Here is a 576,716-nt window from a genome sequence, read left to right on the forward strand (position 1 = left end):
TTACTATCTTCCTCGTCTATGGAACGGGGTGAATATAGGCATTATTGGTTTTTCTTAACCAATTATGCAAGGAACAACAAGCCATAATAATCTTATCCACTTTTTCTGGCTTGAGATCGATAGCTCTATGAAATATTCGAAACTTGCTTACCAGAATACCAAAAGCATTTTCCAAAATTCTGGCCCTTGATAGACGATAATTAAAAATCTTTTCTTCCTTCGTTAAATTTCTCCTACTATACGGCTTTAAAAGGTATGTTTTCAATGGGAAAGCGTCATCTCCAACAATAACGGCATCTTTTGGAATATTCAATAATTTTTTTTCTAATGCTTCAAATAACGAGCTGTTGCCAAAAACGCCGCCATCTGATGACCTTCCTTTTGCTCCTACATCAACGTACGTAAAGCAATAATCGTGGTCCACCAAGGCTAGAAGAATAATGCTATGACCTTTTTTGTAATTGAAATAATCAGAGCCACTTTTTGCTGGGGCTTTTATCTTTATGTGTTTTCCATCAATGGCTCCGATACAAAACAAGAAATTCCATTTATCTTGAAACCCGGCCTCTATATCATTCCATTCAGCCTCACTTGAAGGAACCTGAGTAAAAAAATTGAATTAAGTAGTACAACACATCAAACAAATATTTAAAAAAATTTTTTTTTCAGTTTTGCTCATCATCTGAAGGTATATCTGAGATAACCGCAACTGGAGCAGATTCTGAACACCTACGAAGAGAGGCACAAAATGAAGGAGTCGACATAACTTCAGATGAAGTCATGATAGACGGGCATTCAATCAGCCATTTAGGTGAATATGAAACTCCAACTCGTAGCTCACAAGTGCCGTTGAAAATGAACCGGTTGAGGGAAAAAAGAATTCAGAAAAAAAGATTCATGGAAAATAATAACACACCAAATGTTATTATGTCCGCAATGGAAAAGTTGGAGAATATTTCTCAGAGAGCAGCTTCCAAGGAAGATAATTTCGACCATTTCGGAAGATACGTTGCGTCTTGAGAACACTTCCTGCAGAAAGTGCTCTGATGCTGCAACAAGAGTCGGTCACTCGTATCTTAGGTGCTGTCATGAAATATTCTTCATCGTCTTCCTCTTCAGTACAACCTGATGGGCAACACAACGCAGAGAGAGACCAACATTCTTTTTCTTCCACTTCGACGAGCCAAGATAAATGGGTTAGCGAATTATCTGCTGCAATGGATGCTAACTCCGGAACGACCCAATTTTCGTTATCTCCATTAAAAAAATTTTTTTTTTAATATTTTGTGTTTATTGAGTTTATTGTTTATTTTGAGTTATTCTACGTTCCAAAGAGTAAGAAAAAATATTTAATGTTGTGAACTGTTAATCGTCTGTGATGAATTTTGAATGATTCTATATAATCTATTAATAATAGAATAATTTATTTTCGAATTTATTTATATTTTTTGTGTGAGCTATTTTTATTTTTATATTCTATATTTCAAAAGATGAGAACAAAAACTTTATGTTTGTTAGCTGTTAACTTTTTACCAATAACTATTCAACGATTTCCACTAGTAATCATTTATAATATCTGATTGAATTTCCTTAAAATATATTTGTGTGTACTTACTTTGATAAACTCTCCTAACGAAGTTATAATAGCGTCCAAAACTTCTACCAAAAACTTGCTTATTGTTGACTTAGGTATTTTAAAGAAAAATTCCAAGCTTTTAAAACTATTGCCTGCTGCTAAGTAGCGTAGTGTTATCATTAATTTGTCTCTAGCTGGTATGGCTTCCCTCATATTTGTATCTTTTTTTGTATTAAAGGAGATACACGTTCCAATAAAAAGTGGAAGTTTTCTTCCGACATCCTGAGTAAATTTTTAAAATCTTCAGGAAACGTGTAACACAACTCATTATCTATAAAATGAGTAGCTCCGGACAAACTTCTATTTTCTATCCACGCTCTCACCCACCATCTGCGCTGTCTTCTCTTTTTATTCCGTTTATCATTTCGAATTCCATCAGTATATTGTGCGAGAATATAATGTCCGAGAACCTCACACATCACTGCACAACCTTCTGCTACTAACGATGCCATAACTGCGAATGCTGCCGAAGTAACAGCATACAATTGACTAATACGAATACACTTCAGATCAGGGGATCGAGGGGGCCAAGCTTCATGTCCATCTCTACCAATTCATTTGTTTTCAAAAATGTTTGTCAAATATTCACGCACTTTACTTGAGTGGTGCTGAGGAGACCATCACAATGTTTTCTAACAAACCAGGCCAAGTATGTTTCAAACAATTCTTATAAATTTCTGCTGTCAACTTATTTTTCAAAAATATGAGGGCCAATCAAACGATTGTTGTAAACACTGCAAACCTTCATCGAGAAACTTGCGAATTTTTTGAATTACCGAACTTGGATTATTCTAAGCCCATGCATCAACATTACAGGAATTGTTGATTCAATCCCTAGTTAAATGCGAACTGCAAAAAAAACTGATAAGTTTATCGAACAATGAAACTCCACCCATAAGGCAATGTCTATTGATCACCCTGTATGACGGTGCCAATAATGGTTTATGAATTTTCTGTATGAATTAATTATTTGTGGTTACGAATTCGAGAAAAATGCACGTACAGGGTTATCCAATATTTCCGAAAATAGAAAAAGTCCGGATCTGATTTGTTCACGATTTCAGAAATATTGAAGGAATGCGATAGTAGAGTGACTACTCTTCAAAATTTGAAATTATTCGGTCGATTAGTTAAAGAGTTATTGAACTGTGAAATTTCACTTATGAGATTAACATCACCCTACATATAGCCCTGCATATAGCCTAACTATATAAAAATATTCTCAGACAAAAACTTTTGTGAAAATATTAACGGCAAGAGAATACGAAAAAGCGATATTCTTTGGATGAAAAAAGTCCTATGAAAATAGAGCCACAAACATTTTGCGATTGATCAACAGGAATCACATGTTTAGAAATTCGGAATGAGTTTTAATTCGGTCATAAACCACAGGCAGAAATACCGACAAAGTTAATTCCCATCAAAAAAGGCCCGCATCATAGTCATAAATATCTAGATTGTCGCAGAAAGACATGTGCAGTCATCAGGGCTGGTCGGCATCCCTTTGTGCCGACGAAGAAACAACATAAATTTGCCAAATAGGTTATGGCGATACGAATATACGTCGTTTCATCGCCCGTGAATAAGGCGTAAAATCATTGAACGCAATGCACTACCCATGTCAACCTAGCTTAACACAGGAGACACGTGCCCGTGACAACGGTAAACCTCCGAATCAGCTCTCAAGATCTTTATAATATAATTATATAATATAATAATAATATAATGTTTATTCACTATAAACATCAAAAAAAATTACAGAGGTATTCATTTCGTAAAATATTGACCTGTGCGTAATTATAAATAAAAGGTTTTTCTAAAATATTTGAAGAAATATACATTATTTTTAATATTTAAATTAGAAGTGAATTCTTTCCATCCAGTCAATATTGCTTCGCGTTCTAGTTCATGTCACTTCCGGGTAAAAGTCCAATCGGGTGGGTTTCCAAGATCCATTCTAGGTGAACATATTTCAGGGGTGAAGGTCCAATCGGTAGGTAGGTGTCCATATTCGGGTTCATAAAATGTCGCAAAATGTAAGTCTTAATTTAATTTTTTTTTATTTTTTATTTATTTTTCAATCTTCCTGATTGATTATTCTGCTTATACAATCTCTTCCTTTTTCCATTAACCATTGTTTAGCCTTTCTTCTGTAATATATATAATTTTTTATTTTTTTCAGATTTTCAGGAATTTTTTGGTATATCCTTGGGGCTAGGTAAAAACAAGATCTTTGTCCTATCCTTTTTTTTGCTCTTGGTGTTTGGTAGCTATATTCTTTTTTTCTTGTAGAATACAAATGCTCTGTTTTATTCAATCTGATATTTCCTTTAAAGATGTTCGGGAGTATTTGGAGTGCATATGTCTGCCTAATATCGGGAATCCCTGCTAATTGGAATAATTGATCACTTGGGAATTTCAGGCTTTTTCCATAAATTATCTTCAATATCCATTTCTGTATAGTATTCAGATGTTTCAAGTGCGTGTCATAGACTCCTCCCCATCCTATAATTCCGTAGTTGATCTGGGATTGTATTAATGCATTGAATAACATCATTAGATGTTTAGTGTCATTCAAATATTTTTTCATAAGTTTGAACTTATATAGGAGTCCTCTCAGTTTTCTTACTGTATTTATTATATGTTTATCCCATTTTAGATTAGCATCAATCATTATTCCAAGATATTTTATTGATGTTGTTTCTGGTATCCTTACAGTTTCATTAATTTCAAGATCTCCCATTGATGGCAGATCTGAATCATAAGAGGAAAAAGCCATGCATTTGGTTTTCTTTAAATTTAGTGTGAGTTTATTTGCTTGAAACCATTTTCCCAAAACATCAAAATCCTCTTCTACTTTATTTTTCAACTCATGCCACGTGGGAGCCGTGTAATGAATCACAGTATCGTCAGCAAAACTGAGTATTCCACCCGTGCCTCCGGACTTCAACAAGCTGTTGATGTAGATCAGGAACAGCAGCGGGCCAATCACTGTGCCCTGTGGAACGCCGTAATTAACAATTTTTGGGGAACTTTGATTTCCGTTTATATCCACAATTTGTTGTCTCTTGTCCAGGTAAGATTCAAGTAACTTATAACTTGTACCGCGAAATCCGTATCTCCACAATTTCCCGAGAAGTCTCCCATGGCATACGGTGTCGAAGGCCTTTGCAAGGTCAACAAAGATGCATAAGCTAGGAATCCGTTTATCCAAAGATTCATATATTCCACCGGTTACCTCCCTTATTGCATCCTCCGTTGACCTCCCACTCCTAAATCCATACTGAGCGTCCTCCAAAACATTATTTTTCTCTAAAAAGCTGACCATTCTATTCTTCAGAACCTTTTCAACAATTTTTGAAATAGTAGACAACAATGATATAGGTCTGTAGTTGTACATTTCAGCTTTGTCACCAGTTTTGTAGAGTGGTTTGATTATGCCCACTTTTAGAATATCCGGAAAAGTACCATTCTGGAAGCAATAATTGATTATATAAGTCAGAGGTTTGGAGATTTCTACTTTTATAAGTTTCAACGTTTCTGCTCGCAAACCATCAATTCCGGGTGACTTTCCTATTTTGAGTTTTTCAATAGTATTTTCTATTTCCTGTGAGTCTGTAGGCTTCAGAAAAAAGGTTGTATTTTGCCAAGTGTCAATCTCTCTATAACCTTCAATATCTGGTATATTATCCGCATATTGTTGTCCTAATGTGCTAAAGTATTCGTTAAATGCTTCAGCAATACTCGATTGATTGTCGATCGAACCATGTTCCGTTCTAATGTGATCTATTCTTGTTACATGTGCATCCTCTCTACATACATTTTTCACATAATCCCAGATGGCCTTTGTTTCTGATTGGTTTCTTGCCATGAACTTTTCTAATTCTTGTTTTTTTCATGTTGTGTGAGTTTTTTTATTTGATTTTTCAGTTCAGAATATTGTTTCTTCTTTTGGGGATTTTCTGGGTTTCTTTTGAGTTCCATGTATATATTATTTTTCTTGTTAATCAATTTTAACAAAGATGGAGATAACCAAGATTTTCTTTTGATATTTTCATGTTTTTGGTTCACACTTCTTGTGTGTTTTTTAATATAATTTATCAGGGTGTTCATGAATTCTTCAGTTATTGAATTTGCGTCCTTTTGATTATACATTTTTTGCCAGGTTTCATTTTGTAAGTCATGTTTCAGTTGTGAATAATGAATATAAGTTTTTTTTTTACTTTTGATTTTCATTTTCTTAAATTCCTCTATTATATCACAAGATAGCATTATTGGGAGATGGTCAGTAATCAAATAGTCAAAAATGAAGCCATTGATATTATGTGGAGTCTTATTCTGATTCAAACCTTTAACATAAATGTGATCAATACAACTTTGGCTTGCAGGTCTAGTAATTTTATTAATAAATGACATAAATCCAAATGTGTTCATAGTGTTTTTGTAATCTTCCACGTGGTCTTCGTTAGATAAGATGTTGATATTCATGTCGCCCACTATTATGTGATCTGAGCATGGAGAATTTTCCAAATAACTGAACAAGCCTTGATTAAAAAGCCTAGGGCATTGTTGTGGTGATCTATAAATTGCTGTAACCTTGTAATAGCTTTTATCTTGTTTTAAGAGTGAAATTTCGATAGCCTTGGTTTCACCAATATTTATAATTTCATCTCTGAAACAAATATTCTCCTTAACATAAGTTATGACCCCATCATTCCTATTATACTCTCCGCCATTATAAATGCAATGAAATCCGTTTAAACGAAATAAATCAATATTTTCGATCTGGAATGTTTCAGACAATACGATGATCTCATAATTCTGCGATATATATTCAAGAAATGTGCAGAACTCGACGAAATTTTGTGATATGCTTCTGATGTTCATATGCTGAATGTTGAGCTTTTTGTTCAAGTTGTATTCTTTTATTTTATCGATGTTTTCCAAAACAGTAGTGTCATGTGATATAAATTCGTAGTCTCTGATAAACCGATTCATAGCAACAACTACAAATACTAAGCGTAACTTGAGTTAATTTTTAATTTTTGTTTTTATAGTATCTGATATTCATTTTGCTTCATAATTTGTACTCAACAACAACAATACTCAAGTTTATATTTTTTCATAAGAATAATAATTTTATATATTTTTTTTTTTTATTTATTGATTCAATTTTATATTTTTAGATATGTAGACTTATATCAGAATTATGCTATTGTTATTATAATTAATTTTTTTTTTTTATTTATTGATTTTTTTTTTTTTTTTTGGCAATACGATGAATTTCTACCTGTCTGTCGTTGACTTATGTCGAAGTTTCATTCCACCAACGTTTTTTTTTTGGGGATGATTCTTTCATGCCAACAACGTTTTTCTTTGAGGGTGACTTCTTTTTAGTCAAAAATTGCCTTTTGTGTGTTGTCAAATGTGGTGTCAATATTTTTTTCACACGTTTTCCATCATTAATGTTCGATGGTCCAGGAGCCAAATTTACCGGTTTGGATCCAGTTTCCTCCAGCGTTTGATTACTATTCCTTATTGTAGGAGTACCTGGTGCACTATTTACTTTATTTTGTTCCTCGGAACACTCCAAATCCTCTAAATCGTAGGCAACCTGCCCAACCACCAACTTATTACCCTTTATATAAGATTTTTCCGTATTCTTCTCTCTGGCCTCCAACAGAAATGATCTGAGTCTCCTATTCTCTTGACGCTGTTTCGGTGTTAAATCATTCTACGTGATCTAGAATTATCATATCAAATTAAAATGAATTACCTACTAATTGATCGCTATTTATAATCTTTTTTTTTCATATCCACCTACAACCTCCAAATGAGCTGAAAATGAAGTACCAAAGAAGACCTGTGATAATTAAAGTGAATCACGAAATGAGCACTGTAACGCAGGAAGATGGATTAAACCAACTGAAGATTTTTATCTTTCATGTATGTGTAGAAATTTGAATATTGCTTCAGAAATGTATCAATTCAGTTGTCATCGGATATAATTTTATAAAGTAGGTTTAAATAGGTATTTTTTTTCAGTCAGGTATAGTGTAAATCTCCCAATATAATGTATATTATGTATTGATTTTTATAAATAATTATTATTTTAAGCAAATATGTAAATTTCCTTTGATAAATAAAAATGTTCAATGATATTTTTTTGTTTTAATTTGAAATCATAACAACATAACCTAAAATAAATACTAATAACATTTCAACAATTTCAATGAATTGTCATACCTTCATATTCAAATTTTCCCGCCATATAACACTTAGTGATGGCGGACAAAATATCGGCCATATTGTTGCCTTGATTTCACACGGCGTTAGCACCTTAGAATATAGATAGAAGGAACGGTAAATAAACATTTGAACCCGATCCCGAATACAAGAGAGATGAAAGATTAGACGCGCCAATCACAATTGAGCTAGCCGAATTGAAAACGTTGCCAGCTCTATTTTCAGTACGAAGAATTGAACGAAGGAGAATATCAAAATTTTTCCGACAATTCAGATAAATTGTCGATGTGGCAACGTGCATTCGGGAATTCTGTCATTTTGTTCTGGCTTTAGACCTCCTCAGTTGGCTAAATCTTCATAATTCCTTGTTTTAATTATTTTGTATTTTCATTTATAACCATTAGAAGTGATATTAGATATGCCTAGCTAGTGTTTTTTGTGTGCTTTCACTTATATTGTAGGAGGTGAAATTAGTCTTCACAGGTGAGTTCCATCCCATAGGCGTGCAGAATCCTGATTTTTTTCCTTAAAGCATATATTCAGTTATAATTGAAAACAATCCAAAACTAATTTATACGACTAATTAATGTTTTTTTAAGACTTCCATCGAATCAACTTGAACGAGAAAAATGGTTGTAGAGAATTTCTTGGAACCGACCGTCATCGTTTGGCAAAACATGCACGCAGCTCTTGCACCGTGGTCACGTGACCACCTTACACCGCACGCTCTGCACCGGTGTGGATTTTCCGAACGCAGTTCTATTCTACTCTGTTCTCTTCTCTGTGAACGCAGTAAATGTGACACAATCAGGTTACATCCATAGAGAAAAAGTGTAATGTAATCTTAGAACATTAATAAGAGGAATGGCAATCGCCTTGTAACTGAAGCATTTGTTTTGATGCCAACATTTGTAGCTCCTTGTCTGACCGGCGTCTATGGCAGTGGCGTAACATATTTTGATTTATTTCGAAATAATCAATTGGTGCTCAAAAATAGTTTAGAGTGTGATTTATTTATGGAAATTCTTTCGTAATCAGAAAAGGTCAATGTTTTTCTCAGTTTTATGATTTAGCCATTGTGAAGTTAGGAAAAAAAGATTTCTGATAATTATTAAACATAAATACGGATAAAATCTTTTTTGCTGTATGAATTTCAATTTAACACTCAAATTATTATTTCCCATTTCTTAAGATGTGGAGGGCAGTCGGAATTCGCAGGAAATCTTTTTTTCTGTTGCATTTTCTCATATAAAATATTTTCTGTAAATTTCTCAAGAATCTGATTTCACGATTTATTCAACAATGAATGGCAGGATAGGCTGGTGGATTTCAATTGAATTTATTCAACTTTTTCAAAACATAATATAGTGAAAACTATTTTTTATGAACAATGATTTACTGAAAATTTGGGTTAAATTGTCTTAGGCCCCATTTTGTATTTTCAGAAAAAAATATTTGATAAAGCACTAGGTTCACTACTGAAATAATAAAAGAAAAATAATAAGGGCAGCCCCTCACAGTGAAGGTAAATAATATTTTAACTGTTGAGAATTTGTGGAACAGGGGCCAACGCATTTATGTGTAGCGATAACTTTATATGATTCATATATTTTATTTGATTGGAATCAAGTTGAAACATGACAAAATTATGTAGTATTGCTACTTTCATAAAATAAATGAAATTACTGACAAAAATCCAATCTTTCTCTAAAACATAAAAATCATTATTTGCAATTTCATGTCTTTTTTTCTGCTCTTATGGGTACAATAATATTCTCAGCAAATATACATATAATATGTGGGATCCAAATTCTTAACACCCGACTGAATGATACGCTACTGACTTTACGAAACGAGAACTACACGATCGACCCTAAAAGGTTGCACCATGCAGATTTATCGATATAGGGAGACGTAAGGGGAAGAGGTACTTGAGACTTAAAACGGAGACTGAAGTACCATACAGACCAACGAGGGTGGAATTGGACGTAAGAGAGTAGACGGACATAGTTAGCATTCGACGTTACAGATTAGACGGAAAAGGTTAAAGAATTCAACGTAATAGACGCATATGATTCGACGTAAAAGAGTAGACGCAGCGAGTTAGATAATTAGACAATTAGACTATTAACAATTAGACGAAATAAAATAACTTCGATAGTTCAATAGACGAAAGTTCAGTGGCTGTACATTCAATTGACGAAGATTGTACAAAGTGTAAATAAACAATAGTTAAGTTCCGGCGGCCTTTTACATGGGCGCCCGCAGGGGGGGGCCAGGAGGGGCCCCCCCTGAGATTTTGATTACCTTATTTTTCAGCACAACACCCTCAATATTACTTTCTCAATCCAAAGGGATTGGAAAAAAGGAAAGAAATGGATTCACAACAAATTTCCGGTTTTCAATGACAATCATGAACGCCTTTACGTTTTTCAATAATTTTCATTTTGCCCCCCCTGAGAAAAGTTTCTGCGGGCGCCCATGGCCTTTTATATAAACCCCTAGACAACGATATAAAAACCCTACATTTTGGGGGCCTGTCCGGGATAGAAGTGAAAGACCCCTACATCGTCCGGGATCGAAGAAGAAGGAAACCCTTACATCGTCCGGGATCGAAGAAGAAGGAAGCCCTATCTACATCGTCCGGGATAGAAGAAAAAAACCTCTACATCGACGGGATATAAGAAGAAGGAAGCCATATCTACATTGTCCGGGATAAAAGTGAAAAAAACTTTTCATCGACGGGATAGAAGAAGAAAACCCCACATTGTCCGAGATAGAAGAAGAGAACCAAATATTTTGAAGAATCATTTGGAGAAGACATCGAAATCGACGTAGAAGTGTCCAGAATTTGCGACGAGGAAGAATTGCCAGTGAGTCAATCAACAATTGGGAATACGGAAGAAGCCAGTACCAGAGGTGTAGACGAGAGAGTTTCGAGCCAGTAGACGAAAGAACCGAAACGAGATCAATTTTCCGCAGTAATCAGAGGATGAATGGTAAAATTGTATGCAAACTTTCAAGGTAGGACGTTTATCTTTTCAATTTCCATATTGCGAGGCTTGTTGAAGAAGACGATTAAAGAAGAGACTTTATATTTGTTTTTTAACATTTTTGAATTTTGAAATTGCATTTGAACATTGTTGATATTTGTGATTATTGATTTGATTTATTTTGTGAGAATTTACAGCCATTTAACGTTCGCTATTAGTTCGAATTTCGAATTTCGTGATAATTTTAAGTTGAGATAGCATAGTCGAATTAGTGTTGATTTTAGAGTTTACTGTTTTAATTTGGCGGTTTTCGTTCATTTGAATTTTCAGTTTTTCGTTGAATATTGACTGAGTACTTTTATTGAAAACGTCAACTTTGGGCGATATTACAATTATTGAGAATCAAATATCTAATGCTAAATTATCTGCTGTCAAAGCATTGCATTTTATTTGTTTCGGTGATGAAGGCGAACCGCGAAAGGTCCGTAGAGCGCTACGTAAATTTTCGGATTTGGGATGGGACAAAAACTCAGACGAACACTTAACCAAAGTACAAGACGTTTATAAACAACTCAAACTCCCAGACCTGATAACCGTTTCCAATATGCTTGGCTTGGATTATAGTGGAACCGATGACATAATTATCGAACGCATATGCTCATTCTTAATAAAATTCGAAGTAGATGACGGAAATTTAGAAGAGGATTCCAACGAATCAGAGAGAGATGACGAAAATGACGACGAGACGGAAAACACTGACGACGAGAATGAAAACAGTGACGTAGAAAAATATTCCTCAAGACATGACAAATTCAATAAACGGCAAATTATGAAAAAACAAAGTTTTTCATTGACTTTTCGAGACGTGGAAGATAGTATCAAGTCGTTTGACGGAAAAGACGATTATCCAATAGAAAGATGGATCGAGGATTTCGAAGAAATTGCAGAAGTGACGGGATGGAATGACTTGCAAAAGTTGATATTTGCGAAGAAATTTTTGAAAGGTCTCGCGAAACTATTTATACAATCTCAAAAAGGTATTAGAACTTGGAGTATTTTGAAGAGAAGATTGATTCAGGAGTTTGAAGTCAATGTAAACAGTGCACAAATTCATAAAATGTTGATGTTTAGAAAGAAGAAATATGATGAAAATGTTCAAGAATATGTATTGATCATGAGGGAAATAGCTAGTCGAGCTAATATAGAAGATGAAGTTATCATTCAATACATTATTGATGGGATACAAGACGAATCATCAAATAAAATTATATTGTATGGTGCCAGAAACTTTCAAGAATTCAAGGAAAAAGTGAAACTCTATGAAACTATTTCCAAGAAACAACCTGTAAGATGTATCAAACCTTCCAAGACGAACAGAGACGATATGAGACATGAGGAAAAACATGAATTTAAGAAGGAATATAGAGATGAAATCAGTTTTCAAAATAGAAGGTATAAGCAAGAACTTTGTTATAATTGTGGAAGCCACGGTCATAAATCGAAAGAGTGTCCAGACAAAAGTAAAGGCGTGAAATGTTTTAGTTGTAAGAAATTTGGTCATTTATCATCGAATTGTCCAGACATAATTTCACAATCAACTCATACTTCTACTAATGTAAATAATATGAATATAGTACCGCGAAATGCAATTAAATTGACTTTTGACGAAATTAAATTACTAACATTATTTGATACCGGCAGTGACATAAGCGCGATTAGACAAGACGTGTACGAATTATATTTCAGAGACGATTTGCTTTCGAAGGATAATATCTTAGTTAAACGGATAGGATCAAATCGGGTTAAAACATTAGGTTCAATCAGGAAAAAGGTTGAAATAGACGGCGAAGAATTTGATATGTTGTTTTATATTTTACCTAAACAGACTATGGATTTCCAAGTTATTGTTGGAAATAATTTATTGAAACAAGCGGAAGTACACCTAAGTGAAGATGAAATAGTTGTACATAGAATAGAAGAAAAATTTTTGATGAGTATCAGAGTTGATGAGAGCATAGTAGACGATGAGATTAATTTGACGCACATAGACGATAAAAAATTCAGAAAGTTAGAGAAACGAACTATTGGAGATGAAAAACCAAAAAAGACTGAGTTTACTGATACTAAGATGAATATAATACAAAAAGATGACGAACCAATATACCAAGAAACTCGAAGATTTTCGCAACCGGAGAAGGAACAAGAAGAAAAACCGCTTGAAGAAAATGGATTATTAGAGAGAGTGAGAATAGCTCGAAGAATTAAGATGAGAGAAAAGGAAGATATTGTGTTAGCAGAACTTAAAGAAAAAGAAGTGAAGAAACAGTTTGACGAAGCCAGAGGAAATTTGAGAGAAGAATTTCATAAGCAGCACTTAATGAAAGTCAAAAATAAAAATCGGAAAAATTATAACGAAAAAAGGAGTAAAGCCGTATTTTTCAAAAAAGGTGACCTAGTTTCGATTAGAAGAACTGAATTTGGTGTAGGATTAAAAGTGCATAAGAAATTTTTAGGACCATACGAAGTGATCAAAGTGAAGAGAAATGATAGATATGACGTAGTTAAGATAGGAAACCACGAAGGACCCATTCGGACATCGACTTGTTCGGAGTATATGAAGCCTTGGATACAGTATGAATCCGAGTCGGATTCTCAGTAGGATGGCCGAGTGTGGGATCCAAATTCTTAACACCCGACTGAATGATACGCTACTGACTTTACGAAACGAGAACTACACGATCGACCCTAAAAGGTTACACCATGCAGATTTATCGATATAGGGAGACGTAAGGGGAAGAGGTACTTGAGACTTAAAACGGAGACTGAAGTACCATACAGACCAACGAGGGTGGAATTGGACGTAAGAGAGTAGACGGACATAGTTAGCATTCGACGTTACAGATTAGACGGAAAAGGTTAAAGAATTCGACGTGATAGACGCATATGATTCGACGTAAAAGAGTAGACGCAGCGAGTTAGATAATTAGACAATTAGACTATTAACAATTAGACGAAATAAAATAACTTCGATAGTTCAATAGACGAAAGTTCAGTGGCTGTACATTCAATTGACGAAGATTGTACAAAGTGTAAATAAACAATAGTTAAGTTCCGGCGGCCTTTTATATAAACCCCTAGACAACGATATAAAAACCCTACAAATATATACTAAAATTACTAATGCGCCCAGAAGACTTCCTAGATTTGATATAAGGAAAATATTACTGTATATTATTCAATCATATGAAAACAGGTCATGAATGTAGCAATAGAGAGAAAATACATTAGAAAAAACAACAGAATATATTTATCACAGAAATACAGAATATAAATAATTGGTTTACAAATATTATTAAAAAAATCTATCGGTTCAATAAAACAACAGAATATATTTATCACAGAAATACAGTACAAATAAAATTATTGGTTTCAAACATTATTAGAAAATTTTATTGATTTTCAAATATAGTTTTTAACAATCTACTTCTCAACCGATTCAAATATAATTTTGCACTCTGTCGATTTCTCAATTTATGATGAATCCTCAAATTGAAATTAGTTTCCAAAATCATTAAGAATCATTTTCGTTATAGCAGGACCATGGATTCTCCCTGGTTCATCATCAAACAGATGCTAATTGAAAACATTGAACAATTTCGGATCAACACTGTAGTGAGAACCAGACATAATAACAAGTTCGAATAATTTTTATCGAATATATTAAAAACCCTTTCTGTCCACCTAAATGTCTTCTCAGCCTGAGTATAGATATCAACTACAAATTGATAGGCATTGGAAAGATACCCCAAGGTTTTTCTCAAGTGTAATTTTGACTAGGTGCTGTTTGACTTCAGGATGGACACACACAATATTTTATTTTTGACCTTGAAATTGGACAGGATTCTTCGAGGCAACCTAAAGTATTTCTTTCGCAGCAGAGGGTTTTACAAATAACGATGTGAATAGTCTCCAATAATAATAATAATAATAATAATAATAAGAGATTCACCTACCGCTACCCTATTATAATAATAAGTTTATTGATTTCAATGATTATTCGTACAAAATATTGAAATATTACATAAATAAAAATGAAACAAGTCACAAGAAAAAAAGAATACAATAACAATGAGAAGACTTATTTAGAACAATAAACCCTGAACTCCTCGACTGAGTAAGGTTCACACTGCACAATTAGCCTGTGAATTATTCTCTTAAAGGTCCCGTGATTAGAAATGACCTGTAGATGTTTCGGTAATACATTAAATAACTTGATTGCCATGTATTTTGTACCCCTTTCACGTAAAGTAGAAGAATGAATAGGGAAAAAGTACGGAACACTTTGCCTTGTATTATTAACATTTTTGAATTCTACAAAATAATTTTGATTTTTATGGAAAAATGTAAGTATTTTGTATATATATAGTCCATAGAAAGTGAGAAAATTATGTTTTCTAAATAGTCCACGACAAGACTGCCTATAGTTGAGTCTTAGCATAGATCTAAATGTCCATTTTTGGCAAATGAAAAGGTTATCAGAGTGGATGGAGCATCCCCAGAAAATTATACCGTAAGAAAGTAAAAATTGGTAATTAGCAAAATATAGAACTTTCAGGACATGAAAGTTAACCTGATCTCTCAGCATGAAAAGAGTAAAAGAGACTGAATTCAGCCTTTTTCTAAACTGATCGATATGTATGTCCCATCTCAGACTCTTGTCTAAAGTAATACCAAGGAAACTCACTGAATCCCTCACCGGTATCTGGTTATCGATATCACCAACAAATTTCGGGAAAGCAATTTTTGATCTGTATGACCGGAAAAAAACACTCTCGCTTTTTTGTAGATTGATTTTTAGTTTGTTGTTATGGCACCAATTTCCGACTTTATTGATGACTGACACTGAAGAAATCGAAGCATCGTTGACATTCTTTGAGTTTATGAGAAAATTGGTGTCGTCAGCGTACATAATACGTTACAGTAATTAAAACAACAAGCTTCCGGGAGCGAATTTATAAAGACTAGAAACAAAAGTGACCCCAGGATACTACCCTGTGGTACACCATTTGTCAGTACTTGGTCCTCAGATACATATGAACACCCATCTTTCAATAATATTACTCTTTGCTTACGATTTGAGAGGTAACTTGAAAACAAATCTAGCTGTCTATCCCTAATCCCACATGCCTCAAGAAAGAATAGGAGCAATTTGTGATCAATAAGATCAAACGCTTTCGATAAGTCAAAAAATAGTCCTAACGGTACCTCACCCTTCTCAAGTGCGTTGAGTATGGCCCTAGTCAGCTCAAAGACTGCCGTTTCTATGCCCTTATTCCGTACAAACCCATGCTGGCAGCTAACAATAACTTTGAACCTTCTGAAAAAACTAAGAAGCCTGTCTGCAAGAATTCCCTCAAAAATTTTCGAGAACGAGGTTAACAATCTTATAGGCCGGTAATTATTTAAATCCTCTACATCGCCTTTCTTATGAAGTGGCTTAACCACTGCTACCTTAAGTGAGTCAGGAAATATACCCTCGGTAAAGGAACGATAAATTAGATGTGCAAGAGGGTCAGCAATCATACTTATCGACTTCTTAAGGACAGTCATGGGTATTTCGTCGTAACCACATGAGCTTTTGTTTTTGAGAGAATTCACAGCAGAGATTACATCATCCTTTGAAATCTGGAAAACGAAAAAAGATTCCTTTATCCTAGTGACCTTTACATTGTTGAGCATATGAGGGAAAGTCCGGTCAGCAGCAGTTACAATGTTGACGAAGAAATCGTTGAAGCTGCTTGCCAATTGATTGGGTTCACCAGACTTCATAGGGCTTCCATTTGATTTCAAGGAGCTCCTGGTAGAATTGATGACCTGCCAAGCTGCCTTTGATTTATTGGGGGATGCCAAAATAAAATTGTTGAGATGGTTTTTTCTCTCTCTAGAGATCAACTCATCATAGCGTTTCTTGAAGGATTTGTATGTTTCAGTAAATTCGGCATCAACCGAGGACACAACAAAAAGAACATCAAGAGTACTTTTTAACGATAAGATTCGAGGAGAATCCCTAAAGGAATCGATTGGACATCTTGTCACCATTCGAACTTTTGGAAAGCTCAGGTCAAAAATATTCTTAAAACGAAGAAAAAAAGAGTTCCATGACTGATTAACGTCTACCGACGTGGAGAAAATATCAGACCAATCCATCTTTGACAGTCTAGATAGAAATTCATCTACTGTTTTTTGATTTACTCTTCTCTTCAGAATGGTATCAGTCTTAGAAGAACGAGTAAGTAGATCTCTGGTAATGAATTACAATGCTGAGTGGTCAGACATATGGTATTCCATTACACAAGTATTTCCCGAGCAGTTTGTTAAAATATTGTCTAAACAAGCACCAGACACGAGACGCGTGGGTTCCATGTTTGTAACACGAATATTGAATTGTTCCAAGAGTGATAAGAAAGCACGGGAGTCTCCATCCGACTTCCGAATATCAATATTGAAGTCACCTGTGATTATTAACCTAACATTTTGACGGCAACAAATTTCCAAAATATGTCGTAGTTTAACAAGGAAAAGAGACACATTACTAAGTGGAGGAGTATTGGGCCTATAAATACAAACAATTATCAATTTATTATCCTTAAGAGACATCTGAATTGCCGAACATTCAATAACTTTAGCCACACTAAAGGACTTTAGATCAGACCTTTCAACGCATGTTATGTCAGCTTTATGAAAGATTGCACTTCCACCATGTTTACCGCGTTCCCTACAGAAACTTGATCCAAGACTGTAACCACTCAACAAATATTTATTTAGCTACTCTTCAGATCGCCAATGTTCAGTTATCGCGAGTATATCCGCCTTTTGTTCATTAACAAGCATTAAAAGTTTATTGAAAAATGTAGTTAAGGACTGCACGTTTTGTAGAAGCAAACAAAACTGCTGAGTGTCAGTTTCTTTATTGTTGGTGAAATTGTCCAACCTGTTTTTCATATTTCCTAGGGATTTAATAGTTTGGCAAGTTATGTTGAGGCTATTTATTCTTTCTGAGGAAGAGAAAAATTTTCACTATTTTTTGACTCTGTTATTTTCTGAAAGTTGAAATTATATCTGCGATATGTAACACCGGCTGGCCAGAAATCTTCCTCGTACAGTCGTTCTTTCAGGGAAAAATCTACGCCAATCATGAAACACTTACAGTCTTTCCTTTCAAAGTTAACTTCAACTTCTTTAACAATCACATTTTCAGACTCGTTAATTCTGGTTTTATTAATTATATACTGTTTCACTGTACTTTCGTTGACAGTATCTTTCGCATGAGAGATAAAAAGCCATGCTTTTTTCTTAGATTCTCTACCTGCGAAAACAATACCATTTGTTATTGTGTTTTCAGTGGACGTGCCCGTTTTAATTGGTTTGTTTCTTTTTGATATGTTTGCGTAGATTACCTTTATGAATTCTTTATCCCCTTTTATCGACGTAGTATTTATAATCTTTTCATTAGGTTCAGTTGTTTTCCTATCCGACGTATTCATAGCATTATTAGGGAGCAGATTTACTTGAGGAATCGTTGTTCGTGAGTTTCGAGTTCGCGGTAGATTATTCGCCACGTAGTTCTGACGGCCCGTTCCCGTTTTGTCACCCCTACCCACCGTAATATGCGATGGAACTATGGCTTCTATTTCACGCTCACTGTCATTCAACTGTAGTCCACATTTAACTGGCATATTACTGATTAGATCTTCTTGTAATTGAATGTTTATGCTTTTTGTAGTGTCACTTTGAAGAAACGTAATTTTTTCTTCAAGGAGTTTATTATTGCACATTAGAATTTCATGTTTGCTTTGAACTTCAGCAAGCAATTCTTTGAGGTATTTATTTTCTATTTTAAGGGTTTGTATATTATCATCCGTAGAAGATTCCGTTATCACATCCCGGTCAGAAACAAATAAGCTGTTTATATCCTTAATACCAGGTAAACAACAGACCATTCTAGCGTCATCAATTACTTCAAGCTGAGGAAAGTCTCTGTCCAAACACGACGAATGGAATATATTTCCGCACTTGATACACACAATGACACCGGTTTTTTTCTTTTTGCAACACTTAAATTGTCTTTGATTCAAAACTTTCTCCGATCCATCGGAACACAAATCGTTATCGCCCGCCATTTTGAAATAATGGGGATTCGAGAAAAACCGTCTCGACCTAGAAAAGCAGAATTTAAAATGGAGTTTTCTTTTATGATATATCTTACTTCATTTTGGATATTCTTCGTTTCCCAGAGAAAGAAGTGGCACTAGAGCTAAATGATGCACATTTTGAAGGAGAGGTTAAAGTCAGTGTTTCTTCTGGATCATTGGTAATTGGAGTGTCAAATCTCAATTGTTCTTTTTAATGGAGATTGTATTTTAGAATCATATAGAGATTCCGTGGAGCCTTGTTCTTCAATACTTCCATTCCCTTCTGAGTAAGTCCTGCAAATTGCTTTATGTTATATGGTAATATTCTGAGGAAGATTTTCAATGCAAGGAATTATAAGAAATATGACAAATTATGAAAAAAAGTTTTCGTTACAACTTAGAGGTATTTCCAATTTAATTTCCAAAGGCAAACCTCCTTTGATAAGCCGTAGGTTCTTAGTGTCACTATTTATTATAAAATGTGCGTAGGATCAAAATACAAGGCAATTTGTGTAAATCCTTCAATATATGTTTAGAAATAAAATCTATCAAATAAAAATGAATATACTGTCTAAAATATTTCTTGTAAACACCACCAAAAAGAAATCCCTGATTATGTGATTAAATTTTGTTAAATAATGCATAGTATCACTTAATAATAATCGGGTATGGGGGCGCATGCTATTTTCACAAAGTCTTCATATTTAACCATGCTATTATTTGTGATGTTGGCTTCTCTGAAAATTCTATCAACTTCTTTTGACGATAAACATTCCCCCCAATTTTGCAGCATATGACGGAGCTGCTTTGCAGATATCAAACATTTGCTTGAACTATCGCCTGCTTTAAAAGCATCTACTATTTCCTTTGGTAGATTTTCAACTCTTGAATGAATGTGCATAACTTCAAGAAACTCGGCAAAACTCATTTTTCCACCCTTCTGTTTAAGATAACCAGCTAGTTCTGAAATGGTTGGAGCTAATCCCAAGCTCCTCATTATAACAGTCAATTCATCTAAAGATTTTATGTGTCCAGACCGAGCAAACAAAAAAAACATTCCCTGAATTCATCGATGTCTTGTTCTTTGAAGTATCTAGCCATTGTTAATATTAAAGTTTAAATTTATCCAATGTTCAAATGTGGATTGTCCGATTAGATAAATGATTATCAAACCATGATTAAACCTTTAAATTTCACAATTTGTTGATTAAACATTAAAACAGAACAGGTGACAGAATAGAAAATTACAGTCTATAGCTAGAAGATGCAGATTTTGAAGGGGAGTTAAAAGTAGCTGAAGTCTCAAATCTCTCTTGTGTTTTAGAATCAGATTCTGTGAAGTCCTGTGCTTCAATAGTTCCATTTCCTTCTGAGTAGGTCCTACAAATTTTTTTATATTATATGATGATATTCTGAGGAAGATTTTCATTGCATGGAATTATAATAAATACGAAAAATTATGAAAATAAGTTCTCGTTACAACTTACAGAGGTATTTCCAATTTGATTTCAGAAGGAGAAGGCAAACTTCTTGGTATAAGCCTGTTTCATAGTATCATTAATCGGAAGCAATTTTCAGGAAAGTGATTTGAGCAAAGAAAATTTTTTTTTCCAACATCGGTCGGTTCCAAGAAATTCTCTGCAACCATTTTTCTCGTTCAAGTTGATTCGATGGAAGTCTTAAAAAAACATTAATTAGTCGTATAAATTAGTTTTGGATTGTTTTCAATTATAACTGAATATATGCTTTAAGGAAAAAAATCAGGATTCTGCACGCCTATGGGATGGAACTCACCTGTGAAGACTAATTTCACCCCCTACAATATAAGTGAAACCACACAAAAAACACTTGCTAGGCATATCTAATATCACTTCTAATGGTTATAAATGAAAATACAAAATAATTAAAACAAGGAATTATGAAGATTTAGCCAACTGAGGAGGTCTAAAGCCAGAACAAAATGACAGAATTCCCGAATGCACGTTGCCACATCGACAATTTATCTGAATTGTCGTAAAAATTTTGATATTCTCCTTCGTTCAATCCTTCGTACTGAAAATAGAGCTGGCAACGTTTTCAATTCGGCTAGCTCAATTGTGATTGGCGCGTCTAAGCTTTCATCTCTCTTGTATTCGGGATCGGGTTCAAATGTTTATTTACCGTTCCTTCTTTCTATATTCTAAGAATGTAATAAGAAAGAGATATGGAGTATCTGTTTTCTCTTGAAAAATCAGAAAGTAATCAATGTTTAAATTTTTAATCAATGTTTAGGCTAATGGTGCAACTGGCCATAAACGTCATTTAAAAGATGGTGCAAGAGAAATCATGAAGTATCAACGTTTGAATTTTTAATCAAAGTTTAAACAAGCGGTGCAACTGGCCATTAGATCATGAATTGCATCAAATTCAACATAGTAAAATATTTCTTATTTTCTAATTCTCTATGATATCTTTGTGTTTTAATATTTTAAATATTTGAGTATTCTGTGGTTTTAATTGACAGTTAATTTGATTAGCAGTTTTATGTTGTATCACTGGTTGTATTTTGCTGTGTATTAATTAATCAGCATATGCCTTAATAAGAAAATAGAGAAGTAGTGAAGGACGAAAATTTTTGAATAATTGTGATTCTTTTTTCTGTGTACAAAAAATATTAGGTACTTAAATTTGAAAAATGGCAGACTGGATTGGATACCTTGTTTCTATAAAATTAGTAGGAGGCCTAGGTACTTATAATGGAGAAATTGTATCGGTGACACCTTCAACGATTTCTTTAATTCGAGCATTTCATAATGGAATTCCCCAACAGTCAAAAGAAACTGTAGAAATAAGGTTAGCATTGAAACAGTTCTTTTAGGATCTCTTTATTGAGATTTTTATTTTCAGTTCAAATGTGATTGAATCTTTGAAATTGATCGAACGAAAAATGCCTTCACCACAACAAACTAGTACAATTATTGTAAGGAAACCAGTGGCAAAAAAAGCAGCTAATAGAAATCAGAGCACCACTGAATATATTAACAAGGATGGAAACTTGTGTGTCAGAAGCAAACATATGGAAGAAACTATTAAAGTACATCAAACGGATATTTGCTCCAAAATCAATGTCAGTAACAAAAGAGATAAGAACCCAAAAAATAAATATTCAAAGGGTTGGAGAGATGAGGAATGCTTTGGTGCACCTACTACAGAAGAAATTACACAGGATTTTGATTTTGAGAGCAATTTAGCTTTATTTGATAAACAAGCACTCTGGGAGAAACTTAGTGGTAACCAGAAGCCTGACATTATCAAGCAAGCTGAATCAAAAAGGCCAATGAATTATAGGTATGATCTAATCATTGTTTATTAAAAGGGAAAGTTTAATCATCTAATATAAGTTATGACATATTATGAATTCACTAAATGAATTCCAAAAGTAATATGAAGAACTTTTCTGTCTATCTTGAAATAAGAAGTCTATGTGATGTACAGAGTATCCCCAATTCATAGATTCTGTAGGATTTCCTGGTTATGATTAGCGATAGAGACAAGTGGTGTTCACAACACTGCTTTTTTTTATCATACCAAAGATACCACAAACAGATTGGCTATAGCTGTTATAGTTTCTGTGGTACATTTGTGTTAGATTTTCAAATTTTGCTATCGGATATCAACTATATCTTATCTATTGTGAAATATATTGAAGTAGTTCAAATGGGTATTTATAGATATTTCTACATAGAATCAGAGTGTGCTAGTTTTTGAGAAATTGACATAACTCGCCCTTTTTTTAATGGAACACCCCCTTTATAATTTTTTCATTCCATATTGTCATTGTATAATATTGACCCCAAGTCTTGTATACTCACCCTTTTAAATTGTAACTCGAAAAACTTTCGAGTTGTCACTTTTGAAATATTAGAATCCAGTGGTGTACTCATTTTTTTTTTTTGAGAAATTGAAATAACTTATTCTTTTTGTAATAGAAAACTCTATTCAGTCCCTCGCCAAATTATTAGATGCACCTTTGATTCGATGTAAATTCTCAATTAAAAATGCTTTCAAATTGGTTTTTGAATATTGAATTGAAAATATATATTTGATATACTTCATCTGGCAATGGTTTTCACAAATAATACATCAAGTTTGATAAAAATTATCGTAAGTAATTGCACAAGTGCATCAAAATTACCGATAATTTTGCATGACAGCGTGTTGTCATGAAAATGACCGAATGCAGTTTTTCAAAGAAAACACGCTGGAATGAGAAATTATCCGGTCATTTTGATGCACGAGTGTAATTCGGGGGAATATTTCTGAATAAGCTATTACTTCACTTGTCAAACTGATGTAGAATGGAATTGCCATAGATTCGAAGTGTGTAAGATGCATAGAAACTATGCATCTATGAACAGTGCAATTATCGCAGGACTGTTTCGCTTCCTACAATGCAATTATTGCTGTAATTTTCGATAATTGTTCTCCATCAACATAGAATTTTTGACAGGAGGGAAATATTCAGTTTAACACTGTTTCAACATAATTGAAAACGAAATTCTAATATTGTTTTGAGCCACCTTATGCCACTATGAGAGCTTCAATTATTTACCTCATACTATCAATGCAAGATTGTATAGTCTGCTGCATTTGTGGATGATGATTTCATAAGTGGATATTCTTTCCAAGAGCTGTACTCTGTATGTGATCAGATCTTCAGCCACTTCTCTGTTCATTAGCCCCTACACATTTTTGATGGGGTTCATGTGGGGGCTATTATCTGGCCAATCCAACAAAGAGATATTTTGTTCACGTGAATATGTTCTTACAGACTGGTCTGTGTGGTAAGGAGCCCTAACTTTCATAAAAAAAATGGTTCTTAATTGAAAAACCAGTCTCTGACTTGTGGTAGCAAACCAATTTTGCAAAACCTCTTTGTACTGATCTTGCCTTGTTTTCTTTCTTACCGCATCCTGTACCTTTTCCGTTGATCACTGATCAGAGTAGGGTGCTTAACAGTCTGCAGCACCGTAGATATCAACTGGAAGAGGCCTGTACTGATTCATACTCTGGTAACAATATGTCAAAATATTTTGATCTTTTTATTCTTTGACATCTACATGGTCATCCACATATGAAAAGGTAGAAACTAGTAAAATTCATATTGTGATGCCATTTGAGAACGTCCCCCAATGAGCTAAATGAAACAACCAAAATTATAGTGGGAGGGGATGTTCCATTTAAAAATTAAATATGTGAGAATACCTATTAATGCCCTAACTAGATCAAATCAGTGGTGGTGTCTTTGGTTTTGATGCTCTGTGAGAGCATTTTGGAAATAAAGGCCTTAGAGCAACAACGATACTTGCCACAAAACTAACTTTTGGACAAAAAGACATTTAAAAGTTTAAATCAAGTGCTGAAATACCAAGGAATGGAATGAATCAATTCAAAAGTATAATTTCGTGAAGTTCCAAACTTGAAGAAAGAAAAAAAAAATCTGCCCTGAAAGCCTGTACAATCATTTGTTAAAAACCCTGTATAAGACTATAAGATATTGTACAGAATTTCCCAAATTCGATGCTCACTGAGAGCTTCTCGAGAACTATAAGACTTAGATAATAAATCTTCAAGGACACCAGATCTCTTTTTTCGAAATAATTAAATATCTGAAAGCAGATCATAGATATCTTGTTTCTTTCTCGAGTTACAGGGCGTTTCTGAAAAATGACTTTCAAATATTGCGCCATATCTGGGTTTCAGTTTGGGATATTCAAAAAATTCTGAAAAATTTTTCAGTATTTTTTATGATTTATATGATACTCAGTTATTATATTTCTAATTTCAGACATGATCAAAATATCATCACTTCTGGACCTGTTTCATACAATCAAATTCAGGTACCTAAAAATGATTTTAGTGGATATGTAACTGATGGAGGGCTTGCCGTACCATGTATTAGCCCACTTTTGAGGAATAAATTATTTGAATGTGCTGAAAAAGTCGGTCTCACATGGGAGCGAAGAGTGGAGCTTATGGGAAGAGCTGCTACCGAAATTGCGATTGCGCTTATGGGCGGCGGTCATCGATTACAACCACAAAATTCTCACCAGTGGCCAACAGTGGTTGTGCTTTGTGGTCCTAATAGGTAAAATGTTCACTGCTGAAGAAAGAATTATGCATGTTACCCTAACCTTAAGGCTTAAATTTCTCTGTAACCTCTAGCATGCCAGTGTGTTGAAAAAATGTTCAAAAGTTAATGACGCAACCGCCGTATGTCGGCTAGAACAGTACTTCTTAGTTGAGCTATACAAATTTTATGGATTTGAGGGAAAGGTGTTAGTCAAATGTTAGTGAAACTCTTGAACGCTTTCATAGATTTTCATGAAAATTCAAGGATTGAATCTAGAACAATGACCGATATACAGTTCTAGTTAATAATCAGTCCCAAAAGGAGAACATTATATTTTAGATGCTGCATCTAGGAAAACAATCTCATCCAGTTGCCGAACATTCATTTAAATGTAATGCTGTCATTAAAATTTTTATCCTCCAGTAGGAGGATCCTATTGGCTACCTGCACCGCATAGAGGAATAAAATTTCAATGCAGCATTTAATTTTAATGAAAGTTTTGGCACCTGGTCGTCTGTACATCATTTTTTTCAAGAATAAACTTGCTACTTATTAAATAAAGAACTGAATTTAATACTCTATTAAACAATTCATAAAACACACTGACACCCAGTTGCAGGAACGTTCATTAAAATTTAATGACGTGGTACAATGAATACAGAAGTTGTGGAAGTTTTTCTGACATATTGAGAGAAAAATATGATAAATAAATTAACAATTTCGAGCTTTTTTGCAAAATTTGTATATTCAAAATTAATTTAGGTATTCATGATTTTGATAGATCATTGTTATTTGAAGTACCTAATTTAGATCATATGCAACTTTTGTTGATTATCAGTAATTTATGTATGGTATTGATTAAAAAAATTTCTTCTCAATTTTCAAATGAAGAATATGCTGATATTATTTTTATTTATGGGTTTTGTGATGCAAATGGACTAGTTGTAAAAACAGTATGAAAGACGATTTCCTGGCTGTAAAGTGCCAGAAATGCGAAGAAATGAAAGATTCCTAACGGTGAAATGCAACGAACATCATAAAAAGAGCCATATTGAAATGAAAGATAATATTTTGAATACAATTCAAAATAATCCTGGAATAAGTACTAGAAGGATTAGTGATGCCCTAAATAAATCTCATACCAAAGTTTGGCGTATATTACAAAAACATTGCCTGCACTATCACTTTCAACAAGTACAGGAGTAGTAGATGGGTGCTACGGAATTTGCTGCGAATGTTAAAAAATCTGTTCATCTGTTAACATAACAGATGAAGCATAATTTACACGTACGATGTACTTAATTCAAGCAATTATAATGGCAACAGAAAGTCAATTTCTTACTAGAAAGACGAATTCAAAATATAAATTTTTCTTAAACTTATAGTGCGGTGTCATGATGGTACATTGATTGGGCACTTTATTTTAGCTGCACGGTGTAATTGGAATTTTTGGAAGATATACTACCCATTTTACTTTATGACGACTGCCGGTTCTGATGAAGAGACCAACATGAAATTGTGCATGGAAATTGAAATTATTATACTACATCTAAATGCATAATTTCATTCCAATCAAATCGTTATTTTTTGAATTATCCAGAAAACAATCTTTATACGGCCATACTTACGGAACTGCTAGTCATCTCTTTCCCATTAACAAAATTATAGAGTGATCTGTTTAGGAAACAACTGCTCAAAAAGGAAAAAACGGATTTGCAGAAATGATGAGCATTTTTCATATATACGATGATCATTTTTGTATTTTTCAGACCAGGTGCAACAGGCATCAATGCTGCTAGACAATTAGCAAGTCATGGTGTACGTACAATTGTCCATTGGGTAGCCACAACAAACAAATTTGTAGAAAGAGAAATGTCTCTCTTCAAACATACGGGTTCTTCTATAGTCACCAAAGTCAGAGATTTGCCTTCTAATTGTGACCTTGTACTCTTGGCACTCTGTGAAGAGTCTGATATGAATAAGGTATACCCAGATTTAGTTGCTTGGACAAATAGAAACCGTGCACCCATTTTTGCAATCGATCCACCATCAAAAGGAACACCAAATTTCCATCCCAAATGCTCGTTAGTGGCCACTCTGCCATTATATTATACTACAGATAATGGTAATATATATCTTTGCAATCTGGGTTTACCAGAAAGTTGCTTCACAGAAGTAGGTATCAAGTACAAACCACCATTTGGATCCAAGTTTTACATTCCCATACATCCTAGAGAATTGGATTCCCCATAGCCTGATGCATCTCCAATTGTAGATAACTATTTTCATTGACCTTTTCTTGTAAAAGGATGCTCGAATTTTCAAACTTTATTTTTTATATATTCAAGAATGCTATATTTAGGTTTGTTAAAAGCAATTTGTTATGTATTTCGAGAGTTGAATTTGAGTTGTTTTAAATATTTGACTATTTCATGAAGATGAGAAATTGAAGATTATTTCATCAAAACAATAATATCGATAGTAGTGCCTTGAGGTTAATGAACATGAACTTTTAAACTTTTTAAAGTCAGATTGAAAAAAAAAGTATTTTTTGGACAATGATTTTTTTCAAACTCATCATGATCTATAAACAGCTGGATAATTCCTCAAATGCAAAGTTTAACTATAAAAATGAGGTTATTTATGAAAAAAATTGAGGGTGATTTTGTAACAAAGCAACTTGATTGCCAAATAATAAAAATTATTCAGTTGATTATAGTTTCTCTATGAATGACTTGAAAATTTTCTTCAATTTCAAATTTTAACTTGGTTTTGAAATTTGACCTATATTTTGAACGCAATAGTTGACAATGCAATATGATATTTATAAAGTATATGTCAATGATTTATTATTTGATAATTGATTGTGGACATATTTTTTCCATTTAAATCATTGAAAACTATTCTTCTTTCACATTCAAAGAAATCTAATAAACCAATTTCATATTTAATTAGGAAATACTGTTCCTGTTAAATTATTTGATATTTTCATGTTTTATTAAAAATATACAGATAAATGTTACCTTAATGTTAGAATGTGAAAGTAGATATAGGTGAATTATTTTTTAGTCGTTCATTATAACTTTGTTGACATAATGAACAAAATAGTTTGAATCGGTTGTATGCACAGTCAATTCCATTTTTCCCAGTTTTGAACAATCTTTGATCCCTGTTTGAAAGGAACTTATATAAATTTCATATCTAGGATATTGATGCAAAACAACTAATATTTCATATTTTTATAGAATATTTATTTAAGGAATATATTATATTTTCAAAATTATTTACTCTCTACTATTTTTTGTTGCATTTTGTAGTAGTCTTGTTGGTATATAAAGGGTGAGTAATCTTTGACTTGTACACATATTTCAACAGTAGATTTCAATTGACATGAATAAGAACATGGTTCAATGTTGATAAGATATTGTATTATTGATATTTAAAAGCCTACATATATCTATTAAAATAGTATATGTTACTAATTGTAATTAATGTTTCTTATTTTCAACTAATTATCTAAGCAATTCAACACTTTATTCAACTAAGAGTTTTCTAACCCACCCTACATATTGTGCCTATATTTTTTCTCCAGAAAAAATTATTATATATATATGAGTTCAAATGATGCCAACTTGAAGTCTAATTTTGCATTTGTATCCTATATATTATTTTTAACTTTATTTAATTGCTCTTAGGTTCTTCATCATTTTTTCTTGATGTTTGTGGGACAATTTGTTACAAGACGTAACCAATTACTTGTCCTCAATTATTGATGAACAAATATATATGCATGTGTATATATATGTTGAATTCAGCGATTAAGAAAAATTGAAGGATTATTAAACTCAGTCAGTGGAGTAATATGGAATTTGTATTCATGAAGTAGTTGAATATGTACCAGTCGATCAAATTTATGAAGAATACATTTTTTGATGAAGGGGTAAATCTAAAATTTTTGATGAAGAATACTCCATGGTTTGAGTTCGTTGTATAAAGAATTTTAATTAAATGTGTACAAATATCTTTAGAAATATTTAAGGAATATTTATTATAAATTGTCTATTATATACTTTGTGTCAAATATGTTTTTGTCAATGATGCAGCTTTTCAATGCTATGTAATCAAGACGAAATATTTGTTATTATTTTTTACAAGGTAATAATAACTTTTTTATTTATATTATTTATGTATCCGAATTTCAGAATTGTCAATTCATACTTCTATTGAAATTAGCTAAAGTTAATAATCATAATTCAGCCCAAACGCTACTGAATTTTCTAAGAAGCTTAATGTATTAATATTCGTTTTTATATGGAGTCGGATGGTAGTCATTATACATTTTTTACTACTACTACTACTAATATCTCACCACTCTGTTTCTCATCAATTAAATATTTTATTTGTTTCTGTCCTTGATGGAAATTCATCCATAGAAACTCTGTAATGATGAATCTGAGTATTATAATTATTACTGTGAGTTTTTTTATGCATACATTTTACAGATTTATATGACAAATTATAATTTAGTTCATGAACAACATTATTTCATTGGAAATTTTCCTTTTATTCTGACATTGTAAAATTCATTTGGTTCAAAGTATTACACAGTAAATTGTATGTATAAGAAATAGTGATAGTTCTTTGGAATGAATCAATAATGGTAAAAAAAATTACTCTCAAATGTCAGTAAGAGTAAAATTAAGATGGATATTTTTGAAAATAATCCTTGTGACATTTTTCTGAGTTAGGATCTCAAGTATATTTTGAAGATCTTTAAAATTGAATTTTGACCCTAGAGAAATGTGAAAAAATATTGTGATATTTTTGAAATTTTATCTTGAAACATTGTGAATATTCATGATAAAAATGGCCAAATATTTTCAATTAATAGATACTTCAATTGAATAATATTGTGTTTCATTCATAAATTCAAAAGAAAACCTCAAGCCTTCATTTGGAACATACTGCTTCTTAGGACCATTAGGCATTGATATTCTCAGTTTCAGATTTTGTTACATAGATATTGAAGAATAAAAACTATATTTTGAAATTTTACAAATTAAATATCGGATTTTTTTTTGTTATCGGCTCATAATCGATGAACGAATTTTATGAAAATGGTTATTGAACTATTTAATGATTTAGCTGGCAATAACTTTTGAGAACCTACTTTTTGCTTCTTCTACTAACTCTTGTAAAGTCAGGGTATAGGGTAAATGCACTGGTTCTCGACCATTCCGTGATTTGAGATAAAATAATAATAAAAATATATCATGTAGTGCAAAATATTTTCGCGGTACGTGTTCTCGACCATTCTACCCTTCCAATATAGTTTGCATAGTAGTGGTATAGGTTAAAGTTTTCGCGCTAAAAATTAGTTTATAATCACCTATCATAGAAAAGGTTCTTTCTCGTCCTCTCTTAGAAAAGTGCTTTTGTGATATATGACCAGAAAATAGTAATTATTTCTTATTTTAAATGAATTATGTGTGTATATTTTGTTCCATATCAACTATAAGATATATTTTTGAGTGTATTTCAATCAAGAATCAAATAAATGTTTATTTTTTTGTTCAATATTCGGCGGTCGCGAACTGGTATGGGAAATTTTGAATCTTTTATTTCTCGATCAAAGAGGTCGAGAACCAATATGTTACTTCAATAATTGTTTATTTCAACCGATATATTTCTGTTGGATCATTTTCGTTTTTTTTCGATACCCTGATTCCTGATTAATTTATATATCTACTTTCTGAATATTAGTTTGCGACCACCGAATTAACGTTGAAACACTTATTTATTCTACCCTTTATTTATTCGCGGTCGAGAACCAATTTGATTGTTCTCGACCACTGGTGGTCGGTATTTTATATTTTATTTACTCATTATTTTCTAAATAGATATTAATAGCCAAATAACCAAATAATGTTGTATGAGTTGCTATTTTGAAATATTTATAGAAAGTGGAAACTTTTGCAAAATAATTTTTTTTTACGTTCCGAGTGTTTCTTACTTGATTACCTTATCTGAAACCTATCTGAGTGATAGGTAGTGATGTCGATGGTACGGTACTAAAATAAGTACTCATCACTCATCTCGCTCTAAAGTTTTTAAAATTTTTTTTAAGTGAAGCGGCCACTATTATTAGTGGTCGAAAACTAACACAAAAATGGTCGAGAACTCTGCGGCGTGGTCGAGAACCGAAGGTTATTGAGATTTTCTATAGGGTAAATGCACTGGTTCTCGACCAGTTAACAGAAATATCGATTTCGTGCACGATTTTTTCACACATAAACTTATCAAATTTTAATGGTGTTGGTGTTCATCGATTCTTTGGCGAGTTTTAAATGATTTGTCATATAATTTTAAGCGTTAAGTTAAAGTTTAAGTTTAAGTTAAAGTTTAAGTTAAAGTTAAGTTTAAGTCAGGACACTGTTTAGACAACAAGAATTTCAACCCGTTCATTTTATTCGAAATGCATTGTGCATTCATTTGAATGATTTGGATATTTTTTCTTACTGTCTGCAACTGCTCATTATCCTTATTACCGGGTTCGCTAAATTTGTGGATTGGCTCTTTTTGGACGAAAACAATTCTGATGCAAGCTTTTATCGGTCAACTTTAAGCTTTCATGTTTTTATCATAATTGCTTCGATATAATTCAACTCTGAAGGAAGCGTAACTTTCAGGATACCGTGACTTGAGGGTTTGGCACTTCACTTCAGGAAGATTAGCAACCAGAAAGGATTCCAACTCATCCGCTGTTGTATTGGGTTTCAGATTTGAAACATGAAATGAAATCTTCCGATCTATGCCCTCAACGTTCGAAGCTCCAGAATAATTGCCAACAACTAATGCCTTTTTGGTTGTTTTTCTAGATTTCTTGAATGGAACTTGTTTCTATTCATTTCCAGATCTCTCGCATTGTTCATTTGTTTTGTTTTTCCGATCAGCTAGAGGAACAGTATTAGTCACAGGGGATTCCGGTTCGTCAGATGTTTCAATATTGTCGGGGTATGTTTCTTAGACGATTTCCCTTTATTATTTACATTTTTATCATGCGGTGTCATCTGTTTATCTGAGTAATTATAATTTGACGTTTTTGTCTACATATTAGCGAGGAATTTAGTTGATTTTTGAGTAATTCAATATGAGTTTTCAATTCATGGATTAGGTCAGGCGCGGATCCAGGACCCACTTTTGGGGGGGGAACTTTTCGATACTTCCGCCATTTTGGGACGTCATTTTTTTGCCGTTTATTAATATGGGTTTCCAAAAAATGTATTGAAGATGAAATGAATAGAATAAAAAATGTTTCCATACATTTACTTGTATTTTCAAATTATACACTGTGTCCGTAAGTATGGAACAAATTCATTTTTCGCTTAACAGACCATTTTAAGAAATAATCGTGAAACAAGTCGATTTTTTATTTTAATTTACTGTATTTTGAAATAATAATCTGATAATAGTCGATCCTAACTGATATTTCTCACAACTTCGCAACCCTCTCTAAAATCGGTTTTATTGCCCATCATAAAAAGCGAGTTATTTCTTTCAAAACATCTGGTCAATGCGTCCTAGAAAGATACCTAATACCATCTCTGTACCTGTCTTTCGAGCTCGAAGTTGCTGCATTGCCAAATGTTCGAACAACCGTTCGTACAGTTCGCTGCGATTTCATTGGTTGGCGTGTAAGAATTGAATGCCGTCAAACGTATCTGAATTCTTACATGTGGTAGAAAAGGACGGAAAATCAGAAGAACGTTTGAGATTGCTCTACTCATCCTGAAAAGTGAAGGCTTCTCAGAGGGGCTGGAGGGAGCTGAATAGGTAAACTTTGACAGATGCGCTCAAACGCACGTGGTACCATTACCTCTTAAGGATAAGTTGAATGTAATAAACAATAAACGTGCTCTACTGAATTCTAATGAATAAAAAATAAAATTCATGAATTGAGTTCAGGTTTCAGATCCTGCGTTTTTTTCTTTGATATGATGAAAATTTATTCACTATGCGAAGATGTTTAAGATTAGTAAATTTGATAAAAAAAATCATCAGTGAAATTCGTTCAAATAGAAAAAAAATTATTTAATTCGTTCTTCCAGTAAATGTAGATAATGTCGCCCTCCATTATTTGCCTCCCCTCTAGAGTGGGCCCTGTAGTTTTAGCCTAGCTCAGTTTCGATTTCAGAAAAAGCTTGAAATTTTTTTTTTGTTCAAGATTATCGTGTGAAACAATCGGATGATGCGGATGAACCATTATCTAATTCGAATGCGCCCACGCCCAACACTAGATAATTTGATATAAAAAATTAAGAATATTATAAAATAATGGAATGTTAAATGAATTAATAAAAATTCTTATATTTCTTGAGTAGTATTAGTTGGAAGTGATGAAATGGAATCGTTTTCTTATATATTGCATTCCATTCTTGAGGAATAAACTCTCTGATTAGGGAATTGAAAAAAAAAATCCAGAACCCCAAGTGGCCATAAAATTCGGCAACGTAAAGGGAACGCCAACAAGCCTGATGAGTGCATGTGTTTTTTTAGCGTCAATAACTCGTAAACAGCACTATGAGGGGATCACGCCACATCTGGATATTTATGAGTATGATGCGGACCTTGTATGGTTTTTGATGTTATTTAATATGATAATATTAAATTCCTTCCTGTTGTTGCTCACTGAATCAAATCTCATTTGGTACTTTGAATTTCTACACATGTAATTTTTGTTGATCAAGCTTGAAATGCCGCCCTTGAATTTTGCCGCCCTAGGCGACCGCCTACCCTGCCTACCCCCTAGCGACGGCCCTGCATATTTCAGATTCCTTGCACAACTGCGGTGGTAGCAGCCCTCACATGATACACATTTAACATAGGAAACAACTTTTATTTTACACTTTCTACAATAAACTTCGGCGGAGTTCATTTCGGTACGACCTTCCTGCGCCATGTCTTTAACTCAATTGATTGGTATGCTAAGTTTGAACGTGGTGAACTCAGAGAAAAGAAAAGAGTTTTCTTTCCTCTGAGGTGGTGAAATGAGCACCGAAGACCGGCGAACGAAGTGGACAGTCAAAAGAGGCTGTCACTGACGAAAAAATCAAAAAAAGTTCACAAAATAATTTTGAATGACCGTAAAGTGAAGTTGATCGATTCAGCAGACATTGTGAAGATATCATCTGAACATGTACATCATATCATTCACGAATATATTTCACGAGAAAGCTGTGTGCAAAATGGGGGCCGCGCGAGCTCACAATCGATCAAAAGCAACAACTTGTTAATGATTCTGAGCAGTTTTGAAGCTGTTTAAGTGCAATAAACCTGAATTTTTGCATCGATATGTGACAATTCATGAAACATGGCTCCATCATTTCCCTCCATCAGAGTCCAATCGACAGTCAGCTGAGTGGACTGCACACGATGAACCGAATCCAAAGCGAGGAACACACAACAGTCAGTTGGCAAGGTTATGCCATCAGACTGCCATCAGTATTCTAGGATGAGCAAGGTATAATATTAATTGATTACCTCCAAAAGGGCCAGACCATCAACAGCGATATAGCGTTATTGGATCGTATAAACGATTAAATCGTAAAAAACGGCCCCATTTGAAATAAATAAAGCTCCTTTATCATCAAGGCAATGCGCCGTGTCACAAATCATAGAAAACAATGGCAAAATTGCATGAATTGGGCTTCGGATTGCTTCTGCATCCACCGTATTCGCTAGATCTGGCCCCCAGCGACTTTTTCCTGTTCTCCGACTGGAAAGAAATTTATACTAAAAGGAGAAGTAATCGCCGAAGCTGAGGCCTATTTTGAAGCGAAAGACAAATCGTACCATAAAACTGGTATCGAAAAGTTGAAAGATTGCTATAATCGCTGTATCGCCCTCGAAGGCAACTATATGTTGAATAATAAAATCGAATTTTGCCAAAAAAATGTGTTTTACTAAGGTAGACCGGGAACTTTTCAATTGGCCTGTTATGCTAAGAGTACGACACTGAATACCACACCCATATTCTTCGAGAATTTCTTCACTAGTTTGAACATAATTAGCAAGTGGTTCTTGTTGCCTGTTATAAGTTTTAAATTTAATTTAATTTAAATCAACCATGTATAACAAATTATTGAGTGACAGTATTACTTTTGCTCTCATATTTTTCAGTAGCATTCAGTTCTACAGAGAAGGGTGTTCAGCGCCAACCAGAACCATAAGGGGACAAAGGAATATTCCTGGAAAATTCCCCTCCTAATTGAAATCTGCTCAATTCGCCATAGAATGTTCGATATTCGTTCTTCAATTGCACATTGCATACTTCAGAAAGTTTATTGTAATTGGGTTGATCTTGTATGTATTTAAAATGTTTGTCAGTGTGAAATTGAGACAATAATAGCCTTCTTATAGACAATATATGTCATGAAAAGGTTTCTGTTTCTTTTAAGGCTTTTTTGTATTTGATGAAATAAGTAGTGCCTTCGACCCTTGTGCATTATTGGAATATCCCTTCTGCTGTGTTGTCATTGTATATTATCCATTTTCTGGATACGAAATGCTAAACATGATGATTTTGTATATTGTTAGTAGACATGGAATTGGTCTGTAGTTTGATGGATCCGCTGTGTTATGCAAATCCCTCGGTAAGACGTAAGTGATCCCTGTTGTTAAAATTTTTGACATTTCCATTGGATTATTTAATTTATTCGTCGCGAGTATAACTTCCTGATTTTGCTAACATATTATCGTTTAACATTCTATAGAGTATATAATTTTCTTTCGGTACACACTGAGGTTTTGTTTCAGTGTATCTAAAATTTGTTGAGCATTTTCGTTGTTTGGATCATAATTTGTCGGTGACGATCATTTATTATATTTACAATGTTTTAAAGTTTTCTAGATGGTGAACCTTTTGTAAATTGGGTGAGCCTCCTATAATATCTTTGCCAGAGGGCAAAGTTCATAGCATCTGACAAGATATTATAGGAGGCTCACCCAATTTACAAAAGGTTCACCATCTAGAAAACTTTAATTTTTTAGTCTTTTTTGCCAATATGGCTTATTTTATTGTTTTTCCCTAGCTGGTTGCTGATTTTTAATTTTATTTTAAGTTTCTTGAATGTCCTCAATCGTGGCAGAATGGGTCGTCTAAGTGGATTTGTAATTCTGTTCTGTGTCCTCAAAATCTATGATGCATCTATCATTGTAGCAGATAATAGCTCCAATAAATTTCTTTTGCCTTTTTCTGGGTTTACAAGGGATGCTGTACCTATATACAGAGTGACTCAATAGTGATCAATCGGTTGCTAACTCTTGTAAATTTTGGGCTAATAGAATGATTCAAATTTTGACGGAATCGACAGTACTATAAGCTTACTCTACAGGCTGATCCGAAAGTGGTGAAACACAATACTACCCCAAGGGCGTAGAAATGGAGGGGGTACTGGGGGTAATTACCACCCCAAGATTTCTAAAATATAAAATTCGAGAAATCTCGTAGACGAAGAACCAAAATTTTTCCATAAAATGGACCAATAATCATTTAAAAAAAATCGGACCCCTTTACGGTTTACCAGTTTATTATGACTTTCAAAATGATTACTTTTATTGCACTACGAGCTTGTCTATGTCCGAGGTTTATTATTGTCCTCTATCTATTCGCTTTCTCGGCATCGCTCCGTGGGTGTATCTTAATTGGAGGTACAAATGAAAATGACAGATTTCAAGAACGCTTTGTTTTTGAGATACAGGTGGCAAAGTTTAAGTTTTTCTGTCATAGCACCTTCCCTTCACAAGATATTTAACTTGAATTGGCAATAATATTCCAATTCAAAGTTTTCATCATGTGATATGCTAATTTTGAATACAAATCTACAGGGTGATTTTTTTCTAGAAAGGTGCCCGCTTGTTTCCCCCATAACTATTTCTTGATGAACCACTAGTAATTCAGGAAAATTTAAAAAGGAACTCTGGTTCATTACTACACTTTTTATTCATTTATTTATTTATTTAAATTAACGTGTCTCGACAGCTATGGTCATTGGCACAAGATCACATTGAAAGTAGTCAATATTACATCAAAAAAGATTTACAAAATAGAGTACAGTTCATTATCTTTGAGAAATCGTATGGTTGCTTCGATCTGGATGGGTGAACTTAGTACATCATGCAGGTGCTCTTTGATACCATATCGTCGGCGTGCATCTCCATAGTATGGGCATAAAGTTATTAGGTGTTTCACAGTCAGACGTTCGTCGGGGCAGTGTTCACAGTTAGGAGCATCTCCTGAAGACATAAGAAAGCCGTGGGTTAGCTTTGTGAGTCCCATTCTAAGTCTTCTCGCCACTATTTTACCCTGTCTCTTCATATCTAACTTTATGGGGTCGTGCACCATTGGTTGGATAGCATGCAGTTTTTGATCGGTTGCATCCCATTGCGCCTGCCAGGCATGAAGAGCTTCCAACTTGATTTTATTTCTCAGATCAGTGTGGAGCTGCATATCTATTACAGGGGAGTCAAAGGTTCGCGCTAAATTGGCTGCTGTGTCTGCTTGATCATTTCCAAGTATGCCCACATGGGATGGAGTCCACACAATAGTGATTGAGGCGTTTCTGTCTTCCATAATATTATGACACTTTTCTTGGATTTTTTGCACCAGTGGGTTCTTGGAGAAAATATTGGTGATGGACTGTATTGAAGACAGCGAATCTGTGAGGATTCCAACTTTGCTACCAAATGTTATAGGCGTAAAGAGTGATTTGTAGATTGCATACAGCTCTCCTGTATGTATACTGCAGATGGGTGGTATCTTAAATGTTTTTGGAGCTCCTAGGTTATCTACAACTGAACAGGCTACACTATTATCGTCTTTAGAGGCATCGGTATATATTTCCTGATCGAAAGCTTCATTATTGACCAATTCAAGGAAGGAGTTTTTCAGTAGAATTTCAGGAGTTATATGCTTTTTATATCTTTGCAGGGATGTGTTGATGTTGATTCGGCGTCTGGTCCATGGGGCTTGCTTTGAAAACGACATGGGAATTGTCTTAGATAGGTCAAGTGAACCAATATTTTGTAGAACAAGTTGTGGAATCGATAAAAGCGTTCTAGGATATATTCTATCCGGGTTCTTAGCTTCATTAATGAGGTGTGAGACTGGATGATTAGGGGAAGCTGAGACTTTCGTTGATTATGATAGAAGAAACTGCAGTCGGCGATTATTTAGAGGGAATTCTCGGGCTTCTACGTGGAGACTTTCTGACGGAGTGGAGCGAAACGCGACGAGGGCAATGCGTATTGCTGTGTTGGGAACTGTGTTGAGTATTTTGAGGTTGGTTTTGCTGGATGTAGAGTAAAGGATACATCCGTAATCGAGTTTTGGACGGATAAGAGATCTGTATATTTTCAGCAAAACATCTTCGTCACATCCCCACTGGTGGTGTGATAATGTTCGAAGAATATTCATAGTGTGCAAGCAGCTTCCTTTAACGTTCTTAATATGTTGTGTCCAAGTGAGGCGTTGGTCAAAAGTCATTCCTAGAAGCTTAATGCTATCAACTTGTGGTAGAGGAGAACCATTTAATATCAAAAGAGGCTGACCTTTGGGGTATCTTCTGGTGAATCGTAGTTTCGTCGTATATCTGCTATCGATTTCGAGAAAAATTTCAAACAGCTCTCTATAGTAATCCTCAGTAAAATCCAAATTATTATAAAGATCCAGTTAGGTAGCTGTGATAAATAAATTAATTATGAGTGTCTGTACTTATTTACCAACTCTGTAGCTAAAATTAATAAAGATTCGATAAACTGGTTGGGCATCACAAAAAAGTAGAACTACAAGAAACACCCTGAATCTCGAAGACAAAGCGTTTGCGGGATCATGTAATTGGGACATTTCATTCTTGAAATTATCCAAGGAATCTCTCATTTTCCTTAGTAGCTCCAATTCAAGAACATGTAGTATAAGTTAAGAACAAACGGATTGGAAATAAAAATAATATTTCGAGTAATTTGTTTCAAACTTCGTTATCAAACCTCTTTTTCTAACATTATTGTAGCTATAGAGTAAAAGCGGGTAAACCGCTTACCGGCGGCCGGCTCCGATAGGTTCCGGTTTCTCGCGCATATGGAGGACAGAGTAGTTGCCGCCTGAAACTGGTAGTTCTGTTCGAAACATCTGGTCAGGGACCATTCATTATTCGTTATTATAAGGTGTGTGAATAAGTCTTTCCCGTTTTTTGTAAGAGATGGCGCCACCAATACTGTGCGAGTATATAATGGTTACATATGTCATAATCAAAGCTTATTCATCTGTCAACAATTCCACACTAACACATTAGTTGAAATTTTTTCGCATCATAAATTTTTGAAATCGTGAAAATGTCGAAATTTGAGCCGAGTCGACGTCATTTGCGGGAAGTTTCACTTTATTGGTTCAATTTGAAGAAATCTGCTGCCGAGGCGCATCGGTTGCTTCAGGAAGCTTATGGAGAAGGTTGTGTCGATGATTCAAGTGTTCACGGATGGTTTCGACGCTTCAAAAGTGGCGATTTCGACGTGGAAGACAAGGAGCGTTCCGGGCGGCCGCAAATCTTTGAAGATCAAGAATTGGCGACTTTGCTTGATGAAGATTCGTGTCAAACGCAAGAAGAACTTGCTGAAGCATTGGGAGTTGACCGAACAACCATTTCCAAGCGTTTGAAAGCCATGGGAATGATCCAAAAGCAAGGAAATTGGGTGCCGTACGAACTGAAGCTGAGAGACGTCGATCGGCGTTTTTTCACTTGCGAACAGCTGCTTCAGCGACATAAAAGAAAGGGTTTTCTGCATCGTATCGTGACTGGCGATGAAAAGTGGATCCGTTACGATAATCAGAAGCGAAGAAAATCATGGGGACTACCCGGCCATGCATCATCATCGACGGCCAAGCCAAATATTCATGGCGCCAAGCTCATGCTCTGTATATGGTGGGACCAGCTAGGTGTAGTTTACTATGAGCTTCTGAAACCGAATGAAAGGATCACAGGCGAGGTCTATCGATGACAATTGATGCGTTTGAGCCGCGCACTGCGAGAAAAACGGCCACAATACTCCGACAGGCACGACAAAGTTATTTTGCAACATGACAATGCTCGCCCACATGTTGCACAGCCGGTGAAAACATACTTAGAAACGCTCAAATGGGAAGTCCTACCCCACCCGCCGTATAGTCCAGACATTGCTCCGTCTGATTACCATCTCTTCAGATCAATGACTCATGGCCTGGCTGACCAGCACTTCCATTCCTACGAGGAAGCCAAAAAATGGGTGGATGACTGAATAGAGGCCAAACCGGTCGAATTTTTTCGCAACGGGATTCGTATGTTGCCAGAAAGATGGGGAAAAGTTGTAGCTAGCGATGACCAATACTTTCAATAATTCATTTGTAACCATTTTTTCACAATAAAGGCTCAAAATTTGAAAAAAAACGGGAAAGACTTATTCACACACCTTATATTATCATATAGTTTTAAAGATGCAATACCCATTCTTTTAGTAATTGATGTTGGCATAAAACATTGAAGTGTTCCCAGAATATATTTGTGACACCTGAATCTGCATCTGAGCTGATCTATAAGATCATCTAGAATCGGGATTGCCACCGATATTCTCGAATGAGTTGAGGATCTTTAGTAGAGCACTAAGAATAGTCACTTCTGTTGCGAGGAGCGAGTCTTGGTAAATGAATTCCTTTATCAACAGTACTCATTATGGTTTCAGCTTTTCTAGAAATTTTGAAAAACTTAAGATCGATTGGTTTTAGATTTTCAATGTTGTCAACTGGAGACCTCAGCAGGCGGAAATGGTGGTTGACAATTTATTATTAGTCCATGAACCTTTCATTGCTACAAATTGACTTTCAAGCAACTTTAAGAACGACGATGCTTTAGAAGATGTCCTAATATCCTGATTTTTACTTAGACTTTCTATAGTTTCAGCAATAAAGTTAAAGAAAAACTGCAATATAGTACAATATAACCGACCGGAAACTGTAGTGTAAAACGCACTCTATAAACTGTAAGTGGATCATATAGTTCTCACTGACAAGACAACTCACAACTGACCTGATATTATTAGTCGATAAAAATTAGAGGACAGAAGTACCTACTCATCGACGTTGCAATCCCAAATATCAACATGCATCAAAAGGAGATCGAGAAAATTTGAAAATATTGGTAATTCTAGTTTCGATAAAGCGCCAGTAGGAAATGCTTTCAACGAGAACTATCCCAATAATCATTTCAACCATAGGAACATACTTTTAAGATATATATAGAGGACTAAGATGTAGCACTTAGTCTTTTCTTATAAAATTCAAAAAGCGATATTTTTAAGATACTGCAAGGTTGAAAAAATTCTTAGGATGCGACTGACAAAGCCACTTGAGCTTTCACAAGAACGAAATCTAAGGGGATGGAAAGGACCGGATACGACCGAGTTTGATTCTCCTGAATTCCTATATATCTGGTGATAAGGCTGGTTTTAGAGTCACGCTGACCGTCGGCGCTGAAGTCTACGCTCGTAGCTCTCAGCGCGTAGCAACTCGTTTCAGTGTCATGCTGAAAGCTGAACGTTGTGAAGTAGTCAGAAGTACAGTCATGCCCAACCAAATGAGTGTTCGAGTTGCTGCCGACCAGTATCAATATCGCGATTCATTGTTGCGCCTGACTGTCCTGTCAGCGCGTACGTTTCACGTAACTTAGTAATGGTAACTGTGGTGGGATTCTGTAACGGCAAAGCGAAGCGAAAACGTGACGAAACGACAGTTTTGCTCGGTTCGGTATTCTGTAAAGGGATTCGGCAATAGTCGTGTTTGCCGAAGCAAAGAACGACCTCATGACGATAACGAAACATTTTAGGGTTCGTTGTCATTACGAAAAGTCCGACGACGTTTTTGATTGGTTTACTTTTACCACGTGACCAAGTCTTAAGCGTCATATTATGGCACTTGAATGATTTCGATGTTATAATTTTGAATGTTTTGCTTCACAATATCACAATTCTTAATATTAAGTTTGAAATTCATTCTATTAATTATTGAAAAATTGCGTTATGAAAGTTAGATTTTTATGTGTGTACAGTCGATCGCTCCAATTATTCCTGGTATTCCACATTTTTCAAAAAATTTCCCTTTATTTTGGGTCTTCTCAGAATCTTTAGGGAATATAATTCTTCCTTGGAATACATGGTTAATCAATTTAGTCACTTCACTAACACAACGACTGACCATGGGTTGACTTACTGCTAGCAAATATTCTTGTCCAATACCGCGTTGGTAATTTCCACTGGCAAAAAATCTCAGAGTTATCAATATTCGCTGTTCAAATGGCGTTCTCGTGTTCCTCCAATAATTATCCATAAATGGTTTCAATTCATCGAATAGAACGTGAACTAAATGTTTCGACAAACGGAAAACGTCTATGAATCTCTCATCCGTTAAGTTAAATGGATCACTTCTATCTCGAAGAAATCTATTCTCCTCTCTTGTAAGAGTTAGACGAACTCTTCTTGAGATTTCCTCGTCGATGATCAGTATCATTGAAAACATGATGAATATTTCTTTATACCTATACACACTATTAGTTGACTCCCCGAACTTATTTTGTAGTATGGGTAGATTTTGTAACTGGAATAAGAATGAAGGTTTTAAATTATAATCCATTGAACGAGGTTCCATTTCGAATTTCTTCCAGTGCTCAAATAAGACTTTTTGTAATACTCAATATTTGCATTCAGGTGCTGTATTCAATTAGCTAATTCATTCTTAATGATAAACTAAACAGTTTAAAATGGTATGAAACTCTTTGTTAAGTAACTTCCAATGAGAGTCATAAATCAAAATATAATTTCTGACAATACACTCAAGTTAAATACTGTGGATTATTCAAAGGACATTACAGCTAGAGTCCATAAAAGGGACTCTTATCTCATTGCTCTTATTAGAGATTATCTCAGGTACCTCATATGTCAAAACCTGCAGAATCCTACAGTAGCTTAAGAGTCCGTTCACGCGGCGCAAATTCAGGCGTTTTCTTAACTAATTCGGTCGTGATTTTCTCAGGAACGGTAAACGCTATCGAGATGATTCAAAACAATATTGGAAGGTCTTAATCCCTTGTATGTTCGTTAGGTAATAATTTCACTTTAAGTTGCAAATTAATTGTTTTATTGAAGTAGAAAGTACGATTTTCAATACCAATTTTGAATGATTTATTGTCGCTTCAGTTGACCTAAATTCGAAAATCTAATACAAATTGGTCATAGCCTATTTCTTCTTCTTTGCAATGATACCAATTAGAAATATATTACATCATAGTTACTCAAAATTCTCTGAGACGTTGTAAATCTGTTTCGAGTGCCAGAATTGTGAACTAAAAATCGTTGCTCCTCCCTGAGGGGCGTGGCTTGTAGCTATCAGGACCGTCTCTTAGGAAATATATTCTTGAAAACCTGAATTATTTGTTACGAACAAAAAAAAATATTTTGTCGCTTAAACCTGCAAGTTCCTATTCCAGCATTGATTATCTTTAAAGCCATATGTCTGATTTTCATGTTACTTTCTCGAATGAAAAAATGTATTCCTCATGGAAGGTTTCGGATTGGATGCAATAGTCAATTAATTATTTCGGACCGAAGGTTCGTAAGTTTGAGAAAAAGTAGATATCTGTTATTGAAAAAATCGATTCGGATGTAATGATGGCTGGCAAATTACCTTGTTTTTAACATATTTCATATAATACAAAATTTGGGTAGTTCAGAACCTATCTAAGATTCGGTATTGTGCTACTGCTTGAGAATAATACTTTAAAAGTTAACAAGAAGTGATTTCGTGTAAATTTATTAGAGTTATTTCAAGATTTCATTGTCACATCAGATAAACATCAGTTGTAAATAAAGGTTATTCGGTACTCTTTTGTGTACCGTATTATTTCATTGCTGGACAATTTGACAGTTTCTAGGTAGGTTCAGCATTGCATAGGTACCTGAAAGAAGGCATTTAGGAGTAAAAATTTAAAATGGTCTATTTTTGTACCTATTCGTATATTTCTACTTACTCATTGATTTTATGTAGAAATGAAGAATATACCCGACATTGAAATAACCATTTTCAAACTGAAATTCCTAGAATGGTATTCTCAATTTCGGGTTGAGGTATTACTAGAAGTTTTCATATCTATTTGTCCTGTGCAGTTCTCCTTATAATTTTGTTTATGTGTATTGAATTGAACCTTTTATGCAGGGAAATATCTTTGGATACATTCCGAATTGTTTGTATTCAGCAATCTAAAATTCTAAAAGAACATTCTAGTCACTCCGTTATTTTTGAATAAAATTGATCTAATATGCGTTTGGTGAAGGAAATAAAAATAGGTTTTCAGTCGAAATTAGTTTTCGTACGCATTATGTGTAGAATTTCGAAATGGTATGAATGTCCCTTGTTTTTCATTTTCACTGTATAAAGAAAGAAAGACAATTTTTTACAATGATTTCAAAATAAAAGAGTACACAATGAAGTATGTAACAACAACAGTGCATACACGCTATGAAAATTGAAATTCATCTTCGACAGCCATAGAAGCTGAAGGATTTTGTTCCAGTTTACCTATGTACAAATTGATACAGCAAAATGATTGCCGATGGGGACAGTAGTTGTTACAAAAAAAAAAATTCTTGATACTACTCTTGTTATAAGAAGCTCAATTTTTCTGTGTTCATCAACAGTTGAAACCATAGAAATATTGAGACTCTTAGATGGTACAAAACCTTATTATTTTATGGAAAAAAGTATTTGACCATTTTCCATTATTTATATTGATACGATACCATACGATGTTATATATTTTTGAAATCAGGAAAGATTGAGCTTTCAAAAAATAGCATAGAAATCTAGTGTTCCCATTTGAAAAAACATAACTTTGGGTCATAGCTTCATAATTAAAAACCCTTTTGAAAAGACGAGCAGGCCACTGGATTTTACGTAAAGAAGTGCCTCTATGTTGTTTTTATTTCAGAGCTCTATCATCAGTATTCGCGGAGATATCAATGGTTTCCGATATCGCCATTTTTCAAATTTTCGCCTATAACTCGAAAACAAAAAAAGTTAGCCAAAAATGAATACCTACTACTCTTGTTAGTTTCCCAGAAAAAGAGAACTAGAATGGGGTATCAGATTTTGTCTTTATCCTCTGGTTCAAAAGTTGAAGTGCTAGAACATCGAAATTTGCCCACCTTGTATAGTTCAGAAAATAGAATGTACCAATCATTTACTGAGGTACTACTGTAACGAATTACGAGAACTCTCGAAAGCACGTAGTGTTCTAGGGCCGGTGAAGAATGTGATAAACTACAGTTCTCTGCAGGGTCAGATAATTATTGAGAAAATTGTGAAAAACCATACATAGATGAGGGAACATTCCAATAATATAGAGCTGAATTCTTGAGGGGTTTAATCAAAGCAGAAGAAGCTTATAATGAAATTTAGCTGAAAACACAGCTTCAAACTGATTCTGCTGATTGGCATCAGTAGAGGAGGAAATTGTTGACGGCTTCAATATATGTAAAATGCCTCCTATGACAAGTTGTTACTCAACAGTTGAAAGCATTTTACAAAAACATTTTTCTGCAAAAGCTATAGATTCGGGAAAAATAATGAAGATCGTGCGAAGCGTCTATTAGAGAACGAATTGTGCTCGAAGATCACAAACAGTGGAATTTTTATTAATAAAAAATGGCCTTTTCTAGGTGCCTCTTCAGATGGCGTTGTTGAAAAAAATAATCATTCAATTGAAATCAAATGCCTGTTTTCAGCAAGAAATAATATGATGAAGGACGCTATTGAAAGGAAACAAATCACATATTTGGAAAAAATGATGATTAGAAATATCGATTAAAACAAAGTCATAATTATTATTTTCAAGTTCAGGGACAATTAAATATAGCTGAAAGAGAAAAATGCCTTTGTCGTATGGACTTTGAAGGACTTTTTATTTATCGAAGTCAACATCGATGAAGAGTTTTTAGAAAAAAAATTCTATTAGGAATCCCCAATTCAAACTAGATCTTCAGGATAAGCAAAATTGAAGAAAAAAAAGGCAATTTGAAATATATCATTATGAACCAAGCTGATTTTTTTTATTATTATAACAAAGTACTATTCCTCAAAACTGTAGATATTTATGAAATGAGTTCATCAACATTCTCAATGAAATTTTGGATTAGATATTTCAAAATTCACGCCATTTAATTCATAAGGATTTTTACAATTCAAGAAATGAGGATAATGGTATATCAAAGCGTATTTGGATTCTCAATTCGATATCAAGTAATTATGGAAAGTAGAGAGTCTTTCTCGAAACCTAAAAAAGAGTTCGTATTTCTCAACTCTTAGCTCTTATTATAAAGAAACCGTCTTTACAACCATAATCATAGGTGACCTTTTGACAATCATTTCATTTCATCAAAATGTCAAAAATGCGGCCGCAAATTCCGACACGCACTAGTAGAACACGAGAAAGAAACGAGATCATCCCCAATGCGTTACAAATTCATTCTCTCTGGGCTGAGGGGCTAATACGTTCACGATATATTCACCACAATAGTCAACGCCCACTCGCTCTAGCCCCTGCACGTCGCGACCCCTCTGCTACCCAAGCAGTGTGGTGTAAACAGACTCTTAAATATCTACTTATCTGCAACGTTGCCAATGTTCCTTCGTGTAAAGTCGGTAAGCTCCGACAACGAAACTAAAAGCGTAAAGATAACGAAACGATAAAGAAAAAGACGCTTACAGAATACCGCATTCGCTTCGCTTAGCTTCGCTTCGTAACGTTATCGCTTTCGTTTGCTATGATAACGAAAGTTACAGAATCCTACCCCTGAGCTCGGTAGCGCGTCGGCGCCGCGTGGTCAGCGACTCGATGCCTCAGCGCTGAGCCGTCGGCGTTATTCTAAAGCGCTTCATAAGAAATCGTACAAAATGGCCTGTCAGCGCCGACGGTCAGCGTGACTATAAAACCAGCCTAAGTGAATGTTCTCCTTAGATGAAAGCGAGAAAATCAACTACGACAGGCGTTTTCTGTCTCATGATGATAGGCTGAAGTCAGATCATAATAAATGAATGAATAATGTTTTATCCCATCCATTCGCACTAGTAGAATAGTGGGTAGAAATTAATGAGACAAATTATCAATGTTTCACATAGGGTTTTATATTCTTCAGATTCGATATGACAATTGATGAAATACAAAATAATCCAAATATAGTTATAAAATCCAAAATTACATATTCAAAAATGACTCCAATAAATTTGAAACTAATTAGATTAAAAATAGAATCATTACTACATATAAATATACTATATCGAGTAAAACAATCAAACAGGTAAAATTTTTAATTCATTTTAGTCAATTCAATTTAGCAGATACATGGTTCTGAAGTGATATGTTTTAGAAATTCCTTCAATTTCTATTTTTGTAATCAGATTCCATAGTTTTGTATTGTAAGTTTCCAGATGAAAGAAGAAATGTTAAAATTTGAGCACTACCATTGAGCCAATAAATTTTTATATTCTGATAAAAATATTAGAATTATAGTACTGATTGTTCGTATTTTCTTTATTTTATTTACAATCAGAAAGATTTACTTTTACTACTACTGAAATCTCAGTACAAAGCAGACGTGATTGAGTCCAAAATTGTATAGTTTAGAGAACACCTTTGACATAAAACCTTTTATGTTGGCTTTGATTTGTACCAAGATTTTATGAATATTGTCTGTTTTTCCAATAAAATACCTAATATTCGAAGAGATTGAATTATCGTTAAATCATTCTTTGAAAATGAGATATTCAAAAAATTGATATGAGAATCATTGTTCTGATATGGTATCTAACGAAACCTACTACGACGCTGTAGCGTGCTTTTTGGGAGTGAAATTCATTTTAAATATTTTTTCAACACATAGTTTCTGTTTGCATATGAAGACTGGCTTTTGAGTCTGCTTTTTGGAGTTGTACTTCTCTTTGAATGGGAAGTTGAGAAGAATCCATCACGATTGAAGGTCTCTTCGGTGGAGGTGGTTGGCTTACTAAGGTGATATCGCCAGAATCTGTCGAATCTTGACGTTCAGTTGAGGTATCCGGGCTGAAACCTGAATTTTAAAAAATGTAAGGTAATGCGAATTCTGCATTTTTATCAATAACAGAAGAGAACAATAACAGAATTCATGGAATAAATTTTTTGAAAATAAAAAAAATTTGTTTCTTTTTCAACTTTTTTTTTACTCCAAATGAATCAATTCAACATGTCATTATCATTTCTAATGCGATTCCATAATTTCATTCCATGATCTTGATGATAAAAACCAAATTAAATTCGAAATAAAGTTGATATACCCAAGGGAATTTCAAAATCGATCTACTCGCTTTTCAGAAATTGCATATTTAAACTTTTCATCTATAGAACTTTTACAACGCTAAAAAAGCCAGTTTATTCTATAAACGAATTTTCAAAATTTGAAAATTATTTTTGATTTCCAAACATGGTTAGAATGCGTGATCCTTGAAGTTTTTGAAAATTGTATCGAATGAAACAAAAATACCGCTCCATGGATTGAATTGAAATTCTCTGGGATTTTTGTCGGTATATTGAACTGTAAAACGTACACTTAATGTTGATGGTTTCCTCGATATTTTCAATTCGGCGCTTGATTATCCAAAAAGCTTCCGAAAGCCCTTTTCTTATCTTCTCTTCAAATTGATGTAGAGAACAAAAAAAAATTTTCCGAAAATCAAATAGCTACTTCTTTCAGAAAATTTATTCAAGATTTCAAAATATCCCTTAAATTTTCTTTGCAATCATTGATTGGTGAGATATTGATGGTTAAAGACAAAAAGGTCCTTTTCAATTCAAAGTTCGATATTTCAGCGAGAAGTGCTTGCATCGAAATTTTGAAAAGAGGATATTGAAGCTGAATGAACAAGTTATCTCATCCAGGCAGTTGGTAGAGATTAAAAACAGTCGAAGTGAAATGAAGGAATTGGAGTATGGGGTACCACAGGGTACGGTGCTGGGCCCTGTCCTCTTCGTCATATATGTGAATAGTCTTCTATCTATGGCGAAAAAGGGGAAGATCATCAGTTTCGCAGATGATACTGTATTAACATATGAGCACGATACATGGGGGGAAGTTAAGATAGAAGCGGAGAATGATTTCGCAAGAATTAAGCGTTGGTTTAGAGCTAACAAACTCACAGTGAATTTGGCAAAAACGAAATTCATACCATTTGCCAGTTACACACCAGGTCTTCCGAATTTTGAGTGTCTTGAGGTGGGAGATGGTGACATAATCCCAAGAACAGACAACATAAGATATCTGGGTGTAATAATAGATCAACATCTGAAATGGGATTTGCACATTGACTGTGTTGTTAAAAAGATTAGGGGCATGATATGTAAATTTCGACATTTGAGAGGATATTTGGACACGAAATACTTGAATATCATATATTACTCACTTGTCCAATCCCAATTCTTATATGGTATTTTGGGTTGGGGTGCAGCATACGATAATGTAATGAAGAAACTTGAAATGGTCCAAAAATGTATTCTCAAGATAATTTATAGAAAGCCACTCAGATTCGGAAGTGAGGAATTGTTTACTGTTTCACAAGCATTGGATTTACGTCAACTCTATGTCCTACAAATCCTGAAGAATATACATAAAAAAAAGATTAAAATTCATCAACAGCAAAGTAAGTATGGAACAAGAAATTATGAGAAACATCATAGGCCTAGAGCACTCAAAAGAATCGGACAAAGAAATTATTCATATCTTGCGCCCAGAATTTATGATGTATTGCCAGCAAACCTTAAAAAAAACTGCCACCACAAGAAATTTATAAAACAAACAAAAATTTGGATTTACGAAAAAAAAGATTGTTCTGCAGGGATTTAGTTAATCAAGCGTGATATCCCTGGAAATGCATGGAAATTTTCATTTGGCTGGTCATTGATGATCATGACTTTGTTTGATAATATATGAGATGGCGCAGCTGAGCCCCAATCGAGCAAATGCCTTTGGATCGGACAGGAATTCCATACAATTAATTTGAGATATTTAAATATATATTTTTTTTTTTTCTGTTATTGGAAAGTTGCAAGAAATATTTTTTGGTTTAATGTTGTATCACGCACAGATAGATTATCTATCTCTGTGATTAAGTTTATTTGTAACAGAGCGTTCTCAAATAAACATTATTATTATTATTATTATTATTATATAGTGGTTGAGTTGGAAAAAAAATTTCCAAGTCTGTATACCAAAAATAAAGACTGAAAAAATTGCGCAGAAATTTTAGATACTGTATTAATTAGGATTGAGCGGTACACGTTGCTTGAAAAATATTTTCATCATGAGATCTTCAAACTATAAACTTCGAACTTCAAAAAGCTTTTTTCAAATTGAGATACGACCATTGTTATCGAAAATACAGCTATTTGAAAAACAGCTAAAAATTTCGGATTTTATTTTGATCCTTTAATTTATTTCCCTAGTGTATAATAATCGTGTAATATTGGACCAAGATCAATCGTTCACACCGGTTTCAAATTTTGTTGCAACTGAGGAGAACAATATACTAGCAATACAAAAAACCATTCCGCTACTTGGTGAGTAGCTAAGACAATGACTTTTCATCTTTTTTCCATTTCAATGACGCTTTCTAATGTAACAGTATCAATTTTGAAAATATGAAAAATCTTTTCGAAGACACATTCTCATTTTTATTTTGTATGTTTTTGTCATCTTTGGTGTTTTTTAGGCCTGATGAAACAGATGAAAATCTGGGAAACTTCGCTAAATATATTTTAAAAGTTCTTCCGTACTTATTCCCACAAAGAAAAAACCCCTTTTTTGGTTGATTCGATCGGGGGCCTTTGTGGACCACGGGGCCTTTCGCTTCATCGTACTAAGCGTACTGGATGATAAGAGAGTAATGAAAACATCCTAGTTTATGTTTAGTGCCATTTTTGAATGTAAAATTGCGTAAATATGTTTACTTATTTGCATAAAATAATCGTTCTTACCAATCAGAGGTTTCGTAGAAGTAGGCGTTGGAGGTGGCTCTGTATCCACAGCACTAACTCGTTGCAAGGTTCTAGCAGGCCAGGAATTTAACCTGAAATCTTTAGATTCTGACTGAATTTTCAATAGAGTGGTTGCAAATGGTTCATCTTGATCAGATGACGAGCCATCCTCTTCATCGTATCTTCTCTGGATAAGATTTTCCATTACCATGTAATCGCTCTCTTCAGCACAACGAAGATGTTCTTTTTCTAAATTAATTGCTATTTCCGGATTTGACATCTCCGAGTGATTTCTTCGACGTTGGCCTGAAGGAATTCATAATAATTTATAATGATATTCTTATGCAGGGGGAGGATTTGGTCAGCAAAAGTTGCAAAGAAGTTTCTATCTTCTCATGAATATGTAATAATAAAAATATTCACATTTCATTGTATTACTTGAGTATTGCACTTAAAAATTGTATTGACAAGAAATCTACAATGTTGTATTATCTCAGGGTTCTCTTTTCCGGCATAACTGAAGGGTTTCCGAATTTTATTTTATGGAATGTGATACATATTACAAGGCAACTCACTGCTGAACTTTCCTCCCTCTTTTTCAAAAATGACTTGAACTTACAGCAGAGCCAAGCTAAATAATACAACTAATAATAAAGGTAAAATAAAAGTTACCAACCAATTTCGAATTTAGCAGCCCTAATTTCTGTTATTCTCGGATGGTTAAAATGTCTTATGAGCCTTTCTTCGCTGGCAGTCAATCCATTAACTACAATATCACAATTGCCTTAGTAAATTGCACATATCGACAAAGGACACCAAGGTTAGCATTGATTGTGAGGTTGCATTCAAGGCAATAGCAATTTGGGAAAAGATGAGTTCTTGTTAGGTGAAGATTATAAGCACATACAGATACACAAACATATTTGGTTTACAACGATAAATAGAAAAAGTGACTGGTCCATAGCTTTTTCGAATAGATGTTCTTTTGAAGATTGATTTGACTAAACATTGCGGGAGTTGATTACATATGATTTACCATAATATTAAACAGATTTTGCATCAATTGGTAAATCTTATTCAGAAATTTATCTGTGTTTAATCAGTACTTTTACATACTATCTAATGAGAAGAAAATTTTCATTTCCAATAGGATACTTATTCCTCTGCAGAAATGTTTCCAAAAAATGACGATACACCTATTTACTATTTTGCAACTTTCTGATTTCCTTTTACAATCATGCATCTAGTGCTTTGAAAGTTATGAAAATGGAAATGAAGATATAATTTGTGAATAAAAGACGAGCATACACTGATTATGTGTGATTATGCTATTTATTTTATGCTGGGAGAATTTTGGGCCAAATTTTAGCTTTCTAATTTCGGATCATTTCTAAAGTATAGAGATAATATGAGGAGATTCCACTCAGTGAAGAAAATTTGGTATAGAGAGTGAAAAACATGGTAAGTTTTTTCAATCCATCAAAATAATTATTGTATACCAAACATTCTATTGATATACTGCCTTATCAATGAAATTATACCTAGATTACCATTTCTTCTTTTGAATTGTTTTTCCTTGCTGTATAAATTCTTGGTTGAAGAAGAGTCTAAGCGCATAGATAATAAAACAATAGTTGTAATTTTCACCAAACGATGTGGCTTCAAAGATATTTTATGATAATTTCATATTGTTTTCAATTTGGGCCGACATGCATTAACAGTAAACATCTATCATTCAGAATTGAAGGAAAATACTTAAGAGCAGTACTACTCAATTATGCTTCACAAATTAACGTACTTGGCGGCGACTGTTCCGGCCTTGGTGGAGACAGTAGACCAGGAGACCTTGGAGGACTCAGAAGTCCACAAACAGTTTCCAGTTCATCAGTTATACTAGTATACTCGGTGTGCATGTGCATCAAGATCGACGATCTAGGGTTGATATTCTGCGTTGAAGAGCTCGGAGGAAAAACCTTAATTTTCGGTTCTGCGAATGTAACGGTGCCCAACCGTTGAGATGGCACACCAGATGCTGAAGGGGGTGGTTCAGACGTTTCCGGTTCCGATTGAGTGTGCGAAAATTGGCGGCGTGGAAGACTCACTTTAGCAGGTTGGACAGGTTCGTCACCTATATAATACACATGCTTGCGTTAATTCGATAATATTGCACATACCGAACCGAGTTGGCAAGAACAGAATCTAGCAGTAGATAAGCTGAGAGAATTCCGTTCGACCAGGAATCATATTAGATTATTTACTGGAACTACTGATGCCGAAAAAGGTGCAGAAAGGAATAAACAATTACTAAACTACAGCCGTGCAGTGTATTTTCTACATGTGCTACAGATTCAAAATAGCTTCAGACTGGTTCAACCATTAGTGTCAAAATAGGAAATTTCAAGAAGTCATTTACCTGTAGAACTAATATTAGTTGCTCTACTTTGCTGAAATAACTTCTGATTAGACAATTATTATGTTTATTCAGCTAGTGCTCTGTTGAATGTCAAGGGTTTAGGATCTTCTAGATCCAAATTAATATTTGGTACAAAAGTGTTTCAATTTTTTTGATTAACCGGTTGCTGATTCTAGTTGTCTCCTCATATAGCAATTGTTAATCATTTTTAATCTATTCATATAAACAAGCTGTATATATTCAATACAATTGTGTTCATCTGTATATATCTAGATATCAAAACGGACAACAAAAAAATCACAAAATTTCATTGTTCCAGTTGTGATATAGTTACTTGAACAGCCAACTTTGCGGAACCGCATGTATGAAGCCAATATCTCGTATTTTAGTAACTCTCCAACCCAATTCGAAAAAATTGAGCCATTTTAGTTTCAAAAGCCAATATATATTTTTGTAGGTACTACCGCAATAAAAAAAATGCATATTCTAATGTTGCCTATCACAAAAACTAGTATCAAGTGCATTCGATCATAATAAAGTAGAAGCATAAATTGCGCAATAATCGTTTCAAAAATAGGATAAAAAAAAGCAACTATTTTTTCCTAAAGATTTTCGAAATAATTTGTCAAGATGAATAATTGATAGAATACTTGACTAGATAACTAGATGGATAATTCTGTTGACCTCCAGTTATGTAATACTTATCGCTTCGATTTGAAGGTGTTTGTTCAATGTTTTTTCGAAATTTTCTAGCGATTCTCAAGCGCCTGTTCAACATCAAATGACGACTGTCGGCTGAAGGCAAGACAGTGGCCTGTTGGGCGTTGACATTGTGAAGGAGGTAGTGTATTTGTGTAGGTTCAAAGTAATTCTGAAGTCAAGATGGACCTGAGCGTCGTAAACCCTTCTTTAAAAATGAAAACCGGAAGAAGAGCAGGTGGTCAGTTGACTTAAAGCTTTGCGTCATATAAGGGGTGCACTCTTCATGAAGAATGGAGAATTCATGATGAAAAATTTTTCAATTATTTTCGAATACGTGTATCGAAAGTAGAAAGCGCACTCCTTTTTCCTAGAATACAATTCATCCAAACACAACAACCAAGATTGTCAGTCAACACATTCCAACAACCAGAATGAATAAAGGCATACGGATACGATCGACGGTAGATTGATGTCGGTTGTATAACGCCTGTCAAAAAATGCTGTGTTTAAATATACTTATTCTTATGCAACTAGAGTCGGTCGTACCGTACGTACTTAGAAAGTTAAACTGATTAACTGAAGAGATAAAATCGACCTAAGATGAATTTGATTGAAAAATATTTGAAAATAAATTGTAGTTGGTTAGAAAATATCCATTGATGTTAGAAGTAATAAATGTCAAAACTTGAACGAATCGAACTATAGTTTACTACTTCCACTTTTTCAAACACCCTACTATAAACATTCTCCAAACATCCAAGTACTCCGAATAAAATTGAAAAAAATGTAATTGTGAATCTATTCTAGTTTTCTATTCTCTACTAACATACATGTAACATGTAGGTAGATTAGTCCAAGTCACAACATACCCAAGTTCCTAAAAAAGAAGCAGAAAGACAAACTGTGTGGGGAGAATAGTTGGTTCCTTGTGATACATGCTAGTTAATAAAAAAGCAAAGATATTGAATGTTAGAAAACTTGAAGAAAGGAAGAAGAAATGAAAGTGAAAATTGAGGAGATAATAATGAAAATATATGATTAATCTCGAAAAGTGAATGAAATTGAAAAAAATGTGTTTTTACCCACCATTTATGTAATGAAAATGTGATGAATGATGAGGATGAAAAAGAAAATTTATCATTTCCTCACCATTTCCGTTTCCATCTGAATTTCTTCTACCGGATGCAGAATCTCTTCTTCTTTGGGCAACTCTTGATCTTAATACATCTAGACTAAGAGCTGCCAAATCATCAGCGGAAACGAAATTTGAATCAAGCTTATCAACACTTTCAATTGAAGTCTTCGAATCAGAACTTTTTTTCCTTATTCTCTCCGTGTTCAAGGCTTGTTTGCTTGCTGAAATCGAACATATTACATTAGAGAAAACTGATAAGAGCACTACAGAAACGTTATTTATACAACTATAGGGTTTAGAGTGAGTTTTTTCCCCAATGCAATGCTTGTCGCAGTCACCTACATGAGAAATGACTATTCATGAGTGAAAAAAATCAAAGTTTTGCTTACAATAACTAATGTTTTCTACAATAGAAATAATAACGCGACTACAGAGTTTATTAAAGTTGCTGTCATCTGATAATATACAGGCTTATACAGGCTGTTTCTAAATTGTAAATTTGTTCAGAAGGTAACACAGTGACGAGAATTTAGGGGGGTCTTTCCTATATTTTTTTGTTTTCAGTTGTTTTCCCTACAAGTTACACCCTGTTGAAATAATAACACCTCAGAAATTATAAAAATTTTGAAGAATAATAAGTATATTCATGTTTAAGACACTAACCTACCTTTCCAATCAATATTATATTAGACACCAGCCATACTAATTTTCTCAACAAATTATAAAATCTTTGAATTTATGTAGAATTATATGGTGTGAATTTTTCTTGTAATTAAACTAACAATTTCAGGAAGAAAAGTCAGGGTACAAAATGGTTGAATTCGTGTCACGGTTCAGTTTTTAATTTGAACGATGTTGATTTATGAAAAGGTCCAGATGCGAAATATTTTACGGTTTGATTTTTCCACCCATCCATGATAACATTTCAGAATAAAAAACTGTCAAGGAAAGTGACATGTACCTAATAAGCGTTATCTGAATACCAAATATAATTTTTCTACTTATTCATGATGAAATTTCAGAATTAAAAACTAATAAAAAAAGTGACATGTAATTAGGGTTATCTGAATACCAAATTTTATGTTTCGTATTCAATGAAAGCCAAATTATTAATTTTAAAATGCAGGAACTTGGAGGAGAAAAGATTTAGAACAACATTTATATAAAAGAGCCTCCTCAATTTACGTCGTTGTACCACCTCATGAAATTGATGTGAAAGAACGATTCTAAATTTAGAAGAACCTTTATATAATGATTTTTTTATCTTTAATGAAGTCTAAGATCATTTCGCCTAAGAGTTTTCGATCTGTTTCAAAGGTGGAACATATTTTCGAAGATATGCAGAGGCAGGTTCAGGGATAATAGGATTCTAAAAGTGCCAGCGATCCACATTCATATTGTTTTTTCATCAGAATTGACATGATTTCACCAAAGATACACCCAAATCACATCATTCTCGAAATCTGGAAAAAGCGTACCCAAAACATTGTCTCTCATCCACTGCAAAATGTAATCGTTATTCATCCATAAGAACGGTTACAAAACGCCAATCATAGATGGATTAATCAACAAAAAACTAAATACAGGGTGGGCCACGGTCGATGATACCCTAGACTTTTACGGAGAACGAAAGGTACGATTTTATTGAAAATTTGGTTTCTTGGGTAGAAACCACGGCTCTATCGATCCAAATTTTTTTCAGCGCTGCGGTATTGCTGTCTATATCAAAAAGTACTAACAACTCCGATATTTCAAATAGAACACCTTGTATATTATTACTTTTGTCGGTTCGCCGTATAGCTTCTTGATTATTTATGCATTAACTTTCTTGTCTCTATTTCTAGCGGTTTTCGAGTAATTGGTTGATTTACTTCTTCTTCTGTGCAAAACATAGCTTCAATTAAACACTCATCACTTCGGTACTCGGAATTCCAAAAATGCTGAAATTTTGGGTAAAGATTACAATTTTATATCCTGTGTATCATTACGTACAATAAAATACGTCCCTAGTCATACAGGGTTGTTCAAAATCACAGACTTCAACACGACTCAGTGAAATAAATAAAATATAAAAAATAATAAAAAGTGCGTCTTTTCTGATGGAATGAGTGCATATCATAAGATGTACCGAAAGAAAATGAAATTTCCTTTCAGGCGATATAACATGTTCCTTTAGGTAAAATGTAGAATTTCCTAATTGAAAGCAAGTTTTTATCCCAATGGCAAAATAATGATATATTTGTTTTACATCATGATCGTACCCAGCGAAGGCGGAGTACCTGGAAGCGAAAAATTAATTGTTATTAAATTTTGTTTGGAATTCATTACAATTTTTGAAATAACTATTTCGATAATAACAAAATAATTACACTGTTGAAAATTATGAAACATATTGCTGTCGTGATTTACCTTACTAGTTAGTTCTTCAATTGGATGTGGCTTCACTGTTGAAGTCTAGTAACTTTTTTATTTAATATGGATTATGGACATATTGTTCATACATCTTGTAATAGAAATTGTTTTATTTATATGGTTGCTCAAAGTTTAATAATGTGAAGCAAGATTTTTTGTATTGATTTGACCTATTTAGCTTGTATATAAGTATTTATTGGATATCATCTTTTATACTTGATTGTTTGAATTCCTTGTAGTTTTGATTTGGAAATGAGACCATTTTAAACTAATCGAAACTAATCGTTATTAAAATAAAGGCTGTAGAACAATAAGGACCTTTTTCTACAAGCGTGCGCTTTTTTCACGCGCATTTAAGTCAGAAATAGTCGCTTTTCCGCACGCATGTATTAAAGAATACATTAAATTCATGTCTCTATGCACCGAACGGTCAATTTACGTCAAGGATGACAAAACTATGGTACCGACATGCAGAATTATGTCTGAAATATTGTTCCTAACTCTTACGTACAGTATCTTTCCCGCACTAAAGTGTATTCGGGAAAGTAACAATTTCCGCACCTGTTAGGAAAATAACTATTATTTTTTTCTCCGAATTCAATGATCAATCTCCTACATTCATCTGTTCTTCAATTTATCCTTCTAAGGCTAGCTAACTACGACTACTTCTAACTAAGGCGTCAATTATCAATTTATCCTTAAGATTGATAAAATGGCAAATAAAAATTTTGCAATTAGGCAATTAAGAATTATCGACCTCGATATCTTTGAAAGTCGTTTTAGCCAATTTTTTAAAAAAATATAAATGCTAAAAGTCTGAAAAATTCTTTATACCTACTTAAGAACCATGGGGTCGCCTATTTAGAATTTTAATTGGTAGTTAAAAACATCAAAAGCAATGATCAATGAATTATATGCTGACTACAATTTTTTAAATACTCAAAAATGTATTTCTCTTACTTGTAATAGGTAATGCATCTATTCTTTCTTGTTCATTGAAAGCATCTTCTTCCTCTTCCGTATGCCTATACTCAATATGTTGCCCATTATCAAAGATATACGCATCAGGTCTTACTTCTGTTAAAGATCGAATCATCATTCTTTTCCTAGTCAAAGATGGTGGGAATATATTCGGAATTTGATCCTCTGCACCTCCCTCAGTGTTTTCGCTAAGGGTTCTTTCTCTGAGAACTTGTCCCTCAGGAAGTGCCGATACTGTAGCACCACCCCCTGATAACATTTTTTGAATTGCAAGAAGTTGTTCGATGATGTTTTGAGTATCATCTTGTAGCCTCCTGAATCTCACTTCGAATCCCTGCATGGCTGTGCTGTTTGCGTTCTCTTTGGTGTTGATATCTTCGACTTTCTGCGAGAAATATATTCGTTAAGAATCAGAAACTGTTGGCTTTGTTGCATAAAATGATGATGAATTAACGAATATAATTAGAATAGTTGGTGACAATCGACTAGGTATAAGATCACATTAAATTGTAACAGAGTATTCATTTTGACAGTCTTGAAAAAATTGAATAAGAATAATTTCGAATGAAATAAAAATATACGTTATTATATTTTCTCAAGTTTCAATATAATATACAACTAGTTGATCATAATCAAACATCAAATTTGAGAAAATTCAAGTATATCATTGTTATTTCATTTGAAATTCCCATAAACTGCGGACCGAATCTTTGACAAAAAGATTTATTAAGTTATAGCGCATTGAAAACGAACATATAACAATTTATGTAAAAAAAAACCGGTCGAACTGTTTTAGTGACCTAATAATATTACATACGGTAGAGCGGTGTGGCTTTGCCAACAGAGATGACTTTGCCAAACTGCCTAATATTTTAAGTTTCATTTTGTTTTAGTAAAGTTGGCAACATCAACAGAAATCACGAATTGTAATCTTTAACCACACTATATAACCACATGTTGCAACCGTCGCAGTCGTCTGGCGTACATTGAATGATGTGCTATGGTATGTTATGTGAGCGTGTAATTTTTTAACGTGTGTATATATTCGAAATACTAGGAGTTGTGCAGAAAATATGGTGAACAGTATAGTATATCCAAAGTCCCTTGAACTTGAACAATAAATACACAGGCCCCAAAGCAATTTCTGGAAACTTGGACAACCCTAGTATAATCGAAATATTCAGTTTCCTCCAAGTGATTTTGGATATACTATCATCAAAATATATCAAACAGCTTACTGTACATTGTTTAGAGGCAAAAAACTAAAAACATTTGGTTGAGAGGATTTCTACATTTCGGGAAATTTTTCTATTGTGGCTCTTTGGCGGGAGACTTTGCCACATACCAAAATTGTTTTATTTTTAGGCACAGTTATCGGTCGTCAATACAAAAAGAAGTTAGATGCAAGGAAATATAGTAATTAAACGGAAGAACAGTAATCCGAGCAATCAATGAAGTTCGAAATGAAAATGTTCCAGTGCAGACAGCTTCGGAAGTGTACAGTGCATCCCATTTTGGGTGAGACAGCCAGGTTTCTCGCTTGTTATTTAAGATAGAGCCTTGCGGTTTTCACGTTCCTGTCCTACTTTTTCGTGAAACTCAAGTTGGTCTAATCAGATTTTGCATAACTGTTTCCGTTCAAGAGATACAGGGTGATTTTGGAAATTGATACTTTTCGGACCCCTCCTCTATCTCCGAAGTTATTAGAAATAATGCTGAGGTAAAAACTACGTCTGAATCAGAATTCTACGTAGAATCCAGTGGCGTACTCAATATTTTTTTTCGGGGTATGGTTTTGAAGATTCAACACAAACCTAAATTTTTTTTAATGGAACACCATGTATATCATAACTTCGTTGAATTCGTTATTTTTTTCCCTTCAAAATGATGTATGATACTATGTAGGTAGGATGTTTTTTTAACATTTTTGAACATCCCACCTACATAGTATCATACATCATTTTGAAGGGAAAAAAATAACGAACTCAACGAAGTTATAATATACATGGTGTTCCATAAAAAAAATATAGGTTTGTGTTGAATCTTCAAAACCATTCCCCGAAAGAAAATATTGAGTACGCCACTGGATTCTACGTAGAATTCTGATTCAGACGTAGTTTTCACCTGAGCATTATTTCTAATAACTTCGAGATAAAGGAGGGGTCCGAAAAGTATCAATTTCCAAAATCACCCTGTATCTCTTGAACGAAAAACAGTTATGCAAAATCTGATTAGACCAACTTGAGTTTCACGAAAAAGTAGGACAGGAACGTGAAAACCGCAAGGCTCTATCTTAAATAACAAGCGAGAAACCTGGCTGTCTCACCCAAAATGGGATGCACTGTACAACATTCCCAGAAGAACTCTTTGGATTAAAATTAACAAAAGATATATGGGCGAATTCGGAGGCATTACTGCACTAACATATACCGCCTGCACTTCATTAAATTGCCAAAAAACGCATTTTCAAGGCATTGGCAAACTCGCGCCGATTTGAGTGTCACTTTGCCAAATTTTCAAAAATAAAAAAGAAGTGGGCATCTTTTCTTGTGATTGTTGCCAAAGCAGTCGACAACCAAAATATTAAAATAAAACATACTTTGCTCATTTTACAAAAAAACGAAAAAGTTACACAAAGAATACTATAAAAAGTGGTACAAAGTCACACCGCTCTACGGTACTCAAAGTAAATTATATAAATTTCTTCGATAAATTTAGATTTGAATAGTTAATTTTTATGATTTTCTAATGTTAGTAATCACGACGAAATTCTAATTCTGATGTATATTTCTGGAAATATATTCTGTTCCTTCCTACCTGGGTCAGATGTTCTATCCTTTCAGTAGTAACCTTGATCCTTTCTTCTGTCGACTGCTGTAGCTTAAGTTCTTGCTCAGCGAAGTAGCCTTCAACACAATCTTCTTCGAAGTCGTACAGTCTTTCCATCTCATCACGATCGAGGAAAAGCTTCAGCCCATTATCGTAACTTTCCTCAAGTCCTGCCATTTTCCTTTTCAGATATTTACAGAAGAGATAAAAATGGCTGAGTATGATGAAAGGTGGGGGAAGAAGGGGTTTCTGTTCGTACTCCATGACGACCGTGAATCTCTGAAACATCCACACCTGGTGTGCGACGGCATTCACTTCGTTGAATATGTTGTTGAAAACTGCTATCAAGAGGTTTATGAGGAGTATATTTGCAACCAAGAGGTATATGGACATGATAAAGGGAGTTATCCATCTTCCTGTTCGGCATACTTCTTCTTCTTGACCAGGCCCACAGGACGGGTCAATTTTGTTAGCGTACACTTCACCATACAACATGAAATAAGGTTCTAGGAAGACCTGGAAGTAGTGAATACATTTGGATATTTAATCGACTACTAATAATTATTTCGACCACAATGGGATCAATTAAGTGAAGAGTGTGGTTAGAATCAGGAGAACTTAAAAAACTTTATCTTTGAAACAGGTTTTGTAAATTGATAAGATGAATAGTCTATAGATCACAAGGGTACCGAAGTCGAAGAACAGGAGTTCCAGCCTCGGCCAGTGAAAAAAAAATTGAATTTCCAACTATTCGCTTGTAGGCAAAAAATTAACAGTACTCTGCCTAAAGTGTCGATGAGACATAGTAACAAAGTCAACACATAGCACGAACGGTTCTCATAACTCGCACAATCTCTGAGAAGTCTCACAGAGGCCTAGGAGAGTAGGATTAGAAAAACATGAACACGAATCATTTGACGTTTTAAATTATTCAACTTATTTTCTAACTCACATCTCTTGCGATACTCCAACTAGCCTCTTGGTCAGGATTGCTTATAGCTTGTCTAGTGACACCAAAACTCATGAGAACTATAAGTAATAGCACTACGAAATAAATCATGTTTTTCACCATTTTTCCCATCATAGTAACAAGTGGTCCTGAAATATTACAATGATATAATTTTAAATTCTGCTACATCGACATGACACAATGAAATCAAACATTTAGGGCTCATTTTCACGGTGATAGTAGCTATCATGATAGTGCGACAGTACTAGTTATTTCAAATTTTTCCATTCTGTTTTCATATTCGTATTACATATAAAAGAAGGATAATCCTGAAAAATTTCATCAGGTTCAGGTGAAATTTTTTTTTCGCTGTAGATATGTAAAAAAATTTTTGAATAAAATAAAAATTGTTGTTAGTCCGGTCAATTTAGACCAAAAAATGAGAGTGAAGTTACATAAAGTCCCAACAAGCTGAATTTCTGTGAAGTTGTTCAAAACATAATTATAAACAATGTCTAGAAGTTCCCCATCATTCCCCTGTAAGGAAAAAATTTAATTCAAGGTCAAAGGTCAAAAAAATCAGTTTTTCACGATTTTCAGCAAAACGATAAGTTTTATCATAAAAGTACTTCAGACAAAAATTGTAAATCATAAAATTATCTATAAAAATGTATTAATACTTTTTTCTTACGAGCCACCGTTTCTGAGATATAACGATTCAAAAAGTTATAAAAGTTGTTATCGTCATAATATGCATGAGTACGCCACGTATATACATCTGTATATAAGCCAACTGAAAAAACTATTTTTTTCTTAAAACCAGGAAAAGCTCAGCATCAATCAGATATATATTCATCAAAAAGTTTATTTACTTTAGTGTAAAGTGTGAAGATCATGTACTATTTTTACACGCAATAACTGGCTGTGATACGACATCTGCATTTTACAGGAGGGGTAAAACAGCAGTTTTCAAAATGTTTGAAGAACAAGATTTAATTCAATGTGCTGAAGTTTTTAAAAAGAGTAATTCAACTCAACAAGAAGTTATTACCAACGGAATTCCTCTTTCTTCTTTCTATGTACGGAGCTCCTAAAAAAACTACCTGTTTAGATAAGCATCGATATGCATGTTTCGTTAAAAATACTAAAAATAAAAAACAAGTTCAATTAGCTTGTCTTCCTCCAACCTCAGTTGCTGCTCAGCAACATCTTTTTCGAGTATATTACCAAGTTCAAGTGTGGCTTGGTTATCAGCTAGACCCTACAGGCTGGGGTTGGAAGTTGGTCAACAATATATTAGAGCCAGTTCAAACTTTACTTCCACCTGCGCCGGAAAAACTGCTGAACACTATTTTTTGCAACTGCAAAAAGGGATGCAGTGCTAAATGTGGTTGCAAAAAAGTCGGACTGTCTTGTTCTTTGGCATGCACAAATTGTCAAGGCCGGCCGTGCTCTAATATTGAATCACAAACAATGGAGGATTCATTTGACTCCGACGAAGTATCATGCGATACATCGCTATTGACGCAATTTACTTGCATCCAAAATGAAGATGAAGAAGAAGCAGGAGGAGAAGAACAAGAATTTGAAACTTACGAATAAGACGAATAAACTTCAACACTTTTTTTTCATTTACATCGCTTTTATCTTTCCCAATCTTTGAAAATTTCCGTTATTTTGCAATAGTTTTACACTAAACAGGATCACAACTGACCCGTGGAGTAGGCCTACTGGGGAAACCACGTTAAAAAAAACGCGCTAAATACACTACCTTATAGGTGGCGTGGAAACGTGTGCATATTATGACGATAACAACTTTTATAATTTTTTGAATCGTTATATCTCAGAAACGGTGGCTCGTTAAAAAAAAAGTATTGATACATTTTTTATAGATAATTTTATGATCTACAATTTTTGTCGAAGGTATTTTTATGATAAAACTTACCGTTTTTCTGAAAATCGTGAAAAACTGATTTTTTTGACCTTTGACCTTGAATTAAATTTTTTCCTTACAGGGGAATGATGGGGATTTTCTAGACATTGTTTATAATTATGTTTTGAACAACTTCACAGAAATTCAGCTTGTTGGGACTTTATGTAACTTCGAATGTCTAAATTGACCGGACTATGTGTCCGATTGAATTCTCACGATAGCAGAAAGCTTTTGTGAACCTTTTTTGGACAACTTACCCAAGTATTTATTTACACTCAATATATTCAATATTCGTAGATACCAATATATAGAATTAACGCAATATATCACTCTGCCATGGTCGAAAGTATCCGGCTGCATCCTGAACGTTACACCAATCAGAAAGAAGAGTACAGCAGCCATATCGCAAGGGTTCCACATATTCCACGACCATACTGCCAATTTTTGAGCTATACTAACTGGTTCGGATGAAAAAAGTTCTCTTATTTTCTCACATCCAAGACTGCATATGAAAGCGATGCAAAACCATTCGTACCAGCTAGGCGTAAAAGGCATTTTTACTAGAACTAGGTAACTGAAGATCACTAGGAACGCTATGTAAGCTATCTGCAATAAAATTAAATATCAAATAGTGCTCAATATTAGAGCTTAATCTGAGAATATCTTTAAAAGTTTAGTAGCATCAAGAAAATGAAATCTAAAAAATTTATTGGTGGCAATGGAATGATAATAGAGTTTATTTTTCACTTCCATAATGCCCTAATTGGGATTCTGCATTGAAATTTTTTTTTTTGATTTATTAATAATGTAGTAGTTAGCCAATTAGTGATTGAATTACTTGAGACATCATTAGATTCTCTACCTAATAATGAAACAAAAAATAATAATCTGTGATAAACTATGAAACAATTCTTATTGATATTTATATTGCTGTTTGGTTCAACCTACTGAATTAGCCCAGAACTTGGTGATTGGAGCTGTATAAAACTCATACAACTTCTTTCTCACTCTCAATTGGCGTTGCTTTGGCATTTTTCCGAATTCTGCAAATGTCCTATTATCGTCCATACCTCCAAATGGCTTGCCGTTCTCTTGCAAAAAGACATCACTTCTTCCGAAAGTCTCCGTCAGAAGAGCCTATGGATTTGATGTAACATAAGTACGTTATCATTAAAAATAACCTTCAATACCGATTTGTTTCAAGCCAAGCAAAAAAAGACGCCCTCAAAAAATTATCTTGAGGGAAAATTGCTTCATAGTCAATGGCCACAATATGGATCTATTGGTTCTGTATTTTGAAATTTATTGAAGTTAGGTATGAAGTCTTCCTTGGCTATTCATTTCTTTCAAACATCCATTAAAAAAAGTGATAACAGCAATAGAAAAGGGTGTGTTTTTAATGGGTAAAATAACAAAACAATACTAGGACAACAAATAACAAGAAAAAATCTCCTAAGGGTGGAAATGGGAAAAACAATAGATTTCGACAATAGTCAAATCGTACAATGATCTGACAAGAGAAAAATCAAACTGTTCGTGCAGGGAAACGAAATTTGGTGAATGGAGAAGCCCAAATAAGCAGTACAATCATTCCCAGGAGGTAAAAAAATTCTACCTTAACACCTTGCGGATTCGTTGCTCTGCCTCGAATACTCAATGTCCTTGCATTTTTCTACAATAGATTCACTTTATTATAAATTTATTTCCGAAATCTTTCAACAAGAAGTACCAATTATAGTACATGTGAAAATTAAGCGAGTGAGTGATGCATTCAAAATCACTATACATAGTTTCAAATGAAAAATTCAACTCAGACCTTTGGTATAGTTTTTCCATCGATTGTAAAAATGTACTTTCCTCGAGAAAGAATTGTTTTTCTTCATTTGGTGATTAAAATATTTCGAATTTATTTCCCTTATTTTTTTGTTTTTTCACTTGCGAATAAATGAGTTTATTCCTCAGTTACCTCTATTGCGCAGGTTTTATACATAAAAAAACCTGCGCAAGAGGAGTAAATTCATTTTTTTCTCCGATTGACAGCAAATATTGATTTTGCAGACTCATATCAATCAGAAAAGTATTATTCTTCCTGCCTAGGAAGCTAAATGATTGTTCTCAATGGGAATAAAACATTCGACATTTTCTGACATCAATATGATGAATATTTTTTGCCACCTTCCTTATTTCTGGAGGAGTAAGAACTTCTAAGTCGATATCACTGTCCATAATATGAGTATATCCAAGATTTTACAAAAAGCTGTAAGATTTTTCAAAAGTTGTCAAACTAATTATTATGGACATATACATTCCCATAGCAACCAATCATTCACACAATTGCGATTTCTATCAAATAACGTTTTAATTCATCACCACAGGAAAAATTAAAAGATTGTGGGAATTGTAATAATTTGCAAATACAATATCCTACATATATCATTATAAACAATCGAAGAAAAAATAAATATTCCACAAGGCAGCAAAGTATATTCACTGCCTTGTCTGAATTCCAAGCATCGCTATGCTCGGCTTTGAACTATCAGCCGCGGCAGTCAATATATTACTTTGCTGCCTATAAAACAAATAACTATATTCGCATGTGAAAAAACCGGCCCTGAGTAAACTTGCAAAATTCGAAGAATTCGGCTGAAAAGATGTTGAATATTAAAAAAAAACTTCAATCATGAAAACTATGCATTTTGCGACTTTTGTTTTAGGAACTTATTTTCATAAAATTACCAGAAAACCATTGCTGTGTTTTGTTAACACTCTGCATATCTCTAGAAATTATTGGTATACCGAAACTTTAACGCTCTGTATTTCGGTAAGGAAGCGTTTGCAGATAAATGTTTATGGAAAAAAGTCTCATTTTGACCTGAAAAATATGCCCCTGAAATCTTGATACCGAATTTCGAATCACCCTGTATAGGTGAATGGATTAGGGAGAATTTAAAATAATCTGAATTAATTGAAAAAAAAAATGTTGACTAGGAAATGATTTTGAATGAACAGTAAGTACAGTGTTGCTATTTCATTTTTTCAATCGATGGAAAATTTTATTTTAAATTATTTTACGGAAATGAGAGTGCTGAAAGCTTGATCCCACGAAAATTGAAGTGCTGCATGTCACGACAAAAACTGAAAAATTGAGTATTACGGAATATTCTGGTTATTCTTACTTTAGTTTTTAACTCAATAATATAATGTTTAGCTTTAGGCGTCACTTTAACATGATTTCGTACTACCCTTTTGTGATTCCTAACGAGTTTATGCTATAAATAAATAATATATTTTGATTAGATCTAACACTTTTCTCTTCCTTTCAAAAACAATATTTATTCACACTCACTTCAGCGTCTGGAATTTTCTCGGAATCTGATTTATCGTCATCATCATTTTCCAGCTCCATATGTTCTTCTGTAGTTTGAGGCATTAGTTGAAGCTCTTCCTTCGATTTAAACTCTAGGGAGAGGATGTATGGTGGAAATAACAAACCTAATATCACCTAAAATAGAGAAAAATCATAATGTTTTTCTAATATTTTATATCAAAATTATTATTATTATTATCAACAATTATTAAGTGGAGAAAAATCAATGGATTTTTCAACTTTTTTCATTGAATATCCGAAGTAATAGGAATGTGTTAGTAAATATCCAAGTAATTCAATTCATAAAAATATGAAATATCAAACATATAGGTAACTATTAGAGGTTGAAATAACTTATTACCAAATTATTGTGCTCCCCGATAGAAATAAGACAAAGAAGTCTACTATATTAGCAACTAGTTATTTTACTACCTTATTGTGGGTGAAAAACCAATAGAATACACGAAAATGTATACGCAAGGTAACCGAAAAAGGAATAATTAATGAATTAACAAGCAAAATTTAGTGTTTCGTATATTTTGTGTCACTCACATTGCGTTGATATTTGTTAATTTCTGTTTACAGAATGAATAGTAAGTCGTTGCCAATGAGATAACTCAAAAAAGGGCATTTTGAGTTATCGCAGCCTTCCACTTGAAAACTGAATACTTAGCTTGCCAGGTGGTTCTTAAAATTTGAAACTCTGTGGTACTCAGAATAAGAGAGATAGGCCAAACATAAGTTATATATTCCAAATCAGGGGAAAAAGAGCTAGTTAAATATGAAAAAATATACAGGGTGTTCCATTTGAAAAAATGAAGTTGCCCACTCTTTATATATTTCGTTTTGTGAAATCATTTTAAAAATCACTAGTCGATTTCGTGAAACTTTTGTAGAACACATTTTTTTTTACCTCTTTTAGTAATCAAATTATGGTGAAAAACCCGGTACAGATGACAAGTTAATGAATATAAAAATTATACCTTTAGGTTTGTGTTCTTTCTTGTCCTCAATCCACCCATCCACAAGTCAGCTAATATTATTTGCGAACATGGATGCGCTAAGAGAGCTCTGTGATTTGCAGCAACGGCTAAACTGAGACATGTTTGTCCTGACCAATTTTGCAATTCACAAGTCAAAAGTTGTTGAGTCTGATCATCATCTTGTCTATAGCAGTAATCTAACACTTCAAGAGCTGAAAATAGAGAAATTGGGTTAGTCTCCATATTTTCTCATAATCAACTTCCTCGAAAATTGTAGCATAATCTACTTATATTTTATGTTTATTGTGAGATTATGTGGCATGCATAATAATGAATGATACAACCATCGGTGTGCAAGGTGACTAGATGTTCTAGTGGAAATTAAGAAAATGGTCCTGTATATACCACTAGCAGATCTAAGAGGGTTCAGGAGAAAAAAGTTATGATTCAATTCAAAAGATAATTTGGATGATTGAGAGATTTCATATTTCTCATAATCTCCTTCTATCCTTTCTCTTGAAATTGTTATTCTTCATATAAGTTCAACCTTTTTTTTCTCGATATCCTGTTGGAATTTTTTATACTTTATAGTTATCAACAGGAAATTTAGCAAAAAGCTTGATTAGTTCTTTCATATTTACATGCAAAATCTCAAACCAATATGATTTGGTATCACGGAAATATTAAAAATTTTTTTCGAATATTCTTTTTAAATTTTCTATTGTTCTGATGATATGATCAAATTCAAATTTTGCACAGACCTGGGAAGTGTTATTCGATATGAACACTATCAAAGAGTTTGTCACAATAAATTCATGAAATTAACGAGATACTGACATACGGACATCCGACAACATTATTTGGTTGATGCCTAGATATGCTAAACTACGGGCTTCCAAATATATTGTTATATACACAAAATTCATTTAAAAAAAAAATTGTAAACGTTATCGTTTTATATTGACATATTGCAAAGAAATCGAGTAGAAAAAGATATTCCTGCTGCTACAAAACTTTTAATGTCATCGAGTATATTCCATCAGCAATAAAAATGGAACAGATATAGGTACTCACCGATATTTTCGAATTCTTTTCCATAACTTCTTAACTCTTCATAGACTTCTGTTTCCATATCATCTTCTGCAGCTTCATGAGCCATGGCTTTGAAGAGCTTGCAGCCTACTAAAGCTTTCGCTAATGCTTCTTCACCATGTTGCCACATCAGAAGAGCCATTTTGTGCCTTTTCATCAGAACAGCCCAGATCTGAAAATGACGATCAGAAGAGTTCATTAGGTACTCCTTTGTTACAGACTATAATTGAATATCAAATCAATAATATGAAAAATAATGGTTGAAGTAACCTTTACTTCTCTGTGCATGGAATTTTATACAATGTGAAAAAGCCAAATGGAATAAATTCATTATCTTGGTTACTGTACATATTTATTGAAAATTCCGAATCACGTCAAATTCAATTTGAAATTGTCAATGCGAGCTCTACCTTCAACCCATTCCGAAAGACAGATACAACCCCCTATTTTTCAAATGGTAAGTATGCGCTTGTGATATATCGTAAGAAAGGTCTATTCAGAGATGTTATTATTTCATTATTATTGCAAATATCAGAACAGAAAAAAATAAAATCAAGTGAATAGCGAAAATAACGAAATTGGGTACAATATCAAAAACTAAAATGTAAAACAAAATGTAGAAAAAAAAATTATGAATATTAATGAAGTATATTATTATTTACCAAAATAAACTCCATTATTATTATTATTATATGTTCAAAGTATTAAATGCAAATGCCTCGGTAACATCGTTACTTCATATAAAAATTTCTTTCAACATTTTTTAACTTCTCAGAAGTGATTAACCTAATCGCAGGTAGAGAGATCGAATAACGCTTTCGATTTTTATTTGAGGTTAGGATGTTGAACAAGAGTTCGCGGTGAATAATTTGAACATCTACTTCATTTACTTCATAATTTCTTTGCTTCATTTTGTATTACATTTTAATTTTTGGGATTGTACCAAACTCCTCTAGTAACTTCGTTTTTTTTTCAATTTTGATTTTTGCAATGAAAATGATAACATTTTTGAATAGATAATGAAGAGACCTCACACATCCATACGTCCCATTTGAAAAATTTGGGGTTGTATCTACCTTTCGAAGGGGTCAGGGGGTTGAAGGTGATTAGTTCGAGATTGAAAAATTACGATTACTTAGTAATAAAGTAATAGATACAAAATTGAAAAAGGATATTCAACTACCCACCATCTAATTAGGTCATATTAAATTTCAATTCCAAAAGAGTATTTAAAACATCACAATTTCCCTTTCATAATGGAATGAATCCAGAGTTTATGGTTTCCTCAAGCAACCTGATTCTTCACAGTACAGAAACGCAGATTGTCAACACGAAGAGTTCACATGCCAGAACGTTCACGAAGTTGGAAAAGCAGATAATCTCCCCCAACTGTAATATCTGTGGAACACCAAAGCAGAAAGCTTCGGTGTAAACGAAAACGTCGAAAACTTTCAGGCTTAATTATTAAATATTTCCGGAAAGGGTGTTTGAGGAAATTGGAGCGTGAATCCTTCAAAATTGATAAAGTCCTACCTAGAAAGACAGCATTAAAAGGGTTTTCTTCACATTATGCTTCAAATACCCTGTTTTTTATATAATTGTTAATGAAGAGTGAATGTGAAATCGTTTTTTTCCATAAGTGCTTGATTATTGGGAGTTCCAATGAAATGTAGCCACTCTCAAAATGTCTTACATTATGATGATTTGTTAAATGTACTCAGATACGTTCCCCAAAGTTCGTAGGTTGGTAGATTTTCTCGTACTTTTGAGTCTCGAAAACAAAACTCTATACGAGGGGGTGCTACAACCCCAATAATTCGAATAGGGAGCAGAGGTTGGTTCATAACTCATATTAAAAGTCTTTGAATTTCCTTTTTTCATAAATATCTGAGTCGAATTTCTCAGATCAGAGGTTTGAAGAAAATGAATTTTTTTTTATCGTCCCATTTTATTGTGTCAAAAAAGGAAATTTGTTCTCATACAGTAACAAGAACACTATTCTGAAATTTGACTAATATTTTGTGAGGCTTCTGAAAAATTTTTTGAAATTATTATGCACATTTTCACATTGTGGTTTCTGACTGTTATCAACCTTTAATAGAAAAAAGTGAATTTCATTTTGATTCTTATTTGTTAGTACTGATTTGATTTGTGAAATCCTAAGTAAAAATGTTTTTGCGATTTGAGAATGTGTGCCCTATTCAAATTTTCTAATCAGCAAAAAATGCTGGCGTTGGAACAAGGAGGAGTATCTATTTTATCTATTTAGCATTTCTTATAGAGTTTGGCAAACGATTCAAGGCTTGAAGACATCTGTTTGAAGCCCTATTCGTTGTCACTTAGGGTACAAAAATTTGGTGTTGTTTTGTGCGAATGTTTATCTCTCGTTTATTATCATGATTGTACTGCAATTTGTTGAATTATTATTATTGTATATATAAAAAAAATGAGCGTTGTATATAATAATTTAATTTTGATTATTAAAGTAGCTCGGCCATCTATAAAGTGGTTCTGTTATTGGTTTAATTTTTTTTTCGTCATATATTCGGCATCTTATCTTGTCATCGACTTCTTATACCAGATATTTGGTATTTGAATCTCCTGATTTACAATTCTTATATGTCCCGACTGACTCTACTTTCACACACAATAAGGCTTTTCTTCATCTTTCTCAACCCGTATCCATTTTTTTCTGAATTATTTTTGATTGATTAATTTTATTAATGAACGCCATTATCCATATCTATCAGGCGCGGATCCAGGCCCCACTTTTGGGGGGGGAACTTTTAGATACTCAAAACACTGAAAATGTGGATCCCAGACACTTCCGCCATTTTGGGACGTCATTTTTTTCCTCGTTTTTTTGCCGTTCATTAATATGGGTTTTCACAAAATGTATCGAAGGTGAAATACTTCATGATATTGTAATTATTCGATCCTTCGTATGTCAAATTCTAGGAGGGCCGGCAAAATTTAAGAGGTGCCTGGGCCATTTGGGGGGAGGACGTTCCCCCAGTTCCCCCCCCGTGGATCCGCGCCTGATATCTATATTATGTATATTTGAGAAAATAGTTGAATATGTTGAAGGCAAATGGCCAGGGACATACAGATGTGCCGTAAGTTCATTATTATACTATCTGACAAAGAAACTGCAACACCCAGAAGAAGCTGTTTGAATTTAAAATTTGTTATGGTAAAACATAGATAGTATAGCAAGGAGTAAATTATTGAAATTTGGAGAAAAAACACGAAGAGTCTACATTTTTTTTCAATAAATTTGTTAATAATGTGTTTGTCCACCGCGATTATCTATACTCTCCCAAACACGTCTCGGCATTGATGCAATAAGATGGTCTATTTCTTCTTGAGGGATACTATCCCAAGCTATCAGTACTTCATGTCTCAGAGCCGCCAAAATCCTTGAGGGCTGGGGTAAATTTCCAAGCCTTCTACACATGATGTCCCAAACCTGCTCTATGGGCGAAAGATCGGGCGGTCATGGCGAAATATTTATTTGGGTCGCTTCTAAAAAGTTTAAACTAACTCTGGCAATATGAGGTCGGGCATTATCTTTTCGAAATATTGGATTCTCGAGCCGGTTAAGGTAAGGGAGAACATATGGCTTCACTATTTCTTGAAGGTAACGCAGCGCTGTCATGTCACCTTGAATGAAGACTAAAGGTGACCTACTTGCATGTAAAATAGCACCCCACACCATAACGCCTATTATCCGGTGTACATGACGCTCAACATCAAACTGAGGTTCACGTCTCTCTCCCCGACGTTGTCTAACCCTTCTCCGGCCATCATGTGCACCCAAGAAGAATCGAGATTCATCAGAACAGATGACCTGATGCCATTCCGTATTCCAATGTTGACGTTCTCTGTACTACTGTAATCTTTGCCGGCGATGCTCTACCGTCAGAGGTAACACAAGATGGGATCGATAATGCTGCAGTCCAAAAGACCTTATCCGGCGGTAAACCGCTCGAACAGTTACAGGATGTAGCGTAGTGACGAGCACTGCTCATGAACTACTTTTTGCACTGCTGAGCTGAGCTGAGTTACAGGATGGCTTTGTTCTCCTAACCTCCCATCAGCCAAAGATCGAGTTATCGCAAATCGGTCTCTAATGGCCATAAGTCTTAGACGTCGATATTGAAATTCCTTTGTGTCCCTTCAACGTCCGATGCCTACTCTTCTTCGATTTTGGGCATTATCAAACCACGGTTGACAACATCTCATAATAGTAGTTGGATTTCTGTTCGTACGGTTATCGATTTATCGAAATGACTTCCGTAGACCAATAATTCGACCTCTTCCAAATTCACTTAGCTGGCGATAAATTTCGCGTACACGTGCTCTAGTCATTTTAACAACAACTAACCATCGACTTCGGATCTCCTCGAACAGCTGGTTTGTCGTAAAATTTGAAAAACTTGCAAAAAACGACAACAATATTTAAGTAACAAAAATTGTTTACCTGGAAACACATTCAACATTTTTTTCTCCAAATTCAATAATTTACTGCTTGCTATACTATCTATGTTGCAGTTTCTTTGTCAGTTAGTATATTTAGTGGCCATGAAATCGTAAGGCCGATTTAAAGTTGCAGGGAAGCAACGACGGACAACCCAGTATCGAATGCATTTACATTCATGCTACGACAGGCTACTTTCAGGTTCGGACGGGTTACGATGTAGTTTCATCGCCAATCGCGCAATTTTTGTATCACGTCACGTCGGTGTCTGAGTTTTATGTTACTTAATAACTAAGAGAGGTTCGTCAGGTGCAGTAGTGTCGACAGGATAAACATTGCCGTCCTAGGAATATGGTGGACAATAAAAATAAAAACTTCTGTTGCCTTTGTCGATCTTTGATTGCATATCATTTTAATTAAAAATTCTTAAAAATAAAGAATCTTTAAAATCACTGACTTCAGCATTAGGAGCTTCTGAGTGCTAGTCATTCATGCATCAATGGAGACTACAGAACTGAATGAGTTGTGATTTATAATGTTATCGAGGTTGGTTAGTTTATCTAAATAAGATTAGAAGAATTTGGCTTAAAAATTTGATTGAATTGCCCATTGGTCGGCTTAAGGGCCAGATAATTTTAGGGTACATTAGTACCTACTAGTACAATACGAAATAGCTAAAGATATGTAAGCACTCCACCAATTCTCTAAAGATAAAAATAAGTATATATTTCGGGTTTGAAGAACAAGTGCAAAATGTTTGGGAACTAAAAGATCTACGATTATTCTGTGCACTCGGTTGTGGTAGAATCATTTGATCCTTGAAAGTTCTCGAGACCAGAAATTTCTTGGGAACATTTGACTCTGCTTAGCCGATTAATAAGAATTAGAATTGATTAGAAATTTGTTCGATGCAAAAAGCTTGGTCATTCTAATGTTTCCTGAGAGACTAACTGGTGCTTCTCTTATAATCAGAACTTGAACTGTCATATCTCATGAATAAAGTACATTACTCTCAGAAAATTGACCATATTCAAGATTTCATATTTCATAAAGCCTCACATAAATAAGTTTGCTCATTCCCATTCGGATGTTTCCTGGGAGACAACACTGGTGTTTTTCTTATCATCAGAAGTTGAACTGTCGTTATCTCATAAATAAATATCAGTACTTTCAGAAAATTGACAACGTTCAAGAATTAGATACCTATATCAAAAAGCCTTACATAAATAACACTATAAATTAAGATCAATATTTTTAACCTTCATATAGCAGGTAAATGAACCATGTAAAGCACTTACCAATAATTCATTGAAGGGGTAATCGAACAAGCATGGATTCGCACTAGAGGGAAGAGCTCCAGCTAAAAGACTCATAGCGTTTCCATATTGCTTGGCAAAAGAACTAGAATTTCTCTGTAGATTTTGACCTTTGTTCATCACTTTAGCATAGATAGGTCTGAATTTTCTCCTTGTGTAGAATGCCCTGTAATAAAAAAGAATAATTCATTGTAACCAGTTATTTTCTTCTTAATCATTGATTGGTCTACATGTATTTGAGCGCTCTTCTCCGAACAAATCACTCTATTATATGGTCACAATCTTTCATGATGCACCCACCTGTATGCTCCTCCCATCAGTTTGTTGATAACGAGTCCAATATCGTGCAGAGTATATACGTATCCTTCAGGTATATGAGGTCTTACATCCCTCAAAATATACTGTAGAGTATTACTCGGTCCTTGCTTTGAGTTGTAAAGATTTTCCAACCTCGGAATCGTCAGAAACTTACGCATGCTCACCCCATTCTCCAAAAGCAGTTTCACAAAATCACATCTGTCGTGCTCTAGAGCTTTCATCATAGCATCTTCTAGGGCACCTGGAGGCCATTCCTGTCCGTATATGAAGATCTCAGATCGAGCTATATCCGATCTATTCCAAGTCAATGCAAGACTCAGCTGTTCCGTCGGGGATAGATGTTGTGATTTGAATAGAGCTGTAAGGATCGTCTGATCGAGCTCATGTCGAGTTTGGTCGTTCTTCTCAGCTATTCGGTAGATTGTTATCTGAAAAAGTCATAATAATAATTATTATTCGAGAAATTTATTCAGAAAATTATGGTCATAAGTGGATAGACAGAATTATCCAGAGAAGAATATACAACATAATATAATCTGCAAGAAATTGAACAGGTAAAGAAATTTCTCTATTTCAGTATCGTAATGAATTCATTACAGTTCTAAAAAACAGTGCTGTAATGAACTCATTACAGCATCGTTTTCAGTTATATTTTTCTTTTTGTGTTTGTCTATACTGACTTCCAACTCTATCACATTTCAACAAACGTCAATAATTGTCAATATAATATAATTTGGATATAGTGAAATGATTTGCAACATTATTCGCAATTTCTCTTTATTCTGGTGATGTTAAATCTATTTCGTCAGACATAATTTACGTATTCAATGCCTAATTGTAAATTATTTCAAAATTCGAACCGTACAATACATATTCGAATTCCGTAATCTGTCAATGTTCGTAACAGTCACACCAACTGCCAAGATACAATACAAAAGTCACTAGGATATATAATATGAATTTTTCATTGAATTTCGAAAATATTTCACAAAACTTGACTGAAATAGAGAAAATATCGTCTAATACTTGTTGCAGAAGGCAATTCCAACACTCATGCGTTCCAAAACTCGCTCCTTCGTCGCTCGTTTTCGAATTTCGCATTCGTGTTGGAATAGGAGCCCATTCTGCAACTTGTTTTAGAATATACTATTCTTTATTCGGTATCGTAATAAGTTCATTACAGTTCTAAAAACAGTGCTGTAATGAACTCATTACAGCATCGTTTCCAGTTATATTTTTCAGTTTATGGTTGTCTATATTGACTTCCAATCCTATCAAATTTCAACAAACGTCAATATTTGTCAAAATAATATAATTCGGATATAGTGAAATGATTTGCTGATTTGCAACATTATTCGCAATTTCTTTCAATTCTGATGGTGTTAAATCGATTTCGTCAGACATAATTAACGAATTTAATGCGTAATTATAAATTATTTCAAAATTCGAACCGTACGATTCATATCCAAATTCCGTAATCTGCCAACACTCATGCGTTCTAAAACTTGCTCCTTCGTCGCTCGTTTTCGAATTTCGCATTCGTGTTAGAATAGAAGCCCATTCTACAACTTGTTTTAGAATATACTATTAAATATGTAGGAACATGACTTCTGGAGGAGTGCATACCTGAAAATGAAATTAAAGCGCGTATAGAGCAACCACGAGGAGCTTTTTTAAAGTCAACAAAATTTTCACTTGTAGCGACTCAAACTGAGATTTGTGAAGTGCTATATCTGGTCTGTCCTTCTTTACGGTGTAGAGGGATGGGACCCATAAGGTCAGCTCAGTCAACAGGTTAGAAGCCTTTGAAATGTGGATATACCGTAGAATCCTGAAGATACAATGGGCATACAGAGTAAGGAATGAAGATGTTCTCAGGCGAGTAAATAGAACCGTGTTTCGTTCAAGATAATGAAGTGGAGTGATACTGCTTATCTTGGTCAAATCATACGAAACCCTAAATATCAGCTTCTACAACTTATTATTGAGGGCAAGATAGAAGGAAGAGGAGGTGTAGGTCGAAAGAGTATGTCATCGTTGAGGAATGTTAGACAGTGGACTTTGTATACAGACACTGATACACACAGCGGGAGACAGGAATGCCATGGGAAATGTGGTTGCAAATATCCACTAATGGATTTGCACATGAAAAAGAAGAGGAGAAAATTAAGAAAAATGTTTGGAAGGCAATATTTAGTTAATCGACTCAACCTACTGAACACAAATGACTAAAGAAGCTAAAATAGTGTTGCCATGATAACCATTTCAAATAAATCATTCCTATTGGAACACCCTTTAGATTGACAACTGTAAAGAGAAGTCAGGTTGGAATTTTATACTCATTTCCAATCATCCTATCATCAGTTGAAAATAATTTGCCTCTGTTCAAAAAAATTTCCAGAAGTGTCTTATTGGCTAGCAAATATACAATAGAGCAGTATAAGGTAACGTCACAGAATAGCTTCCAGGGGGGCATTGGACGCTTCACATGACTGAAATATGCTATGATTGGTCACAAATACTGACGATTGCGTCAAAGCCCTCACAGAGCTGATCGGACTATGGAGATATAACTCTATTTTATGTGCCATCTCATGTACTCACACAATAGTATTGTAAAGGATTCTCCAATAAGAGGATTCATTTTGATATTGAAAAAAGAGTATACTTTAAGAGAAATCAATGCATGTTTATTTCATTGTGAAAAGGAAGGTATTCCATTAACGATTGAAATTTGAATTTTCCGAAGATCAAACTCGTCAGCATCATGGATATAGTCTCTGCTTTTCCCTTTAACAATGCTTCGTCAGCATAAAAAAATATGAGCTTGTAGATTTTTTCATCCGAGCTGTATAATTTATGTAAAGAGAAACAAAGTAGGCCCCAGAAAAGTTCCCTGTGGTGTAGGAGTATCTATAATTAATTTCTCGCCTACTTCCTCAACGATCTTCGCCGACTGTGTATTCTGCTACAAAATAATTCAACACCAGTTCAAAGGGATCTCCCCGAATATCAGACTTGAATATTTTCATCAAAAATATCGAAAAGAATTGTCAAATGCTTTTGATGAATCAGCGAACACCCCAAAACATTTGACGAATTCCTCAAATGTTTTTACTGTTGATAAACAAAGGAATCGCATACGAATAATTTACAGCGCATGCATTAAGTGCAGATTTGTCACATTTAGTATTGCTGTAGAACAAAATATCGAATGATTGTAGAAAAATCTAATGATGAATAAATATTGTTGGAGGATCACCCTTCACTTGATTTCTCGTTCAAATAAAATTTATGCTACACTTTAGCCAATTCAATATTTCAGAGTTAGGTAGATGAAGACGAAATGATAAAGTGAATTAAGCGAGAATTCATGGTGAAGGAGGAATTTCATCACAGTAGCGAATCTGAGGAATTAAGAATTGATTTATGGTTGATATTATTGTCTATATCTTCAACTTCAACTTTGCTATCAATCATAATCATAACCTCAGAGCTTTGCTACCTTGTTCATAGGGCCACTTCATCAAGAAGATGATCCATAATCATAAACTCCCATCCTACCATGATGTTAACTTTGGTCGAACTTGAGCTTATATTTGTGATATTATGTCGTTCTATCAACTGCCAATCGAATTGAATTAGTTTGATATGATTCACGCTCCAGAAATTATGTCTGAATGATTCCCCGCATTCCTCCCTTCTCAAAGAAAATTTTGAAGCCTAAGTCTTCCTAGTATTGCCAACTATCGGTATGCAAAATTTGATGACGATCGAAAGAGTCGTTTGGGCGTGAAATGCTCATTTTATTAATGAGGATTGTATTTTTTAATGATGATTACTATTATAGCTAGAAAAAGTCCAAAAAAATAAATTCAGTTAGACTCAGTGATGTTTTTAACGTGAGTATTGTTCGTGGACTCAAAAGTCTGACCTTACCTAGCACTATCCAGTGTTGGGAAGACGGTAGCTTGCGATTGTAATATTAATGGGTTAGAAAGATATGCATAAAGAATGTCGAAAGTGGAACAGACAGCAACGTTCTCCAGTCTTTCCTCCCAGAAACAGTAAAAGTTAAGTTAGAAAGAAGGTACATCCCCTTCATTTAAAATCTTCATATCTGATGTTAGCATCATACTCATTGATCGTAATTTCATTTTTAACTTCCATTTGGCCTTTCGTGAGAGCATTTTGCAGAATGAAAATTGCCATCCAAAAAAAGGAATGTATTCACGTATTTGAAAGCCGACAGTGCGAATGAAGTTGTTAACTCACTTTCAAACATTTTTCATCGTTACAAAAAATCAGGTTGCATGAAACGAACTTTGCTTCACACGAACAAAGAGTCGAGAGATATTCAAATGTATGTGCCTTTGTATAAGCAGGTGAACCGATGTCCAGCGTTCAAATTGCACCATAAATTGAAAACTATCGAAAAAAATTCCCACAACATTGTATCAGGTGACTAGAATTTTGTCAGATTATAAAAGCAACAAATTTAGAAACAAACGAAATTACAACGAATATTCTTTTCACTGATGAATCTTTTTTTCCGAATATCCAGAATTATCTCTGATGAAATGGTTGAATTTTTAGAATAAATCTTTTCATTTCGATTTTAGGTTCAAGGCTACTCAATATTCTGAATTTTAAAATATCTGTTGAATCGTTTCCTTGAATAGAACAGTGATCAACCTGGCTGAATTATCACCGTGAAAAAGTCGAAAATTTAAAAATATGAGATTGCATCATTCTCACATATTTCAAAATACTGACATTTCCATAAAATGTTGGAAAGGGTATGATCCAAATAGCATATCGAGAGGTACTTAGTATTGGTAAGACTGTACAGTGCATCCCATTTTGGGTGAGACTGCCAGGTTTCTCGCTTGTTATTTAACGCTCGTTTCTCGCTTGTTATTTTACGTTTATGAATTTTTTTGTTATTCATTTGTTGTTATTAGGTAGGTACCTACATTTTGTTTTTCATATTAGTGATGAGTGTATTATATTTGTTTGCTTACTCTACTATAAACAAAAATCACGAATGAAAATTATCCAATTAATCCTTTTTTTCATATGGAAAATCCATTGCTCATTAACAAAAAATCATCATTTTTTGATGTTTTAGTGTTTTTTTAACATTTCTGACCAACCTACCTATATAGTATCATATATCATTTTGAAGGGAAAAAAATAAAGAATTCAACGAGGTAATGACATATAGGGTGTTCCATTGAAAAAAATATAGGTTTGTGTTGAATCATCAAAACCATACCCCGAAAAAAAATTGAGTACACCACTGGATTCTACGCAAAATTCTGATTCAGACGTAGTTTTTACCTCAGCATTATTTCTAATAACTTCGGAGATAAGGGAGGGGTCCGAAAAGTATCAATTTCCAAAATCACCCTGTATCTCTTGAACGGAAACAGTTATGCAAAATCTGATTAGACCAACTTGAGTTTCACGAAAAAGTAGGACAGGAACGTGAAAACCGCAAGGCTCTATCTTAAATAACAAGCGAGAAACCTGGCAGTCTCACCCAAAATGGGATGCACTGTACAAGGTTTAGCTAGATCACTTGGAAAATTGGATTGTTGGAAAAATTGGGCTGTTGAAAGAAGTAGCGATGTGAAGAATTGATATCGTGTGAGTCGTTCAAGGATAATTGATCGATCTTGGAAATTAGGCATTTCAAAAACGGAATTGAAGTTGTGGACGATGTTATTTTTGAACGAGACGACACTACGTGCCACAAAAGCAAAGCAGATGTGTGAATTGGCCATGAAAAAATTTCATGGAAGGATATGGTGCTGCAACCGTAGTCGTGACGGCTATTTGGCTGATTACGTTATTCATCATTGATGAATGCCTTTCTCTTAACAATGAAATAAACATCCATTGATTTCTCTTGAAATAAACTCGTTTTTTCCAATATGAAAATGAAACCTCTTATTGGAAAATCCTTCAAAATATTTAACAAGTAACTACTATGGAAAAGTGTTGTCCTGAAATAGTAATAAGAATTTCAGTTCTATTTGTTCACTCAGCAAATTATTATATGATGAATTACTTCTGCAGCATCACTCACCAGATTTTTATTTTGTACACATTGGAGGAGTTCTCCAAAAAGAACTTCTGCCAGATCTAATGGTACTTCAAATGCCCTTTGTATGGTACCGATTATATAATCTTTCAACACTTTAAGCACCCTCAGCTCGTACCTAAAACACAGGAATGAAAAAAATTTCACACTTTCAAAATAGAGAATTAATGGAAATTCTCAAATGAATATTTTATTACTGAATTTTTCCAATGCCTTCACAATTAGAAAAGCAAATGACAAAAACGAATACAGTTTTGAGATCCTGGTCATAAATTTACACAGTTTTCGATGTGAATACAGAATGATTCAGCTGATCATTCTGTTATATCCTAAGCAAAGATTAAGCTTAAGTGAGAAACATCCTTCGTATAATTGTATAAGGAGTTATAATCATCTACAGAATAGTTTTAGGGTAATTGATAATTTCAGATATTTCAAAAGGAAACTAAGGGAAATGTTAATTAGTTTAGAACCGTACTCATTGTCAGAGTACTTCAATTTCAGGTTTAATGTGCCATAATTTGTAAATGTATAGTTTTCTGACACTATTTCACTCTATGTTATACATATTTTGAAATAAAGATATTTATCTATCTATCTCCTATGACTCAATTCGAAAAATATACAGGGTGTTCTTAAATTCAGTGGATGAAATTTCTAAAATCCAGTATAGTTAGAAACTTGAAATTCTGTAATTTTCGTGTACTCGGAATTACTTCAAAGTGGTGATTATTAATGGAATTAAAAATATATGAGAAAAAGGCCAATATATTTTTCATTTCCCTTTTTCTTGTCGAATATATGTCTCTTTGTTAAATTGCCTCTTTGAATTTAATCTTCTTAGTTTTTTTACCAAAATCATATGCTTGACTCTTCTCACCTATATACGAATGAAATGAGGTCTGCGGCTCTGCCAGATCCGTCACAGACAACGACAGGTACGGGAGGATCATCTGTCACATACTCCAGGACTGCTCTAATAGTGTTTGTGCCGCCTTCGATCACCAAACAGACAATTGGTATGGGGCTCTGGGTAACTGAAACGAAATTAAGAGTTATTGTGTCTGATGTCAAAGTTCAAATAGAACTTTTTATCGAATTCGTCTGGCACTATGGAATTCGTTGCACGTCTTACAAAGAATCCTGATCATAACAGCGACAGAAACGTGAAGAGATTTTTCAATGAGAATTAAGGGCGTATGGAAGTTACCAAGCATATATTTGGGTTGTCATTACGAAGTCATTTACAAATTATTTCAAGTCTGAGTAAACTTTCGGAATACAAGGAGCTTTAAAATGGGACACTGTTATTCATGAAATCACCTATTCTTTCTGACAAAACCTGGACCGGTTTATTCCTTTGACGGGTAGTTCCACAAAAAAAAAATATGGGAACTGAAAACAATATTTTCTGGGCACTTCTCTGTTAATACGCCAAATGCATCTCTGGCGACAAAATTCATATAGGTTATGGTAAAGAGTGTCAATTTGAACTAGTTTTCACATCGAAACGAACGCAAAACAGAAATATTTTAGCATATTCATCAATATAATCAAAAATCTTCAAAATTCAGTTTGGCTTGAACTCTCGTTCCATTTAAGATTAAGGGGTTGCCGTCACTAGAGGGGGTGATCGTACATTTAACGCTTAATAACAATAATATCGCATTGACTAGTGAATTCAAGAAATTAAGGAATAATAATTTCAGGGTATTTCATGACATAACTTTCTCTAAAGTATAAAAAAAGAATAAAGACCATAAATCTCTTGCGAATCGCAGCCTATGGAACTCTGCATTGAACAACGCTGGGATCAATGCCCTATTTGGCAATTTGTTTAGATAGAATTCTTGAAATACAAATTCTATAAAGAATTGGAATTAAAAACGTTGCTCTCATAGATTATCTTATTTCTAATACCCCTTAACAAACTTGAAAACCATCCCTACCTCTGCGGAAGATTGAGAGATTAAAATTATAAATTGCCTATCAACTTTTAATGAGAGTAAAATGTCTGAAATCTCAGTGCTCACTGATTTTGTTTGAGATAATTCTGGTGACTCGGTTCCGCATGGGCCGCCTTTCTCTTTTCTTCCTGAAGGTGGCGCTATACAAAGAATTGACCAATCAACGGCATCATTTTAAAATTTTCATTTGGTTTGTCAACATTAGGATATAAGATAAATGATCAGTATGAATTCTATAGACAAAAAACTATATGGTGATTAATAGATCGAAATTCCCTTTTTCTCAATGGTTTTTGAAAACGTAGAAGGTTCATTCAAAAATCTATATCTTGAAAAACTCAACACTTTTCCTCGTTTACCGAATTCAACAAATGATCATCGCAAATTTCACAATACCGTCAGGTTTCTAGAATCTCAAATGAAAAATAATTTTCAGTTGTACGATCTAGCAAAACAATTTATTTGCGCCTGGTTGTGGGTTAACATTTCCGTAAAGCAACATTCGAAAAACCGGCATTAAGTTATCTAATCCATCTAATTTGGGATTATATCACCAATAGTCGAACAACATTGAATCTATTCGGTGAAAGGTGAACTGAGAGGTGAATCATCCAAGCATAACTTCCGAATTCTGAACAGAAAATAGGTTTTCAGAAATGAAAATAAGAAAGAAAAATGAATCAAAAAATTGTTGTAATTCTGCATTTAATGAAATGTACTCTGTCAATGGGTGAGGACTTATATTTCCGCTTTCTCAGCTTCTGAAAAACCTACTACACTTAATTATTTCGGTCATGCATTTTCTAAAGAATTTATAATTAACGTATGTCGAATGCGCACCTTTTATTCAAAAGAGCAGAAATTCCTGTGAAACCATTTCTGTCCAACTCAAATCATTCTGGCAAATTTAAATTGAATCGGACAAGCGGAACGTTAAATATTGATGTTCCAGGAATTTCACGTTCACACGTTCATACACGTTTCACATTGAATATACACACCAAATTCATAGGAACGAATGAAACGAGAGATTAGTAGTCCCCAGGAATTACAAGTTTGCATATGCTCAACGTATACTTTTTAGCCGAAAAAGCCGAAATTCGTATGTGATTATCTATAGCTTCAACATGATGATACCCATACCAAATTCCATTGGGATCGAAAAAAAATTGTAAAGGTTGAGGCTGTTTCAAGATATTACGTTATCAGGTTGATTACATTTTCTATATACCCTAAACTAATTTATTTTTAAAATTTTTTTCAATGATAGGTGTTTTTTAATAGTTGATTTTGATATTAAAAAATAGTACCTATATTATTCAACAAGCGGTAATATGGGTCATAACTCACGCAGATGAAGTTTGCAGCACGAGCCGCAGGCGAGTACTGTAATGCATCAAGTGAGTTATGACCATTTCCGCAAGTTGAATACTATACTTTATCTACGACTATAACAATAAATACTAAAATACAAGAATAGAGAAAGGACTTTATTGACAAACTTCAAAAGTTACCTATAAACGTCAAAATTATCAAAGTGACATTCCTCCCCTCAATAACAATAATGGAATGTTCCCTTTTGGCCAACCGAATAGAAGCACAGAAGTATAGAAGCACAGAGCCATCTTTTCCGATTTATTATAGTGAGTTATAGCAGTTAGTTATTATAACTCACGTTGTTTGTTAATAGATACTATTAATTGCTCAAAAGCAGTTGAATAATGAATATATAATTCAATAGGAGTAGATAAAGGGTATATCTTGAGAGAAATCAATGGATGTTTATTCAATTGTGAAGAAGAAGGTATGCCATTAACGATTGAAAAAGATATCAGCTAAATAGCCTCCACAGCTACGGTTGCACCACTCTATTTTTTTCATGAAATTTTCCATAACCAATTGGCACATTCGCGGCAGTATGTCCTCGATAACTTCACAAATTGAATTCGTGAATCGATTATGGAGCATTGATTTAGACCTTTTTCTTCACGAGGCCCTAAAAAAGGGGTCTAAAGGTGTTGACTCACATAATCTGGGTGGCCAATTGAATAACTTCTTGAAAAAATAACACGTCCAGGAAACTTTGTTCGCGAAATTGGGATTGTATCGTTATTTGTGTGGCACGTAGCGCCGTCTTGCTGAAAATAAACGTAATCCATATCAATATCTTCCAATTCAGTTTTTGAAATGCCTAATCTCCAAAATCGACGAGGAATCGTCGATTGGTCTTCGCCAAAACTGTCGGCTACAACAGCAATATTTCTCAGTTGTTCTTGAACGGTTTCGATTCTCAACATCCCTAACTTGTCCCAACAGATCAAATTTTTTCACCAGTTTCACTATTGGTTGCCGAAAAGATGCTTCACTATGATCCAAAAGTCCCAAAAGTTTTGTTTTTGCGAACTGTGACTGCAAAATTTTCACCATTTTTGTAGTGAATTTTAACAATATCAAAAGAAGAGTTTCGAGTACCAACATATAATGATACATATAACCGAGAAATCTGTGCGAATCTACAAGGTTTGACAGAATGAACTGATTAGCCATAAATTTAGAGAAAATAACATCTGATTTTTCTCTATTTTGATGAAACTGGTTTTGTATTGTAACAAAATAAAAGGATCTGTGGCTCTGTTTTATGAAGAACATTCAACATGTTTTGGACAATTTATTCTCGAGTTTAGATCTAGACCACAACCTAACTTTGAGCATCGCCATCATAGTTCGTAAATACGACAACATTTTTTCTGGATACGAAGGTTATTCCTTCTGACCTTTGCAACATAGTGAGTCATTAAATACTCTTTTATAGTTTCATACGGTGCCAGCCATATGTCGGCTTTCACCTTAAGCTATGCAATTTCTGGACGCGATATACCACAAAATTAATTTTTTTAATCACCCTATGCGATCCAACCCGATATACTCGTTTTCTTTTAGGGTCGAATAATCCCCAGAATCAAAACGACCTACCGATGCTTTGTTATCATAACGAGTTTTCGTGCTGCCATTGGCAATATCTTTCTCCGGTTATCTCTTCGTCTGGTTTCTATACAAACTCAAAATCGCGGTAACCGTATCTCATGAACGAAAATTATACACGCTGGCGTTTCTCCGATTGATTCTTGGATTAAGGATCTAGAGATCTGAAGATGTAGATACTTCCCAATTTCTTTGATGGTTAGAGACTACTTGAGCCAGATATTCACCAACAATTCTATTCATCCATTCGACCATGTCATACAATTATGGGTGTAGAATTGTAGTTCTAGTTTTGCGGATATCTTATAGTCAACAAACATCGTTTATATGTTTCGACTTTAATTGAAATGTAATTTCATCGGGATTCAAAAACGGCTGAACATCTTACTATAGACTTGAGTGCCACATTAGCAGCTTGATTTGAAATAGCGAAGACTTCAACCTATTTTGTAAGTAGTCCATTTCCATTGCCACAAGTATGTATAGTATATTCAAAGTCACTTGAACTTTTCCATAAAAACGCTTGGCCAGATATGCAAAACAGAGTATGGAACTCTGATGCCGATACTTCCAAAAAATTTGCGACGTAAATAGTTTTTTTATATGTCACATCAAAAATGATGCCTGTCATTCTACGGTGTTATAATATGCGAAATCATTTTCTTCAGAACTCGTCATATCAATTCTGACTCTGAAAGTAAATGGAGGAATAGATTTGATCGCAAAATATTCATCTTTTTTAAATAAGCCATAGAATTTCGACAAACATCATAGTCGAAATCATTAAAAACATCACTTACACAACGAACAAAAACTAAGTAAAAATGCATTTCAATAATACCCCTATGGTATGGACCAAAGTGGTCTATGCGAATCATTAGAAAGTAATTAAGAAGTGATAGATGCAGCCAATGAGTGTAACCGAAAACGCCCCCGAAGTGGAATGGGGAATTTTCAGCCAATGAGGAAAACCGAATCGGAACATTCTTTTTTCCAAGATGATTTGTTAAATACCGGGGTTTATTTGAGAGTATTTTTAGCAATAATTTCATGAATTCCAAAAAATTTTTGAAAACTTGGACAACCCTTGTATAATTTGAATATTCTGGCTTCCTCCATGTGCCTTCGGATATACTTTAGGTACTAGTTTTCAATATCTGAATCTAGAAAATCACCGAAAGAGCAGAACGAAAAAAACTCCGGAACGCTAAAATTGTTCTGTTGGTCGCAAGGTTCAGAAACCTGAATCATACTGTCGATAAAATATCGACGACGTTAGAGGAAAGGCAAAAGATAAACGTGATGATCACAGATAGTGAATGAGTTCCCTTTCAACATTAACTTTCCCTAACCCTTGGGAACTACAGAGTCTGTAAGGGATACTTTTACTGATGTTTGATTCCGGGAGAAGCGGTACTTCGATATGCAGTTGGAACTTTCTGCTTTCTCGGTGGCTCGATTGGTGAGATCGTCAGACTAGTGATTCAGAGGTGGCGGGTTCGAGTCCCGCACGAGGAGGTACTTTTTCCGGAATTAAAAAATTGTCTGTTAGCCATAAAATATTATTCAATTATTCTCTTAAGGCCTTTCGATACTGAAATATCTCTAGAAGTTTCATCTGGTAGTTTGTCAAACATTTCTGCTACCAGTTGATATCTGGTTCTGGTACGATCACGTTTCTTCAGACATCTCATACTAAACGCCAGCATTCAATATTGAGGAGTCCCATTGTGCCCAGAGGATCTTGATTCTAGGGCCCACGTGAATAACTTCTTTCTAATTTGGCCTACTTTCTTCCAGTCCAAAGATCTGGATCATTTTTTAGTCATTGGCTTGCATTGTTTGTACAATTTTCAGTGGTGTTTCCAAAGGCTGCTGTTGTCTCTTGACTATTCTATCCATTTAATTTGCTGCTACTCCAAAATGGTTATTGGCAGGTTCACCAAGCAGTTTCAGGTAGAAAGTTAATCTTTAGTCGTGGTATGTTACCTTTATTTTATATCAGCATAATTTTTTTTTGTATTTTCTTTCTAGAAATTAGTTCCTCAAAATTTTTCAATTTTTCTAGATTTCTTATTCTTTCTTTTCATTTCATTTTCAACTGATCTTATTATCATAGATAATTATCTAATTTTATTTTCATTATAATGTTTTAATTTCATGCATTTCATGTTGTAAATCATTGAGGAATATATTGTTGTCCACCATTTTCTCGCTGAGTAACTCGCAAGCTTGTTTGAAAGATTTCAATTTAGCACTACCAGTAATTTCGGACTGTCACCTATTATTGGCATCTGAAAATTTCTAGTTCTGTGTCTATCAATTCAATTGCCAAATTGGAACTGTTCAAAATACAATACCGCACACATGAGCATGTTATGAACTCGTTTTAATTCAATTATCTGCCATTCTTCAACTGATTTATTTCTACTTTTCACAATAAATACTGAGTACATCCACACAAATTGATTTATACATATCTGAAATCTGATTGATCGTCTCCTTTAAACTCGAAACCTTAGTTGTTTAGATTGGTATATCCATTTTGCAAGTGAAAAATTTCACATTGAAGGCTGAAAAATCACAAAGCTTTCTTCGGTACATTGGGAGCCAAACTTTTATATTAAATATCGTTATGATAGGTTTGAAACGAGCATTCTAAGTTCCGAAATCTGAACAAACATTCATAAAATTTCAAATACCACATTACTTAAGCTAGGATTTCATACTGACATATACATATTTGAGTATCATAAAAATTTGAAAAATATAATGCAATGTCCCGCAATATTTCATAAATTGAAATTATATTTATTGATTTCAAGCTCTTGTAAACAATGATTGGCATTTTCCAGGAGAATCCATTCAACCGAATATCATGCCAAATTTCATGGTCCTTATAATTAGAGATAGGTATAATTTTCGTACAGTGGATAGAAATATTGCGATTTATTATTTTCAATGATAAATTGGGGAATCATTAGAAAAAAATAATTTTTCGAGAATTTGGATAATATATGACCAAAATCATAAAATTGATAAAGTGTGCTTCTAGGTTGATATTGCATAAAATAATTATTATTGAAAATTAAAGCTTCAATATTCATTCATTCATAAATTTAAAAATCATGTTCAGATTTAATTGCCAAATTTCGTGATATTGATGGAATTTTGAAAATTTTTGTCATTTGAGATATTTCATGATGAGGAGGTGTATTTCAATTCGATTTTTGTATTCATGAATTCTAATAATTTATTATGGAAAATAATAAATGAACAAGAAATACGAATTGTTTTGACAAACTACAAGAGATGATTATGACATTCCTTCATTTTTAAATGCATATTTGATTGAACATCATATGTCGAGATTATAAATTAATTGATTTAATGACAAAAACTATTCTTGTTAAGATATTTGTACTTAAATATGAATTCAATTATTGAATTGAATAATTTATAAGTCAGTATTAATTCTAGAATGTTTTTATTGGATACTCACAAGGATATAATCTCTGTTTAGATATGTGCTTTTCCAATTTTCTCCTGAGAACAATTTCAGCGCCATATTTCCCTATTGTTCCATTATCTACGAGCAGGAAATAGGCATGCCGATTGTTCAGAGCAGCAAATCGTGATCTGAAATTCAAAGAACAGAAACTCAGTATCATTGAATCGGAATAGAGGTATTATTCTACTTCCAATGTTTCCTTCGCATAAGATAAGAAGTGTTGTGTTGGGGTATTAATAGTATAATGTGGGTAATAAATTTCCGAATCCCTTTATTCGGAATGTACGAAGTATGAATTCTTATGAAATTCACTTCAATGGAAATTCATCGCAATCTTCAAAGGTTTACTAAATGTAACAATATTTGAAATTTTGGAAATTAGATTCAGTTTTTCAATTGATTTTTATTCCCGTTGAAAGAAACGTTTAACAATTATTCTTAATATTGAGAATTGATGTATCTAATATTCTCAAGAATTTATTATACTTCAATGGAAATTGATATGAAGATACCCACTATTTCATTCAAGTGAGCTGTGCCTAAAATGATGATAGAACAACAACAACAAAGTGATGATTTTCCTAACAGATATAAACTTCAGGCTGAGATTCTTTGGTGGAAGTAACATAATCTCTCGCTCTTAACCAGCGTTCTACTGAAAAATCAATTAGCATAACATGTCCTGAAAGTAATTGGATTATCATTCAAAAGCCCGAATTGAATGCTAGTTTAACCGGAAGTATTTTTCAGGCTTAATTATCAATGCGGTTTTGTTAACTTCAAGAAAAAATATTGGATTAATTTTGATGTATGAAAATCGACTTGATTTATAGCTGACTGTTATTTATGGGCTTATAATGAATCCGTTTTTTGATTGATAGCATTGTAGGAAAGCAAACTGACGTGCTTGAAGTTGATATATTGAGCAAATCCCAACAAAAATTTCCATTAAATGGATCTGAATTTATTTTCTGAGGGTAATCTACAGCGTACTACTGATTACATCCATCTAAAAAATAATGCCATAACCATATAATAAATGTTGTTTCTAAATTTTGTACTTAGAAAAGATGTTCTCTAATCACTCGTTAAATAAATACGTCATTGTATATTATTCCTTCACATAATGAGAATATTGCGGCTTCGTTGAAACTCAATGTCTTAAAGTTATAAGATTTTATTTTTGGATTGTCATCTGAATCGTTTTGACAGGGTCGACAGGGATATATAAAAGTGTCAAACTGAATAATACCAATACTGCTCGTGATTTTTGATTTGTTCTAGTTCCGAGATGATTTGTAGTATTTTAACAGTGTTTTAAGAATTAAGAAATATGTTTTGTATCAACAACTATATAATGAAAAGTAGTAACATCTAGTAGACATTCATCCAGAGAACCCCCACAGGGTGCGAGAACGTTCATTAAAATTTAATGCCGCATTAAAATTTTGATCCTCCATTAAACGGTACTGGTAGCCAATAGGCTCCACCTAATGAAGGATTGAAATTTTAATGACGGCATTAAATTTTAATGAACGTTCTCGCACCCTGTGGGGGGTTCTCTGGATGTATGTGTACTAGATGTTACTACTTTTCATTCTATAGTTGTAGACACAAAAAATATCTTGCCAGCTGATGTTTAAAATTTTGGTCGCTTTGGACGTGTTTTACCGACTGGTTTCCACTAGGCTGAAGCTATCTTTGACTGACGAGTGTAGTGATGACTCCATGTTTGATCCACAGTCATATATCGATGCAAAAAATCATATTTTTTTCCTCCAACAGCTGCGTTTGCCGAATTCGGGCGACCAAAGCGTTCAGCATCATCGGTGATTTTTCGGCCACGTTTGAAATCATCTTTTAACTTTTTTTGTTGTTGATAGAAGAACGCTTATTTGCATAGTAGAATCAATAAAATGAATACATAATTTATTGTATTTGAGGCAGTTGACCGGAGGACTTCAGCCTTTGAATCAATATTTAACGATAAAGATAAAAACCCTTTGCCAATCTAAAAATCTATGGATTTAAAAATAATGCCAACATTATATTTTAAATATAATATTTTTTATTCCACCAGCTTTCGAGTTGGAAAGAGAATGAAAATGTGTCTTTTCAAGTTCGAACTCATGAATTTCTATATGGAATCTTTTCAATTATTAAATTCGACATGCAAATTGTAAAATGGCGAATGCGCCGGTTTTGATTTTTTTCGGGTATATTAAATTGTAAAATTGCTTATTCTGGCGTTGAACTAACTATTCAAAATTGGCGTTAGGATAATTGGCATAACAATGCATAAATAACAGAGCCACATAAATTCCCTTTTATTTAGGGGGTTTCGATCATTGTTGAAAATTGTTCCAAGTATATTTATATACAGTGATTGTCAAATCTCAATATAAATAGGGTATTTCATGATTTCACTGTACATGCCATCAGTGTGAACACAGGACAATCTGAATAGTCTTAGTCAGTCTTGAAAATTATTTGTGAGATATAGGGTGTTTTATGCCTTCCAATGAAAACTTTCAACCGATATAATTATTGCATCCTTTATAGATTTTCATGCAAGTTAGTTAATATCTAATCAATAACAACAAGTATACCCAATACCCATATTTTGAGATTGCAGTTATCGTTTCATCAAGAGATGATGTTTTTTTGGCGTCATTATTACGAAACAAGTTTTTTCGAATAATACTCATGTAAAATGAGAATAACTGATGAAAATAGCATTTAATTAGATTTATTAAAAAGTTCCCCAAAATATAATCCTAGATTCAAAAGTAACATCCGTAAAGCTGAATCATTGGAATATTTAATCCCCAGGAAATTGTATTTTATTGTATACAAATAAGTAAAGAAATGATGAATGTGAACTCATTTACAACACAATTAAGGAATAAATAGGTTTTCAAAAAACCAAATTGACATAAGATATAACTTTCAATACTTCAAGTAAGAGATAACTTGCCAATTTTTGTTCGTAGTGATCAACGTCGATACGTAAGATAATGTCGTAATCTGACACTATTGCGTTATTTATTACTTCTAGATGAGACTACTTGTATATTCGTTTTTGTGCATCCTTATTATTTTAAAATCATCCGTTTAAATGAGCAGGAGACTTTTCATTGGACTGTAAATATTATGTCGTATAGAAGGAAATAATAAACCACTATTTGAAATGTTGAGTATCAAACTGAATGCAAACATGAAATTTGTTTCTTGAATACGAATAAAATATCTGTGATAAGTTTGCCTAACTTTTTCGGTATCAGCTGATTATAATATGTCTCATTTCATTTCACCTGGCGCCAATCACTAGGTTACCATCCTATTAGGTTCAGTAAACAATAAAAATTTTTGGTTTGAAAGTGTTAAATGATCACCCTACTAGAATCTAGACGACCAACAAGTGCCTCTCGTCACCCTCATTAGGGAGGACTAAATGTTACCAACAATGTCCTTTCTGCTCGTGATAGTCGTTGGCTCGTTGTGAATGCTCACGATCTGGTGAATTACTGGCATTGTGTTATTTCCTATGGAAAAATTCGATGAAAGCACTAGGGGCATTTGCTTCTAATCGCTTCTTCTGAATTTCGGCCTCTATATTCAAGTATATAACTATTTTAGGCAAACAAACAAAATTTCAACCCAGTCAGATCTATATTTTTGTGGAAATATTAAATGAGCTATCGACATAAAATTTTGAATTAAATTTTAAATATTTCTATTTTATATTTTCTAACAAAATTGCAACTAGGTCAAATATGTTGTCATGGAAAAATGGGCCATTTTATTTCGATATTACGCTTTTCTCTTGTTCTGGCGAGGAGATCAAATAAAATTTTTCATGAGTTTGAAATTGTTATGTTATATAATCTACACGTCAAATCCTACCTCAGTTGGATGTGTTTTCAATGGCATATTGAGTTTCATTATTCCAGACATTTTACTTACATTTTATGTGGTTCTGAAATATTGAATAATGTTCATTAATTATCAGGAAAACCACATTATTGGAAATGGCATATTTATGAAACTTCTTGTAAGTTCTAATAGGTTCTTCCGGTCAAGAGTTATCATATTTTCCGCTGTTTTGACCGGAGGGATGGACATAATTGAATTTGACCACAGATTCTTCATCAGTGAATGCCCCTTATCGTTTGAAACTATCCTAACTGACAAATAAACTGCAACACCCAGAAGGAGCTGTTTAAATTTTTTGTGGTAAAACATAGATAATATAGCAAGGAACGAATGATTGAAATTTGGAAGAAAAAGGGTTTACAATTTTTTTGAATAAATTTGTTAATAATGTTTTTGTCCACCGCGATTATCTTCACACTCCCCAACACACCTCGGCATTGATGCAATAAGATATTCTATTTCTTCTTGAGGGATACTATACCAAGCTACTTGTCTCAGAGCCACCAAAATCCTTGGCGGCTGAGGTAAATTTCCAAGCCTTCTACCCATGATGTCCTTAACATGCTCTATGGGCAAAATATTGGGGGATCTGGGCGGCCATGGCAAAATATGGATATGTCTTTTCGAAAAGGTTTAAACTAATGAATGAAATTTTGCATGGAGCCTCAAATTGTTAACCTAAATTTACAAACAATTTCCCATCCCCGATTGAATCTGTTGTAACGAGAATATTGGGTATTTTTTGAAATTTTTTATGGAGTTTTTTATGATTCTCTTCTAGCTCAAGAATACTTTCAATAAACTTAAAGGCAACATTCTGGTGATAAGATTTTAAAAATCATATCTATAGAAATTAACTATTCAAAACTATGAAATTTCTACGAACGTCTAGTGCTATAATTGCACAAAATAAAATATTATTTCAGGGCAAAGTCCAAGTTCTATAGTATCCTTTAATATGTTGAAATAAGGATGGTTTTCGCCTCTGTTGGTGGACATCCTTATTTAAACATACTAAAGGATACTATAGGTACGTTCGGCGGGTTATCACAGGCTGGCCATAATGAGTGTTACACCTTCCCTTTATGAAATGATATACTATTTTCCGACTGTCAGAATCAAGTATAGGCAATTCAGATGAAAAGAAGTTCGCGGTAGGTCATCGGGGGGAATAGGTCAAATTTGGAAATTCAATTTGGAATCCATGTTTTTATTACAGATTCGTATTCTACGGCGAAAAGACCAGATCACATATGGCTCTGAAATAGAATTTAAATTTTCCATTTGAATGTCCTTAATGTATCCGATCCATTAACCATTCACATGAAATTCAAATTATTACGCAATACATTTTTCCATAAGGTATTTTCTTTCGAGATTTTCGACTGATTCATCTCAAAAACGGTATATTAATTTCATTTCGACATGAATGTTTCAACAACTCAGTTTCTCTTCAAAGGGAGATATGAATAAAAAGTGACCCCAAATTCTCATTTCGAATAAGAAGAATATTCTTAAAGCTAAGACGAATTCGCGAATGTAAAGAAACCTTATTGAACAAAACAAACGCTTTGTTCTTCCTGATATCCAACTCTGACCAAACATCTATAAAACAATGCTTCCATTTTACTTCAATAAATATGAAGGAACTTTCGCAAGAGCTTTTAGAGTTAATCGTAAAGTTCTGCATAAAAGAAAATTCCAAGTCTACCAAACAACGTATATCATGAAATGGAGTCTTATATAAAACAAGAAAGATGGTGAAAGTGATGGAATCGTTTTTGAAAACCTCTTGCAGAGGTGAGCTCTCATAACGCAATCTGCAATACTTGCCACTTTTTCAGGGAAAGGCTTGATTGATATTTGAATTCAGTATCCCCTCGCAGAATCTTTCAATCATGTATCATGTAAGTAATAATGAAATATATACATAATATACGGGTTTTCAATTTAGAATTTGATGAAACCTTATTTTTCGAACTTTGTATTAAATTAACGTGAAATTAAAAATTTGCGGATTTTTTCTTCGATTAATTTTCAATTTCTACACAGTGCAAAACATATTATATGAAAATATAATATTCAAAATGGCCGTTACGTGCAACAAGTGTTTGAAAACTATTAGTCGTTGTGATGACTCTATTCCTTGTTCTAGCAACAGTTCACATTTGTTTCATACACAGTGTGTTAACATAACTGTTGAAAAACTTGAGACAATGAAAAAATCTGGCTCAATCAAAAATTGGATATGTGTCGATTGTTTATCATCGGACATAACCTCAAAAATGGAAAATCTGAAGGAGAATTCATCTGAAATTAGCCAAACTGCTGGATTGATTGATGGTATTGAGAATATCATTATCAAATCCTTCAAGGATTTGTTTGTTCCTATGATTGAGAACTTAAAAATTGAAATTCTTGGTCTCCGTAAAGAGGTTTCAAATTTGAAGGTTGAAAATACCAAACTTCTGAAATGCATTACAAGTGAAGAATTTAAATTACCATCTGATTCTAAGAAATATTCTGAACTATTCAAAGCTGATCTGAAGGACAGACAAGATGAGGCTTCTTTGGGTGATATTTCGCAAGTAAGTCTAGTCCAGAAACCACAGCGTCAAACATCTACCGAGTCTAACAACAGCTCAATTCAAACAAATATAAATTTAAACACAGTGTCAGATAAAAATAGTTCTCTGTACTCCACAATGATTCGAACATCTTCTAATTCTAACAGTTCAATCAAGAAAAAAAATAATTCAAATTCCATATCGGATAAAAACACTCCACAAGCTATTTCCGAGGGCGGTTTCACTATGGTCAAAAATAGGAAATCTAGACGTATGGACAGAAGTATTGTCGGAAGTGGAATGGCTGATGATATGTTGATTAAAGGCGTACCTAAATATGGTTATTTACATGTTTGTAAGCTTGATCCAACCCTGAAATCCGAAAAGCTGGCAAGATATCTCGACAACAAGGGCTTCACAGGGGTTATATGTGAAAAATTAGAATCGAAGAGACCCAAAGAATACTCTTCCTTCAAGTTGACTGTACCTGCACAACAATTTGAAAACATCAAGAATCCAAATCTATGGCCTGAAGGTAGTAGAATAAGTCATTTTTTATTCCGTCTGAACAAAAGCAAATCAATGGAATCGAGAAAGAAAAATGTATAATTTTGCATCAAAACGTTCAATCATTGAGAAATTGTATATTAAGGTTAGAACAGTTTGTAAACAATCTTAATGCATGCTTTGTAGCTGTCACAGAACATTGGCAGAGTGATTCTGAACTCGATGCACTCCATATGCGCGGTTTTAAATTAGTTTCAAAATACTGCAGACCACCTGGCCATCATGGTGGATGCGCTATTTATTGCAAAAATGAAATATCTTGTAAAGAACGTTCAGATTTAGTCAAACTCAGTGTTCCATATGTTTTCGAATGTTCAGCTATAGAGGCTTATATTCGTTCGAAAAGGTACTCAATTATTTCAATTTATCGTCCGAATACTCATCCAAGATGTGACATTGGTTTGTTCTTCGAGAATATTGATTTGATACTTCATAAGCTTACAACCGAAAAGAGTCATTATATAATTGCTGGTGATTTCAACATCAATTTGCTTTCTTGTAGTTGGGAGACTCAAACTTTCATTTCACTTTTAGAGGGATATGGTGCACATATAACGGTGCAAGAACCTACGCGAGTCACCTCTACATCTTCTACTTGTATAGACAACGTAATTACAAATTTAAGTGATTATGAAATTGAGGTAGTTCCATCCCATCTATCTGACCACACCTCTCAAAAATTTTCTTTTTCTTTCGGTGAGTCCATTCCGAAGTCTGTGAAAAAACAAATTCGTCTATTTAATGAGGAAACAATGGAAAGGTTCCTGGAACTATTGTCTGCCGAGGACTGGAGTGGCCTCACCTTTGAGGAAAATCAGTGTGATATAGATTGCCTCTGGGATAACTTTTTCGGTGGATTCAAGTCCATTTTTGATTTTGCTTTTCCACTAATAAAGGTTCAGGTTATTGATTCTCATAGAAGATATTTGGATAAATCCACTCAAGTGATTGAAATTAAAAAACGATTGGATTACCTTTACACAGCGTCTCTTTTTCGCACAGAATTAGCTTATCTCTACAAACAAACTAAAAAGCTATATGACAGTGTTCTCGTGAATAATAAGAAAGATAATATTAAAAATCGCATAAATAACTCTAGTAATAAAAGTAAAACTGTTTGGCAGATAATAAATGAGATAACTGGTAGTAAAGTCAAAAAAGTTGATAATTTCATCAAAACTGATAATCCCCATGACCTATCAAATGCATTCAATAGACATTTTAGCAATATTTCATCAACAACAACAATGCAAAAGCCTCAATCCACATTTATTTCAGATGTTCGTTTTATCTGTCGGAACCCGAAGACATTCTTCCTCTTTGAGATTACACCAGACGAAGTTATCAGCGTAGTAAATAAAATGAAAAATAAAATTTCTTTTGGATATGATGGTATTCCAATGTCTGTTATCAAGAGTTCTGTTAGGTTCATTGCTGAACCATTGGCCTATATTATTTATATGTCCTTCAAAGAGGGCATATTTCCTAAGTCACTGAAAATAGCTGTAGTGAAACCCCTTTTCAAAAAAGGGAGTTACGAAGATCTTGGTAATTATCGACCAATAAGTTTGTTGACATCTTTCTCTAAGATTTTCGAAAAAATAATCGTTAATAGGCTCCTAAATTTCTTCAATAAACATCGAATTTTCTCGAAGTGTCAGCACGGTTATTTGAAATCTAAGAGCATAGAGACTGCCGTGTATCAGCTGATTCGCTCTGTTCTTCGTGCATTGGAAGATGGAGAAGTTCCAACCGGTCTTTTCATAGATTTCTCAAAAGCTTTCGATTGTGTCAATCATGATGATTCTTATTCTTAATTTATATCAACGACCTACCAGACAACATTTTGTTGAAGGATGAACTTCGGTCAGATATGAGTGTGCTACCTGTTAGGAGCACACCAGAGAGTAGGGAAATAGAATTGCGTGATAATTTGTCTGCAGATTCGGATGTGCGGTTGGATCCGGAGGTCGTCATGTTTGTGGACGATACCAATCTACTGGTGGCGGCTTCTAGTATTTCGGAGGTTGTCATGATGGCTGAAAGAGGCTTTTATGCCATCGCAAATTGGTGTTATTCAAATAAAATAACCATTAATTCAAGCAAAACGGAATGTGTTGTTTTCAGTACTTCGCATTCAAGAATTAATAAACCAGAAAATATTGTTCTCTCTGGACAAGCTGTGAAGGTTTCCGCCAGTACTAGCTTCCTGGGTGTTCTAATTGATCATCAGCTGAATTGGTCGGAACATATCAACTCATTGCGTAGTAAATTGAACTCTGTTCTCTACACTCTCCGTGTTTTGGCATTGCAGTCCGACTCTGAGGTTATGAGGACAGTGTACTGCTCTAATTTTCATTCGATCATGTCCTATGGAATCATAGCTTGGGGTAACGGTTCGGATGTTGGGAGGATTTTTGTGGTCCAAAAAAGAGCACTCAGAACCATGCTTGGTTTCACTGCGAGGACATCTTGTCGCGGACATTTTAAAAGTCAGGGAATACTTACAACTGCCGGAACTTATATTCTAAAATGCTTATTATTTTTTAAGAACAACCATGATCTGTTTCGGGAATATGAGAATTCCAATAGAACAAGGCGCATCCACCCGTTTCACTTTCCCAGATATTCACTTTCACTGACGCAGAGAAATGTGGAATATATGTGCTTGAAGCTGTTTGATAAGCTCCCGAGGAGTTATCAAATACTAAAAGGAAACCTTTTCAAAAATCAAATAAAAAAATTATTGATAAATCTGGAACCATACAATGTCGAGGAGTACTTGATTTCTGTTTTTCAAATCTGAACGTTTTAGTTTTGCATAGTTTCTTAAGTTATATTGACGTATTTTCTTTTCAATGTATGTTTTGATTATGGAAATAAATATATTATTATCCCCCGACTTTTGCCTATACGCGTAGGATTTCTCCTCGCCGTCGGCTTCTCACTCCTCGCTAAGAGGAACATTCACTCAATCCCAGATATTTAAAATATCAGAAGGGCAGAGCTCGGTCGTGTCCGGTCCTTGTGGTCCCCCTGGTTCTCGTCGAACTTCTGGTCCTCTTACACGCGATCCTTGGACCTGTCCTTCGCTTCCTAGGAATTTTCTCACCGTCCTTGCAGTACCTAAAAGAACAGCTTTTTGCATTATATTATATATATACTCACTAAGTCCTAGTTGCTTGATATTTCTCTTGAGATTTTTGGGTACTATTCCTGTTGTTGAGATGATAATTGGAATAGTTCTCGTTGATATCATTCCCCACTGGCGCTTTATCTGAAATTCGAGGTCCCTATATTTAGAAATTTTTTCGACCTCTTTTTGACGCATGTTGTTGTTATTGGGTATTGCTACGTCGATGAGTATTGCTGCCTTTTGATGTTTATCAACTAGCAATATATCTGGCCTGTTGTGAGGGACTGTTTTATCAGTCAAAACTGTACGATCCCAGTACAGTTTATAGCGTTCGTTTTCCAGGATGGTTTCCGGTCGGTATTTGTAGTATGGCACTTTTTCAGAATGAATTAGTGTTAATTTAGTTGCCATTTCTTGGTGTAGTATCTTTCCTACTGCATCGTGTCTCTCTTTATATTCATTTCCTGCAAACATTTGACATCCTCCCGTGATATGTTGGATTGTCTCATTCGTTGGACAGCCATAACGGCATCGATCGTCAGTAATAGTTCGATCCTTTATGATATGCTTGCAGTAATTTCTTGTTGAGATCACTTGATCTTGGATGGCTAAAAGAAATCCTTCCGTTTCTGGATACATCGCACCTGATGTGAGCCAATAGTTCGACGCTTCAATGTCGACATGATCCTGGTTCACCTCGTTGAAATGTCGTCCATGTAGGGGCTTTTCTCTCCATCTTTGCATTTTTTCTTGGATTGTCTGGTGGTTGTATGACAATTGCTCCTTGTGCAGTTGCAAAGGTGTTGATTCGTCTGCTTCACACAGTACTTTGTAGATCTCTGACGTGCCTAATTTGTCTTTGAAGTATGTTCGTAGGCATTCAATTTGACCATGGGCAAGTTCCATGATGTCTAGCAGACCTCTGCCTCCTTTATTCCTCGGCAGTGTCGTCCTCTCAATGCTACTTTTCGGATGGTGCTTGTGTGCTTTCGTCATCGAGGTTCTCATTTTGCGTTGCAGGTTTTCCATATCTGTTTTGGTCCATGGAATGATACCGAAAGAGTATGTAAGAATTGAACATGCATATGTATTGATAGCTCTCGTCATGTTCTTGCTGTTGAGGTTTGTTTTCAAAATTTTGTTGATTCTCCTAATGAACTCAGTTGTTAAGTCTTCCTTCATTCTTTGATGGTTTATTCGTCGGTTTTGTTTCATTCCTAAGTATTTATAGAGATCGTCCGATTTCATTGCTTCTATCTCCTGTCCATTGGAGAGAGCTATCGGTTCATCTTGGATTTTTCCACGCACTACGCTAATCGTACGACACTTGTCCAATCCGAATTTCATCCCCACGTCTTTCGAAAAATTTTCCACTAGTTTGACCATAATTTGCAAGTGGTTTTTGTTGCCTGTTATAAGTTTTAGGTCATCCATGTATAGCAAATGATTGAGTGCAATGGTATTTCTATTTCCTTTGACATTGAAACCTTTTTCAGTAGCATTCAGTTGTTTAGAAAGGGGGTTCAGCGCCAAGCAGAACCATAAGGGACTCAATGAATCTCCTTGGAAAATTCCCCTTTTTATTGGAATCTCTTTAGTAGTTATGTTCGCCGTAGAGAGTTCGATATTCGTTCTCCAGTTGCACATTGCATACTTCAGAAAGTTTATTGTAATTGGATCGATCTTGTATATTTCCAAAATTTTTGTCAGCCACCCATGTGGAATAGAGTCGAAGGCCTTCTTATAGTCAAAATATGTCATAAAAAGATTTCTGTGTTTTTTGAAGGCTTGGTTACATATGATGGAATCTATGATCAGCAGTTCCTTCGATCCTAGTGCTTTCTTGGAACATCCTTTCTGCTGTGCTGTCATTATGTTATTTGTCTCGCAATGTTTGTAGATACGAGATGCTATACATGATGTGATGATTTTATATATTGTTGGTAGACATGTAATGGGTCTGTATTTTGATGGATCCGCTGTGTGTTGCAGATCCTTCGGTAGGAGATAAGTGGTCCCTGTTGTTAGAAATTTGGGCATTTCCGTTGGATTCCTCATAACCTCATTTATGGTTTCAACTAGCCTGCCGTGTATACACCAAAATTTCTTCAACCAAAAGTTGTGGATTCCATCTGGGCCGGGTGATTTCCAATTGTGTGCGTTTTTCAATATTTCATGGAATTCTTCTATAGAAACTGCGTTATGCGGCATGTGTTCTATTGTCTCACAGGATTCCTCTTCACTTCTTATCCAATCAGCCTGGGAGTTGTAGGGGGTTGGTGAAGCCAGTTGATCTGTCCAAAAATTCTCAATATCCTCGACGGTTGGATAACTTCCTGGTGTTGCTGACATATTGTTGTTTAACATTCTATAGAATTTTCTTTCGGAGTTTTCAAAAATCATATTATCCTGTTTTCTTCTATAGCTCTCATTGTATCTTCTGAGTCTTTCGGAGTACACACTAAGTTTTTGTTTCAGTGTGTCTAAAATTTGTTGAGCATTTTCATTGTTTGGATCATATGTTGTATGTTGCCGGTGATGATCCATTATTATATTCACCATTTTTTGTAATTTTCTAGACGGCGAACCTTTTGCAAATTGGGTGAGCCTCCCAATATCTTGGCGAATGCTATGCACTTTATTTTCTAGCCTTTTTTGCCAATGTGGTTTATTTTGTTGTTTTTCTCTGGCTGGTTGCTGACTTTTAGGTTTTGGCTTCACACCTAGCACTGTGGCTATTGAAAATGCTGCACAGTATATGATGAGGTGTAATGATTCGAGATCATGGTAGTCAGAAAGATACTTTGGTATAATCTCCTTGTTGGTCATGACCAGAAGATGAGTTAGTTTCTTGGATGTCCTCAATCTTGGTAGAATCGGTCGTCTCAATGGATCTGTGCCCTCAAAATCTAAAACGCATCTATTCATTGTGGCAGATAATCGCTCCAGTAGTTCTCTTTGGTCTTCTTCTGGATTTTCGACGGGTGCAGCATATATATTCCGTCGTTGAGCATCACTTATTGCTATCACATCTGCGTTGTTTTGTTCCTCAGTGTTCATTTGTGCATTGATGTTCTGTTGGTTTTCAGCACAATCGTAGTTTTCTTCAATTGTCGTTTCGTTGTTACTGAGGTCTCTATTCTGTAGCCTCAGTTGGACTTCATTTTTTATGGTGTTAAGTCTCTCATCGGGTATAAGTTTATTTCTCAATATGACCCGGTATTGGTCGGCTACTCTTTGCTCAGAAACTTGGAGTTCGGGATAGTTTCTGTGGAATTCTGCGAATAATTTTTGCCGGTAGCCTATTTTATCCTCTTCCATATTAGTCACTTCATAATATATGCGCATGATCGTTTCATTAATCGAACTTGTCCATTTCATGCGTCTTCTTGGTAGACCTGCTTGGGTGAGTGCTGGTTGGGGATCCTGCGCAGCACCTTCAGCGGTCGGAGAAACTCGTGTTATTCTTCTCCTAGAATGTTGAGATTGTGGAGGCGTAGAATTTTGTTCGACAGACGCCCGTCTCCTAAGCACTCTGTCACCGACGTCCCGCATACTGTCATGTCCAGCGCCGGCTCCAGACACGCCCTGACGAACCTCAGGCAGCGGCTCTATATTCCTATTCCTCAAATTCACCATCATTCATGGGTTCCCCCGTGTCGTGGGGGAGACGGCCTTCGATCGCTTTTTACGATCCGCAGAGCTACGGTGGGAGAATTCTTGAGCTGCTTTCCACACGGCTTCGTCCGTTACCCTGGACAGGGACCCTTCGACAGGTTTCAGCTTCCCGGGTCAGGGAGCTCCTGGAATCTGCGGTGGGCAGGAGTCGATTCAACTCTCCTGATAGGTGAATCGCTAGGAATTCACCTACCGCTACCCGCTTATTTATTATTATTATTATTATTATACAACCACCAGACAAACCAAGAAAAATTGGATAGATGGAGAGAGAAGCCCCTGCATGGAAGACATTTCAACGAGGTGAACCAGGATCATGTCGACATTATTATTATTATTATTATTATTATTATTAACAAACTCCATATTCGCCCTTGTTATTATTATTATTATTATTAAATATAAAAGTTCTTTTTCCGAGGATGATAAAGATAAATTTTCAAAATATTTGAAAAGTTTCTGTATGAAAATGGAAAAAATATATACATATATAGGTAAATATTGAAACTGTTTAATCAATGCAAGGTGACGAAATGAAATAATAATAATAACTGATCTTTATTGGCCATCGACCGAAAACATGGAATATTATGTCAAATATTCAAAGAAAAACAGATTGATGAGATCAATCCATAATATCTAATCTTCGTTTATAGCTCGGAGATTCCGAAAAATATCTATTTAGTATTTTCTTCTTCTTTCATTTCTCTAAAATGGAATTCTAAAATGTGTCATCAATTTTTTTTTAAATTGGAAGCAGACCGCACTTTACAATTGTGCTAAAGATCTTGTGCTCATGTTTAGGAATTTTTTGAAGCTTCAGAAGGATTTGAAGTTTTCAAATACAATAATTATAGTGTCTAATGATAAATTTGAAATAAGCTCCAAACTGGGCGATTACATGATAAACAATGTAATCCCCAAATTGTTAATATCATATATTTAGTAGTAAAAACATAGGAAGTATCAAACATGTTTCAATCATGATCAACTACCAATTTGTACACTCTGAAACAGTTCAATAATTATAAAATTTACTCTGGAGCAAATTCCAACAAAATTTAAGTAATGGAAAATTGAAACTTTGTGGCCAATTGACGACCTAAAATGATTCAAAATTGCTTGTAGATATTATGTCGAAGAATAAGGAAAAACATGTTACCATTTGAAGAAGAATTAGCAAATATTTTCACCAGTATTCCACAATGAACAAAGAATAAAAATTAAAGTTCAAAAGGTTTAGTTGTGAAATTAATTGTCGGTTATAAGAAATAAGAAATTTTTTCCTTGTTCATGTCAATATGAAATTTGGCGCTTATTTATTATTCCATCAAAAAGAGTGCTGTCAAAAATTAATCGATGAAATTATATCATAACGATTCAGAATGAGAGTCAAAAATTATATGGAATTGAAATTCTTTCAATTGAAATTTCCCACATTGAAATTTGAAAAATATGTTGTTTTTATTTTAATTCAATAAGCGTAGTAAATTTTTTTGAAAGTTTAATCCATAGAGTTTCGTTGATGGGAAAAATGAATCACGATTTCGGAATGAATACAATTTATATTTGATATGATAGCGTGGAATACGTCACATTGACAGTTTTCATCAATCATATATCATCAAAATTCACAGTTTTTCATGAATATTAAAAAAGGAAATGATTAACATCTATAGAGCCATTCAAAATTCACAGTCTTTCATCTGGAATGGCTTCTTTCATTCAGTAAGATTACTAAAATATTCATCATCATCATGCAAGAAACTACCACCCATTGCATCAGTAATCCATAAATCACAAACATCAAACATCCGGAATACCCTGAATCCTTCTTTACTGACATGCATGAAGTTCAAGAATACACCTAGCTTGACAATCAGCAGAAAAATTCACTTGACTAGAAGTATTTCAGTTCCTAGGACCCCTGATCTAATTTATTTCCCAGATGTTCTCAGATGGTTGAAAACGAAAGTTAAGTTCAAATATCTACGTAATGTCTGGGATCCTTCTTTCTCGGAAGGTGCATTCATATACGGTTCTACCCACGCCATTTGTAGAATAACAGAAATAATCAACAATAACAAAGTAGCAGAATTCGAAGGTCTTCTCACAGCACCAGCGAGGATCAAATTGATAGAAGACATGACGAAGAAGTTAACTAGAACCCAACGAGAGATAATTAGATTACATCCTCGAGATATAAAGATTCTGGTACCAATGTCTGTTGATTTGAGTAAAACCGGCTTGGGAAAGGAGTGTAAGGTTTTGATGAGAGTCCTTGCACTAAAATGGTTTCCACAAAGGAGTGGGTACTTACGTCTTGTTCTTGTGGCTCTACAATCTGAATTCACTAAAGACTACACTCATGGCATTGATCAGGATTGGAATATAAGTAGTTTTGATGTTATGGAATGTACAGTTTTAACTGAAACTCCTTCGAATACTCTCTAAGCACCAAGAATTATAGTAACGTGAATATCAAGCTGAAGATTATATTGCAATAGGGTAGCACAAACATGTACTTTGAATAAAAACAACATATATTCAGAAATAGTATTATTACTATGAGACAAATGAGGGAAATGAAAAGTTTCAAACAATAAAAATACGCAAATGAGAAAAAAATTCAAAAACAGTTCATAAATTAATGACTGCAATGAATCAATTGAGAAGTTTCTTTACTGACAATGTGAACATTTACCGTATGTAGGTATTTCGATATTTTGTTAAAAGAATAATCATTGTTTGAATATAAGTACATATCCAATGGTATTAAAAATTGTTTGGACTTTGGTTTATAATATTTATCTTGAAGAAAAATGAAAATTTCTATAACCTCTCGTGAAATTTTTGATGTTTTCGTTTAGAAATATGTGGAATATGAAAATTGATCGAAAACGTCATCTTTTTGCTATTCCCAATGTGAAGCATTCTGCAATCGTCGGAAACCTTCTGGTAGGAGAGAACTACAATGTGTGGATAAAGTAAGGAACAAAATTCATAACTCCGTTTTTTCAAGCAAAACGCTCAATCAGGTATATTTTAGTTTTTGAGTGACCATCGTATGGCGTAAAAATTTTACTTATAACGTCATCCATTTTCACAGAATGATGTCAAAATTATTTTTTTTTCAAATGTCTATCCTCACATATCTTTTAGAGTCATCTATGATGGTCTTAATATAAGGTACCATAGATTTTTTGAAAACACTTTTAGTGTGAGAGAAAAAATGAAATTTTCATAGAGAGAAATTTTTATTCAAATATAAAAAAACGTTCAATTTATGCCCATTTAGCACTGGCCGATACAAGTGTCAGCACTTTGTTCACTTCGCTAAAGAACTTCAGGAGTGATCTGCTCCACTTCAGCGCGATTTCTTTGCCGTAACTGTTCCAAATTTGTCATATTACAATAAACCTTTGATTTCAAATGACCCCACAAAAAAATCTGAGAGAGTCAAGTCTGGGGAACACGGTGGCCACTCAATAGGTCCTCACATTAAAATTATAGAGTTCTAATGTGGGTATAAGCGTGGATCGCAATGGTTTTTGACGATTCTGTCACTAAAGTAACGAGAATTGAAAATCCAAAACGTCCGCTTAAGGAAATGGCAAAATCTTTTTTGCCGCTGAATTTATTTCAAGTGGTATACAGGGTGTCAATATTTCTAGAAAAAAAGAGTTTTTCATTAATTGCCCACTGGAAATAATAGTCATGAAATCAACTTAAAAGTTTTTAAGTAATCAATAAAAATTTATTTTGTCTAATATCTTCGAGACCCGGTATATCCTAGACGTTTAACGTTTCAACCCTGGGTCACCCTGTATATAACAAAGAATCTGTCTGAAGTGAAATTTGCATGAGAAACCGCTAAACTCATTTTACGAGATCAGATTTATGAAAAGAAGAAGAAAACTGATACAAAACACAACTCAACAATTCAGATGTGGCTCGTGAATACAAACTATAAAATTTAGTAGATGAATGGGTTTTAAAATATCAGATTTTTCTCAATACTGTTAGAAAAATTTTGGAGAAAAAAGAAGGTGAGTGATTACAGCTTGGAACTAATAGTGAAAGCAACAAATATAATATCTGGATAGCATTTTTGAACTGGCCAAAAGGCGGCTGAATTACAATCAATCAAAGACAAAATACATAAAATTAGTTACAATTACCAAAAATTTGATAGAAGGAAAATTCTTAGTAATAAAAAGAAAAATATAATAAATTATAAAATTATGGATTATAGCGTCAGTGTGTTTGTTGATTTTATACGCTCAAACGGCTGCACAGAAATATTAGACGAAGCTGGAATCATTTTAATTTCAACTTCAAGAATTTTCAATGTAGGTAGGTGACTGGTTGTTAACCATTAGAAAACTGAGTTTGCTGCTCTATTCGTACCTGAAGAACTATTCGCATTTCTTCATTTAAAAAAAGGAAGTAATAAAGACTAAAAGATAATAAGATCATAAAAAAAATTATGTTAGCTTCTTTGAACTTCCTCATTGATAATGTTATTTTTTCCTTCCGAAAGACATTGAATGTAAAACTAAAGATAATTTCCTAAACTGGTTGAAGTGAGAAAATGCTTGGCGGCGACAACCAAAAAATAAATATTTAAATCTGATTTTAACTCATCATCTAATATGCAATGCATCAACGTGGTTTTTAGGATTCAATTATATTGTAGGGAGCTGATTTTTTGATATTTTGTTAGGACATATCCATGTGTACCAAGTTTGCAACCCCCAAATTAGCTCGAAATTTTTTGCAATTCCAAAAACCTCGAAAAATTCGGACTTGTTTGAGGTTTTGGATCAGGACCTTTGATTCTACAGACTTCTCTATCTTCGAATTAAAACTGAATAACTGCTTTGACTTTTCTTGGGATGAGTATTGGGGCTGATAATATAGCCAAAAAATGACTAAAATTTCAAACTTTTTGAAAAAAAAAATGGTTAATTTTTTAGGTGGAAACTATATTTTTATCCCTATATTTATCCACTTTGGGGAAGGTATGAGTAAGTTTTCGTGCAAAACCATCTTCAACATATATGCGTCAAAACTGAAATGAATCTGAAAATTTTAAGATTTAGTGGCTTCTAAAAATACTCCGGTAGGATTAGGTATTTCCGTAAGAAGGTTTCTTCCCGAGATTTTCGGCTGATTCAACTTGAAAAATTCAACCGGTACATTTAGGTATACAGGTATCCAAGAGCGCAATATATCCCTGAAAAAACGAGCCACGTAAGTACTTTTGCAGAACTTTTGTATGAAGATATAAAACTACAAATATTTTTAGTTTACTTCTTAGTTTACTGGGATATTTAACTCTTTAAAATAAATTCCTTCAGTGGAACAACTCTTACAATCATCGTCCTTACCTTGGAGAAGATATGGAATGATATGGAACTTCTTTGTTGTGCCCTATGAGTTCTTGATTATTTTCTACTATCCCCCATGGGGTTATTCCTAATGTGATAACCCTGCCAGTCCTTTGAGATCTTTCAAGCAGAAGTACATCACCAACATGCTTTGTTACACCTAGAAAAAATCAAGAATAAACATTAAGTATTTAATCATCCCAATGTTGAAATTTCGTCATATTTTTCATTATTAATATGTTATCAAATTTAATGAGTATTCCTCAAAATTAATTACCAGTATTGGTGCCACCCGTGAAAATCCAAGCTCCTGTTGACCTAGCGGCCTTCAGAAGCCCCTTGCGTAAAACTTTTTTGAGCTTTGGCTGTAGCTCGAAATTAGCCTTGCCACCTTGAATAGAAATAAGTAATTTTGGAAGCTCTAGACCCCATTCTTTGGTGATAAGCTGAATTATGTGCTCAGGTTTCGTATCATAAGCCAAGCGGATATACTGAAAAAATAATAATTTTTAGAAAATTATATTTGAAATTAACATAACATTATATAAGATCAATATTTGAAGAGTACATTATTCTGCATTGTAAAATACAAATTGTATACTATCATTTATTATTTACTAGCTTTAACCCACAGCTTCTCTCCCGTGACGATCTTCTTTGCATGGAGATAATCTCTAATCTATCATATCCTATAAAATTATTATTATAATAAATCAATGGTAACTCCAAGTATCACATTTTAAGGAATCACATGACACAATGTGGGAAATACCAAGGAGAAGACCTTACAGAGTGTACTCAATGAAATTATTGAGAATGTCATGGGAACTTCATGGTGAGCAATAAACAGATAAAAGGTGACCTGAAGATACGAACCATATAAGAATTAAAGATAAAGCAGATAGAAAGTCTATAAGAGCGGACGTTCATACAAATAGTGGAATAAACAGAATATTGGAAATGGGCTAATGAAAAATCACCTTTATCCAGATGAAAAACCTGCAGAAACCTCTAGAAAACTCACAGGAGGAAAATTGAGCTCACCTCTAGAAAACATAAGGATCTGAGTCAAAGTGTTATAATTTATTTTTCATACAAGTGCTCTAGGGGAGAGTGGGGCAAGTGAGCCATATGGGGCAAGTGCGTATTTCGCAATATCTTCCTTGACCGGCTATATATCCGGCAAAAATTAATACAGTTCACGAGTGAATCAATTACCTCGTGGTGTCGATGAAAAACTTCATGGAAAATAGTGAAACTTGAGTAGATATGGAGATTTATCGTGATACAACTTTTGACTTGTTATATTTCAGGTGAATAAAACGAGGATTTTTCATAATTTATATGGAAATTCTAAATATTTTATAGAATGCATCATATAACATCAAACTCATGTTATTAGACTCGATATTTAGAACGTTGCCAAACATAAGCGTACTTTGCAAAACATTAATTTCACTTCTTATGAAATATTGGGGCAAGTGAGTCTTGAGTACTAAAATAATCACAAATTCATGCTATAAAGACCAACTCGAAGAAAAAACGAAAACAGCGAGAACCAAAGCAGTCATAAGGACTTTGAGAATGCTGGACCAAGTTCTTTGAATAAAAAAGAAGGAAAAGAGAATAAACTCTAAAGACAAAAAAAATTACCAGAAAACTACCAACAATATCAGATGAAAAAAAAAACACTATATAACAAAATAAATTAAGACAATTTTCATGAAGAATGAATAATGTGTATTAATATAGCGCCTCGATGAACGAAAAGTAAAAGGACTCACTTGCCCCACGATATGGGGCAAGTTGAAGTTGAAGTTTTTTTTTCAAGTCAGGAATTCTCACCTAAGAATTATTATTTTGTTGATTTTGTACGTTTTGTGCATTGAATAAGTATCTAAAGTTGTGTCTCAATCAACAAACATTGTTTTATTCGCATTTTTGAGGAAGTTATACCTCATTAAATCTTAAGGTGTCTCAGTTGCCCCATCCTCCCTATATGTTATCAAATATATTTTTTCACTTTCGGTTTAATCAATTAACCTTCCCTCTTATGAAGATTTCTAGAGATACAAATCACTTTTCGATTATATGTGCCGTTTAGACGTGAATAGTATACAAACAAATTTTATAATTCAAACTTTGATCTATATAGATTTGGAGTGTTCCTAACCTAGTCCTAATATTATTCAATTGAATAAATAACAAGTCTTCGTCCAAAGTTTCTATTTATCGCATGCTCATTTATCAATAGTGTCACATTGAAGCGTTCGCGTATGAGTTTAACTTACAATACAAACAATTTCAAGTGCTAAAATTCAATTACCCACCCCTTTTCCATGCGGGTACAAATTACGTGCCTGTCACAAAAGCGGTCCAATCAGCTCAATTGAGCGTTAAGGAGCAGGCTATTTAAATCCAATAACTGATTTCCAATTTTCAGAGCTTACAATTCAATTAGGTACGAGATCAGACAAATTAATTCAGTTTTTTTCAGGGATCTGTCGTATATTGATTATGTATAGAATGGCATTGCAGAAAAGTTATCTACGTGTATGCACATGGAAATATGTCGGTATCAATACAAAATATTCAGAGTTCTAAGTAGATATACTTGAAAGCTGAATTAACTACTTTTATTTTTGTAATTTTCATTTGTATTTTCTTCTAATGTCCTCTTGTAGTAATCGGGAATTGTAGATTCTCGTTTATTTGGTCTGAAACGTCGTGCAGTAGGTACGACAAGACCTTTTTCGAAGACGATACGCAGATCAGATCAGGTACTAAAAAGAACTTAGGGCCAATATCATAAAGTTTGGTTTCCCGTAGAAGTCTCCTTTACAAATGTTTTTCATAAACCAATTTTGAGGTTAGAAGAAGGTTCGAAGTGTCCTTCCTTATAAAGTCCCGATATTGGCTCTTTGTGGCAAGAAAGGGATCTTTCTCTTCACGCATGTTCTTTAATAATAATAATAATAATAATAATAATAATAATAATAATTTATTAATCCTCTGAGACAAATAAATGTATAGGATAAGTCATACAGATAAAAAGAAAAATTATTCAACTAATCACTATTACATCATTGAGGTAATCATTTACAGTATAATAACATCTATTCACTAATAACTTTTTTACAATTTTCTTGAACTTACTAAAAACAAGAGATCTAATATTGTGAGGCAAATGGTTGTATAGTTTAACACATTGATAAATAGGAGATTTTTCTAACTTTGTTGTTCTGTGCTTGGGAACATACAATGTTCTCTCACTTCTGGTTCCGTAGTTATGAAAACTAGACAATTGTATGAATTTTCCCTCATTATCCTTCACATATAGTAGACATTTCAAAATGAAAATTGACGATAAGGTCATAATATTGTTTTCTATAAATATGGGTCTACACGACGAACGTGGAGGTATGCTGAATATCATACGTAAAATACGTTTTTGTATTATGAAAGCCCTTCCAACATCCGAAGAGTTTCCCCACAGTAGTATATTATACGACAGGTGGCTATAGACCATGCTATAATATATATTTATTAACGATTCTAAAGGAAGTAGGGTTTTCACCCTATTTATGGCAAAATAAGAACTGTTCAGTTTTTTGCATACAGAATCAATGTGCATACCCCATTTTAAATTATTATCGAGGTGAATGCCAAGAAATTTAGTACCACTCTTAGATAGAATAGCACTATCCAAATGACGAATCACCAGCTCACGATCACTATGGATAATTGTGAAATGGATACATTCGGTTTTATCGATATTAATCATTAAATTATTCTTATGACACCATTTCACAAAGCTCTGTAGTAGAAGCTCACAGAGAGCCTGAAGTTCCTCGAATGTTGGGGCCGAAACTACTACCGAAGCATCATCAGCGAAGAGACTCAACTTTTGTTGAGACCCTCCTATCGAAGACGAAAAGCGTCTACACGTTAGCAAATCCAAGAAAATTACTCTTAAATTTACAGGGAGATCATTGATGAAGAGCAAAAATAAAAGAGGCCCAAGGACGGATCCTTGTGGCACTCCTAGATTAAGATCGTGCTCGTCTGATAGAGAGCCTTCAACTTTTACAGACATGGATCTACCCTCGAGATAGCTGCGGACCCAATCCAAAAATACACCTCGAAAACCCAAATTGTAACACTTGTCAACTATAAATTGAAATGAAAGACTATCGAATGCTCGCGAGAGGTCAAAAAATAAACCTGCTACATACAAGCCATTGTCAAGACATTCATACACATAATTAATGAAGGAAACTGCAGCTGTTTCCGTTGAGTGACCCGATCTAAAACCATGTTGGGCATTATCGAGTACATTGAATTTGTCAAGATATTTGATCATTCTGTTGAACACAATTCTTTCGAACACTTTAGAAAATATACTAACAATAGAAATAGGTCTATAATTCATGATACTATTTATATCATTTTTTTTGAAGATTGGAACAACTAAGGCCTTTTTCAGAATAGTAGGAAAAATGCCAGAACTTACAGAGAGATTAATACAGTGAGTGAAATGTCCACAAATATCTGAGCTTATCAACTTTAGAATTCTGGCAGATATAGAATCAGCTCCTGCACACTTATTGTTTTTTAGTAACTTTATTACATCAGCAACTTCACACTCAATCACTGGATAAAAGAAAAATGTTGTATTCAGCATTACTGCAGAAGTACATGAGGAAGACAAAGATCCCCCATAGTATAAATGAAGAGTGCTTTCGGTTACCGTTGAAAAATAATTGACAAAAATTTGTGATAATTCGTTGGGATCATTATGCAAAACACCATCAACGAGCAGTTCAATACCTTCATTTGGTTTTCTCCTCCTGCCAGTTAAGTTATTTACAATGGACCATACTGTTTTATTTTTATTGTCTGATCTGCCGATAAGGTCATTATGGAACTTCAACCTAGTATTTCTGATTAGCGAAATATACTCGTTTTTGGTTTTTTTGTACAAAGAATAAGTGCTCTGACTCTTTAAATTTGAGTGCAACCAGTGCAGATTCATTAGATTGCGCTTCGCTATGACTATCTCAGGAGTGATCCATATATTTATTCTATGATTGCCCGTTGCCAATTTCACTAAAGGACAGCAAGATTCAAATGTACTCCGAATCGCATCAACAAATGTTTGAAAACATTGATCTACATCAACAATTTCATAAATATCATGAAAATCGTAAATTGACATTTGAAAAACAAAATTGTCAATATTTTGTTGACTCAAGTTTCTAACCAATTTTGAACCACCCTGTGTATTCATATGAAATATGTTATTAAATTCAACCAAGATAGCACGGTGGTCACTTATAAGAGGTTCAAAAACTTTTACATTAGAGTCAGATAAATCTGCGTTTGTTAAAATATAGTCGACTTTTGAAACAGATGTACGACCAGTGATGTCAGTAAATACTCTCGTAGGATCTTGTGACGAAATTTTTAAATCAAAACAACAAATCAAATCCATAAAGAGCTTACGGTTAATACATTCAGATTTCAGAAAGTCGATGTTCAGGTCACCACACACAAAGATAATGTCAACCAAATTAGAAATATAGTTTAGAGCATCCGTTAATCTATCAAGAAAAACTTCAAATTCACCGGAACACGGGCGATAAACACTTATAATGCCCAACCCAGTGCCGTTTGCCATCACAGAAATTCCGCACATTTCACACTGCATCTCATCGGAAAAATTAGACACGCACAACTTTTTCACTTTAATACCAGCTTTTGAATAGATCATCGTTCCTCCATGTGCTCGATAAGGGCGGCAATAATATTCAGCCAAATTATAGCCAGGTATATTCATCGATTTGATACCACCGGTACTGCACCAGTGTTCAGCAATACTCACGATATCAGGACCACTATCAGCCAGGAGGAATTCCAGGCTTTCTAATTTATTGGATATGCACTGGACGTTTAGCTGAAGAAGTCTCAAACTATCTTTAGATGTATTTAGTCCGTTGGACGGTTCGTCCTTTTGGGATGAAAAAAACGATGAATATTGGCATTGTTAGGCCAATTTGATCCATTCAGAGCCTTTTCATATTCAGAGCTCGGAATCAACACCTTGAACGATGAATAGCTCTTAGGATATCTTGAGGTGAGCTTCTCACACTGTACAAAGGAAAACTTCTGTACTAGAAATTCTTGTAAATTTTTTTCCGTTGTTTCTGGTTTGAGATTCGTTACATGAAAAATGCTGAATCTTCCAATTCCCTCAACGGACAGATTTTCTGAACAGTTGCCAACTACAAGTGTTTGTTTACGTTTTCGAAACGATCTCTTATGAGAAACTACATTCCAATCTTCATTACGATTCAAGACAGTTGGCTGAGTCACCTGAGTGTTATCAGTTTGTGATCTTGTTTTATCTTCGGATTTTTTACCAACCTTCATACTTGTTTTATTCAAAACATTCTGTTTTGAATGTTTCAAAATTGACCTCGCATGAGTGGAAACCTCAGCATCCGCAACATATAAATGGGGAACTCGAGTAGTACCTGAACTACCAGGAACATCGGTTACACTATCAGAGACTGACTCATTGCCAGATGGTCGACAAGAAGAGGATTCACCTACATGTTTGTTTATGATTTTATTATCTGTTTCTTTCTTGAGTTTATCAATCTCGGCATTTTTCTTCAGAATTACGTCCTCGAGTGTTGAAATTTTAAATCTCAAAAGAGAGTTATTCTCCACCAGTAATGAGTTTTTCGCTTCTAACTCATAGATTATTTTCATCAGGAGTTGTTGATGGGTAGACTCATTAGTTATATTACTTTTATCAGTAATGTCAGACATAGGAGACGAATTACCAGCGTTATAATCCGTGGAAGACGAAAAATCGCAGTCACAGCACTTTTTGATTTTATTTGCACAACCAGGATGGTAGGATTTGTGACAACTATTACATTTTGTAGTATTTTTCACAATTGTTCGCTCACAGCAAGCACATTCAGGGATTATTAGTCGGAGAGACTCGCTCGACACTTCCTTCTTATTCGACGACATATTTAAGAATTTGACTACAAAACATAACCCCATTCTGTTGTGTCATTTCCATCACACGTTTTTTTTACCACACGAAGTTTCTTGTTAATAGTATCATATTTTAAATTAAGGACCTTCATATACTTTCACTTTATACACAAAATTTCAATTCAAAAAAATTTCAATTTCTATGAAATATTACCAAATGCAGACAATATATCACTAATTCTCAGAGTAGCCAACCCCACGAAATTTAACACTTACGAATGAAAGAAAGCTTTATCGAAAAGACGGTTGGAATATGTTCATGAAACCAGAGCCACTTTCAAGCTCCATATGAAGGCGACTTTCTAACAAGGGGAGTCTTTTCGCATGTATTATGAAACTGGGCCTAACACACTACTAGTATGAATGCGAGATTTATTACTTCTACATTTGTGGGTTTCTGGACAAAACGATGAAAATATTGATTATGGGGAAGTTGATACCGACAGTCACATGGGATAAAAACTCATTATTATATTAGATAGATTTTATTAGATAGATTATAGTATTAGATAGATAATTAATTAGTTGAACATAGTTGGTAAGGTATCGATTAGGGCTGGGAATCATGAATGAATGATTAGAATATTCGAATAATCATTGAATAATTATTCGAATAATTGCATTTTGCATTATTCGAATAATCATGAATATTCACTGAATAGTTGAATAATCAATGACTACTTTTCTATTCATGAATAATCTGTGAATAGTTGAATAATCAATGACTACTTTTCTATTCATGAATAATCAGTGAATAGTTGAGTATTCACTGATTATTCAGTGAATAGTTTTCTATTCAGTGAGTAGTTCGATATTTATGAAGTAACGAATGAAAGTTAGAATGATCACTTGTCTCACTATTCAGGAATGATTAAATCAAGGTTTTGTGATTCACTACGGACAAGTCGTTTTATTTATATTAAAATTACTGGAAATTACATAATATTGAAATTGATAGATACAATTGAATTAAAACTATTTATTTAATAGTAGTACAAAAAGGTATTCGCCAAAGAAAAATTAATAAAATTTGGATTTCATCAACAAAAAAATATAAAAAAGGAATATAAGATTCTAACATATGAATTTAGTAATAAAGAGTTCTAATAATAATAATATAAGATTCTACATTCGAAAATGTAACCTTGCCTTCCTATTCCGTATGTATTGCTATTTCTAGACATTGCTCTATTTCAGTGGTCAAAATTTGTTTTATGTATTCTGAATTGCGAACCGACGAATCTTTATATTCTTTTAAATCTATGGTCTTAAAATGTACACACATCGACTGATGTAACATCCTTCCCTAACAAAACTGAATCAGAAAACAATTTTTTTTTTTAAATTCCGAATAATTGATCACGAAGTGTATTCTTGAAGAATTTAATGTTCTCAGAATCCGCTTCATCATTCTTTTTGTACCTCTAGACCTGTAAAGGGTCTATGTAGATTGTATTGTCCCAGTGAAAGTTTTACTGCATCTATTTAAGGATCTTTTGTATTTTGTACGTTCTCATGTGATGAAAAAATCTCTGTATTTACGAAACGACAATTTGATTATAAAAATAGGACAATTTTTTCTGTAAAACCAGAATACTCCCGACTTTTCCAGGAATAACGAACGTTTTTACATTTATGCATCAGATTATAGTAAACTTTGTTCAATATTACCTGTTCGTTAAATAGATCTGTTAAATATTTATTCATATTTTTTGCTAGATCTCAAATACTCTTATTTATGAAAATAAGCCAATTCCTTCAACGAGACCGTACTAATTTGAATGACAATTTATTTGTTTGGATTCCGAACACTGTAGGAGAACCAAAAATGGCGGTGTGTGACGTCACACTAATAGAGCGTATATGGCGAGAGGCAAAACACCAAAAAGATTATACCACGTCGCAAAGGGTATATTCATTCATCAAAACGCTCGGATTTTATTGGTTCATTAAAACATGAGTTTAATCACTGAATATTCATTGAATAATCACTGAATAATCATTGAATAATCACTGAATAATCATTGAATAATCACTGAATAATCATTGAACAATCACTGAATAATCACTGAATAATCAACGAATAGTTGAATATTCATGACTACTCATGAATAATCAAGCATTAATATTTGTTTGAATGAATTATTCGAATAATCGAATAAATTTATGGATGAATATTCGAATACAAAAAGGCGAAAAAGTCCCAGCCCTAGTATCGATTTGGATATTTATTGGCAACTGAGGAAAAACTCAAAATCAACTTAGACTATCCGGGTTAGTCGCGGGAGTTTTAAGGAAAATAGAATAGAGATATAAGGATTATGAAGGGTAGTTTTCAATAGCAGGTCAAAAGATAGTTTCAGAAAGTCAGTAAAAAGGAAAAGAAAGTGAAATGAAAGTAAGTGATTCGATAGCAATCAAGATTCATACTAAAAATTTCTCGTAAATTTTTTCGGTCCATAAGGGATTAACGGTGGAATTGACAGATGGAAAGATTGAAGTCATCATACTAAAATTTAGGTGAAATATATCGACGTTTAAGACCCCTTCTTCTTCAACAGCCTGTTTGCATCCACTCCTGGATATAGGCCTCCCCTTGAATTCTCCAATTGATACGATCTTGAGCCAACCTCGTCCGACCCTTGCTTGATATCATCTAACTAGCGCTTTGGTGGTCTTCCAACACCTCGTTTATGTTCTCTTGGTCTCCATTGTACAATTTTTCTAGTCCATCGGTTATAATCCTGGCGTGTCACATGTCCCAACCAGATCCATTTCAGTTTGGCGATTCTACCCATTAGTTCTTCCACTCTTGTTCTTCTTCTGATCTCCTCATTTCGAATATGGTCTCTTAAGGAGATTCTCAATATAGCCCCCTCTATAGCTTTCTGAGTCGATCTCATTCGATTTGCTGACTGGATTGTGAGGGTCATTTTTTCCATTTCGTATGTGAGAACTGAGAGTATACAGGTGTTGAATAATTTTCTCTTTAGGTTTATGGGAATGTCTGAATTCCTTAGAACATTTTTGTATAGGTGTGCCTAGTCCTTTTCAATAGGTAAATTTAATTTCCTTCAGCATCAAGAATGCATAGCTCAGTTTCTTCAACTTAAAGGGGGTAAGACGGTGTATCAACATTTTCACATCTCTAGTCCATCAAAAATATAACATTTTCTCAGAAGAAGGTAGAAAAAATCAACAAGACCAAGAAAATTGAATTAGAATTAAATACAGTAAGGTAGGTACTTAAATAGAAATATGATTAAATTTCATGCATGTCTACATCTAATATTCTGAATGAAGTAATAATATTCATCGGGAGAAATCCCAATGGATTATTTTATAGCCAATTCCGGCATCTCATTTCAGTTATCGAACCGAACAGATTCTAATATGAAATGTTCACATTTACAGAAGCCGACACTCTCTTGAATTGAAGTACCTACCTTCCTAGCCTTTCTCGGTGTTCTCTCAATCCAATAAAACTCTAACGAAAGTGTATTCGATTTAATGCGGATATAAAATGCATTCGAAATGCTAATTTTACACCTTTTCGACGTCCTCGTTCTTTTTACTTGCGTTGGAAATTCGCAGTAAAAGTTAAAGTGATGAAGGACAGTTATTTTATGAACGAATGATTTTGCTCAACGTCATTGGATAACCTTGAAAGATATGCCGTTGTGAAAAGATATTATAAAATTAGTATATTATTCAACGAGCGGTAATGTAGGTCATAACTCACGCAGATGATGTTTGCAGCACGAGCCGCAGGCGAGTGCTGTAATTCATTAAGTGAGTTATGACGATTACCGCAAGTTGAATACTATACTTTATCTACGACTATATCAATAAATACTAAGAAAATAATACAGACTTAGAATAAAGACAGAAGGAACGGGAAATAAACATAATGTGCTCGATCCCGTACAAGAGAGATGGAAACTTAGTGCTACCAATCACAATCGAACTAGCTTCGGCTAGCTCGAATCCAGTACAGAGTACAGACATAGAAATTTATTGAAAAACCTTAATAATTGCCTACAGAAATGCATTAAAATATACCAAAAAATATTCTCTGTAAACGATTACTTAATGATCTTACTGCTACACCAATCTTGAAAATTTTTTCAAACTTCTTTATATTTTTTCGGGCAATTAATTCTGTATGGTAACATTAGCTGTTTGTCTTTTGGAAATGTATACCTTTATAATATTTCATCTTCACTATCTGAATTAATCGTTTTCAGCAAAACATTCACAATAATTAGATATCAACTTAATTTGAAAACGTCAAAAGTGACATTCCCTCGGACATTCCTCCCCTCAATAACAATAATGGAATGTTCCCTTTCGGCCAATCGAATAGAAGCAGAGAAGTATAGAAGCACAGATCCATATTTTCCGATTTATAATAGTGAGTTATAGTAGTGAGTTATTATAAATCACGCTGTTTGTTAATAGATACTATTAATTGCTCAAAAGCAGTTGAATAATGAGTTTATAATTCAATAGGAGTAGATTTATTATTTCAGGGTGGTTTAAATATTTCATTATTACAAATGACTGATTTTCACAATTGATGTTGAGTGGTTTATTTAGCTCGAAACGATTTTCGTTATACAGAGTGTAGCATTTGAAAAATGTCGATATGAAATAATTATTACAAAAACGGAATAAACTCCAATGAGTTAAGCTTCATTAGTAAATGTCCTTCTACAAAAGAGAGTTTACGTTGAAGATTTTCGACTTATACATGGTTAAGATGTCTAGCTGAAAGATTTGAACAGCCTGTATACTGAAAAAGTGAGATCTTGCCCCAAAATTGATTATTTCTGTAAAGAAGGCATGTAATTCAACAATAAAGTTTGGCATCACTTCATTATAATGAGTAAACTGGAATAAGAACATTCAGCTATTACGAAAGCTACGAAATTCCAAAGATATTTTAATGTTTGGTCCCAAACAATAGTGATCCTTCTAAATTAAGCAGATAAACTTATGTTGGGTATAGCGACCTCTAGCCCTTATAATAGCGCTCATTTAGTTCGGCATGTTCTGAATTAACCCCCTATTCCAAGTTATCCCACCCTTCAATAGAATATTTATGTAGTTGTTGCAGATTTGCTGGGACATTATTGACGCCTAGTATTCTTCTCTGAAGGTAGTCCCAAATATGTTCTATTTGGTTCCGAGTCCGGAGGCCAGTTTAAAACTTGGATATAAACTACTTCAAGGTAGTATCATACTATATCACCCAATTAGGAAGAACATTATTATCTATTTAGGTGAAATCATCTCCAACAAATAGGGAAGATGGTGTCCTTGAAAATATCCTCCAGTATCTGTCGACATTTAGTAATCCTCCAGTTAAAGCAAGCAGTACTGTTCGTCTCCTGAAAGAAATACTGCCTCCCGAAAGTATACTCTGGAGAGGTATGGTCACATCCAAAATTAGTAATGCTCGCCGTGTTGTGTCCACAATGTGATACGTGAGTCTGAGGTGTAAAGGCGAATTTAAACAAATTTATTCAGTATCAACAATAAAACAACACGTGATATAAAACATTATGCAGAGTTTTCTGTTTGAAGTTAAAATTACATATTGAGGACCATTAAAATCAGGCGATTCCGTTGGACTGAGCTGACATTTTGTCTATATTCTAAGACTTTACCAAGGCTAGTCCATTTTGTTAGTCCATCATTTGAAAATTTTTGTGATGACCCTCCATGCTCAATCAAGCTGAAATATATTGTCTCCTTCATCAGGTTGTATTTGAATAACACTATACTGATAATTCCACCTGATAATGCAGATGAATTATTATCAATTTTCAATGCTTTTCATCCAAACTAGAAGAAAAAGATAGTGCATTGTTTTTTCTGCAACTCAAAAGGGAATAAGCCTCCAGACCTGATGTTATCTCAAATAAGAGTCTGTTATCAGAAAACGCCGTGGAAGCTTTTACAGGTTGTGTAATCCATTCTGAAATCTTTTCAGAAAGATGGAAGAGAGCCACCGAAGCCAGGAAAGGAACATATATCGGGTGTCCCAAGGTGAGTGGCCTATTAGATTATTATGGAAACTATTGATGGTAAAGATTTCAAATTTTGTGGATAGATATTTGGCCATGTAAGGTACATTTTTGAAATAATTTCACATTTCCAGTGTTGCCGGATGTACAACAATTTGGCAACAACTTTGTTATTTTAAATGGGACATCCGGTATTTCTATTTTTTTATGATACTCCATAAAATATTAAATCTATTCACTCTTACTTTTCCATCCCTATCTTTAACGGTTTTTGAGTTATTAATTATTTTTCGAAATTTTAGATCAAATTGGCGTATTACGAAAATGACTCTAGTTCGCTCAATATTTGAGATTTGAGTCTGAAATTTTGCAAGTCGTTAGATATTGATTTGATCTGTGTAACTGCTTTTGAATTATGGTTGTCAATAATACAGGACGGACCGAAAAAAATCATCATCTGCCAAGTTCCAAAATTGTAAAAAAGTCTATTTTTTCAAATTAGACACCTAGTTTATTTTTCAATTTTTGGAATCAGGACAACACACTCTACAATTTTTCTATTCACGTCCCTATACCTATCTCAACTGGATTCCGAGTTGTATGCGTTTATTAGATTTCACATTGATTCAATAAGCGTAAATTTCTTTTGTATTGTTATTTTCTCCATGTCGTTCATAGATCGATATATCAATGAATCAGTTCAATCCATAAATGTCAAAATAAACAATTATTGCCTAACAGGTGTTTTGTTCCGAGGTTTTTCTATAAATAATGGCTCAAGAAAGATATACACATATAACGCATATAACTCGGAATCCAATGGAGATAGGTATAGGGACGTAAATAGAAAAATTGTAGAGTGTGTTGTACTGATTCCAAAAAATGAAAAATAAACTAGGTGTCTAATTTGAAAAAATAGACTTTTTTACAATTTTGTAACTTGGCAAATGATGATTTTTTTTGGTCCGTCCTGTATTATTGACAACCATAATTCGAAAGCAGTGACACAGATCAGATCAATATCTAACGACTTGCAAAATTTCTGACTTGAATCTGAAATATTGAGCGAACTAGAGTCATTTTCGTAATACGCCAATTTGATCTGAAATTTCTAAAAATAATTAATAACTCAAAAACCGTTAAAGATAGAGAAAGAAAAGTAAGAGTGAATAGATTTAATATTTTATGGAGTATCATAAAAAAAAATAGAAATACCGGATGTCCCATTTAAACTAACAAAGTTGTTGCCAAATTGTCATACATCCGGCAACACTGGAAATGTGAAATTATTTCAAAAATGTACCTTTCATGGCCAAATATCTATCCACAAAATTTGAAATATTTACCATCAATAGTTTCCATAATAATCTAATAGGCCGCTCACCTTGGGACACCCGATATTGCCGATTGGCCGACATCATCAGGCTAAAGAACATTCTGCCAGATGAAAAGTTTTGATTTTCCAACTCTCCACCATAATCATCTGCTCAGAGTTGTGTAAAATGCATCGATCGGTTTCGAATGAAGGTGGGTAATTGGTTTGGTACAATATTGCTCGATAGTTCTAAGGCTTTCGTCACCATATGGCAGGAGGGTCCTGTCTTCAAACTTCATGAAGCGATGTTCCCCTTCCACTATCTTCTCTAGAATCGTTCCTTCAGAGCAAAAATCTTCTCTGACCCTAGAGATTATTGGGCCCAAGGTAGTTTGCCCCAGGGCTCTATGCACCAGAGTCTCACGCCCTCGCTATGACTGAAACGCGCCAAAACGAAAATGTCAAATTAAACGTAAACAAACCAGCGTTCTACAGCTGTCTCGTATGGGGAGTAATGGTCTTCTTTCTTTCTCACAACTGTCAGGGCTTGAGCCCCGCTAATGCGCTCTTGAAACTTTTGGAAAAGAAGAAGCAGACCCCAATTGATAAGTAAGAGAAATCCTCGACTACCACGAATCTTCTAGCCGATACAAGCGCCCAAAACTTGTACTTCAAAGAGAATATTTCGATGATCATCAGTTAATAGCGAAATATACTCAATCTCCCTCAAAAGGTTGCGTTCAGCCAATGTATCCTTTCCAAAAGTCAACGAAAGCAGAAAGGTCATCTCATTTCTCCCCATTCAACCCCTTTTAGATCGGAATAAATGAATCTATGAGATTCCAAACAGCAGGTTAGTGAGGTAGGTCTTGTTCTTCAAATGCGAAGAACCACATTCTTCGACCTTTCAAAAGGTAAAAGTATGTGGGCAAGCCTATAATATAGGTATTACGACATGACATTTTTGACCTTACTAAGCGATGTAAGGATCATTCGACGGTATAACTATCAACCTTTTACTGCGGGCACTAAAACTTAATATGCCATATTGTCACCGCCAGACTACTAAAACAGAAGCTATTTTCCCAATAGGATGAACAGCTAAATAGGCAATAGTTCTATCCCCTGCATTAAATTCGCTGACATCGTATTGATTTTCACGTCTTCAAGGTTTTTTATTATAATGTATTGCAGAACAGGGGCCCAATAACAGAAAACAATCTTATGGATACAGTTTTTTTCACGCCAATGTAGGTAGATTAGATAGAATGAATCATTCTTAAAAATTGTCCTAAGTATTCATAAGATACAGGGTGTTTTCATTTTAACAAAATATTTCAACCGATTCAACTGTGTGAGAAAATTCGATCATATTAGTCATTATCTTAGGATAAATGGATGGCTGAACATGAGCGAGCGCAGATATTTGCATACAATCTATTTTTTCCGGAAATTCTTCTGAGTTCTTCTGAAGTTCATGATGTCAGTGTACGATCAAGAGGTAGACTATCGATACCGAAACATTCCCTGCGGCTGTTCGAGCGGTCCTTCTCATATCAGATTGTTAATCTTTTGAACAAACTGCCTTTTGACATTTTGGAGATTGGTTCACAGAGACGTTTCAGAATAAATATTTTTGAAAACCTCATTTCGTCCCCGCAATCTTTTATTTTATTGGATAAGAGGTAGTTTTCGAAATTGGATGTTTCTCTTAATTTCCGAACTGCAGGTTCGATCGAGATGAAAATTTGCACTTGGATGTAGAATGACAATTAGGAGCCTCGGGCGATTATCATGTTAGTCAGATAATAAGGACCATAAATTGAAGGAGAATATACAAACAAAATTACTCAATATTTCCGTAACCACAAAATTGACATATGGCATGTTTTCAAATATTTTTGCCAAATATATATATTTTTTTATGTAACCCTTCTAATGCTACAACACATCAAAATATATTTGGATGAACTCACTTGAGCTTTGGACGGATGAGGTCCTCCTTGGAACTCTACAGTTCCATAGGCGTCCGTAGGAAAGGCCGCTGTACATTTCGATGGTAACCATATTTCAGTTTGGATTTTTTCTGAATTTTCAGTGATGAATTTATGTTGTTCTAGAGTTCTATCACAGCAACATCTGAAAAGAAATAGTAAGATATAATAAAAGTTTTACAATAATAAAATCTATATAATTTCATCTATTCGATTTCACTATCCAATATTCGTGATTGGGATAAACAAAGTCTAGAGAACTTTTCAAATTTTCAAGAAAACTAGGAAAAGAATTATTCATAACTTATAAGTGTAGACTACTACATATTATATCAAACAACAGGAATTGATCCCTAGTGTAGGTTCAAAATAAATTGATTCTTCATTAGTTGTAGAGGAAAAATATAGATTTATGAAATAATTATAATATTAATTAAATTGTTTCTCCCTCTAGTAAAACAGAATTTTTGTTTCAATTTGTACACATGATTCAAAGAATGAGATTGAATTAGATATATATGGACCATTGAATTTCAATTATGAATTAGCTCAAATATTTTGCGAAATACATTCATAATGAAATAAATGAACATGCCTTAGGGGAAAATGCCTTAGGTCATGGAGATGTAAATAGGGTGTTTCACTAATAACTGTACAGGCATTCATATCAGATGCAAGTTATTTTGAGAGATACAGGTTGTTTTATATAGTTTATCGAAAACTTTCAAACAAAATTCAAAATATTGATACGAAGTGTGGCGGCATTGTTTTTGAGAAGAAATACGTTATATTAAAATTTGATTTACAGGATGTTTTACAATATGTAACATGAAAAATATTATTTTGACAGTCCAAACCTGCCCTACCGACAAGTCACTAAATGAATATTGGAGTTAATTATAACCTCATTTTCTGAAATTCTCATGAATATCCATAATGACATTCAATTGGAAGTTTTCAATAAAATACAAAAAACAGTCCATAATATTCAAATTTTGAGCCACGATTGATCTCGAACGTCAAGGTTTGATTCACTGACCCTCAACTGAAAACCTAGAAACTTAAAATTCTCAGGTGACTTCGGAGATCGAATTCCGTGGCTGAGCCCGAAATGAAAATTTTCATTTGAATGGATAATAAAATTGTGAATTTTTTTGCAAATTTTCAGGTTAATTGCTTAACCGGTTAATATGAGACTTCAAAAAGAATATCTGAAAAAAAAAATTTTTACTTTCTGTGACCACAAAACCAACAGTGTTGTGATTTTGAGTTTTGATGTTAAACAACCATTTTAAGTTCCGTGAAAAATTCCAAACCATTCTCATTGAAAAACCATCGTATAATCTATTCATATGTCTCTTGTCGAATTCTTTACTTCTTTCGAAACTTAATGAAATACTTGGAGGCACATGTATTGATAAATAAAATGCATTTGCAATTTTTCGATCGAAATGCAATTGGCCACTTCTTTTATTGAATATTATATATTGAATGTTGAAAATAGAAAAAAATGATGAGGAACAAGAAATAACAGACATCAATAAAACTGGGAAGACAAATTTCAATATTTACACATGTAACTCAGATAAAATGTTACATGAAGCCATATTATTTTTTTATTTCGTTTAGTATGTAATGAGTCTTTTCATTGGATTTGGGAAATGGATCAATGGAATTGCGAATTGCCTAGCCTCGGGCAAAGGCTTCATAACCATTACGATTACCATTTTTAGTATTTTTATTTCACTAAATAGTCAATATCGTAAATTTCATATCGATTATTTAGTCTTCGAAACAGATATTAAATCTAGTGATAACGCCTAATTGTCCCATTGTTTGAGTTTATTGGGGCAATAGACAGCATTGTGCTTATTACTGCACATATTCCGATAAAATGAGAGTCATGAATCAATGAATCGATACATCGATAATTCAATAGAGTAACTAAAAGAAAGTTTCATTTGAGAAATAAAAAGATAGCTAGGTGCCTTGAAACTTATCGGAAAAACGTTGCAGGTATATCAATAAATGTATAACATTGTTATTGTTACTTCCGCTAGTATAGAGATTACATTCAGAAAACTGAACGATTTTTGTTTCGAAACGAATGTGAAATAACATATTGAAAGTAACAATCGGACTTTGAGCATAACCTGTGATTCAGTTTGTCTACACTGTCCAAATTTGTAAATTGAGTTTTACAATTTTTTGAATGAATAACAAAGCTTTTATTGAAATAACAACACCGCATTCATTAGTTTTCAGTTGATAGAAAACAAAAAAATTCGCAATAAGTTTTAAGGTCAATTTCTGAAAATTCATCGAAAAATTCTTCGATACTTAGCTCATTCCTTACGAAACCCACCATCCAATATTCATTATGAGTTTTTTAAATTGATATTGACTACCTTTATGACTTTTAGATAACAGATGAAACAAAGTGAAAAAGAGGCAACGATCGAATAGAATCCAAAGCAGAAATCAAAAATCGAAATGAACCACAAAAACAAGTAAAAGATATTACGGTTAAGTGCTGATATTTTCAAATTTTTTTCGACACAGTATCATTAGGCTCCATTAGGTTTGAATTCTGAAATTGTTTGGAAATACACAGGGCATACCAAAAAAGTGTAAATGACCAAACTTATATGCTTCTTCTAACAGGCCAATTGAAAAGTCCCCGGACTACCATAGTAAAACACATTTTTTTGGCAAAATTCGATTTCATTATACAACATAGTTGCTTTCGAGGGCGATACAGCAATTATAGCGATCTGTTCGATACCACTTTTGTTGTACGATTTGTCTTTCGCTTCAAAATAAGCCTCAGTTTCGGCGATTACTTCTTCAATGGCGCTAAATTTCTTTCCAGCGAGCATTCTTTTGAGGTCTGAGAACAGTAAAAAGTAGCTGGGGGCCAGATCTGGCGAATACGGTGGATGCATAAGCAATCATTTTGCCATTGTTTTCAGAACCTTTTTTTCTTCAAATGACCCCGCTGTTGATGGTCTGGTCCTTTTGGAGGCAATCAATGAATATTATACGTTGCGCATTCCAGAATACTGATGTCATAACCTTGCCAGCTGAATGTTTTTCCTCGCTTTGGATTCGGTTTATCGTGTACAGTCCACTCAGCTGACTGTCGATTGGACTCAGGAGTGGAATGATGGATCAATGTTTCATCCATTGTCACATATCGACGCAAAAATTTAGGTTTATTGCACTTAAACAGCTTCAAACACTGCTCAGAATGAACACGTTGTTGCTTTTGATCGATTGATCGCGCGGCACCCATTTTGTACACAGCTTTCTCATGTAAAAATATTCGTGAATGATATTATGTACACGTTCAGATGATATCTTCACAATGACTTCTATCTTGATCAACTTCATTTTACGGTCATTCAAAATTATTTCGTGAACTATTTTGATTTTTTCGTCGGTGACAGCCTCTTTTGGGCGTTCACTGCGTTCGCCGTCTTCGGTGCTCATTACACCACATTTAAACTTAGCATACCAATCAATGATGGTTGATTTTCCTGGGGCAGACCTCGGAAACTCTTCAACAAGCCAAGATTTTGCTTCAACTGTATTTTTCCCCTTAAAAAAAGCAATATTTTATCAGCACACGAAATTTTTTTTTCCATCTTTTCTCAAATAACAAAAGTAGCTACACTCACAATGTATGTATCTCACAAACTAATAGTCGGATTGCTGTCAAATTTTAATACGTATCGTTTGGAGGTTGGTACTAACTAAAAATTATATGGATTTAATACTAGCACCGCCATCTGTGCATCAGACCGGGGACTTTTCAATTGCCTAATATGTCCAAATAATGAAATCCAAAACTTCACTGCTTGACCCTTATAGAGCGTTACGTAAATGGTGGAACCTCCTGTAGGCATAGCTTAATACAAATGATAACAAAATTTCCGGTTATTCGTGATAGAATGAAAACAAGCAATTTGGATCTCCCTAGTAATAATATAACTTGATGTCGTCATTGGCCTTTCTTCTCAATTTCTGTGATGTAAGTATTCCTTGGTCGGATGCATCTTTCCAATTTCATTTCAAATTGAATTCCCACGAATCCTTTGTCTCCCTTCCTAAATCGACCTGAATCTTCAAAAACAAACTCGTGACATATTCAGAGACCGAACCTTATTTATGGGTGTTTTCGATCCCTAAAACACATATTGAACCTTCTGTATAAGAAGGAGGATATTGCTTTACTGTTATACATACTTTGGCCCTTTATTTTTAGTTGAAAGTTCAAGGGATTAAGCTTGTCAGAAAATAGGGATTATTTTTTTATTGGGGATGACGTGGAGTTGGGCTCAATGAAAAACGACGGCAACCGAATTACGTTGAGTTCCGATAAGATGTGCTTTTTGAGAGCTTATTATCTGAACAGATGGAATTCTCATTTAGTCACGATGTATGTGATTTTTTTATTTTGAATATAGGGAATGGTATCTATCTATAATATTATGATGGGATGATTAGTGGCCAAATTTTTGATTGTCCGACAAGCTGTCCGGCCGTCAATATGATTACTTCCGAATGAATATTCCAAAAAATTTTAAATTTTCAAGATACGTTCAGATCTTGGATACCGAAGTCAAGTTTGTTAATGGGTTTAATCCAACTAAGGGTTTCGTAAATATGACCATTCGAAATATGGCGTAACTTCTCATTTCGAAGCTACAGAATCAGGAATGTCGAAATTGGACCAGTGAAAAGCGAAATACAGTGGACTCACGTTAATTCGAAACACCACGGGACCAAGATTTTTCGCCGAGTTACGTATAGTTCAACAAAGGCGTAGTTCAGGTTATACAGGTCATTCTTGATTAAATTCGACTTACACAGATAATGAGATATAGAGGTAAACCAAATAAAAATTCAAGACCCATGAAATAGACTCTCCGTATTGACAAATTCTAAATATTTTAAGTGTTTCTCTGATGAAGAAGTCTTATTTAGACTCAAAAACGTCAAAAAAGGTATTTAATTCAAAGTGTGATTGTTCGTTTCATTTTAGGAAACATTTTTTTCAATCTGACAAGTCCTGACAAATTATTGCAATTATATGCCCAGGAGCAATTTGTTCAAGTTTTTTGAGCTTGTTTCAGCAATCGAGAGTGAACACTCTAAATAAGTTTTTCGTAATGATTGCAATCTCCTGAGAGGTCTCTCAGAGGTGTAGGAGAGTCAGGATAAAAAACATTAAACAAAAATGTGTTTCCTACAGCCTTCACAAAACTGAAAAATAAACGAAACAAAACTCTATAAAACAACACGATGCAATTATTACATCATGAAATACACCCGATTTACCGACATGTTTCGACTTGTGCGGAGGGGTTTGGAATTAACTACAGGCTTCGAGTTATGGAGGTAGTTTTTGTATGTCTTCGACTTATAGAGGTAAAAATGTTGAAATAAATTCGTAAAATCACTTCCAGTTATGCATGGAAAATTTTCCGGCTTGAATCGGTTTTTCCAAGGGGATAGAAAATAATTTGAGTTATCGAGGATTTCGAGATTTCAAGGTTCTAGTTAACGAGAGTTCACTGTATAAAGAGACTGGGAATTTCAAGTTTCGATTAGGTAACAATAACAATAATAACAATAATATTTATTAATCTCAAAAATTATTCACAACATCAAAATCAATGCAAACGAATAAAATAGAGACAAGTCATAAAATAATAAATGTGCAAGGAGCTGAATGATGGGGAATACCCATATCGAATATCATCAATATTCGATCATTAGAGCGCTATATTTGGTGATCTTTCGGTCCCGAATTTTTCACATTCGAATTCGAAAAAGATTCCTATGGAGTATCCAATATCCAAACCTTAAATATGAAAATAAATTTCATCGAAATCGGAAAGTACAACCTGACAATCGGCATAACCGATTTCCAGAGAATCTGAAATTTCTACGAAATCTGAAAAAAAATAACAAATTTATCAGAATCAACAAGCTGAATGAGGGATATGGAAATACCAGGAATTTTACGGTTTTGAATGATCTACAAGTATCCTATATCTGAAAATGATGAAACTTGTAAGGGGCCATCTAGAAACCAAGCATACTAGCTACATTAAGTTCCGTTAAAATCAAATATGAATTTCCGAATTCACAGTTTTAGAAGGATTTGCGGATACATAGACCGACAGAAAAGTAGACACAAAACCAAAATTCTTCAGAATTGACTGGAATGAATTTTTCGAATGGAAATTTTGAAATCGAAGATCAAACATTTTTTCATTCAGAAAGTGATCACAAGCACAAAGCTTTGCGAGACTCGGAATCAAAAAAGAGCATTACCACAGATCGGTCTGGGTTGGAATTTTGCATGTGGATATACAATAACAATTTCAGACTGTGTACAACATTTCATTCAAAATTTTGTTTATGAAATACACTTACAGCTTCTGTAGGTGTTCGCTCCTAATATCTTGAAGAACGACTAAGAGAGAGAGTTCAGATGTTTTGGATTTCTAGGTTAAAATATACTATTTATCAAAGAGTGAAGCAAATATTTATTTCAAACAATTCATTATGAATTTCAAAACCTAATAGGATGTTATGGTTATGTTATTGATCATATAGAACACTTCTAATGGTTGTTTATGTCTAATTACCATAGGCGGCGCTTTGCATTACGTGTACACAAAGATATGAATAACCGATCTAAAGTACACGATTTATTATATGTTTATTTTCTTTGTCATTTTAATTAGTTTGCGTCTAGATAAGTTCGGATATATTAGTTGAATAGCGTATTATAAGTTTTAACATACGTAGAACTCGAGCGTGTTTTTTTTTGTTTTTGCTTTATAGATTATTAGACATTTCAGATTGTAAGAAAATATTATGGATTCATTAGGCTTAAAACCAATATAAACTTCAACTTTCAATAGGAAATAAGACAAGAAAGAGCTAACTAATACAGGAAAGTTCTAAACACTGAACCAAGAGAACTAGGAACAGACAAGTGGAACCAGAGGGTTAGAGAACTGAATGCCATAGATCATTTTGTATAGAAGTAGCAAAACTGCCTACGGCTAAAGAAAACTATAGTTCCCTCACCACATAAGTAAACAAAAAGTTTGACTGATAACAGTGAAAAGAGAAGGCAAGATAAACTAAAGAGTCAGCTCTAGTAAAAAATCATAGAAATTAATTACCGTCTCAAACATATAAAGGACAATTGGTGTTTTTGAAATCAGACACCCTATTAGACCTACTTGATCACTATTACAACTTTGCTTCCGTAGTTTTTAATAGACTGTTGTAGCGGTAAGTGGTAGTCGAAATAAAAAGATCGAAGATGTGATACAATAAGCTTAGGTATTTGTAAACATAACGCCATCGAAATATTAGTCCATTTGTGTCTGCATCATATATCATAAAGTTATTCTCGATTAAACATGTCAGCTTACGAGCCAAATTCTCGTCATTTGCGGGAGGTTTTAATTTTCTGAATGAATGAATGATGAACGGCGTTTGTTTGCTTGTGAACAGCGGCTTGAAAGGCAAATACGAAAGGGATTACTGCATCTCATTGTGACTGGAGACAAAAATTGGGTTCATTACGATAATCCCTAACGCAGAAAATCATGTGGATATCCCGGCCATGCTTCCACGTCGACGGCCAAACTGATTATACACGGTTCCAAGGTCATGCTCAGTATTTGGAGGGATCATCACGGCGTTGTGTATTATGAGTTGTTAAAATCCACTGAAACAATAGCAGGCGATCGTTATCGAACGCAATTAATGCGTTTGAGCCGAACATTGAAAGACAAACGGTCGCAATACAACAACAGCCATGATAAAGTGATTTTACAGCAAGACAATGCTCGACCCCATAACTTGTCAAGACATACGTTGAAATGGTAAGTCCTACCCCATCCCCAGATCAACATCTCCAGATGTTGATCCCTCGGACTATCACTTGTTTTGATCAATGGCACACGGCCTGGCTGACCAGCACTTGCGGTCTCATGAAGAAATAAAAAATTGGATCGATTCATGAATTGCTTCAAAAGATGACCAGTTTTTCAACGCGGAATTCGTTCGCTGCACGAAAGATGGGAGAAAGTAGTGGTCAGCGATGGACAATACTTCGAATCATGAATGTAAAACCAGTTTTTTTACAATGAAGCCTCGAATTTCGGAAAAAAAAGGCGGAATCAAAATTGTACGGTTATGTAATAGACACAAATGAATTAAATTTCCAAATAAATGATAAATAATTACATATAAGGTGTCCCATTTTAAGAATAAAGTCGAAGAACTCTATAATATCTTTGAAAAGATGCCATATTTGAAAAATCGGTAACGGTATGCTTTTCGACAAATCTGCAGCTACAAAATGCGTTGAAAAATATAGGGTGTCCTTAAAGATTTTTTTCTCTAAGTTTTATAGTTCTCGAGATGCTTTCAGTGAGCATCGAATATGGGATACGCTGCATACTAAGTTGTTCGAAAGGCAAATAGCAGATCGTTATGGGTGGAAGCTAGTGTAACCGCAAAATTTTGTGAGAATAGTATTAATTGGAACCCCTCATTTAGATAAGCTTATCGGCAACAATGTCATGATGAATCTCATCATGTTCATCTGCACATATGTATATGTAGTTCTATGGTCCACAAGAGCGAAATAGTCGCATGAATGTACCAATAATCCTTCGAATTATTTCATTGATAGTCAGAATTAATGGCAATAAGTCATAATTATTGATATTATGGCACATATTATCAAAACGTAAACTGTGAAACTCTCTGGGAGATTAAAATCTGTTGTTGAACGATTCGAATGCCTATTGCTGGAAATATGTAACTGAACCAACTAATATTCAGGAATGTTTGAAGACAACAAAAAGCCAACATTTACTAAAGATTTTCCTTTCGAAGAAAATTTGTTGCGCAACATGAAAAAACACATATCTGTATGAATACTGCGGATTTGCTAATTCCAGAAGAATAATTTACGAATTGCTTCACAGTTCTGGAGGTGGTATGATCTTATTCTGGAAAATAATATGATATTTTACAAATACATATTACTTTGACGAAAACCGTGAGAGCTATTCGAATGAAAAATGTATCAGATTAAGATATTGCCTGCTGTTTCCAAATATCCTGAGCCTAATAGATTTTTTACTTTGAAATTTTGATTATTCGATCAATTATATTGAATTCGATTATATTATCCGCTATTGAAATTTTGTAAATGAGTCCAGATATTCTGCGACTTTTTTCATTAAATATTATGGATTTTTTGTTTGACTGTTTCTAAGCTGAAACAATCCACTGTTGAAAAAAAAATGAGAGGGATTTCCTCCACCTGGCTTTCCGGGAATCAGTCAAACATTAGGTATGCATTCATTTCCTCTCTGGCGCTCCTGCGATGACAAAAGGGTTTACGAAATTATACATTCACTTTATCTTCTTTCTTGTTACGAAGCATATGTAGAGAGCAGCAGCACTGTACGACGGTCGATTATTTTTTTCACAATAGTGGTGAATTATTATTATTATTCCTTAAATTCACCATCATTCATGGGTTCCTCCGTGTCGTGGGGGAGACGGCCTTTGATCGCTTTTTACGATCCGCAGAGCTACGGTGGGAGAATTCTTGAGCTGCTTTCCACACGGCTTCGTCCGTTACCCTGGACAGGGACCCTTCGACAGGTTTCAGCTTCCCGGGTCAGAGAGCTCCTGGAATCTGCGGTGGGCAGGAGTCGATTCAACTCTCCTGATAGGTGAATCGCTAGAGATTCACCTACCGCTACCCTATTATTATTATTATTATTATTATAATTAGATTTGAATCAAGGACATGGTCCTGTGAGATAAATAGCATTACAGTCATACAAGCAGTTGGGCACAAGAGAAGTACCATAGCAGTATTTAACAGACATATAGAAACAACCAAAATATGTAGGAAAATTACATGCAGACAATTTTTCGATTCCGGAGGTAATTTTTCAGGAATTGAGAAATTTTCTACATGCCATTTTATTATTTTCCTTGTAATTTTAAAGATAAGTCAGTGCTTTGTATCTACATTGAACATGTCATAAATTCTTTAGCGAAAAACGATAAGTTATCAACATACACCTTTCAATTCGCAAATTGAAAATATTGTCATTCTTCAGTGTATATCGGGTGTCCCAAGGTGAGTGGCCTATTAGATTATTATGGAAACTATTGATGGTAAAGATTTCAAATTTTGTGGATAGATATTTGGCCATGTAAGGTACATTTTCAAAATAATTTCACATTTCCAGTGTTGCCGGATGTACGACAATTTGGCAACAACTTTGTTATTTTGAATAGGACATCCGGTATTTCTATTTTTTTTATGATACTCCATAAAATATTGAATCTATTCACTCTTACTTGTCCATCCCATCCGGACCAAAAAAAATCATCATTTGCCAAGTTACAAAATTGTAAAAAAGTCTATTTTTTCAAATTAGACACCTAGTATATTTTTCAATTTTTGGAATCAGTACAACACACTCTACAATTTTTCTATTCACGTCCCTATACCTATCTCAACTGGATTCCGAGTTATATGCGTTATATGTGTATATCTTTCTTGAGCCATTATTTATAGAAAAACCTCGGAACAAAACACCTGTTAGGCAATTATTGTTTATTTTTACATTTATGGATTGAACTGATTCATTGATATATCGATCTATGAACCACATAGAGAACATAATACAAAAGATATTAACACTTATTGAATCAATGTAAAATCTAATAAACGCATATAACTCGGAATCCAGTTGAGATAGGTATAGGGACGTGAATAGAAAAATTGTAGAGTGTGTTGTATTGATTCCAAAAATTGAAAAATATACTAGGTGTCTAATTTGAAAAAATAGACTTTTTCACAATTTTGTAACTTGGCAAATGATGACTTTTTTTGGTCCGTCCTGTATTATTGACAACCATAATTCAAGAGCAGTGACACAGATCAGATCAATATCTAACGACTTGCAAAATTTCTGACTTAAATCTCAAATATTGAACGAACTAGAGTCATTTTCGTAATACGCCAATTTGATCAAAAATTTCGAAAAATAATTAATAACTCAAAAACCGTTGAAGATAGGGATGGAAAAGTAAGAGTGAATAGATTTAATATTTTATGGAGTATCATAAAAAAATAGAAATACCGGATGTCCTATTCAAAATAACAAAGTTGTTGCCAAATTGTGGTACATCCGGCAACACTGGAAATGTGAAATTATTTTAAAAATGTACCTAACATGGCCAAATATCTATCTACAAAATTTGAAATTTTTACCATCAATAGTTTCCATAATAATCTAATAGGCCACTCACCTTGGGACACCCGATATAATTGTTTAAAAAAATTATATAAAAACCCTATATGAAAATCTGGTGGTAGTATCTATCTATAATACGTTTTGAACTGGGAAGTCACGTGGTGATATTCCCTCTTAAGAGGGGTCTATACCGTTTCAGCGATCAGTTCAAAAATTAGTACGCTTTATTTTACGTTGAAGATCATACATTCATATGAGTTTTTCACTATTATTCATTTTAAAAAGTTCGTCATTGCGGAAAGTTATTTTTCTAAATTTCTTTGGAATAAAAAAAAAAATTAGGTGATTTTTTTTTTGAAAAATAAATGTATGCATGATTGCATGACATAATTTCACAAGCAAACATTTATTTTTGTATAAATTTTTACATAACAATATTTTTTTTTTTTACTTTGAATGAAGGCATCGACTGCTATGGTCATTAGCCTGACATAACAATATTATACAAAAAGTCTTGTCGAAGGCTGAAAATGCGTTTTTTCTAAAATTAAAAATAAAAACATAAAAACGTATTTTGAAATCTTGCATGTGGTAGAAAATACGGTAAATGAAAGGAACGTATGAGATTGCTTTAATCAACCTGAAAAGTTGTGAGATTTCAAAAATGCTGAGGAGACAGGAATAGTTGAACTTTGATAGATCACGTGATATAAACCCCTTTTGATAGTGCTGTATGTGAAGTGGCAATGATTAACAAAGTCTACTCGGAAAACATCAAGTACTCCTAACAGTCCTAACTCCTACAAGTTCCAAGCATCTGAGAGTTCTCATAGAAGCTGAAAAGACTCGAGATGGATAATGTTGAAATAATTAACTACCTCACTTCAATGTTAGCAATTTTTCAATAAATTATGATTCAGTATGAAGTTATGGGTTTAGTCGAAGAGCTGATTCTTCCTATCATAAAGAAGCATTGTTACCACCCAAATGTTTGAGCGCTAGAGCAATTTTCCTCAATTTCCCTTGTGGAAAATCTGATTTTTATTCAACGTCAGAAGTAGGTAATCCTGAGTTTCATTTCCCTCTCATTTTTGTTAGCTACCCTGTTGCATATAGCGTATGTGAGCTGAAAATAAAAAAGGAAACGAAATTGCATTCGGTGGAATGTTTGAATATACACTCCGCTGACAAGGGCAACCTACCGTGGCGCTAGATAATATCCATGCTCATTAGGGAGTTAATATCCAGTGAAAAAACTTTATTCTGCCAGAAACATCAACAGCTCACCATGAAAAAAACAGGAAATATTCAAAAGATAAACAAGCAGTATTTTTTGAGGTGGACATGATATTTACTGTCACACACATTTGAATAAGTATTCATATCTATATTAGAAAATATTCCAAATTTCATATTTCATACAATTCTACAATGTAATTTGTAGTTACGCACTCTGTCGTAGAAATTTGGACAATAAATGATGAATAAATTCTACTACAGAGTAGTGTTTTTTCAAGAACAACAAGGGCCAAACCTTTTGATGTAACAGAACTAACTGTACAAGAATACGTAACACTAGGTATATAACAAATTTACAAATAATATGTAATTTTTGATAATACAATCTTTCATTAGGTATGCTATATTTTTCATTGAATCGATTTGTTTTATGTCTGTTTTGACCACAACACGTTGTAATCGAATGACATATGACTGAGTAAAAATGTTATCATATTAGATAAATAACAAATTTTTTTTCCTCATCATATAATTCAATTATGATGTTTTCATGTTTCCATAGAGATTAAAAAAATATTAAGTGTTAGAAAAGAAAGTTATTGGATTTTAAAATCATTCATTATTCGTTTTTCGTGAATAATGAGGATGCATAATACTGCATCTATGAAAATTTTCAAAAGAAGAAACAAATTTATGAGAAGTGATAAATTATTTACTGCATATAATTTTTCCGATAATTTTTTTCCCAAATAAGTTTCTGTAAAAATTAAAAATTTCTCTATTGAAATTGGTTCTTGATGTATTGTGCAATCATCTTGTGGAATGAATAATTTTAATTTTCTCATTGAAGAAAAAAACAATCATTCGATATATTTTTAACAAGTTTTTTTTTATTATTATTGTTTATTTCTTTATATAATTCAACAAAACAAGATAAAATTCATGTATTTCAAAATCACTGAAGTTAAAGACAAAAATAAATTGTGAGAATAGCTGTACTAGTCAACAGAGAGACATTCTGAATTAGGAAGAGCACATCCAATCATATTTAATCGACAACCGTCGCCTTCGCCATTTTACAATATGTATTATATGATGTTATTCCATAGAATATAAATATCACGAAAGATCATACAGACCATACCGTGCTTTTCCTTTGAATTAATTTTAATATCTTTGGTTTCATCAACTCAGATAGTTTATGTAGCCCAAAAATGAAAATTTCACGTAAAATAACAAAATATGAACCGCCATTTATTCATTTCAGAAATTAATTACAAGTTAATGATCTACCATTCATTCTACTTGTATTTTAATTCATATTGCTGATTTTCGAAATGAATAAATCGCATATATTACGTTATTCCACGTGAAATTGTTTTTTTGGACTACAAAATTGAACAAAGATATAATCGTGAGAAGAAACAACTAGTGTTTGATTGTCTCAGTCTTTACTTGTCGGAAATTCATCTTGATGATTAAAAAGTAAAATAACTTATTTCCGCTTTATATATTTATTTTCACAACAATTTTTTCGTCATGATAACATGACTTCGTCAGGTGAGCATGGTAACTGACTACATATTTGGGATACAGTTCTTTTCAACTATTTAAAGAACTGCATCCCAAATATGTAGTTAGTTACCATGCTCCCTGACGAAGTCATGTTATCATGACGAAACAATTGTTGTGAAAATAAATATATAAAGCGGACATAAGTTATTTTACTTTTTAATCATCAAGAAACAACTAATTAGCACTGATATCGATAACACAATTTAATAATTTTTAAACATTGTTGGAGCGTGTTTGTTTCCATTTTAAATACCATAACCTATCGAATAATAGAAATGTCAAAAAATAATACCATTTTCAATTGTAATATTCTCATTGGAAAACCTATCTCTACAAATAAATGTCGGAGTAAGTTGCATTGAAGTTTGTCTCAACCTGGAATATGCAAAAAAAAAATGCCCAAAGAATCAGAATTAGATTTTTTCTCAGAATGAACAAATATTTTTATACTTTGATATGTTTCAAACGAAAACAATCTTAACGATAAAAGGCTAGTTTTTCATCAATATTGGAACCATTCCAGAGAGATAAGCTGTCACTTATTTTGCTCGCAATCCATACAACTTCAATATAAATTTTTTTATATGCAGCATCCAGAATGCGAACAGCACTCATAGAAAACGGGAATTCGTTGAAATATCTGACAGAAGACTCGTGAAAAGGAATTCGATGAAGAATATTATGTCACATTTCACCGTGCCCGAATGGAAGACTATAAAATTCAGCTATTCCATCGGAACGCATCCTTTCTATTAGGTTTCCAGTAATTTTCTTATTCCCTTTTCATCTTCTTCTCAAGAACACCTATCTTTCATTCGTTTAGGGTTACCAAAGAGAAATTCTTCCTATGACTGAAATTGAGGTGGTTCATATTACTAATTGAAGTCTCTATACCTGTCGCGTCACCCACTACCTTTTTTTTGGGATTCTAAGGTTAGGCTGTATAGGGTGTCCTGCAACTAGCCAACAATAGTTCACTGTCGATAACATTCGATTGGATTCTTTTTTTTTATTAAACTTTTAACAGGTTATCAAGACTAAGATATTAATTGTTAGTGAATAGAAATGTTTGGCTCGTAGGGAAGAGAAGTATATTGGAAAAAAATTTCCTTATATGTTTGCGACTGAAAAAACAGTTCAGATTTCAGGTGTAGATATCAGATATTAATTTAAAGCTTATAACTTCGTCAAAATATAAATACAAACTTGTGTTTTTTTTAAGTAAAATACACAAATTTCTGTAACAAATTAAACCGCTTATTTTTTTCCTTTTCAAAAATTTATAACATGATATATAAATTTCTCATCAAACTATAAAAATCATCAAAAGTTTCAGGATCACGTGGCGAATCAACCAAGTGCTTATCAATGATGAACTGTAAACTTCAAATAATTACAATGTTCGGTGGTCACCAAGATCTCCGGTTTTAAGACCGTTATATTTTTCTTTTAGTCACATTTAAAGAACAACATTTATCAATTTTAAATTTTTGAAATCTGGAAAAAATCGAATGCTGTTAAATCCGGAGACCTTGGTAGCCACCAAATATTCAAATTATCTGAATTTCACTGATTATAATAGATTGTTTGATTTGCCGAAACAAAAACTTTTGATGATTTTTATAGTTCGATAAGGAATTTATATATCATGTTATATATTTTTAAAAAGGAAAAAAATACCGGTTTTATTTGTTACAGAAATTTGTATGGCTTGCATTGAAAAAAAAATTGTATTATATCTGCAAAACGAATTGCAATAATAACAAATGATTACACCAATGGATTTTACTGCCAGAGTGCCAGTATAGAATGTTTTTATTTCATGCTAATAGCACTAATAATAAAGAAATTATGAGAACTTTTCATTTCACGACATTTTCCAATTTTCTGTCATAATTAGCTCGAAAACCTCTCAAAAATGTGCCAATTATTTTTTTCTAGATCATGGAGGATTTTGAGATCCCCTCACTAAACAACGAATTTAAGACACTCAAAATATGGTCATGTGTATACATGCAGAATAACAATTTTAAGCTTCGTGCTTAATTTAGTGTTAATAGCGTGATCAGAACCTAAGAAAATTTAAGTAGAATATCGAAAAAAAAAAATTCAGTAACAAAAGATCTGACTGTCCTAAAGATGCTGAATCAGACAAAAATCTCGAAAAGGAAACATCGTACGGAAAAATATTTCGACTGGAAGATTTATGGTTTTCAGAAAGTCTTTTTATGACGAAAAACTTTTTCTATGTAGGTACTTCGCTCTTGTGGGGGTCGGATATAATTTTTGGAATTATTTAAGGAAATCTTGTTTTTTATTGTAGATTCATTTTCTACGGCAAAAAACACAACGAATTTGTAAGAATAAAGTTGCACAAAACAAATTAAATTCGATTGCGAAACAATTTTGTCAATTTGGTCATTAATTATTCAAATGAAATTAATTTCCTGCTGAACTGTTCATTTTCAGAGAAGAAAAATTGGAAATTAATACCTTTTATTTGAAATCTAGTGAAAAACTCGGTGAAGCATTATATTTTTATTCGCAGAACATTTTCCATCGTTTCAACGATAAGCTGGATAATTTACTAGTGAATGATTAGTGGAACGAAACTGTTGAGATCTTTCAGAAGAAGAATTCAAATTTGATTACAGAGTCATCTGTGACGAATCGTGAAACATTTTTTTTTTTTTACTTTTTTTTTGCCGTATAATACGGCAATACTTGAAATTTTAAATCAAAACAATAACGTCCTCAGAACCATAAAAAATTCCAGGAGAATATAAAAAAAGTAGGAAAGTACTGTAGTGGGGTCAGGAACTTTTGAGCACTCGTTCATGTCTGCTCCAGTTGCACCCTGAAATACCACATATATACCTATGTTCCATTATGTGGTCTCCAATCAAGGAATTGTCCTTCTGACCTCACGTCCGTGATTCCATTTCAAATTTTCGGTTGGTTATATCTATATATTCTATACCTAATTTGAACTCTAGTCCACAGTTTCAGTAACCAGAAACTTTGAGTTTCCGAGAAAACTTTCAATGTTAATATCATCTTACAAGATATGTTCTTTCCACAGAAGAGATGAGAGTATTTCAGCCAGAGGTTCAAGTGAAATTCATCATACGATGAAGTTTCAAACGTAATAACATTTGGAGAGATTGTGGATCTGAGATTCAAAGCTGAAAGGTTTATCGTTCATCTTTGTTTCGCTCTATTACGGTTTTAGGCGCTGAAATTTTTTCTTTTTTTCGACACAGTATCGTTAGGCTCCATTCGAACTACATTCTCGAATTATTTGGAAATACATAGGATCTACCGAAAAAGTTTGAATGACCAAACATATGTTGATTGCATGGAAAACTGAACCCAAGTTTGTTAAAAGTTTCATATCTTACCGTTTTTCAGAATTTCGACTTTTCATAAATTGGAGGATCTTCGACAAAATCTTATAACTTCGAAATGAATGAATTTATTTGAATGAGGATTTGAAATTGAATACTAGAAGAACAGAGGTAAGTACTGACATTTTTGATATTGATTGAGTACTTTACTGGGTGTTCATAATGAGACGATTCATTGATGATATATTCAAACGTTAATATTGGGCTTATTCCGAGGCTTATTCCAAATGGCACACCTTATGTTTTATTTTCGAAAATTTCAGCGCTTGATCTTTATATAACGTCGCGTCAATGGTGGAACACCCTGTATATGAAATAACGCAGGTTCATATTCTATGATTAATGAAATATCAATAAAGCATATTTTAAAGAATTTATGATACGAAATATTACCTCAACTGAATATGTTAATCCATTATGATCCTAACATTCTATTATCAATAATTAAACACATAATCCCGCTTGTTACAAAATCCAAAACGCAAAGAGCATATTCCTATATCTCAATAAAAATGTACAATTCGCTGCCTGAGGAGATAAAAAATTGCAAGACCACACAGAATTTTAAAGGAGAATTAAAGAGATACATATATGAAAATGAAAGAGAATGGTTCTCCCAACTCACTGAAATCTAGTGTATATGTTCGTTATATTTCGTTGTATTTTATAATATTTTGATATGTTGTACTATATTGCATTTTATTGCAGTTTATTATTGTGAGTTCATTGTGATGCTGTTTTTTTTTTTTTTTTTTTTTTTTTTTTTTCTTTTTCTTGTATCTTTTCGTTATGAATGTTTATGCTTTTTACACTTCACATTTTTATGATTCTAACATCTTACATATTAATATTTTTGCATATATACTTTACAACTTTACATTTATATTTATTTTTAATTTTAATACCTCATCACTGTTTTTTTTTTTTTCTCATATTTTTATACTTAAACAGTGAATCTATCTGTCTTTTGTAATGGGAAACAAGTGCTTTGCACTTATCTCTAAACCACTTTATTCATATCCGAAATGTAGCCATTTCTTCTTTGTAACCATATTATTGTTTATTTATTCTGAATAAAGTTATATTATTATTATTATTATATTATTATTATTAATTATATTATGACATAATTTAACTCAAGAAAATTGACACTAGTACCTATTTCCCCAACAAGTGTAGCTTTTCAAGATTATATATTTTGTTGAATGAAATCTCAAATCTATTAAACTCGAAATTGATTTTGTGATTTTAAACAGTATTTGATTCCTTTGAAACACTTCAAGGATGAACACCCATTTGAATTTGGCCTTTTGTTCTCTCAATTAAAGATTGAAAAACTTCACGAACGATCTCGAAAATTTCAGTATTTCCACCCTATAAAGAAGGAACAACACTTTCAGAATGGTAACTGAGCTCATCTCAACTCAATCCTAGAATTCACAATAAAATTATCCTAGAATGACACTGAGACAGTGTTTACAACTACTGAACATACTTCGGGTGAAACGCTCTGAATTGCACTGGACTTTGTTTACCATCAATTACAATTATGCCCAAACAATAAACTACAATGCTACTCAAAGCAGAAGACACTTGTATAGAATAGGAGAACTGTTCGTGATAGCAAGGATTAGTCATCTTGTCAGATGCAGAAGACCTTAACCTTTTATGATGAATGAAGTGATGGAGTTTGTGGAATAAGTAGTTAATAACTTTATGTGTTCGCGAACTTAAGTTACTAGGTAATAGCAAACACGTCGGTATTTTATCGCAGAGTTGAACATTCGTGATGATACAGATGAAAATATGCTAGTAGGCCATTAGGGGAGACAATTTCGAATGCCATCAAGAGTTTTTTTTTGAGAGGGGGAAGGTATAGCGTTCAATAAAACCACCTCAAAAACAACGCCAACCGGTTTAAACTTCATTCTTAAATCTTTCACCATTATTATGTGATTCTCATATATGGTCTTACCATATGTGTGCTGTAAAAGAGTAATATGTTCAACATTTGTAATGTCCGTTGAAGATCTAGATTAAAAATTAAAAAAAATTAATAATTAAACTTGTGTCAATGGTATTAATTTTATCGTACACTTCAACATGACGACCTGAAAACATTTTCACGTAGCGTGCAATAAACACTTTATGCATTTGTCTCAGAAATAATTATTTGAGTAGGTTTAAGATTTTGAATAACAAAACAAGAAAAAATACAAATTTTTTTTTTGCCTCTCGAACTATTTTTTACTCCAATATAAGTAAATACATAAAAAGAAAAATTAAAATGATTTGAAATTAAATTTATAACAATTTAACAATAAAAAAACACAAAATTATTGAAGAAGATTGGGATTCATGAAATGTATCACATTTTATTATAGTTAGATAAATTGCGATAATGATTTTTAATGAATTTTTATTTCAAATATCAATGAACTCCTAATTTTAGCAGCTCTCTTAGATCCAATATCATAATACCTAATTACCAATTCGTTATTCGATAAAAAATGTGTATGCATTTCACAATTTCTTTGACGCCTACCTCTGGTTATCTAGTAAACCCAAATAACTTTGTAATTCATATCTGTCACCTATAATATTAGTTAAAATTAGGTTAAAGTTGTGTATTCGTAAACTCTCATTGGGATTTATAGTTTAAGAACGGATTACGGATTCTTACGAGGTGAAGATGTTTCGATAGATTGAAAATTTCTCACATCATACGATGATTCGCATTGAAGCGAATGAAAGTCAATCAAGTTTCCAAAATTGCCTCAAGTTAAATTGTATCTCAGGTAATCTAAATTACCTTGCCCCGAGGGGTGGCAACACTGTGAGAGCTTTGATATTGGATCTGAGCAATGTAACCGTTAATTCTCCCCTCACACGCGAAAATTTTCGGGAAATAAACTTATCATGATTTGGGATCGCTCTCAAAATAACTCAACGGCTGGAGTGGAATTGTGTACTCAAATGTCATGCAGATCGATTCAGTTTCACTGCTTTCAGTTGAATCACTCAAAATCGTAGTAGAATCTACCTTTATTTCGTATCTGATTCAACGATACTCGCATTAAGTTTTAATTTTTTCCCAAATTATTTCTCTAGAGTAGGGGTGGAAACACTTTATCTAATATTTCAGTTGTTAGTTAATTACAGACAAGCTAACTATCTACGCTGGTCTTCTGGAGAGAAAAACAATCCACTCTAGAGATTAGAAGATCTTAGAGGCCATTCAATAAAGTACATACTCTACTACTATTACCATCCATATCACGGGAAAGTTACGTGTGGCGGAGCGCCATCTTGTTGGAATATAACGTTATTTACCCGATCATCATTTTCTAGTCTCTCCAAAATAAGTATGTAGATTAACCTGTCAAAGACATTGTCGACTTTCTAGAAAATTTTCGCTACAGGATAGTGTCAGCCTCTAATGAAATTAACCTGAAATATTGCAGAACGTAAGAGAAAATGTTGAACAAGAATATTATCACAAGTTAACGGTAAATTATTAATTAAAATAGTTCATGAATCTCGACCACTTTATAGTTTTCACTCATTTTTTTTCCATTTAGTTTATTACACCGAAATGAATGCCAAACAAAACTTTTTCAGCATACCCAAATCATCATGATAAAATTTAGAAATACATTGTCCAAGAAATAACGATCTCATATTGGTTTCAAAATCACATTATGAGAACCAATACTATGCAGCAGATCGCATAACCATTTGGATTTGATATCTTTATTTTCAAAAAATACTCTGAAATGACCACAAATCATAATAACAGATCTGACGAGATTTTGGATATCAAATTCTCTGTAAAATAATAATGTTAAGGTAATGATTCAAATAAATATTTAATTCATGAAGATAAAATAATAACAATTAATTTATTATTGACAGATTCAACAAACCTCTATTTTCTAAAAACCTCGATGCAAGTCTTTCGTCAGCCCATTTATTGCTGTCCTTGATTGTCTATATCATTGATCTTCATAATTACCTATAAAGGCAAATATTCCAGTTTCAGTTTGAGAGATCATATGTTTTCGTATTTTATCCGACTTTCGGACTCTCCTAGCATCTGCCAGGCCTCTTAGAACTCGTACGAGATAGACCAGTGGTTCCCAAACTTTTTCTTTTCGTGGATCATTTTCTTAGCTCTACTGGTTTCGGTGGACCCCAGAAATATATATAGATCCCTACAACCGTTTTTTTTAGTTGAAAAATTGCTTGGAAAACTAAGAAAGGGCTATAAAATTAAATTCGGTAAAGACATTTTCGTCCATTAGGCAAATTCCAGGTATTATTTGAAACCTTCAATATTTTGGAATGACACAATAAAATTGGGTATTAACAATTTGAGGATTTAATTATGCACTACGTCGTTTCACGCAGCTTGTTGAATGAACCAAGCTGCTATTTTTGTTATTTACGATCGAAATCAGAAAAATTTTAATTAACAACTTGTGGACCCCTTCGAATCCACCGTGGAGCCCACCTGGACCACTTAGGGAATCACTGAGATAGACGGTAGTATTATGTGTAGACTTTGTTAGAGTTTTATTACGCCACTTCAGGAACAGCACTTTTTTTATTTATTTTATTTTTTTACCCAACAGTGAATCATTGGATAGTCTTCAGGAGAAGCGCATTTTTTAGTGATTGCCTTCAAATTAACACCAGTTAATTTTTCACACCAGTAACACACCAAGAAGTGTTTACGTTCACGTCAAATTTTTTCATTCATCACATCGCTATAATATGATTTCATTCTCGTTACGATGTCTGTAATTTTTCGAATTCTGCTTCGGGAATAGCCTCAAACTACAATGTTCGAATGACTGCTGAGGGATCCGTCCTCAAATTCAATTCTGCCCAACCGACCATAACTGATAGCTCTCGAACGTAAATACCTAGAAATTTGCCTGCAAATCTTTCAACTGTTGATATGAGTTCATTAACCCTCTCAGGAGCTGGTCGGAAATTAACTAGTCTGATTATTGTTGAATATTTCAATTGCCGAATAAAAATTAGTGTTTAGCCTTATTTAAATTTATAGGAGTGGTCTTCAATTAAGGACCATATACAGGGTGTTTCCTAAACATGCGGCAAAAATTCAGGGGGTTGTTCCTTGGACTATTTTAAGCATGTTTTGTCCTTGGATGATTTTTGAAAAACCTCTTTGTTTCGAAGATACAGGGCGAACAACATTTTTCATATTTTTAAAATTAATAATAGTTTAAATAAAAATGCGTACCGCACTGTGTTCACTAAGTAGGTACAATTTATTTTTAAATTTGTTTAACAACATTCCAATTACTAAAAACGGCCAGTTTTTTGACTAAAAATTGATAAGTGCAGATGGTAAAGGAATACAGATTAAACACGGCGAAATCGGATCATTGCTGGGTGTAACTTAATAAGAAATGATCCTGGTGTTTTTGAAAGGGTTCGGCAGTCAATGAGGAGAAGATTGGATGCTTGTATGCTGGCTAGAGGTGGTCATTTTCAACAGTTTTTGTAGGTTGAGTTGAATTTTCATGTAATTTTTCATAATAAAATGTTATTATCTGAAATTTTGTTTCCCCTATATCTTCGAAACAAATAGGTTTTTCAAAAATCATCAAAGGACAAAATATTCTTAGAATAGTCCAAGGAACAACCCCCTGAATTTTTGCCGCATGTTTAGGAAACACCCTGTATATTTGTTAGAGCTTTGAACAACGATTCAAAAGCAGAAAAATGTCCTTAATATGTGGTTCAACTTCAAATGTTCAAGTTATTGAGTATTTCCGAGAAACATCGATTTGAAAATGAACAATAAAGGCCCAGACACTCACACAGGAAGATTTCAAGTCATGAAACTTTAAATTGAAATAAAACACATTTGAATAAAGATCGAAGCCAATTTTTTTTATTTGGAAGATAATTTTATGACATTTATGTTTCGAAAACAATTTCCGGCATATGTCCAACACGACTAGCTCTGAGGAACCGCATTCGACCAGACCAATTTTGGACCACTTTTTCAAATAATTCAGGCCTTATTTCAGCAATAACACGAGTTATGTTGGCTTCCAGAGCGTCTATTGTTTCTGGTTTATCGACATAAACCAATGACTTGACATAACCTCAAAGAAAATAATCTAGTGGAGTTATGTCGCATGATCTTGGAGGCCATTTAATTGGACCATTTCTCGAAATAATCTTATCGCCAAATCTTTCCTTCAATAAATCAATTGTTACAGTATTATGGTCAAGTGGCTTTAGTTCTTGAACCATCTGGATCTTTTAAGGGTGCAGACCAAAATTTTCCATGAGGTGGATGCACATAGTCCAACTTGTTGGGAACGTCGACGAATAGACCAATCTGGATCTTCATTAACACTATCATTTACAGCAGCGATATTTTCTTCTGTACGTACAGTTCTTTATCTTGTTGTTGTTGCATCGAGTAGAGGAAATTTTGTCCGAAAGCTATCGATAGTTCGACGAATAAGCTGCTCTGATAGACGATTACGTAAACAATAAATTCACGAAGTGCTCTATAAGTTTGGCGAATAGAACACTGATTTTGAAAAATAAATTTCAACAATTTGTTAACGTTGTTGCGGTGTGAGTCTTTCCATGATAATTTGTCAATGCTTACTTAACAGAAATGACAAAACAACATGGCTTCTACCTTCTACCTATAGAAAGTTCTTTCACTCTAAAGAAAACACCCGATACTTAGGTATAACAGCATGATTTTATTTGCGGGTAATCTGCAGATTGAATGCTTCAATCACCTTTTCAAAAGCATTTGCTTTTTACTTCTAGGAATAGAGCAGCTGGGAAATCATCCACAGCATTTGGCTGATAATTTTCCGCCACTCTATTAAAGAAGCGTTACACATTCATTTCCACAGGGCCGGCGTTAGGCGGAAACAGTAAAGCGACTAAAATCTGAGACATGACATCATAGTGAATATTCATTTCTGTGGTTTTTTTTTCCACAACAGAACAGAGTTGCATAAAGCCAAAGTACCCAATTTTTTTAATTTCACAGATAATTTTTTTTAAGATCAAGTTACTCGAAAACGGCGCTTTGTACGAGAAAATATGAAGAATACTTTTATTTTTCAAATTAGCCAAATATTCTTCAATGAACGTTCAAATTACTTTCAAAAGTTGGGTTCTTCGAATTTCTGGCATTTTTATGTGATGTAATGTTCAAGATGAAGAAACTGAAAGATGTGAAGGGAATCTTGTGCTCGGAGAACATATATCACATCAAGGAAAAGCTATATTCCAAAAATCATTTCCTTCAATAGAACCATTCACGAAATTTTTTTATTTACATTTTTTTATCGATTTTCAACAGCCTGTATCTTTGTAACCGGGCTGAATCGGAAAAAACTATAAAGGAAAAAAGTGTTTCTTTTGACCTCAGGAATCTTCGGTTAAAATATATGTACAAGTCAAAGACTCACCCTGTATAGAAGTTCGATTTTTTATGTTTACAATATTTCGATATTTTTGACTTATGTATATGCATTTGGTCTAGTTTGCTGTATTATTCCATTCAAAAACCTTGGAAACACTTGGTGTAATATTATTATTGAAACAAATCAATATTGTCAAAATTACTCTAGCCGGCCCTGATCTTCCATCTTATCGAATGATGGGCCAATAACATTCTTGAATTAATTCTATAAATTCTAATCCATTCGGCACGTTCACCACATCCTGAGATCGCTTATTAATTTCAGTTTCCGCAGGAATTATGCCGACACTGGGAATCTTAGGTGAAGTTCCCAGTTTCCATAATTAATCAATTGAAGATTTGAGGGTTCATACTCCAAATATTCCTGGTAGCTGAAAATGTAAATAACAATAATACCTGAGGTATTCTCCATCAGAATGAACTATACTGAATCCACGACGCTGTGTAGTTGCTCATAAAATTAGCAATTTGAGCGCTTGTACCCTGAACAAATCTCCCTATCATTCCGACACGATGTCTGTAATTATCAAATTTTGAATCTAGAATGGTCTCAAATCAAGTATGCCCATCCGTCCGGCTGGCCGAAAGCATTTTAGAGCCGTTGTATGCATTTCACTTATACACTTTTTTTTTACGTAGATTTATTTACTGATTTTGATTTAGAATCTATGAAAACTAGTTTCATAGATTCTAAATCAAAATCAGTAAATATATACTGTCTAGGAATTAGTCATCCATTTTGAACACGCAAACTCATTATTTTGTGTTGAAACTAAATTTCGATAAAAATTTCAACATTTTATAATATTCGATATTACTACGATTACAATTTCGTCCACTCGCTCACCCAACCTGAACTAAACCCTTCGAAAAAATAAGATATTTTGTTCATTTTTTAATGGAACGATATCTAACAATAGAATATCATCGTGCGTACTTTCTTAGATATTGATTCCAAAATAATTTTTTGTAACCTTCTATTAGAAAGGTAAACCTTTGAAACAGATAGTTTTCTATTAAGAGAATGCTTTCTGGAGAAACAATATCTCTTATTGAAGTGAATTTGGTACGTCACTGGCTAGTGTGGATCGAGTTGTCCCCATCGACAATAACAGTGCATGTGAGCTTAGAGTTTCCGCACCAATTGGGTTCAAGTGTGAAGATTTAGGGTTGCCGCAATGCAGGGGTCATCATCCCATCCTTACGATGATCATAATGTACATAATATGAATAAAAACTGGTTCATGTGTAATCCTTGGAGCTTAGGTGTTTCCTAATTGGGGGCAAAACTTCAAGAGGTGATCGTACCCATCAAAATAAGAAAAAAGTTCCTTTGAACATATGATGTCCGAATATGCTACCTCTTTGAATTACAGCCATTCGAAAACTTATGTTGATTATATTTTCTCACAAAGAAAATTTAAGGGGTAGTTTCCCCAAATATAAAGGTAATGCATAAAACTCCTGTTTACAATTTTGATCAAGAAAAATGTGATAAATTTTACGTAAAAAATGTATCTTGTATTTTTTCCTTGAGGAGGATGAGCCTTTCTCAAAATATAAGTAGGCTTCTAAAAAATAATGGCTTTTTTAATTCACTGTTAATAACCATGGTCTCCAACATAATAAATTCAGAAGCCTATATCTCGAGAACGGCCCAATCTATCGAAAATGCATGAGATACATTTTTTACAAGACATTCATCCGATTTATAGAAAAAACTATCGAAATTAATATAAAAGTGAACGAAAATTTTACGCATTACCTCTTTACAATTTTGATAAGACTATCTCCGAAAGTTTTTGTGGAGAAAATATAATAGCATAATATTTGCCGTTAAACGACATATTTCTATTGAAATCCCCTGAGATTTTAAATGTGAAGGGGTGAGTAATACCTCGTTTCAAAGATAATTCGATTCCCTTTTTCATGAATACCATACACTTGAATATTTACGATAGGAAGAGTTGTAGACAAAAATATAATCCATTTTCGAATTGGGATCTTACATTTTGGGAAACTTCAACTTGAATTTCTCGGCATGATGTGCGTATTCTTACTTTCAATTCTTCTACATTTCATGGCTTTGTTTTTTTTTTGGAATTACGAACAAAAAACAATGCCATTGAATTACCTACAAAACAAGGTGTTGCTCCTTCCCATTTAAGATTTTAGGGGTTGCTGCCATCACGCCATTCCATATAACATATTTGGTTTTCGATGAGCTTACTAAGTCTCAACACTACCAAATCTTGGTTCATTACGTTTTCCCTCATGAAGAACGGACAGCCTGATATATCATTATTAACTGTACATAGAGCTGACTGTAATAGTTCTAACTGCACCTGTCCAACAATTGATAGGGTTTCAAGTATTAAATATTTAGGGTTTTTCTTGGACCAACATATGAGATGGGATGCGCATGTGGAGTATTTGAGGACTCGACTTAAGGGCTTGGCATATATTTTTTACAATCTTCGCGATGTAGCAAATACTTCCACTTTACTGAAAGTTTATGATTCCTTGGTTGAGTCGGTGTTGAGGTATGCGTTGGTTATATGGGGTGGTTTATACGATAATGCTCTGGAGGGATTGCAGATCATTCAGAAGTATATTTTGAAATTTATCTTGAGGGTGGATAGAACGTATAGTACAGAATTATTGTTTAGTGATTGCAACAAAATGAACATAAGACAATTATATATTTTTGAATGTATAGTGCATCAGATAAAAGGTAATAGTAATTACGTAGACCATAGCTTCTCCACTAGATATCGATGTATGGGATCATTACGTGATCCTTTTGTTTCCAAAGTCATTTACAGCGTTGTTTGGAATATTTGGGACCAAAGTTTTTCAATGTTTTGCCTCCTGCTCTGAAAAATATTGATTTAAAAAAGAAATACAACAGACATAAATTGGCGGAATATATCGTGCAGAATTATCAAGAATTTTTTGAAAGTGTTGAAATAGGATGCGTATGTTTTTTATATTCGTTTATCGTTCTCTCTTTCCTGGATCGAGTGTGAGAGTGAGTATGTATGAGATGAATGATATGGAGACTGAATTATTTTTTACAGTTGATGTGTTCGGTAATTGTGAAACTCTGTGCAACACACAAGCTTCAGCTTAGGTTGTACAGATTTCTAGAATTTACATTTAATTTGATTGTAACTTTCAGACCGAATAAAAAAAAATTATTTTATTGTAAATTATTGTAACATGTAGACCTAAATCATGGAGGCCGAGATATTAAAGGTGATACCTTTTCAACCTGACTCTATAATAAAACAGTAAAAACCGATGTCTATCTTATACATATCTATATAAATTTTTTTAATCCTTCATAAAATTAGTTTGTGCAATAGAAAAATGAGGCAAACAATGACGTGAAGTAGGAGCTTTTGAACCTTCATTCCACCATATGCTAATTGCTCCGTTGCAGACCATTGAATACGCAAAGCGAAATGCCGTGAAAGCCAAGAATTACTTGTTACTTGGAACTTCACAAGCATTTCATTCATTTTTCTCTTTGGCTCTTCCTGCAAATAACCGGAAAAATTCCAAACAAATCAGTCGTTCTCAGAAAAAAATTTTTTGGTAAAGAGGTTTATCAGATCAGAAGAACCCGATTTTTTCCGTGAGAAAGCTATACCACGTGAATATTGTCAAGTTGAATCAGTCAAGAATCTCGAAAAGATAATATCTTACGAAAAAAATGTTTCGAAGATGTTATTCTGTAACCTCTTCTTTTATAGAGGACGAGGATAACCTTTGTAATTTCAAATGTTACTTATTGCTGATTCTCGTTCTACGGCAAAAAAATACAAAAGTGCTGTTCAAACAATTTTTCACGATTCGTCACAGACGTCTCGGCTATCCAATTTAAATTTTCTGTCTGAATGACCTTAAAGTACCCATCCAACAATCATTCACATAAAATTCATGCATTCCCAGCATAACTGTTTGTTTTCAGTGCATGTACTGTAATTGATCATTTGGAAAAGGTGAAACTGTTTGTTCATGGTGTTTTCGGTTCAAAATACATCCCATTAATTGAAAAAGATGTTTGAGGAAAGCAAAAAAAAGGAAGTGGATCCCTTTTATAAGGAATCAAGCAGAAATCTCCGTCGCGCATTCTATCTTTATGAGCAGAATTTTTCGTTCAAAACGTTTAACATTGTGCCTATAAAGGTAGAATGCTTGATGGAGATTTCTGTTAGATTTAAGACTAAAAGGTGATTATTGGAACAGATACATTAAGGTCGTCCAGACGAAAGATACAATCTAATTTCAGAGCCATCTGTGACAAAATTTGTATTTTTTGCTGTAGAATAGGGATATGCTATAAAAAACAGGGGCTCCTATTTGAAATTCCAAAGTTGACCCACTTTTCTATGAGGGTGGAGGAAATGGAAGGGGTAACCTTTTAATCGATATTTTTTATATTCAAGATTTTGAATTGACTGACAAATTAAAAAATTCAATCGGTATAGTTTGAATTTTTGGTGAACTTATCGATATAAAGATATCACCAATGTTTCTCACTTACACGACATTCACTATATTTTGCAAATATTACAGATACTGAGATATCGAAACTTCACAATTTTTTTCACTTATATACGACTATCATTACATTTTGCATGACCATTCAGCTGTTTATTTTGCAAATAATTTCAAAATTCCATTTGGATCAATTTTATTCATTTAGATTTTCGATTACGTAATTATTTGAAAGAATTATGCACATTAATTTCAATGAGATATTTTGACCTTGAACCTACTCTCAACATTTATCTTCTGTTCGAAAGATATCAACCAGGTGCACGGCGATTAGCGGCCGGACGGGCAGAGACGATTTTAACCTCATATCTTTCGTCAATGAATCAATCATTCAAGACCAACATAGGATCAAAACGCGAAACAAAACATTCGGGCAAAATGTTCTGTTGTTTAAATGGAACAAGCAAGCAAAAACCAACCTTAATTAAAAACAAGAATGAGATAAATTACAGAGAGCGCGTTGTATGCAATAGTTAATTAAGAAGTGTATTGTTTCAATAAAGAAAGAAGCATGGCAGTATTGTAGTAATATAAATTTCCACGATAAGGAGTTTTGCGATTATTAAACTTCTTTGATTCTTTCTCGCTAGAGAATCATCAAAGGTCGAGAAAGAAGCCGATTAATTCCATCAGAACAATACTGGAGTATCATAATTGAAAACAGTCATAAAAAAATTCAATATCTGTTAGAAAATCAGTTTGATTTGTAACTCTTATATTCCAGTGATAGGATATCCAAGAAGAATTAATGTGGAAACAGGATTTTGAGCGCTCGTTTCTTAATGCGCCAATTGCACACTTGGAGATCACAGAACTGTATATAGCTATATGTGGTCTCCAAAGGCACAATTAGTGGTTCAGCGCTTTTCCATATTTTTCTTTTCGTTGATCTGCTCGAATTTTTTTCTTTCCCATGACGATCACCATCACGAAACTAGAAATATTCTTATTTAATATACCGGGTGTTCCAAGTTATCGTATACAGGAAATTTCTACCTAAATCTAAAAAAGAATTATCCTAGGGTAACACTATTCAATTTTTAAATCCGCACAGATTAGCACTCTATAACTAAAAGTAATCTAACTTGTCATCAAACACTCTGTATAGATATTTATAGTACAGATATTGTGCTCAACGAGAACGTAGATCGAAGCAATATCAATCATTTTCTTGCCTTTGGTCACACAACATGTTTAAAGCGGTGATATGTATCAAATTTCTTTTTATTTGGTGTGCACAATTATTGAGCACATCAGATTTTTTTTGGAATTATGAGTTTATTTCAGCTGAGCAGATAATATTATCATATACGACGGTATATATATAGGTGATACGACTAGTTGGAGAAATAACGGTACCTACTGTACTCGAAAACTATCGACACAATGTCAGATCTTTTATTCGCACAAGTCATAAACGTCTCTCAACTCAATGCTAATTTATGAAGCAGAAATGTTTTCCTGAAGTCATTATTTACATTTCTCGAAATAAATATTGGAAGCCTTCTGGTACCGTTAGCCGAAATTGATACGTATCAATCAATGATTGAGTGAAAGCCATTAAAATGTAATGAAAAATCCACTGAGTATAAAAGCTAAATAAGTTGAGCATCACTTAAAACTGATTTCAAAGCGGAATTGATACAAAAATAAATAAGTTGATAAATATTTGAAAGAGGCTCCGGGAATGGAATAGAAGATGGACAGCTAATTTCGAAATCTGTTAAAAATAACATTATGAACCCACAAATTGATTCGTGATATATTCCACAAGATAATTTCTTCTTCAGTTTGACACATCTGTTTATGATCAATAATTATTAATACTTATGTTGTATCCAATTCAAATTAATGATATTAATAGAATTGGTTTTGAGTGTACAAGGCTAATTGTTAATTCTATTTCATATCTGAAGAGCACTTCGAAAATATTCCTCGATCAGTCCTACTTATATATAAGTAGTTCATTTTTTTAGATGAAATTTCGCAGATTTTTTGTTCTTGAAAACCTTATTCATTGCTTCAGCGACCCCAGACAGTAGAGGACGCTTTCGGATCACTTTCAGAAAAAAAAAACCGTTCTTCGGTTTCCAACATTCCGCTTACAAATAGCCTTTCATAGCATTCTGAAGTACTTTTTTTCTCATCTGCTTATCGAACTGTCGGTTTTTGCTTCTAGGCTGTAATTAAATTGTAATCCAATATTTTTTAATCATCATTATTTTGTGGCATACCTACGGGTGTAATAACCAGAACCACAATAACAAAATGAATAGTGAGTAATGAAATAACACCTGAAATGTCAATAGGAGAATAACGGAAGTCAATTTGAAAATCTAAATAATCAAACTTCTTCAGAAACTCTACCAATTAAAGCTAGTATTCCATACCAAAACGGACGAAATTTTCGAAAATTTTCAAGCATAATATTCATAATAAATATGCATAAATAGCATTGCAAACCTTCAAAATGATGTGTCACTTGTTTCCTATTGCCATTTGAGAATTTTGACGAAGTTGCTACCTTGATTATTCGAAATAAAGATCTCACGCGAATTTACAACCCTACAACTTTACAACCAAATCTAGAAGAACCCCTTTGGAAGTCTCGATTTTTTTTTTGCTGAAATTTTAGGCTATTGATAGATGTTTTGCTCTTCAATTGTGGGAGAAATCGTGGGTGCTGCTAGCTTAATGTTACGATAGCAGAACCAACAATGTAATCGATATTTTAATGGACAATCTGATTACACCATAATTTAAGAATGGCCCCTATTCAACAAAATTAACAGTTTTCCATAATACAGGCACTGATTTGAAAGAATTTGGGGAAATTCGTTGATAGGACACCGAACACCTCATTAGGGAAATTGTCAGCTGTCAAATTGGCTGAATTTTTGTTATTTTATAGTTCAAGTCATTCCAAACAAAAAATTCAATAGGCAAAAGTTTTTCTATTGGCTAGTTTTGACATTAGAGGCCCCTGAATACTCTCATTTGTTCTCTATTGTTTAACAATAGAAAAAGTTATCCTGGATAATCTTCACTATTCTGAATATTCAAGATGAGAACAGTCATTAATATAAGATACTAAAATGAAAATATCACTGTTTCTCTACTAAATTTAAAAAATTCCAAGGGCCAATTTTATTATAATCGAATAGGCGCTCTCAACTAGTTATGAAAATACAAATAGGTATAGTATATCCAAAGTTACATGAACTAGTTCATAAAAACCCTTGGCAATAGATGTCCCTTTGAAATGGATACCGCGATCTGCTATGTACAGAGATTTATTTGAAAGTATTGTTAGGCAATAAATTCACTAACCCCAAAGAAATTTCTGGAAACATGGACAACCCTTGTATGATCCAAATATTCAGCTTCCTCCAAGTGACTTTGGATAAACTATACTAAAATGTACCTTCAAGAACTGATTCGTCTTTTTACTATAAAGCGTCGTACTTTTGAATGATTCAGGGCGTTTTTTGATGAAATCGACAAAATTCCTCAGATAAATTAGGATTTCATATAACATTGAAAGGGATTCCCGAAATGAAAAACAGAGGCCCCTTGAAAAAAATTCAAGAACCAGCAGTTCGAAAGTGTGAAAACCATCGCTCAAATATACATTTCTATAACTCATTAAATCGAAAAACTTTGGGAAATTTTTATAAGTGGTTGTTCTACAGAACCCTCATTTGCCAATAGCTCTTTTCTGTTAAATAACAAAACATATCATTTTAATAAAAGTTAATGAAAGTACAATTAGAAAGGAAATAGAATAGAGGCAGATTCCTCAATAATATTTGAAATAACGTAATCCAATCAGCATTTCGCTCCTCTATTTTCCAAACATTTTTACGATCATTAAGCTTGTAGACATTATCTCTAAACGCCACAAGATGATTGGTTTATTTGTGGGCTTCTTTTGATTTGAGATATTGTTAAGGCAATTTCTTTATTATTTCAAAAATTAAAATGATTGTCTATTCCCAATCACGATATCAGTTTTTTTATGTTTCAAAGTTACTGTCATTGAATTTTTCAATAAATGAAAATAAAATAATAATATTTACTGCACCTATTGCTTTACTTCCTATTGTTGGATTTGGGATACAGTATTAACAAAGGTCTCACAATTTTCTGAGTACGATATACAGGGTGTTTAACGTAAGCGGGTCACTGGATTTTGTGACTTTTCCTTTGAGCAATATTGAGAAGTGACCCATCAAAATGATAATATTTTTCATGGGCTATTCAAATATGTTATCCGAAAAACTATCGATCCAAGATGAAAAGTTATTGAGAACAGTTTTTCCAAAAAAAATTTTTTTTTTGCAATTTGACTGATTTTCAATATAAGAAGGTCTAGAGACCATTCCTCACCAATTGTTTCTCGATTTGAACTTACAGTTTTCAAGAAAACAGACAAATTTTCCTTGCAAAATATACTTATAATATAATAAAATATAATGTAATAATATATAATATAATATTTCACATATTTTCTGAATGCTCAATCGATTCTGAAGCCGAATATGTAAATATAGTGGTAGTTTTATATTTATTTCAAGCAATTCCAGTCAAAATCAACCTGAGAAAATTCAGATTTAATACTCGAAAAATATAACCATGTTGTCTGTGGTTCAAAAAATATTTGATTGCCAAATTTTCATTCTCGAATATTCATTGAAAGTTCTTAATATTTTTACTCTTGAAGAACTATGTCCAAACTGCAAAATAATACTTCCTTTTTCTTCAAAAATAAACATATTGAGAACTTGGAATTAATGCTTTATATTTTCGCTCCTATTTTAATTGGGAATGAAAACTTCAAAATTTGGCAATCAAATATTTTCTGAACCACAGGCAACATGGATATATTCTGAATTTTCTAGGTTGATTTTAACTGGAATTACTTGAAATAAATTTAAAACTACAACTATATTTACATATTCGGATTCATAATCGGTTGAGCATTCAGAAAATATGGAACAATATTATTAAGTATATTTTTCAAGGAAAATTTTTCTGGTCTCTAGAAAACCGGAAGTTCAAATTAAGAAGCAATTGGTGGGAAATTGTCTCTAAAACTTCTTATTTTGAAAAACAGTCAAATTTGCAAAAAAAAATTTTTTTGGAAAATATTGATTTTCCTCGATAACTTTCTATGCCTTTGTACGATAGTTTTCTCGATGACATATTTGGATAGCCCGTGGAAAAATTTATCATTGTGATGGGTCACTTTTCAATATTGCTCAAAGGATAAGCCACATAATCCAGTGACCCGCTTACGTGGAACACCCTGTACGTTATTGATAGTTTAAACATTTTTGGTCATACAAACCCAAACCTAAAATAGTCCAATAAAATTCGATCTGTATTGAGTCAGAAAAAATAGGCAAAATAGGGGCGCTAAATTTTATTTTGAGGGCGCCAAAATACCTGGCGGCAATCCTACAGCTAGCTACTTGCGATTTTTAACGTCCTCGTGGTGGTACCTATCCCAATCTTAAAATCCTCCCATTCAGTTTTCATTTCTCAAGAGATTCTCACATGTGTTTCAGAGTTCAGGTGGATGGGCTCCTTTGCGGTTACTTCAAGCTAAGGGAAATCATTAATTTTCGAACTTTCGATGGCGCGCCTCCAACGTAAACACATCCGGAACTTCCCCCTCGAATCAGAATATAAACGAGATTTTCAAGTTGAAGAACTCGTTTGTCGTTCTTCCATTGTCGCGAAACGAGTTCGATGTGCAGGGTTGCAAATCCCAGCTGGTAAAAAGAACGGTTGAACCGAAACAATGGGGTGGTTGGACCACATACGAGATGCTCGCAGTAGCGTCGAAATATAAGTCCCTTGTGTGTAATGACGGCTCGCTCCAACCCGATATTTTATTTTATATCCACTTTTGAAATATTATGATTGCACTATTGAGTAATGGTTCAGGAACCAGATTCTCTATTCTCTTCGAAGTGACCCTAATAATAATAGAAGTAGTGTATGTACTTTACTGGATGGAGTACCCTGTTACTTTATTAGCTTCCAAATGGAATAAAAATATCAATTCGTTTTCAATATCTATGCAGGATGTTTCACGAATAGCTGGACAGACCCCTGGTTTCTGAAAGACTGATCAAATCGTTGTTCAACTAATACAACATTCAACTCAACAGCGATGTCAAATCTATTTGGGTTTCTTGAATGTTGTACAGTGTGAAATTAACTAATCTATGTTATCTGGATCTTTTAAGTCAAAAAAAAATAAAATTTCACGAACCCAAAATGACGCTTGACGTACAATTTACGTGTAATATTTAACCACTGTGTTAACTGGCAGAATGTTCAAATAAAAGGAGTAAACCTTACTTTGAGCAACCCAAATGACGCTTGATATAGTTGACAACTGTTGAGTTGAATTTTACGTTGATGGATCTTTCTGAAACAGGCCGAGAGTGTTGCAAATTCGATGCTCACTGAAAGCATCTCGGGAACTATAAAACTTAGGGCAAAAATCCTCAAGGATCCTCGATTTTTTTTTGACTAATGAGATATCAGAAAGCAGGTGATAGATATCTTGATTCGATCTCGAGGTACAGTGCGTTTCTGAAAAATGATTATTTCAAATATTTCGTTCGTTTCATCTCGGTTTCTGTTCGATATATTCGAAAAATTCCAAAACGTTTTTTTCAATAATTTTGATGATGTATATGAACAGATCATAGAAATCAATTATCGTTTTAGCGGAGTGTTGGTATTTCTTAAATGGGACACTCTACATTATTCAACTCAATTTTTTTAGCCGCAAATTTGTCGAATAGCATACCGTTATCGGTTTTTCAAAAATATCATAAAATATTGAGTTTTCCAACTTCTTTTGATGGGACACCTTGAATATGAATATTTTCAATTATTTCGAGATACATAAAATTTTAAATATACCTGCGTTACTTGTTAACGTTTCACAAGAAACTCGTAAACGTGCGCAGTACCAACAGTATTGTGAATATATTATGATATCTGGGAAGGTCGAAATCTCTACTTGGACTTATACTTAATAAGTAGAAACAATAACACGACACTTACCATTATGAAAGAACATTGAAAATATAATATCAAGGCAAAAACAATGTGGGTGCAAATGATAATTAGAACTAAACTGCACTGCAAATACCGGAACCGGATGGTTCAAAAGTACTTTGACAAACTTCATGAGGTATTTCCCCACAATATTCTTATACGAATTGTCCCAATGAATATATGCCGGAAAAACTGCGTTTCCAAGATACAAGATGTTAAAGTTTCATTCTCTCATTTTCTTTTTTTTTCAAATAACTTTCGAAATACTGACCCTAATTCAACGAAAATTGGTATTGAAACTGATGTTATTGTTGCTCTCCTTCGTAGGGGCCCCACCTTCACCTCTTTTTCTTTTGTGGAGATTCATAACTTTTTTGAGCGTACTTCTAGCTCATATTTCAGTTAAAAAATTGATTCCTCTATGTTATCTAATTGAAAAAATTATCCTTGTTATAAGTCACTAACGCGCTAAAGTAATGGTTTTCTAGATATTTGGATTTGAAAATTCAAAATCGGATAATCGATGCTTGTGGAGGTTATTTTACCATTATTTTGCATTTTTCACAAGAATACCTATGAATTTGACGTTCAACTGAGTAGTTTTGGTTTTTTGTAGGGGGCGCCATCTATTCTATTACTGTTTCCTCATTTGAAGAGGTCAATCGTTTGCGTACGTCCATGTATGACTTTAACACCTTGTATCTTTGAAACGAAGTGTTTGGACAATCATATTAGAATATCGTTACGAATCACCTCCTGAAGTTTGTCGAAGTACTCTTGAATCACCCCGTATAAAAATTATCTGTCTTTGGGACCGCGCTATGACTCCACGTTATTTTAGGTTTTTTAACACCATTATATGTTTCCATATTTCCCAAAATTCCATCAAAAAGGGACCAGATAGTGAAATATTTGAATTCGCACATGCGCATGACTAATGAAAAAGGCGTTGGTAGGTACCGCACAACCACAAGAGCTGAGATTTTTACTATACAACTTACACCCAATCTGAACATACATCTATTTGAAGCAAGAATTTATGCCAATCTCAATGTAGAAAAGGCCTCGAAAGATGTTTGGTGTTGAAGTTTCTCCTATAGGATCAAACCTATTTTCTTTTATTATTTCCAAATTCGAAAGAATGTAGCCATTGAAAAGCATTGAATTCTTTGAATTCCATAAAGTGGAATTAATCTATTGATTCTTCAATTATTTGGGACATTGATTTTTAAAGACGATTACCTTAATGAAAAATACCTACTTTCAATGAATGTTCGGATATTATTAGTTCTTATGACGAAATGTTATCAATTTTAATGATAATGATAATTAATCATAGTGGTTATTTGATAGGAATGTGAATCAAGTTTCATATTTCCCGAAGTTTATTCAAAAATAGATTCAAAATTAAATTTGATGAAGGTTGATGCTGATTGCTACCGTAAAATGTAGGTTATTTCTTAAATTGTCTGTTCGTTTGGAACATAAAATTTCTCCTATCTTTTAATAATTAAATATCCTATACAGATCGTGTTGTTTCCATGATTTCAAATAAAACCGTATTTTCCTAAAAAAAAATTATACCCTTGCCTTTCACTGGTGAGTTTTTGTAGATAAAGGTATGTATGGAGTGAATAAAAGATAATAAAATTGCCTAGTTATATTTTTGGAATGTTGTTCATCAAAAGTCGAAGTTAGGTTTTCTCATTGAATTCTTGGATTTCACATAATAAAACCACAATTTCATTTTATTGAGTTCCGCGAGGGAATATTTCCAACCTTATTCCATTACTTTGAAGCGGTGGCTTTGGCTTAATCCCAATGAATAATGTAAGAAGAATCCTCATGAACATCTCAAAAAGTTTTCCAGATCCCTTTTCAAAGAAAACGTCAACCAAAAGAAACATAAATCTAAGGAATTCATAATTCATGTGTTTTCGATAGAAATTTGCGACCCGAACGGAAAATGCTGAATTAATTTTTTGAGAATAAGATGACTACCTTCTGTAGCACAGTGGTTTGGGAGACGGCTGTGATGCTGAAGGTACCGGGTTCGAATCCCGGCTAGGTCATGGATGTCGTGAATGTTATGGTATGATGAGGTTACATGTAAGAGTAGCTTCAAGCTAAATGTCGCCTTGTTGTATCTTTGAAGAATAAAGTCGTTAAAAAAAAAAAAAAATTATTTCTAAAGTTCACCAACGTTTTGATAGTTGATAAGTACAATATATCAACAGGAAGCTTGATTATTCAATATAAGGAATTGTAAAATCCCAGACAGATCAAGCATGGAAAAACGAAACACATTTTCAATACGCCAGTAATCCGAAAATATGAGTCATAAAATTTTGGTTGAGAAAGTGAGAAGGGAAATTGACAGTAATTTTTGCGCTATATCATCTTCAAATTATCAGAACATTTCATATTCATCAGAGAAAATTATTCTTTCACCTTCATCTGATCAAATTAATGTTTTATCATCAGGTATTATCCAAAGGATTTCATCATCTACTGAATTGGAATGGAAATAATAGCCCTATCCTGTCAACCCTTCATTCATGTTATTACTTCTGAAGCATCATCTTCAACATCGAAGACTCGAACTGGAATCCTTCAGGTGAGAATTTACAAACAACAGGGTCTTGTCTATTTTTATTTTCATAAAAAGGATTAGTGGTGTGAACACGATGACGGATTAACAAGTATATTCATGAAAAACTATTTAAAAGAATTAGAATAGTAATTTTTTACTTGTCAAAAGATTGAACAATTTCGGAATTAAAAGTCATATAAAATATACAGGGTGTTTCCTAAACATGCGGCAAAAATTCAGGGGGTTGTTCCTTGGACTATTTTAAGCATGTTTTGTCCTTGGATGATTTTTGAAAAACCTCTTTGTTTCGAAGATACAGGGCGAACAACATTTTTCATATTTTTAAAATTAATAATAGTTTAAATAAAAATGCGGAGATCGCTGGATTGGAAGAGGTGGACCTCATTTATGGCCTGCTCGTTCCCCGGACTTAAACCCCTTAGATTATTTCCAATGGGGCCATCTAAAATCATTAGTTTATACCACTCCAGTAGAAAATGTGGAAGACTTGCGAAATCGGATCATTGCTGGGTGTAACTTAATAAGAAATGATCCTGGTGTTTTTGAAAAGGTTCGGCAGTCAATGAGGAGAAGATTGGATGCTTGTATGCTGGCTAGAGGTGGTCATTTTCAACAGTTTTTGTAGGTTGAGTTGAATTTTCATGTAATTTTTCATAATAAAATGTTATTATCTGAAATTTTGTTTCCCCTATATCTTCGAAACAAATAGGTTTTTCAAAAATCATCAAAGGACAAAATATTCTTAGAATAGTCCAAGGAACAACCCCCTGAATTTTTGCCGCATGTTCAGGAAACACCCTGTATATTTGTATAGCTAAAAAGAAATAATAATTGCTTCGATGGAGAATATAATAAACCTCCTTTGGATATCATATTCGTTTATCTTCATTTTCTGATTCTTTATTCCACAATATACTTATTAACTATAAAAAATTCAGTGATGGCGTTGATTATTGGAATATTTCAATGCACAATGATGATAGACTGTTTTTTTCGGAACAAAATTAATATAAATGAGGGGAATCAGGGAAATTTAAAATCATGAATATGCATTCTTTGAATAAAATGAATGAATACTCCACTTATTTCCATCAGAAATGTTCTCGAAGGTTGAAACGAAATACTTATTCAAACCTATAGAAGAAGATTTCTAATCAGCACAAATTTCTCAACTCTATTCTGGATACTCAGAGAAACGATTCAATCAACGTTCTACCTGAAATTCGTTAGATTCCTGTAAAATCACCGGTTCTCATCTAGAATGCTCGAATTTACTTTCGACGTTGGAACAATTCTACTCCTTAAACTTTAGCAAAATCGATACGATTTATCTGATGTTCTACGGGACAATGGTGGGCGAATCTCATTAGATGTTCGAGTTCTCAGGATTGAATTTGAAGAGAATAGACAGAACAACCCTTATTGGCTTCGTTTTACCAAGAACTTGAAGTCATTTGAATGTTTTTGGGTATTTATAAACTGTGCCCATCCTTTTGTTGAAATGTCTACGAAGCTCTAACCAACATAGTCTGAAATGATTTCATAAGATTTGCTGATGATAAACTCGTCACCACCAAATAATGAAAATAAAAAATGCGTCTAGGAAATACCTCTTAGGATTGAGAAGAAGTCAATAAATATCAAAATTATACGAATATTATGGCAAAGAACGTCTGCTCAAATGTTATTGGAAACACTAAGAATAAAAATAATGGAGTGGCTCATTCGCCATTTTGTGAAGCTCGACGTCAAACTATAATTTCTAACATAAAAAATATGATGAAGGAACAGACGCAAAGTCAGGAAATTTTAAACGCTAGTTCATTCATGCGACAACTGCCCCCCTGGAGACCATGCATAGCTTTATACAGTCCTGTGTTCTCTAAGTGCTCAAATGGCGCATGAATGAATTCTCAAATGTTCTTGACTTCACGTAAGTGCTTTCCTAATTTTTTGTTGTCCAGTAATTTATCCCACTTTACTTAAAAGATAAAGAAATTCACTATCGTGAAACACAATAGAATTCAGTTTCTTTAAAGTCTTCAAAGTATTTCAAAATGTCGCAGAAACATTCAATAAAACATTAGACTTACAGATTATGCTTGGGTTTACGGTATTACTCACCTGAAACAGAAAAGAATATGAATAAGACAAAATGTCAGAAATATAATAAATACTAAAAACTATATGTTAAAGTATAGAGACCTTAGAACTGCTTATGTAAATTGTGAGTTAACCAAGGGTCCAATTGGAACATAAACGAAGGAGCGCTCAAAACCTCCTGACTTTTTCTTAATTTTTTTTCGATATTCTTTTCGGATTAGGGTATCAACAAGAAATTTTGTACCCAACTATAATGATATTCTTTTTCTAACCGAAATTTCTCCACTCAATTTGTGTTCACTGAACACTTTTCTACTGTTGTTTTTCTTGACTTTTCTTTGGTACTAGTAACACAATTAACATGAAGCATCAGGCTTGAAACTTTTAATATTAATATAAATATAAAGAAAAATTTCATTTCGATCAAAGTCATTGTTCCGAAATTATTAGGAAAACAATATTCCGAAAGGCGACTTGAGGGAAAAGAGTCGAAAAAAAAAACATATTTCATTCATATGTCAATACAGTTATAGTGATTCGCTTAAAAATGAAGAAGCCAGGTGTCGTTCCCTTTCAATTTTTTTTTCAGAAACATACCTTTTTTTTATCATTTCATTCGAAAGATGATTTCATTCTAATTTTTTCTTTAAAAACCATTTTCATTTCAAATCGTAAGTGATCCACAGCGTGTTTAATGTTTATTCTATTCCATCTATTTGTTTCTATATTGTGAAAAAAGCCTTCATTTGGAAAGATATGATTTTGTTTCTAATTGTAGGACGTCACATATTAGGTTAGGACCAAACTTTTATGAAGCTTCATCAAGCGGGTAAAAAATTCTGGATTTCCTTCAAAACTCGTCACCGCGTTTACTAGAAAATGTGCCTCTTCAAATAAGATGAAATATGTGGCTACAGCAAGATGGGGGTTCATGCCACAACGCTGCCATTGCGAAGAGCTATTTAGATCAAGAATTCGAAATTAAAAGAATAGGAACTAATGGAAAAATCATGAAATTTCCCAAGATCTCCTAACCTAAAGCCCATGGATTATTTTCTGAGGGACACCCTGAAAAATGAAGTTACAAAACTGATTATTCCTACAATATGAAAAAAAAATGCATATAATGAACGCATAACCGATGTAATCCCTTATACTCTTGCAAAAGTTCCTTATACTGAAATGAGGAAAATATATAGTGGTAGACATATAGAATATATACGATTTAAAATGTTTCGTTTGTTATAAAATTGTTACTTGAAAATTGAAATATATCATTCACTAAATGTTATAATGAAGACATACTTCGTTACAAAGCCTACTTACTTTTAAGGAACAAAATCATATCTATGTCTCCTAATCAAGCCATACTGCCACGAACAATAAAAAATTAATGAAATAGAATTTATATAGAAAACACGCTGCACATTGCTAACTGTTCAACATAAAAATTTTTTTTTTTAAATTAGAAGAGAATTAGGTAGGTTATATGAGCTAGATTTTCTAGAATTTCTTTTTATCCTACTTTCTATCGGAATCTAATTGCTCCTCTAATTGCTTCCATGATACTCAACTCTTATTCGAATGACTTTCCAGTGGTGAAGTTTTTCGCGTATTTCGATCCATGAATATTCATAAGGCTGAGACGTGCCTGATAGTATAATGGAACTTCGGATATTGGTTATCGGTTACTCGTTAGGATTATATCCCTGCAGTAGATGAGGAAAGTCTTCATTCCATCATCGAAAATTCCAAACAATAACCTCCAAAGTATTTAGTATAATGAGATTTTCATTTTCAAAAGAGGATTACCTATATTTATTTTAGAAGTTTATGAAAATCATATAGGGATCCCTTCATGATGATATTCCCGCGGGTTTTGGAACTCCTTAAAGATATTTGACGATCGTAGTATTCGCTTTAATCACTTCAAAACTAATTAAATCAGAATCTGTGGTAGTGAATTTGAATTGTTTGAGTTTATATACAGGGTGTCCCGGGAAGAATGCGCCAAACGAATACCATAAATTAAGGTCATCATGGAGGACCCGTATCAAGATGTTTCAATCGCCTGAGTGCCTTCGTTGGGGATATACAGGGTGATGTTCATCTTATATAATGGCCATATAATGAGAGGCAGAAAGTACACACTTCTCCAACTGATAGTCCAGGGAAAAATCAGTGGACGAAGGAACATTGGTAGACCCCGTATGTCCTGGCTTAAGAACCTGAGGGACTGGTTTAACTGTAGTAGTGTTCAATTATTCAGGGCTGCAGTCAACAGGATCCGGATTGCTGTGATGATAGCTAACCTCCGATAGGAGATGCACTGCGAGAAGAAGAAGTTCATCTTATGAGTGAAATTTTACAGCTCAATATCTCCTTAACTAATAGACCGAATAATTTCAAATTTTGAAGTTTTGTCACCCTTTCCTATCGCCTTCCTTCAATATTTCTGAATTCGAGTAAATCAGATCCGGACTAGGAAAATTTCAGACTTTTCCTATTTTCGTGAGTATTGGATCACCCTGTACGTGAACATTATAATTTTTTTCCATTTTCGGAACCACAAAGAATCAATTCATTATAAAAATTCTAAATGTATGCTTTGCACTGTCATACAGGGTGATCAATAAACATTCCCTTATGAGTGAAATTTTTTTAGTTCAATAACTCTTCAACAAATTCAGCGAATAATTTCAATATTTGAAATTTTGTCGCCCTTTACTATCGCCTTCCTTCAATATTTCTGAAATCGAATAAATCAGATCCGGAATAACAAAATTTTAGACTTTTTCTATTTTCTTGAATATTGGATCACTCTGTAAGTCAATATCATAATTTTTTTTCGTTTTCGTAATCACAACGAATCACCCTGTATAATAATGTATTTATTCAGGTTCTTATATGTTCAGTGCAAAAGTAACGACATGTTGAAATGTAGTAACAGAGCGCCTGATATAGTTCACGTTCTGAAGGATGAATTAAAATAAGCTCCAAGGTACATAAAACTGGTATCTGCTTCTCAAAAGTGCATGTAATAACATGTTGAAGTTCAATTTACAGTGTAAGGACCCTTGAAGCCAGGTGACTTCAGGTGATTTGTTGGTATAGGGAATATTGTAAATTAACACTAACCCTTTGTTGAATGAATACAATCTTAGAAAGAACTGAATAAATATTAAAAAAGTTTACTATTGAAATCCCTGCCTGAATAAACAGTTGCTAACCCTCTAATTTGAATTTCATCAGGCTCATCCAAGTAAGTTAATACACAGAACCCATGCAAATGATAACGTTGTCTTTAGGATGGTTTGAAACTTGTACCCACTAAGTTACTCCTTGAAGACCAATACTGATATTGAGTTTTCCGATGGAATTTTTGGTCACACTTGCCAGCAAAGCTTGCATATTCACGTCTTTGATGCATTACGCGAGGGTTTTCAAATGCCCGGTAATTATGCCTGGAAAGTTATTTTCAACCACACAGCAATAAAGAAGAAAATAAACACTTCTTTGTTGTACAGTGTCTGTGAGTAGGTACCATATTCAGGTTAGCATTGCAAACAAAGTGTTGTGGACTAAATTAATACTCATCATGCAGGTGTGCATGTGAAGGTCTTAATCAGTGTACCAAGACAAAAAATTATCTTCCCCAGATTCTGTATCAAAAGTGTCCAGATAAAAGGGATCCGCAGATTTCTCTTCTTGAGATATGCCACAGTTACCTTCTTTTAAATGAAAATGAACATTTTGTACGAGTACTATACATTATTTTCTCTAATTCACTGATCATTTATTGAAAAATAATTGGTTTTATTCTAAAAGGTGAGGAAGAATGAACAGATTCGCCACAATATTGAAGAAATAGTTTTTTTGCTTCTTTTTAAAGTTGCTTTTACACACATAACAATTAACAGCCATTTTTGCTTATGTCAGAGTCTTGATATTATACTATTAGACTACGAAAATTTACACAAAATACACAATCAAATACCTACGATCAAGAAACAATGTTCAAAGTATTGAAACTAGTGGGGATGCAGCAGGTAGGGAAAAGTAATATCATGGGCAACTCCAAGAATAAAAAAATTAATTAAGAGCATGGAATTGAAGAGGACCGGTTAACCTATAAGACAGCTATTCCGGCATAATTTCAGGTCTAAGAGTAATAAACACTGATAGAGGGAGCATGTCATTTTCAGTAAGCAAATTTTGTCCCCAACATGAACTATCAAATTTGACATGAAACGCGAGGAAATGAAAACATATCAGTGATACGATATTTCACTCAATTTTTTTCGAGTTTCTCAACAAAGAACGCACTTATTACGTCCTATGGTGAATCAACGTTTCATATCAACTCAAAATATATTGAGATGAATACCTCAATATATCAGAAATTCAGAAAACAAACTTCAAGCGCGATGAACGACGGATGACACTAGGAGAGCAATAGTTGCCAAATCTTGGATTTCAGCAGGTATATACAGAAAATAATAAATATTATTTTCTACATTTATTTATTACAATATCGGATTTCAAATATTCAAATTTCCATAATTAATTGAGAATCACTCGAATAAATATATAATTCATTCAATATAATATACCTACCTTCATAACGATATAGTAAAATTGTGGATTCGAAAATATATCAGCATCCGACAACATAATCTAACCATGTTGGGGACATATTATGTATCTTAAAATTGCGTATATACTCCCTCTATCTATGTTTATTACTGTATGTTTCAGGTATATATTTGGCTCCAGATCATTAGATAATCACAGGGAAACCTGCTACCATCGGAGGTATGTAGTAGCGATAGTCCAGTTTCGCTCTTCTTACAGCTCATCAGTATCATACCAACAAACAACGATGACAACCAAGTGGAAACAGAGAAAGAGAGAGAGAGTTTAAATTCTCTCTGTTTTCAAATGGACCTTTTCTAAATATTTTTCCACAGAAATCAAATATTTAAAATCAACATTTCGCCTTAGGTGAAAAGTTCCAACAGAAACTTTCGTACTCATAACTCAATTTCGTCGAATAATTCATTCACCGACGAAACGTGATTGGATGTAATTATTTTCGAAATAGAGGTGTTGCGGAAAAGTTGAATACTCAACTGATTCCGTTCTTCCTATTTTCGTAACTTGTTAGTGTTTATTCAATTCCAAACTGAATTATTTTGTTTGCGAAAATTCAGTGCAACGTGAAACGAACCCGCTTTTCATTATCGTAGTTTTTCCTTTCACACTGTTTAAAAACGAATGGAGATGCGTATCCACCTGTGCATTTGAAAAAAACAAGGTATTCATAAAATCGTTTAGATCCATCAATTATTGTATAGAACTGTATAGAAATCTTGCGCCTAGTTTCTGCTTATGGGAACTATGGATTAAGTCAAAGGTTTATTGATATTTTTGAATATTTTCATTATCACGTAGACCTTTTTGTAAGAAAAGAGCTGTCAGTTGTCAGTATTATAGTTTTTCGAATCAAGTCAAAAGAAGGCGGAGAGACTTGGATTCTCTTTTATTGATTAACGATTGTTCATATATTAACATATAGTATCATTTTTCTCGAAGATTCATTTGCCGCCTCTAAGAATTAAGACGCCGTCTTCAAACTTCCTAGAGTAATTGGATTATGATGGGATATTAAAAAGGATGAATATCTGTTCAAACTTGCTAATAATGAAGATCTCATGAATTTGAATCCGACAAAAAGATTAGTTCTTAAGTCTTTGATGTCTCTATATTATACTTTTGGTATAATTGGAACTGCATAATCCGAGGAAAGGTCCTCATGAATGACATTCGGGGATCAGGGACAATCAATTACCAGAAAATCTTTCCGGCATATGTAAGAAATTTCTACGAGATTTTCCTAAGATAACGGACATTCTCTAGATATTAGGTATATTAGTTTGATTATTCCAACCGCAATAAAAATTGCACTTCATAGTTTCTCTGATAGCATCAAGAAAACATTGGCGGCTGTGTCCTACTCAGAGTGTTGTGAGGAAATAGTGTTTCTCCAAACACTGTAGACTTTATTTGCCGAAGCTGAGTTCCTTGTTGTTTCAAGACCACTTACGAAGGTTTCCTGTGATCCAGAGGACATGGAAGCTTTAACTCCGAATCATTTATTAATCGGATCATCAAACAAGGAGAAAGAAACTTCATAGATAATGATGGTATTCGGAAAAAAATGGAAAAATTCCAAATGCTCGTGGATAGTTTTTGAAAGCGATGCCGATGGGTGGAAGAATATTTTTTACCCACGCTCACAAAAAGGAACATACGGATAAAGGACCAGACTCCGAACAAGTTGGACGATGTTCGGATAATAATAATAACGATAATAACTGGACTTAATCCAGGACAAAATGGAAGATTTCAAATAGAGGACGTAAAACCCACCACTGAGCAGTTTCATCGGCCAGTGACGAAAATATGTCGACTCAAACTAGAAGAAAATTGGTTTCTCTAGCAGGGGGAGAATATTTGAGTTCCCTGGAATGAAACACCTTTACTAAGCCACCTGTATAATAAATAACACTCAATACCTCCATTGAAAGAGGGATAGAATCATTATGTATTTCACGAAAATACGAAAAATATTTCTACCTTCGCTTTTGAATTATTTGGAAGCCGAAATTTAGACATTTCATATATGGAAATTCCTACGATTTTGTATTTGAAACTAGTTACTGTTAATAACCAAGTATTTTCAGCGTACCACATGTTATAATCCCAATAAGTTCTTGAAGCAAAACTGAAACATTTCAATATTCTTCATTCACTATGTAACCTCTTTGTTACAACTCAAAATGCTCGAGCACAGTCGTGCTACAACTAGTTACTAGAATTTACTTTTTTTACGCACGATTACAGGATTCTTTATCGGAAGAAGAAAGTTCTCCATCATCATCGGAACACGTGCTATTGTTTGATTATGAGAGAGGTCATGTTCTTATTGATGATTTTTTAGCTGGGGAGCCAAAAAATTCTTTGCTTCAGGCGCCAAAATTACTCGCGCCGGCCCTGCCTTCCTTGAAACTAATGGATTAGTATGAGAAACGATGAGGATCACATCATTGAAGTGAATAACCATTAGTTTCTTGCCGAGAACTGTCGCCTTTTTTTTATTTTTAGATTTTGTTTGCAACACTGCGATTATTATTTCTTATATCTAACAGAATCTGTCACTAAAATTTGAAGACACCGAAATTATTTGGAACGACTCTACCATAATTTTTCAGGGACATTTCAAAAGGGAGTTTATATACACACCGGAATAATTAGGGGAAAGAACAAAATCTCAACGAAGTTTGTAGTTCATTTTCTCTCGAACCCTTCGGCGGATTTCAGCAATTATTTTTTTGGCTTGTAGCTTGATTCCCCGGGAACATAACTGTTCAAATACAGTAGTCAGTTACTTTGTTTTTTGTTATATATAGGGGTGATCAAAAAGAATGAACATCAGAAATAAAATGTTCACTTTCTTATATCTGAATGTTTTTTTTGTTTCTCAATATTCAGTTTCAGGCATGTTCTTGTCGTTTGTATTTTTAAGAATTTTGGATCAGTTGTTGTCTTCCGTTCTTACAATCAACTTTGATTCAAAATCTGAATTTTTTTTTGCAATAATGTCAATAGTATGATGGTATGATCGAGGCGGGACATAATCAGAGGGATATTGAGAATTCCTTTCAAGTTTGAGAAAGCGTAGTTTCCCGACTTATACATCGATATTGAGAAACTGGAAACGTGACCGAAAAGTGAACTCCCAAGATCAACCGGGCATGCACAAGATCGGTTTCTGTCTGTGTCTACCCCTAGAGAACCTTTGAGTCGAATCAACAGCGACTTTTGAACGCTTCAAGTGTTTTAGTTTCGATTGAAACAATTCGTCGAATACTTCGAGGCGTTAATCTACATTCTTGACAACTTTTGAGAAGGATTCCACTAACTCAAAATCATATGCCACTTCGATTGGAATGAGCCAATGAGCAAGTGAATTGAAACGGCACATTTGCCGTTTCAATCGAGTCATCTGTCATCGGTGAACAAATGAGACCTCCATCTTTTGTTTACAGATGACTCTATGAAGAGTGTGGTCCAACGAAAACTTAACACCTCGATTTTCTGGCTTCAAAATGAAAATGTGGAAAATCGCTCGTCCCTGTCAATTTCTGATTCCAAGAGGAACAACTTTTCCACTCTTCGCATCTCCGTAACTACAACCCGCTAACGGGGGCCGAGTACAACCCCTTGATTTTGAATAGGGATAAGGGGTATTGCAATAACTAATTTTGAAGATCATATCGAGAACTATTTGTACCTGAAATTTCGCTTCAAAATACCATCGATAATGAAATAACACCGAAAATAGTGAAAGAGGCAAGGTGGAATTTATCTAGAGAATATTATTCGCATCCGACACATTTCGAAGGAATTTAGTAGTAAGTACTTCTATTTCAACTGTCATTTCGTTATCGATGGAAGTTTTGAAGCAAAATTCCAGAATTATATATAGTACTCGAAATGAGGTATCGCAACACTCCTTATCTCTATACAAAGTCAAGGGGTTGCAGTTACGGGGATGCGAAAAGTGGAAAAGTTGTTCCCCCTCGAATCAGAAACTGGCGGTTCCGAGCGATTTTCTTCATTTTCATTTTGAAGCGGGAAAATCAGGGTGTTAAGTTTTCGTTGAACCACACTGTACAATTTTGTAGCATATTACTCTGAAGATATACCAAAAGCACCAGCCACTTTCCATGGACCAAAACTTCAGTTAGACGCTTTAAAACTCAACGAAAAAAACATTACTTTAAAGCGTAAGGTCTATGGAAAGCGTCTGACGCTTTTGATATAACTTCAGAACAGTATTCTACAAAATTCATATGAAAATCAGCCATTTGAAATCGAGTAAAGTTCAGGTTTTTTTTTTGTAGAGCTTCAAAGAGTCCGTGGAATGTGTCTGACGCTCTGATATGACTTCAGAGGAATATCTTACAAAGTTTATTATATAAAGTCAGTAATTTGAAAATAAGACAAAATCATGCTTTTTTTAGTTACCTCTCAACCTGTATTTGCCAAGATGTAACTGTACGAACTTCACAAACTCGCAGGCATTACAAGACATGGGACTCTTCTCAAATCCTTAGGTTTCATTCTTCATAAAATAAGTTGCGTCTAAGTGGGCTTTCACACCAAAGTAGCATGCGACGTGCGACTTGCTGCCAGGAAGCACAAAGCGTGCTACTTACTTTAAAACCCTTATAAATACATATATGGTTCCACAAGGCGTGGTGCCGCAAAAATGCGATGTGGCAACATGCGACGTGCGATTAATAATATAAAACGGGTCCTATAATTTGCTACTTTGCCACATGTTATTACCAACTATTGGTTTGACTTGTTTGGTGAAAGAGCGCGCGTTATTAATTATTGTATATTATTAAGTTTTTTTCCATTAGGTTTGGAAAGAAATGTTTACCGGACGATGAACAATTTAATATATCTTTTGTTCAGAATGTCGAGAGGTACCAGTGTCTTTATGATCACAGAATCTAGAATTTTCTTCTTTCCTTCGTCCTCCTACTTGAAATCACAGCAGCAAAAAGCGCTATATTAGTCTTCTTCCGACGACATCTAGGTAAAACTACTATTTTTATTTATTGATTACCAAAGCGGAGGTCTGATGATAAATGAAGTCGCACTGTACGACTTTGATATGAAAATAAACTAGAGAGTCGCAGATTGCGACGTGCTTCCTGCAGCAGTTCGCACATCGCAGGCTACTTGGTGTGAAACCCCACTTACAGCTCTGGGATTTTGGACTATTTTCCGAACTTTATTTTTTCAATTTTTTGAATGAACTGATTTTGTACTACATATACATAATATATATATATATATATATATATAAAAATAAATTTTCATTTGAAACTGTGACTCTTTTAAAGATCTCTCAAATTTAAAAAAAATGTCAAGAAAAAATGAAATCTTTTGAAACAGTCTTAACATGTCTGAACTTTTGTGGAGCAGTATACTCAGGAATAGAAACTTTGCGAAGGGAATGATAAATATATCCAATGAAATTACATTTCACTGAGCTTCGTATTTCGCTATTGAAATATAGTGGAAAGTTCCATCCATATGCCTTCACGTAAATATCAGTTTGATTGACTTTGATTGAATCCTTAAATCCAACAAAGCTTTTCGATTTACCGAGAATTCCTGAAGCATTTTCGTTCCACGAGTTTCCTATATGACGTCACATTTTAATCAGAGTGGTTTGTAGATATACTTCTCTGGTATTAAAATAACTTTTAGTATTTCTATTCCTTGAGCGACATTAGAAAGACAAAACTGACAACATGAACGAGCACCATTCGATAGAAAAAAAAGGAAAACACTGACGTTAAGTCAGCTTTTGATCGCACGTTCATTTATGCGTTAATTTGCGTCCTTCGATACCACAGAATGACACAAGTAGACATGAGATATGATTTATGAATCACATAATCATACGAAATATTCTGCTTGAATGTTATATACTCCTGACGACATTATCAATTGCAAATTATGCACGAAGCTTGAAATTTGTTAAGTTTTGATCAAGGTTCATAGAACTGAGCGCCGCCATTGTCCAAAGATTCACCCCTGAAGTTAGTTATAGATAATTCCGCGCACTTTATGAGTGCCCTGCACGCAGTCGTCCTTATAATGACGGCTGGCTATAATGATAATTTAACTATGTCCGTTTTATCTGTAGCACTTCTATGTTCTTAACCCTTTTCGATGGTTCGACAAAAAGGTCGAGGTGGGGTAAGACATCGAATAGTGAGTTGAAGTCAGTTCAGTATATTCAACACACAGTCTAGTAAGTACAATTCAAGTACAGTTTAGTATAGTTCGTCGTTGCTCTCGCCCCTTGAGACACAAGTACAAGTCAAGTACAGTTTAGTATAGTTCGTCGTTGCTCTCGCCCCTTGAGACACAGTGTTCAGCTTGCACATTTCAAGTTAGTTAAATATTGGCCTTGTCGCCACGTGGTTAGAAAAGACCCTTCAGTCGGTCATCGTTAGTACCCAAGTCGGTAAATTGTTATTGGATAAGTGCGTGGAACTGATTCATAGTTTTCGATAACTAGTTAAGCGAATCTTGTAAAGTGTACATTGTGTAATTGTATATATAAACCTACTTCAATAAATAGTGTGGAAAATTTCATGGTCCTTCGAACTTCATAACCCAGTACCTTACAGTCCAATTTATGTATGGATGTTCTCATCTAATAGCTACAAAATTATTATTCCATTTACAGAACGTTCCACAAGATCTATGACAGACTTCAACAGATGATAGCAGCACTTATTCTGTATTTTTTTCTATGAGCATAGGTGCGATTTGTTTTCGTTTCGAAGTTATGAGAAATTGAAATCATTAATTTTCTTGTTAAGAGGGATTACCACCATGTGATTTTTCAGTTAAATTTTGGTACTCATTAATTTCCCATCTGGCGCTCCTGCGATGACCAAACTTTTTACCGTGTACGACGTTGTCTATTCACTTCATCCTTCTTTTTTCGAAGCAAATGAGTAGAGGGCAGCAATGTACGATGACTATCACGAAATTATAGTTTCAGCTCTTTTATAATAATATTTAGTAGTTTTTTTTAACGAATAATTTAAAAGTATATCAGAGCTTTAAACAAAGTACTCAACATACATTTTTCTGCGAGAAACGAAAAGTTACCAATTTTTTTAAATTTTTCGTTTGCAAATTAAAAATATTCATTATTTTTCATGTCGATTATTGTTTAAGGAATATATGTGAAAACTCCATAAAAATCGTTGATCTGTAAAAAGAAATACTTTTAATTTCATTTTGCACTGAGCAGCCACGTGGTGGTGTTTCAACAATAAAAATTAGGACGAAGGGAAATAATTGATAAAATTGTTTGAAATGTCTATCTTCAGCTTGAACGTAATTTTCACATTGATGAACTAAAGCTTTAGTTACTGGGCATATCCGATTTGTTTTTTTTTATTTGGTTTGCTGCATCTTGAATTCTATCAAGTAATTGTGGATGAGATGGGATTTCAACATGATAAACAAGCGTTTCATATTTCCACATGAATAAAAACCTATCGGATTGAGATCCGAAAAACGTGTTGGCCAAGGCATTAGCTGCCCTGTGGCGTATTTACAGATTTGCCACCTGTAGGCTTTTGCCGAGTCCGAATTTTAATACCTCAGTTCATAATGATTTGTGCTCCATCAATTTTGTTGAACATTTTGATTTTTCTCTAATTTTAGAAATTCGTACCTACTTTTTACTGTAAATCAAAATAAAAATTTAATGAGCTTGATCGACGTTTCTAAAGGATATTTTCGACCACATCTGCATGGATTCATGTTGGCTTTGAAGGAGGTTTGTGGAAAACCTGAACAGGGAAATAGTTTTGAAGTGAAGACAAGCAGGCAGAAGAACGTTTAGAATTTGTTCGAAATTCAGATGCAGAATATACCTTTAGATTTAAATAGACAAAACTAATTTAAATTTGTTTATATCGATAATCCAGATCCGTTTAAAGAAAGGTCGATGCACAATTATACCTGCAGATGCAGAGGAGTCAATATTCCCGTAAAAGGATGCATCGGAACCACATGAGCTTATTCATTCTCAACTTAGAAGGGGTTATTTCAAGAAGCCGGAAGCCATCGTATTTGTGAGGCGGATGCAAAGAGCGCATAATAATTACCAATCTGGAGTTACGTTATAATGCTTCACGGCACTCCAATATTGAAGAGGGTTCTGTAGAGCAGGAATTTCAACATCACAAACTTTTACGACCAAGTTTGTATAGCCTTATGTTCAATCCAATTGAGCAGGTATGGTCTCTGTTTAAGGATGAAGGGGATAAAAGCAGAGAGAGCTGAATAATATTTTGGCTGGAGCTGATCGGGATTATCTGACTCAAACAAAATATACACTAGGGGAATAAATTAAAGAATCAAAATAAAATTCGAAATTTTAAGCGGTTTTTCAAATGGCTGTATTTTAGATAACAATGGTCTTATGTCAATTTGAAAAAAAGCTTTTTGAAGCTTAAAGTTTATAATTTAGAGATCTCATGATGAATAAATTTTTCAAGCAACGTGTACCGCGGAATCCCAATGAATACAGTAAATAAAATTTCTGTGAAATTTTTTCAGTTTTTATTTTTGGCCCACAGACTTGGAAATTTTTTTTCCAACTTAACCACTATATGGATGAGATAACTTGTTCAGTCAGCTTCAATATCCTTTGTACAAGAAGTAGCAATGGTATTTTCGAAAAAAAAATTTCTTCGTTCTCTACCTTAATTTGAAAAGTTGATAAAAAAAAGCCTTTGGAGGCTTTTTAGATAATAAAGCGCTGAATTGAAAGAATCGAAAAAGCCATCAATGTTGAATATGCGTTTTACTGTTCAATATCACCACAAAAATCTCAGAAAATTTCAATTCAATCCATGAAGCGGTTTTTTTCTATGCAAACATTGATTGGTGAGATATTGATGGTTGAAAACAAAAAGGTCCTTTTCAATTCAAAGTTCGATATTTCAGGGTGAAATGCTCGTATCGAAATTTTGAAAAAAGGATATTGAAGCTGAATGAATAAGTTATCTCATCCATATAGTAGTTAGGTTGGAAAAAAAATTCCAAGTCTGTAGGCCAAAAATAAAAACTGAAAATATCTCGCAGAAATTTTGGATACTGTATTCATTAGAATTGAGCGGTACACGTTGCTTGAAAAATTTTTTCATCATGAGATCTCTAAACTATAAACTTCAAGCTTCAAAAAGCTTTTCTTCAAATTGAGTGTTGGAGAAACTCTGTATCTAAGATATCTAAGAAACATAATTTTTTGACGTTGTCAATATTTCGAAGAAATTAAATTTTGATGTTGTCAGTTTTTATGAATATATTTTACGAGACAATAAATATTTGAAGCCTCCTTTGGAATCATATTTGTTTACCATTCTCCATATTAGACGTCTTTGTTCACCGGGTAGGTGTTCTTTGGAGACGAAACAATTTGGCGACCGTGACAGGACACCTTCAGATTATGGAGAAGGTGAAGAAGATGCTTGAGGCTCAGAGAGTATCATTTACTCGAATTTATGATGCGGTGATCACACTGCTTGGTGAGAAGAATATTAATTTAATTGAAATTCGAGGAAATGTTCGAATATTGGACCAGAAAATTGAGTTGATTGCTGATTTGGGCAGACAATTGCTAGATCATATCCTAGAGTCAGAAAGCAGCGAAGAAAGTGCTTTGCTATCCGAAATTGAAGCAGCAGATAATTTTTTGAAAAAATATCATGAACTCAAGTTGATTATTGAGAGTCATTCACCGAATCATTCCGATGAAACAAGTAACGTATGTTCCACCCACACGAAGCGTAAACTGAAGCTACCTACTATAGAATTCAAGAAATTTGGAGGTGATATCAGAGACTGGCTTTCATTCTGGAGTCAGTTTAAGCGAATTCACAATGATGAAGATCTTCCCGTTGAAGACAAGTTTCAATATCTTTTACAAGCTATGATTCCGAACTCTCGTGCTCGTCAATTGGTTGAGAGTTATCCACCTAGCGGAGACAATTATCCCAAAGTTATTGAAAGCCTTGAGAGTCGATTTGGCCGAAAAGATCTTCTTGTTGAAGTTTATGTTCGAGAGCTGTTGAAATTGGTCCTGACTAGTATTGGGAATAGAAATAAGCTTAGTTTTCTCTATGATAAGCTAGAATCCCAGTTGCGATCATTGGAAACTCTAGATGTGACATCAGATACATGCGCAGCAATGTTGTACCCACTGGTGGAATCTTGCCTCCCCGAAGATTTGATAAGGGTATGTCATTATGATGTTGAATCCACTTTGAAAATACGTTTGGATAACCTGATGATCTTTCTTAGAAAGGAAGTTGAAAATGAAGAACGCATTACTTTGGCGGTTGCTGGTTTCGACATGCAATCTAAAACAAAAAAGATTGTGGATTGTCCTCCTGTGAAAAATGCTCTTCCAACAGCATCTGGACTGATGAATAATAAATTCCAGAAGAAATGCCACTTTTGCAACGGAAGTCATTGCAGTGGAGATTGTTCAGATGCCAGAAATTGGACACTAGCTGATCGTAAGAAGAAATTGATTGAACGGGGGTGCTGCTATCTATGTCTTAAATATGGTCACATTGCAAGAAAATGCAGAGTAAATTCGGTGTGTTCAATCTGTAATGGAAGACATGTTGATATCATGTGTACAAAGACTGATGAAACAACTACGAAATTTGTACCTGCTCCAAAACAGTCAAATGTAGAGAATTCCCTTTCGAATAATACATATGCTGAGGTGTTTCTACAAACTCTGAGAGTGAGGCTTAATGGATTGAATAAATCACGAATGGCACGAGTAATCATTGACACCGGTTCTCAAAGATCATACATAAAACAATCCGTTGCTTCTGAGATGTTATATGAATCTATTCGACGAGAAGAAATGGTGCATGCCCTCTTTGGTGGCACGAATACTGACGTTTGCAACCATCATTGTTATCGAATACGATTGAGTAGTATCCACGACGACTATGCGTGTAACTTCGAAGCTCTAGACCAAACAGTCATCTGTAATAATGTTACTTCTGTAAGGCAAGGACCTTGGATGGATGAACTAAGTTCATTGGGAATAGAAATTTCAGATAAAAAAGATGGTCCCGTTGATATTTTAATTGGAGCTGATATTGCTGGAAAGTTACTCACTGGAAAACGTCATGAACTTAAATGTGGACTTGTGGCATTGCATACGCTATTAGGATGGACAATCATGGGCAAAGTTACTTCGAATGAGCAATCTATAAATTCTTCAATGCTGGTTGTTACTTCTATGTTGAGTAGAGATTTGGGCCCTACCGACTTATGGAGTCTTGATGTCCTTGGAATCACCGATCCATTACAACAGAAATCAGAAAAAGACACGGAGAAAGCTGTAATGGAACATTTCTTGGAAACTGTTCTGAGAAAGGAAGATGGAAGATATGAGGTGCACATGCCGTGGATTGAAGGCCATCCTCCATTACCCAACAATTTTTCAATAGCACAGAGACGACTCGAAAATTTGATGAAAAATTTGAACAATGATGGATGTTCTCCGAAGCAATTAGTTGAGTCGAGATGGTGGGAGAGATTAATAAGAATCATCAAAGATCTTTTACGTAAAGTCCTAGGTAAGTCATCTCTGACATACGAAGAGCTTTATACATTTGTTTATGACACCGAATCAGTGGTTAATTCCCGACCATTGACTTATTTCCATGAAGATAGTAGAGATTTGGTTCCGTTGACACCTGCTATGTTCTTACGTGAAATTCAAGAAGTCGGTGTACCAGATGTGTATGCAACTGAAGCCACTGATCTCAGGAAACATTTGAGGTATAGACTCAAACTGAAAGAAGATTTGCGAAGAAGATTTCGAACAGAATATCTAGGAGAATTGAAATTATTTTCGAAGGGTAACAATGTCAAAGATATCAGATTGGGAGATATAGTTTTAGTTGGATTGGACAACATAAAACGATTGGATTGGCCACTGGCTCGAATAGAAGAAATGATTCCAGGGCGAGATGGTAAAATTCGAGTAGTTCGCTTGAAAACAGCTACAGGGTCATTATTGAGACCAGTGCAAAGAATTTATCCCCTAGAAATCAATAGTCGGGATAACGAAATAGATTTCCATGCTCTAAACAAAATAGGACAAGAAAAAATGAAAGAAGAGAAAGGAACGAAAAGGGACAGAGAACCAGAAGAACAGAAAAATGAAAAAGATGACAAACCCACACATGAGAAAAAACCTGTGGTCACAAGATACGGGAGAATTGTCAAACCGCCATCGAAGTATACAGGGTGATTTGGAATTGAGTTACTCCTCTGATGTTTTGTAACTCAAGGTGGGAGTATGTTGGAGAAACTCTGTATCTAAGATATCTAAGAAACATAATTTTTTGACGTTGTCAATATTTCGAAGAAATTAAATTTTGATGTTGTCAGTTTTTATGAATATATTTTACGAGACAATAAATATTTGAAGCCTCCTTTGGAATCATATTTGTTTACCATTCTCCATATTAGACGTCTTTGTTCACCGGGTAGGTGTTATCGAAAATACAACCATTTGAAAAACCGCTAAAAATTTTATTTTGATCCTTAAATTTATTCCACTAGTATATGTATATCGTATGCAGATATTTGACAATATCGTTCGTGGGAATAGTGGTATGATAACTGTTGCTAATTGTACGAAATTTAGTGACCATATCCGAAGATTCATTTCTGCTACAATAGATATGCAACATCTTATTCTTAATTAATGATTTAACAGTAGTTAATGGTTTCAATTGATATACAGGATAAAGGACTAAATAATTTATTTCTGTTGCCTAGGAAAATTATGCAAGATATAATTTTTAAAAATTTTCAAATTCGATAAATTGATTTCGCTCATTGCATTTAATTCAATGAGAACTTGAAATTTACAAGTGCCGATTTCATTTTGCTCATTGTCAATTTGGAGTAGACTGTTGATATAAATTTGATTATATATATACCCACCTAATGTTTCAATGAACCGATAAAATCTGTCAAGTTTCCATAGTTACCGCGTATTGATAAGTGAATATACCCTTGACGAAGTGGTACAATTGTTTTGGTGTTTCGCCTCCTGCCATATTGTGATCATTTACCTAGTAATGTTCTTGGATGTTCGCAAAAAAATAAATAAATTTGGGCTCAGTGAAATGTCATTGAATATTTCAAAATGAGTTGGTTATAGTTGAAGAAATTGAAAATTTAATTCGTTATATAATCGTAACGAATACCACTCGAGCATGGATGATATATTTCGATTATACGAACTTCTTTACTCGACGTATTTCACGAAACATCACTCAAGCTGCGGTCTCGTGTTATTTCGCGAACTATATCTCCTGACTAGGTGTATAATCGAAAATTATCTATGCTGTTGTGATATTAAAACCGATTATTTTTTCACATGTCAAAATTTTGGTCATTTCAACTAATAGCAATGCATTATTCCACCCAATCATTCGGGATTATTCTAATAATACTACCTCCTCATCAATAATACCTTGTTTACATTGAAACGTCATGATTGACAGCTTAAAGTGCATTGTTGAGTAATGAATATAAACCGATTCAGTGCCATCACCAAATAAAATATTGAACATTATAATTGTTGAAAAAATAATCTTCTCAAATACAACTCATTCTTCAAATTTTATCAGATAATTTTTTATTTTCTTCACTCAAATTTGTTTATTGGAGGCAAAAACATTCGAACAAACCGAATTTAAAAAAGTTTTCGTGGAAAAGAAAAAATTATCGATGATATTTGAAGCACTCGTGGTATCACCTTTGATAATTACATTGTAGGAAGCGAAATAGCCCAGCGATAATTGCACTGTTCATAGATACATAGTTTCTATTCATCTTACACAGTTCGAATCTATAGCAATTCCATTCTACATCAGTTTGACAAGTAATGAAACAGTTTATTCGGGAAATATTCCCCCGAATTACACTCGTGCATCAAAATGACCAGATAATTTCGCATTCTAGCGTGGTTTTTTTGAAACACTACATTCGGTCATTTTACCTCCACCTTCGGTGTCGGGCTCTTTCTCCAAAAATTAAAATGAACTCGTGCAGTTTTCATGACAACACGCTGTCGTGCAAAATTATCAGTAATTTTGATGCACTTGTGCAATTACTTACGATTCTTTCATTCCCACATAGCTTCGCCAATAAAATATCATGAATTCAGTCAAATGAAATGCAATATGATCGACTATCCAGGATAATAAACGAATATGAGCGGCTACTTAGTTCGATCGTATAAGTTAGTGTACTATTATGTGATGAATTGTCGAAATTTTACATTACATTCACTCAAAATTGAAAATATCTCGTTTTGGTTCATGTTTCTCTAGAGAAATCAGTGAATATACGAAATATATTGAAATATCTGGAAAAACCTGAAATATGATGAAAACTCAAGATTGTGAAACTCGAGATTGTGATATCTAATCGATTTATTTTTGAATTATTGTATGAATGTATATTGATTCATGGATGACCCCTCTCAAAAAAAATTCAAAAAGAAAAGAAAAAACTTTTGGATTGTTGGTTTTTTGTTAAAGAAAATTTTTCTGTTATTATTAAAGTTTCCAATGAGATGCTATCAATTTTTCCCCGATTATTCAATATTAATATTATGCATTCTGCAAACTTGACTTCTGCTAGGGTGACAAATTGGATCTTTGCCTAGGGCAACAGTTTGGCTAACGACGGTTCTGAATTCACAGTCAGTCATTTGAAAATAGCATTCATAAATTTCCCCGTTATAATATGAATTTGTCCATTATTCGTGGACCCCATTCACGAACTCGTTTGAAATTCAAAATAACCTGATAGTAAATAAGACTCCAGGTCAAGGTTTCGGCAAAGCGCATCATCACATTTCATTCAGGACCGATAAAATTTGTCGCACGATCGCGAATCTTTTATGAAATGATAGCTAACTGAGCTCGTTAACTCGATACGACTAATGGACGAACGAATATGACAGGCAAATTACTGATATAAAAAGCTAATAGGAAATGTTTAAAATTTGTCGTGCCAGTCGACGATCGAGGAAAGCCGGTAGATATTAATAGCGACAATCTGGTTATTTCTTAGAATATAAAAGTCATTCATGACAATAGATAATTATGTGTGTATACAGGGTGGTACAGATTTTAGTCCAATAACTTTGGCATTGGATAGAACAACTTCTTCAATGAAAAAAGTTCCTATGAACATATATCCTAACAATCTTCGTTTTTAAGAAATGCAAGAAAAAATCAGTTCATCATTCATTGTTTTAATTTTTAGGTATTAAAGTCTAGTCTAATGTTTAAAATTAGGTAAGTGTCCCCTGTAAAAATTATCTAGTGGCGTAGATATAAATGACCCTCTTCTTATTGAAAATCTATACAACTGTCTTTTTTTCGAATAAATTATTCCATTTCTGAAATCAACAGAGCTTCTTAAAAAAAAAGGTCTCCTGAATTTGTTTCATGAAATGTACTGTTTTCGAGATTATCGAGTACAAAGCAAATACTACCCACGCAAAACTATAAAAATTAATTTTCCCATTAGTGATAAATGAAAGTACAAAATTTAACGTAGTGTTTTATAACGCTCTTAGATGACATTTAATTGAATATTTCTGAAAATCCACTCGAACAACACAACTTTTTCCTTCTTTCTGAAATGTTCGATTAAATGCCATTTGAAAGCGTTCAAATAAACTACAATTTCTGTACTTTTATTTATAACTAATGGGAAAATTTGAAAAATTTAGTTTTGTAAATATTTATGGATATAGTATTTGCTTTGTGCTCGATTATTTTGAATATGGTACATTCGATGGAAAAAATTCACAAGGCATTTTTTTCAGTGAAGCTATGTTGATTTCAATAATTAAATAATTTTCTCAAAAAAAGACAGTGGTGTGGGTTTTCAATAGGAAAAGGAACATCGCACCCCTATATCTACGCCGCTGATAAACTTGGCAGGAGACGCCCAATTCAAAACATTACATTATCAAGACTTCAATACTTAAAAATTGAAACAATAAATGTAATAATAGAAGAGTTATAAGTGAAAAATTGATTTTTTTTTAAAACTTTAACACCCTGTATCTCGAAAATGAAGCTTGTTAGGATATATTTTAATGAGAAAAGGGAAAGAGTTGCTCTAGCCGAAGCCAAAGTTATTGTACTAAAATCAGGACCACCTGTATTACATTCTTTATATCAACAAACTTATTCAATACTTTCCAGCCTACTGATATTAAGAAAGAGGATAACTTTTGGAATAACAAACATTTTTACTATTCTACTATTTGGATTTCGAAATTTCTTATGGTCATTAAAATTGAAACAAGTTCTATAGAGATTTGGAATCTATACGGTGTACGATATGTAAATTAAAACTTATTGGGAGATTAAAGTGTCACCAAAAATAACATACTGTGAAGTGGCAAATTTTTAAGAATAACGGACGAGGAAGCATGTGTAAAACTGATTGACAAACTTTTTTCAACAGATTGAATTATTCTGGAAATGGTGAATTGACTTGGAAAAGTAGTAGTTCTACATATTTCAAATAGAGATTCATCACAATGATCATACAAATTCACTCGATTTGTAAGAAATTTATCAAAACTCCAGAATAATTTATGGTGGGAACACCATCACAAGATTTTTACATAATGTCTCTAAACGATAATCTACATGGAACAAAGTGAATATTTTCAATTTGCGAATGAAAACAAAATTCTTGGTAATTTTTCATTTTTCGCGAAAAAAATTGATGATATGTATTTTGTACAAAGCTCAGATATATTTTCAAAATATTCGTGAAGAAAATCCTGCCTAAAATCATCACAAAAGAGGTAAAATTATAATTTCGTGAAAAAAGTCGTACAGTTCTGCTCTGTTCATATTTGCTTCAAAAAAAGAAAGAAGATGAATGTACAACTTCGTACACCGTACAAAGTTTGGTCATCGCAGGAGCGCCAGAGGAGAAATGAATGGGTACCAAAGTTTGACTGATACGCGAAAAACAACGTGGTGGTAATCCCTCTTAACATTAACTACTCATTAACTGGTCATAAATATTATGAAATTTTCTGAAAAATGAATTGAATTATGTACATGCATTCTGCCTTGTTTTCTTCCTCAGTTAGTACGAGTATAGCTCAAAGAGAATCATTATTGCAGGCATATGGTTTTGTCCTTGTAATTTTCCAACGTTCAACCGTCCGTTAAATGAATTCCACATCAAAGAATTTCTATTACTTTATTTCGAGTAAACTGTGGTGTGAGTAATAAGCACCTCTTTGCTATTTATTTTCTTTGGAGTTGCTTACAGAGTGAATATGAAATTTCAAAATTATGATATATTCAATCATAAATGAATATTTATCTCTCCATTCTAGTTTATTATGCCCAATAACAGTCGCTTAGAATCAGTCAGGGCAAAATTTATTAAGTCTTACACCATCTGAAAATCTAACTATAGAAGTTATTTGCATCTAAGGATTCAAATGTCAGTTTTGTTTTTTGTAGACTTTTATTCCCTTAATGAGAAAATCTGAAAAGAAGACTCTGGTCCATGCTGTAGATAAAAGCTACAAATATATACTATATCCAAAGTCACTTGAACTAGTCCATAAAAAGGCTTAGACATATATGCCTTTGAAGTGGATACCGCGATCCGTTAAATACCGCTAAATACTTCGAAAGTATTGTTAGACAATAAATTCACTGACCCCAAATGAATTTCTCGAAACTTGGACAACCCTTGCATAATCGAAATATTCTGCTTCCTCCAAGTGACTTTGGATATACTACAAGGTGTCCAAAAGGGGTATCGGGTATTTGTTACTTCGATAAAACAAAAACTAGTTACAAAAAAAAAGTATTGTTAATTATTACAGCAGTGGAAAGTTATTTGAAAAAGATTATGTTATCTAAATGGCGACCGTTACGCTGCTGGCACTCTTCTAATCGGGAACGAAAATTGGCGATCACACGCTGACACATAGCTCTCGATATTGCTGCCATTTCTGACCTGATGTTTTGCTTAGGTCGAGTTCATTGGATTATTCTCATACAACTTACTTTTGAGGTACCCCCATGCAAAATAGTGAAGTGGACTAAGGTCGGGGCTTCTGGGAGGCCAGTTGGGGTGAAATGACCTTATTAGGGAATAATTCTTTAACAGCTACCATTACTTGATTTGTTGTATGGCAAGTGGCCCCATCTTGTTGGAACCACGTTCTTGAATTATAACCTTGATATTACGGTTCCTCTGGACCCAAAAAGTTTCGCAGCATATCGCAATAACGGTCACTATTTACATTGAGTCGTTGGCCTCGTGGATTTTCATGAAAATAAGGACCGATCATGCCTCTAGCAGACATAGCTGCCCAAACAACGACCTTCGGGCTGTAAGGGGTCGTTCATGCTTTCGTCTCGGATTTTCCTCTGCCAGTACCGACAATTCTACTTATTGACATGACCATTCAGATGAAAGTTTGCTTCATCACTGACGAGTATGTTATCAAAATTTTGAAGCGTTGTAACATTTCGCAAAATTCAATCGATTAGCATAGTTTGTATCCTTCAATTCCTGAATCAATTGAATTTTTTAAGCCTTTAAATGCAAATCTTTTTTCAAAATTAAATGCACGGACGATTTTTTTATGTTCGACGATTGACCTCGCTTTCTGATGGATAAAGACGGATTTTGACGTACCGACGCCTCCACTTCTCGAATCGTTTCTTCGTCGCGGACTGAACGAGTGCGTCCAAATTCCTGAACTTTTACCGTCGCACCTGTATTTTCGAACATTTGGATCCATTTTCTAATGGAGTACGCAAAAAGCGCGATGCGTTAGTCTTCTAAAAAGCTTCTCTTATTAAGAGCACAAACGTCTACAAAATCAATACTTACATTTGATATTAACCGGTAACCATTTTATATACATTCAGGTACCTGGTCATTCGATACAAATATCGGTTGCAATTAATTATCAACATATTCAGTATACGTTAACCATGAATAATGGAATAGAAATTAACTCAAATTTTAAATTACTATTCCTCAAAAATTTGATAACGTATAATAATAAAAATTAAAACGTAATTATATTGAATATAATAATTTTTATCTCACAATCCTATTTTTTATGGGTTCGAAGTTATGAAATTTTACAATATTCAAATCCCGTTGTAATCAATATACTTACCTACAAATAGCTTATGAACCCGATCTGAGTGGACGTGTTTAAGAAAGCTCTATCAGCTCATTAGTGAATAATCATTTTTGGCCAGACTTTTCATCATCTATGGTTTGAATTTCAATCAGCCTAACTTTCATTTATTGAAATTTTATTGTATCTAATTTTTTTCATGAGAAATGTTTTATTATGGAAAATGCAAACAGCCATTCACAAAAAAAATTCTGGATTTCCTGGCTTCAGTACAGGTTTTTCTGAGGGTGAATATCGTGCGAACGATACATGTTCTGATAAAAAGCGAGGTCAACGGGCTCTTATCAAGGACCAACTAACTATCCATAAACGGCTAGTTGGAGGTGTTTATCGTGCTGAGGGAGTGCGACCTGTTTAGCGCTGTAGCTCACGAACTGCAGGATCCCCTTCGCCACTGTCTCTACCCGCTACCGAGTCTTTCGCGGACTAATTTTCCGCGTGAGAGCCACCACCTCCAGCCTGTGGTATTCTAGAATGTAGAAACAACTCCGGCTTATTTACCCTTTCTTATTGGCCGCCTTAGGGCGGAAATGAAGCCATGGAGGATTTGGAAGGATCTACATATATATTTCGGGTAAGACAAGATTACTGATTTTGAATTCAAACTTCTCCAGTATGGTGATAGCAACTCTTTTGATATTGGAGGAAGATAATCCATCATGAAGAAGTGTACCTTCTCGCTAATAGAATCAACAACATGGAGCGCCATAATAGAAGGATTATTATTATTATGCAGGAGAGTTGATGTATATTTATAAACTAAAGATGTGAATAAAATAGTGACAATTGAAAAATAAAGAGAGAAAAATGTTCTTGCTTCCACAACAAAAATTCTCCACAGAGAAATACTTGCGAATCACCTGTACAAAACATTTTTGAAAACTTTCACAGACTGGGAACTGACTGATGGAAGTCGATTCCACCTGTTGAACACCTTGTTGCGGAGGAAGTATTCTCTGCTAGTGCATCGCAACCTCTCCTCAGGAATTAAGACGAAAGAGTTGAGCGTCATCAACATTGAACATGGCAAGTAGTGCTCTGTAAAAAATTATTAAGTCACCTTTCAGACGACGCCGACGATTAGCAAACAAGTGATACGTATTGTAGCAAACTCCTCCTCATAGCTTGGTCTTCTGATGTCGTATGGATTTCTAGTGGCTCTTCGCTGGATTATATATAATTATTATCACGGATCAAAACAGGAGCCCACATCGACAAAAAAAGGATGATTGTTTTTCAATTGGTCATGATTTTTCCGGAATGAATTGGTCTGATCTATTTGATTGTAATAATAATTACATTATTGTATTTCATTAAAATTAGTTCTCCAGAATACACATAAATTAAATTATTCAATTAATTTTCATATACTCAAGATTCTGCAGCTGGTTTCCAATCAATCACTTCTTTTTCAGTGAACCACAAGTCGATTTTTTTTTCAGCTGATTCAACGACATCTGATCCATGAATTATGTTCCTAGCAGTTTGAATGCAAAGGTCACCTCTTATAGTTCCAGGGGTACTGTCGGCAGGGTTAGTAGCACCAAGAAGTACTCTTCCAGTTTTCACTACATTCAAACCCTCCCTGGATATCATTTATGAGATTCTTTACGATGTAAACGATGAAGTCTAAGTGAACATATGATATCCACCTTATCATTCTTACGAGTGGATCAAATTGATTACACATAAAATCAAAATTGATAAGAGGTGGAAAAATACAAGAATCAATTTGAACATCTCGAAATTGAAGCATCACAATCCCTGTACAAAAAATAATTAGTCGTGACTTTGTGAAACACAATAATTCTCTTAAAAGTGATATGGCACCTCTCTCGACGATTACAAATTTGAAGAAGTTTTTTAGGATTTTTCCTAAAAAACTTCTTCAAATTTGTAATCGTCGAGAATGGCGATTTCAGGTGTCCCAACTGCAGCATGACATATTGTAAAAGAAACGAGAATGTGGGTAAAAATATTAGTAATTTCTTCGCAGATTTTTTCGAAAATGTTTATGTTGCATCGGATGTTGACTGTATTGAAACGCATGAGTGGAATTCTTTCTTTTTGAGTAGGAATGAGTAAATAACTATGGATATCGAACGCGCTTTTTTATCTCAGAATGTTAATACCTAAGGACCTAGGTGCGGATATGTAAACTTCTCTTATTCGCTGATGATTTATAATCTTCCTGGGAATCAGAGATCTTAGTAATTGCCTATAATTTCGGGTAGATATTTACGGTTTTACAGAAGTCTGTGGAAAGAATGATTTATATTTATGAATGTCATGAATCATTGCCTCAAAGAAGAGGATCGAATAATTTTTCCTTATTTGATGAAGAAATTGAAGTTGGAAGAGAACCGTAGTGTGATATTTGCAATGTTTTTTCATTTTCAAGACTTGAAGAAAACCATAAACTTATTACTGCGTATAGAATACATTATAAGTAATAAATAAAAGTTAAGGAAGTGAAAAACTAGAATATTTTTTTTACTTGATGTCTTACATAAGTTATTAAATTCTAAATTTGTATGGTGATTAACCAGACTAAAGCATTTTCATGCAAAAAAAAAAAGAAAACCATGAACCACATAGAGGCATCATTCTTGAAGTAGTATTAGCAATTGCTTAGAAATAGAGCTGTGGACCATACACGGTTATTGATATATGAAACGGATATTTTTTATTAATGTTATCAAAAATTCAAATCTACCCCGAAAAATTGTCGGACTTTTTTCAAATTAGCTTGTTCACGAACATATTATTATGCATTTGACTATACCAATCGATCATTGTTCCTAACGTATTTTCTGAGATTTTTTGACAGCAATTTGGTGACCATCCTTTTCATAAATTCAATAAAATGAGTTATGTTAGTTAAGGTGTTATATGAAGTCAGATATTACAGGACTTAATCGGAAATTGTAGAATGAGAAGACTTTCACTCCAAATAGTCATTTCATTGCAAAACACCTCTGTTAACGTTCTCTTTACTTTAATTTTCCTCGACAGATAAATTTTGATAATGAAATAAAATTTATCCAACTGAAGGTACTTTCGAGAAGACAGAACGCTTCTCAAAGTGAAAACAATTTCGAAGAGAAGCAAAAAGTTCGACTAGATGGCAAAGGCACTCTGCGTTGTAATTAACCTTTGATCTTACTTTATTGGTCTGATGTGACCTCTCGTTATTAACGATATTTCCATTCGATTGAATCGCAACACGATGGAGTAGACATGATGTAATCAGTTTTCCAATATGATTTTCACAGATATCGAACATTATAAAATGCCTCTGTCGTTTTTAGGAGTGAAGAAATCGGAAAAATCGTTTTTATTTCTCTGATATATAGCCTTATGCTCAATATCTTTTTATTTTAGAGGATATGCTCCTTTGAAATAGGAGAAATAACAGAAAAAATCAAATAAATTAAAGCAGCAGCTTTAATTTATGTTCAGCGCAGTTTTTGAGCATACTAAGAAACCGTGAATTAGCCTTTTTACATTTTCAATTTTGATTCGAAAATTTAGATCATAATCCAATTGACGTAACTTTTCTTCTCTTGAGACCAACATTTCCATAATTTTCATCAGAGTTACAACGCTGGTTATTTTATTTATAAAAGTACAATTCATGGAGATTAAGTTACAGAAAAAATTTCACAGAAAAGTCTTATACTTTTTTTGATATCTTTTTTAAGATGGTCAAGTCGAAAATTCTCAGAGTTCATAAAAAAAATCATAACTTGAAAACCGTGAAAAATCGCATAACATACATGGGGTAAATTCAAATAGCCCATGACACGAGGGACCTATTTTTTTCTTTTTGACGTCAATCTCTGGGCCACCCTGTATGTTTTTCAACCTTAGAAGTTACAATAATCTATATTATATTTTGAGGTTATGTTATAGCTTATTCATTAAATAAATGCCATCGAAGATTCGAAGAAACCCAACAAAATATTGAAGTTCAGTATATAATTTCAAGAAATTTGAGTTACTAATTCCCAAAAAATTGTGTGGACAAAAAACAAAATACCATTCAGATCGAAAGCAATTATTTATAGAATGAGAAGTTTCGTAACAACTATGTCATATGAAAATATTAATTTGCATTACTCATTTCAATTCTTCTGAAGCGATCAGTATGAAAATTTGGATTTGAATTGAAAGAATATTATGAAAATTGACAATGTATTAGACGTATAATGGATAAGTTATACTGCATTTCGATCAAATTTGTTCTATAATGTTTACCAGTTTAATTCCTGAACTATGAATTATAAAATAACTTTCTTGTAAAACAAAGACTTTAATTATTACTTGAACATCTGGCATTGAATATTTTATTTCACAGGTACTTCTCAATTATATTCTTTATGTTATGTCAACTTTACCACTTGATTCATATTGATTTTGGCATTGAAAATAAACTAGTAGTAATCCGTACCAATATCCACATTTGCATATTCTCCTTTTTCTACTCACTGATTTTTTTTTTCTTTTGTTTTCACATTGAAACAATTATGACCCTTTTGAAAATACCTATGTTAATATAAATAATATTATCGAATAGCAAATGAATAAAAGTATTCAATCATACAAAAATGTGTTGTAATGGTAATGTACCTATGCAATGGTAGGTTTCGATTTAATTATATATTAATATGTATTTTATTATGTATTAATATGTAAAATGGCTTGTCCGTAAATAACTAAATAAATAAACTTCAATAACGTGAAGAAGAAGACAGTAATGTTCTGTAGAAGCAGTCTTTAGTAGGATTTTCGTATCTTGATTGGTGTCATTTTATGATGAGACTATTTTGTGAATACTTTTTTGAATATGGATTTCGAGAACGGTCTGAATTCTTTAAAACATATGCGAACATTCAAATTATCAAAGCTGTGCCAAGACTCAGTTATCAGTTCGAGGTATTGAGGTAAGCTTATTCAAATAACTTCATTTTCAAACTCAGTTCGCTAGTGCTTAATTCTAAAATTTGAGAGCTGAAACCATGGAAAATATTAATTTCTGTTTTTTTTTTAATTCCGAGCCTAGAATGGACACAAACGATAAGATTCGACTCGTCTCGGAACAAATCATCTTGAATCATTTTTGGCACAATGTCTGTAAGTTTTTCATTTCGAGCCAGAAATAGGTTCAAACGATAAGATTCGACTCGATGATTGCGAATCCGTTTCTGTCTGTCTATCCATACACAATATCTTCGAAAGATTAAAAAGTTTGAATTTGCAGTGAAGGTTAGGATCTAGAATGCCGTTAATGGTCTAAATCCTAACTGAATATGTTGGTAGTCGAAACTCTCCTGTCAAGGATGTATCTCTTATCTGCCAAATTTGTGATACAGAATATAGTTCTGATATAGTCACTGATATTTATGGAAATATTCCATAAGTCAATAAACTTGTGCATATGGCTCATTCTAACACTCGTTCATTAAAAACTCGCCACTTGGTGGCTCGTTTTTGAATTTTGAATTCGTGAAAGAATATCAAAGCCTTCTGAAATTGTATGATAAATAACTATTTCCAGATCATTTTGATTTTAGATTTCAAATAACAAATTAAAGCTTTATGCAATATTTCTTTCGATTGCATAACCAGAACCAGAAGAAATTCAAGAAGAATAGCAAAGTAATACTAAATTTATCCTTGACATTTTTCCTTGAAGTCGAAACGATCGTAGGTACTATAAATAACAACAAGCTAAAAGTCAAAATTTCAAATTATTTATTTATTTAAGGTATTGAATAGGTTACGTTTCGAACCAATACAACAGCCCATCTTCAGCCTTTACATTCTGAGTTTGTCTCTGTGGTTTTGTACAAAAATATTATTCGATTGGAATACCAATCACTTCTGTTTATAATGAAAATATTACTTGAATCCTATTAACAACCTTATTCTAAATCAACTTTTGTCTCCAGAAGGAGGTAATCGTGAGAGGAAATGAACAATAGTGTAAAGAATCTGAAAAAGGGCGACAGTGCTAAGGTCTTTCACCATTCTTATGTAAATGATTTGATAGATACATATTTTCAAAATGAAAAATAAAGGAAACAATTGATTGATTTCTCTGAAAAATTATAATATTTTGTTTGCTTATGTTTCTTAGATTCATATTTCTGGTTCATAGTAAATTGAAAATTAATTGAAAGTTACATAGGAATAATATGTCAATTAAACTCACTTATTCTCATATTTAGGATGTGGAACGTATTTAATGCACTCTCTTTTCGTGAACGTAGCTTCTATCCAACTTCGCGCAGGCGCCTGAAAAAGAAATATAAATATTAAGATTAAATAACTCAAATGAATAGGTTGATGAGGAATTGAAGTTTACTTCCTTCAAAAACTCCGTTGTTCATACAAAATCCTACGCAGCTCTGACTTCTTCATTTGAAAACATAATCAAGCTCTAAAATGAAGAAGCCAAAGCTGGGTAGGTTTTCATAAAAACAAATTTGATGCATGCAAATTCACCGAATAGGTGATAATAAATTCGATATGTTTGAAGGTATTTTTAATTTCAGTTTTCCAAATGTATTTGAACCGAAGAAATTTAAAATGAATTGATGTCAACAAAAAAATGCTTAGAGGAATAGTACCTACATTACATTGTACCATGTGTCTATGGCCTAGTTGTGAAAACATGTTAATTCAAATTTACAACAGAAAAGAAATGCTGGTTTCAAGGGATCGTAATATTCTTTTTGTCCCCGCAGTGATACAATAGTGCCCATTAACGAATTTAGTCCACTAAACCGAAAAATCAAAATTGCTAGGTCTTCCTGATCAAGAGTTAATGTATCAACAGACGAATCATCTGATTTTTAATAAAAAACTGGGTGTTACTTTTAAAAAACGAAAGATGGTATCATTCACGGTGAAACCGGAAGTTTTTTACAAGATTTCATCTCTCCCATCAAAGCTCAACTATAAAATTTCAAGTGTTTTCGTGAATCCCCCTACATACCAAAATGTTAACAATATTATGAAATAAAAGTAGCAGTAGTTTCCATTGACATTTCCTTGATGAATTTGATTATTCATCAAATTTTCCACATTCTTATGTTGTTTATATGCTTCATAGGTTTTATGAGATGGTTGGTATGATTCCTTAATTGTAGATTAAGGATTATTTTCTCTAGTTTCTCAGAAATAATAGTCATAAATATAATTGATTTCTTAGATGTTACATGGGATATTTGCCTCTATTGTGATTCAGTAATATTTGAGCTATTTTCAGAATACTGTTCTTATGGAACGGCATTGAAAATTTGTGAGAAAAACTAATCCTTTCCTTGGCAGTTCTTTGATAATTTGGAGTTATAAGCTTGAGTAAACTGATTAGTTCCACTAGATTTGAACAATTTTAATATATAATTAGGTATATTATTTTTTGTTGTTTGTATTTCTTGGTATCACGTGTAGTACTCCTATCAATTGTAAAGTATTTTCTCTAATTCTGTGGTTATTCCGTTCATTCTTCCACATCTTGTAGAACAAAATCGTGCGAGAATATATCAGAAACGCACAGTTTTCATGGTTATATTTTATTATTCTATGTTGGTACTCCAAACTTTCCGCCACGGTTTTATCTGTCAATTCATCAATTTGCCTTAAAGAAATCAGTTCTGCCAACCAACATTTTTCAATGCAAAAATCACTAAAATATATTTATGGAAATATTTCATTAATTTAAAAGAAAATGCAATGAATTAGAGAAAATAATGTATAATACTCGTACAGAAGGCTCATTCTACCACTCGTTCATTCCAAAACTCGCCACTTCGTGGCTCGTTTTTGAATTTTGAACTCGTGGAAGAATATCAATGCCTTCTGCACTTGTATTATAAATAACTATTCCAATAAGAGTTTTCATTTTGATATTAAAAACAACCGAATATATTTCATAAGAAATTAAAAGTAAATTTCATCGTGTTAGGTATGAGAAGGTACGCCAATAACGATGAAAAAACGATATCAGTAGAATGGCCGACATAGATACAGATGCAGCGCCCTTTCAATTATTTCTATTGATGTAAGAGTTTTATTATTATTTTTCATCAATTTAATTGAATAAAGACCTTTATTATTATTATTATTATTATTATTATGTCCTTTTCATGACAAATTAGAACATTTCAGTGTCCTCGATAACTTCACGAATTCCATCTTCAAGGGCTTGAACCGGCTGTAGAGCATTTGAATATATCTTTTACGTGGATTAAAAGAAAAAAGTTTAAAGGTGTTGAATCACAAGATCTCGGTGGCCAATGTTGATCCCCTCTTCGGGAAATAACACGGTCAGATAACTTGCAAAAAAAAATCAATCAAAGCTCGGTTTCGCAATCCATTAAGAAGTTGCACCAGCCTCATCTTCGAGTAAGTAACGTCTAATCACATCACCACCCTAAAAATCGCACTAAACAGTGAAACGTTGAGGATCGAGTGGCTTCTCAACAATAATTCTTGGATTTTCTGAGCACCAAATGCGACAATTTTGTTTATTAACATAGCACTTGAGATGAAATTGGGCCTCATCAGTCAAGAAGGTTTTTTTGATACATTCTAAGGACCCAATCAGCGAAGACACGACGTTTCTGATGATTGAGCGGTTTAAGTTCTCGCTTGACCTGAACTCTAGAAACCTTGAAACCTAAGACTTCAAGCAAAATATGATGTAATATGGAATCCCTAATTGCCACGATCGACGAGAATCGCCAAACCTAGGTTTTCGTCAACACTACGGGCTACACCAGTAATATTTGAGATGTACTTGAGCGACGCACACGGTTTAAATTCTTCACAATCATAACTTGTCCCAGCAGCTCAAATTTTTCCACCAGTTTAATAATTGCCGACCGAGAAGGTACTTCACAACGACCCAAAAGTGCTTAAGTTTTGCGAAGTGTGACTGAGAAATTTTCACCATTTTTGTTGTAAATTGTAAAAAGTTGAAGATATTCTGTGACAATATTCTAAGATCACAGAATTTTTGTATTAAAAAATTATAGAAAAGATAAAAAAGGAACAAAGAAAATATATTGGGATGAATAAAATTATATACAAACCGTGAAATGAGGGTACTACATGGAAATACCTCTTTTCAAGTATGGTTCTGTGACTCTTAATATTTTTATTAATAGCCACTACAAATGCGAAAAGCTTTTTCAGAAGGAAAATTGGAAATGTACGTACTTTCATATTTTAAAAATAATATACAAAAAAATGCAAATTTTAATTTCTACCCCCTAAGCTCGATCTTTCGAGGCTGGCTGAGGACAATTGTTGATAGCTCTCATGGTTCCCCATCCACATCTGAACTTGCAGATACTTATGAATATCTCCAACTAAGCAAGCTGTCATTAGCACTTTGCTTTTACAGTGGCAAATGCCCGGTACCTCAGACAACCTCCGATTCCACCATACTACTTTACCAGAAATCTCTCACCAATCTCAACTATTTGAATGTAAAATTAAATTTTTTCTACCACAATTTCAAGTGCAATGCCTACATACCTTTGAGTAATAAACATAAATCGAGGGAGTATACACAATTTCTACATGCCCCAACAAGGTTATAGGACGTCGGATTGTGAAATATTTTGAAATCCATAATTTCATTATGAATGTATATTATTGTAATAAATTAAATGAATTTATTTGGGTGATTCCAAATATGCAAATTTGAATAACTGGAATTCGATATTTTCTTTAATTGTTGAATTTATAGTAAGCCGAATATTTATTATTTATCTGCATCTACCTGCTGAAATCCAAGCTTGGGCACCTATTGCGCCCCTTGTTTCATCGGTTGTTTGTCGAGCTTGATCTTTGTTTTGTGATTTTATTAGATATCATCATCATCATTCTCAGCTATTTACGTATTTATCTCAATATATTTTAAGTTAATATGAAACTTTGATTCACTATAGGTCCAAAAAAGTTTTTATTTTTGGAGAAACTCGCGAATGTAGTGAAATATCATATCAGTGATATGTTTTCATTTTCGCGCCCCTGTCTATTTGATAGTTCATGTTTGGGACGAAATTGGCCTACTGAAAATGACGTATGCTACCTCTATATATGTTTATTACTCTGAGGTACATACATATTAATCTATAATTAAAAATGCTTCAGGATCTTCGATAATCTCCAATTTTTCTGAATGACCAGGTTTTTTTGTTGTAAATATGCAATACAACTATTTTTTTGATCCCAAAGAATGTAGATGCAGATGTTTGGTCTCGTCCACTTATAGCATGTTATAGAAAAAGACAGTCGGTTCGCTATATTTGAAAGAATGAGATGAATAGGTACAAGGGTGGAAAAGTTTTGACCCAATCAATCTTCTGGAAATGAAAATATACGTTACCATGACATCTGCATCTCATTCTGCTTGCATTACTCATAAATTTTTTTTCAATCATCAATCTCCATTTCAGTCATCATTACTGATGAAGTTCATCTTGTAGAAGTTATTCTAAAATCTTCGAGATAGCAATGGGAGAAAGACTAATAAATTTCTTGGTAAAGTGCAATATTATACTGAGTGAAAACCAACATGGAATTGTAAAAGGCAAATCGACAAATACTGCTATTTTCCAGTTCATCATAAAAATCGTGGAAACCATGGAGGAGGAAATGAACATATTTGGACTTTATTTCGATCTCTCGAAGGCATATGACAGTGTTGATCATGGAGTATTGTTGGAAATGGAAATGGAGCAATATGGAATAAAAGGACAGATATAAAAATGGTTTAGGTCTTACCTAACACCGAGAGCAGAGGGTATTATTGATAGTAGAAAATGGGAAAGTAATAAAATCAGACAATACATCAAACAGGGTATACCACAAGGAAGCATATTGGGATGCATTCTATCCTTGTTGTTCTAACGAATTTAGTTTGAAGTTAATATAAAAGCTATATTCTCTAAGATAATTCTATCTTTCGAAATCTAAACAGTTGCGTCATCTATCCCATGGGTTTGGGACAGATGACGCATAATAGTTTTTTTTATTTTCAGACCCAAAATACCGACTTTTTACACTAATTTCAAAAAAAGATCCCACTTTGAGCATTCGAAAGGACAAAGATATATTCATGTCCCGAGCTTAAGGTATGAACAAAGAAGGGCGCATAAATATTTTGAGCTTTTGTCTGCACAAAACTTGACTGATTGCAGATAATAAAAGAGATTGGTTAGGGAAAAAGTAGGAAACCGTAAGAAGAATAAAATGTCAAAAATCATCAGAAAAAACATACCCAAGAAGTTGATGATAAACAGCCTTGCTAGAATAAAACGTGTAAAACGATTTTTGGTAAGTTCTTCCTCTGAAGAAAATGGTGCGATAAAAAACGATTCTATGGACGACGAAACTTTTGACGAAAATGAATGCTTAGGTTGCTTGGAGCGCTACGAAAATACCAAATCTACAGTGGAATGGATTCAGTACGTGGAGTGACGCAGGTGGTTTTATGACACGTGCAAATCTTTTAAAAACTACGTTATACCCTGTGGGAATAAAACAATTGCCGATAAGTGAGCATGTTATGTTGAGTCCCTTGAGCAATCTCTCCCAAACCCAATGCGTCGTCTCACCCATGGGATGCGGAAGAGAGTAGAGATTGCCAAAATCAGAATTTTTTATTTTATTTTATTTTTGAAAAATGTTTGTGATTTTTTGTTCATATTGATGTTATAATATAAAAGAATAATAACCAAAGAATTATTTATGATTTTAGGACCACGGTCAGTTCAAAACAGTAGATTTCTGGCGCATTTTACAAAAGGTGCGTCATCTCTTCCTGTTTTCCTATCCTAAACACCACCTCACAATAACTGAGAAAAACTGCCATTATTCTTGTCTGAGTATATTCAATAAATTGCCTATGCACATACGTAAAGAAACAAACTCAAAAAGATTTAAAGAAGCAATATATGAAATGTTAATTAACTTAGAACCCTATGATATGAATGAATTCAATAACATGTAGCTCATACATTGTAACGGGTGTTTTTTTTCGAGGCATATAACTTTAAGTTGGCATTACTGTTCAAGATGGCGAACAGGATTTAACAGCAGTCGTGTGATTTATTCTCAGTTTGGTTTGGCAATTCATCATGAATAGACTAACGCCTGAACAACGCTTGCAAATAGTGCAATTTTATTTCGAAAATAATGGTTCTGTGCGGAATCCGTATCGCACACTACGTCCATTTTATTTTGTTTAGCGATGAAGCGCACTTCTGGTTGAATGGCTACGTCAACAAACAAAACTGCCGCATTTGGAGTGAAGCTAATCCTCAAGTGTATGTCGAAACACCGTTACATCCAGAAAAACTGACTGTTTGGTGCGCTTTATGGGCTGGTGGAATCATTGGTCCGTACTTCTTCAAGAACGATGATGGCCAGAACGTTACAGTCAATGGTAATCGGTAAAGAGCCATGATTACTAACTTTTTCATTCCTGAATTGAACAACCATGATGTCCAGGAGCTGTGGTTCCAACAAGACGGCGCAACATGTCACACAGCTCGTGCCACAATCGATTTATTGAAAGACACGTTTGGTGACCGCCTAATTTCACGTTTTGGACCTGTGAATTGGCCTCCAAGATCTTGTGATTTAACACCGCTAGACTACTTTCTGTGGGGCTATGTAAAGTCATTGGTCTATGCGGATAAGCCACAAACCCTTGACTATTGGAAGACAACATTCGCCGTGTTATTGCCGATATACGGCCACAAATGTTGGAAAAAGTCATCGAATATTGGACGCCCAGATTGGACTACATCCGAGCCAGCCGTGGCGGTCATATGCCGGAAATCATATTTTAAATGTAATGCCACAAGATTATCTTGCAGATAAATGAAATTCGTGTCAATCTAATAATCCATCGTTGTTATATTGCAATTTAAAGTTCTATAGCTCTAAAAAAACACCCTTTATATCTATTTCTTCTTGTGATAGTTGTAGTACCCAGAAATAAAGATATATTCTATTCTATTCTATCCGAAAGGAAGCTTGTGAATTGAAACGAGGTTGTCGTTGGAAAAACAAACTTCGTAGAATGGAACAAACCTAAACGCCAAAGGCTACCCCCGATATACCAACGTATTTATTTTAGTGCATGTTTCTACGATCGAAACAATCTAAACTATCCGAAAATGTTTTCCAATAGAAAGAGAACCAAAACTCAACCTGAAAAAGATATGATATCGTAATTTCGACAAAATATGCAACATTCAACATGAACGCAGATATACTAACACTAACCAGATACATCTACTGATTAAGTAGGTCCTAGATAGTATGTATGGTATACATGGATATGCTGAATATTAAATTCATAATCAATTATCAATTTCATGAAATGAAAATCATGCTTTCCTAGGTTGAAATCGACATTTCTCAAAATATGGCAATTTTTCGAAATGCTGTATTTCAACATCTGTTGGTTCAAATGGTCTTATGACCAGTGATTTTGTTAGTAAATTGCAAAATACCCAAAGGTCGAATTTACTCAATTTGTTATGGGCGCAATTCTCATAATAAATTTTGAATTGAATTTCTTATTCTCACTTAAGTTCAGGAATCAGATTGTTGATAAGATACTCTGAATTTATATAAACCGAATACATTTTCGACAGTTTTCAGTAAACTGTACATAAAATTGTTAATTGCAACTTGTATATTCAGTCTTTTGTTGAATCCTGGTTACTCAGTTCCTATAGATGGTTGATTAGAAGTTAATTAAAAGTGAGTTTTGGTTTTAAAACATCCTGTGGAATTTAATCGTGCTCAAATTCTCTCAAATTACCAATTTTTATTAAGAACCATTCCTTTCCAACATCTTGTCTTTGGTTCATGTTTTTAAGCGCACTAGTATATTTTTAAGTGAGAAATGAACTTGTCATCGATAAATTCAAGATATTTAATTTTTTGAGAAGGTGGCTTTGCTCGTGGTTGCCTCAATGTCAGTGAGACCTAAACGAACAATCAGGGTTTTAAGAACGGAAAATTGCACAAAAGCTGTTGCTCTTGTCTAAGATGAATGTGATTATTAATGTAATGTAATTATTAATCCACCATCAGAAAAGTTGTCCAACGTTTTAGAGAAACTGGCAGAAATAAGCGTCAGGTAGGTAGCGGATGAAACGAAAAACAACTGCTATTGATGACATATTTCTTCACATGAATACTCTGCGAAATCGTGATTTAATATCAGTACATTCTTGAAATCAACTTCAAGAATTACGAGTTACAAATGTAAGCGTGTGGACAGTTTGCCTAAATAAATTTTGAAATAACTATTCATCATTATACCGAACAATACAGAGTGTTTCATAATATATGCCCAGGACTTAAGAATGTGATAGCTCGTTCAAAAATATGGAATAAAGTTTGTATCAACTTAACCTCTAAAATACAACATTTTCGAGATACAGGGTGTTGAAATTGAGAAAAAAACTTCGTTTGCTAATATCTCCGAAAACTTTTATCGTACAGAAAATAGCTTTCGTAAGTATTTCCTAATCATAATGATCTGTTTTGCGCGGAACTTTTTTTCAAGTCATAATTGTGGGTAATAGTGGGTGTTTTTCTCCCAAACTTCTAAGGTAATGGAGGAATCACGGTTTTTGAGATGCCAATGTGCCAATGTTTCTTATACAAAAAAGGTACTCTTGGTTTAACGCCCTGAAGTCGACCGTTTTCGAGAAAAATTAACTTTTATGTTGAAAAAAATAGTTAACCTTCTTTTTAAACGTCAAAAATTACAGGTTAACAATTCAAACAACTGAAAAATCTTTGAAAGAACTCAATACTGAATACACTAATCCCACTTCATTGTCATTTTTACCGTTTCTAATGTTTCCAATGAAAACTAAATATGTATTACAAAATTAAAAATGTACAAAAACAGTGAAATGTGCGACAGGTACTTCGGCAGAAGCAAGACGGTTGTACCAAGAAAGACATCCTGATCGACAAGTACCACACCATAACTTGTTTCAACGCATTCTCCAACGACTATGGAAAATGGAAGTTTCAAAAAAATTCTGCTGATAATGGACGGCCTATGGAAATTGCAATTTTCCAAAAGGAAGGTGTTCTTAACGAAATTCAAGAAAATCCGACCGCAAGTACTAGAAAAATTGCTCACAACTTAAACCTACCTCACTCGATGGTGTGGAGAATTTTGAAAAGGCAGCTTTGTACTCCTGCCGTACCCAAAAAGAACAAGCTTTATTGCCTAGAGATTTTCCGCCAAAATTTGCTTTTTGTAGATGGATGCAAGAGAAAATAACTCAAAATCCTCAGTTTGAAACCGAAGTGCTGGAGATATTCGCAAAAAACTACTTTTTTTTTTCAATTTCAACACCCTGTATCGAAAATGGTACGTTTTATTGGGTAAAAAAGCTATCACATCCTGAAGCCCTGAGCATATATTATGAAATACCCTGAATATTGTTGCTTTCTCACTTCTAGATTCATTAACTAAGCTGTCGAACTGGCATGACGTTATGGCATAATGAGGAAAGCAATCTCGTAAAAAAAAAAAACAAATTGGTTAATTGGGGTTTATTCGTCTTTTAAAAATGATCTAGTGCACTTGAAGGCATGAACCAAATAATACAATATTGAAAAGGAATGGTTCTCAATAAAAATTGGTAATTGGATAGAATTTGATCACGAAATTATTGAACAGGATGTTTTAAGATTAGGGTTCAACCCAAACTTCTAATCAACCCTGTATCATGATTAATAAACCAGCATTTAACGAAAGACTGAATATGCCATTTGAAAGTAAAAGTCCCATATTTACAGATAACTGAAAAAATTTCGAAAATCGAGGTTGAAATAAAAGGCTATATGAGACCCCAAATTTTACCAAATTTCAACTTGTTGCGTTTTTTTGAATGTGAATGTATATTCACATTTCACAGAACGTGAGAAGATCGAAATTATTTCTGCTAAAATTATTCCCAATGCGCAAGGATATAAATGAATAACTATTTCACCAATGACGCGAACTCTCCATAGAATTATGGTAAATAATATCATATCGTATTGATTCAATGCAATTCAATCGTGAAACAGATTATGTAACATATACGCAGCATCCATTCCAAGTGCCATTGTGTACGGTTAAAGAATTTGGCTGAAAGAAATTTTATCAATGGTCTAATCAAATCAATTCCTAAGGTTCCCTGTTTCAAGCAATAGTATACTATTGCATAAAACCTAAAGCTTAGTTTTCAAATTGAGCTTTAGCCTTTATGCTTCCTATCACTAATTTACGAAAAGAAGTAATTCGTTTCAATATAAATGCAAGGTATTTCAAGTTCAACAGCCTATTAGACGTTTTGGAATATGATATTGTTGGTAATTCCCTATTTAGCTGAAATATTTCCGAAGCTTCTGCGGTTATTGAAGAAATAAAAAAAAATTGTTTCATTTCATTTCTGAGATATTATCAACCTTTCCATTTTCAATTAATTCCTCAATTTTTTGCATAAGTTCTAATAGTTTTCAAAATATTAAAAAAAACTATTATAAAAAATACAGAAAATTTCCATAATCACCATTATGTGAATTATTTTTAATGTGAATATCCTATGAGAAAACTCGATTCACCTTTCCGGAATAGAATTATATGGGAATATCTTCCATATCTTCAACATGAAAAATATCATCAAAGAGCTTTTCAAATTTTGTCCCAAAAATTGTGAACAAAATTTAATCATAACTTCGATTTCCGAATTAGAACCATAATTTTTATGATTGTGTTGGATTCTAAAGAGAAAAATAGGGGTAGTATTCAAAAACAGTAGTGTGAAAAAATGAATAGAGTTTACGCATGGAATATTTATAGTAATAATAATTCACATAATAATAGTGACTATGGAAATTCTCTCTGTCTTTTCAGTTTTTGTAATACATATTTAGAAATGAATGAGAATGAGAATCTTTATATCTAAGAAATGAAATAAAGAAAAGTTTTTTTCATTCCTTCAATAACCGGTGCTGGAACTTCAGAATTATTTCACCTAAATAGGGAATCGCGAACAATATCATGAGATTTCAAAATTGAACCGTTCTCCAAAAACATCTAGTAGGCAGTGGAACATGAAACACCCTGTATTTGTTCACTTTAATTTCCATTTTACAACAATGTGTATAGAAGAATTGATGAAAAGAAGGAAACACCAAAATTAGTTAATAAAAATATACATATACAGTTAGCTGAGAAAATTGAGCAATATGAAGACCCATCCAAGAATACCAAAAGAGGGGTTGAAGAGGAAAACATCGATTTTTTTAGTAATAGCCCAGCTTCGTTCATTAATTAGGGGTTAGACAACGAAATACAAAACAAAAATATTATCAACTTACAGATGAGAATGGTGTTGCAACTGGCCATAAAAAAGTTGATAACGAGTTCAATAAAGAATCAAACAGACCATGACGATTTCGCTGAAATTTCAGAAAATATAGGTAGTCGTTTTTGTCATTTAAAATAAATTCACATTTTGTTCTTTGAAAACATAGCCGAGAATGAAAATTAAGGCATTTTGTACACCTGAGCATACTCTATCAGATTTTTGGGGTTGATTTTTATATTTCTCAGGAGCATTTTTTAGGAGTTTAATTATTTAATTCGCTTGATTTTTTTAAGATAGCTGATGTAACTTACTATATGAAAAATGCATGCACCTTCTCACAAATTTTAGATCGTTGAATATAACTTGACAATGAATTACTCCAAATGGAATAATAATAATAAGAAAGCTTACCTCCTGTTGTAGGCATGTGAAAAACGGCTAGAAAGCCCGGAAGGTCCTAACCTTGTTATTCAATGTTGTTTGACTAGACATCCAATTTTTAATGGAATTTGATGCACTCATGAAAATCCTATAGATTTTAAATGGTTATCTATCTATTTCGAACCTTCATTTAAGAAATAATAAACCAAGATATGGATTATTACAGAGTAATTAAAAATGAATATTAGTTCGATTCACTTTGAAATAATTATTACAATAATTCAATGTAGTGATCGATAAGGGATGATGGTAACTATTATATTAAAAACTGTTTTCAGGAATGTAATAGATGAAAATCCATTTTGATGAGAATATAATCATTTTCCATAGAAAATTAATCAATTAGAAAGAAATTATTTCAATTTTGAGAAGACGAGTTATTCGACGGAAATGTCGACTTCTATAATGATTAAATTGAAGAAAATTTGACACAGACTCATGAATTATTATTTAGGGGTAGGTTCATATACAACAAGAATACGGAACATAAAATCCAAAATGATAAAAATTTTAAATCCACTAATCAATTTGTCATAATTCAAAATTGATAGATGTAGGAAAATCAGGTGAAAATTTCATAGAAAAATAATAATTATTTGATGGATTCAGTCCTTACTGGAAATTCATAATGATTTGATGAAATATATCACGAGCACAAGCGTTCATTTAAATTCGTGGTCAAGAGTGCTGTGGAGAAATTAGAGTTCATTTTCTGTGATTACAAGTATATGTAAACAAATATTAGTGATATGGTACAAGCTAAGTGCTACACGTAATCACAGAAAATCAATTCAACAGAGCACTTTTGACCACGAATTTAAATGAACGCTCGTTATAAACACTTTTTTCAATTTCCACAGATTTTTAATAAATTCAACAATTCTTTCGCCGTCTAAGCGGCTCCATCAAGAATAAGTCACATCGCAAAGTGTTACATATTTAAGTGTTACAAAATAAAAGTATTACTCTTTCTATGCAAAAACTTAGCGAATTTTGTATTAGTTTACTATTTACTTAAACCGAATTTTTTAAATGGTAGTTGAGTTTTGGAGAAAAAAAGTTAAATTACACAAATATAGTTTTTGTTTGATGAGATTTCGTGCAAGATTTTTCTACAAATCGGTTATTTTTCAGATGAATATGGTCTTCCATATGCTGCATAACGCTTGGATATTATTCTTCATTCATATCTCACCTTCTGAAAATATTTCTAATTTTTAAATAATATGAAAGCACTGAGGTGTAGTCAGAAGCTTTATTATTTGTTAGAGTTATCATTCATGCATGTGCTACTTGTCCGCAAATAATAAAGTAGCTCCTAAAAGTCCCTACTTCACGTCAGTGCATTCCAAATTTTTTCTTTAGCTTATTTTATCCTTTGTTGTAGCAGAAGATAATATCACGTATAAGAGAAATTATTGATAAACGCCAATATAAAATCAAAGGAGAAAAGCATTGACTTAAATTTTGGAGCGTTGAAAATGCTTCCAATAAATCGACTTGAAAAAATTATCGCTTCAACTAATATGTATCTCACCTCAAGTGAAATTCATTAAAACCTATTGAGATTACCAGATTCAGCGATTTTGAGTTATATCACTAATTTAAATCTCAGCAGAACAATGGGAAAGATAGCATCGATTTCTCATTTGCTGCACTAATAAAATTTAAGTTGCATAAGAATCAGACTCTATTGTGGAAATCCACTTCCTTTGTTCATATCTCTTATTATATTATAATAATTGTCGAAATTTCCAACAATAATTTTTTTCATCGGAGCGCCTCTGAGGATGAAAAGGCATAAGACTAAAATAAAAGAATCTTTGAAAAAGATATGGAAATATATTTGGACTAAATACAAGGAAAAATCTTTTTTTGCGTTGGGGATCGAGAATGCCTGATTCAAAAATCACGTTCTTTTCCGTTCATGGATATGAATTGAAAGGTCACAATTAGCTACTTTGCCTACCTTGCGTGATTGCTTATCTGTATCAGTTATCTAGGTTAGAAACACTATACGAGTGATTGTTTGCTTCCACATACTAATATTGAATTTGTTCGAATTTATAAATTGTTTGCAACAATGTTGCCACTAAAAAAACCAACTTGAATTTCCATGCAGTGGAACAATTATGAACGAGAATTATGTGAATAAGTATATTCAATTATTGCCCTTGCATGTCATGTTTTCCAATAATAACAAGTACAAAAAGGCTTTGAACTTTTTTCAACGCTGTAAATGGTATTAATACTTCCGGCGTTTCCATTGAAATAATATGGTATTAATAATAGAAAAAATATATATCCAAGCATCTCCTTAGGGCCCTTACGCAAAGAGTGTGTCTTGAGACATCCGTCAGTAAAAAAAATTACAATATGTAAATCTGTCAACCGCCACATTGAACATTTTTGTATAATAGAATTTAACACTTGTTGATTCTTAACCGATTACTGGGTGGAGTACATGGGATAGTGTATGCTTTTGTGTTCTTCATAAGAAAAATATAACCCCATATTTTGTCCATAAACCATAAAACGTCTGATCTGGAGTACCTCAGGAAAGTCACCTGGGTCCCCTACATTTCATCATGTATATAAATGACATCATAAAATGTTTCAAGCACACATATGTGTTGCTTTACGCTGATGATCTCAAGGTTTTCCTTCGCGTGAAGACTATGGAAGATTGTAGAAAAAATCAGAGTGACTTGGATCGATTGGTGGAATACTGCGCACAAAACATCTTATTAATTTACTTCTTGAAATGTAACTTCATCACTTTTACAAATAAAAAGTTGAAAATTACTCATCAATATAACATAAATGGCAACCAGATCAGAATGGTCCATATGTGAAGGATTTGGGAATCTTATAACGTATTCGACTGACTGCACCAGTTCGAATTAATTCGAATTTTTGTAGAACTTAATGACATAATTAGCTCGAATTAATTCGCACTGGTGCAGCCAGTCGAATACGAAATTAATCGACGAAAACTTAAGATTCAGCAACCATGGCAACTCACTGGCTGTTGACTGTTCGAAGATGATGGGGCACATCATAAGAAACTGTCGAAATTTCTCGAACCTGCGCTCTCTGCACTCTTTACTACGCATTCATAGACAGCAAGCTCAGTTATGCCTCCGTCATTTCGAACCCGATATATGCAAAATACATCAATAGACTGCAAAGAATCCGAAATAAATTTTTAAAGTACTTGGCATACAAGACCAACACCCTCATTGTCAACAGTGACTACTCAGCAATACAGAAAAAAATATAACATTCTCAATTTGACTTAACGTAGAAATATAAATGATATCACATTTGCCTTCAAACAAATGAATTCACACATAGATTCAACAGAACTCTTATCGTTGATCAATTTCAATGTCTGTAGTCGTACAACAAGTCGTCCTGAATTGTTTTACATAAGTTTCAGAGGACCAAATATTGAATTCGGCTCTGGTCAGGTGTCAAAGAATCTGTAATCATTATGCTCCATCCTTGAACCTCTATGATATCTCCTTGAAAACATTCAAAAATAAACTACGATATTTGATTGTGTAGAATCGATTGACTATGTTTTTTTTTCTTCGTCTTAGAAATATTGTACCTATATATGTCTCATGAATATTCTGTAATAGCTTTTAACTAAAAATATGTTTTTTTTATTTTGTGGATACTGTTTTGGACTTGCTCTGTTTGTATCCCGTATTTCTGAAATAAATAAATAGATAAAGGCAACAAAATGGCTCTGCTTAGGATGCCAAAACATAGTCGTGTTGAAGGTGATGAACAACCTCCAAATTGGGCATCAATGTTGCCCAAGATTGCAGTTCAGCAATGAAAAGTCAAAAATTAAAGTTTCCTCTATACGTAGGTACAGTACATACCATCAGTTGTGTGCTAGGCTGGTCTGTTGACCGTTATCTGTAGCGATGTTTATTTCAAACTCGAATAGTTTTCGAGATTATTGAAATGAGTTTTGCAAGGTAGACTGCGTGCCAGATGTTCTTCTTCAACCAATTGTTCGACTCAAAGAACAGATATGCGGATTCCGGTGCTTTGATCATTATCATCAGGAGCAAATTTGACGCGAGACTATCTTGACGACGTTGGTAGATGTTTTCTTTAAATGTTTAAAATAATATTTTCGGGTTCACTACTATTCTTCGTTTTTTGAATTTTTGTTGGGCTATTGCTGTGATGAATTGTTCTATGACTCCATATTTATTCTCATTCCTCTTCATGACTAATTTTGTACAACATACAGATGAATATGGATTTCATATTTGTTGATTCCTTCTTATCAAACTGTCGTTTTACTTGGCCGTTTTTTCCCAAATATCATTTTACCCATGAGACAATGTTTTTGGAACTCTTCAATTAATTCCTAATTAGTTTACCTTTTTATCTATCAAAAGTATTAATGTTACCCGCGAGAAATCATAATATTATCACCTAAGCTAAGTATTCACTTGTCTTGTGGAACTCTAGTGCTATTGAATGGTTGCAGTATTACACTGAAGAAGCTTCCGGAAGAAGCAACAAAGGAATTGATGGATATAGCCAAGGTATAGTATAAAGATCGATAGCAGATGGCGCTGAACCATAAGCTATAGCTAACGCAAAAATAATACGATATTCGTTCAGTGGCGTGGTTGAAAAGTAGTAGCATAATATTGTTAACAATTTTTATGATCATGAAGTTAACACTTAATGTTTTCGGTATGAAACTATAATTATGGAAAATATAATTACAAGATACGTATTTATTGATCATAACATTTTTCAAGGGTTATCCTTGATTATATTATGGCCAAAGCTGAAAAAAAAGATACATTTCTAGCGGCCAATAAGCTCGCTCTCGTGTTTTACTGAAGTAATAGAAAAAGTAATCGATAACGAGCCGAATTGGTAATACAAATCAGGAAATTATAACGAAATACAAATTTGAATTTTTAATAGAGCGCTAAAAAGCTTGAAAATAATTATAACTGAGGGTATCAAAAGTATAAACTGACAAAATCAGAACCCGCTGAAGCCGATGAGTTGCGTCACCCAGGACTAAGGAACTTAAATTCCCTACGAAACAGAGGTAAAGCAATATAGTTATTTATAATACAAGTGCAGAAGGCATTGATATTCTTCCACGAGTTCAAAATTCTCGCCACTTCGTGGCTCGTTTTTGAATGAACGAGTGGTAGAATGAGCCTTCTGTACGAGTATTATACATTATTTTCTCTAATTCATTGCATATTTATTGAAATTAATGAAATATTTCCATAAATATCATTTAGTGATTTTTGCATTGAAATATGTTGGTTGGCAGAACTGATTTCTTTAAGGCAAATTGATGAATTGACAGATAAATCTGTGGTGGAAAGTTCGGAGTACCAACATATAATAATAAAATATAACCATGAAAACTGTGCGTTTCTGATATATTCTCGCACGATTTTGTTCTACAAGATATGGAAGAATGAACGGAATAACCACAGAATAAGAGAAAATAACTTAATGTTTCGAACCAACCACAGCGAAAAAAGAATACTATCTGAAAATAATTATATTGAACCAGAAAATGAAATAAAGAGAAGTACACAATTATCTAGTTGTGATTTTTGACGATGTTCTGAAAGGAGAAAATAAATTTCGGTCTTCTATGAGGTTCAGAATTCTTTCGATATAATTTCGAAAATTTTTGCTGGCCAGATACTAACTACTAGATTAATTCACATCGATAACGAATCTTCTTCTCTGCACATATTCATATCACAAGCATATAATATCATGTGTAGGTACAGTTCCCAGTAGGAATATTTTCAAGCCACCTCTGTCGAAAAATATAACCGAAATATATCGCCTAATAATACACATTTATCATATTGAATGGATAAAAAAAGAAATGTATCAAATGGGCTTTTAATCCATCATTTGTACATCCCCTTGTCGTAAATTTCAACTGACAATAAGTTTCATTCAGTAAGGAGCACTCTAATTCCGTTCAGTGACAACAAAATGGTCGTTTCTGGGAACTTGTGAATTACTCTGTAATTATTTGCATTCTCATTCCACTCACAAATGAGATTGATGAATTGCAAACAGGCAGTCGGGTTGGAAAACGAGAAGTTTTGAATTTGTGAAATATACACAGTGGAGGATTCTATGTAATTTTGGTGGTTGTGTTAATATAACTTTGAGTTGATTTCAATAGGAACAAATCCCAATCACAGTCCATGTAATTTGGACGAGAAAGAAACATTTGAAATTTCCAGGGTAGGTTCAGGGGTTCCGTAAACAAGGCTGTTCAAAACGTTATTTCTTCTTTTGAATCTAAAACTACATACTCGATCCAGAGGTGAATTCGTATAATTTGGATGTAAATTACAATTTTAAATTACGAGCACGATTTTAAGTGAATAGCATAACCAGAACCATAGAAAATTCAGGAAGAATATCGAAAAAAAATTACCCAATGTTTCCGGAACCACAAAACCGATTTTTGTGGGATTTTGGTTATTTAAATGAAATTTCAAGCAACATTTCATACTGATCACATCATCAAAACCATAGAAAATTCAAGAAGAATATTGAAAAATAACTAATTTTCAGTGATAACCGAACATAAACAGTTGAGATTTTCAAGTGAATATGAAATATCAATTTCAAGCTTCATGGACAATTTCGTGTTAATCACGAGATGAGAATCAGAGCAGAATATTAAAAAGACTGACACATGAAGAATGGAACTGTTCACTCGTTCATGTATACTTGAATATACCTATAGAAAGTTTTTTAGTCTTCAAGGTTGCGATGAGGGCATGAATGAACAAGCGCTCAAAGACTCCTGACTCCACATCATTGCTTCCTCCTTACGGGAGCTCGTCTTCGAACAGATCGCTTCATTTTTTGTCTCAATATTTGTGTTTTTAAAATTTTGAGCCGGAATTGGTCTCTAAAGATGATGATCGACTCACTGATGACGAATTCTTCATCAAAGTCGATTTTATCCATCCACCACGTGGTATACACAATAACTAACGAACGGAAAGACCTGAAAACTTGAAATTTTCAGAATATCCTCCTAGGGGTTTCTTACATACATATGGTCATTCGAAATTTTGTCTTTTTGTCAATTTCAAAACTGCAGGTTCGGTCGAGAAGATAATTTGCATTTGAATATTGAAGCTTCGTGCGAAATTTCATGTTAATCGAAAGGAAACTACTCTATATTTCCACAAAACACTCAGCGCTGAGATTTAGGGTGTAGAAATAAAAATTTCGAGCGGGTCACATCAGCTTAGAAAATTTAAAAAAATATATGAAAAAAAAAGACTGAATACCACAACTAAATATTTCCGTCATTACAGATCCGATTCAGTTGATGTTTCGCATGAAAGTGAAGAATTCGAAGCTTCGTGTAGAATTTTATGTTAAAAGAGTAAGTACCCAATATTTCGGTGACTACAAAATTAACATATTTCAGATTTTTGTTGTTGATGTGAAACACGAATTTTAAGCTCCGGGCAGAATTTGGAGCTGATCATACAATCAGAACCATAGAAAATACCATTTTGAAAATGACTGTAAAATTTGAATTCTAAGCTTCCTGTAAAATTTCGTGTTGACCACGTCATCAGAATTATAACATATATTATTAAATTCTCATATTTCTATATCATATACGATGCTATATACAGGCTGCTCTAGATTTCAGTTCAATATAGTTCGTAGATATAGGGGTGCGATGTTCTTTGTCTTATGGAAAATCTACACCACTGTCTTTTTTTCGATAAAATTATTTCATTTCTGAAAGCAACAGAGCTTCACTAAAAAAAAGGCTCCTGATTTTTTTTCATAGAATATACCATTTTCAAGATAATCGAGTATAAAGCAAACACTACACATGAAAATCTACAAATATTAATTTTTCCCATTATTGATATAAATGGAAGTACAAAAATTGATGTATTGTATCATAACTCTTTCAGATGGCATTCAATGGAAAATTTCGAAAAGAACATTTGTCAAATGTTTCAATTAAATGTCATCTGAAAGCGTTATAATGCATTAGGTCAATTTCTGTAGCCATTTATCACCTATGGGAATCTAAAAATTATTTTTTGTAGATTTTCGTAGATAGTGTTTGCTTTATAGTTGATTATCTGAAAAATGGTATATTCTCTGAAAAAAATTCATGAGACCTTTTTTTTAGAGAAGCTCTGTTCATTTCAGAAATGAAATAATTTTCTCGAAAAGAGGAAAGTGGTGTAGATTTCCAATATGAAAAGGAACATCGCACCCCTATACCTACGCTACTAGATAATTTTGGCAGTAGACACTTACTTCGGAACATTACATTATTTAGATTTCAATATCTAAAAATTGAAATAAAGAAAATGATAATATGAGAGTTATAAGTAAAAACAAAGCTTGCTAGGATATATGTTATAGAAAACTCCTCCACTAGATAAAATAACCGCCAAAAGTGACAACATAATAAATTCCATCTGATAAAATACATACATAAGTTCTCTCGTCTTCAATAGGCACATGAATAATGGAGCTCTCAGAAGCTCCTGAAAGTGTATGGATTTTTTAAAAGGCAAGGCACCTGAATGTATGAATAAATGGTAACCAGTTAATTTCAAATGTGAGTGTTGTTTTCTGTATACCTTTATGCCCTTAATAAGAAAAGCTGATCAAAAGACTCTGGTCAAATCTTGTTCCAAAGTTATAGTGTGTTCAAATTAACCATAGCGATAAAAGCTATCAATGTAAAATTAAAAAAATTACTTTTGATCCAGGGAACATATTTCAATAGTTGTTTCGCTACTTTGGAACTAAATTGCTGTTCCTAAGTTATCGCTGAGCCTTTTTCATTGTTTATATGTATATTTATCATTTTTGCTTATAAGTAACTGCACAGTATAATAAAACATTTTTTAGTGTTGTTTGTACCATTGTACATTTATTATTGCCATCAACTTAAGGGGCTTGCAACGTGTCTACAAAAAACAATACTATTATTTAAAATTAACCGGTAACCATTTTTCACATATTCATGTGCCTTATCCTTTGTATGACATATTATACTACATGTTCAGTCTTGGAAAGGTCTATTTGTGTACTTTTTTAGTACAGGTACTTAAAATGTTTCAGCTGCCGAATTATAAGGATTTTTATTATTATTACTATAACAATAGAGAAGGTGGGAGGCCAAAGCCTATAACCCCACAAAAACTAAACAAAAATTTCATGTATGATATACAATAAAAAATATCGTGAAAACACAAGAAGTATAAAAAAACAAAAATAAAACAAATTATGAAAAAGATAGTAGGAAAAAAGAGTTCATCAAGCTGGATCTTGAGCTTTTGACAATCGGGGCGCAGACAATGAAACCTGTGAACCTGTGAAACCTGTGAAACCTGTTTATAAGAAAGGAGATGTCAACAATATTGGAAATTACAGACCTATCAGTCTTCTGAGCGCATTCTCAAAAATATTCGAGAAAATACTATCAGTGAGATTAATTAAGTTTCTTCGCAAATATAATATCTTTGCGAGTAATCAACACGGTTTTTTGAAAGGGAAGAACACAGAGACCGCAATATTTGAAATGGTTGATGAAATAATTTCGAAATTAGAGAATGGAAATCCTTCAATTGGTCTGTTCTTGGATCTCAGTAAGGCATTTGACTGCGTTAGCCATGACTTGCTGCTGGAGAAGCTGTTTCACTGTGGGATCAGAGACAATCAACTGGAACTGATCCGGAGCTTTCTGAGAGGCAGGATTCAGAAGGTAAAAATTGAGATGAATGGGGAAGACTATTTCTCGGCTGATCGGATTGTGGAGATGGGGGTACCCCAAGGAAGTATTCTTGGTCCCCTACTATTTCTTCTATACATAAATGACCTTCCTGATTGTGTCCAAAACTGTCTGCTTCTGATGTTTGTGGATGACACAAACATCATAGTATCTAGAAAACTGTTAGATCACGCAGTTGATGACATCAAAGCTGAATATAAAAATTTTTTGAAATGGTGTGAGAATAACCAAATAATAGTAAACTCGGAGAAGACAGAGTGTGTTTCATTTACGACACATAATTCCAAACTGACGTTTCCTGATAGAATATCCCTGGAAGGTGGCGGAAAGATGTTCCAGTCTTCAACCAACTTTCTCGGTGTAATCCTTGATAGCCATATAAGCTGGAGCTCTCAGGTGTTAAACGTGAGAAAAAGATTGAACTCGGTAATATATACAATGAGAGTATTGTCGAGGAGAGTAGATTCTTCCTTTCTCAGGGTGGTCTATTTTGCCAACTTTCAGTCTGTCCTACAATACGGCTTAATGATATGGGGTAATGCTTCTGATGCATCTGATATATTTATTGTACAGAAATCGGCAATACGTATTATGAATAACATGAAATACAGAGATTCCTGCCGTGGTGTTTTTCGGAGGAATGGAATACTAACATTGACGGGGCTATACGTGAAAAAGTGCCTACTCTTCTTCCGGCAGCAAAGTTCTTATTTCGAAAAATTCAGAAATACCAATAGTACAAGGAAAATGATTCCCTTTCATTTTCCCCAACACTCTTTAACTTTGACTGAGAAGAATGTCAAACATATGTCCCTGAAATTGTATAACTCTTTACCAAGAAAGATTCAACAAATCGATAATTTCAAAAATTTTAAAAGAGAAATATCAAACTTTCTAATTGAAACTGAACCTTATAATGTCCAAGAATATTTAGATCACTGTAAGTGTAAAGGATTCGTATAGCTGATTTATATTAACTTGTATTCTATTTTTTGTTATTATGACATGTTCTTCTTCATGTATTGTACATTGATTTGGGAATAAATTATTTGATTTGATTTGATTTGATTTGAATGTACTATGTAGTCAGGCAGAGAGTTCCATCTGTCGAAGACTCTATTACATAGAAAGTGCTGTCTTTGTGATGTCCGAAAAACTTCATGGTACAATTTCAAGGAATGAGCCCGCAGATTATTGGATTATTTTGAGTTGGTTTTAGTTAAGTTTGATTTTATTTTATCGCTTTCATATTATGATATTTTTTGTCTTCTTAATAATAATAATAAAATTTATTTAGCACCCGGCTAGTACAAAAAATAGAAAATCAACAAAATAATAATAAAATCATTCACATTTCTCTCAAGTGGCCATTCACTCTTCCGCAGAATGCACCCAAAGATGGTGCCGTCTCAATTTCCTCTGGGAGACCATTATACAAACAATCAGTTGAATTTAAAGGACATTTGTAAAAAGATTTTCAGTAAACCCAATCTATGCATGAAATGTATTTTTTATCGACTATAAATGTTATTATCGTTATCACTCACCATGAGTGAATGTAAAGGATACACGTAATTTACTCGCACGAGACAGCCGTCTAAACATAATATACTTTCAGACCTGAAACCAGCATTGAATATTCTAAGTTTCTTGTGGTCTTATCGCTCAATGTTATTGTTAAAGGCCTGCTGAACTGAATTCGCATAACCTAATCTTTGTAGATTTTGCTGCTTGGAATAAACGAGATAACTTTTTTTTGTACCTTGTTCCAATACATATTATTCAAACATCATTTTCACTACAATACATTATTGAATAAGTGCACGCGTATTACTATCGCAATGACATCCGTTGGTAGGTAAATATAACAAATGTTAATTCAATCTATATTATTCCTTTCCTCCTTGAAATAATGAGACTGCTATTGTTTTCTGATTCCAGTATGTTATCTATATCAGTTGAATCATAGATTTTCATGAAGTTTCGACCAATTTTATTCAATGTTATTGAACTTCCAGGAAAAAATGAAATGAACGATATCAGTTGTTTATACATAAACTTTTCATTGACAAGTAAGTACCTACAGGGTGGCCACTTTTTCAATGGGATTGTATTTGTAACTTTTAAACCATAAGAGTTAGAAGGTCGGTCAAATGAAGAAAGAGTTGCATTCATAGAAGCATTGTCAAGCAGTTCAAACAAATCGAGATTACCAGGGCCCGTTATTGAGATATCATAAAAAAAGTAGATTCTGTCATTTTGATTTTTTTTCCCACTTTATTTCAAATATTATCAAAAAATGTTACAGGAATTTTTTTTCGACAGTAAATTGTTCTCAATTTGACGTAATCAGATTTCGTGTCCAACGTTTCGTACTCTCTGGGCCACCCTCAACCTCATTTTTTTCAATACGGACCTGTATATTTTATGACACTTTTCGAAATAACTTTCAACGCTGAATTCAACGATATATCATACAATGTCATTCAAAGTTGATACTCAGGTGATTTTGACCCTTATCCAATTTTCTTTGGGTCGGATCTGTAGTGAATGCAATTTATCAAAAACTGCTGTTAATAAAATAGTCAAGAGACGCGAATACAATGATTTTAAATTTGAATACCAAGCCTTGCAAAAACATATCGTAATGATATCAAAATAAAGTTCGATTCTGTAATTTGTTCCAACGGAACAAATGATAAATCCAACAATAGTGATTTCTCGCGAGATTGAGAATGTATTGGAAGGTATTCAAGAAGACAAAATAAGCAAATGTATAAGAAGTATGGGTTCCGGAACCGTTAAGTGCATTTTACAAAATGGTGGACATTTCGAACACTTACTTCATTCATATTCATTTACTTTTGAATAATCATTCGATTTTTCTTTCATTAAATGATAGTTCGTTTAATTATTATGAATTGAAATATGTAAATAATTATTACTTGTTTCTTGATTTGATTCTGATATGTTCCATTTAGTTCAAGATGAGTAAGATGATTTTCTCATCGAAATGTATTGCATGTTGTTAATTGAACTAAAGATACCTAAATGTAATACAGATCCGACCCAAAGAAATTTGGATGAGGGTCAAAATCACCTGAAAATCAACTTTGAATGACATTATATGATATATCGTCGAATTCAGCGTTGAAAGTTATTTCGAAAAGTGTCATAAAATATACAGGTCCGTATTGAAAAAAATGAGGTTGAGGGTGGCCCAGAGAGCACGAAACGTTGGATACGAAATCTGATTACGTCAAATTTAGAACATTTTACTGTTGAATAGAAAATTCCTGTAATATTTTTTGATAATATTTGAAATAAAGTGAGAAAAAAAGAAAAATCAAAATGACAGAATTCACTTTTCTTATGATATCTCAATAACCGGTCCTGATAATCTCGATTTGTTTGAACTGCTTGATAATGCTTCTATGCATGCAACTTTTTCTCCATTTGACCGACCTTCTAACTCTTATGGTTTAAAAGTTACCAATACAATCCCATTGAAAAAGTGGCCACCCTGTATATTATCAGGTGAATTGAAGAAATTCAAGAATAACAAACCTCCTTTTCCTTGAAAGAAAATATTTATGATTGTTGCACAAATCATTGCCGTTTTTTAAGTTGAGTGAATGAGCAGCTTTTTATAATACGTACTGTAGTTTGACAATAATTTGTTAACCACAATAGGCCGTAGAGGCGGAGTGGAAAGATGAACAATCGACTCAAGACCTTCAATTCGTAGAGAAGGGTTTCTTAACAATCATCTCCACTTATTCCACATACCTACCCATATAATGCAATAATTTCAGGTATGATACCTAGTCAATTAACCTACGATTCAATATACACAAAAATGTAAATGCCTGACTCTGTGAGGACGTTACAATTTATACTTGATCTATGTGTATTTTCATCATGAAAATCTTCTACCTTACCGATTCTTCTTTACACATAAAAAATATGTGGAATCATTATTCCAGTGAAAAAAATTTCACCGTCGGGAATTAATTTCAATAATCTTACTGAAAATGAACCGATTAGGTAGGTACATAATGATTTGATAAAGTTTGAATTGTGGATCTCATCATGAGATTCGATATTGATAGCTATTCCATTAATAATTGCCTTTTTGATTTGCACTCACTTCAAAAACAGATGTTCACAGTTCATTATAATTCTGATTTTAATATACTCCCTTCATAAATAGACTATCACAGAAATGTCACATTTTTGAAAAGGGGGTAAGTAGCTTTCCTGTGTAAACAGTAACTCAATAAAACACAATTGTGACAATTCGTTCAAATTGAGCCTAAAATTGGCGAACCATATGACTTCACCATAGAACATAAGAATACAATTGACTGAACTGACACTTCGTCAAAATTAGAATTATTGGCCTGATAGTATTTGATTTTATATAGAACAAATTAATTGAACTGAAAAATACTATACAGTGTCTCAATGAAATAGGCCTTACATTTTGAATTGATCCCAGAAATCAGGTAAACGGAAAATGTAGACAAAAAGCCGCCATACTTAGGCTCAGCCAATCAAAAACGAGTCCACGCGTGTCGCCACTGTGTTTTATTAAGTCACTGTACATCTGCCAGTTGCTTTACGACGTTTTTGGAAAAAATTCTAGAAAATTGTAATTTTTGAACGTCTGAAATTATGACAATTCAACCAAATGAGACCCGAGAAATATTAATTGAACGATTACAAAATATTCCAGGAATCCATCGGAAAAAACCCAGATAGGTTGTGAAATAAAGGAATTTATAATCACAAGGACACACCACACCACATTGAAATCGCTAAATCAAAATCATTAAAATTACTCATTTCAGATAAGGGGTTGTCCATTAATCACGTGAGGCTTGAAAGGGGGGGGGAGGGATTTGATAAAAATCACGAAAATATCACAAGGGGGAGGGGGGTGTAGTAAGATATCACGTGTATTTATTTTTTCGTCAACCGCGCGATTTTTAAACAAATATTAAGCGGCACGGCGCGGCGTGTAGTGACCTTGACTACATTAAATATATTCATGTACTAGTACAATACATGTTTTTCCTATGATTACACTCTTCGTTTATTATTATTGTTATGGCAATCAAAAAAAACTTGCAACCTGGTGTAGACATTTTTATTATGGTCCTTAATTTCAGAAGAAAGATTATAGTTTATACCTGTATTTAAATTAAGATAATATTCAGAAAATTTTAAGATTCGTTGTAGGTACTAAAAATACACGTGATGTTGAGAAGGGGGAGGGGGGGTGGTCTTAAACCTCACTACATATCACCAATGGGGGAGGGGGGTTAGAAAAATGCTAAAAATAGATCACGTGATTAATGGACAACCCCTAAAGAAGAAGAGAAATAAAAAAGACGATAAAATGTGCGTCAAAAACATGTATAACATTCCATTCTATTAATTTGCTGCAAAAAAAGCATTTCAAAATTTCACAATCAATCAATATTAATTTGAAATTTAAGGACAGACATGAATAAAGCTCATAACTCAAAGCTATCTCCGTCTCCGCGTTCAATATTTCAAAATGTAAATTATGTTCCTGATGAACTTGAAAAGAAGAAAATCAATTTTCAAAATCGATCGACCCGAACTTTGAAAACTAATATTGATTATCCATATAATTATTTAATTTTATTTGGAAAATCAGGCTGCACTCGATCGAAAAAATAATAGACGGAATGTCAGTTGATTTGCATCACTACATTGAGTACATTGCAAAGAAGCTTATTCGATAATTATTTTTATTACTTCATGTTCGATCAGATAAATTATTACTATTAATTAAGGTGTGTACGTTTAACCCTTAGAAAAACAAAGTCAGGACCTACACATGAAATTTATTTATGTGAGAGTAGTTAACATGTTCACCATATTTGACTGAAATCCATGGACAATCATCGAAGCTATAAAGGACAGAATTTTTTTTGTAGAAACATATATCTACCTGTATCTCTGTAGTGACTAGACTTACTCAATATTGGCAATATTTGTTGAATTTAGGTTGCCTTGTTGAATTGATAGCCTGTATATTATTTAACTCGTCATATGATCAGTAAACAGAAGGTGTGTTTATGAATATTTCTGAATATGAATAATGAATATTTAAAAATGCCAATATTAATTGGCATTTTTTGAATACAAAATAAGTGTACCTGGCATGAAAGACTCTTATAGGTGTTATTTTATAACTCATTCGGAGATACAAATTAAGAAAGCACGAGCGTGACTTTGATTTGGATTTGGAGAAAGCACTAACCTACAGGGTGTTCTGATTTGTTTCCGACAAACTGAAATGTGTAATAGATCACATCATTTTAAGCAAAAAAGTTCCTATGAACATTGGTCCGGAAATGCTTCGTTTCCGAGATACAGGGTGTTGAAGTTGAAAAAATAATTCGTGTTTTCTTTAATATGTTTTGACTGCTTCGAAATCCTTTCATGAAATTGTTCCTTTTCAAATATTAAATTTGAATTCATTTTGAAAATTTCTAAGGCGAAATGCATGCGGATTTTCTATTGCCCACTAATAAGTAGAAGTGGTATGCTATGTAATTGTTGTTTTTGAGTGTTCTGAATATTCTGCTTCCTGAAATATTGCGTTGTTGGGATGCTTTACAAATACTGAGTTTTTATTTTCTTCGAAGGTCTGTAAAATCCTATTTCTCTGTAGATGATTTCTTCTTTGTATGCTTCGTTCGGGCCTTTGGTAACCAATACCATTTTCCTGTATTTGTTGATAAGCTATTAACTTAGTTAACTATAATTATAATTAATGACATCTGAACCTAAAACACTTTAAATCTGTCATTGTGTACAGCCATTTTAAATCTATTGCCGCATTGAATGTAAAACAATCAATCATTCGAAGATGTCATTTGTGCATTCAACAGAACGGTGGACATTTCGAACACCTTCTTTAAAAATTATTATGTTATTTTGTTTTGTTCTAAATTGTTACTTCTAAAAAATATTTAATTTAAAATTATTACAAATTTGTTTCTACATGTTTTAGAGATTACAAAAATATGGATTTGGCTTTAAATGCGTTTTTCTCTGAAACGGTTGCCCCTAGCAACTTAAATAAGGTATACCTTTTTTAACTAAAGAAATCAGGGGAATCGATTTTTTTAGTCCAGAATGACGTACAGGGTAGCACAGAAAAGTTGCAACGGTTTAAAGGGGACGAAATTATTGCCAGTGGCGCCCTCTAGAAAATACAAGCAAATCGACCACAAATTTAAATTTCTCACCTCAAAAAACCCTAACTTTTATGCAATTATTTGGAATCAGTCGAAAAATATTTAAGAAAACGCGAATTATTTTTTCAACTTTAACACCCTGTATCTAGGAAACGAAGCATTTCCGGACCCATGTTCATAGGAACTTTTTTGCTTAAAATGATGTGATCTATCACCCGTTTCAGTTTGTCGGAAACAAATCAGAACACCCTGTATGTAAGGTAAGGATTTTTCACAAAGCGTCAGGGTCGCCGCCAGACATTTTAACGCCCCGGCAAAATAAAATTTCGCTGCCCTGCTTTGCCTAATGCATCTGAATTTTCTTTGAAGGAGCCTCTGTTATTCCCTTCAGGCATCCGTTCAATTTTATATGAAATTGTATTTTTTAACTTAAAATCACCTTGTCAAATTTGTCAAAGGACATTTTGTCGATTTCAATAAACGTCCTTCATTCTTTGAAAGTAGGACTCTCTATAAGTCTATAGTAAAATGACGACGTAGTTCTTGAAGGTGCATTTTAGTAACTATTTGTATTTCCATGACTATATTTGGGAGCGCCTCTTTGATTTGATAAAAATTGGCTCTTGGTAAATTTATTATTTTACTACAGAGTGGTATTTTCACTGAGAAAACATTTTTGTGTCAAAAAATATGTCTTGTTTTATTAATTGACTGCGCTCCTAAAATTTGGCGCCCCGGCAAAATGTCCGGTTTGCCGGTCGTGGCGGCGACCCTACCAAGCGTCATGCATTCGCCAACGGCACTTTGAGAGACCACATGTCTCAATATTCAATATATGGCTAACGTCTAGCACCGCCATGTGTTTCTTTCAAGGTATCAAATTCTTTACTATCGAATGTTTATAATCTTCGAGAAATATCAAAGTTTTGAATAAAAAAATGGGGAAAAAGCTGACGTGAACTCAAGTGCGCCAATGGCAATTTCATAGACCTCATACCTATAGCCTATATCTATTCATGAGGTCTCCAAATGTGCAATGGGCGAATGAATGACGAGTGATTAAAAAATTCTCATTATACATCAGTACTTTTTTCTATTTTTTTTCTGCTGGAATTTTCTGTCGTTCTGATGAAGCTAACAACACGAAATTTTGCACGGAGATTGAAATTATTATTTTATGTAGATACACAAAATATAAACCCCATCGATGCTCTGTAATTCTGATGATGTGATCAACTCCAAATTTCGGCCTAGCCTGAAATTATTATTTTATGTAATCACTCAAAATCTCAACTCTATCGGTTTCATGATCACTAAATCACGATAATCTTATTGAATTTTTTATGGTTCTGGTTGAACCATCAACACGAAATTTTGTACGAAGCTTTAAATAGTTATTCTATAATATATATCCAAACAAAATCTCAACTTGATTGAATCTTGTAGATTGTAGAACTTGTAGACCCAAGTATTTTTTTTCGCAATATTCATCCTCTGAGGTACTGATGATATGATCAGCTGGAAATTCTGCATAGAGCTCGAAATTTCGTAACTAAACCGAAAACACAGCAGCTTTTGTAGAGACATAAATAAATAGTAGTTTTTAGTTATCGATATTTTTCTTGAATTTTCTGTCAATATTAAATTTCGCATTGGGCTGCAAATTGTCATTCTACATGCAAATGCAAACTTTGATGAGAAATTTTGAAAATAATATAGGAACACAACGTTTCAAACCTTCATATTTCTGGATATCAAGATACGAAGATACGAAGGGACATTATCAAATTTGGGACGGATTTGTCATTAATAATAATTCCCGCTCAAAACACTAAACTTGCAGCCATTATGAGGAAATGAGCTACCGGTTAGGAGAAAAAATGCCTAAAAATGAGAAAAGCACTGACGTGAAGTCAGTGAGGTCTTCTTATAAATTCTGACTGATTTCCAATCCAATAAATCTTCATAGTATAGAAATCGGATATTCATAAAATCCTACGAATTCAATTTCACGAATCTGACTTGCTAATAATAATGAATTTTCTAGCTTTCCATATTATGATACCGCAACGATGATCACTTTTTTAGGAATTTCGGCAATAGATAATCGATGATCGAAATGTTTGATTTAATGACTAATTTTACAAAATGAAATTGGAATATTATTGAAAGGTCCAGTGGTAGTTGACAACTTGCCGCTTTTAAATATCTTTTTGTAGACCGTCTATTGTTGGAATTTCTAAGATCCCTTGTTAACAACACGTTACTTATCATATCAGCGATAGCCTCGGCGATTGCTTGATTTTGAAAATTCAGTTATTCAAAATGTTAAATCTGAAGAAGCTGCTGTGTGGCGAAACAATTGCTATTCCAATAATAAAAAGTGGATATTTTATAACTGTCATTTAATTTCGATCAACATGAATTTACATCAATAGAACCCGAGTCACTACAAAACTACTGAAATACTCGAGAATAAGAGAAGGAAATCTGAATAAAAAAGTACTACCAGTTTGAGCATTTGTTAGATTACACTATTAAAGACATCTCATTTTTCTCACCAAATTTTAATATCCTTTTCTCACCGAATTTTAATATCCTGCTTTGTCATTTCTAAAAAGGTAATCATTTTATGATCCATATGATAAATTGGAAGGTATCTCATTTTCAAATCCGAATATTATGTTAACTAAAAACGAGTTCTCGAGAAAATTTTCCATATTTAAATTTGAAGGGTTATAGGATTGCCGCGGAGATGAAATGGTATGATGACAGGTCCTATACCAAAACCTTAATTTTTCGATCCGAAAAGACTTCTGTTTCTTTTTCAATGTTATACTGTGTATAAATCTCAGCTTCAATACATATGATGAAATTGGATCCCAATTTTTATACACCTTTATCTCCGGGTGTCTGCCAAAGGCCCGATGATCTAAATTAATTAGTGGCTATTGTATGCTACTTAAACCTATTGGGGGATATTGTCTACAGAAACTATCAGCTTTTATGTTATGAGGGAAGTCTGGCACTCAGTGTGGCATCCTCAGGCTTTGAGACTATCAGTAGAGAATACTGCCAGGAATGTGTGATTGTTATTCGTTTCATGCTACTAGTATAGGATAATTATTAATCGTTATTACTCGTCCCCACAGTATTATTTTTTTTAACTCGATCGACGCAAATAATTGCGGAATAGTCCGAAACTAACGAAAAACAAACTTTTATAGTTTACTTCCGGAGCTTTTCATCTCAGCACCAAATCAAGCATTTTTATTATTAATAATTTGATTATTTGTTTTAAATTCGAAAAAAAATCGAAAATAAATTTAGATTTAAATTTTTAGAAATCATACCAAGTGGCGCCCAACTGGTACTGGATAGCCGTAAAATTAATATTTTGTTTTCAATTTGATTAAAAACAAACACCTCATATAATTTATATAGAATTTAAGAAGTATTCGAATGAATATTGAACAAAATTCAAATGAAGAAATAAGGTTATTGATGTTTGTTTGATTATTGAAAAAAGTAAAGAAAAAGGATTAAATAGAAATTAGTACAAATTAGATATTGTAACCATTTATGGTAGATTCAGAAGAACTCACAACGGAAATAGATGGACAAAACGTGAAAACAGTAGAACCAAACAAGAAAAGAGAAGAATTCATTTTTGTAAATATTTCTGTTCTTTTTATTCTTCAGGTACATTTATGTTGTTTTTTCTCTTATGCTTTTTTGTTTTATTATTTATTTGTATTTTGTCGGGGGTTGAGTAGCCTTGGCTATACTTCGCATCTAAAATTGCCAAAATAAAGACTGTATTATCATTACTGAAAAAACAGAATGAAAGAATTGATAGCGATGAATATGAAAGAGGAATATGGTCAACGGAGCATTCCAAAGACAAAAGAGTCTTAAAATAAATACAAAGAATCTGTTTCAATTTGTGGAAAATTGAAATTTTATTCAAATATCAAAGATTTGAAAGGATTTGCCATGTTTTTTTTTTCAGGAACAAAATATAAATAATAATAATGATAATAAAAATAATATGGTTTATTCTGTCAACTACAGGTATAAACACTAATCACGGAGGCGTCAGCCTGTACGTGATCTGTAATATTACATAGTACAGAATAACGATAGCCAATATTCAAACTTAATATAGAATTCTAATATGAAAATATAAATTCGATTACCTATTGATTACCTTCGAATTCAAAATTAGAAACTAAATTCTTATACATTTTTTAAAATTAAGGCCATTTCCTTTGAATTATGATATATTCAAAAATATAATTGAGTACATTTTGTTGAAAATTTAAGTTTTGAATAGTAAATATTCGATTGAATGGCATAAGATAAGAAGATGCGATTGAATGGGACGGACAAAGATTGAATCATCGAAGGAAAAATCAGAATTTAAGATCCACGATACAGAAGAAACATTCGAGAGAAGTCAAGAAGAAATTCTTTAGGGAAAAATTTAGTTTTCTCAAAAAACGGAGTATGAAAATCAAATGGGAAAACCATAACCTGAAGACAAAATGATAAGTGGCTAAAACAAGTACAGTCGAACCTCTATAACTCAAACTTGAAGGGAAAGCGAAAAAAGTTCGAGTTATGGAGAGTTCAACTTAGAGAAATATCCAACACATACTTTCCAAAAAAAATTTATTACCTCATAATAATAATATAACAAACTAAAATTCATTTCTGATAACTTGAATCATCCAAACTAGAATATGATCTTAAAACAATAACGAATTAAAAAAAATCAGTTATTAAAGTTTGCCTAAATGTTTTATTGTTTAGACGATAGGCTTCAAATTTCTTGCTTATTTCGAATATGAGAGTTAAATCGTCATCAGTTGCAGCCTCATTCATTGAAAACGCAAGCCGAATGGTTTCAATTGCTTTAGCAACTTCAGCGTCAGAAGGCTTTTGTCTTGCAGCTCCTACACTGTCATCTTCATCGTCATCTTCAGGTATGGTCTCTGAAAAATTTTCCAAGTCTTCTTGTTTATTGTTCACATATTCCAAGATCTCATCCTCTGAAGGATTTTCACTTGTTATAAGATCCACGTCCACATTTATATATTCCTCCAAAGAAACCTTATCATCAGCATTCAATACCTCCAAACATTTAAAAACAGACTCTTGGAGATCTAAAGCTACCTTTTGTTCACTGGTCATAATTTTTTTCAATTCTGATAGCGGCAGTTCGTCTTCATAGTCATAGAAGTTATGTGTCCCAAAACCAGCCTTTCTGAAGCAGTTTTGAATAGTCTCCTGGGTTAAATCTACTCTCCACACTGCCGCCGACGTATGAATGCAATCCAAGAGATCAATTTTGGGGATAGTGCCATTGGACTCAAATCCATCTAGTACTGTTTGTAAGATCCTGCGTTTATAATGAAATTTGAAACTTTTTATAATTCCCTGATCAAGAGGCTGTAATTTTGATGTCGTATTGGGTGGAAAAAAAATCAACTTTATTGCCTTCAATCGATGATCGATATTTGGATGAGCAGGGCAGTTGTCAATCAGTAATAGAACTCTACGATTTTGAAGTTGGAAATGTTTGTCTAGATTCAACAACCACTTTTCAAATATCTCACTCGTCATCCAGGCCTTTTTGTTACTGTAATAAGTAAGGGGTAAACATTTCACTCCTGCGAAACATCGTGGCTTTGCGCTTTTCCCTATTATTACAGGTTTCAATTTCTCACTGCCACTCATATTTGCTGCTAATAAAAGAGTCACCCTTTCCTTGGATAATTTGCCTCCGTAACATTTTTCATTTTTGAAAGTTAAGGTTTTATCTGGTAAGCATTTGAAGAACAACCCAGTCTCATCTGCGTTGAAAATATCGTCAGCTTCGTAAGGAGCTAAAATTGTAGGAAGAACATCTCGAATCCAGTTATCACACTCTTCTTGATTAACAGCAGCACTTTCCCCACACGCTTTTTTTTGCAATACACCATGTCTAAAACGGGAAAAATAAACATGTACTCATGTATCGAACAGAAACAATAAGAATCATTACCTTTTTTTGAATTTTTCAAGCCATCCCGAGCTAGCCTTGAAATTTTCATCTCCCAATTTTCTGGAAAAATCTAATGCCTTCTGTTGCAAAATGGGCCCTGAGATTGGCAAATTTGCTTTTCTTGAAGCTTCGAACCACTTGATCAATGCAGTGTTCACTTTCTTCTTAGGCTTATTTCGCTTCACTACACAAGGGTTATTCACTTCTGCACCAAACTTAGCTATTGTATCTTTGTTTTTTATTATAGTGCATAATGTACTTTTCGGAATATCATATTCTTGGCAAATGATTTTTCTGTTGACACGATTTTCCACTTTTTTTAAAATTTCTAACTTCTTTCCGATCGTTAAAGACTTCAGTTTACGCGGCTTCGACATCTCACCAACTCCAAACATATTTCATTCCAGAATCAGATTGGTGTTATTGTTATGATGTTTCATTCGCGGTATTTCACACTTGGTTGGGGGAATACCCTAAAATGTCGGTAACGCGAGCATCTCAGCCAGCTACGCTGACACCTTGTGGCAAGAAGCCAAAACTCCGATTTGATTGTTTTCGAATGTTCGACTTAAAGAGATCTTTACTCTGAACGGACGCATCATTGAGTTCGAGTTGAAGAGGTGTTCGAGTTATAGAAATTCGAGTTATAGAGGTCGAAATACAGGGAATTTTCGAGAATGTGAAGGGAACGCTCAGAGAGTACGAGTTGAAGAGGGGTTCGAGTTATAGAGGTTCGAGTTATAGAGGTTCGACTGTATTCGACAAGAATTGACAGCTAATAAAACTGTTATTGAATTTCGCAAACTGAAAGCAAAAACGATAGATGGACTTCTAAACATTCAATCAGTTTCTGGATTATCTTGCAAACGGTATTCCGGTTGATGATATCAAAACGAAATTGAAGAACAAACTGTAATGTACCAGATAAAGCAAATACAATTCAGGAAGTTCATGTTGGTGGAGTCGATAGATTGACTGATACATCAAAATATAATGCCAGAAAGATTCGACGAAAGTGAAAACGAGAAAGTGTTTGAAGAAGGTTATTGTTTATAATTCTAAATTTGTTTTTTCAAAAATTTGTTTCATTGTGATTAGAATCTACACTGCCATATTCTACAATATTTAAAATGAATAATAATATTATTAATATTAGATAGAATCTTATATTTATTGAAATCATATTAGTACCTACCTATTTATTGAAACAATGCTATTTTTTCAATAAGATTCATTACTTCCTCATATCTGAAATATCTAATGAAATAAAATTTTCTCTTAACGTAGGTACCCTCAGGGGGTAAAATTTCATTCTACCCCAACGATTTCAAATGTTTTGTACACGAAATAAAAAACTGCTAGGAGTTCTCCAACAAACTATTGAGTTAAATTATTGCTAATATTAAAAATAATTTCTTTATTGTTGCCATTGAAAATCACGTAGATTTATATTTTAAAGATAAAACAGAAAATTTATATCAAATTTGAATACATATGTATTCAGATAGTACTTCATCATTATAATTAATCCATTTTACTGCGAGTTTAGATACTTCATTGAATAGATAACTGGAAGTGGTAGGTATTTAGAAAACAGTGCAATTTTTGAAAAGAGTATTATTATCTCAAGTTGTGTTGTTACTTTTAGATTGTACACATTTCAATAAACTGCGAAAATTTCAGAGGAATTATTTTTTTTTTCGCGAACGATGTCAAAAATTCATTATCGAATGAAAAGGACTGACGGCGATATTAATTGATCTTACCGAAACAACATATTCAGAATTGCTACATTTCCAATCAAATACGTGTTGAATGAGAGATTACCACGTATATGAACTTCCACCTCGTTTTGTTTTGAGAATGCGGCATTACTTGCTACTTTTGAGGTTCGACCTTACCTGAATGACGAAAATACCATTCTCGTTGAATTCAGGGTATGCTGTTGATTTTTCATATCGCATGGAAGCGAAAAGTGTCACTCATGAACTGAATATGTAAATGTTTTTTTAGACAGATGGTTTATTGAATGAACGCGCACCTAGAAACAAAACGCGAGTATCGGGAGTATTGTATTATCGCGAAATTAAATTTAATATCGTCAATATAATGTCGATACGCGGTAAACATTTCGAACGATACGGTACTACTAACCAGCATCACGCTCCGAGCTGCTTATCTCGATTAACAATTGATACAAATCACTTGCTACTCACTTAGTTTCGAGTATCGAACAGTAATCTATAAATCGGGTAGGATCATACCACGCTAACAAATTAAAGGAGATATAAGTACAGGGTTAGAACTATTTAGAGGAGTACTACAGGGATATCGAAAACCGTTAGAGAGTGGCTTAAATTACAAAAAAGTTGCGTTATTTAGAAAAAATTATCTGGTAAAGACAGACATGCTTAAATGTGTAATTATTTATTAAGGATTTATTAAAACTCGTGATCATGAATTCCTACAATCAGAATTTTTTCATCTTATTATTGAAGCTTGCACTGGATTGTGTTTTTAGAAGATCGGATAATCTGTTGAAGCTACAATCTGAAAGCAACAAATGAATACTATTCGAATATATTTATCGGATAATTAAGAGCATGATGAGTTGAAACTCAATACAATATTTTTCTTCTTTTTTGTGTAGTTTGGGAGTTATGAATGTTGTTGAAGACTTTTTCGGATATCGCAAAGAATGACCTCCAGTGCAAATCTCGCCGCTAGATATTCATTCTATTTTTATTATGCTGTTATTTATTATTATGTAATATTTTAAATGTTTTCGAATTTTTTCATTCGAAATGTTCATCATTTTCGTTTCAGAATAATTCGAAGAAAATCACTAGGATTAATTATTTCCTGATATATTATCTCTAAGAGCAACTATTAAGAGGGGCATTACAGGGATATCGAAAACCGTTAGAGGCGTTAGAGATACAGGGTCGCTTGAATTACAAAAAAGTTGCGTTATTTAGGGATTAGTATGTTGATGTTAACAGATCCAAAATATCTGCAATGGTTACCGAGATATCTCGAAAAAAACTGAAAATCGACATTTTCTCTTTTTCTGTATAACTCATTTGTTTCTGAAGATAACTTTACGAAATTCGGTGTGTAGACATCACAAACTACAATTTCGTAAAGTTATCTCTAGAAACAAATGAGTTATACTGAAAAAAAGAAAATCTCAATTTTCAGTTTTTAGGGAGATATCTCGGGAACCATAGGAGATATTTTGGATCTGTCAACACCAACCCACTAATCCCTAAATAACGCAACTTTTTTGTAATTCAAGCGACCCTGTATCTCTAACGCCTCTAACGGTTTTCGATATTCCTGCAATGCCCCTCTTAATAGTTGCTCTTAGAGATAATATATCAGGAAATAATGAATCCTAGTGTAAACTAGTGTAAACATTTAAAATAATTAAATAATAATAAATAACAGCATAATAAAAATAAAATGGATATCTAGTGGCGAGATTTGCACTGGAGGTCATTCGTTGCGATATCCGAAAAAGTCTTCAACAACATTCATAACTCCCAAACTACACAAAAAAGAAGAAAAATATTGTATTGAGTTTCAACTCATCATGCTCTCAATTATCTGAGAAATACACTGATCAACAATTGCTAGGGATCACTTATGAACTTCTCTTTATTTGTATTTTTTTCAAGTTATCTCGTGAATATATGTACATTATATGTTCTCTAAGGAAAAAGTGAGATGTTTTGAGTTGATTATATCAAAGTCTTCCTCACTTCATCGGCTCTTGTTCACAAAATCGATTATTATCTGTAGGCTGTTACAGGTGGAGTGAAAAGCAATGTGGTATTTGTTATTAAATCTGTTTTTTTTCTCTCGTTCAAACACATAAGGTGACAATAATTGAAGAAATGAGAACAATATCAGCTTATCAGTCATGACGAGAAGACTTTTGGCTCCTGTGCAACTGGACCAAATCATACAGAAAGGTTTGTCCCAGCGAGAAGTGTCCCAGCGGTAGAATGTTTCGCAAAGTGTCGTGAGTCGGGCTTGGAATAGGTTAATCCAAAACGACTCAGTAGCTTATGTTCATGGGGGAGGTCGGCAGCGCAGTGCAACAGCTGCCCAAGATCGTCTTTTGATCCTCAATGCTAGGAGAAATTCCACTTACCCGGCGTCGCGGCTCAATAGATCACTGAGAGTTGCAACAGGAGTTCTAATTTCCAACCAGACTGTAAGACGACGACTACATGTTCGTGGTTTGAGAGCACGTAGGAGGGTACAACATCCCCGTTTGAATAGGGAACACCGGGTTCATCGACGGCAATGGGCTGAGGAGCACCGCAATTGGACACTTGAAGATTGGAGCCGATGTTTATTTACGGATGAGTCTAGATTTCGTTTGGTCAACTCCGATGGACGTATTCTTGCTTGGAGGGAAAGAGGTCGAAGGTATGCAGAACAGTTTATGGTACCCACAACAGCTTTTGGCGGAGGTTCTATATGTGTATGGGGAGGCATTTGTTTGAACCAACGCACAGAGTTGGTTTTTCTACAGAACACCACCATGACCAGCCAGAGATATCACGATATGATTATTGAACCCATAATTGTTCCGTTTGCAGCTGCCGTGGGTGAGAATTTCATTTTAATTGACGATAATGCCCGTCCACACCGTAGTCGTCTGGTTGATGAAGCGCTTGAAACTCATGCTATTGATAGGATGGACTGGCCAGCTCGCTCTCCAGACATGAATTGCATCGAACATGTCTGGTCTGAGATGTCTAGACAATTGTCAACCTTAGAACAACCGATCAATAACCTGGAGGACCTTTCTAACGCTTTACGGGATATTTGGACGAATTTGCCCCAAAATTTTATAAATCGTTTGATCGAAAGTATGTCTCGTAGGGTAGAATGCTTGAAACGAGCTCGTGGGGGACCAACTAGGTACTAGCTTAACCGAAACTTCAGCCTTCTTGTGATTTCATCATAAAATTTTTATGTTATTCAAACACAGAATTTTCAGTGTTCCTAATAGTCTTTTTTTCTCTCCAACTTTCCATTTTTTCATTCTTTTCTCAAGTGAACCATATTATCAACTGAAAATACTCTGATATCTGACTAAATTTATAATCTTGGAGCGAATATTTCAGAAATAACTTTAGAACAAGTGAGTGATCCCTATCAATTGTTGAGCAGTGTATATTCGAATAGTATTCACTTGTTGCTTTCAGATTGTAGCTTCAACAGATCCGATCTTCTGAAAACACAATCCATCTGCGCATCTTCATGCGCAGAACGTTCAAAGAACTTTCAATCAATTAAAAAGGATGTATGAATTGAAAGAAGATTATTTGTAATCTAGTAGACATCCCCGACAAGTCGTCTATATAAAGATATAGAGGAGATTTCTACTAGATTACAAAACTCTTCTTTCAATTGATACATCCTTATTAATTAATGGAAAGTGCTTTGAACCATAAACCAATAATTTCGCCATTTTCAAATGATCAATGACACTGCAAATATGAGAAATAAACAGTTCAACAAAAAACGTCCGAATTTCATGTAAATGATTTATGGAACGGATACGTTTAGACGGAAAATTCAAACTCGCATATAGAGCCATCTGTGACGTTTCGTGAAAAATTATCCGTACAAAAACAGGGTTTCCCATACCCCTTCCAACGTTGACCCCCGTACCAATATTATGCGTGTAGATATACTCGTAAAATATCAATTTAAAATTACGTTCAAAATGTCATGTTGATCGAATAACAAAAAACCAGAGAAAATTCAGGCAGAATATCGAAAAAAAATAAATACTTTCATGAGTATAGTTAAAATTCCAATTGAATATGAAATGATTATTTCAGGTTTAATGCAAATTTCCTGTGTTATCAGAATCAATATTTCATTGAGAACAGACGCGGCCAAGATGGAATTTTCTATACAAGTTGTTCCCAAATTGGAGGTACCTATAATAATAATAATTTTGAGAAAAAAGTTCTATAAACATGGGCCTTCAAATGCTTTGTTTTCGACATACAATGTGTTTCATGTGCACATACTATTTTTTTTGTGATGATCATATTAGTTTATCAGATCTTTATAAATTTATAGAATAGAATTGAAGGTTATTGACCATAAACTACAATGTTAACCACAGAGTCAATTACTGTACGTGGCTTATCTTTAATTTACAGTTTCTTAGTTTAGAGAACCAAAACAATGTTCTTTTATATATAATATATTTATATATAATTAATTTCGCACCATACTAACTAGATCTTCATAAAAATTTGGATTTTCCTGAGGTTTACTTACTACAGCATCATTTGATTTTTTCTCTAAATCGGTAGCAGATACGACAAAACTATAAAACACCAAAAAGTGTAGTACTAGACCAAATTTTCTTTTGACATACATATTTTTAAACTACCAGTGGCCCACGAACAAAGTTCTAGAGCGACAAAACAGGACACTGTTCAAAAATAAACATTACCTTGTAGATTTGCAGTCAAAATTAGCATATCATATAATGATATCTTCAAATTGGAATATATATGCCAAATTCAATTGAATATCTTGTGATTGTGAAGAAAAGGTGCTATGAAAAAAACTTAAAAATAATCAAATATTAACAACCTGTATATCGAAAACAAAGTGTTTGCGGGCCCATGTTTAAGGGTTTTTTTCTGATCCGACGAATCTGTCGTTTTCGTTAGTACCTCCAATCAAGGAACATTCTGTATAGGCGTAAAATAATAAGATGAAGCTTTATGTAGATCACGTAACCTGAACTATAAAAATTCGAGCGAAATATCGTTAAAAATAACCTCATATTGCTTTAGAATGTTTCAGTTTTTATCTATACGTAAAACAATTTCAGAAAAATCGAACAGTCGGAACTTCTTATCGATGTGAACCAATCGACCATTATGACATTATAATAATTTCTTCTCAAATAAATCTATAATTATATACAGTTATGTGGTCTCCAAGGCCGCAATGGGTACACCAATGAACGTTCGTTCAAAAGCTCTAGACGCTAAGCCAGAATTCTGTCGATTTTCTTGTCTAGTCTTGCCTTTTTTTCATGAACTTCTATTTTATTGATATAAGACCAGTTGCAATTTTGAAATCAGTTAAACTGTAAATATCTGAAGCGATGAAATCGAAATGATTGTCATATTTTTAAATTTTAAGTTAAAAAAGATGATTACCTTTCATTTGGATGAATATTCAATGAGGAGAGAATATATAAAATATTGATTGAAATAATAATCAATAAAACTACTTCTAACAGTGGAGCTGTCGAGCTAGACATTTATGTATTTGAGACAAACTGAGTACCATCGAGTAAAATTGCTAATTTGGTGATTTAATGATATCTAAATGAATTTATCAGAAAAAAATTTTTAGGTGAAAATACCTCCTCCTTCTTCTTCTTATGTCTTCTCAGGAACCTAAACGCATCTAACTGTTGCAAGCTGTCACCTAGCTTTTTAGATAAGGCGACGACGTCACTCCTACACAGTGAATCCGCGCACGGCATTCTGGCCAAATAAACAAACACACCGATCACTATCACTTATCACTATTCCATTTCGATTCAGCTGTATATCAATATTGTAGAACTCGATTAACTCCTTATTTCCATAAAACCTAATGAAGAATCCGATCGAATCCAATCGTCTATTTGTTTTGAGTTGAAGATGGCAATGGCCTCAAAAAAATTAACACAACACAATAGACAGACGTCTAGAGAAGGAAAGTTGTTGGATTCGTTTCGATGCTAACCGTTCGCGGTATCAGAGCGATCTTATCTGTCCAACTCTGAAATTGTATATTTACAGATAAAACTATGAAGATATTGTTGAATACATAGAAATTTATTTTCCCATTAGCTCGCGTTATTCATCTCAGCATTACTCAGAGACTAGTACACTCAGGTGTATCAAATCTATTCTTGAATTTATAAGAATGAGGACAGTTGGTCCTACTAGCTATCACGTGGTGGAATATTATTATAAGCATCGATATAATTTGGATGTTTTATGATGATGAAACAATTCAAACATACCATTCCCGAAAAAATCCAATCATGGACTAGGTATTTTACTCAAATTTTACGTCAATTTTTATGAAGAACGTGTATCGCTAATGTATTCTTTGTTCCCACGGAACATGCTCTACATTTGATATCACTTTTAGTCACTAAAATTTACGTAAACAGATAACTCAGCACAAATAATAAAAAACACGCTTCAACAGTCTGGATACGAAGGTCTATTTATGCATTAATTTAACTATGGAGAATATATGATATAATGAAAAATCTGACATAAGAAAATATAAGTTTGGAGTATGTTCTGATTTTCATGATAGCAGGTATTTTTCAGCCTCATGAGAAATTTCGAAGATTGTTGTTTATGGCTGGTTTGACAGTTGTGAATGTCAAACTGTGTTAACATGTAGGTATGTTCAGTGAGGTTTGGCAATTTATCTTGAATCGTTTGACGCAAGAATTATACGCTTTCAAATTGTGGAAATTCACTTTGAAAAATCAAATCTGTTCATAGAGCACTTCGTCTATTTTACGGACAACATAATCGGCCTAGTGAGCAAGCAATTCGTACAGTTCTTGATCTGCAATTTTATTCTACTCGATTCAAAACCTTCAACGAGATGCGGAAATCTGCGTACCGAATTGAATATTGCTGCTATAGCGAGTTGAAGAAGATTTCGAAATATCGATACGTCGCCATTCTCAACTTGTTGTCTTTGTCATCGACTACAATAATATTTTAAAGATCTAGGCTTACGTGCCTATAAAATACAGCCAAATAATCATCGTTTATCTACTCCTATTGAATTATAAACTCATTATTCAACTGCTTTTGAGCAATTAATAGTATCTATTAACAAACAGCGTGATTTATAATAACTCACTACTATAACTCACTATTATAAATCGGAAAATATGGATCTGTGCTTCTATACTTCCCTGCTTCTATTCGATTGGCCGAAAGGGAACATTCCATTATTGTTATTGAGGGGAGGAATGTCCGAGGGAATGTCACATTTAAGTTGATATCTAATTATTGTGAATGTTTTGCTGAAAACGATTAATTCAGATAGTGAAGATGAAATATTATAAAGGTATACATTTCCAAAAGACAAACAGCTAATGTTACCATACAAAATTAATTGCCCGAAAAAATATAAAGAAGTTTGAAAAAAATTTCTAGATTGGTGTAGCAGTAAGATCATTAAGTAATCGTTTACAGGGAATATTTTTTGGTATATTTTAATGCATTTATTAATGCAATTATTAAGGTTTTTCAATAAATTTCTATGTCTGTACTCTGAACTGGATTCGAGCTAGCCGAAGCTAATTCGATTGTGATTGGTAGCACTAAGTTTCCATCTCTCTTGTACGGGATCGAGCACATTATGTTTAGTTCCTGTTCCTTCTGTCTTTATTCTAAGTCTGTATTTTTTCTTAGTATTTATTGATATAGTCGTAGATAAAGTATAGTATTCAACTTGCGGTAATGGTCATAAATCACTTGATGAATTACAGCACTCGCCTGCGGCTCGTGCTGCAAACATCATCTGCGTGAGTTATGACCTACATTACCGCTCGTTGAATAATATACTATTACTTTGCCTTTTTGTTGAGTGAGCTAATTTGAAACTGACCGAAGATGAGCATTTTTACAAAAGATTGTTGTGATGAATGTTTGAATGGCTTCGGTAACAAGCAAATTGTTTTATATTAAGCAAAGATAATCATCAAGTAATTAACGAATCACCATTACATCCATTAAAATTAACTGTTTGGTTCGGTTTTTACGCTGGTAGAATCTCAGATCCTTACTTCTTTCGAAATGAGGTTCCGGTGACTGGCAAGCGCTATCGAGCCATGCTGACTGATTTTTTGTTTCCAAAAATTAATCAGCTAAACATCAACGACATTTGGTTTCAACAAAACGGGCACAACTTTCATTAAGTGTGCTTAACCATCAGTTTATTGCAAAATAAAGTTGGTGACAACTCATTTCCAGAAGTCCTGTTAACTGGCCCCCTCGTTCATGCGACCTAATACCTCTTAATTACCTCCTTTTGTAGCTTTTTTGAGTCATTGGTTTTTGACGACAAACCAGCAATTCTTGAATCATTGGTAGCCAATATTCAAGCCACATACGACCAGAATTATTGGAAAAAGTGATCAAATTTGGACTGATCGAATGGACATATGACCATAAACATTCTCATTCCAAAAATATTTCTGTTTTATACTATTATTAAAATTTCCCAATCTCTTAAGAAAACATCCGTTTTGATGGATATAAGTACAATAATCGAAAAAATTATTATTACAATGTGGTATTTTGTTTTAACGTCGCAAAAATATAGTTGAATCGATAACCATGGCTAACGAAAGTTATTTCTTGGTAGACACAAGTCTCTCATTAACTAAGCATAATTCTAATAAAATCATATGGATATCCTAGAGTAACCACAAAATTTCAATATAACCAATCTCAAAGGTTGACTGGAAATGGAAAATTTCAGGAAATTCCACTATAACAATATGTTCGTGCTAAGTTATTCTTCATTTCATAAAAGCTTCATTACGGAATATGGGTTGAAGAGATACACGTAGTACCTATGAAGACTTTCAATCTATTTTATTTCACTGCAACAAAAAATATCAGGGAACTGTTATTGCTAATGCCTTAGATAGCGAGACGGCAGCACCTTTATCTAACGACATTTGGGGGCCACAATGGAATCCTGGTCGATACGTGTTACAAGTTATTCCCTAAGGGTGGAATCTAACAACATACTTTCGTTTCTTTCAGTATCATCAACTTTCTTATAATTGGCAATTACACTGGTATTTCTAGGGAGAACTTCTGCAAGAAATGAAAGAATTCAAAACTTACGATTCTTTGAATGAAAAAGCCGCTTTCCTAATTAGCAAGTTAAAAATAGTTGTACTTTTCCGACTCTCCAATAAAATTTCATGGTCTGATGAAAATAATTTTAAATCTAAAATGAAATGAAGTTATTACATTTCCCCTTTTCAATTCTATGAATTAAATTGTTTCGCTAAAAAGTAGAATCTTCAGATTTTATATTTTTTATGACTGTAAGATGTGAAGAAGCTACAGTGCCGAGAAACAATTGAAATTTATAGGATTAAAAAGTGGAAATATAATAAATGTCATTCTATTTTGGATTTCAAATGAATTACCATCCAAAAAAGGGTCAACCCAATATTTGAAATCAATTAAATTATCGAAAAGAATATCTTTATACTTCCAAAATTCAATTGATTCAAAAAAGAAGATAATAGTGGTACGACACTAGCATATTTACTTGGAGAATCTCAAAAGATCAGGGCCTTGTTAGCTTTCTGGTCATTTTTGTAAGCCAACTGATATGTAACACGAATTCACTAAAAAAATGAGTCGGCTATTGCTATATTATTGATAAACCTTTGAATCAGGTGAATTAGGATCAATGATTCACATGATTTCAAGAAGAACGGTGTTGATTCAAAAGTCTGTAGGATTTGCAAAATGCAAGCAAGGATGTATGAAAATAAATGTTAGAACTGTTGAGAGCTGAAAATTGGAGTCACAGTTGAATCGACCATTAGTATTATGAACGGTATGTGAACTCCTTATACAGGGTGAGTGACGAGAGACTGTACATGTTTCTACCACGTATGGAGCCTACTCAGGTGAACAACAAATGACCATCTAAAAGTGCCACTCACCCTTTCCTTTTCATAAGTTTTATGCAAAGTGATTTTCGGTTTTCACCGAAAACGTCGATGTGTATCAACTATTGATTGGTTATCGCGGATCAAGTGAAATTTGCAGGAAATATTGTTTACCTCTATAGCATAGCAACCAATATTTTGTTAATGATTTTATGCAAGGTAGATCTGTGTATACCTCAGAGTAATAAACATAGATAGAGAGAGCATATGTCATTTTCAGTAGGAAAATTTCGTCCCAACATGAACTATCAAATTTGACATGAAGCGAGCGGAAATGAAAATATATCAGTGATACGAAATTTCACTCAATTCTCGAGTTTCTCCTCAAAGACCGCACTTCTTATGTCCCATAGTGAATCAACGTTTCATATTAACTCGAAATATATGGAAATACATACCTAAATTTATCAGAATTTCATACAAAAAACTTCAAGCGCGCTAAACGACCTGAAACAACCGATGACACTAGTAGAGCAAAATTTGCCAAACCTTGGATTTCAGCAGGTAGATACAGAAAATAATTAACGATCGGCTCATTATAAATTCGAGAAATTGGAAAAATATCGGATTCCAAATATTGAAATTTGAATATTTGATTGCTTATCACTCAAATGAATATATTTCATCCCATATAATATACATTCATAATGATATAGTAATATTGTGGATTTGAAAATATATTACAATCCGATAACGTAATCTAACCATGTAGGGGACATGTAAAAATTTCTTATACTTCCTCTATCTATGTTTATTACTCTATGGTTCATAGTAAGTGAATCTGCTGCGCGTACTAGTTATTATTTTACAAACTTTTCCAGAATATATTTAATTGTGCAGTCTGACGTGTCATTTTTTTATCCTCCTGAAATATTTCTTCATGTGGGGGAAAGGTATATTTTTTGTGATGATAGTATTCACTACAGACGTTAACTGCATCCGAAACTATAAAAATATTCAAAACTTTTCAAACAGACGGATCTTGTTGATCTGGATAAGCAAAAATAAATCTGATAATTCATCCGTGATATAATCTTTCAAATATTATTCAATAAGATCAAAGTTTTCTTCATGAAGATTTTCTTTTCGGAATGATTATTCTTACTTTGGAAAATGCTCCCACAAAAGGCTAAGTGAAAATGAAATTACGAGTATGATGCAGACACCGAATACCACGACTTGCAGGGGTAGAGGATTTACTCTCCTTTTATTCCTAATTGTACTTTCGCTGCCACAAGTGTCACTTTCCGTTTGACTTTCGGCATTCTTTATGCATTTCTTTCTAACGCAATGATTTACACCCATAGAGGCAAGACGGTATACTTGCCATTAGTGTATAATTGTTCTTCTTCCGAAACAATTCTCAACTGAAAACGCGTAAAATTTCCACACTCAATTATCGTTTTCTAAACATCTAGAACTTATCCAATTTGATAAATGCATTTTTTCGGAAAAAGCACTCAATAAATTCTTCATTTGGTTTGGGTGGACTAAGAGCTCTTGGGATGAAATTTGAAATTTTTTCTCAACCTACCTCCGTATCCATTTGATGAATGTTCTCCAACAATCCTCATGTTATCCTAACGTTTGCGGCACAAGACTTTTTTACTATTAGCGAGTTTACCTCGTTTCATGAGGTGTAACACTAAAAACTAAGATTGGTTGAATAATTTAGTGCGAACGATATAAATCAAGCGACTGAAGCATAATGAGATAAGCCGAAATTCAGAACTTGGTAAAATGGGCGTATCCATTATCACATTCAAAATTAGATGTCTTAATGATCTCTCAGTGCGTGAATTAACAGAGTACGTAGCATATATCAGATTTCCTAGGCCAACTCTTACATTGAAAATGATACTGTTGAAGTATCCGAATTAAATTTGTGATAATGGCAGTAATTGAAACCTTTGTAATGAGACGATTGGTTTTCTTTGGCTTGAAATGTTATATGATTCTGAAAAATTATCAACATTGCAGATATTCTTCCAAGGAGTAGTCACTCTATATTAATGCACTAGTTTCTTAGAAAATAGGAGATCCTATGCAAGTAAGCAAGTTTCTAGTACTCAATCCAAAACTAGAGCTGAGCCTTGAACACTCGTTATTTTAAGCATGTGAAATATTTTTCAAACTATCTATTACTGTTTTCGGTGCATCCGGTGAGTAGTATTGAGATGTAGAATTGAGCTTGCTGCCAATTTTCAAGTTGATTGCTCTACCAGAACAATAAAAAAATTAAGCAGAATTGGAAAAAGATTCAATATCTCAGTAGAAATAGATGCAACTGATTTGAGATTTTGCGGATAGGATAGATATAATGTGACGATTTCAAGCTTCATGTTGATTGCTTCATTAGGACCATATACAATTGAAGCAGAATTTTGAGAACAAAAACCATATTTCATTGACAAAATATCAGATCGAGTCTAACTTTTGCATATATCTATAGGTATATTACGTAACTAGAACTATAAAAAGTTTGAGATGAATATCGAAAAAGTTGACAAGAACTTGCATAAAAAAACAAGACCTATGAACAAAGAATTCGGTAAACATATTGGTTTCTGTACCGCATTGATCCGACCACTCGAAAATACAGTACATGCACTTTGAAGGCTGTAGGGAGGGAATCAAATGAAAAAAACGTTTTTGGAAACCATAAAGATTTTAAGAATAATTTTAGGTTTAGCAGAACCAACAGCATCTATAGCATCATCACGAAACCCCAAAAATTTAACTTAAAAAGTATTTAACCAAGTACTGTACAGTGCATCCCATTTTGGGTGAGACTGCCAGGTTTCTCGCTTGTTATTTAAGATAGAGCCTTGCGGTTTTCACGTTCCTGTCCTACTTTTTCGTGAAACTCAAGTTGGTCTAATCAGATTTTTCATAACTGTTTCCGTTCAAGAGATATAGGGTGATTTTGGAAATTGATACTTTTCGGACCCCTCCTTTATCTCCGAAGTTATTAGAAATAATGCTGAGGTAAAAACTACGTCTGAATCAGAATTCTGCGTAGAATCCAGTGGCGTACTCAATTTTTTTTTCGGGGTATGGTTTTGAAGATTCAACACAGACCTATATTTTTTTCAATGGAACACCCTATATATCATTACTTCGTTGAATTCGTTATTTTTTTCCCTTCAAAATGATATATGATACTATATAGGTAGGATGGTCAGAAATGTTAAAAAAACACTAAAACATCAAATAATGATGATTTTTTGTTAATGAGCAATGGATTTTCCATATGAAAAAAAGGATTGATTGGATAATTTTCATTTGTGATTTTTATTTAAAGTAGAGTAAGCAAACAAATATAATACACTCATCACTAATATGAAAAACAAAACGTAGGTACCTACCTAATAGCAACAAATGAATAATAAGAAAATTCATAAACATTGCATAATATCTTACAGATTAAACTGTTCAAATTGCTGTCCATTTTCCCTAATACATATAATATACTACAGTAAAAGACATAACAGTCTCGAAGAACTTCGTGCATCAAGAGAGGCAGTTTTCCAGGATTTACAAAACCGCCCTTTTATAATATTAAATGCACTCAGGCGTATTGAAAAGTTTTGTCAATTATGTATTAGAGGAAAATGGACAGTAATTTGAACAGTTTAAGCTGTAAGATATCATGCAATGTTTATGAATTTTTGTATTATTTATTTGTTGCTATTAGGTAAGTACCTACGTTTTGTTTTTCATGTAAGTGATGGGTGTATTATCTTTGTTTGCTTACTCTACTATTTATAAAAATCACAAATGAAAATTATCCAATCAATTCTTTTTTTCATATGGAAAATCCATTGCTCATTAACAAAAAATCATCATTATTTGATATTTTAGTGTTTTTTTAACATTTCTGAACATCCTACCTACATAGTATCATACATCATTTTGAAGGGAAAAAAATAACGAATTCAACGAAGTAATGATATATAGGGTGTTCCATTAAAAAAAATATAGGTTTGTGTTGAATCTTCAAAACCATACCCCGAAAAAAAAAATTGAGTACGCCACTGGATTCTACGCAGAATTCTGATTCAGACGTAGTTTTTACCTCAGCATTATTTTTAATAACTTCGGAGATAAAGGAGGGGTCCGAAAAGTATCAATTTCCAAAATCACCCTGTATCTCTTGAACGGAAACAGTTATTGAAAGTCTGATTAGACCAACTTGAGTTTCACGAAAAAGTAGGACAGGAACGTGAAAACCGCAAGGCTCTATCTTAAATAACAAGCGAGAAACCTGGCAGTCTCACCCAAAATGGGATGCACTGTACTGTATTCAAGCATTGACATTGAATCCATAAGAATGAGCCCCTATATTATTCGCTTTTAGGAACGAATTGTTCCAATTCAAATCTCGTTACTAAGCAGTGGCGTAACCAAGGGGGTATAATCCATTATAGGAGCTATATCCATTATAATTCACAACGCTTAATAATTAAATCATGCAAAAATTGAATCAACGAATTGATCAACCAGCGGTTATATCAAAGAGCTCGACTCGATCTGATCCGAATTTTGTCGACACAATCATTATTTACATACGGCCTATAAATGATGAATTGATGAAAAACAATCGCGTAAAATTAATGAGATCCTAAAGTGAAAGCTGGGAACTACTCGAATTGTATCGGCGGCACCCCTGATAGTAATTTCCCCAATATTTTAGTACCCTGAAATAAATAATTAATATATATCTAATTATCCCTTTGTGGCAAATAATCTCTTTGTCGCCACTTTGGATTCCATTAGTCACTGCGTTGAAATTTTCACTCACAAAAATATGTTAGTAGGTTAAATATGTTGACTAGTTTGGGGTGGATGACGAAGGAAAATTGAAACAGGTGAAGTTTTTCGAGTTTGAATACAACTGCTGACACTTCAACAGGTGAAAATCTCAAGAAGTATCTGTACATTGAAATGACAGAAATTCTTTATCCGCTCCAAGGCTATGTCTGGGCACGCCACTGTTACTAACTAATTAACGTATTTTTTATATCAATGTTGATTATATGATTTTTTTTTTGGATAGGAGGAGAAAATAAATCATATTTCACAATTTTTTATTTTTGGTCACATCGGAACTTCATCTGTTAGCATGGATCAAAGTATCAAAAGCAGACAAAAAAATAATAGAAAAATATAAGAAAATAGAATAGAAAATAATAGATGAGAACAAAATAATAAACTGAAATAATACTGAATCTTTTTTTTCTTCGATATGAGAACCTTATAAATATTCAATGATAAATAATGAGCTGCAGGGTATGAAAATGTGATTCGTTGTTCGAAATTATACAAATCAAATACTGAAAATTTCAAAACTATTTGTTGTAGCAGCAGAAATTACGATATATATTGAGTGTAAGATCGAGTGTAAGCCAAGGTATTTTATCAACAAAATATGAGTATTTCGAGCTCATTTTTTAGAATTCAGTATTTTTGTTCAACCGATTTTTGTGAAAAATTTTTGAAACAGTCATTGAGGAATTTCAATGACACGCATTAAATAATTTCATTTTGTTTTTATTTTTAGTACTAAACATTTGAAATATTTCGAAAAATGTATAGAATCATAAAAATATAAAATCTACCTACCTCATCGTTCAAAATCATTTATTAAATGAAATGGTGACGTGAGGTTAAAGATTTTTTTCGAACGAAAATGAAACTATCTCTATTTCAAATTCAATAAAAAACTACTTTTCGATAAGAGATATATAAATGGACATTTTGATCAGTAATTACAAGAATATTTTCAATCAATGCTTTCCACTGAGAAACAGAAATGCAAAATAAGTAAATAAGCGAATCAAATCACTCTAATATAATATGTTACCTTACTAGAAATTCAAAATAATAACATAAAAAGTACTATGATGAAGTTTTGGATAAATGTCCAAAAAACATTTCAAAAACGACTGAAATTATCGGATTCCAAAATAAAATCCATATATAAATAAATATAGAGAGTCAACTAACTGGACGGAATAATTGTAAATAATAACTTATACGAACCAATTGGTTCAAATAGAATAATAATAATAATAATAATATTTATTTGCACACAAGAAAATCCTAACATGTACAAATATTTGCCATCAAAAATTTACATGGCTTGTCAAAACAAAATCTTGAATTATTAACAATATTAACAAATAGTAATTGATAGCCAATAATATAAATAAAAGCATTATAATATATATATAGCATTGACAGTCATTATATAAATTAAAAACATCATATCACGTAAAAAGTATTGAAAGTCAATATATAAATAAAAAACATCATAACATGTAAGTACAAATCATCGCACAATATCAAGAATACACATATGCACAAAAATGACAAAATAAATTCACTCATTCAAGAAATCGCTCAACTTGTATACTGTATGATCCAATAATATTTCCTTTACTTTTTTACTGAAAACAGCTGGACTCAATTCCTTGATATGATCTGGAAGTTTATTATAAATTTTCAAACATGTATGATTCGAACCTTGTTGGGTCTTCTTTAGTCTTGCAGGAGGGATAGCAAATTTATTTTTCTCGCGTGTGTTATATTCGTGAAAATTTGAATTTTTCGGAAACCTATCATGGTTTTGGTGGACGTAATTGGCGCAAGTAAGTATAAAGGCTGCCGTTATAGTCAAAATTCTCTCTCTCTTGAATACCTCTCTACAACTGTCTGTATTTTTCATGTGGAAGATGGCGCGTATTGCTTTCTTCTGTTGGATTAAAACTCGCTCAGCATCCGTACTCAGACCCCACAGCAAGACACCATACAGGGCCACACCGTGGAAGGATGAATAGTACGTTAGCTTCGCAATATCAGGACCAGCAATTTTTCTCATTCTCCTGATCATGAAAATGGAAGTTGACAGTTTCCGACAAAGGTTAGAAATGTGGTTCTTCCAACTCAGACTGGACTGGAATTCCAACCCCAAATAGGATAGAGATGTGTTAATATCGGCTTTGTTCGTAAAAATGATTTTTTGTGTTTTGGAATCATTCATTAATAGTCCATTTGCTGAGAACCACTCCCGCGCCTTCACTTCACAATCTTCCGACTTTTTGATCAAATTTTCCCTCTTTATTGATCTATTCAGGAAAGAAGTATCATCTGCATAGCTGCAAGTTTTGTTGGATGGTATGTTACTGAAAAGATCATTTGTGAAAATAACGAACAGTACTGGACCAAGAATGGATCCCTGAGGTACTCCAACTTCTATCGATCGTAAATCCGACATCTCTCCATTCCATTTCACTACCTGTGATCTATTGGCTAGATATGAGCTGAAAATCTCCAATGCTTTACCTCGAACACCATAATACTCCAGCTTTTGCAAAAGAACACCATGGTTCACACTATCGAAAGCTTTGCTAAGATCGGTACACGTCATTTCCACCTCTTCACGGTTCTCATAAGCCTCCAGAACAGTCTCGAGTACATCAATCATCGCTGTTATTGTTGATTTTGACTTTCTGAAACCATGTTGACTCGCATGAAGCAGTGACCTTTTCTCCAAGAAATCAACTAGACTATTTTTTAGGACAAGCTCAAATACTTTTGAAAATGCCGGAAGGACAGAAATTGGTCTATAATTAGAACACTGCTCAAGGTCTCCTTTTTTTGCAATCGGTGTAACTATTGCCCTTTTCAGTTTTTCAGGAAATATTCCCTGCTCAATACAATCATTCAAGATTTTACACAATACTGTTTTTATGAATGGTAAAGATTGCTTCACCAGAGACACTGATATTCCATAGATGTCCTTAGAATTCTTGTTTTTGAGAGCTTTGATTGCACTTTCAATATTTGTCTCGGTCACTGGAAATAAAAACAACGTGTCCGAATTATTTAACTTGCTGTTTTTTAAAAGAGCGTTCGAGGCCGCAATATTTGTGTTCACCTTATCTGCTACATTCCTGCCAGCCATCGTAAAGAATTCATTCAAGTTGTTTGGTCCTATACTCTCGCCCACACGGTTCACTGTCCTTTTATTTTGCGTTTCTCTGTTGATCAGCTTCCAAATTTCCTGTACTTTGTTTTCTGCCTTGTTGAGTCGTTTTGCATTTTTTGTTCTTAGCGAGTTTGTAATTGCTATCTTCAATCTTTCCTTCAGAATCTTGTATATTTCGTTGCTTTCTTGATCTTTTCTTACCTCCGCAATAGTTTTAGCTGCTTCCAGTTGGTTTTTGAGGTCCTTTATTATTTTTGTTGGTTTATACCTTTTGCGTTCCATGATTTTTATTTCTTTTTCAGGAAAGGATTCATTGAATATCCCTAGAAATCTGTTATGGAAATTATCATACTGTTCTTCTGCGTCATTCTTGTATAGAAGGGACCAATCTTCGGATTTTATTATCTCTACAAAGTTGAAGGTGTTTTCATCATTGACAGGTCTAACCCTTCTCGATTTTTTTTTCTTTGGCTGACTGCGAGCATACGAGACTCTGAAAATCTGCGCACGATGATCGGAGAGGTGGGGTTCAACCGTCTTCAGCTCGCCACTTCCAGGGAGAAAATTTACGAATATGTTGTCAATACAGGTTGAGGACCCCTGGCCTACTCTTGATGATTCATGGAAAAGATAGCTCATGTTGTAGGAAGCAAAAACTTCTATTGTCTCAGTTCTTTCTTTAGACTGTTTGGAAAAGTCAATATTGTAGTCACCAGCAAATATTATTCGATCGGTATCGTGGTCTTCAAGGCAAAGATCAAGTGCCCTCTGAACTACTAGCAGGAAGGTCGAAATATTACCACTTGGGGGCCGATAAAAAACTACTACAATAAGGTTCTGATCCGGTATTCTTACAGCAGCAATCTCCACCTCTTTCTCAACAGACAAACATCTTATATTCTGCAGTTCCTTGAACCCCACACCATCCTTGACGAAAACTGCAGCCCCTCCGTGACGTGATGACCTTCGGCAGAACGTACTGGCTACAACATATCCATCTATGTTAATCCTTTCGAGAATATCGTACGAGAGCCAATGCTCTGTTACACATCCTATGTCAATGTTTGTTTCCTTCAAAAAATGGGTGAATTCGTCAATTTTACTGCCTAATGACCGAACATTAAGGTTCGTCAGAACGAAATATGCTCGATCAGCACAATGTGAATTATCAGCTTGAGGCTGCGTTTCCTCGAAAAAATTTGAAACGACGAATAGTAACGCCATTTGGCCAATTTTCACTCTCATAAAGCTGTTCCATTAGATCACTGTCTCCACCAATTTTGAAGGCAATGCTGCTTGCTTTTTCTCCTCGTTTGAGAGCTTCAATCACGAAAACACGTCCTGGGAATATACCATTTAGATGCTTCTGTATGTCATCTTCTGTTGTATTCGGTTGCACTCTACCGATGTGTAACCATATTCTTTGGCGGACGCTACTAAAGGTTGGATGGTTTTTCTCATCTGTTCTCGTTCCCCTAATTATTTGGTTTCCAGATTCTTTTCTGTTTTTTGGGTTTCTAATGCGATTGGTAGATCTGAATTCGCAGTTCTCAGTTGAAATATCGGCTTTATTATTGTGTATATTTCGTATTGTATTCTGAACAGCTGATCGGTCATTAACCCTGGATTCTCCTTTGCTTTTTGTGTTATTCAATGCATCATGTCCCATGTGTTGTCTCGCATCTTTCCCAGATATTGTCGTCTTATCTGGTCTCTTATCTTTTCGATTAACCTTTTTGAAATTTTCAACGTCATGTGTAATCGATCTTTCATTTAAATTTAAATCGACCGCGATGTTTTGTTTCTCCGGTGACTCACCAGTTATTTCGCGAACAGCCGGTATTGTCATGTCACTCCTTGGATTCTCTAGAGAATAGTTTGCAACAATACTTGTAGATGGCATCACTGCATAAAGATTCTTCTCCAAAAGGGCATTGTATCTTTTTAAAACCTCTATTTTATCATAGAGTTCGCCAATGAGATTATTTTTTTCTTTAATCAGCACATTCAAAAATTCAATACTTGTCCTCGGCTTGACTAAGTCCATTTCAATTTCAAGTTCTGCAGTCTCTGCTTGCTCCTCCTGTCTTGTGTCCGCAAAATTTTGCGTGCATTCCTCAATTCCCCCATCAACAGAACTATATTGTCTTATAGAGCCTTCAAAAAGCACCTCATTCAGATTTAACAAACGGGATTTTAACTCCAATATTTCTCGATCCTTTTCCTCACAATTACATTCCTTGGAGGTTATGTTACCACAACAAAACAAATTTCCAGAATCATCCGTACAAATTCCCCCAATCTTCAAAATACAACTCGGATGGTATTTACACTCACATTTACAACAAGTTATAAAAGTTTTCACCTCTTTGTTACACTTTTTGCAAATAATTTCAGCTGATACATTTATACGTGGCGCCATGTTGCCTTCGATCGCCTATATAGAATGATATGAACAGTATGAAAACTGCAATGATATGCTTTCATTATAGACTTGTATCATATAGGAAAACTTGTTTCCATTGTTCATTATTTTGCAGGACTGATTTATATGTTTATAGAAAACTATTGCACTAAAAATTTGTAATAAGATTGGAGGGTTAGTTATTACTTTCTATTTTCGGTTGAATGAAAATGTTGACGTACACATCTTAACTCATGCAAAGCGTCCTTCACCTACCTCGAATATAAAATGCACTTTTCTAACTAATTTTACCTAATATCATCAAATAATCTCAATAAAATTGAACAAATAATATAAGAAGTTAGCAGACGAACAACCACTAAAAAGTGTTTCTCAATAAGGTGGAAGATAACGCTAAAATTCATGGCCCAAGTTGTAATAATAACGTCACAAATATTAATTGTTTCTAGGAAATTATATCCATCTATTTTTATCTCTCAACTTCACCCAATGTAACCTAGAGACGAGCTTCAATTTTCGAAAGCTACAATTAAAATGAATACATATTGCTACTCAAAGCAATGTTTCATTCTTTCAAATTGATATGACTAATAAATGAAAGGTCTACGAATACTAACTGCGAACAAATGAATAATTGAAGAGATCACCCGAGTAGGAGAGTACTGACGGAAATGATTCGTTCCTAGTTTCAGAAACAGAAATATAGGAAACGGGAGGTCTTTTCGAGTAGAACAATTAACAAAAACGAATTTTGTTTTCGTGGGGGACATTACTTCTTATATAAAAACTAACATCACATTATTTCATCTCTCTGTCCGGCGTCCACAACCTTTCGAAGAGAAAAATTGGTCGTAAGATAGGTAAGTTGTTGAAAAGGTCTTTTCCTCTTGACTATATAAAATTGAAAATATTTCCTATTTTTCTTGCTGATAGCTTCATTAAAAACATGAAGTACAAAATCAAGAAAACTCCATCATTTCAGTTACTTTATATCCTTCCTAGCCTATAAATATGCTCAAAAATAATACCTAAATCCCCGGAGATGACATGATTCCTGCCAAGTGAATAGAAAATGGAGGGGGGAGGCACATCTGCATAGATTCATCATGTTGAAATGGAAGAACAAAACGATGCCCAATAAATGTAGGGAAAGTAAAATAATTCCTATACACAAAAAAAAATTGTTAAAAAGAAGTGCACCAATTACAGAGAAATCCCCCTCATCAGCACTGTATATAAAACCCCTGCTAACATAGTCTTTGAACGTTCAAGGTCAATAACAGAAGTTTTGAAGAGTGTGACTTCCGAACAAACAGCACAACATTTGTCCAAATTTTTACCATAAGACAGTTGTTAGAAAAATACTGGGAGTCAACCTTGACCTACACCATCTTTTCGTCGGCATCATAATACGGGTTAAACTTTGGGACGCAATGGAATTGGAAATATTCACACACTGGAGAAAGTAATGAGAACCTCTGAAAAAAACTTCGACATTTTTGGTATGAATGACTCGAGACTGTTTCTTGCTTATGCTGATGACATTGAGTTAGGCCAATTGACACAGATGGCGGTGCTGGTATTAAATCCATATGATTTTTAGTTAGTACCAACCTTCAAACGATACGTGTCAAAATTTGACAGCAGTTCAACCTTTAGTTTGTGAGATATTGCGTTGTGAGTGTAGCTACTTTTGTTATTTGAAAAAAAAATGGAAAAAAAGTATTTCGTGTGCTGATAAAATATTGCTTTTTGAAGAAAAAAAATACAGTTGAAGCAAAACCTTGGCTTGATGAAGACTTTCTGGGGTCTGCACCAGGAAAATCAACCATCATTGATTGATATGCTAAATTTGAACGTGGTGAATTCAGCACCGAAAACGGTTGACGCAGTGGACGCCCAAAAGAGGCTGTCACCGACGAAAAAATTCAAAAAAGTTCATTTATTAATTTTGAATGACCGTAAAGTAAAGTTGATCGAGATAGCAGACGTTGTGAAGATATCATCTGAACGTGTACATCATATCATATCATTCACGAATATTTGTACATGAGAAAGCTATGTGCAAAATGGGTGCTGCGCGAGCTCACAATCGATCTAAAGCAACAACGTGTTAATGTATCTGAGCAGTGTTTGAAGCTGTTTAAGTGCAATAAACCTGAATTTTTGCGTCGATATGTGACAATGGATGAAACATGGCTCCATTATTTCACTTCGGAGTCAAATCGACAATCAGCTGAGTGGACTGCACACGATGAACCGAATCCAAAGCGAAGGAAAACACAACAGTCAGCTGGCAAGGTTATGGCAGGAGTATTCTGTGATGCGCAAGGTATAATATTCATTGATTACCTTCAAAAAGGCCAGACCATCAACAGCGATTATTATATAGCGTTATGGATCGTTTGAAGAATGAAATCGTAAAAAAACGGCCCCATTTGAAGAAAAATGTTGCTGTTTCATCAAGACAATGCGTCGTGTCACAAATCAATGAAAGAATGGCAAAATTTCATGAATTGGGCTTTGAATTGCTTCCGCATCCACCGTATTCGCAAGATCTGGCCTCCAGCGACTTTTTCCTGTTCTCAGACCTCAAAAGAATGCTCACTGAAAAGAAATTTAGCACCAAAGAAAAAATTATCGTCGAAACAGAGGCCTATTTGGAAGCGAAACACATATCGTACCACAAAAATGCTATCGAAAAGTTGGAAGATCGCTATAATCGCTCTCGAAGACTACTATATTAAATAATAAAATTGAATTTTGCCAAAAAAATGTGTTTTACTATGGTAGACCGGGGATTTTTCAATTCGCCTGTTATAGAATAAACGGGAAAATATGAATAAAAACAATAGGTAAACAAGACAAAATTACTTCATTTTGAAATTTGAGTTCCTTTTATCGAAGTCTGTAGAACAATATAATTGTAGGAACATTATACAAACCTGCTTGATTGTAATATTCCTTATGTAGTTCTGCATACCTACTGATAGTGACAACCAGCGATAAACTATCAACATTAAGCCGCTCAATTTGTCACTCAATCCTAATACCATCAAACGCCGAGAACAAAGGGGATCTCGATTTCACAAACGATAGCTGTAATTTACAGATGTGTTCCACATTGATTGGACATCTATTGCGCCACCATATTCGCTTCAAATTAATTTAATCAGTTAGATGGGTATTATTAACCCTTGATATTGCTTGGAACTGGTAGTCTGAGATTATCGTACATTTCTACAAATATCATCGAAATTCTTGACACAAGCCTTATTTATACCTGTGGAAAGTTTCGAGTCACCATCAAATATAATCTCGACTGAAACCTTAATAACGGCTTAATAAGTAGTGAATGTCTGCTCTAAAATGGACATGTGTGATTATAATTTCCAAATGATTCATTAACTTTCTATGTTTTTTAATGATTATACAGGGTGTCTGTGATTAAATGCGAAGGACTTCACGACATGAATTCTCGATAAAATTACCAGGGGTAGTTCATATATTTTTTTTCGGAATCGACCCCCCTTTCAAGATACAGCCTAAAGGTCGTTGACGAATTGACGGTTTTTAATTTTTTCTACGAGTACTAAAATACATTAAATCATAAAACTCTAGGTGAAGTCCAAAAGTAGATATAGCTCCCACACTTTTTTTTTGAGCTCGTAACTTTATTATTAGGGGTTGAAAATAGCGACCCCTTCAAGAATTGCTCCCAAACTTCATGTATATGGTGACGTTAGAACTATGGAAAATTCAAATACATAGTCTCCAAAGGCGCAATTTGCGCATGATTTTCCACTTCTTCTTCAGGAAAACCTTTGGAAACTCTGAACCTGAAGAAAATAAATCAATTGTTTAACAACTGATATCTCTCAATAAGAGAATAACGAAAAAGGAAGAATATAGAGGCCAATATTATTCAATCACATTAATATTGTATATCCGAAAAAGAATCAGTATTTCTCGTTTACATTCTTCATCATACCAATATCATTTGTGGATTATGTTTTTCATCATAGAAAAATACGAAAAACTTCTCTTGGTCAAAATTGAAATATGACTTATGTATTATCAATTTCTAATCCTGTAACAACTAAATTAATCTAACTTTTATGAGTTATAACCATATGCTAATCATCGACCAATATCGATCTTGAGTATATTTTGTAATTATTCGAAAAAATTGTATTCAATCATATGATAGAATTCATCAATAAATTCAGTATCATAAGCAGTTGCCAGTATGGATTCCGCTAGAATCGATCCACCCAGACAGCAAAACTTGTGACCTACTCCAAAGAGTTTATGAATCTCTGGATTTAGGTAGTTGCTTTATTCTTTGAACTCTCCAGGGCTTTTGAGTCTTTTGACTCTCTTGATTTCGAATTCTTGTCTAGTAAACTGTCCAATTTAGGTTTTAGAGGTATTTTTTTGGATTTTCTGCTGAGAGAAATTAGGGTCAAGGTTGATATTGTTCATTCGGATGCTCACGGTGTAGATATTGGTGTACCTCAGGTGCTCGTTCTTGGCCCGTTGTTGTTCATTTTATTTATTAATGACTTACCTGAGTACATTCCACCAATGCTTTCGACAACTGTTGCTGATGATACGTCTATTGTAGTATCTGCTGGTTCCATGGAAGATCTAAAGAACCAGCTGAAACATCTCTTTCAGGTGTTTGTGGAATGGTGTAGCAAGAATGCACTGATGGTTAATATAGAAAAAACTAAATGCATCCATTTCAAGACAAAGAGTTCCTATGATGGTGTGTTGAGTTTTCAGTTTGAGGGCTTCAACATCCAATCCGTGGACTGCACAAAGTTTTTGGGAATTTTCGTGGATCGCCATTTGAGATGGGAGCATCAGATAGATGCTGTCTGTAGAAGGGTGAATAGTTCCTGTTACGCTATTGCGCGCCTAAAGCAATCCATGCCACAGACAGCAATATTGTTAGTGTATTACGGCCTAGTATACTGTCACATTTCATATAATGTATTATTTTTTGGTAACTCTGTGCAGTGAGAGAGTATTCATTGCACAAAAGAGGGTAATGCGCACTATAGAGAGTCTTGCAAACTTTTTTTTGCGGTCCACAAGATTCTCACATTCCCCAGTATCTATATTCTCAAACTGTTGATATATGAAAACTTAGAACCACTCGAAGGACAGAAATTCAAAGTTCCTCAACTATAATACTAGATACTCAGATATACTCAGGTATTTTTTATAATCATTCACCTTCCGAATATAAAAGCTTGTGCCTAAGGGATTTCAGGAGTAGAGTCAAATCACTCCTTTTCAACAAGGCATACTATAATGTTGAGGAGTATCTGGGGCATAGCGATTTGTAGTTTCAGAGTTGTTTTGTCTTTTTTTCACTAGTAGGATATTTAGTTATAAATATTTGTATTTTAATTTGTTACCTTAAATGTATAATCAGTTTCTGTATTTCTCTTAAGGTATTATGAACCTATTTTGTATATATATATATATATATATAGATCCATGAGATAAGGGTTTATCGACTCAATGTTTGGAGGAATAAATAAAAAGATGAACTCTTTATTCTGTGCCAAGCTAGTCTGTAAGTTTTATTTAATGACGAATGTTTGAGCATGATGCTAGTGACTTTAAAAATCTCACATTCGGTAAGTTCAATGTGTAAAAAATATTTTAAATTGTTCATTGTGAAAATTATTGTACATTCTTTTAGAAGCCCTGAAGAAGCATTAAAAAAATGCGAAAGCTTGGCACAGAATAAAGAGTTCATCTTTTTATTTATTCCTCCAAACATTGAGTCGATAAACCCTTATCTCATTGATCTAAATATACCTGAGACTCTTAACTTCACTTATAATATATATATATATATATATATATATTTTTTTTTTGTTTCACACTCTCGTGGGTTCAATTAGATTCGCCGGGTGCTAGCACCAAGGCGAGATCCTCTGAGTCCTATATATATATATATATATATATATATATATATATATATATATATATATATATATATATATATATATATATATATATATATATATATATATATATATATATATATATATATATATATATATTATACTACAATGTTGACTTGTCTAAATGGACCAAATAAATATTTATTATTATTATAATAATAAATAATTATTTATATAAACATTATATTATCATATTATATATTATTAACCATGAATAACAAACGAGATTCAATCAATACAATTTTTCAGTTCATTTAATTCAATATTTTTGTTTGAATCTGAATTATGATCTTCTAACATGCTTAATTCATAAACGAAAGCTGTGCACAAACGGAATTGTGCATTCCAATTATGAAAAATATGAAAGCCTTGAACTTTTTGATCTATTGCCTTTTTGTAAATTATTCTCTAATTGCAAAATTGAGCATATACATACATACTCTACTATAACATATGACTAGTGAATTAGAGGACAAGCTGAATTTATTTTGCTTCAATTCAATACAATTCTACAGAGTGGAAGCTTAGTGGTTAGTCGTTGTGTCAACTCTCTTCGAATCGTATTTTGAGAGGATTAATCGCTTGTGTATACAAAGAGGTAGAGGCTTTTAGCTTACAATAATACTCTTCGCACAGAATTTACCCATGGTTCAGTAATTCGAGCAATTAACGTATTATGATTTGTATCGAAAACGAACCGAATGTTCCTAAAAAAATATCTGCTGTTTACGAAATGATTTAGAGGATAACATACACAACAGAAAACAGTATCAAACACAAGTATTAAATGTCAAACAACGAGTTTTGAAAATGTTTCTTTTTCTGGGTTTTGTGAAGGCATTCGAGTTGAGTAAAGTACATATTAAAAATGGTTTATGAGTCCATTATCACAGAAAGGAATTATATTCACCTTGTCGTTAGATAAGAAAAGTTTCACTTGATTTGGCAATGTGGGTTCAAGGAAAATTTTTAAAATATTCATTGAAAAGAAAAGGATTCCTTTTAATCAAAATTGTAGAATTAAATGACTTGATGGGTACCGTACGTAATGGAATCAACGGTCAGAATGGAAAAAAATATTTGTAGCCTTTTTTTAATGGAATTTGCATCTATTGTGGATAAGGTGTATTCATCTTTACGTTACAACTGAACTGGAACTTCTTCGTGTTTGTTGTTGTTCATGTATGCTCAATAAATTCAGCTTAAACCTCCTATGAACTTTATTTCTTTTAGCTTCAACTTCAACAGTGAAATAAAAATGATAAATACTACATTATGTACATGCTGAAATTATTTCTTCTATAAAGCGAATTCGACTGAAAGCATACTACTGCTTTCAATAATATTAACTCACTCGTGGTTTGGGCTTTTCAGCATAACCATAGGAATGCTGGAATGATATGAGGAATTAATATATTTAATTAAAAAGAAAGTCCTTACCTAATATTTTATAACCAGAAGACAATTATGCTCAATGAATATCGATCAATGTTTTATATTGAAGGTACTTTTCCAGAAAGATCTTTACCATAAATGATTAAAGTTTCAATAAATCGAATAAGTATATACCAATACACTTCAAAGTGTAGTTGAAGTACCTAAATTTTGTGAAGATAACAAGACGATTCAATTCTAAAAAGCTTATAAATAAATTACTTGAATAACACGAAACTCATGTATAAGATATACAAGGTTTGTTTAAGTTACAAGTAATTCTTTAGAAGATTTTCAATCATCCCTGGTATTTTACAACACGTGTAAAGAACGAGTTCCCGTATATCTATTTATTCTTTGTAATTGGTTGAAGCTTGGCATGTGGGTATCCAAATTGAGTACTTGTGTAGATCTTTTGGTTTTCAATTGACTATACAGGTTGTTCCTAAATTGGAGGTTCAAACGAAAATAACAGATTCCTCGAATCATTTCAAGAAAAAAGTCATATGACATGGAAACGTTTTGTTTTCGAAATGAAAGTGTTGCGGTTTGATTTTTTCAAGTTTTTTTCTCATAGATATTTCAATTTAATTTGGTTAAGATATTCCAACTTGAAGATTTCATCATGTGAATTTTGAATGCAAATCCACAGGTTGATATTTTTCTAGAAGAGTGCCCGCTTCTTTCCTCCAAAAATTTTTTTGGAGGGACTAAACTACTATTTATTTACCCAATCTGTAGCGAAGATTAATAAAGGCTCGATAAACTTGTATATGCATCACATAAAAGTAGGACCAAAAGAAACAGCCTGTATCTCGAAAACAATGCGTTTGCGGGCCCATGTTTTTTTTCTTTAAATAACCCAAGGAATCTCTCATTTTCCTTCGTACCTTGAATTTATTAACACCCTGTATAAGGTAAGAACAATCGAGTTGGTAATCAAAAAATTACCACTATTTTGAGTAATTTGGTTCAAACTTCGTTATCAAACCTCGTTTTTCCACATTACAGATATGAGTAATCGTAATCGTGAACATTTTTTTTTTCGATAACCCCCTTCCAAGAAAAAAAAGATTTACGCCCTTGCTTTTATAAGGGGAAATTCTGATGGACGAACTCATCAGAATTTCCCCTGCTTTGATGAAAAAAAGGAATTGAATTCATTCGCAGTATCAATGATGGGTATTGCTTAACTTTTATGGGCTTTATGGCACTCTGAAAATTATGAATCTCATATACATATTACATTGTATATTTTCAGATATGGAAAGAAATCCTCTTGAAAACGAAAACCTGTATTTTCAAGGATATATCCGATCCAATCTAGTTGTTCCCATATCGTAAAAATGAATTTCCCTTTGACAGAGCAGATGCTTGTATCTGCCAGTTTTTTATAGCGTCCGCTACCTGAAAATAAACACTCGACAGTATACGAGTATATATAATTGAAAACGAAAGGCAGCAGAAGTATTTCCAATTGGAACAAAAAGGTATGTAGATCAATCCCAAATTTCGAGCAGGCGTCAGAGCTTCATTCAATTTCGCACCAATACCCATATGTTTCGAAATATGACATGCGAGAACCGACGTTCATTGGATGCGTAGCTTTTTATTTCGTTTCGTCTTTTAATTTGAGATATAACGGGTGTTTTGAGCATTGAGCTGTATGAAAAGTTTCGACGGTTGATGTCTATGGTTTGACAGCTGAGAATGTTAAATTATGTTGACATTTTTGTTCACTAGGTTTGACAATTCATATGAACGTTCATAGAGTAATAAACATAGATAGAGACATAGTATTTGAGAGCTCGTAGGAGGGTACAACATCCCCGTTTGAATAGGGAACACCGGGTTCATCGACGGCAATGGGCTGAGGAGCACCGCAATTGGACACTTGAAGATTGGAGCCGATGTTTATTTACGGATGAGTCTAGATTTCGTTTGGTCAACTCCGATGGACGTATTCTTGTTTGGAGGGAAAGAGGTCGAAGGTATGCAGAACAGTCTATGGTACCCACAACAGCTTTTGGCGGAGGTTCTATATGTGTATGGGGAGGCATTTGTTTGATTCAACGCACAGAGTTGGTTGTTCTGCAGAACACCACCATGATCAGCCAGAGATATCACGATATGATTATTGAACCCATAATTGTTCCGTTTGCGGCTGCCGTGGGCGAGAATTTCATTTTAATTGACGATAATGCCCGTCCACACCGTAGTCGTCTGGTTAATGAAGCGCCAGAAACTCATGCTATTGATAGGATGGACTGGCCAGCTCGCTCTCCAGACATGAATTGCATCGAACATGTCTGGTCTGAGATGTCTAGACAATTGTCAACCTTAGAACAACCGATCAATAACCTGGAGGACCTTTCTAACGCTTTACGGGATATTTGGACGAATTTGCCCCAAAATTTTATAAATCGTTTGATCGAAAGTATGCCTCGTAGGGTAGAATGCTTGAGACGAGCTCGTGGGGGACCAACTAGGTACTAGCTTAACCGAAACTTCAGCCTTCTTGTGGTTTCATCATAAAATTTTTATGTTATTCAAAAACAGAATTTTGAGTGTTCCTAATAAAGTCTTTTTTTCTCTCCAACTTTCCATTTTTTCATTCTTTTCTCAAGTGAACCATATTATCAACTGAAAATACTCTGATATCTGACTAAATTTATAATCTTGGAGCTAATATTTCAGAAATAAATTAAGAACAAGTAAGTGATCCCTATCAGTTGTTGAGCAGTGTATTTAGGTATTCATCTCTATATATTTCGAGTTGATACGAAATCTTGATTCACTATGGGACATAAGAAGTGCATTATTTGTGGAAAAACTAGCGAATTGAGTGAAATATGGTATCACTGATATGTTTTCATTTCCGCGCGCTTCATGTCAAATTTGGTAGTTCATGTTGGGGACAAAATTTGCTTACTGAAAATGACATATGCTCTCTCTATCTAAATTTATTACTCTGAGGAATAGCTTAACGGCAGAACAATGTTTGCCAATTGTGGAAATTTACTTCGGAAAAAATTAATCTATTCACGAAGTTCATAGAGCACTTTGTTCATTTTACTGTCGAAATTAAAGGGACAAGTGAGCAAGCAATTCGTGAGAATATTGCTGCTGAAGCGCGAAATGTTGAAGAAGACGCCGAAATGTCGATACGTCGCCGTTCTCAACTCATTGCCTTTGTCCTTCGACTACTTGGAAAATTTAACATAAGGATCTTGGCTTGCGTGCCTATAAAATATAGCTCGTGCAAGAATTGAAGCCAAATGATAATAATTGTTCATGTCGCATTTTTGCTGATTGGGCTAATTTGAAACTGGCCGAAAATGAGCAATTGTGTTTAGTGATGAAGCTCATTTCTGGTTGAATAGTTGTAATATGGAGCCATTAACGGATCACCATTAAATCCATTAAAATTTATTGTTCAGTACGATTCACACAATGGCGGCATCATCGGTCCTTAGCTCTTTTGAAATGAGGAAGGAGATGCGGTTACGGCGAATGACAGATTTTTAACCAGCTACATTTGGCATATAGGGCATTTAGCAATTAATTTATTGCAAAATCCATTTGTTAACAACTCAATTTCCAGTAGTGGTCCTGTTATGTCCCCTCGTTCGTGCGACTTAACGTCTCTCGATTATTCTTATGAGAGCAACAAACCAGCAACTCTTGAAGCATTGGAAGCCAATATTCTAGCCATACGGCCGGATTTGATGGAAAAAATTGTGAAAAATCGGACTGATCCAATGAACTATGTAACTCGCAGTCGCAGCGGACCTATGTCAGAAATCATATTTGAAAAATAAATGCCATGAAATTATCAGCCAGATTATAATAATAAAAAATTCATTCCAACCATATTTATGTCGTTTATTATCATTTAGAATTCTCAAGCTCTCAAAAAACACCCGTTACAATAAGGCCGAAATAGTCTTGTGAAATGTTTGACACCGCCAATAGTCCAGTAGATAGGTACATTTTACCTGGAAAAAATTCCGAACTCAATGAAACTCCTAGAGGTTGTTTGAGGGTGCTGTGGGACGACACTGTCAGGTTATTCAACACAAGGACCCTGTGCTAACTTGAGGAGGGCCAATGAACCTCAACATTTTCGGACTTTTTTCGGTTTTTTGCTTATAACTTTCAAATTGATTTGTTTTCGACCAAAACGTTCATTTTCAAAATTGTAGATAATTGAATTTCCTATAATTTTGTTTCTACAAACTTTTTTCTGAACCTTATATCAATCGAAATGCAGCCAATCAAAATCAGGGGAATTTCCTCAAAATGTCGAAAATTAGCAAAAAACAAAGGTTTTGACCCTCTAACTATCAATTACCAACCGTTTCATGGTAATTAATGTAATTTCTAATCAATATCGACATATTGAAACATAGGGAGGTGAAAGGGGGAGGTAGCTTTGACTAAGAGCCTATGTTTATGTGAAGAGTAGATATTTCAATGTTATCGTGGCATGTTATCACCTTACTGTAAATTCCTATCAACCCATAATTATTTTGAACCTTAATAATCAGATCAACTGGGTAAAATCGATAAATAATAACCAAGAATTAATTGAAAATAATGATTGTATATAACCGAAAAAAGTCCGAAAATGTTGGGGTTCTTCGATCCTCCTCAAGTTAGCACAGGGTCCTTTTGTTGGATAACTCGACAGAGTCATCCCACAACACCCCCGAACAATCTGTAGAAGTTTCATTGAGTTAGGAATTTTTTGCAGCAGCCTCACTTTTTTGCTTTGTCTACTGGCCTATTATTTTGTTCGACTGTATTTCAATTGATATTAGATTTACGCAAAAGTTTGTGAATACAAATTTGTAGAGAATTCAATGCTCTACAACTTCAAAAATGAAAGTTTTGGTCGAAAACTATTTAGTTTAGAGGTTATGACCGAAAAACTGAAAAAAGCCCGGAAATGTTTGGATAACTTGACAGAGTCATCCCACAACACCTCCGAACAACCTGTAGAAGTTTCAATAAGGTCGGAATTTTTTCCAGCAGACCCACCTTTTTTGTATTCGTCTACTGGACTTCATTTGGAGGTAAATGGAATAATAATCTCGAATTTCACTGAAGATTTTCTCAAAAGAAATCACAATAACCGTCATGTTATCAATTTCTTTTCAAACCAAATAATTACCGATCAATCTGAAAATAATTAATACATCGACAATTGAAATCTTATCAATCAAACCTACTTACTTGTGGAAAAGTCAATAATAGGTAATAACAATATGTTAGGTTCCATAACGAGAATATGTCTTAGTTTCATTCGGACCGCCAACAATATTACACAATATTGAACATGACATTGCAAGTCAATAATATTTGGAGTTTCTATGGATTAAATGTTTACATGTTTAAGCTTAAACATGCTGAATAAATTTAGCTACATTAATTTATCGGACATATAAACCGAAAATATTGTCAAAATACAGTTAATTTATAATTTCCATGACAAAATGATGGTGTTGAATTTATACCTATATGTACAAAGTAGTCAAGTGAATTCTTCTGTACCTACTTATGAATCAACACACGTTCAGTTCTCCTCTATAGTGTAGGTATACGGATACGGAATATTTTTTCATTTAGTTACGTTAAAATTCAAACACCTCTTAATCTGAATTCTCCTTCGATAGGTCCTTTAAATCATATTTCCGAAAAATCATCATATGTCAGAAAAAGTGATGGGAAAAGATCAATGAAACATGAAATATGTAATATCTACTTGTATCCTTCGATATATAGGCTCTTGTAAGGCCTTCGATATATAGGCCCTTCTGAAATAATACCCTTGCATCAACGTACGATTCAATCATCGAAATATTTTTCAAATTGAAAATTATAAAGGTTGAATTCGGTACTGTGCGGGCCCATCCTTGATGAAATCTCGGAACTGCCTCTGATATCTATTTAATTTCAATTCAATTTTCAAATAATACACGATGATGAAATTATAAGATCAACCAAAGAAAAGATGAAATTATACATAATTACAATTCCAGAAGGAAGACAATAAATTGAATAAATCAACAAAAGGATTGACATACGTTTCAAATTTTTTGAATTTCCATAAAATTTTTCCTTTAAAGTCCTATAGCTCAAAAATTAATCACACTTACAAAAAAAAATACGAACCTTGTTGACAGAATATATTTCATTGTTCTATCGATGATAGTTTCGGGTAACATTTTTGGAAAACACCATGGTGAACCAAAATTAAGTTTCGGAATTATGTACAAATTACGGAATTCTTCAAAAGAATTCGTATGAATGATATTGGAATGAGGCAATTTTAATGAGAAACCAATTCTGATACATGCAAAATTATATTAAAAGGTGTCTCTTAGTGATTCCATAGTCTTTCTTGGAATTAAATCTAAACTAATTTGAATAATTATAAACAAAATCATGACTGAATAGGAAACTCATCCTAAAAAAATATAATGTGGAAAATAACTCATGATAATGAATGGAAATAGGATTACTACTACCAGAAACAGCCAGCTTGTTTGAGATATGAGTAATGTAATTGATGATAATTGATGCTTTCAAATTTTCTGAATCATTCAAGTGAGAAGTATTTAACAAATCTATACAGTAGAATAAATAAGACATTGTGAATTGGAAAATTTGTGGGAACTACATCTCGTGTTGATGAGAAACACAAATTATAATTTCAAGTGTATATACATTTGAAGTTTTTGATGACCACTGAAGCATGTGGAAAAAAACATCAAATTATTTTATCAATTAGCGCCTTGCAATCCAATTGCTATATCGGTTGAATAGATATGTTAACTATGTATATATGTCATAATAGGATTTTCAGGCGATTTTCCATCCGTTTCACTAATCTAGGAGCTACATATAATATTTAGATTTATGTTTAGAAATGTTTGGTTACTATTCATCTACTTACATAGAGATTCATGAATACATATGTACTTTTATGAAACAATTATAGTGAGGTATATTGAAATATGTGCTTTATGCATATTATACAAGTTCGAATTCATGTAGTTATTCCAATTTTTGTTCTCTTTTTTCCTTAGTAATGACAGATGGATTGAATGAATTGTGTTGGAATTAAACTGCTTATGAATTTTTGACAACGAGCAGTGAACTGGAAATTGAGAATTTAATCCAAATAGCAATAAAAATAATGAATATCAAGAAAATATGACACAAATAACCATTCTGGTTGCTTGTATTAAGTTGGAATCTGATTGAATATTCTAGATTTATTTCCAAGAGAAGAATACCATTTCAACGCCATTTCTATAGAATGACCAACTGTTAATTGTTAGCAACTTTGTTGAATACCATCTAATGAAAAAACAGGAAGGTACTTTGAATATATCAATTTTCCATTACTGACTGAGAACCCAATGAACTTTTCTACCTCTATGGCTGAAACTAAGACACTTCTATAACACATCAGAAACATTAACTTTACTCCTACATTTCCATAAATTGTCTGGTAATCAATTTGATTCAATTCGAATACATATTTGAGGACACAAAGTTTTCAAAGGACACATACAGGGTGTCTGGTGAACCGACGTCAACCCGGCGCATGCTGATAACTTAGGTAATGCCTGACCAGAATATCCAAATTTGATTTTAGTAAAAGTGTCTTAGTTCTCGTTCTCGAGATATCCACAGTTTTATAAGAATCTGCCAAAATCTGCATCTTAATTTTTGTTCTGAGTGCCACAGATACAAATGTTGGTATTTTGTGATTCTTCTTTTGATCGAAAATTACAGACGGATCAGCCTACTCTTTAATTTTTTTAAATTTCGCTATTCAACTTTGGTCGTTTCTGCTATGAAAAATTATTATATGCTGTAGTTGAAGAACTGAACGCATTCAGATACGCAGCACTAACAGGAAAATGTAAAAAAAACATTGAAATTCAACATTTGCCGTTAACATCCAACTTGTGATTGTTGAGCCAATAAAATTGAAGAAACATCTAATTTGTCATCCCCCGCTATCATATTGGAGACGACTGAACTAAAAAATTCAATGTAATCTGCAAAGTACAAATGTTAGAAGTTAGAAATGAAAATCACAGAATGGGCCTCCTTTTCATTAAAATGGCAATATCTCTTTTTCCTCATTGTTTCAGGCAGAAAATGATATTTTATCCGAAATTTTACTTGAAATAACGTTAAGTATAACATGTCGAGTTAGTTGGATATAATTTTTTCATAGCAAAAACGATCAAAGTTGGATGACGAAATTTGAAGAAAGTGGGAACCATTCCGTTTTTCTCAGCATCCTATAGGACCGGTGTGAATTTGGCAGACCGTTTCCAGCAGACTGTTTGACGGAAACACCCGAAGGCGGTGACCAGTGGCGTGCGGCAAAAAGACGATTTATTATGGAACTATTCACTAGATCGGATAGAAATTCAGGAAGTGGGTTCCGTATAGTATTCAGAGTATCTGTTGGAGGAAATATTGATTTTCTATAGATCTCGGGATATTTTAGCAACGTTTTTATTGAAAATATCATCAGTCTAACTTGAAAAATTCATATCTACGGAAGTAAGCGTCGGAGCATAACCATATTTGGAATGTAGATAACTATTAGCGATGTGAATAAACTGTGAAAAGATGATTGACTTCCCTTGTGATCCAGGGGTAGTTTTTCCAACCCTTATATTTCGAAAATTCGTAACTCTGAAAGTACGCTTCGGAGCATAACCATATTTGCAATGTAGATTACTATTGGCGATGTGGATAAACTGTGAGAAGATGATTGACTTAACCTTCGATTCAAACTTATCGGAATCGAATTCGGAAGTGTAATTCCAATCGAAACTTATCAGAAACGAAGCTCCGTAATTCCACAGTTATTATCACAGAAAGAGAAAAATTGCAATTGGTTATTAGCAACTCTCAATCATCAGAGTCATATTCACCAATTAAATTTTATAAAGAAAATTACCCTATCAGATCTGTTGTTCCATATTTTACAGCCGTCATTTTCAATTTATCTAGACACCTAATTGGAATAATCAAAAGTCGAAAATACGCCAAAGTAAGTGACATACTATGGTATGGTACACCGATTGTTGAATATTCCACAAAATTTTATAATGTTGATAGTAATCTACATTCCAAATATGGTTATGCTCCGACGCGTACTTTCGGAGATACGAATTTTCGAAATATAAGGGTTGGAAAAACTACCCCTGGATCCCAAGGGAAGTCAATAATTTTTTCACAGTTTATTCACATCGTTAATAGTAATCTACATTCCAAATATGGTTATGCTCCGACGCGTATTTACGAAGTTACGAATTTTCGAAATATAAGGGTTGGAAAAACTACCCCTGGATCCCTAGGGAAGTCAATCATTTTTTCACAGTTCATTCACATCGTTAATAGTAATCTACATTCCAAATATGGTTATGCTCCGAAGCGTATTTACGAAGTTACGAATTTTCGAAATATAAGGGTTGGAAAAAAACTACCCCTGGATCCCTAGGGAAGTCAATCATTTTTTTCACAGTTCATTCACATCGTTAATAGTAATCTACATTCCAAATATGGTTATGCTCCGAAGCGTATTTACGAAGTTACGAATTTTCGAAATATAAGGGTTGGAAAAACTACCCCTGGATCCCTAGGGAAGTCAATCATTTTTTTCACAGCTTATTCACATCGTTAATAGTAATCTACATTCCAAATATGGTTATGCTCAGACGCGTACTATCGGAGATACGAATTTTCGAAATATAAGGGTTGGAAAAAATACCCCTGGATCCCAAGGGATGTCAATAATTTTTGTCACAGTTCATTCACATCGCTAATAGTAATCTATATTTCGAATATGGTTATGCTCCGACGCGTACTTCCTTAGATATGAATTTTTCAAGTTAGACTGATGATAATTTGAATAAAAACGTTGCTAAAATATCCCGAGATATATAGAAAATCAATATTTCCTCCAACGGATACTCCGAATACTATACGGAATCCACTTCCTAAATTTCTATCCGATCTAGTGAATAGTTCCATAATAAATCGTTTTTTTGCCACACGCCACTGGTCACCGCCTTCGGGTGTTTCCGTCTGCTGGAAACGGTCTGCCAAATTCACACCGGATCCTATAGGCACCTTGGGAAAATATTTGATCATGTTGAATAGGCTGATCCGTTTGTAATTATCGATCGCAAGGAGAATCACAAAATATCAATATTTGTATCTGTGGCACTCAGAACAATGGTCAATGACTAAGGTGTAGATTTTGACGATTTTTATGAAACTGTCGATATCTCGAAAACTAAGACACTTTCAGTGAAATCAAATTTGGATATTCCGATTCGGGCCTGACGTCGGTTTGCAGGACACCCTGTATAGATACGGCTTCTTCAGGTTTCGATATAATTTGCTGAAATTTTAGAATCTTACATACCTACTATTTATAATTGCATGCTTTGCGATCAATTACATAAGTTGATGTATATCTCCAGTAATAGAAAATGTCGGTTTCTAGGCATGGATAAATTGTCTAAAATATGTTTGTTAACGGCTATAAGAGCAACATATGTTTTCTTTGCGGCGATAACACGATAAAAATGTTATTGCTGACTAATCTGATCAATTATTGATTCATTTCTATCTATGTATAATAAAATATTTGAATTCCATAGGATCCCTCATAAGTATTTACGATTATTTAAAAATAGACAATAATTTTATATTTCTCACAGAATAAATGATATGAATTTGGAAACGTAGGGTATATTAGCTTTATGATTCAGCCTCGGGTTTGGCCATTTTTATAACTTATTAGATACTCTGTGATAACTCTTCCTCATTGAGTAACATATAGGCATTTCATTGATAGATTGCAGTACGTTACAATATATTTTTGAAGTTTAAGAAATAACACTTCAAACCAGTCAGTAATGCAGTAAATAATAAAATTGTTGTCGTGATTTTGTAGATTAAAATTTTTATTTTTAAATAACACTGGAATTGAATTTTATAGGTAAGTACCAACAAATCTTCCTTTTATTTCCTATTACAACTTACAACTATCACCATGTTTCGCTATGGAGATCGAAGGTGTATTTGGTAGGGATCACTTAGTGCCAAACTGATATTTCCATCAGAGATCGCAGAATGAAACGTTGCAATCATTTTAGGGAGGGCGTACCTTCAAAATTGACTGAGAATGCCCCGCCAAACCTGTATAGCAAGAGGTCTCGTGGTCACAAAAAAAATTATTGCTCCTATGAACCAAAGGTAACATTCTAGGATATTCTATGGATGCCTAGAAATTCACTTATATTTTGTATTATAGTCAATATATCAACTTATGAAATTGTTAACGTGATCGCATATAATGTAATAATTAACTGTATATTTTATAGATTTAACTTGAATCAAAGAATAAATATACTTATAAAAAAATACTCAATTCTACAACTTAACTTCACATGAATAGGTAAACTTCGGGTTTTACATAATAAACATAATAAGATTCTCAGGATAAAAAATACTACTTAATTTTCATTCCCAACAAACATGCAAAAAAATATATATTCGAGAGATTTTCAATAGAACAAAGTGTATATATCTGGTTTTCTACTTACCGATTTTGAATGCAACTTGGACTTCTTCATGCTGACTGCGCGTAATCTCACTAGACACTATTTCTACCATTGTTTCACAGAGATCGATGATTTATGAGATCTGAAAAAAGAGGGAAATGAGAATAGTGAAATGTTGTCATCTAGTTTTTCATCAAATCGTCATATAAGAGGGAATATAATGCCTGCAGAAAGTGTTGATATTTTGGATAATTGTGTAGTAGACTGTTTGATTATACTAAGATTTGGGGTTTATGGGTACAGCAGTCAATAAAACAAGTGGTTACTCTTTTTTTCTAATATTCAAGCTTTCGGAATTATTCTATTCCTTCATCAGGAGCAGAAAATTGAGGTTTTTTGTCTCCTTTGGTTTCGGATTTTATGTGGTACTGAACCATCGTCCATCACATATCAATGAAGGTTTATTATGAATATTCTTTCTCAAATATACCAGCACTATGAAATTGAACGAATACAATAAACTATACCAAATTTTTAGAACTCTAATAGTTGCATGCAGGTGTTATCGGTTATTCTCTATCATTCGTTGTACCTAGTCGAATAAAGAAATTTTAAAGAGCCAATTTTATCGAAATCGAATAGGCGCTCTAGTAATGAAAATACAACTATATGTACTAAAATGCACCTTCAAGAGCTATACATCTTTTTTTACTATAGACTCATAGAGCGTCGAACTTTTAAATAATGCAGGACGTTTTTTGATCAAATCGACAAAATTTCCTTCGATAAATTGGACTAGGTAATTTTGAATTGAAAAATACGATTTCAAATGAAATTGAAAAGAGAGAAATAACAGTCTCCTTTGAATAAAATTCAGATAAATGAGGATAGGTGAGCGGAGAAATCTTATTTTGCTGGGGTGCCAACATGTCTGGCGTCGGCCCTGTTAACGGATTCATCCAGTTTTCAGACTACTCAAAAGTGGTGTATAATAAGATAGTATTATTATTTAGGAGCAAGTTTTTGCCCGTTTGCGTTTTATCTACTACAATCTGGTAGCATATAAATCTCCCTGCAAGACAAATGAAAATAACAGGAGGACAGCTTCAAGAAGACATTAGTTAGTAGGTGAACGTTCCACTATTTTTGACAATAGTAATGAAGAATAGATATAACGCGAAATATAGAAAATGACAACATAGGGGTATTTAAGTCAGTTAAGATATATTAACAAATGAATGTTCCACTACGAGTTTCTCAGAAGCTGAAGATGATCGGGATGAAAAGCAATAAATATCAAACATTTTTGATGATTTGGTACCAAAAGTAAAGTGAACAGGTATCAGGCAGAATATAAAAGTTATTATATTAATCGGCAATAGAAACTGGCTAAACCTTCGCAACAAATCAATACGTAAATTAAATGGAATATAATTCCTTAATTTGCGTAGTTGATACGAGATATAGAAATACTCATGTTATTTGGCTTACTCAAACGAATTTTTATTTATATGCCAGCATATAAAAATAAATATACAGACATGTCTATGCGAGGTCTAGATTATATAAAGTTTAAATTTAGGTTTGATTGTCCCCTTCTGGAAAATATATAGAAAAATCCACGTTGTATCATTTTAAACCCTAGTATGAATACATTTCAAGACATTCCAGAGCTGAATTGTCTTTTTATTCGATTGAAAAGAGGAAGGTATGCTGCTTTCAACGATTGAAAATAATATTAGCAAAACGACCGTCACAGTTACGGTTCCGACACAATATCCTCTTCAAAAAACTTTACACTTGGCACATTTGCGGCTCTATGACTTCGACAACTTCACGAATTTCAACTTTGAGGTCTTCAATCGATTGTTGACCTTATCTTCCACGTGGCCGCAAAGAAAAAAGTTTGAGGGTGTTAAATCACAAGATCTCGATGGCCAATTGTGATCACCTCAAGAAATAACACGGCCGGTAAACTGTTTTTGCGAAATTGCTAGTGTTTCGGTGCTCGTGAGGTGCGTAGCCTACTTTTGTTGAAAATAAACATCGTTCACGTCAATATTTTCTTCCCTTCATACAAAATCATTGATCGCAGCTCGATAAAATAATTGATCAATCGTTTCATCAAGAGTTTCACCAGCCTCAATTTCGAATAAGTAAGGCCGAATAAGTAATTCTCGGTTGTTCTTTAGCGGCACAACCGGCTTCGATTTTTCACATAACTTACTTTTCCCAACAACCCAAATTTTCCACCAGTTCAATTACTATCGGTCGAGAAGGTGATTCACGACGACTCAAAAGTGGTTTGATTTTGCAAACATTAACTTCGAAATCTTCTGATAGTGCATTTCATTGCGTTGTTGAAGCGTGTATCGTTCCATTTTTACTAATGGCGTAGTTCTTACTTTCAAATATCAAAAAATGACTAGTGACTATTTCAAAACTTTTTATAATGAAATTTCCAAAAGGGCATCCCAGTAAATCAATTGTGTTCAATTTTGGAAACATTAGCGGAAAAAAATTATCATACCCAGAATACCAAGTAGTTTACATATTTTAATTTATGGAATTCTTATTTGGAATAAAAAAAATTGTTCTTCTATAATCGAGAGTTTATTTCGGGCAAATACAAGAGCGTACCTACATGAAATTTTAAACAAAATATTTTGTCGTAGCTCATTTTATCTTCCTAGCTTGGGAATACGATCAATAATCTTCAAGTCAAAATTTCAAAGAATCAAATGAAAAAAAATCTTTCGTCCGATATATTAAGATACTGAATAAATTATTCTTCACTTGTTATATTTCTATTCTTCTAGTATGCATATGTTTCAGAATTAAAAATTTTTTGGATTTTAATTTCGATTTCGGAACAAAAAACCTCGGTTCGAATCCCGACTCTAGATATTTCTCGAGAAATTTTTAGATGAATATTTATTACATATATTATTTCCGAGCCTACCGAAAGTAAGATAGTTGTTTCATGCGCCCTTGGAGACCACAAAAATAAATAAGGGTGTTTAAAGTTCAACTGCCTATTTCACGTTTCTGGATAAATTTGAAATCTGAAAATTTGAAATATGATATTGTTCGCCATTCCCTATTCAGCTAAATGAGTCTGTTTGAAGATTATCCTTATTTTTCCGGCACTCAGAAGAAATAGTGTCCTAATCTGAAAATCTTAACTTATGATCAAATTTTGTTCATAATTTTTGGCACAATATTTGAAACATCCTGTGATGATATTTCCCAAGTTCAAGAGATGCACGAGATTCCAACATCATTCTACATTGAATCGAGTTCACGCATAGCATGTTCATAGTAAAAATAATCCACATAATAGTTATTATGGTAAATTCTTTTTTTTTCAGTTTTGTTGTTTATCTTTCAAAAATTATCATTAATTATCATTATTATAATGATTGAGGATGGAAATCTTGTTAATATTTAAGAAATAAAATATATTTGTTTGTATTTTTTTTAGGTGCCGGAGCTTCGTAGATATATTAGCTGAATGGAAAAATCACAAACAAAAAAAACCCTCCAATAGGCAGGCGAACTTGAAACACCCTGTATATAAAGAGTAATTCATCATTATGTTATTTTTGTGTAGATGGGAACTTCTGTTCTGAATAAATTCAGCATGAAGATTTGAGTTATTATAAACAAAATTTCAACAAAGTCTGATCTGTTGTTATGAAAATTTTGGGGATAATTTTTTGAAATTATTCTCCAATTGTCTGTGATTTTGGCAACACGACGAACATAAAATTTTGTAAGACGGAAATTGCTATTTTACATCTAAATACTTGTGTTTTTTGTGTATTTTGAATTTGTAGTTCGTAATTTTCAAGAAAATAGAATTTCGAATATCTCTTTTTATGGAACCTATGATCGAATTCGACTCATTATGGCAGCAGTGCTAATCTCCAAAGAATTTTAATTTTAAGTTTTTCCGTTCGAGAGTTGTCATGTTAACTGACGGCAGGCACCATAAGATATTGTCATCGTGATGAAATGTTAGAGTTAAAGAACATCTGTTCGAAAATAGCAAATGGAAAATTTTTTCAACTCTGAAGTTGTATCCAGAATGAAAAATTGCTCCATTGCTTCTTTCAGTTCGCTACACCCTTGAAAGAGTGGCTATTAAGTCCGTTCACAATTACAAAGTTTTTCCATTTCAAATGTAATTTTCCAGATCCGACCGAAATTAATTCCGTTGCATAGAGCAAGATTTGCTGTTTCGAATGTGCGGCCTGATTACATACCCTTAATAAGTTAGATCTAGCGAATTGGAATCAACCAATTACTTTGCCGCACATCTGTTCCACGACATAACAAGACCTAATTGTTGTGTTTAATAGGCAATTCCATTCGACGACTGAAGAACAACGTCGCAAGGTTATCGAGAAAATGTGTCTTTCATTGAATGAATTGATTTCAAAATGGAATGTGGTTGGAGTTGGAATGTCTACTTGAATGTTCGCTTTTATCAGTGGCAGCTACCACCGTATCAATGATACGAGCGTCGAAGTTGTAAGGGCCTCAACATGTTGCGATAAGCCCCTAATGCAGATGTTTTTATGTCTGACTGCAGATGGAGTTGATAAAAGAGGACAATCTGTGCGAACAGTGACAACCAAAAGGTGGAGCTGAAGCTTTTCATAGCACAAGGAAAGAAACGAATCCGTACAGGGTGTTCCAAATTAATGCGTTTGAGCAGAGCATTGAAAGACAAACGGCCGCAATACAACGAGAGACATGATAAATTGATTTTACAGCATGGAAATGTCCATGTTGAGAAAGTGGTCAAGATATTCTTGGAAACGTTGAAATGGGACCTATCTGACCCACCGTATTATCTTGACGATAGTCCCTCGGACTATCACTTGTTGCGATCAATGGTACATGGCCTGGCTGACCAGCATTTCCTGTTTTTTGAAGAAGTTAAAAATTTGATCGATTCGTGGATCGCTTCAGAAGATGACCAGATGACCCGAAAGATGGGAAAAAGTAGTGACCAGCGATGGATAATATTTTGAATCATAAATGTATAACCACTTTTTTACAATGAAGCCTAGAATTTCAGGAAAAACGGCGGAAGCTGAGTTCTACGCCTATTTGCAATTAACACAAAATGAACTAAATTTTGAAATGAATGAAAAAATTGTATATAAGGTGCCCCCATCAAAATATTGAGTCCAAAAAAATCAATATCTTTGAAACGGAAGACATTTTTGAATAACCGGTAACGTATGCTTTTCTACAAATTTGCGGTTGAGAAACTGCGTTGAAAAATATAGGTTGTTCCATTTACATAATACCAACTCTCCTCTATATCTCTGAAACGGTATAAATGATTTCTATGATATGATATCAGTATCATATAAACCATAAGGCTAAGTTCAGATGATCGCGCGACTAGAAATACAGAGAAGTCATACGCGCGATGTTGCGCGACCATATGAACATTTGTATATAACTCCTCTGTATATTTAGTCGAGCGGTTTGTGGTTCGCGGGTTCACGCGCGACCATCTGAACTGACCCTAAAAATTACAAAATTTGGTTTTGACGTCAGAAATTAATTATAATAGTATAATGAATGATGACTCAACCAGCTGAATTTACATTAGCGAAAATCGCTCGTGAATGTCACTCGCTTCGAACTAAATACCTAAAAAAATCATTCGAGCCGAATTCAGTTAGATAGTTTCAGCATAAATTAGGAAGCTAAGATCCCCTAGCTAATTTCTTTTAACGCATCTTCCCGTTTCATTTATTTCGATTGAAATAATTTTTGTTGTTTGTATTCCACAAGTATTCTCGATCCTTTGTTGCACGGGCAAAAAGCGACTAAGCTCTAGCTCGCATCGAGGGCCCAAACACCTAACAGCTTAGGGGAGCGGAGACACAATTTCCTCACAAAATTATTTCGCTAAAGAATAGCACCTAGTGTAGATGAAGCTTTATATTTTCAGTAGATTATTTTTTTAAATGGATTTTTCACTATTATTCATCTGAAGGTTATGGATTAATATGTTATAAGTAGCAATCCTTATTTGTACCAACATTCAATATCAATGATCTTTATAGATGGTTTCTGAGGAAAGCCCTGCATGAGGGTCGATGTATGGAGGAATGGATTTCATTTTTCAATATTATACTTTGGACATCATTCGGGTATTTATAAGAATCAAATGTGTTATAAATATGGAGTTAGATACATACCGAAATTAAAAAAAAAAAAGATTATATTGAATACAATAAAAGCATCTCAGAATTCTACAATTTCGGATCTTTGAATTTGCAAATATCATCCAAATTTCGAAGCATTGGAATTAATTTCATTGAAAGCTTCTGTTTAATGAAGAGATTTTCATCATTCAAAATTTGCAGCATTTTGTAGGAACTGTTTTCTATATTCAATACTTATTGCTAGAATAGTATTGAAAAATGAAATAACTACAAAAAAAATACCTTCAAAAGCTCATTATTGAAAAATAGTTATTATGTAAATTTCGAAGTAGGTGCATTTAATATTTTCACATTCAACACAAAGTATCGTGAAACATGAAAAATGATAAATTTCCTCTTTAAATATTTTTTATCGATATCTAGCGGCGAGATTTAAACCTGGATAAAAATTCCAAAAATCAGAGTTCCGAAACAATAAGTGTGGTGGAAACTACGGTGTTCAATTTCATCGTAGTAATGCATGTTTTCAAGATATGATCCCTTAAATTTTATTACTCGATTTTCAGTTCTTAAAATTCATAGACCGTGTTTTTGAGCTTGAAGGATCAACAATACCGTATAGCTAGTAGCTATGCCAATACGGGCGTATTTCTTCACTCGATTTTAGGATTTCACAAATTCCAAAACATGAACTAGGTATGTGAATTTCAATAGGGTTATTTTTGAACATAATAAACTGAAACATATTCTAGCAAATAAACAATAATCAAGCTATATTCATAAGCCTATAAAAAGTTAATTATTAAATTAGGAAAGTTATAGAACCACTGTTCTAATAATTATTCTAATCAGAGGTCAATGTAATCACTAGTTGACTATGCATAAATTCCAATTGATCATATTATGATTCACGAATAATTACTTATTTGTAGGTAATTAAATTTTGCTCCAGTTACTGGTTCAGAGCAATATCACAATTAATATAAGATCATTTACCTCATAAAGATTGTTACTTGTCTACATATGATTTTGGATCCAGAGTATTCATTTTCAATCAGTAGATCAAATTGGTGTTAATTTTTTTTATGATTTGGGTTCGAATTTGGGTTAAAGCTACTAGTATGGATGATTATTTTTACGTTATTTCGGAACTGACGTTTTTACTATGGAAATGTTTTTTTATAATTGACGGAATTCATCTTGAATTGATTGAGAGTATAATGACTTCATCTCCACAAAATTTATTTAAAACAGTAATTGTTTCCACAAGTAGAATGTTACTTCTTCAGGTGATTAAGGTATCCAAAATTTTGATTAACATTAGTTTCCTCAAAACGATGAAATTTTAGAAATTCCAGGGATTCATCAAAGGTGATCCGGTCAGGTCTGTCTACAGTTGTTTATTGAACTCTGGATATCGGAATATTTTTTTAGAAGCAATGAAAATAAATATTTGCATTTTTGCATACAGGGTGTTTCATAAACATTTCGACCAAATTCAGCATGTTGTTCTCTGAGTCATTTGGAGTCCAGAAAGTTCAGGCTTAAATTCTGAAATGCTTCATTTCCTTAATAAATCACAGAGATCTTGATATTTTTGATATGGCTTGAAATATTTGAAAGAGATTTGGTAAAGATCAATACTTCAATTAGTTCAATACTTCGTCTCGAGTCAACAGTTGCATGCGTAATGGCATTGACTTTCATATTTTTGGTGAAAAAAATAAAACTCCAGTGCTTTTTTCCGAAATCAAATTCGGTCAAACAGTTCTTATTCAATTTAAAACAAAAAATTTTCTAATAATGAGAAAAAAAAAAGTCTCTGTGCTCCTTCTCTAGAATGCATCACTGACGAATTGAAAATCAATTTGATTACATCAAAAACCCTTTTAAATTAAAAGAATTGTTGAAAATCTTCGCCTCCGGCTAAGATACAGAAGTCTAGTCTTCTAATGCCGTTTCGTAAATATCGAGGAATTTTTCATTATCTTTTTCAGAAAATATGTAACGCCCTATATCTTGAAAACGAAGTATTTCCGGACACAGGCCGAAAAGACCTTTCCGACACGAAATAACTCATCAGGGAATAATATCCTGAATTTGTTCGCAATGTTCATGAAGCACCATGTACATATAATAATATAAAATAGATGTAAATTAGAATATGAGTAACCATACTCATCAACATAAGTAAACACGCAGTTGACGAAAGAATGGCTATGCTGGTAGTTATTTTACTTCGAATCACTTCAATTTAGGAATACCTACAGAGCAATTAAAAAAAAAATATTCGAATACTAATATATTATTATTCCATAATTATGTATAAAATAATCAAATCAGCTGAGAAGAAAATAAATAAGCAACATTAGATGAAACAAATTCTCTCAATCCATTTTCAATTGTTCACTTTCAGAAATCTTTGTCTTTGCTTTATAACTGATTTCTTAAAAAATCGAATTCATTCGTCAAAAAATCCACCTTCAATAGTGATACATTTACTCCAATACTCCCCCAACTTTTCATTACTTATTCTGTAGAAAGATTCATCTTACTTTCGAAATAGCCTTCAACTTAGGCTATCACTTCTTCTTCATTAGAGCCAAATTTTTTCCTTGAAGCACTTTCTAACCGTTATTGTCTATGGAGCCCTGGTTTGTTTCCCATAGAAAAACTATGTGTTTTCAATACACGAAACTTGTTTTTATCCAAATCTCAAACAACATAATGAATGTAGCGTCGCCTCGATCCAGATAGAAAAATATCGAATAAGTCAAGGACTTATAACTCTGTTAGTGGTTTGATTTTCATACTGTCAAAATAATGCTTTAGATAGAGTTTGTCATTGATAATCAAGACCTACTAGACATCTATAATTGACTACGGAGCAACGAACTTGCCCATATTACTGAACAGTAGAATACAGACATTCAACATTTAAAAACTATTTTTTTTCCAGCGAATCAACAGTTCGTTTCAATACATAAGACAATTATCTATAGAAAATGAAATGGTTCCAACCACTCTTCTTGGATGAGGATGAGCAGTTTTGGTTAATGAAATAATGGCATGACAATGTATTTGAGTCCAGTATTGTACTATTTGATCGTTTAATAGATTTGATCTTATAGTTGATTATTCCTGTCCTCGCTTCATAAAGAATATTAATGATGGGATATACAGGGTGAATCAGTAGTGCTCGATCGGTAGATAATTCCTGGAAATTTTGGGCTAGCAGTTTGATTCAAATTTTGACGTAATCGATTGTACTCAGCTTGTACTCAGCTAAATTATTTTTGACTCTACGTTCGTTATCGTAGCAATGAACAAATTTTGTGGGTATTGAATTTTCCTTGAATTTTCAATGTTTTTAATTATCATTTTTTTCATTGAAAAGTGTTGACCTTTGATTTTTTGCAGTAAACTTACACTAAAATTAATACTTCGTGTTCAATTCTCATAAGAAACTTCAAAAACATCAAAAATGTTGTTAATTTTCTCCAATGTTTCCCAATTATTACTCTCTCAATAAAATTGTTCACCTTTAATTCATTCACAATAAACGTCAGGGCAAATACATTTTGGTTAACTGTGACAGTCTTCTGTATGAATCTAAACATTAGTATGAACCTCTTCTTAATTCACAATTATTATGCACTTTTTGTAATTTCTCTTCCATTTCATGGTCACTCAAGTTCTCTATCGAGTTATTTATAGGAGCACATTAATTCCGTGATTGAATACTGAAACGTGTAGACGAATGAAGAACAAATAATTTATGACATTGTAAGAGTAGGTAAGTATGTATTGTATACATAAAAAATAAACAGTAAAAAAAAAGTATATATTAAAAATCAGAAGTCCAAAAGCATTTTAGAAAAAACGCGAATTTGAAACAGATTAATTATTTCCTAAAGCATTCATTATATCTACTGTAATTCACATAAATCATCAAAATTACTTATCTCTTCACTAGCATGTAATTATTTTGAGCCGACCAGAATGCCTTGCAGGCATGTTTCTTTTTGATATTCTTTCATATCTGATATATTTTCAAATTTTGAGAATTCCAAAATTCAAATATTCTCTATGCGCTGCAAATTTCATAAGAACGTTTATAATTTTCGCTAAGGAATACTGAAATTTTTTTAAAGAATACAAAAAATAAATAAATGTACTGATATCAATTTAGGAGCATTAATGGGCTTATTTGAATTCGTTTTCAAATACTTAACCTTCAACCAGTTAAATTACAATAAGTAAACCTACTTTTTAGATTTCTGGAAGATCCTATCTACAATAGGAATGTTGCCTATATTTTGGAATTGCTTTTAATTTGTTGATGAGCCCCATATAAACACGAAAAAAAAAATGTTCATGGAAAAATATAGAAAGTACCAATAAAAAATACGTAAATAAATGCATAATAAAGTTACCACCATAGACAAACCAACTAGTTTATCTATGATAACCACGTGCTAACGGTATGTCAAACGTAACTGATATGAGCTGATATTGACAGTCAAGTCGCTTTGATTATACCATCTGACGTTCTAAACCATATATGAACTAGTTCTAGATAAGATTAGTTTATCAATGTTCTAAACGTTTCAGTGCTATGACGTCAAATTGCCCTGATTATTGTTCACAGTCACGTGCTAGTCGACAAAAATTAACACAATTTTTATTATTATTATTATCATACAATAAGAGTTAAGATTCCTATAAACTCATCATAAAAAAAAACAAAACATGCTACACTGATAATAACCATGCCCACCGATCAATTAATCGTCATCGTAATCGTTTTATAACTAAGTGACCCGAGAGGCCGTTTCCTTCTATTTCATGTTTCCCTTTTTGTTCTGATTTTTTTTCTCGATTATTATTTTTTTTCTGTCTTAGAGTATTAAATTTTTTCATATAATTATTCAATGTAAATCGTGTTATTGTGTTTTACTCTACTCGGGGGATTGAGTTGAATAGCATTGCTAGACTTCGCTCTTGAGTAGAATGCATCTATCCAATAAAGGCGTTTATTATTATTATTATATATACCCTAAATTTAAATCAATTTTATTGAATTGAATTCGAGAAATAAGATAATGAAAATGCTACTTCAATATTTTAAAAACAGCCTTTAATGTGTAAAACCTAAATTCATTTGATTTTATTATATGACGCAACATCACGCAATATATAATGTTTACCTCGATCGAGACTTCGATATTCACTTATCTGAAGCCAAAACTGCTGGCATGTAGATGGCTGTATGTTGATATTTCATGTGACATAAAAATTATTCATTGAGTTGATAGGTTGATCCTCCGCATACACACCAAAAATTTCAATTTGATAACTGATTTTACCGGATTCACAAAAATTTCCTTCAATTTACCACAATTCCATTCAGACAAGTTAAATCCATTAATCAGTTCAATTGTTTACAATTCCGTTGAATTCCTTGCAATTCCGTTCAATTCTTCAGAATTCCGTTCAAATCTTTACAATTCCATTCAATTCTTTACAATTTCTTTCAATTCTTCAAAATTTCATTCAATTCTTTACAATTCTTCTCAATTCATCAGAGTAATGTTTAATACACAATAGCCTATAGAATAAAATATTGATATCAGTAAGTTTTTGTTAATATGAGTTCTAACACCTGTAGCACACTATGAATTCATTTCATCGAAGGAATTCGTATTCTAAGATGAAAAACCACAAAAAATGGTAATAATAAGAAATTTTAATTTTCAATATACTTAGTACTTAAGTAATTTTTTATTATAATTCATATCCAATCTTATTTGTTGTTATTTGAAAAGCTTCCATTCCTTCAATACTGATAGGACCATATAAAAAGAAAATATCTCTCACGTTCTGAATGTACCATTTTTTAGGCCACACAACATTTTGAAGATCATGTCTAAAAATTTCACCTTATAAGACTTGTCATTTTTCAATATATCCATGAACCCATCATCATGTGCTAATTTTTGAATTTTGATTTCAATATTGGCTTAAGTTTTCTAATTATTGTTACGTTTTCTTCGGAAAATTGATAGTTTCAAATTGTAGGATTCTCATTTTGTTCCTATTGTCGTCAAAAACAGCATTCTGCGCATGTTAAAGACCATTCAATTCATTCACAATACCATTAAATTGATATCTTATAAAATTCCATTCGATTCCATTCAATTATTTTCAATTTCCTCATCGATTTCGTCATAATGCCGTTATATTCCATTGAAATCCATGCAATTCACCCTAAGTTACAACATTTTATATAATAAAATTCCACAGTTCCGTATTGATAATGTTTCTGGAGGAAACCCTTCGATATTATTAATAAAAAAAATAATTAATTAATGTGCTCTATTTCGATAAAGGGAATTATATGTAATTATAAAATTTCAATACCGATGAGTACTTCCGAGAATATGTCAAGAACAAAATAACTTTTTCTTGGGCCGAATATTCTACGTCGATTCCCATGTGGTATACGGCATGGGGAACTTCGTTCTATTTATCACTCAGAAGATAAATAACTTCCCTTCACTTCTATTCTATTCTTCGTTGAATATGATTTGTGAACATTTATGAATATAAGAATTTCCTTTGAGTTGTAAGACTAGAACCTATTTGGCACAATAATAATGGAAGTGACTTTCTTGGAAGAGCAGGTAAAACTGAAATCGAAATTCAATATCGTACCCATTGTATTGGTATACAAGAAAATTCGAGATAATGCAAAGATTTATCTTTTAACATGCAACTGTGTGAACATTTCTTTATTTCTGATAACAATCAATAGATAATTAATACAAGAGAATTTATATAATTTAGTGTCTGTTGACTGAATATTAAAGAAAAATTTTCAAATATGACTTTACTTTTCAAGATAAGTTTTGAAATTGGTCTTGAATTAACTTTGTATTCCGCGGCTTCTATTGCAGATTTCCAGCTTATGGGCACATCTCTTAATTTCTGGCATCTGTTCAAATATGCTCAAATATCTTTTATGTAAACACTGGCCTATCTGATCAAATTGAATATCATCGGAGATTCTGTATCTTCAGTACACAAGTAGAATTCAATATTTTGTTTCTACAATTTGCCATTTTCTCTTCAAATGAAACAAATGTTGACTCGGTGTTCATTTTGATATTCATCATTCATCGAGAAATTATTAATTTACCGATATTATCTTAATTGCAACTGGTGTTGAAACCTAAAAGCCAATATAAATTTATCCTTTTTTGGAAATAATATTGTATGTCAAAATCGCCTTCTCTAGTGAAGGTATGGATTTATCTTATCCTTCATAGCAATTGAGATATTAAGAACTATGAGTGTTTTTCACTTCATGATACACCACTCGATACACCAGAATGGTCCTTCACAGCCTATAAATGTGGGTGTAGTATGAATACTCCATACTGATAGAAATGAACATTTTTCATTCATTTGTCATAACAATTCAATAACAGAAAAATGTCGAAACCATTTCTTAGAATTTTTTCACAATTCATCAACAGTGAATTAAAATTCACTGTTGCGTTCGAAAGCTCTGTGGATCATCGCTTAATTGATATCCCTATTTTCAATTTCATTCGGTGGATAGGGGATCCAAGAGTGAAAAGGTATTCACTCGATGTAACCGTAGAATTGTAGGGATGTGACTTGAACCCTAGTATTTTTTTAAAACATATAGGGTCATATATCAAATCTGTTTATGCGTAACGTTCATATTTAATAAATACTTAAAGAGCCATAAAGTTGTTTGTTGAAAAATAGTGTACTCCTGATATATAATATTATGGCGTACTTAATTTGATAATGTAATAATTCCTTTAATTACAAATCATTGTCGCAGTTATTGTAGTTTCAGGTAAATAGTCACGGGACAATAGAATTCTTCAATTTCATTATGAAATGAAATTCTTTATTGTTTTTATAACTTCCAGTGATGACATCCTTTATTAACCTCAAAAATGAACTTCTGCCTTAGATATTTTTATTAATAACAGGAGGATAATCTTCCATATCCTGAAAGGTCATTGATATTTACATGTTATTAAGATAATTTGCATTGAAATGTTTAAATTTTATCCTTAGCCAAGAAAATACCACAATATATCCATACTAAATTTAGAATGGCTGGCATGCTAAGATACAACTATGAAATTTTGTTCGACTGAAAAAGTTACCTTCGCATCCGAAAAAATTGTTAAATACAATCACGTCTTCAAACAGAGCACACCATCCGATTTTGACTTTTCGCGGACTACATTTCCCCACGCGATTCAAAAACGAACTGAAAGTTCTCGGTCGGAGTCGCAAAATCGGCTGTCCTCGTCAAATGCCGACGCATGTTGCTCGAGTCTATGGGTTTTAAAGAGTTAGGTTAGGTAAAAACCTTGAGTGTTAGTTGATAAATAATAGTAATAATCTAACTGATAATGCTTCTTGACTCATCCAGGCAATGTAAAGAAATTATTCAGTATGCTGGAAGTACTTTCTGTTCCATAATTAAATAACATTGGTTCAGTTGGTGGTCACCGGAAACTACGATGGAATAAGGAATATCTACTATGTGAGTTATGCCATTTTTGTTGTTGATATTTGATGTTTTCCAATTCTTCGACTCAAAAATGGAGTAAATGCCATTTATTAGTGCTTCATTTATCATTTAAAAATGTGAATATATAAAACTGTTTTATTACTTCGATGGCGCCATCTACAAAAGGAATGAGAAACTTATGAGAGCATATAAACGGACTCTGTATTTAAATGTCGCTAAACAACTATGGTGTTAAATCATAGGGTGCGCTGTTTTTAAAATTTTGACTACAGACATAGAATAATAAGTTATCATAAGTCTATGATATTGACTATGGTCATTTGATTAAACACAGTGGCGACATGAGTGGTCTAATTTTTGATTGGCTGCCGGTTTCTTATCCGAAAAATGGAAGCTTTCTGTATATTCTCCGTTAACGTGATTTTTGGGATTTATTCAAAATGTATAAGGACTATTTTAGTGACGAAGTTAGGAAATTCCATAGTATCGAAATGTACTTGTTATCCGTGCTGAAGCTTTCTCCGTGGGTAAATCACTTGTTGGCAACTTGTAAAGCGCGCATCTTTGAATAGTAGCAATTTCAATTTTCAATGAAACTTTAATTCAGCTGTTTGTGGTGTGAATTAATTATTTACTCGAAGCCTTCAATTTGTTATTCAATGTAATTTGTATCCTTTTAACTGGATTAGATGAATGTGAAATCCAAAAGATTCATTTCATTACAAAACTGCATTACAATATATACCAACTGACAAAGAAACTGGAACACCCAGAAGGAGCTGTTCAAATTTAAAATTTATTCGGGTAAAATATAGATAGTTTAGCAAGCAGCAAGGAGTAAATGAATGAATTTGGAGAAAAAATCGTGTTTTTTCATATAAACAATTCTTGTTACTCAAATATTGTAGTCGTTTTTTGCAAGTTTTTTAAATTTTACATCAAACCAGCTGTTCGAGGAGATCCAAAGTCGATATTTAGATGTTGTTGAAATGCCTAGAGCACGTTTACGCGGAATTTATCGCCAGCTAAGTGAATTTGAAAGGGGTCGAATTATCCTATCGGGAGGCGGGCTTGTCATTTCGAGAAATCGCTAACCATAAGAAAAGAAATCCAACTACTGTACTGAGATGTTGTCAGGCGTGGTTTGATAAATCCCAAAATTGAAGAAGAGTAGGGACAGGACGTCGAAGTGGCACAAATGAAGTTCAAGATCGATGTCTAAGACTTATGGCCATTAGAGACTGATTTGCGACAACTCAATCTTTGGCTGATGAGTGGTTGGGAGAACAAGGCCATCCTGTAACTGTCTGAATGGTTTACCATCCGATAAAGCCTTATGCAGCATTATCGAACCTATCTTGTATTACCTCTGACGGTTGAGCAACGCCAGCAACGATTACACTGGTGCAGAGAACGTCAACATGCCCGCGAACTCATGTTGCCAGAGTTAGTTGAAACTTTTTCGAAGCAACCTTTGTGAATCTTCTGCCATGGCCGCCCAGATCGCCCGATGTTTCGCAAAAAAAGATTGTTCGGGACATAATGGGTAGAAGGCTCGGAAATTTACCTCAGCCCCCTGGGACTTTGAGGGCTCGGAGGCATGAAGTACATGTTGCTTGGGATAGTATCCCCCAAGAAAAAATAGACCATCTTATTGCATCAATCCCGAGACGTGTTGGGGAGTGTATAGATTATCGCGGTGGACATACACATTATCAACAAATTTTGTAGAAAAAATTGTAAACCCCTCGTTTTTTCTCGAAGTTTCAATCATTTACTCCTTGCTATACTATCTATGTTTCGACAAAAAAAAAATTAAAATTTAAACAGCTCCTCTGGGTTTTGCAGATTCTTTGTCAGTTATTATATGAATAATAATGTATGATATGGATATTCAGGATATTCTATTACGTCCTTATAACGATTGGCAAGTAACTATTAGGAAAAAAATAATTTTATTTAATTATCATAGGCTATAGCCTTTTTATTACAATTTTCATTCAAAACCTTTGCTTAAGCCTCTCCCCATTCGCAATTCTCGGTAAATATTGTTTGCTTTTCGAAATGGATTCTTCATGATTATTCGATTTGATGATAAAAGCTGAAAATTAGGTAGCTATAGTTGTAAGAATCACAACAGGGGATTTTAAGTACCTATTGAAAGATCTCTTGGGAACAGTGAAATACACCCAACAGTCGAATTTTTCTTCAAACGGAACAGTTATGATGATTGATGAAGAACTTCCAATATCTCTAAAGTAACGCATTTGTGAGTTTCAGATGACAAAAACAATCTTATCATCCATATATTCATTATTGCAGGTCGAAAGGTTGTAGTAGATATTTTATTAACTTAGGCCTGTTCACTTCATTCCGCCAAACCATGTCAACAATCACGAAACACAAGAGCGAATTGAGAGAAGATGTTTCAAGGAAATTGGCTGCGTTATCGTCCAAAGAAAAGGAAAAACAAAGTGATGTGGTAGTGAAAAAAGTGAGTATTTAGTATTCCAGCATTTTTTGAATTATTAGTTAATACTTGCTTCTGTTCCGGAATATAAGTACAAGGAGAAGGAATCTACTCACCTGAGTTTTTCTTCATTGCGTGATGTAAAATTGAAGAATCACATAAATAAGTTTCAAACATCTACCTTCAGAGCTCTCTTTTCAAAAACTATAAGAGTTTGCTTTGATCTAAGAGAAACATATTTTTTTCTAAAACAGACACCGATTTGAAAGTAATCATTCGTTTTCAATTATCCAAGGATGACAATGACATCAAAATTGATAAAAATCTTCTAAAAAACATTAAATAACGAGGAAACCCCATCCAACTGTGTCTAATGCAACTCACTGAACACTCGTTTTTAATATGTCTCATATTACGCGATATTATATTGGGTTATTTCCAGTTCCTTTTATTCAACCTATTTGTCAAAAATCCATTATGAGGAGTGGCTCCATTTTCGTTATTGTCTGTGTGCTTTTATTCTCATGATGAATTTATTTCTTTGTTTATATCAACTTTCAAACTATTAAAATGCGCGTCATATAAAGGGCCGAAAAGTAGTTATTAGGCACCCTTTCATGCTCTGGAAGTTGATGCTGTCTGATCAATTTTCCTTGGCAACTTTGTGAAATTAGAATGATTGAACGATTGATAAAGGATATAGGTAAATAAACTTTAAGGAATGGGATAATTAGTTGAGAAATTTTCTTTGAAATTATTTCGAGTTCAAAAAATGAAGTATAGGGTGGTCAGAAAGCGGAATGCAGTCGAGATCAAATTTTTCAATTGTCATTTATCGGAATTGGAACTGAAATCGGAGGACTTCTTTTAAGTATAAAAATAATACGAACACAAACATTATTTTGTCTCTTTAATTCCACTGAAAATAATTAAGATTGATAAATCAAAATGATAGGGAATTTACAAAAAAACAAATACGTATTTTATTCAAGTTTCAACAGTATTTATATCTAACGACTTCCAGTGGTGGATCCAGGATTTTTTTCAGGTGAGGGACGCACAGTACCGAATTCATATGGAAGTAATACAGAAGAAATTATACAGACATTGAAAAGTCCTTTTTCCATTTTTTAACATAAAAAGAAACATTTCATTCAAAAAGATATATTGGTTATACTGGGTGATTCACCGGGATAGTCTTTCAGACGTTTATGAAAAACTTATCATAATTTTGAGCTGAAAATTTGCATGTTGGGGTTAGAGACAATGATCTTTCTCCCTAAAATATTTTCAGATCTCTACAACTTCCAGTTTTACCAGAAACAGACTACTTCTTCCTTATTTCAAATGGCACACCCAGTATATTATTGCATCATTAGATAGATTTTTTTATGGCAATTTCGGCAATATGCCATAAAAACTCAACGGTTCATAAGTTATTGGATTCTATTAAAAATGGTGGCGATGAGGATTCACATTTTTGAATATTTCAGCAGAAAAAGCTCTTTTCGAAAAAATTCGATTTAATTTCACAGACTACTCCACACAGGTATAAATAGTGGTTTTTCCTTATTTGAAGTTCTTCCTCGATAACTCTTACATTATTCATTTTAGGTAAAGGGATTGTTGAAGTAATCCCCACTATTTTTTCACGTAGAATCGACTGAAATAATAATAAATTTAGGTTCTAATTTGAAAATCTTGAGTTTTGATGAATATGAGTTCTCCAAGTTCATGATCTTCTTATAAACAGCCTGTAAATTTTTAGTCCAAGCCGCAAACAGTCTTATAATACTACGTATTTGCGGAATCGAAAAAGAAAAAAAATTTTCGAAAAAAGCTTTTTCTGCTGAAATACCCAAAAAAATGTGAGTCCTCATCGCCACAATTTTTTTTATAAGAATCCCAATAACTCAGGAACCGTTGAGTTTTTACCCAAGGTATGCATATTGCCGAAATTTGGCAATTTTTGTATAGATCTGAAAATATTTGAGGGAGAAAGATCATTGTCTCAAAACCCAATATGCAAATTTTCATCTCAAAATTATGATTAGTTTTCCATAAACGTCTAATAGGCCAAATCGGCGAATCACCCTGTATACACCAACATTAGGTAAAAAGAAAACATTTGAAAAAATAAGTTCTTTGAAGACAAGAAATCATCGGCCTCTGTGACTTGGATCCAACTGGCGACTTAAAAAAATTATACTTGATGAATAAATGCTTCGCAGCATTATCTCTGTCCAATCTACTTCGCAATGGGTCATAGATTAGGCCTGCACCACTGAATAGTTTGTCGCTTGCTACTGAGCTTGATGGCAATCGAAGTCAGGGATTCATATTTTTTAATCATTTCCTACCATAATTAATAATGGATCTTGCCTGATAGGAATACGTCTTTCTGAATTGTATTCATTTAATAGTACTTTCAATATAAGAAATTTGTCCAAAACCGCATGTCGTCTGAGGTAGTATTATTATCTTTATCGTCGCTATTTAATACTTTATTCTTTGGATAAATTTGTTGGGACATTGTTATTAATATCGCTAGATTGAACAGCTACTGTCGAAGCCAACCTTGGCCGTTTTGCTGAAAGAGGGTCTATATTTTCACCCTCATTTGCAGGTTTATTTCCATAATTGAGTAAACTTATCAATTTGGATTCAACCTGTTCTTTAATCTCTTCGATGAAAAAAGTTATATTATACCGAGGATTCAGGTATGTGGCTATTGCAAATAACCGTAACAGTCACAAATCTTTCACGTGTGTCTGATTTATTCTTGTAGATTACTTTAGATAATGCTCAGATTCCGGGTAATCTCATCAAAAGGACTTATTATGGGGCAAGAACTCCTCTGCTTCCATGCTCTGCCAGTCGATCTGAATTCTCTTAATCTCTTATTCAAAAGTATCGGAACCGACATCGGAATCGGAAGTGTACCTAATTTCAATCGCTCCTGCTTATCGGAATCGGAAATGAAGCTCCGCAATATCACTAGTTTGTAATCCCAAAATTATCAAACTCTTTCACTATTTTATTAGTTAATTTGAATGAATTCTTTTGCTCGCTTGCAGTTTTGCAAATAACCTCAATGGTATCGAGGCTTTCAACATTGAAAAGGTTTCGTTGTTGAGGAGGGTTCGTCTGCTTTAGTCCGAAATGTTCTATCACCATTAGAAATAGTTTTATTTACAACATAATTGAGTAAAGGGAAATTGTAAATTGGATGCGAGAATAGAACATTTGGAAGATAAAGCCGGACTAATTGGGCCCTTGTTAGGAAAAAAAACCAATAAAGACAAGGAATAAAAAAGCTGGACCTTTTTAGTTTATCCACTGATCCATCTTCATTATGTTATCTGGACGGTGCCCGTGCTGAGTAAGCATATAGGGGAACTGTAGTGGGTCTATGTTTCGTTAAAACCTAATTTTGTAGGGAATAATTTCCACTTGTGTTTTATCATAAACTGGACCAACATATTGTCACCTAGATGACACCGGGTAATCTTTTTTGCCTTATGAATAATACCTCGTTTGCGAAGGATAAGAGATATACAGGATGTTCAACGTAATTTTCTGAGCGTGGTCAGTTATGTTTAATCTTCGAAGTTACAATATTTCTGGTCACACCAGAAAATTTTTGAGTGTTCAATTCAGAAAAGATTAAGAAAACCTGCAATGTTCGTGATTTTTTCGTTTCTGAATTGAATCTTATATTTTGAGGACTCAATTTTATGAGAATTTTTTTGAGAAATGTTTTCCTCAAATCGAACATGTCTACATGTCCAGAGCGAAAAAAATTGTTGAATGGTTTACGATTGTACTTTTTCATACATAACGCGAATATGAAAACAGAATCGGAAAATATCAAACGGTTCCTTCAATACAGTGCCCGCTTCTATCATCAAGAATTTTCTTTTGGTGTACCACTGGTAGTTCAGAAAAATGTAAAAAGAAACTTTGGTCTAGAACAACACTTTTTTATGTCTTGTAGTTTTGTCGTATGTGCTATTTTGAGAAAAAGATTTCAAACAATTCTCAGGAAAATCCCAATTAGTATGAAGATATAGTTAGTAAGTTCTGATGAATTTATTAATTATGAGTTTTGGTAGGTGTTCATCCAAGCTTTAGCGATAAAAATACCTTACCCTGATATCACAGGTCTTTGTTAATATATCGCATATTGCGTTGATGTATTGCAAAAGAGTTGTGTGTAATGAATATTAATAACGTGATACTTATTTCGGTTTATATGCTGAAATTGTGGTTTACCTTATCCTTCAAAATGGGCGATACAAAACAAACTACTTGTATTACAATCATGATTGTGGATCCAACGAAAATCTTCAGTGACGAAGAAATTCGAGGAGAGAAAGTGGCTCTACTTGGTTTTCGTCTTGAGACTCCCTTGGTAGGCATAAAATGGCCCGCGAAAAGAAAACTACTTAAAAACTCTAACATTTGTGAAACCTTCTATACAGGGTGGCCACTTTTTCAATGGGATTGTATTGGTAACTTTTAAACCATAAGAGTTAGAAGGTCGGTCAAATGGAGAAAAAGTTGCATGCATAGAAGCATTATCAAGCAGTTCAAACAAATCGAGATTATCAGGGCCGGTTATTGAGATATCATAAAAAAGTAAATTCTGTCATTTTGATTTTTCTTTTTTTCCCACTTTATTTCAAATATTATCAAAAAATGTTACAGGAATTTTTTATTCGACAGTAAATTGTTCTCAATTTGACGTAATCAGATTTCGTATCCAACGTTTCGTACTCTCTAGACCACCCTCAACATCATTTTTTTCAATACGGACCCGTATATTTTATGACACTTTTCGAAATAACTTTTAACGCTGATTTCAACGATATATCATACAATGTCATTCAAAGTTGATTTTCAGGTGATTTTGACCCTTATCCAAATTTCTTTGGGTCGGATCTGTAGTGAATGCAATTTATCAAAAACTGCTGTTAATAAAATAGTCAAGAGACGCGAATACAATGATTTTTAATTTGAATACCAAGCCTTGCAAGAATTATATCGTAATGATATCAAAATAAAGTTCGATTCTGAAACAAATGACAAATCCAACAATAGTGATTTCTCGCGAGAAGATTGAGAATGTATTGGAAGGTATTCAAGAAGACGAAATAAGTAAATGTATAAGAAGTATGGGTTCCAGAATCGTTAAGTGCATTTTACAAAATGGTGGACATTTCGAACACTTACTTCATTAATTTTCATTTACTTTCGAATAATCATTCGATTTTTCTTTCATTATGATAATTCGTTTAATTATTATGAATTGAAATATGTAAATAATTATTACTTGTTTCTTGAGTTGATTCTGATATGTTCCATTTAGTTCAAGATGAGTAAGCTGATTTTCTCATCGAAATGTATTACTTGTTGTTAATTAAACTGAAGGTACCGAAATGTAATACAGATCCGACCAAAAGAATCAACTTTGAATGACATTGTATGATATATCGTTGAATTCAGCGTTAAAAGTTATTTCGAAAAGTGTCATAAAATATACAGGCCCTGATAATCTCGATTTGTTTGAACTGCTTGATAATGCTTCTATGCATGCAACTTTTTCTCCATTTGACCGACCTTCTAACTCTTATGGTTTAAAAGTTACCAATACAATCCCATTGAAAAAGTGGCCACCCTGTATACCAATGACCAGCAGACGAAATTCGAGGATGGTCTGGGACGAATATCATTGGATTTGCAAGAAGTACAAGAAGCAGCGGATTTTAAGTATAAACTGTGTGCACAATCTGACAACAAAAATCGTGAAACGACATTATGGACTCATGCGCATTCTATGTACACAAATCAACTTTTAGATTCGTCAAGATTACCAAACTACATTATCCAAGGAATTTCTCATTTTCCTTTGTACCTCCAATCTAGGAACACCATGTATGTTGAGCAATGTATTTCCATTGAAAAACGCAACAATCTTCTACTCGGTAGATTTTGAGGTCTTCTTGAGGATATGTATTTGCGATTAATTTCACACGATCTGAACATAGAATTTTCCTGTGTTACGGTAAAAGACCTATATCTGTCATTCTTTCCATCACGAAGAAATATTAACTGAAACCTGCTATAGTTATCTTATATCTACATGATCGATGTTTAATGAAATCTGCATGCTCCAACAATTCCAAAAATTGAAAATATTTTTTCAAGTAACCACTTGTCGACTTGTCATCTGGAGTTTCAATGATGAAGCTTCTGGTTGAAAATATTTGATTTTTTTGGTACGTAACATACCTATTGTCGTTTCAAAAACGCAATATTTTCCAAAAATCAAGAAGTTACGTTTATATTCCTTTCAAACAGCTACCCCATTTTTGGTCACTGAGAAACTACTTCATACTGCTAGCTTTTTTCGAGAATTATTCTGATAGGCAAACAAGAAGAATCTTTAACAAGTGTACAAGTTTTTTTACTTGCACCAATCTCAAAAGTGTTGATACTCCCATTTACATTGAGACTTAGGCTATATCGCTAAAATTCGGCACTCACTTTTGCCGATGCTGTTGAAATTTATTCAGGTATATTTTTCGAATTGTATTGCTGCGAAAATTCCACACATGTTTTTTTTTAACCAATCAGAACGTGTATTTTTGACAGATCACCATAGCAACGGATAAATTTTAGTGGAAATTTTTCTCCTCGTGGGTACCCAACAGCGAATTATACTGGAAATTTTTCTGTCGTTTATAATGACAGAATTTTTTTTTGACAATCTAATTTTTATTTATTCACATTATAATTTTGATTCATTTCAACTACAAGCTTAGATATTTTCTAAATTCTTTGGACTATTATGATTAATGTTTATATTAAAAACGCAATTATTATATACTATGGTAGGTTGATTGGAAGTTGCTTGTTCTTGATTTAGAGTACTTGATGAAGACGAAAATCGATGTTGTTGAAAATAAACACACTTGGTGTGGAATTTTCTTACTGAATACCACACAAGGTCAAATTAAATCTGGAAATTTTTTCTCGCTCATGAATATTTTTAGAAAATTATCCCTCGTCTTCGACTTGCGATAATTTTCAAAATATTCATGAGCTCGAAAAAATTTCCGGAAATAATTTGACCTCTAGTGGTATTACTAGTGAAAACATCTTGAAATTAATAAAATTTGACTTAAATAGTTTTTAGTAGCATGCGGCTATTGAACGTTGCCTAGGACGGAACACAGTAGAAGAATCATGATTGTTCAGTGTTTCTGGCAGCTAATGTAGAAAACTTATTACAATTCATTACAGAATTTCCGGTTATTATATGCAATAACGGTGATAGAAATGTTGATAGATTTTTATAACACGTCTCATATTGCAATTTGGTCATACATTTGTCATGCCGACAAGCCTTGAAAAGTTCGTATCAAATAACTTGTAACAATTATATCAAGTAACAAAAGACCAAAATGTTACCATTCATGGGGACCAAATGCCAAATAGGAGTGACTAATGTACATGAGTCAATTTCATGTCATTTATATTAGATAACTTCATATTATGTTATAAATAATAGAAAATTGCTGAATTGGGCCATAATAATAGTACCAGCAAGTTCCATTTCGAAATAATATGAATACTTTATAGATCAAATAAAAAATTGAAAACTTCTAAATAATAATGTTCTGTAATCAATATGCATATACGATTTTGAGAGTCCATAAAGCTACTACCTATTCTATTGCCTTCATTCTTGTGGAGTGAAGAGAGTCAACTTTGGAATTTCAAATGAAACCCCTGTTTTTTATAGCAGAAACGTATTCTGCGGCAAAAACTACAAAATTTTGTAAGAACAAGTTTTCATGATTCGTTACAGAGGGCTATGTAATCGAATTTGCATTTTCCGTCAGAATAATCTTAATATCCATACCATCCATTGATCATTGACATGAAATTTCAGTCGTTAATTGTCCAACTATTCGTTTAAACTTAGACGATGGAAAACGTTCTGAACACAAGGATAGACTGTTCGACGGAGATTTCTAGTAGATTCCAATGAAAGAGATTCCTTCCGATTTTTTTTGTTTTAATTGATACATGCTTTTGAATTATTCGGAAGTATTTTGATCCAAAAACTCTAAGAACAAGATTTCGCTATTTTGAAATGATCAACGACAGTTATCTACTGAAAACAAATAGTTCAGCAGGAAACATCAAAATTTCATGTGAATGATTAATGGAACGGATACAGTAGGGTCGTTCGGACGGAAAATTTAAATTCGATGCAGAGCCATCTGTGACGAATCGTGAAAAATTGTTCGTACAAAACTTGTATTTTTTGCCATGGAATAAGAATCTGGAATAAAAAACAGGCGTTCTAAATAGAGGTGGTTTCAGGAATAAAATTTGAAATCGTAGGCTCATTAGGTACTTGTACTCTTTTACATAGAGTTCCTATCATAGAGTAATAAACATAGATATAGGAAGTATACGCAATTTTTACATGTCCCCAATATGGTTAGATTACATTGTCGGATTGTGATATCTTTTCAAATCCACAATTTAACTATATCGTTATAAATGTATATTATATATTGAATTAAATATATTTATTTGATTGATTTCCGATTGAATATGCAAATTTGAATAATTTCCTTATTGTCGAATTTCGAATTTATAATAAGCAGAATACCTGCTGACTTCCAAGGTTTGGCAACTTTTGCTCTCCTAGTGTCATCGGTAGTTTCACGTCGTTTGGCGCACTTGAAGTTTGTTTTCTGAATTTCTTATATAAGTATTAAGGTATTTATTTCGATATATTTTGAGTTAATATGAAACGTAGATTCACTATGGAACATAAGAAGTGGAAAAACTAGCGAATTGAGTGAAATATCGTATCTCTGATATGTTTTCATTTCCGCGCGCTTCATGTTAAATTTGATAGTACATTTTGGGGACAAAATTTGCTTACTGAAAATCACATATTCTCTCTCTATCTATATTTATTACTGTGAGGTTTCTACTAAGACTTCTATGCATTAAGTCATTACATGGAAATAGTTTCATTACAATTATGCTTTATTTATTTCAGGTTTTAGAATTGCCAGAATTCAATCATAGCCAACGCGTTTCAATATTCCTCAGTACAGACAATGAGATTAATACTCGACCAATTGTCGAAACAATATTCCAGAAGGAGAAGCAATGTTTCATTCCTAGGTAAGATTCGGATTTTGTAATTTTGTATAACTTGTATTTGAGCTCCAGCACATGGGCTGATCGAAGATGAAACTACGACGATGGTGATTCTATCTCGATATAGGTAGAACGTATGGATGAAACTTAATGTATTATGTCCTCGTTTCGTTTAATTTCAACTTTCCCATCTATTATTTTCTTCCTTTATTAACATAGACCATATGGAAAGCAAATCTGTAATATCACAAGTACTCAACAAACACATAGTGCCATGTCTACAAAGTATAATTTGAAATGTTTTATGAAAAACGCTTTTCTATACTCACCCTATAAAAAGTGACGAAATTTGTACATTCCACCAATGTAACTTTCTTTTTTAAGCACTGTGCAACGTAAAATTGTGCGATTTAATTTACCGTGAAGTAAAACGCACGGAGAACAAACCTTTTGACGTTTCCTGATTTGCCACCAGTTTTTGAATTTGTCTAAGTTTTCCTAGCTATTTTACACACTATTTTCGTCTCTCGTCTAACTTTTTTCCATGCTTAGATATACAGGGAGAGTAATAGTGCTAGATCGGTCGATAACTCTTGGAAATTTTGGTCTAGAAGAATGATTAAAATTTTGACGAAATCGACTGTACTCAGCACATAAGCTTAAATTATTTTTGGCTCTACAGGCTGGTTCGAAAGTGGTGAAACACAATACCACCTTGTTTTTTTAATGTCTAATTTTCATATCATACTCATGATCTCCATGGAATTCCGATTTCGAAATACCCCACTTGTCATCATTTATATGTGGTACTTTTTGACGTAGAGCACTTTTATCGAATATTTCCCTCCTGTCAAAAATTCTATGTAAATGGAGAACAATTATCGAACATTACAGCGATAATTGCATTGTAGGAAGCGAAATAGCACTGCGATAATTGTTCTGTTCATAGATGCATAGTTTCTATGCATCTTACACATTTCGAATCTATGGAATCTATGTCATTGTCATTGTCATGTATTACACTTGTGCATCAAAATGACCGGATAATTTCGCATTCCAGCGTGTTTTCTTTGAAAAACTGCATTCGGTCATTTTCATTTTTGGAGAAAGAGCCCGACACCGAAGGTGGAGGACTCATGCAGTTTTTATGACAACACGCTGTCATGCAAAATTATCGGTAATTTTCATGCACTTGTGCAATTACTTATGAATATTCTCAAGGACATATCATACGTCGAAAACTGTTCGAGATAAGTATATGTTTTTTATTGAATTCCAGAAAATTTTTCAAGTCTTCTGCAGATTTACGGAATACTTTACAGGTGGTCCAAAAGACACTGCAATTTTTAACAACTCACCTTAAAATAATATCACTGAGTCTATTTAATCAAATGGCATTCCCTGAATTTTTTGCCTGTTGAATAACCTAGTGAGTATTCTGCATTTTATGTTGGGACGTATTGCTCCAAATGTAATGTAATTTTTTGTACAGGAACTGGCAACATAGTTCCACGCATACTGTTTCAAAGGGATAAGATTGCTCAACTCTACTTAACTGTTGACTACTTATTGCTGACACAGCATTTATTTGTTCCGACTAATTGATAAACAGTTTCACCTAATTCTATGTTATTATGACATGTCACTTAGCAAAAAGTGACTTAATAAAACACAGTGGCGGCACAAGTGTTCTCGGTTTTGATTGGCTGGCAGTTTATGAGCCTACATATGGCATTTACATTCTCCCTTTACCTGATTTTTGATATTTATTCAAAATATAATTTTATTAATTCAGTTGAATAAAATTGTTCTATATACAGATCTATCAGACCACATAATTTTAATTTTAACGAAGTGTCAGTTCAGTCAATTAAGTTCTATTCACCATTTTTAGGCTCAATTTGAAGGTATTGTCGCCACTGTGTTTTATTTCGTCACTGTAACTTAGCAGGTTTAATGAGTAATTTCGTGAAGAGCTCCTGTTTTCACGTGATTGATTTCCTCATTTTTTTTTTCATATTGGATGCCGAGTAGTTGACACTCATGGTATAGGACGCTTCGACATATATATTTCCGACCGAAATTTGTGCTGACTTCCTCAAATACCTACTCCCAAGATTACCAACGTTGATAATCGGTCGTTATGTATTGAACTTTCAATACATATTCATTGATCGATAATATTGGCCGTTTAAGGAATGTTTAACTGGTGGGGTATCTTTATTCATCATGTTTTTTTAGGTATAGCAAAAATGGCATGGAAATGGTAAAATTACATTCTATGGTTGACTGGGAAAATCTTCCATTAACGCCTTGGAATATAAAGCAACCTAAGTTGAAAGAGGAAAGAGAAAATGCACTAGATACAGGTAAGTGACTTATCATTTAAAAATGCATATTTCATCCTCACCGTTAAAACATTAATTTTTTTTTTTTTATACGAAATTTTAGGAAATACTCATTCAGATTCACAAATTCATTTTCAGTAAAAAAATTATATGTTTCACACCAATTGGTTGAGGAAAATAGGTATATAGTATTAGAATTCGCGAATGTTTCAGGAAATAGTGAATTGAGGTAGTTTGAAATTCAGGCGCATAGGTATCCCTTATGAGAATCACCTATCTAATGTTTCCTACCTTTGTTTGGTACTCATTTTCACAGGAATATATTTCACTGCTTCACAATAAGGTTAGATCAATATAAGTACAGAACCATAGCCTGTAAATATGATGTTTCATAGGTTCATTGAAACTTTTCATTAATTTCTGTGATTCATGATCCTTTCCGATATATGAATATATTTTATAATTATACTTATACTTAGGGCTATTGCTACTCAGGGCCGGTTTTCTCACATGCGAATAAACAAATTTACTCCTACGAGTCCTACGGCGCAGGTGTCATTCGTAAATGAAACCTGAGCTGTGGGAATAAATTTATTCATTCATATGTGAAAAAAATGGCCCTGAGGCTCCTTGACCTACAGTGACTTATACCGTATTCGACTTAATTCGAATTTTTGACGAGCTAATGACATAATTAGCTCGAATATATTTGCAGTGGTGTAGCCAGTCGAATTCGCTATTAATAAAACACAGTGGGGACAATACGTTCAAATTTAGCCTAAAAATGGCGAATGAAGCAGGGCTCAACCATGAAAATTAAGAATACAATTGACTGAACTGAACTGATACTTCGTCAGAATTAAAATTATTGGACCTGATAGATTTGTATATAGAACAAATTAATTCAACTGAAGAATACGTACTACAGTGACTTAAAAATGACCCTTACATTTCAAATAAATCCCAGGAATCAGGTAAACGAAAAATCTAAACAAAAAGCGCCATATTTAGGCTCAAAAACCAGCAGCAAAAACGAGACCACTCGTGTCGCCACTATGTTTTATTAAGTCACTGTACCTTGACCTACCTTCATCATCATCATCATTCTAAGCTACCAACCCATTGTCGGATTAAGCCTCCCTTAGTTTTGTCCATCTCTCCACATATTTTTCCTCCAACTTCTTCCAAGTTTCCCGTTTTTGAGCTTGCTGTCCACAGTTTGTGCCCAGAAGTCTTTTAATATCATCAGTCCATCTTGTTTGCGGTCGCCCTCTACTTCTCGAATTGCTGCGTGGCCGCCATTCCACAATTCTGCGAGTCCAGCGATTGTCTGACACTCTGGTTAAGTGACCAGCCCAACTCCTACTACAACTTGACCTACCTTACCCAGAAATAATCCTAGTCAACACATCTATTTAGACCACAGAAATTAAGTATTCTGAGTGAGAAACAATACTTTTTTATCTTTCTCTTTTAAAAAAAAACATAATTCGTCTTGCATTATGGCATGCATCGTTAGAACTAGGATTATGCGCTGTGCTATCATTTATGAATCCGCTACCCAAATTTCTATAAGAACTTTGATCGAAATGGGAGCAGTTGAATTAATGAATTCCACGTTCTAAGCAACTTATATTCGAAAGGGCTGACTATGAAGTCCGGGAGCCAGTAACAGATATACATGACCAAGTTCCTCTCAAACGGTAATTAGTAGAATGCATCAGGTAATAGTAATAAAAAGACTCGTGAACGTCAGCTGCGACTCTGCTGGGGGGGAGAGCGGCGGCAGCTAACCAAACACGAAGAAAAAATAAATAAATTCAGTCATTTCCTCCCAACTGAAAATTTGTCAAATTGTAGCTAACCCAATATCTAGACGAAAAAATTCAATCAGCTAGCTATAGCATGGTGGATTATACGTCAGCTGGTGCCTCAAACATGAAAAAAAAATTATTTTCAATGACAGCTCTGACAGCGACTCTGATAATGAATCAGAGAGTGCCACACTCGCGAGAAAAAGACTTTCTCCACATGTTGCATAATAATATTTCTCTAATTCTGTGGTTATTCCGTTCATTCTTCCACATCTTGTAGAACAAAATCGTGCGAGAATATATCAGAAACGCACAGTTTTCATGGTTATATTTTATTATTCTATGTTGGAACTCCGAACTTTCCGCCACGGTTTTATCTGTCAATTCATCAATTTGCCTCAAAGAAATCAGTTCTGCCAACCAACATTTTTCAATGCAAAAATCACTAAATTATATTTATGGAAATATTTCATTAATTTCAATGAAAATGCAATGAATTAGAGAAAATAATGTATAATACTCGTACAGAAGGCTCATTCTACCACTCGTTCATTCCAAAACTCGCCACTACGTGGCTCGTTTTTGAATTTTGAACTCGTGGAAGAATATCAATGCCTTCTGCACTTGTATTATAAATAACTATTAGTTACTTCCACTCTCTGATTCAGTATCAGAGTCGCTGTCAGAGCTGTCAATGAAAATATAATTTTTTTTTCATGTTTGAGGCACCAACTGACGTATAATCCACCATGCTATAGCCAACTGATTGTATTTTTTCGTCTAGATATTGGGTTAGCTATAATTTGACAAATTTTCAGTTGGGAGGAAATTACTGAATGTATTTTTTTTCTTCGTGTTTGGGGGGCTGCCGCCGCTCTCCCCCCCAACCGAGTCGTAGCTGACGTTCACGAGGCTTTTTATCACTATTATCGGATGCATCTCACCAAGTATCTCTCGAGAGGAAATAATGGACCAAATTTGCACCTGGCTCCCGGACTATGATGTAATCATCAGTTTGGCACCCTGCCAAATACACCTTCCATCTCCATAGTGAAGCATGGCGACTTTGCCGTTCGGTGTATATCCCAAGCGGCTCCAATCTTTCGAGAGACACGACGATACTAAAACACAAAACTTTTATAGACAGTTTTCCATTTCGGATTAACAAGTACTAACTTGCTTATTTTAAACATAACACACCGTATGTTATTGAGTTTGCCAATGGTTCAGAGTTATTTCCAATAAAATCAATTCTTTCAATTGCAGGTGGTTTGGATCTGATTATTGTTCCTGGGGTAGCATTCACGAAGAATGGAAAGAGATTAGGCCACGGAGGTGGCTACTATGACAGGTATATTCGAACCATTAGAGAAAAGCAGAAGACACCAGTAGTAACCGTTGCTGTTGCTTTCCAAGAACAAATTCTAGATGATATCCCTACCCATGAACATGACGAAATAATTGATAAAATTTTATATATGGAGTAAACCATGAAATTTAGGAATTCTTCGAAGTTAACCTTGAATTAACGTTTCTTTCGGAAGGTCGTTAGCTAGTCCTTCTAATATTTTAATATTTCAAAATTATAGAGAATCCGCACCAAGTCATATAGTGTGATTTTTTATACTACCACTCATTCATTCAGAAAATATATAATTTGCAATATATCTTGGTAAATCTTGATGTTTTTTCATTATACATGTAAAATTGAACTATAGTTGAGATTCATTATAATTTTATATAGGCAACTATACAGAATTTTCAATGGAATTATTAAAATTCATTGTAAGGTCAATTCTTCTCCTTAATATACTTCTAATTGACTAAAAGTCCATCTGCTCAATCCCATACCATACCTTTTTATAGCTTCCATATTGAATGATAGTTTTGTACTCATTGATAGTTTTTTTTCTTGTTGCCTACTCTCATCATTTACTTTGAGGTCATTGTCTAATGTGTGCCTATAAGAAAATGTTTCCAACTGGCACAAATCTGTTGTTACTTACTTAGATATTAGATTTTTTTTTCGAAATTCTTTTGCCATTTCCTATGGTTCTAGATGAGCTATACAGAAGGAAATTTGCAAGAAGTTTGTGTGAAAAGTATTGGAGTATAAAGATTCAATTGATAACGACTATGACCAGTCTTCAGTGGATTTAAAATACACCAAGTTTTCCTAGGAAATTTGAAACCTAGTACTTTCTTTGAAGAATCGACGATATTAGACTTTTGTTGAAGACATTGCAAGAAATCCATTCCGAACGCCTAATCTCCTTGTCACTTTCATTAGATTAAAGGAAGGTATTAGTCCATAAAGGTTTGAGTGACTTTAATCTGACAGTTCTAATATCTGGGAAGTAAGATATAATTTTAAATGAGTTCGGATATAAATGAAAATTTTCCCAAGATTTTTCGACTGTGACCTGTCTACGAATATGAGGCGGAAGTATATGTGATAGTACTGGTAATCAATGCGAAGGTGCAGATCTAAAAGTTACACTTATAATTTTCGTAGAAACGTTGAGCTGGGCATCAATTTTATGAACATAAGCACTATTGATTCAAATAGAAAAACAGAGTATTCACTAGCAGAAAAACCCAAGGCCAAAGCTGCTGTACGAACAGTGCTGGCATCAGCACCCCATGAACAACCAGCTAATTTTTGAAGGATATTATTCCTCGACTTCAATTGCAAACGTAAATTGGACCTTGAAATTTAAAGAAGAATCAAGTTTGATTTCAAGATGTTTGGGAGAATAATAATTATGATTCAAGACGGAAATATTGAAAGTTACTTTGAATTTTCTATAGTTCTGTTGATTATTCAAATGAAAACAGAAAACTCCTGTTTTATTTGGATAAACGCATAAGCGCCACTTAAGAAAATAATTATCCATAATTTTTAGATCTTCATTTGAAGTATTTTCAATATTTCAAAAATCAGTGTGACGAAACAAAAGAGCAATATCATCGGCATAGATGAATTTCTCAGATAGGGTAACAGGGATGTCACACAAGTAAAAATTGAAGTATGGGAGACAACACCAATCCCTGCGGAAGTCCATTATTCAACGTTTTGAAACTATATGTAAAACTTTTGTCATCAACACGAAGTCTCCTGTCAGATAATATATTTCGAGTAATACACAACGGATTCGAAGGAAAATTTCCGAAAAAAAGATGTGATCATTTGATACCAATTATTTCTAAAATGCATAAGTTGAAGCTGAACACACTGTTCATATGCAAACGAAATCTCAACTTGCATCTATCATTACGGAAGTTGTTAGTATTAAGTTTTGGGCTATCGCGTCTTCGTGGGGATTTTTAAAACACGGATGAACGACAGACGAGAACTTTATCGTGGTACAGTCCTTGAACACTCTTCTAACTCAACTGGTCATCACCTCGCAAATTACTCCACTGAACATCCTTTTTCTCAGTTTTATACTTGGGTTACAAACATAAAAACATATTGTACACCGTGAATTTCTTCTTCCTTTACTTATTCCCTAAGTTGTATGCCCGTGCAATGGTATCCTTGTACCTGCACACTAATTAGGGTAGGGAAAAGATGTTCTCTATTGTATATTGCTGAGAACCCTATGAATGAGAAAGTTGTATGCACAAGTACCACGAAAGACCATTGTTGCACAAATGCAGGTAGGTACATTTATATTAAGTATTGTGACGACAATTTCGGCTAGACACAAACATAATGTCTAACTGCTTTTGTCGCCACAAAGTACTTAACATTTTATTTGCTTATATTATTTTTGAATGAATAAGGTCGATAGAACTTATCCATGGCTCGTTAAAGTCAGAGAAAAGAAATTAGAATTTGTCCAAAGAAAAAAAAGATCGAAAAACCTCTTACGATCGAGTGAGAAATAGAGATCTACGCAGAAATAGGTACATGACTGTGCAACTGTCACTGTCTTATATCAACAGGCTGAAATGGAATTTGGCAGGATATTGTGCGAAAATGTAGGACGGAAGGAGAAAAAATGATTTTGGATTGGAGACTGACAGGAGACATAAAGGAAAATCACCGACAAGATGTAAATGCGATTTTCAAAGATTAACACCAAACTGGATTGGTGTAGCCCCAGATCGGAGACTTTTGGATGACTGTTGGTTGGACTTCATGATTTTATTGTCATTGACATTTTCAATCCAATTTATCTTCGAATCTGCGTTTTTTCGATTTTTTTACTCATGAAATAAACATCTATTATGTTAAATTCCGTTCAAGGTATGCAAGCTAGCAAGTACATATATAACATTCGATATACAAAGTTTTCCAATAAGAGGTGTCATTTTAAAAAGCTTGCTTGCTGGGCAGCTCTCTGACATGTGAAAACTAAGCCGTCACTAAAAATGGAACGATACACGCTTCAATAATGGATTGAAATTGTTAAAATTCACAACAAAAGACAATTTTGCAGTCACATTTCACAAAACAGAAGTAATTTTGGGTTGTCGTGAAGCACCTTCTCAGTCAGCAATAGTGAAACTGATGGTGGAATCGCTCAAGAACAAATGAGAATATTGCTCTTTGTGTATCCAAAATACAGGTTTGTCGATTCCTCATCGATTTTGGCAATCTTAGGCAAGACAAGAGAGATCTTAAAATTTCCAAAGTTAACACTAGAACTCAAGCACGTCGATCACCAGAAACGTCGAGTCTTCACTGATTGGGTGTTGGAATGCATCAAAAAAAATTATAGAAAAATCATCTTCAGTGATAAAGCCCATTTTCACCTAGCTACGTTTTTATGCAACAAATAATGACAGTTAAAAAGCCTCTCCATTCTCAACATGTCACTGTTTGAAGCAGTGTTTGGGCTAATTCACGTAATTGTGACTAAAGAAATTCTCTTTTTTTTTCGGTTTTTTCTTAATATTTTGAAAACTATAAGGACTTACGCAATACTTTTAGGAAAGAGTAATTGAAAATAGAAATTTTGATAATATATAAGTCATAAAATGAAAAAAAAATTTTTTTTAATTCTTGTATAACCGGAAGTGCCGGAATCATGAACAATGTCATATTACGAATTTTCAGATTTCAAATCGGCCCCGTTCTTCAGAAACGTCTAATAGGACGTCGAACTTGAAACACCCTGTATATTGAAACATAGTATAAAGATAATTATATAAATTATACTATGATAGAAGATAGAAATTCGTCTAGATGGGAATTCTAGGTGTTATGTCGCCACATTCTGAGTAGCCAGCTCTGTGTCAACTCTCGAGATGTAGAGAAGCAGCGGGTTGAAATGTCGAATTGAATAAAAATTGGGAAAAGTCATAGTCTTATTTTTTTACTTGAAAAAGACCTAAAAGACGACCGACGACTTTACACTTGTAAATAATATTAATTAATAATAAAAAATTTAAAAATTTATCATATTCATCAATATACTTAGTATATCTAAAACATTCTAATTTTTGAAATACTAAACGTAGAATCACATCAATATATGAATATTATAACGTGCAGTGTCTTATTGGTAACACCCGAAGAAAATCTCTTTTAATTTATCATTGTCACTATTTTTGATAAATGTGAATTGAGTATTAATCAGATAGTAGTGTCTATCATTAACGGATTGATACTTCTCCAATGCAGCGCGGGACTTCACCTAATGAGTAACGCGAGCTAATAATAAACTGTCGAGGATAAATATTATGTTAGTACTGAATCACTCCCGTTACTTGATTGTAAATATTCGAAATGTTGCTACTCGGTACATGTTTTTGTTTGTTGGTGAGTTCTGTTTGTGGTTCAAAAATATTGGCATGGTTCACCTGTCCTGCAGTCAGTCACCAAAGTGCCTTTCAACCTATCTGGAAAGAACTTTCTTTGAGAGGTCATCAAGTGACTGTCATAACACCAAATCCTCTAAATGAAATTGATCTGGTCAACCTGACGGAAATCGACATAGGGTTCACGTATCAAGTGTGGAAAGAAATAGACATATCCAATATGAGAAGAGAATTGTCGAATGCTTTCAGTACTCTATATTATTTTCATAAAGTTCACGAGAGATCAATAGAGATGTCGATGAAAATAGATGCTGTGCAGAATATTTTGAAAAAGGATCCAGGATATTTCGATTTGATTCTCATTGAGAGCCATAGTCCGATCCTATTTGGATTAAAACATAAACTTAAGTCTCCATTGATTGCTATATCGTCCCTAGGTTTCTTCAACCATCTGAATTTTTTAATTGGCAATTCAGTTCATCCTGCCTTATATCCAGACTTTGTGTCTGAACTATCTACACCAATGACATTGTTGGAAAAAATAGATAGTCTTCACCTCACTATAGGAAACTATTTGATTAACAGATTTATAATTAGTCCTCATGCTGATGATGTGGCAAGAGCTTATTTTGGGCAGGATATGCCTTATATAGAGGATATGGTGAAGGAAACTAGTTTAATTTTAGAAAATGTCAATCCAGTTTTCTCTGATAGAAGACCTTTGGTACCGAACTCACTGCAGTATACACATGTTACTTCTAACAGAAATGAATTTTTGGAAAAGGTATTGATAATATTTTTTTCGAAATATTTATTGTTTTTATATACAGGAAATTGAAAAGGTACAATTTTTTCAATTGTACACGTTATTGGGGATAAAAAATCAGTTATTCACCCCAAATTCGGTTGAAAACTTATTTTTTATTATAAATCGATCCTCCTACAATTGAAAACTTCAGAAATTATAAATACATGTAAATTAATCATAAATTATAACTGGTATGTTGCGACCATCAATGCCAAAAATACATAAGTATAGTTTATAATGTTTATATCGTGAAGCGAGAAATACATTTAGGATGATTCACCATTACATTGGTTATAATATTTCAAAAGAAGAATGCCCTATTGTTCATTAGTAAACAGAACACATTATTCCTGAATTTAAATTGGTTCTCAATTTCCATTGCTGCTCGAGGATTTTCCTAAAGGATTCGCCCAAACATGCCGATTTTTTCTGTTGAAGAATGAATAAAACGAGAATCAAACCATTCTTTAAAATAAAATTAGATTCCGCGTATATTTTGGGAAATTCCACCTGACCAATAAAAAAATGGGTTCTCATTTGAAAAAAATTGTTTTAAGGTTTTTGTCATGGCTGAGTTTGACATTGAAATCGGAATACCCTGTATATTATATTGAAAATTTGATTTATTGGGTATTGGTGTTTCTTCTTATAGAAACTAAAAGACTAAAAATTTTCATGTAAAAATCTCAAAGTAATTGATATTGGAATGAGCCCTATTTGAGAATATTTGATGATTTTTTTCAGAATTCAGACAAATTTTCTGAAAAAAATATGCGAATGAAACATTAAAGAAAAATATAGAATTCACTGAGTAATTTGATAAGAAATGAAAAATGGGTGTTACATTAAAAAAAAGGAAGTTGGTATCATTCCGGTGAATCGGAATCGAACGAAAGTTCTTTCCAGAATTACCTAATGTTTTCCAGCGAAGCTCAACTATTATATTTCAAGTGCTCATCTCGAGTATTTCTTTGAAATATTCTCACCAATGGTCTTCGTGAATCATCCTGTAGATTTGCAATTTTTACTCTGATTTATTATACTGGGATCATTCGATCATTCTTCAAACAAGGCGATAAAACAAAAAGATTTGATATCGTTACGAAAAGAACGTATTAATTCCCTTACAGACGTTAGTCACGAGCTGTGCCGTGATTAAGAATTAGTATGGAATGAATAATTAATCGATAATATTCAATAATTTATCGATAATATAAGAATAGGTATGGTTTATTACCCTGATAATTTTAATTTCCTCTATTCAACTTATTGTAGATTACCTATAGAATTATTATTATTATGCACTGTTTTGGTTTTTTCGTTATCAATATTGGAATAGAGATATTACTAAACAAAAACTATTGATAACTTCCAAATTCCAAAATAAAATAAAAAATTCATTGGTAATTTCTTAAAATCATAGGTATAGATCATTTTTGATGTATAGTATATTCATTTGTAATGGTTTTTTCGTAATAAATATTGGAATAGAAATAAAACTAGGAGAAAAAACTGTTGATTACTTCCAAATTTCAAAATTAAAAAAAAAGTTTCATAGATAATTTTTTTTAATAATCATTCATCTTAATTTATGAAGATATATTCGAAATTATAGATTTATATTTGTAAAGAGATGTTTTGAAATGTAATTCAGAGTTAAATTCCGAAAAGTCAAAATTCAATTGAGGGGCATAAAAAAATAAAAATTTGAATTTCAATTTTCAATTGGTAACTAGAATCTACCCCCATCTTCAAAATTCAAAAGAAATAATAAATAATTAACATTTCAGATTAAGTGAAATCATATCAGTACCTACTTCTATGAATAATTGCAAAGAGGAATATATTGCAATCATTGGAAGCGTACATACAGGGTGTTCTGATTTGTTTCCGACAAACTGAAACGGGTGATAGATCACATCATTTTAAGCAAAAAAGTTCCTATGAACATGGGTCCGGAAATGCTTCGTTTCCGAGATACAGGGTGTTAAAGTTGAGAAAAAAATTCGCGTTTTCTTAAATATTCTTCGACTGATTCCAAATAATTGCATGAAAGTTAGTATATAGGGTTTTCTGAGGTGAGAAATTCAAATTTGTGGTCGATTTGGTTGTATTTTCTAGAGGGCGCCACTGGCAATCATTCTGTCCCCTTTAAACCGTTGCAACTTTTCTGTGCTACCCTGTACGTCATTCTGGACTGAAAAATCCATTCCCCTGACTTTTCTAGTTAAAAAAGGTATACCTCATTTAAGTTGCTAGGGGCAACCGTTTCAGAGAAAAACGCTTTTAAAGACAAATCCATATTTTTGTAATCTCTAAAACATGTAGAAACAAATTTGTGATAATTTTAAATTAAATACTTTTTAGAAGTAACAATTTAAAACAAAACAAAATAACATAATCATTTTTAAAGAAGGTGTTCGAAATGTCCACCGTTCTGTTGAATGCACAAATGACATCTTTGAATGATTGATTGTTTTACATTCAACAATTGTTGCGGCAATAGATTCAAATGGCTATACACAATGACAGATTTAAAGTGTGTTAGGTTTAGATGTAATTAATTATAATTATAGTTAACTAAGTAAATAGCTTATCAACAAATACAGGAAAATGGTATTGGTTACCAAAGGCCCGAACGAAGCATACAAAGAAGAAATCATCTACAGAGAAATAGGATTTTACAGACCTTCGAAGAAAATAAAAACTCAGTATTCGTAAGGCATCCCAACAACGCAATATTTCAGAAAACAGAATATTCAGAACACTTAAAAACAACAATTATATAGCATACCACTTCTACTTATTAGTGAGCAATAGAAAATCCGCATGCATTTCGCCTTAGAAATTTTCAAAATGAATTTAAATTTAATATTTGAATAGGAATAATTTCATGAAAGGATTTCGAAGCAGTCAAAACATATTAAAGAAAACGCGAATTATTTTTTCAACTTTAACACCCTGTATCTCGGAAACGAAGCATTTCCGGACCCATGTTCATAGAAACTTTTTTGCTTAAAATGATGTGATCTATCACCCGTTTCAGTTTGTCGGAAACAAATCAGAACACCCTGTATATACAAAAAATAAAAATACCTATATAAATATAGAAGGTAATAATAGTTTTTGTTTATATCTCAGTTACGACTGGGAATTCATTTGAAACTTGGTATGGAACAGTTTTTTTTATTCCAGTATTGAACATTCGGAATTCTTCGAGGTCAAAAAAATAATTCATCCTAAACTTTACACAATTCACGTTTTGAAATATTTAAATTGAATTTCAACTATAATTATTATAGTTATATTTGCATAAAATTGTTCAGACACCGGTGCCTAATACCGCTGTGATCCTCCACAGGATCTAAAATTTGAAAATTGATTTTCAGAAACTTAACGACACATACCTAGTCATAAAATTAGAAAGATGTATTTCTACTTCTCTACGATGATACTGGATACTATAATTTTCACCCAGTTACGTGTTATTGAAATTTTATTCGCATTTTGGGATCTGAATCCCACCATTGGATATTCATCAAAAATATGTTCATTTACATTTTCATAATTTTTCATTGAATGAGAAAATAATAAACGGTAGTGTAAATTTTGCAGCATTTTGTGCAACAAATCACAGAAATAGAAAGTACCTGTATGAAATAATCGAAGTAATAGTTTATGTTGACGTTGTAGTATACACACAATGATATCAGATATTTTTTACTCAGAGTTTTCAATACGAATGCGCACATGCTATCTAAAAAAGAATTGAAATAAGAAATCGGGAATATGTCCATATTTCAGTAAAATTGATCGTCTGTCGTTGTAAATGTGAGTTAAAAACAAGATCAATTATGAAATACCTTAGCTTTACAACAAATTGTGTGTTAATTTTATCATTTGTGTATGTTGTGAACTGTGCAAATATCCTGGGGTATTTTTTCTTCCCTGGGAAAAGTCATCAATTTGTATTTCAACCTATTTGGAAAGAATTGGCATTGCGAGGACATAATGTAACAGTTATAACCACCGATCCATTAAACGAAGATATTCCAAATTTGAGGGAAATAAACGTAGCTGATTCATACAGCGTATTTCTGAACCATGAATTCTCAAATGTCCGAAGAGAGTCCACACCCCCATATAAGATGATTTTGTTCTATCAAGAAGTTTTCGTGGACATTTTTAAAATGCAAATGGAAAATAAAGAGGTGCAAGACCTTCTTGAATTGCCCAAAAACGCATTCGACTTGATCATCCTGGAATCGCACAACAAAATGGCGTTCGGATGGAAACATAAATTCGATGCTCCTGTAGTGGCATTATCTTCGTTTGGACTTCCTGTTTTCAGTCATTATTTACACGGAAATCCCATTCATCCAATTCTGTATCCAGATTTTCTGTCCGAAATACGCGAATGTACTACGCTTGTGGATAAAGTAGAGAGTACCTATTTTACACTTTCTTGTTGGTTCGTCGTTAAGTTTTTAATTGGACCAGAAGCGGATGCCTTGGCTAGAACTTATTTCGGTAATGATATGCCCTACCTCGATGACTTGGAAAAAGACTCTATGGTATTCATTAATGCGAATCCGATATTTTCTGATAGAAGACCCAAAACGCCTGACGTCATGGAATTTTCAGCAATACTTCCAATAAGGGACACTCTAACAAAAGTGAGTTTTTTCTATTTTATTGAAGTTAATGTGAAGTTATAACCAATTCCAGAAAATTCAATACTTCTATTCCTTCAGAATATATAGTGGGTCCCAAAATTAGGATTCTTGGAAACTAAAGGAATAAAATTAAATTAGAAAATAATTGTTTTTCACTTATTAATAATAGACTCATGAAAAATAATGGAATTTTAGATAGTTCAAGAGATCGAAATTTTTAAAATGTTTTCATTTTTGTGCGCTCACGTTCTCTTTATATTTCGAATTTTCAGCCGGGAATGTTTTCGAACGATAAGGTCAAGGCCGTCGCTAGGGGGTAGGCAAGGTAGGCGGTCGCCTAAATAGGGCGCCAAAATTTGAAAGTGGCAAGTCAAGCTTCATCAACAAAACTCACATGTTAAGAAATTGAAAATACCGAATGAGATTTGATTGCGTCAGAAATTGCAGGAAGGAAAATTTTAATTAACATCAAAAACCATAAAATGGGTTAAATTATGCAATATCCAGATGTCCGGTATCTAATCCTACTGTTAATAATTTATTGACGCTAAAGAATACATGCCCACATCAGGCATGTCGGCGTTCCCGTTGCTAAACGTTGCCGAATTTTATTGCGTATTTTGAGCGGTATTTTTACTCTGCAATCCTAAAATGAATTTAATTTTCTGTACAGGTTTAAAATTTTTGGTTTCTTGTTAATGAATATGTACCCTATGTATATTATTAGCAAAATTTCTCAATGAAATGCCTTCTATTCTTTGATCGTTCTGCGGGAGACCTTGATTACCCAATATTAATTTTTTGCATTCAGCAGAGTTGACTTCTGTTAGGTTAGGGCGGCATATTGTGTCTCTGCCTAGGGCAGTAGTTTGGCTAACGACGGCTCTGGATAAGGTTCTATACTGACTGATTATGAATCCTTCCTCAAATTCGATAATTTCCGTCCTGCTGGCTGTAAACACGATAACTCTCGAACATAAATATCTTGAAACTTGAAATTTTCAAGGTGGGTTTGGATCTCAAATGACGGTGTTGAGTTTGTTATGGGCAAAATCTAACCAGGGGATCCGTAAATATGATATTTCGAAATTTTGTTTTAATGATGATCGAAATGAATTGAATAATGAAAAATTTCATATAGGTAGCCCCACCAAAATCAGCGAAACTTCAAGAAGAAGGTAGAAAAAATCACTCAATATTTTCATGATCACAAAGAAAACTGAATTTAGGTTTTACCTAGAGATGTGAAATAAAAATCACAAATCACTTCAAATTTCAAACAATGGTTTATTATTTTCTCATTCAGAGGAAAGCATCACGACTCGTGAAGAAATTAGGATAACTGGTCATTCAAGCGACAACGACTCAGTGGAGATAGAGGACCCCGAACTGAATGAGGATTGGGGTTTAAAATTTGCAATAATGATATTGGTTTCAGAGAATCTATGAACTCCCACATCTTCGTTAAAATGGGAAATTTTACGCTAATATGATAATTGCAGGCCCGTATAGAAAAAATCAATTTAAGTACGTGTCACGTGAAAAATATCACTCGGTGTATGAGACTAATAAAATTGAATGAAATTTGCAAGGAGCGGAAAATATTGATCAGGTTTTTTTTTCTAATGGCGCAAATTTTGTTTGGTTGTTTTGATATGTTGAACGCGGAATATTACAAACTTTTTATATCCACTTGATGAAATAATCTTTTTGATATAATAAGAACAATAACACTATTCCCAGGTACTGAAGATAAGTCCGACTTATTTCAATAACTCCCAGAACTCCTGTTCATTTCACTGAACTGAAAAATGTGGAACATTCATTCATTGGTATGTTTTCAACAAAGTATAGTCTTCTACAAAATATTGTAATAATTATCAGGACATTTATTACATGGTTACATTAATTTTCCTTTTCTGGAAGGTTAAACGGTCAACAAAAAAAATTCATTCCTACAAGAATTTCGTCGAAGTAATCAAGAGAATATTGAAGACATTCATGTTGGAATGGAATGATGTTTTTTCAAGAGTTTGATCGCCCAGTTTAGGAGAAATCATGTCACCACCGTAGTAGCGGTACAAGAAAATATATCCTGATAATTAATACATCAGTTTCAGAAATAAAAATAATACCTGTTATGTACCAGGTGGATAATTGTTCCACATTTTTCAGTTCAGTAGAGTGAACAGTAGTTCTGGGAGCTATTGAAATCAGTCTGACTTATCTACAGTACCTCAAACACAGTGTTATTGTTCTTGTTCTCTCAAAAATATTATTTCATATATTTTTCAAACATGTTATTTCGCATATGGAATTTTTTTAATATTCCGCATTCAACAGATCATGAAAACCAAACAAAATTTGCGCCATTCAAACAAAAACCTGATCTTCAGTCAATAATTTCCCCTCTTTTCAAATTTTTATTCAATTTTGCTTATCTCATATACCGAGTGATTTTTTTCACTTGACACGTAAAAATTGAATTTTTGATACGGCCTGCAATTTTCAATTTCTTTTTCGTTTTTTTTTTGCTGATAAAGAATGCATATAGTAACAATTCAGTAAAATATCAGCAAAAAATTTGCCATTTCAACGAAGATATGGGAGTTCATATTTTCAGCTAAATTTTATGAATCACTACCATAGTTATAAGGAAAGGATAGTAAGCCAACCGCCGTTTGAAGGCAAGGAAATAGTCACCAGCGGTCGCTACTTTAGTTGGATTTGTATTTGGAGAAGTAACTCGATAGCGCTGAATCATGAGCTATGGATGGCGCAGAAATAATACGATAATTCATTCAGTGGCGTGGTTGAATTATCGTAACTTAATAATAACATAAAAATTGTTGGCAATGGCCAATAATTTTTATGTTATTATTAAGTTACCACTACATTTGAATATTCGAATATTCATTGAATATTTATTCGAATAATTGCCTTTTGCATTACGATGAAAGTATGAATGATCACTTAACTCTCTATTCAGGAGTATTTGAAACAAATTGATAGATACAATTGAATTAAAATTATTTATATGATAGTAGAAAGGGGTTTTCATTCGAAGAAATATGAATAGAATTGGGATATTATCAATGAAAAGAATATAAAATTGAATATAAGATTCGAACATATGAATTTAGCAATAAAGAGTTCTAATAATAGATAATAATATAAGATTCTACATTCGAAAATATTCATTTCAATTTTAAATATAAGGTAAATATAAAAATAAAACATGATTTAATTCATTTTCAACATAATTGAGATATTTCAATATAATTTGGTTGTTCAAGGTGTGCTTTTCTTCAAATATCCATAAAAACATGGGATGATATTTCTGTCAGAAAAAAGTATTACAGGTTAAATAATAAAATACATAACTCGAAGAATCGTAAGAGGTTGGGAAAAAATGATCGAAACCAACTGTCAAAAGCTAAATATAGCTTTTGAGAAATTTCATTGGAACTTACGACATTAGGAACTTAATGTTGATAGAAACTCTACCTATTCTCTTTCAATCTATAACAAAATAATATCAATCGAATATTCTTCAAATACATTCAATTGCAATATCGATATTGCGGAAAATGGAGTTTATTCCATTCATAAATCCTGAAAAAACCTAGAGATATCATTTCATGACGACTGGACGTGATTAGTGATTTCATGATAACTTGTAGCATTGTACTTTTTTATCACAAATACACGCCACTGGTGTAAATGCTTATTACAGAGCTGAAAAAATATCAAAATATAGAAATCTTCTGACCACTCTATTTCAAATTTTTTAGTTCTTCAAAATAACACCGATTTTTTCAGAGGGCTCCACTTTATGGACCAATTTTTGACAGTAAAATTTGAGTAAAACGTTAGTACAACTAGATGGCGCTCAACATCAACAAAATCGAAAAAAGCACTACACTGGCTTACTATACTTTCCTTATACTATGCTATAACGTGGCACGAGCCTGGGATAATTTTTTTTTTTTACCGTTCATCTGTTCGGAAATCTGAATTGGAAGCTTACACTTTGCGGTAAAAATATTGTGTTCGAAATCTTCCTAAAAATACATATTTTAAATTTCGTGATATGTAGAATTACGTTCTCGATAAATTAATTTTTTATATTCCATTTGAAATTAATGAGCCGTGTTTTTAAAACCAAATACGGTAGGATTAAAACGATACAGCAACCGATTTTTGTGTGTTTTCTACACATATATGCAAGGTCGTAGAAATGGGGGGGTACTGTGGGTTATCACTCCCCCAAGATTTTCAAAATATAAAATTTCAGAAATCTCGCATAGACGAAAAACGAAAATTTCTCAATGAAATGAATCAATAATAATCATTTTAATTTCCTTTGATATCGATATGTCAGTAAAAAGTCGGTCACCTTAACGGTTTATAACTTTATTATCGCTTTCAAGATGAGTACTTATTTATTGCTTTACGAGCTCGTCCTTGTTCGAGGTTCATTATTTTCCTTTATCTATCCGCTTTCTCGGCATCGTCCCTTATTTGCCATCTGTGATTTTTGCATTCGTCGCCGGTATACTTGTTTTCTGTATCATTCTCGTCAAAAAATTTCAATATGTATTTATCAAAGAACTGAACTTAGTAGTTCGCATCGAAAAATTGTCTTGGCTGTGTTGTACAATTTATTGTGTCATTTTCATTTGTACACCCTGTAGATAAAGTCAATCCAAATCTGATGTCTGCACAAATAAATTGCAATATGAATGAAAATTTTATCTACAGGGTGTACAAATGAAAATGACAGATTTCTCGGATCGTTTAAAAAAAAGTCCTTTAACATGAGTCCGCAAACGCTTTGTTTTTGAGATACAGGTATTGCAGTTTAGGGTTTTCTCTCATAGCACCTTCCTTTTACAAGATAACTTGAATTGGCATAGATATTCCAATTTGAAATTTTCATACTGTGACATCCTAATTTTGAATGCAAATCTACAGGGTAAATTTTTTCTGGAAGGGTGCCCGCTTCTTTCCTACATAATTATTTTCTTGTGAACCACTGGTAGTTTAGAAAAAATTAAAAAGTAACTCTGGTTCAGTACCACACTTTTTGGTTTGTTGTATCGCTTTCGAGAAAAAATTTCAAACAGCTCTCTCTCTTTAGTAATTCTCAGGAAAATTCGGATTATTATAAAGATCCAGTTAGGTAGCTGTGATAAATAATTCAATTATAAGTTTTGGCACTAATTTACCTACTCTGTAGCGAGAAGATAAACTGATTAGGGACTACAAGAAACACCCTGTATCTCGAAAACAAAGTGATTGCGGGCTCATGTTTATGGGCCATTTTAGTTTTAAAATTATCCAAGGAATCTCTCATTTTCCTTCGTAACTCCAATTCAGGAACATCCAGTATAAGATGAGACAATCGAATTGGAGATAAAAAAAAATATTTCGAGTAATTTGGTTCAAACTTCGTTATAAAACCTCTTTTTCACATTATAGATATGAGAAAACAATGTCGCCAGAAATTTTTTCGATTACCCCTCCTCCCCAAAGAAAAAAGAAAATCTACTCCCTTGTTTACATGAACATAGAATATATTCACTTCCTGATACTCGCGATAGCAAGAACTTTGACGAAACCAGTGAAATATAGAATAGTAAATTTTTTTTTTCAATCTACATATTTATAACTTCCTTATTTAGTTTATATTATGTTATTTTTTCGAATTCTTTTTATATGTTGTTATAGTTAATTTATATTTATGTAATATTTTTCCTATTTTTTGCAGTTTCCCTCCACCTATTTGGATATTTTACAAAACAATAAAAAAATTATGCCTTTGGTCATTTAGTTCTCATTATTAGGAATTGTCAATGAATTTAAAATTTCAACATAATTTCCAAAGAAATCCTATAATTTCGGCAACCTACTATATTAAGATTACTAACATTACTGCCAACGTATTTCTGCCTATCGGGATAGAAAAACAACGCGCCGTCCCGATTATTTTGCGGCACATGAACACCGGGCTCTAGACTCGACAGTTATGTTCACCATGTACCTTATGTACTTATGATAATCTTGGGTAGACAGAAGATAAGTACGGAATAAATTTGTCAATAAACATGAAGATATTACTTTCATTGAGATAAGAAGTGTTCTATTTGAAAATTTTTATTGATTAGCCTGTTATCTTCTAATAATGCTAGTTTGAGTCGGCAAACATTCAACACAAGATAGTAGGTATATACTTTGAATGAAAATAGAAGTTATTTAGTTTTACATGGAAACATGGAGTAGAACGATAAGTTATCTCATATCGCATTCTACATCACTAAAATTACTCTCTTCTTCATTGCGATAAATTTAGTATCTGCATTCTCAGATCTAGCTCGTTTCATCTCGCCAATAATATCAGAATTTTGTAATAAGAATTATTAGAGTAGAACAATTTCCTATATTAATAATCCTTTTTATATATGGTTCTTTCACACAACATATAGGGAACAATAGACTTATACATATAGTGATCAAAACATTATCATTTTTTTTTCTTTCTATGTTTTCTGGAGATCACGGACTACTCTGTTCAGTAAGAAATTTCGCTTTTTTTCCTCGATAGCTCTTAAAGTTTCCATTCCAGGTATAAGGTTTGCTTAAGTAAACCTCTCTTCACACGTAGAATTATTATAATAATAATGTTTATTCGCTTTCATTGAGGGAAATGATACAAAATATATGTTCTAATTTGAAAATCTTGTGTTTTGGAATTCCAGTTATCCAAGTTCATGATCTTGTAATAAACACCCTGTACAGTTTTGTTTCAAACTGCAAACAGTCTTAAAATAATACGTCCTGTCAGAATCAGTAGTTTTTTTGAATAAAAATTTTTTTTTCCGTAAAATCACATTAACTCCTGAACCGTTGAGTTTATATCCAAGTAATAGCATTTTGCCGAAATTTCATCAAATAAGCTACTAATGAAGCAATAATATACTGGGTGTGCCTCTTGAAATAAGATAAGAGTAGTAATCTGTTTTAACCGGAAGTTGTAGAACTCTGAAAATATTTTAGGGGAAAGATCTAAACCCCATCTGCAAATTTTCAGAACAAAATTATGATTAGTTTTCCATAAACGTCTAATAATACATCTATGTTTTTTCGATTATCAAATGAACAGTATTTGAAAAAATGTTTTGTCGTTATGGCTTGCCTAATTAAAAAAAATGATAAAATCATTTAGAATTATGGAGTAATATTTCCTTTATCTATTATTTTTGCGGTAAGCCGTTATCTTCAAGCAAACTTACAATATATCAATTAGCTATCACTTAGGTAACTTAATATTTTTCGAAAACAATACCCTCGAGTGTATGGAAAGGAAATACTCCCTTCTTTCGATGCTCTTCACTATACACAAATGTCGGCTTCAAATTTTGTAAAATGAATGACTTTGTTACTTCGGATGGCCATATTTACGGAATGACTATTTAGATTATGTCCGTTTACCAACAATTTTTCCTTCTGTTAGGGAATTATCTTTCTCATTGAAGACGGATCCGCCAGCAGTTAACGGAACACTATTGTTTGATACAATTTTCCTTTAAAAATTCGAAAATTACAGACATTATGAGGAAATTATGGAGAACTATTTGTTCAGGAACTATAGCTTAGAAATTTGACGACGTAGCAAACTCTGAAAAAACCTATGCCCCCCTTTTATATTGAGCATATTCGATGCAATCCATGATCTTCGAAATGTCCAGAAAATGTCTATGAAAAAAAAATGTGTAGGTATTCAAAGTTTGATTGATAATGCATAAAAGTCATATTTTAGTCTATATCTTCAAAAAGTTGTATTTGCATTAGGAACACTTTATTTCTTATCGTTTGAAAACATACCTTGAACATACATTAACATACGGGCTCTTGTCAAAGTTGGGCCAACTTGGGGACAAGGGGGAGCATAGAATTCATATCCATCATGAATTCTTCCTTTCTTCTAATTATAATATTCAAGATCTGTATTCTTAGAAAAAGATTCAATTTTTTAACACGAGATATTGCCTACATCAAAAGCTTTCAGAATTTATTTTATATGAATCTTTCACCTTGTTTGATCTAATTCGATTTAATCGTGATATCTGGGTCAACATTTCGGAATCATATTTCACGTTTATTTGTTTGAACCTTTATCGTAATTATTCTTCCAAATTCACTCTAACTAGTATTTATCATCTTTCTCCTTCTATTAGAATTATTGATGACTGATGTAATTCTATCAGATCTTTTCAATAGTGACTGACTAACTCTTGTTCGTTCCCAATTATTGTCGACGTGATATTTTGTGAACCCTATTTTCTTGAGACAATGAAGAAATTAGTTTTATTATTATGTGCAATTAGTGTAGTTAATAGTGCGAGAATTCTTGGATATTTTTATATTCCTTCTATTAGTCATCAATTCGTTTTTCGGTCACTTATGAAAGAATTATCTTTACGTGGACATAATGTAACATTTATCACACCAAATCCTTTAAGAGATCCACATTTGACGAATTTGAATGAAATTGATATTAGTGATGCTTATAATTCATTCAAAAAATACGACTTCTCTCAAATTGGCAGATCTTATGGTCTTCATAGAACAAATAGATTGATTAATGATTTCAATGAGGATGTTGCTCGAATTGAAATGGAGAATGAAAAAGTTCAAGAACTTTTGAAGAAGCCATCAGACAGTTTCGATTTAATTTTAGTAGAACCGCATTTTCCCTTTTTGTTTGGTCTTAGAAGGAAGTTCAATGCACCCCTTGTAGCAGTATCTTCGTTAGGTGTCTCCTCGTACTATCATTATTTGGTTGGTAATCCTACACATCCTGTTTTATTTCCTGATTTGCTTTCCGAAAAACTTGGACCACTGTCGAATATAATAGATAAAATTGACAGTTTATATGTCACTATATTTTGGGCGATATCTAGTGAAATTTCTATATTTCCGAGGGCTGAAATTGTAGCCGCAAAATACTTTGGGGAAACTGGTCCATCAATCAAGGAGCTCATCAGAGAAACTAGTTTATGGTTGCTGAATGCTAACCCGATATTTTCAGATCGAAGACCTAATGTTCCTAATGTTGTGGAATTCTTCAACATCCACATGGAGAGAAATGAGTCTTATCCGAAGGTTTGTGAATATGAAATTATTTGATTGAGTAGAATGATTTTTTGAAATTTTTGCACACATAAAGCTCTTCATAAACTATGGTTTGACGAAGTAACAGCAGTTTGATTTGAAACATTATATTTTCACTTTTCTGAAAGACATTCAATAGAGAATCCATTATGAAATTCCATCGTAAAGTTAGTTCCTATTGTTACTAAATATTTAGAATAATATGGAATTGAAGCATTGAAGCATACAAAGTCAAAAAGTCATAAACAGTAATAGCATTTCGCGTATTTAGACAACATTTAATGTATGGTATTTTCAAATTCACAATCAAAAATACAAGATATTGCTCAAATGAGAAATTAATAAACAGTAGCTTTCGATTTTCGTTTTATGGCATATGCATCTTTCAAAGTCTAATATTTTTTCGGATCAGTTATCATCTTGGTGCCGAAGATTAACACTTGAAGGTTCGTTTACAGGTAGATTTTAAAAGAAATACTTTCATGACTTTATTTATGTATTGAATTGGAAGCAAAATATTTATGAGAATGAACTGTAACTATCCATCTTACTTTTTCTCGATTAAATATCAGATATATTTGAATTTTTGAAAATGAATTGTTATTATTTGTGAAAAGATACATATCTCCTCACGTTTGTTACAATTTGATTGAATTTCTTCGATGAGATGAATCCCTTAAAGAATGATATAACTTAGTTATGACAAATTCATTAAAAACGTTCTGAACAAGAGAAAGAAAAGATGTCTTTATTGACTTAAAGCCAAGAGCCATCGACCTGAGATACTTCAACTACGTTATGACCAACATTCTAGAGATATTATTACTTGGTTATCATCCATTGGTATTCAATAAATAGGAAAATATTGGGAATATTGGACACAATTTCATTCTATTGCTCAATTTGTAACAACGCCGACGTTTCGAAACAGTTCGTTTCTTTTTAAAGGCTAGTTACGACAAACAATATTGTACGCTTATTAAAATCATTAAGACAATTTTCAAGGAATCAGAATTCTTTCACACAGATGTTGATTATCTGCGGTGTGAAAGAATTCTTATTTCTTTCTAATTTCTTTGATTTCGTACAATAAATATGATAATCACAGGTTCAACATTATTGCACAACGACCAATATTATAGGTTAGGTTAATTACAAACGAAAATTTTTGTGTTACAAACAGTTGCTTGTGATCGATTTTCGAACTAAATTTTTTTTCGAGGAATATTAAAAAAAATCGTAAAGTTAGCACCCCAGCGGAATGGAATATTTTTATATCAGAATCTTTGAGGTGGGTAAAAACGAAAATTTTGTTGTTAAAAATAGTTACTAACGAATCCAAAAAAAATTATTCATCTTCGAAAAAGTGTGTGCTAACTTCGCATTTCAAGAGTGATATTTTTTCATTATAGGTTAGGTTAAAAATTTTTTTTTTACTATTTACAGTTTCTATCGATCGAATTTTAAACAGAATTTTTTATTCCGAGAAACTTCGAAAAAGGAATGCAAAAAAAAATTGACATTTTCGAAAAAGTGGGTGTCAACTGAAAGGTTGTATTTATCAGCTTGCTTGAAGTCTTGAAATCTTGTGTCTCCATTGACCACAAAACATACGTACATATCGTGTTCTGATCACAGGACTCTTATTCTTTATAATATATACAGACTTGTCACTTTATTATCGAAATATTTACATTCATATAGTAATAATGAATATACCTAATATTATATTTGGGAATCTTTGTTCATATGATTTCAATGAATGATATTATATTTGCTTCTACAATACCTCGAACATTCATGCAGGCCCTTGATGTCAAAGTTGATCCATTTTAGAGACAGAGAGAAGAATAGAAATAGCTTGATCATATATTCTCCTTCCATTGAATTTTGTCGAAAGAGGAAGAATAAGATCTGTATTTAAAAAAAAATCTGTTGACACGAAATATTACCGATATCAAAAGCTTACAGAAATGTTTTCATATTCATCTTGTTTGATTTAATGCAATTTCACCCTGATATTTGGGTTAACAATTCGGAATCTCATTCAAGTTTAATTAGCTGAACCTTTATCATCATATGCGGAACAATCTTGAAACTCTAAATTAATTCTATCTGAAATTTATCATCTTTCTCCTTCTATTTGAACTATTGAAGTAATTTTATTAGTTCCTTTAAATTGTTACAAAATAACTTATGTTCATAATGTTGACGTGATATTATGTGAAAACTATTTTGTAATAATGTGCAATTAGTGTAGTTAATAGTGCGAGAATTCTTGTATATTTTCATTTTCCTTTATCAGTCGCATCTATCATCAAAACTTTACGTGAACATGTTGTAATATTTATCAATTCAAATCCTATAAGAGATCCAGATTTGACGAATTTCTTGACATTCTGATCAATCTCAACTCGCTGGATTTATTATCACACTATTTCTCTTGCAATATCTTTTTATGATTCTGCGCATATGGTCAACTTCTAAATTTGCAAAATGATTAAAATCTTTACTTCGTTGATTTTGTGCCTATGGAAATATTGAGTAATTTTTTCGATATTCCACTTTAATTTTCTCTGGTTCGGATGACATGATCAACAAACCAATTTGCAATTAGCTCCATCAAACGGTTATTCTACATATTCAATTTCAATCGAATTAGTTTTTTTTTCAAGAGATATCGAAAACAGAATTTCGGAGAGCCATAATTAGTGAACCCATGGTCAGATTTTGTCCATTAACGAACATTGAGATCCGAATCTACCCTGAATATTTGTTTCTATTAGGGGGTTTACGTCCAGTCAGACAAAATTCAATTTGAAGACGGATCCGTATTGAGTAAACCGCACCTCATCGTTTGAGACAATTCCAGACTCAAAATTGGAAAATTGAAGACATCAAGAGCGTATAAAAAAAAGAAATCTGTTCGGGGAACGACTGCTCAGAATTGTGGAAAGCAAGCCTTGATGACGTGGCCAACTCTGACGTAGTGATGTACTGATGATGATGATGTTGAGAATTTTCAATGATGATCTTCGAAAAGTCCTGAAAATGTCCGTGGAAAAAATAAGGAGATGTAGAAAGTTCCATTATTATTGAATAAAATTCATATTTTGATTGACTTCAGCTTCAAAGTATTTGTATTAGGGAACATTTTCAATCGAAACGTTATGCCTTATCTAAATCCGATGTTTATTTTATATTCAATTTCCTCATTACACTCATACTAAAAATGTACCTCGAACATTCATTAAAGCACTTCTCTTCAAAATTGTTCAAATTGGCGGACAATTGTCTTCTTTCTTATTGTTCGAGACCATTTTCGATATGAATTTGGCTGATAATAAAGATTTGTTTTCTTAAAAATGTTTCAGATAATTTCGACGAGATATTTCCGACATTAAAAACTTTCAGATATTTTTTCATATTCATCTTGTTTGATCTTATGAAATTGCACCTTGTGGATTAGGTCAACATTTTGGAATCGTATTTCAAATTGACCTAAATATCAAGGTGAAATTTCATAAGATTAATCCTATGAAATTTTACCTTGATATTACGGTCAACATATAGAAATTACATTTCAAGTTTAGTTGGTTGAACCTTTATCATCATATTAGGAACAATCTTGAAACTCCAAATTCACTCTATCTGATATTTATCATCTTTCTCCATATATTTGAAGTATAGATGTAATTTTATTAGATTCTTTCACTAGTTACGGATTGACTCTTGTTCGTTGCCAATTGTTGTAGACGTGTGATATTCAGTGAAAACTATTTTCTTGAGATCATGAAGAAATTAGTTTTATTATTATGTGCATTTAGTGTTGTGAATAGTGCTAGAATTCTTGGATGTTTTTATTTTCCTTCTATCAGTCATCAATTCGTCTTTCGATCACTAATGAAAGAGTTATCTTTACGTGGACATGATGTAACATTTATCACTCCAAATCCCATGAAAGACCAACATTTGACGAATTTGACTGAAATTGATGTTAGTGATGCGTATAGTTTATTCAAAAAATACGACTTCTCTAACATTGGCAGATCTTATGGTCTTCATAGAACAATTGGATTGATTAACGATTTCAATGACGATGTTGCTGAAATTGAAATGGAAAACGAAAGAGTTCAAGAGCTTCTGAAGAAGCCATCAGATAGTTTCGATTTACTTTTAGTGGAACCGCATTATGCATTTTTGTTTGGTCTCAAAAGGAAATTCAACGCACCTCTTGTGGCAATATCTTCTTTAGGTGTCTATTCGTACTACCATTATCTGGTCGGTAATCCAACACATCCTGTTCTATTTCCTGATATTTTTGCCGAGAAGATTGGACCACTTTCTAAAATAATAGATAAAATTGACAGTTTATATGTTAATTTATTTTGGGCGATAACAAGTGAAATTTCTATATTTCCGAGGGCTGAAATTGTAGCGGCAAAATATTTTGGGGAAACTGGTCCATCAATCAAGGAGCTCATCAGAGGAACTAGTTTATGGTTGCTGAATGCTAACCCGATATTTTCAGATCGAAGGCCTAATGTACCTAATGTTGTGGAATTTTTCAACATCCATATGGAGAGAAATGAGTCTTATCCGAAGGTTTGTGAATATGATCTGGTGTTATTATTTGAGCAGAATTATGTGAAACTGATTCCGAAAAGAATTCCTAATTCTTATTTTTGAGCGCTTGTCTCTCGAACCAATCACTCTCTCATTTCGTTACAATGATAAGGTTTTAATCACGTATGACGGATTCGTCCTCGATTTTCAAAGATGACTGTCTGCTGGCAAGCCTTTTATACTATAACTTATGAGCAAAAGGACATAGAAACGCGAAATTTTCAGTGTAGGTTTGGATCTTGATTATCGTTTGTTCATCAGCAAATTCCGTAAACATGTCTTCCGCTTTATTTCTAAACTGCAAGTTTTGATTAGAATGAAATCTCATATGGATGTTAGCATGTCAATTTAAGGCCTCTCGTGAAAGTTAATTTCGATCGCGATTCCGATCCATAAAAAATTCAAAAATATATCGAATAATAATTACCCAATATTTTTGTGAACACAAAACCGACGGCTTTAGATTATATTCAGTATTTCAATGAAATTCAATCAACGTGCAAAATTTGAACCTTATGACATCATCAAAACTATAGAAAACTCAAGGAGAATATATCAAATATTTCCCTGATTTGATCGTTTCGAAAATTCTTATGTGAAGGTTTGAAAAAATAACTATTTCAGATTTTGTGCTGAAATTCTTGTGGGTGGCTTAACCAGAACCATATAAAACACTAGAAGAATATTAAAAACAAAAATCAATAATTTTGCGCGTGTATACCTATAAAGAATAACACACTTTGGTGGTAACAGCTTCATCAGCATCATAAAAATTAAAAAAACATTGAAATTAAAATAGAAAAGAACTGACCTGAAATTATGAACTTTTGAGTGCTTGTTCATTCATGCTCCAATTGCTCCCCTAGAGACCATAAATATATCTTTATTCATTTATGTTTATGTGTCAATTGGGGGCATTGGGGTACAATAAATAAGTACTGAAAAGCTCCCTACTTCCGTCAGTGCTTTCTTCATTTTTGAATGATCTCGCCAACCTGATAGGATCGTCCCAATGATGTTTGATTTAGCCGAAAAAAAAACTACATACACACTGACTTGGTCAGCGATGTGATTTATTTTGACGTCCTTGTTGTCAGTTTATCTGGAAGAAGAATTCTGATGAATTGACATGAATATTTGAGTTGTCAATTGAGATATTTATAAATGATATTTCAACCTACCTATATCTGTTTATGATAACATTGTATTTTTTCCTTGATAGACGTACTCAATTGTTATATGTGGTTAACTGTGTACACAATGGTTAACTGTGACCTACCCCCATGGTTAATAGTGTACCATAGGGTGGAGACAGTTAGCCAAATCTAATTTTTTGTAAAAGATAATTTTTCTTGAAAACTGTGTATGAATTAAACGCCATATTGATGCAAACATATTGCTTAGTGTTATATATTCATGAAAATACATTCAATAGAGTTTATTGAATGTATTTTCATGAATAAACTCTCTTATTATTATAATTATAACACTTACTGTACGGTTTTTTTGTGTCTCCTGTAAAATTGTTCATTATGGACATAGCAGATATACACTCTTAGCCGACGATATATCAAAAGATTATCGTAGAAAGAGATCAGCTTCAATTAAAAACGAAAGCGTGGTAGTGTTCAGAAATTTGAGTGGTTGACTGTTGAACAGCTCACCCTACTCATTTTCAAACCTCGATTTTTGGAGACATCGAAAAATACTGTCCTACCTCTTCATTGTTGTTGAGTTATAAGAAGTTTTATATTTATTCCGAGAAGCATCTATATTGAGTCAAATTGATTTGATGTATTACCTACAGAAAATTATTTTGTTTCTTTCTTCATAGGATCTTAAGCAAATCTTAGATAATGCCAAAGAAGGAGTGGTATATTTCAGCCTGGGAACGAACGTTAGATTTGATCATGTTCAAGGAGATGTCAAAAAGAATATAATGGCGGCTCTTGGTGATTTACCGTACACTGTAATATGTAAATGGGAATCGGAAAGTATTGAAGGTCAACCAAAGAATGTACATCTCCGCAAATGGCTTCCACAACAGGCAGTTTTAGGTAAGAAATTCGTGTAAATTTTTTGAGTTCAAAGAGGATAAAATATTATACTGTTGTTATGTTAACTCTGTAATCCACATTATTTTATGAGCATTTGAAGAACATTCCTGCAACGATGTTTGTCATAAACAAAAATTTTGAATTGTTATTCTATATTTTCACCTTGAATTCCAATTCTGGCATTGAATTTTTTTGTGTTTCTACTAACGCGATGAGCATGAAAATCGTCACGAATATTCTTTCGCATATAAATGTTGAGATTTACTTTTACCTTATACGTAGTTTTGAAATTATCAGTAGATTTTGGAATTTTATAACAAAAGTGGTATACCTACTCAGAAGTTTTATTCCTATTTTGTTTCTCCCTTCTTCTTGTCCCTTTATCAAATTTCTGCTGTCTCCTTTGTCCTTTTCTACGGGAACTTCTGGGTCATTTCCTTGCCAATATCCAGTTCAACTGGACAGAGGAAACAAGCTCCTTGTGCATTCTGTCTCGATCTCCTATTATTTCGAAATTCCTTTGAAAAGTAGCCTAATGAACGTCAAGAAAAACAACCCCTTTTCGGCACTTTGTCCTCGGTGTCTCTGGTCAGAAAAAAATTCGTCCGCTACATTTCAATATTTCATCAGAAATGAATACGAGTACTACAAGCTGTCCTTACTCAGTCTTGATTTGAGTCAAGTTTTCAACCTCTTTAATGTTGAAAAACTCCTCTCAGAGCTCGACATTCTTACAGGCATTACAGAGATCAAATATAGTGCCAATTAAACATTCGTATATATTGACTTGATCACTAAATTTTAATTTTGTCAATACTGTATTTGGCAGATCTTAAATCCTACTAGTGCATTTCTCATTCCAGAACTCTAATTCTGTTTCCATTGAACTAAAAACGATACAATTTTTTTGGAATTTTAATACGAATTCCATTTGTTGGATTTCACATAAGCCTACTTATGCGTTTCGTGCCTGGCACACACACCGGACTCATCAGTGTGACTTTGGTATATTTGTGTGTGCCGTGTCACAGACGCTTAGGGAATTTATTATTATCGGGAGCCGCCGGGACTCGAACCCGGCACCTTGTCGCATCTCGGTGAGTGAATCTACACTCTTAACCTCTAGGCCACCGAGTGCTGTATATATTGTTGCTATGTGGAGCTCTATGAGAAGCCGCCACACATTAAACTCTGCCTAAAACCAGAATCATATTTCCTTTCTTATCCAAGGACTATTGAGAGCATTAAATTATTTTTATCACCTTTAAAATCAATTCAAAACTGATGTCCTCAGGAATAAATTGCAATTTGAATAAAACACATTAAATTGCACAACACATCTTACACAATTTTTCGATTAAGATGGTATAGTATATCCAGTCACTTGGAGTATCCCAGAATATTTCGATTATACAAGTGTTGTCCAAGTTTACGGAAATTCCTTTGGGACCTGCGAATTTATTGCCTAACAGTTCTCTGAAATAAACCCCTGCATTTAGTAGATCGCGGTATCGGTATTTAGGGAAATCTGGCCAAGCGTTTTCATGGACTTGTTCAAGTTACTTTGGATATATGTACTATACTATAGAATTCAAATTGCATGACGGGAATCATACATAAAACCAAAAACATGGTGTAAGTGAATACCGATGATAACACAAAAATTACTAGTGGCAAAACAAAGGGCGACAACTCAGATATATGAGAGAAAATAATAAACCTCGGACGTAGACGTGCTCGTACTGCAATTTATATTTTGGAAATCTTGGGGGAGGGGGTTAATTAACCCATGTACCTCCATATCTACGTCCTTGCTGTTAGTTGAACAGTTTAGCACACTAAGTATCTGCTTAGAAAAAAATACAGCATCGCTAGAAGTTTAAGTTCAAGTACCGTCTCTGTTTCCTCTTAGATTTTCCCGCCAACTTCAACCTTAGCTCTGATTTATCAAATCATCTAATCACATCATTTATTAAAAAGTTTTCTGAATTAGCCGAAATTATCCCCTGAGAATATCTCGAGGGGTTCATTATTGTCAGGTTATAGGTCGGATTTCGCCACAATACATTTTCGGACAGTGTTCATAGCAATATATGGAACGGGCGAAGTTGCCGTTTTGAACTTAAATGGATTACCCTTTCCAAAAATATATGGCAACAAAAAACCAAATATTTTCACACTCTTTCATCTTTATTCACCAGTATTCCCACATTGCTCATCAATTCGATCCCTTCACCTTCCTAATCTTGAATTATAACTTTGAAAATCACCAGAAAATTTTTGATTTTGAGAGAAATTTTTTGAACTCATTTTCGTCCACAAGACGACATTTCGATTTCGAAAATAATAGCGTGCGGCGAAACTAACTTAGATATTACAATCAATTTCAAGTCGGTCCAAAAAAAAAATTTAATTAATATTCAAAATTAAAACATTTATCAAGTATATATTACAACTTTAAATTATTAGATGCTCTGAAGCACTCATCACTTTCATCACAGGAAATATTATTCCTCACAGATGATATCAAAGGGCAAACAGTACACTTCAATTATAAATATAAATAAATAATTTTTTTGACTCAATTGTCCACCCTAGGATTTTAATACATCCCAACCAACAGAAAAATCAATATAGCATTACTGTCACAGAAATGTGATGACAATAAAATTTCCTCTGTACACAAGGGTGTAAGTTACTATTTATTGAAGGATGTGATAGGATTCCCCCTAAAGATAGGAAATTTATGAGTTTCGGTCTTCAGCAACAAGGAATACATATTTTTGTGGTTTTCTTCAGGATAAGATAAAAGAAGAAAATAAAATTATCAATTTTAATTGATTTAGTGAAAAAAATGCTTTTATGATTTTTTATGGAAAATATTTTAACTAGGAGAAATTTCCACAATATTAAATTTAAATATCAAACCGAATTCTGGATCTCTGACAAAATAAAAAAAAAAAAATAAATGAATAGAATGAAAATGTAAGGATACATCAAATACTATGAACAAAAATGTATTTGAGTCGCCTCAAAACAGAGTGTGAAAATGAAAAATATCAATGAATGAAAATATATATGACTTGTATATGAATACAAAAAATTGATACTTTCCTCCACAATAATATATCTTTATGATATATTCGGTTAATTTTTGTTTTGGAATTTAATTCTAATTCTAAAAATGACAATATTAATAATCAACCGAAAGAAATTTCAAAATCACTAAATATGTCAATATTGAGTAAGTTAAGTTTAGAATTGAGTAAACGGTTAACAAATTGAATAACTAAATTAACATAAATTTAATTTGTAACCGTTTACTCCATTTGTACAGTTTAAGTTATTCTGAAATTTTCTTTTGTTTGATTATTAATTTTGTCATTTTTAAAATTGGAATTAAATTCCAATATATAAACCGAATATATCATGAAGATATATTATTGTGCAGGAATATACACAAAGATGTCAGTTTTTTATATTTATATTGAATATCCTTCATCATGTAGACTCACTTAACCTTCAGGTATGTACGATTTATGATGTAATACAATACTTCACTAAAAGCTGGAAGCGGAAACTTCACTTCATAATGGTCAGGGTAAATATCCTGTTTAGTGTTCACTTCTACCTATACATTATCGTTATTCCTAAATCCTAGTGAGGAATTGATAGAACGCCAAGATATATGCTCGTCTGGCTTTTGCTTAAGAATTTGTAGATTCAATATTCAAAAACGAATTTGTCGACATTCATAACTCGAATAACGAAATCATATTCAGAAGATATAGATGATAGATACATTATTTGTTGATCTGAATTTTCAATTGAAATATTTAATTTATCCATATCATATGGAAATGGAAATATATTCTCAAATAAAATATTTTGTAGCGCATCCAAATGTGAAAGTATTCATCACTCAAGGTGGTCTACAGTCTTCTGAAGAGGCAATCATCAATGCAGTTCCTCTTGTGGTCATTCCTTTTCTTGGTGATCAACCTCTTAATGCAAAAATACTGAAGTCGAATGGTATGGCAGAGACTATTTCACCTAAAGAATTGAATAGAGAACTTCTGAGGGACACCATTTTGACAGTTGCCCGAAAAGAAAAGTAAGTAAACAAGACCTACCATTTAATATTAATTGAGAGTTTTCAGTTTTTTGATTAAAACTTGGTCACATTGCTTATCATTCTTTAAAATGATTGCATCCTCATTAAAACCTTTTTTTCAACCGACGAAATATTTTCTTAGTGAATTCTGTTTGTATGAACTCAACTTACATTCAAATTCTCATTTGCAGTTATCGACAGAGAGCCAAGGAACTCAGAGACATATTTTTGGATCAACCGCAATCTGGAGTGGATAAAGTCGTATGGTGGTGTGAATATGTTATTCGACACAAAGGAGCAAAACATTTGAGAAGTCCTGCCGCTGACATTTCACTCTACCATTATTTCATGATAGATGTAATAGCTGTTTTCATCCTATCGTTTTATTTAACTTTTAAAATAATCCAATTAGTGTTTGCAATTATAGTTGGATTATTTAGGCGAAAACCCGCTGAAGCAGAAGTCTCAAGAAAAAAGAAGAAGAAAAATTAAGATTGTTAATTTTATTATTTGTTTTTATGTTGATTCATCGAGAGATGATTGAATTGTTTCATTAATTCAAGAAAGATGATGCTCAATATTTTCATGTTGAAAATTGACATCATCGGAAAAAGCATTCATATTGGAATTCTCAACATTCTCTTCTTAAAATGCATCAGCAGAAAAATGTGTATAAATGTGTGCAGTGATAGAATCAACGTATTTTATTGATTTTTACAATAAAAAGTATTTCAGGTTATATACGAATTCAATGTACATATAACATATATTAAATCTATACCTTTTCTCCCTTTTGTTAGAACTACAATATTTGTATTCACATATTAGAATATGTAGTTTCACCCCAAGTTCAACCTATTGAATATAAAGATCACACAACATAATACATATAATTTGAACGAATAGATGAAGAATTTATTTTATGAATTTCTTTATTCACTTTTGTGCATTCAGCCTAGGTATTGATATATCTTCCATCCACCTTCCTGGATCTGCCCTCTCTTAACATGAACAACTGCACATTTATTGAAACCCATCTCCATACATATAGTTCTAGTGAATAATGCGACTGTTTTCAGTAGTTTTCCCATTTGTTATTATTTGGCGGTATAGGGTTGGAGGTGATATATTCACATTTGATGGTTTAACGAAATTTTTGCTGCTACGACAACGCATTAATTTGTTATTTATGTATATGTGAATGTGAAGGCTTGAAGATGAGTAGTGAATCGAACTATGACTGCGAATGTCAATAAAGAAGCTTTGAAAAAAATATATATTAGTAGGAATAGTAGGTGTGCTAAAAATAAATTATTTTTCCAATAGCTGGCTTTAGTTACCTGTATGTGTTATGTAGGTCAGATTAGGTTCCACTAGATGGCGTTAGAAAGATGAGGTTTTCTTCGATAAAGGCGAAAATGCATGCGGCTGAAAATGTAATTAGTGTTTACAGTCCTGATACTGTAACAGCCAATCACGCGTTATTATAGTTTCGTCAATTCATAATTCAATAAAATCATGGACATTGTTGAGTCCAACCGTTAGTAAGCCTATTTCGATTGCCCAAGACCTAAACATTGCACAAAAAACCGTTGAAAACCATTTACAAAAGGCTGGTCTCAAGGAGAAATTAGATATATGGGTACCACACGAGTAAACGCAAAAATCCTCATGGACCGAATTTCCATCTGCGAGTCGGTGCTGAATCGCAATGAAATCGAAAAGTGGATGACTTACTACTAGGTCAAGCGAAAACGGTCGTGGTCGAAAGGCGCTGAGCCGGTGGAAACGGTAGCCAAGGAAGGTTTTGCTACTTCCACAACTGTTAACTTGGAACTGTACTGTCAACAATTGGACCGTCTGAAGGAAACAATCGCCCAGAATAGGGCAGCTTTGGAAAATAGAAGAGGAATCAGGACAACGCCAAGCCACACACATCGATAGCTCCGGGAGCTTGGTTGGTAGGTTCTTACCGAGGTTCTTACTCATCTTCATCATAGTCCCGACCTGGCATCAAGTGATTACCATCTGTGCCTGTCAATTTTACAGGTGAAAAATTCGCTTCAAAAAAGGCAAGTGAAAATCGACTGTCTCCAATGCATATTTCACCTAAATTGAATCATACTAACAAGGTAAATGGCCTTGTTTTTCATGCAAAGATAATTAATTTTTTTGCTACACTTTATATGCAGAAATCTATTAATTTAATATTGAGGAATGGACGAAACCAGAAATATTTCATGAAAATGTTGAATTAGATTTAAAAAAAATGTTTGGTTTTATTTTTACCTCAAATATTATTGCACAAAATGTTTGTAGAACCCTCATTTCAAGCTGAACAGGTATCAAGAAATTCTTTCGTGCTGAAAATAAATCTATCGGCAAGATTGGTAATCGGTGAAACATTAATGGATTCGGTTATTTAAACATCCCGAAAAGGACCAGAATGTTCAGACCTCAACTGAAACTGAAATGAATATTCCCATGGACTTTTTCAAAACATCCCGAGAAGGTAAGACTTTCACACTCAAACCGGACGCTACACCATTTTTTTTTAATTCCCAGGTATTTACAATTCTCGCATCCTTCAATAGATGTTCCAATCATGGGCGCCCGCAGAAATTTTTCTCAGGGGGGGCAAAAGATGAAAATTATTGAAAATTGGTAAGGCGTCCATGATTGTCGTAAGCGATATTAGTATTCCGTTTCTTTCTATTTCTGTATTTATATTCATAAGTGGGGGGAGGACTGTGCAAAATAAAAATTATGAAGTTTTCCACTTCAACATTTTTTTTAAACATCAACAACATAGGGTGATGTAAAATAATACGGTAAATCTCTTCAAAAAGAGTCACATTCAATGGATGGAAGAATTTACAAAAAAATAAATATAAAAATATGGAGAACGAAATGAAATAATTATTATAATTGCTGATAAAGAAAAAACAACGAGTAATAACGAAATAAAAAATATATACATATATGCTCGATAAAACTATGTTCATAAGAATAATAAAAGAATAATATGATAATAAATCTTGAAATATACAGTGAATGACGCAAATAATGGAGTTTAAAACATGATACTAAAATATGATTCAAAATAGCACAGAATTGCTCCAGAATGTAAAAACAACAAACAAGTATTTTATCAAAATTAACAAATCATAAATTGCAAAAAACAACTCATAAAAAAAATATTAATTCTGAAGACAAAATACTTAATCGCTATACAACAGAGTAGGCATATTTTATTCTAATCTAAAATTTTATTCTGCGCTGAAACTACGCTCTATAGCACGAGTAGTACATGGAAATGTAAGGAGAAGAATAAGGCATTCTTTGATAGCAGGAGAAAATTTACATTGTCCGATAAGATCTTCAATTTTTATGTTTTCATTCATTTGTGATTTAGATAAATACTCATTCCAAATGTTCAATTCACTTTCTAAATTTTCAATGTTATACATATTGCCAACCTTAGATGCGAAAGATTCAATGTCTAGTAATTTTGAATTCTTTGGCAATTGAAGAAAGAAAAAAGCATTACATGTTCTTTCGAGAATCTCGTTTCAAGGGCTGAAATCAAATGATCTAAATATGGGATGAATATAGATTTTTCGAAGTAATCTTCAGCTGAATCTGCTTCATAATTAGATCTGTATATTTGTCTACCGCAAATTCGTGGTTTTCCAATCTCTATATTGAGACTCTGAGCAATAGTTGATGCTTTGGAAAAAATTTCTGTGAAGCATGCATCATCTGAGCGATGTTTTCCACATATTTCTATAATTAAATTTATATGACGGTGAAAATCTACAAATTTAATAGAAAACACCTTGTAGTGTATTTGCTATTGGTTCCAATATATTTTAATATTTACTTGCTACCGTCAAACAAATCACAAAAGTGAAAGAGTTTATTGCAGCCCATAACTGAGCAGCTCTTTTTGTTGATGAAGAATTTATTGAGATTTCTCCAGATTTTATAGCAAAAAGAGTTTTGACTTTTGAATATAGTATTGAAGTTTTCAGTGAAAACTTGCAAAGATTTATATTTAGCTGACCAACGAGTTTCACAAAACAAAGGAATATTTGGAATCAGATTTCTTCTTAAGGTACTCTCTCGAAAAAAGACTATAATGTCATTAACGGTTCCAATGCTCTTACGAATCTCAGTTATTTTACTGATGTCATTTATTACTAAATTAAACCTAGTGGAGGCACAACGGAAATAAATTGCTATCTTGTACTTGTCTCTTATGATATTTTGAACCCTGAGAATTTCACCAGCCATTGTTGAGCCTCCATCATAACCATGTGCTACAAGTTTGTCCAAATTCAAACCAGCTGCGTTGAATGAATGGATCTCTAAATCTTTATCTCCAACGTCTACTCTGAATTTCAAAAGATCACTAAAATTTCCAGAGTTCTTGTTGCTCTCTCGTATAGGCATATCTCGAGTTCGGCAAAAAACTTTTGTTTTTATAATCTGTTATTTTTTTTTTCTCCAATACTTTTTTTCTTACCTTCATCTATTAAAGACAATAGGAGAGTACATATAAGATGTTTTTTTTTTAATTGACACGCATGGATTGCGTTCGGTTCCACGATTTTTCTTCACCCAAGAAGTGCTCAACGCGTCTAAAAAAGTTTTCAATTAAAAAAATACCTCTGCCGATTATGGATATGTATATAATATATTATGGATGTCTTTATAGTAATTCCATTGAAAACTGGAAAATTGTTGTGAATCCATTACTTTCCTTTTTTCCTTGCCCTTTGGATTGAGAAAGTAATATTGATGGTGTTGTGCTGAAAAATGAGGTTATCGAAATCTCAGGGGGGGCCCCCCCTGCGGGCGCCCATGGTTCCAATTTCAACTGTCATATTCTGTTGTAGGACGCCAATGCACATGTACTTTGTTTTAGATACGTTGACTTTTAGTTCTCACTGGTTATATTCTTCGATTAGTTTCCTACTCAAGATGATGCAGATCTTGCGCCATGACTATTTGATCGTCAGCGAAACTCAAGGTGTCCCAGTGGCGTACCCAGACATAAGCCTTGGGGGGGGATAAAGAAAAAAAAATTTCAATTTTCCCTTTTTTTGAAGAAGTTTTCCAAAGAATTTTGCTTACTCATAATAAGATTGTGATTTATAAGGTTGTTACATATAATGGATATTCCTTCTGGGGTGGGATATAACCCCCTTATCCCCCCCCCTTTGGGTACGCCACTGAGGTATCCATAGTTGTGTTGCAAAGTGGGACATCCATGTTGCTACTTTTACGCTTCTATTGTAACAGAGTTTTTTATAGGAAGATTTTGGAGAGCGTGGGAGACGAACAACATCCCTTCTTTAATCCTTCATTTGTGAAGAAACTGCCTGAAAATTCAGTTACAAAGTCGATATTTCTTTCCTTACAACTTATATGATGGATTTCTACCAAGAGATCGTAATCGTTTTGGCAATTGTACAGTCAACGACGTGAAGATGAGTGTCAAGTTGGGTACTCGATCATATATCAATCAATCAATCAAACATATGGTTGTACTATCGTACAACATATGGTTGTACTATCGTACAACCATAGGATTTTTGTACTGAGAGATGGAACAAGTAAACTTCTCCCGAAACATATCGGTGGAAGGAGACAAAATATTCCTGTCTAAGCATCCTTCATACCTGAGAGTCATCCGGAAGACATCACCAATATTGAAAGTAGGTGGAATTTGAGAATCTTTAATGTGGAAATCAAAGTGGAAATGAGAATATGTGTTTCTTGAAAAAATCTATTAGTAGCTTAGAATCCAAACTAACTTTACGGCATTACCTGATGGTATATTGAATGTGTTTTATAAAAACAAGAGTGAAAAACTTAGGAACTTTTTAATGAAACGAGACTAAAGCAGGTTTATAAGTTTTAGCGATATTTAGTCCACCATAAGCGTAAGTTTGATATACCCTTCAAATATGGTTGGTTTAAAAACTTAACTAACCGCAATATTCCTTCAGATGCCAAGATAATTTTTGCTCTAGGTCCTAAATTTGCTGTCAATGATCCTACTTAAATCGATTTGAAGGTGTTCATTACAGATCTGGAATATTTGATCAATGGAGTAAGATCTAACAGTGTTGATATATTGAGAGCCAGTTGTACTAACAGAAAAAAGGAAATTTTGACCTGATTGTGGATTATACCTACCTTTTAATTTTCAATTTTGAGACCTAGAAGTTTTATTTATAGATATGACTCTCCTTATTATGTTTCTGCCTGATTTTGCACTTTTAGGTTAAGATTGATTTGCCCTGAAGATGGTCGAAAGCTTGGCTCAATTTAATAAAGAAATTAACTTAAATGAGGTCCAAGTGACTTTTTACTCGATATATTATTGCTTTTATCGAGTTACAAAGTCGATATTCCTTTCCTTACAACCTACTGCTAGGAAGGTTATTTCTAATTTACATTTAGTGTTTTATACAACTTGTTTTGTTTGATTGAATTTGTTCTGATAATATCGATTTCAATAATACCAATCTCTGACTTAGTACTCTTTTATCTCATCTCATCCCATCAATATGGTTTATTTTCCGTTTTTATTTCGTGTACGCCTGAAGCTTTCTTCGCAGCGTCTTTGAGATATTTTTGGATATATCCACTTGTAATGATCATTGATCATTCGACACCTTCTTTAATTTTTCATCGAGTCTACTCGTATTGTTTTCTGATGTTTTCGTGTTCTAATAATATTGATATTACCAATTAATTAATAATATTGATAAATTAATATTACGAAGTCAGGTATGGGCTTTAGATTTTTTGTGTTTTATGTCCAAGTAAATTTATGTATCATACGATGTGGGTAAAAGCCATTCATTATCCTCGTTTTATACTCCTATGTTTATTATTCCATTATCGTTTATAGTATTATCTCTGAATCGACCCACAGCACAATCTTTAGTTCTAGATCCTGTTCTTCCATTAAAATCTCCTATAATATAATCATTTCTCGAGATTTACCTTTTTGACTTATTTATTAATTGATGGAAACTATCACAGAAGTCATCCTTTGCTTTTACAAAACTATCGTCATTGATCGCGTATACTCCAAATATTGTTATTTTTTCGTGCCAAAGTGCTCTTATTTATTCCTCTTGCGCCCTTTTACAACATTAAGAGCAAAAATCGAATAAATGAAATTTTAGTGAAAAACACAAGTTTTACAAATTAGCGGTATCAGATACAGATCTGTCATGATCCTGACAAAAAAAAGATGTGTTTACGTGAGGGTTAAATTTGTGCAGTCATGAATTTGAAATATATTATTTATTTAATGTCTTCTATATAATTACGCATTTGAGGACCCGTAGCTCAATGGTTAGTTGTTTCCATGTTTTGATGACTTTTTGAAAATTATATAACCCTTCTTATCAATCAAAATTCTACGACGAAATTATTAACCATTGTCAAAAGTGTGAATTTTGCAGTACCTATATAATTTAGAATTGTTTGAATGAAGAAGTGCATTTTTATGTGGGCTATCATAGGAGCTGATATACCCTAGGTTTTGGGATATTCAAAAATTGTATATGAGAGAAACATTCAGTTTTATATTTTATTGAATATTTTGTTATTCAAATAGCATATTTCCTATTTCAGAGATGTGATCTAATATATAATCGATATCTGATCTAGTCAATCCTGAGTTTTGTGAAACGAACCTAAAGAAATTTGGCAGTTCTTTTAGTGGTTGATAATTCATCATTACAGATCCATGAGTGACCATGATAGCTTTGATTTGAGGGGCCACCTGCAAATATATATATCAATATAATCAACTTAAGTCGGAATAGACAAAATCAATATGGTGAAATAGAACTCCAAGAATGGGTCGATAGGTAATTGTTGAATTTAGAATATACCCTCTATTCTACAGACGATGGAAGGGTGATGCTCATTAATTATTTCAATTCAATGCCTGCAATTCATTCATCAAAGATTCTCTACACATGCATGATATCCATCAGACAACCATTATTTTAATCATTGCACCTCTTCAACAATTCAATCTTAATTACTTCAACTTCTTAGTTATTATTTCCAGGAAAATTTTCTTACGATTCTACGGTAACAACTTTCAGAGGATATGGGTTGGATTTATACATATTTGAAAACGATTTATATTTGAAAAAAGGGAAAATTTTCTATCTCAAGAATCATTTGTTAATCATAATCATAAGAGATATCTGTCAGTCTATCAAAATAAGAAGTGAATGGTGTTGAAGTTTTCTTCGATAGTTGATAATCATGATCACTGTAGGATTAGAGTTCAGCTACTTTTTAAAGAAAGAATGAATTTTCTTTCGAAAGATTTTAAAAGTTACATATTATTTTTAGTATTTTAGTGATAACGTAAGATATCGAAGTACGAAGTGAAATAGGAGACCTCCAGTAGTTTTCTTGAATTTTTGATGATGATGATGGTACCTGTAACATCTGAGATTAGAGTTCAGGGACTCAAAATAGATTTCTTGTACGGTTGATTCAGCGTTCGAATGATAGGTGGCGCTGTGTGTATGATCAAGATCTCGATGCAGTGCAGAACTATTTCAGCATTATTCGTTCTCTTCTGTGTTTTCTTTCTATGAATTGATCGATAAATAGAAGGTACAATATTTTCTATTTCAATTTCATTAGTTCTTTGCAGATATCAAGGAATATTCTGAAAAGTCAACAAAATGAAATGAAAATAATTTTCTAATTTTTGACTCTGACATTGATTGAAAAAAAAGCGCACCAGAATGACACATATGAAAACAAAAAAACTCTATACAGAACTCCGGAGAAGAGTTCAGATTTTAGGAGAAGTTTGCACTGGTAAATACAGTTTCGAAACTATGTTTGTTTTATGGTTGGAGGTCTCAATTCCACCGATTCTAATTTAATTAATATTCTTGGTATGATTCATTCAATTATGATGATATTCTCAGTGTAGTTCAACAAAAATGAGTATATTCAATAATTATAACACTTTTTCAAACTACAGTCTTGTTATTATGATAATTCCAGATGAATTGTGCACGTTGAAAAATCACCCTGTACATTGTGTTTCCAAATATTTTCTATCCGTTTCGGATTCTCTTCGGATGAGTTATCATTTAGATGCTTTGAATTTCCTTGATACAACTTCCGTTTTCCGAGAAATTTTTTTTGAAACGAACAATATCGAAATTTTTTCTCCAAAGCTGTGGAAATATTCTGAATTAGTTATAATACCTATGAAGCTTTATTTTTCAAGGATGCAAAGCTGTTCCAAAATAGTTTTTTCAAATTCGAAATTTGTATTTAATTGATCATATTCTGAATAAAATCATTTTATTCAGAAAATTACTTCATATGTAAATAAACCGAAAAAACATCTCTAAATTCAAACAAATACTCAATAAACATACGTAACATATAAACGCTTAACTAAGAACCATCAGAAATTTACATGATGAAATGAAAGAGCGATCTATTCGGGGAACGCAAAAATTCTTTTTAATGAAATACTAAATTTTCAGGTGGATATTGTTTCGATCGTTCTATAGAATATCGTAGATTCTTATGAAAAAGAGAATTTTAGCTTGCAATGTATTTATTTTCAGAAAATTTCAGTATTTGCTTTAGAAGTATACCAATTCTATATTCACGGGAAATATTAGCTAGCAACTTCCGGCTGGCACCAGAAGGAGGTGGATAAAGTTTTGATCCAATGATCAGGAAAACTTTCGATTAGTTTTCACATGCATTGAAAACTTGGAAATATCGAACTCTGTATCTGCACAGGTGACATCTCTACAAGTATATAGAGTTTGGAGAAGTTTTTACATTTTGTAGGCAGTGCGCTTATTCTGGCCCTCAAAACTATTCTTACCTATATGGTTAGGTTGGATCCCTTGAAAATAAATTTGGGAATATTTCGTTAGTGAGATTAAATCGAGTACCTGAAATTGACTGAAAATAATTTCGATAACACTTTTCTCACCGACTTAATCCAGTTAAACTCAGGTAGTTCCGATCCCTTGCGAATAGAATAGAATATTGGGATTAAACTTAGCCTATGTTACTAGATAGTTTACCTTTTGAAATTGATTCAGTAGTTATTGAGCATATTCACAACAAACAAACCAAACCTCTTTATAATATTAAGGTCTATAGATACATATACAGGGTGGCAACTTTTTCAATGGGATTGTATTGGTAACTTTTAAACCATAAGAGTTAGAAGGTCGGTCAAATGGAGAAAAAGTTGCATGCATAGAAGCATTATCAAGCAGTTCAAACAAATCGAGATTATCAGGGCCGGTTATTGAGATATCATAAAAAAAGTAAATTCAGTCATTTTGATTTTTCTTTTTTTCTCACTTTATTTCAAATATTATCAAAAAATGTTAAAGAAATTTTTTATTCGACAGTAAATTGTTCTCAATTTGACGTAATCAGATTTCTTATCCAACGTTTCGTGCTCTCTGGGCCACCCTCAACCTCATTTTTTTCAATACGGACCTGTATATTTTATGACACTTTTCGAAATAACTTTTAACGCTGAATTCAACGATATTATAAATATTACTGGATATGTCCAACTTCGTTCTTTGTGACTTGTTATCATAAGATTAGGTACTTAAATTTACCTTATGAAGTTGCGTTGAATAATCCATTATGTTGTTTTTCCCTCTCAAGAATTTTGGCAAGTACCAGAAACATACATTCATATACTGTCGCTTAGAAACCAACATGAAGTCCATCCTGCGTTTTATTTGCTCCTCCAGATATTCTGCTGTATCCATCAGAGAGTCTACATGATTAGCAAACCCAGCACTACCCTGTTGATTACAGATTGATAGATCAATACCAATAATTAATTCAATACTGTTTCAGTAACATACATCGGAATGGTTTTGTGTAATAATGAATCAACTTTTCCAAATTTGTTGATTTCGATCATTAAATTTGAATTGTTGATTGCATTCCACATTACAATGAAGATCTAAATACAAGACGTTTTTTAATGTAATACCAGATAATAGTGGATAATATTATTCCGATGATTTATGAGGAGTAAAGGTCCTATTTTTGGAAATATATTTGTTCCTTTCTCATATTTTGAGAAGTCTTTTTACATAGGTGAAGGTCAATTTACTGGCAGTAGATTACGATACAGTGCTGGTAAGTCGATATCTTGGGATGTAATAACCACGTGTGAGAAAGAAATGTTAAAATATAAATTAAGTCAAATAGATAGTGACTACGTTTTTCCTTTTTTTCCTTCCACATACAGTGAAAGTTCAATTGGAGAAAAGAGGAGATTACATCGCTCTCTGCCAATCAGAATTCTGATACCCTAGATCGAATCATTCCGTACACACCTACATTTACCCCCTTCCCTGAAATGAATGTTGCAAAGGGAATTGTTCAAATTATCGCTTCAATCTTCTATCTCTATTTAACTGTTAGGATTTCAGTTCTATTACTTGGAATTGACATTGTATATCTCCAATATCAATACTGTATGAGAGAAAGCAGTTTTATGATATTCAGAGAATTCTGAAAGGTGTATTAGATGTTCAACAGAATTTTCAATTTTGATAAATCTCAGTCCATTTTTGTGGCTATTGGAATGCCAACCTTCAAGCGATACATGTCAAAATTTGACATCAGTCCGACCATTAGTTTGTAAGATATTGCGTTGTGAGTGTACTTTTGTTATTTGAGGAAAAATGGAGGAAAAGGATTTCGTGTGATGATGAAATATTGCTTTTTTAAAGGCAAAAATACAGTCGAAGCAAAACCTTGGCTTGATGAATATTTTCCGGGGTCTGCACCAGGAAAATCAAGCATCATTGATTGGTATGGTAAATTTAAACATGGTGAAATGAGCACCGAAGACGGCGAACGCAGTGAACGCCCAAAAGAGGCTGTCACCGGCAAAAAAATAAAAAAAGTTCACAAAATAATTTCGAATAACCGAAAAGTGAAATTGATATAGATAGCAGATATTGTGAAGATATCATCTGAACGTGTACATCATATCATTCCCGAATATTTGTACATGAGAAAGATGTGTGCGAAATGGTTGCAGCGCGAGCTCACAATCGATCAAAAGCAACAACCGTGTTAATGATTCTGAGTAGTGTTTGAAGCTGTTAATTGCAATAAACCTGAATTTTTGCGTAGATATGTGACAATTAATGAACCATGGCTCCATCATTTCACTCCGGAGTCCAATCGACAGTCAGCTGAGTGGACTGCACACGATGAACCGAATCCAAAGCAAGGAAAAACACAACAGTCAGCTGGCAAGGTTATGGCATCAGTATTCTGGGATGCGCAAAGTATAATATTCATTGATTACCTCCGAAAGGGCCAGACCATTAACAGCGATTATTACATAGCGTAATTGGATCGTTTGAAGGACGAAATCGTTAAAAAACGGCCTTAAAAAAACAAAACGGTGCTGTTTTATCAAGACAATACGTCGTGTCACAAATCAATGAAAACAATGGCAAAATTGCATGAATTGGGCTTCGAATTGCTTTTGCATCCACCGTATTCATCAGATCTGGCCCCCAGCGACTTTTTCCTGTTCTCAGACCTCAAAAGAATGATCGCTGGAAAGAAATTCAGCGCCAATGAAGAAGTAATCGCTGAAACTGACGCGTATTTTGAAGCGTAATACAAATCGTACCACAAAAATGGTATCGAAAAGTTGGAAGATCGCTATAAACGCTGTATCGCCCTCAAAGGCATTTACATTATGTTGAATAACAAAATCGAATTTTGCCAAAAAAATGTGTTTTACTATGGTAGACCGAATACTTTTCAATCGGCCTGATAGGTATAACAACAATCAATCTTGTGAGGCTGACCGTAGAATAAAAGTTTCTCCGTAGATTTCATTGAGATGTAAACCTGAACTTTAACAATTCGATATTTTTCTGTCCGAAATGTAACTCACTTTAGCCTTCCACATGAGCCAGAACTTGAAGACGTCGCATTTCCGACCACACTGCAGATACTTGTCTCCGGGATCGTACTTCCTGTCGTAATACTTATCTTTTTGGAATAAATACTCGGCTTCCTTCGAATGACAAGCATGTAATATATCCTTGTTTCTGACAAGGAGAAGAGAGCACTGCTGGGGCACAGCTAGAAGCTTGTGAGGATTGATGACTATGGAATTTGCCCTGCGGAGTAAATTTCATGAAAAATTTGAATAGGCCACGGAAGTTGGTGAAAAACATTATTCTTTATTAGAGTGGATGTGAAAATAAATGGTGTGTTATGCTGTTATCAAACGGTTGGGAAGTGTACACGAAATATGATCTAATAGGGTTTGACCCTTTTGTCACCTTATGAGAACCGAAAGAGCGTTCTTTGTTCTGCAGTTTATTAATTTCATTATTGTTATGTGACATCCTGTAGGTCTAGGATGTTATCTGAATACATTATTACGTTATTGAATTTTCATATGAATAGTATTCATATGATTTTTCAAGGAAGAGAAAAGAGCAAACACTATTTAACAAATGATATGAAAGAACTTGTGAAAGAGTGGGAGACTGAATATATCCATTTTTATAAATTAATGGTAAGTCAACAGAACAATATCAGACATTTGAAATAGAAAGGAATGTAACGAACAATGCAATTAACCAGTTGAAAGAAAAATAAACAGAAAAGTAAACAGTACCTATTGAACATTCAACATTATCTAAATTTTAAACAAATGTCAGAAGAGCATACTGCACAAATATGAAAAATCTATTAACATATGTCTCAAAAGTTTTGGCACACAGTCCAACCTATTTTTCATGGTATATCTCGCATCTGGCCCTAATACGTTTGAATCTAAATCTCTCGAATTTCAATAAAATAAGCCATTTCATTTTTTTTTTCAATTTTTGCTTCCCAGCCTTCATTATACATAACTCCGTAATTAAATGCTCTCAAGCAGAACGCTCAGACTGTTCAATTCTAGTTTTTAATCAACCACATTATGGCATAAAAAATTTACCTATAACGTCATTCATTTTTACAGAGTGTCATTTTTATTTCAAATGACTATTTTCGCTCACCTAATTAATTGGTGCGGTAGATTACAATTATTTTGAGGAAATATATTTTCTGTAAGTGTTAAAAATAAATATTTCATAGAAGAAAATCCTAATCAACCAAAAAAACATATAAAGTCTGCTCCGTTAATCATTTGGCAGTGACCGATGCGAGTGTAAAGACTTTGTACACTTCGGTCAAGGACTTCAGGAGTGATTTGCTCCACTTCTGCGCTAATTCTTTGCTGTAACACTTTAAATTATTTGGTCTATTGAAATAGACCTTTAATTTTAAATGAACCCACAAAAAAGTCTAAGGGGTCATGTCTGGAAAACGCGGTGGCTACTCAATAGGTCCTTCCAGAAAAAGTGGCGTCAAGATATTGACAGACGTTTATTCCAAAGTCCCTATAGTCCTATCGTGTTCATATCGAATATCCTGATAGAGTACACCGGCTTCGTTATCATTTGGAAATGTTGCTGCCAGAGCAGGCACTAAATCAAAACGCGAAAAGTTGAAATAACGTTCTGTTTTGAGGTTTGGAGAAGAAAAATAAAACACTATTAGACGACGTGCAATAATGCAATATAAATATTCAATTTCTCGCTTTGTTAATGAGGAGTCGTGACACTCTCGAGTCCAGAGAGGATTTTCTCTTGACTAATACCTGAAATTGTGATGATATACTGTCCCATTCAGGCAAAAAGTGGATTCATCAGAAAAAACGATATTATTAAAAAACAATAGTTTCTTCACCGCAGAGTAATATTAGTTGTCCGCAAAACTGCAAACGGCGTTCTGGATCAGCCACGTTCGAATTGTGAATCAGTTGAATTTTGTAAGGAAGACTCTTTTTTTGAAAAACTTCGCGACAAAAGAGTGGTCTACGTTATGATTTGAGGCTAGTTATCTTTTAGAAAGGTGAGGACTTTTTTCAGCTTCAACTAACACACTTAATCTGGTTTATTCTGGTCGACCTTGTCGAGGCAAATTATGGACGGATTCCGTTTCAGTAAATTTAACTACCAATTTACTTACTGTGTATCTATCTAGGCAGTCTGTTAGGATGTTCTTAGTTGAATAATTCATATGCTGGTAATGTGTTCTTTGCTTTTCACCATATTTAAATCCAACTATAATTGAAATTTCTATTTGTTCCCGTTCAGATAATTATGCCATTTTTTTTTGCATCAATATAATTCGCTTGAACCTTGGTTATGCCTTCCTCACATTCCCCCTGCAATTACTCAAATCTTGTTTTTATGAAGCAAACATTTAAGAGGAATTATTTTTGTTTCATCCGTCTAATGTGACACAGATGTCATAACGATACCTAATTAGTGCAAAAAATATTGTTGACGATAGCAATTTGAACATTTTTGCTTAATTTGGTTTGTTTTTGAGTTCAATAAAAATTTCCCACTATATACATGGAAATATAGTACAAATTTGGGTAAGTTCTAAAGAATCAGAAAAAAAAATTGGGGTATTCATTTGAAAAAATATGACATCACTCTGTAAAAAAGAATGAAATCACCATTTTCATAACGTTTCTTCAAAAAATCTTACCCACCCAGCACCCCTGTTCACTCCCTATCCCGTTCAACATCAGTAAAAATACTTGTTTGCCATCATCGAAAACCATCAAGAATCATTGTAAAATGCACATTTTCAATGGAAATAATAAAAAAGTGAAAATTACGAGGGGGCGTTACAGTAAAGAATTACCGATTAACGTAGTCTGCCGTTAATTTGAGAGATTGTCGTTTTGAGTATTATGTGCATAATATAATGACATGAAATTAAGTACGCCCAAAACATAATATATTCAGCATGATTCTGGTGGATAAAATTATTTAATTTTATAAGCAGATGCATTTTGACTGCCACAGCTGCGCCTCTAACTTGTCCCATATAAGTCCTAGAAATTCCACGAGTTGATATCGCGCATCAAACTAACACTCCATCAGCAAATTTGGCCTTATGCTTGAATTTCACATTGTCGGGACAATATTTGATATTGTGTAAAACCCATCGTTTCTTTTAATTTCGGAATTACTCTGAGTAAAGTTCTTCTCATCTAGCCATGATGATTAAGTACTTTGTTATGTGCAAAATAAATGAAATATTCTACGCCTCTTCTTTGCAGTTCTCTGGAAATTGTATACTTATACTGACGTGACAGTTTTCTCAACGACTTTCCGATTTTATTCTAGGTCTTCCACATTTTGGAAGATTAAGTTATGGCAAAACTCCTCACATTCTGCAATTGCACAATATGTGGAGTTCCGCAAGATTTCGATTTCCAAAAAGAGTTGAATTATTTGATCTTCGAACAACTGCCTAACTGAGTTAAAACACTTTTTCTTAGTTTCAATTTATAAGCCATTTCGACGCAATCGATTTCGTAAACTGAACACTAGTTGAAATGACGAATGACTGAACGACTCTTTTTTCCAAAGTCGACTCGACATTTTAATTTTCAAAATATTTTTCAAACAGTTGAAAGTAACAACATTTTTGTAACATGCATGAGATTTCTGTTAGACACTGCACTTTTAGCGTGACTGCGTGAAAATCCACGTATGTATACTAACTGACAAAGAAACTGCAATTTTTGGTGAAACATAGATAGGAGTAAAAGATTGAAATTTGAAGAAAAAATGAAGGGTTTACATTTTTTTGATAATTTTGTTAATAATATGTGATGATATGACATGTAATAATATGTCCACCGCGATTATCTATACACTCCCCAACACGTCTGGGCATTGATGCAATAATATGGTCTATTTCTTCTTGGGGGATACTATCCCAAGCTACCTGTACTTAATGTCTCAGAGCCACCAAAGTCCGTGGGGGTTGGGGTAATATTTCCAAGCCTTTTAGCCATGATGTCACAAGCATGCTCTTTAGGCGAAAGATATGGAGTTCTGGGAATTCATGGCAAAAGATTCACCTTGGTCGCTTCAAAAAAGTTTAAACTAACTCTGGCAACATGAAATCAGGCATTATCTTGCTGATATATTGGATTCTCGAGCCGGTTAAAGTGAGGGAGAACATGTAGCTCCACTATTTTTTGAAGGTAACTCAGAGCCGTCATGTTACCTCGAATAAGGACTAAAAGTGACCTACTTGCATGTGCAACAGCACCTCATCCCATAACGTCTACTGTCCGGTGTACATGACGCTAAACATCAAACTGAAGTTCACGTCTTTCTCCCCTTTGAATCGAGATTCTTCAGAAAAATGACCTGATGTCATTCCACATTCCAATGTTGATGTTCTCTGCACCACTGTAATCGTTGCCGGCTATGCTAAACCTTCAGAGGTAACACAAGATGGGGTCGATAATGCTGCAGTCCAAAAGACCTTATCCGGCGGTAAACCGTTTGGACAGTTATAGGATGGCCTTGTTCTCCTAACCACTCATCGAGTTGTCGAAAATCGCTCATAAGTCTCAGACGTCGATCTTGAACTTTATTTGTACCCTTTCGACGTCCGGTGCCTACTCTTCTTCAATTTTTGAGCATTATGAAACCACGCTTGACAACATCTCATAACAGTAGTTGGATTTATGTTCGTATGGTTAGCGATTTTTCGAAATGACAACCCCGCCTCCTGTAGACCAATAATTCGACCTCTTTCAAATTCACTTAGCTGGTGATCGACTTTGGATCGCCTCCAACAGCTGTTTTGTTGGAAAATTTAAAAAACTTGCAAAAACCGATTACAATATTTAAATAACGAAAATTGTTTACATGAAAAAACGTTCACAATTTTTTTCTCCAAATTCAATCATTTACCCCTTGCTATACTATCTATGTTTTACCTTCTGGGTGTTGTAGTTTCTTGGTCAGTTAGTATATTTCATTGTATTCGATATCCTATGACAAATAAGAAACATTTTTTTCCACTATTTCACTTTTCATATGTGGCTAATCACGTACCAGCATTATTTTGAAACTTGCCTTTCGATTCCGTTCAGCTTCGATCTGTGCCTCTGCGAAAAAATTAGTCCTCCGCCCCAGGCCGCGTCGATGTGGAGCCACATGTTGTGTTTTTTGCAGATGTCAGCTATTTCGTTTATTGGGTCGAAAGCGCCACGGACTGTCGTTCCTGTGAACATCGAACGTGAATGTATTAATTAACTTTCCTCAGGCTGACGCCGAAAGAACATCTAGTAGCTTTGCTAATAGGAGTGGACAGGATACTTCGATGTATTGCTGCCACCCATACTCAAATAAATAGTCCGATATTCTGTTACATATGGAAACACAACAGAAGAGTGAATGCATTCAAAACATTTCGTACTTCATGACTGAATTGATCGCATACTGACTAATACGTATATTCTGAATAATTTTCAAGGGACTGAGGCTTGTACAGGGTGGGCAAATAAACGAGGAAAGCGGTTATATCTCAGGATCCACTCATCGTAGAGACTTGCAGTCAAAATTGTTACCACTAAAGTGTACAAGAAAACACACTGGAAATTAATTTGAAGTTCATACCTCTACCGCTAGGGGCGTAATAGCTATCGTCGAGTAGAAAAATGAAATTTACTCGAAAATGTTTCATATGAACTTGAAGATAAAATATCATCACTGTAATCCTTGGAAAATTGTCTATATCTTTGAAATGTCACTTTCCAATTTACGACATCAAATAAGGGTGGGGGAAAGGGAGAAATCTGACTGATTGAAATGCCTGTAACTGGCTCAACATTTTTGAGCAAATTAGATCTCGTCTGAGAGGTAATATCTTGTTGATTGAAGACACAATATAGTCATGATAAATTTATTTTTGCTGCTTTCGATAGGGGGCGCTAAGTCAGAAGTTCATTGTTTTTGTAGCTATTAGATGATAACATCCATACATAAATTGGACTGTTAGGTGCTGGGTTGTTGAAGTTCGAAGGACCATGAAATTTTCCACACTATTTATTGAAGTAGGTTTAAATATACAATTACACAATGTACACTTTACAAGATTCGCTTAACTAGTTATCGAAAACTATGAATCAGTTCCACGCACTTATCCAATTACAATTTACCGACTAGGGTACTAATGAAGATGACCGACTGAAGGATCTTTTTTAACCACGTGGCGACTAGGCCAATATTTAACTAACTTGAAATGTGCAAGCTGAACACTGTGTCTCAAGGGACGAGAGCAACGACGAACTATACTAAACTGTACTTGACTTGTACTTACTAGACTGTGTGTAGAATATTACTGAACTGACTTGAACTCGAACTAATTGAAGTGACGGTTCCATTTCTTACCCCCTCTCGACCCTTTTGTCGAACCATCGAAAAGGGTTAAGAACATAGAAGTGCTACAGATAAAACGGCCATAGTTAAATTATCATTATAGCCAGCCGTCATTAAAGGACGACTGCGCGTAGCACACAAATAAAGTGCGCGGAATTATCTATAACTAACTTCAGGGGTAAATCTTTGGACAATGGCGGCGCTGAGTTCTACGAACCTTGATCAAAACTTAACATACTCCCCGGGCTGAACCGTCCAGGTTAAGGATAAAAGTGAAAATGAATAGCAAAAAAATTGATGTAATGATAAAGAAAATAATTTCTTGGAACAAATAAAATAAACAAAAAATAAAAAAATAGAAGAAGTAAAGAAACAATGATATTGATATATCATACTTGATTGTCAATGTTTTTCGTGCTGAATGGAAGTGGACATATCCTAGTGATTGTTCTAGTGAATGTTCCTCCTTCAGTTTCAACACGAACAATGCGAACGCGTGAATGTTTCCGGGAATCAATTCTACTACACGGGCTAAAGGCCATTTAAGCGGCGGTGTTAGATCTAGATTTGATTGAAGAAGAAAATCGGGACCTTGCCACCATAAATATGAGACGAGTAATTGTGATGGCAATGATCCTCTCGAAAGTACATCTGCAGGATTCAGGTGCGATCGAATATGTCGCCAAGTAGCATCTTTGAAATTGTTCTGAATTTGCACAATTCTATTTGAAACAAATACAGACCAACTTGATGGATGTGATCGAATCCATGCTAATACTATTTCCGAATCAGACCATAGATTTATAGAATTTCTATTTCGTAAGTGAATTGGTGCTAAAGTTGACATTTTTGAAACAAGGGTAGACAGAAGTAGTGCACTTATTAGTTCGTGCTTGGGTATAGTAAATTTTTTCAAAGGTGCAACACGACTTTTAGCTGTAATTAGATGTGAAGTGACTGAATTATCAGCAATCATGACATATTTGAACGTAAGAAACCGAATTAAAATATACAACAAGTCGGGTTGTACTGTATAACTTTTGATAGAAAAGCCAGATGAAGAATTCATTGGACCGTCGAAAACTACTCGAAGTTGAGTTGTGAGGCTTGGCTCACGCATTATACAATGATGAGGGAAGAAATATTTTGCATGCCCTAGGGATATATAATTTTTTATAAATCCCGAATACTGATGTTTCAGTTCCTGATTATTTTGTAGTCTTCTTTCGAAATTCAAGAATCTTTTCTTCGCTTGCGAATACGAATCACCTAATTTGAATGTTTCGTTTGGAGTTTTGAATGGTAGGTCAACTTGAAACCTACCCGATGGAAACCGAATGGTTTTGTTTTTTACTATCCGTTCAGCATTCTCTTCTGCTGAAGATAAAATGTGTTCAGATGGTTTAGATATCTCCTCAATTTCACAGAACTCAGTCAGAATATTATTTAGTGAATCTTCTTGATTAACAATCGACTTTGAAGATTCAATTGAATTTTGGGAAAATTGTGCCAATGCTAAGTGAGTAGCGCGAGACATGTGAGCTGACTGTGGGACTTTTCCTGCAATTAGATATCCTAAGTGAGAATTTTGAAGAACAGGTCGACCAGGACCTAATTTGATAATGCCATTCATAATAATTTCAAAATAGATATCTGCACCTAAGAGAATATCAATATTGGAAGGAATATTGAATCTGATATCCGCTAATTTAATGCCATAAGGAATGGGTATAGAACACGAGTTGATATATGACTGTGGTTGTTGGCACGTTATATTTTTAAGAATAGCACAGGAAACCTTGAACTTTCGATGAGGGTATACTAACGAATGAATTGTTAGATCAATCATTCTATTTGACATAGAACAACTTTGTGAGATGCCAGAAATTTGAATAGTTTGATTGTAAGGTTGGAGATGAAGTCTGTTGACCAGATCTTCAGTTATGAAAGATGTTTGACTTGCGGAGTCAGTCAAACAACGAGCAATAACTTGCTTGTTGTGTGAATCATATAATTTGACACAGGCAGTAGCTAAAAGGACTTGATTGTTAGAAGATAGAGATGAAAGACTAGACACGTTTCTACCTGGACTAATATTTTCATTACGAGTTGTAATGGTTGGTTGAGCACAAGTGGACAAATGAGAAACTGCTTGAGATTCATTCTGAATTTGTGATAGATTATTTGATCTGGATACTTCGTTGTTGGATCTTTGACTAGGAACTTCATTGGAATATTGGCGAGTTGAAGTCCTAGTGAAATGGAGCAAACTATGATGCTTTCTATGGCAATTGAAACATGTGTGTTGACTAGAACACGATTGTACACTATGACCCAACATAAGACAATTCAGACAAGCATTCTTTTCTTTCACTAGACTGTGACGATCGTTAGGAGACAAATTCATGAATTTCCTACACGAATATATCTTATGTTCATCCGTATTACACATAAGACATTTGAAAAATTTATTTTTGTTCGTTCTGTTCGACGTGTTAGCATGATAAGAATTAGTATGGGCATATTTAGGGGAAGTTTTGAATTTTGAGTGACCTGTTTGTTCGGTTGAACCTAAATTTTCGAGTACCTTATATTTCTTTTCTAAGAAAGCAATAAATTCTGGGAGCGTTGGAAAATCTGAAGTATTCTTTTCTTCTTCAAATTCTTTTTTCAGAGTGAAATCCAATTTCTGGGTGAAAATTTGTATGAGAATCAAATCCGTTAATTTCTCCGATAAATTATAAGTTTTCAAGGCAGCGATATTTGTCTTGATTTGCGTAATAAAATCTCTTAACGCGTGTTCATTACTTTTCGTCAAGGAGGGAACATTCAATAGTTTACGAATATAAGAGTTGACAATAAGATATGGATTATCATATCTGTCTTTCAAAGTGTTAATAGCTATGTTGAAATTCAAACCTACAACTTCCAAGTTTTCAATAAGTTGTAACGGTTCTTTTGATAATGCTGATTTTAAGTACATCAACCGTTGGATGTCAGACAAATTTTCGTTGTCTGTTATGAGGGCGTTGAATAGTTCGAAGAAACTCGGCCATTGTTTAATATCACCCGAGAAGTTAGGAATCGAAATTTCCGGTAACTTTATGCTAGAATGAGTAGTGGGCTTATTAGATTTTTGACTTGGCGAGTTTTCGAACTGATTCATAGTTCTCGTTGCCATAGATATAACCTTAAAATACTTAGTTTCTACAATATCTCTGTCCTCTTCATATGAGGCAGAGTCAATTAACTCCAACTGAGTTTGAACATGTTCATAGTCTTTGAAGATTTGCTCTAATTGACATTTACGAGCACTACATTCTTCTCTATCTTTATTATTATCTTGGCCGAACCAATTGGCCATTCTAGTTAGTTTACTCTTAAGTATGGTTCTTTGTTTAATCAAATTATCGATATTAGACATTTTGAGCAAAAGAAATAATTAAGGAAATATATAAAATAAATAAGAATTATATATAAAATGAATAAAAATTCTAAAATTAACTTATCACTCTCCAAAACTGCTTGCACTGGAACCAAAATGGATTTTGGACAGGAACGATACGTCGTAGACAGCGACCTCTTGTTGCGAAAGAATTCACCACACTTTGCGCATGCGTTGATTGAGTTAACCTCTAAGTTAACCAATATGTCTGCTTCAGGCACGTGGGTGATACTTCAATTGTGGAAGTTGATAATTTCTTCAGGGATATCTCCAATTTATATACGGCTCCAAGGATCAAATTTATTTCCGGCTCGAAGGATCAAATTATGTAGCTATTAGATGATAACATCCATACATAAATTGGACTGTTAGGTGCTGGGTTGTTGAAGTTCGAAGGACCATGAAATTTTCCACACTATTTATTGAAGTAGGTTTAAATATACAATTACACAATGTACACTTTACAAGATTCGCTTAACTAGTTATCGAAAACTATGAATCAGTTCCACGCACTTATCCAATTACAATTTACCGACTAGGGTACTAATGAAGATGACCGACTGAAGGATCTTTTTTAACCACGTGGCGACTAGGCCAATATTTAACTAACTTGAAATGTGCAAGCTGAACACTGTGTCTCAAGGGACGAGAGCAACGACGAACTATACTAAACTGTACTTGACTTGTACTTACTAGACTGTGTGTAGAATATTACTGAACTGACTTGAACTCGAACTAATTGAAGTGACGGTTCCATTTCTTACCCCCTCTCGACCCTTTTGTCGAACCATCGAAAAGGGTTAAGAACATAGAAGTGCTACAGATAAAACGGCCATAGTTAAATTATCATTATAGCCAGCCGTCATTAAAGGACGACTGCGCGTAGCACACAAATAAAGTGCGCGGAATTATCTATAACTAACTTCAGGGGTAAATCTTTGGACAATGGCGGCGCTGAGTTCTACGAACCTTGATCAAAACTTAACAGTTTTGTTCATTTTACTCCGAAATTTCAAATGAAATGATAGGATTTTCTTGGCAGAAACAGAAGTTCCATCAAATTTGCATGAAAAAACCTGAAGGTCGCGAAGCGATAGCTTCAGGCGTTCTGGAGTTATAGCCGAAAGAAGACACAATTTGGTTTTTCAGTGCATCAGTTGAATAATATCTTTTTTCGGCTACAACTCCAGAACGCCTGAAGCTATCGCTTTGTAATCTTTTGGTTTTTTCATAGAAATTTTATAGGATTTCTGTTTTTGTCAGAACTTAAAGACACAACCTAAGAAAACAACCCCAAAGCCCCTCCAAGAAGAAGAGTTAGAAAAAGTGAAAACGTCGAACTCATTTGAGATACTTGATGAGGATGAGATGAAAATTGACATTGATGAGTCAAATATTACGGAAGAAACGAAGATGGACAAAAAAGAAATGGCAAATAAATTGAACGATACACAAAAAGAAGCAAAATCCAAAAATATCACTGAATATGGGAAAACAACCAAAAATATGAAAAGTGAAAAAATCGCAAAATTCATATTAAAGAATGAAAACAGATGGAATTAAGTAAACAAGGAGATCATGAAAAAACAGATCAAATGTAAAAAAGTTAAACTTAAAGTTAAAGTTAGTTAAAGTTAAGGGGTAGAAATCGAACCCAAGAGCGAGGATGACTACAGGGCACTAAATAAAATACTAAAAGAAGGAGATGAAGAATTTCACACGTTCAGATTGAAAAGTGAAAAAAAATTGAAAGTTGTTCTTCATGGAGTATTATTAGAATCCACCGAGTTAGAAATAAAGAATGACTTGGCTGATCAGGGTTACCCTGTAACAAAAATAACGAAAATGAAAGGAAAGGAAGGACGTACCGTCCCCCTCGTGCTTGTCGAAATTGACAAAGCGTACAAGAGAATATCTACAAAATTGAAAGAATGCAGCGGAATTTCAATTCAAGTGGAAAGTCTGAGGATAAGTTCGGAAGTAAACCAAGTGCTACCGATGACAATTATATGGACATTCACAGAGATTTTGCCATGCAGCCTACAAATGTATGAAGTGCGGAGAATGACACGTGACAGCGGAGTGCCCTAAACCGACCACAACATAGCCGAAATGTGCGAATTGTGAAGGAGACCATCTTTCGACATTTATTATATGTGCCAAAAATCCTAACAACCCTAACATATAGAAACCCAAAGACAAAGATGATCCACTACCTAAAGGAAATGCGTGGACTGAAATAATGGGAATAGAAAAAACATGGATGCCAAAAAGGAAGAAACTAAAAAGGATGAAGTAAAAATCCCAGAAAGCAAAGAGGAATAGCAACCAAAAGAAACGAAAAAATCAATTAAAAACGATTTATTGAATATTTAGTTTTATTTGAACTTATACAGAGAGGGCCATTGAAAACGAAACAGCGGCTCTGTAAGTCGGCAGACCCGATTTATATAAAAACGCTCGGACACGTCAACAACATTTTCGAGGGGGACATCGTTCGCGATGAAATTCACCCGAAATACATTCCATCCCTCGGAGCTGTGACCGCCACCCCTAAATTTTTAAATGGCATCATATGGCAAGTGATACCTCATTTGAAAGGTAGTTTCCTTCTCAATATCAAACAACAAAAATAAATAAATTCTATCCATTCGTTTTTGAGATATAGGAACTTGAAGTTGGGAAATAACTGTTAGGGCGTTTTTAGATAGAATGTTTCCTGGAAGTTGGATTGGAAGAAGAGGCGCTATAGAGTGGCCAGCGAGATCTCCAGATTTAACCCCACTCGACTTTTTCCTGTGGGGTCACTTGAAAAACAAAATCTATGCAACCGAACCAGAATCTCTGGAAGATTTACGACGTAGAATTATTGAAGAATAATTGAATAATTGAATAACGCCGGAAATGCTGCAAAATGTGAGGTCTCATTTTGAACAAAACTTGTACTATTGTATGGAAATGGGTGGTAGACAGTTTGAACATTTAATTCATTGACAATGATAATTATCTTTCAACAGTTGCAATGTTAGATCTTATTTTTATTGATTGAGTGAATAAAAAGTTATATCCCAACTTCAAGTTCCTATATCTCGAAAACGAATCGATAAAATTAATTCATTTTTGTTGATTGATATTGAGAAGGAAACTACCTTTCAAATGAGGTATCACTTGCCATATGATGCCATTTAAAAATTTAGGGGTGGCGGTCACAGCTCCGAGAGATGGAATGTATTTCGGGTGAATTTCATCGCGAACGATGTCCCCCTCGAAAATGTTGTTGACGTGTCTGAGCGTTTTTATATAACTCGGTTCTGCCGACCTACAGAGCCGCTGTTTCGTTTTCAATGGCCCACTCTGTATAAAATTATTAGGTACCCCAATACGTCTATGGAACAATACCCAATACTGTCAATGAAACACGAGATAACTATGTTTTTCTCCTCAGTAATGATTTTTTCAATGTTCGAAGTATATACTGGTGCCATACTCAAGGTTTAATTACTCACCTAGGGTTGCTACTACAGCGAGGAGAGTACAACCTTGATCTTCCATCTCTACTATTTTCTCTTTCAAATTCGAAATTTCCATTTGACCAGTTTCATCGGTTTCCACAAGTACTACATTCTCGTCTCCAATGCCTAAGAATGAGCAGAATTTGCTAATGGAATAATGACACTCTTCTGAGGTGAATATTTTCATAGGTGGAAGATTCGCTGATCCTTTTTTCTAAAAGAAAAATATTGAAACTATTTCAACTGTTCTCAAGGAAGAGAAGTTATTAAAATGAACTCAATATGAAAGAATAAATGAATTACATATTGATTTTTTTTATTTTGTGAATATTTAGTAGTAGTAGTATTAAATTGAAGCATATTCCTAACTAGGTGCTAATTTTGTAACTTAGAACTTGGTAACTTTGAATAATCAAAGGATCTTCAGTTACAAATGAAACTCATCTTCAGGAGAAAGCTTGAGTTAAGGACTACAAATCTTTAATTCACTAGGTGAAAACCCGTAGATTTAGGAATGATCTCATTGTATTTTCATCATTCTTTACCGAGTGCAAGTGTTAGCCAATTATATACTATTTATTAGATCTCATTGAGGATCGCTTGCGTCTTGGGCATTCCCAATTAGGGTGTTGTTGTGAACAGTAGGTTGAAAAAAGTCTGTGGTATTTTTTCTCTTCAGAAGGGCTTGGCCAGTGTAGAAGGAAATTGAGCTATTCGATTACTAAGGATTTTTCTTATGGTACCAATTTAGGAAAGATATTCATTAAGAAGATGATCAATTTAGGAAAGATTTTTATTAAGAAGATGATCTATTTATACTTTTATTATGGCTTTATAATGAGATATAAGAGAATATATTTCGTGAAAATAAAATTGAATACATTAATATTCGTTGAAACTATTTGGTTTTAATTTATTTGATAATAAATTTCCATCAAGCAAGTACCGAAGGCATTAAAAATTTCGTGAAAAAGTTGAGTATTGTAAAAGTACATTGTACTGCCAAAATCGATAATATGCAATTTTCGTATTGTCTATCTATCTTTCATTTCAGGTCAAAAGTAATTGTAACTTGAGTATATAGGTAAGAAGTGTTGGATCCAATCATTTTTTCATGTAGACCCAGGTGTGAATCATTTGAAATGGCCTGAAATATACTCTGCTGGAAATATTTTTTGTTGTTTTTTTTTCGCTGACGTTTCTGGGGAACCACTTATGACTGAGATCTAAGAGCCTTGGAAATCTGAACTCCAGATCGATAGGAATTATTAACCTTGTCATTCCATGTTTGTGCATATTGAGTGAGCATCTTACATATGGAAGAGCTCAAATACTTTGAACCACTTATTTACAATCAACTGCGGAAACCACGCCAAATTAGGTATATCGATGAGACCATCACAGATAATGAAGTCCTCGCAAATTTCATGTTTACGAATCTGGAACATCTCACATTTGTACTGGACTATCTGTTACAACAATCGGATAAGTATTTCGAATGTCATCAACTTTGGATCAGAATTGTAGAACCTAAGAATATTAAATGGATTATAATACAGATAGAGCGACTGATAAACAAGAAACCAAAGCAGTTTCAGAACAGTATAAATACATTTTCCCGGACGAAAATTCGATTTCGGAGACATTCGTAGTCACATATTATTTATTTTCATTCGGTAGACTTGAAAGCATTATAGAAATGTTAGTTGATCTATATCAACAGTGGATTCCAATAGTCCACCAGGCGATTTATTAATGGGTTTCGATGTTTCAAATAGATCATAATAATTTCAAGATTGCTGAGGAAAGCATAACACTCCTACGCTTTGAATATAAAATTTGAGTTTTTCTCACCTTAATACACGGAAATCTATTGAATCTCGCCAAATTTATGGCCATTCCATTTGCTGTCGAACCTCCTGGACAAAATACACCATCGTGCCATAATGGACCGATCATTCTACAAATCTCCTTTATCAGAGCATCTTCCATGAGAGTGAAAACAGGAGCAACCTCATATGTATAAACGCTAGCGTTCAAAGCATCCGTTAGCCATTGTCCAGCAAGTCCATAGGGATCCAAACTGAAGCACGAAATGAAGTTAGGTAATAGTAAAAACGACTGTGCATTAAAAGAGATTTTAATATGTTCTAACCAAATATTACGCTTTCTGTTACTGATGGCATTCATGACAAAAAATCTGATCTCGATGATGCCAAATGCCACATAAGTGTTTCGCACCCCTCTCCCGACCCAACATCCAGTCGGTGATATGTACCTAGATTTCAAAGCGAATGCCGATAAATTAATGGAATATGACCTATTTGTTAGCATTCGGAATATATCACCAACGTTTATTCGTCCCAGGAAGACATAATGAGAAAAAATATGCGAAACCTTTGACGGTATTCTTTTATACTAACTACTAATTTTGCTGTTGAATTTTTCTTTGTTATTTTATTCTGCTTCATGTGACTGTCCCAATTCTCACAATGCCGCTCTTTATGAAATATCGTAGTCGGAGGAGGCTGGAAGACATTTTTTTATTATTTTTTTTTCATAGAATGAATCTCAGTTCAGAATAGATATTGATAGCTCTGTGGGCTTCGGTGGCCTGAGCTTTAGCGCATATTAAACGTACCGATCGAGAAGACGATGAAAAATAACCAGCAAAGTCAATGAATTGATGATAATAGAACACCATCCAAAAAGATGGAATATTACAGAAGTTATTGTGTTCAATGAACCTAGAACAGATAGCAAATTCCCACAAAACTAGAAAAAATAAGCCATCTGTCAGCGATTGAGAAAATACTTGAGAGAGAATCTTTGCAACGATGAAACAAAAACACAAATCGGATTCAGAAGAGATCATTCCACAGAACTACATCTACTGGGGCTTAGTGACTATCTAAATACCGGATTTCACGGCAACCCAGCGAACTAGGACTATTAGGTATTGAGAGATTTTTCGACCGAGTTTGGCACAAAGAACCTTCCTATAAGATGAGAATAGCAGGCTAGTCCACCAAACTCAACAATGTAATAAGAACATGCACTACTCGAGAGATAGAAATTTCTACGTTCTGATAGATCACGTAGTATATGCAGATGTAGTAGATCAATTGAAACAGGAGTGTCCCAATGTTCACTCCTTGGACCTCTTGTCTTCTTTTTGTGATTGATTTGTATTGAGGTGTAAAATATTGCTGGAAGCGAAACCTCGCCTCATCAGATGTACCTATTATGTAAAAATAAAACCAATTATGATTATTATTAATACTTGATCATAGACTTAGGTACAGGGAAAAATAATGTGAAATACGTAGTAGATAAGAAAAACTCATGATCAGACGTTTCCACTCAAAGTAAAAAATGAACCAAAATACGAAAGTGAAAATGACCAAGTCAAGTAAGTTCTACTTACACATGGTTAGGCTATGTTGCCAAAAGCCATATCAAGAAGATCCAAGTAACAGAAAATTAACTCTTAAGAGGGAACGCCATCATGTGGTTGCTTAGTTCAAAAAACAATATTTTGAATTTTTTCATACAAATCACAGATTTTTATGTGGTTTTCTCATAATTGCCTTTAAAAATTCTAACATCAGTACGGACGTTAACTGCACTTGGGAATTTTGTCAGTGCCTTGTTATCTCACGGATATTATATGGCCTGGTTGTTTATTTCCCGTGTCTGACAGCTTTAGATCACCATAATTTCCGAAGAGTGTAGAATACTTGCTGTAGACTCCTCAGAGACCTTAGAAAGTTTGACCAAATTGTTCCTATTTAAGTTCGTACAACGTACAAAGTTTGGTCAGCGCAGGAGCGCCAGAGGGAAATGAATAGGTACCAAAGTTTAACTGATATGCGAGAAACGTATCCCTCTTAAAATTATCAAGGAATATGCCGTAGTTCGCAAGAAACCAATGAACAGAGACATGAAAAACTGAAGAGAAAAGCCTAAAAGAGTTTTGAAAAATAAAGTCAACATACAAATGAAGAGTTGGGTACAACCCTGTTAAATGTGTGATTAGGATACCTATCATGAAAGATGCAGAGATGAACTACTTAAAAACAGTGTTTGAATAAAACTCGATTACAAATATCAAAAGAATAGTCTCTTATTCGGAAGACATAAAAATACACAAAAACCACATGACAGAAATCGTGCTTGAGTTACAAAACAAAAGAGTTGAAAGGTTGATAGGCAAATAGATTCCGAAACCTCAAAACACAGCAGGTTAGGTTTAGTGAGGTAGGTCGTGTTCTTTAAACGCACTACTACTCTTCAATCAATTAGGTAGTTCGTTCACGGGATATCCCCTGCTTTGACCAAAAAAACTTGAGGGAAATATGGTCCGATGATTTCATCTTCAAAACTACAAATTGATTTTATGGAAATTAACTCGCTCTGCTCGCCGAAGGGGCTCCGCCCCTTGGACCCCGTCACTATGCCGGTAGATCCTTCACTGGGTATCCCTCTAGAAAATAAAAGATTTTTTTCGGAAACCTTGTATCGTTAGCTGAGTTCAGACGATTCACTCGGTATACTATGCTGATTCTAGGGTGGAATTCTATATGTTTCTTTTTACTAGAACATACCGTTTGGCCCTTGCTCACATGAAAATATTTGATGCAAATAACTTTCCATGACGACAAATCAAGGGCGGTCCTAGCCTTAAATTTCGAGGGGGTTCGCCGTTATGGGCTTCGAGTATTTCTATGGGACCAAATCCCAGATTATACCGATATCAAGCCTTACCTCTCAAAAATATTCATATTTAGATATTCATATGAATATTTATACAGGGTGAGTCTTTGACTTGTACATATATTTTAACCGAAGATTCTTGAGGTCAAAAGAAACACTTTTTTCATTTACCATTTTTTTCGATTCGGCCCTGTTAAAAAGATATAGCCATTTTAAATTTTCAAAATGAGCTAATTCACCCCTGAAAACCGCAACACTGAAGTTTTCTCAAACATAAGATATACCTTTTGAACCTTGGAAATAAGCTACTTAATTAGAAAAACCATCATAAACTCACGTTTAACATTCCATTTGTTGAACAAAGTAGTGTTTATAATGAAATAATTGAGTTATTCCAATTTCGTTGACGCTAAAGATTAAATATTCTTCTCTTGATTTTCTATTTCATTTTCGATAATTATAACGAATTGAGCTCGCTACCACCCATATTAGCTCTGATATCCATATCCATTCATTCTTTATATTTCATTTATATGATATCGTTGTTTATTTCATTTCGTGAATTGCCATTTAACCTTAAAATCTCAAATAAATAATATTTATCTGTGAAAGTTCTATACACACAGACTATAGTAATCTGTGGTTTTAAGTTTGAATTTCAAATTTCGAGTGATGTCAAATATAAACACAGCAATTCGGTTCGAATAATCTATGTTCTAACCTAAAATTTTCATTTACAGTTTACACTGTTATTGTTATAAGATATTTGTTATAAGATATTTGTTATTATGTTACCATGAAATGAAAATCATGGAAGATTTGAAGAAACCCAACAGAATATTGAAGTTCCGTACATATTTTCAAGAAATATGAAAACAACTTCCAAAATAAATAAATGTGTGGATACAAAATAAATCACTGTGCATTCTGATAGAAAACAATTCCTTTATGAAATGAAGCATTTGATTTGTTCCAACTATCTAATAAAAATATTGAAATGCATCAATATTTTTGAAGCCATCAGTATGAAAATATGGAAATATGTAAAATATTCTGGCTCTGTAATCAATGGAAAATGTTAGACTCCACTTGTAATCAAATTTGTTCTTAATGTGGACATTATAGCCAACTTCACAACTAAATTCATCTTGATTTTGGCATTGAAAATAAATGAGAAGTTTTCAATATAAATATCAATAGAATATCCTGTTTCTTTCAAAACCTAATTTGTTTTCACATTAAAACAATTATGGCCCTTTTGGAAGTATGTCAATGAATCATATGCTCTTAGGATGAATTTATGGAATAGCAAAAGAATAAAAGTATTCAATCTCAATCACATGAAAATTTGTCTAGTATGTACCTAGTGGTATGTTTCAATGTGAGTTTGAATGATCCGAAGAAGAATACAGTATTGTTCGATAGCAGCAGTCTTTAGTGAGATATTGATTGTTGTCATTATAATGGGACTATTTTGTGAAAACTCTTTTAAACATGGGCTTTATGAATAATCTGGACTTTTCAAAAAGAATGTTGATTTTAGTGAAGTATCTTCTTATTATCAGAGCTGTGCCAAAGCTCAGTAATTTGTAATTAAATAGAGGAGTTGAGGTGAGCTTATTGAAATAACTTCATTTTCAAATGAAGTTGGCTATTACTTCAATTCTGAAAACTGAGACATGACATCATAGTAAATATTCATTTCTGTGTTTTTTTTCCACAACAGAACAGGGTTGCATTCAGCCAAAGTACCCAATTTTTTGAATTTCTCAGATAATTTTTTTTTTTTAAGATCAAGTTATTCGAAAACGGCGCTTTGTACGAGAAAATATGAGGAATACTTTTATTTTTCAAATTAGCCAAATATTCTTCAATGAACGTTCAAATTACTTTTAAGAGTCGGTTTCTTCGAATTTCTGGTATTTTTATGGGATATAATGTTCATAATTGAGAAACAGAAGAATGTGTATGGGATCTTGTGTTTGGAGAAGATGTATCACATAAAAAAAAGGCTTTATTTCAAAAATCATTTCCTTCGATAGAACATTTCACGAGATATAGCCGAAAATCACATTTTTTTAACGATTTTCAACAGCCTGTATCTTTTTAACCGGGCCGAATCGGAAAAAATGTTAAAAGAAAAAAGTGTTTCTTTTGACCTCAGGAATCTTGGGTTAAAATATATGTACAACTCAAAGACTCACCCTGTATAAGGCGTTCAACTTTGCGTCCGCCGTTTTGCAATAGATGGCTGTAACGGTAAGTGGTAGTAGAAATAAATATATCGTAGATGTCATACAATAAGTTTAGGTATTTGTGAACATAACGCCATTGACATGTTAGCCGATTTGTGTCTGCATCTTAAAGTTATTCACGATTAACCATGTTAGCTTACGAGCCATATTCTCGTCATTTGCGGAAGTTTCAATTTTCTACTAAAATATGAAAAAATCCGCGGCTGAGGTTCATCGAATGCTTTCAAATACCTATAGTGAGAACGATATTGGTGGAAGAACGTACCAACGATATTGTTTATGTCTAGGTTTAGTTATTTTCTGGTACATCTGTAAAATGGCTTGTTCCGTTTGATTAAATAAATTAAGAAATAGATGAGTGGTTTCAACGCTTCAAGAATGGTGATTTTGATGTCGATGACCAGCATCGCGGTGGAAGAGAGAAGTTTTTTGAAGATGCAGAATTGGAGGCAATAATTGATCAAGACTCATGTCAAACGCAACAATAATTGTAGGATCAATAGGAGTGACACTAAAAGCCATTTCAAAACGCCTGAATGTCATAGGAATGACACAGAAACAAGGAAATTGGATGCGGTACGAGTTGAAGCCGCGAGGTGTTCGAACGACGTTTATTTACTTGTGAACAGCTGCTTGCAAGACAAAGACGGAAGGGGTTTCTGCATCGGATTGGGACTGGAGGCGAAAAATGGGTTCATTACGATAATCCCAAGCGCATAAAATTATGAGGATATCCTGACAATGCTTCCACATCGACGGCCAAACCGAATATTCACGGTTCTAAGGTCATGCTCAGTATTTGGTGGGACCATTATTATTATTATTATATTACCAGCTCGGCGTAGTGTATTATGACTGAAAGAATCACAGGCGATCTTTATCGAACGCAATTAATGCGTTTGTACCGAGCATTGAAAAACAAACCGTCGCAATACAACGAGAAAGAAGATGAATTGATTTTACTGCATGACAATGTTCGACCCCATGTTGCGAAAGTAGTCAAGATATACTTGGAAACGATAAAATGGGAATTCCTATCCCACAACCCTACCCGACGTATTCTCCAGACGTTGCTCCCACGGACTATCACTTGTTTCAATTAATAGCACACGGCCTGGCTGACCAACACTTCCGATCTTATGAAGAAGTAAAAACTTGAATCGATTCGTGGATCGCTTCAAAAGATGACCAGTTTTTTCAATTCGTACGCTGTCCGAAAGATGGGAGAAAGTAGTGACCAGCGATGGGCAATACTTTGAATTATAAATGTATAACCAGTTTTTTACAATAAAGCCTCGAATTTCGCAAAAAAAAGTTGTACCCTTATGTATTTGTTGTATTATAATAGCATTATTTACTAATCAGGGTTTCAACCATTCGGGTAGAAATTTAAAAAAAATTGGATTGTTTAATATGAAAAAAAGAAGACAATTGGCAACTACATCACAAAAACTAATTTGGTCTTTAAAACTTTGAACCCTTTGAAAACCTTGTAATCACAGCGTCCTCGTCAACATCAATGTCCCTATAAATGTTCAGGACGACAAAATACTCCATAAAAATGGAAGCAAACTACTAAATATGTCGTTTTCCACTGAATCTTATTATTATCCTCTATGATAGAAAAACTTTATTCAAATCAACAGAATTTTCTCACACCAAAATATCACAGCGATATATATCGATATTTTACTCTTACATATTTCGATACATTTCGATAGTGTCAGAAAATATCGATACAATATATAGATATCGATAGTTTTCTGACCTTTGCCCATCCCTAGTGTGGATTTGCCGAACGCAGTCATAACCATAAACAAAGATTTCTCTATGACATAATTGTCAGTCAAACGCATGTCTTAAAATTTTGTTCAAATATAAATCGTATATTGTATTCTTTAATAATGAATAAAAAATAACCGATATCAACCAAATTCTCAGATCTCATTTTTCCAGAAATGGCAATTTCTTTCTTTGAAGAATTTGGGAGAAATGAATAATCAAAATGTGAGCGTCAGTCTTTCAAGAAAGTTATTCATGCTTATAGGTTTGTAAAAAATTTCTAGAGAATATTGAGTAATAATATAATCCCAACATAAGATTTTAAATTAGCACATTTCTTCTTTATAGAGACATGTATGATGCATAAGTCCAAATTTAATTGATGATTGGGTGGGAAAAATTGACAAAAAAAGTTTATGTTTGTTAGTTAAGTTGTAATCCTTTTTATGGTCCTTTTTTTTGTTTATTTAATAGTTACAATAAACAATTATTAGCATATTTTTCTCTGAATTTCAACTTTGAAAGAAAATTTGTCGTTTTATGTCTTGCCGATGAAAATATTGATATTCTTGTAAGTCAATTCAAAATGAATAATAGATATATTTTAAGGGCTATCATACCATTGGATATTTACTTGTGAGCCCTAAAATGAAGTTACATTCATTCCATTGACTCATTAATAGAAATACTACCTGAAATAAAGAAATTGCATTCAATGTTTATTTTCAGTTTTGACAAATATTGAATTTACATAATCGTTCGATAAGATCCATGAAAAGACCTACAGTGAGATTTTGTTTTAGGAATATTCAGTATAGCTGTAATAAACAAACTGAAAAGAGGCAGAATGAATAATAGATCTACCTTTCGGATACCCATATCTGAGAAATCAGGTTATAAGAAGTCCCTCATTTCCAAGGTTTATCAATACATTTTTCAGTTGAGCAGCAAATTATTCTTCTATTCCATATTTTGTGAAGAAATACAATATAATTGCAACAATTCGAAGGACCTATTGGAAATTCCTGACGAACTAAGGAGTTTTTTAGTATCTGAAGATTGTATTGATGCTATGTTATAGAACGAGACTTGTGGCTCTGGGTTTTACTCAGAAGTGAATTAAACAGGGCAATTTATGTCCTATATAGTAAATAAAATTTTGATAGATATAAGTTTCAAAAGATCAACAATATTGATCATAGTATTTACATAAATCAAAAAATAACTGGCTTACTATTGTTGCATTGTACGTGGATGACTTTTTTGTTTTAACTAATGTTATTTCTGATAGAAAATTTTATGAAAAAGAAATTAGGGGAAGCTAAAAAATGATTAGGGATGAATATTACTAGAAATTATGGAAAAGGTAGTAAAGCTATCGATTATATTCTTCAAATATGTATTGCAATAATTCAACATGTCTGATTGTGAACATGTGAAAACTAAATTGAATTTTGATTCAACAAAAAAGAGTTGTAATGATGAACCATATAAGAAATTAATAGGTTTATTAACATCTTTAGCAGTATTAACTAGTCCTGATATAGCATACTCTGTTAATTTCTTGAGTCAATTTAATAATTATCTCATTGTTGAACACTGGAAAAGTGCAAAACTCATTTCAAGATACAAAGATCATTGTTCAAATTTTACTTCAGTCAAAAGGAACTGAGTATTTGAAATCGGTACTAAAATTGTATCGGTCAATACTATTGACCCATATTAGTGGGTTCGATGAAATGGCCATATAGCACCTATTCCTATAACGATTAAAAGATTGGAAACTTTAGTGAACAAATAGGTAGGTATCTACATTATACAAATTTGATCATTCATGAAATGGAAATTTTCAATAAATAGTTGCTTTTTAAAGTATTTTATACCTTCATTGAATTGCTGGAAAATTGATACCAATTTCGAAAGTGACTGCCATGTTAAAATTCTTCATATACTGAATGATCCTTCAAAATTTATTTCTGTCGTAACATTTTGACTAGTATTTCAACTGATATATTCCATACGTTATTGAAATCAATATCTTCAAAGTACTATTCAAAAGACTTATAATGGAATTTAGAAGAATATGTCTTTCTCAATTTCATAGTCATATATGATGTATAAGTCCAAATTTAATTAATTCACATCTAAAGTGAATGTTATTTTTAGAAATATTCAGTATAGCTATAATAAACGAACTAAAAAGAGACATAATGAATAGACTTGCCTTTCAAATACCCATGGCCTATGTTACCTCATAAGCAATTACCTATAATATCTTATCTTGGTGAAACCTTTTTGAGAAATCAGGTTATAAGTTTGAGAGTCTCTAATTTCCAAAGTTTATTAATACATGTTTCAGTTGAGCGGAAAATAATATAACAGGGTATATATAGTTGAAATTATTAGTATGAAAGATTTGACTTATTCATTATAAATTCAACAGCACTGCACTCAAATTCTTCAAAAACGTAGTGGACACTTATATTTTTGCACTCCTCTGTCGTAAAAGTGTATATTTTAGATATTCAAAAACACATGGAAACTTTTGACTATTATCTGACTAACTTGGCTCTTTTTTTCCAGTAATAAAGCCAATTGTGAATTATCTATAAGGAGTTTTTCTATCTGTTTAATACTGTTTCATAGTAGCATAACTTTGACTCCAATCCAAGACTGAATTGATGAATGAAGCTTCTGTTCTCTTTGGTAGTTTCATCTTCTGTCGCAATAAATTCAAATTCTCACGAAAGGGAATGTAGTTTTATAGTTTGTGGAAAATAAACGAAAAATTCCTGAATTAAAGTAACATTCAACCAATTAATTCCAAATAATACAAACCCTTCAAACGAACCTGAGTTGAGGAAAATGCATTCGATGATGATATCAATGTTCATTTGCAAATTTTGACAAATATCTATCGAATTTTCGATTTGCCGAAGACTTTGCATTTTATCTGTCGGCATTTATTTAAATATTGAATAACAATTTTGGAAACTGCAAACTTTTTCAAGAACTTTCATATATCGAAATGGAATATTTATTATTAACATGACACTGACAGCCAAATTGTCCACAGATACCACAGAAATATGGGACTTGAAATGTCAAAATGATCCGAAACACCCCGTATACTCGAAAACCGCGGGGAGAATCGAAGGTTTGGGATTTTTCCCGGGATCTCCAGACGATTTTGAGGGGGGTCTTATTCTTGTCATTTTTGCTCTAGATGGTCCCGTTTGGGCTGTGATTTTACGTTTAGAGTTTGACGTATATGTGCAAGCGGTTTTATATATACTTAGATTTTCCTAGTCAGAAATCACATTTCAACCCTCTCAGAGCCTGAAAGAAAAATTATACGATCAAATGATATCGCAATTCTCCACAAAATATTTCATCAGCTGATTATCAGTATTCATTTGAGCATTCCCTAATTTGAAAAATTTAATTGACAATTTTCTGCAAAGTATACGCGACTCGAAAATTTATTGCCCTCATACATAACTTAGGTCTTCGAAAATTGGAAATTCATGAGATCCAGATTCATAATAAGGAGGAGCTTTTTCATCTCGAATATTTTCCGCTCCTGAAATGTTCCGAAGGGAGGAAAATATTTATTAAGAATGCAAATAAACTGAATTAATTTTCAATTTCACAGCAGGGATGATAGGGTATCTAATTTTTCTCATTCAGGTCGAAATATTGATTACGTGACCTTTATTTTTTGTGGCATCCTAATTTTCTGCAGCATTTGGAACTGACCCAGATTGGATATCTATTTGAATAATAGAGAATATTTTCCCAAGAAGACTAAGTATTTCAATATTGAAGATGTGATTCGATAAATTATTTTATTCAGAGACAATTGATTTTTTCCAAATTTGATTTTTATGATTGGATCTCGGGTCTCCTGAGTCCTGATGTCCAATATGTTGGAGATCGAGACTCAGGGTACACTGATAGTGTACTAAATTTACGGCAGTAAATCCAACCTTCCAACGTATTGGAGGTATGAACTAAAGAGTTTCGTGCGCAGCGGTTGAGATGTTATGTTGTAGTGCTTTGTTATTTGTTTGTAAAGAATGTGTTTATGATGGCTGCTTTTCGTCGTGAAACAATTGACTATAAGTATTGATATATCTTATTTTATATGTGAACCTTGTTTTATTCATCGCATATATGTTCTAAGAATATATCCAAAAAAAAATTATTTCATTGCAACAGCTATCGAACACACAATGTCAATTATTGTACCTTGTCCATTCAGTTGGACAGTAAGACGTAATCCAACTTTCTTTGCTAAACGATACTTTCTCTTTCAGCGATTTTAGGGACGCAAAAACGTCTTAACTTTGGGGTGGGCGATGATAAAATAGGGCAACTTTTCGATGCCGACTGCTATGACCTGGAATTAGATGATTTTTGTGAAGATGAGTATGATTCTTTTTTAGAATGGGTAGTTAACTTCAAATCGATATAATGAAATCTAATATTTAGTACTCCTTTCTGCTTCTTTTTTTTTTTTTTTGTTTTAGGATCCAATTGGAAATTATAGAGTAGTCAACCGAAATGAGAGGATAAAGGAAATTTTGTTTTGGTTGAAGAGGAAGTCCTTCAATATAAATTATGTCAGCTTATTCTGTAAACGTTTACACAAACCAGTCACTACACCGATACGGGGAGACAGAGTTTTTGCTGAGGTTTTTATCTGTTCTCTTGTATCATACGTTGAAATGTATGATGCCCCGTTACATTTCCTCTGCTAATACTGAGATTCATCGACACATATGCTTGATTGTTTGAAATTAATATTTTGTATTGCTCTTTCTCAAAAGAATATATATATATATATATATATTTTTTTTTTTTTTTTTTTTTTTTTTTTTTTTTTTTTTTTTTTTTTTTTTTTTTTTACCTTCACACGCAATGTGGATCAGTCAGATGACCCGGGCATCGCTGCCAAGAGCCATCCCATCTGTTAATGAGGGAAAAGTACTTGCCGTATTATGTTGACCGTTCCCAAAATTACGGCCTTCTGCATCCATGCAATGGTGTTATGGGGGAGATCCATCTCAAGTAGATGTTTTACTGTTTTTCGGTGCACCAACCCGTTACAGCTAATAATCAGTGGCTTTACTTTTACGTTATTCAGTTGGTAGGTGCTCTTCATCTGTCTTGATAAGGCTTCGTATTTCGTTATTTTTTCGCCATAAGCCTTTGAGAGATTCTGGTCAAGCGGCACTGAAAAATCGATGATGGTTGCCGACTTCTTGCGTTTCTCCCAAACGACCATGTCAGGTCTGTTGCTCTCAACGCCCGGGTCTGTACGCACTGTCAAGTCCCAGTACACCTTGACATTATCATTTTCCAAGACAGATTTCGGCTCATATAAATGGTGCGGGGTAAAACCCTGTAGTAATCGTTCTTTGAGACAAAGGAGCTGATGTACAACTTTCCCCATATTGTTGTGCCGACTTAAGTACTTAGTGCCGGCTATACTAGAACATCCTGAAGAAAGGTGTTGCACTGATTCCTCGGCATTATTGCAGAGTCTGCATTTTGTTGTTTCCGTGTCTATCTTCATTATGTGTCTTGCATAGACTCTCGTCGGGACAACCTGATCTTGTATTGCCATCAACGTGCCTTCAGTCTGAGGGTAGAGATAGCCCTGAGTAAGGTAAATATTTGTGCTCGGTAAGTCGACATCTATTTGGTGTAAGCTGGAGTAAAATCGTCCATGGAGGGGTTTGGTACGCCAGTTATCCTTCCATTTCTCTACCATGTTTTCTCTTTCAGGCTCCTGCTCGTTGTTTAACCCTGGAGTTGCGGTGGAATATCGCTGAGCTGCCACCCACTGGTGCACAGGTAAGTTCTTGTTGACAAAATATGTTTTTAACTTTTCTTCCTCTTTCAGGTAACCGTCCTCCAAGCTGATCAGACCCCGCCCTGCATCTCTGCGTGGTATGTAGAGCCTTTCAATAGCGGAGTTTGGATGTAGTAAGCCAAACTGCGTCAAAGTGGTTCTGATCTTTCTGTCGAGCCTTTCTAGATCCGTCCGTGACCAGGTAAGAATTCCAGCCGTGTAGGTGAAAGCTGGTATTGCCCAAATGTTCAGTGCAGTTATTTTGTTTTTAGCTGTTAACTGTGTGTTCAGTATTGTTCTTACTCTTTTTATCAGTTCTTTTTCGACTTCTTCCTTATTTTCTCGCTGCCTAATCTCATACGTTTGTTGAACTCCTAGATATTTATACCTTTGTTCTGCCCCTAAGTTGGCCAATGCTTGTCCGTCTGTCAAGAGAATACTTTCGACCCTTTCCAGCTTCCCTCTTTTCACACTGACTGTCGCACACTTGTTCAGACCAAACCTCATACCTATATCTTCACTAAACTTTCGTACCAACTCGAGCTCCCCTTCCAGTTGTTGTCGACCTCTAGCATATAGTTTGAGATCATCAATATAAAACAGGTGTGTTAATTTTTTTTCTGCGTCTAAGGAGTATCCATACGATGATCTATTTAACATACTGCTGAGAGGGTTCATGGCCAGACAGAACCATAAAGGGCTAAAGCTGTCACCTTGGAATATACCCCTCTTGATCATTATCGCGGGCGATTTGTTCAGCTCCGAACTACCCTCGAGTCTTAGTGAAGTCCGCCAGGTCGACATAAGGAATTGGAAAAATGAAATTATCTTCGGGTCCACCTTATATATTCTCAGGATTTCAAGAAGCCAAGAGTGGGGAACAGAGTCAAATGCCTTTTGGTAATCTATCCAGGCCATTGAGATGTTTTTTTGTTTTCTTTTTGCCTGTTTAGTGATTAAGTTGTCAATTATCAATAGTTCCTTACTGCCTTTACCGCTCTTTTCACATCCATTCTGTTCCCACGCCATGAGGTTATTGGTTTTCAGGTGGATCCGGATTTTCTGGCCAATTGTTGAAGTGATGATCTTATACGCTGATGGAAGACAGGTTATCGGTCTATAACTGTCAGGTATCGTTGGGTCTCCTTTTTTAGGTATCATATAGGTAACTCCATGGGTAAAGTGTTTGGGAATGCTATTTGGGTTCTCCAGTGCTTCATTGATGAGTCGAGCCAGTGCTGTGTGGGTGGACGGCAGTGATTTCCACCAATAATTATGTACACTGTCTATTCCAGCCGCCGTCCAATTTTTCATTCTCTTAATCGTCGCAGTGACTTCATCCTCCGTAACAATGATGGAAGGCATTTCGGCTAGATTATAGTGTTCTTTTTTCTCCCCTTCTATCCAATTGGCTTTGCTGTTGTGACTCTTTTCCTCTGACCATATCTTTGACCAATGGCGTACAAATTTTTCGGGTTCATAGCGCGGAGATAGCAGATTTGCTTGGTGGTTTTGCTGTTTTTGTAGATCTCTAAAGAAACTCTTCTGGTTGCTAGTGAATTGATTGTTTTGGCGATAGCGTTGCGTTCTTTTGTGATATCGTCTTAATCTACTACCTAGTGTAGATATTTTTTGTTTGAGGGTTTCTAGGTGAGTCGTCACTTTATCTTTATATTGAGGATCACTTTCATACATGTTCAATTTTTTAGTGTAGTTCTGCACTTTCTTTTTCACTTTTTTGCTTGCCTCTTTTTCTCGTAGGTAGGCGTGGAAGGCACCGATCTCTTTACGTAGGATATTTATCTTTTGTTCTAATCTCTCTTCCCATGGGGGCTTGTGCTGTTGAGGCTTCTTCTGGGATTTTGATACTGAATCTGAGCTTTGCAGGTTGTTTGCCATCATTGCTGCACAGTATACTCTATGGCATAATTCTTCAAAATTTTCGGAATTATTCAGTATTTCTTTTAGGGCATTATTAATGGCAACCATAATTGTTCTGGTATCCTTGCTTTGTCTCAGTTTGGGGATTCTTGGTCTATCCTCCATCATCATCCCCTCCCACTTCTGACTCTCCCCCTGAAATAACTCTCGGATCTCAAGCATAGCCTCATCTGGTTCCATCTCCACTGTCGTCAGTTGGTCGTCTGAATCGTTTGATTGATTGATGTTTCCTTGCCAAGTATTGGTGCTCTGTCGATGGATGCTTCTCCTAATGTCATCAATCCTCCTTCGTGGTGAATTACTTGTTGCATCTCCTTTAATCGTTTCGAGCTCATCCGGAGAGAGCAATTTGCGAGTCTTAATGTTTTTGATTTGAGCTATCAGGTGTTTTCCTGTGAATCTTTTATCAGGATAAATTGATTCCCATTTCTCTGCCAGGTTTGCGGCGTACTTTTTTGTTTTGGTTTCTCCCTCAGTAACTAGATAATAAGCGTTCATTAGACTTTGGTTCATTTCCCTGGTCCAACGCTGCCTCCTATGTTCCAAGGTTCGGGCGGGATCACCCACTTCTGACTGATCCAAGCCTTCACCCAGAGTATTCCTGAACAAGCTTCGTGGCCTTGTGGTGCCAGTTCGCAGAGGAGTGCCACTCGCCTCACTCGCTTCTGCTAGAGACTGTAACGATCTTCCCCCAGGTGCAGTCTCTACACCGGGGGCGGGTTCCGAGGCCTTCATTTGTGAATCGAAAGCATTTCTATCACAGTGTGAGGGGTGCTAACCCTCAAACTGGTTGACTCAGGTACGCGGGGACGTCACTCCCCGATAGCTTGCACTACCCTGCGTATATATATATATATATATATATATATATATATATATATATATATATATATATATATATATTTTGACGTTGAGGAAGATGTACAGGCATCAAACAACTCCCCTGATGACCATTTGAATGAAGAAGATTCTGATGAAAAGCCAATTAAGTTAAATGTAATCGCTACTTCAATGACCAGGGATAGATTTCTCTTGATTAGGAATGATTTGAAAGTTGTCATCGATAATTTCGTCACACCGGCACCGCAAGAAAAATCTTTTGACCGCTTTTACAAGATTCACCCTCTATAACTAATCGTATTCGTAAGGGGTGTTTGATGTTACCGATAGTCCCTATCGACGAAAAGACAATGGCAAGGTTCAGAAATGTCATTGAGGGCAGATGGTAAAATTTCAATGGTACATTAATATTGGTACGATATGAAAAGTGTTCTGCTTGCTTCTACAGCCTTACGAGTAGAACCTCAAGACGAATGGAAGAGCTGGTTTAAAAAAGAAATCAAATTCATAGTAATTCCAAGACCGAATACTGTCTGCAAATACAATTCCTGTATAGGGGTAATCGACCTGATTGACAGAATAATAAGTTATTATCGTATAAGTACAAGAACAAAAAAATGGACTGTTGTGACTATATTCTTCATTTGATAGACTTGGGAGTAGCTAACTCGTGAATATCGTACAGAAACGATAGAAAAAAAAATAGGTAAGAGATCTGCAGAGATTTTTAAATTATTCGGTTTCGAAATTTTTTATGCGAATTATTTATTCGAAATTGCTAATATGGAAAGTGCTACCGAAAATAGATTACCATCAATGGTAACCAGAAGCAATCTCTCCATGTCTGATTTACGAACTTCCACTTTATCTGCCACAAAAGAGAAGAATCTACATCTACCAATTGTAGCGAGTGATTTGAAAAACGCTGTGAGATGTAAAAATCCAGGTAGTAAATTACAAACCCAATTTTATTGTGAAGAACGAACCTTATTGTTGTGCTTGACAGGCAATAATAACTGCTTCAGAAATTTTCATTTACGGTATAACCTATACGGAAATCGACCTGATGTCCATCTCATTGAACATATTTTTTTGTACTTCCCTTTAAATAAAATTTTCCAGAAATATCAGTGACGATTTTAGTGTTGAAAAAAACCAAATTCAATCTGTTGTCGTGATTCAGAAGATAGAGATTTAAGAGGTATACGTCATTCAGAAATTCATTCAGTTGTCTGGATGTTACAGAATAGCAAGCAAGTGTTCTTCCAGTATCGATTTGTTGATGACATAATAATTGCTTGCCTTTCTGGATTATAACGAAAATTTAATTAATTTCTGAATAATTACATCAATGATATTCACCCAAACATAAAATTCAAATTGGAAAATGGAATAAATAACCACATAACATTTTTGGGCCTTTCATTATCGCACTTGAATCAAAAACGGTATTACATTTTTAGAACGATAATGAAGGCATTCCATCAGATTCAAACCACCTATATTCACACAAAATTTCAGCATTTCGATCAATAATTCACAAAGTTTTCCACTTTCTCATTATCCAAAGTAAACCGCGGAACTGAAATAGAAACTATAGAACAAGCTGTAAAAACTGTGTTCAAATATGCAATTATAGAGAATTCGGTTGAACAGAAATAGTCATAAATTAAGAAGAAGAAAACAAAAAAACTTCGGTTATATAACAGAAATAGTAGCTGATAGTTTTTTCAAATGAATCCTAAAAATTGCCTTCAATCTAATAGATAAAATAAAAAGCCTTATTAACTTTCTACAGCTGTATGCCGACCGGAAAAGTATTGAATTGTTTATTTTATGTATTATGCTGGATATTATTTTCGCTGATGAATTTTATATTTCAATTGGCGCAATTAATAAAATACGTTCTACGAGAACGATGCAGAACTTTATTGGAAATAGTCTGAAACTGGGTCAATCATTTCTTTATCCGTTTTCCACAAAGCATCATTGAACGGCAAAAAAGAGTATGAAAAGGACGAGAAATATTCAAATAGCATTCGATTGTTCCGATGGTCATCACACATTATAGGGCATAAATCACAGTTCCATTAATAATGATTCTTAAAAACTACCTGTCTTACCCTGAGAATAACTGGTTTATAAAATATGGATGTCCTGTCTTCACGCTGAATTTAATGGTTTGCTTCAGTAGAGACAAAAGATTAACATGACTCTCCCCATTTTGTCTGAGCGAGAAATCAAACTTTTCCTTCAAATTTTCTGGCGTTTGCCACAAAACTACTTTATCGCTTCTTGTAGTAAAAACAACATTCTCGAATAGAATTTTGATAACATTTGCTAAAAACTCTTCGTGTTTTTCACGTTCTGGGATGGGATGATAATCAGCCATACCCACCGAGGATGTCACTACTATAAACCTTAATTTTTATGGCTGAATGGTCGGAAGGAAAATTCAGATTGCGTTTTATATCAGATTTAATAGTCCACTTAGTGCTTCCTTATTCAATTAAGTGAATTGTAGCGAACGCTTTTAATGTTCATTAAGGATTTGCCTTAATACGAACGAATTAACTTTCGAAAATGAGGATCCGGGGGAAGGAATTGAATGTTATGGGGAATGGAGGTATAGAAAAACGGCTATTAGACTTATAAAAATGCAGGGACGTTTCATATATTCCTTGCGGAGCTACTGTAATTGAATTGTATGATTTTCAATATGTGGAGAAGGTTTCGTGTAGTGATGAGCGATATCGTGATGTTAAAATCACGCTGTGAATCGTGACTGTGATTTTTCAATATCAGTGATTTTTAAGCGTGATATGATCACGGTTTTGTTTTCAGGAATTTTTGGTTTGTTTATATTTTTATCAATTATATACGGGGCTCGGTCAGGGACGCCGCTTGGACCGGCATACCGGACATTTTGCCGGGGCGCCAAATTCTAGGGGTGCCAAATCAGTAAATAAGACAAATAAGACATACTTTTTGACACAAAATTTTCTTTTTGGTGAAAATACCACTCTTCATGGTAAAAATGAATCGAATAGGCGCTCTCAACTAGTTATAAAATTACAAAACAATAGCATAATATATGCTATATATAGAGATAGATTCTTCAATTATATTTAAAATAACAAGTTCCAGTCGGCAATACGCTCCCTGCGCTCCCCTATTTACACATGTGTTTTACGATCATAAAGCTTGTCGGCATTGTCTGTTATCTCACCAAACTTCTTCAGATGATTGGTTCATTGGTAGGCTTCTTTAGATTGAGGGATATTCTTTAGGCGGCTTCTTTGATATTTCAAGAATGCAAAATAATTATCCATTCTCCAATCACGATATTGTTTTCCGAGAAGGGGCTTAATATTGCAGTATGGCAGAATCTTTTCAGTTTATTTCCTATTCTAAAGAAACAAATACGCGAAACCATGTTGAGAGTGTATTCAGAGTTGGATTATTTAATATTTTTTGTGTCTTTGGATTTCATGGATTCCAATTGGAGGTAATTTCTCTCATTGACTTCGTAATCATTCTGTAACATTGGCGGATTTAACAGCAAGCTGAAGCCTAGGGCAGTAAATTCTAAGGGGTGGCAGATTGAGCATATGATTTTTTTTATTTTGATTTACATAATTTAAAAAAAATTATTATACTCACATGAAGTACGAATTTCGAAAATTGGAGAAAAATTTAAATATTCAACAAAAATCGAAATACATATAATATGTTGTCCTATACAGACAATTTTTCAAGATCTATGCATGAACAATTTGTAAACACTGTAAAATATACTTATAAATAAGATTTCGTACTATAATATAACTATTGATTATGCGAATTTTAAGTTTCGAGAAGAGGTACTGTAATGATTTTATGATATAATCTAAATTTAAACTGTAATTCTATAACATGTATTGCTTTCAAACTGAGAATATAATAAGAAATTTTGTAAACGTTCACCAATTCAAATAGTCTTCAATTTCAATTAATTTGTTTCATATTGTAAACTATCAAATTGGTCATTTTTACTGAAGAAGGAGAGTTTCTCCGAAAGGTCTAATTAAATATTGTATAGTTTTGAGACAAATACAAATACCTCACCTTACATTAAAGTTTTCTGCTTAATTTTTTTGAAAATTATTCGCTGTGAAAATAACCAAGGATCTGACTCAGTATTGGTACCTTAGTTCTCAATGATAATAACCATCAGATATAACTTTATTTTTTATTGATAGAAAATGTAATAGATATGATTGTGAACTAAGGTATAAAAATTAAGAGGCAAATAGGGAACTGATCAGACGTCTAGTGAATGCGTGATACGTATAAAGTTTTCACATCTTTGGTCATACAAAACCAAACCTACAATATTCTAACAATGTCCAAAAATAGGTTTTTTTGTTGAGTATTGCCTATAAAGAAGGACGCCGAAATTTTATTTTGCCGGGGCGCCAAAATGTCTGGCTGCGGCCCTGGGCTCGGCGAGTGGGATATGATATCACAGTTGTAAACTGTGATATCTGTGTTTATCACAGGCGAGGAACTGCGAATACCTATAATTTGGAGATATTAGTGATTGTTTCACAGTTAACGAAATATCGATCATCACTAATTTCATGTTCTAATAATTATAATAATTTTTATTGATCATTTCAGACAAAGAGGTATAGAATATGTTATAATAAAGCACAAAAAAGAAAATTCAATAAGTTTGAAATTTACAAAATTTGCGATTGACTATATTGACTATTTCCATAAAGTAAGGACTGAATCCCTGAAATACTTAAAATTCTAATTCAATATTCTCTAGATACTCCCTTTGAGAGTAGTGGGTAACATTTATCCAGTAATAAATTCTTTACTATTTTTTTTATAGTAAATTTGTCTACTTCCTAAAGGGACTATGGCATATGATCGAACATAACAATCCCCTGTTAGGTGGAAGATTGTTCGTATAGTTTGATATCTTGTGACCAGTAATAACTAGGATATCATCGCTCCTTGTTGTGTGAGAATGGTAACTTGATAGCTTAGTTAGATTTTTTCATTCATTACCTCAAAAACAAGGTCTATACAGGATATACGTGGATGACGTAATAATACTCTAATAATTTTCTTCTGGAAATTCAGCCCCATTTGAGTATGTTATATGCTATAGGGAAGAGCGGGGTACAATTGACAATAGTGCTCATTTGACTTTTTCAAATTCGCGCTCAAACAACATGTTTCTTCAATATATATTAGGTTTGGCGGCATTCATTCTTCAGTCGAAAGTTGACATTGATGAGAGTTATTTCATAGTTGCTTAGTTCAATTGAAAAATACACACCTGAAATATTTTTGGAGTCTGCATCGGTTACTTGAAGTGAGTTGAAATAACTAGATAATATGGTTTTGCATTATTTTCATTTAAAAAATGAGTTTATTTAGGAATATTTTTCCTTTAATTTGAATAATTCATTCGAATATTTGGCTGAGTTATGTTCCAAAAAGTGGAATATGCCTAACATAACTTCTTTTGAATTATCCTTATGTCTTAGGCTATCATCAGTTTGGAAGAAATTATAAGAAAAAGATCAACAGATTCGATATTGATGAAGCAAATATCAAAGAAGCGATGGATGATATTGCTTGCGGCAAATATATTCGCAGAGAAGCATCTTTCATTTATAATATAAGCCGGACGACTTTAATATATGTGGACTTTAATATATCTAATCAAGAAAAAGAAGGATGATGATTCTGGAGCCGAACACAGAGACACTTATTTATATAAATTCACAAGTCACCCGGTGTTTACCAATCAAGAAAAACTACAACGAATAAATTCGCAGGAAATATTTGCATGATATCTTTCTTGAAAAAGGCGCAATGGTGGGAAAAACGAAGCTATGAAGGAAGCATATAAAAGACACTTAAAAACCATAACAAAACATTATTCACACCTGAAAGTATAAGACCTCTTTCTACTGTAAACGGTAACAATAATAGCGAAAGATTAATTAAAAAAAATAAAGTCTGCCCTAACTTACCATGTGTTCAGTGAAGGTCATAATTTCAACTTTGAGGATGTGGAAATACTAGATGTGGCGAACAATGGTTATAAGAGAAATATAAGTGAGATGATTTCCATCAGGAGAAACAACACCGTAAATTTTAGAGAATATGTAAACAACCTCAGCTATTTTTATGATATCTTGTTGGATGTGACTCGATACACAACAAAGGAATACACGTAGAATATAACTTGACCAAAAGAAAAAGACCTATCTATGATTGTAATATGTAATTGACATTTGAAATTTCATGTTTGTCTATGTTTTTGTATTCGACATTTCTGTTTTGATTCTGGCACAGATTACAGATTATCTGTAATCTGTAGATTCTGGCGACGTTATACCTTATTGTAATTTAATCCTGCAAAATTTTATGAAATATTGCTTAATTGCTGTTTTCTCGAAAACTTGATATTCTTGCGGTTAGTTTCAGGAGCTGTCCTTGTTATTGTTTGTTAAATGTCCTTTTGTTTTTAACCCTGCAGAAGGAGGAAATCGCCTCCGAAACGTTGGCAAAAGTGAACTTGTGAGAAAAATAAAGCATTGTCCACATTCCTGACAAACTTTTATTTTATTAATTGAATATGATCAGTTCATTTATGATAAAACCTCGTGCATAAGTGAAATTGGTTTTTGAGTCGTTTTCTGAATTAATTTTTGATAAATTTCTGAATTGTAAAATTAATCTGAAAACAAAACTGTTAATCAACAGTTGCGTTTTGTATTCTCATAAGTAGTTCACTTGAAAAATCTCTTACAACTTTCATTTTTTTAATTCAACTAATGGATACTTTCGGAGAATTCTAAATATAGTACTCTACATTAAGTTTGAAATGAGGTGAAAGTTCGGATGAGAGAACAGTGTAAGATGACAAAATTTAATTGGGATTACTAACTCAACACGTTTCCAGGCGGAAATGGCAAGATCCAGATCTCATTTCGGGGTTGATTTATGTGGGCCACGAAAAAAACATGTTTAATCGCATTCTGTAGAATAACATACAAGATTTATTGAAAAATCTTGAATTATTTTTAGGGAGCTAATATCAGGGTTTTTCAAATTCGATACTAACTAAGAGCTTCTCGAGAACTAAAAGACAGAGAAAAAATATTTAAGGACTCCTGATTTCTTTTGTCGAGATAATAAGAGATCAGCAGGCAGATGATAGATATCTCAGGCGATTCGTTCTCGAGCTACAGGGCGTTTCTGAAAAATGACTGATTTAAATATTCCGATATATCTTGGTTTCTGTTTGAGCTATTTAAGAAATTATGAAACGTTTTCTTCAGAAATTTTTATGGTATACAGGGTGTTTCCTAAATATGCGGCAAAAATTCAGGGGGTTGTTCCTTGGACTATTTTAAGCATGTTTTGTCCTTGGATGATTTTTGAAAAACCTCTTTGTTTCGAAGATACAGGGCGAACAACATTTTTCATATTTTTAAAATTAATAATAGTTTAAATAAAAATGCGTACCGCACTGTGTTTACTAAGTAGGTACAATTTATTTTTAAATTTGTTTAACAACATTCCAATTACTAAAAACGGCCAGTTTTTTGACTAAAAATCATTAGTTTATACCACTCCAGTAGAAAATGTGGAAGACTTGCGAAATCGGATCATTGCTGGGTGTAACTTAATAAGAAATGATCCTGGTGTTTTTGAAAGGGTTCGGCAGTCAATGAGGAGAAGATTGGATGCTTGTATGCTGGCTAGAGGTGGTCATTTTCAACAGTTTTTGTAGGTTGAGTTGAATTTTCATGTAATTTATCATAATAAAATGTTATTATCTGAAATTTTGTTTCCCCTGTATCTTCGAAACAAATAGGTTTTTCAAAAATCATCAAAGGACAAAATATTCTTAGAATAGTCCAAGGAACAACCCCCTGAATTTTTGCCGCATGTTTAGAAAACACCCTGTATATGACAGTTGTAATAGATCATCGAGAATAATTACCGTTTTAGAGATATAGAGCAAAGTTACTGTTTCTTAAATGAGATATCGTATATTTTTCAACGGAGTTTTTTGTCCGCAGAATTTTCGAAAAGCATCCCATTATCGGTTTTTCAAAAGTGTTATCCATTTCAAAGATAAACAGTGATTTGACTAAATTTTTTTGATGAAGTTTTTTTTAGAGTGATAGAACTTTAAATTTTTTTTATTTGTAAGATAATTTTATGACATTTATGTTTTGAAAATAATTTTCGGCATATGTCCACCACGACTAGCTTTGAGGAACCGCATTCGACCAGACCAATTTTGGACAATTTTTTCGAGTAATTCAGGCCTTATTTCAGCAATAACACGAGTTATGTTGACTTCCAAAGCGTCTATTGTTTCTGGTTTATCGACATAAACCAATGACTTAACATAACCCCAAAGAAAATAATCCAGTGGATTCATGTCGCATGATCTTGGAGGCCAATTAATTGGACCATTTCTCGAAATAATCTTATCGCCAGATCTTTTTTTCAATAAATCAATTGTTACGGTAGCAGCATGAGGTGTAGCACCATCTTGGGAGAACTAAAACACTTCTGGGTCGATACCATTCAAATTTTGAAACAAATAATCATTAATCATCGATCTGTAACGAGCACCGTTCACTGTAACATTAGCTCCAGCATCGTTTTTAAAGAAATATGGACCGATGATGTCTCCAGCGTGTAAACCACACCACACAGTTCATTTTTCAGGATGCAATGGAACCTGCAGAACTTCTTGAGGATTGTTTTCTTTCCATATACGGAAATTTTGCTTGTTTACGTAGCCGTTCAACAAGAAATGAGCTTCATCACTAATCACAATTTTTCGATAAAAAACTGGATCAACTTCAAGCTGTTCTGGGGCCCAATCAGCAAATAAACGACTCTTATTATGGTCAAATGGCTTTAGTTCTTGAACCTGTTGGATCTTGTTAAGGTGCAGACCAGGATCTTTACGCAAAATTTTCCATGTGGTGGAAGCACAGAGTCTAACTTGTTGTGAACGTCGACGAATAGACAAATCTGGATCTTCATTAACACTTTCATTTACAGCAGCGATATTTTCTTCTGTACGTACAGTTCGTTGTCTTGTCGTTGTTGTTGCATCGAGTAGAGAAAATGTTGTCCGAAATCTATCGATAGTTTGACGAATAAGCTGCTCTGAAGGACGATTATGTAAACCAAAATTTCACGAAGTGCTCTATAAGTTTGACGAATAGAACACTGATTTTGAAAATAAATTTCAACAATTTGTGAACGGTGTTGCAGTGTGAGTCTTTCCATGATAATTTGTCAATGCTTACTGAACAGAAATGTCGGAACAACATGGCTTCTACCTTCTGACAAATCACGGTTATCCCTATAGAAAGTACTATCACTCTAAAAAAGCATCCGATATGAAAAAAGCACCCGATATGAAAAAAGCAAAACTATGCTATATTAGATTAGATGTTGAATAAGAATCAGTATGACTTGAAAAATGGCACCTATATAAAGAAAAGAATATTAAATTTCTAATACAAATTTGTCTGCAACTTTAGAATTTCACAATTTATATGACAAAATTATCTCGAATTCCATTTTTATTTCCTGAAAAAGTTTTCGTTAGGATGCAGGTACTAGTTTTGTTTCAGTAGATTTTGATTCGAAAAGGGAAATAAGCAAAGGAAAGAAAGTAACGAATTAAATTTTTTTTTATTGCAATTACCCTAAATTTCAGTAGAAAATGTATTCATAAATTATGTTTCCCTATACAAGCACGTGCCCTCTTTCTTTTATTTCTTCAGTTGTCACTTTCCGCACGAAATTCACCCTCAATCTTCTCACTGCTTCGTCTGTTTTAACGGTGTTAGATTCGGACTTCTCGCTGGCCACGAAAATAATCCAAAATTATAATCAAATTTGGTCAACATAGCAAAAATGGATGAAAAATGAAGTAAGGTAAGAAATCTTTTCAAAATTAAATGACTCAAACATCTCGTAAACTTTGAAATTTTGGTTATCACTAAATATGGCTCAAACGAAACCAAATGAGTCATACTTACACACTCTTCAAGATTCACGTCTATTTTGAGATTTAATTCATCTTGTGTGAGGAAGTATCAAATGAAAATAACATCAATGAACAGATAAGTTATCTGGCTGTCCTTTAAATTTTATCATTCATTTTGATAGAAAAAACAGTTCAACAAACTTGAACTGAAATATTAAAATCAGATGCAGAATCATCACCTCCACTATGGAATCCGGTATGAAAGAGAAAGTAATGATCATCAAAACAACTTGGTAATTTGATGTCAACTTTAATATCAAATAATTCTAGAAAAACGTCGAAAGATTTCGAATGCTGTTCGCTCATGCACCCTTGGGGACCAAATGTTAAACATTATTCTGAAATATGATTCTCGCGAAACTCGGTATGTTAACAATAGAGTGATTAATTTACTCATATAGGTACATGGTATCAGATTAACTTCGCATTATATCATTAATGAAAATTGATGTCGATATCCAACAAAATATCTTGAAATTAATGAAATTTCAATGCTCAATTTTTTGGAAAATTTTGGAACTTAGTTTCTCTGATCTCACACTGTATATCCTCTGTGCGTGCAGGAATCATTTTTTTCCATAGTGGACTTCAATTAGCTGTATGAACAATCGATGCATCTCGATTTGGGTTATATGTTGCAGAAAGTTTCGTCACAATGACCATTTGAAATTTTAGAAAAATTAATTTAAGCACCCTATTTAATCTGAACGGTTGATTTCAGAGCGGTGATGCAATAAAAATCAGCATCACGAGTTCTACAATGGACCAGTTTTCATTTTTTTATTAAGGATTAATTCTAAAAATGAAACAAAAATGTGGAAGAATCATTGAAATATCTCTAGAAATGAAAAAGTTATGAGACTTTGAAGTTGCGCTTGGAAGAATAATTTCATAGTACGTGTAAGTGTCATGACGTCACACACTAGACGACTGGTATTCGCAGAGTGCTTACGAATTCATTGGTGTACAATCACTTGTGCCGTTCGTGTCGTGTTTTGTTCGTTACACGATGGCTGAAATAACTTACTATATACATACATATAAATTACTTTTTTCTCTTTTTACTTTTTACTCCTCACATAAATGTGTTTTGCCATTGATAGACTTCAACAACCAGTACTCAACTACAAACTGTTTATGAAACGTTTTTTAAATAAATCATCGTTAAGTTGAACCATGATGAAGCAAACTCAAAAGTAGATACTTACTTGAAAAGCTTAAATCCTTTTATTTCTGCACTGACATAAGATGGATTTGAAGAAAAAAACTCCATCACTGCGATTATATCTATTTTAGGCAAATAGTCACTTTGTCCTTTCACGAAGCCTTTTTCCATTATGGTGACATAAAAAACTCAAGTTAAAACTACACTGTACAACTACAAACGGCGCGAGAGCCTTGGCGCGGCTAAGTATTTAAACGTAATTTATGGTGTAGCGATCACAGGCAAGAGCCGTGACGTCACAGACCAAAGACGTTTCGCGCTAAAATACGTAAATTTAAATAATCTATTTCTCAGTCATTTATTGATAGATTTTCAAAATTTTTTCACTGATTTATCAGTTTTGCTCTATTTTTTAATTCTATTGTGTCAAATAGACTAAACTAGTCCATTGGACTAGTTTAGCGATGTTGATAATACTAAACTACTAATATAGTTGATAATACTAAACTAGTCCAATGGACTAGTTTAGCGATGTTGATAATACTATATTTGACACAATAAAATTAAAATATAAAGCAAAACTGATAAATCAGTGAAAAAATTTTGAAAAACCATCAATAAATGACTGAGAAATAAATAATAATAATAATAAAAAATCGAGCAAATTCACCGAAAGTCAATTTACCTTTGATGCGATGCGTGGTCCTTATGAACAAATTCCTCTGTCATAGATACCATCATCAACAGCAAAGTGACTAGACTGAAACGCTCTAATTTCCCCAGCTGACGTTCGCTTGGAGACTTTTCGCAGGCGACAGCGTGCTGATTTCCCAATGTCAAATCATGAGCCTGCTATATTAAGTAAGCGTCTATAAACTGGATAATAGACGTTCACGTTATGGCGCTAATCTAGTGACACTTTGAAGGGTTGCAGTGAAGAGTGGAACACATATTTGAATTGCCAAGCACTTCGAATGCTGAATCGAAAATGTGACAGGATGAAAACATCAAACTTTTTGAATTCCGATTTGGAATGCTCATTGCTCAACATCTCGGATTTAGATAACTATTTTTTTTGCTTCTTATGGCTTGATGTGAATACTTGATTAAATTTCAAATGGGACTCGAGAAAATCTTCTGATATCCATGCAACTATTGAACCATTCAATAATGATGAATCTCTTAGGCTGAAGTCTTTTATGGCGGGTTTGTTTAACCGAGTTTTTCTATGCGAAATCTTGTTGGTTTATTACCTGACCTTTCGCCAGCAAGTGCGGTTGGCATCTTCAAGAGTTTTAAGGTCATAGGTTTAATTCTCGAGAATGGATTACTTCGATCGGTGGTGGTGATACTCAGGTCTTTTTTTTTTGATAAGGACTGGAATTTGATTCCCAACGCCTCAACTTTCATTTCTCCCATCTTCTTTTGTCTAAAAGGAAGTCTTTTCTCCCTACTGCATGTCCTTTTTTTCTTTATTTTGGTGCTTTGAAAGGGGTATTTCCTCTTATCTGTTATTCTTATTTCAATCTCTAGTGTCTTTCTTGATTCCTTATTCTCATGCTCTTTCATCGTCTCTATTGTTTTCCTTCTTTGTTTGTTAACTATTTCCTCAATAGTTTCAACTTTCAATTCATGGGGCGCCAACCGCTGTTCAGACAATATTTAGCGTTCTTTGCAACTGATCCTTATTATTGTCTTTCGTATTTTACCAGGTTACTCCTGCATACGTAATGCTTGGTATTAGCACTTTTTTATTATCTTCAGCTTGTTTTCAAAGGAAAGTTTACTTTTAGGGTTGAGCAGCGAGTAAAGTCTCCCATGCAATTGCCTTGGCTTCTTTCTGTTTTATATGTTTGTTAAAGTTCATTCTTTCATCTAGTATTACTCCCAGATACTTTGCTTCCTTTTTCCATTCTATCGTCTGATTTTCTATTTTGACGTTTACTGTTTCCTTTTTCTTTACTGTTGTTCCTCCGAAGTAGATTGCAACTCTTTTCGATGTATTCATGAATCTCCATTTCTTGAAGTATTCCATAAGTTTATTTAGGTTTATCTGTAACTGCCTAGTAATTGTTTTCCGCATTCTACTGTGATAGTATATGGCATCAATTCATTTTTGGTATGTCTGCCTTGTATAAGTTGAACAGCAGAGGTCCTATCGCCGATCCTTGGGGAACTCTTGCTTCAATTTCTCTGATCGTCGACCTGGTACTGTCAATATTCACTCTAAATTTTCTATTTGCCAGTCCACTGATTCTTTTCAAGTGCTCAAAATATTTTTATATCGGCATCTCATAAAAAAAATAAAATTTTATCCAAAGCTATTATTTTGCTTTATTATTTTGAAGTGAAATAATGGGAATGAAGTTAACAGAAACGATTCATCTTTTCTAATTTTACCTCATTGAAAATTTCTAATTGATTACATCTGAATGAAAGAATGTCAATTCAATTCTAATATATAACTGTGAAATTTCACAAGAATGGAAAAAAACCTTACATCTAATCATCATTAACAAAAAAAGTACGAATCGCAATTGCTTATGTCCAAAAGAAATAGAGATGAGCTGTTGAGCATACCGGAAATGGAAGGAATGGGAAATATATTGAACTGAGAACTCAGCCGAATTGAAGCATCCTCAATATCGAATGAGTATGGGGAAGTCTCCATTGGCTCCGTTGAATTGATTCACCACAATGGGGCCAATCTCAGCATTATATCATAATAAAGTGCTGCTTCTGGTTGTTCGCCTGAAGAGACCTCACGTTTTCAATAGACCTGTCAATTTCTCCTCCCTTCAGGTTCTTTTGTTAGGTATTGAATATACTATATGCGTAATAATATCCGAATTATTTTTCATTCATGAAATATAGTGGATATGAGACATATGTATTATCCCTTGACTTGGTGGGAGTAATTTTTGATGTTATTCATAAAAAATGTGTCCAATTGTGAAGTAAAAAGTAAGGAGCTTTAAGGCGCTCGTCATTCATGCACCAGCTTCGACCTTCGAGACGACATATATACCTATATACAGTCATGTGGTCTCCAAGGCTGTAATTGACGCATGAACGAAAGAGCTCCTTAAAACTCATTATTCAACGTGAGCTTCATTTTTTTGATATTCTGTATGAATTACCTGAAATTCTGAACATGCAGTCAACAAGAACATATGCATATATAGCTTAAAATTATTATTCTTACCTATTCACTTGCAAAATCTAAACTTGGTCAGATCGAGGGTCAGATCTGCTGTAACGGGATTATTGGCAATTTTTTTTATATTCTGTTTGAATTTTCTCATGAAGCTATCAACACGAAATTGTGTACGAAGCTTGAAACGTTTATTCCATATTATAGACATGCAAAGTCTCAACCAAATAGGACCTGTAACAAGGATAGGTATATCAGATTTATTTATCAATATTTTTGTTGAATTTTTATAGTTCTGGTAATGTGAATTGTGATCAGCTCGAAATTTCCTTTACAGTGAAATCGTTTTATCATTACCCATAGTATGAACCTTATCGCTTCTGTGGTTTTGAATATATTTGATAAGTTTGAATATTTTATTAATTTTGTGCAATTCTGGTCCCGGTATCAACACTCAACACAAAAGTTTTTTTGAGCTTCAATTGATTCAATATATTTTACACGTAAAATCACAACCTGAGAGGATATGTAATATTCAGAATCCAATGTTTTTTCAATATTCTTCCTGATTTTTTATTTAAAATGAAATTATTATTCAATAACACCCGAAATCTCAACAAAGTCGGTTCATGTGGTCACGGAAATATTGGGATTGTTTTTCGATATCCTGGTTCAATTTTTTTTCATTCTTCAAATGATTTAGAATCTGGTGAGAGAACAGCATTTATTCTGGAACAATTTTTGTTATGATTTTTCGAAATATTTGACAAAAATTCTGGAGTTTCAACTGCAGAATCTTAAATCACAAAAGTATTCATCTCAAACTGGATGACATTGTTATATTGACCCTCTTCTTCTGGCAGCAATTAAGAATGGGTATTGAGTATTGAGAAGTATTATATTGTTTTGAAGAAAATGGTAAATTCTGAATTGATATGAATATCAATTAATATAATAAACAACACAACTTGGTTTTAGAAAATCTAACTCTTAATACAGGGTTCATAATATCTTATATTTGAAAGAATGGAATAATACTTGAACTCTTAATCAATTCGGAAAACTTTGAATAAAGTAGAATGAATTCATGCAATAAATGTAATCTAGCAAAACTGAAAGCTCTTTCATCCAAAATATTTTCAAATACAGTTTCCAAATCGATGAATGCATTTGTTCTGCTTTCTGTAACTATGGTACTATCTGATAAAAATAATAATATTCATTCAATATAAACATAACGATATGAGTTAAGATTATCTGAAAATTTATGGAATTTCTCAACAACTTTTTTCTTGATTTAGTTGACAATAAGAGCAATCCACATTTGATTTCTCATCAACATTTTTCCATTGTATCGATGCCTGCGAAATAAATATTTCAATTCTTCGTCGTGAGTATCCAAATAAAATTTTCGAAATCTTATCTCCTATAAGTATTTATGAGTCCCTCTTTCAATTCGTACATTCGAAATCTCTTCAAGAATTGTATATGTCTCAAATGGCGATAGCTTGCTGTTCATGAAAAACCTAATTTTGAGTTTTTGAAATTATCTGTCACATTTTGTTATCCATCAATAAAGTTGTTGAACTATTTCAGATCTATATCATACATAAGATTCAAATTTTCATTGATATCATGAGCTATAGCTTTAATCATTTTGTAATTTGTTCAGCTTCCCAAAAAAGAAATGATTCTTTTCACCTTGAAAAACTGAAAATGTCAAAATTCAATACAAATGCATGCTAATTATGTAGCTCTTCTATCTCAAGGAATGTCCTGAAAAAAACGAGCAAAAATCGCTTCATTTTGAATTCGTAATAATTTCTTAAATTCTAATAAATATAAAAACTCATCACGTATTCAATCAAAGTATTCAATCGAACTTGAAGCGATAAAAGTAAGAGATTTGGTACCGCCGTTACTGAAAATCGGTGAATTTTTTATGTCTCGCAAATCAGTCGAAACTCTAAAAATAAGGAAAGCAAGTCAGAGGATTTTGAGCGCTCATTGGGTACCACCTAAGAGTATATAGGCAAATGCCTATGTGGTTTCCAAGGGCACAATTAAAGCATTATTTAACGAGCCTTCAGCACCTCATAACCTCCTAATTTCATTTCAGTGCATTACTCATTTTGAGCTCTCGTTCATTTCAATGTCTGTTTTTTTTTTCAATTTTGAGACAGGAATGATCTCAAATTTTTGGGTTGGGTTCAATGGAATCGTTTTTCTTCTTTTGATTATTTGATATTGTAATAAAACCTCGAATTATGTAGATATTTGTGAATGCAGTAGTGGACTTTAAAAAGTCTGTTGTATTCCTTGTATGTAATAAATAAATAAATAAATAAATAAATGATAAGGGTCAATTTTGATTTGGTCTGTCGGTTTGTCCATATCCACGGTAAGTTTCGAAAGAAAGGGTCTACAAACTCCAAATTTTCTTTTTGGTTCTGGACTCCAATGCTGTCGTTAAGTTTTTATATGTTTAAGTAAGCTGACACACCGGAGCAATAAGCAACTAGCAAAAGGCAATAAACAACAGATGATTATATATGATATCAATGAATCTATAAAAATTTATGAAAATATTGAGACCTAACTATGTTTTATGATCAAATTGAAAGGGGCAATATTTTTTTTCAGATTGGTATTGTGGTATTGAAAATAATAAACTTGTTTGTATGACAATTCTTATACAATCAGCGAAATGTTCAATGAACTTGGAACTGCCTCTTTGATCATCCGAACCTCGTCAGATACAACCATTTTCCGATATTAATTCAATCCGAACATTCTGGAAGCGCAATGAAACGACAAGGTTGAATGGATTTGGAATGCTGTGGCTTACTAACCCAATTATTTTCTTTCCGCAAATGCACTAACAATGGCAATCGTGTCATATTTTGGTAGAACGAGAAAGAGAACTAGACAGCTGTGCACTGGGGATTAAATAAGGATTTGCATCAGTGGCTGATCGACAGCTGACAGTATTCGTGAATTTTGTTTCTGTCAGTATAAATATCAGAAAAATCACGTTTTCAAAATGGAACCAAATAATTCCAAGAGTTATATCATGTATGTACCTTTATCTACTCCCATTGAATTACACATTCATTATTCAACTGCTTTTGAGCAATTAATACTAATAACAAACAGTGAGAGCTACAATAACTCACTACTATAACTTCACAGATTACAGATAATATAATATGGTATCTGTAATCTGTGTATAACTTACTTAAATAAATCTGAAAAGATGAATCTGTGCTTCTACAGTCCATTCAGGAATTATTGACATCCCGGGTGGCTTTGGAAAATCGAAATTAAGTTGGTACTGGCTCATTCAGTAACATTTTGAATTGCAGATTTCGGGTTGGCATTGGAAATGTCATTGACAGGAGGTTAGATTTCAGTTTGTTTGTGTTATTGGTTTTGATCGAAGAAATTTTGAAACTTAAAAGTTGTATCAATTTCAAACACACATTGATTAGTTTATTTGAGTATTTCTCACAGTACTGTTTGAAAAAAGAAGAAGGCAAGTCATTACAACCTGGATTATCAGTGGAAGAAAACCTGTGCAATACGATTTCACCTTCAAAGAATCATTGAATGATTTGATTGTTACCAGAAGCCGAGCCGAAAGCAACCAATATATCAGCCTGGATGAAATTTGACCAAAAGGCATCTGGATTTTAATCAATCAAAGACAACATTACATAAACTTAATTGGTTACAAGTTCAAACAGTTAATAAAAGAAAAATTCTTATTGATAAACAGAAAAATATAATAAGTTGAGTACGATTTTATGGTGAATACAGAGAATATTTGCAACAAAATGTGAAATTTATTTATCTGGAGGAAACTTGGTTATTTGAAAATGCCAGCATTATTCAACAGTGGACTCTAGAAAGAAAACAAAATGTTTTTCAAGTATATTCAAGTGTAAAAGTAGAAGGAGCACTATTTTGAATGCTGGATATTTAGATTTTTACCTGGATGTTTTGTTTTGACAGAGGTGATCATGAGGATTATATAAATCTATGAAGAGAGAATTGTTTTATAATTGGATTGCTAAACAAAGTCTTGGTGGTAATCTATAGATTATTTATATTCTATATTGAAATTAAGTATTGTTATATATGTTTTTTGTTCTTCAATGAGTAATCCAAAAATCTAATAAATTCCAATTGCTTTATAGAATTTTTACTGAGTATTTAATCGAAAAATATATTCAGAAGAGTAACTTCAAGAATTTCTTCACCTCTTATCCACTTGAAGATAATAATAGTATGCAAAAAAAAATTTAAAATTCACAAATTAAGAATAATTTCATGCGAAAATGCTTTGAGTGAGTGAGTTAAAGCTGTTATGGGCAAAATAATGTATGTAATAAAACAGAAACTAGTAAACAAGCATTTCAATAAAAAACAGAAAACTCGAGTACAAATAGTACCTATATTTCTCATACAAGTTTAATCAATTATTCATGTCGTGAACAGTTTCAATAAATAGTGACTTTAGAAAGTAATTTACACATCGGCTGATAAATTGGTTCCAATTTTGAAAGTTACAGTGAAACTGCGATTTCAAGATTTTTCATATACTAAATGGATTCTTTGAATTTTATTTCTGTCTTATTATGATATGGCTCTTCCATTCACTAAGCTACACTATTTAAATTTATCAACCAGTTTTTTCTGTTTTCTTCACCAGTTTAGGCACCACATTTAAAACGATCCATAAGAGTTATTTGATAAGAATTTTGCAAGCTGGTTGGTATCCTGTGTCCATCAGTAATGCAACAATTTTTGAAGAGCCTTTCGTGAAAAGGAATATGCATATTTTAATGATCTTCAATGGGATCTTTCATGGGCGACTCTTAAATGAATAGATATCTCCTCATTGGATTTCCTTGAAATGAGATAGCATTTCACTATATTTTCACGTTATATAATCTGAATTTCAATTTATGGAATTATGACTTTATGCGTCCCTTCGTAATAATCGTAATTTCCAAAATTCAGGATCTTTCGGATACAAAAATGATGAAAATAATTTAAACTGGTTATTTCTATGATGAACCATAGCAAGTTTTAGTGATATTTTTGTAACCAGAAATAAAGCCGCGACTAGACGTTCATGGCCTACTTCGATGTCAATAATTCCTGAATGGACTGTGTTTAGAATTAATATAATCAGTTTGCACCCTTATCATGCTCCGCCTATGGGTTTCATAGACTTTTCTAGAAACTTTGGGCCATATGCAACCACTTGAAACCACTTGACACCCTGCGAGTATATGCGGGAACGCAAGTGATTCAGTCTAATACAGTCCACTAGCATAAGCATATATGTAACCATCAGAAGTGAATATATTATTCGTTAACAAATAGCGTTTTTTATCGTAACATAAAGTTGAGAAAATACCCCACATATTTGATCCTTCGAGCCCCATATTTGGTCCGGATTCAAGCAGCAAACGAAAGTGAAGTGAAACATCGCAAATATCATTTTCAACAATTATTAACACGAGCGAAGGAAGCGGAACATCGTACATCGTCGACTTTGGAAAGGAGAAGCCACTTCAGCGAGTCAAGTCAGGTCTCTTTTGATACAAGCACGAAAGCGGTACAAAAGATCAGCAAGGTGAGCACCAAATCCTTATCAATCCTACTTCCTTATATTCACATACATTTGTACAACATTCAACTTCATTTACATATTTTTGCATTTTAAAATTCTCAAATTCTATCACATTTCACGATGGACTCAACATTAGAGTTAAGAAACAAACGTGGTGTAATCAAAGCGCAACTTACTCGATTTACAACATTTTTGAACAACATATCAGATAAAAAAATAACTGAATTACCCGACAGACTTCTAAAATGTGAGGAATTATGGGATGTTTTCGAATCAATTCAATCGCAAATTGAAGTTATTGATGAAAGAGAATTAGATTCTAATGAAAGGCAAACATTTGAGGACTCATTTTATGATACAGTTTCAAGAGCAAAAGAAATACTCTCTAATTCAACGCAACATAATGCAAAAACAACGGTGAACAATCAACCAATATCAGAGCATGTACCATTAGTTTCAAGTACTATCAAATTACCCACCTTAGAATTACCACATTTCAATGGAGCATATGATCAATGGATTCAATTCAGAGATACATTCAAGTCTTTAATACACACAAGTACTACTTTAAGCAATATACAGAAATTTCATTATTTACAATCATGTCTTAAAGATGAAGCTGCGCAAATCATTCATTCACTAGAAATATGTGATAAAAATTATGAAACAGCATGGAAACTTTTACAAGAACGATTTGAAAATAAACGCCTCATTGTACACAAGCATATAAGATCACTTTTCGAATTAGAGCCCCTTACGAAAGATTCATTAACCTTACTTCGAAAGTTATCGGATGATGTCAAAAAGAATTTACGTGCATTAAAGTCATTAGATCTACCAACTGAATCATGGGATGCACTTCTCATATATATGATTTCAAGTAAATTTGACCCGAGTACCAAAATGGAATGGGAAAAAACAATAGTTTCAAATACCTTACCAGACATGGAACAGTTGTATGGTTTCTTAGCGCAGAGATGTCAAATTCTAGAAACAATTGCATCCTGTAAACCAGTCAATACAAGTAAAGGCATTAATTCATTAGAACAAGGATATAAATCGCGTACAAATAAAAACAACTTCTCGAAATCATTTCTTTCAACAAATCAATCGAACTCTTGTCCTTTCTGCAAACAGGCACATTACCTTTATCAATGCCAAAAATTCATTGACTTACCATCAAAATCAAAATATAACGAGGTCAAACAACTCAAACTATGTATCAATTGTTTACGTTCAAATCATTTTAGTCCTGATTGTCATGCAAGCGGCTGCAAAAAGTGCGGAAGAAAGCATAATACATTGTTACATTCAGAATCTTTTGAGAGGAAATATTCTAATAGAAGCAATCATCTAGAATCGAACAACAATCAATCGAACCTTCATGCGGATCAGGCATCTACAAGCCACCAAAGGGAAAAAACAGAATCATCAATATCTACTCATTGTTCTTTTAATCAATCTCAAATACTTCTTTCAACAGCACTTGTATACGCAATTGATAAATACAATCAACCACACGAAGTGAGAGTTTTACTGGATAGTGGTTCAATGAAAAACTTTATAACATCGGATATGTGCAATATATTACATTGGCCGAAACAAAAGATCAATTCGTCAATTTCTGGCATTAATGAAACAGTAACAAGTTCAACATATATGACGCAGGGTACAATAAAATCCAAATTCAATCATTTCAAGTTAAATACCACATTTGTTGTTTTGGATAAAATCACAGACAATTTACCTATCAAGAAATTAAACATTAATGAACTGAAAATTCCCGATAATTTAACATTAGCTGACAATTCATTTAATGTACCTGCTCCAATAGAAATGCTACTTGGGGTAACTGTATTTTACGATTTGTTGTGTGTGGGACAAATACGCCTTCAAAGGGGTCATCCTATTATGCAAAAAACTAAATTGGGATGGATAATTTCGGGATCCTTATTTTCAACGCCCAAGCCCAATTATGACGAGGTATCGGTATGCAATTTATCCACGGATTCCATTGGACAGCAATTGGAAAAATTTTGGGTTATGGAGGATTACGACAATAGACCAAGGCTAAATAAAGAAGAAAGGGAATGCGAAATAAATTTTATTCAATCTACCAAACGGGAAGAGGATGGACGATTCTCGGTAACATTACCCACAAGGGAAAAAATATCGGAACTTGGCAGTTCCTATGAAACTGCAGTGCGGCGATTTGACATGTTAGAAGCGAAATTCAGAAAAAACGTAAATTTCAAAAAACAATACACGGAATTCATGAACGAATATATCGAGTTGGGACATATGAAAAAATTAGCTCAAAACAAAGAAAATCACAACGAAAGAAACGTATTTTATTTGCCACATCATGGAGTCTTCAAGGATGGTAGCGAGACAACAAAATTGCGTATTGTGTTTGACGGTTCTTGCAAAACAGATACAGGAATCAGTTTAAATGATTGTCTGCATGTTGGACCAACATTGCAGGATGATCTTTTCACAATTTTAATTAGATTCCGGCAACATAATATCGTGATCTCAGCGGACATTTGCAAAATGTATCGCCAGGTGTATGTCCAAGAGGAGCAAAGAGATCTGCAAAGAATCTTATGGCGGGCTGAACCCAGTAAACCGATTGATACATATGTGCTCAATACCGTCACTTACGGAACGTCACCAGCAGCATTTCTCGCCATACGGAGTTTACAACAGGTTGGATTAGATAAAAGAAAAAACTATCCAGTAGCAAGTAACATGATCTTGAACGATTTCTACGTAGATGACCTTTTATCGGGGGGAAACAGCGTTCAAGAGGTCAAGCAGGCAAGGGCAGATTTAATTAAAATATTAGGCGAATATGGTTTCGTTTTGAGAAAATGGATGTCCAACAAACAAGAAGTATTAACCCTTAATTACTACACAAAAATTTTGTAACATAAGTACTACGGTGGGTCAATTTGACCCGATTTCTAGATAGATATTAACAGAAGAAAATAAACGATATTTTTACATTTTATTCGGGAATAATAATTTTCAAACATTAATTTTTAACTCAAGTATTTTATTCGGTATTTTTGCATAAGGGGCAAACATTTATGGCACATTCTTTGCAAATCGGTTTTCTACACATCGAACAGAAGGTGTTTGTTTTTCGATCTTTTTTCGATGGACAAATGGCACATCTCTTTCTTTTCGAAGTTCCTACCCGAGGCTGAGGCTCTAGTGGATGGGAAAACTCAAAATCAAATATGTCCGCTGCTAAATTTCGAAGTTTGAGTGATATCTTAGGGTTAGATATCCTGGTTACTACATGTGGTCTACACAACTCCTTGGCTTATGTTTTCAGGAAGTCTATTCTCGTTAGTTCCTTTCCGGTGGGTGAAAGCTGATAAAGAACTCTGGCATTCACTCCAGAAACATTCAAAATCATCTTCAATTTTCTGTGGATAACAATCCTACCAGAACTGTTCATTTTCAACAATTTGTAGGATTTCAGCTTCAGTGAGTGGCCTATTCATACTGTAGAAAAAAAAACAAAATCAATGAATTGATATTGATATAAATTTGGAATGATTCATTCATCCAATTGAATATGAAACGTACCTCATATTCCATATAACACTACCGTTCAAACTACGCACGGGTCAATTTGACCCAAATACAGCAATATCAGCAAACATGGGAACGCACACAGCTCGACTAATACGTCAGAACAGAGATTATGTAGGGCTAGGAGAATACTAGAAGAATCACCCCACTACTCACACGCGAAACTAAGAATTTCGGCTCGTCTTATGTCGTGTGGGTCAAAATGACCCGTCCGTAGTGACTAAGGGTTAAATGATAATCATGAATCACATCAGCAAGACATCACTCATTTCATATCCAAAAGCAAAACGGCTAAAACACTCGGAATAACATGGAATTCCGACAGTGACGAACTTGAATACGCAATAAATAAAAAGTGTGAACAAAGGAGAGTTACCAAGAGGATAATTCTTTCGACAATAGCACAAATATTTGACCCACTCGGACTACTCGGACCGATAGTAGTAAAGGCTAAAATGATCATGCAACAACTTTGGCAAATCAAGCTAGACTGGGACGAATCGGTTCCAGAAGACATATATACCACATGGAATAATTTTTACCAGAATATCAATGACATCAATAAAATAAAAATATCAAGACAAGTTTCACATCCGCATTCTAAAAGCATTCAACTACATTGTTTTTCTGATGCATCTGAAAGGGCTTACGGAGGTGCCATCTATGTTAGATCGAAAGACATGGAAGGAAATTATTACACTCAATTATTATGCGCAAAATCCAGAGTGGCACCACTGAAACAAATTACCATACCTAAATTGGAGCTTTCTGGCGCACTCCTGATAAGTCAATTGTCCGATAAAATCAAAAAAGTTTTAAAATTACCCATAGATGATATATTTTACTATACAGATTCTACAATCGTATTAGGCTGGATTTCCAGTGAAGCCAGAGAATGGAAACCATTCATTTCGAATCGCATTTCAGAAATACAGACCTTAACGGATATTAAAAAATGGAGACATTGTAGTGGAAATATGAATCCTGCAGATATTATTAGCAGAGGTTCTAATGCGAATGAGTTAAATCAAAATTGTCTATGGTGGTACGGACCATCTTTTCTAAAGCAAAATCAATCAACCTGGTCTAATCATCATTTTCCTCAGAACATTAAAGATCTACCAGAACGAAAGGTAATCACTCATACGTTTCATGCATTATCTGACAAAACAGCGAACAAAGACATTTTTAAATTATACTCATCATTTTTGAAATTACAACGAGTAGTAGCTCATATTTTGCGTTTTAAGACTAATTCACTATCTAAAATCAATGGGACTGAGAGAGTTTTAGGAAACCTTAATGTCGATGAACTCGAAAAATCACTTAACTTACTCATTAGAATAGCTCAATCACATGAATTTAAGCAGGAAATACAATTATTGAAGAAGGAACATACGTTAAACAAATCCAGTAAACTCATTTCGCTAAACCCATTCATCGACAAAAATGATATCATCAGAGTTGGGGGTCGATTAAATAACGCAAATATTGCTGATAACCAGAAACACCCAATAATACTTCCCAAAAATCATCCTTTAACTGATCTTATTATTCGACATGAGCATTACAAACATTTACATGTAGGTCCGCAGGCCTTACTAGCTATCTTACGAACTCGTTTCTGGCCAATTTCCGGTAGAAATTCAGTGAAAAATATATTGAGAAAATGTATGACATGCTTTCGAGTCAAACCAAAAACGTACCAACAAATTATGGGAGATTTACCTGCATCCCGCGTCACTCCTACTCGAGTTTTCAACATATGCGGTACTGACTTCGCCGGTCCATTCGAAATCAAATCAGGTAAACTCAGAGGTTGCAAAATAGTAAAGGCTTACATGTGTGTCTTCATATGTTTTGTAACGCGAGCAGTACATTTGGAAGTCGTATCTGATCTCACGACACATTCTTTCATGAATTGTCTTAAAAGATTTTTTGCTAGACGTGGTAGATGCTCCGATATTTACAGCGATAACGGAACTAATTTTGTTGGAACCGCAAATGAAATACAAACATTTACTGAATTCATCAATAACGCTCAAATGAAACAAAATATCACGAATTACCTAGCACAAGAAGGTATCAATTGGCACTTTATACCTGCAAGGTCTCCACATTTTGGAGGTCTGTGGGAATCAGCTGTGAAATCAGCTAAATTTCATTTGAAAAGAGTCGTAGGAAATCGCATTCTGTCTTATGAAGAATTTGAAACAGTGGTTGTTCAAGTTGAATGTTGTTTAAATTCCCGTCCTATATCTCCTTTGTCAGACAATTCTGATGATCTTCATGCCTTAACACCTGGTCATTTCCTTATTGGTGATTCATTCGCATCGTTACCGCAAGAAGATATGAGAAACAAAAATTCAAGCAGATTGAGCAGATATCAACTTCTTACTCAAATTATGCAGCATTTTTGGACTCGTTGGTCCACAGAATACCTCGCAAATTTACAACAACGAAGCAAATGGAAGACACAGGGACCTAGCACTATCAAGGAAGGTGCTCTGGTACTAATGCGGGACGAGAATACTCCACCATTAAAATGGCAACTAGGCAGAATAACCGAACTTTTTCCTGGCAAAGACCAAATTGTGCGAGTAGTGAATGTGAAAACAAGTAAAGGTGTAGTTAAACGTGCAGTCCAAAAACTATGTCCTTTACCCATGGAAGATAATTGACTTTGACAAAAGCATTTTCAAAATTTTTCTTTCAATTGTACCAATTGTTTATTTAACCATGTTTATTAATGACCTTATGTATGTATGTATATATTTTGAGTATGTATATATTTTGAATATGTATGTATTTTGATAACATTTTCATTTGTTTTGAAAGCTGAAGCTTTCAAGGTGGGCGGTATGTTTAGAATTAATATAATCAGTTTGCACCCTTATCATGCTCCGCCTATGGGTTTCATAGACTTTTCTAGAAACTTTGGGCCATATGCAACCACTTGAAACCACTTGACACCCTGCGAGTATATGCGGGAACGCAAGTGATTCAGTCTAATACAGTCCACTAGCATAAGCATATATGTAACCATCAGAAGTGAATATATTATTCGTTAACAAATAGCGTTTTATATCGTAACATAAGGTCATTAATAAACATGGTTAAATAAACAATTTGTACAATTGAAAGAAAAATTTTGAAAATGCTTTTGTCAAAGTCAATTATCTTCCATGGGTAAAGGACATAGTTTTTGGACTGCACGTTTAACTACACCTTTACTTGTTTTCACATTCACTACTCGCACAATTTGGTCTTTGCCAGGAAAAAGTTCGGTTATTCTGCCTAGTTGCCATTTTAATGGTGGAGTATTCTCGTCCCGCATTAGTACCAGAGCACCTTCCTTGATAGTGCTAGGTCCCTGTGTCTTCCATTGACACCCTGCGAGTATATGCGGGAACGCAAGTGATTCAGTCTAATACAGTCCACTAGCATAAGCATATATGTAACCATCAGAAGTGAATATATTATTCGTTAACAAATAGCGTTTTTTATCGTAACATAAAGTTGAGAAAATAACCCACAGACTGTATATTTTTCTTTTTTTTTTTGATTAGCCGACAGGGAACATTCCATTAATGTTATTGAGGGGAGGAATGTCACTTTAATAATTTTGACGTTTTCAAATCAACTTGATTTCTAATTATTTCGAATGTTGAGCTGAAAAAATTCATTCAGATGGTGAAGATGGAATATTATATACAACTCCAAAAGAAAAGTAGATAGCCTTACAGAATTTCTTGCCAGAAAAATTTCAAAAAAATATAAAGGTGTTTACAAAAATTTTCAAGATTGGTGTAGCAGTAAGAACATCAAGTCATAGTTTATAGATAATGTTTTTTTGATATATTTTAGTGAACAATAAATATAAAGCATCATCTCTTTGGACTTTCCACTCCATGTCATGAATAATGAAATCAATAACGAGATTTTTTTAAATTACTTGCGTTTCTTGAACGTCTTTCAGGGAAACAAAAAAGACAAAAATTGCATTAAAATAAAGAAAAGTACAACGAACATATCTCAAAGATGGGTGCTAACCGTAGGCATGGGTTTCGGGCTATCGGTCCTCGTCAGTACGATGAAAAGCAGCTGGATTCTCTTGTTGACTCCTGTTTGTGTGTTGGACGTTGTCCTCCAAGTGTTGTTCATTCTAACACTTCTGCACAATACTGATGAAGGCCGAAATCCTTAAACACGTGTCTATGGTTAGCACTTTTCCTTGAGGGATATCCGTTTTTTTTTCTTTGTTTTGTTGAATAATCCCCTCGTTATCTTTCACATTATATTACTGGCATTTTCTGTGAGACAAAGAGCAATCCGAGTTGCAGAGCTCAAGCTAAATTGGTTGATGATAAAAAAAAAACTTGCTGTGGATCACGTCCAAAAAGTGTGCTTGAAATCGACCATACAACGAAATTTCTTGAAAAATTGAATGGAAAAAAGCTCAGAAGTTAGAAGAGAGATATTCCTCCAAAGTTTTTGGATCCTTCCAGGAAAGAAATGGAATGATATGATATGAATATGAATAATATGGTGCATTCTCCCAATACATGTCAGATCTCTATATGTCTTCAGGGAATATAAGAAGAACTTCAAACTAATGAATCTAGAAATGAAGAAGCAATACAAGGTAGATGAGAAGGTATTCCTGATCAACCTCAAATGAAAACAATAGAGAACACTGCTGTTAAAGTCTTTAGTACATTAAGGGTGAATTTTGAGGCGAAGGATATTAAGGAGGCTTATAAAATTGGCAAAGGACAGAAAGCAGCGATAACTGTAAAATTACACAACTGCAACCATAAGCGGACCGCATTGAAGGCTTTAAGCGACACGAAGGGCTTGAAAGTGAGGGAATGTGGATTGGAGGTAGGTAAAAACAACATATACTTGAATGATGATTTGATTAGGCGGAATCGAGATTTGTTCTTGAAAACCAGAGAAACCAGAGTGTAAACAAGATTAAAAGTGACTATTATTGCAATGGCTGTGTATAATGTAATCAATTTGAATATCAGGGGCCTATGAAATGAAATGGATGATTTAAATGAAAAACCATGGCAAGCACCTTATAATGAAACACATTCAGTAGTACTTTCAGAAATTTGGCTCTTCGCAGATGAGGTGAACTCTATAAAAAATTCATGGATTGCAAGCTGAAAGTCAAAATCAATTCCTTTTCAGAAAATTTTATGTGAGCATTATATCATTTTGAAGATTTGTTCAGAGGAATGAAGCCATAGTCACTTTATTCAATTTATTCAATTCTAAGGTCGACAACATCAGCCATGATAACATTAACAATGGTACCTACTTACTCTAAACTTTTGGCTATGTTGAAAAGAAAATTAGTTGGTTTCAAGAATAAGAAATCGAAAACGTTGATATTAAAAGGAATCGATGTCTTTTTCCAAAGTTCTTCAGATAGGAGTTATTTGCCGATAAAGGTTGGCACGAATTATATAAATTAACTTTCTGTAAATGATGGTGGCGACATGCTATATTAGATATGCAAAAGACATGGTGGTCGGCGGTCATTATCTCTGGCCGAGAGCTATGTCGGTAATTGTAAGAAAACCGTAACTGACAACTCATGAAAAAATGAAATAATTTTACTGCTAGAATAATAGAAAATAATAAACGAAAACGAAAATACAAAAATTCAGACAATCATTCCGCCCTCTCTCTCTCTTGTTTTCAATAACTGCAAATTCACATTTAATAATTTTCACAATAAAAACTGAATTAACTAATTATAATTGAATCATTTCAACTTCAGAGTTATTCATTTGATTTATTAAAAGTATTGATGAAACCCTAAGTTTCCATCGGAATGGATGGTGTCGTTGAAAAGTATAATATACAGAGAGGGCCATTGAAAACGAAACAGCGGCTCTGTAAGTCGGCAGAACCGAGTTATATAAAAACGCTCGGACACGTCAACAACATTTTCGAGGGGGACATCGTTCGCGATGAAATTCACCCGAAATACAATCCATCCCTCGGAGCTGTGACCGCCACCCCTAAATTTTTAAATGGCACCATATGGCAAGTGATACCTCATTTGAAAGGTAGTTTCCTTCTTAATATCAAACAACAAAAATAAATTAATTCTAGCGATTCGTTTTTTAGATATAGGAACTTGAAGTTGGGAAATAACTTTTTATTCACTCAATCGTTACCATGAAGAGCACTTGAAATTTCAACAAGTTTTTAGATAGAATGTTTCCTGGAACTATAGGGTGGCCAGCCAGATCTCCAGATTCAACCCCACTCGACTTTTTCCTGTGGAGTCACTTGAAAAACAAAATCTATGCAACCGAACCAGAATCTCTGGAAGATTTACGACGTAGAATTATTGAAGAATGACGTCGAATAACGCCGGAAATGCTACGAAATGTGAGGTCTCATTTTGAACAGAACTTGTACTATTGTATGGAAATGGATGGTAAACAGTTAGATCATTTAATTCCTTGACAATGATAATTATCTTGTTGTTGCAATGTTAGATCTTATTTTTATTGATTGAGTGAATAAAAAGTTATTTCTCAACTTCAAGTTCCTATATCTCAAAAACGAATCGATAGAATTAATTTATTTTTATTGTTTGATATTAAGAAGGAAACTACCTTTCAAATGAGGTATCACTTGTCATATGGTGCCATTTAAAAATTTAGGGGTGGCGGTCACAGCTCCGAGGGATGGAATGTATTTCGGGTGAATTTTATCGCGAACGATGTCCCCCTCGAAAATGTTGTTGACGTGTCCGAGCGTTTTTATATAACTCGGTTCTGCCGACTTACAGAGCCGCTGTTTCGTTTTCAATGGCCCTCTCTGTATAGTGCTCGAGTTATAAGGCGCAATTCTCGCTACTTTGTGGCTCGTGCGTAACTTTTTCTAATCGTGCGTAATATGCTTCTTACAACTCTCATTATATAATATACTGTTATGTGTTACCTCAATACTTCTAATGACTTCTAGTCCCCCCCAGTTACATACTCTCTTTTTGTCACAAATGATGACCAGACCTTGATTTGGATCTTTCCGGACATCACATTTGTCGTTCCTCCCTCTCCCTGTTATTCGGACAATAGCCGGAATTTAATTTGCCCAAGTGTCTGAGATAGGTGCTTTTTCCTACATCAGGATCGATAGCGAGATCTAACTGTAATTAAACAAGCTGCACGGAGATAGGGAATGGTAAAAACTGAAGGATTCTAGAAGAAAACCAAGTTTCTTTCATCGACTAATGGAAGTGGGTGATATACCTAAAGTTATTAGATGGGGGTACTCATAATTATCGCCGAGAATTCAGATGCCCTCATGATTCCAATCTAATTACAAGATGAGTTTTACCAGCATGCTCTCAATAATCATGACGTTAGTACAAATGTTGATAATTGATTCGTTGATTCTCATTTTTCGAGAGATAATAGCTATATCTAGGCTACGGCTGCATTTACATAACTGCATATTGGAGATCAGTGATTTGTCTAATATAGTAATCTTTATTCATGCTTTACAATTGAAAAACAATGTTTGCACTCGTCAATATAAAATATAGGGTAAATCTTCATATTTACATTTATAAATATATATACTATATACACACATAGAAAACAATTAAATATAACAATTCAAGGAATGAATATATCAACTAACACATCAGAGACAAACTAGGCAAAAAACAAAAATTTCTCACAGGTATTGATTTAGATCACAATTTAAAAAAAAAAAATTCTATACAGCATTTTTCTAAATATTTAAGGACATAACTTTATAATAAGATGGAATTTTGTTATATAACTTGATGGACATATAAAACGGCCCCTTTTGGGATGAAGTCAGTCCACAAAAATCTTGTTTCAAAAGATTTCCACCTCTAGTATTATACTCATGGGTGCTTCCAACTCTCATGTAATCATTCTTGTTTTTATGAGCGTGGAGTAATGACTCTAAAATATAGATACAAGGAAAGGTCAAGATCTTGTGCGCAATAAATGTTGATTTACAATCTTCCCTGTATTTCAAACCAGCAACAAGTCTAACAGCCCTCCTTTGAAGAGCGAAAATGCGGTTTCTTGAGGAGCAGTTTTCCCATGCTAAAATTCCATACCGTAGCACTGATTCAACCAAAGAAAAGTAAGCCATCCTCAACACTCCACCTGACAAGTTATTCGACATTGACTTGAGCAAAAATATATTTCCTGACAATTTTCCAGCCAGGTGACAAACGTGAACGTCCCACCGGAGGCAAGTATCAACAAACACACATAAAAATCTTGTGGATCCTTTAAGATTCTCATCAGTCTTCTTCATGGAAAAAAATCAGATAATCAAATAAGATAAATCACTGAAAATTCGATTGGGAATAATAAACCTGCATTCATTTGCTTTACAGATTTGGAAAAAGCATTCGATAGAGTAACTGCATGACTTAATGAACATACTTAACAATGTTCCATATGATATAATTAAACTCATTGAAAACATTCAGAGCTAATCGAGCCAATAGAGGTTATAACTGGAATTAGACAACGATACTCATTAACCCTAACCCTTAACCGCCGTCGTGGGTCTCCTGGACCCACGAATCGGTAGCGTAGATTAATAAAAATTCGATAAACTGGACAACAGTACAAATAAGTAGGACTACAAGAAATACCCTGTATCTTGAAAACAGTGTTTGCGGGCCCATGTTTATATATTTCTTAGAATTACCTGAAAAATCTCTCATTTTCTTTGTACCTTCAATTTAAGTATACCCTGTATATTATTCACAACGATAATTTTAAAATTTCAACACGATAATTTTCCGAAATTTTAGAGTGTTCTCTGATAATGAAATTCCCCATGAAGCTTAATTGAAATTGATCGGGAAAAAAACATTTTTGATGTTCACATGTCTAGCAATCTGATGAACGAGCGTTCAAAAATCTGTATAACATCTGCTGTCTAATTTCTTTTTGGAAGCTATAATGGTTGAGAGATGAAATTTGTTATAAAACAAACCTTGCTCTTCCATAATGATTCTCTTAGCCGGAGAAAATAATTGAATTATTTCAAATGCAGATAATATAAATAGCAACTGAAAAACTTTTGAAAATACTAACTTATTGAAGTGAGGAGATTTTGAGCGCTTGCACATTTATGCGCTAAGAGCTAATTGCGTCATTGAAGATCACAGAACTGTATGTAGGTGTATTGGTATTTAGCAATTCAAGATACGATATCTGACAAGCTTTTCATATATTTATTTTTATATCTGTCAAACTCTCATCACGTAGATGATTAAATCATAAATATATATAGGGTGCGTATATACCATATATATTAGGCAAGAAGACTTCCCACTCGACGCTCACTTGCTACTGTTGATTCGCAGTTCTTGTGTGAATAAAATCTCGACTTTTTCGAGTTACTTTTTTCTTGCACAGTTGCAAATCTTCTTTCGAGAAAAGTATGCGCCACTACTCTAGTCGGGGTCACAAATTTGTAGTGGTATTTAGGAATTCAAGATATGATATCTGAGTTTTTCATATATTTATTTTTATATCTGTCAAACTCTCATCACGTAGATGATTAAATCATAAATATATACAGGAAGTGTGGCATATACGCACCCTGTATATATTTATTATTTAATCATCTATGTGATGAGAGTTTGACAGATATTGAATTATTGAATGAAAAACTTGTCAGATATAGTATCTTGAATGGCTAAATACCACTACAGTAGGTATTCTGTCATGCTTAGCGAGAATGCCGTATCCGAAATTGTTACTTTTAGGGTTTTGTTTCAATGGGGGCTCATTAGGATGCTTTTGAGCTAAAATTATAAATTTGAATTGTCGTGTTAACATGGTTATGCGATATTTTATTTATGTAATCAGCTAAATCAAACATACCAATAAGAATTCCGATAGAAACGAATACCCCAAAAGTAAAAATTTAAGATACGACAATCGAAACGAAATGATCTGTTCGGAGAACGAGCGTTTGGAATTCTTTATAAATGAGTTTAAAAATGATCATTCTGAAATATGCTAACTGACAAAGAAACTGCAACACCCAGAAGGATAATCTCCAACAGAGCTACCTGAATCCCGAAGTAGTAAAAGCTGTGAAGTCCCTATATCGAGGTGCAAGATCTAGAGTTAAAACAAACCGTGGGTTAACAAAAGGTTTCTCCATAAGCAAGGAACATGAGCAGGGATGCTGCTTATCTCCGACACCGTCTATTAGTTACAAACAAAAAAAATTTCAAGAATTATTCAATTATCTACTAGTAAGTATTTATATGATGCCAGTTTGACAAACGATCATTTTTAGAAAGTTTAAAAAGTCATCAAACAATAGTGACTTCTCTGATAACGTCACAGTCATTGAAAAAATTATAAAACCATTTTTAATCACAGATAAATAATTTTTGGAATGTGTGTATTTTTTTTTGTCATTGTTTAGGTTGAATTTTGAAACGTTCACCTGAGGAACGAAATCAATTTTATACAAGTTGAAGAATAGAGTCATAAATGCAAAAGAAAAAGAGAAGATGAAAAACGTTTTTTCTCTATGAAAAATATACAGAGGACTATTTTTCATAATTAGTGAATTCAACAATATTTTTCAATTTTATTTGAGCATTCCGAAAAATATTGCTCGTGCATGGGAATATTCATTGTTTGGATAATTGTTCATTCTTTGGAAAAGTATAATACCAAACACTTTTGGTATTTCTATTACACCTTGTGCACATTGCTACAACGCAATTCGGCATTTTATATGATCATTATTAATATTAATAATGTAGTTTATTATAGCATCAATATTAATCACAAAGGCTTTGGAACTTATACATGATAGATATAATCGAAACATTTTTCCATAAGAAAATAATTTTAACTTAAAAAAATCACCTGGTATTATCGATTATCTCATTCTATTCTTCGTTATGAACTTCCTATGTTCTTAAAAGGTGAACTCAATAAACTCTTTGTTCAGCACAAAACACAAAAATATTCACCGCATAGACATAACATTAGCCAAGCACAATAAAGGACGAAAAAGAAGAAAACGTATAACATTATTCTATGGTCAACTGTTGTTTATCTTTTACTACAGATAACTAACCTCAATCTATGAGTCTATGACCATAACAGAACAAGTCAGTACGACGAACTATTCTCTGATTGAATTAGTGGAACTTCTAGGATGTCTTCTTTCAAAAGTAAAAAACCTCGATCAGATTCAACTAGTTCAAGTAGTGGCTCATCTGAGTTTATTAGCAGTGTATCCAGTAATCATTACAAAAAGAGAAAACATTCAGATTCAAGCGATTCAGAGAACCAAAGAAATTCGAAAGTAAAAAAAGGACACAAGAAAAATTCATCAACTAAGCATGAATATGAGTTTGTACGACCAGAAAAGTATAAAAGAGATCATAGGGATTCCAAGGAAGCTGATTATAAAAGAAATCATCGTGAACATGATAGTAAACAAAACAGAAGAAATTATAAAAGTGCAAGTAGAAGAAACACTGAAGATTGTGAGAAATATAAGAGTGACGACAACAGAATTGATGATAAAAGACACACTGATTTTAGAATTGAGAGATCAGGAAGGAACGAAAGGAATAGAGAACGAAATGGCCCAGGATGTAAAAGAAGAAGCCCTGGGAGATTCAGAGGTAGTAGCAATAAAAGGAGTAGAAGTAAATCTTTTGATCATGCAACTGCGAAATGGGGTAAGGAGGAAGTAGATAACTCGAAGGGGAAACATGTTGGTGTAGAGCTGAAACCAAATTTTGGTCTATCAGGAAAATTAACTGAAGAAACAAATACTTATAAAGGAGTGGTTATTAAGTATAGCGAACCTCCAGAAGCCCGAAAACCAAAACGTAGGTGGAGGCTCTACCCTTTCAAGGGAGAAAAAGCCCTTCAAACTTTATATATTCATAGGGAGAGTGCATATTTGATTGGACGAGAGAGGAAAGTTGTTGATTTGCCAGTCGATCATCCATCTTGCTCTAAACAGCATGCTGCTCTACAATATAGATTGGTTCCTTTTACACGAGAAGATGGTAGTGCTGGTAAGTACATTTAAAATAAATTTTTTATTCAATTTTCTTGCTAGAGCTGTTTCATTTTTGAATATTTTTCTTCTTATGATGGCTTTCACACTAGAATTTGGTATTAGAATCAATTATATTTAAAATATATTGTTCTAGAAGCAAATAATCTTCAAACCTCGTAATTCATGTTTCAATGCTTCCAATGTCAAAAATTGTTTTGTTTTTCATTGTTTTGCAATCTCCTCTCAAATTATTCGAAAATTGCTAGAAATCTCATTCCATGTTGGTTTATCTATTTTTATTCTATTTTTAATAGTTAAAATCTTGTTAATACATGAAGATGGGAATTTTATTAAAAATATTGAAAGTTTCATCATTTTCATGGTATTATAATAATTTATGCCTACAATTAGTGAAGGCATCTTTTGAATGATCTAATTCGAAGATTGTGAAGACCTTCATCAATAATCCGAGTAATGCATATTGATAAATTAATTGTACCGGGTTTTTCACCATAATTTGACCCCCCCCCCTTTAACTTTGTTACTAGAAGAGGTACAAAAAATGTTTTTCACAAAAGTTTTACGAAATCGACTAGTGTTTTTGAAAATGATTTCACAAAAGTCAAAACGAAATATATACAGAGCGGGCAACATATTGATAGCAACTTCGGTACCTATCACTCTGTACATATTATGAAACAGCTCAGAGAAATTTTTTCATTTGTATTTTATATTTATGTGGTTAATTTCTTTTGATATGAAAATTGTTTTTTTATTTCAGGTAAAAGAGTGAGACCTTATTTGATAGATCTCGAATCTGCTAATGGGACGTTTATAAATGGCAAGAATATCGAACCTAAGAAATATGTTGAGTTATTAGAGAAAGATGTTATCAAATTTGGCTTCAGTTCAAGAGAATATGTGCTACTTCATGAAAATAGTAAAGATGAAGCACAAGATGATGATGTAAAATTAGAAGAGGAAGAAGTTAAAATCAAAAAAGTAGACCATATTTCGTGAAAGACAATAGTTGAATGCTGATTATACTCTTTGAATTAATATTATCTTCTATTCAAGCTTGATTTGTATTTTCTGTACTTTATGTAATATATGTATATTAAAAAAATTTCCAATAAATTGTAATGAAAAGAGTGAAATGTGTTTTTGACATCGAACAAATTTAGGACCTTAATAAATCCATATTTAGCATAATCAATAATTCAAATAATTATTTTACATGAACAAACTGAATTCCAACCTAGTCGGATTTGTGAGCTGAATTATTATTTATTATTACATTGGCCAATTAATGGTCATTATAAAAATTTTATTTATTTAATTTATCATTAGATAAATAATTCTTGGAATGCGTGTGTCGTTATCAGATGAGATAACGCGTTTTTAAAATATTTATTTTCTCCATGGTGACGAAATAAAACAGACATAATTGAACAAAAATAAATGCATCATTCTTTTTTGACATTGTTCAAGTTGAATTTTGAATCGTTCAACTAAGGAACGAAATCAATTTTATACAAGTTGAAGAATAAAATAATCGATATCAAAGAAAAGAAGGAGAAGAAAAACGTTTGTACTCTATGAAGATCTTCAAACTCGTTGTACCTTCCGGTACATTGCATTTTGTATTCATTTACAGTTAGACATCTTATTTCATGTCAAGAATTGTATTATTCGTTATTTGATTCTACTCATGTTACTGAATGTTTGAATAATTTCGGGTTTCAGCTGAGATGAATCAAACCCTCAGTTCAAACGAGAAATTCATGAAGACTAATATTTTTCTTCGGAATTATATACTAGATAGTATTTGACATTTACATAAACATTCAAATGAAATATACATTAAAATGAAAAGTAGATAGAAAATTATATGGAGATATCGAATAATACAATCACAAGTCAATAATATTCTATTTATCAACTAACTCGATAAACATCCTACTAGGTATCAATCGTACCTCTGAACAATTCTTGAGAAATATATTTTACCTGTCATAAAAATAAGGAAACTCAGAAATTGTTCTGTGGAAAAGGAAGTTTTTTTAAAGTGAATATATTACCTTTCATAATGAATATGTGAAGTTCGAATTCTTTGAATCAATAAGATTGGTCGACTTAATTTTTTGAATTGAAATGCAGATTTTATTATATTTCTTTAGATGATTTTCCTGATAAGAAATGATAAAACTAATGATTAATATTATATAATAAATTCCTACACCATCGTTTGTTATAATTGCAGAAGTTGTTGGAGGCCATTTCCGACTTAAAATTTGGAAATTACCGACTCGCGACCAAATGATATATGTCTAGCAATCTGTTTGATGAACGAGCGTTCAAAAATCTGTATAACATCTGCTGCCTAATTTCTTTTTGGGAGCTACAATGGTTGAGAAATGAAATTTGTTATAAAACAAACCTTGCTCTTCCATAATGATTCTTTTAGCCGCAGAAAATAATTCAGGTATTTTATGCAGATAATATAGATAGAAATAGAAAAAATTTCAAGAATTATTCAACTTTCTATTAGTAAGTATTTATATGATGCCATTAAATAAGCTCTGATAGTTTGACAAATAAACATTTCAAAAAAGTTTTTGAAATTGATCAAACAATAGTGGCTCATCTGATAACAACACAGTCATTCAAAAAATTATAAAACCATTTTTTAATCACAAACATATTGTTGAATAACTTTAAGAATGAAGTAAGAGAATTATTTAACTATCCAACAGTATATAATTTAATAATGCTCTTATGATCATGACGTCATTATATAAGCAATAAATAGTTTGACGCTATTTCTAAAATGTTTATCCATATACATGATTTTTTTTTTGTGTTATTTATGTATTGCTTTCCCAAGAACAAAAAGTATTCAGTTGATAGTATTAGGACCTAATTTTAATATATTTTCAAATTCTCATGGATATCTCAGTTATCTATTAGAAATTTAAAAAATGCTCCAATGACCGCGATTTCATCAGATAACCAAAAAAGTTAGACGCTTACCCTTAATAATATCCTGAGTACTTTTGAAGTCTTTATTTGTCATAGTTTCAATGATTTACCTAATGACGTTTATTCTTGGAATGTGTGTATTTTTTTGACCTTCTTTAGGTTGAATTTTGAAATGTTCAACTAAGGAACGAAATAAATTTCATACAAGTGGCAGAATAGAATCATGTATGCAAAAGAAAAGAGGAAGGAGATAAACGTTTTTCTCTATGAAGATCTTCAAACTCGTTGTAACAATTTTCTCCATATTCATATGAGATTTGCATTTTTCACGTACTGACGGAATTGGATGAATGTAGTAGTAGAAATCATGAGATCTCGGTGATATGATGAGCAAAAAATTCCGGCAGGGGTTAATTAATTAGTTTGAATAGAGCCTAAAATTATGCCATAATAATTTTTTCCATATTCATATGAGATTTGCTGTTTTCACGTATTGACGGAATGGGATGAATGCATCAGAAGTACTCATGAGATCTCGGTAATCTGAGGAGCAAAAAATTCTGGAATGGGGTAATTAATTAGTTTGAATAGAGCCTAAAATTATGGCGTAACCATTTTTTCCATATTCATAATTAATTTGCAGTTTTCACGTACTGACGGAATTGGATGAATGTAATAGTAGAACTCATGAGATCTCGGTAATCTTAAAGGCAAAAAATTTCGGAATAGGGTAATCAATTAGTTTGAATAGGGTCTAAAATTATGCCATAACAATTTTCTCCATATTCATATGAGATTTGCATTTTTCACGTACTGACGGAATTGGATGAATGTAGTAGTAGAAATCATGAGATCTCGGTGATATGATGAGCAAAAAATTCCGGCAGGGGTTAATTAATTAGTTTGAATAGAGCCTAAAATTATGCCATAATAATTTTTTCCATATTCATATGAGATTTGCTGTTTTCACGTATTGACGGAATGGGATGAATGCATCAGAAGTACTCATGAGATCTCGGTAATCTGAGGAGCAAAAAATTCTGGAATGGGGTAATTAATTAGTTTGAATAGAGCCTAAAATTATGGCGTAACCATTTTTTCCATATTCATAATTAATTTGCAGTTTTCACGTACTGACGGAATTGGATGAATGTAATAGTAGAACTCATGAGATCTCGGTAATCTGAGAGGCAAAAAATTTCGGAATAGGATAATTAATTAGTTTGAATAGAGCCTAAAATTATGCCATAACAATTTTCTCCATATTCATATGAGATTTGCATATTTCACGTACCGACGGAATTGGATGAATGTAGTAGTAGAAATCATGAGATCTCGGTGATATGAGGAGCAAAAAATTCCGGAAGGGGGTAATTAATTAGTTTGAATAGAGCCTACAATTATGCAGTAATGATTTACCATATTCATATAGGATTTGCAGTTTTCATTTACCTACTGCCGGAATTGGATGAATGAAGTAGTAGAACTCATGAGATCTCGATAATCTGAGGAGCAAAAAATTCCGGAATAGCGTAATTAATTAGTTTGAATAAGACCTAAAATTATGCCGTAATAATTTTCTCCATATTCATAGGAGATTTGCATTTTTCACGTACTGACGGAATGGGATGAATGCAGTAGAAGTACTCATGAGTTCTCGGTAATCTGAGGAGCAAAAAATTCCGGAATAGGGTAACTAATTAGTTTGAATAGAGCCTAAAATTATTATGATATTCAGATTATTCTGAGGTGTTTATTTACAATTGGGTTCTGCTAGCTTAACCGTGAAGTTAGCAGAACCCAGGGTTTTTTTAAAAGAACATAAATTCAGAAATTCGGTAATGGGTTCAAACGTGAGCCTAAAAAGAGCCTGAACTTATGGTTTAATCAGATTTTCCATAAGATATCGATTAGCTTGGTGGTTCTGCTAGCTTAACGTTAAGCTAGCTGAACCCGCGATTCCTCCGACAATTCAGGAGCAAAAAATTTTTGAATTGGGTAATAAATCAGCCTAAAAAGAGTCTAAAATTATGGTAAAAATAATAATATATACAGGAAGTGTGGCATATACGCACCCTGTATATATTTATTATTTAATCATCTATGTGATGAGAGTTTGACAGATATTGAATTATTGAATGAAAAACTTGTCAGATATGGTATCTTGAATGGCTAAATACCACTACAGTAGGTATTCTGTCATGCTTAGCGAGAATGCCGTATCCGAAATTGTTACTTTTAGGGTTTTTGTTTCAATGGGGGCTCATTAGGATGTTTTTGAACTAAAATTATAAATTTGAATTGTCGTGTTAACAAGGTTATCCGATATTTTATTTATGTAATCAGCTAAATCAAACTCACCAATAAGAATTCCGATAGAAACGAATACCCCAAAAGTAAAAATTTAAGATACGACAATCGAAACGAAATGATCTGTTCGGAGAACGAGCGTTTGGAATTCTTTATAAATGAGTTTAAAAATGATCATTCTGAAATATGCTAACTGACAAAGAAACTGCAACACCCAGAAGGATAATCTCCAACAGAGCTACCTGAATCCCGAAGTAGTAAAAGCTGTGAAGTCCCTATATCGAGGTGCGAGTTCTAGAGTTAAAACAAACCGTGGGTTAACAAAAGGTTTCTCCATTAGCAAGGAACATGAGCAGGGATGCTGCTTATCTCCGACACCGTCTATTAGTTACAAACAAAAAAAATTTCAAGAATTATTCAATTATCTACTAGTAAGTATTTATATGATGCCATTAAATAACCTATGATAGTTTGACAAACAATCATTTTAAGAAAGTTTAAAATGTCATCAAACAATAGTGACTTCTCTGATAACGTCACAGTCATTAAAAAAAATTATAAAACCATTTTTTAATCACAAACAGATTGTTAAATAACTTCTAGGAAATAGTAGGAGAATTATTCAACTATCCATTAGTACATAATTTAATGATGCTTTAATGATCATGAGGTCATTAGATGAGCAATAAATAGTTTGACGATTTTTCTAAAATGTTACCCTTAATGAAATCTTGTGTACTTTTGAAGTGTTTATTCGTCATAGTTTTAATGACTTACCTAATGACGTTAATGACTATTATAAAAATTTCAATTATCTAATTTATTATGAGATAAATAATTTTTGGAATGTGTGTATTTTTTTTGTCATTGTTTAGGTTGAATTTTGAAACGTTCATCTGAGGAACGAAATCAATTTTATACAAGTTGAAGAATAGAGTCATAGATGCGAAAGAAAAGAAGAAGAAGAAAAACGTTTTTCTCTATGAAGATCTTCAAACTCGTTGTACCTTTCAGTACAAATACAGAGGACTATTTTTTATAATTAATGAATTTAACAATTTTTTCACAATTTCATTCGAGCAATTGAAAAATATTAGTTACAAACAGAAAAAATTCAAGAATTATTTAACTATCTATTAGAAAGTATGTATATGATGCCATCAAATTAGCTATGATAGTTTGACAAATAAATATTTTAAAAACTCATCGAACAATAGTGACTTATCTGATAACGTCACAGTCATTAAAAAAATTATAAAACCATTTTTTAATCACAAACAGATTGTTAAATAACTTCTGGAAAAAAGTAGGAGACTTATTCAACTATCCATTAGTACATAATTAAATGATGCTCTAATGATCATGAGGTCATTAGATAAGCAATAAAGAGTTTGACGATTTTTCTAAAATGTTACCCTTACTAAAATCTTGTGTACTTTTGAAGTGTTTATTCGTCATAGTTTTAATGACTTACCTAATGACGTTAATTACTATTATAGAAATTTCAATTATCTATGATAATTTATTATGAGATAAATAATTTTTGGAATGTGTGTATTTTTTTTTGTCATTGTTTAGGTTGAATTTTGAAACGTTCACCTGAGGAACGAAATCAATTTTATACAAGTTGAAGAATAGAGTCATAGATGCAAAAGAAAAAGAGAAGATGAAAAACGTTTTTTCTCTATGAAAAATATACAGAGGACTATTTTTCATAATTAGTGAATTTAACAATATTTTTCAATTTTATTTGAGCATTCCGAAAAATATTGCTCGTGCATGGGAATATTCATTGTTTGGATAATTGTTCATTCTTTGGAAAAGTATAATACCAAACACTTTTGGTATTTCTATTACACCTTGTGCACATTGCTACAACGCAATTCGGCATTTTATATGATCATTATTAATATTAATAATGTAGTTTATTATAGCATCAATATTAATCGCAAAGGCTTTGGAACTTATACATGATAGATATAATCGAAACATTTTTCCATAAGAAAATAATTTTAACTTAAAAAAATCACCTGGTATTATCGATTATCTCATTCTATTCTTCGTTATGAACTTCCTATGTTCTTAAAAGGTGAACTCAATAAACTCTTTGTTCAGCACAAAACACAAAAATATTCACCGCATAGACATAACATTAGCCAAGCACAATAAAGGACGAAAAAGAAGAAAACGTATAACATTATTCTATGGTCAACTGTTGTTTATCTTTTACTACAGATAACTAACCTCAATCTATGAGTCTATGACCATAACAGAACAAGTCAGTACGACGAACTATTCTCCTGAATAGCCTGTATTCCACAAGTGTTATTTGCGTTCGCAGTAAAATCTTTTTATTTTCTGATTGAATTAGTGGAACTTCTAGGATGTCTTCTTTCAAAAGTAAAAAACCTCGATCAGATTCAACCAGTTCAAGTAGTGGCTCATCTGAGTTTATTAGCAGTGTATCCAGTAATCATTACAAAAAGAGAAAACATTCAGATTCAAGCGATTCAGAGAACCAAAGAAATTCGAAAGTAAAAAAAGGACACAAGAAAAATTCATCAACTAAGCATGAATATGAGTTTGTACGACCAGAAAAGTATAAAAGAGATCATAGGGATTCCAAGGAAGCTGATTATAAAAGAAATCATCGTGAACATGATAGTAAACAAAACAGAAGAAATTATAAAAGTGCAAGTAGAAGAAACACTGAAGATTGTGAGAAATATAAGAGTGACGACAACAGAATTGATGATAAAAGACACACTGATTTTAGAATTGAGAGATCAGGAAGGAACGAAAGGAATAGAGAACGAAATGGCCCAGGATGTAAAAGAAGAAGCCCTGGGAGATTCAGAGGTAGTAGCAATAAAAGGAGTAGAAGTAAATCTTTTGATCATGCAACTGCGAAATGGGGTAAGGAGGAAGTAGATAACTCGGAGGGGAAACATGTTGGTGTAAAGCTGAAACCAAATTTTGGTCTATCAGGAAAATTAACTGAAGAAACAAATACTTATAAAGGAGTGGTTATTAAGTATAGCGAACCTCCAGAAGCCCGAAAACCAAAACGTAGGTGGAGGCTCTACCCTTTCAAGGGAGAAAAAGCCCTTCAAACTTTATATATTCATAGGGAGAGTGCATATTTGATTGGACGAGAGAGGAAAGTTGTTGATTTGCCAGTCGATCATCCATCTTGCTCTAAACAGCATGCTGCTCTACAATATAGATTGGTTCCTTTTACACGAGAAGATGGTAGTGCTGGTAAGTACATTTAAAATAAATTTTTTATTCAATTTTCTTGCTAGAGCTGTTTCATTTTTGAATATTTTTCTTCTTATGATGGCTTTCACACTAGAATTTGGTATTAGAATCAATTATATTTAAAATATATTGTTCTAGAAGCAAATAATCTTCAAACCTCGAAATTCATGTTTCAATGCTTCCAATGTCAAAAATTGTTTTGTTTTTCATTGTTTTGCAATCTCCTCTCAAATTATTCGAAAATTGCTAGAAATCTCATTCCATGTTGGTTTATCTATTTTTATTCTATTTTTAATAGTTAAAATCTTGTTAATACATGAAGATGGGAATTTTATTAAAAATATTGAAAGTTTCATCATTTTCATGGTATTATAATAATTTATGCCTACAATTAGTGAAGGCATCTTTTGAATGATCTAATTCGAAGATTGTGAAGACCTTCATCAATAATCCGAGTAATGCATATTGATAAATTAATAGTACCGGGTTTTTCACCATAATTTGACCCCCCCCCCCTTTAACTTTGTTACTAGAAGAGGTACAAAAAATGTTTTTCACAAAAGTTTTACGAAATCGACTAGTGTTTTTGAAAATGATTTCACAAAAGTCAAAACGAAATATATACAGAGCGGGCAACATATTGATAGCAACTTCGGTACCTATATCTCTGTACATATTATGAAACAGCTCAGAGAAATTTTTTCATTTGTATTTTATATTTATGTGGTTAATTTCTTTTGATATGAAAATTGTTTTTTTATTTCAGGCAAAAGAGTGAGACCTTATTTGATAGATCTCGAATCTGCTAATGGGACGTTTATAAATGGCAAGAATATCGAACCTAAGAAATATGTTGAGTTATTAGAGAAAGATGTTATCAAATTTGGCTTCAGTTCAAGAGAATATGTGCTACTTCATGAAAATAGTAAAGATGAAGCACAAGATGATGATGTAAAATTAGAAGAGGAAGAAGTTAAAATCAAAAAAGAAGACCATATTTCGTGAAAGACAATAGTTGAATGCTGATTATACTCTTTGAATTAATATTATCTTCTATTCAAGCTTGATTTGTATTTTCTGTACTTTATGTAATATATGTATATTAAAAAAATTTCCAATAAATTGTAATGAAAAGAGTGAAATGTGTTTTTGACATCGAACAAATTTAGGATCTTAATAAATCCATATTCAGCATAATCAATAATTCAAATAATTATTTTACATGAACAAACTGAATTCCAACCTAGTCGGATTTGTGAGCTGAATTATTATTTATTATTACATTCGCCAATTAATGGTCATTATAAAAATTTTATTTATTTAATTTATTATTAGATAAATAATTCTTGGAATGCGTGTGTCGTTATCAGATGAGATAACGCGTTTTTAAAATATTTATTTTCTCCATGGTGATGAAATAAAACAGATATAATTGAACAAAAATAAATGCATCATTTTTTTTTGACATTGTTTAAGTTGAATTTTGAATCGTTCAACTAAGGAACGGAATCAATTTTATACAAATTGAAGAATAAAATAATCGATATCAAAGAAAAGAAGGAGAAGAAAAACGTTTGTACTCTATGAAGATCTTCAAACTCGTTGTACCTTCCGGTACATTGCATTTTGTATTCATTTACAGTTAGACATCTTATTTCATGTCAAGAATTGTATTATTCGTCATTTGATTCTACTCATGTTACTGAATGTTTGAATAATTTCGGGTATCAGCTGAGATGAATCAAACCCTCAGTTCAAAAGAGAAATTCATGAAGACTTATATTTTTCTTCGGAATTATATACTAGATAGTATTTGACATGTACATAAAGATTCAAATGAAATATACATTAAAATGAAAAGTAGATAGAAAATTATATGGAGATATCGAATAATACAATCACAAGTCAATAATATTCTATTTATCAACTAACTCGATAAACATCCTACTAGGTATCAATCGTACCTCTGAACAATTCTTGAGAAATATATTTTACCTGTCATAAAAATAAGGCAACTCAGAAATTGTTCTGTGGAAAAGGAAGTTTTTTTAAAGTGAATATATTACCTTTCATAATGAATATGTGAAGTTCGAATTCTTTGAATCAATAAGATTGGTCGACTTAATTTTTTGAATTGAAATGCAGATTTTATTATATTTCTTTAGATGATTTTCCTGATAAGAAATGATATAACTAATGATTAATATTATATAATAAATTCCTACACCATCGTTTGTTATAATTGCAGAAGTTGTTGGAGGCCATTTCCGACTTAAAATTTGGAAATTACCGACTCGCGACCAAATGATATATGTCTAGCAATCTGTTTGATGAACGAGCGTTCAAAAATCTGTATAACTTCTGCTGCCTAATTTCTTTTTGGGAGCTACAATGGTTGAGAAATGAAATTTGTTATAAAACAAACCTTGCTCTTCCATAATGATTCTCTTAGCCGCAGAAAATAATTCAGGTATTTTATGCAGATAATATAGATAGCAACTGAAAAAATTTCAAGAATTATTCAACTTTCTATTAGTAAGTATTTATATGATGCCATTAAATAAGCTCTGATAGTTTGACAAATAAACATTTCAAAAAAGTTTTTGAAATTGATCAAACAATAGTGGCTCATCTGATCTGATAACAACACAGTCATTCAAAAAATTATAAAACCATTTTTCAATCACAAACATATTGTTGAATAACTTTAAGAATGAAGTAAGAGAATTATTTAACTATCCAACAGTATATAATTTAATAATGCTCTTATGATCATGACGTCATTATATAAGCAATAAATAGTTTGACGCTATTTCTAAAATGTTTATCCATTTACATGATTTTTTTTTTGTGTTATTTATGTATTGCTTTCCCAAGAACAAAAAGTATTCAGTATTAGGACCTAATTCTAATATATTTTCAAATTCTCATGGATATCCCAGTTATCTATTAGAAATTTAAAAAATGCTCTAATGACCGCGATTTCATCAGATAACCAAAAAAAGTTAGCCGCTTACCCTTAATAATATCCTGAGTACTTTTGAAGTCTTTATTTGTCATAGTTTCAATGATTTACCTAATGACGTTTATTCTTGGAATGTGTGTATTTTTTTGACCTTCTTTAGGTTGAATTTTGAAATGTTCAACTAAGGAACGAAATAAATTTCATACAAGTGGCAGAATAGAATCATGTATGCAAAAGAAAAGAGGAAGGAGATAAACGTTTTTCTCTATGAAGATCTTCAAACTCGTTGTAACAATTTTCTCCATATTCATATGAGATTTGCATTTTTCACGTACTGACGGAATTGGATGAATATAGTAGTAGAAATCATGAGATCTCGGTGATATGATGAGCAAAAAATTCCGGCAGGGGTTAATTAATTAGTTTGAATAGAGCCTAAAATTATGCCATAATAATTTTTTCCATATTCATATGAGATTTGCTGTTTTCACGTATTGACGGAATGGGATGAATGCATTAGAAGTACTCATGAGATCTCGGTAATCTGAGGAGCAAAAAATTCTGGAATGGGGTAATTAATTAGTTTGAATAGAGCTTAAAATTATGGCGTAACCATTTTTTCCAAATTCATAATTAATTTGCAGTTTTCACGTACTGACGGAATTGTATGAATGTAATAGTAGAACTCATGAGATCTCGGTAATCTGAGAGGCAAGAAATTTCGGAATAGGATAATTAATTAGTTTGAATAGAGCCTAAAATTATGTCATAACAATTTTCTCCATATTCATATGAGATTTGCATTTTTCACGTACCGACGGAATTGGATGAATGTAGTAGTAGAAATCATGAGATCTCGCTGATATGAGGAGCAAAAAATTCCGGAAGGGGGTAATTAATTAGTTTGAATAGAGCCTAAAATTATGCCATAATAATTTTTTCCATATTCATATGAGATTTGCTGTTTTCACGTATTGACGGAATGGGATGAATGCATTAGAAGTACTCATGAGATCTCGGTAATCTGAGGAGCAAAAAATTCTTGAATGGGGTAATTAATTAGTTTGAATAGAGCTTAAAATTATGGCGTAACCATTTTTTCCAAATTCATAATTAATTTGCAGTTTTCACGTACTGACGGAATTGTATGAATGTAGTAGTAGAATTCATGAGATCTCGTTAATCTGAGGAGCAAAAAATTTCGGAATAGGGTAATTAATTAGTTTGAATAGAGTCTAAAATTATGCCATAACAATTTTCTCCATATTCATATCAGATTTGCATTTTTCACGTACTGACGGAATTGGATGAATGTTGTAAAAGAACTCATGAGATCTCGGTAAACTGAGGAGCAAAAAATTTCAGAATAGGGTAATTAATTAGTTTGAATAGAGCCTACAATTATGCAGTAATGATTTACCATATTCATATAGGATTTGCAGTTTTCATTTACCTACTGCCGGAATGGGATGAATGAAGTAGTAGAACTCATGAGATCTCGATAATCTGAGGAGCAAAAAATTCCGGAATAGCGTAATTGATTAGTTTGAATAAGGCCTAAAATTATGACGTAATAATTTTCTCCATATTCATAGGAGATTTGCATTTTTCACGTACTGACGGAATGGGATGAATGCAGTAGAAGTACTCATGAGTTTTCGGTAATCTGAGGAGCAAAAAATTCCGGAATAGGGTAACTAATTAGTTTGAATAGAGCCTAAAATTATTATGATATTCAGATTATTCTGAGGTGTTTATTTACAATTGGGTTCTGCTAGCTTAACCGTGAAGCTAGCAGAACCCGGGGTTTTTTTGAAAAAACATAAATTCAGAAATTCGGTAATGGGTTCAAACGTGAGCCTAAAAAGAGCCTGAAATTATGGTTTAATCAGATTTTCCATAAGATATCGATTAGCTTGGTGGTTCTGCTAGCTTAACGTTAAGCTAGCAGAACCCGCGATTCCTCCGACAATTCAGGAGCAAAAAATTTTTGAATTGTGTAATAAATCAGCCTAAAATGAGTCTAAAATTATGGTCAAAAAAAAAATCGAAAATTCGAAAGGGGTTCTGCTAGCTTAACGGGGGTTATATTGGGCAAGAAGACTTGCACAATCGACGCTCACTTGCTACTGTTGATTCGCAGTTCTTGTGTGAATAAAATCTCGACTTTTTCGAGGTACTTTTTTCTTGCACAGTTCCAAATCTCCTTTCGAGAAAAGTATGCGCCACTACTCTAGTCGGGGTCACAAATTTGTAGTGGTATTTAGGAATTCAAGATATGATATCTGAGTTTTTCATATATTTATTTTTATATCTGTCAAACTCTCATCACGTAGATGATTAAATCATAAATATATACAGGAAGTGTGGCATATACGCACCCTGTATATATTTATTATTTAATCATCTATGTGATGAGAGTTTGACAGATATTGAATTATTGAATGAAAAACTTGTCAGATATAGTATCTTGAATGGCTAAATACCACTACAGTAGGTATTCTGTCATGCTTAGCGAGAATGCCGTATCCGAAATTGTTACTTTTAGGGTTTTTGTTTCAATGGGGGCTCATTAGGAGGTTTTTGAACTAAAATTATAAATTTGAATTGTCGTGTTAACAAGGTTATCCGATATTTTATTTATGTAATCAGCTAAATCAAACTCACCAATAAGAATTCCGATAGAAACGAATACCCCAAAAGTAAAAATTTAAGATACGACAATCGAAACGAAATGATCTGTTCGGAGAACGAGCGTTTAATTCTTTATAAATGAGTTTAAAAATGATCATTCTGAAATATGCTAACTGACAAAGAAACTGCATCACCCAGAAGGATAATCTCCAACAGAGCTACCTGAATCCCGAAGTAGTAAAAGCTGTGAAGTCCCTATATCGAGGTGCAAGATCTAGAGTTAAAACAAACCGTGGGTTAACAAAAGGTTTCTCCATAAGCAAAGAACATGAGCAGGGATGCTGCTTATCTCCGACACCGTCTATTAGTTACAAACAAAAAAAATTTCAAGAATTATTCAATTATCTACTAGTAAGTATTTATATGATGCCATTAAATAACCTATGATAGTTTGACAAACAATCATTTTAAGAAAGTTTAAAAAGTCATCAAACAATAGTGACTTCTCTGATAACGTCACAGTCATTAAAAAAAATTATAAAACCATTTTTTAATCACAAACAGATTGTTAAATAACTTCTAGGAAATAGTAGGAGAATTATTCAACTATCCATTAGTACATAATTTAATGATGCTTTAATGATCATGAGGTCATTAGATGATCAATAAATAGTTTGACGATTTTTCTAAAATGTTACCCTTAATGAAATCTTGTGTACTTTTGAAGTGTTTATTCGTCATAGTTTTAATGACTTACCTAATGACGTTAATGACTATTATAAAAATTTCAATTATCTAATTTATTATGAGATAAATAATTTTTGGAATGTGTGTATTTTTTTTGTCATTGTTTAGGTTGAATTTTGAAACGTTCATCTGAGGAACGAAATCAATTTCATACAAGTTGGAGAATAGAGTCATAGATGCGAAAAAAAAGAAGAAGAAGAAAAACGTTTTTCTCTATGAAGATCTTCAAACTCGTTGTACCTTTCAGTACAAATACAGAGGACTATTTTTTATAATTAATGAATTTAACAATTTTTTCACAATTTCATTCGAGCAATTGAAAAATATTAGTTACAAACAGAAAAAATTCAAGAATTATTTAACTATCTATTAGAAAGTATGTATATGATGCCATCAAATTAGCTATGATAGTTTGACAAATAAATATTTTAAAAACTCATCGAACAATAGTGACTTATCTGATAACGTCACAGTCATTAAAAAAATTATAAAACCATTTTTTAATCACAAACAGATTGTTAAATAACTTCTGGGAAAAAGTAGGAGACTTATTCAACTATCCATTAGTACATAATTTAATGATGCTCTAATGATCATGAGGTCATTAGATAAGCAATAAATAGTTTGACGATTTTTCTAAAATGTTACCCTTAATAAAATCTTGTGTACTTTTGAAGTGTTTATTCGTCATAGTTTTAATGACTTACCTAATGACGTTAATGACTATTATAAAAATTTCAATTATCTATGATAATTTATTATGAGATAAATAATTTTTGGAATGTGTGTATTTTTTTTTGTCATTGTTTAGGTTGAATTTTGAAACGTTCACCTGAGGAACGAAATCAATTTTATACAAGTTGAAGAATAGAGTCATAGATGCAAAAGAAAAAGAGAAGATGAAAAACGTTTTTTCTCTATGAAAAATATACAGAGGACTATTTTTCATAATTAGTGAATTTAACAATATTTTTCAATTTTATTTGAGCATTCCGAAAAATATTGCTCGTGCATGGGAATATTCATTGTTTGGATAATTGTTCATTCTTTGGAAAAGTATAATACCAAACACTTTTGGTATTTCTATTACACCTTGTGCACATTGCTACAACGCAATTCGGCATTTTATATGATCATTATTAATATTAATAATGTAGTTTATTATAGCATCAATATTAATCGCAAAGGCTTTGGAACTTATACATGATAGATATAATCGAAACATTTTTCCATAAGAAAATAATTTTAACTCAAAAAAATCACCTGGTATTATCGATTATCTCATTCTATTCTTCGTTATGAACTTCCTATGTTCTTAAAAGGTGAACTCAATAAACTCTTTGTTCAGCACAAAACACAAAAATATTCACCGCATAGACATAACATTAGCCAAGCACAATAAAGGACGAAAAAGAAGAAAACGTATAACATTATTCTATGGTCAACTGTTGTTTATCTTTTACTACAGATAACTAACCTCAATCTATGAGTCTATGACCATTACAGAACAAGTCAGTACGACGAACTATTCTCCTGAATAGCCTGTATTCAACAAGTGTTATTTGCGTTCGCAGTAAAATTATTTTATTTTCTGATTGAATTAGTGGAACTTCTAGGATGTCTTCTTTCAAAAGTAAAAAACCTCGATCAGATTCAACTAGTTCAAGTAGTGGCTCATCTGAGTTTATTAGCAGTGTATCCAGTAATCATTACAAAAAGAGAAAACATTCAGATTCAAGCGATTCAGAGAACCAAAGAAATTCGAAAGTAAAAAAAGGACACAAGAAAAATTCATCAACTAAGCATGAATATGAGTTTGTACGACCAGAAAAGTATAAAAGAGATCATAGGGATTCCAAGGAAGCTGATTATAAAAGAAATCATCGTGAACATGATAGTAAACAAAACAGAAGAAATTATAAAAGTGCAAGTAGAAGAAACACTGAAGATTGTGAGAAATATAAGAGTGACGACAACAGAATTGATGATAAAAGACACACTGATTTTAGAATTGAGAGATCAGGAAGGAACGAAAGGAATAGAGAACGAAATGGCCCAGGATGTAAAAGAAGAAGCCCTGGGAGATTCAGAGGTAGTAGCAATAAAAGGAGTAGAAGTAAATCTTTTGATCATGCAACTGCGAAATGGGGTAAGGAGGAAGTAGATAACTCGGAGGGGAAACATGTTGGTGTAAAGCTGAAACCAAATTTTGGTCTATCAGGAAAATTAACTGAAGAAACAAATACTTATAAAGGAGTGGTTATTAAGTATAGCGAACCTCCAGAAGCCCGAAAACCAAAACGTAGGTGGAGGCTCTACCCTTTCAAGGGAGAAAAAGCCCTTCAAACTTTATATATTCATAGGGGGAGTGCATATTTGATTGGACGAGAGAGGAAAGTTGTTGATTTGCCAGTCGATCATCCATCTTGCTCTAAACAGCATGCTGCTCTACAATATAGATTGGTTCCTTTCACACGAGAAGATGGTAGTGCTGGTAAGTACATTTAAAATAAATTTTTTATTCAATTTTCTTGCTAGAGCTGTTTCATTTTTGAATATTTTTCTTCTTATGATGGCTTTCACACTAGAATTTGGTATTAGAATCAATTATATTTAAAATATATTGTTCTAGAAGCAAATAATCTTCAAACCTCGTAATTCATGTTTCAATGCTTCCAATGTCAAAAATTGTTTTGTTTTTCATTGTTTTGCAATCTCCTCTCAAATTATTCGAAAATTGCTAGAAATCTCATTCCATGTTGGTTTATCTATTTTTATTCTATTTTTAATAGTTAAAATCTTGTTAATACATGAAGATGAGAATTTTATTAAAAATATTGAAAGTTTCATCATTTTCATGGTATTATAATAATTTATGCCTACAATTAGTGAAGGCATCTTTTGAATGATCTAATTCGAAGATTGTGAAGACCTTCATCAATAATCCGAGTAATGCATATTGATAAATTAATTGTACCGGGTTTTTCACCATAATTTGACCCCCCCCCCCCCTTTAACTTTGTTACTAGAAGAGGTACAAAAAATGTTTTTCACAAAAGTTTTACGAAATCGACTAGTGTTTTTGAAAATGATTTCACAAAAGTCAAAACGAAATATATACAGAGCGGGCAACATATTGATAGCAACTTCGGTACCTATATCTCTGTACATATTATGAAACAGCTCAGAGAAATTTTTTCATTTCTATTTTATATTTATGTGGTTAATTTCTTTTGATATGAAAATTGTTTTTTTATTTCAGGCAAAAGAGTGAGACCTTATTTGATAGATCTCGAATCTGCTAATGGGACGTTTATAAATGGCAAGAATATCGAACCTAAGAAATATGTTGAGTTATTAGAGAAAGATGTTATCAAATTTGGCTTCAGTTCAAGAGAATATGTGCTACTTCATGAAAATAGTAAAGATGAAGCACAAGATGATGATGTAAAATTAGAAGAGGAAGAAGTTAAAATCAAAAAAGAAGACCATATTTCGTGAAAGACAATAGTTGAATGCTGATTATACTCTTTGAATTAATATTATCTTCTATTCAAGCTTGATTTGTATTTTCTGTACTTTATGTAATATATGTATATTAAAAAAATTTCCAATAAATTGTAATGAAAAGAGTGAAATGTGTTTTTGACATCGAACAAATTTAGGATCTTAATAAATCCATATTCAGCATAATCAATAATTCAAATAATTATTTTACATGAACAAACTGAATTCCAACCTAGTCGGATTTGTGAGCTGAATTATTATTTATTATTACATTCGCCAATTAATGGTCATTATAAAAATTTTATTTATTTAATTTATTATTAGATAAATAATTCTTGGAATGCGTGTGTCGTTATCAGATGAGATAACGCGTTTTTAAAATATTTATTTTCTCCATGGTGATGAAATAAAACAGATATAATTGAACAAAAATAAATGCATCATTCTTTTTTGACATTGTTTAAGTTGAATTTTGAATCGTTCAACTAAGGAACGGAATCAATTTTATACAAGTTGAAGAATAAAATAATCGATATCAAAGAAAAGAAGGAGAAGAAAAACGTTTGTACTCTATGAAGATCTTCAAACTCGTTGTACCTTCCGGTACATTGCATTTTGTATTCATTTACAGTTAGACATCTTATTTCTTGTCAAGAATTGTATTATTCGTCATTTGATTCTACTCATGTTACTGAATGTTTGAATAATTTCGGGTTTCAGCTGAGATGAATCAAACCCTCAGTTCAAAAGAGAAATTCATGAAGACTTATATTTTTCTTCGGAATTATATACTAGATAGTATTTGACATGTACATAAAGATTCAAATGAAATATACATTAAAATGAAAAGTAGATAGAAAATTATATGGAGATATCGAATAATACAATCACAAGTCAATAATATTCTATTTATCAAGTAACTCGATAAACATCCTACTAGGTATCAATCGTAGCTCTGAACAATTCTTGAGAAATATATTTTACCTGTCATAAAAATAAGGAAACTCAGAAATTGTTCTATGGAAAAGGAAGTTTTTTTAAAGTGAATATATTACCTTTCATAATGAATATGTGAAGTTCGAATTCTTTGAATCAATAAGATTGGTCGACTTAATTTTTTGAATTGAAATGCAGATTTTATTATATTTCTTTAGATGATTTTCCTGATAAGAAATGATATAACTAATGATTAATATTATATAATAAATTCCTACATCATCGTTCGTTATAATTGCAGAAGTTGTTGGAGGCCATTTCCGACTTAAAATTTGGAAATTACCGACTCGCGACCAAATGATATATGTCTAGCAATCTTTTTGATGAACGAGCGTTCAAAAATCTGTATAACTTCTGCTGCCTAATTTCTTTTTGGGAGCTACAATGGTTGAGAAAAGAAATTTGTTATAAAACAAACCTTGCTCTTTCATAATGATTCTCTTAGCTGCAGAAAATAATTCAGGTATTTTATGCAGATAATAAAGATAGCAACTGAAAAAATTTCAAGAATTATTGAACTTTCTATTAGTAAGTATTTATATGATGCCATTAAATAAGCTCTGATAGTTTGACAAATAAACATTTCAAAAAAGTTTTTGAAATTGATCAAACAATAGTGGCTCATCTGATCTGATAACAACACAGTCATTCAAAAAATTATAAAACCATTTTTTAATCACAAACATATTGTTGAATAACTTTAAGAATGAAGTAAGAGAATTATTTAACTATCCAACAGTATATAATTTAATAATGCTCTTATGATCATGACGTCATTATATAAGCAATAAATAGTTTGACGCTATTTCTAAAATGTTTATCCATTTACATGATTTTTTTTTTGTGTTATTTATGTATTGCTTTCCCAAGAACAAAAAGTATTCAGTATTAGGACCTAATTTCAATATATTTTCAAATTCTCATGGATATCCCAGTTATCTATTAGAAATTTAAAAAATGCTCCAATGACCGCGATTTCATCAGATAACCAAAAAAAGTTAGACGCTTACCCTTAATAATATCCTGAGTACTTTTGAAGTCTTTATTTGTCATAGTTTCAATGATTTACCTAATGACGTTTATTCTTGGAATGTGTGTATTTTTTTGACCTTCTTTAGGTTGAATTTTGAAATGTTCAACTAAGGAACGAAATAAATTTCATACAAGTGGCAGAATAGAATCATGTATGCAAAAGAAAAGAGGAAGGAGATAAACGTTTTTCTCTATGGAGATCTTCAAACTCGTTGTAACAATTTTCTCCATATTCATATGAGATTTGCATTTTTCACGTACTGACGGAATTGGATGAATGTAGTAGTAGAAATCATGAGATCTCGGTGATATGATGAGCAAAAAATTCCGGCAGGGGTTAATTAATTAGTTTGAATACAGCCTAAAATTATGCCATAATAATTTTTTCCATATTCATATGAGATTTGCTGTTTTCACGTATTGACGGAATGGGATGAATGCATCAGAAGTACTCATGAGATCTCGGTAATCTGAGGAGCAAAAAATTCTGGAATGGGGTAATTAATTAGTTTGAATAGAGCCTAAAATTATGGCGTAACCATTTTTTCCATATTCATAATTAATTTGCAGTTTTCACGTACTGACGGAATTGGATGAATGTAATAGTAGAACTCATGAGATCTCGGTAATCTTAAAGGCAAAAAATTTCGGAATAGAGCCTAAAATTATGCCATAACAATTTTCTCCATATTCATATGAGATTTGCATTTTTCACGTACTGACGGAATTGGATGAATGTAGTAGAAGAAATCATGAGATCTCGGTGATATGAGGAGCAAAAAATTCCGGAAGGGGGTAATTAATTAGTTTGAATAGAGCCTAAAATTATGCCATAATAATTTGCTGTTTTCACGTATTGACGGAATGGGATGAATGCATTAGAAGTACTCATGAGATCTCGGTAATCTGAGGAGCAAAAAATTCTGGAATGGGGTAATTAATTAGTTTGAATTGAGCTTAAAATTATGGCGTAACCATTTTTTCCAAATTCATAATTAATTTGCAGTTTTCACGTACTGACGGAATTGTATGAATGTAGTAGTAGAATTCATGAGATCTCGGTAATCTGAGGAGCAAAAAATTTCGGAATAGGGTAATTAATTAGTTTGAATAGAGTCTGAAATTATGCCATAACAATTTTCTCCATATTCTTATCAGATTTGCATTTTTCACGTACTGACGGAATTGGATGAATGTTGTAAAAGAACTCATGAGATCTCGGTAAACTGAGGAGCAAAAAATTTCAGAATAGGGTAATTAATTAGTTTGAATAGAGCCTACAATTATGCAGTAATGATTTACCATATGCATATAGGATTTGCAGTTTTCATTTACCTACTGCCGGAATTTGATGAATGAAGTAGTAGAACTCATGAGATCTCGATAATCTGAGGAGCAAAAAATTCCGGAATAGCGTAATTAATTAGTTTGAATAAGGCCTAAAATTATGCCGTAATAATTTTCTCCATATTCATAGGAGATTTGCATTTTTCACGTACTGACGGAATGGGATGAATGCAGTAGAAGTACTCATGATTTTTCGGTAATCTGAGGAGCAAAAAATTCCGGAATAGGGTAACTAATTAGTTTGAATAGAGCCTAAAATTATTATGATATTCAGATTATTCTGAGGTGTTTATTTACAATTGGGTTCTGCTAGCTCAACCGTGAAACTAGCAGAACACAGGGTTTTTTTAAAACAACATAAATTCAGAAATTCGGTAATGGGTTCAAACGTGAGCCTAAAAAGAGCCTGAAATTATGGTTTAATCAGATTTTCCATAAGATATCGATAAGCTTGGTGGTTCTGCTAGCTTAACGTTAAGCTAGCAGAACCCGCGATTCCTCCGACAATTCAGGAGCAAAAAATTTTTGAATTGGTTAATAAATCAGCCTAAAATGAGTCTAAAATTATGGTCAAAAAAAAAATCGAAAATTCGAAAGGGGTTCTGCTAGCTTAACGGGGTTTATATTGGGCAAGAAGACTTGCACAATCGACGCTCACTTGCTACTGTTGATTCGCAGTTCTTGTGTGAATAAAATCTCGACTTTTTCGAGGTACTTTTTTCTTGCACAGTTCCAAATCTCCTTTCGAGAAAAGTATGCGCCACTACTCTAGTCGGGGTCACAAATTTGTAGTGGTATTTAGGAATTCAATAGTGATAGAACGATATCACTTTTTTTTGCCGATACGATATATCGGCCGATACCGATATTTACGTGCCGATATGCCGATATACCGATATATCGTATCGGCAAACCTAACGCCACCCATGAATACACTACCGAAGCGAAATCCGGGGAAGTCCCGTTTCATAATACATATAATTCCGTTGCGAGGAAACAGAAAAAAAGTTGATTCAGGATATTCAAACGCGTTGGAATTCTACGTACTATATGCTTGAGCGTTTATTGGAACAAAAAGAAGCGATCACATTATATATTACCAACAATGATGGTCTCACCAACCTTACTTACTCTGAATGGGAATTGGTGAAAAACATCCTCAATATTTTAAGGCCATTTGAAGAAATCACAAAAACTGCAAGTAAAGAGCAATGTTGCATTTCTGAAGTGATTCCATTAGTCGTAACATTAAAAGAATATTTATCTAAAGAGGGGCCAATCTTTGCTGGTGTAGGCACAATGAAGAATGAACTTTTAACAAGTTTAGAAAGAAGACTTGGTGAAACAATATTTCAACGAGAAAATCTGTATGTTGCCACATTCTTAGACCCAAGATTTAAAATGAATTTTTTCCCTAAAGATACCAAAGGACAAATATTAACCTGTATTAAAAATTTAATTAAAAGGAAGTATAATACTGTAACTGAAGTGGATCTCGAATCTTCGGAAGATGATAATATTCCTTTAAGCGATTTAAATAAGGAAAATACATTCTGGGGAACCTTTGACAGTATTGCCTCTACTTCGACCGAAACCACTAAAACAAAAAACATGCAAGCATGGGTAAATGAAGTAATAACATATTTGGAATGTTCAACACAACCGAAAGATAAATCTCCTTTCGAGTGGTGGGAGGCAGAAAAGAAAAAATTTCCTTGTTTGTTCATCGCAGCTTCGGTGTACCTGTCAGCACCTGCTGCCAGTGTGTCTAGTGAGCAACTATTCAGTGAATTAGGCAATATTTATGAACCAAAAAGAAATAGACTTAATGAAGATAGGGCGGAAATGTTGGTGTTTTTACATCACAATATCAAGAAATTAAATTTCAGTTATTAGGAATATGAATATATTAATGTACTGTATTTTGTACCTGCCATATGAAGTTCCTACCTATGTTTGTTAGTATAGTTGTTTAATGTTGATTTGTTTTCCTTTTTTAATAAAAAATATTTCCCTTAGAATGAAAAATCTTATTTTGTTTGATAAAGTATTCCATTTTTGCACTGAGGAGGCAAAAAAAATTTGCCGATATTTTTGCCGATATTCTTTGCCGATACGATACGATACGATATATCGGCAACAACTGCCGATATGCCGATATACCGATATCAATATCGGTATCGTTCTATCCCTAGAATTCAAGATATGATATCTGAGTTTTTCATATATTTATTTTTATATCTGTCAAACTCTCATCACGTAGATGATTAAATCATAAATATATACAGGAAGTGTGGCATATACGCACCCTGTATATATTTATTATTTAATCATCTATGTGATGAGAGTTTGACAGATATTGAATTATTGAATGAAAAACTTGTCAGATATAGTATCTTGAATGGCTAAATACCACTACAGTAGGTATTCTGTCATGCTTAGCGAGAATGCCGTATCCGAAATTGTTACTTTTAGGGTTTTTGTTTCAATGGGGGCTCATTAGGATGTTTTTGAACTAAAATTATAAATTTGAATTGTCGTGTTAACAAGGTTATCCGATATTTTATTTATGTAATCAGCTAAATCAAACTCACCAATAAGAATTCCGATAGAAACGAATACCCCAAAAGTAAAAATTTAAGATACGACAATCGAAACGAAATGATCTGTTCGGAGAACGAGCGTTTGGAATTCTTTATAAATGAGTTTAAAAATGATCACTCGCTCTGCTCGCCGAAGGGGCTCCGCCCCTTGGACCCCGTCACTATGCCGGTAGATCCTTCACTGGGTATCCCTCTAGAAAATGAAAGATTTTTTTCGGAAACCTTGTATCGTTAGCTGATTTTAGACGATTCACTCGGTATCCTATGCTGATTCTAGGGTAGAATTCTATAAGACTTCTTGCCTAGAACATATCGTTTCGCCCTTGCTCACATGAAAATATTTGATGCAAATAACTTTCCATGACGACAAACCAAGGGCGGTCCTAGCCTTAAATTTTGAGGGGGTTTGCCGTTAAGGGTTTCGAGTTTTTCTATGGGACCAAATCCCAGATTACACCGATATCGAGCTTAACCTATCAAAAATATTTATATTTAGATATTTATATGAATATTTATACAGGGTGTTTCAAGTTCGAAGGCCTATTAGACGTTTCTGGAGAACGAGGCCGATTTGAAATCTGAAAATTCAGAATATGACATTGTTCATGATGCCCTATTCAGCTAAAATATTTTAGAAGTTCTGGCACTTCCGGTTATACAAGAATTAAAAAAAAATTCTTCAAAAAAACCGTTTTTTTTCATTTTATGTCTCAGATATCATGAAGATTTCCATTTTCAATTACTCTCTGCTAAAATTATTGCGTTAGTTCTCATAGTTTTCAAAATATCAAGAAAAAACCGTAAAAAAGAGAGAATTTCCATAGTCACTATCACGTGAATTATTTTCACTGTGAATATCCTATGCGTATACTCAATTCACTTTCACAAACTAGAATGATGTTGGAATATCGTGCATATCTTGAATTTGAAAAATATCATCACAGGGTGTTTCAAATATTGTGCCAAAAATTGTGAACAAAATTTGATCATAACTTTCGATTTTCAAATCAGAACCCTATCTTTTTGTGATTTCGTTGAATTCTACGGTAAAAATAAGGGTAGTGTTCAAACATGATTATGCCCTCAAATTCAATAATTCAAGAGTTATTCCAGATTTTATGAATTTATGTTATACGTAGGGTCAATTTCATTCAATCTGTTTCTAGAGTGCGTTTCAAATATTCAATTATTTCAAAGTGACAGGTGTACTCATTATTGAATCTAGTAGATTATAATTTGATGATATGAATCCCCGTTATTCAAATAATGAAATTCTGGATCTATTCCATATCCACGGTGAATGCAACAGAATTGTTTCGAGAACTTGTCGAGCATTCAATCAGAAATATCCACATTTACCACCAATTGACGAGAAGATAATTCGGAAGGATGTTTCAAACTTTCTGTTACTCCCTTTTCATCACCACGCTGATTTTTTCCTGAATTCATAAAATGTATTCTACCGCTTTTTCATATGAATAGAATTGGCACACAGGAGTCCTGCATGATTTTATTTCATTTGGTAGGTAGAGGTTTTTTTCTTCTAGGTAGGTACTCCATCCAGTATAATGGATATTCATGAAGTATGCAACATCCTTTCAAGAAGATAAGGAAATTTCTGATTTAAAATTTGATGAGTTCTACCAATAATTCTAATGCATTCATCGTGAATATGGAATTAGATATTTATAATACAAGTGCAGAACTTATTGATATTCTTCCAAGAGTTTAAAATGACCGAGTGGTAGAATGAGCCTTCTGTACGAGTTTTAAACATTATGTTCCCGAATTCACTGCCTTTTTATTGAAATTGACGGAAATTTCCATAAATATCTATTAGTGATTTTTGCATTGAAAAATGTTGGTTGGTAGAACAGTTTTCTGTATCACAAATTTGACAAATAATAGATAAATCCGTTCCAGTCTATTTTGTTCCACAAAATGTGCCGGAAAGAACTGATTTGCCACATAATTAGAGAAAAGTATATCCAGAATTTTGTCATTTGAATATCGGAAATTCAATTCGTGAAATCAAATTAGTGAAGCTTTGATAATGAAAATACCTGTCACATGTAAAGTAATTAGATATTTAACTTTCTATGGTCATAGAGTATTATTGCTAGTCTGTCTGGAAACAGATCGAATAAAATTGACCCTACGTATAACATAAATTCATAAAATCTCAAATAACTCTTGAATTATTGAATTTGAGAACATAATCACGTTTGGACACTACCCTTATTTTTTACCGTAGAATCCAGCGAAATCACAAAAAAATAGGGTTCTGATTTGAAAATCGAAAGTTATGATCAAATTTTGTTCACAATTTTTGGCACCCTGTGATGATATTTCTTAAATTCAAGATATGCACGATGTTCCAACATCATTTTAGTTTGAGAAAGTGAATTGAAATAGGCATAGGATATTCACAGTAAAAATAATTCAGGTAATTGTGAATAAGGAAATTCTCTCTTTTTTACGGTTTTTCCTTGATATTTTGAAAACTATGAGGACTAACACAATAATTTTAGCAAAGAGTAATTGAGAATGGAAATCTCGATAATATCTGAGACATAAAATGAAAAAAAAGTTTGTTTTGAAAAAAATTTTTTTAATTCTTATATAACCGGAAGCGCCTGAACTTCGAAAATATTTTAGCTGAACAACGTCATATTCCGAAATTTTAGATTTAGGCGTACAACTTTGCTCTTGCCGTTTTGCAATAGCTGGCTGTAACGGTAAGTGGTAGTCGAAATAAATATATCGTAGATGTCATACAATAAGTTTAGTTATTTGTGAACATTACGCCATCGACATGTTAGTCGATTTGTGTCTGCATCATAAAGATATTCACGATTAACCATGTCAGCTTACGAGTCAAATTCTCGTCATTTGAGGGAGGTTTTAATTTTCTACGGAAATATGAATAAATCTGCGGCTGAGGCTCATCGAATGCTCTCAAATACCTATGGTGAGGCCGCTATTAGTGAAAGAACGTGCCGAGAGTGGTTTCAACGCTTCAAGAATGGTGATTTTGATGTCGAAGACCAGCATCGCGGTGGAAGAGAGAAGGTTTTTGAAGATACAGAATTGGAGGCAATACTTGATCAAGACTCATTTCAAACGCAACAATAATTGACAGGATCATTAGGACTACAAGCCATTTCAAAACGCCTGAAAGTCATAGGAATGACACAGAAACAAGGAAATTGGGTGCGGTACGAGTTGAAGCCGCGAGGTGTTTGAACGACGTTTATTTACTTGTGAACAGCTGCTTGCAAGACAAAGACGGAAGGGGTTTCTGCATCGGATTGGGACTGGAGACGAAAAATGGGTTCATTACGATAATCCCAAGCGCATAAAATCATGAGGATATCCTGACAATGCTTCCACATCGACGGCCAAACCGAATATTCACGGTTCTAAGGTCATGCTCAGTATTTGGTGGGACCATTATTATTATTATTATCTCGGCGTAGTGTATTATGACTGAAAGAATCACAGGCGATCTTTATCGAACGCAATTAATGCGTTTGTACCGAGCATTGAAAAACAAACCGTCGCAATACAACGAGAAAGAAGATGAATTGATTTTACTGCATGACAATGTTCGACCCCATGTTGCGAAAGTAGTCAAGATATACTTGGAAACGTTAAAATGGGAATTCCTATCCCACAACCCTACCCGACGTATTCTCCAGACGTTGCTCCCACGGACTATCACTTGTTTCAATTAATAGCACACGGCCTGGCTGACCAACACTTCCGATCTTATGAAGAAGTAAAAACTTGAATCGATTCGTGGATCGCTTCAAAAGATGACCAGTTTTTTCAATTCGTACGCTGTCCGAAAGATGGGAGAAAGAAGTGACCAGCGATGGGCAATACTTTGAATTATAAATGTATAACCAGTTTTTTACAATAAAACCTCGAATTTCGCAAAAAAAAGTTGTACCCTTATGTATTTGTTGTATTATAATAGCATTATTTACTAATCAGGGTTTTAACCATTCGGGTAGAAATTTTAAAAAAATTAGATTGTTTAATATGAAAAAAAGAAGACAATTGGCAACTACATCACAAAATCTAATTTAGTCTTTGAAACTTTGAACCCTTTGAAAACCTTGTAATCACAGCGTCCTCGTCAACATCAATGTCCCTATAAATGTTCAGGACGACAAAATACTCCATAAAAATGGAAGCAAACTACTGAATATGTCGTTTTCCACTGAATCTTATTATTATCCTCTATGATAGAAAAACTTTATTCAAATCAACAGAATTTTCTCACACCAAAATATCACAGCGATATATATCGATATTTTACTCTTACATATTTCGATACATTTCGATAGTGTCAGAAAATATCGATACAATATATAGATATCGATAATTTTCTGACCTTTGGCCATCCCTAGTGTGGATTTGCCGAACGCAGTCATAACCATAAACAAAGATTTCTCTATGATCATAGTTGTCAGTCAAACGCATGTCTTAAAATTTTGTTCAAATATAAATCGTATGTTGTATTCTTTAATAATGAATAAAAAATAACCGATATCAACCAAATTCTCAGATCTCATTTTTCCAGAAATGGCAATTTCTTTCTTTGAAGAATTTGGGAGAAATGAATAATCAAAATGTGAGCGTCAGTCTTTCAAGACAGTTATTCATGCTTATAGGTTTGTAAAAAATTTTTAGAGAATATTGAATAATAATATAATCCCAACATTAAGATTTTAAATTAGCACATTTCTTCTTTATAGAGACATGTATGATGCATAAGTCCAAATTTAATTGATGATTGGGTGGGAAAAATTGACAAATATTGATATTCTTGTAAGTCAATTCAAAATGAATAATAGATATATTTTAAGGGCTATCATTCCATTGGATATTTACTTGTGAGCCCTAAAATGAAGTTACATTCATTCCATTGACTCATTAATAGAAATACTACCTGAAATAAAGAAATTGCATTCAATGTTTATTTTCAGTTTTGACAAATATTGAATTTACATAATCGTTCGATAAGATCTATGAAAAGACCTACAGTGAGATTTTGTTTTAGGAATATTCAGTATAGCTGTAATAAACAAACTGAAAAGAGGCAGAATGAATAATAGATCTACCTTTCGGATACCCATATCTGAGAAATCAGGTTATAAGAAGTCCCTCATTTCCAAGGTTTATCAATACATTTTTCAGTTGAGCAGCAAATTATTCTTCTATTCCATATTTTGTGAAGAAATACAATATAATTGCAACAATTTGAAGGACCTATTGGAAATTCCTGAGGAACTAAGGAGTTTTTTAGTATCTGAAGATTGTATTGATGCTATGTTATAGAACGAGACTTGTGGCTCTGGGTTTTACTCAGAAGTGAATTAAACAGGGCAATTTATGTCCTATATAGTGAATAAAATTTTGATAGATATAAGTTTCAAAAGATCAACAATATTGATCATAGTATTTACATAAATCAAAAAATAACTGGCTTACTATTGTTGCATTGTACGTGGATGACTTTTTTGTTTTAACTAATGTTAATTCTGAATGAATTTTCTGATAGAAAATTTTATGAAAAAGAAATTAGGGGAAGCTAAAAAATGATTAGGGATGAATATTACTAGAAATTATGGAAAAGGTAGTAAAGCTATCGATTATATTCTTCAAATATGTATTGCAACAATTCAACATGTCTGATTGTGAACATGTGAAAACTAAATTGAATTTTGATTCAACAAAAAAGAGTTGTAATGATGAACCATATAAGAAATTAATAGGTTTATTAACATCTTTAGCAGTATTAACTAGTCCTGATATAGCATACTTTGTTAATTTCTTGAGTCAATTTAATAATTATCTCATTGTTGAACACTGGAAAAGTGCAAAACTCATTTCAAGATACAAAGATCATTGTTCAAATTTTACTTCAGTCAAAAGGAACTGAGTATTTGAAATCGGTACTAAAATTGTATCGGTCAATACTATTGACCCATATTAGTGGGTTCGATGAAATGGCCATATAGCACCTATTCCTATAACGATTAAAAGATTGGAAACTTTAGTGAACAAATAGGTAGGTATCTACATTATACAAATTTGATCATTCATGAAATGGAAATTTTCAATAAATAGTTGCTTTTTAAAGTATTTTATACCTTCATTGAATTGCTGGAAAATTGATACCAATTTCGAAAGTGACTGCCATGTTAAAATTCTTCATATACTGAATGATCCTTCAAAATTTATTTCTGTCGTAACATTTTGACTAGTATTTCAACTGATATATTCCATACGTTATTGAAATCAATATCTTCAAAGTACTATTCAAAAGACTTATAATGGAATTTAGAAGAATATGTCTTTCTCAATTTCATAGTCATATATAATATGATGCATAAGTCCAAATTTAATTAATTCACATCTAAAGTGAATGTTATTTTTAGAAATATTCAGTATAGCTATAATAAACGAACTAAAAAGAGACATAATGAATAGACTTGCCTTTCAAATACCCATGGCCTATGTTACCTCATAAGCAATTACCTATAATATCTTATCTTGGTGAAACCTTTTTGAGAAATCAGGTTATAAGTTTGAGAGTCTCTAATTTCCAAGGTTTATTAATACATGTTTCAGTTGAGCGGAAAATAATATAACAGGGTATATATAGTTGAAATTATTAGTATGAAAGATTTGACTTATTCATTATAAATTCAACAGCACTGCACTCAAATTCTTCAAAAACGGAGTGGTCACTTATATTTTTGCACTCCTCTGTCGTAAAAGTGTATATTTTAGATATTCAAAAAACTCATGGAAACTTGACTGTTATCTGACTAACTTGGCTCTTTTTTTCCAGTAATAAAGCCAATTGTGAATTATCTATAAGGAGTCTTTCTATCTGTTTAATACTGTTTCATAGTAGCATAACTTTTACTCCAATCCAAGACTGAATTGATGAATGAAGCTTCTGTTCTCATTGGTAGTTCCATCTTCTGTCGCAATAAATTCAAATTCTCACGAAAGGAAATGTAGTTTTATAGATTGTGGAAAATAAACGAAAAATTCCTGAAATAAAGTAACATTCATCCAATTAATTCCAAATAATACAAACCCTTCAAACAAACCTGAATTGAGGAAAATGCATTCGATGATATAAATGTTCATTTCCAAATTTTGACAAATATCTATCGAATTTTCGATTCGCCTAAGACTTTGCATTTTATCTGTCGGCATTTATTTAAATATTGAATAACAATTTTGGAAACTGCAAACTTTTTCAAGAACTTTCATATATCGAAATGAAATATTTATTATTAACATGACACTGACAGTCAAATTGTCCACAGATACCACAGAAATATGGGACTTGAAATGTCAAAATGATCCGAAACATCCCGTATACTCGAAAACCGCGGGGAGAATCGAAGGTTTGGGATTTTTCCCGGGATCTCCAGACCATTTTGAGGGGGGTCTTATTCTTGTCATTTTTGCTCTAGATGGTCCCGTTTGGGCTGTGATTTTACGTTTAAAGTTTGACGTATATGTGCAAGCGGTTTTATATATACTTAGACTCGCTCTGCTCGCCGAAGGGGCTCCGCCCCTTGGACCCCGTCACTATGCCGGTAGATCCTTCACTGGGTATCCCTCTAGAAAATAAAAGATTTTTTTCGGAAACCATGTATCGTTAGCTGATTTTAGACGATTCACTCGGTATCCTATGCTGATTCTAGGGTAGAATTCTATAAGACTTCTTTCCTAGAACATACCGGTTCGCCCTTGCTCACATGAAAATATTTGATGCAAATAACTTTCCATGACGACAAACCAAGGGCGGTCCTAGCCTTAAATTTTGAGGGGGTTCGCCGTTAAGGGTTTCGAGTTTTTCTATGGGACCAAAACCCAGATTACACCGATATCGAGCTTAACCTCTCAAAAATATTTATATTTAGATATTTATATGAATATTTATACAGGGTGTTTCAAGTTCGAAGGCCTATTAGACGTTTCTGGAGAACGGGGCCGATTTGAAATCTGAAAATTCAGAATATGACATTGTTCATGATGCCCTATTCAGCTAAAATATTTTAGAAGTTCTGGCACTTCCGGTTATACAAGAATTAGAAAAAAAATTCTTCGAAAAAAACATTTTTTTTCATTTTGTGTCTCAGATATTATAAAGATTTCCATTCTCAAATACTCTCTGCTAAAATTATTGCGTTAGTTCTCATAGTTTTCAAAATATTAAGGAAAAACCGTAAAAAAGAGAGAATTTCCATAGTCACCATCACGTGAATTATTTTCACTGTGAATATCCTATGCGTATACTCAATTCACTTTCACAAACTAGAATGATGTTGGAATATCGTGCATATCTTGAATTTGAAAAATATCATCACAGGGTGTTTCAAATATTGTGCCAAAAATTGTGAACAAAATTTGATCATAACTTTCGATTTTCAAATCAGAACCCTATTTTTTTGTGATTTCGTTGAATTCTACGGTAAAAATAAGGGTAGTGTTCAAACATGATTATGCTCTCAAATTCAATAATTCAAGAGTTATTCCAGATTTTATGAATTTATGTTATACGTAGGGTCAATTTCATTCAATCTGTTTCTAGAGTGCGTTTCAAATATTCAATTATTTCAAAGTGACAGGTGTACTCATTATTGAATCTAGTAGAATATAATTTGATGATATGAATCCCCGTTATTCAAATAATGAAATTCTGGATCTATTCCATATCCACGGTGAATGCAACAGAATTGTTTCGAGAACTTGTCGAGCATTCAATCAGAAATATCCACATTTACCACCAATTGACGAGAAGATAATTCGGAAGGATGTTTCAAACTTTCTGTTACTCCCTTTTCATCACCACGCTGATTTTTTCCTGAATTCATAAAATGTATTCTACCGCTTTTTCATATGAATAGAATTGGCACACAGGAGTCCTGCATGATTTTATTTCATTTGGTAGGTAGAAGTTTTTTTCTTCTAGGTAGGTACTCCATCCAGTATAATGGATATTCATGAAGTATGCAACATCCTTTCAAGTAGATGAAATTTCTGATTTAAAATTTGATGAGTTCTACCAATAATTCTATTGCATTCATCGTGAATATGGAATTAGATATTTATAATACAAGTGCAGAACTTATTGATATTCTTCCAAGAGTTCAGAATGACCGAGTGGTAGAATGAGCCTTCTGTACGAGTTTTAAACATTATGTTCCCGAATTCACTGCCTTTTTATTGAAATTGACGGAAATTTCCATAAATATCTATTAGTGATTTTTGCATTGAAAAATGTTGGTTGGTAGAACAGTTTTCTGTATCACAAATTTGACAAATAATAGATAAATCCGTATTTTGTTCCACAAAATGTGCCGGAAAGAACTGATTTGCCACATAATTAGAGAAAAGTATATCCAGAATTTTGTCATTTGAATATCGGAAATTCAATTCGTGAAATCAAATTAGTGAAGCTTTGATAATGAAAATACCTGTCACATGTAAAGTAATTAGATATTTAAATTTCTATGGTCATAGAGTATTATTGCTAGTCTGTCTGGAAACAGATCGAATAAAATTGACCCTACGTATAACATAAATTCATAAAATCTCAAATAACTCTTGAATTATTGAATTTGAGAGCATAATCACGTTTGGACACTACTCTTATTTTTTACCGTAGAATCCAGCGAAATCACAAAAAAATAGGGTTCTGATTTGAAAATCGAAAGTTATGATCAAATTTTGTTCACAATTTTTGGCACCCTGTAATGATATTTTTCAAATTCAAGATATGCACGATGTTCCAACATCATTTTAGTTTGAGAAAGTGAATTAAAATAGGCATAGGATATTCACAGTAAAAATAATTCAGGTAATTGTGACTAAGGAAATTCTCTCTTTTTTACGGTTTTTCCTTGATATTTTGAAAACTATGAGGACTAACACAATAATTTTAGCAAAGAGTAATTGAAAATGGAAATCTCGATAATATCTGAGACATAAAATGAAAAAAAAGTTTGTTTTGAAAAAAATTTTTTTAATTCTTATATAACCGGAAGCGCCTGAACTTCGAAAATATTTTAGCTGAACAATGTCATATTCCGAAATTTTAGATTTAGGCGTACAACTTTGCTCTTGCCGTTTTGCAATAGCTGGCTGTAACGGTAAGTGGTAGTCGAAATAAATATATCGTAGATGTCATACAATAAGTTTAGTTATTTGTGAACATAACGCCATCGACATGTTAGTCGATTTGTGTCTGCATCATAAAGTTATTCACGATTAACCATGTCAGCTTACGAGTCAAATTCTCGTCATTTGAGGGAGGTTTTAATTTTCTACTGAAATATGAATAAATCTGCGGCTGAGGCTCATCGAATGCTCTCAAATACCTATGGTGAGGCCGCTATTAGTGAAAGAACGTGCCGAGAGTGGTTTCAACGCTTCAAGAATGGTGATTTTGATGTCGAAGACCAGCATCGCGGTGGAAGAGAGAAGGTTTTTGAAGATGCAGAATTGGAGGCAATACTTGATCAAGACTCATTTCAAACGCAACAATAATTGACAGGATCATTAGGACTACAAGCCATTTCAAAACGCCTGAAAGTCATAGGAATGATTCAGAAACAAGAAAAGTGGGTGCCGTACGAGTTGAAGCCGGGAGGTGTTTGAACGGAGTTTGTTTGTTTGTGAACAGCTGCTTTCGAGGCAAAGACGGAAGGAATTTCTGCATCGGATTGGGACTGGAGACGAAAAACGGGTTCATTACGATAATCCCAAGCACATAAAATCATGTGGATATCCCGGCCATGCTTCCACGTCGACGGCTAAACCGAATATTCTCGGTTCTAAGGTCATGCTCAGTATTTGGTGGGACCAGCTCGGCGTAGTGTATTATGAGTTGTTAGAACCGACTGAAACGATCACAGGCGATCGTTATCGAACGCAATCAATGCGTTTGTGTCGAGCATTGAGAGACAAACCGCCGCAATACGACGAGAGAGTAGATGAATGGATTTTACTGCATGACAATGCTCGACTCCATGTTGCGAAAGTCAAGATATACTTGAAAAAGTTGAAATGGGAATTCCTACCCCACCCGACGTATTCTCCAGACGTTGCTTCCTCGGACTATCACTTGTTTCGATCAATAGCACACAAATAGTAAATCTATTGTTTCATATGAAAAAAAAAGAAGACAATTGGCAAGTATAACACAACATCTAATTTGGTCTGTGAACCCTTTGAAAACCTTGTAATCACAGCGTCCTCGTCAACATCAATGTCCCTGTATATGTTCAGGAGTACTAAACTGAATCCGATGCCAATATCACAGACTAACCAGACAATTCACTCTGCCGTTTTTAGGCACGGCGTTTCGTTGACCTTGAATTTCACTATGAACTACTGTAGTAAAAAATGACAAAAATAACCGAACTTCCCACTCTTTCTAAAAGGTTCAAAACGCATGTGATTTGTCAGATTAACCCATTCAAATTTTTGAATTCACCCGACTGTTTATATTCAACTCCTATTCTCTTTGAATATTGGATACCAAGCTAAATTTATCACACCTCAAGAATTAAAAATTACACCACACTTCTAAAAATACACTAAAATAACTGAGTGTGAAAGTATGTATCAAAAATGAAATTCCTTGGAATACTAGCATGATTCTAAAAAAACGTCTATTGGTTGCTTCTTAGAATCTTATTAATGTTCTAAGGGTTGCTTGGTATCTCTGAGATTCAAAAAATCTTTTTCGTCTTACTGACGAATGACTCCTCTGTTTACGGCAGACTATGATTGCAAGGAGAGCTCGAGCAGCGATCCTACATTAAGAGAAATATTTGAATGTAGAATTATTTGCGATTAATATTTTAAATCAAGCAAGAACAAAATAAAATTTATTTTCTTAGAGCCGTCATTTTCAATAACATAACCTAAGCGAACGCAAAATCCACGATTCAAATTGAACTATCGCTGCGATTAGTCGAAAGAATCAATCTAGCTCTCTGATTGGTCACCCCGATTCACCCCGAACTCATTCATAAATACGAGTAGAGCGAATTCGAGGTCAACGAAACGCCGGTGACGATTTCCTTTGTAAATGCATAGAGTGAAACATCTGTAGTAATCTGTGCCAATATCGAAAAAACCAGAATAACACCATATGAACTACCATTTATTCATTTCGAAAATAAACTTGCCGAATTTTCTGCTCGAATAGCTGTGCGAAAATTATGAGTTTCCATACAGTTTATCTATTAATATGAATTTCCACCAAGTAAAAAACCGATCCCATCAAGAAGATCTGGCATACAGGCAACGTTGCAGATTATTAGACCTAAGACCTAATATTAGGTCTATGCATCTGACAGACGTTACGTATTAAACATGATGGCCGCCGCCATATATAAACAATCGATAAAATCATCGATTTTGACGAAAAAAAGGCATTTTTATTTCAGGGAAAGCTTGAAATGTGATTAATTAATCATTTCTAACTAGAATCAGTTAATAAAATACAAGAAAACTAGCTATTAATGTGGATAACCTCACCTTCATTAGGCCAATTTCACAATTAAAAAAAAAAAAAAACTAGCTGAATTAATGAATTTATGACAGCGGATTCGTGATCTAAGCCCCAAAATAAGTAAGTCTGCAAAATTTCATCACTTTTGAATCATTATTAAAATTAATTCTATATAGTAAACATTGTTTTTCTTTTCAGAAGATGGATTATTTTCGTTTGGATGAATAATTATACAAGATATTTATTTGTCGAATATCAATTAGAAGTATCTAGAGATGTTGGACCAATTCAAGTCTGAAAATTGGGATTAAAGCTTCAAATTATTAACTAATTTGTAAAGAAATACACAATATTTGATCAACAATTATATAGGGTGTATATATATTCGAAGTAGTAATAAGACATTTTGAAATCTGAAATTCTCATTTCTCTAGAAATGGCAATTCCTTTCTTCTTTGAAAAATTTGGGAAAAATGCATAATCAAAATGTGAGAGTTATTATCAGTCAATAGAAATACTACCTGAAAAAGAAACTGCATTCAATGTTTATTTTCAGTTTTGACAAATATTGAATTTACATAATCATTCGATAAGATCTATGAAAAGACCTACAGTGAAATTTTGTTTTAGGAATATTCAGTATAGCTATAATAAACTAAAAAGGGGCAGAATGAATAGATCTACCTTTCAAAAACCCATGGCTAATGTTGCCTTACAAGCAATCATAATAATATCAGTAACATCTTTGAGAAATCAGGTTATAAGAAGTCCCTCATTTCCGAGGTTCATCAATACTTTTTTCAGTTGAGCAACAAATTATTCTTCTATTTCATAATTTATTAAGAAATACAAGGAAGGACACCTTTTGAAATCTAAAAATTTGGTTAATAGTAGGTTATTTTCCATAATTTATAATATTGAAAGACCAATTGGACATTCCTGAAGAACTGAGGCGTTTTTAGAATCTGAAAATTGTATCGATGAATTTTGCATACTCTTCTGTTCCATATTTCTTGAAGGTATATGGACAAAAATGATTTTTGTGGGTTCTGGTGAATGATCAAAGGGATACAGGTAACAATTTCATTAATACCAGTCGAGATGTAGTTATCATAGATAAGAGATGATATAGAAATTTCACTAGATAATTCTGATTCAGTGGAGGACAGCTGAATTAAAGCTTAATCGTGATGGTTCGTTACGTTATAGAGCAAGCTTGTAGCTCTGGGTTTTACTCAGAAGTAAATTGAACAGGGAAATATATATAGTAAATGAAATTTTGACAGATATTAGTTAAAAAAGATCAACAATTGAGCATTGTATTTACATAAAATCAAAAAATAACTTGCTAACTGTTGTTGCATTGTACGTGGATGACTTTTTTGTTTTAACAAATGTTAATTCTGAATGAATATATCTGATAGAAAATTTAAGTGATAATTTCATCATAAAGAATTCAGGGAAAGCTAAAAATGTTTAGGGATGAATATCACTAGAAATTATGAAAAAGGTAGTATAGTAATTGTTTATATTCTTCAAGTATGTATTGCAATAATTCAGCATGTCTAATTGTAAACATATGAAAACTCCTTTGAAAACTTAATTGAAATTTGATTCAACAAAAGAGAGTTGTAATGATGAACCATATAAGAAATTAATAGGTTTATTAACGTCTTTAGCAGTATTAACTAATCCTGATAAAGCATACTCTGTTAATCTCTTGAGTCAATTTAATAATTATCTCATTATTGAACACTGAAAAAGTGCAAAATTCATTTCAAGATGCAAGTATAAAGTATTTTATACCTACATTGAATTGCTGGAAAATTTATACCAATTTCGAAAGTAACTGCCATGTCAAAATTCTTCATATACTGAATGATCCTTCAAATTTTATTTCTGTTGTAACATTTTGACTAGTAATTAAAGTGAAAAATTTGAACTGATTTTATATATGTATATAGTATAGCTATAAATGAACAACTTGAAAAGAGACAGAATGAATAGACTTGCCTTTCGAATACCCATGGCTTATGTTACCTCATAAGCAAATTTAATATCTAGGTAGAACCTTTTTGAGAAATCAGGTTATAAGTTTGAGAGTCTCTTAATTTCCAAGGTTTCAGTTGAACGACAAATAATATTATGATAATATAACAGGGTATATATGGTTGAAATTATTCGTATGAAAGATTTCACAACGATTTGATTTCTTCATTATAAATTCAACAGCACTGCACTCAAATTCTTCAAAAACTGATAGGTCACTTATATTTTTGCACTCTTCAGTCGTAAAAGTGTATATTTTAGATATTCCAAAAACACATGGAAATTTTTGAATGTCATCTGACTAACTTGGCTCTTTTTCCAGTAATAAAGCCAATTGTGAATTATCTATAAGGAGTTTTTCTATCTGTTTAATACATGATCAGATGAAGCTTCTGTTCTCTTTTGTAGTTCCATCTTCTGTCGCAATAGATTCAAATTCTCACGAAAGAGAATGTAGTTTTATAGTTTGTGGAAAATAAACGAAAAATTCCTGAAATAAAGTAACATTCATATCCAATTGAATGATACAAACACTTAAAACAAACCCGAATTGAGGAAAATGCATTCGATGATATCAATGTTCATTTCTAAATTTTGACAAATATCTATCGAATTTTCGATTCGCCGAAGACTTTGCATTTTATCTGTGGGCATTTATTTAAATATTGAATAACAATTTTGGAAACTGCAAACTTTTTCAAGAACTTTCATATATCGAAATGGAATATTTATTATTAACATGACACTGACAGCCAAATTGTCCACAGATACCACAGAAATATGGGACTTGAAATGTCAAAATGATCCGAAACACCCCGTATACTCGAAAACCGCGGGGAGAATCGAAGGTTTGGGATTTTTCCCGGGATCTCCAGACGATTTTGAGGGGGGTCTTATTTTTGTCATTTTTGCTCTAGATGGTCCCGTTTGGGCTGTGATTTTACGTTTAAAGTTTGACGTATATGTGCAAGCGGTTTTATATATACTTAGATTCTGAAATATGCTAACTGACAAAGAAACTGCAACACCCAGAAGGATAATCTCCAACAGAGCTACCTGAATCCCGAAGTAGTAAAAGCTGTGAAGTCCCTATATCGAGGTGCAAGATCTAGAGTTAAAACAAACCGTGGGTTAACAAAAGGTTTCTCCATAAGCAAGGAACATGAGCAGGGATGCTGCTTATCTCCGACACCGTCTATTAGTTACAAACCAAAAAAATTTCAAGAATTATTCAATTATCTACTAGTAAGTATTTATATGATGCCATTAAATAACCTATGATAGTTTGACAAACAATCATTTTAAGAAAGTTTAAGAAGTCATCAAACAATAGTGACTTCTCTGATAACGTCACAGTCATTAAAAAAAATTATAAAACCATTTTTTAATCACAAACAGATTGTTAAATAACTTCTAGGAAATAGTAGGAGAATTATTAAACTATCCATTAGTACATAATTTAATGATGCTTTAATGATCATGAGGTCATTAGATGAGCAACAAATAGTTTGACGATTTTTCTAAAATGTTACCCTTAATGAAATCTTGTGTACTTTTGAAGTGTTTATTCGTCATAGTTTTAATGACTTACCTAATGACGTTAATGACTATTATAAAAATTTCAATTATCTAATTTATTATGAGATAAATAATTTTTGGAATGTGTGTATTTTTTTTTGTCATTGTTTAGGTTGAATTTTGAAACGTTCATCTGAGGAACGAAATCAATTTTATACAAGTTGAAGAATAGAGTCATAGATGCGAAAGAAAAGAAGAAGAAGAAAAACGTTTTTCTCTATGAAGATCTTCAAACTCGTTGTACCTTTCAGTACAAATACAGAGGACTATTTTTTATAATTAATGAATTTAACAATTTTTTCACAATTTCATTCGAGCAGTTACAAACAGAAAAAATTCAAGAATTATTTAACTATCTATTAGAAAGTATGTATATGATGCCATCAAATTAGCTATGATAGTTTGACAAATAAATATTTTAAAAACTCATCGAACAATAGTGACTTATCTGAGAACGTCACAGTCATTAAAAAAATTATAAAACCATTTTTTAATCACAAACAGATTGTTAAATAACTTCTGGGAAAAAGTAGGAGACTTATTCAACTATCCATTAGTACATAATTTAATGATGCTTTAATGATCATGAGGTCATTAGATAAGCAATAAATAGTTTGACGATTTTTCTAAAATGTTACCCTTAATGAAATCTTGTGTACTTTTGAAGTGTTTATTCGTCATAGTTTTAATGACTTACCTAATGACGTTAATGACTATTATAAAAATTTCAATTATCTATGATAATTTATTATGAGATAAATAATTTTTGGAATGTGTGTATTTTTTTTTGTCATTGTTTAGGTTGAATTTTGAAACGTTCACCTGAGGAACGAAATCAATTTTATACAAGTTGAAGAATAGAGTCATAGATGCAAAAGAAAAAGAGAAGATGAAAAACGTTTTTTCTCTATGAAAAATATACAGAGGACTATTTTTCATAATTAGTGAATTTAACAATATTTTTCAATTTTATTTGAGCATTCCGAAACATATTGCTCGTTCATGGGAATATTCATTGTTTGGATAATTGTTCATTCTTTGGAAAAGTATAATACCAAACACTTTTGGTATTTCTATTACACCTTGTGCACATTGCTACAACGCAATTCGGCATTTTATATGATCATTATTAATATTAATAATGTAGTTTATTATAGCATCAATATCAATCGCAAAGGCTTTGGAACTTATACATGATAGATATAATCGAAACATTTTTCCATAAGAAAATAATTTTAACTTAAAAAAATCACCTGGTATTATCGATTATCTCATTCTATTCTTCGTTATGAACTTCCTATGTTCTTAAATGGTGAACTCAATAAACTCTTTGTTCAGCACAAAACACAAAAATATTCACCGCATAGACATAACATTAGCCAAGCACAATAAAGGACGAAAAAGAAGAAAACGTATAACATTATTCTATGGTCAACTGTTGTTTATCTTTTACTACAGATAACTAACCTCAATCTATGAGTCTATGACCATAACAGAACAAGTCAGTACGACGAACTATTCTCCTGAATAGCCTGTATTCAACAAGTGTTATTTGCGTTCGCAGTAAAATTATTTTATTTTCTGATTGAATTAGTGGAACTTCTAGGATGTCTTCTTTCAAAAGTAAAAAACCTCGATCAGATTCAACTAGTTCAAGTAGTGGCTCATCTGAGTTTATTAGCAGTGTATCCAGTAATCATTACAAAAAGAGAAAACATTCAGATTCAAGCGATTCAGAGAACCAAAGAAATTCGAAAGTAAAAAAAGGACACAAGAAAAATTCATCAACTAAGCATGAATATGAGTTTGTACGACCAGAAAAGTATAAAAGAGATCATAGGGATTCCAAGGGAGCTGATTATAAAAGAAATCATCGTGAACATGATAGTAAACAAAACAGAAGAAATTATAAAAGTGCAAGTAGAAGAAACACTGAAGATTGTGAGAAATATAAGAGTGACGACAACAGAATTGATGATAAAAGACACACTGATTTTAGAATTGAGAGATCAGGAAGGAACGAAAGGAATAGAGAACGAAATGGCCCAGGATGTAAAAGAAGTAGCCCTGGGAGATTCAGAGGTAGTAGCAATAAAAGGAGTAGAAGTAAATCTTTTGATCATGCAACTACGAAATGGGGTAAGGAGGAAGTAGATAACTCGGAGGGGAAACATGTTGGTGTAAAGCTGAAACCAAATTTCGGTCTATCAGGAAAATTAACTGAAGAAACAAATACTTATAAAGGAGTGGTTATTAAGTATAGCGAACCTCCAGAAGCCCGAAAACCAAAACGTAGGTGGAGGCTCTACCCTTTCAAGGGAGAAAAAGCCCTTCAAACTTTATATATTCATAGGGAGAGTGCATATTTGATTGGACGAGAGAGGAAAGTTGTTGATTTGCCAGTCGATCATCCATCTTGCTCTAAACAGCATGCTGCTCTACAATATAGATTGGTTCCTTTTACACGAGAAGATGGTAGTGCTGGTAAGTACATTTAAAATAAATTTTTTATTCAATTTTCTTGCTAGAGCTGTTTCATTTTTGAATATTTTTCTTCTTATGATGGCTTTCACACTAGAATTTGGTATTAGAATCAATTATATTTAAAATATATTGTTCTAGAAGCAAATAATCTTCAAACCTCGTAATTCATGTTTCAATGCTTCCAATGTCAAAAATTGTTTTGTTTTTCATTGTTTTGCAAACTCCTCTCAAATTATTCGAAAATTGCTAGAAATCTCATTCCATGTTGGTTTATCTATTTTTATTCTATTTTTAATAGTTAAAATCTTGTTAATACATGAAGATGGGAATTTTATTAAAAATATTGAAAGTTTCATCATTTTCATGGTATTATAATAATTTATGCCTACAATTAGTGAAGGCATCTTTTGAATGATCTAATTCGAAGATTGTGAAGACCTTCATCAATAATCCGAGTAATGCATATTGATAAATTAATTGTACCGGGTTTTTCACCATAATTTGACCCCCCCCCCCTTTAACTTTGTTACTAGAAGAGGTACAAAAAATGTTTTTCACAAAAGTTTTACGAAATCGACTAGTGTTTTTGAAAATGATTTCACAAAAGTCAAAACGAAATATATACAGAGCGGGCAACATATTGATAGCAACTTCGGTACCTATATCTCTGTACATATTATGAAACAGCTCAGAGAAATTTTTTCATTTGTATTTTATATTTATGTGGTTAATTTCTTTTGATATGAAAATTGTTTTTTTATTTCAGGCAAAAGAGTGAGACCTTATTTGATAGATCTCGAATCTGCTAATGGGACGTTTATAAATGGCAAGAATATCGAACCTAAGAAATATGTTGAGTTATTAGAGAAAGATGTTATCAAATTTGGCTTCAGTTCAAGAGAATATGTGCTACTTCATGAAAATAGTAAAGATGAAGCACAAGATGATGATGTAAAATTAGAAGAGGAAGAAGTTAAAATCAAAAAAGAAGACCATATTTCGTGAAAGACAATAGTTGAATGCTGATTATACTCTTTGAATTAATATTATCTTCTATTCAAGCTTGATTTGTATTTTCTGTACTTTATGTAATATATGTATATTAAAAAAATTTCCAATAAATTGTAATGAAAAGAGTGAAATGTGTTTTTGACATCGAACAAATTTAGGATCTTGATAAATCCATATTCAGCATAATCAATAATTCAAATAATTATTTTACATGAACAAACTGAATTCCAACCTAGTCGGATTTGTGAGCTGAATTATTATTTATTATTACATTCGCCAATTAATGGTCATTATAAAAATTTTATTTATTTAATTTATTATTAGATAAATAATTCTTGGAATGCGTGTGTCGTTATCAGATGAGATAACGCGTTTTTAAAATATTTATTTTCTCCATGGTGATGAAATAAAACAGATATAATTGAACAAAAATAAATGCATCATTCTTTTTTGACATTGTTTAAGTTGAATTTTGAATCGTTCAACTAAGGAACGGAATCAATTTTATACAAGTTGAAGAATAAAATAATCGATATCAAAGAAAAGAAGGAGAAGAAAAACGTTTGTACTCTATGAAGATCTTCAAACTCGTTGTACCTTCCGGTACATTGCATTTTGTATTCATTTACAGTTAGACATCTTATTTCATGTCAAGAATTGTATTATTCGTCATTTGATTCTACTCATGTTACTGAATGTTTGAATAATTTCGGGTTTCAGCTGAGATGAATCAAACCCTCAGTTCAAAAGAGAAATTCATGAAGACTTATATTTTTCTTCGGAATTATATACTAGATAGTATTTGACATGTACATAAAGTTTCAAATGAAATATACATTAAAATGAAAAGTAGATAGAAAATTATATGGAGATATCGAATAATACAATCACAAGTCAATAATATTCTATTTATCAACTAACTCGATAAACATCCTACTAGGTATCAATCGTACCTCTGAACAATTCTTGAGAAATATATTTTACCTGTCATAAAAATAAGGCAACTCAGAAATTGTTCTGTGGAAAAGGAAGTTTTTTTAAAGTGAATATATTACCTTTCATAATGAATATGTGAAGTTCGAATTCTTTGAATCAATAAGATTGGTCGACTTAATTTTTTGAATTGAAATGCAGATTTTATTATATTTCTTTAGATGATTTTCTTGATAAGAAATGATATAACTAATGATTAATATTATATAATAAATTCCTACACCATCGTTTGTTATAATTGCAGAAGTTGTTGGAGGCCATTTCCGACTTAAAATTTGGAAATTACCGACTCGCGACCAAATGATATATGTCTAGCAATCTGTTTGATGAACGAGCGTTCAAAAATCTGTATAACTTCTGCTGCCTAATTTCTTTTTGGGAGCTACAATGGTTGAGAAATGAAATTTGTTATAAAACAAACCTTGCTCTTCCATAATGATTCTCTTAGCCGCAGAAAATAATTCAGGTATTTTATGCAGATAATATAGATAGCAACTGAAAAAATTTCAAGAATTATTCAACTTTCTATTAGTAAGTATATATATGATGCCATTAAATAAGCTCTGATAGTTTGACAAATAAACATTTCAAAAAAGTTTTTGAAATTGATCAAACAATAGTGGCTCATCTGATCTGATAACAACACAGTCATTCAAAAAATTATAAAACCATTTTTTAATCACAAACATATTGTTGAATAACTTTAAGAATGAAGTAAGAGAATTATTTAGGTAACTATCCAACAGTATATAATTTAATAATGCTCTTATGATCATGACGTCATTATATAAGCAATAAATAGTTTGACGCTATTTCTAAAATGTTTATCCATTTACATGATTTTTTTTTTGTGTTATTTATGTATTGCTTTCCCAAGAACAAAAAGTATTCAGTATTAGGACCTAATTTTAATATATTTTCAAATTCTCATGGATATCCCAGTTATCTATTAGAAATTTAAAAAATGCTCCAATGACCGCGATTTCATCAGATAACCAAAAAAAGTTAGCCGCTTACCCTTAATAATATCCTGAGTACTTTTGAAGTCTTTATTTGTCATAGTTTCAATGATTTACCTAATGACGTTTATTCTTGGAATGTGTGTATTTTTTTGACCTTCTTTAGGTTGAATTTTGAAATGTTCAACTAAGGAACGAAATAAATTTCATACAAGTGGCAGAATAGAATCATGTATGCAAAAGAAAAGAGGAAGGAGATAAACGTTTTTCTCTATGAAGATCTTCAAACTCGTTGTAACAATTTTCTCCATATTCATATGAGATTTGCATTTTTCACGTACTGACGGAATTGGATGAATGTAGTAGTAGAAATCATGAGATCTCGGTGATATGATGAGCAAAAAATTCCGGCAGGGGTTAATTAATTAGTTTGAATAGAGCCTAAAATTATGCCATAATAATTTTTTCCATATTCATATGAGATTTGCTGTTTTCACGTATTGACGGAATGGGATGAATGCATCAGAAGTACTCATGAGATCTCGGTAATCTGAGGAGCAAAAAATTCAGGAATGGGGTAATTAATTAGTTTGAATAGAGCCTAAAATTATGGCGTAACCATTTTTTCCAAATTCATAATTAATTTGCAGTTTTCACGTACTGACGGAATTGGATGAATGTAATAGTAGAACTCATGAGATCTCGGTAATCTGAGAGGCAAAAAATTTCGGAATAGGATAATTAATTAGTTTGAATAGAGCCTAAAATTATGCCATAACAATTTTCTCCATATTCATATGAGATTTGCATTTTTCACGTACCGACGGAATTGGATGAATGTAGTAGTAGAAATCATGAGATCTCGGTGATATGAGGAGCAAAAAATTCCGGAAGGGGGTAATTAATTAGTTTGATTAGAGCCTAAAATTATGCCATAATAATTTTTTCCATATTCATATGAGATTTGCTGTTTTCACGTATTGACGGAATGGGATGAATGCATTAGAAGTACTCATGAGATATCGGTAATCTGAGGAGCAAAAAATTCTGGAATGGGGTAATTAATTAGTTTGAATAGAGCTTAAAATTATGGCGTAACCATTTTTTCCAAATTCATGATTAATTTGCAGTTTTCACGTACTGACGGAATTGTATGAATGTAGTAGTAGAATTCATGAGATCTCTTTAATCTGAGGAGCAAAAAATTTCGGAATAGGGTAATTAATTAGTTTGAATAGAGTCTAAAATTATGCCATAACAATTTTCTCCATATTCATATGAGATTTGCATTTTTCACGTACTGACGGAATTGGATGAATGTTGTAAAAGAACTCATGAGTTCTCGGTAAACTGAGGAGCAAAAAATTTCAGAATAGGGTAATTAATTAGTTTGAATAGAGTCTAAAATTATGCCATAACAATTTTTTCCATATTCATATGAGATTTGCTGTTTTCACGTATTGACGGAATGGGATGAATGCATTAGAAGTACTCATGAGATCTCGGTAATCTGAGGAGCAAAAAATTCTGGAATGGGGTAATGAATTAGTTTGAATAGAGCTTAAAATTATGGCGTAACCATTTTTTTCAAATTCATAATTAATTTGCAGTTTTCACGTACTGACGGAATTGTATGAATGTAATAGTAGAACTCATGAGATCTCGGTAATCTGAGAGGCAAGAAATTTCGGAATAGGATAATTAATTAGTTTGAATAGAGCCTAAAATTATGCCATAACAATTTTCTCCATATTCATATGAGATTTGCATTTTTCACGTACCGACGGAATTGGATGAATGTAGTAGTAGAAATCATGAGATCTCGCTGATATGAGGAGCAAAAAATTCCGGAAGGGGGTAATTAATTAGTTTGAATAGAGCCTAAAATTATGCCATAATAATTTTTTCCATATTCATATGAGATTTGCTGTTTTCACGTATTGACGGAATGGGATGAATGCATTAGAAGTACTCATGAGATCTCGGTAATCTGAGGAGCAAAAAATTCTGGAATGGGGTAATTAATTAGTTTGAATAGAGCATAAAATTATGGCGTAACCATTTTTTCCAAATTCATAATTAATTTGCAGTTTTCACGTACTGACGGAATTGTATGAATGTAGTAGTAGAATTCATGAGATCTCGTTAATCTGAGGAGCAAAAAATTTCGGAATAGGGTAATTAATTAGTTTGAATAGAGTCTTAAATTATGCCATAACAATTTTCTCCATATTCATATGAGATTTGCATTTTTCACGTACCGACGGAATTGGATGAATGTAGTAGTAGAAATCATGAGATCTCGCTGATATGAGGAGCAAAAAATTCCGGAAGGGGGTAATTAATTAGTTTGAATAGAGCCTAAAATTATGCCATAATAATTTTTTCCATATTCATATGAGATTTGCTGTTTTCACGTATTGACGGAATGGGATGAATGCATTAGAAGTACTCATGAGATCTCGGTAATCTGAGGAGCAAAAAATTCTGGAATGGGGTAATTAATTAGTTTGAATAGAGCTTAAAATTATGGCGTAACCATTTTTTCCAAATTCATAATTAATTTGCAGTTTTCACGTACTGACGGAATTGTATGAATGTAGTAGTAGAATTCATGAGATCTCGTTAATCTGAGGAGCAAAAAATTTCAGAATAGGGTAATTAATTAGTTTGAATAGAGCCTACAATTATGCAGTAATGATTTACCATATTCATATAGGATTTGCAGTTTTCATTTACCTACTGCCGGAATGGGATGAATGAAGTAGTAGAACTCATGAGATCTCGATAATCTGAGGAGCAAAAAATTCCGGAATAGCGTAATTGATTAGTTTGAATAAGGCCTAAAATTATGCCGTAATAATTTTCTCCATATTCATAGGAGATTTGCATTTTTCACGTACTGACGGAATGGGATGAATGCAGTAGAAGTACTCATGAGTTTTCGGTAATCTGAGGAGCAAAAAATTCCGGAATAGGGTAACTAATTAGTTTGAATAGAGCCTAAAATTATTATGATATTCAGATTATTCTGAGGTGTTTATTTACAATTGGGTTCTGCTAGCTTAACCGTGAAGCTAGCAGAACCCAGGGTTTTTTTGAAAAAACATAAATTCAGAAATTCGGTAATGGGTTCAAACGTGAGCCTAAAAAGAGCCTGAAATTATGGTTTAATCAGATTTTCCATAAGATATCGATTAGCTTGGTGGTTCTGCTAGCTTAACGTTAAGCTAGCAGAACCCGCGATTCCTCCGACAATTCAGGAGCAAAAAATTTTTGAATTGTGTAATAAATCAGCCTAAAATGAGTCTAAAATTATGGTCAAAAAAAAAATCGAAAATTCGAAAGGGGTTCTGCTAGCTTAACGGGGGTTATATTGGGCAAGAAGACTTGCACAATCGACGCTCACTTGCTACTGTTGATTCGCAGTTCTTGTGTGAATAAAATCTCGACTTTTTCGAGGTACTTTTTTCTTGCACAGTTCCAAATCTCCTTTCGAGAAAAGTATGCGCCACTACTCTAGTCGGGGTCACAAATTTGTAGTGGTATTTAGGAATTCAAGATATGATATCTGAGTTTTTCATATATTTATTTTTATATCTGTCAAACTCTCATCACGTAGATGATTAAATCATAAATATATACAGGAAGTGTGGCATATACGCACCCTGTATATATTTATTATTTAATCATCTATGTGATGAGAGTTTGACAGATATTGAATTATTGAATGAAAAACTTGTCAGATATAGTATCTTGAATGGCTAAATACCACTACAGTAGGTATTCTGTCATGCTTAGCGAGAATGCCGTATCCGAAATTGTTACTTTTAGGGTTTTTGATTCAATGGGGGCTCATTAGGAGGTTTTTGAACTAAAATTATAAATTTGAATTGTCGTGTTAACAAGGTTATCCGATATTTTATTTATGTAATCAGCTAAATCAAACTCACCAATAAGAATGCCGATAGAAACGAATACCCCAAAAGTAAAAATTTAAGATACGACAATCGAAACGAAATGATCTGTTCGGAGAACGAGCGTTTGGAATTCTTTATAAATGAGTTTAAAAATGATCATTCTGAAATATGCTAACTGACAAAGAAACTGCAACACCCAGAAGGATAATCTCCAACAGAGCTACCTGAATCCCGAAGTAGTAAAAGCTGTGAAGTCCCTATATCGAGGTGCAAGATCTAGAGTTAAAACAAACCGTGGGTTAACAAAAGGTTTCTCCATAAGCAAAGAACATGAGCAGGGATGCTGCTTATCTCCGACACCGTCTATTAGTTACAAACAAAAAAAATTTCAAGAATTATTCAATTATCTACTAGTAAGTATTTATATGATGCCATTAAATAACCTATGATAGTTTGACAAACAATCATTTTAAGAAAGTTTAAAAAGTCATCAAACAATAGTGACTTCTCTGATAACGTCACAGTCATTAAAAAAAATTATAAAACCATTTTTTAATCACAAACAGATTGTTAAATAACTTCTAGGAAATAGTAGGAGAATTATTCAACTATCCATTAGTACATAATTTAATGATGCTTTAATGATCATGAGGTCATTAGATGATCAATAAATAGTTTGACGATTTTTCTAAAATGTTACCCTTAATGAAATCTTGTGTACTTTTGAAGTGTTTATTCGTCATAGTTTTAATGACTTACCTAATGACGTTAATGACTATTATAAAAATTTCAATTATCTAATTTATTATGAGATAAATAATTTTTGGAATGTGTGTATTTTTTTTTGTCATTGTTTAGGTTGAATTTTGAAACGTTCATCTGAGGAACGAAATCAATTTTATACAAGTTGGAGAATAGAGTCATAGATGCGAAAGAAAAGAAGAAGAAGAAAAACGTTTTTCTCTATGAAGATCTTCAAACTCGTTGTACCTTTCAGTACAAATACAGAGGACTATTTTTTATAATTAATGAATTTAACAATTTTTTCACAATTTCATTCGAGCAATTGAAAAATATTAGTTACAAACAGAAAAAATTCAAGAATTATTTAACTATCTATTAGAAAGTATGTATATGATGCCATCAAATTAGCTATGATAGTTTGACAAATAAATATTTTAAAAACTCATCGAACAATAGTGACTTATCTGATAACGTCACAGTCATTAAAAAAATTATAAAACCATTTTTTAATCACAAACAGATTGTTAAATAACTTCTGGGAAAAAGTAGGAGACTTATTCAACTATCCATTAGTACATAATTTAATGATGCTCTAATGATCATGAGGTCATTAGATAAGCAATAAATAGTTTAACGATTTTTCTAAAATGTTACCCTTAATAAAATCTTGTGTACTTTTGAAGTGTTTATTCGTCATAGTTTTAATGACTTACCTAATGACGTTAATGACTATTATAAAAATTTCAATTATCTATGATAATTTATTATGAGATAAATAATTTTTGGAATGTGTGTATTTTTTTTTGTCATTGTTTAGGTTGAATTTTGAAACGTTCACCTGAGGAACGAAATCAATTTTATACAAGTTGAAGAATAGAGTCATAGATGCAAAAGAAAAAGAGAAGATGAAAAACGTTTTTTTTCTATGAAAAATATACAGAGGACTATTTTTCATAATTAGTGAATTTAACAATATTTTTCAATTTTATTTGAGCATTCCGAAAAATATTGCTCGTGCATGGGAATATCCATTGTTTGGATAATTGTTCATTCTTTGGAAAAGTATAATACCAAACACTTTTGGTATTTCTATTACACCTTGTGCACATTGCTACAACGCAATTCGGCATTTTATATGATCATTATTAATATTAATAATGTAGTTTATTATAGCATCAATATTAATCGCAAAGGCTTTGGAACTTATACATGATAGATATAATCGAAACATTTTTCCATAAGAAAATAATTTTAACTTGAAAAAATCACCTGGTATTATCGATTATCTCATTCTATTCTTCGTTATGAACTTCCTATGTTCTTAAAAGGTGAACTCAATAAACTCTTTGTTCAGCACAAAACACAAAAATATTCACCGCATAGACATAACATTAGCCAAGCACAATAAAGGACGAAAAAGAAGAAAACGTATAACATTATTCTATGGTCAACTGTTGTTTATCTTTTACTACAGATAACTAACCTCAATCTATGAGTCTATGACCATAACAGAACAAGTCAGTACGACGAACTATTCTCCTGAATAGCCTGTATTCAACAAGTGTTATTTGCGTTCGCAGTAAAATTATTTTATTTTCTGATTGAATTAGTGGAACTTCTAGGATGTCTTCTTTCAAAAGTAAAAAACCTCGATCAGATTCAACTAGTTCAAGTAGTGGCTCATCTGAGTTTAATAGCAGTGTATCCAGTAATCATTACAAAAAGAGAAAACATTCAGATTCAAGCGATTCAGAGAACCAAAGAAATTCGAAAGTAAAAAAAGGACACAAGAAAAATTCATCAACTAAGCATGAATATGAGTTTGTACGACCAGAAAAGTATAAAAGAGATCATAGGGATTCCAAGGAAGCTGATTATAAAAGAAATCATCGTGAACATGATAGTAAACAAAACAGAAGAAATTATAAAAGTGCAAGTAGAAGAAACACTGAAGATTGTGAGAAATATAAGAGTGACGACAACAGAATTGATAATAAAAGACACACTGATTTTAGAATTGAGAGATCAGGAAGGAACGAAAGGAATAGAGAACGAAATGGCCCAGGATGTAAAAGAAGAAGCCCTGGGAGATTCAGAGGTAGTAGCAATAAAAGGAGTAGAAGTAAATCTTTTGATCATGCAACTGCGAAATGGGGTAAGGAGGAAGTAGATAACTCGGAGGGGAAACATGTTGGTGTAAAGCTGAAACCAAATTTTGGTCTATCAGGAAAATTAACTGAAGAAACAAATACTTATAAAGGAGTGGTTATTAAGTATAGCGAACCTCCAGAAGCCCGAAAACCAAAACGTAGGTGGAGGCTCTACCCTTTCAAGGGAGAAAAAGCCCTTCAAACTTTATATATTCATAGGGAGAGTGCATATTTGATTGGACGAGAGAGGAAAGTTGTTGATTTGCCAGTCGATCATCCATCTTGCTCTAAACAGCATGCTGCTCTACAATATAGATTGGTTCCTTTTACACGAGAAGATGGTAGTGCTGGTAAGTACATTTAAAATAAATTTTTTATTCAATTTTCTTGCTAGAGCTGTTTCATTTTTGAATATTTTTCTTCTTATGATGGCTTTCACACTAGAATTTGGTATTAGAATCAATTATATTTAAAATATATTGTTCTAGAAGCAAATAATCTTCAAACCTCGTAATTCATGTTTCAATGCTTCCAATGTCAAAAATTGTTTTGTTTTTCATTGTTTTGCAATCTCCTCTCAAATTATTCGAAAATTGCTAGAAATCTCATTCCATGTTGGTTTATCTATTTTTATTCTATTTTTAATAGTTAAAATCTTGTTAATACATGAAGATGGGAATTTTATTAAAAATATTGAAAGTTTCATCATTTTCATGGTATTATAATAATTTATGCCTACAATTAGTGAAGGCATCTTTTGAATGATCTAATTCGAAGATTGTGAAGACCTTCATCAATAATTCGAGTAATGCATATTGATAAATTAATTGTACCGGGTTTTTCACCATAATTTGACCCCCCCCCCCCCCCTTTAACTTTGTTACTAGAAGAGGTACAAAAAATGTTTTTCACAAAAGTTTTACGAAATCGACTAGTGTTTTTGAAAATGATTTCACAAAAGTCAAAACGAAATATATACAGAGCGGGCAACATATTGATAGCAACTTCGGTACCTATCACTCTGTACATATTATGAAACAGTTCAGAGAAATTTTTTCATTTGTATTTTATATTTATGTGGTTAATTTCTTTTGATATGAAAATTGTTTTTTTATTTCAGGCAAAAGAGTGAGACCTTATTTGATAGATCTCGAATCTGCTAATGGGACGTTTATAAATGGCAAGAATATCGAACCTAAGAAATATGTTGAGTTATTAGAGAAAGATGTTATCAAATTTGGCTTCAGTTCAAGAGAATATGTGCTACTTCATGAAAATAGTAAAGATGAAGCACAAGATGATGATGTAAAATTAGAAGAGGAAGAAGTTAAAATCAAAAAAGAAGACCATATTTCGTGAAAGACAATAGTTGAATGCTGATTATACTCTTTGAATTAATATTATTTTCTATTCAAGCTTGATTTTTATTTTCTGTACTTTATGTAATATATGTATATTAAAAAAATTTCCAATAAATTGTAATGAAAAGAGTGAAATGTGTTTTTGACATCGAACAAATTTAGGACCTTAATAAATCCATATTCAGCATAATCAATAATTCAAATAATTATTTTACATGAACAAACTGAATTCCAACCTAGTCGGATTTGTGAGCTGAATTATTATTTATTATTACATTGGCCAATTAATGGTCATTACAAAAATTTTATTTATTTAATTTATTATTAGATAAATAATTCTTGGAATGCGTGTGTCGTTATCAGATGAGATAACGCGTTTTCAAAATATTTATTTTCTCCATGGTGATGAAATAAAACAGGTATAATTGAACAAAAATAAATGCATCATTCTTTTTTGACATTGTTTAAGTTGAATTTTGAATCGTTCAACTAAGGAACGAAATTAATTTTATACAAGTTGAAGAATAAAATAATCGATATCAAAGAAAAGAAGGAGAAGAAAAACGTTTGTACTCTATGAAGATCTTCAAACTCGTTGTACCTTCCGGTACATTGCATTTTGTATTCATTTACAGTTAGACATCTTATTTCATGTCAAGAATTGTATTATTCGTCATTTGATTCTACTCATGTTACTGAATGTTTGAATAATTTCGGGTTTCAGCTGAGATGAGTCAAACCCTCAGTTCAAAAGAGAAATTCATGAAGACTAATATTTTTCTTCGGAATTATATACTAGATAGTATTTGACATGTACATAAAGATTCAAATGAAATATACATTAAAATGAAAAGTAGATAGAAAATTATATGGAGATATCGAATAATACAATCACAAGTCAATAATATTCTATTTATCAACTAACTCGATAAACATCCTACTAGGTATCAATCGTAGCTCTGAACAATTCTTGAGAAATATATTTTACCTGTCATAAAAATAAGGAAACTCAGAAATTGTTCTGTGAAAAAGGAAGTTTTTTTAAAGTGAATATATTACCTTTCATAATGAATATGTGAAGTTCCAATTCTTTGAATCAATAAGATTGGTCGACTTAATTTTTTGAATTGAAATGCAGATTTTATTATATTTCTTTAGATGATTTTCCTGATAAGAAATGATATAACTAATGATTAATATTATATAATAAATTCCTACACCATCGTTTGTTATAATTGCAGAAGTTGTTGGAGGCCATTTCCGACTTAAAATTTGGAAATTACCGACTCGCGACCAAATGATATATGTTTAGCAATCTGTTTGATGAACGAGCGTTCAAAAATCTGTATAACTTCTGCTGCCTAATTTCTTTTTGGGAGCTACAATGGTTGAGAAATGAAATTTGTTATAAAACAAACCTTGCTCTTCCATAATGATTCTCTTAGCCGCAGAAAATAATTCAGGTATTTTATGCAGATAATATAGATAGCAACTGAAAAAATTTCAAGAATTATTCAACTTTCGATTAGTAAGTATTTATATGATGCCATTAAATAAGCTCTGATAGTTTGACAAATAAACATTTCAAAAAAGTTTTCGAAATTGATCAAACAATAGTGGCTCATCTGATCTGATAACAACACAGTCATTCAAAAAATTATAAAACCATTTTTTAATCACAAACATATTGTTGAATAACTTTAAGAATGAAGTAAGAGAATTATTTAACTATCCAACAGTATATAATTTAATAATGCTCTTATGATCATGACGTCATTATATAAGCAATAAATAGTTTGACGCTATTTCTAAAATGTTTATCCATTTACATGATTTTTTTTGTGTTATTTATGTATTGCTTTCCCAAGAACAAAAAGTATTCAGTATTAGGACCTAATTTTAATATATTTTCAAATTCTCATGGATATCCCAGTTATCTATTAGAAATTTAAAAAATGCTCCAATGACCGCGATTTCATCAGATAACCAAAAAAAGTTAGACGCTTACCCTTAATAATATCCTGAGTACTTTTGAAGTCTTTATTTGTCATAGTTTCAATGATTTACCTAATGACGTTTATTCTTGGAATGTGTGTATTTTTTTGACCTTCTTTAGGTTGAATTTTGAAATGTTCAACTAAGGAACGAAATCAATTTCATACAAGTGGCAGAATAAAATCATGTATGCAAAAGAAAAGAGGAAGGAGATAAACGTTTTTCCTCTATAAAGATCTTCAAACTCGTTGTACCTTCCGGTACAAATACAGAGCACCATTTTTTATAATTAGTGAATTTTACAATTTTATTTAAGCATTTCGAAAAATAATGTTTGCGAATGCGATTATCCATTATTTGATTAATTGTTCATTCTGTGGAAAATTATAATACTTAACACGTTTAGTATTCCTGTTACAGTTTGTGCACGTAGCTACAGCGCAATTCGTTATTTCAAATGATCCTTATTAATGATTATAATGTAGTTTAATAAAGGTTAAACATTATTCGCAAAGGCTTTAGAGCCTGTACGCGGTATATATTATCGAAACTCTCCATAAGAAACGAATTTTTACTGAGTTAACTTAAACTAATCACCCAGTATTATCCACTATCTCATTCTATTCATCATTATAAACTTCCTTTCCATTTATTCTTACAGCTGTGGACTGTCCTTTTTCGACAAAACCAATTTGTCCTTGTAAGATGAGTTAACAACCACAATAGTCGTGACCTAGGCTAGCTAAAGAATGCTCTGCAGATTATAACCGTACCACACAAAGTGTCACAAAATTTTCCCCACAATATTTACTAACAGGAGCAATGGTGAAGACAACGTTTTGTGCAAGCTCTTGCAAAAAAGTGCTATAATGACTATAACATTGTAGGATTGAACAGTTTAACAATATAATATAAGCCCGAGATGCCCACTATGCAATGGTAATTGATCATCCATATTAAAGAACAGCAACGAATCTAATGCTTAGTTAAATTTTAATAAACTCATAAATTTTTTGTCAAAAATTTTTGCATATATTATTTTATCAGAATAACTAAAATAAAGAAATATTGTGTACAAATACCGATGAGTCCAGTGCAAGACATCGTTTTCCTAATGGGGCCCACAGACGAGCAACTTATTCGCCAACCAAGTTGACAAGTTCTCAAGTTGGCGACTAAGTTGCTTGTGTGTGCTTGTGTGGCTAGTTGGTGGTTGATAATCCAAGTTGCCAACTAGGTTGCCATCTTAGTTGTCAACTTGGTTGGCGACTAAGTTGCTCGTCTGTGGGCCCCATAAGACTGATTTGGATACATTTGATAATTGGCTCCAAATTAGTCAACCAAAAATTGGTATCTTCCAGGAAATTATTGTGGTCTTACTTGTGATGCCATACCTACAATCGGTATTCTAGGTGATTTTATCGAATTCTTCAATTTTATTCATATTTAAATCCCTTAATTTTTTTTTCATTTTTACTACACAATATTGAAATAGAGCTGTAGCTCATTCTGAATTAAACAATGCTTAGGATTAGACATTAGATATGGTTAGTTAGTATTCATTTCAGCAATAGTCGTAGGAAAGAAAGTATCTTTTTCAAGGAAGCCATTATGGTTTTAGATCTAATGCCTCACCTACATTCGGTATTCCAGGTAATTTTATCGAATTACCCAATTCTATTCATATTTTAACCCCTTAAATTTTTTATATTAATTTATTCATGTTATTTATTTTTTGTTGGAGATAATTTTCTTCTTGTTGAATCTTATTCATTCATTTAACATTCATGATTCATTCTTGGTGCTACTTTATTCATTTTAGTTCATTTATACTGATTTAAGGTAAGAAAATTAAAGATTATCTTTTATTATTGATATATATTGTTATGTTATTAGGAGTTATTGTTGAAAATCGTTTATTCCTTCATTGTTGATGCTACTTTATTTATTTATTGTTGATTTATTCATTTATATATCATTTTTTTTTGTCATTTTTTTTATTTTTGGTTACTGCTAATTCAATATATGTGTATGTATTATTCAACTATCGACTTCTATTTACCCCTAAAATAATATGATCTTTTATTATACCAGTTATTTATAAAAAAATTCAAATGGTTTTTGATCATCATAGCACCAAATTTCATTTGAATTGCTCAATATTTCGTTAATAAATTCAAAACAAGTATATGAAAACCACTCACTCAAAATTTACCGCGTTTTTCGAGTTTGTTCTGATTTCGATCGCCAGGGTGAGATAAGTTTCGAATAATTCGCCTTTAGGTAGGGGATTGTCGCATCTATGTTATCCGTAATCTGTGGTGGTCGCACATCTGGGCCAAACTTCGTACACAGCACCTAACCTTTTCGAATGGGGTAGATGTAAAAGTGAACCACTTTCAAAGCAGTTCTAATGTCCATCATATGGACACTAGGAAATTTTCATCTATGATCCGACTTTGGAGTGTTCCATCTATTTCTATACTTAACCTTACATTTACAAAGAAGAAACGAAGACACATCTACATTATTTATTAAAATTATCGTATAAGTAATTGAACAAGTGCATAAAAATTACCGATAATTTTGCATGACAGCATGTTGTCATAAAAACTGCATGAAAATGACCGAATGCAGTTTTTCAAAGAAAACACGCTGGAATGTGAAATTATCCGGTCATTTTGATGCACGAGTGTAATTCGGGGGAATATTTCCCGAATAAACCATTACATCACTAGTCAAACTGATGTAGAATGGAATTGCCATAGATTTGAACTGTGTAAGATGCATAGAAACTATCCATCTATGAACAGAACAATTATCGCAGTGCAGTTTCGCTTCCTACAATGCAATTATCGTAGGTAATTGCACAAGTGCATCAAAATTACCGATAATTTTGCATGACAGCGTGTTGTCATAAAAACTGCATGAGTTCATTTTCATTTTTGGAGAAAGAGCCCGACACCGAAGGTGGAGGGCTCTTTCTCCAAAAATGAAAATGACCGAATGCAGTTTTTCAAAGGAAACACGCTGGAATGCGAAATTATCCGGCCATTTTGATGCACGAGTGTAATTCGGGGGAATATTTCCCGAATAAACTGTTACATCACTTGTCAAACTGATGTAGAATTGAATTGCCATAGATTCGAACTGTGTAAGATGCATAGAAACTGTGCATCTATGAACAGAACAATTATCGCAGTGCAGTTTCGCTTCCTACTATGCAATTATCGCTGTAATTTCCGATAATTGTTCTCCATATACATAGAATTTTTGACAGAAGGGAAATATTCGCTGTAATTTTCGATAATTGTTTTCCATATACATAGAATTTTTGACAGGAGGGAAATATTCGTTATAAGTGTATAGAACTGGAAATTTGAATCGAATTTCTTTGATGTAAGATTTGAGTTATAAGTAGTTTAAGGTTAGAGATTGTAATCAAAATAAGTCTTTGTAAAAAACCTGAAAAAATGTTTCTTGAAGGAAAAAAACGATTAATTCTCAAGAAGCTACTACCCCAGATTTAATGTGTAACCAGGCTTTCACAATATAGCCTCGAATGCAATATTGAGCTTCATGCAAAATTTTGAAAAATAATTATCAAAGTCATCCCTCTCATGTAGAACCTCTTAGTTCATCCTGTGGTTTCAGTTTGTATAGCTATTGTTTCTTAAGTTTATCCTTCACCAACTGATTACGGACAAATATTGCTATTGAGTGCTTTTATCCGCACAATTAAATTCCATCAGCGTTTGGATATCAATACACAGGGCTGGGAATATTTGATTTTTCATGTCAAATCATAATATTTAGAGTTATAAAAGTATGCCTCATCATTCAACTTTATCGCAATGATTAATACACGATACGTTTAATACATTTGGACACTGGTAGAAACCATATAAGCTGGACACATGTTATAGTAAGATCTCCAAGTAGACATCTATCTTAGCTCTGACATCTCTAGAAAGATCGCCCTCCAGTTGCAGAACGACATAAAAGAAACATGAAGGAGAACTTCGGAAATGACAGTAGGAGTAAAATTCCAACCGAGCTTTCCATTTCTGATATGTACGGTAAATTAACTCCACTTTGTCATATAAATGATGATTCGCAGTTCGGAAAAATTTTGGACCGAAATATTCTGTTTTGGCAGTTTCTTTATTCAGTCTGTGAATGGTGAAGTGTAGTTTAATTATTTTCAAAATGACGTCGAAGGATGTTGGGAATAATGAAAAATAATTCAATGTCTCTCAAAGACTCACTTTCAGAAAGCACCCAATTGAAAATAAAACACAAGATACGTTTTATCCAATATTAATAAGAGTTTTTGTTAGAAACTGAATTTCTTAATTACTTTGTAGTCGGATTTATCATTACTGAAAAATGATGAAGAAAATATCTCGTATAACAAACCATCTGAAATCAATAAATATACTGCTGATTTCACATTATGGTTTATTAGTTCTTTTGTAGAATATCTCTTACCATTGTGAAAAACTTTAGTGATCAGGGTGATATCATTACAGTGTTTCTCGATATTTCTAAATTGTTCTGCTTCAAGAATGCAAATAGTTTAGGTTAGCTATATTAAAGTTCTTTCGTATTGTATTTATAGCTTATATTTATAAATATCAGCTAGATGTATATATCAGAGGAAATACCATACGTGACAGCTCACACATAAAACAAAATTATAGAATAGAATAGAATAAGAATAGAATTTATTATTACTTGGTTATCTTCCATTGTTGTTTAATAAAATAGAAAAATATTGTGAATATTGTACACGGTTTTATTCTACTGACGTTTCGAAACAGTTCGTTTCTTTTTCATGGCTAGTTACGACAAACAATATCGTACGCTTATTAAAATCATTGAGACAATTTTCAAGGAATCAAAAAATCTTTCACACCGCAGATAATCAACATAATAATAATAATAACATGTTGATTATCTGCGGTGTGAAAGATCTTCGATTTCTTGAAAATTGTCTTAATGATTTTAATAAGCGTACGATATTGTTTGTCGTAACTAACCTTGAAAAAGAAACGAATTGTTTCGAAACGTCGGCGTTGTTACAAATTAAACAATCGAATAAAATCGTGTCCAATATTCCCAATCCTTTTTTTTTTATTTTAATAGAATTTATTTACTCTCAAACATCACAATCACAATAAATCAAATAAACCTTCTATTGAAGGTGAGCTAATGCTCACAAGGTGCGTCAAAGTACAATATTAAAAAAAAATTGCTACAATAAATATGATTCAACATATCACAACAATAGGTCACAATAAAACTAAAATGGCAACTGGATTACGGATAATAAGTGCATTAAAATCTAAACTTCAAAATCTAAAAAGAATGTTTTATGAAATAGAATACATTTTTCGTTAAAAACACTTTCATTCTATGTTTGAAAGAAACTTTGCTCAGTTCCATCCAGCCTTGAGGAAGTTTGTTCAGCAACTTGATACACAGAAGGTTGAAGCTATCTTGGGTTCTCTTAATGCGGTGTTGTGGGAGAACCCATTTATTTCGGTTCCTATAGTGGAATAATCATGCTGAAATGACTCGCTCTTCTTAATTTTATACAATGAAAACAGGCAGGCAAGTATGTAGATTGCTGATAAGGTCATAATTTTGTATTAAGCGAACATCTCATAGATTTTTTCCTGTTAAATCACCGATTTTTATGGGGTTCCACATAATTTCTTTAAACAATAATGTATATTGTGAAAAGTCAATATTTTCAATTAGCGGATGAAGAAAAAATTGAAAGCTTTTCGTTTTTTACAATAGAATCGATGATATGTGCAATATATAAAGCACTTATATATCATTAAAATATTAGTCAAAAAAACTACCAAAAATCATTATAAAAGACGTAAAACTATGATTTTGAGGCAAAATAATCGACTGTAGTACAGTGCTGCCCTCTGTCACATCTCTATAGATTAGGGTTGTCATTCATAACACGATTAGTGGAAGACTGCTTTATTGAACATATTCTATTTATCAGCCCATGCGCAGGTACACTCCATATAAGAAACATAATATAGTCAAAGCAATAAGTTATTCTAGAACAAATACAATTTCATAATTTCTCCCTTTTTTTTATTAAAACATAAATCTATCAGGTTTCTTTATAACTCTACCATACATTGTCGTATTAGGTACAGTATACAAAGTATTATCAGAAATCGAATCTTCAAATATATCATCAGGAGAAATATGAGAATAACCATCTCCCCTTTCAACACGAAAAATATTTTCATTTTCAGAGGAGTTTGGTAATGTTTCAATAAACCTACGATTTCTAGTAATCGTTGAACCATTTGATTTCTGCAAGATATATGATCTCTCTCTTGGTTTATCTATGACTTTACCAAACTGCCACTTAGTTTTAAATTTATCCTGATATCTGACATTTTTATTGATTCAATAGGTTTTAGAATTTTACACTTTTTATCATAATTTACTTTCTGTTTCTGCTGATCAAGTTTTATTTTATCATCAAATTTTTTGAACTTTACATTTTCAGGCTTCAGATAGTTGTCAGTGGGTAATATATCTCTCAAATTGCGCGACATCAATAATTGTGCTGGTGAAAAACCACATTCTAAGAGACTATTTCTATACATAAACAAAACTAACTTTAAATCTTGTTTTTCATCTAAAGCTTTGTACAACAATTTTTTCACCGTTTGTTTTTGTCTCTCTACCATTCCGTTCGATTGAGGGCAGTTAGGACTAGAAGTTATATGTGTGAAATCATATACCTCAGCAAAATTCTTAAATTCAAGACAATTGAACTGAGGTCCATTATCTGATATTAATATTGCCGGAATACCCAATCTACCAAAAATTGATTTTAAATGTTTAACAACTGTTTTTGAATGTGCATTGTTTTCTAACAATACCAATTCAAACCATTTCGTGTAATAATCAGTTACAAATAAATACATAGTATATAGTATAATATGTCACATCCAATTTTGTACCAGGGTATTTTTGGTATATCATGGTATATTAAGGGTTGCCTTTGTTGAGACACCCGGTGTGTTAAACAAATTCGACAATTAAGGATAGTATCTTCTATTTGTTGACACATGCCTGGCCAATAAAAACAATCTTTTGCTCGACTCTTACATTTTTGTATGCCAAAATGTCCAAGATGAATTTTTTGTATGATATCCCTCCTCAATTTGTTAAGAATAATCAACTGCTGTCCCTTGAATAATAAGCCGTTACTTTCGATTATTTCACCCTTGAATTTAAAATAATTTTTAGTTCTGAAGGAATTTTAGAAATTTTTAAAGGCCATCCGTCGATTTAGTGGTTACGATTATATTGCTTATTACTTTTATTATATTTTTCTTGAATTTTTTATGTTTCTGATGGTTACGTGATTAACGAAAAATGCATGAAGCCTGCATATTGAAGGTGGTGATTGTCCAGGTTATTTTATACAAAAAAGTTTCCATAAACATAGGTCAGCAAACCTTTGCTACCGATCTATAACGTGTTTAATAAAAAAACAGTAAAAACTAGATTTTTCCAGAACGGCTAGAGATATTATAATGAAATTTTAGGAGTGTTAATAGCTGTGGGAGACACATACTTTGCAATACAACACGATGCTTCAGTTACCAGTGGCCCGCGTATTGGCACGTCACAGTCTATTTTCCACTATAAAAAAGGACCTCGCTGATATCTCTGAAAATACAAACATGATTTTATCCTTTCTTCAATTGTGAAGAAAGAAGCTCTAAAAAAAGCTATGTCAGTGAATATAACAGGACTGTTTAATAGTACAGTTTTTTTTTTACTAAAAGTCGATACGTCGTACGATCGAAAGTTAAGAGAGCTTATTTCTTCACAATTGGAAAAAGAATATAAACATATCTTTATTTTCAGAGAAATCAACGGTGTCCTGTTTTTTTCGTGAAAAATAACCTGTGACGTGCCAATACGCGCGCCACTGGTACAAATGAAGCATCGCGTTGTATTGCAAAGTACGTATGTGTCTCTCACAGCTATTAACACGCCTAAAATTTCGTCATGATATCTTAAGCCGTTTGGGAAAAATCTAATTTTTCCTGTTCTTTTCAATTAAACTTAAACACGCTGTAGATCGGTAACGAAACGTTTGCGGACCTATATTTATAGAAACCTTTTTGTATAAAATGACCTGAGCAATCATCCCTTTTGATATTGCCGCATATTTTTCGAACATATAATGTATATACATTCAAATACAACTTCTCATTGAAATCGAGTCATTTTTGAATTGAAAGAAAACAAATTTCCGATCGGCAACGGAACCCCCAATTGAATTTGGCCTATTAATGAACCTACCCTGCTGATTGCAAGTTTCTTTAAAACTCCTATCGTTTGAGATAATTTCCGGCTCAAAATTCGAAACTTACAAACTTTGTGGAGGAATGTGATTGATCTGTTCGGAGAACAAATCTTAAAATATCAGTCATAATTTAAATATCTTTTCCGAATATTATTACTCAAGACGGTCACTTCCAACAATTACGAAATGAAATTCTTGAAAATACTTGAGAAAATTGGAAACAAAATCTGTAAACAGGAAATCTCAGATTCATTTCAAAGAGGTGATTTTGAAAGGAAAATAATTTTCTTCAATACATATTAAATATGCACATTGAAAGCACCAACTAATCTATCCAATCAAACAATAATCATAAAACTCCTCACATCTTTAATATTCATATAAATTCTCCATCCACTTCCAAAAGATCTCTTCCTTTAACGCAAATTTCGATCATAAATTCCTCATCAATTTTTCATAGGATACTTCGATCAGTATATTGCTTGCCCTGCTATCGAATATGGTGTGTTGAAGTTCAATACAACATAACTCAACGAAATTCTTCAATTCACACCCCGTCACTTTTGTTTGAGTTTCAGACGAGGCTTAGAGAACATTACTCTCTCAAACTTTATCAAGACCCTAACTTCATCTAATGTCTCCGGAGTTGCTTGCAGTTTATATACTGGAGTACACAAGATAACAAACACAAACTTGTTGATAGATGGCTATCATATACTGTTCCTTGTGGAGCTTCCGGGTTAATTGCAACGACTACTTGCATTGGCAACATTACTCTAAAATTTGGTCTTCCATAATATGGTTGTGCTTCGTTTCATTAAATCCAGGTCAAATTTATGAAATTCTGGAACGAAACACAAACAGATGATTGATTCCATTAAAATTATAGTGTTATTTATATTTAAAGGAATATAACGAAGGAAAAGTCTAATATAGAGATCATAATTTGGGCTGCCAGGTTAATTGAAGGTTTCACAAAACTATGATCCACTGATCATAGTTATGTGAAACTCTAAATTTTACAGTAGACAACTAAAGAGCGGTTTGACAGAGTTTATAAATTAAAAGTTTTGTCGTGAAGATTGATTGAATGAAATGACCAAAATTTTCAGAGTTATATATTTTTGAATATTTATATTCATTGTAATAAATGTAACTCTTGCAGTTCGAAGTAAATAAAATAATTTATCCAAGTGATGAAATAATATACTAGGTGCAGCTTTGATTAGGCGACAATCACCCGGCTGCACCGATGACCTCGTAACACGCATAAGTTTCGTTCCTCCGTCACTGGGGAGGGAGTCATGTGGCGGCTTCTCATGAAGCTCCACATAGCAACAATAAACACAGCACTCGGTGGCCTAGAGGTTAAGAGTGTAGACTCACTCACCGAGATGCAACGAGGTGCCGGGTTCGAGTCCCAGCGGCTCCCGATAATAATAAATTCCCCAAGCGTCTGTGACACGGCATACACAAACATACCAAAGTCACACTGATGAGTCCGGTGTGTGTGCCAGGGACGAAACGCATAAGTAGGCATATGTGAAATCCTACACTCTCCCCACCTGAGGATTTGAAATTCCGCTGTGTTCTTTTTGGATTTTCTACAGAACCGTCAACATCGCATGGCTGTTCCCTTATAGCACCCAGACTATTTAGATTTTCTTTCTTCAAAAGATCAATTATAAATTCTTGGTTGTTTACAGTTCTCTCAAGCTCATGGGTAAGTCTCTCCAATGCCCTTCCCTCCACATTCGCTATCTTCAATGAACACTTCAGTTGGTCAGTTTCGCTCGTTATTTGGAGGTTATCTTCATTAGATTTTGTAGATTCGTCAGAATCATTAGCAAATCGAGCTTCCACATACTTCCTCAGGTTATCACTAACATTAACCCTATCTGGGATCATCCTTGTCATGATTATATCAATCAAAACGTCCGTATTCAGCTTACTCAACTCAGCTCTAATTTTGCGTGTTGCGTTGCGTACTTACGTTACTTACACATAATAATTAGCTGGAGTGAACAGCTTTAATTGCTTTAATTCTAGTTGGAGGTCGAAAAAGTGCTCGTTCTTGGTTGAACCCCTATAAAAGGTACATATGTGTTCGCACAATTTGGAATGCAACATGAATAACGATATGATTTCATGGGGATCAATAATGTTTGCTTTATATTTAAACTTACTATAATTATACGAAAAACCTAGAAGATAACTTGAACCTGCAAGAAACTAAGAATCAGGACTGAACTGAAACACAAAAGAGAGGTTGGAATTTACGCCGAAAACATATTTAATTTCATCATTTTCAGTAGATAAGGATGAAATATGCTTTTGTATGAAATAGGGATACATCAGTTCCAAACACTGCACCTCGGGTCGCCAGCATCAACATTTCAAACGATTCTACGCAGTCGTCAGTCTTCTCTTTTCTTTGTCTATGCTCTATATTTTCAAAGATATTGTACGGTATGTATTACAGAAATGAGTGTGCCACAATGTTACCTAGTCCTTCAATTCTGAAAACGAAGTGAGTATCTGCCATAAAAGCCGCTGAAATTCCTTATGAACAAATACGAATTCCCATAACGCAATGAATGGAATTCAGATTAGTAAAGGAAATAATATAAAGGTCCCGTTTATGCATTAGTTATGCGCAGTTTTATAAGCAAGGGGAATCCTCATGAATGCACTACTATGGGACACCATGTTTGAAAAAATCACCTACCTGCTCAACCTAACTTGCTGTTCCTAGTTTTTATGTAATTGCGGTGTAATCTATGCTTTTCACATGAGAGGTTTTTTAATGTTCGAAATTGAGTTCATTTCAATTTCTTTTCAACTCGTTATTTGAATTTCTGTCGTTTCGAAAAACTTCCCGGCCTTTCTCTGCAGGAATTCTTTGACAGTTACTCATTCTAAGTCAGTGGATTGGGTAGTTTCTTGAAACCTCGGCATATCTTTTGCAGCTCCTAATAATTCATTTTCTGTCACTTGATCTTCTCGATATGGTTTTTAGCTGTATAGCCCTAAACTGTCATAGTTGAGAATTGATCTTGCAATTGACTCGATCATTCCCAGTTTTGTATTTCGTTTCATTTGGCTTTCATCCTATAAGTGAATAAAACTGCTCACTGCTGAGTTTATTTTATACATTGCAAATTTTACATGTTAATTTGATTGTCGCACACCTGGGTATTTAAATTAATTTTTCCTGTGAGTTGAGTGTCCTTGAACTATTACAAACTATTAGGAGAAATGCGGACAAAACGATATATGCGGACAAAATGAACTTTTGGATTTTTTCAAAATTGCCTTATAGCTCGGGGTTTTACAGTGGTTCAGGTCCCGCTTGTTATTTTTCGAATCCTGATGATCACAATAGACCAAGAACTTCTAAAGGATCATTATCTTTTCATAATGAAATTCTTTCACTACTTCCTCAGCGACAAGGCATAATTTTGACAAAATCAGACTAAATGTGCTGTGAAAAATCCAACCAAGAAAAAGAAACAAGAATTTACAAAAATGTTATTCAATTATAAAAAAACCCAGTGGTGAAGAAAACAAAAGCGTTGAGAATGAAAAAGGCAATGAACACGAAAAATCCGACACCAAACCGCTTAAAATTAAAAAAGAAAATGAGAATGGGCTTATACATCGTTTGCTACTGCCTTGAAAAGAACCGAAACGTTTATTTGCGAACTTTGCAATTAGATATTATGTATGTCATTATGTCCATTACTAGTATGTCATTTTGTCCTTAGTATACGGACAAAATAGATTTTGTTAGAAGTCAAAATAAATTCTTATATCTTTTATTTTTGTAGTTCAATTCGATTTTCAGCTTATAATACTTGAAAACAATTAACCAAAGTTAGTATTCAGTACCAAAATATGAGTATTATTGCAATAACAAAAAATATATGATTGAAAAACTAAACAGTATGTCATTTTGTCCGCATTTCCCCTAGCACACAGCGAAAGACTGACTATATGTACGTAATCTATTTCATTCTATTATTGATAATAATGGCAAATGAGTTTATTCAAATACAATAACTACATTCAAATTAAACTCAGAAAAATAAACTGAGAGTTATCTCTAGAATAACTGTTTACAGCTATAAAATAAAATATGATTCTAACGACAGCAAAAAAATAGAATACAGTTCTTTCCACTATTATTCCAGAATCAAATTTGTCTAATTGGTCTCATTTGGGAATTTTTTTTTTCATAATCGGAAATTTTTCTCATAATCAGGATGTTTTTTTCATAATCGGAAATTTTTCTCATAATCAGGATGTTTTTTTCATAATCGGAAATTTTTCTCATAATCAGGATTTTTTTTCATAATCGGGAATTTGACTCATCTATAGTGAATCTAGTAGTATTGACGCCTTTATTGTCCTCACTGTTATCATCCTGACAAGACAGCAAAACAAAATCCGCTTTCGATGTAGATGAATTCACTTAATAAGTCCTTATATTCATAATTACTCCCATGATCAAAGAAATGGTATGCTTGTTCAAATTTCGAATGAATATGTACCTACTTCAGATATTTTCAATGAAAAAACTAGATGTTGGCTGATTGAAAACGACTACGATTCATTCTGTTCTACGAAGCGCATGAATGACATGAATACTGTGATTTATCTGTACCTGAAAGAAGTCTAGTTATTTGTGTTCGTAATTTTACTTTAAATTCGAGACCGTTCTTGGAAATGAATTTCCGCCAGCAGTAATGGGAAACGGAATGAGAGAGTATATCGATATTTCGAACCAAGTTCTATACAGGGTGGCCACTTTTTCAATGGGATTGTATTGGTAACTTTTAAACCATAAGAGTAAGAAGGTCGGTCAAATGGAGAAAAAGTTGCATGCGTAGAAGCATTATCAAGGAGTTCGAACAAATCGAGATTATCAGGGCCGGTTTTCGAGATATCATAAGAAAATTAAATTATGTCATTTTGATTTTTCTTTTTTTCCCACTTCATTTCAAATATCATCAAAAAATGTTACAGGAATTTTTCATTTGACAGGTAATTATCCTCAATTTGACGTAATCAGATTTCGTATCCAACTTTTCGTATTCTCTGGGCCACCCTCAACCTCATTTTTTTCAATACGGACCTGCATATTTTATGACATTTTTCGAAATAACTTTTAACGCTGAATTCAACGATATATCATACAATGGCATTCAAAGTAGATTTTCAGGTGATTTGATCCAATTTTCCTTGGGTCGGATCTGTATTACCTTCATTTAGTTCAATTAACAACATGCAATATGCAATAAATTTCGATAAGAAAAGCAACTTACCCATCTTGAACTAAATGAAACATATTAGAATCAAAACAAGAAACCAGTATACTGGTTTCTTGGTTCTTCTTTTATAATAATCATTTAAATATTTCAATTCATAATAATTAAACGAAAGTATCATTTAGTGAAAGAAAAATCAAATAATTATTCGAGAGTAAATGAAAATTAATGAAGTAAGTGTTCGAAATGTCCACCATTTTGTAAAATGTGGTAGAATTACGGTTCTGGAACCCATACTTCTTATACATTTGATTGTTTGGTTTCTTTAATACCTTCCAAAACATTCTCAATTTTCTCGCGAGGTATCACTATTGTTGTATTTGTCATTTGTTCCGTTGAAACAAATTACAGAATCGAACTTTATTTTGAGATCATTACGATATAATTTTTGCAAGGCTTGGTATTCAAATTTAAAATCATTGTATTCGCGTCTCTTGACTATTTTATTAACAGCAGTTTTTGAAAAATTCCATTCACTGGCCCCAGTTCTCGATTTCTTTTCTGGGTTCGATTGAATTTGGGTCAGAACATTGATATCGTTAATAGACTTGTTTTTTTTTTACATACACACCATTAAATTTGGATGAGGGTCAAAATCACCTGAAAATCAACTTTGAATGACATTGTATGATATATCGTTGAATTCAGCGTTAAAAGTTATTTCGAAAAATGTCATAAAATATGCAGGTCCGTATTGAAAAAAATGAGGTTGAGGGTGGCCCAGAGAGTACGAAACGTTGGATACGAAATCTGATTACGTCAAATTGAGGATAATTTACTGTCGAATAAAAAATTCCTGTAACATTTTTTGGTAATATTTGAAATAAAGTGGGAAAAAAAGAAAAATCAAAATGACATAATTTAATTTTCTTATGATATCTCGAAAACCGGCCCTGGTAATCTCGATTTGTTTGAACTGCTTGATAATGCTTCTATACATGCATCTTTTTCTCCATTTGACCGACCTTCTAACTCTTATGGTTTAAAAGTTACCAATACAATCCCATTGAAAAAGTGGCCACCCTGTATATATCTACTAGCAAAAGAACACGACGATGTTTCTCTACCTGTATGAATTCCCTTTTGTTCCTGATATTCTTATCATTGTGAGAATTACTTTAGTATGGAATTTTGTTATTTTTTTATCAAGTTCGTATTTAAAAATAGGATAGATGACAGGTTTATGACAAAAAAAAGATTTTGACCGAAAATATCGCCTTTAGTGTTCAGTAGTACATAGTCGTCGTAATCTGAACAGCAGTTGAACGACTTTCATATAACCACAAAGCTCTGAGTAAGTTTTACAGAATTGTTCATTTCCTAGATTCCTTTGATGTTTTTCAATCGATGGTACCAGTATTTGCTTGAATTATTGCACGCAGAGATTGATTTTTAGTTAATATTGAAGGAATGAAGAATTTATGGCTCTTTCTATAAATTTCTGATTGGTTGATATTTAATGAATATTATTATTATATTATATTTCTACACTGCATTGATATTCAAAAATATCGGTTCGTTGCTAATCATATGCGTTAATATGATTGGTTGAAATGTTCTGAGGAAAATAATCCGTTATTATATCACTCGTGATTAACAAATTATCGAATATTTTCAATTTGGTCCAACTTCTGATTAAGTACCTTAAATTTTTTCCAACATATTCCAAGAAAATAGTTTTGAATGAAAATAAGATTATATTCATCAGTATCTTGCTACGGCAATATTCAGGTATCTGAACCAAAAAGCTATAGATTTTAATAATTAACGACATGACAAGGAAAGGGATTGCCTGTCATCCTTCAAGGACTGCGGTGGTCATCGAAAAATTGTATTTGGGGTACAAGTTTTGGACGCTTGTATCTGGAAGAATATTCGTCGTAGTAGAGGGGTATTCTGACTGATCCATTGGTGTATTATGTATTTCTGCTTTCTGCATTGTCTTGTCTCGAAGTTATTTGTTTGCCAGGGGAAGGGATGTGGTGATGTGAGCTGTGTCATCTGATAATATGACTTGACAATATCAGTCAGAGTTGGGGAAGTCGGTTGTCCATTGTGAATATAGAAGAGGCGGCAGAGCACCACCTAGGTTTCAAGATAACTAGGGTGAGTGATTGTGTCCGTGAAGTGAGCACCCGCTTTTTCGAAAATCAAGACTTTGTTTTGCATTCGTTAGTAACTCGTTAGTAACTATTTGTAACACAACAATTTTCGTTCGTACGTCAAGGATACTTTTAGAAATTGCAACGATTTTGCACGCTTCATTCCATGTTACGCTACTGGAATTTTTGAAGACCCGGTAATTTGTCAATTAATCGTATCATATCGTGTACCATCGGTAGGAACGCAGATTCGCGGGTCTAGAGAGAATCTTCTGAAAGATTTTCAATGATTATTGCGAGGATTATTGAGACTTCAGCAAGAATACGTACCTAAGATTTCAGTACTTTAGATTTCAGTCATTATTAATTCAATTTGAGACTCGGAATCTGATTTATCGGCGAGAATTGTGTCGGGATTCTCGGTAAGTATTAACATGAATATTTGTATTCAACAAGTAATAAACTCACCAGAACGAATATTTAATTTGAAACAGTAGTTTTTTTAGAGTCATCCATCTTGTCGAAACGTATTTCAGGTTTGGTAGAATTCTTTTTGTATCAAATAATGTCAGCAAAACTCCTTCTCAGGTTTATTTGATAATAAATATAATGATTTCTTTGTAATTTCTTGGTTAGAAATCCGAGAAGGAGTTGTAAATTGAGATAACATATTCTGATATCTTTGTTCATTTTCTCAAAGCACCTCCCGTGGGATTAGAACGAAGAAACCTCCCGTGAGATTGGAACAAAGAAAACCTCCCGTGGAATTGGAACCACAGAAACCTTCCTTGAGATACAGAATTTGGGATAGTACGTATGTTAGACCACTTTGGTTCCTGAATCTGAAAAAATACCTGCGAAATACCTGGCATTATCACATCAACTTCGTTGAATAAGGATTGGAGTACTATAGTTTCCTGATAAGAATTGGTGTTCATAAGGCTGAAGATAATTTACAGAAGAGGTTCCATCCTAGTAGCAGAGTAACTCATTTAAAATCGTTTTAAGTTAAGTTTCTATTTTATTATTTGTTTAGAGTGAAAAGAATCGATGATTGTATATTTTAATTTTATTTAATTTGTAAAAACCTGGTTAGGAGTTTTGTTGCCAAATAAGCCAAACCACCCCTAGAAATTAGTCCTCAGAGTCTCATGGGCAATTGTAACGTTACAAAATATACCGCATTCCGCTGGGGTGCCAACTTCACGCATTTTTTTCGATTTATCATATTTAGTTGATATGATTTTGGAGAAGAACAGCTGAAAATCGAAAGGAATGAGAGCATACGAAGCAGCTAAACAAACTAAGATATTGGAGGATATAGTAAGCGCGTAACAAAAATTGATATTCAAGTTTAAAGACGTTTTATGGAAAATAAAATCGTAGATTAGACATGTGACTATGAAACTGGATAGTTATTGGATAACACAACCTGGTTACGTTCTTAACCACTGCGTTATGCGTATACCTGAAAACATTGCTGCTGTAGCCCAGATTGTAGCTGAACATCCATAGACTAAACTTTTCACAGACTTCTCTGAGACACATTTTGAATAAAGACCTTAGCATAAAGGTTTATAAATTTCAGTTAGTGAAAGAACTGAAGCCTCATGATCATCCGATGCGTTTCCCCTCTACTACAGTAGAGGGGAGTCACGCATGGCCGATGATGAGCATTTAAAAAAAAACACAATTTTCCGATTGAGCTTATTCGTACTTTTGAGGTAGAGTAAATGAGTAAAACTGAATTTGGAAATCAGATTATCCATACGTTATTGTGGAGAATCCAATGCAACCACAACGGGTAGCTGTTTGGTGGGGTTTTTGGGCCGGCTGCGTCATCGGGTTATTTTCCTTCGAAAATGAGAAAAACGCAGCCATTTTGGATGATAGGCAGCTTTAGTGTACCATGCTCGAGTTTTATTTCCCAAAATTAGAGTAGGAGACATTTGTTTTCCACAGGAATCTGCCACTTGCCACACATCCAACCTATGAATTGAAATATCGTTCAGAATTCGGAAATATCGCGTAAAATTATTATCAGAAATGAATGTTTTGTAGTATCCTATTTCTCAAATTCCATAACAGAAAACCATGAAAAATTCCAACAATTTTTCTGTTTCATATTTGACGAGGCGTTCTAAAACCAATTTTATATAGGTGTGCCTTTTCTCAAGGGATTACTGGTGAGTCGTCCCGATATCGCTGGTGGACTCTTCAGTTAGGCAATTCAGTGATCGCTGCCTAAGACACCCTCTCACATCATCGTGGAAAAGTGACTATACTTCAACGCGAAAGCCCTCATACAACCGCCGAGGCAGAGGCAGTAGAGTGTGGCACGACGCTCATAATGCCACCTATCGGTTAGACAGAGTCATTAAAAAAATAATTGAAAGAAGAAGAAGAATGTCATTAGGAGTTACAAGATATGAAAATTAGGGGAACAGGTGAGAAAGAACACAATTCATTTTCACATAATAACATTGTAAATATTGCCTACCAAAATTCGATATTATTTACATCGCCTCCTTATATTTTCATTTATTGAATTGAAAACATCCATTTTGTTGAAACGAAAACATTAAACATCTAGGCATATGAAATTTGCGGTATTTCCACAGGCTGTGTGAATAGAAACCTGTTTCAGATATGTGGAAGTAAAAACAAATTTCTCTGGGTCTTTCCTCATTCAACATAAACAAAGCTCAGATTCGGAACACCTTTGAATACTTAATGCAGCCTCAGGGTAGACACTTTGTTAACATAAATTTCAAGTTCACAGTCAGCCTCTTTAGGGGACAGTAAATATTGTCGTTGTTATGGTTCGTCTTTCAGTTTATTATAAATTCATTGCCCAACATATTATGCAAAAAGTTTCGCCTGCTTCCATTATTTATAGAACTGAACAATGTGACACTGGTATCCTTTGGAGAGAACTATAGATCATAAAATTCAGGTTTGTCCTATATTCTATTCGATAGCAATTTTGCCTTATATAAGAATTATCTTCCACTTTGAGTTTTGAGTTATTTCAGTTATGAAACCATATGATATACCTTCATAAATTACAATAATGATAGTTTAAATCTTTTGAAGCCAATGGAATGATCTTATTTCTTTAAGATTTGTCAGAAGTGTCAATGTGTAACATATTCTGGTAAGGTTATGGGAACAGAATATTTTATTATCCACTCCCCATTGCATTTATTGATTCGAAGAAGTGTAGAAAATGAATATGACCTCACAAATTACAAAAAGAGCAGCTTGAAACTAAAATGATGTCATCTCAATCTACATGTGGGGTGGCACGCAGAAAATAGTCTTGATTCACAAAATTTGCAAACGAAAGATGTCACCTTATTTAACAGCGAATTCAATTATCAACTGAATATCTCTTATGTTGAGATTATAAAATATTGACATCGCACGATCAAAAGATACAATAAAACATTTTTACAATGTACCTATATAGAATGTTCAATACAATGCCTAACGAATTGTGATCAATACTAATAATATTTCGGAAGAGTTATACCTACTCCGATATAGTCACAATCTATTTCACTACAAAACTGTTATAATATTTTACCTTTTGAAGAAGCGAACAACTATTGATAACTTCAAGATATAACTCAAAAATTTGTTGCTTGTAAAACTTGTACCGGGGTTTTCACCATAATTTGACCCCCCTCAACCTTGTTACTAAAAGAGGTACGAAAAAATGTTTTCTACAAAAGTTTCACGAAATCGACTAGTGCTTTTTACAATGATTTCAAAAAATGAAATATATACAGAGTGGGCAACATACAGATTGCAACTTTATTTTTTCAAATGGAACACCCTGTATATTTTTCAATATTTGACTAGCTCTTTTTCCCTTGACTTCGAATATATAACATATTTTCGGTCTATCTCTCTTATTCTGAGTACCACAGAGTTTCAAATTTTAAGAACCACCTAGCATATTCAGTACTTAATCAGTTTTCAAGTGGTATGCTGCGATAACTCAAAATGCCCATTTTTTTGAGTTATCTCGTTGGCAACGATATGACATATGTTTTTCACTATGAATTGGAATTCGATGATTTGATTGCAACTCCATATATTCTCTCCTCGTAGTTTCCTTATTTTTATTGTTCTTCACATATATACACAAATATTTCAAATTTTTTCCGCTTCTGTGTAGTGCATATTCAATGAATATTTTCATTCAGTGACAAACGTATGTCATATATCGTTGACAACGAGATAACTCAAAAAAGGGCATTTTGAATTATCGCTGCCTTCCACTTGAAAACTGATTACTTAGCTTGTCAGATGGTTCTTAAAATTTTAAACTCTGTGGTACTTAGAATGAAAGAGATAGGCCAAACATATGTTATATATTCGAAATCTGGGGAAAAAGAGCTAGTCAAATATAGAAAAATATACAAGGTGTTCCATTTGAAAAAATGAAGTTGCAATCAATATGTTGCCCACTCTGTATATATTTCATTTTTTGAAATCATTTTGAAAAACACTAGTCGATTTCGTGAAACATTTGTAGAAAACATTCTTCAGTATCAAAGGTGAAAGGGGAGTCAAATTATGGTGAAAAACCAGGTTCATATACATATTATCGAAAAAGGATATCTTTGCAGAAGCTTGGAAGTGATTTTGTCTCATGAGAATATTTCCCCTATAGAAAATGACGAAATTTGTAGGACTCGCTAACTATGTTAGTCTCTATTAGAGCACTGCGCATTTCACTGAATCGGGGTCGTTACGGCTCTGTTAGCTTGCCAGGAACTGAGACCAAGTTATAAATCCCTAATAAAAAATAAAAATTGTTGTCAAAATTTTTCAGTATCAGCGAAGATGATATATGTAGGTCCATTATCTGATATAGTACAATTTATTACCTTCATGATATTGTGAAAGAAACGAAATAATTCAGCTAAAATTCATGGAAGGGAAGCTGAAACATAAAAAAAAATCGTTTTCAGAAAATTTTATCTCAATATATCCTGAAGAACTGTCCAAAAAAAGGCCTACTCAACCTATAGAAACCTGTAAAACCTGCAGAAAGCAGGACTTACGCAACATGAAGACTGAAAACGTGAAAGATACGGGAAAATATCTGATAATTTCATAATTCATATCAACAATTCGAAACCTATTCGCAACGTTCATTTGTCGTTCTCAAGTTATTTTATCCGATTTGTAAAAAGCATATCAATCTACGCCATGCAGGATAACATGTTCAGACTGTCTTTTTTTAATATCGTGGATGGGAAATGCATCAAGCGATGTATTGGAATAAACAATTTCAGAAGTACCTATACCAAAATAAGAACGAGAATATCTGGTCTAGCTGATCTCAAGAAATGCAGAGGCGTTCTTCTGCAGCAATTCTTGAAGATCCTGGTAGCGATATGCTAGCAGATACGGTGGTTGGCAGTCATCAACAGTGGCCGAGAGCTATGTATATAATTGTGTGAAAAACAGGACTGCCAAGTCATCAAAAATTACAAGTGCCATTGATAATACTGTTGCAATAAGAGAAAACAATGACATTTTTCCGAATATAAAAAATCAGACAACAAACCCATGTTTTTAATAACTACACAAATACAATTAATAATTATTACAATCAAAAATGAAGAAGGTAAAGAAGAAATATTGCTTATATCAAGAACTGAGGCTGGAATAAAATTAAAAGTGGTTAATATTTTCATATGAAATGTACCTACTGTAATAAGGTTCAGTGGCGTACCCAGACATAAGCCTTGGGGGGGGATAAAAAAAAAATTTTCAATTTTTCCTTTTTTTGAAAAAGTTTTCCAAAGAATTTTGCTTACTCATAATAAGATTGTGATATATGAGGTTGTTACATATAATGGATATTCCTTCTGGGGGGGATATATCCCCCTTATCCCCTCCCTTGGGTACGCCACTGATAAGGTTTAATATTTCTATTCCGATGCAGTTCCATTTGTATTGGTCTTGTTAGATAAGGCACTAGTATTATAGAGTCGTTTATTCAACCTGAAATTCCACCTGAAGTAAAATAGTTAAGTTCGTTTCACTCTTCTATTTGAAACGTAATTTGAGACATCCACATTCAATAAGCAACAAAAACTCAACATCCACTCAACATTCAAACAAACGAGGAAAGGAAAAGGGTTCATCAACTTCTGAAAATGTATATCCCTTCAATAAGGTTATGAATTCTCAAGTATTTTTGAATACAACGGAGTAAGTCTAGAGTCTATACCAAATGACCTTAAAGGGTTCAATGAGTACTGGCATCAAAATGAATTTTCTCTAATTCTGTGGTTATTCCGTTCATTCTTCCACATCTTGTAGAACAAAATCGTGCGAGAATATATCAAAAACGCACATTTTTTATGGTTATATTTTATTATTCTATGTTGGTACTCCGAACTTTCCGCCACGGCTTTATCTGTCAATTCATCAATTTGCCTCAAAGAAATCAGTTCTGCCAACCAACATTTTTCAATGCAAAAATCACTAAAATATATTTATGGAAATTTTTCATTAATTTCAATGAAAATGCAATGAATTAGAGAAAATAATGTATAATACTCGTACAGAAGGCTCATTCTACCACTCGTTCATTCCAAAACTCGCCACTTCGTGGCTCGTTTTTGAATTTTGAACTCGTGGAAGAATATCAATGCCTTCTGCACTTGTATTATAAATAACTATTTGCATGGAGCTTTATATTGTAATTTCGCGACCGAATGCAAATTTGGACCTTGATCGAATTCTACAGTTTTTTAAATGAGAGGAAATTTGAAATGGTCATATTCACAGAAAACCCTAATAGAATTTATTATCAGTGGAAAATTACAGAATTTATGGAGAAATTATAGAGACCAATCTGTTCGTTAAACGAACGCTCAAAAACCTCCATCAAAACACAATCAAAGCCGTCTGAATTCACCATCGATCCGTACATTCCCAACGAACGGTGAAATATGCAAAATAACATCAGAATGATGACATCCAGATCTCAGATGTGCCGCCTATAATCAACCATTAGGCAATCGGGCTTTTTACTATTCTCACACGTTTCGCCATCGATTAATCTAAAGCAGTAGGCATAAATCCCAGGAGTTTACAAGTAACGGATGTGGGAAATAGTGGACAATAAAATCTGGTAGAAACGGCGCGCCAAAACCATAGATCATAATAAACATCGAGCCCGAGCAATTACAAGGGAAAATCCAAAACAGCCGTAAATACCCTATAAAACGGAGACGGCATGGAGCACGGCCAACAGGGATGAAATTCAACACAAGGGAAAATCCTGCAGGGCGTTGGAAGTTTGAAGTGGTATCGAGGGCTAGTTGCGGGCAGTGAAGAGGATATAGATTTGATCTGAAGAAATAATGAAGAAGATGTAGAGACGAGAAACATGGAATGTACCTATGACGTAGTCCTACATCCCTCATCCTTCTGTGACTGTATAATAACTTTATATTTGTTCATAATTCATGGAAATGTTAGCAGTTTCGACAGAGGGATTCACCCTAAACGAACAAAATATTATAATAATTACTGTCAGTTGAAGATTCTCGATAATTTGGTATGAAACTACTAAGCTGCATACTCCCATTGTGTATAATCCAAAAATCGAATGAAATAGTTTGTCCGTTTGCTGTCAAATGCCTTTCCCAGGAACTGTAGGATAAAATGAATTTTATATCGAAAATTAATTTCTTCAAAGAAAAAATATTGCTATATAAGATATCTTGTATTTGAAAAGACAGTAAATATTGTAAACAAAATATCAGTCAAGTTGAAAAGCCGTTTCTTGTTACATTCATTTATTTTATCAATATTCAACTGAATCGTTGAAAATTCGGTTCTCACCTCCGTGAATTAGCAATATTTCAAACTCCATATACCGGGTGCCCCAAGTTATCGTAAACAGGCAATATCTAGCTTATTTGACAAGATAATAAAAAAAAATGAGAAAATAGCTTTGAATAACATAAAGGTAGGTACCTTCCCAATGATGTAAAAAAGGTTCTTACATTTCACAGCCCTTACTTTTTAGTTTCAAATGTTTCAAATGGCACAAAAAAGAAAAGAAAAAAAGAAGACACAAAATATTGATGTTTTTGTTGTTTTTATTGTTATGATTAGAAATAATGAAATGATAAATAATTTTGAACACTTGCTTTAATTTTTTCTTCATTTTTTGGATTGCATAGTAGGTACTCTGGTTACAATTCTATTTAACAAAATGGTAATGTTTTTGTTGTTATTGATGAAAAAATACAAAGTATGTGCTATATCGTTTCATTCCAAATAAAATGACACGCAACTTTCATTGACAATATACAGGGGATGCCATTTGAAATTAAAAAAGTGAAGGGTTGCTAGTGTTGCTACCACAGAGATGTCAAATATAAAAACCTTTTTTATACATCATTTGGGAGATATTTCGATGTGTGTCAAAGAATTTTTTTTATTTTTATGTCAAATAAGCGAGATATTGCCTCTATACGATAACTTCAGAAACCCGTTATTCAGATTTGAATATTACTTCATTTTCAATACGTAAGTATTGAGTTGGTGATAATATCATCACGTAATTGACAGAAAAGTTTCGATTTATTTATTCTTCTTTCAATTTCAACTGCACAAAGAACATTTCAAGCCTCATGATCATTTCACTACTCTCAAGAAAACTTTTTTTTTTGAAAGATTTGAATTATTCTACGAGGAAATAATAATCTTTAGTCTAAAACTCAAAGTGTTTTCATTGTGTTTTTTTGATCGTGTTCAAAGTGGAAGATAGTAAAATTCCTACAACTTCAGATTAATTCTGTCCGTGGTAGTTAAAATAAATTGTGTTGACTTCTGAAAACATTTTCAGAATATCGAGTACATTCAAATAATGGAAAACAATTTGGTATCAAGAATAAAAATCTCGAAATGTATGTTGCCTCCAAGGGAGAAATTGTGGTAGCAATGAACTAGGACTCGAAATCTGCAGACTTTGCATTAATGCATTCTTATTTTCTTTTCTGTTCGATGTTATTCGGCCTATTGTCACTGAAATTTCAGCATTTTTTTTTGCTTCAGTTTTGTATAGTTCTGAACACGCAATACGCAGAAATCTGCGCCTAACTTAAAATTCTTGGTTTTTATCTACACACAAAATCTTAACTCGGTTGAATCTGTTGTCCATTTTTGTCAAATTTTGCTGCAGCATTCGAAATCCTAACCTCGCCAGAATATTACAAGTTTTAGGTGTGAGAGTATTAATGTGGCTGGACGGTATAATCGGATAGAATAGAATTCGACTACGGATTATTCAGTCGAAACTTCTAGTTTAATACCATATTCTCAAAATTCGAAAAAAAAAAGATTTTGTGATAACATTTCTTCCATATTGCTCTGTTCGGAACAAGCCCATAGCTAGAAAAATATGTCGGGAGGGGGTTCCGTTGACTTGAGCCCTAGAAAAAATATTGAAACCACTAATTGTATAACTTCCAACCAGGAAATATCACATGATTGACGTTGTTAATATAAACAATAGACCTATCATATTGAATAATTAATATAAACCACGTTTCAATTTTGCGTTTAATTTATGGGATAATATTTGACCCTGCTTATGGAAAAACTTGATTTTTTGATAAAAAGTAACAAAATAATATATAACCATTAAAAACATACATAAAAATAAAAAATTAATGGTTTTTAGGGAGCATTCCACTCATGTGCGTACCACTTCCATTTAATAACCCCTTGTGGGGGGTACGGGGGTCAACTTTGGAATATCAAAACATAATCACTATTTTTCATTGCAGATTTCTATTCTACATTTCTACGGTAAAAAATGAAAAAGTTTTGTAGTAACAATTGTTCACGAATCATTACAGATGGCTACAGAGCCTCAGAGGGAAAATTCAAACTCTAATACAGATTCGAGTTCTGCAGAAAACCTCTGAATTACATGTGAACGATTATTGGAAGGGTTATGTTGAGGTCATTCAGGTTGAATATTAAACTCTTCCGAGGTCAGCACCTTGTCGTGGTTGGAGGGCTTGTAGTAACTGCCTGCTGTAAGGTAGACAGTGAAACTAAGACTGACCAAAAAATGTGGCGTGGCTAATCCCAGCCTGCTATATTCCTCATACCTCAACAATCCCATGCTCCCCCAAACACCACATTTCTCACAATACCTCACCCATCCCTAATATCCCTTATCTCTACCCCTCCAAGTGACAGGTTCAAGCAGAACGAGCAACACGAGAAGAGAAGTAGAGCAGCAGGGTCCACCAGAGAGGCGCAGAACTGACCAAAGGCCATAAAGGTAGGTGGAAATCATGGACAGGTCTAGTAGAAGGAGACACAAGAGGCAGAAAAGGAAGCAAGAAGATGCCAAATTTTGGCTGTGAGTGCGTGGTAGAATAGGGGTTACTTATGTTTCCGCGGGTGCCAGTTTAGGAACTTAAGTGTTACTCTCGGTATACACTATTCGAGGAGTAACTATGACTTTGATGACCTCGGCTCTTAGGAAATGAGGATAACGAAAAAGTATATTAGTACTCTGCTCAACCCCACTGCTCACAGTCAGAAGTACTAAACTCCCTTCAAAAAGCTCCATCCTTATAACTTCCCTGCACAAACTTAGGCTGATCAAATGCTGTGAGGCCTAAGGGCCTGCGTAAGTTGTGCAAGCTCGTAAAGGTCACAAGACCAGAGTCGAGAGGCTTCTCCTCGTGGAAGATTAAGTTCGAAGGGAGGAGGCTGCCGACCAAGTTCCTGCGGGGAACTACTTCAGGCTTGAGTTCCGTAATCAGAGCTATGGGGGAAACCACGGAACGAGGGAGATCATTGATGGGTAGTTGACTAAATTTTTTAGGCTACCTGTTGAACGACTCTACCAACTTCAACAAATTGCTTCTGCCCTATCCCACACTCCTTAGGGCAGGACAGCGTGAAACAAAAAGGACATTCCACCGTAGAGTACCAAACCCTTGGTGAGCCGGCCGCACTGAGGCTGAATGCGTAAGAGGAAAGTTGGCGTCCTTGGAACCTTTCTCTACGCGTTCGGCGGAGGTCTAATGGAGGTTTTTAGTGAGTATGCCCTTCGGGAGAGCTTCACACTACCCAGCAGGTGCCGATAGGTGTTTTAGACTCGTCGAGATTTGTTGGGTGTCCATAAGGTGGATTTCCCTACACTTAAAAAAAAGGTTGAATATTAAAACTTGAATACAGAATTGTCCGTACAAAGAAATTGTATGTATTTCTCCATCAGTGTGTAAATATATTATCTAATATGAAAAGAAAAACACACTGGTTTTAAATATTATATTTAGTCAGCTATCGATTTCAGCGAATGATGATGGTATCAGTATTTTGCCGAAATATAAAATAATATTTGAAACCAGTGTGTTTTTCTTTTCATATTAGATTGTTTGTACAAACTTTTTTATTTTTTGCTTGTTGATTACCAATGCCAATACCAATGAAAACCAATGCAATGAGAAACAGAGGTTTCCATTTGAAATTCCAAAGCTGACCCACTTACCACAAACAAGGGAAATGAAATGGAAGAGTTTCAGGCATAAGCGAGCTTCCCCTCAAAACCATTAACCTTTTTTTCGAAACATTTTTTCTTAAACTGTTTTTTCCGTAATTTTTGATTGATTCAACTTGAAATATCATCCGGTATATTCTGATCCTTATCACAAAATGATTTTGGGCCTTTTATATGTTTTTAGAGACAAATAAATCTGACCTTCTCGTTCTCAATATTTATTTCACTGCGAATCGATATTAGCGCCAATCAATTCAGACTCTCCTGAACTATGAAGTTTCAAATATGTTTATTTTAGGTGTTTAAGGAAGGAAAGTACCCAATTCCATAAATACATTTGTCAGTTATTTTTCGGGAAACGGCAAACGCTGGAATATCTTTGCTTTCATCATTGTTCTTTATTTTTCTTGTTTTTCTTTTCCTACATATTTTGGTTGTTTCTATATGTCTGTTAAACACTGCTATGTACTTCTCTTGTGCCCAACTGCTTGTATGACTGTAATGCTCTTTATGTATATTGAATCTCACAGGACCATGTCCTTGATTCAAATCTAATTATAATAATAATAATAATAAATTACTCGAAAAGTACTCAAGATATAACCTTCGAGAGATGTATGCCTAATGAACATATACATTAAGAAATGCCTTTGAATATGGTAATTTAAGAATTTATATTGTTTTTGATATCACATACAGGTAATAATGTGTTATACTTCAGTGATATTATTCCTTTATTCATCTAAATCAACTCCATTATTATAGAAAATTATAAAATTGGTGTCCCACATTCAATTTGAAAAGAGTTGATAGTATTTTCGGTGGAATTAGAATCCCGTATTACTGACAAATTTTCGGGGGTGTCCAGACACCATCAATTTTCTCTTCAACAAATAAAAAAACCATTTCCTATTAGGACACGAATAGAGTAAAAATTTCATATGAAACGAAATGAAAATGAACTTAGAGATATTTCTGAATCCCATCTGAACTTCCGATGCATCCACAATCAGATATTCTACTCCTCTATTTCAGATAAGTGTTACATTGCCCAGAGGTACAAAGAGATGGCTGGCGGATAATCAAGCAAGAGAGTTTTATTTAGTTTTCGTTTCGGCCTCCTTATTTTCCGATAAACTTAATTACGGCCAGGACAATATGGAAGGGTTCGATAGAATTAGATCTGTTCATTCGGCTAATGGCTTTAGGGGGTTTGATGAAGTTTTACCAGCGAAATTGACTCAAAGCTTCTACTTCTAAGAGTTCAAGGGAATTTTCCAACTAGAATATGCTCTTTGTTGATCTGAACTTGCGATATTTCAGAATATCTTTCAGGCACTTAGATCAGCCCACAATCTATTAAATTGGATTTTGTGATATGAAAAATCTGATAACATAATGATGTGATTAGTTTCCAGAAATTTTGAAATAATAAGATGATTAAAATAAAACGAAGTAATTTCCACTATATTAATATAGTGGAAATTACTTCGTTTTATTTTAGTTATAATGAATTTCCGCCAAGTAAGGACCGAATCCATTAAATAATAAGATGATTGTTCTGCCACACTGTGATTTCATCATGACCCGAAGCAGCCAAAATTAGAGAAGTGAAGGTATAAATAAAAAATCCACCTCATTTAGGATTTAGGGAGTATAAATAATGTATCTATGCATGCCACCGCAAATAGTTATGAGCATTCCATCGTCGAATCGAAATCACTACAATCGAAATCACCGCAGTTGTATATAAAATGTATTCAAAGTGAAAAACGGACTAGGCCATGCCAAAAATTTTGGGTCATTTGCTGGTTAGGATTGTCATTTGAATATAATCAACAATTTGGCTCCCTAGGCTTCAGCCTACTCAGCATGTTGGTAAATCCGCCAATATTTTGATAGAGGTTGTAGTGATTATTGTAGGACATTGTACATTCATTGTAGATTATAATAGTGATTTGTTGACCATTTCAATTGAATCAACTTTTAAGATGAAACAGTTTTCTGAGAAAGTACTCACTTTTCGATCCCTGAACATGGCTGTGATAATAGCCAAAATTTAGGATTTATGAAAAAGGTTTTCATTGATCTATTGGACACATTACCCGATATTTTCCATCTATATTCAGTTGTGACTCGATATTTAGACATTCAGCCTTATTCTGTTACATCTGATCGAATAGAGATGCTACGGATCGAATAGAAATGCACCAGAATCGTTTCGAATTGCTATTCTGTAACTCAAGTAAAATTACTATGGATGTCAATTAGGGATTATATTTGCGATAGAAGAATAATCGGATACATAAGACCAAACTTCAACGCGATAGAATTGAAACATTCCGATTTCTCATATTACATATTCAAGTTACAAGATAAAAGGCACATCCCACAATTTATATGTGAATTAATATGAGGAAAATAATATCACGGCATGCAGACAATTTGCAAGTTCCGGAAAAACTGCCTCCTCGATCGGGACCCGAACCCGCAACCGCTCCACCAACTGAACTATAGAGGAAGTTAAAAGTTTCAACCACATATGAGGAACCGCTTCTCCCAGAATCAAATATTAGTAGTATCTATACCTTACACATTATAAAGTTAACAAGGGTTTTTGGGAAGGTCCTGCTCGAGTAGGTACTTTTTCCGGAATTTGAAAATTGTCTGCATGCCGTGATAGCATACAATTAGAAAGACAATGAAAACATTCGAAAACACTGGATCTGTAACTGATGTACTAAGGCCTAGAAATTATCGAAATGGACGTTCGTACAAAAATATTGTTGCTCTAAGCGAAAGTGTTGAAGAAGAAAATGTATTTATTCCTTGGCATTTAGGCCTATCTTACAACGCTCTATGGTGTATACGGATCTTTATTTGTATCTCGATTCTTATAAAAGGTTCAGTTGACACAAAAACTAATGCCAACTGATCATGGAATGCGCAAAACATATGCCGCATCGAATATTTAGTGACGAAGAACATTTTCTGTCGGTGCTGAGTAAACAAGCAAAATTGTCACATATAGGACAGAAAATCCTTCTGTAACTACTGAGAGACAATTTTGCCTGAAAATGAAGAAGGTGTCAATGTAACCTTCTACTCATATCTATAGCCAAATGAGTATTGAATTTTTTGAGCTGAAATTAATTATATGGAATTGAAAGAGATGTGTTTCTAGCAAGGTGGTTGTCATTAAGTGTGAATCAGACTTTTTCGTTTTCAGGAAAATATGGGATAATTTTGTTCCATGTTTGAATAATAATAACTCTAAAGTAAATGACGGTTGAATTTATGTTCCGAGTAGTACCGTTCTGGCGAAAAATTCGCAGTATGCGGCGCAACTTTTCAATCTAGGAAAGAGTCACCATAATTTTATTCAGTGTTATAGGACTATCAAGTACCTTCAATTCATCAGACAGTAATGAGAAGCTTGAGAAATGACTTTCCTATTGGAATGGAATGTTCTGGAATGGGAAACATCAGTGCAGTGTAGCAAATAATTGTTATTGGATACAATTCAAATAACATTTATTTAATTAACTGCAGTATCGTCTTCAAATTTTTGTGGCGGATAAACTTTTGATTTGAGTTTTTGGATTTACATTACATTACACAAAATACTCACAGGGCTAGATTTCAAATATGAATGGTATTAAAAAAAACATTCAACCTAAAAATTAAATCAAAAAAAGTTTCAGTGACATCTCTGATAGAGTTCGAGCAACCAAGGGAACTTTCTTCTTCAAATACTAATATTCATGGAATGTTTGAACTGAAACTCCGGATGGAACGGAATTGGTTGACAATTGCCCCTAATTGTTAGCTCGATCTTCGTTAGGGCAAATTGAACTTTTCGAAACAGGTCCATTCATTTGGCGAGAGCCGAATAGGGAGAGTTGAATACATCTGGATTTTTTCGATCCAATTAAAATGCTAAAGAAACGTACACAATAGTAATGAAGGGTAATTAGAATTAGAACTGCGCATATGCTTTAATTTCCGTGATTCTTGATCAAATATTGTGTTTCCATTTGGATCAATCATTCCGATGTCACAGGAATTCAAGTATGTAGAGTCGTGAAAGCTTGGAAGAATTTTGTGGGGTTGGAACAAATGAGGAAATGAGAACAATTTCAAACCGCCATTCAGTATAGAGTAATATTATAAAGTGAATTCATTCAGGCGATGATTTCCGATTTTCAAAAATATGTAATTGTTTACTTGTATTCACAATACCGGTTGATAAAAAAAAACGAAATAAAGGAAAACATATATCCTCAAGTTGATACAGTGTTGATAACTATGAACTGTATTTGAATACAGTTCATGAACTTTATGAAATGTGCAAATTCACCAGGTTTACACTGTATTATTATGGTATGTTGAATAATAATGAAAGCTCTTGTTTCAGATGGGGGCAAGAAAATTCCTAGGAGGCAATGCCGGTAATGGACAGGCTCATGGACCGACGGATTCGCATGGTCGAGGACCAGAAATGCGTCGAGGACCGGACACGACCACCTGGATCCATTTGATATTTTTAATATCCGGGTAACAAATTATTCGGCAATCACAACGTCGCAGCTCATCTGATTCAGGAAGACCTGGAGAAATTGAACCTTTGGTGCCGGAAGTGGAGGTTGCTTCTCAACTATACGAGAAGTGTGTTGTTCTGCACTTGGGTGCTCGCAATTCCCGTCGTCAGTACTATCTAAACAACAACCCTATCGCTACTTGTTGTAGTATCATCATAACTTTCCGTGCTCTCCACAACTTTTTTGGAGTTGACCTCAGTGGTCATTTCAAGTTGAAGCTGGACGACCGCCTGCGAGGTCACACTTACAAGTTTAGGAAGGAAAGTTTCAAAACACAAAGACAGTTCTTCATCACAAACCGCGTGTTTTCCGTTTGGAACTCTTTACCTTCATCGATGGTGAACTCAGTTTCTGTGAACGCTTTCAAAAATAACTATGACACCTGGTTTCATCGCAAGTGAGTGTTGCTTGTGGAGCTGTCAATTTCTTTTTTTTTAATGCATTTTTCTTTTGAGTTTCGATGTATTTTTTCATATATTTAATTTTGTGAGTTTATTATTATAATGATAATATAAATTAAATATTTCCAGTAGAGTGGAGATTTAGGAGAGGTTTTCTCTTCTACGCTAATAGTCTAAAGTCGGGAATAATAATAATTTATTATTTTCATAAGATAATAATAAATGAAGTTCTTTTCGTAAAAAGGTGAGCATTTTTAGAAACATCTAGACCAGAGTTTTGAATTCCCTTAGTTTAGGTCGTATCTTGGCTAAGCTTAAGAAAGGCTCATCAAATATTATGTAACTCAAGGTAATTTCTATAATTTGATTTCCATAAAAATACTAAGGTTAAAATTTGTTTTTCTGGTGCAGAATAACTCGATAATGATTTCGATGTGCAGAATCTAACTCCCCAATTCTAACTCTCGCAATTTTCATCTTGCTACAAGTTCATTTCCCAAGTGTATTGCTCAGTAATCCCAAAAAACCTCCGAAGCTCCTTATAGCAATGGTGAGTTTTTGGAATAACTTAGCACGCAGCATATTTTTAAGGTTCGCAGCACTAAGCCCTTACACAAAATTCAGTCTCGATGACACTGTTTTTTCAATCATATTGTAATTAATGACAGTGGGTGAGGAAGTGTGTCTGTTGATCAAAACTATCAGATTCTTCAGTTGAATGACTTCAGAAAAATTTCTATTTTTCGCAAGTCAATCCAGATGAAACTTCATTACATCGTCACTTATCAAGGGAGGAGTTTCTTACTTGAATTCTTGAATTTTTATATATTGAATTGAATGGAAAATATTCCCATCATTTCCTATCCCTAAATCAATCAATAAATGTTAATGAATTGTATAACGAGGTATCATATCAAATCCTATATGATAAAAACTTTTCTACAAACTACACTTCGATATATTGATATTTTTTTCTCTTGTGTATTGTGTATGTAGAATTTGCCTCACTGAAATCCAATTCAATTTCCGCACATATCTCTACTGGGAATATCCCAGTTCCTGCATGTTGCGGGAGTGGTTCTACTCTATGAAATATTGAATTTTCCAATATGAAATATTTCGACAAGCAAGATTTCGCCTCCGCTGAATTGTACACATGAAGAGTGGCTGGCATTACAGGGACCGACATTTGCTCTTTTCAGTATCGATAGTAAGTTACATGAAAAAGGAATAAGTTGCGTTTACTCATTCGACATTTCTCTAGACTCTTCAATTTCCTGTACACTTTGAATTTCTTCGATATATGTAAATGATGAAATAATATTGATTTGAATCAACGGAGTTGAATCTACTAAAATGAATGTTGCACACATAATGAGTGGTATGAATAAAAATGAAGTTAGGTATGTATAGTCCATTCAGGAATAATTGACATCCCAGGTGGCTGTGGAAAATCGAAATTAAGTTGGTACTGGCTCATTCAGTAACATTTTGAATTGCGGATTTCGGGTTGGCATTCGAAATGTCATTGGCAGGAGGTTAGATTGTTCAGTTTGTTTTATCGGTTTTGATCCAAGAAATTTTGAATAAAGTTGTATCAATTTCAAACACACACTGATAAATTTATTTGAGTATTTCTCACAGTACTTTTTGAAAAAAGAAGAAGAAAAGTTATCACAGCCTGGATTATTAGTGGAAGAAAACCTGTGCAATACGATTTCACCTTCAAAGAATGGTTTGATTGTTACCAAAAGCAACGAATATATCAGTCTGGATAAAATTTGACCAGAAAGCATCTGGATTTTAATCATTCAAAGACAACATTACATAAAATTAATTGGTTACAAGTTTCAAACAGTTGATAAAAGGAAAATTTCTATTGATAAACAGAAAAATATAATAAGTTGAGTACGATTTTATGGTGAATACAGAGAATATTTGCAACAAAATGTGAAATTCAACTCAAATGATGAATTTTTAAAATTCATGGAGCATGACCGAAGTTATATAATATCAAGCAATATGAAAAAGATCTGTAAACAAAGTCTTGGCATTGCATCTATAGTTTATTTATATTCTACATGCTAATACATGCTAATGCTAGACTTATTGGCATTTGATACAAAATGGCTATCAAAACTGCATAAGAAAGGTACTCCATTTCAAAGTATATACTTCCGAAAACTATTATAGCAAGTATTCACTGAAGTTTGAAGTACCACCCTTTCACAGCAGATAATTCGATTCAAGGCGAAATTTTTAGTATTAGCTTGATGTTAGCGAAGTTGGTGTAATAGCAGCTCCACCTTCACTTGGCATTCTACGATTGTTCTCTTGGAAAATGGATGGAATACGCAGAAAATTATACAGTGCAAGACGAGAAGTCAACGATGATATTGAATATTGATATCCTCAAATATACCGGTAACTATAAAGTAAAGTGTAACTTGTGTCAATAATGTTTTAATTCCGTTTTTCTTTCTGATTCTCTAGGGAAAAGAAAGCTTATCTTGATAATAGATTTCTAACAGATTTGTAATTTATATTTCTGTTATAACTATTCGTAAGTTCTTTCAGGGTTTTTTCAGAAGTATCTTATTATCGCTTCCCTATATCTACGCCACTGGATGATACTTCAATATCTAAAAATTAAAACAATGAATGTAATAATAAAAGAGTTATAAGTAAGAATCTGATATTTTTTCAAAATCCAACACCCAGTATCTCGAAAACGAAGATTGTTAGGATATATTAAGTTTGAAGTAATCATATCTCATTTAAATTAATTTGAAGATTAATTGATAAGAGTAGTTTTTCCTCCACGATTTCGTGCCATATATGTTTATAAGATTTTTTTTTTTCATGAAAATAGTTGTTCCATCTGATGCCAAGTTATTAGTAGGTAATAGAAATAGTTTATTAATCCTGTAAAACAAACAAGTGCATAGGACAAGTCAGTGAAAAACATAATCAACCAGCTTCAAATGAGTCACAAAGATAATCATTTTTTCAACATCGATGCTTTAACAACTTTCTTAAATGTATTTACATTAAGAGATTTTATATAATCTGGCACATGGTTATACAATTTTTCAGGCGCGGATCCACGGGGGGGGGGGAACTGGGGGAACGTTCCCCCCCAAATGGCCCAGGCACCTCTTAGAATTTGACATACTAAGGCTCGGATAATTACAAGATCAGCAAAAATTTCACTTTCAATACATTTTGTGGAAAACCATATCAATTAACGGCAAAAAAATGACGTCCCAAAATGGCGGAGGTGTGTGGGGTCCACATTTTCAGTATTTTGAGTATCTAAAAGTCCCCCCACCCAAAAGTGGGTCCTGGATCCGCGCCTGCAATTTTTATACATTGATATAATGGAGATTTTTCAAATTTACTAGCTTTATGCTTAGGTCTTATGCTCATTTCTTGTATTTTAACCATGAAAACTAGATAGTTTTATTATTTTGTTTTCGTTTTCCTTAGTATAGATAAAACATTTGAGAATGAAAATAGAAGGCAATGTGAGAATATCATTTTCCAAGAACAAACTCTTGCAAGAAGTACGTGGACCCACCCTGAAGATCATGAGCAAGATTCTCTTCTGTAATATAAAAACTCTACTGGCTCCAGAAGAGCTCCCCCAGAAAAGAATATTGTAAGACAAGTGGGAATATGACCAGGCTATAATAAATATTAAGCAGTGACCCCAGATGTACTGAATTTTTGACCCTACAAATTGCAAAAAATGAACTATTAAGTTGTTTGCACAAAACATCAACGTGCAAACCCCACCCCAAATTTTCGTCAATATGGATGACCAGAAACTTGGTGCAATTTTTTGCTGTTATGGTATCATCTAGATGACGAATGACCAAACTACGATTACTTTCTCCGATCGAGAAATGAATAATTACAGTTTTGTCAACATTGACCATCAAATTATTGGTACGACACCACATTAAAAAGCAATTCAGTAAAAGCTCGCACAACCTATGCAGCTCCAGAAATGTGGGGGTTGAGATGGCTACTGAGGTGTCATCAGCAAATAAAGCCAATTTGATTCCATCCACTGATGACTGTAAGCCCTGATAGGTACACAAGTTAATTACCATTTCTCTTAAATTTACTGGTAGGTCATTAACAAATAGTAAAAAAGCAATGGCCCCAGAACAGATCCGTGAGGCACACCCATACTTAACTCATGCTCGCAAGACAAATGGTCCTGAACCCTTACACGCATAGATCCAGCCTGCAGATAAGTGTCGAGCCAGTCTGAAAATATTCCTCTGCAACCAAGATTATAACATTTGTCAATAATGAATCCAAAAGGCAGACTATCGAAAGCTCGAGACAAGTCAAAAAATATACCAGCGACAAATAAGCCAGTGTCGAGACGTTCAGAAACAAACTCAATAAAATGAATCGCTGCCGTCTGAGTTGACCGGCCAGTTCTGAAACCGTGTTGATCGCTATCTAGTATATTGAATTCATCAAGATATTTCATCATTCTATTAAATACAATTCTCTCGAAAACCTTAGAGAATTCACTCAGAATGGAGATGGGCCTATAATTCTCAATATCATGAACATAATTTTTTTTAAATAGGTATAACAATGGCCTTTTAAAGAAGGGAAGGAAATACGCCCGTGCTTATTGATAAATTTATACAATGGGCAAAGTGCCGATCAATGTCAGGACCTATCAATGCCTATCTGGCGGAAATTGAATCAGTACCTATCCATTTTTTGTTTTTTAGAGAATTAATTACATCAACCACCTCATGATTCATAACAGGATAAAAGAAGAAGTTGAAATTCAAAATACAAGATATCGTAAGATGACTTAGATAGTGAATTTCTATAATACTTTTTGAGAGTGGCCTCAGTTACTGTGTAGAAATGTTCCGCAAAAATTTCAGCAAGTTCATCGGCTTCACTAAGAACTATAGATTTTTACTTCTCAGCCTTTCGGCCAGTCAACGTATTCACCATCGCCCACAAAGTTTCATTCTTATTATCTGATTTTTCGATAATGTCACTATGATATTTGAGCTTTGAATTCTTAATGAGGGACTTATAAGAATATTTGGCGTTTCTATACAAATTATAAGTAGAATGATTTCTAATATTCGAATGCAACCAATGGATATCCTTCAACTCTCGTTTAGCAGAGATGATTTCCGGAGTAATCCATTTTTTGCGATCATAAATTTGTTTAGTCCTTCTTATTAATGGAAAACATGTATCAAAAGTATTCTGAATAATACCGACGAAATCTTTGAAACATTCATCAACATGTATGCGTTCATATATTTCATAGAAATCATTCATGGATATCCGAAAAGTAAACTCATCAAGATTTTTACTACTCATATCCCTGACTAGTTGATAGTTAACAGTTGATAGAGGCTCATCAATGACATTCAGATCAGCGAGAAATTCCAGAGATATAACTCGATGATCACTAATATGTGCTTCAAAAACCTCAGCCGTACAATCAACCTTTGAAATTGATACATGGCCAGTTACGTTGGTAAATATTCTTGTTGGGTCCTTATTGCATCTGGAACACTTCATACAGGACAATATATGACATTTTTGAAATATCTTCAAACAAATCTGAAAGATCGAAACGAATGGAAAGTTATTTGAATTTCCAATTCTCTCCAAATAAAAAAATTCACCAGTTTCAGCCTTCAAATATTTGCATTTGCATTCTGTATATTTCTGTAGGTAACAATCGACAACCATTTTCTGTCCACACAATAAATACTTTCTGCGACGACGTAAATTCCCTGAACGCTAGCGTTGAATTCAATTAAATGGCAAGCCATAAACCAAATCATGTCGAGATTGTGGTTTTCGATTATTCGAAAATAATTCAGGAATTAATATTCGGCTACATGGTCCCGTGGTTACGAGAAATTGCCATGTATACACTTTATAATGGAGGTTCGGCTGGTTGATTGGAGGCAGAATTATGCCCAAGCTAAAGGAATGAAAAGCGTTTCTGTTTCGAAGGATTATAACCCTATCAAATTGAATGCTTTTAAAAATCTGCAGATTATCCCTCAACAACATGAAAGTTTAAATTTTCTATTAGAACTGAAGGTGAGTAAGAGATATTTCACTTCATTTTTTTTTAATTTCATTGGATACTTGGGATTCGGTCATTTCATCTTGGTAATATGCAAACAAATTTCTCATTTAGTTGACTTGAATAAGATTTTCCATATGAAATATGAAACTTCATTGTTCTTCTTGTTCGGAATTAATTGTAACTCTAAGTACGCTGTATTTCTCCGGACTGTATTTTTTTTTTAATTTAGGAGTGAAAATTTTGAAGTTACATTTCGCCAAACTAAAGCACTTTCGGGTCGTCTTGCAGCACCTTCTCGGTCTGTAGTGAAGCTGATGGAGAAATTAGTGTCAATGTAAAGAATGAACACCATATGCGTCGCTCAAGAGCAACCGAGAATATGGCTGCTGTAGCCCGTTATTCATTGGAATTAGCTATGATCAATGATTGCAATATTTGTATTGATGTGAACTACGTTTATTTTCGATAAGACGACATTAGTGCCACTCAAACAACGGAAAGCGTCACAACTTTGAAAGTAAAATTTCCAGGCCGTGTTATCTCTCGAAGAGGTGATCACAATTAGAAATCGAAATCTTTTGATTTAGCACCTTTAAACTTTTTTGGTGAGCCACGTGCAATATAAGGTCTCTGCCAAAGCTTCACAATAAATTCAAAATCCTAAAGATTGAATTCGTTAAGTTATCGAGAACTTACAGCCGAAAATGTGTGAATTGGTTATCGAAATTTCATGAAAAGCATATGGTGTTGCAACCGTAGTCATGGTGCCCATTTGACTGATTTGTATTCAATCCATAATGGCATACCTACCTCTTGATTGACATTGAAATATATATGTAGGATCCAGTTACTTATTGTTTCCCTGTAAATAATTGCGATGGTCAACCGGATGCTTGGAGATCTATTAGTTTCTTTTAGTGTCGAAGGCATGACAGTTTCAATTGATTAACAGGGAACGAATCGTTATTGTACATAATGTAAAAAGGATGTGTTATTCTTCGAGGTGTCGAAGATATGTCAAGAGTTGTAAATCTTGAAGATATTTATTGGGGGGTTGATAAGGTTCGAAGACAATACGGTCATGCCAGATCTGTTTCATCTTTTTCTCAGGTTCTAGTCCTTCTAGAATATTCGGTTTCCAGGAATCCGCGAAGATATTTGGGGGCGGTACGGCAAAAGTCCTGATTGGACTAGGGGGATGGTACCTTCCCCTAAGGGTGTGGTCAAATCGAGAGAGATCTATATTCGAGAGAGGGAAGTTCCAATCGACAGAGAGCACAGTTCAAATTAAACCAAAGACGGGTACAGACGGTAGAGTTTAACTTAAGTCTAAGACGGGAGACAGAACAAGTTCGGTCGGTCAACTTAAGACGTACGACATAAAGACGGTTCGCGGACTAGATTAAGAGGAGTCGCGAACAAATCAAAAACGAGACAACCGAAAACTTGAAGTACGACGAAGACGTGATAAACGAAGACGTTTCGAGTAATCAACAAACGAGTTAAAGACGAAATTCAGTACCGTAGTGAGATACTTGTTAATTAAGACGTAATTAGGATCTTCTCAATACTGAGTTTGTACTGTTTAATTGTGGCTTTGTAAATAGATGTAAATAATTCAAAAGAGTTTAATTATTACAAATCCAAAAAAGTCACGGAGAAAAAGAAGAAAGGCCAGGTAATCGAATCATACCTCTAGACGATCGATTAACTAAGCCTACATATATCCATTGATTTCTCCCAAAATATAATCGTCTTTTGTTCTTCAATATAAAATGAAACCTTTATTGAAAAACCCTTCATATCATTAACTCGTTATGTTATGAATGGACATGTCATCGCGTCAATATAAATCAAACAATTTGGCAAATGCTGATTGAATGTTAGCTCATTATCCTATATTTTCTATATTTTCTTCATCCTCATAGAAGACTAGCTTAGGTAAGTTTATGGACGAGACCCTCATGCCATACTATGTCGAGAGCATCAGAATTATTTCATTCGAAAACGGCCAGGCAGGAATGAATGAACTTTTCGACAACTTTCTCAATGGAAATGGTAGACTGATCGTCCGATGATTGAAAATTCTGATCCTTTTCTCGTTTCAATATGAATATCACCGTGGTTCTACTTCATCTATCTGGAAAATATCTGAATTTCTACGAATTTTTCAGCTTTTTTATCTTGTATGTACAATCTTCCTCCATTTAATACGCGAATTGTTGGAAAGGGCTTATATTTTCATTTCTTAATTGCCCATGGTCTTTGAAGATTGTACCTACCTTTTGCTTCTATTATTCATTTTAAAACTGTATCAGGGCTTTTCTAACCTGCCATTGGAGTTGTTTTTCCTGGATCTCTAAATTTGCATGCCGTTCTTCTTGCTCGGGCTCTCTCCTTGATCCACTTTGCATTGCATTAGGGTATCTCACGTCTATGTTGGTACGTTAGTGTCGCTTCTCTCAGGGTGGTGCGGAGGTTTTCTTCAAACTTTGCTACTGCATTTTCTCTGGAGTATATTCTTGTGGACAGTATCGAATAAGCTTTCGATAGATTCAGGTTTCTTCTTCAAATCGATAATATGTGTCCTCATTTGTACAGTACTCATGTTCTTTCCATTGGTAACTTTACCTATTTTCAAGATTCTGTGAAACAAAGTGTAGGTAATTACTCCAAATTCAGATTATACCTACTAAGGCCACTGTGAATTTGAAATTGAAATCATTGCAAAACGATAAACGCAAAAATTCAGATCATTTTCAATACTCCAGTCCACATCTCAATTTTGTCCCATTTTTTTTTTTGGCAAAAACCAATAGATATACCCGTGAAAGTAAAAGTCTGCAATGTGGAGCTGTAAGTAGCAAAGCTGAAGTGCTGAAGTAGCTGCAACAAGCTCATGTGATTGTAGATTTAATACCTTGGCCAGAAAATAAACTTTGTGAATTGTATAAGGCGATGAATTTTCAATATTCCTTGGAATTCTCATTGTTGTGATTGGACCATTGAACATTCGCCAGTTTACGGACAATATGCAAGTCTCTTAAGGGGTCATTCGCAAGAGTGTAGGAATACATGCGAGCAATAATGATTTTTATAGCTCACTTTGATGCACATCAGTTTGTAGACAGTGGAGCAATAAATATTCGTTTTCGTTATAATGAAAATGGGTTGGGACGAAATATCTGGCAGTGATATTACGAATATTATGGTCAAACTTAAATTTGTCCTAGCAAAATGTTTCGCGAATAAATCGCTGTTCGAAGAACTATCTGGGTACATTATGGGTATAAAACCAGTTTTCGCTGCTAAATAATCCATTCGTACATAACTAATCAAAATGTAATCAAAATGCGACCCCATCTATTAGGTGTAGCGGAAAGAAATCCATTATTTTCGCATGAAAAACAATGCTTTAATTACCATAATTCCGGTTTAGGTGAAATCTGCGCCATTTTTTTCGATAACTTGTAGCCATTTTGAAGGTAATATCATAATGCCTCTCTCATATATGCCCTCTTCCCTATTGGCAAAAAATTGAGACAGTCGATTTTAACAAGCCTCTATTGAAGCGAATTTTTTAAAAGCAAAACTGTACTCCATGGACAGAAACTGACGATAATCATTCGGTGACAGGTCCGGACTATAAGCTGGATCCATAAGAATTTCCCAAACAAGCTCCCGGAGCATATGGCAAGTCACTATCGATGTGTGTGGCCTGGCGTTGTCCTGTTGGAACACAATTCCTCCACTATTGGCCAAAACTGGCCGCTTCTGGGCGATTGCATATTTTGATACGTTCCAACTGTTGACAGTTAAGTTCCGAGTTAACAGTTGTGACGTAGAGCAGAAGCACATAGTAGATAATTTTCAGCCAATCCAACCAAACCCACTGCAAAACCTTTCTGGCCGTCAATTCCAGCTTGGCCACCGATTCCACTTTTCATCACCAGTAACAAACCACTTCAAAAATGGGTCGATTTTGTTGCGATTCAAACTTTTTTTCTGCCATATTTAACTTTTGGGAAATCGAAACAGTGCTTACACGATGGTTGGACTCGACAATGTCCATGATTTCATCGAAATTCTTGATAATTGGCCATTCAGAGCGTGGTGCAGTTCAACATCGACATTACCGGAACGGAATCGACGAAACCACAATTGTGCTTGATTGATTGTTACAGTATCAGAACTATAAACACAAATTATATTTTCAGTCGCCTGGCTCGCATTTTTGCCTTCATTGAAGAAAAAAAGTAAAATATAGCGTGTTTTATCTTTGCTAGTGTTCATCTTCGACTCGTGCTCAAACTAAATTGAGTCAAATAACCACAAAATTGTCAAAGAAGTTTTTGTAGTCTTCTTGGCGTGCCCTATCCGTTCCGGACGTTGGCAATCAACATGGCAAGTATTATCTTGTTCGCTGCGTTTATGAAAAGTTGTATGGATGTCTGGCCAAATTACTTCCTGAGATTGTGCAACCATGAATGTCCTCTTCTACCCGGTCCCCTCCTGCCTTCCACTTTTCCCTGTATTATCAACTGCAGTACTTAGTATTTGCTGTTCCTCATGACGTGTCCGAAGTATTGAAGCTTTCGTTGTTTTTGTAGTACGAAATCTTATCTTTTTAACGCCATCTAGTCGAACTTTATCGGACTCATAAAACGCGAGGTACAGATAACTAAAGCCATCTTTTGAAAAATAATGAATTCTTATTTACTACACATAATAGCAGATTTTCTCAACAAATTGATGTTCCAATGTCAGTCATGAAAAAAACAATCCATTTTATTGCAAAGCCATTTGGCTTGCATTATCTGTAATTTTTTCAGAGATGGAATCTTCCCTAGAAGCCTCAAAAGGAGGAAAAATCTATCATTCTGTTTTGATCTGAGGAGAGTCACATGGTGAGTTATTTTACAAATTTAGTTTCTTAGTTCGGTTTTTTGTGGGTCATTGATGAAAATGCCTACTCGTACTAGTTTGAAAAAAGAATTTTAGAATAGAATTTTATTGAACCAATTTAACATTTACATAGTAACTTAAAAACAACAGTTCGGACCTTCAGTTGTCAATTCCGGGTATTCTGTTTTTCTTTTCAACCACGACCTGAGTTGAGAAACACAGATCTAAATGTTTATTGCCTCTTCGTAAGTGATTACTTAAGTTACTATTATATTATTACTAATTAAATTGATCTTTATATAGTTGTTGACGTGTTCACTATAGATAGTCATAGTGTTTTTGAGGATTAATTTCTATTATTATTGCGCTTCTCTGTATTCATTACTTTAGGGTTTTTGTCGTTCTCATAATTGTCCCCTTTACGCGAACACAATTTCATATCAATCTGATGATGTGTTTTAGCGCGAAAAAGTAACAAATAAACACATATTCGTATATTTTGCATTAACATGGAGAAATAATTCTCACACAGTCGCGGAAAGGAAATCCCAGGAATATTTCAACCCACTGTCGTGTAATATGTATTGGATAAACTAGAATTAGTTGATACGAACTGTTGATCTGCCACAAAAAGCCCATTTTCGGAAGTTATCTTTCATTTAAATAGCTATATATCTCCTTCGCACCACGCGGGAGCGTACGCTTCTTTCACATGACAAAGTTTTTTTTCGCCCATTTCAGAAGCGCTCCGAGCAGAAGCGGAATTACACACCCGGACGCTTATCTCGTTTGTTTAGGGTGGACAAGCATAGAGTTCGAAAACTCTAACGGCTTCCGAACAGTTAATTTTGATTTATCCGTCCGTGGTTCGACCCACTCCAAGGCATTGTCCTCGGCGCAGCAGTAATTTTGCGCTGAAATCTGCCAACGGCGCCGTTATCGGCTAAACAAACGGATAAGTTGAATTTTACAAGAGTTTAATTAATTCTTCGAATGTTCCTTTGAGTGGAAACGACCGATCTAATTGTTTCGAGTTGAGAGAAAATGACAAGTTCCGGTTTGGCCCTCGGCTATGGGGAATTAGAAGGTGTGGAATGATAGGGGAGAAATAATGTTGCATAGACTTAACTCCTATACATCATCCCATACCATTAAGCTAGTGACAGTAATAACACTCACTAACATTAATCCAAGACCTGAGAAGTATACAATTGAAGATTGTTCAGTGCTTTTCCCGAAATAGGTTTCAGGTAATTCAAAACTTGAGTATATATAGATTATTTGGAATTTTATCCAATGAAGTCCTATGAAATAAAATATAATTATAATGAATACGCAATGGCACTTTTTTCACTTTCAGAGTAATAAAACTCTTACTACTAGATATTGCTCAGGTAGAGAATGGGAAAAATATAATTAATTATAAGGCATAATTCAGAAGCTATCGAAATAAAACTATGTGTAACTCAACCATATGGAACTATATAAAAGTTGATACATAAATAATCAAGAGCCTACGACGAACCAAATAGTAATACTATACGGGGTGTTTCATCAGAAATACATATCTTAGTTGCTAGTACATTTTGATATAAGCAGCATGAATAAATGGCTGGAAATATTTTAGATCGAAAGAGCAGTATAGTGGTTCCAAATGTTTTTTTCAATAAAATCTTACCTCTGGAGAACCATCGATCGTGGCCTACTCTGGAATATAGGTAACTACCTATATTCCTATTCAATTTTAAAATTCCACAAATGTTCAAATCAATTACAATATTTGAAAGGTGTTTTCATTTATAGCATTTGTTGGTGGGCTCTTTTGGAATTGCATCCTAGAATAGTACCTAATGTATCGAAATTTGTTAGGAGTAGGTCCTCGTGAAGGGACATTGAGGATTCGATAGGATTTTCAGATTTCCTTCCTCGAACAGATTGTTCTATCATTGCATCCATATAACATTAGTAGATATTCATCATCTTGCAGATGATGGAAACAGCCCAATAAACTATATAATATACAATCAGTATCATGACAACAATCAGAAATTCGGTATGGGCTCGAATTATACCAAGAGTTCAGGAAATATGAGACAACCTCAATCAAACTTGCCAAAGAAACTAACCACGTAACGTTTCTACACCTTGGCAGAGACCAAAATCTTGTTCCTAAGGGTTTCAGAGTTACGCTCCCAATAAGAGGCAGAAAGGCAGACAAAATCTTCAATAGAGCAGGCTATATGATGGAAACAGCCGAATAAACTATATAAAAACATTAGTAGAATATGGTGGCGGCAGTCCATAAATACGAAAACTCTTGAGGGTAGGTTGAGATCTAAAACGTTGCGGTTGAGTTTTTTAATGGGCAAATCTAACTACAGATTACATAAATATAGCCATTGAAAATTTTGTTTTCCTGATGATTCCAAATATACAAAAATCATCTGAATAAAATTTCAGAATTTCAGATGTGCAATAACAATCCCAAGCCTCACTTTCAAGTTGATCACGTTGATATAATTATAAAAAATCAAAAAAAATCGAAAAAACACTATTTTTAATAACAAGATACTCATTCAATATTTCAGGCACATCAGATTCAACAACGTTGATATTATGCTGGTAGATTGTGAATAAAACCACTAAAACCATAAAAATTCGAGAGAAATATTGAAACACAATTTATCTAACAGGGTTGAAATTGAGTTTGTACATCTGAAATCAACTCTTGAATTTTCATGTACCTTAATTTTAAGAGGATGGTATTAAGGGAACTCCTCCTCTAGAGCAACTGATAGACAAAAATGATTTACTTATTATATATACCTATATACAGTCTGTTTCTGAAAATTTTTGAATATAGGCTAAACGCAATTTGAAAATTCTCGTGAGATAATAGACTTATAGATAAAGACTTTTTAGGAGAGCAGTGTGTCACACAAAGGCAGAGAAGAGATTTTTTTAAGGTGTCAATATCATGTATAGTATCCATATCGTTTTCAGGAGTATTTATGATAATATAATAAATTATATTATTCAACAAGAAGAAATTAAATTCTGACCAAGAAAATCGTGTAATGTACTCAATTACTTCCAACTTCATTCTCTACGTTCACTAATTCGGAAGAACACCCTAATCAGACTTTTGTCTTCCATGCCATTCGAGGTTGGTAGCTTCGGTCTTTCCAGTTTTAGGAACTAACGAACCATTGCCTAATACTCGGACCGCAATACGGAGTATATATCTGGATGTGCCAAATCCAGTTATTCCATTTGGAGAACGAAAGTTTGCATGGAAAACAAAGAACTCGAAAGAGTGAAGAATGAGATCCTTTCATTCATTTCCACTGGAAATTGAGTTCCGCTGAGCTTACTTCAGAACCTGATCTAGTTAGATGAGCTGAATCGATTTCAACAGAGTTTTACCAATGAAAAATACATTTGGAGTTCTGAGAAATATACGTACTTAGAAATTCATTCCGATACAAATTTTGAGACGTAAAAACCGTCATACTTTACCGATGATATAGATGCTCTGTAGCTATAAATAGAAATATAAGGAAGTAACCAATATTTAATTGTTGAATTTGTTCAATTTTGGAAGGTCTATGGAATACTTTGTGACGCTCTCTGTTCATTCAGATGCCAAGTATATTTGATGAAATGATAGAAATTTGGGAATGCTTTAGCCCTTCGAAATAATGTTTCGCTCAGTATTCAGTTCGTTAATTCATGATTATTGATTGGAAAGTATTGTAACAATTCGCTTAAGGAAATGAGCTCCTTTGATGAATATTTGTAGGTTCCCAATCCCCTTCGTTTTGATAAAATATTAGAAAATTCTCGGAATTACTAAGAAATTATAATACGGCAATTGTTTCTCCGCTTTATTACTTCATCAGGCGTTTACATTCTAACTGTGAAAAAAAATTGATAAATGGGCTGCTTTTTATTATAAGATTATGATTTCATGGGAATCAAGTATATTTCATATGAAATTTCTACTAAATTTTCAAATAAGCCTTGATACAATTCAGTTTTTGTTATCAATTGAAATGTCGACACCTGATAACATAACAGAATGGCAAAACAATCAACGAATTTTTCCAAAATTATGCGATTTGAGTTTATCATTTTTTAATTTTCATTCAAAATGTTTTGAGAATTTCAAAGGAAGAGATTGGTGATAATTGATGCGCAGTGGAACTTATAAGTTTGGTCTGATCATGATGAACAAAATTTTTAATTCCGGAATCAAAAGTTCAGTCAATTGATTATTTCCTCAATATTTGGCTGATCATTGGCTAGTGTTGCTTCACAACCATTACTTTTAGATGAAATGAATACTGTACTAGTCTTTACAATCCCGTTTTCAATTTTATATAATGCGAGGTTGATTCTATATATTATTTTATTATACAACCCAGTATAATGACGATACATGCTCGCACATATGATCATAGGAGTCATACTAAGCACCTATACAGCAAAAAGATCACTTTGTCGACGTTTGCAGTTTCATAACTTTTCAAATGATTTTGATGCCAACTCAACAGCGCTGAAGAATTATTTATGGTACTCTCTCTGTTCTCGGGAATATAAACTTCAGCAGTTGATATTACTGAAAAGAACCTAGGAATTCCTAATAAGAACAGAGGAAGAAACATATTAACGATAAAAATATAAACTTGTTCCTATTTTTCTACCGATTTCATCATTATCTATTCTGAATTACCAATAGTAAAAATTGCAACCCTTCGATGAATTCATTGTATTAGCTTTCATATAACTCAAAAATAATCGTCATTTCTTCAAAAATTTCATTTTGTAAATGATTTCATCCTCATACACTCAATTTCTTTAGGTTATTTTGAATCTGTAAGTATTTCGAAGATTTTTAATCTGAGAAAATATCTCAGTCATCAAAATAAACACCTTTACTTGACATAACATTTGTCCTATTCTGTTGCTGAATTGAACTTGTGTGATGTTGGTCGTCAATTTAAATAAAAATAAAACGGTACCTACTTTTTGTAAAAATATAACCAAATTGTGAAACACGAATATATCAAATATTGAATTGGGGCATATCACAGCGCTTCTGACGACTAGTAACAAAATTCGTCATGGGTTGAAAGAAGTTCGAACTATTTCTCTATTTTTCAGAATGAGTCACCATAATAAGAAAACATGATTTTTAAGAAAAAATGAAAATGCTGAAATGAATTTCAATATGTTATTCTGAATAAACTTTCCAGGTTCTCCCTAGCTAGAACATTATCAACCTCTCCAAAGAGATTTCATCTATTATTTCATTACTCAAATCAGTATGCTTTGCATGACCATCGTCGCAATTTCGTATGGTAGCGCATTTTTTAGATTCTAATTCGTCGAAACGCATTTTTCTTCAGATGTCCTGGCGACTATTTCACTGACAAATGCTCTCTGCCTACGCGTCCTGAATACGAGATGAGGAAGAGCAAAAGAGATTTTCACGAATGGAGCTACCTAATCGTTCAGGCGTTTATCTCATTTTTTAATGAATTAAATATATTTTCAGTAACACCCTCACCGGTTCGTCATGAGCAAGTTCCATGAACTAGCAAGTAATCTATTTATCAGGACAAGAAAAGTTATACGATAAGAATTCATAATATATTTCTATATTTTCTGAAACTTAGTGGGAGCCTAGAAAGAGCTGTTCAGGCATAGAAAAAAAAATACATAATATGATATTTTTGTTATGATCTTTTTGTTTCGGTTTTTAGGCTCGTTCGTTCATTGGGAATTGAATTTTCCATATATTATTTAAAAAATCGAATTTTCAATCAACGAAAAGACCAAAGAACCTAAACGAAAAAATTGAAACCCACCAACATCAAAATATATTTGCAAAAAAGTCAATATTGTGATCAACAAACATCAAAGAAGATTTGATGATTGAATCAAGTACAAGTTCAGCAAGCAATTGATAAATGCATTAAAGAAGCATAACATAAGAGGTAGGGTTCAAAACATAGTCGCGTCAACAAATTCGGATTCCAGCGCAAAATGTCGACTAATACAGAAAGGTTATCAGAGAACTAAAAGCGAATGAAGTTGAGTTCTACAGCTTTCTACTTGACGAAGACCGACTACTGAGGGAAGTCATCAAGGGACTACCTACTGCCCTTCAGGAATCGAAGATTCTAGTAGAGCTGAGACAACTGGGATACGAGGCCATCCAAATATAAAAAAAGGATATACAGCTCGTGATGGTTGTTTTAAGTACATACAGAAAAAAGCTCTCAACTGACACCTCTTTGGGAGTACATAAACGGTTCGCAACATTCAACGACATTGTTCGATATTGCAACGATTTTGCACGCTTCAATTCATGTTACGCTACTGGAATTTTCAAAGACGTGATAATTTGTCAATTAATCGTATGCTATTGGTTGCCGGTGAAGCGCCAACGAATGCGCGTATGTAGATAAAGAAACAGAGAGAATTTTCTGAAAGATTTTAACATCTTTCGATCATTTTAATAATGATCGAGACTTCAGGAAAGATACGTACTTTGTTTTATATTTCAGCCATTACTGGTTCAATTTGAGTTTTAGAATTTGATTTACCAGCGAGAATTGTGTCAGGATTCTCGCACCTCCCATGGAATTGGAATAACAGAAACCTCTCTTGGGATTGAAAAATATCAAGAAGTACTTCCTTGAGATACAGAATTTGGAAAAGTTCGTACGTTAAAACACTTTAGTTCCTGAAACTGAGAGAATACCTGCTTAATACCTGTCGTTATTACATCAACTTCGCTGGGTGGGAGTGTTTGCAGTTTGGAAGGCTGAAAGTAATCTACAGCAGAGGTTCCATCCTAATAGCAGAGTCATTCATTAAAAACCGATTCAAGTTGAGTTTTTATTTCAATATCATTTGTTTGGAGTGAAAAGGATCGATCTTTGTATATTTTAATTTTATTAAATTTGTAAAACCTGGGTGAGGATTTTGTTGCCAAATAAGCCAAACCACCTCTAGAAATTAGTCTTTAGAGTCTCATGGGCAATTGTAGCGTTCCAATACTTGTTTCCGTTCCCGTCAGTTCCACCTATGATCATCGCTCAAGTTTTTTACAGTAAAGGATTTTCAGATTTCTTCGTTTCAATTTTTTAGGCTCCTTTTTTTTCCGAAGGTCTGATATCCAATTCAAACCTTACTTTGGTAATCTGCTTCATCTAAATGTTGTATATGGCTGTACCATATGGTCCATATAAGCTGTTTTCACTCGATGTCATTTATAACTAGGTCCTGAAGCCCATTTGTTTTTTTTTTTCTATCGCTTCTACTTCTGTCCATCCTTGATACTTAAAGTGGTCTTCTTAAAGCATCCAATTATGTTTCCTTCAAGTTCTACGCTTGGTTATAATTTAACTTTAGAGGCTTCTATTCGAATAACTTATTACTTTTCGTGCTTTCATCTTATTTCTTTGTCGTCTGAAGATGTAGAAAACCGAAAATGAACAGTGTCACAGATTTCAAGGTTTCCACACAGGGCAACTGCAAGTGGACACAAAATGCCTAAAACTCAGCGGTTAACATTGCTAGAGAGTGCGAGATGGCAAAGGACATGTACCATGTACTGGTAAAAAGAACAGACCTTTTCCCACTAGAACATCTTCTCGAAACTAGGCAAGACAAAATAAGCAGGTCAAAACACACACTCACTGCAAGGCAAAGAATACCACCGAGAAAAAGACAAGCAGAGCACTACACGAAGGAAAAGATAACTGCAGGACTAGTAATCTGAGCTGTTCCGAATTTAATACTAGTTTTACTATTACACTAGTTTTATTATTTATTATTATTATACATAGTAGCTACTGTTTATAACTGGAGTATTGCTTTCCGTTACTGGTTATAAATTTTATTTTTACCTACAAATTAGAGCGATCGAACACAATAATCAAATATTTAAATGATTACAGTGATTGATGATGATTTATTCAAATTTAGAGTTCGCTTGAAGAATTTTTCATGCAATTTTATACGGAACTTTCGGGAAATACATCGGTATATTGGTGCGATTACGAAACAGGTGGATCCTGAGGGATCTTTCCCGTGGAATAACATAACTCACTTCCAGACACCTGGCTGGGCCGAGGCCAGCAAACGGGTCTTGAAATATGACTTTCTTGCTGATACCCAATTTAACTGTGTGAGTTATAATGGTTTCCCGGTATCCATTCTCAGATTTCGGGGTCTAAATTGATCTCGGGGCACTTTTATTTCCGCGGATTCGCTTTCGAAAAATTCCAACCACTGTGGGTTCGCCTGAAATTGCAATCCTCCACAACGTTGAAATTTTTATAAAGGATTTTTCCGGAGAGCTACATATAATTTATTACTATTATGCAAATTCTCGGAGGAAAAAGTATGCACAGTATTTCATGGCATGTTAGCTGATATTTCTGTTTAAATTCATGGTCATTTCTACATTCGTCTTGGATCTACATTGAATTAAAGTCTTATGGTTAACATCACAAGCAAAAATGGCAAGTGTACACTTGAAGAAGATAAGTTGAAAATGAAAACCCAAAATTCTTTCGATATGTACAAGAATGAGAAGAGATAATACAAATACTACTTCAGTCTTCTAAACTTGCATATCATACAAAACTCATGAGATCATATGACAACCAGAGCAGGGCAGTTTGGAACATTGTGAATCAGGAAACCGGTAGGAAATCTATAACTAGATTGAACGTTGGTGGAGTCCTAATTCCTGATGGTGTATTGGTGGCTTACACGTTTGCTGATTATTTTTCAACTATAGCACGGAAAAGTCTTGAGGATGGGTACGGCCATTTTACCTTTTTTTTGTGAAACTTCCTCATTAGATGATCATACGTTTTTCCATTCAGTTGATAAACTTGAAGAGATCGAAACAATAAAGTCACTGAAAAATAGAAGAAGTCTAGGGGCCGATTTCGTCTCTGAAAGGATGTTGATTCCGATATCTGAATCCATTCGAGGCATTTTCCCACTTAATAATCTCTATCTCCTCTGGCAGCTTTCCTGAGATATTGAAGCTATCAACTGTCGTTCCAGTGCATAAGAGGAATAATGATGTGGAGGATGTCTCAAATTATCGTCCTATCTCCATCCTCGGTGTATGCTATCAGGTCTGTTTTTTTATCACTCTCGTGCTTTCGACTGTAAAACATTCAAGTTTATCTCAAACAAACTCTACAGCATTGAAATTATAACAGCTGATTGAGTCTTCTTGATGAAGGTATTCAATATAAATATCAAAAAAATAATCCATTGTGTCCTTTTCCCTTTACAATTTAATATATCTTTATGATAGATCTTCCAGATATACAGCCTTGAGTTACGAGAAATTTATCTGGACTGGTTATCCAGCTTTATAACTGACTGTGCTGTCAGTGAAAGTAGAAGACTGTTGGTACTCTTCTCACATAAATGAGCTAGGTGTCCCGCATGGCTCAATGTTGGGATCATTTGTTTTTCATACTTTTCATAAATGATTTACCCAAACATCCGGTATTAATTCTAGCTCATTTGTTAATATTTGTAAACTAAGAAGCAAATGTGGATCTCTAATTATTCGAGTAGTTTATGAACAAAACTTATATCTTTGAAAAGAGAAATTTCACAATGCATTCATTTGATTTACCTTATGGTGGCGAGTGCTTGACCTCAAAGAAGGTAGTCAAGTTTCTGGGACGATGAGTTGAGATGGTGTCAACAAGTAGACCATATTTGTTGATATATTAACTCAGCTTGCTATGCTATTAGCCGAATAAAAACACTTCCTCTACAAATTGTTGTCAGTGTATACTAACTGTTGGTTAGTTTATAGCCATATCTCTCACTAGATATTGGTAATTAATTGGGGTAATTCAATCGATGCATATAGAGTTTTTATTTCATAAAAACGCATAATATATTCGATTTTTGTCCTTCATCCTCGTTCCTCTTGTCGTTGCCTTGATATATGAAAAAATTATGAAAAAATCTAAGCAATCTCGAGTGACTTTCTAGTTTTCATGGTTATTTCACCAAAAGGTGAAAAAGGTAGGTACAATCGTGAAACATTTGGACAATTTCGGGTGAAATTTTGTTTCGCTGTACCAAGGCATGAAAATAAAATGTTTGTTCGATTTATGAAGAACACACAGAAATTTTTAGAAAATTGAGTTGATTCAGAAAATGAAATTCAATTTGAATCAAATCTCAAGCGTTGCAGGTTTTTCGATATTTGGATTTTTTTTTAAATTTTCACCTTTTCTGAATTATGCACTCAAATATTCTTTGATGTGACCTTCAATTGTAGTTAACTTCAAACGTTATAAATAACTGACCACACTAAATAGAATATTGCTCAGAAATGACTTTGAACACTGTGTATCTACGGTGTCATCTACACGATTATATATGTTTGCTTATATTCAACTCATATTCTCTTTGAATATTGAATAGCAAGCAAAATTTATCAAAGTATTCAAAATAACTGTTTTTTTAAATATATTTCTTTGAATTAAAACAACAAAGGAACTAAATATTTTATTTTTTATAATATATTTGGACATAGTAAATATTATTTTATGGACATTTATTTGATGATTTCGATGTATTCGAATGATTTATAACCGTTATTCATAGGGTGAGATCGCTTTTTATTGTAAACTTATTGTTTCCTTGGCCGACCTGGCGTTAATTGTTTCATGTTGTTTTGCTTTATATTTGTATTCATTGTTATTTGTCATCTAGTTTATATTTCATATTTATTATTGTATAGCGACATCATTTTATGTATTTTTTATCTTTATTGCTACACCAATTGTATGATCCATGCCGTTGTTTATGAATTGGTTTTTGTTTTTAGCCTGATGAAGGAGCTAAATGCTCAGAAACGTTGCCATTGAATAAATTGTATACAACTGTTCCTTGTGACTGATATTCCTCACCATCGAATTAATTATTCGGAACGATAATTTTATCTGAAATAGTAAATATAGCCGGTCAAGGTAAAATATGTACGAAGTGTTCTGTTAAAAATTGTAATAGTGCTCGATATCAAGGGATTTCTACGAATTCCATAAGATTCTTCAGATTTCCTAATCCAGTTTATAAGGACCGAGTGATGCAATGGAAATTGGCTTATAGTGATGACATAATAATGAACAAAGATGCAATGCTGTTATATTCAAATAACAGAATATGCAGTATCCACTTTGATGCCAACCTAGTGACAAATCACCATTTATGGAAAAATGCAATTCCAACATTGAATCTGTTCCAAAAACCAAGAGGAATAGATGTTCAAACCCAAACAGAAGATAAAATGGGAACCGAAGGAAAACGAGTTGCACATATAAAAAGCATGTTCTAAAATATGCCTGGTGAGTGAATCATTGTATTGTTGTTCTTCTTGTTTAGTTATTTATTTATTGATTTATAGATAACAAATGCAGATTTCAGAAGGAATGATTTCCCTTCAAGAAATGTTGACCATTACATCAGTGGGTACCTCCTGCGAAATGCCTGAAAAAGCATTCCTGCTTGATTTGTGAAGAATATTCAAGATCAAATCAAATATTGGATTCTACCCACTTGTTTAGCCACTTTGAAGGTACTTCTTTGGAATATTTTTTTCGTTAATAAGATTTTTATATTTAGGGAATGCTATTAAATATGGAAGAGAAGGAGGAAATTATGGAAATAACTTGCTGTCACCAGAAGATTCTTTTGTGTAATTTCATTGATGGAGAAAACATTGATAGCAAATACATCATCAGTAGCATTAGGATGACCAGATGAGCAGTTATTTGAAAAATTGGGAATTATACCTTTTGGATACCCTTGTCCTGAATTTTCTCAGTTATATTTGATACATTAAGAAGAGAAAAAGATTGAAAAATTGGGTAATTGACAAGGGCAGAAGATATTTTAATTCAATAATAAATCCCCAATAACGCTCACCATTTTCTACTGATTTTTGCTAGAAGAGAGATGAATAAATTACTTACTGGATTCAACCTTCCTCCATATAAATATATTGATGTAACTTGAAATAGAGAATGAGCTTTTTGATGCAGTGTTATTTGATGACCGAGTAGCTGATGGTGGACATGACCGAATGAGTGCGCCCCTGAGTTTATGATATAATGTATGTATATAATTGTATGTATAGAATGGGCAATTATCTATGATCATTACTGTGCTATTGAGTTTTTATTGATTTTTATATTTTTATTGAAATATGTTAAAAGAATTTGATCTTGATTTGTGAATTTATTTTAATACTGGCTACTGCATTATATTTTGTTCATTTAGAAGTCACGTACAGGCTCACGCCTCTGTGACTATATGTTTATACCCTGCAGCTTACAGAATAAACCATTTTATTATTATTATTATTTATTTATAAGAATGAGAATTTATTACATCACAAAATATGCAAATAGAAATTTCCAGTCTGCTGAAAGTAACAAAAGAAAAAATAATAAATCAGGAAAGTTGCAGATATTGAATCATAAATTATGACAGGAACAGTTTGTCTTAGAACGTCTGCATAAAGTTAAATCTCAATTTCTGAGATGTAGACAGAGGGTAAATCCCTCCTGTAAGTATATCACTGATATTGAACAATATATTGTTTCACTCAATATTTTATTTGTTTCATGGCTCATGAGAGATGGTGTCAACTGAATTGATCAATGAAGTAGAAGAACATTTGAAGCAGTAAAAACTACATACATACTTGTAATATTGTATCAAATAAAAAAAAGGCAAATAAACAGCCAATAAACATTCATTAGTGTTGTATTTCTTAGCATATTTAATGATTTTTTTTTGAGAAATATTTCTGCATAACACATTCAGGCTCATCGCATTTTTCAATCAATATCCAAATGCACAACAGATCAACAACTAGATACTAAACAAAACAACATATATTAAAAATCAATTTCTATTCGATACTGATTCAAATTGGTATAGATTTTATTGAGCCTCCTACTAACTCTGATGAGGAACACTGCACAATTGATAATTAATTCGAAATGTTGCAATCAAATCAATGATAGAGATTGCAATATACAGGGTGGCCACTTTTTCAATGGGATTGTATAGGTAACTTTTAAACCATAAGAGTTAAAAGGTCGGTCAAATGAAGAAAAAGTTGCATGCATAGAAGCATTATCAAGCAGTTCAAACAAATCGAGATTATCAGGGCCGGTTTTCGAGATATCATAAGAAAAGTAAATTATGTCATTTTTATTTTTCTTTTTTTCCCACTTCATTTCAAAAATCATCAAAAAATGTTACAGGAATTTTTTATTCGACAGTAAATTATCCTCAATTTGACGTAATCAGATTTCGTATCCAACGTTTCGTACTCTCTGGGCCACCCTCAACCTCATTTTTTTCAATATGGACCTGCATATTTTATGACATTTTTCGAAATAACTTTCAACGCTGAATTCAACGATATATCATACCATGTCATTCAAAGTAGATTTTCAAGTGATTTTGACCCTTTTCCAATTTCCTTTGGGTCGGATCTGTATTACCTTCATTTAGTTTAATTAACAACATGCAATATGCAATAAATTCCGATAAGAAAATCAACTTACCCATCTTGAACTAAATGGAACATATTAGAATCAAAGCAAGAAACCAGTATACTGGTTTCTTGGTTCTTCTTTTATAATAATCATTTAAATATTTCAATTCATAATAATTAAACGAAAGTAGCATTTAATGAAAGAAAAATCAAATGATTATTCGAAAGTAAATGAAAATTAATGAAGTAAGTGTTCGGAATGTCCACCATTTTGTAAATTGCACTTTACGGTTCTGGAACCCATACTTCTTATACATTTGCTTGTTTGGTCTACTTGAATACCTTCCAAAACATTCTCCATTTTCTCGCGAGGTATCACTATTGTTGTATTTGTCATTTGAATCGTTGAAACAAATTACAGAATCGAACTTTATTTTGAGATCATTACGATATAATTTTTGCAAGGCTTGGTATTCAAATTTAAAATCATTTTATTCGCGTCTCTTGACTATTTTATTAACAGCAGTTTTTGAAAAATTCCATTCACTGGCCACAGTTCTCGATTTTTTTTCTGGGTTCGATTGAATTTGGGTCAGAACATTGATATCGTTAATTGACTTGTTTTTTCTTACATACACACAATTAAATTTGGATGAGGGTCAAAATCACCTAAAATCAACTTTGAATGACATTGTATGATATATCGTTGAATTCAGCGTTAAGAGTTATTTCGAAAAATGTCATAAAATATGCAGGTCCGTATTGAAAAAAATGAGGTTGAGGGTGGCCCAGAGAGTACAAAACGTTGGATACGAAATCTGATTACGCCAAAATTGAGGATAATTTACTGTCGAATAAAAAATTCCTGTAACATTTTTTGACGATTCTTGAAATGAAATGGGAAAAAAAGAAAAATCAAAATGACATAATTTACTTTTCTTATGATATCTCGAAAACCGGCCCTGATAATCTCGATTTGTTTGAACTGCTTGATAATGCTTCTATGCATGCAACTTTTTCTCCATTTGACCGACCTTCTAACTCTTATGGTTTAAAGTTACCAAAACAATCCCATTGAAAAAGTGGCCACCCTGTATCCAATGAACACTAATACAGATTCCTTAAGATTTCCAGAAATGAAAAGCACATACTTAACATTTCATTTCAGACACTTTCAAAAAACAAGAGTATTTCTGAGAGCTTTATAAAGGTACACCTCAAGAATTAAAAAAAAACCACACCCCTAACAATACACTAAAATAACTAAGTTCGAAATATGTATCAAAAATGAAATTCCTTGGAATACTAGCATGATTCCAAAAAAAAACGTCTATTGGTTGCTTGGTATCTTTGAGATTCAAAATATTTTTTTCGTCTTTTTGATGAATGACTCCTCTGTTTACGGAAGACTATGATTGCAAGGAGAGCTCGAGCAACGATCCTACATTGAAAGAAATGTTTGAATGTAGAATTATTTGCGATTAATTTTTCAAATCAAGCAGGAACAAAATAAAATTTATTTTCTTACAACCGTCATTTTCAATAACATAACCGAAGCGAACGCTAAATCCACTATTCAAATTGAACTATCGCTGCGATTAGTCGAAAATAAGATGCATAGAATACCTGGTGTGTTTACTGATTCGATTTTGTTTCAGACTTTCCGAGAGACCCACCTGTTGCTTTGGTGGTCTGCTTCACCAGAGTGCTGTAAGGTGGCGCTCTTTAAAATTTTTCGAATTCCCGCATCTACCTGGTGCCGTTTGAAAAGGAAATACTGATTTTAGACACTGCAAACATTCACAATAAATTACAATTCAGTTCATATCGAATTTTTACTCAAATGAATGGAATATAATGACAGACCATAGAATATAAAATATTATTGTTCTATACTCAAAGTTCACGACAAGAGCGTAGAAATGAGGGGATACTGGGGGTAATTACACGGTGTTCCTAAATTGGAGATTCAAATGAAAATGACAGATTTCCGGATCATTTTAAGAAAAAAGTCCCATGACATGAGTCCCCAAACATTTTGTTTTGAGATACATGTGTTAAAGTTTAAGTTTTTTTCTCGTATAACCTTCCCTTCACAAGATATTTAATATGAATTGGCCATAGATATTCCAGTTTAAAGTTTTTACCATGTCCTATGCTAATTTTGAATGCAAATCTACAGGGTGATATATTTTCTGGAAAGATGCCTGCTTCCTTCCTCCAAAACTATATTTTGGTGAATGGCTGTTAGTTTAGAAAAATGTAGAAAAAAAACTCTGGTCCAGTACTACACTTTTTGGTTTGTTATAGTTTTGTCTTATCTGCAATCGATTTCGAGAAAAAATCTCTAGTAATCCTCAGGAAAATCCAAATTATTATAAAGATCCACCTAGTAAGCTCTAATGAATACATTAATTTTGAGTTTTGGTATTTATTTACCTAATCAGTAGCGAAGATTAATAAATATTTGATAAACTGTACGACACACTAGAAACAACCTGTATATTGAAAGCAAAGCGTATGTGGGCTCATATTCATGAAACTTTTTTTTCTCAAAATTATGCAAGTAATTTCTCATTTTCCTTCGTAACTCTAATTTGAGAACACCCAGTATAAGGTAAGAACAACAGAATTAGTAACAACAAAAATTATTTCGAGTAATTTGGTTCAAACTTCATTATCAAACTTCTTTTTCTAACATTACAGATATGAATAAAAGTTATCGTCAAAAATTTTTTTTCGATTATCCCTCCCCAAGAAAAAAAAGATCTACGCCCTTGGTTCACAAGAGTCGCGAATTGAGAGAAATGTCAAATGTAAACGATGTATGCGCCATCTGAAACAGACCGCGATCTCTCGAAATCAAATAGGTATAAATCTGAAAAATCTCCCGTTTAGTCTGAAAGTTTTACAGGTATAAGTAGACACACCAGGTTTTCTATGCATCTTAGTCGAAAGAATCAATCTAGCTCTCTGATTGGCTCACCCCAATTCACCCAGAGCTCATTCATAAATACGAGTAGAGCGAATTCAAGGACAACAAAACGCCGGTGACGATTTCCTTTGTAAATGCATAGAGTGAAACATCTGTAGTAATCTGTGGTTCAACACTACTAACTACACTATGAATGGTACGATTGATATAGCACTTCTTTCAGCGAATGATTGCGACATGGATCTATTCGCTGCATCAATTTTTTCACTAAAGCGATATTTCGAATCTCAAGGCTTGCTCACTAGATGAAAATTCGGTAACTAGAATTTTTGAAGTTCATGTTTATTTTTGATACTATGTTTTGAATAGTATTTTTTATATATTTTTTTTTTAATGTAAAATGGCTTGTCCGTATAAATAAATAAATAAACTTTTTTGACTGCATAATTTAACTATTAATGAAAATATCAAATATAAATCTGCTGTAATAGTTGTGAATAAATAACCTCCAAATAAGTGCTTTATCAATAAAAAAATATGGATTTCTCTCAGTGTATGGATTTTAACCGTTTCCTCATTTTGACTATGATACCAAAAATTTATTTTTTCACCAAGGACAGGAAATTATACAGAATCGCTTTTATTGAAAAAAGGTGGGAAAAGTATACAACAGGTCTCTAAAACCAAATTTTTGGGTTTATGTCTGGAAAATGATTTGGGATGGGGAAGTCATATTGAATCTGTATGTGGTGTTTTGTCGTCAGCCTGTTATGCCCTGTATAGGTTGAGAGGATTGACCAATTTTGAAATAATGAAATCATACTATTATTCGCATATATATTCCAGAATAAAGTATGGTATAATTATCTGGGGGTGTTCATCATTGAGCTTGAGAGTATTCTGCGTTCAAAAAAGAGCTATCCGAATAATGCTGGGTGCACAGAGATTTGCTCCTTGTCGGCAATTTTTTGTTAAAATCGAGCTACTCACGGTGCCTTGTATATATATCATGGAAATATTGATATTTGTGAAGTCTAATTTGGAAAAATTCAGGAAAAATTGTGACTACCATGATTATTCTACAAGACACGGTGGGGAGCTTTCTATACCTAGACATAGATTGAGCATATTTGAACATGACCCTGCCTATATGGGTATTGTATTATATAATAAGTTACCTAATTCGATTAAGCAACTGCAGAATAAAATTGCCTTTAAACATACTGTAAGAAATTTATTAATAAAAAAATGTTACTATTGTGTTCAAGAGTTTCTCAATGATAATGAGTTAAATTAGAGCTAGGATGGCTGTTTTTGTTATGTAATTTTTCTTGTTTATTTTTTTTTAAGCCTTTTTTCCTTGTAATTGACTTGTCCTATATTGTCATGTTACAATCCACAGGATCAATAAATATTATTCTTATTCTTATTCTTATGATATTTCGCTTCATTCGAATCATTCCTCAACCGAGAACAAAAACTCCAATTGAAAACAAATGATTTATCACATTTTTCTACTATCTGATTTTTCCACTGAGTTTTTCTGCGGAAGGAGAAAATCTTTCAATTTTCATGAGAGGAACCAGCAAACTGATAAAACAAGCTCGTAGTATAACATATGTCCCTCGTGAGAAAGAGATAATCATAAAATCGATACGGATATCATCATTCATACTTGATGAGAAGAGAAAAAGGGATTTCCTTCTCGCCTCTTCCAGATCAACGTTGAAGCTCTAGAATCTTTAGAGTCTAGATTATCCGGAAAATAGGATTTAGTGAAAATGAACTGATAAGCTGACAAATATGTTCGAATATTAAAAGGAATTACTTTCAATGTGTTCACTATAGGCATCTGAGATTAAGAATGCAGCGACAAGGTGAGCAAACGTAGAACTATAAATGTTGCCATTGGAGTGTTTGGTTGTATTAGTTGTGTGTGTATTTGCGTTATTAAAATTTGATTTTACAATAAATATAAAAACTTTTTAGACTTCTATAGTGAACAAGTGTGTTACTGTGTATATAATATTTTCATTTTAGGTAAAGGCGGTAGGTATCATCATTTATTTCAGTTCAGTCTAGTGATATTGAAAGTTATGCAAGGATGGAAGACTTCGAAAAATGACGAATAACAATCGTGTGCATATAATATGTGAACGGTTCAATCAACATTATTATACTACAGGATTCTAATAGTACCTTTTCTAGGTCCAAATGGCAAGACTGAGTAGAATACTTGGGGTATCTTAAAGGTACAAACACTTCTAGAAGTCTTTAATAAGGTGAAGAAGTTTTTAAATGCTGGTCACATAATAAAAATGTTACATGTTATTTGCATGACTAATAAACTTCAGTTGAAAGGTTTTTTTACTTATCCGAATTGATCATTTCACATTACACTTCAATTATACAGTCCCAACAAAATATTACAAATGCTAATTAATTGAATATTCTTAGGAATACTACAGAAAGTCGCATATCCATTTTTTTTTATTTATTAAGAGATAACTCAATTCACATAAAATGTTTCTAAAAATAAATTTAAATAACTAGGTTACTTAAAACTACTCATATCGTTACCTATTTATCGAATTAAATTATTGCTTGACTAATGAATCATCAAAAAATAATGAGAATTCAATTGAAAATATTTCACTTATGAAATGTATTTATTTTGAAAATATATTCGGCATATAATACGACTATTTTAGAATAATTAAAATGTGATAGAGAAGTATCATCAGTGTGCCCTGAAATAAAATATATAGAATTTCAGAATACATGTCCAAATATTTCTGAGGAATTTTTCCAATATTGTGTAAAGGTACCTTAGATTTGAAGAAAATGTATCTATGGCACAATTCTTGTGAAATGCCAAATAAAACAGATAATGTCACATATGAAAAATCACATTTCAATTTTGTTAAAACTAAAACAATACACTGCTTGATTGTTAAACGATCTGATCTTTGATCACTGTAAATAGATTGTACTGCTTCTACTATTGTATCTTATAGTTTCATATTATTGAGACCAGTAAAACTGTTCAGAGCACTATCTGTTGTTATCAGATCACACAAAAAAGATACTTCAGGAGTATTCACTTGCACTTCGAAATCTTTGAAAGTTTTAGGCCCATTATAATCAGGCTGACCCTGAAGAAGCTGTAATAGACCTTGTGCAGCTTCGATTTAATCTTGAGAAGTAGATTGTAGAGCATGTTCGATTTCTTCACTAGAGCATTCTTCAGCAATAAGTTTTTCTTTGTTGATATTTCTTTGATTCAATCTTTCAGATCTAATACTAGAACATTCAGGTTCTTCCTTTGTGGTAGTGGATCCAACAGAAAGATTTCTGGAAGGCACAGCAGTCTTTTTCAAACATTCTTTCTGTGTAGAACTGGAATCTGTAAACGATTATTATTATTATTATCCTTATAAATATAAGCTAAAATTTCATGTGCTATCAGTGCTTACCTCGATAAAAATAATCATCATCGATAAAATGCAGGGAACATACTTTCATATTTCTTGTCACTGGTTTATCGATTTTGAATTTCAGTTGCCAAGCTTTTTGTCGATCCATCAGCACTTTACTCCCCAGTTTCCCTTCCATCCAAACACGATATTTATTACCAGTTTGGGGGAAAGCATGGAACTCGATATTTGACCTTTTTTTTCCCAGGAAAAACACAGAGGAACTGAACAATAGCGATTCGAACGACTCATAACTATTAAAATAATTTAAGAAAAATATAAATATTTGTAGAATATCACACAAACACACAGCAGAATGCAAGAACCTCAGAGGAATGAAAAGGACTGACTACCTCTCAGGAGTCTCAGGTAAGAGCCATAGCAAACCATGGCAACATTTATAGTTACTCTGATTGTCACCAGGTGGCGTAGCGCTTATCTTGATTCGCCTATAGATATATGCATTTCGTAAGTATTTCAAAAGTATGAAGTACTTACAAATAATTCGCAGTGAATTTTAAAATATGTCAATCCTTTTCCTGATTACTTCCATTTTAATGGATATTGAGAAATAATCATGTCTAACTATCTAACGATTCGGAATATTTCAGTTCAAGAAATTGGTCACAATGTCGTTGAAATGAGGTGTAACTCCTTCGTGTACAAAATACATGCCTCCGACATCATCAGATTCATCATTGAGCAAAACAGCTAATATACTATTTTGAAGAAAATTAAAATAAACTTCACCAGTTCAAAATTATGGTAACACGTAGATACGGATCAACCAATCTGTTATTATAAACTCCAGACCAAACATTGAATGAAAATCTGTATTGTGTAGTGAATGGGCTTGTTTTGTGGGAGAAAGATTTTGATTGGTCCAGACATGTGAAATTTTGCAATTATTCATATTCAATTATTCATTTCTAGTAAATTGTGCTTCATCGCTAAATAAATATCTGCAAAGAATTCTTTGATTTCGCAGTATACACCTACTAAAAACTAGTCGATCGATTTCATCGCCTAACTATAACTTCTGAACTTTCCGTAGGTGATATGGATGAAGATTTATTTTTTTCAAATTTTTGCCATACAATTGATTGAGAAATATCTGTGAAATAACTTATTCTTCTCGTGCAAATTTTTGGATCGTTCTCCACCATGTTCAGAATTCATAGCTCCATACCAATATGTCTTCTTTCACTATGTTCGTTTTCTTGTGCCGGTGGTTGTTGTCGGAAATTTACTATATTCTTGGAGATAACTGAATGCATCAGAAAAAGTTTCACTATTTGGTAACCGTCTGTTAGGAAACCGACGTTCATACTCTCTCCGAGCAGCTTTTCCATTACCTTTACAAAAACCGTAGACAAGCATCATGTCAGTATATTCATTATTGTCAAACTCTTGGGGCATTTTAAATAAGAATTAACTTCGTATCAACAAATATAAACGAGATAGAAATATAGTTTTCGATTTAATTATTGTGGTTAATATTATCAACTATTGTCAAAATCAAACAGGTGACAGTTAGAACAAGGTCGAATAATCAAACATTTATATCAAAACGAGCACAGAAATGCATTGGGTTAAATGAAGTAGGCATAGCACATAGAGTAATAAACATAGATAGAGGCCAGAGGGAGTAAACAATTTTAGTATATCGTTATCGTAAGTAATTGCACAAGTGCATCAAAATTACCGATAATTTTGCATGACAGCGTGTTGTCATAAAAACTGTATGAGTTCATTTTCATTTTTGGAGAAAGAGCCAAAAATGAAAATGACCGAATGCAGTTTTTCAAAGAAGGTCATTTTGATGCACGAGTGTAATTCGGGGGAATATTTCCCGAATAAATTGTTACATCACTTCTCAAACTAATGAAGGTAGAATGGAATTGCCATAGATTCGAACTGTGTAAGATGCATAGAAACTATGCATCTATGAACAGAACAATTATCGCGGTGCAGTTTCGCTTCCTACAATGCAATTATCCCTGTAATTTTCGATAATTGTTCTCCATATACATAGAATTTTTGACAGGAGGGAAATATTCCATATTACATAAAACCGCTTGCAATTTTACGTCAAATTTGAAACGTAAAATCACAGCCCAAACGGGACCATCTAGAGCAAAAATGACAAGAATAAGACCCCCCTCAAAATCGTCTGGAGATCCCGGGAAAAATCCCAAACCTTCGATTCTCCTCGCGGTTTTCGAGTATACGGGGTGTTTCGGATTATTTTGACATTTCAAGTCCCATATTTCTGTGGTATCTGTGGACAATTTGACTGTCAGTGTCATGTTAATAATAAATATTCCATTTCGATATATGAAAGTTCTTGAAAATGTTTGCAGTTTCCAAAATTGTTATTCAATATTTAAATAAATGCCGACAGATAAAATGCAAAGTCTTCGGCGAATCGAAAATTCGATAGATATTTGTCAAAATTTGGAAATGAACATTGATATCATCGATATCAATTCCTCAATTCCGGTTTGTTTTAAGTGTTTGTATCATTGATTCAATTGGATGAATGTTACTTTATTTCAGGAATTTTTCGTTTATTTTCCACAAACTATAAAACTACATTCTCTTTCGTGAGAATTTGAATCTATTGCGACAGAAGATGGAACTACAAAAGAGTTATATATGGCGGCGGCCATCATGTTTAATACGTAACGTCTGTCAGATGCGAAATAATCTGCAACGTTGCCTGTATGCCAGATCTTCTTGATGGGATCGGTTTTTTACTTGGTGGAAATTCATATTAATAGATTGTTTGAGATTATGACGTATTATAAAACTGTATGGAAACTCAAAATTTTCGCACAGCTATTCGAGCAGAAAATTCGGCAAGTTTATTTTCGAAATGAATAAATGGTAGTTCATATGGTGTTATTCTGGTTTTTTCGATATTGGCATCGGATTCAGTTTAGTCCTCCTGAACATATACAGGGACATTGATGTTGACGAGGACGCTGTGATTACAAGGTTTTCAAAGGGTTCACAGACCAAATTAGATTTTGTGTTATACTTGCCAATTGTCTTCTTTTTTTTTCATATGAAACAATAGATTTACTATTTTTTTTTAAATTTCTACCTGAATGGCTAAAACCGTGATAAGTAAACATAAATTCATAAAATCTCAAATAACTTGATGAATTTGAGAGCATAATCATGTTTGGACACTACACTTATTTTTACCGTAGAATTCAACGAAATCACAAAAAAATAGGGTTCTGATTTGAAAATCGAAAGTTATGATCAAATTTTGTTCACAATTTTTGGCACAATATTTGAAACACCCTGTGATGATATTTTTCAAATTCAAGATATGCACGATATTCCAACATCATTCTAGTTTGTGAAAGTGAATTGAGTATACGCATAGGATATTCACAGTGAAAATAATTCACGTGATAGTGACTATGGAAATCCTCTCTTTTTTACGGTTTTTTCCTAATATTTTGAAAACTATGAGAACTAACGCAATAATTTTAGCAGAGAGTAATTGAGAATGGAAATCTTGATAATATCTGAGACATAAAATGAAAAAAAAATGTTTTTTTCGAAGAATTTTTTTTAAATTCTTGTATAACCGGAAGTGCCAGAACTTCTAAAATATCATGAACAATGTCATATTCTGAATTTTCAGATTTCAAATCGGCCCCGTTCTCCAGAAACGTCTAATAGGCCTTCGAACTTGAAACACCCTGTATAAATATTCATATAAATATCTAAATATAAATATTTTTGAGAGGTTAAGCTCGATATCGGTGTTATCTTGGATTTGGTATCATAGAAAAACTCGAAACCCTTAACGGCGAACCCCCTCAAACTTAAGGCTAGGACCGCCCTTGATTTGTCGTCATGGAAAGTTATTTGCATCAAATATTTTCATGTGAGCAAGGGCGAAATGGTATGTTCTAGGAAAGAAGTCATATAGAATTCTACCCTAGAATCAGCATAGGATACCGAGTGAATCGTCTAAAATCAGCTAACGATATAAGGTTTCCGAAAAAAATCTTTTATTTTCTAGAGGGATACCCAGTGAAGGATCTACCGGCATAGTGACGGGGTCCAAGGGGCGGAGCCCCTACGGCGAGCAGAGCGAGTGAATATATATTATATTGAATGAAATATATCTATTTGAGTGATTACCGATTAAATATGCAAATTTGAATATTTGAAATCCGATATTTTTCCTAATTGCCAAATTTTTAGTAAGCAGAATATTTATTATTTTCTGTATATGACTGCTGGAGTCCAAGGTTTTAGTTCATTTGTTGTTTTACGTTCTTACAATCAAATTCATTTTGCTGATGAAACGAACAGGGCTAATCAGAGAGATGTTGCAAATTTCTTTCAAGTTGGTGAGTGCATAGTTTCCTGACTCAATCATCGATATCGAGAAACTGGTAACGTGACCGAAAGACCAAGAAGTGGACGCCCAAGATCTGCTATTCATACATAAGATCGGTTAGTGACTGTCTCTACAGGTAGAGAGCTTTTGAGTACTTGTCGAATAATGCATGAACGCTTGTGGTGTTTTGGTTTCGATTGAAACAGCTCGTCGAAGTAATGTACATTCACGACGTTTTTTAGAAGGATTCCATTAACTTAAAATCATATGGGACTGCGATTGGAATGAACCAATGAGCACATGAATTGGAAGAATAATTATAATATAATCATTTATTATGACTTGTACCACAGTTACAATCATAAAAATGCACCATCAATAATTACATGGTAAGTCTGAAATCTAAATAAATATACATGGATATATATTTATACACACCTTAAAGAAGGTATATAACGCAAAAACATCAAAAATTCACAAACAATTAAAAATCAGAGTTTGAGGGCAAAAAATTCCTTCAAGTCATAAATTGTTTCCACCAGCAACCTTCCTTCTAAACTGCGCAAGGGGGAGTAGTTTGAGCTCCTGAGGAAGCCTATTGAACAGCTTGAAGCAGGTATAGTTTTGGGCCCTGCCGAGTTTTCTTCAATCGCGTATGGGGTATTGCAAGTAGGTTTCTTTCTCGGATACCATGATCGTGGTAGGCAGAGTTGGCTGTTAATTTTTCAGGGTGTTGGTGCACGTAAGTAACGTGGGTAAGTATATATGCTGAAGTGATAGTCAGCAAACCCTCCCTCTTGAACACTTCCCGACAACTTTCCGTACTCCTCATACCAAAAGGAACTCTCACGGCCTTCTTTTGTTGCAGAAGCACCCTCGACGCATCAGCAGAGTGACCCCAGATCATTATTCCGTTTAAAGCGAGGTTATAGAATGAAGAGAAGTTTGTTAACCTTGCTGACTCAAAACCTGATATTAGCTTCATTCTCCTTATCATAAATATAGCTGTTGAGAGTTTCGTGCATAGGTTGTCTATGTGTAATTTCCAGCTTAGAGATGGGATAGGTAAGTTGAAGAGGAAGTGTCCTGGACCATGTTGTTGAAGGTCAATATCTGTGTTTTCTCTTCATTCATCTGGAGACCATTTGCGTGAAACCAAGTCTTGGCAGATTTTAACGCCCTATTAGTCTTCGACCTGAGATTTGCATTCAATCCAGATCTATTAACTAGTCCTGTATCATCTGCATAGCAACAGAGTTTTTCTGATTCGACGTTGGCAAATATGTCGTTCACGAAAAGCACAAATAAAACAGGTCCCAGAATCAATCAATGGGGGTCTCCATGTTCACAGATGAGTCGAGATATGGACGGTTTTTAGAAAGTCGACGTGTTCGGGTGTGGACCCATCTTTTGATGTCCAGAAATCGCATATCGGTTTAGGAAATTCATTAATCCGGATTCGGTACAGTTACTGTTAGTTGTTTGAATGGACGTACCCAATTATTGGTGCTTGATGCTACCATGAATGTGCAAAGTTAAATATTTACATAGACCAAGTTAATGACAACATAATTCCATTCCATGCTGCTATTAGAGGCCAAATTTCTTGTTTTGGGACGATAATGCGTTACCCCATCGTGCGAGAATTGTCGATGAAGCTCTGGAAATCCACGATATTCCATTTTTGGCCTTGCCTTCTCGGTCGCCAGACCTCAATTCCATTGAACACGCTTGGGATCAGCTACAAAGAGCTTTAGATTCTCACCAATCACCTCCTCATACGCATCAAGAACTCAGAGGGCTATTACCACAACTCTGGAGAGAAATCGAGAGATCAAGGCTGTTTTAACAATTTGATCGAAGTATGCAAACGCATTGCCAAGCTGTGTATATTGAATGAAAAAATGTTATTATATTCAGTAGTATAATAACATGAAATCATTACATATTTATCTAAACACAAATCTATTCATTCGTTATGTTTAAAGTTTGTGTTTCAATAAATAAGGGTTTAATGAGAGGCTGAGTATTCAATTGAATCCGTCCTCATACTTATTACTTTGATGCATATTTTGCAATGACATCTATACTTTTCGCAATCTTACATTTCTGCTACAGGTCACTGCAATATCACCTACTTTTTTCTCAAGTTTATGAGTTTTTCACTAACATCTTTCTCATCAACAATTAAATGCAAAAATAATTTAATTATTAAATTATTATTTAATATTTAATCTATCTACTATTCAAGAGCCCATATTGTACAATATGTTGAGCAGTAATGTTCGATGGTGGGAAAATGACACTTTTTTCCTTTCAATATCCTCATTTCTATAACAATCTCGTTTTTTTTTTGTTTCAATCTTCATTTCATTTTTACCATACAAGACACTAAAGTCGAACGATCACTCCACGAAGAAAAATAATAATTAATCAAAAAAACGGCAATGATGTCCCACTTTAGACATCTGAAGAATTGCGTTCTGTGAATTTAAACGAATAAAAGACCCTAACATTGCAAAACAGGAATCTGCCCACAACCTTAGGGCAAATAACAAGATTACGTAACCTCACAAAATCTAATATAAACATAACATTCAAGAAAAAAAATATGCTATAATTAAACTGAAGACATATAGTACTGCACTTGGAAATTAACAATAAGGAAAAGGAATTATATTACGTTACCCTGAATTCAGTTGAGTTTATTTATTGAATGAACTCAATACTCAATCTTGACTTTATCGTTCATTATTCTGAGACCACTATCTTATAAAACAAATTGATTATTTGTTTAAAGATAAACACGATAACTAGTGAATACATAATGTATAGACCATCCTATACATACAAAGTAATATATTTTTTACCATACTGTATAATGTATATGGTAATGAATATCATCATGCAGAGCGCATGTGCCTGCACAGCGTCTGTACATATACATGCAATCATGCTATCGTTTTCAGTTCAGTTTGTAATATACATCTAGCTGTGCTCCACACAATTCTCTTAGTGGTTTGCACACATAATACATTTTTTTAAATTCATTTAGATGTTTCTCGTAATGGTTTCACGAAATTCCATTCGTCGAATGGAAAAATGTCTTCGTCATTATTTTGTAAAATTATTAACAGTAACGATTGGCAACAATCGAATTCTAAATCAGTTAGTCGAATCCAATTCTTCGATATCCCCCTTGATTTGTTCTAACGAGCGATCATCAGAAAAATATTTAATTCATTTATCCTGGGTTTGGCAATTTTGAAAATTTTGAAAATGAATAGATACATATCTAATTCAAGATTATGAATTCGAGACTTCATCTTAGAATCAATATCAGTGAAAAACGGTTTCATGAATACATATGTTGCAATCATTCATGAAGACCAGATATTAGAAACCAAATACTTTATTTAATTTCTTGAGTTTTTAATAGTCGTGAAATATATCCCTGTCGTTCCATCCAGATATTATCCATCATCTACTCGTCCACCCATTCTATTTCCTCTAATCAGTCTTTCACCACGTCACTACATCATGTCCTTCAATATCAAACTCCGTTTCCATCCAACCCCATGTTAAAACGATAGTCCACTTAGTGTTTCCGTTCTCTGTCGCCTGCGGTGTCAAAAGTAGTTCAAGTTGCCAGAGTTCTGGACGATCAATTAACCCAATTTTCGTGCTCTCTATGAGGATTCTGCCTTCCTGTTTTGTAGGTTTGTTCAAATTGTTGGGAACTTGATTATCCCCAAGGCAATATTTCGAGTTGGGTATAGTAGAAAAGTTCCTACAAATTTTTATCGGGATTTATCTAGCCACTTTAGGCAGTCACTTGGACATATTTCGCCTAAAGAAATGAGGAAAAGTTTAGTCGGGAAAAAAATGATAATGCTTTTCAATATTGCCTCATTCGTGGACTCGATAAATTCCGTCATTTAGAAAATATGGAACTATTGAAGATGAACTATTGAAATCTAATAAAAAATACTATCCACTTGAAATATATGATGAATCGATATCCAATTCATTAATACAGCAAACGGGTTTTAATTTTCAATTGTATTTTAATAAATTACACATCAGGTTTTAAAAATGCTCTCTGACATCAGTGGTAAGTGGTAACCCTCGAATAAGTCTGATTGTCATTTGATTTTTGGGGAATTTTGAAGAAGTAGGAACATCACTAAAAACGGGACGATAAATCGCACCAGGAATTCTTTCAACATGTAATTTGTAAATCAAAACATACACTTTTTTCATTTTTGATAATGTTGTTATTTGTTATATGTAAAATGGCTTGCTCGTAAATAACTACATAATAAATATATAATAATGTATTTGGTAGTTTGGTAGTTGAGTACTCTCTTGAGGACCCATTTAGTCTTCGGAGGAATGACATTCATTCGTGGGTGTTGTAATAAATACGGAATCGAGATTCAGTGATCATGTTTCATCGTGTACACGCAAAGCCTTTGCGAGTTTGAGGATGCTTTATCCTCATAGGCATTACCTTACAACCAAACTCAGGATATTGCTGACGGATTCTTTGGTTTTGAGTCATTTTGACTATTGTGACGTAGTATACGGTCCATGTCTCACAAGAGCAGATAAGTGTCTCAATAGAGTAATGAATCAGTCTTAAATTATGATAAAAAAAATCGAAAATCCCAAAGTGGTTCTCCTAACTTGAATGGGTTGCGAACTTTCGTGCCAGCTTTTCCCGTGAAAACAAGTCAAAACATGAAGTTCGATAAGGTGTTTCACTCCTCGAATGTCAAGGAAGCTAACTCTCACGAAAGTACTTTCATGAAAGTACTATCATCGTAAAAATGAACTTTAATGATTATATCAATTTGAGTTTTATTTTGATGAGAGAAGAAAAAATATTAAAGGATGGTGTGAAAACTGCAGTGTTTTCCTTATCCATTAATTTCCCCATCGAACATACATTTTCGCTAGCAATGGTTCAATTAATATCGTCGTTAATTATGCATCACTGAGACGTTTCTCACCGCCCATTCAACGACTACATTGTGCCAAGTTCTTCCTTTGTCAACCGCACTCTTTATGGTTAAATCGTGACCCAATTACGAAATCATTCAGTGGCAATCAAGGTTTTTGTTTGGACGTTGCTGACACATGGTTATCGGACATACTGGATTTAATGTCGTGAAGCAAATTACGCTTCGATGTTATTATCAGACAAAGGCTACTGATTTATATTTGCAACGTCGAGTTCACTCTATCAAAATCGGTCACCCCTGAAAATTGGGTGGAAGTTGGATGCATTAAGGGAAGCTGTATATTGTGGGGAAACTCTCGATTGCGATCTGTTGATATCTGAATTTTAGTTTTGGGGTCCACGAATAAGTTAACTAGGTCTCTGATCTAATACTAATACGAAAATGAACATTCGTGAAAAACTCATAGAAGGGTAGAGGTCTCGCAACAATATATAGGCCAAATTTTAGTAGGATCGTATTATAAGAATTTCTCTCCTAGAAAAAATAACAGCAAAAGTATCATAATGAATCATTTCTCATATAAGAGATTGGTATTCGATGGGTACATTAATTTAACTCTAACTTAAATGTGCGTGTTTTGTAATATCATCTCAATCTCAATTCAAGCTATAATCAAGTACAATAAACACTGCCAAAAATTGGAGCTCTTTTCAACGGCGGCGACATGTGTCATCATGGAACATAGAGTGAGCTCACAGATCACAGAAGAAACACACAAATATACTACAGTACGAACATTGGAGAATAAAATCTATGAAATCGCCGACTTTTTCAATAAGCAATACCTACATTGACGTAGCATATGTTTCAGAGCATTGACTTTCAAACGAAATTATTGATAGAGTTAATATTGACAAATATTTTGTGACCAAACACTTTCTGAAAAACAAGAATATAAATAATGATTTTTCGGAATCCTGTGAAACTGAAAAAGACAACTTGGCAGAGGGCCTTAGAAAACAAGAACTGCATAGACTTGTATGGAATATCAGTTTCATTAATGAAAACTCAAAACTATTCATTAAGAAAGTCAACCACAATGTGAACACTGTAATGAAATGTTAACAATAACTCATCACCCTATACGTGAACGTCCCGAATATTCCATATTTAAAGAAAACTTCAACATCAGATTAACACTCAAGAGGCTGCAATGAAAAATACACCTGAATTCTGCAAAAAAATAAATATATATAAATTGCTATAATACTCACCATTCCATTTATGTTGACCAAGTAACACCATCAGTCTCTTGATGTTCTCCTTTCTCTTTTCTCTTTCGACTGAACATTTGTAGCTCATTGTATATGGAATATATTGCACATATTGTTTATACTTTATAATTTTATTTATAAATTCATTATATACATATCTCTACTTTCATCTCAATTATCTTGCCAGAGTTATACATATATTGCAAATATTGTTTATATTTCACTATTTATATATTTATTTATTTTATATCTCTACGTTCATGTCCTATTATGTTAGTAGAAACGAAATATTTACTTCTGCCCATATACAGCAGAAGAAGAAAGTGATCTCACATTGACCTTTAATTCACATGGCTTATGGCCTTGGCAGTCGAAGCCGTAAGAATTAAAACTTAACTTATTCATTAAGAAACTTTTCTGCGAGATCTTGAATGACTGCAATGATCGAGGGGTATTTTGTGGTGAACCCAAGCAAGCACTAGTAACACCTATCCCGAAAACGAAAAAAAATGCTTCAACTCCTATACCAGTTTCGCCAGCTTTTACGAAGATTTTCAACTTGATTTTGAAAAACCGGTTAATTGATTTCCTTGAAAGGAGATCACTCTTTCTTGCTTAGATTTGAGTGGATCTATAGTTTACTTAGCTATTTGAATGTAGCTTGGCTTTTCTGACGTTCTTTTGAATTTTCCATTTTGATGAATCATTCATCTATACATATATTTAAGTGCTTCTTCAAAGCCGTCGTTAGCCAAACTGCCAACCCAGGCAGAGACCCAATTTGCCACCCTAACAGAAGCCGACTTCGTGAAATTCGTTCTAATTAAAAAAAATTATTTAAAACATTCTTCCAGGAAACCAGATTTCTCTGCAAAAGTAGATAATGCTTCTTCATTTGCCGCCCCTCTAGAGTGGGCCCTGTGGCTTCAGGTTCTTCTGCTCACTTTCGACTTTATAAAAAGCTTGAATATTGTGCTTATTTTTTCTTCAAGATTATCTAGTAACACAATCGAATTATGCGGATGAACCATTATTTCAAATTTGATTGCGCTCACGCACAACATTATTTATTTGGATATAAAGAATGAAAAATATTTTAATATATTCCTAATGAACGTGCTATGGAATAATTGGACTTCCCAAGAAGGATAAGTTGGAAATTGCGAAATGGAATCGTTTCTTTTATATTTTGCATTCCATTCTGTGGAATCAACATTCCGATCGGAGAATTGAAAGGAAAAATAATCCAGAAACCACCCCAAGTGTCAATAAACCTTTAGCAAGGTGAGTGCCGACAAGCCTGATCAGTGCATTTGTTTTTTTTTTTTAACGTCAATAACTCGTAAACAGCTCTATGAGGGAATTAAGCTATACCTACATAGATATTTATGAGTATAATGCATAATGCGGTACCTTTGATGGTTTTTGATGATGATTAAATTTGTAAGTATTCCTTCCTGTTGTGGCAGACCGAATTTAATCTCATTTCATACTTTGAATTTCTACACATGTGATATTTGTTGATCAAGCTTAAAATGCCGCCCTTGAATTTTGGCGCCCCAAGCGACCGCCTTCCCTTGCTACTCCTTAGAATTCTGTATATGACATTTGTCTGACTGCTATTTTCATACCACTGGTATATAGGACATATTTCATCATAGAGAGGCTCATTCATATTCCTTGAATTCACCATAATCCATGATTTTTTCTCCATAATCATGACTTTATTCTCACCTCACTGTGAATGTTTTTATTTTTCTTATAGTGGCATATCCGTTGAATTGTAGACTTTCTGAAAAAAGGAATGGAAGATTTGTTGTAAGGAAATAATAATTTGGGTATTGACAAACATGAAATAGTAATAGGTACTCTTATCAAATGCCATTCAGCTTATTTGTCTACGCAAATAGGTATTACATCCTTTCGGGCATTATCTCATTTCCAGTATTAAAAATTTCTCATCTCCGAGCATATTCAACTAAGTAGGGCATACGGGATTGAATTCCCTATTGTTTTCCTTCTATTCAGAACCAACTTGCGGCTTCATGCAGATTAGAAAGAAAGGCAGTTTTGTTGAAGCAAAATACATTTGTCAACCTTAAGCGACCCTTTGTGCCGAAATGCTCTGCTGTTATCCTCATAGCCATTATTTAATGTTACTTTTCGGCTGTTAGAAGGCATCGTTTCAATTCAAGACTGAATGCTACACTGAGGTTGGGAATATGTTTATCTTCTACCCAGTGACAATTTAATGAATAGTTTCCATGATGCAATGGGTTAGTGAATAGGGATGTAAATTGGACCGAGGGACGAAACATTCTAATCATAAATATAAGATTTTTGGAGCTGATTGTGAAATGGCGTTGAATATGTTGATATCCTTAGAGATAGACATGAAATAGTTACTCAATTGAAGCAGCGTTTTAACCTACAAGTGGATTCTTGCAATCAGCAGAACGACATGAAGAGATGAATGAATGATGAAAGCACTGCAGTCAGGATCTTTTGAGCACTCGTCCATGTATGTGCCAATTGCATCCTTGAGGACCCCATAACTTTATATGGGAATATTTGTGGTATCCAAGGGTGCAATTGGCGTACGAATTAACTAGTTCTGGGAAGATTTTGACTTCAGCCCAGTGCATTCTATTGTTTTGTTGTAAATTGCTTGAATTTTCTACGATTCTACTGACACGATAAACACGAAATAAAGCCTTTTATGTTTACTTGCAAAATCCCAACTCGGTGGGTTTTGTTGTTACTGAAATAGTAATTTACGTAACAAGTCCGGAAAATAGGGTTTTTTTGGACGAATAGACAAAATTCCAGGACGAGCGTAAGCGAGTCCTGGAAGTCTGTGAGTCCAAAAAAACCATTTTCGGGCGTTTTGCGTACAATATTTTTTCGGCAACCATGTAGAATAATACTATCGCTGCTGCTTTCCATATTTTATTGCGATTGCTATAAAAAAACATGCAAATTTTTGACAACTAATTTCATATGAACTGTCAGCCGTTATCTCGGTTGCTATGGATTATATGATTCTTTTCCGGCCTAGTCCGGGAAGTACGTACTTTCCGGATTAGGCCGGGAAATGCTACTTTCTCAGAGAAAAAGCGTCCGGGAAGGGAGCACTTCCCGGACGGTTGCCGAAAAAATAAGTTTTTTTTGAATATTGAGACCGCTTTCATATCAAAAAAAAATTTGGTTCTTGAATTGAAAATTTCCACTCGCAAAATGCATTTCAGATCATTCTGAACAATTTCGGTTTCATGTCTATTTGTCTGTACCTCTCAATTTTAATGAGTTCAGAATGTTGATTATCTCAAAACAAAATTCAGTTTAACCTGAAAAATATTACGCGTTGAGCATGCATAAACGTGAATTTCTTGGTATTCTCATATCTCACGTTTCACTAGATTTATTTTGATGAAAATTAGTATGGATGCTCGAATCGGGTAGTGAATGGTTTCGAGAAAACTTGAGAGCTTCCAGATGTGCGCAAATGTGAAATGCACCAGAAATCTCAATGTTTCTCTTACTACCCGTTCGATTTTGATTGAATTTATAGTGGTATTCGGGTTGAAACCTAGAATTCTAGTTACTTCATCGACAAAAATTAAAGTACTATTATTCAATGAAAATAATTCGAAGTAGAATTGTTCTCCGTAGCCTCTCCATGTAGATTTTATTTTATTTGTAGCAAAAATTATTCTGAATAGGACCAACCAAAATTTTTAGTTAATTTGTGATGGTTATTTAAATAACCTTAGATTACCTAAGACTGAAAAATCAATAATATCTCATGACAAATCTAACTTATTTAGTGGCTTTAGCTTCTCTCGCAGCTCTGCGTTCAGCAGCACGTTTCAACTGTTGTTTACTGCTTAAATTATGTTTTTTGGAGAACTTCTGATTTATCAAGAATTTTGCATCCATCCCTAATGATATACAGTATTGGTAAAAATAGGTCTGGATAGATTCGATCTCTAATGTGAGGAACAGAAATAACATCCCATAAGTTTTTATGATACCCTTTGAACAATTCCCTATTGAAATTATTTTGATGGATGATAAGGCGTTTTCGAAATGATTCAGTTACATAATTGGCAATATAACCAAACTTACCGTTTGGATCTCCTCGGTCCGAAGCGTACCAGTACTCATTTGTACTGTTCCAGTAAATAGAGCGTCGAGCCCTCGCGTCACCTTCCCCTTTCCCCTGATGCACCCCCCGAAATTGCGAGGTGTCGTGCCCCAAAAGGTGTGAGAGAGAAAGAAGACTATTACGTCACATAAAGTACGAGACAGATGTAGAACGCTGGTTTGTTCACGTTTAATTTGACAGATTGGTTTTGGCGCGTTTCAGTCTTGGCGAAGGCGTGAGGCTCTAGTTCGCCGAGCCCTAGGGTGAAACGCACCTGTATCATGACTTTGAATAAACGGGTATAGGGTAGAGGCTGACTTGGATTTTTTTCCTCATCTGTTTTTCAACCAATTCTCTCTATATTCTTGTGGAGAGAATGATTGACGAAGTACAATCTTGAGGAAGAGATTTAAAAAAAAATACAGAAGAGAATGTTCGACCATTCAATATTATTAGGTGTACAATTTTGCTTTCGCTGTTTTGCAATAGATGGCTGTAGCGGTAAGTGGTTGTCGAAATAAATAGATCACATATGTCATACAATAAGCTTAGGTATTTGTAAACTAACGCCATCATAATATTAGTCAATTTGTGTCTGCATCATGAAGTTATTCTCTATTAAACATGTCAGCTTACGAGCGAAATTCTCGTCATCTTTGGGAGGTTTCAATTTTCTGCTTTAATATGAAGAAATCTGCGGTTGAGGCTCATCGAGTGTTCTCAAATATCTATGGTGAGGCCGATATTAGTGAAATAACGTACCAAGAGTGGTTCCAACGCTTCAAGAACAGCGATTTCGACGTCGAACACCAGCATTGCGGTGGAAGAGAGAAGGTTCTCGAAGATGCAGAATAACAAGCCATTTCAAAACGCCTGAAAGTTATATGAATGATTCAGAAACAAAGAAATTGGGTGCCGTACGAGTTGAAGCCAAGAGATTTATTCATTCATTACAAACGGCAGAGCCAATTTTCCAAAATATACATCATTACATTATCATAAGGAATAATACAAACAAAAAATGTTGAAACCTAGAGAAAAAAAACGAACAAGACCAGTTGCCAAGTTCAAATAGCCTCAAAATATCTTTTGAGAGTAAAAATAGATATCTGAAATAGATCAATTTCAGATGCATTTGCCCTCTTTATTGCTCGTTCAATAGGATCATTCATGGCATAATTAGTGGAGTTATATTCGACATGAAAGCGATCTCTATATCTAAGGAATACATTTTTTGCATTCAGTTTTATCTTAGATAGTAAGTATTCACAATCAATGTTATTATTGAGTGATTTATAAGCTAACATTATATCAAAATTATTGCTCCTTATAGATAGTGGTTTCATTGATAGAAACTCGAGTAAAAGGACATAATTTATTGAGAACTTGGGAATAATCTTTTTGTAGGCAACCCATCTTAAAAATTTTCGTTGCATGCGTTCAATATTTTTGTGCACTTCATAATAGGGTGACCAGACTACAGATAAATATTTCAATATACTTCGGACGTTCGTAGAATGAACAATTTTCAAGGCAGATATATTATTAAAATCTTTGAGTTTTTTTTAATGAATCCTAACATCCTCATAGCTTTCAGAGTTATAATGAAAATATGCTTAATGAAATGAGATGATGAACTGGTTTTGTTTTCTTGTGAACAGCTGCTTCCAAGCCAAATATGGAAGAGATTTCTGCATCTCATTCTGACTGAAGACGAATAATGAGTGCATCACGTTCATTCATCGAGTGCAGAAAAGCATGGGGATATCTTGGTCATGCTTCCACGTCGACGGCCAAACCGAATATTCAGGGTTCCAGGATCATGCTCATTATTTGGTGGGACCAGCTCGGCGAAGTGTATTATGAGTTGTTGAAACTGATTGAAACAATCACAGGCGATCGTTATCCAACGCAATTTATGCGTTTAAGACAAGCATTGTAAAAAAAACGGCCGCAATACAGCGAAAGACATGATAAAGTGATTTTACTGCATGACAATGCTCGACCCCATGTTGCGAAAGTGGTCAAGACATACTTGGAAACGTTGAAATGGAAAATCCCACCCCACACGACGTATTCTCCAGACGTTGCTCCCTAGGACTATCACTTGTTTCGATCAATGACACACGGCCTGGCTGACTAGGATTCGTGAATCTCTCAAAAGATGACCAGTTTTTTCAACACGAGATCCATACGCTGCCCGAAAGATGGGGGAACGTAGGGGCCAGCGATGGACAATTATACAATAAAGTCTCGATTTTCGGAAAAAAAAAAGATGGAAGCAAAGTTGTACGCCTATGTATATACCGACTGCATATACCTTGAAAAACCTGTACAGGGTGGGCAAATTTCGATGTTTTAGCACTACAACTTTTGAACCAGAGGAGATAGACAAAATCTGATACCCACTTCTCGATCTCTTTTTCTGAGAAACTAACAAGGGTAGTATTCATTTTTGGCCACCTTCTTTTGTTTTCGAGTTATAAGCGAAAATTGTCACGATTTTCTTTTTTTCTTTCAATATTTTCCTACATTGTAAAATGACTGTATTTTGTTTTGAATGTAGACTAATCATGAAATAAACATTATTATTATTATTATTATTATTTATATCTCCGCTAATACTGATAATAGAGCTCTGAAATTAAAACATTATACAGGCACTTTTTTACGTAGAATCCAGTGGCGTGCTCGTATTTTCAAAAGGGTTTTTAATTACGGAGCTATGACCCAAAGTTATCTTTTTTTAAATGGGAACACTAGATTTGTGTGCCATTTTCTGAAAGCTTAATTTTTCCTGATTTCAAAAATATTTAACATTGTATGATTCGTATCAAAATAAATAACAGAAAATGGTCAAAAACCTTTTTTTACTTAAGAGTCTCAATATTTCTATGGTTTCAACTGTTGATGTGCCTTCCTATAACAAGAGCAGTGTCCTTCCGTCAATCTGATTATTTCTATGCTTTCCACTTATTTCTACAGAATTCGAGTCTATATTTATTTTATACAAATAGTTTCGAAAAGATAAACGAACTTGGAAAAAATTTCCTAGGTAGCTTGAACACAGTTTCAAATATTCATGTATTGAAATATCGAGAAGAGGTGTCGACTGTGCATTGTGCAGTTGTTGTCATTATTAGGTTAAATATTATTTCTTGTTTGTCCCTTCGTAATTAAAATGTTGAGTTCAATCAGATATGCATTGTTTCATATGCTGTTTAAAATGGAGTGGTAGGTACTTGTGCGTATTGATTCTGGAGACCTATGTAAATAATCTCCTGATACATGCATCTCAATACAACTCTTTCGATTGAAAAATTCGATCTTGTGGTTTCTCCGTTATTTCCAAATCATTTTTTAGATAAAAAATTTATAAAACATATCTAGATTCGAATTTTGTAGAAATAAGTGAAAAGCATAGAAATAATCAGATTGACGGAAGGACACTGCTCTTGTTATAGAAAGCTCAATTTTTCTGTGTTCATCAACAGTTGAAACCATAGAAATATTGAGACTCTTAGGTGGAAAGAGGTTTTTGGCCATTTTCTATTATTTATATTGATTCGAATCATACGATGTTATATATTTTTGAAATCAGGAAAAATTAAGCTTTCAGAAAATGGCACAAAAATCTAGTGTTCCCATTTAAAAAAACATAACTTTGGGTCATAGCTTCGTAATTAAAAACCCTTTTGAAAATACGAGCACGCCACTGGATTCTACGTAAAAAAGTGCCTGTATAATGTTTTAATTTCAGAGCTCTATCATCAATATTAGCGGAGATATAACTGTTTTTCGATTTCGCCGTTTTCCCATTTTTCGCTTATAACTCGAAAACAAAAGAAGGTGGCCAAAAATGAATAATACCCTTGATAGTTTCTCAGAAAAAGAGATCGAGAAGTGGGTATCAGATTTTGTCTATTGTAGTGCTAAAACATCGAAATTTGCCCACCCTGTGCATATTTTATATTTCCAAGTTAAATAATGTCCAAGATAAATCAATATTCCGGATGGAAATATTGGAAAGTGACGAGAAATCATAGAAACGTGCCTGATTTCGCGGCATGTAATTGAATTACCATAAAATATGAGAGTAAGGAAAACGTGAGCCGATTACGAATTTTATAATTCGTCAGGGCAAGTATGTACTTAACCTTTAATAAAGAGTAACGAGATTAAGAAACGGTAGGCACTCAACTGACTCAATCCTATTAGCTGTAAAACTTAGGACCTTCTGAGATAAGTTAATGAGATCAAAGACAGCAGTTCGAAAGAGGAATCATAAAATGTCATCAAAGAAGGAGCAAATGAAAGAACAACAGCTCCTATTAATCTCCATTCTCTCATTTCTTGTTTAACTGAATAAACATTTGCAAGGGATATACTGCAAATTCGTGGACCCAGTTTTCAACGCTACTAATTAATTCAAGTTATACATTTCAAGACTTGGAATTGTATTAGGCTTGATAATTATGTAGACTTTATTTCATTTCATGTTATCATTATCGATTTCATATTATTTTTTGAGTGAGTTCTATCGTCCGATAAAAAGCGCGTCTTTTTGAGCATTCCTTCCTCGAACAGATAGGTGTATCATTTCGGCACGAAGATGGTGTGTATTCTGAGGTGTCGGCTGTAATGCCATAAACACGATAGACCTAAAAAAAACAGAGTAGGTTCGTTAATCCGCATAATCCAATTACAATTCCCATTAATACGATCGTTCGAGATCTTGTTCTTCTGTTAATTTCAAATTCGATCGAGATTAAAATTTGCATTTAAATGTTTAATAGCAGTTTCGGTCTTATTGTGAAACTTCATGTGACGAAAAAACAGATTGCGTAGAGATTTGGGAGTTAATCGTGAATTCGAAACTGAGTCAGAAGTCTACATTCGTCCTCACAATAAGAAAGAGTAATTAACAAACACAAAAGAACGGAAAATTTAAACTCGAATAGGGTGCCATCTGTAACGAATCTTGAAGAATTGTTCGTAGAAAACTTTTGTACTTTCTGCCGCAGAATACAAATCTGTAATAAAAATAGTTGAAAAACATTCCCATTTCAAATTCTCAACTTGACCCCCGTACTTCGACAAAAAAGAATTAAGGGTAACAAGTTCTGGCATAAGGAGAGTTTCACTTAAAACCGTCAACCTTTTATTCGAAATATTTTTTATTTTTATGTGGGAATACGAATAGAAATAGTGTACTAATACTTATATGAATACTAATATGAATATCACTGTTTTTTCTGGATCTATAATATTTATCTAGTGAATTAAGTCTTTCAAAAAAGCTAACCGAACCTGGACGTATGTTAATTTTGACTATCATCTCCACAAGAGATGCTCCGAAATTTATAATGGTGACCCAAATGTTATTTCAGATACGGTCGTGCTTTTCTCCTCTATCCAAAATTCTCATATCGAACAATCAAAAGTGTGATCGATGACTTCGATTAATGTAACTTATTTATTACTTGTACAGTGCATTCCATTTTGGGTGAGACAGCCAGGTTTCTCGCTTGTTATTTTAGATAGAGCCTTGCGGTTTTCACGTTCCTGTCCTACTTTTTCGTGAAACTCAAGTTGGTCTAATCAGATTTTGCATAACTGTTTCCGTTCAAGAGATACAGGGCGATTTTGGAAAATGATACTTTTCGGACCCCTCCTTTATCTCCGAAGTTATTAGAAATAATGCTGAGGTAAAAACTACGTCTGAATCAGAATGCGTAGAATCCAGTGGCGTACTCGAATTTTTTTTTCGGGGTATGGTTTTGAAGATTCAACACAAACCTATATTTTTTTTAATGGAACACCCTGTATATTATTCCTTCGTTGGATTCGTAATTTTTTTGTCTTCAAAATGATGTATGATACTATGTAGGTACGACGTTCAGAAATATAAAAAAACACTAAAACATCAAATAATGATGGTTTTTTTGTTAATGGGTCATGAATCTACCAAGTTTCAATGAGAGGATTATTACTTTTGATTTTTAAAAAGTAGTTGGTCAACAACAACATTCCTGTTGTTATTATGGCTACTATGCATTTGGCAGCATTGTTTTATCAAACAAGCATTGGGAAGAAAAAACCAATCTGATCTAACTGTCATCGCAATTTATTATTATTATTATTGATTTTTTTTTATATGGGAAATCCATTGCCCATCAACAAAAAAACCATCATTATTTGATGTTTTAGTGTTTTTTTATATTTCTGAACATCCTACCTACATAGTATCATACATCATTTTGAAGAAAAAAAAATACGAATCCAACGAAGTAATAATATACAGGGTGTTCCATTAAAAAATATAGGTTTGTCTTCAAAACCATACCCCGAAAAAAAAATCTAGTACGCCACTGGATTCTACGCAAAATTCTGATTCAGACGTAGTTTTAACCTCAGCATTATTTCTAATAACTTCGGAGATAAAGGAGGGGTCCGAAAAGTATCATTTTCCAAAATCGCTCTGTATCTCTTGAACGGAAACAGTTATGCAAAATCTGATTAGACCAACTTGAGTTTCACGAAAAAGTAGGACAGGAACGTGAAAACCGCAAGGCTCTATCTTAAATAACAAGCGAGAAACGTGGCTGTCTCACCCAAAATGGGATGCACTGTACATGTTAATGGGGCTTCCTCCTGAAACTGCAACCTTCAGTAAGCCTAGCTTTACCACCAGTGGATGTGCATCGATAGTTCGAAGGCGAAAGCAGTCCAAGACAGATTTCAAAGATACCAGTGAAAAAGAATTGCTCTTATTAGCACTCATTTCTGTCACATACCTACAGGTATTACACAACTTGAAACTCATCGACTCATGCTATGCATTGATTATATGCATTCAATATCTTGAATCCGACAATTGAATGCGTTTTCGTCTAATCTGAAAGAAATTATAAGATTTTGGAGAATAATCTTGAATTCTTTTATGTCACATAAATATTAATAGAATAAATCAACATTTTCCAGGAAAAGTTTTTATATAGCACCCAACTTTATGAACCTATTTTCATGTAACCTACAACATTGGAGGTAAAAGGTTCCTTTGCATAATATAAAAATGTTTATAGTGATCCAAGATATAATATTGATCCAAAGCATTCAAAACAATTGTTTTCGTTTATAACAAAAACAGATTGCTATTTTGAAATTATCATATATTGTATAATAATTTTGAAAAACCTGCCTACAATTCCATTGGGAAATGTATTTTCAATTTTGTTTTCAAGATATATTTGGAATAGTTATTTCGTTATTTGTTTTACTAGGACGCTATGTAGTAGATTGACTGCCGCGGCTAATAGTTCAAAGCCAAGCATATCGAAGCTAGGAATTCAGCTGGGGCAGTCAAGCTGAAAACTGCATTTTTCCAAATCTTCAAATTGTAGAGTTCACTTCCATGGCAGAATTATATCGAAGACCAAAAAAAAAAAAAATTGAAATAAAAACATTCAAAATATCTATTCATTCAATCCTAAATAATTGAACTCATTTTATAATGTACTTGATTTCCCACGTTTTCGTGATTTAATAATAATAATATTTATTTTCACACAAGAAAATCCTAACATGTACAAATAGTTGCCATCAAAAATTTACATGGCTTGTAAATAAAAATTTCTTGAACTATTAATAAATAGTAATTGATAGTCAATATATAAATAAAAACATCATAATATATAAATAGCATTGGCAGTCATTATATATATAAAAACATCATAATAGGTAAACAGCATTGATAGTCAATATATAAATAAAAACATCATAACATGTAAGTACAAATTATCGCACAATATCAAGAAAGACACATATGCACAAAAATGACTATAAAATAAATTAAAAATTCACTCATTCAAGAAATCGCTCAATTTGTATATTGTATGATCCAATAGTAAATCCTTTACTCTTTTACTGAACACAGATGGACTCAATTCTTTGTAATGATCTGGAAGTTTGTTATAAATTTTTAAACATGTATGATTCGGACTTTGTTGGGCATTTTTTAGTCTTGCAGAAGGGATAGCAAATTTATTTTTCTCGGGTGTATTATATTCGTAGAAATTTGAATTTTTCGGAAACTTATCATGGTGTTCGTGGACGTAATTGGCGCAAATAAGTATAAAGGCTACCCTTATAGTCAAAATTCTCTCTCCCTTGAATACCTCTCTACAACTGTCTGTATTTTTCATGTGGAAGATGGCGCGTTCTGCTTTCTTCTGTTGGATTAAAACTCGCACAGCATCTGTACTCAGACCCCACAGCAAGAAAACATACAGGGCCATACCGTGGAAGGATGAATAGTACGTTAGCTTCGCAATATCAGGACCAGCAATTTTTCTCATTCTCCTGATCATGAAAATGGAAGTTGACAGTTTCCGACAAAGGTTAAAGTAGTGGTTATTCCCACTCAGACTGGACTGGAATTCCAACCCCAGATAGGATAGAGATGTGCTAATATCAGCTTTGTTCGTAAAAATGATTGTTCGTGTTTTGGAATCATTCATTATTAGTCCATTTGCTGAGAACCACTCCCGCGCCTTCACTTCACAATCTTCCGACTTTTTGAACAAATTTTCCCTCGATATTGATCTATTCAGGAAAGAAGTATCATCCGCACAGCTGCAAGTTTTGGTCGATGATATATTACTGTAAAGATCATTTTTGAAATTAACGAACAGTACCGGACCAAGAATGGATCCATTCCATTTCACTACCTGTGATCTATTGGCTAGATATGAGCTGAAAATCTCCAATGCTTCACCTCGAACACCACAATACTCCAGCTTTTGCAAAAGAACACCATAGTTTACACTATCGAAAGCTTTGCTGAGATCGGTACACGTCATTTCCACTTCTTCTCGGTTCTCATAAGCCTCCAAAACAGTCTCGAGTACACAAATCATCGCTGTTATTGTTGATTTTGATTTTCTGAAACCATGTTCACTCGCATGAAGCAGTGACCTTCTCTCCAAGAAATCAACTAGACAATTTTTTAGTACAAGCTGAAATACTTTTGAAAATGCGGGAAGGACAGGAATTGGTCTATAATTAGAACACTGCTCAAGGTTTCCTTTTTTTGCAATCGGTTTAACTATTGCCCATTTCAATTTTTCAGGAAATATTCCCTGCTCAATACAATCATTCAAGATTTTACACAATGGTGTTTTTATGAATGGTAAAGATCGCTTCATCAGATACACTGATATTCCATAGATGTCCTTAGAATTCTTGTTTTTGAGAGCTTTGATTGCACTTTCAATATTTGTCTCGGTCACTGAAAATAAAAACAACGTATCCGAATTATTGAACTTAATGTTTTTTAAAAGAGCGTTCAAGGCTGCAATATTTATGTTCACTTTATCGGATTTTGTTCCCATGAAGGAAATAATTGATTCAATTTGGAAGAAAGAATCAGTAAAAATTGCGTTTTTATTCACATGGTTCAACCGATCAATCATAATCATGTAGCAATAAGAAAAAGAAGAAAAAAGGAGATATGTAATATATAAAGCTTCACCTGAATTTTGTACAATTTTATTAATTAAATTTCTTCAACTTGAAATGCCTTTCCTTTATGAAAAATATGTAATGTACCTACTTGTTCGCCAATGGTATTGATCTTCAATATATTATTGCCAATATCCATGAATAATTCCTATCCACAGAATCCATTTCCTGAAATGTATCCGCATCTGCTGGAGGTGCAAGCTAAATTGGTATTACTCCTGAACCAATCAGTTAATTGGTGCCTTTAATGTCCAGATGTAGTGGCCACACACTTCTTGTGGGATATGAGTATGAAATTACCTGGATCCCTAGGCCAATCAGATCGTATGTTAGTAATGTACGAAATATTTCAAACGTCACCCCTTTATACGACATCATTGAATAATGAACATCAACTCCTGTTGAGTATGTAAACAAATGGATTCCACTTCATGTGATAATGCGCTTTGTTGTCAAACGGATACTGTTATATATAACATGTGGCCATTCCAGAATCTCCCTCATCGTTTTCCGGTGAAACTTCGTGCTACCGATTGATGCATTTGATGTATTATCTAACTAGCGGATTTGTAGTTGTTGAAAAATGGGATTATTAGAAGAATTCAGTTGTACATATTTGTTTAAAAATAGGTGAAATAGTTTGTCTCCTCTAAGGTCAATTAGGACCTGATATGCTGGCTTGATGCTGCTATTGATTAACGCTAAATATAGTTCATACCAATTAAGCTTCCTGTTCAAATTTTCATAGTATTTTTAGTATTTATAAATCTTCGAATCAGGATAAACTATCCTTCATGTTCGGAATGCAATGACGTGCTCATATTTTCAGAAAGTATTATTGCTCTTCTCTATAAAAGAAATTAGACAATTTTGAAAAAAAAGGCTAGAAGTTTGAGAGAAGTAAAAACAATTCACTATTACATTACTAAAAATTCACTTGAGTATTAGTAACGCTATGACAGCTTACAAAAATAAGTGCAGTGATTTTGACGTCGAAGAGATAATGTTTTCAAAGATGCAGAATTGAATGCATTACTTGATTCAGACTTGTGTCAAAAGCAACAAGAATTGGCAGGATCATTAGGAGTGACGCAACAAGCCATTTCAAAACGTCTGCAAGTCATGGGAATGATTCATAAACAAGGAAATTAGGAGCCGTACGAGTTGAAGCCGAGAGATGTTGAACGACGTTTGTTTGCTTGTGAACAGCTGCTTGCAAGGCAAATATGAAAGGGATTTCTGCATCTCATTATGATTGAAGACGAACAATGGGTTCACTATGAGAATCCTAATCGCCAAAAATCATGGGGATATCCCGGCCAAGTTTCCACGTCGACGGCTAAACCGAATATTCAGGTTTCAAGGTCATGCTCAGTAATTGCTGGGATCAGCTCGAAGCAGTATATTATGAGTTGTTAAAATCGATTGAAACAATCACAGGCGATCGCTATCGAACGAAATTAATACGTTTGAGCTGAGCATTGAAAGACAAACGGCTGCAATAGAAGGAGAGGCATCATAAAGTGATTTTACAGCATGACAATGTTCGACCCCATATTGCGGAAGACGTTGCTCCTTAGGGCTATAACTTGTTTCGATCAATAGTACACGCCGTGGCTGACCAGCACTTTCAGTCTTATGAAGAAGTAAAAAACTGAATCGATTCGTGGTTCGCTTCAAAAGATGACCAGATGGGATAAAGGGGTGGTCAGCGATGGACAATACTTTGAATCATAAATGTATAACCAGTTTTTCACAATGAATCCTCGAATTTCGGAAAAAACGGAGAAAGCAAAGTTGTCCGCCTATGTACATCCCAAATTTTTATCAGTTCATAAGCAGAGAAGAGATGGAATGGTCCTCAGAAGATTCTCAAATGAAAAAGAATCAGAAATGATAACAGCTCAGCTAGAATTTCCGTATATAGAGGACACGCATTATCCCCTGATATTGAACATAACCGCTCCCTCATGCCTGTTTCATGGCAAATGATTTCATTAAGCCTGCATTAAGTAGTTACATGATCTGGGGACACAGAATGTCCTATCTCGGAAATGAAACCTTCACTGCGAAACGTGAGAATGTCCCTTCTAGTACCTCGTAAAATCCCTCCGACACGTCTATTAAATAAACGAAAGGCGAGAAAAGTGGAATGAAAAAAATAAAGCCAAAAAAAGTTTTCGTTTATGCTGTCGTAAAATGCAAACGATATCGCAGTTGAACCTTTCCTATTTATTCTGAACATATGGATCGAGAAAGAAATTCAGAATCCTGTAGTATCTAGGCCTAACTTAAAAGGGCGAATGGAAATTCGGATGGTCATTCGAGCACCTTTAAACCCTTGATTTTATTTCGTGGAGTGTAGGTGAATCTTCATAAATACCTGATCTTGAAGGGGTAGTGTCGTTTCGTTCTTCGGATATGCATTGAACATGATTTACTGACTGATCCCTGTAAGAAATATACTCTGAATACTTTCGTTTCAACATTCAGGCCCAGTTTCACCAAATGCTTTAATCTTGACTTGGCTCTTAAGTGAGGCCTTAGATCACGATTAATGTAATGTAGCGTTTCACCACACTCCAAAGCGCCATTTAATCGACCAATCGCGATTTAGCACTAATCGGCCATTTTTGGAGGATTATAACCTTTCAAGTTGAGATTAATAATTATTTATCAGTATGAAACTCTTGTCTATGTAATTATTTTTCCGGAAATTTCTAATTTTTGGGTCAATTTTATCAAAATATGACTATATGTATAGGCTCAATATTTCCCATTTAAAATACACGTAAACTTTGTTTTTGTGTTTTATGAAATTTATTGCAAAGAATAATTTATTGATATGTTTGATTGAAATATTATTTAAGAAGCAGTTAAACTTGTTAATAAAAATAAATAAGTTAATAAAATTACTTATACAGGGTGAGTCTTTGACTTGTACATATATTTTAACCGAAGGTTCTTGAGGTCAAAAGAAACACTTTTTTCATTTACCATTTTTTCCGATTCGGCCCTGTTAAAAAGACATAGCCATTTTAAATTTTCAAAATGAGCTAATTCACCCCTGAAAACCGGAACACTGAAGTTTTCTCAAGCATATGATATACCTTTTGAACCTTGGAAATAAGCTACTAAATTAGAAAAACCATCATAAACTCACGTTTAACATTCCATTTGTTGAACAAAGTAGTGTTTATAATCAAATAAATGAGTTATTCCAATTTCGTTGACGCTAAAGATTAAATATTCTTCTCTTGAATTCTATTTCATTTTCGATAATTATAACGAATTGAGCTCGCTTGTTTAACAACATTCCAATTACTAAAAACGGCCAGCTTTTTGACTAAAAATTGCTAATACATCACAAAACGAATTCAAATGAAAACCGTGTTTAATCTGTATTCCTTTACCATCTGCACTTATCAATTTTTAGTCAAAAAACTGGCCGTTTTTAGTAATTGGAATGTTGTTAAACAAATTTAAAAATAAATTGTACCTACTTAGTAAACACAGTGCGGTACGCATTTTTATTTAAACTATTATTAATTTTAAAAATATGAAAAATGTTGTTCGCCCTGTATCTTCGAAACAAAGAGGTTTTTCAAAAATCATCCAAGAACAAAACATGCTTAAAATAGTCCAAGGAACAACCCCCTGAATTTTTGCCGCATGTTTAGGAAACACCCTGTATAAATGTAAAGGTGATAAAACTATAAAGGGTTTGGAATTGGAGCTTAGAATAGGAATTATCATTAAAAATAATAAAACAGGACTGAGTGAAAAGGACATCGGAGAAAAAAATTCAAATATAGGTGATCTGAATTATTTCGTAGTTTGTTGTAAAATACATTTGAAATTCATTTGAACCCAATTGAGAAAACAGTTGAATTTTTTTGTATTAATTCATATTTTGTTTGGATCTATCTCATTTTTTTTTCAATGTACAATTTTTATCCATAATACAAGGTATTAATATGTTTATCTGGCAATGAATTTTCTGTTTCCATCATTAGTTATTTGTATTTTTATTATTATTAAATTATAGTAAATTCAGGGTTAGGTTGTTGTGTTTGTGTGTGAAACGTCGCAAGAGGTTTCTGGTAAAAGTGCACTAGAACTTCAGCTTCATCTGTCAAAATGTCAATTTCTCGGGCAACCCGTAAAAGTGCATGACGTCACAGGTTGCACTCAGTGCACACTTGCGAATCAGTGCGCACCAGTGCAACAAGCAGAAAACGCTATAAGATGTCTAAAAATCTGGTGTATGGACTGATTAGATTTTGTTTTGCCAATATTTATAATATTAGTTAAGCTTCATTAAGTCAACTGTAGGCTATCAACAAATTAAGATTCTTGTTATTATAATAATAATAATAACTACTTTATTTACCAAATTATCACATCAACATGGCAAAATTACGAAAATAGTCAAATTACAAAAATAACCCCTCTATATAAGCATATTGAAAAATCTATTAAACTAATACAAGAGGCATAACTTTCAAAAACTTAAAAATAAATTCATAACAAATGAAACGAATAACAAAGTTTATCTATTACAAAAATCAAAATATTCTTCCATATTGTAAGGCTCACAATCAAGTATTAACTTATATACTAGTTTTTTTAATTCTTTATGTACACTTATTAGGTGCAAAGCTCTAGGTAAAGTATTGAACAACTTCAATGCAGCATACTCTGGATGTTTTTCAGTTAGTGATAGTGAATGTTCAGGGTGAAAATATGGTTCTAGTCGTCTAGAGTTATTTGTATTCTTGTAGGAACTATAAAGATGTTGGTTTTTATGAAAAAATAAAAGTTATTTATTAATTATGAGTTCTGTGCCATTATCTTTCATTGAAGTCATGACCTGTGTAAGCAATTCTTGAAATTGTAATATCAATAACTTCTCTCTCTATTTGAAATATTTGAATTCATTCTAGTAAATGTTTTGTGTTTTGTTTCACGACTTTGCACGATCATACTCGGTTACACATCGCTTTTGATTGGCCAGGATCGAGTTTTAATTAATGTATCCTATCAAAGTCAAGGAAAAAAAGATCGAAATGACAAGTATGACATTGCGGGCCGCCACGAAATAAAACTCATATTCTCAATTTGGTCGAATGTCATTGCATTCAAAAATTGGCGAGTGCATACACCATATTTTTAGACATATTAGTTTCGACTAATAGCAATGCATTATTCCAGACAATCATTCGGGATTATACTGATAATATGTACTACTTCCTCATCGATAATATCTTGTTCACATTGAAACGTCCAAATTTTACTTTGAATTCGTCACTATTGACAGAATAGTCAAAGGTAATACCACGAGTACTTCAAATATTATCGATAATCACTCGTCCTAACGGACTCGTGATATTATCAATCGGTTTGTTTTCATGTTTTTGCCAAATAAACAAGTTTGATTGATGAAAATAAAAAATTATCGATAATATTTGAAACACTCGTGGTATTACTTTTGATTATATTCTTTCTCAGATAGAGGTTTTAATCAATTAAATCGAACAGCTCACTCATAATTATTGTTCTCTCTAGTCTCACAATATATGTTTGTTCATCAACACTTATGTGGATGAGCAGTTTGTAGTTCCCATTAACTCTAATAGGTAGGTACCTATAATAATTTATCAGTATCGCGTAATAATGAAGTCCTAAAAGTTGATCTGAATATTATATGATCCTATAATAAATATCGCATTCGATTGAATCTATTTATTATGATCTAAAATTCTCAAATAATGAGACAATTTATTTTTCATTTTCAAATTCAATAACCGCATATGGGAATGATGTATTGACAATCCTGGTATTCTTAAGTCTCCAGCTGATTTATTATAGACCAATAAATTCAAAATTGAATGCTTCTGCCGAAGAATTCTGTCTTGAAGAGGAGCCGAACCTTCAATAAGATTTTGAGAACAGACAATTTGAATTATATACCTAATTCATGAGTTCAATATTTCGTATGGAGAATACTAGAATAGGGTTTTTGATGAATTGAGTTGCTTTCGGTATCATATGAAGTATTTAGAATTAAATAGAATATGAAAAGTTTTCGAAAGAAATCTATTATATTATTACATGTTGTGCACACTTCTCCCAGATTCCTCAACGATGTACCTCAGTAATCAGCTGGTAGGATTTTCTGATTCAAATAAATGATGAAGGAATTCTAATCGTATTATGAATGGTGTTTTACATATTTTCAATTTGAAAAACTCTTCATTGAAAAGCGGCATCAACTCAACATATTCATATGGACGTTTTAATGTATCTATAGGACACAACGTTGTCAATTTTCTTGAATTTATATCGAATTACCTTCATCAAGAAGACTCAATTAGGTAACTTTTATAATTGAAAGTCATCATTTAGGTATTGATTGAGAGTCAACATCAACCAAAGAATCAATTTTTTAAAATTGGTGTTTCAAATGAAAATGTCGATTTTTATTTGTAGTTCACGAGAAGAACTAGTAAAAAATGTAAACAACCTGTTGTAATTGCTTTCTCTGTGAATTTTTACTGGAGAAAGAGTTGCGTTCAGTTCGTTTGAAGCACTTTAATTGCAGTTTTTGTGTAGTAGATATATACAAGTTGTAGTTAGTAAATCAGTATTTTTTTTTTTTTTGAACTAGGCACTGATGAGAAAAAATTGTATTGATAAATACAAACATTCCAAACGTCCTTTTGATGATGAGAAAAAATTGTATTAATAAATACAAACATGACAAAACGTACGCTTGCCTTTATGTTAAGTTAGTTATTCAATTGGTTATGTTATCAGTTTTTATATTTAAATTTAGGTACTATAACAGAAGATCATTCCTTCCAAGAGAAGTTTTTATCTTCAATTGTTTGACGTTGCTAGAATAAGATCTCTTTATGAAACTTAGTTCTTTATAATTACCACCAAATCAACCATTCGATAACCTCTTTTAATGATTCTGCATTTTATATCAATTCAAGTTTGAGAATATGAATGATCAATTTAAATATAGGTATCTGAATCATATAACAGCTTCATATAATTTAATTCTATCGATTAATATTTTGACTGATACCCTAGTACTGTCCACAGACAGTAAGTAAGTAATAGTGTTTCTAAATAAAATTTTTCTCTAGTTTTTACAGTATTTTCAATAATCATTTCAATATTTTCGTTCAATATTTCTCACAAAGTTTCAAATGAACCATTATCTGATAGTAATAGTATTCAAGAAGCTCAAGAAAATTTTGGTCAGTTTCAGCTGAAATAATGATTTTTTTCCTAATCTAATAGTGATATTTGAATTAGGAAAACACATTTCGCCCCTCCTATCATAATTCAAAAAAATAAAATCATTTCAACCAAACTTAAACTCATAAAAGCAAAAAATACTAATGACAAATAATTACGTTTGTCCTCACCAATGACTCAAATAAACTCCTGGTTTTTTCTTGAACTTTCATCTATGGTTTCCTAACCTCTTAGTATAAAGGCAGCAATCCCTGTAGTGATTCTAGAGTTGTTCAATCTACTATCTCGGAGATCGTCCTTCCATATTTGCCTGCTTGAGTTTCCTTTGATTCTGAAGGAAACATATTTATCCGATAGTGCAATGTGGATATGCTAATTTCCATTAACCTGTTCCTGTCTTATCGTTCATGTAGGGTGGAAATGAGACATATATTCATGAAAGGATCAAAGGGGGTTTGTTACTGAATCATTTACTATACATTAAGGCAAGATACGCTATCGGTATCTTGTGAATTGATACTGACTTCTACTGAACTCTATTACTAAATGATAGTCTACAAATAAAATACAACTTTATTTACAATAACACTTCATCAAAGCATTTGATGAAGTCAATTTCGGCAATGTATTCTTGGACGTCAGCCAAGTTCAGTGAGATGTCATTCAATTTTCAAAATCCAGTGCTTTGGTAATAGTTATTGAAATTATTCGTTATATAATCGTAACGAATACCAACTCGAGCATAGACAATATATTTCGATAATACGAAATTCTTTACTCGACATTGTTCGCGAAACACACCTCGAGCTGCGCTCTCGTGAATCAGTGTATATTGGAATATCGTCTATGCTCTTGTGATATCATAACTGAATATTTTTCTGAAGTTTTGAACCTTCGAAAACATTTGTGATGATTGTCAAAAATATTCAATTCATTCAAATCACAGTTAGTATTTGGACAATTAAAATTGAGTGAATTTTTTTTCGGAAATAGTCCTTCATATAACTGCTGAATATTTGTGATTGTGTAGACCTCAGAGTAGGTTAACTTTCAAGTGTAACGGCTTCCACTGCCAGGGCCAGTAGCCGTGTGAATTAAAGCTCAATTTGAGATCTCTTTTTTTTGTAGTATATGGACAAAAGAAAATATTTCGTTTCTTTTAACATAATAAGTTATGAACATGTAGATATAAAATAAATAAATATAAAAAAAAAATTGAGAAATATGAACAATATATTAAATATATGTATCATTCCGGCAAAATAATTTACATGAGAATATAGATATGAAATAAATGAATATATAAATAAATCAAATAAAATATAAACCATATGTACAATATAATCTATATACAATAAGTTACAAATGTTCAGTCGAAATAGAAAAGAAGAAGGAGAACATTGAGAGAATGATTGGTTCTTGGTCAACATAGATGGAATGGTGAGTATTATAGCAATTCATAAATATTCATTTCTTGGCCGAATTCAAGTGTATTTTTCATTTCAGCCTCTTGAGACAGATTATATTTCAGTGTTAATCTGATGTTGAAGTTTTCTTCAATTTGTGGAATATGCGGGACATTCACCTTGGTTTTAAATGTTTTTTATTTCAATTCTCATAATTAACACAATGCAATTTGTCCATATAAATATGGGATTGAATCGGAAATGAAAACATATCAGTGATACGATATTTCATTCAATTCGAGAGTTTCTCCACAAAGAACGCACTTCTTATGCACCATAGTTAATCAACGTTTCATCTTAACTCAAAATATATTGAAATAAATACCTAAATATATCAAACAAACTTCAAGCACGCCAAACGGCGAGAATCAACCGATGACACTAGGAGAGCCAAAGTTACCAAACCTTGGAATTCAGCAGGTAAATAGGTACAGAAAATAATAAATATTCTGCTTATCATAAATTCGACAATTAGGAGAAATATCAGATATCAAATATTCAAATTTGCATATTCAATTGGGAATCACTCGAATAAATATAGGTATTTCATTCAAAATAATATAAGCATTCATAACGACATAGTAAAATTGTAGATTGAAAAATATATCAAAATCCGACAACGTAATCTAATCATGTTGGTGACATGTGAAAATTGCGTTTACTCCCTCTATCTATATTTATTACTCTATAGTGTAGATTAATTAATCTAGATATTTTCATGAAAATGTAAAAACGTATTCAAGTGTTGCAGCGGAGTTCTCGATAAATGGCATAAAACGCTACGTATCTTAGGGAAGAAATCATTTTCAACATTTGAGACTATCTAACTTGCCCTGTATTTACACAAAACGCAGGTACAGTTATTCATTAAAATATCGTATTTTTATGATTCCACGAAAAAGGAAATAGAAAAACAAAAATATTTTTCAGAGGCACTGAAATATCCAGTTTACTGACCGAGGGAGGCCGCAAAATTTCATGTCATGGCTCGATTATCAATAATAAACGTGGAAACCTCGGATGTTGTTTGCACAGCAATAAAAATTCAAATTAAATTCAAAAGAGACGAAAATAATGGAGATGAAAAAGTGCTTGCATATGCAGCGTAGTCGGTCTGAAGACCCATAAAGATATATGATTAAATGAACTCCCGGGGCCGAGTATATCACATAGATTAAATTGGGCGAAAAAGTACAACCCAGTAGAGATTTCCAGAAATTTCGTGTATTTATCGCGTCTGGTCGGTAGAAATATCCCCGTATTTGACTAACTAATGGTACACAACATTCACATAACCTCGGAGATGAATGTCAACCCCGAAACCATTATAGAACCGCATTTATGCGGTTTTGTGTCCACTTTTAATGAAATTTGTTGCGTAACAAATATCTGTTGGCATGTTTTTTCATTGTTGATTTGTATTCATGTTTATCGTGGAATTTTCAAGGCAATAGATTGAGCAATGGCTGCAAATTTTGTTCCTGGGAGTTTATTATGTTGATATAACAAAAATTACATCGTTCTTCATAACTTATTCATAAAAATGGTGAGGTTTCGTAGTTTTTCATACCATTGCAAGCTGGTTCATTACAGTATTCAATGATTTCTTCCAATCTGGGAAAGGTTTATGGCATAGGTCAGTTCATTATTTATGAAGATTCATGGTCGAATTATCATTGTATATAGATTGCACTATATTATACATACTAGTATATATTTGTTTTGTGAACGTTCAAATTTGATTTATGTTTTCCTATTAAGGAAGACGTCATTTAAATCAATCATAAGCACCAATTTGGAAGCAGAAGCGATACCATCCTAAACTTGATCCATGCAAAGAAAAGTTACTTCTTTCGGAAGTCTTATGATTATCTAAAAGAGAGTACGGGAACAGAACGAATTAGGTTTTGTTCAGCATGATTTGTTCTCTGGTGGGTTGGAGTTGGTGATAACTATCAAACTTAATGTTTTTCAAACCCTATGGATTTTTTTCTTTAGGGATTGAGATCGAAAGATATAATATAATTGTAAGGTGAAATTTGATTTCAGGGTTGTTGCTGAATATATTTATTGTTTATGATTTGAACTGTCATTTGATAGGCAACGTTTCGTTCAGTGCCCTTTTTCAAGCCTGTAAATATATAAAAAATATACTTAATAATCATCACAATGGAACTAACAACAATCGAACAAGTATATAATATAGGTAACTTTTTTATATTGAATAGAGATCTAATTCTATATGTACACTTTGTACCTTCTTATTTAGAAAAAATAAAATCACCGACACACACGGACGAAACATCACATGTGGTATACAAGATCAATTGTAATGATTGTGAAGGTGTATACATAGAGCAGACGAAACAAAAACTGAAGTACAGACTGAAAGGACATAAATATTCCAAGACACCGATTGCACTATTTAAACACAAGACCGCGCATGACCACACATTCAATTACGAACAAACAGAAATATTAGACAGAGAACCAAACAAAAAATCTAGAGAATTTCTCGGAATGATACGTATAAAACAACATGGAAATTCTATTTATGACAGAACCGACATAAAGAATTTACATAACATCTATTCCACACTGCTGACCAACATTAAAAGAAGAAGATATCGAATTTGACCAACGCCCAACTCTATTAAACATCATAACCTCACGTCCGACGAAATGAGTTGGTGAAACAAAAATAGAATGTCTATATTCTTAAAACCCAACTGAATGACACGCTACTGACTTGACGATACGAAAACTACACGATCGATCCTAAAACGGTGGACCATGCAGATTTATCGATAAAGGGAGACGTAAGGGGAAGAGGTACTTGAGACTTAAGACTGAGACTGGAGTACGATACATAGGAACGAGGGTGGTATTCGACGTGAGAGAATAGACGGACATAGTTAGGATTCGACGTTACAGATTAGACGGAAAAAGTTAAATAATCCGACGTGAGAGATAAGACGCATATGATTTGACGTAAAAGAGTAGACGCAGCGAGTTAGATAATTTCGACGTTAGATATAGACGGATCTACTCGAATAATTAGACGATAAACAATTAGACGGAATAAAATAGACGAAAGTTCAGTGGCTGTACATTCAATTGACGTTGAGATTGTACAAAGTGTGAATAAACAGTAGTTAAGTTCCAGCGGCCTTTTTATAATCCCTAGACAACGATATTAAAAACTCTTCATGTATATCTTAATGGAAAGGAAATAAGTGTACATTTTGAATTAGATCTCTATTCAATATAAAAAATTTACCTATATTAAATACTTGTTCGATTGTTGTTAGTTCCATTGTGATGTTTATCAAGTATGTTTTCTATATATTTCACAGGCTTGAAAAAGGGCACCGCTCGGAACGTTGCCTATCAAATGACAGTTCATATCGTAAAAAATAAATATATTCAGTAACAACCCTGAAATCAAATTTCACCTTACAATTAAAAGTGAACAAGGTTAATAATAAAATCAATAGATATAGGTATAATATAATAATATACGTCAGGTCGAACATGATTTCCGAAAATATCAAGTATGCAATATTTTTGGAATGGCAATTTTCAGCTCTATCGAAATATGTAGAAATATACGGAGTGTCTCATTTGAAAAAAAATATCAGTTTGCACAAAATTGAAGAAACGTCATTGAATTCTACTCAAGACAGTTTTCACAGAATTAAAAAATTTTCAACAGAAAAAAAGTTAAAGCAATAATTCGAAAATAAACTTTTTCGGAAAACATCCTGTAACTATGTAACGGTGATAGGTATGAAGTTGTGGTTTAGCCAATGAGTTTCACATGAAAATTGGTCCTCAAACAAAGACATTAGTTTTCGTCATTTTAGTATAGAGAAAGGACTTCTCATTCAAAAGTATCCAATTTGGCCCATCCTGAAATATGAATAAATATATAAAGATCAATAAATAAGCTTTATTGAGCACTCGGCTATTGAAAACAATCGAAATGTTATCCACTACCTCAATTCATTTCTTCATAAATATAACTTCTTTAACACTTTTTAAATTCTTTTTAATTATTGCAATATTTGATATTTTCAGGTAGTTTATTGAGAAAAACCAATTCCCTGCTGAAAGTGGATTTATTCATTAAGGTAGTATTAACTTTCACTATGTATTAATTAATCATCTAGACGTCGTGTTTTATAATTATGTATCTCATTAGCAAACTTTAGGTTTTCACTCAAATATTCAGATAACATTTCATTCCTGGCCTCGAATATTGAATCTAATGTTCTTTGAATAATTTTCTGATTCACACTCAGTAATTCCAAACCATTCAACATATTCCTTATGGGTGTTTTTTCATTACATTTTAAAATAATTCTCATACCTACAATTTGTACTTTTTGTAACGTATCTATGCTACCTTTATTTAAATTAAACATTACTGACGAGCCATAATCCACATGAGGAAGTACTAGTGACCTAAAAAACACCAGTGAGTTATTCATATCATTTTACTCCTAATTCTAGGGATGAAACCGACCTTTTTCGACATTTAATTTGCAATATAATCCACGTGAAACTGGAACTTCAAATTCTCGTCTTATATCAATCCTAAGTATTTTACTTTAGTAACCCACCCCATTTCATCTTTATCAATACCAATTCTGAAATTACTGCATTACGTATCCTATATTCCCTACCTCTCAACATAAATACATACTTCGATTTTTTTTTATTCACTTTCAAGTTATTGTCGCAAAGCCAAATGAACAACCTATCTAAATCCTCATTCCTCATTGATTGATTTGAATAAAATCTCAATATCTTATCCAGAAACATATATCATAGTATCATCTGCGAATAAACAATTCACTCCATTTGAAGACCTGCTTTCATTTTTTATTTATAATAGCCACTTATTTCTATACATCGAACGATCTTTTGAATTCTTCTGGAATTATTGTGGCTATATCTATCCAAGAAATCCCTTTAAAAAATCCCGGACGGAGATAGCCTCGGCCGATTCAGATGGGTCGAGTTAACTCAATTTATCCTCAAGAGTCAATTCCGAGTTAAATTGATTTATGTCAGGGAGAGTCCGTTTTTACCCCTCTGAGTTATTCTCAGATATTTCTGACATTCGGGGAAAAAGTGGATTAGATATATCGTTTCTATTTTTATGTATTACATTTTTACGTGTTACAATTTTCTTATCCTGAAAGACTTTTTTTCATTCTGATCGATAATTCATCTCTCAATATTATAATTATAACCGCCAATGTAGCACGCATATTCATTTGAGAGGGAATACCACCACGTGACTGCCCAGTTCGAAATAAAATTAAGGATTTTTCCATCTTACAATCACCTATTTTTATGATGTTCTCACATAATTTCTCCAAGCAATAATCCTCATTATAGAAAGACATATTTTTTGTTTGCAATTGAAAAAAATTAGTGACTTCGTTTTTCGTAAAGGAATTTCTGGTTTGTACAAGGTCGGTAAATTTCGATGTTTTAGCACTACAACTTTTAAACCAGAGTTGATGGACAAAATCTGATACACGATTCTTGTTCCCATTTATGATAAACCTTATGAATTAGCAGGAAAGGTTCGGATGTTGATGTCGCGATCAAGTTAGATAATGGGCAAACGCCCACTAGGGGTTCCGATAATATGGCCGTTCAAATTTCGTTTTTCTATTCACTTCAAAACGGTTTATGCGATCGGGAGGAAAATTTGCATGAAGAATGTCAATTTCAAGCCTCGTATAAAATTTCATGGTGATCACTCAACCAGACCTGTGGAAATACCCAATATTATAACAGATGAAAGGCATTTTTGTGTTATATAAAAGAATATTTGCGAAATTTTTTGTTGCTATGCCCCCAAATCTATATTCAAGCAAAATACTGAGAAAAATAGTAGCGTAGATCTTTATGCAGTATTGAGAACTCATCGTCGAAATCAAGGATCCAGGTTTACTCTTTGGTCCCCCTATGAGGTCTCAGATATTCCGAAAAATTTTTCGAAAAATTACTAATTCTGAATTTTATATACGAATGGCTCAAATAATATATAATAATAATAATAATAATAATAATAATAATAATAATAATTGACTTTATTCCCACAAAACAAGATCAATACAAATAATTTTACAAAGAAAAAAAATAACCTCGAAAATGTGAGAATAGGCGGAGTCCAGTGATGCACCTAAGTACATCTTCTGTTCAACTCAACCTAAACAAAATATAACAAATTTCATTGGTATAAAACAACCTAAGACGTCTAATTACATTAGAAAATTTACACATATATAATATTTACAATAACTCTCTCTCTCTCTCTCTCTCTCTCTCTTTCATTTGGTTAGGACTATTTAAATACACAATTCAGTCCTTCAAATTCGATTCTGCTCAAGTTGGTAATGAGAAAAAATACTGGACTTGAATTTTTGCAGGTTCAATATTTTTAGTTGAGAAGGAAGGGCATTGTACACAGAAGCGATGTTGTATGTGAAACACCTCTGGAAAAAAGTCGTCCTATGCGCCGGTGGTGTTATTAAACCTCTACTTCGTACATATATTATATGGATGATTAATACTGCCAAATTAAGAAAAAACAATCCAAAAAAGTGCTGATGATTTCCGTGTTAACAAGATGGAGGTGAAGTTTCAATGCGGCCTGTGTGGACTGAGACATGAAGTGACTTATAATATTGATAATAAAGTTTATTCATGATTCAATACAGTTACATAAATAAACATGCTGTGAAGCCAATAATGTTCCCTTTATTTTTTAGATGAAAGAGGCTATTAATATATATTATAAATAAAACAGGCCCAAAAAATTTGCCTAGAGGTACTCCGTAAGAAACTATGACTTCATTACTTCTGATTCTATTTATTTCTGTTAGATGCTTACGATCTTTCAGATCACTTACTAGAAGTTGCTTTATCTTTTCCCTAAATCCATTATTTTCGAGCTTTCTCAGCAATCTTTCAAAACAAACTGAATCAAATGCTTTTGATAGGTTGAGAAACACACATAAAGACGGCACTGCTTCATCCAGGAATTTATATATATTCTTCGTCAGCTCTCCCTTAGCATGCTTAGTTGATCTGCATGATGAAGTGACTAATATTCTGATGAATTCTAACCTGGCCTCTTTGATTTCTAGTCCCGAATGAATAAAAGGGGTAATAAATAAAATATGAGATTAGAAAATACCTACTATCAGAGAGATTTTGAACTCTATCAAAAAACATATTGAGATTGAAATAATAGTCTCAAAAGGAGCACGAAGAACAGGGGAAATTCAAAACCCAACTTATTTTTTCCGGGGTTAAGAAAGCTGAAAATGATAATTATTATGAAGAGGTACAATCAAATACTTAAAAGCTTTACCAGATATCAACATCAGATGACCTGCATGTTAGTTATCGTGCAGGAAGAAAAAGTAATTAACGAGGGAATTCCCTTCCTGTCAGTGTTCAGTTCGGTGAAAACGTGATGTTGTTTACAACAACAAACAATATCTTAAAGGATCTGATTAGTTCCAGATTGGTTTCAGGAAGTGCGTGGTGAATTTAGTTGTCGCACTACTAGAGGTATTATTTTAACAATAAAAAGCCATTTCTGAAAACAATATTTGAAGGATTTAAATCTAAAATTTGTGATATATTCTCTGTGATGCGAAGCAGCTATGTATATTTTTGTTTATTGTTAATAGTAGATCCCTTTTTTCCTTTATTCATATGTCTAACGTAATAAATTCATATGGGGCAATTCAGAGATTTTTTTATTTCATATATCAACTCATAGGTTGATTTGCTCTTTCTGTGAAGGCCCTACTCTCTTTTTATATGTTATTTTATTTCTTTCATTACACTTCTTGAATTCCTAAACCTTCGATTTGGTTATTCTTCTGCTGTTGAATTTTTGATTAAATTATAAGTTTGTTCACTATATTGTGAAGAATGTTCTCAATAGAACCTGGTTAAGTGAAAGATTTTCTGATCATTTTATTAGTAATTTTGGTTTTGAGTTCATACGTAATGGCAGAAGTAGTCAGGGTGAAGGAGTCGGAATTCATATTTAAAATAACTTTGGAAAGAGCTTATGTATGTAAGGTATTGAAATAAGATGTTAAGATTGAGAAGCTTCACTAGCGCAGCTGCATTTGCCCAAAAAATACCAACAATTCGAGGAAGTTTGTCAATGAAAATAACATTATGCGTCTGATGGATTTTCGTTTATTATTCATAGCCCAATTATTTCGATCGACAACTTCAATGAAGAAAGAATTTCTTGGGGGTTGCTTCCCAAAAATAAGCATGAAATTCGAATTTCACTGCCAGCAGGTAGAAGTTCAGTAGTTGAACACCATGATATAAAGAAATATTATTTGGAATAGAAAGGATATCGGGTTTGTAGTCAAACTTGATCAATTTTATCTCTTATCTTATCAAGTTTAACTACACACCCGATATCCTTTCTATTCCAAATTATAAATTGTTAGTCGATATACAATACAAGTAGAAATATTATTATTTCTTTTTATCAAATATCCTGACTGAACACGTCCTACACATATACTTTCTAAAGCGGACGAAGTTGAGGATGGATGATAGGAATACCTGGTCATAGGAAATATACAATTATGCTACTCGAAAAAGTTTCCGAAGCAATAGAAA

General features: G+C 33.3%; 15 protein-coding genes and 1 long non-coding RNA gene across 43 annotated transcripts; 12 read left to right on the forward strand and 4 right to left on the reverse strand.

Annotated features, from left to right (window-relative positions):
* The first annotated feature begins 21,593 nt into the window (after positions 1–21,593).
* On the forward strand, positions 21,594–28,548 carry LOC123671734 (enhancer of mRNA-decapping protein 3). Its single transcript, XM_045605730.1, has 4 exons — positions 21,594–21,899; positions 21,954–22,394; positions 24,895–25,194; positions 26,949–28,548. The coding sequence occupies exons 1-4, from the start codon at positions 21,742–21,744 to the stop codon at positions 27,430–27,432; spliced, it is 1,383 nt and encodes a 460-aa protein (XP_045461686.1). The 5' UTR covers positions 21,594–21,741; the 3' UTR covers positions 27,433–28,548.
* A 15,241-nt stretch (positions 28,549–43,789) lies between these two features.
* Positions 43,790–44,993, reverse strand: LOC123671735. Its single transcript, XR_006746167.1, has 2 exons — positions 44,283–44,993; positions 43,790–44,210 (listed from the first exon to the last, which is right to left on the reverse strand). It is a non-coding gene; the product is annotated as an uncharacterized LOC123671735 (long non-coding RNA).
* Positions 44,994–47,416: 2,423 nt separating this feature from the next.
* Positions 47,417–288,657, reverse strand: LOC123671736 (transient receptor potential cation channel trpm). Of its 25 annotated transcripts, none has more exons than XM_045605732.1 (26): positions 288,522–288,657; positions 274,154–274,253; positions 209,305–209,385; positions 198,083–198,165; positions 126,465–126,627; positions 110,345–110,558; positions 110,068–110,227; positions 90,782–90,918; positions 83,211–83,367; positions 82,316–82,448; positions 76,204–76,649; positions 75,886–76,069; positions 70,090–70,279; positions 69,016–69,227; positions 68,012–68,167; positions 66,281–66,337; positions 65,614–65,802; positions 64,923–65,271; positions 62,736–62,881; positions 61,772–62,299; positions 58,934–59,339; positions 55,513–55,782; positions 53,110–53,439; positions 51,988–52,077; positions 51,312–51,617; positions 47,417–48,375 (listed from the first exon to the last, which is right to left on the reverse strand). In XM_045605732.1, exons 2-26 carry the CDS (start codon positions 274,181–274,183, stop codon positions 48,179–48,181), a joined length of 5,214 nt encoding a protein of 1,737 aa, XP_045461688.1. In that variant the 5' UTR covers positions 274,184–274,253; positions 288,522–288,657; the 3' UTR covers positions 47,417–48,178. The 25 variants fall into 25 exon arrangements, with proteins under 25 accessions (XP_045461688.1, XP_045461690.1, XP_045461694.1 ...); XM_045605734.1 differs by lacking the exon at positions 209,305–209,385 and adding an exon at positions 262,417–262,452; XM_045605738.1 differs by lacking the exon at positions 209,305–209,385.
* LOC123671740 lies at positions 106,237–107,228 on the forward strand. The gene has a single exon (XM_045605759.1). It carries the CDS (start codon positions 106,337–106,339, stop codon positions 107,126–107,128), a length of 792 nt encoding a protein of 263 aa, XP_045461715.1. The 5' UTR covers positions 106,237–106,336; the 3' UTR covers positions 107,129–107,228.
* On the reverse strand, positions 231,472–233,622 carry LOC123671739 (tigger transposable element-derived protein 4-like). The gene is made up of 2 exons (XM_045605758.1): positions 232,864–233,622; positions 231,472–232,803 (listed from the first exon to the last, which is right to left on the reverse strand). Exons 1-2 carry the CDS (start codon positions 233,256–233,258, stop codon positions 231,582–231,584), a joined length of 1,617 nt encoding a protein of 538 aa, XP_045461714.1. The 5' UTR covers positions 233,259–233,622; the 3' UTR covers positions 231,472–231,581.
* A 10-nt stretch (positions 288,658–288,667) lies between the features above and the next one.
* LOC123671741 (5-formyltetrahydrofolate cyclo-ligase) lies at positions 288,668–306,403 on the forward strand. Its single transcript, XM_045605760.1, has 5 exons — positions 288,668–288,907; positions 291,218–291,389; positions 300,457–300,584; positions 302,802–302,929; positions 305,989–306,403. Coding segments are annotated over exons 1-5 (651 nt in total). The 5' UTR covers positions 288,668–288,905; the 3' UTR covers positions 306,210–306,403.
* Positions 306,404–310,426: 4,023 nt separating this feature from the next.
* On the forward strand, positions 310,427–336,691 carry LOC123671742 (UDP-glycosyltransferase UGT5-like). 4 transcript variants are annotated; one of them, XM_045605762.1, is made up of 4 exons: positions 310,427–311,278; positions 331,616–331,838; positions 335,733–335,952; positions 336,144–336,691. In XM_045605762.1, the coding sequence occupies exons 1-4, from the start codon at positions 310,463–310,465 to the stop codon at positions 336,442–336,444; spliced, it is 1,560 nt and encodes a 519-aa protein (XP_045461718.1). In that variant the 5' UTR covers positions 310,427–310,462; the 3' UTR covers positions 336,445–336,691. The 4 variants fall into 4 exon arrangements, with proteins under 4 accessions (XP_045461718.1, XP_045461717.1, XP_045461720.1 ...); XM_045605761.1 differs by lacking the exon at positions 310,427–311,278 and adding an exon at positions 314,986–315,978; XM_045605764.1 differs by lacking the exon at positions 310,427–311,278 and adding an exon at positions 324,247–325,146.
* A 6,865-nt stretch (positions 336,692–343,556) lies between these two features.
* LOC123671743 (cysteine sulfinic acid decarboxylase-like) lies at positions 343,557–382,105 on the reverse strand. Its single transcript, XM_045605765.1, has 7 exons — positions 381,803–382,105; positions 364,140–364,368; positions 362,280–362,499; positions 354,024–354,171; positions 348,956–349,184; positions 346,632–346,823; positions 343,557–343,765 (listed from the first exon to the last, which is right to left on the reverse strand). The coding sequence occupies exons 1-7, from the start codon at positions 382,069–382,071 to the stop codon at positions 343,586–343,588; spliced, it is 1,467 nt and encodes a 488-aa protein (XP_045461721.1). The 5' UTR covers positions 382,072–382,105; the 3' UTR covers positions 343,557–343,585.
* Positions 382,106–399,864: 17,759 nt separating this feature from the next.
* On the forward strand, positions 399,865–402,675 carry LOC123672004. The gene has a single exon (XM_045605947.1). The coding sequence runs from the start codon at positions 399,865–399,867 to the stop codon at positions 402,673–402,675; it is 2,811 nt and encodes a 936-aa protein (XP_045461903.1).
* A 1,130-nt stretch (positions 402,676–403,805) lies between these two features.
* Positions 403,806–406,031, forward strand: LOC123672013. Its single transcript, XM_045605959.1, has one exon. The coding sequence runs from the start codon at positions 403,806–403,808 to the stop codon at positions 406,029–406,031; it is 2,226 nt and encodes a 741-aa protein (XP_045461915.1).
* An 8,539-nt stretch (positions 406,032–414,570) lies between these two features.
* Positions 414,571–416,457, forward strand: LOC123672020 (smad nuclear-interacting protein 1-like). The gene is made up of 2 exons (XM_045605970.1): positions 414,571–415,453; positions 416,219–416,457. Exons 1-2 carry the CDS (start codon positions 414,577–414,579, stop codon positions 416,455–416,457), a joined length of 1,116 nt encoding a protein of 371 aa, XP_045461926.1. The 5' UTR covers positions 414,571–414,576.
* A 6,656-nt stretch (positions 416,458–423,113) lies between these two features.
* LOC123672026 (smad nuclear-interacting protein 1-like) lies at positions 423,114–425,030 on the forward strand. The gene is made up of 2 exons (XM_045605982.1): positions 423,114–423,990; positions 424,757–425,030. Exons 1-2 carry the CDS (start codon positions 423,114–423,116, stop codon positions 424,993–424,995), a joined length of 1,116 nt encoding a protein of 371 aa, XP_045461938.1. The 3' UTR covers positions 424,996–425,030.
* Positions 425,031–431,945: 6,915 nt separating this feature from the next.
* On the forward strand, positions 431,946–433,872 carry LOC123671744 (smad nuclear-interacting protein 1-like). The gene is made up of 2 exons (XM_045605766.1): positions 431,946–432,830; positions 433,599–433,872. Exons 1-2 carry the CDS (start codon positions 431,954–431,956, stop codon positions 433,835–433,837), a joined length of 1,116 nt encoding a protein of 371 aa, XP_045461722.1. The 5' UTR covers positions 431,946–431,953; the 3' UTR covers positions 433,838–433,872.
* Positions 433,873–438,268: 4,396 nt separating this feature from the next.
* On the forward strand, positions 438,269–439,114 carry LOC123672036 (zinc finger BED domain-containing protein 4-like). Its single transcript, XM_045605994.1, has one exon. The coding sequence runs from the start codon at positions 438,269–438,271 to the stop codon at positions 439,112–439,114; it is 846 nt and encodes a 281-aa protein (XP_045461950.1).
* Positions 439,115–457,620: 18,506 nt separating this feature from the next.
* Positions 457,621–459,537, forward strand: LOC123672045 (smad nuclear-interacting protein 1-like). The gene is made up of 2 exons (XM_045606007.1): positions 457,621–458,497; positions 459,264–459,537. The coding sequence occupies exons 1-2, from the start codon at positions 457,621–457,623 to the stop codon at positions 459,500–459,502; spliced, it is 1,116 nt and encodes a 371-aa protein (XP_045461963.1). The 3' UTR covers positions 459,503–459,537.
* An 8,210-nt stretch (positions 459,538–467,747) lies between these two features.
* On the forward strand, positions 467,748–469,635 carry LOC123672051 (smad nuclear-interacting protein 1-like). The gene is made up of 2 exons (XM_045606020.1): positions 467,748–468,624; positions 469,395–469,635. The coding sequence occupies exons 1-2, from the start codon at positions 467,748–467,750 to the stop codon at positions 469,631–469,633; spliced, it is 1,116 nt and encodes a 371-aa protein (XP_045461976.1). The 3' UTR covers positions 469,634–469,635.
* Positions 469,636–576,716: the final 107,081 nt, after the last annotated feature.

This window comes from Harmonia axyridis, chromosome 1 (genome assembly GCF_914767665.1).
Source record: "Harmonia axyridis chromosome 1, icHarAxyr1.1, whole genome shotgun sequence".
NCBI lineage: Eukaryota > Metazoa > Arthropoda > Insecta > Coleoptera > Coccinellidae > Harmonia > Harmonia axyridis.

Bases quoted from the DNA above. Each gene is read 5' to 3' on its own strand.
- LOC123672004 (XM_045605947.1), top strand. From the start codon at position 399,865: ATGGACTCAACATTAGAGTTAAGAAACAAACGTGGTGTAATCAAAGCG.
- LOC123671742 (XM_045605761.1), top strand. From the start codon at position 315,157: ATGAAATACCTTAGCTTTACAACAAATTGTGTGTTAATTTTATCATTT. The intron at 331,839-335,732 runs GTAAGAAATTCG...AATATTTTGTAG, and splicing joins TCCACAACAGGCAGTTTTAG to CGCATCCAAATGTGAAAGTA. The intron at 335,953-336,143 runs GTAAGTAAACAA...TCTCATTTGCAG, and splicing joins ACAGTTGCCCGAAAAGAAAA to TTATCGACAGAGAGCCAAGG.
- LOC123672020 (XM_045605970.1), top strand. From the start codon at position 414,577: ATGTCTTCTTTCAAAAGTAAAAAACCTCGATCAGATTCAACTAGTTCA. The intron at 415,454-416,218 runs GTAAGTACATTT...TTTTTATTTCAG, and splicing joins ACGAGAAGATGGTAGTGCTG to GTAAAAGAGTGAGACCTTAT.
- LOC123671736 (XM_045605731.1), bottom strand. From the start codon at position 240,412: ATGCCGTGCGCGGATTCACTGTGTAGGAGTGACGTCGTCGCCTTATCT. The intron at 68,168-69,015 runs GTATAATTTTTA...TCTCTATTTTAG, and splicing joins GAAAGAACACAAACCTAAAG to GTGATATTAGGTTTGTTATT. The intron at 52,078-53,109 runs GTACGTTAATTT...GTGATATTGTAG, and splicing joins GCCGGAACAGTCGCCGCCAA to TTAATGGATTGACTGCCAGC.
- LOC123672045 (XM_045606007.1), top strand. From the start codon at position 457,621: ATGTCTTCTTTCAAAAGTAAAAAACCTCGATCAGATTCAACTAGTTCA. The intron at 458,498-459,263 runs GTAAGTACATTT...TTTTTATTTCAG, and splicing joins ACGAGAAGATGGTAGTGCTG to GCAAAAGAGTGAGACCTTAT.
- LOC123671739 (XM_045605758.1), bottom strand. From the start codon at position 233,258: ATGTTTGGAGTTGGTGAGATGTCGAAGCCGCGTAAACTGAAGTCTTTA. The intron at 232,804-232,863 runs GTAATGATTCTT...TTCCCGTTTTAG, and splicing joins CTTGAAAAATTCAAAAAAAG to ACATGGTGTATTGCAAAAAA.
- LOC123672036 (XM_045605994.1), top strand. From the start codon at position 438,269: ATGCTTGAGCGTTTATTGGAACAAAAAGAAGCGATCACATTATATATT.
- LOC123671741 (XM_045605760.1), top strand. The intron at 291,390-300,456 runs GTGAGTATTTAG...TATTTATTTCAG, and splicing joins GTGATGTGGTAGTGAAAAAA to GTTTTAGAATTGCCAGAATT. The intron at 302,930-305,988 runs GTAAGTGACTTA...TTTCAATTGCAG, and splicing joins AGAAAATGCACTAGATACAG to GTGGTTTGGATCTGATTATT.
- LOC123671743 (XM_045605765.1), bottom strand. From the start codon at position 382,071: ATGGCTGATTATCATCCCATCCCAGAACGTGAAAAACACGAAGAGTTT. The intron at 364,369-381,802 runs GTAAGACAGGTA...TTCGTGCTTCAG, and splicing joins ATAAACCAGTTATTCTCAGG to TTTGGATCCCTATGGACTTG. The intron at 343,766-346,631 runs GTAAATTTAAGT...ATATATTTGCAG, and splicing joins ATTCAACGCAACTTCATAAG to GTGGCCCCTCAAATCAAAGC.
- LOC123671744 (XM_045605766.1), top strand. From the start codon at position 431,954: ATGTCTTCTTTCAAAAGTAAAAAACCTCGATCAGATTCAACTAGTTCA. The intron at 432,831-433,598 runs GTAAGTACATTT...TTTTTATTTCAG, and splicing joins ACGAGAAGATGGTAGTGCTG to GCAAAAGAGTGAGACCTTAT.
- LOC123672026 (XM_045605982.1), top strand. From the start codon at position 423,114: ATGTCTTCTTTCAAAAGTAAAAAACCTCGATCAGATTCAACCAGTTCA. The intron at 423,991-424,756 runs GTAAGTACATTT...TTTTTATTTCAG, and splicing joins ACGAGAAGATGGTAGTGCTG to GCAAAAGAGTGAGACCTTAT.
- LOC123671740 (XM_045605759.1), top strand. From the start codon at position 106,337: ATGATTAACATCTATAGAGCCATTCAAAATTCACAGTCTTTCATCTGG.
- LOC123672051 (XM_045606020.1), top strand. From the start codon at position 467,748: ATGTCTTCTTTCAAAAGTAAAAAACCTCGATCAGATTCAACTAGTTCA. The intron at 468,625-469,394 runs GTAAGTACATTT...TTTTTATTTCAG, and splicing joins ACGAGAAGATGGTAGTGCTG to GCAAAAGAGTGAGACCTTAT.
- LOC123672013 (XM_045605959.1), top strand. From the start codon at position 403,806: ATGATCATGCAACAACTTTGGCAAATCAAGCTAGACTGGGACGAATCG.
- LOC123671734 (XM_045605730.1), top strand. From the start codon at position 21,742: ATGGCAGACTGGATTGGATACCTTGTTTCTATAAAATTAGTAGGAGGC. The intron at 22,395-24,894 runs GTATGATCTAAT...TTCTAATTTCAG, and splicing joins AAAAGGCCAATGAATTATAG to ACATGATCAAAATATCATCA. The intron at 25,195-26,948 runs GTAAAATGTTCA...TGTATTTTTCAG, and splicing joins GTGCTTTGTGGTCCTAATAG to ACCAGGTGCAACAGGCATCA.